The sequence below is a fragment of the Hyaena hyaena genome, unplaced genomic scaffold (assembly GCF_003009895.1).
Source record: "Hyaena hyaena isolate Hyena2069 unplaced genomic scaffold, ASM300989v1 scaffold_211, whole genome shotgun sequence".
NCBI lineage: Eukaryota > Metazoa > Chordata > Mammalia > Carnivora > Hyaenidae > Hyaena > Hyaena hyaena.
Window position 1 is genome coordinate 322,567 of NW_024080847.1, and position 549,369 is coordinate 871,935.

The 549,369-nt window shown below is 47.2% G+C and overlaps 8 protein-coding genes across 21 annotated transcripts in view; 5 read left to right on the top strand and 3 right to left on the bottom strand.

The window, feature by feature from the left end:
• The first annotated feature begins 104,542 nt into the window (after positions 1-104,542).
• On the top strand, positions 104,543-313,223 carry TRERF1 (transcriptional regulating factor 1). 3 transcript variants are annotated; one of them, XM_039242675.1, is made up of 18 exons: positions 104,543-104,597; positions 105,020-105,101; positions 189,097-189,179; positions 243,125-243,239; positions 273,428-275,116; positions 276,580-276,626; positions 277,503-277,653; positions 278,701-278,997; positions 282,362-282,746; positions 283,444-283,510; positions 285,121-285,260; positions 285,393-285,496; positions 287,008-287,083; positions 295,022-295,110; positions 296,978-297,088; positions 303,541-303,744; positions 306,436-306,647; positions 309,722-313,223. In XM_039242675.1, exons 5-18 carry the CDS (start codon positions 273,686-273,688, stop codon positions 310,044-310,046), a joined length of 3,639 nt encoding a protein of 1,212 aa, XP_039098606.1. In that variant the 5' UTR covers positions 104,543-104,597; positions 105,020-105,101; positions 189,097-189,179; positions 243,125-243,239; positions 273,428-273,685; the 3' UTR covers positions 310,047-313,223. The 3 variants fall into 3 exon arrangements, with proteins under 3 accessions (XP_039098606.1, XP_039098608.1, XP_039098607.1); XM_039242677.1 differs by having other exon boundaries at positions 278,701-278,937; XM_039242676.1 differs by lacking the exon at positions 104,543-104,597 and having other exon boundaries at positions 105,007-105,101.
• Positions 313,224-321,183: 7,960 nt separating this feature from the next.
• MRPS10 (mitochondrial ribosomal protein S10) lies at positions 321,184-340,561 on the top strand. 3 transcript variants are annotated; one of them, XM_039242662.1, is made up of 8 exons: positions 321,184-322,618; positions 323,307-323,639; positions 332,488-332,552; positions 332,644-332,713; positions 334,929-335,065; positions 337,173-337,281; positions 338,957-339,046; positions 339,528-340,561. In XM_039242662.1, exons 2-8 carry the CDS (start codon positions 323,379-323,381, stop codon positions 339,609-339,611), a joined length of 816 nt encoding a protein of 271 aa, XP_039098593.1. In that variant the 5' UTR covers positions 321,184-322,618; positions 323,307-323,378; the 3' UTR covers positions 339,612-340,561. The 3 variants fall into 3 exon arrangements, with proteins under 3 accessions (XP_039098593.1, XP_039098591.1, XP_039098592.1); XM_039242660.1 differs by having other exon boundaries at positions 322,100-322,618; positions 332,641-332,713; XM_039242661.1 differs by lacking the exon at positions 321,184-322,618 and adding an exon at positions 322,739-322,823 and having other exon boundaries at positions 332,641-332,713.
• Positions 340,562-350,607: 10,046 nt separating this feature from the next.
• Positions 350,608-361,711, top strand: GUCA1B (guanylate cyclase activator 1B). Its single transcript, XM_039242663.1, has 4 exons — positions 350,608-350,814; positions 358,959-359,108; positions 360,775-360,895; positions 361,584-361,711. Exons 1-4 carry the CDS (start codon positions 350,608-350,610, stop codon positions 361,709-361,711), a joined length of 606 nt encoding a protein of 201 aa, XP_039098594.1.
• A 2,760-nt stretch (positions 361,712-364,471) lies between these two features.
• Positions 364,472-371,237, bottom strand: LOC120238694 (guanylyl cyclase-activating protein 1). Its single transcript, XM_039242598.1, has 4 exons — positions 371,037-371,237; positions 365,381-365,530; positions 364,924-365,017; positions 364,472-364,647 (listed from the first exon to the last, which is right to left on the bottom strand). The coding sequence occupies exons 1-4, from the start codon at positions 371,235-371,237 to the stop codon at positions 364,472-364,474; spliced, it is 621 nt and encodes a 206-aa protein (XP_039098529.1).
• A 7,594-nt stretch (positions 371,238-378,831) lies between these two features.
• Positions 378,832-444,786, bottom strand: GUCA1ANB (GUCA1A neighbor). 4 transcript variants are annotated; one of them, XM_039242673.1, is made up of 3 exons: positions 444,674-444,786; positions 441,962-442,051; positions 378,832-379,340 (listed from the first exon to the last, which is right to left on the bottom strand). In XM_039242673.1, exons 2-3 carry the CDS (start codon positions 441,992-441,994, stop codon positions 379,011-379,013), a joined length of 363 nt encoding a protein of 120 aa, XP_039098604.1. In that variant the 5' UTR covers positions 441,995-442,051; positions 444,674-444,786; the 3' UTR covers positions 378,832-379,010. The 4 variants fall into 4 exon arrangements, with proteins under 4 accessions (XP_039098604.1, XP_039098602.1, XP_039098603.1 ...); XM_039242671.1 differs by having other exon boundaries at positions 441,962-442,090; positions 444,674-444,779; XM_039242672.1 differs by lacking the exon at positions 444,674-444,786 and adding an exon at positions 443,990-444,047 and having other exon boundaries at positions 441,962-442,090.
• CUNH6orf132 (chromosome unknown C6orf132 homolog) lies at positions 396,655-430,191 on the top strand. The gene is made up of 5 exons (XM_039242670.1): positions 396,655-396,985; positions 408,022-408,128; positions 422,384-422,459; positions 424,931-428,006; positions 428,631-430,191. Exons 1-5 carry the CDS (start codon positions 396,841-396,843, stop codon positions 428,746-428,748), a joined length of 3,522 nt encoding a protein of 1,173 aa, XP_039098601.1. The 5' UTR covers positions 396,655-396,840; the 3' UTR covers positions 428,749-430,191.
• Positions 444,787-450,687: 5,901 nt separating the features above from the next.
• Positions 450,688-471,906, bottom strand: TAF8 (TATA-box binding protein associated factor 8). Of its 6 annotated transcripts, XR_005530299.1 has the most exons (10): positions 471,857-471,906; positions 470,906-471,062; positions 466,218-466,316; positions 465,829-465,891; positions 464,657-464,781; positions 460,571-460,718; positions 459,034-459,176; positions 457,136-457,237; positions 454,100-454,207; positions 452,466-452,555 (listed from the first exon to the last, which is right to left on the bottom strand). XR_005530299.1 is itself a non-coding variant. In XM_039242664.1 (9 exons), the coding sequence occupies exons 1-9, from the start codon at positions 471,899-471,901 to the stop codon at positions 452,088-452,090; spliced, it is 933 nt and encodes a 310-aa protein (XP_039098595.1). In that variant the 5' UTR covers positions 471,902-471,906; the 3' UTR covers positions 450,688-452,087. The 6 variants fall into 6 exon arrangements, 4 of the variants coding, with proteins under 4 accessions (XP_039098595.1, XP_039098596.1, XP_039098598.1 ...); XM_039242664.1 differs by lacking the exons at positions 454,100-454,207; positions 457,136-457,237 and adding an exon at positions 450,688-452,100 and having other exon boundaries at positions 452,416-452,555; XR_005530300.1 differs by lacking the exon at positions 457,136-457,237.
• Positions 471,907-473,143: 1,237 nt separating this feature from the next.
• Positions 473,144-549,369, top strand: part of CCND3 (cyclin D3) — a 98,697-nt gene continuing 22,471 nt past the window's right edge. Inside the window, exon 1 of one of the 2 annotated variants that reach the window (XM_039242596.1) lies at positions 473,144-473,319. In XM_039242596.1, coding sequence (XP_039098527.1) covers positions 473,314-473,319 — 6 coding nt within the window. In that variant the 5' untranslated portion in view covers positions 473,144-473,313. The remainder of the gene's footprint in view (positions 473,320-549,369) is intronic. The other variant, XM_039242595.1, reaches the window with a different exon arrangement.

The window sequence follows — 549,369 nt, forward strand, 5'->3', positions numbered from 1 at the left end:
GCCCTTGTTTATAAATTTTCAAGGGAGAATAATACTTTTTTCTACTCACAGTCAAGATAAAAGTTTCCTTGTCATTTCCTCTCAGCAAGTCAGTGAGTGTTTTTCTAGTCTATCCTTTTAATCTATACTTTCCTTTGAAAGCCCTGGCTTTATGTGGGGATCACAGTTTCAATTCGTGTTTCTTGAATCCACAGTCTTGTCTTCATTCCCACATGGTCATTAAAATGTCCAGTTAGGGTCACCTGGGTGGCTCACTTGGTTAAGCATCTGACTTTTGATTTCCACTCAGGTCATGATTTCATGGTTCGTGAGTTCAAGCTCCACATCAGGCTCTGCACTGACAGTGTAGATCTTGCTTGGGATTCTCTCTCACATTCTCTCTCTGCCCCTCCCCTGCTCTCTTGCTCCCTCTCTCTCTCTCTCTAAAAAATAAGTAAATAAACTTAAAAAAAAAAAAGCTATCCAGTTAAACAGAGCATATTGAATACCTCATAACAGTGAAGGGTGGGGGAAGAAAAGACTAGGGTATGGCAACATCAAAATTTTGGAAGGGGAAAGCAAATAGATGCAAAATAATTGACTTAACAATCAGAAAATGCTAAAACCTAAGTCATCAGCAGAGAAGCCCAGAACCAAGTCAATTCATATGCAGAATTCTGAAAGACTTAGACTCTGAGGCACCATGTTACTCTGAGAGTGGGTGAATATGATGCTAAAAACAGGAATATTATTTGAAAGTCTGGACAGCAACAAGCTAGATCACCCCATCTTCCACCCTGGAAGAAGACCAGAGGCTTTCCCTCTTGAGAGGCTGCATGTGAGGTCTTTGTACTAAGCAACACCAGGCACAGCTAAGGCCAGATACATTGTGCTAAATACTAGGGCATTAATTCAAAGTCTATACACTGAACAGGCTCATTCCAGTGCATTCCCCACCCAGGTTCTGAGAACACCAGTGACTGGCTTATAACTCCCAGGCAGGAGTTTGAGGGCATCTTCCCCAGAGGGACTGACCAGCCCAAAAGAAAGAAAATCTATCAGAGGGATGGGACTCTATATTAGGTTGATTGAGTGGCTTAAATACCAGAAATTTATTTTCTTATTCTAGAGTCTGGAAGTCTAAGACAAAAGTGCAGCAGGGTTTGTTTCTGGTAAAACTTCTCCTCTTGGCTTCCAGATTGCTACCCTCTCACTATGGCTTTTCTTCTTTGTATGAGAGTCTCTTCCTCAGTACTATTGGATTATGGTCCCATTCTTATGACCTCATTTAACCTTAATTACCTCAAGAACCCTACCTCCCAATACAGTCACTTCAACTTGGGGGTTAGGGCTTCAACTTATGAATTTGGGGTGAGGGACCCAAGAGACCCCAACAAAATAGTGCACTTGGGTTACCTCACTCATGTATGAAAGGTTTCCAATCATCTTTTTGGTGAGCAGTTGTGAGCAAATTTGAGCAGACAAGCAATTGTGTACAGATATTTGAGCAAAATCTCTAAAAGAGAGACTAAAATATAAGAAAGATGAAACAAGTCAGAGAGTTGGAAAAAGCTTTTAAAAATGTTACTGGGATTCTTGGGAATAAGAGAAGATTTTACATTCATTAAAGAATAGGAGGCTGAGGTAGAGAAACATTCAAGAACAAAAAAGTGCTCTTAGATACTTAAAATGTAAAAAAGACCCTGAATAATAGGAGGTCTAGAAAGAACAGCAACAACAAAAATGGATGAGTATAAATTATCAAGGACAGTGTTCAAGAAAACTTGCAAGAATGGAAATATATGAGATTTTAGAATGAGGAAGCCCATCTGCGGAGCTGAAATCTGAACTCAGATTTCTCCAAGGCCGAGGGTCATATTCTTTCCATGCCATATGGCTTCCCTCATGGACCCGTGTATTAGTTTTTTTCAAAATTAAAATAACCGAACTCATGCATAGTGGGCCCAAACCCAGTCTCCCTTTTCCTTGACAGATCTTAAAGTAATTAATTGGCCCTTCTGAAAGTCCATGAGTAAAAGATTGAGAACTTTTGTTCTTGAATTACTTCAACACATTGAACCGAGATCTTCCTATCTTAACAGGGTCATACCCAGATGGGTCCATCTATGATTAAGACTGTGGATACATGCTCTGCTTTCCTTGGGGACAAGGTTATTCACCTCCCTCTTTCATATTGAGATAACTGACAGTGATGACAGCCAATTGCAACTTTCTTCCTTATTTGTGGTGCTGAGAGTGGGTTTCCTCTAGCCTCTAATAAAAGGATTATAAAGCAGCCAGCATGTAAAGAATCAGTAAAAGGCAGTAAAAAAAAAGTAAACACATGAAGTATATTATATAAATAAACAAATAAATCAAGATTTTGAAGAATATTTCATTTTTTCTGTATCTATTGTCATTCATGGAAATGATCTCTTGGGAATGGAACACTAGGCATTTTGTGGTTTTCTGCTCCCTAAAGTCAGCTTAGCAAGACCATCTTTTTTTTCCAGATGTGGGAAGGATGGTCACACGGCATACTGTGAGGCAGAATGGTCCAGCTAGCACATTCCATCTTTCCCAAATATTATTTCATTGGGTGTAGCAGGTGTGACAAAGATTCTGTCCTTGACCTACCTCCGGCCTCTCTGAGTCCTCTTTTTGACTAGCCCTTGGGATCTGTCCTTGGGCTGCTTATTCTAGTTTAGAAAGAATCCTGCTGAGTCCGTTTAGCGGAAATTTCCCACCTTTGGTCTGGTCACCTTGATGTTTGATCAAATTCCTCATCCTTCATCCTTGATATTTTATCACACTAGTCTGCCTTCAGGAAGAATCCGGTTGAGTTAATCTAGCAAGAATCTCCCTAGCTTTGATGTTTACTCTTAGTAGTTTTCCACCCCCTGACCCTATCCTGCTCCTTGGCTCTAAATCTCGATTTGTCCTTGTATTCTGAGGTGAGCCTGATCTTTCTTCTGGACTACAAAATCCCATTGTTACAGCACCTTTGAATAAAGTCTTCTTTACCATCTTTAAACAAGTATCATGAATATTTTTTTTATTGACAGGTGCAATACACTCTTTAAGGCATATTGTACTTGGTCATTATGTGAGGCAAAGTGAAAGGAAGGGTCTGGTATCTGCCTGGCTTTGCAAAGCCGTTAGAAAACTAAAGGATGAAGGTTTAAGGCTGCTAGGAAGGGTACTATTTTACTGGCCTCAGAAACCATCGTTCACAAGGTTTGCTATTGCAGCAAGTGCTGCAGATGGGCTTGCCCAGCCAATTTCATCTCCAGGTATGCTATCATGTGCTACAAAGTACGGTGAGCTAAAACTACATTCCCATCCTCCTTTGCAACTAGGGCTCTGAGACGAATCAGTTATAAGTGCTCTGGTGAGATTTAGCAGTTGGAAGTGAGTTGGAGGCTGTCTTTCTGCTCCCCTGGCTACTACGGGTATGAAGCATGATCATGGGGATGTTGAGTTATCTACAGCAGGATCCATCTATAGTTTCTAGAGGACTAAGAGGCATTTATCATGATAGTGGTAACAACTCCCAGATTCTTAGATTGCAGCTGTGTGGGTATGTTCTTTAATTTAGCAGTTCCAGGATCATTCTCCCAGATGCTTATCCTAAAATTGCCCCTCTACCCTTTCTGACAAACTTGTGAGCATCTACTTTCTTGTATCAAACACCTACTTGCTTAAAAAATCTGCATCGCAGTTTCTATTTTTCACAACTACATCTTAAAAATGGTTGCTGTGATGGTAGTTAATTTTATGTGTAAACTTCGTTGAGCTATAGTGCCAGTTGTTTGGTCAAACAAGTATAGATATTGCTGTGAAGATATATTGCAGATGTCATTAACATTTACAATCAGTTCATTGTAAGTCAAGAAGATTACCCTTGGTGTGCCTGGGTAGCTCAGTCAGTTGAGTGTCTGATTTGGGCTCGGGTCATGATGTCGCAGTTCAGCAGTCGTGAGTTCGGGCTCTGCATTGGACTCTGTGCTAACTGCTTAGAGCCTGGAGCCTGCTTCGGATTCTGTGTCTCCCTCTCTGTCTGACCTTCCCTTGCTCATACTCTGTCTCTCAGAAAAAAAAAAAAAACATTGAAAAGAAAGGAAAAGAAAAAAAGATTACCCTTGATAATGTGGGTGGGCTTCATTCAATGAGTTGAAGGCCTTCAAAAACTGAGGTTTCCTGGAGAAAAAGAAATTCTGTTTCAAAACTGTAACAAATTTTGTCTGAGTTTCCAGCTTCCTGGCCTGCCCCACATTTTTTAGACTTGCCAGCCCTCATTATTGTGAGAGTCAATTCCTTACAATAAATCTCTCTCTGTATGTATACATTGGTTCTGTCTCTAAAGAATCCTCACTAATACAATTATTAATTAGCAAATATATATTTATTTTCTTTTTGGTCTCCTTTAATTAGCTGAATGGGTTTTCCATTTTGTATTACAATTTTTTAATTAGAATTTTTTATTTTAGGGGTGCCTGGGTGGCTCAGTCAGTTGAGTGTTCAACTCTTGATTTCAGCTCAGGTCGTGATCCCAGAGTCCTGGGATTGAGCCCTGCTTGGCCTCTTCACTGGACCTGGAGCCTGCTTAAGATTCTCTCTCCCTCTGCTCCTCTCTCTGGCTCATGCTCTTTCTCTCTAAAATAGAAAAAGAAAAAAGAAAAAGAAAATCATGGGAGGTGATTTAACAATTTTTATTTTTAATAGATAATATTATCACATGGTCTGCAATTTTAAAAGTATGAAAGGATTGGGTACCTGGGTGTCTCAGTCAGATAAGCATCCGACTTTGGCTCTTGTCATGATGTTGCAGCTTGTGGGTTCAAGCCCTGCATCGGACTCTCCACTGTTAGCACAGAGCCTGCTTCAGACCCTATGTCTCCCTCTCATTCTGTGCCTCCCTCACATGCTCACGCTCTCTCTCTCTCTAGCATGCTCGCACACTTTCTCTCTTTCAAAAATAAGTAAACATTAAAAAATAATAAAAAATAAAAATATGAAATTGTTTAGGAATGAAAAGTAAGTCACTCTCCTGACCCTTCCATTAGCCACCAAGTTCCCGCTCCTGGAGACAATTACTGTTTCATTTTATTGTGTGTCCTTCTAAAGTTTCTGTACAGTATTTTTTTTGTTTCTATACCGACAGTAGGATACATGTACATTTTCTGTATTTTTCTTTTTCATTTAAGAGATTTCTCCACATATATATCAAGCTGTTTCATTTTTAAAAAAATTTTTTAATGTTTATTTAATTTTGAGAGAGAGAGAGAGAGACAGAATATGAGCAGGGGAAGAACAGAGAGAGAGGGAGACCCAGAATCCAAAGCAGACCCAGAATCCAAAGCAGGCTCCGGACTCTGAGCTGTCAGCACAGAGCCCAGGGCTCGAACTCACAAACTACAAGATCATGACCTGAACCTAAGTCGGATGCTTAGCCAATTAAGCTACCTAGGCATCCCAGGAGTTGCTTCATTTTATTTTTATTTTTTTAAAAAAATTTAAATGTTTTATTTTTGAGAGAGAGACAGAGACAGAGTATGAGCAGGGGAGGGGCAGAGAGAGAGGGAGACACAGAATCTGAAGCAGGCTTCAGGCTCTGAACTGTCAGCACAGAGCCTGACGTGGGGCTCCAGCTCATGAACTGAGAGATCATGACCTGAGCGTTAAATCATATGCTTAACCAACTGAGCCACTCAGGCGCCCCTGAGTTGCTTCATTTAAAAAAAAAAATTGGGTACCTAGTATTCCAGTGGCTGTATGTTTTATTTATTTAACAATCCCTTATTGATGATGTTTAATCATTTCTAATCTTTTGTACTTACAGACCATGCTGCAATAAATAACTTTGTAAAAATGTCCTTATGCACATGCATGAGAATATCTGTGGGATAGATAAATTCTCAGAGCTGGAATCCCGCCATCACAGGATAGGAGTTTTTTCATTTTTCATTTTTGCCAAAATTACTCATGTGCAAATTTCAGTTAGAGATTTATAGGGTTCTGCGAAGTTTGTTAAGAAAAAAAGAAACTGAGGGTTGATGAAGGGAGGGGGTGGGGGATGGGCTAAATGAGTAATGAGTATTAAAGAGGGCACTTGTGATGAGCACTGGGTGTCATAAGTAAGCGAGGAATCACTAAATTCTACCCTAGAAACCAATATTACACTATATGTTAACTAACTAGAATAAAAATTAGAAAATAAATAAATAGATATTAAAAACAAAGAAAGGAAGGAAGAAGAGAGAAACCAGAACAATCTCTATTCTCTTTCCTCCCATTTCTGTCTTCTCAGAGGCAATCACTTTGAATTATTTTAGCTGCTTCCATATCTCAAAATAGCTTCCCTGTACTGCTTCTTGATTTTTTTTTCCATTTTAGGTATCGTTTATGCACTTCCTGTAATGAAAGATGAGTATTTCACTCTCTTTCAGCCTCTACCCTCACTACATACACGCACCCTTGTTAATTCCTCTGTCCTCCTAATATATTTATATCGTAATATAGTTACGTGACAATGATTTTGCCATATTTTTCTCTAGGAAGAATAGGAAGATAATTCAACCTTTTCTCCAGCATGGTTCATCACAATTTGTTTTTATTATTGGTAGTGGAGATGTATAAAATAAGCAACTTTACATACACATAGTACAGCTTGGCTGCAGGTTTAAGCAGAATTCTGAAACTTTGTGTATGTGTTTCTCACCAAAAGGGAAAAACTGGACGGTATACCTATAATTCTATGTGTTGCATTATTCAGTATATTCCTGATAGGAGAAAGCTGAATTGCTGAGAACTAAATCCATCACTTCCAATTTCCTGTATGTGAAGAATGAAAGAAGGTTTCCGCAGACCAGCTCTGGCTCTTTACATTCAGACCTTGTTTCTCCGCCTCTGCTCACCTAATTCTGCTGCTAGGCACCATAGAACATCTTGTTATAACCTCTGGCCCTTCACCTTCATGTAATGGCCTCAGGTGAGTTAGTGCAGTAGGAGGTAGAAATATTCCTGAAAAATTCCTACTGGGATGGCTGACAATAAACTACTTTTATACAGATGTGACTGTAAACTACATAAATAAATCCAACTAAATCCAAACTGAGTGGATCTCCAACTTACTTTCTCTTGGTTCCCCAAACTGCAGCGTGTGGGAAAAAATATGACAGAGGGAAAGTTGGATAGGCAAGAGACAGTGAATTTAACTCATCACAGTTAAAATATCTTACTTTGCAAATTTTACAAAATTCTTGAGCCTGTGGAGGGCTCCTAAAGCTGAGTCTTCATTAAAGAAACACACTGCTGGCTCTAGGCTAACATGTCAATTAGTCCATTTTGGAGTCGATCAGAAAACTCCAGGAGGGATCTCTACAAAGTAAAATTTATAGACAACTAGGTGTGTTTCAGTATAATGAAAAGATTTAGCCAATTGGTGGAGACTTGGGAGTTGAATATTCTGATGTGTTCAGAGAAAACTGTGAAAACAAAAAGACAATTACTAACTCCATGGAAAACCAAAAGCTGGAAAGTCATCATAACTTACCACATGGCTCAGCTATAATTAATTTTTAGCAGCATAATAATGTAAACTCTGAGCAACAGATGGATGGACAGACTGGTGATTAAGTATAATAAAATGTTGGGGCGCCTGGGTGGCTTAGTCGGTTAAGCGTCCGACTTTCGCTTAGGTCGTGATCTCGCGGTTCGTGGGTTCGAGCCCCGCGTCGGGCTCTGTGCTGACTGCCAGCTCAGAGCCTGGAGCCTGTTTCAGTCTGGGACTCCCTCTCTCTCTGACCCTCCCCTGCTCACGCTGTCTGTCTCTCTCTCTCTCTCCCCCTCCTAGAAATAAAAATAAAACATTAAAAAAAAATTTTTTTTTAAAAAAAGTATAATAAAATGTTAACTGTAAGTTTTAGTGGTAGGTATCTATATAGTGTTTATCATGAAGTTCTTATAACTTTTCTATAGGTTTAAAATTTTTTAATGTTTTATTTCTTTTTGAGAAAGAGAGACAGAGTGTGAGTGGGGGAGAGGCAGAGAGGGAGGGAAATACAAAATCTAAAGGAGGCTCCAGACTCTGAGCTGTCAGCACAGTGCCGAATGAGGGTCTCAAACTCACCAACTGCAAGATCATGACCTGAGTCAAAGTCTGACGCTTAACCAACTGAGTCAACCAGGTTTAAAATCTTTCACAATAAATTGTTGGGAGGAAAATTATACAGCTGAAAATGTAGAGAAAAAAGGCCTTAAAGACACAGATCAAGCAGTTAACACAAAAATATTCTATTTTCCTGCATTTTGTGATGTTTGTGGCATTTGTCAGCTTTTAAAAATTTATAATGTAAGATTTCCTTTTTCATTCTACACAAATACTCATTTTCATGCTGAATTTTTGTAACTGTAATTTTGTATTTTATTTTCTTAAATAGGATCCCCCAAATTGTATAAACTTCAGGCCCCACAAAGCTTGGACCCACTCCTGCCCAGTACACAGGCATTCTGAAATCTCTTTCCACAATCTCTTCGGAATTTCCAATCTCCATTATGCTTAAGATTCCCTTCGTCCCTCCTGTGTTGAAGCTTCTGTTTACTGGATCCTATGTCTACCCATCTTCTTTGTTCTTGAATTCACTCTCATTTTGGTGGAGTTCGTATGGCAGTAAGCTTCCTGAGAAAGGTTGCATAAGAAACTCATTTCTGAACTCTGGCAATTACGGAATCATCTTTATTTTGCTCTTCCACTTGATTGATAGTTTGCCTGAGTATAGAATTCTAGGTTAGTACAGAAATAATTTTCCTCCAGAATTTTGAAGGCAGTTCCCAGTTGTCTTCTGTCTTTGTCTTCCAATATTTCTATGGAGAAACCTAAAGCCATTCTGATTTCTAATTACGTATGATATGTTTTTCTATCTCTGGAAACCTACGTGATCTTCTTCTTCTTCTTTTAAAAATTTTTTACAGGGGCGCCTGGGTGGCTTAGTCAGTTAAGCGTCCGACTTTCACTTAGGTCATGATCTCGCGGTTCGTGGGTTCGAGCCCCGCGTCGGGCTCTGTGCTGACTGCCAGCTCAGAGCCTGGAGCCTATTTCAGAGTCTGTATCTCCCTCTCTCTCTGACCCTCCCCTGCTCATGNTCAACTAATATTTGACAAAGGAACCAAGAATATTCAATGGGGAAAGGACAGTCTCTTCAATAATGGTGTTGAGAAAACTGGATATCCACAAGCAAAAGAAAAATTGGACCTCTATTTGGTACCACTCATAAAAATTAACTTAAAATGAATTAAAGAGGGGCGCCTGGGTGGCTTAGTCGGTTAAGCGTCCGACTTTCGCTTAGGTCATGATCTCGTGGTTCGTGGGTTTTAGCCCCGTGTCGAGCTCTGTGCTGACTGCCAGCTCAGAGCCTGGAGCCTATTTCAGAGTCTGTATCTCCCTCTCTCTCTGACCCTCCCCTGCTCATGCTGTCTGTCTGTCTCTCTCCTAGAAATAAATAAAAATATTTTAAAAAAACATTAAAATTTTTTTTTTACAATTTGTTTTGAGAGAGAGAGAGTGCTCAAGCAGGGGAGGGGCAGAGATAGAGGGAGACGGAGAATCCCAAGCTGACAACACAGAGCCTGACTTGGGATTCACTCTCACAAACAGTGAGATCATGAACTGAGCTGAAATCGAGAGATGGGCACTCAACCAACTGAGCCACCCAGGAGCCACATAAGTAAGTGATCTTCTTTTTATGCCTCGAGTTCTGAAATTTTGCAAAGCATGACTTGGCGTTGATCAGTTTCCATTCATTGGTGCTGAGTGCTGAGTGAATCCTTTCAATATGAAAACTCATGTCCTTAAGGTCTGAAAAATTTTAAAGAATTAGTTTTTTAAAAAATATTTTCTCTTATTTTTCTCTTTCTTCCTAGAACTCCTGGACTGGTCTTCTATTTCTCTTATTTTTTTTGTCCTATTTCCATCTCTGTTTGCTTTTTTCCTGGGAAATTTCCCAAACTTTATCTTGAAAATGTTTAATGAATTTGTCATTCCTTATTTCCATTTTTGATTTCCAGGAACTCAATATTACTCACTGACTATCTTCTTTGAAACAACATCTAGTTCTTATTTTACGGTTTCAGTAGCTTGTGTCTGAAGATATCAATGGTAGGTGTGGTGTGACATTTTATTGAAGTTTTCTTCCCTCCTGTATAGTTTGTTTTACTCAGGTTTTTTTTCTTCTGTTAGTTTTGGTCTCTATTTTTCATATTAGAGGCTGTAATCTGTGGATGTTGGCATATTTTTAAGAGTGAAAGACTAAAGGGGCACCTGAGTGGCTCAGTCAGTTGAATGTCTGATTCTTGATTTTGGTTCAGGTCATGATCTACCAGTTGTAGGATTGAGCACTACACTGGGTTCCACCTTGAGTGTGGAGTCTGCTTGAGATTTTTTTCCCTCTCCCTCTCTCTCTCTGACCCTCCCCCAGCTCACACGTGTCCTTACTTTCTCTCTCTCTTAAAATAAATAAACATTTTTTAAAAAGGGGTGAGAGGCTAAAAAACTGATGAGATACTCTGAAACCATAAATAGGGCGTATCAGTTGTGAAGTTTGCTGTTGGATGAGCTGCCTGGGAGGTTTCACTGGGAAACCTCTGATGTCAATATCTTTAGGTCTTTCCTCTTAGTCTAGTCAGATTTCTCATAGAAGATAATTATAGTCTTTTGCCTGGTAAAATAGTCCTATTTTTTCTCACTGTCAGTGGAGTAGTCCAATGTGGCACCCACTGTCAGAACCTGCAGGAACAGAATTCCCAGATTCCGAAGGTGAGTCAGTTAAACAAACTGATCGCAGATTGGAAGGGAGGGATGTGTTCATTTTTTATTGATAAAAAGTTACTAGTATACTTTTTTAAAGCTTATTTATTTTGAGAGAGAGAGACGCAGAGAGAGAGGGAGAGAGAGAGAGAGAGAATCCCAAGCAGGCCCTCACTGTCACTGTGAAGCCCCCTGTGGGGTTCCAACTCATGAACCATGAGATCATGACCTGTGCCGAAGTCCAACACTTAACCGACAGAGCCACCCAAGCATCCCTATGCTTTTTTTTTTTTTTAAATCATGCTCAATGATCTTGAATCTGTACATACCTATTACTATTGGCATTTATGTTGGTCCATTCCTTATTTTTGTCAATGGCTACAATAGTTGAATCTTTCCATAGTTGAACTTACACCCATACGGTCTTCTATCTGCAAATGCTCATGGAATGTTATTAATTAGGGTATGCAACTGTTGTCTGAATACATCCTGTCGTGGCTTGGGAGATTCGTATGTGTTCAGCCTGTCTACAACTGATGGATGAAGAGCCACCTCATGCTGGTGGCTGTGTTGCTTCCCGGTAGAAGGAATAATCCCGTATATATAGAGAGCTAGTCTTTGACCAACAGGAGCCATAATGAAAAGAAACAGGATCAGAGCAGCCATACTAGAAAAGGAAAATTCAATCAAAGAATTCTTCACGTGAATTTGTGTTTATTATCTAATTCAGTCTTTCCTGAGCCTCCCTCCTTCTCTCTTCATGGTTTGATTCCAAGATAGTAAGTTCATAATGTATCCACTGTTTGATTAAAAGGAGTTTTCATTTTTACTTCGATCTTTCTGGTGAATTATGAAATCATAAGTTCCTGTCCCACTTTACCCAGTCAACTATCATCAGAATGGTCACCCACATTGTGTAAAAGCCAAAAGATAGAGGGAAATTTCACTTGAGACTCATATGTTTGGTTGTTATTTTTCCCAATTCATAGTTCTTTTTCCAGTTTTTGCCCCAATCCTTCACTCGGGCTTTATCAAATCTAAGTTTAAAACTCCTTATTTGTATTTATCAGCTCCCTTCATAGGTGGCATCACCAGAAATATTTGGAGTTTTGGTCCATTTATTAGGAGGACTCTTACATATATCCCATTATTTTTACTCATTCCTTGGTGTTCTCAACATGGCAGAATGTGAGAGAGAAGAATTAGCATGAGAGTGACTCGCTTGTGAAAGAATTGTAGGCCTTCTCATGCATGTTCCTAGCCTAATGGACATCCTCAGCTACAAAATGAAGGATCAGTTCCTTCATCTTTCCTTACATGCTGCTTGGGAGAGATGGGTACTTTGGAAGGGTTGTTTTATATTTAGGTTGTAAACCCATTTTTGAATTACACCATTTGTGAAATTGTGTTTCCAAATCAGATGAAAGAAATCAAGACTGTTGTAATCAAGACTGTCATATTCCTCCACAACTTTCTTTTTTTTTTTTTTTTAATGTTTATTTATTTTTGAGGGAGAGAGAGAGACAGAGTGGGAGCGGGGGAGGGACAGAGATAGTGGGAGGCACAGAATCCCAAGCGGACTCCAGGCTCTGAGATGTCAGTACAGAGCCCGATCCACAAACCACGAGATCATGACTTGAGCCGAAGTTGGATGCTCAACTGACTGAGCTCCCTCCACAACTTTCTACATAAGCTCTTGAAGACTTAATTCCATAATGGCCGATTTCACTTAATCAATCAATCAATTAATTATTGCGATAACACACTTCTGGCCTTGATAGGCTAAGTAGCAGTGAAATATAATCTACCTTTCAGCAATGGGCAGGGTGTTACCTCCAGGCACAGCAGTAAGTAGGGGAAGGTCAACCTTACAGGGCTGTGTTAAATATGTTGCACCCTTGTCTTTGCCCAGGCCGTGTCCATTCCTCTGTGATCACTCTGTTCATGTGTCCACTTGCCTGCCTCCCTTATCTTGCCAGAACAAGGATTCCTCACCAGGATTTGGTGGCATCCACATGAAGAATCAGGAGCTTAATTTTGTCAGAAGTGCTAATCAATTGAAGCCAGCAGCAAAGTCAATGATCAACATTTATCAGAGCCCAGGGCTTTGAATGTATGACAGGATGTCCAATTTCTCTGCAAAGTCAAGGGTCATGCATGGATACCGCCTTTAATCTGCCCACTGTGATGAGACCCCTCATTCTCCTTTCAAAGACCCCCCCCCCCACGCGCCCAGCGAGGCTACACTTAAGATGACTGCCACCCAAGGCGGTTTTAGAAGCGACAGTGGAAAAACCATCCTCACACCTGGCCCGGGCTCTGAGTTAGACCGCCCTTCCTCGGCAATGATGCTGGATGCCTGCAGGGGGCGCTCTTGCCCAGGACTGACTGGCTCCTGCAGAGCAGGGAGGAGGGACGAACCTCGGTGGGGCTGGGCTTTCCTATCCCCGGGGTTCCTCTTCTTTAACAATGGAGCTTGCATTTGTTGGAACATGACCGATTCCCGTCGCTCAGCTTGGGACGCAGAAGTACTTGAAGTCCCTTTGTTGTTTTACATTCAATAAGCAGCTGGTAACTGACATTCTGACATTCAAAGGAGCGTGGTGTCCGGCATCCTCAGGACGGGAAGCTTGAGGCCAATTCCTTCCCCTCCCTCTGGAATCCCACAGACCATCTAGTCTCCTTCGGTGGGTCGAGGAGACACACCTCCTCTTCTGGTTTGCGATATGGACCTAGCGGAAGGGCGGAGTGTACAGCTGTCTGCAATGCTTCCGAAGCTGTGTGTGGCTTAGATCCTCTACAAATGGCGATACTGGACCCAGATGTGGAGTTGATCTCTCTAGAACCCAAAATTCCCACTAATACTTGTGTCTGTTTTTTTATTGGCAGGGTGCTTGAAGAACAGAAGCCTCTGCCTGGGTCCCTGTGAATTCCTCTAGGAGTTAGAGATAGAGCCAAACTGTGTCAGCCCTAGTTTTCCTGTAGTTACAGCTCATCCCTTTCCAGGCAAAAACAAAACAAAACAAAACAAAACAAAACAAAACACCAAAACAAACAAGGGAAGGTAGAGTTTCAGGCACAGTTGTTTCTAAATCATCCTAATTAATATGCTGTAGTTGAATTGAGTACCTTCAATATCTGCATCACGCCACCTGTTGAAATCCTATCTTACCAGATTATAGCATACTGTTGGAGAATTGGTATTTCACTGTGGCAGGAACAAGGGAATTTCTGAACTTGCCCAGTGGAGGCTCACTAGGAGTAGGTTATCAGACTTAGCAAATACAAACAAGGGACATCCACTGAAATTTGCATTCCAGAGAAACAGCAAATAATTTTTTGTGTATAGTATGTGTCAGATGTTGCACAGGACGTACTTATACTAAAAATCAATTTACTCTTTCTCTGTAATTAAAATATAAGTGGGTTTCCTGTATTTTATCAGGCAACCCTAACTATAAAAACAAAGTTCAGGGCTACCAGCATGGCTCAGTTAATTGAGGGCCTGACTACTGATTTTGGCTTAGGCCATGATCCTAGGATTGAGCCCTGCATTGCATCATGGAGCCTGCTTAAGATTCTCTCTCTCTCTCCCCCTCTGCCCCTCTCTCCTGCTTATGTGCTCTCTCTTAAAAAAAAAAAAAAAAAATATATATATATATATATATAAAATAAAAGTTCAAACAATCTAAAAGACCTTCGATTCTCAATCTCGTTGCATGGAGATAACCACTATGAAGGGTTTTGGTTGTGTCTTTCCATAAACTATTCATGAATAGACACAAATATTTATTTGTGTATCCAACTCCTGACTCCTCCAACTGTTACCTGGGTAGCTATAGAGGGTTACTTAATTTCTCTGGATCTTAGTTTCCTTATGTGTAAAATGAGGATAATAATAGTGTCTGCCTTGGGGTGCCTGAGTGGCTCAGTTGGTTAAGCAAGTGTCTGACTTTGGCTCAGGTCATGATCTCACAGTCCGTGAGTTTGAGCCCTGCATAGGGCTCTGTACTGACAGCTCAGAGCCGGGAGCCTGCTTTGGATTCTGTTCTCTCTCTCTCTGCTTCTCCCCTACTTGCACTCGTCTCCTTCTCTCTCAAAAATAAACATCAAAAAAAATTTTAAATAGGAGCGCCTGGGTGGCTCAGTCGGTTAAGCGTCTGACTTCAGCTCAGGTCATGATCTCACGGTTCGTCAGTTAGAGCTCCACTTTGGGCTCTGTGCTGACAGCTAGCTCAGAGCCTGGAGCCTATCTTTGGATTCTGTGTCTCCCTCTCTCACTGACCCTCCCCTGCTCATGCTGTCTCTCTCTCTCAAAAATAAATAAAACATTAAAAAAAATTAATTTAAATAATAGCGTCTGCCTCATAGAATGTTAATGGGGATTCAGTGAGTCTAGCACATATAAGGCACTGAATGATTATCTGTTATGAACGATGATAAGTATTACCACTAATATTACATATAATGTGTTACATATGCAAATGGAGACATACATAGTCCCCTTTTATCCATGGGGAATATGTTCCAAGACCCCTAGTGGATGCCTAAAACCATGGAGAGTACCAAACCCTGTAATATACTGTTTTTTCCTGTACATATATACCTATGATAAAGTTTAATTTATAAATTAGGCACCATAAGAGATTAACAACAGTAATGAAGTTGTACAATTATAACAATATACTATAATAAAACTTATTTGAATGTGGTCTCTCTCTCTCTCAAAATATCTTATTGTACTGTACTTACCTTTTTCTTCTTGTGATGCTGTGAGATGATGACATGCCCACATGATGAGATGAAGGGAGAGGAGTGACACAGGCAATGTGGTATAGCCAGTGTTGACTTTCTGACACTATGTCAGAAGGAAGATTATCTTCTTCCAGACCGTGGTTTACCTCGGGTAACTAAGACGGTGGGAAGCAAGACCTCAGATTAAGGGGGGACCACTGTTCTGTATGAATTGTTCTATACCTTGTTTTAATTCATCTTTTATATCTTGTTTATTTTTTTCACAGATGCATAGAATTCCTTTTAAAAAATTAATTAGTTTCCATTGATGGCCATTTAGGTTATTTTCAACCCTTCTCTTTATTTATTTTTGAGAGGGAGAGTGAGGACGGGGACAGAGAGATAGGGAGAGAGAGAATCCCAAGCAGGCTCTGCGCTGTCAGCATAGAGCCTGACCTGGGGCTCGAGTTCATGAGCCATGAGATTATGACCTGAGCTGAAATCAAGAGGCAGATGCTTAACCAACCGACTGAGTTACCTAGGCGCCCCTCAACCCTTTTCTATCTGATTACTGTTTCAGTGAACGTCTTTGCGGTGCAATGACTGTCCTTACCTGCTTCTTCTAGATAGTTCTGGCATGAGCAAGTCAGACCTCAGGGCCTCCCTCCACCCTACATCTCCCAGTGGTCAGTCTGAACTCTCCAGTAGAGCTGAGAGCTTCCTCATCCAAGCATGGGAGTGTTGGCGGGGGTGGGGGGGTTGCTGGCTTTCCCAGACAACACAGTCAACAATGGCAAAAGGGTTGAGACTCCAGCGCTTGGATGCAACATTTAAGAGGGCCCTCGAATCTCAGTAATCAAGAAAAGAATATTTGATGCACTACTTTAAAAAATCAGTGTTAATCCAAAAATCCGTGATGAACACTATAAATAAAAACAGAATCAGTAACAGTGCCATGCTGGTCATGACATTGATTTTTATTTTAAAATATTTCATTGAATTCTGTTATCTTGATTGTTGAGTTTTTGGTGGCTGCTTAAATTTTGCACCAGAGACAGGTGTCTCATTTGCCTCACCCTCTGTCTAGACTCTGGCTGGTACCATGTCTAGATGACATAATGTCCAACCTGTGCTTCCCTGATAGGGTGGTTCTCATGTTTGCCCTAAAAGAAGGGATTCTCTCAGGGAACTGGGGTCCCGCCCATGAAACACAAACCCACACTGCCTGGTCCTAGAACATTCCTCGAGAGATGAACAGGTTGGTGTTGTTGACCCTGACCTTTCTTTTGTTGACCCTGACCTTTCTTTTGTTGACCCTGATCTTTCCTCATTAAAGTCTACTCTTTAACCCACACTGTGCAATTTGTGGAATTTATCTTGAATCCTATTGACAACAGGAGTTGATCCTGAAGAGATCTAACGTGACAAATCTTGTATAGATGATTTTGTATATACATCTGAGAAGGTATGTTTAGTATAAGTTTCTAGAAGTAGAATTGATCATCGCAGTGGTATTTACACTACACGTTTTGATAAATACAGCCAATTTCCTCATTTCAGACAATGTATTAATTCATACTCCCACTGAAAGTATGTGAGAATAAATGTTTCCCCATACTCTTGTCAACATTGAGGATTATAGCATTTTTAAACTTTTGCCAATCTTACAGATGAAACAGCGTTTTATTTTTGCTTATATTTCTTAATTATGAGCAAAATTAACCACTTTGTATTATTTTATGTCTTTAAAAAGCACTAATATGTTCTCTATAAGTAAATTCTAGTCTCATTTTTCAAGTGGATTATTGGTTCCTTTTATTGATTTGTTAATACTCTTTATATGTCAAGGAAAATAACTGTCTGGCTGTTATATGTGTTGCAACTATTATCTCTGTTGTTTTTTTTTTTTTGTTAGTCTTTTGACTTTTTCATGATTTTCCCCCTGAAGGAATGATTTACATTTTTATGTAATCAAAGTTATTAATCTTTTCCTTTATGGTACTAGATTTAGTATTTTATTTAAAAGTTCTTTCTTACAATAAGTTTATATACTATTTACCTATGTTTTCTTCTTGTACTTTTTATAACTTTATTTTTTCTATTTAAATCCATCTAGGGGGCACCTCGGTGACACAGTTGGTTAAGTGTCCTACTACTGATTTCGGCTCAGGTCATGACCCCAGGGTCCTGGGATGAAGTCCCCTGTGGGCTTCTCACTGAGCATGGAGCCTGCTTAAATTCTCTCTCTCTCTCTCTCTCTCTCTCTCTCTGCCCCTCTCTCTGCTCATGCTCTCTCTCTCTCTAAAATAAAACTAAAAACCAAAACTCCATCTAAGATTTACTTGGGAATAGAGTAAGAAAGACAGACATCTACTTTTTTAAAATGGTTTTTTAATGTTTATTGATTTTTAAGAGAGAGAGTGCAAGCAGGAGACAGGCAGAGAGAGAGGGAGACACAGAATCTCAAGCAGGCTCCAGGCTCTGAGCTGTCAGACAAAACCCGATGCTGGGCTCTGTCTCACAGACCCAAAGATCATGACCTAGCTGAAGTCAGAGGCTTAACCGACTGAGCCACCCAGGTGCCCCACCCAAATTACACTTTATTTATTTATTTATTTTTTATAGTTTATTTATTTTTGAGACAGAGAGACAGAGCATGAGTGGGGGAGGGGCAGAGAGAGAGGGAGACACAGAATCTGAAACAGCCTCCAGGCTCTGAGCTGTCAGCACAGAGCCCGACGCGGGGATCGAACCCACGAACCGTGAGATCTGACCTGAGCTGAAGTCGGACGCTTAACCAACTGAGCCACCCAGGTGCCCCCCAAATTACACTTTAAATTCTCATTGGTTTATGGGACTTCTCCTGAACTCTTTAATCTATTATAATTTGTTGTCTATTCCTGAACCAGCACCAAATTGTTTCAAACAGGTAGATTTATAATGTGCTTTAGTATTCGGTATTCATTTTCCCTGGAGTTAATAATCATTTCTTTCCCCCATTTGCTTAGTTTTTTTTTTTTTAAGTTTATTGATTTCTTTTGAGAGAGAGAGAGAGAGAGAGTGCACAGGTGTGATACTGAACAGGGAAGGAATAGGGGGACAGAGAGAGAGAGAGAGAGAATCTCAAGCAGTGCTGACAGTGCAGAACCCAACGCGGGGCTCGAACTCACAAACCATGAGATCATGACCTGAGCTGAAATAGTCAGAGGCTTAATGGACTGAGCCACGCAGGCGCCCCACTTAGTTGCTTTTCTTAATGTTATGATTAATTCTGCTTCAAATTCTTTGCTAGCTTATACATCTCAAGATTTATTATTTTATCAATTTTATCTCCCTGAAGAACATCTGGACTTGTGCTCTATGCCTGGTGTATATTTGCCTCCCTTTGTCCACTGCACTGTCTCCTCAGCCAGCATCCTGGACAGACCTCCAGCTTTCGGACATTGGATCTCTCTTTATTTGGGTTTACGATCGTGTTTTGGTGAAGCATACCTTTCAACAGCTTCATAAGGAAGGGTGATTTGGAGGTACTTTTTTTTTTTTACATCTAAAAATGTCTCGGGGCTCCTGGGTGGCTCAGTTGGTTAAGTGTCCAACTTCGGCTCAGGTCATGGTCTCACAGTTCGTGGGTTTGAGCCTCGCATTGGGCTCTGTGCTGACAGCTAGCTCAGAGCCAGAAGCCTGTTTCGGATTCTGGGTCTCCCTCTCTCTCTGACCTTCCCCTGCTCACGCTGTCTGTCTCTCTCTCTCTCTCTCTCTTTCAGAAATAAATAAAACATTAAAAATAAAAGTTTAATTTATTTCCTTATTTTGAGAGAGAGAACGCCTATGAGGGGGCAGGGGAGAGAATCACCAGCAGGCTTCCTGCTGTCAGCTCAGAGCCCGACAACGTGGGGCTCCATCTCACAAACCGTGAGATCATGACCTGAGCTGAAATCAAGAGTTGGTTGTTTAGGGGCGCCTGGGTGACTCAGTCTGTTAAGCGTCCGACTTCGGCTCAGGTCATGATCTCATGGTTGGTGGGTTCAAGCCCCGCATCGGGTTCTGTGCTGACAGCTCAGAACCTGGAGTCTGTTTCAGATTCTGGGTCTCCCTCTGTCTCTGACCTTCCTCTGCTCATGCTCTCTCTCTCTCTCTCTCTCAGAAATAAATAAAAAACATTTTAAAAAAAGTCTCTATTCGACTCCCACACTTGACTAATGGTATTTTGACTCTGGAACTCTACGTTGAAAGCAGCTCCAGAATTGTGAAAACATTGTTCAATTGCTTCCTAGCTTCCTGTGGTAGGAGTCAGAAACCATCTTTATCCCTCATCTTTTATACGGGTCTTTTCTTGTCCTCACAAATTTGGAGGATTTTTTGTTTATTTGTCCTCACTGCTCCAAAATTTTACCTTGAGGTACGTGACTACCGGTCTTCTTTGATTCTTCGCATGCAACACTTTTAACTTGGAAACTTGTGCTCTCCAGGTCTGGGAAATGTTCTCGAATTATTTCTTTAATAATTCCCTCCTTTTATGTTTACTCTTTATGCTTTCTAGAACTCCTGTTGTTTGGATATTGGACCTCTGGGACCAGACTTCTAACTTTCTTCCATTTTGTCTTCTATTTTCCATCTCTTTTTGTCTTCGTGCTTTATACTCTGGGAGATTCTCTCCACATCATCTTCCAAATGTTCTGTAGATTAAAAAACAACTCTCTGATATGATGTCTTTAAGTGCCCAAAGCTCTCTTACTTTTTTCTCCAGTTTTTAAAAATAGCTTTTTATTCTTATTTTGTGGCTGCAATGTCACAATAGCTTCTTATTTTTCTAAGGAAATTAGCAATAGTTTTTAGTGTCTTTGTTTTCATTTTCCTCTCCTCGCATAATTGCATAATCCATTCCACCACCCCCCCTTCCTTTTTTCTGTTTGCACATTTGGTTTCTATGCCTCGTGTTAGAAGTTTTCCTCAGATGCCTGGTGGGCAATCTTTGGTCATTTGCTCCTAGTTAAGCTGACTGGAGGCTTTGCAGGCATAGGGAAGGATTCGTTGCATGTTCTGGCTGAATGGTTTCGCTGGGGGGACCCTTATCATAAATAGCTTTATGTCTTTCTCTGTGAGCTGGTTGGATTCTCCAGGTAAGTCTTTTCCAATCTCCTTCTGGAAGAGGGAAAGCCAGTCTGCTATCTTCTAGGAGCAGAGGTGGAAGAGGGCAGAAATTTCCACAACTGATACTTAAACCTGCTCTTGTTTTTCATCCGGTCCCCCTGACCTCAAGTGTGCCTAATGCTCTCCAAACAAGAGACCCCCGCCCCCCCCCCGGGTTTTCCATTCCAGAACACAAATCCCCATCTTCTGCTGTGGTGGGCCAGGGAGCTGGAAGGGCATTTAGGGCTCTAACCGGTTCTTAAACAGTATTTCAATCAGTTCTCTTTGCTCTAATCCTTCCTTCATTTCCAAAGGTAGTTGGTCCCGCCAATTCCTGAGCCTGTGGGGGATTCTGCGGGGCAAATTGGTTTGATTCTTATCTTTCCCCGCTGCCAATGTAGAATTCTATTTTCTCGAGTCTGAGTCATCTACTGATAGGAGAGCTGTCCTTTCTGGTATATTTATTTTGCAGTGAGATCCTGTAGTGCATTCTCTTGCCCTTAAGTTTTCAAAGTAAACAATCATAACATCTGCAAATAATGAAAAATTTCCTTCCCTGACTAATTTTTGTCCTTCCTATTTCTTTCCCTTCTATAATTGCATTGGCTTCTACCTTCACCACAGCATGAAATGGTAGTGGCAGTGAGGCCATCTTTGTCTTTTTCTTAGATTTCCGGGGTGCCCTTGTAGTATTTCACCACGAAGCACGATGCTGGTTTTGGCTTGACTGCATACATTTCTTATGTTAAGGAGATATCCCGCTTTTTTATTAAGATATTTTATCAGAAATTAATGTTGAATCTTTCAGACTTAAAAAAGATTTTTTTAATGTTTATTTATTTTTGAGAGAGAGAGGGAGCGACAGAGTGTGAGCAGGGGAGGGGCAGTGATAGGAGACACATAATCCAAAACAGGCTCCAGGCTCTGAGCTGTCAGCACAGAGCCTGACATGGGGCTCGAACCCACAAACCGTGAGATCATGACCTGAGCCGAAGTCGGAGGCTTGACTGACCGAGCCACCCGGGCGCCCCAAATCTTTCAGATTTTTAAAATCCAGATTCATGAATGAAATTTGTAGTTTTCTTTTGCGTGTTGTATTTCTCAGGTCTTGGCATCAAAACCTGGTTTTGTAAAAAAGAGCCTGAAAGCGTGCTTTCTCTTTTATGCTTTTGAATAGTTTAACAGCATTGGAACCATCTGGTGAGCAAATTTAAACAATAATAGTGTCCAGCCCTTGGCCAGACCGGCCCTTCGCCATCCTTCAGATCAAACCACAGTTGGTAGGCTTCGGCCTATCTCTAAGCGGACGCACGCTGTAAACTGTAGTCTCAGCAGGCTCAGAGGTAATATTGAATGAAAGATGTAAAATTTACTTTCTGGAAGCTTCAGGGAGCCGGAAAAGGAGGAGAAGGAAAAGGAAAAGGAGGAGGAGGAAGTTAATTGTATTGTTTGGATAAGAATTTAGTTCAACAGACCATGTTTCTCTTCGGCAGGCCTGATAAAATAGGACAAAGTAAAAGGAATTTCTACCGCTCGTTTCTCCACAGTCCTCAGACTTGGCCCCACAATTCTGTGGTCTCCCAGTGCCCTTTGTAGACACTTCCCCAGAGGAAATATGTGAGGCCCTCTCTGCATCACTGGAACAAGAGCTGGAGTTACCCCTTGCTGATAAACAGTAAAGCCCTCTGTTGGTTTAAGGACTGGCTGATCCCTTCCTCTGATGAAAGATGGTGTTTAGTTCACTGTACCAGCTTGATTTGGCTGTCTAATTCAAGATCTAGTGGCTTTTCAGGGTTTATCTACCACCAGGAGAAACGCTGAGGTAGAATGTTCTGGAACAAGTTCGATATGTTACAAATGAGAAACCTCTGGCTCTGTTTGCAGATAAAAGCTGCTGCCTCTAGAGGATTGACTTCACCATCAGTTGCCAAATGGGGCACTGGGTTTTCTCATAGTTTTCCAAGTCCACAACTCTATGAAATGGGGAGGTATTGAACATGTGTTCTTTTATTTTTCTTTAATTTGTTTTAATGTTTATTTATTTTTGAGAGACAGAGACAGAGTGTGAGCAGGAGGGGGCAGAGAGAGAGGAAGGCACAGAATCCAAAGCAGGCTCCAGGCTCCAGGCTCTGAGCTGTCTGCACAGAACCCGACGTGGGGCTTGAACTCACGAACTGCAAGATCATGACCTGAAGTTGGACGCTTAACCGACTGAGCCACCCAGGTGCCTCGAGCGTGTTTTCATATTTTAAACGGAACTGTGAATTTAGATCATCTTTATATTCCTTTTAATGTCATAATTGATTAGAGAGTCAGTATGGCTCAGGTGGCCAAGAGCACAGACTGGATTCAGACAGATATAGTGGGAATCCCATTTCTGCTCTAATCAGCTATATGACATTGGTCACATTAATAAGCCTCGCTGAGCATCAGCTTATCTGTAGAGTGGCGATAGTCTTAGTGCCTACTTCATAAGGCTGATGAAAAAATGAAATGAGATAACAGGCTTAAGGCTTCTGACATGGCATGTGGCCCAAATTGAGGATTTATCACGTATTTGCTATTGTTATTGCTGTTATTCTTATGTCACTAACGAGGAGCTTTGGGAGAGACACGTGTAAAGTCCAGGCTTATCTGGGAATTCAGTGGTAGCCGAAGACTTGTATCAACCAGTCAGCCCATTGCTCAAGGGAAGCTCCTGGCCCCTGACTCTCCAGATCTCGCTTGTGCATCTTTTCTCTTTTGGAAAATTCTGGGGACTTTTTGGATGCCTGAGTTCTGGTTTCTGAAAGTGCACTGGAATCTTTATTCTTGTTCCTGACGGAAGGACTGGACTCCAGGTGGGCAACTCTGGTGGCTACTTCTGATTGGTCGTCAATGGAGCAAAGGTCACGTCTGGGAAATCAGTCCCCTGCTCCCTGCACTGTCTGGACTGCTCTGGTCATCACACTGCCTCCTGAGCACTTTCTAGACAAACACTCTGCAGCTCAGTTTCCCTTCCCTCTAACTCCAGCCACTGGTTAGATCCTCTTTCTGACGGGTCAGTCAGACTTCCTTGGAATAGTCTATGCTGGCTTCTGAGGAAGAGGTCTGTCCCCATCATCCCCTCCTCGATGGGCTGTCTGCAGTGTCTTTCCTCTCTCTTGCTTCCCCAGTCTCCACCTCACGCAGTTACCCTGTGTTTTCGCTTTTCTTCCCCATAAAGTCAGATTTTAAAGCTTTTACTCACAGAATTTAAAAGATGAATAGAATTATGGGAAGTGTGTGTTGGACTCTTACTTGTCATGGAGTCTTTTTTGGTTTACCTTATTTTATTTATTTATTTATTTATTTTGAGAGAGAGACAGAGTGTGTGTGCATGTATGTGTACAAGTGGGGGAAGGGCAGAGAGAGAGGGAGAGAGAGTTCCAAGCAGGCTCCATGCTGTCAGTGCTGAGCCTGATTTGGGACTGAACTCATGAGCTGTGAGATTATGACCGGAGCCAAGATCAAGAGTCGAGTGCTCAACCAACTGAGTCACCCTGGTGCCCCTTTTCGGTTTACCTTGAATAATTCCCTTTCCCTAGTGGGCAAGGAGGGTACACAAGTATGGCGAAAAGCCCCTGTATGTGGGGGATTAGACTCCAAAAGCACTTAGAGGGTCTCCCCAGCTGGGCTTCATTGGAACACAGCTTGGCAGACCAGGAGGGGGGCCAGACCCAGAGCTCAAAGGACAGTGACTTGTTCCCACCTGGGCAGGAGATTGCCCACTTTCCAGCATGACACAGCCCGCTTCTGTTTCTGCTTCTTACACTTCTGTCGCCGTCAGCGCACCTCTCTTCTTTTCTCTGCCTCATGGCTTGTGCTTTCTCCAAGCATGCACTTTTGTTTTTTAATGTTTTATTTCTGAGAGAGACAGAGAGAGACAGAGACAGTGTGAGCAGGGGAAGGTCATAGAGAGAGGGAGACACAGAATCCGAAGCAGGCTCCAGACTCTGGGCTCAAACTCACAGTGAGATCCTGACCTGAGACAACTGAACCACTCGGGAGCCCTGAGCAGGGATTGTTCTAGCAGAGCTCATCATAGCAGCTGGCTTGGTCACTCCCTGGCTGACCTTGCATTAACTTTCTGCTGTTGGTCCTTTTGCCTGTGGCCACGGAAGACATGTGGCTTTATCTGGGGCCTTGTTCCTCAGTGCAGGGATGTGGCAGGGCTGGGGGGAGGGGCGCAGGGGAAATGCCCAGCGCTCTGAGCTTGGCTTTATCTAGGAAACGCTGTTGCCCTTCCCACAAGCACAAAAGGGTTAAATCAGAATTTTGATGATTCTCTTTTTTTTTTTTTTTTTATGTTTTATTTATTTCTAGGAGAGAGAGAGAGAGAGACAGCATGAGCAGGGGAGGGTCAGAGAGAGAGGGAGTCACAGACTGAAACAGGCTCCAGGCTCTGAGCTGGCAGTCAGCACAGAGCCCAACGCGGGGCTCGAACCCACGAACCGCGAGATCATGACCTAAGCGAAAGTCGGACGCTTAACCGACTAAGCCACCCAGGCGCCCCAGAATTTTGATGATTCTCAAACTGAGTGAATAGCAGAATCTCATGGGCAAATTTTTACACAGGAAAATGTTACTTATCTGTAAAACAGAGATTATAATAAAGCTTACTTCATGCGATTGTTGTGATCTTTTTTTTTTCAGAAAATTTTTTGCGACACTGGCCTGAAAAACAGTTGGAAGTTTAGTGCCCCTAAAATAGGGTTAAATGATGGTTTTTAAAGTCTGGCAAGAGGAGAGAGCAGCAGTATAGAAGAATTGTTTGTGAAGCCCTATCTCTGATCTACCTCATCAGAATAGAGTCAAGGGTTGAACTTTCCAGACTATATGATACACCAGCTGCAACTCTCTACTCCCAAAGCACTGCACTAAGTGACCTACAGTAGTGAAATGAAATTCCGTGTAGCCAATTAAAATGATCTTGCAGAAGTGTGTGTGTGTACATATTTTTTTTTAGAAAGAGAGAGAGCACATGAGCAGGGAAGAGGAAGAGAGAGAGAATCCCAAGCAGGCTCCATGCCCAGCACAGAGCCTGATGCAGGGCTTGATCCCATGACCCCGGGATCATGACCTGTGCTGAAATCAAGAGTCCAATGCTCAACTGACTGAGCCACAAGGGGCAGGCGCCCCTTGCCAAAGTGTACTATTGTAAAATGCAAAGGAGGACATGATGACTGCTGAATTTAAAAAGCAGGTTAAGAGACAGGATTATGGTAAGAATTTTTAGAAAACAGGAAAGGACCTATAGATACCTATGCATGGCTAAGAGTCTGGAATATTAAAAATATGGTTGATAGATCCGCTGCTACAGTATCATCCTTAATAAAAATCAGAACCCCGGGGCCCCACTCCAGACTTACTCAGTCAGAATCTGCATTTTGCCGAGATCACCACAATTGATGTGCATGTTAAAGTCTGAGACTCACTGCTCTAGAACACTGGTTCTTATCTTGGGTGCTCGTTAGAATTTGCCGGGGGAGCATTTATTTACTTATTTGTCTAGGACGTTATTTTTAAGTAATCGCTACATCTAACGTGGGACTCGAACCTCTAGCTCCGAGATCAAGAGTTGCATGTTTGCTGACTGAGCCAGCTGGGTGTCCCACGTGGGGAGCACTTAAAAAAAAATCCTGATGCCCACGTGGCATCCAGTCCAGTTAAATGACAGTTTCTGGGGGGTGGGACCAGACATCAGCTTGCTTAGGTGCCCGGGTGATCCTGATGAGCAGCCAGGGGTGGAAACCCCTGCTTTCAGGAACCACCCCAGGTGTTTCTGTGCTTATCCTGTGGACAGTGTGAATCTCATGGTTCCAGTTTTGTCCTTTCTCCTTTTCTGTGTTTTCTCATTTTTGTTTACGGAACATATTATTTTTGTAATGATAAAGAAGCTATTTTAAATCTAAAAACCTTACATGGGTGCAAGGCTGGTCTGAAGTTGAGACAGCAGCCTTGGAATGAGAAAGATGTTCTAGAGCAGGATTTACAGTTTGAAAGGGAGGGAGGGCACAGAGCTTCCAGGCTGGAGGAGGGCGAGTGACAAGAAAGCAACCTTTGCGCTATTTCTTTTCTTTTTAGTCACAAAATTGAACTTTTTAATGGTATTTTGAAATAAAAAATATTACAGAAGGAAACCATGAGCTTTTTATGGTTAGCAAAAAGGAACATGGATGGATGTGTGGGGGGGGGGATGGGCATGAAGGAGGGCACTTGTGGGGATGAGCACTGGGTGTTATATGGAAACCAACTTGACAATAAACTATTTGTAAAAAAAAAAAAAAGGAAAATAAAGACGCTTAATAAGAAAAGAAAAAAAAAAGGAACATGGGTTAAGCATATTGGGAAAAAAAAGTTTTATATAGATAAGAGGAAAGCCATTTGATCTACCACCTTACCCAGTTCATCTCTTCCCCTTAGCACAAGAGGAGCCAAACATTGCCGAGAGCTCACTAACCACACAGCGCGGTAAAAGGCATTTCACTGATCCTTGTAACAATGCCAAGGAGCAGCACTATCATATCCCTATTTGAAGGGAGGCTGAGACCCCACGAAGTTACTTCCTTTGCATTTAACCCCTAGCCCTGGACTGTCCAATATGGCAGCCATTAGTCACATAAGGCTCTTGAGCACTTCAAACGGCCGGTCTGAATCGATACATGCTTTGAGTGTAAAATATGCAGAGACTTGGTATGAAAAAAACCCTAATTTTATGAAAAAAGTATAAAAGAGCTCATTAAAAATGTTACATATTGAGGCCCCTGGGTGGCTCAGTCGGTTAAGCGTCCGACTTCAGCTCAGGTCATGATCTCATGGTTCATGGGTTCGAGCCCCCCATAGACTCTGTGCTGACAGCTAGCTCAGAGCTTGGAGCCTGCTTTGGACTCTGTGTCTTCCTCTCTCCCTGACCCTCCCCTGCTCATGTTGTGTCTCTCTCTCTCAGAAATAAATAATAACATTTAAAATTTTTTAAAAATGTTTTACATATTAATTACACATTGAAATGATATTGGTTTGGATATGTTTGGGTTAAATAAAACATATTATTAAAATTATTTCACCTGTTTCTTTTTCCTTTCTTAAATCTGGCTAACTAGAAAATTTTAAATTACTTACATGGCTCACATTTGTGGCTCACGCTTTATTTCTAGCCAGGTTGAGGCAACCGGAAGTTAGACCTAGGGGGATTATTGATGCTTGTTGTTTATTCTTTTTGGAGCCCTCCTAAAAGAAGAGAAATTGCTAAGAGAGGAAACAACTTCTCCATAGACTGTGTGGGTGAGGAATGGATGGGAAAGAGATTAAGATGGGGAACCTGGGTGGCTCAGTCGGTTGAGCATCCAACTCTTGATTTCAGTTCATGTTAGGATCTCACGGTTCATATTCTCACCGTTCATGAGATAGAGCCCCGTGTAGGGCTCTGTGCTGATAGCACATGGCCTGCTTGGGATTCTCTCTCTCCCTCTCTCCTATCCTGCTCTCACTCTCTCTCTCTCAAAATAAATAAATACACTTAAAAAAAAAAGAGGTTAAGATAAATTTGAGGGCATCTTTGCCAACTGTCTTTAGCCTCAGCTGAACATTAGAATTTCCTGGAGAGCCTTTTAAAATTCTGATACTCAGCCACATTACTGTCCAATTAAATCAGAATCTCTGGGGAATCTCTATTTTTCAGGATACTGAGGTTTAGCCAAGATTGAGAACCACTGCTTCAGCCAGACTTATTCTTCTTCACTGGGGACAAACCACAGCTATCTGGGAATGTAGGCCAGCAATGTTGAGAAAGAAGGCACCTCACATAATCTTAAGGGGTATTACTTGGGCCATTACAAATTTTCTATTTTTAAAAAATTGAGGTTGCTTTATTTCACTTTTGTGAATTAACCTTGAAAGGCCAGGGGTAACAATTCAGTCTCTTGGCCACTAGGGGGACTGGATTTAAACAGGGTAGGCTGATGTTCTGGGGGACATTGCTCAGTGTCATGGTGGTGGGCAAAAGACTAGCATGTATTGCTTCTTTTTAATGTGTATTGGAGTTAAATCCTCTCGGCTCCCTCAAAGGCCGTGACCTTTGTATCAGTGAAAATTGATAATGTATTTCTAGAGATCACTTTACCAAAGAACTATATGGATTATATTCAGTGCTCACTTTATGTCAGATACTGTACTAAGCACTTCATATACATCATCCCATTTAAATTCTTACAACAGCCTTGTGCAGTGGATACAATTACTATCTTTTTAAAAATGTCTATTTTTGAGTGAGAGAGCGAGAGAGAGAGACAGAAGAGACAGAGCATGAGCAGGGGAGGGGTAGAGAGAGAGAAGGAGACACAGAATCCAAAGCAGGCTCCAGGTTCTGAGCTGTCAGTACAGAGCCACACACGGGGCTTGGACCCATGAACCACGAGATCATGACCTGAGCCAAAGTCGGACCCTTAACTGACTGAGCCACCCAGGCACCTCGGTACAGTTATTATCTTAATTTCAGGTGAAAAACAAGATTAGAAGGATTAAAGAAGAGACTTATTGGCCACAGAGCTGGAAAATAGAGGATTTGAACCCACGCATCTGTCCCAAGGACTGACCTCTTAACCTGTAAATGATATTATATAAAATACACCTAGACTTTGCCCAGCGATTTTAGTTCTAGGACTTTATTCAAGGAAATGAACAAAACTAGCCCTAGAAAAATCTCAATGGCTCTATTGTTGCAGGAAACTAGTTAAAAAAATTAGTGTATCACCATGAAGTGAAATATGGGACAGCTAAGAGTGCTGATATAGAAGCAATTTATTGAAGTAGAAAAAACTTCGTGAAGTATTATTAAGTTAGAAAACATATTCAGTTCAATATCCAGAAAGAAAAAGGCGGTGGGGGCGTGAAGGAAGGAGAGGGAACACAAAAACACTAATGGTGGCTATATTTAGAGGAACTACTGGAAATTTTAACTTTCATCTTCATCTTTTTCTGTATATTCTAATTTTTCCATAATGTGTTTTTCAGGTAGTAATTTTTTATTTTTTATTAAAAAATTTTTTTACATTTATTTATTTTTGAGAGACAGTGATAGAGCACAAGTTGGGAGGGGGAGAGAGAAAGGGGGAGACACAGAAACAGAAGCAGGCTCCAGGCTCCAAGCTGTCAGCACAGAGCCTGATGCGAGGCTCGAACTCACAAACTGTGAGATCATGACCTGAGCCAAAGTCAGACACTTAACCGACTGAGCCACCCAGGCGTCCCGCAGGTAATGATTTTCTATAAGGAATCTCTACACCCAACGTGGGGCTTGAACCTGTCACCCCAAGATCAAGAGTCACATGCCCCACTGACTGAGCCAGCCAGCGCCCCTAAGGTAGTAATTTCTTTTTTTTTTAAAACAATGCAAACTATGATATTTCAGGATATGAAAGAACAATGCCTGATTAAAGGAAGTGGAGGGAGTAAATGGGAACTAGTTCTTGATGTTGTCCAGGGCACTAAATTTAACATTAAAATGCTGAGTACCAAAGGAAAAAGAGAAACACATTGGTTGTATAAATTTCATGCTGTTTCCTTTAGCATTTTACAAGAGAGCCTCCTAGCTGGTGTTCTGCATTTCCAGTTGTTCACTCTTGTGAGCTTTAGGGTGTGCAACCCTCAGCAGATGCTCCATGCATATCCCAGTTCTGTGTCACCAGGTCCCTCGAGCTCGGTTGAACTCATGTTCCCTGAGTACATCCCTTGCGTCAGGCTGGGCGCCAAGTTCTCAATGATCTCTTCCATGCAAAAGCACTCTGATTCTTGCATTCTGCTCACTCCCCAGCTGGAATCCCGTCTCACACAAATGTTCGGATTCTTAGGTCTAGTTCGAGCACCTCCAGCAGAGTCTCCAGTCCAAACCAGTCTTCCCCCTTTGAGAGCCCTATTGCATCACCTGCCCGCAGGGAACACCCTAGTATATGCACACATTCCCTCATCCTGTCATCCGCAAACGCTGCTGCGTTGCGTCTCCGCCGTTAGGCTGAAAACGCCCTGTGAACGTGGGCCTGTTCTGTCTCCAGAATTATAGCATTTTAGAGTTTGAAGGGGATGCCTGACAGCTGAGATGACCAGTGAGTGCATCCTGGTTTGCGGGGACTTTTCAGGTTTTAGCACAACAGGTAACATCCAGAAAAAAACCACTCCATTTTGGCAAAATGGTTGGACAGTCGGCTGGGTAATTATTTCTTGATTGGTTGGATTGTTTCATACGGTAAAATCCCTCCTGGGGACATTCCCATTGTTGGCTATATATTGACAAAATGATAACCCTTGTATTATTAGGCGTCTCTCTACTGCAGTGCTGGTATGATCCTCAGGTCAACTCTGAAAGTAGGAAAAGATAACGGTTATGACTTCAGTTGAGGAAACTGATGGCGAGGAAAGGTTTGTGAAAGTTTCCAAGTACTAAGTGAATAGCTAAAGCCTATCTTTTAGGTCTTTTTTTTCCCCTTAAGATTTTTTTATTTTTATTTATTTATTTATTTATTTATTTATTTATTTAGTAGGTTCCACACCCAATGTGGGACTTGAACTCACACCTCTGAAGTCAAGCGTTGCATGCTCTACTGACTGGGCCAGCCAGGTGCCCCAAGATTTTATTAAAGTATATACCCAATGTCTATATATATATAGACATATATAATGTCTATACCCAATGTAGGGTCCCGGCTTAAAACCCCCCAGATGAAGAATTGCATGCTCTACTGACTGAGCAAACATCTTTTAGGTCTTTTGATTCCTAATCATGGCTTCCTGGAATTTGAAAATATCCACCACGGAGCTTTGACTTCCCGTGTTTTCCAGCATTTAAAATAATTGAACGACAAGACTTTTGTGAAGAAAATACAAATTATACTTTCATCTCCAAAGGGCCTGCATGAGTAGAACATGGCATATCATCATTCTAAATGGAACAATACAGTATTATAAAGATAGGGTCTTCAAAATTATTTAATAAATTGAATGCAGTTTTAACTTAACATTTCCATAAGATTTTTTTGTTTTTAGGAGCAACAAGGCAATAGTGATTCTAAAGTTCATCTGCTAGAATATTCTTGGAATAAAAGTGTGAGGAATTTTTGAAAAAGAACAATTATGAATGAAGGGGAGGGGCTTATGCCACTAGCAACTAGGTATTAAAAGTTATTAAGCCTCGGTCCTTTAAGCAGTGAGATGTTGGCACAGAACTGATCAATCAATGGAACAAAAAAAAAAGTCCAGAAGGAGAATCTAAAATATACAAAAATTTGATAGATGATAAAGGTGGTCCAGGTCAATTGGGGAATAATGGTTTACTTAGAAAATGATGTTAGGAGAACAGGCTGGTCATTTGAACACAACTAAAACTAGGTCCCCATCTCTCCCAAAATAGCAAAATAAATTTCAGATGGCTCACAATATATAACATTTTTAAAAAGGCTGTAAACGAATTAGAAGAAGAACCAGTGATTATGTGATTTTTTGGGGGGGGTGAAGAAAACCTTTCTAAATATAACACAAAAGGCAGACACCATAAAAATAAAAACAGACTAAATTTGACTGTGTGAAAAATCCATTTTAAAAAAGTACAATAGAAATGGCAACACGGAAAAAACCTTTGTGGCATGTATAACAAGTTAAGAGAATTCTTACAAATTGTTAAGAAAAAAATAAACACGCTAACAGAAACATGGGGAAAGTCCACAATTTGCCACAGAAGTGCACATGACAACAAAATTAGGGAAAGTTCTATCTTTCCAGTTAGTGAATAAAAGTAAATAAAGACCAAAATGATCTCCTCTTTCTTTTTTTTTTTTTTTTACTTAATCATATTGGCAAAAAAATGTTAAACAGTAATATCCTTTGTTGGTGGGACACTAATTGGCAGCCTTTCTGTAGGGCCCGTTGTATTATAAATCAAAAGCCTTACCAACATGCATTCATTTGGATCCAGCAATTCCTTATCTAGAAATATATTTGAAAGAAATAATCAGAAGTGTGTGCAAATATCTCTTTATAACTGTGTCCATGGGAATTTTATTTATTGTGGTTAAAAAGAGGAAACAACTTAAAATGTTTACTTCTAGAGAAATAGTTGCACAAATGACAGTATATTTTTAGTAGAATGCGAGGCAGTTATAGAAAGATACTACACAGGGGTGCTTGGGTGGCTCAGGTGGTTGAGCGTCTGACTTCTGCTCAGATCATGATCTCATAGTCAGCGGGTTCGAGCCTTGCGTCAGGCTCTGAGCTTACAGAGCCTGGAACCTGCTTCGGATTCTGTGTCTTCCTCTCTCTCTGCCCTCCCCTGCTTGTGCTCTGTCACTGTCTCTCAAAAAAGAGTAAATGTTAAAAAAAAGTTAAAAAAAGAAAGGTACTACACAGCTGTTATTGTAGAAGAATATTCAATAACATGAGTAATATTCATGACAATGTATACCGCACAGTGAAAAATGCACGTGACTAGGTTGTATTTGCAATTTGGTCCCGTGTTTGTTTACACACACACACACACACACACACTCACACACGAAGCATGAATTGTGCATTACAAATGATTTTTTTTTCTTTTCTGTATTTTCACAGAATATATTTATTGGTTTTCCAATAAGAAAAATGAATAATTACTATGAATTGTTATTAATAGAATCTAACAAATCCTCGATCAATGGTTTTCTGAGGGTACGGAGATACAGGAGTGTTCACATCCTACAAGATACACTTCTGTAATGCTCGAATTTTCTGATTGAATCTGGTCACTTAAAAACAATTTTTTAATGTTTATTTTTGAGAGAGAGACAGTGTGAGCAGGAGAGAGTCAGAGAGGAAGGGAGACACAGAATCTGAAGCAGGCTCCAGGCTCTGAGCTGTCAACACAGAGGCCGACACAGGGCTTCAACCCACGAACTGTGAGATCATGACCTGAGCTGAAGTCAGACACTCAACCATCTGAGCCACCCGGGCACCCCGAATCTGGTCATTTTTATAGTCAAAAAGAAACAATTTTAAAAAACAACAAAGGGTTGGGGAACAGAGATGTTCATGTTCTTCGATAAAACAATTTCACTTTTAGAAATGCTCTTGACCCTGAAAATGAGCAAATATTTATGCAGAGACTGCTCATAACAGCAGTATTTATAACAGAAAAAGCCAAAAAAAAAAAAAAAACCCTAATAGCAAACATATAAACACCATCTAAATGTCTAACAATAGGGAGCTAGATAAATAAACTATGGCTGGCCCATTCAATGGACCTCTAGCTGCAGAGTGAGGTCAGCATGAATCCAGCCTGCCTGGATTCAAATCTCCGCGCTGTCACTTACTCGCTGCCTGACCATGTTCAAGGTGTGAGTTTCAGCATCGTCAGGAAGGTGGGAATAGCAATAGTTCCTACTTCATAGGACATTTATGTGGATGTTTATCAGCTAGACTCCACACAGGAAACAGATGACACCCTGAAACTGGGTAATTTGAGGAGAATTTAACAAAGGGACTTTTTACAGAGGCGGTGGCAACCTGTAGGGAAATCACCAAAGATAGTGCGGTGCCCTGGGCTAGTAAAGTCGGGAGACATTGATCAGTTATGGGAACTTGGAGAGAGAGGGGAAGATGGGGAGAGAGAAGGAGAAGGAAAAAAGAAATCAATTCTAGGAGGAGCAATGCCTTTTTAAAAACAATTTTTTTAATGTTTTTAAAAATTTTTTTTTATTTCTGAGACAGACAGAGAGAGAGAGACAGAGTGAGCAAGGGAGGGTCAGAGAGAGAGGGAGACACAGAATCCGAAACAGGCTCCAGGCTCCGAGCTAGCTGTCAGCACAGAGCCCAACACGGGGCTCAAATCCATGAACCACAAGATCATGACCTGAGTCGAAGTCAGACGCTCAACCGCCTGAGCCACCCACGTGCCCAGGAGCAGTGCCTTTCAACGAAAGCCCACTCAGCCTTGATAAATACCTTGACCTACTGTCCAGGGTCATTCTGAGACACCTGGGATTAGTCTGCCGTTGCTGCAATAGTGCTGCATACAAATAACTCGTCATCTCAGCAGCTACCAACTGTAAACATTTGTGTTTCTCACTCCCAGGTTGATCAGGTGGCTCTGCTTCAGGCTTTGGATTGGTTGGATTCTGGTCAGCTTTAAGGGCCTTTGATCCTGGGACCAGCAGTCAAGAGGCCAAACCAGACAGGCAAGTCCATTTCAGGCCTCTGTTCACCCCACGTCTATAACCATTCCATTGGCTAAAGCGTGTCACATGACTGAGCCTAAAATAAATGGAGTAGAAATATTTCTGTTCCATATACTCTACTAGAAGGCACACTCACATGGCAAATGCTAACAGAGGAAGAGAAGGAGAGAGAGAGGAGCTGGGAATGGCAATCCAATCTACCACAACACATCACTGGCCAAATCCAAGGGAAGTGAGAGGGTGCCGAACGAAGCTCATTGATGTAATCTATGCTGGTTGGCCTTTGGGGGCACAGAGCAGGTGGAAGAGGGTACAGAAGTCGGAGAGGTAAACAAAAATATCTGTGCAGGATTACATGAGTTAGTATTTTTAACGAGTTTAAGATGGTGCTGGCACGTAGAAAATACTACATGGTTGACTTCTTGAACCAGGTGTCTACTTGCATGCACATTTTTTGCTTTGATAAATGCAGTACTGTACTATAAATGTATTCTCTCTTCCATATGAGTTTTTTAAATAATATTTTCTTTTCTCTAGCTTACTTTATAGTTAGAATACAGTATACAGTATATATAACACACAAAATAAGTGTTGTGTATGTTGTTGGTGAGGATTCTTGTCAACAGTGGGCTATTAGTAGGTAAGCTTTTAGGGAGTCAAAAGTTGTATATGTATTTTCAACTGCACAGGGGAGTTGGTGCCCCTAACTACCACATAATTCAAGGGTCAAATGTGTAAGTTTTTGTTAAATGAAAGAATAAAATATGGTGCAAGAGAGAATGATGTTTTTAAGAATATTTAAATATTTAAAAGTTAACAATATTAAGTGAAGGAGGTTACAAAGCAGATGAACATTATAATATCATTTAAAAACACAATGTATTGGGGAGTCTGGGTGGCTCAGTCAGTTAAGCATCTGACTGCGGCTCAGGTCATGATCTCATGGTTTGTGAGTTCGAGCCCCGTATCAGGCTCCGTGCTGACACTTCAGAGCCTGGAGACTGATTTGGATTCTGTGTCTCCCCCTCTCTCTCTTTGCCCCACCTCTGCTTGCCTCTGTTTCAGTCTCTTAAAAATGAATAAAGGTTAAAAAAATGTAAAAAACACCCCCCCCCAGCCACAATGTATCTAAAAGAAAGACTGGAAGGAAACTTAGAAAAATATTAATATTGTTGCTGAAAGGTAGAATCACGGGGAAGTTTTTCACTTACTATGTGCTCAGAAATAGGTTGCCGTATACAGTCTCATAGGATGTACACTGCATGACTCAGGGTGTCCCATTTGTCCCTCTTCACGCCTCTAGCTTATACAACTTCCTTTGTTGCCTACAGCTTCTAAAATGTACATGTATTACTCGTGTGTACTCAAACAAGTGGGGTTTTAATAAATTGCAACTTTGCTTTTTCTCCCTAAAGCATTTGTTTTAAGTTTATTTATTTTGAGAGAGAGAGAGAGAAAGAGAGAGTAGGGGAGGGTAGAGAGAGAGGGAGAGAAAATCTCAAGCAGACTCGGTGATACCAGTCCGGAGTCCTGCACGGGGCTTGATCTCATAAACTGTGAGATCATGACCTGAGCTGACATTAAGAGTCAGACGCTTAACCAACTGAGCCATTCAGGCACATCCCTCCTAAAACATTTAGAAGGCAGCTGAAGTTGACCTAGTTTGGCATTTTTATTAGATTGGGAAAGAAATGATCCCAGTACTCCCAAATGATTGCTTAGAGGCCTACCCACCAGTGCTTGAGACCAGTGAGGTATTCAGTCACCACTGCAGAACTGAAAGTTTCTTCATGCATGTAGCATAAGTAAAAGATACATATCTGGCCTGAGTGTGTTATTAAAATAATAAAAAATCATGATAAATAAAATAATAACAACCCCCGCAATATTTTTTAGTCACTGGAGAAATCCAGAACTCCTGGATCATATATGATGAATATAAGAATGGAGACTTCGGGGTGCCTGGGTGGCTCAGTCGGTTAAGCATCCAACTTCAGCTCTGGTCATGATCTCACGGTTCATGAGATCGAGCCCCATATCGGGCTCTGGGCTGACAGCTCGGAGCCTGGAGCCTGCTTTGGATTCTGTGTCTCCCTCTTTCTTTACCCTCCCCTGCTCATGCTCTGTCTCTCTGTCTCTCAAAAATAAATAAATATTAAAAAAAAAAAAGAATGGAGGCTCCTATTAAATCCACAATGGAGAAGATTTAAAGTAAGCAAAGGTTTCTTTCCCCATAGCCAAGACGAAAGGAACTTGGTTCATAATGGCATCCAGATCTACCCTGCACTTTCTGGTCTCCATACTTCTTGCTATATGAGATGATAAACATCTTTACTTAAATAGTAAATACCACTGTCATTGGATATTGTACTCCTTGAAGCTAGAAAATATATATATTCTCTTTGAAGCCCTTCCTTCCCTATGTAGAGTTAAAGATCCTCTTCCCTACATGTCCACAACCCCTTGCATGTACCTCTATCCCAGTCATCAACCTGACTTGTTTGTGAGATCATCCAAAGAATTCATGGGCTTTCTTTTATTTTATAACCTCCATATCCCTCCTCGTATCTAACACAGAAACATTGGTTTAGTAGAGATCATGATTCTGTATATTCTCTGTTCTGGGAGGTGTGGAGGGCACTCTTTCCTGAGAGTGTGGAGAAGAGGCAGACCCAGTCCATGCACACACACTCATGAGTAATCTCATAGCCTGGGTGAGGCTGTCAGTAAAGGCTGAATCAGAAATACCCCTGTGCACTCCTGAAAACTAGATGGAAGCAAAAGTCACTCTAGATTCAGGGAGGTGATAGAAGAGTATGTCCCTTCTTCCCACTTGAATTCTTAGGATAGTTCTTAGATATTATTTAAATTTTATTTATTTATTTTTAATTTTTAAATGTTTATTTATTTTTGAGAGACAGAGTGTGAGCAGGGGAGGCACAGAGAGAGAGGGAATCACAAAATTTGAAGCAGGCTCCAGGCTCTGAGCTGTCAGCACAGAGCCCGATGCTGACACCCATCAGCATCCATTCAGGCACCCCTACATTTTATTTAAAAAATAATTCTTGGAGGGGCGTCTGGGTAGCTCAGTTGGTTAAACATCCAGCTTCAGCTAAGGTCATGATCTCACGGTTCATTGGTTTGAGCCCCGCATCATGCTCTGTGCTAACAGCCAGCTCAGAGCCTGGAGCCTGCTTCAGATTCTGTGTCTCCCTCTCTCTCTGACTCTCTCCTGCTCACACAGTCTCTCTCTCTCTCTCTCTCAGAAATAAATAAAAAACAACAAAAAAATCCTTGGAGATTAAAATGTTGGCTTCATTACAAAAGTTGATTGGAGAAGGTGGCCTAGTTGTGATGTCAGATGGGCTTGGTAATACTCTCTGATTTTGAACTTACCCTCCAAGATGCCATCCTTCACCCCCTGGGGACAGAAGTGGTCCTGTTTGGCTTATCATGTGGCTGGGGGAACAGACTAAAACACACACCTGCACTCCACAGAGCAGGTGGCCAACCATTGGCCCAGACAAAAGTGAATCCAGAAAGCCAGGCCTGCCTGGGAGGCATGAGCAGCAGCAGTTTCTCTTATCCACAGTTTTCATTTCCATGGTTTCTATCATCTGAGGTCAACCGCGGTCTGGAAACAGGTTACCCTCCTTCTCACTTATGGTAGTTTAAGGTGACATCACAATACCTATGTACCTATGTCACTCTCTTCATTTCTTTTTTTTTTAACTTTATTTATTTGACAAAGACAGAGACACCACACGTGAGTGAGGGGCAGAGAGAAGAGAGAGAGGGGGAGAGAGAGAAAATCCCAAGCAGGATCCACGATGCCAGCGCAGAGCCCAATGCGGGGCTCAAACTCACAAAATGACAAGATCAAAATCTGGGCTGAAACCAAGAGCCAGATGCTAACTGACTGAGCCACCCAGGCTTCATTTCATCTCATATGTAGGCACTTTATCATCCCAAGTGATTACAAGAAGGAGAAAGGTGGGTACAATACAATATTTTGAGGGAGAGAAAGAGTCCACAGTCACATAACTTTTATTACGGTACATTGATATAATTATTCTATTTTATTATTAGTGATTGTTGTTAACCACTTATTGTGCTTAATTTAGAAACTAAACTTTATCCTAGGTATGTATGTATAGAGAAGCCCTGTATACAGGGTTTGGAATGATCCACAGTTTCAGACTTCCATGGGGGCCTCGGAATGTATCCCCCGCAAGGAAGCGGGAGTGGGGGGACTGTTACACAAAGACATGAACTTGTTTACTGGTAAACTGCTAGTCTGCCTTCTTTGTAACCTCTCTCACTTTCCATTCCTGGTTTGGCTCATTGGGAGGTCACAGTACATAAACATTTTCCCTGAATCTTGGTCTGATTTTTGCCTTCTTGTGATGTGAAGAACACAGTCTCTGAACCCGCTGAGGGATGTGGGCTGCAAAATGTGGTCTATTTCGTGTTCAATGTCATCATAATTCCACACTTTCTACACAAAATCTCAGTGCGGTGGCTGAATTTATCATTGGCAAAAATACGCAGGATTCTGGATGTGAAAATTTGGGCTCCAGGCTGTAGTAAAAGTAACGAGCCCAGAGGGGTATTTTCAGAGTTCAAAGGTCCCAATGGGCAAATCTGATCCATGAATTTGAAAGGCATTAATGGCAGAGAATCGGATTGGTTGTTAGAACAGCCCAACCTCATTTGCCTTTTAGCGGCCAAATTCAATGCCTTACCTCAAAGGAGGTGTTCTATGGGAATGTTAAGTCATGGGACAGATCTCCCCAAGGATCGGGGGTTTCTCTGGCACCCTTAAATCTTGGCATATAGGAAGCTCCTACTTTATTCTTCCACATATGGGGCTGATGCTTGTACGAAGGTGGTGGAAAAGGAAACACTTTCCAGGTTTAACTCAGAAGGAGCAAAACACAGGTGGCCCAGAGCTGGGATCCTTCGAGCTCCACCACATCACGATACACTTCAGCAGTTTGAGCAGAAACAGGAAGTTGGTAAAGGCAACACGGAGGCCCGCCTATGTGACCAGGGCACCGTTGCTGGGTTCTGTAGAGTAAGTTGACCTTATCAGGTTCCATCCAACCAGGCTAGAACTCAGCCTCTTCTTCCAGCCTCCCCAGCCTAGTACTGCTCTGGGCCCCAGGGTCCATGGTCTACGGGCCCCTTGGCTCCACTCCACAGTCCCAGTCCCTGCATTGCTAATCCTGGCCAGTTGTCAAGAAAATAATCCTCTGGATCCTTAAGGGCCTGGGGGAGACTGTGGATGACTCAGAGTGGCCCATCCCCACTGTTCGAGAACAACTCAAAGCAAATTGTTTGTGGCAGTGAGTTAGAAATGTCAGCTTCATTAGAGGGTATTCTGTGGAAGGTGCGGCAGTGAATAGCAGTTGCAAACCTTTTAAGACTAATTTTTGTGCCATGAAGCAAAGGGGAAGTTGGAATAAATAGACCGAGACTCAGATGATTTATTTCGCAGTTTAGGCTTGTGTGTTTCATTCATTCCTGGGACATAAAGTCTCATCTATCTGCCTTTGGGGATCAGTATAGAAAGAGGAGTGAGTCATGACTTGACTATGTCTTTGCTGTCTTTAATCCCTTAATGTAAAGGAGAATTAGGCAAGAAGATTAAGCGAGGTTAAACAAGACTGATTAATGAATTTTTTAAAATTAAGCTCTAGCTAAAAACAACATAAGAATAGATGTGTACAACAATGTAAGGGATATGAAAACTCTTTATTCAAATACAAGAGATGTCATCCATTTACTTCCCGAGAAAAGTCAATCGTTAATAATAAGAATATACTCAGTAGATATCATGTTTCTTCATCCACGCAGGAATCCTATTGACCACCTCCTAGGAAAGTATAGCTTAGAAGAGTAGCTCTCTCTAGTCCTGAGATAGGTTATCTGATATTTCTCCTCATCTGCCATAGGACTGGGTCTTCTTATGCAGTTGACACTCAGAGTTTCCAACTGCTACACCATCCAACAAATGCTTACAGGTTGGAAAGCCTCTAGATAACACTCAGTTCAGGGCTTGAGTGAGTTGCCAACAATTTGCAAAGTTCCCTTCCTCCTTTTAAATGACGGACTTGGCCTTCAAGTTCAGCCTCTCCATCTATTCCTGCCTTCTAGCCTTTATGTGGAAGAACAGAGAGTGAAGATCTAGGGAAAATTCTGGAAAAAATAAAATTAGGGTTTTCTCAGAGCGCTTCTCAAAAAATCATGTAGATTGTAGAAAGACGAATACAATGTTGAAGGTAATATGGTCATGGGTTGCTTGTTAAATTTTATTTCTCCCAAGATATTTCTTACAACCACAAAAGAGAGGGGAATTTCTGTGGAGCCAGCTCCATCTCAGAAGATTACACTTGCAGACGTCAGAGATAGAGCGAGATTCTCAAAGGCACAGTGTATGTTTGCCTTCGGAATTGCTATGGTTTTCATGAGTAGGAGTCACTGCCTTTTCTTTGTGGGCTTCTTGCTGTTGGGTTTAGTCTAGAGCCAGCCTTGAAAAGTCTCTGGTAGAACCACAGATGAGCAACTGGGGGGTCTGTGAATCCTGTGAACTTACAGAAATATTTTTATTATATGAACACGGCTTGGGGAAATATGGAGAATCCAAAGGTCTCATTAGATTCTCAGAGGAGTCCGTGGCCTCGTCATTGAAGGCTCTGGTCCAAGCCTGGGGGCACCTGCATGCCTTCTGAATCAGCTGCAGAGCCCATTCCTTAAACATAGGTAATATTGTTATCCCCATTATACAGATGAGAAAACAGGCTGACAGTTTAAGTAACCCATCCAATGGTCCTACTGCTGGTACATGGTGAATCCAGGTTATAAACCCAGATCTGCCTGACCTCAGAAATGGAGCATTTCATTAGTGGACAATGCTTTGCCTACATTTAACAGGTTTAAAATAGTAAGACCCTGGAATTTGTTAGGGTTTTTCCAACTTTCTCAAATCTTTACAGTAGCATCCCTGATAGGTGACCCAGCTCTATATGAGCCCTTCAGGTGATAACCTCTTCCTACTTCTCTAGGAGTCAGCAGCCCTGTTGAACAGCACTCACTGTTGAATGAGTGCTTTTAAAATATTAAACCCCAACTTACCTTAGGATTGGATGCTGGCAAGGTACTTTCAAATGTAAAATGAAAAAGATCTTCAGGTATGTTGTCTAGGACTGGAGTCTGAAATCCTGCAGCATGGAGTCTCTACTTCTCTCTCTTCAAAGTGCGGCGCGTGGGAGGAAATGGACTGTGTTGGGAAGTACAAGCATGCACATCCAGAAACAATCTAACGTGGAACGGTGGATAGAATCCTTCTGTCTTTCAAAAGCATTAAAAGAAAGTGTGCTTTGAAAATGGGAATGACCCAACAATTTCCATATATAGCGAAATTTTTCTTAGCTGCCATGGGGGTCTTTTTCTCTTTAGTTTCTTCTGCTTATTTATTTTGAGAGACAGAAAGAGAGTGAGAGAGTGCATGCATATGGGGGAGGAGCAGAGAGAGGAGGGAGAGAGAGAATCCTAAGTAGACTCTGCACTGTCAGTGCAGAGTCCAAGTTTGGGCTCGATCTTGCAAACTGTGAGATCATGACCTGAGCCGAAATAAAGAGTCGGATGTGCAATGGACTGAGCCACCCAGGTGCCCCTAGCTTCTTTTGTAAGAATGATCCTCTTTAAAAAAAAAAAAAAAGGTTTATTAATTTATTTTTTTAAATGTTTTTTATTTATTTCTAGGAGAGAGAGAGAGAGACAGCATGAGCAGGGGAGGGTCAGAGAGAGAGGGAGTCACAGACTGAAACAGGCTCCAGGCTCTGAGCTGGCAGTCAGCACAGAGCCCGACGCGGGGCCTGAACCCACGAACCGCGAGATCATGACCTAAGCGAAAGTCGGACGCTTAACCGACTAAGCCACCCAGGCGCCCCTATTAATTTATTTTTGAGAGAAAGCGAGCTTGCCCACGTGTATGAGTGGGGAAGGAGAGAGAGAGAGAGAGAGAGAGAGAGAGAATCCCAAGCAGTTTCCCTGTTGTCAGCATGGAGCCAGACGTGGTGCTTGATCTCACAAAACGTGAGATCATGGACTGAGCTGAAATCAAGAGTCAGATGCTTAACTGACTGAGCCACCCAGGTGCCCCAAGAATGATCCTTTTTTGATCTTCTTTATAGTTGAAGAAACAAGAAATCTGGAGGGTGGAGGAGGGTGTTTTCTTAGAGTATTGATGGTTTCTTGTGAAACCAGATTCTTCCCTATTTTCCAAAAGGTTCTCAATGATAGATGCCTGCAATGCTTTAAAAATTGGAACCATTTAACGATAATGTTAGTAAATTAGAAAATTTGTTATTATTATTGCCTAAGTAAACCATTATTTTTGCAGTAAGTTAGACTCCAGAGATGGCCCTCAAAGGTCTTTCCACACAGGACCCAGAACTGGGAGTCTAATCTTGCCAGATTCCTTTCAATCAATACAGTATGGTGGAAGTGATGTTGTGCCAGTTCCAGAGTCCAAGCTTTAGAAAAGTCTCAAAATTTCCACTTTGGACATTTGGGAGCTCCATGCTAACATGTATGAAGTCCAACTACTCTGCTAGAAAAGGTAAGTGCAGAGTGAGAGGCCCTGAGACAATAATGTGGAGAAAGAATCCCAGTTGCCCAAGTATCCTGTCTGAGGCCATCCAACCCTCCAGCCATCTCTGAGAAGGTGCCAGCCATGTAGATGAGCGATCTTGGATGCTCCTGTGCATCAGAGCCCCCAGGTGAGTGTAGCACCGGCTGATGTCACAAAGAGCAGAAGAATCACCCAGCAGAGCCTAGTCAACTTACAGAATCATGAGAGATAATAAAATAATTGTTATTTATTTATTTTTTTTTGAGAGAGAGAGAGAAAGAGAGCACGAGCAGGGGAGAGGGGCAGAGAAAGAGAGAGAGAGAATCTCAAGCTGGCTCCACGCTCCGCACAGAGCCCAACGCAGGGCTTGATCCCATGACCCTGGGATCATGACCTGAGCCGAAATCAAGAGTTGGACTCTCCACCAACTGAGCCACCCACGTGCCCCAAAATGGTTGGTGTTTTAAGCCCCTAAGTTATGGGGTGGTTTATCACATAATAATGGATAACCAAACACTTTCCATTTTCATATATCAAACCTGTATATTTTTATGGATAAATAAAGGTTCATAACAATGCATATTATCGCAAAATAATAATATTCATTTATCTTGCAGAATACCCAATCAGAAATAAGCCTCAACCCACAGTGAGTTAGAGCTTTACACCCATTATGATGGGTACAATCACAAAGACAGATAATAGCAGGTGTTGACAGGCATGTGGAGAAATTGAAACCCTTCTGCGTTGCTGGTGGAATGCAAAACGGTGCAGTTGTTTTGGAACTCAGTCTGGCGGCCCCTCACCGAGTTAGCATATGATCCATGATCCAGCAATTCCATTACCATATACTCAAGAGCAGAGAAAACATACAGCTCCACAAAAACTTTTACAGGATTGTTCATAGCAACATTATTCATGATAGCTGAAAAGCAGAATCAACTCAACTGTCCATCAAGTGATGAATGGATAAATAACATGTGGTATCATCTGTGCAGTGGGGTGTTATTTGGATATAAAAAGGAATGAAGTGCTGATACATGCTACAATGTGAATGAACCTTGAAAATGTTATGGTAAGTGAAAGAAGGCAGTCACACAGACCACAAATTGTATGATTCTATCGACATGAAATGTCCAGAAGAGACGAATCTATAGAGGCAGAGAGTGGATTAGTGGTTGTCTAGGGCTGGAGAATAATGAAAAATGACTGCTAGTGGGTACAGAATTTGTTTTTGTGGTACTAAAAATATTCTAAAATTGATTGCTTCGATGATTTCAAACTGTGAATATACTAAAAACATTGAATTGTACACTTTAAATGGTTGAACTGTATGGTATGAATTATATCTCAATAAAGAGGGAGTTTTAAATTTTTATCTTTAAAGGTTTTATTTTTAAGTAATCTTTACACCCGATGTGGGGCTTGAACTCACAATGCTGAGATCAAGTCGCATACTCTACCAGCTGAGCCAGCCAGGCACCCCAAAGGTGCTTTTTTTTTTTAAAGACATTATTCTATAAGACTTATGTCTATTTTGTTTTGACCACTTTGGGCACCAGACTCCTGCCTATTTTAAGATAAGGCTAAATCAACCCAGATATCTAACAATAATGACACTTTAATGGACTTCTGGTTGAGGGAGCTTATAGGACCAACATATGAAATGAGAACTGAATGCCCGTTTATTATACAATTAATATAAAGTAAGATTACAGTTACTTATTTTTAAGATAGTTTTTTAAATTTTATTTTTTTACTTTAGAGAGAGCAAGTGGGGTAAAGAGGCTGAGGGAGAAAGAGGGAGAATCTTAAGCAGGCTCCACAGTCAGCACAGAGCCCAATGCAGGGCTTGATTCCAAGATATTGGGATCATGAACCTGAGCTGAGTTGAATCAGACATTCAACTGACTGAGCCACTCAGATGCCCCTAGAGTTAATATTCTAATATTCCTCTTACCAATAAGGTAAGGATCAGCATAGACACTTAATTTGAGTTCTTAGAATCTCTCATGAGGTTTAACCCACTTCTTAGGATCTGTTGTGTTTTGATTAAGAAGTGATAGTAGCTTGTCAGCATGAAGAAAGGGGAGAGGGAAATATTGCCCCCTCCTCAACTTCCTAGAAAACAAAACAATGTTCATAACTATATTTCCAAGACCCATCAAAAGTATCTGAATTCATTATTTACATGACAAGAAAACATTACAGTTAGACTCTCCTGCAATAGCATAACATATTTTTCAATGTGGAATGATTACTCTATGGTTGACTTTCACATAGTGAAATGCTTCACACAGTTTTGAAAAAAGTACTCATGTTCTATTTGCTGTTACCTACAGTTTTGTAGATACCCATTAATTCGAGCTAAATATTTTAGCTACTTTATTGATTCATTTATTTGTTAAGGTTTTATTTATTTACTTTGAGAGAGAGAGAGCATCAGCAGGAGAGGGGCAGAGAGAGGGAGAGAGAGAGAGAATCCCAAGTAGGCTCCACACTATCAGAATGGAGCCCAATGTGGGGCTCGAACTCACAAACCGTCAGATCATGGCCTGAGTCGAAACCAGGAATCAGAAGCTTAAATGACTGAGCCACCCAGGTGCCCCTTAGCTACTTAATTCAGAATTAAAATATAGAATAATAAATATTTATGTATTGATAAACTAAAATATATGAGGCCCCATCAGGCCCTGAGAAGTCAACCCTGAATCCTGCCCCTCAGGTAACTTATAGTGGATGACAGTTTCCCTAAATACATGAGGATATATGACCTACAATGCCAGTTTGTTTTTACTTTGAATTTCTATTTTTAATTTATATTTTGCTGTCATTTTAATTCAAAGCTTTGCCTTTCTATCAGGTTTTGATAAAGCAATGTTAAAATCTCTCACCATGGTCATCAAGTCATCAAATCCTCCTTTAAGATCTGTCAATTTTTGTTTACATGCTTCGAGTTTCCATTGTCAAGTGCATAGTTATTCAGGATTTTTATAATCTCCTAATGAATTCTCCTCTATCTCCTGCAGGGGCCAATCTGCGGTTCACACCATCCAGTGAAATTTATCCCAGATATTATAGCTTTCATCTCTAGAGGTTCAATTTGGGTCTTTTTAATATCTCCCATATCTCTACTTAGCACGCTCAATCTTTCCTCCACCTTCTTGAACTTACCGATAGTTACAGTAACTTAGTGTCCTTTATCTACTAATTCTGTCATCTGTGCTGTTTCTGGATGATGAGTTTCTATTCATTGACTTTTCTCCTCATTATGGATTGTTGTTTCCTGCTTTTTTGCATGTCAGGTAAGTTTTGATTAGTTTCCAGACATTTTGTGTATTTTAACTTGTTAGTTGCTGCATGTTTTGTGTTTCTGTAAATGTTCTTGAGCTCTGTTCTGGGACACAGTTAAGTTACTAGGAAACAGTTGATCCTTTTAAGGCTTTTTTTTTTTTTTTTAATTTTTAAGCCTTGTTTTGTGGGACTCCAGTAGTCTTTCGTCTAGGGCTGGTTTTTCTCCACGGAGAAAAGTGCAGTATCCTGATTACTCAATGTTCTGTGAATGACAAGGTTTTCCACTTTGTCTGATGGGAACCCAACTATTCTTAGCCCTGTGTCATCTCCCTGGATTGCTCTTTCTGCTCCTTTTGGGTCATTTCTTCCCTGGCTTAGGGTAGCTTCCCCACATTCATGTGCTGATGAGCAGTCAGCTGAAGATCTGAGAGGGATCCTGTGCAGATCTCTAGAACTGTCTTCTTCAGTGTGCAACTGTCTCCTGTCCAGTACCACACCTGCAGCCTGCAGCAGCCTTACCTCCTCCCTTCAGACTCCCAGATTTATCACTTCAACTCGGGGACACCACAGGTCTGCCTGGTTCCAACCTGCCTGTGCTATGTCCTGGGAGCTCCCCGGGCCCTCGATTGGGGCAACCATCCAGCTCACCAAATTTGTGTCCCCTATCTGTGCTGCTTGGTGTTCAAAAGGTGAAAACTCAATGTTTCAAGTAGTTTTTTAGTTCTTAGAGCTGAGAGGGTAAATCCGCGTCCTTTCACTCCATCTTTGCTGGAAGCTGAAGTCTAATTAATTTCTAGTAATGCTTTTTGCCTGCTGTTGGTATCACCACACCAGCCAACCTTCCTATAGTATTTGCCTGCCATGTATGTTGCCATCTATTTACTTTGAACATCTTATATCTTTATGTCTCAGATTTGTCTCTTTAAAAAGAACATAGGAGTTGGATTTTATCTCCTGGTCTGAGAATGTTTGTCTTTTAACAGCTGGGTTTGTCTAAATTTATTGGGACTAGTAAACTATTTGGATTTATGTCTCTGTCCTCTTTTTGTGTTTTTCCTCTTTCGAGCTTTTTCTTTTTCTAAATTGTTTTTATTGTATTAATAAAGTTTTTCTTATGGTCCCCCTTTTTATTTCTACGAGTTTGGAAATTATGTGTTCTCTTTTTTATCCTTTTAGGAGTTAGGCTTAGCATTTTAATATGCATTTTTGACATAATACATTACAAAATTAATTGGTATCACTATCTTCCAAAAAATGCAAGATCTTATAATGATTTAATTCCTTTCTCTCCTCCCCCAGATTCCACATTACTGTTGCCTAAAATGTATTTCCATCTTGGTTCTAAACCTCCCCACAGAAATTAGTAATTTTTTAAAAAGCTTATTTATTTATCTTGAGAGACAAAGGGAGGGAGGAGCAGAGAGACAGGGAAGAGAGAGAATCTCAGGCAGGCTCCACCTTGTCAGCATAAAGCTTGACATAGGACTTGGTCTCATCTACCACGAGATCACGGTTGAGCCAAAATCAAGAGGAGGATGCTTAACCGACCGAGCCACCCAGGCACTCCCCAAGTGAGTAATTTTTAATGGCCAATGTTCGTTAGGGTTTAGATTACCAGTCTACCTGTTTGTTCACACTGCTTCTTCTTTTTTTTTCTTTAAAGAAAATTATTTTAATGTCATGATGCCCTTTTTGCTTTGTTTGTTTTGTTTCAGGAGAGTTTAGTGATTCGTTATTTACATATAACACCCAATGCTCATCACAGGTGCCCTCTTTAATACCCATCACCCATTTAGTCCATCCCCACACATCTCCCTCCATCAATCCTCAGTTTGTTCTCTATAGTTAAGAATCTCTTATTCACCACTGCTTCTTGCATCCCATGCCTTCAACTACCATCTTCCTGGAGAACGTTCTTTGGGAGTTCTTTCACTGACGGTCTGTGAGAAGTGAACTCTCTCAAGTGAAGTCTTTGTACCTGTCTGAAAATGTCTTTATTTTATCTTGCACTCAGTCTAGAAACATAAGTTAGCTAAATATAGAGTTCCAGGTTGACAATTACTTTCCTTTTTTACACTGAAGATATTGTTTCATTTTCTTTTGGCGTTTGTCATTGTCTGCTCTCGGTAATTATTGTTCTTCTGTAGATAATCTGTCTTTCCTATTTGGCTGGATTTAACTCTTATTTGTCTATATTATTCTGCAGGTGTGATGATGTGTCTAGGTATGGATTTGTATTTATTTCTTCTGTTCAAGACTCAGTGTGCTACTTCAGTTAGAAAAGACTTGTTGCGTGTGACACTGTCCTGTATCACCTGGATCCCTCTTAGGACTGAAGGATGGAATCCTCCAGATCCTAGAAGCTGGAGTGCTTCTAACAGACAACACTCAATGTCAGCCCCTCTCCGGGAATTGCCCTCGGCTGAATAGTGTACCCCTTCCTGAGTACAGCCTGCATCCAATGATTGGGTGTTGCAGGGGTATAAAGAGCCAGCCCTCTTGTCTTAACATGGGACAATTGTAAAGGTCCATCTCAGCCTCCCAGTTCCCATGGTAGTATGATCAACTCATCCAGGTTTGCCAGGCACTCGTGTATCTTAAACCCCTCAAGGTTGCATCCTGGGAAATCCCTGGAACCTGGGCAAACCAGGACAGTTGGTCATCCTTCCCACATAGCTGAAATTAAGTCTCTGTTGAGACTGCATTGCCTTTTACCTTCTCTCTCTCTGCCTGGTTCTGCTAATCATCCCTTCCACTGGTATCGATCCCAAAAGTACTCCATCATAAGCCAACCTCTGTCTCAATCTTCCTCCCTGGAAACCCGATCTGCAACACTAATGTCTCTCTAAATTTAATTATAGAAAATTCTTAGATATTTTCTGTAAATATTGACGTTTTGTGGTCTCTATTCTTCCCTTCAGGTACATTCACTACATACATGTTGAATGTCTTCATTCTATCTTCCATTTCTCATAGTCACTCTTTTTAATTTTCCATCTTTCTCTCTCTCTGAATTTGTTACTTTCATATTCATGTGAATCTAAACTGCTGTTTAACCCATCCTTGGACTTTTTATACCTTAATAACTTCCTTCAGTTGGCTTTGAAGACACATGCTCATCCGGCTTTCTTCCTGTATTTAGGGTTGCTCTGTTTCAGTCTTGTTTGCTGGTTCCTCTTCATCGTCCCTACTTCTAAATGATGAAGTCCCTGGGGCTTGGTTCTTAAACCTCTTCTCTTTTTTTATAATCTAAACCACTTTCCAGATGAAGTCATCAGCCTTGTGACTTTAAATACCATAGATATGCTGATAGCTTCCAAATTTATATCTCCAGCTCAGATGTCTCCCCTAAACTCCTGACCCATATATCCAGCTGGCTATGAGACATGTCCACTTGCAAGTTTGGAATCAGAACGCTTGATTCTCATTCCCTAATCCTGCAGTTTCTCCTAGCTCAGTAATGGTAGCTGTAGGGCTAAACAATTTGGATCATCCTTACCTCCTCTCTTTGTCCCACACTTTTTTTTACTACAAATCTTTGGGATTTTATGTAAAAATAGATCCAGAATTTGATGACTTTTTACATTTCTACACTGTTGTTCCCACTGGTCCAAGTCCCCGTCATTTCTTGCCTGCATTATTATTATTTTTTAAATATTTTTATTTATTTCTAGGAGAGAGAGAGAGAGAGACGGCGTGAGCAGGGGAGGGTCAGAGAGAGAAGGAGACACAGACTCTGAAACAGGCTCCAGGCTCCGAGCTGGCAGTCAGCACAGAGCCTGACGCAGGGCTCGAACCCATGAACCGCGAGATCATGACCTAAGCGAAAGTCGGACGCTTAACCGACTGAGCCACCCAGGTGCCCCTTCTTGCCTGCATTATTGCAGTAGCCTCCCTTGACGGGTCTGCCTTCAGTCTCTTTTCAACATGACAGCCCGAGTGATCCTGCCAAAATGTTACCCAGGTCCTTACCTCCCTCTGCTGACAGCCCACCAACTGTCACTCAAAGTAAAACCAAAGTCCTTTCTGTGATCTGCAAATCCCTGCATGATCCAGCCTCCTGTTACTTCCTGGGCTTACCTCCCACTGCGTGCGCACATGCTCTCTCTCTCTCTCTTTCTCTACTCTCACCTACATTGAGCCCCTTGCTGTTACTTTAAAACACCAGGTTTATCCCCCCGCAGCAGCTCCCCCCACCCAGGCTTTTGCTTTGTCTGTTTCCTCGGTCCGGAAATTTCTTCCCTACATATCTATACAGTTTGCTCTCTCACTTCTTCAGGTCTTGATAAAACTCATTTGCTCAGTGAGCCTTTCCCAGATACTTTATCTAAAATTTCACCCATTCCCCTTTGTGTTTTATCCCCTTCATCCCTACTTTATTTTTTCTCCTTAGCACCTATTATCCCTACCTCATATGCTATATTTATTATCTATCTTCATAATTAAAATGTAAGCTCTGTTGGGTGCCTGGGTGGCTCAGTTGGTTAAGCGTCCAACTTTGGCTCAGGTCATGATCTCGCGATTCGTGGGTTCGAGCCCCACGTTGGGCTCTGTGCTGACAGCCAGCTCAGAGCCTGGAGCCTGCTTCAGATTCTGTGTGTGTGTGTGTGTGTGTGTGTGTGTGTGTGTGTGTGACCCTCCTCTGCTCACGCTGTCTCTCTCTCTCAGAAATAAATAAAAAAATAAATTCAAAAAATCTAAGCTCTGTGAGGACAAAGCTTTTTGTCTATTTTGTTCACTGCAGTGTTCCCAGAGCCCATGTCTGCCATGTAATATGAGCTCAATAAATATCCAGTAAATGAATGAATGAGTGACTCTATTTCTCATTTCTAGAAAGTTTATTTAGTTCTTTCTTCAAATCTGCCTGTTCTTTTTTAATTATTAAAATTTTAATGTTTATTTATTTTTGAGAGAGAGAGAGGGACCGAGTGCGAGTGGGGGAGAGGTAGAGAGAGAGAGAAGCATAGAATTGGAAGCAGTCTCCAGGCTCTGAGCTGTCAGCACAGAGCCCAACACGGGGCTTGAACCCACGAACGGGGAGATCATGACCTGAGCTGAAGTCGGACGCTTAACCCACTGAGCTCCCCAGGTGCCCCAAATCTGCCTGTTCACATTTAATAGTGTCCTGTTGCCTTCCATTTATAGTGACAAATAGCATGTGCTCTGGCACTAGACTGTGTGGGTTCAGATCCCAGCTCTGCTGCTCTAATAGCTGTGTGACCATTGGTAAATTCCCTAATGCCTTATCTGTAAAATAGAGAAAGTGATAGTATCTACTTCACAGGGATTTCGTGAAGATTGAATGAATTAACTTTCTGCAAATCCTCTAAACAGTGTTATGTAAGCATCAGCTATCTCTACTTTCATCTTCATCATTTAAAATCGATTTATGATTTATAGTACCTTTCAGATTTTCTATTATTTTGACTTTTGAGGAGGGGCCAATTTTTCTGTTTCTTGCATATGCAAACTCTTTGCTGATAAAGTCCAATCAGCTACAGACCACCAGGAGTAAGTCTGTAGTCTCACCGAATCAGTTATTGATTCAGTGCTGCAAGGAAGGGCACTCCATAAGAGGGAATGTCACTCCATAAGAGGGAGCGGGGAACATCTTTTGTAAGGTTCAGGATCCCACTGAAGGATCCTGAGGATGCTAAGGGAAGTGGGCATCAGTTCTGAATTGGTGGCTGTCACTGATGGGATATTAGAAGAAGTACAGATTAACTACGGATTGGGTGCTCTAATGGCTTAGCAATTGGGTGCCCCAGCAATAGAAGGGTACTGCACAGTGATCCAGGGGGTTGGTAGCAAAGCAGTAGTCACTCAAAGAGTCATTATGGTATTTTATAGAGGCTGCCTGACCTTGGGAGTAACAATGTTTCCTGTTAGTTGCATCTGGCTATATGAGTGCCTGTCTTCCTGCCCTCCCTTCCGAATTTGGCAGAGCGGCTGTTTTTTGTTTGGTTTTGTTCTTTGCCCAGTTCAAGCCAATTTGCACTCTTTAAATCCCAGACAAGATTTTACTCTTTCACCAAAATGGCAGGGTATTTGCAATTTCTTGTTGTGAGCTTATCTTCAGCAGGGGGTGTTTCTTCCTATAGGAATCCCTGAAGCTCTGGACAGTGCCTCATCTTCATGGAGCAGATTTAGATTTGTGTCTTCCGGAATGCGAATTGTCTCAATGGCCCTAAGCCAGTTTTTATGTCAAATTTTCATCTTGGAATTTGCACCACACAGGTAGCTTAATTTAGCCCTCCACTCCTGCACACAGTATAGGCCTATGGTTTAGACATTCTTGGTCCACATCTAAGAACTTTGACAAATGGTGAGCTTCTTGGCCAATTTCCAGGACCTGTGTGCAATTGTTCTATCTCTATTTTAGAGGGAAGAGTTCTTTAAAGCCCTTAGATTTTATGTAGAGAGGGTGATCATGGCTTGCCACCTTCTTCTTGCCCTTTATAGGCATTAACCCCTGCCTAACTCCAGATCCAAATGCTTGTGGGCAGGCTGCTGTGACATTAGTTGACCTAATGGCTGCTCAGATTTTGATGCCTTGCTTTATTCCTAGCTAACATTTGAGCATTTCCCTTTACTTTTCCAAGTTTATTTATTTATATATTTTGATTGTATTTTATTCAGCATCTTTTATATATTTGTGATACAACCGAGCCCACCTCCATATTAGCTCAGCTCACTGTAAGGATGCTAAGACGTCAGTGTTTGTCTGGAGTCACACCTGGCTTTAAATCCCAGAGTCTATGCTTATTTTTTGTATGACTGTGGTAAACTCTCTAAGCTTCTATCTTTTACATGTCAAGTGGGACTAATAATAAGACATGCCTATAAATGAGGCAATAGACACAAAATACATATATAAGAATTCAGTAGATAACACTCTTAATACTGTCAATATAGAAAATTTAAAAAATAAGCGCTCCTGGGTGGCTCAGTTGGTTAAGTATCCGACTCTTGATTCTGGCTCAGGTCATGATCTCATGGTGATGAGACTGAGCCCTGTGTCAGGCTCTGCACTGGGCATGGAGCCTTCTTAGGATTCTCTCCCTCTTCTTCTGCCTCTCTCCCCCTACTCATGCTCTCTCTCAAAGAAAAGAAAAGAAAAGAAAAGAAGAAAGAAAGAAAGAAAAAGAAAGAAAGAAAATTTTAAAAATGAAAGAGGACAAGAAAGAAAATGGTGTGTGCCTTTCAATGGCAAGATCTACTGTCAACCTATCAAATATATTTCAATAATAAAAAATTCTTTAAAAAGACCTACCTCCTAACACCAAAAAGTCTACCTCTGTCCATTTTTGACATATTTGTGTGTTTTGAACATAGAACACTTGCTTTTTTTTTCCAAAAAGCTTTTGAATTCCTTCAGGGTTCTGAAAAATGCCTTCCTATAGTTATTCTACCCAGGATATGGCTTACATCTTTGCTTGCTGCTGGTGGTAACAGATGTGCCTTTCAGTATGAGAGCTCTGACCAGCTACCTCTGCGTTTTGTGATTTATGACTTGTGCCCATGAGCTAGTGGTTTTCTGCTTCTTCACTGGAGGAAAAACTTTCTCTTTGGTGTCTTTAGAAGCAGAAACCTTCCCCTCACCGCCCACCACATAGGCAGACCCCAACCAGGCAGAAACACCAAGGTCAGAACACTTCTTTTGCAACATCATCAGCTTAAAGTGAGATTAACTTCAGGGGTCCAAGGTCGTGCGAGTTAGATGTGTGTTTAATTTCCTTACACATTTCTGATTTTGGAAATTTGACATTTCTGCTAAATACCTGGCTTTCAACTCTCATTTCTCTAGCAAAGATAAACAAGTTGTCTCTACATCTGCTCTATTTACCACCACCTTGCCTTCTCCAGGAAATTCAATAACTGTTTTATATATGTAATATATTCCGTACCTCAGGAATTCTGAGTTCGTGTGTTATATTATATGGAAAAGCATATGAAAGTGTTTTTTGGTACTTGGTAGGCTCACAACGAATACATGATGTGAACTGGACACATCTCCAGCCTCTATACCCTGATGTCATCTAAGGTAGACCTTTTAAAAAGCAAATTATAATTCCCTAATATATTTTTTCAGAGGCTGTCATACATATATATTAAAAAAGTTTTTATGTTTATTTATTTTGGAGAGAGTGAGAGAGAAAAAGAGAGACAGAGTGTGAGTGGGGGAAGGGCAGAGAGAGAGAGAGACACGGAATCCCACGCAGGCTCCAGGCTCTGAGCTGTCAGCACAGAGCCAGATGTGATGCTTAAACCCATGAACTATGAGATCATGACCTGAGCCGAAGCCGGATGGTTAACCAACTGAGCCACCCAGGCACCACTCCCGAGTCCTTAACAAGTGGAGTTCCAAGCCTATCAAGGAAACACACCTAGGGGTTTGAAAGTCAAGAAGAGATGGAGTCCAGGCGTCTGTGGGGTTTTTGGTCATTTCTACTGGTTTGCATTCAAGTAGAGATGAGTTGGGTTCTTCTGGGAAAGTGGCAGAAGTCCCGGTAGCTTTGTGGGTGCCCGTATAGGGTGGTGTTCATGACACTGACTTCATCTTTGGCCCTCCATCATTTTCATGCCCACACAACGACCTCCCTCAGAGCTCCGCCTCAAGGCCCCTTGGAGGTTAATGTGCGTCCTGGCCACAATGCGAGCAGACTTGCTCTGATCTTCCCTAACGTAACCCACAGAAGGCATCACTGTAGATGACTAGCAGGGATGACTGGTTTGCAGATGGCCCACCATAGACGACCAGTGGAGAGCTTCTGGCACACAGATGGCACCACATTAGATAACTACCTTTCACCTCACCGCAATGATCCCCTCGCCCTAAAAAACCTGTGGGTTAAGATCCAGATGGGGGTGGAGAATTGCTGCTGGGCACCTGGATCTTCCGTCAGCCCACCCCCTGCCCTGTTGCGGGTAAGTTACTCTGAATAGAACTCTGTAAATGGTGTGGAGGGCCTTGCTGCCTTGTTTTACCATCTCCAAGTGCCTTCTCTGACTGAGGGTACTTTACTGCCCTCCTCCACCTTCTTTTTATTTAGTTTTTTAATGTTTATTTATTTTGGAGAGAGACAAAGACAGAGAGTGAGCTGGGGGAGGGGCAGAGAGAGAGGGAGACACAGAATCCAAAGCAGGACCCAGGCTCTGAGCTAGCTGTCAGCACAGAGCCCGACGCAGACCTGGAACCCACGAACTGCAAAATCATGATGGAGCCAAAGGCGGTTGCTCAACCGACTGAGCCACCCAGGCGTCCCATCCCTCCTCCCCCTTCTAACACAGGAGCAATAGTGGTCCTAGAGCTTCTGAATTCCCTAACTTATTAGAATTGACAATTAACAACTCCCTTTGTGGGCCACTTCTACCATGGTGTTCTTGGGAATCATTCCTGGAAGCTCTTCCTGCACCCTGCAAACGATTTTGTAAGCAACCAACTCCCTTATTAAAGGGTTGTTTAAACTAGCCACAGTGGCTTCTGTTATTTGCAGGACCCTGACTGATAGACCCTATAAATGCCTCCTCCTCTCACACCCCACATTCCCTCTGCCAAGGCTGGTGGCTGTAATTCTTGCTAGAAAGTGTACTCCATTTGTTTGAGCCTTTGAATCCTATAAAAGCTTACCGAACCCGGGAATATACAACCCATCGTAGGATATTCTCCACCAAATATAGCTCAGAAGAAGATATGCAGACGGTTTCTCCTGGTAGAAGATTTTGAATGGAGAAAAAGGAAGAAAAAAAGGAAGGAGGGAAAGAAGGGAGGAAGAGAGAGAAAGAAAGAGGGGAGGGAGGGGAGGAAGAAGAGAGAGACAGAGAAAGAAAGGGAGGGAGAAAGAAAAGAAAAAAAGGAAGAAAGAAAGAAAAAGCATGCAAGCAAGCAACTGAGAAAAGGCTGGAGAAATCACCCATCCCCACGTCATCCTCCTCCTCATCCTCCTCCTCCTCGCCTGAGTCGGCATTCATGATGCAAATTTCCCCAAATGCTCTGTTTAGCAAATAAAGAATTAGTTTTGAGATCTAAAGAGAAATCCCTGACTTTATGTTTGTACCCATCCCAAGTACTCTTTCAGGAGAAGATTTTTTTTAAATTTAAAAGTGAAATGTAGTTATTTTTATTTAAGACAGTTCCCCATTTTGAACACATTTACATTTTTTTCTTCCCCCATTTACAGCCTATTTCCTGAAAAATGTTAAGCAGATTTAAGCATCTAATATCTTCCAAGGCCACCTCATAATTCATCCGTTTATTATTTGTTAAAATACCAGCCTCAAGAAACTGGTTTCAATGGGAATGGTCATCTGGATTTTCTCTTCTGATTTACTTCAAGGATGATACTAGGATGAATTAAAAGATTAAAGAGTCAACATTGTGCTGAATCCCTCGAATGACAAAGAAGGCCTGTGAGAACCACAAGACCACAGCTAGTGCCGCTTGTCTTATGAAATAGAGTCCCATATTCATAGAATTTGTAACCATAAGAACCTTAGATCTGTCACCTCATTTCACAGAGGAAGAAACTGGGCCTACAGAAGGGAAATGACTAACCCAGGATCACACCTTCAGCCAGCCTCAGAGCAAGGACTAGAATTCAGGTCTCCTGAGATTCACCCTCCGGTGCCCCTCCCCTTCCAGGCTGACTTTCAAGTGCATTCTTTTGATCTCTCTTCCCTTTCCTACTCCAGCTCTTTCTACCGTAGCAGGAGCCAGATACCTTTCTGAGTGTCCCTACTCATGTGAAATGAGAGATCATTTGAATAGCTGAGAATTTCCTCCTCACGTATAGCTCTGTAGAAGTTAGGACTCCCATCTTGCGCATGCAGTTGAGGAAGGTAAAGTTCAGACATGGGGTTTGACTTGTTGGATACCACACAGCTGAGCCTTGAACTCAGTCTTCCTGACACACATGCCAATGTCCTTCCCAGCACACTACAGTAGGTGGCCTGGTGGTGAATGCACAATGCTTTTGTTTTAAGAAGTATACAGAGAGCACAATTTGGTCTTATTAAAGGCCATCCAAGGGGGACTAATGAAGTACAAAAAGGGCCTCATCGAAAGGAGCTGTCCTCTAAAAGGTCTATGACAGTTACCTTTCCAAAGTGATCATTAGAAAGCAGTCCCTATATAATTTTCCAATCCTGTAACTTTAAGATTTGTACCAGTAGGGGCACCTGGGTGGCTCAGTTTGCTGAGCAGCTGAGTGGTTGAGTGTCTGACTTTGGCTCAGGTCATGGTCTCATGGTTCATGGGTTCGAGCCCCACTTCGGGCTCTGTGCCGACAACTCAGAGCCTTGAGCCTGCTTTGGATTCTGTGTGTCTCTCTGCCACTCCCCTGCTTGTACTCACTCTCTCTCTCTCTCAGAAACAAATGAATAAACTTAAAAGAATAAACTTAAAAAAAAATTATGTCTATGGAGTATGTGTGGATCTGCATGTCCTTTTATGATGACCTGAATCAAGGTTGACTTGAACGGAAAGTGGCTAAAGGTCCAAGATCATGAGCCAGTACTCTTCTTCTTGTGTAACTATTTAAATTATGAAAGTAATTTAAGCACATTATAGGTCTTTGAAAATTCTGGAAAGAAAAAATATAACTGCAATTCCACCGTCCATCACGTTATTATTATTATTTTGAATATTTCCCTTCTGTCTTTTTTATAGAAGTGTTTGTATACAGTTTTACACTTTTTCTTGTTTCTTGTTTCTGCTCCCCCCCCCCGCCGTGGCCTTATATCATAAATATTTTTCGTGTAACACATTCTCTTTGTGAGCACCACGTTCAACGGCTGTAAAACATTCCTCCTCATGAAGGTCCCCTAAAGTATCTGTGATCCACTGCAAGGTTTGCGAACATTATTCCAGGGAATCCCAGAGAATGTGGAACATTATTCCACTTTCAAAAACAGCAATGGCATTTGTTTGAATTCCAGAAGGTAGAAAGCAGCTCAAGCAGTTATGCAAAACATTTGCCTTTAACACTGTGAGAGGTGAGAGAATGTCTGGGGGTGTGGGGGGATAGTGTGCACAGAGTTAGGGGAGAAGTGGAGCAGTCCGTCCCCCCCGTCCTTATCCCAACGCATACAGCAGCATGGGCCCTGATACCTAAGAAACCTACGGGACAGGCAATTATAAATTATTTTTATTCCTATTGCATTATTCAACCTATACTCATAATGGATTCTAGGCTAACAACAGAAAGAATGAGGAATGCTGTTATTCCAGTACAATAGGTGAATTAAAAATATAATTCTATACTGGGGGCACCTGGGTGACTCAGTCGGTTAGGCATCCAACTTCAGCTCAGGCCATGATCTCACGGTCCGTGGGTTCGAGCCCCGCATCGGGCTCTGTGCTGACAGCTCAGAGCCTGGAGCCTGCTTCAGATTCTGTGTCTCCCTCTCTCTCTGCCTCTCCTCTGCTGTGCTCTGTCTCTCTTGCTCTCAAAAATAAATAAACATAAAATTTTTAAAAATTATATAATTCTATACTGACATATATGGGTGCACCTTGAAAACATACTAACTGAAAGAGGCCACGTGCAAAAGGCCCCACACTGTATGAGTCCATTTATATGAGATATTCAGAATAAGCAAATCAGATTAGTGGTTTCAGGGGCTGGGAGGGAGGAGATTGGGGGGTGACTGCTTGGGGTATGGAGTTTCCTTCTGGGGTGATGAAACTATTCTGAAATCAGATAGCGGTGGTTGTGGTGATGGTAACACAACATTGTGAATGTACTAAATGTCATTAATGATACATTTTACACTATGTGCGTTTTGCCGAAATAAAAAATTATAATTCTAAAATTTTTTCCATGAGCTAGCTCCTATCAGATATGCAAGTTGTATTTATTTCATAAGTCTAATAACATGAATTTAAACATCAAAACCTATCTGATACTTTAAAGTCTGTATCAAAAGTAGGAAGGGTGTCTGGCTGGCCCTTTTGGGGGACAGTGTGATTCTTGATCTCGGGGTTGTTGAGTTCGAGCTCCACATTGGGTGGAGAGATTACTTAAAAATAAAATCTCAAAGAAAATCAAAGTGAGGAGTAATTCATTTACTAGGAATAATGATTATCTGCACTCACCTTCCATTTCCAAATGTGTATGTAGAGAAATACTTGCAAATGAGAGTTTAAAGTCTCCCTTGCCTCTTCATTTGGAAACAAAATATGAAAATCATAAAAAGAAAAGAGCTTATATTTTAAGTAAAAATGCAAGCACTCTAAACATTAGCTGGTGAAAACAATTTTTACCCATTTCAATGCCATACCATGTAGATCCTTTCAAGCTATGTGAAATATAGATTTTGTCCATAAACACATTAAGCACTTCCATTTCAAAATCTATAACAAAAATTATGCTTTTAATAAAAAGCATACATGTAAGCATAACTTAAATGTAACTATGTAATGATTTTAATGGATGTGTCACACGTTACAAGAAGTAACATTTTGTCTTAACATGGATATTAATGACCCTTGTATTAAAACGATCTCTATCATCAATTTTAATATTATTTTGTTAAAAAGAAAATATGTTGCAAAGAGCTTTTAAAATATATCAATAAGCTAATATTTTAATGTAAAATTTTATTTATTTATTTTATAAGATTTTATTTTTAAGCCATCTCTACATCCAAAGTGAGGCTCAAATTCACGCCCCCAAGGTCAAGAGTTGCATGCTCCACTGACTGAGCAAGCTAGGCGCCCCTAAATGTAACATTTTTAAATTCTTTTGAAGTTCTTAGAACAACGCCTGGCCCATATTAAGCACTTGTGCACTTATTAAATAATAATACATCAATTATAAAATGATTTTTTAAATGCTATAAATTTTATGAGATTATTATACTAGTGGACAAAGGAGACTTACATAGTAAAATCTATAGAAATATATATTTTTTAAATCTAAATATATAAATTGATATAAATATATATTTTTAAAAAATTTTTAATGTTTATTTTTGAGAAAGAGAGAGAGAGATACTTACAGAGTGCGAGTAGGGGAGGGTTAGAGAGACAGAGGGAGACACAGAATCTGAAGCAGCTCCAGGCTCTGAGTCACCAGCACAAAGCCCGATACGGGGCTCAAACCCACAAACCATGAGATCATGACGTGAGCCGAAGTCAGGCAGTTAACTGACTGAGCCACCCAGGTGCCCTGAAATCGATATAAATATAGATGTATCTACAGGGAAAGGCGGATTTATGTAATTTCCTCATTGTTGGCTATTTGGATTCCTGCCGACGCCCTGCTTTAACAAAGATTACTATGATGAACATTTTTCAAGCATAACGTTCTATAAGTTTGTAATTTTCTTGAGGTACATTTACAGAATTAGGGTTATTAGTCCAAATGTTAGGATAACATGTATTACTTTTGATATATGTCACCATTTCTAATCTTTGTGTGGCATTTACCATCAGGAAAAATATAATGTCTGGACTCATTCAGCCCTTTGTACCAACCTTATCTTTTTTGATCCTCATACTAACTCTGTAGGATAGGAGGTATTACCATTCCTATCTTCTAGACAAGTAAACTGAGACTCGAAGAGTTAAATCATTATGACCTGTATCTGAGAGGGCGTACTGAGTTTCAACGGCAGGGTAAATTTCTTATCTTGTGTGGTAACTTTCTTTCTCTTGGCTGAAGAGGACAGGGAGGGGGTGGTGGTCAGCTTATTGTTGTCATCTACAAAGGAAATGGAAAGTGCTTCTATCATGGAACTGACCAGAAAAAACGGAAAATGGGTTGGAGAAGGGATCAAGGAAGACTGATAGGGTTACACAGTGTATTCATTTCCTAGTGCTGCTGGAGCAAATGACCATGACCTGGGTGGCTTAAAACGACAATTTTTTCTTGCAGAGTTTTGGAGGCACAAGTCTGAAATCAAGGTCATGCTTCCTCTGAAGGCTCTGGGGGAGGAATCTTTCCTTGCCTCTTTTAGTTTCTGGAAATTGTGGGCAATCTTGGCTATTCTTTGGCTTGTAGATACAACATCCGTCTAACCTTGGTGCCTGCCTTCCCATGGCCTTCTCTGTGTGCTTGTGTCTTTGCATCCAAAATTTCCTCTTCTTATAAGGATACCAGTCATATTGGATTTATTTACGCTAATCCAGTTGCCTCATTTTATCTTGACTATATCTGAATTTGGGCCCTATTTCCAAATAAGGTCATAGTCACAGGTTCGGGGTAAACATGGGTGGGGTGGGGGACACTATGCAATCCAGTACACTTAGGTAGGAAGAGACTGATAGTTCTTTCCCTCACTGCTTCCCACTTAGTGTCGTATAGCAGTTAGCAGACGGATCTGCCCCTGAATAGTGGGGAAGAGACCTTTGGGTATAAGAGGCAAGGTAGAATCTTGGGAGGCTGTAGATACACAGAAATAGAGCGAGCTCCACACGCAGAAGGCCAGACACAAGTGCATCCCCATTTTCCTCCCCAGTAGTTACTTGAAGTGGGTTTTAATAAACAGCTCCCACAGTCAGGATAACAGAGAATCACAAAAGAAAAGATGTGCACGAGGCACATATTACTAACACATCATCAGAGAGAAGCTCAAAATGCAACACATGACTAATACCTAGGAAACAGTTAATAGAGTCACAGAAGGTGATTTTAAGGGAAATATAATTAAAATCTTCACAGGGGTATGAGGTGTAATTGAATCCATGAGACAAAAAGGAAGTTATGAAAAAGGACCAAGTACCAAGGACCCGAGGACCAAGAATCAAGATCTTGGAAATGAAATGTACTCAGAAGAAAGGGAAATAGAATGAATACAGGGGCGCCTGGGTGGCTTAGTCGGTTAAGCGTCTGACTTTCGCTTAGGTCATGATCTCGCGGTTCATGGGTTCGAGCCCCGCGTCGGGCTCTGTGCTGACTGCCAGCTCAGAGCCTGGAGCCTGTTTCAGAGTCTGTGTCTCCCTCTCTCTCTGACCCTCCCCTGCTCATGCTGTCTCTATCTCTCTCTCTCTCTCCTAGAAATAAATAAAAAATATTAAAAAAAAAAAAAAGGAGAATGAATACAGAGAAGGAGCTGTTTAATGAACCAGAAACGATAACCAAGGGATTCTCCCAGAGTGCGATACAAAGGACGGAGAGTATAAAAATAATGTTTAGAAACATGGGGAATAGAGCCAGAGCTTCCCAAATCTGGTCATACATGTTCCAGAAGAAGAAAAAAAATCATAGAAGACAAAAAGGAAGAAAAATTTCCAGAGTGGAATAAAGATGCAAGTCTCTGGTTAGGAACTGAGTAGGATGAATAAGAAATGACTACACCATAAAAAGGAAGGAAGGTAGGAAAGGAGGGTGGGAGAGAGCGAGAGAGCGAGAGAGAGAGAGAGAGGGAGAGATGCAAGCAATGACTTCATCTAGATATGCAGAATGAAAATTTAGGCATCAAGAGAATCCCTAAAAGCATCCAAGGAGTCTTTATTTATTTATTTAAATTTTTTAAAAAATGTTGGGGCACCTATGTAGCTCAGTTGGTTAAATGTCTGACTCTTGATTTGGGCTCAGGTCATGATCTCACAGTTTGTGAGTTTGAGCCTTGCATCAGGGCCCAGAGCTGACATCACAGAGCCTGCTTGGGATTCTCTATTTCTTCTCTCTCTCTCGTCCCTTCCCCATTCATGCTTTCTCTAAATTAATAAGTATAAAAATGTTTTTTATGTTTATTTTTGAGAGAGAGCAAGAGAGTGCATGCACATGAGAATGAGCTCAAACCCATGAACTGTGAGATCATGATCTGGGCCAAAATCAAGAGATGGACACTCAAGTGACTGAGCCACTCAGGCACCCCCTCTTTCTTTATTATTTTAGAGAGAGAGAGCATGATCAAAGGAGAAAAGGAGAGGGAAAGAAAGAGAGAGAGAATCTTAAGCAAGCCCCACACTCAGTGTGGAGTCCAACTCAGGGCGTGATTTCAATGGCCCTGGGATCATGACCTGAGCCAAAATCAAGAGCCAGTGCTCAACTGACTGAGCCACCCAGGCATCCTGCAAAGATTCTTAAAAACATTTCTAAAAAGACTGACTTCAGAAATTTCAATGGAAACATGTTGAAAGCAAAAAGACAGTAAAAACATATCTTCAAAGTTTTCAGAGGAAAATGATTACAAATCTAGAATTCTATACTTAGCTATTATTCAGGTATATGAATGCAAAATAAATACATTTGTAGATATTCAAGGACTCAGAAAAATTACCACCCACAAGTAATTAATAGAGGATGTACCTACCTATCAAAAATTTTTAATTTAAATATAATTCCACAGAGACACTTATCATAAAGTCCATATAAATGAGTGCAACCACTGGAAGAAATAGCAGATACAAGTTACAAATTTTAAGGACAAAATAGGACAAAGAAAATTCAATAAATCTTACAAAAGACAAAAGGAAACAAGGAAATCCAAAATAAGTAGAAAAGGCAAAATGAGATGAGAGCTCGGAGGTGTCACTATCACATTCAATGTGATTGGGTGAAGTTCATGGGTGAAAAGAGAATCTTATACTGGATTTTTAAAAATCTAGCTATTACAAGACACACCTCTAAAATAAATACCTATGCACGTTGAAAAAAAAGTGATGGAAAAAAATACTCAAAGAAGAATTGAATGGAAAGAAGCTCTGTGTGAGTACGTTTAAAGCACCTAAAATAGAATTCATGAAAGGGCTAGAAAATGGATCCACCCAGGAGAAGTGAGCATCTCTAGTACCTCAATAGTGATCTCTAAACATAATTTTCCACTACAAGAAGTCAGGGATCACTTGAGAAAAGGCCGATTCCAGGTCAGGGGCAGGAAATGTACAAGATGATCCCCAAGTTGTCCGTTCAGAGGCAAGAAAGCTAAAGACTAAAGTGTTCAAAACCACTTAGGTTTTGACTTAAAGGGGCTCCTACTGGCAATTTCACATTAATAAAACAATATGTGCACTGGATTAAAACACTTCAAATATAAGTTTATGAGCATGTGATAATTAAAACAAATGAACAATTCTTACTGGGTGCTTTCTACAAGAAATAGGAGACAACGGAGAAATTAAACAACACCATAGGGATAAAATGACAAAATCCAAGCAGTAGGAACTTCTACAGATCCAATGACTCAGTTCTTTCAACAAATAAATTCTTAGGCACAAAGAAAGATGTAGGTGGGGTGGGGGCAGGGGTATCTATAAATGAAAAGTGACCTAACAGATCTCCCCACTGCATTTTTGGACTTAGTTGGATCTTAATACAAATAAATACACTTTGAAAATATTTATGAGACATGGAGGGAAATTTGAGCCTTGACTAGATGTTTAATGATATTATCATGGTAATGTTTTAAAAAGAGTTCTGAGGCACCTGGGGGACTCAGTCAGTTAAGTGTCCTACTCTTGATTTCGGCTCAGGTCGTGATATCTCAGTTGGTGGGATTGGGCCTCACATTGGGCTCTGCATTGACAGCGTGGAGCCTGCTTGGGATTCCCTTTCTTTGCCCTCTCTCCACTCATTCTTCTCTCTCTCTCAAAAGAAATAAACTTTGAAAAAGTAAATAGAAAGAAATCTTATATTTTTTATTTAAAAATTTTTAGTGTTTATTTTTGAGAGAGAAAGACAGAGCATGAGCGGAGGAAGGGCAGAGAGAGAGGGAGACACAAAATCCAAAGCAGGCTTCAGGCTCTGAGCTGTCAGCACAGAGTCCAACATGGGGCTCGAACCCATGAACTCTGAGATCATGACCTGAGCCAGAGTTGGATGCTTAACCGACTGAGTCACCCAGGCTCCCCAAGAATTCTTATATTTTAGAGACATATGCTGAAATATTTACAGATGGAATGTTATGTCAGGGATTTGCTTCAAAATGATCATTGCTATGAGTAAATCATTTTTGGCTATGCATTAGTAAATGGGGGGTTATATTATTTCTTGCATTTTCACAAAATTCTTTAAAGTTAAAAAAAAGACAATAAGCCTAAGTTTTATGGGTACTATAAAACTTTCCAACAATAAAGATAATTTCTATGTTATAGATTTTACTCGAGTGTTGGGAAGGTGTCCAACTCATTCTGTAAGACCAGCAAAGCATGGATGCCAGAACTGAAAAAAACCAAGATACTATAGATACTAAAAAAAAACCAAGACCATAGATACTAAAATCCTATTTCAATTTTAGCAAAGCCAATACAGTAGTGTATCAAGGGAATCTATCATGACAACAGGTTAATTACAGAAGTCCACAAATCTAATTTTAACTTAGAAAGCATATAGAATTCACTACACTTACAGATGAAAGCATCTGATTATATCAATAAATGCGAAATGATTGATAACATTTGACATCAATTAAGGGTTTAAAAAAACCCTCTAAGCAGCTAACTATAGGTGGGAAACTTCTTATCTTAATAAAAGGACCTACCCCAAACCTACAGCTATCATAATACTTAGGGGTGATTTTAGAGATAATCCTATTAAGTGAGGAATAAGTGAAAGCTGGCTTTCACGCTACCATATAACATTATACAGGGAGATCTAGTCAATGCAATAAAATAAGAAAAATGAGTAGGAAACTATAAATGAGGATGTTTTCATCTACGAATACTAACAGAAAACCCAATTTGAAATAGCTTATAAAATAAATTGTATTATTTCACATAATAAGAAATACTGAAGTAAGAAGTCTCCAGAGTTGACTCATTCAGTGGCATACTGACATCATGAAGGACCCAGGTTCTTTCTATTTTTAACTCTACCATATCCAACGGTTATATATGTAAACCTGCCCCTTCCAACGCAACAACATGGCTCCCATACTACCAATCATCCTATGTAGAAGTGATGTCTTCCTATTTGTTTCTTCTCCAGAGTAAGAAAATGTGTGCTACAAGTGCTCAAGGACGTTTTGCCGGATCTCATTGGTGAGAACGAGCTTGTCTACCCATCCCAGAACTGTGAAATAGAGCTCCCAGTCTGCCCATGATGGACATACAGTGGGAGAGAGAAAGAAAATCTTTGGGTGCCTGGGTGGCTCAGTTGATTGAGTTTCCGACTCTTGATTTCAGCTCAGGTCATCATCCTAGGGTTGTGGGATTGAGCCCCATGTTGGGCTGTGTGCTGCATGTGGAGCCTGCTTGGAATTCTCTCCAGTTCCTTCTGCTCTTCTCCCCAACTCACATGTGAGCTCCCTCTCTCTCTCTCTCTCTCAAAAAAAAAAAAAAAAAAAAAAAAGATGATCTGGGCAGTTAGACCACTGTGATTCTGGTGTATTTGTTACTGCAACATAACCAAACCCATCCTGACTTAACAAAATCCAATGTTAATCAGTATCCCTATCCTTCTCTTTAACAATAAATCCAGCCACTCCCTTCCGGACTGATATGCTGCCCTCCATGCCCTCCTTATCTCTGTAGCTCAGCACTTTTATTCATGTCTTTTCAATACTTCCAATATTCTTTGTGCAGATCCAAACAAATAAGAATGTATATATTTACCCTCTTTCTTGCAAACAAAGCAGAGAATTATAAATTACTTTTCGGTACCTTCCTTTTGTGACTTAAAGTAGATCTTAAAGATTTTTCCCATTTGTACATAAAAAACTTCCTATTTCTTTTATAGCTGTATTGTGTTCCCTTGTGTGAAGAGGACATAGTTTATTTAAGCTGTTCCTTATTGACGGGCACTTGTTTCCCGTCTTTTATCATTGCAGACCATCACGCAGTGATGAATTACCCTGTACATACATCATTTTGTCAGCAAGTAGGGGAACATATAAAATCTCTGGAAGTGAAAATGCCAGGTCAAAGAGTAAATGCATCGTAAATTTGGGGAATATTGCCAGTTGCCTTCTATTAGGGTTGTACAGTTTTTCACAACTTCTGCCCACATAGGTGATGACCTTGTTCCCCGCAGCCTTGCTAACAGAAACCGCAGTACAATTTTTGGGTTTTTCCTAATTTAATAATTACCTCGATTTAGTTTCAATTTGAATTTTTCTTATTATGAGCTAAGGAAAGCTTACTTTCTTTTTATATATGTAAGGGCCGTTTGTCTATCTTGCTCTGTGAACTTTTGGTTTCCTGTACTTTGCTTGTTTCTCTTTGAAAGTATCAATCTTTATTGGTCTTTTCTGTATTGATTTACTGTTAATCCCTTACATATTTGGATAATTTGCTCTTTGGCTATGATGTAAATTGCAAATATATTTTCTCAGTTTACCTGGGTCTTTCAACATTGCAAAGGGTATATTTTCCTATGCATTTAGGTAGTCAAAATAACCTTTCTGTGTGTGCTTTCGGTATTTTAAGTCATGTTAGCACTTGAAGAACTTCACTCATGTTTTCTTCTGATAGTTTTGTGGTTTCATTTTTTAATGTTAAGATTTTCTAAAGCTTATTATTTTTTTAGTAATCTGTACCCCAACCTGAGGTTTGAACTCCCGACCCCAGGATCAAGAGTTGCATGTTTTTCCAACTGAGCCAGCCAGACACCTCTTTTAGTATTAACATTTTAAAGATATTTGCCTTTTTCCTGGTAAGTGATGAGAGATCTTGATTCAACATTTTTCCCCCAGGTGGCTACCCACTTGTTTATTTAAAATTCTTTCTTGTCACTCTGATTTGAGTTGCCATTTTTTAAAAATGTATTTATTTTGAAAGAGCGAGAAAGTGAAAGTGAGGGAGGGGCAGAGAAAGAGGGAGAGAGAATTCCAAGCTAACAGCATGGAGCCTGACTCTTGGGCTCTAACTCAAGAAGCCATGAGATCCTGACCTGAGCCAAAACCAAGAGTCAGACACTTTAACTGACAGAGCCACCCATGGTCCCTGCCATCTTTTCATACACTAAGTTTTTGGATATACTCTATTTGGTTCTATTTTTGCACCTTATATTTTCCTCCTTTATCTATATCGCATCTAGTCATGGATCACTGTTTGGGCAACCTGTTGGGATATTTTAATACCTGTTTGGGGTAAATCTACCATATCTTCATTTCTAGAGTATTTCTCACAACTCTTTTTTTAATTAAGTTTTTAATTCCAGTGTAGTTGACATACTACTTTTTTAAATATTTGATTTAGGTAAGTAATCTCTACACCCAACAATGGGGCTCGAACTCATAACCCTGAGATCAAGGGTCACCCGCTCTTTGGACTGAGCTGGCTCAGATGCCCCTTGCTACCCTTGCTCATTTGTTTTTTGAATGAATTTAAAACTAACTTATCCATTTCCTGGAAAAATATCTGTTGGTAATTTTATTAAGGTTAAACTTATAAATTGACTCAGAATATACTTGAAAGTTTCTTCACAAAGGTGCATATCTCGTATTAAGTTTATTAATACGAGTTTATTATTTAGTTTATTTAAGTTTATTAAATAGTTGATCTATTTGTTGTTGTTTTTGCTACTGCAGATGTGGTCTTTTCCACTGTAATTTTTAACTGGTATTGTTTTATATTGCTTTATATTAATTTTCTATCGTGCAACCTACTGAATTCTTTTATTATTTGCAGTAATTGTTCAGTTGATTTTCTTAAATATAAAATCCACCTGGGTGGCTCAGTTGGTTAAGGGTCTGACTTTTGCTCAGGTCATGATCTCGTGGTTCATGTGTTCAAGTCCCACATTGGGTTTACTGCTGGTGAGCCCTCTTTGGATCCTCTGTCCACTTCTTTCTGCCTCTCCCATGCTTGCACTCTCTCTCTCTCAAAAAAGAATAAAAAAAAAATTTTTTTAATTGATGCAATCCAGGATCTCTAGCTCTGTTTCCCCACACTTCTCTGGGCTCTGAACTTATTTATCGGCTGTCTTCATCCTCTTGATATCAAAATGGCTGGTATTCCAGGTCTTTCCACATTTACAAGTCCTGGAAACACTGACCTCTGATCCCCAAAAGGAAAATAAAATTTCCCTTTCCCTCTCTCATTTTAGTTTTCTAACATTTTTTTTTTTGAGAGAGAGAGAGAGAGAGAGAGAAGGGTGAGAGAGATGGGCAGAGGGGGAGAGAGAGAATCTCAAACAGGCTCCATGCTTAGTGCAGAGCTCTAAGCCCATGACCCTGGGATCACGACCTGAGCCAAAATCAAGAGCTGGATGCTCAACTGACTGAGCCAAGTAGGCATCCCAAGAGTTTTCTAACATTTTTATATTCTAACTGAAAATGAACTTATTTATGAGAAAATCCATTCTTGATTGAAAGGAAAGACTTGAAGCACTTTTGTCATGGAGAGTGACCTGCTTGAAGTCAGGCCAGAAGAGTGGCCAGGGAGTCACTTTGGCTTAGAAAGTAATTAGGGGTGCCTGGGTGGCTCAGTTGGTTAAGCACCTGACTCTTGATCTCAGCTCAGCTCATGATCTCACAGTTCATAGGTTCAAACCCAGCATCAGGCTCTGTGCTGATGGCCAGAAGCCTGCTTGGGGTTCTCTCTCTCTGTCTACCTCACCCCCACTTGCACTCTCCCTCTCCAAAAATAAATAAGTAAATTTAAAATAGGGTGTGTGTGTGCATGGGTGGCTGAGTCAGTTAAGTGTCCGACTTCAGCTCAGGTCATGATCTCATGGTTTCTGAGTTCAAGCCCCTTGTTGAGTTCTGTGCTGACAGCTCGGAGCCTGGAGCTGCTTGAGATTCTCTGTCTTCCTCTCTCTCTGCCCCTCCCATGCTTGTGATCTGTCTTTCTCAAAAGTAAATAAACATTAGGGGCACCTGGGTGGCTCAGTTGGTTAAGCGTCCGACTTTGGCTCAGGTCATGATCTCATGGTTAGTGGGTTCGAGCCCCGCGTCGGGCTCTGTGCTGACAGCTAGCTCAGAGCCTGGAGCCTGCTTCACATTCTGTGTCTCCCTCTCTCTCTGACCCTTCCCTGCTCACACTGTCTCTCTCTCTCTCTCTCAGAAATAAATAAAAACATTAAAAAAATTTTTTTAAATAAACATTAAAAAAAAGAAAGTAGGTATAAGTTATTTTTGAATGGTATACCCTGCCTCTACTTTCAACCTCTCTTACTTACAACCTTCAGTAGGTGTTATTAATGTTGTATCTCAGTCTCAGTGCTGCTGGGGGAAATTAGGAAAAGGCTAGTAATCAGGCTTGGCACAAAGAATTAGAAGGAAAAGTGGAAGCCCTAGCTTCTGACAGAGATTGTTAGCAATATCAGTCAGCAAAAGAGAGCCGTGTCCAGGAAAATGGTGAGCCTCAAGGTGTGGACTGAGGAAGAGCTTCTCAAATACTTTGGGGGATGTGTGTGGTGGTATATAGCAAGTAGTCTGCTAAGAGCTTGCGTCATAATTATTGGGTATAAATTGGGTCTATTTGTTTGGGTATAAAGAGAATGAATGACCTAATTATATATATATGAGTTTCAAATAAATTGGATTTAACCTAATTTCTCATTAATCCTTTTCTCTTTGGGGGAATATTTTCTTAGGAAAAATGTTCCCTTATTTTACAGAAAAGTCACTCTCCTCTACAAATGAGTTTCCAGGACAGAATTCATGACCTGAGTAAGGGAGAGAAGGCCACTTATGTAAGACATGAATACTTCTTTGTCCACTGAGCTATTGATTTGATGTTTTTCTTGTAACTCAACTATTTGTGTGTCCTGTGTATAGATGTGCCCATTTATGTCCAATCAAAGATTATAGCAAGTCAGAGACTGAGCCCATGGAATTCTCCCTCCACAGTGCCTGTCGTTTCATTATGTGTAATAGGACTTGTAATAAAAGATTCCATGTATTGGTGACCTTCTGCTAGGAGAACTATTTTTCTAGGGCACTCGTGGGACTGGAGATGTAGCTATTCTTGTCAAATAGGAAAGAGAACTTTAAAATGCTGGACAAGACTCTGGCAAAACAAAGGATTTCCTGATTCCTAGGGACCTCTATGAATGGACCACACTGAAAGTTGTCCTTGATAATTTCACTGTTCATCTGTCTGAAGGAGGAATAACTATCAGATACTCTTTCAGAGTCTTTTCTTTTTAAAATATATTTATTTATTTTGAGAGAGAGAGAGAGAGAGAGAGAAAAAGAGACAGAGAGAGAGAGAGAGGGAGATCAAGTGGAGGAGAGGCAGAGAGAGGGGAGAAAGGAATCCCAAGCAGGTTCCATGTGGTTAATGCAGAGCCTGTCAAGGGGCTCCATCCCATGAACTGTGAGATCATGACCTGAGCCGAAATCAAGAGTCAGACACTTAACTGACCGAACCACCCCAGGCACCTCTTGAGGGTCTTTTTCTAGTTCTGCGTTTTTACATTTTAGAAATTTAAGAGCACAAAGTTTAAGCTTCCCATTTTGTTTTGCTCTCAAGGTACATAAATTTGATATTGACCATGGAAATGGCGAATGGAAAGAAAAAAGATAAACTTGAATTTAAACTTGTTTTTCCTTAAGATAACAAAGCTTATGATCTGCCACGTACGCTATACAGCTTTGGAACACAATTCTTCCTCCATTTATTCCTAAGAATTATTACATTCAGGGGAAAGACCTAGGGAAGAGTGTTTCTTTCTAAATAAGATTTTATTCAAGGTAGGCAGCCATCAATGTTCTAGGAAATGATAATAGGGCAATAATAATTTTTTCTGCCGGCAAAGTGCTTTTCCAAGGAAGGACCTTTAAGAGCATTTAGAAACGGTGACCTCATTAATCCTAACCACATTTGTGTGGGAGAACTGGTACACACGTATATGACAATGTTATCGACGGCCAGGGGCTGCAAAGGAAACCTAAATGATTTGTCAAAGGTCAACATATAGATCCCTAGGAATACTTTGACAGTCATTTTCATATATTTTATGGTTCAAAATCTTTGTGGTTCAAAATCTACAGTAGCACTTCTTATTGATCAGTGACTGGGATTCATATCACAGGTCACAGATATTGACTCAGGGAGGTCAGCATTAGAAGGTCAAGTTAATGAAAGAAGACTCGGCTACAAAGAATTATACAGGTACACAAATGTCTTGTTTCTGCTTTCTCTGAAATGGAGCAGATGAAATTAATCAGATGAAATTAACCCTTTCCCAGGATCCCTTTCATGTGGGCTCCTCTGGATCCTCATTCCACTTGTGACCTAATGATGGACTTCTTTTATTTTTCCTTTTTTTTTTTTTTTTGCAATCTCTTCTAGTTCTCAAATAAACAATGACTACATCTGTAAGGTTAAAAATTTTATTCAGTGGAAACAGTATCAACTTTTGAAATTGGAGCATAAGATCAATAGGCGTGATTTTAAAGAAAGCAATTCTATGATTAATGAAGATGAGAATTGTTACAGATCAAAAGGAAAATATTTTCCAGTTTCAACAAATAGCTGTTTAGAATTTATCAGGTATTGTGTTAGGCACTGCTCACAGTACGGTGATTAAAAAGTTGATCTGCCCTTAAGAAGTTGGACTAGAGAAGAAGTGGATTTGGCTGTAGGGGACATCAATGGCTTAAACATAAAAGGTTTCTTCTTTTCCAGAAAAGAAGTCTGGAGGAGATAAGCCAGGTCCACAAAATCATTGGACATTGTTTCTTTCTATTTTTTACTCCGTTATCCTGGGCCAAGGCATCCATCCTGAAGGTTCCCTCATGGTCCAAGGTGGCTTTCTTAGCTCTAGCCATCCCCCTCTTCATCTTAGGGAGTGAGAAGAGAGAAGGAGGAAAGGACAAAAGGTTCAGTCTTCCACCTGAATCTGTTCTCCTTTCGTGGTCTTTCTGTAAGTTCCAGAAAACATTCCTCCTTATATCCCATGGATCAGAATTGAGTCACCTGACCATGCTTGGCACGGTAGGCTAGAGAAGGTAGTTTCTACGTGGGTTTTTTGCCACCCTGAATAACTGGGCCTGTGTTACTAAAAAGTGAGGCAGAATGGATATTGGGTGGCAACTTACAATGTCTGTCTTAGGAAGTTCAAATCTACTTGGAGAAATAAGAACCTGTAGGCCTTAAAAGCCAATAGTGGTAGTCCAAGTAGGGCCAAGCAATGGGTTGCCAAAATTTGGAGGAGAAAGAGAAGATGTCAAGGTAGCCTGGGAAAGCTGCTTGGAAGAACAAGGATTGGGACTCCTCTTTGAGGACGGGAAGGGCTCAATAGACACAAAGGCCTGGGAAAGGCTTCCCAGCAGGAGGCACTGACCAGAGCAGAAGCCTAGAAGCTGGGCGGTGCAGCTCAGCCTTGGGGAAGAGGAGTGGCAACCACGTGTTACACTGCAATGTGATGGAGTCCTTGGCTTGAAGAGAAGGACTGACTGAGTTTTTAAAATTAGCCAAGGCAGGTGGCTCAGTCGGTTAAGTGTCCGACTCATGATCTCTCCGTTTGTGGATTCGAGCTCCGCCTCGGGCTCTGTGCTGACAGCTCAGAGCTTGGAGCCTGCATCGGATTCTGTGTCTCCCTCTTTCTCTGCCCCTCTCCCCCCAAATAAACATTAAAAAAAATAATAATAATAAAATAAAAATGACCCAAAGCAAAAGTTCCAAAACCACTTTGCCAGGATAAAATGTAAATGCTGAATTTGCTAGCCTGTTACTGGAATGGACAGGCGTATATTGTATATACAACTCACGCCAGCAGAAATCATGGTATTATTTACTCGAATGAATTCCCCTAATATTGGATTGTCCAAAATAGCACAAAGAGTGTAACCGCTGAATATGTGACAACAGTAATCAAAATAAATGGGCCGCCTAAGACCTCGGCTCGAGGCTATTATTCATTAAATGGGGAGAGGAAAAGGCCTACAAAAAGGGTTCTGGGCCCCTTTCCTAAATATTAATTGTTTATTTCATGATTCTGCTCCTCTCTAAACAGACCTTAAACTGTCCCTTCTCAATATGCTCCCGTAAAGGATTATAAACTAGAGAGGAGGTTGGTTTAAACAAAGTAATCAGAAAGTAAGCAATCTTTCTCTTTCTCTGCGGCTCAAAGCTTGTTTTGTCTGTTAGGGAACTTTTCCACGCACAGACCTCAAGGTCAAACAGAGGTCACTCTTCTGCTTTTTGAGGTATGGGTGCTTTCACGTTATTTGCTCATCTTTATTGCTGAGAATAACCATCCATTTGCCCCTATAACTGGGGCCTCTCCAACACAAAGACATGGGAGTGGGTGCTGGCAGGGGGGTTAAGCCCATTCAACACAAGGCAAACAAGTTCAAATCTCATTAAATGTTGGACTTTGCAGCAAGAATACAAGCGTTTCCAATTTAGAGAAGGAAGATGGAAATGTGACAGAGAAGTATTCTAATCATTTAGCAGAATACATTGTGCCAGCACGATACTAAAGCTGTCAACTGGGTGGAAAAAAAGGATAAACTCCATTAATAATACAACAGCAATGCTTACTTTTGCACATGAGGAAAATTCCATTACAACAAACAGCCCCGGGGCTTTCAAATTGCTTTTGTTCTAGATCAGCAGAATATCGTTATAAAGAATCTATTGCGAGCAATGATGGTTTGGATCTGAGGATGAAACCTAGCCCATGTTTTAAGACTGAACCAGCAAAGACCTCGGTGGCTGCACACGGGGCCGTGAGAGAATAACCCCGCTTTGCGCACATTTTGAAAGGTAGACCCTTCACATGGGCGTGCAGTTTGGTGACCAGAATGCAGGCTGGAATTCGACTCCCCTTTCCCCCTCGGCCAGGACACAACCTTCTGCAGAAGGCCTGGTTGCACAGGATTGTTCTTTTAAGGCCTATTTTTAAATGGCCTCTCTGAAATTTTCTTCTTTTTAAATTTATTTTTGAGAGAGAGAACGTGAGCAGGGGAGGGGCAGAGAGAGAGGGAGACACAGAATCCAAAGCAGGCTCCAGGCTCTGAGCTGTCAGCACAGGGCCAGATGCGGGGCTCCAACCCACAAACTGTGAGATCATGACCTGAGCTGAAGTCAGACACTTATTTAACCACCTGAGCCACCCAGGCGCCTCTCTGAAAATTTCTTCTTTAAGCCTATCCCCGGCCAGGCCCCATTACATGCCGCTGTTTTAGTTACAAGGTCTTCTGTGATAGAATTTCTCATCTAAGGATTTGAACGAATGCTTCCCCCCCGCCCCCCCCCCCCCAGGTTTTTGGAGCACTTTAGAATCATCACAAGGATCCCATGAACACCCTGTCCCCAACCTTGCTGTGCTCCTGGTGCATTTGGCAAGATATGTGCCAAAGTCTGCCAGAGGCCCTCCTTGTTTAAGCAACAATTCTCAGCAGACATGTGATCTCTAAGGGGACTGCCTTAGCTCGTGTTCCCCTAAAAGCAGACCTTAAGACAAGGATTTGGATGGAGTTTCTTTTGAAGCTGGTCCCAGGAAGCCCTCTGTGTGGCTGGGAAATTGAGACACATGGTAAGGAAAATATTAACAGAGGATGCATCGGTGAGCAGGCTATTGTTGTGGGCAGCTGGTGGGGGCGGGCGGGCATCCTGTCAGGGACACTCCGAAAGACTGTGTAAAACGCAGCTCAGAATTGTCTCACTGAGGTTGGGAAAGCCGAGTCACTCATCTGCTAACTCCCGTCCCCAGTGAGGGTTGTCCCTGGGGGTGTGAGCTGATGTGGTACTGAGGCCAGACAAAGCTCAGACGCAGAAAAGAAGCAAGAGTTCAGGGTATGAAGGCTTCTACCAAAGCCGGAAGTGGCCCCCTGGGTGGGCTCAGGGGTGACGGGGTATTGAGGAGCTTTGACAATATCTCCCTCGGAAGCTGTTACTCACCCATCAGATCCTGGTGGGATGTGGCCCCTGGCGGTTTGTGCCCTCTCTGTGTCCTCCGATGTGTTGCGGCAGAAAAAGCTTAAGAGCCACGTGTGTATTGAACGGCCCTTTCCACCTCACTTGTGCTCTTTTTTTTTTTTTTTAATTTTTTTTTGTTTTATTTATTTCTAGGAGAGAAAAACAGCGTGAGCAGGGGAGGGTCAGAGAGAGAGGGAGGCACAGAATCTGAAACAGGCTCCAGGCTCTGAGCTGGCAGTCAGCACAGAGCCCGACGCGGGGCTCGAACCCACGAACCGCGAGATCATGACCTAAGCGAAAGTCGGACGCTTAACCGACTAAGCCACCCAGGCGTCCCTAAAATTTTTTTTAATGTTTATTTATTTTTGAGAGAGAGTGAGCGCAAACAAAGGAAGGGTAGAGAGAGGGAGACACAGAATCCAAAACAGGATTGCTCCTGGATGGAGATGCCCAGGAATGGAGAAGTTCTAGCAGAGGGAGCTTCTATCCCAGACTCAGCCCGTCCCTGTGAGCCAGTGTTGTTGGGAATGTCTGGGCCTAGATCCTCCTGCTGACCGAGTCCTGCTGATACTTCATTATCCCAGCGGTTCTAACTTTTCTCTGGTCAAGAACTGCTCTGAGAATCAAGTGAGAACCATGAACTTGCTCACTAAAATATGTGCCAATACACACACAGAAATACATCATTTGGCAGGGGAGCCACAAAAGCCTCAAAGCCCATCCAGGGACATTCTATGGCTTCAGCCATGGTATTGCTTGTGTGTGTGCGTTTCCCTCCATTTCTACAGCCCAAAGGCCTCAGGCGGCTTTGCCCGGCTTCCTGACCCTGTTTTTGAAATGATGCAATGAAGTGAAGAGGAGCCAGAGAGCCAGGGATCATCTTAGCTGTGCTACATGTTAGCTGTGTCCCTTTGGGAAGATCTCTCAACCTCTCTGTGCATTGGTTTCCTCATGGGTACAGCAAAGAATCGTGCATACCTTAGAGGGTTATTGTGAGAGTCAGAGAGTAAGCAAATGTAAAACTCTTAGGAACCATGTCAGGCACATACCAAGGGCCGTGGAAGTATAAGCTATTTTGATTGTCGTTACTTGCATACAGGCCATGGCTTCGGAAGGTAGAGTGGTTTAATGGAAAGTCTAGATTTGATGTCAGTCAGCAATGGGAGTACAGCTGTCCTCTCTTAGTTACCCGCTGTGTCATCTTAAGCTAAGGGAAGGATTACGGGTTTCTTTCACTCTCTTAGCCTAAATTTCCTTATCAACAAGGCCATTAGTTCACTGGTTCTCAACAAACATTTTATAATGTCCTTTTTTTAAAAAAGGCATTTGGTACTTAAACATTTTTTAATGTTTATTTATTTTATTTTATTTTAATTTTTAATGTTTTATTTACTTCTGAGTGAGAGCGAGAGTCAGTGTGAGAAAGGGAGGGTCAGAGAGAGCAAGATACAGAATCCGAAACGGGCTCCAGGCTCTGAGCTGGCAGTCAGCACAGAGCACAATGCGGGGCTCGAACCCACGAACTGTGTGATCATGACCTGAGCCGAAGTCGGACACTTAACCGACTGAACCACCCAGGCGCCTCTATGTTTATTTATTTTAGAGAGAGACATAGAGACAGAGCACGAAAAGGGGAGGGTCAGAGAGAGAGGGAGACACAGAATCTGAAGCAGGCTCCAGGCTCCAAGCTGTCAGCACAGAGCCCGACATGGGGCTTGAACCCACAGACCGTGAGATCATGACCTGAGCCAAAGTCAGGTGCTTAACCTACTGAGCCACCCAGGCGCCCCTGTAATATCCTTTTTTAAAACCAAAGTGAAGTTCACAGGTAATATGATCATTCTACACACAAGACTTTAAAATAATTATAATGCCCAAGTATAAAGGAGAAATAGAAGAGCAGTTAATCATCAAACTACATAAAATGTGTGGGCCTAACTAAAGCATAATGAAACTGTCAGACATTTGCTTCTATATGTAGAATCACCATGAAGGGGATCACTTCAATCAGAGACCGATACCAGTGTGCATTGTCTTGGTGGCTTGAACACTATGATCAGTGCTGTCAGGTGACAGACTTTTTTGGGGACAATCTTGGTAAAGCTCTGAACAAACCAAAATTAGAATCTTCTCTCAGTTTAAATAGTGCTTTACATTCCCGGAACAATCAGTGTCAGCCCATGATAAAACACTTTGTGATTGCATGGAAAACAGAGTCAGGTGCTAGGTCTGACTATTCTGGACAGGTTTGTTATCCAGATAAATGTCCAGAAGGGCTTTTGAAAGTTGTGTGTGAGGGGTTATGGTAATTCTTTGTTAAATAGAATGGATCCTTACATGGAAGGCAGTATAGCACCCTCGTTTCGGTCTGCTAATGCCAATAATCCCGATCCCTTAATTATTGTGATAATCAAAAATCCCCCCAAATTTCCCAAACATACCCTAGCAGGGGATGTACATCTTCCATCGACAAACAGTTTATTAACTAGGCCTGAAGCAAAAAGGCTATAAAACTCAGGACCAGAAAAAGCCTTCCTCAGTGAAGATTTTACTATACCTTCCACTCTACCTCAGCCTCTCCCAGGCCTTAGGACTCTGCTCTGGGGGACTGAAACAGAACTGAAGTGACAATTGGCCAGGCTAGTGCTGGGAAAGACTTTGAAGAAGATGAATGGTACCTCCAGCCTCCCATCCCCTCATCTCCTCCTATCTCTACATGGCTTTTTCTACTTTCTCCTCCCTCTCAGGCTTTCTCCCTATCAAAACTTTCTTTCGGGAGTGGAGATGAAATTAAGGATTTATAATGGTGTGCATATGGGTTGGTTAATATTTCTCAAATCCAAATGGCCTATAAGCATATAAAAAGATGCTCAACTACAGTAGAATTTAAGGTAGTGAACGATTTACAACAGTGATGAGATGTTATTTCATACTCATCAAATTGGCAAAAGTCTAAAAGTCCATCAATACCAAACATTGGAAAAAAGGTGGGGAAGTCAGTGTAACCACTTTGGGGAGGATTGATTTTATCTATTAAGATTGGAAATGCTGTGGTGCCTAAGTGGCTCTGTCAGTTAAGCACCTGGACTCTTCATCTCGGCTCAGGTCGTGATTTCGAGCCCAGTGCCAGGCTCTACACTGACAGTGCGGAACCTGTTTGGGATTCTCTCTCTCTCTCTCTCTCTCTCTCTCTCTGACTCTCCCCTGCACAAGCTCTCTCTCTCAAAATGGATGAATAAACTTTTAAAAAAAAAAGATTAGAAATGCTCATCTTCCTGTATCTCCGGAAGTCTACTCTCTGGGCTACTCCTTAGAGAAACACTATTTGGTTATACTAGAAGTTGTGATGCTCATGGTGGCATTATTGCTACTCATGAGAAACTAAATCAACTGGAGACATTTAAATGTCATTGATAGAAGTTCAGATTCATATATCACACATGTTCATGCGAGGGAATATTATACAGCAATTGCAATGATGAATCACAGCTTTGTGTCTGCACCGCGATAAATCTTAAAAGCAATACAGAAAAGCTAATTGCAGGTTATGTAGAATGTGACACCATTCAAATAGTTTAAAACCTTGCAAAACAGTACCATGTATTGTTTATAGATACATGAATATGTAGTAAAAGCATAAAATATGTACAAGTATGATTAATGCTCACTTCATGATCTTGGTTATTTCCAAAGAAGGAGAAAGAAGAATGAGATTGGGAAAAGGATGCACAGAAAGCCCCCAGTGTTCTAGGAAAAATACCTGAAGGAAATGTGGCAAACTGTTAAGATTTAATTTGCTATAAAGAGCGCAGGATAGACTAGATATTCATTATAGCTTTTATGTATTTCTATGAGAAATGTATCGTAATAAAAATAATCTCTAAGAGTGTATTCTTTTTTAAAAAATATTTTTAAAAATATTTTTATTTACTTCTAGGAGAGAGAGAGAGAGAGAGAGACAGCGTGAACAGGGGAGGATCAGAGAGAGAGGGAGATACAGACTCTGAAATAGGCTCCAGGCTCTGAGCTGGCAGTCAGCACAGAGCCCGACGCGGGGCTCGAACCCACGAATCTCGAGATCATGACCTAAGCGAAAGTCGGACGCTTAACCGACTAAGCCACCCAGGCGCCCCACGAGTGTTTGTATTCTTGATTTAACAAATTATTTTCGACCTTCTAGGCACCAGGTGCTGAGACAGAGAACTCAGCAATGAATAAGATACAATCGTATTTTTCAGTTGGTGGTTCTTCAACCTTGTTGTTCATCTGAATCACCTGGAGGGCTTATTAAAACACACACTGTGGGGGTGCTTGTGCGGCTCAGTCAGTTAAGTGTCTAACTTCAGCTGAGGTCATGATCTCATGGTTCGTGGGTTCGAGCCCCACATCAGGCTCTCTGCTGACAGCTCAGAGCCTGGAGCCTGTCTTCGAATTCTGTGTGTGTCTCTCTCTCTCCGCCCCTCCCCCATTCACGCTCTGTCTCTCTCTCTCGAAAATAAATAAACAGTAAAAAACAAATAAAAATAAAAGCCCACTTATGATGCCCACCCTGGGCCACAAGGAACACATCTTCCTGGTCTCTGATAAAATAGAACTCCATCCGCTTATCCCTTCTGACTTGTGGATATTTCAATTCATTTCATTAAAATTTTAGCTCCCTTGGGACACATGGACAGGAGTTCAGTGCACACCCTATACAAAATGTTAACAGCACTTATTTGTGGATGGGAGAATTATAGGTAATTTAAAAATTTTTTTGCTTGTTTGCATTAGCTCACATTTCCATAATGAATGAATGAATGTTTCCAATAAGAACAATTGTTAATTCTATAACAAGGATATAATAGGGGCACTTGACTGGCTTATTCGGTAAAACGTGTGACTCTTGATCTCGAGGCTGTGAGTTCAAACCCCACCTTGGAGGTAGAGTTTACTTAAAAAGAAAGAGAGAAAGGATATAATAGTAAAATAAATATATATCAACTTGGGGCGCCTGGGTAGCTCAGTCAGGTAAGCAGCTGACTTCGGCTCAGGTCATGATCTTGCGGTTCGTGAGTTTGAGCCCCGCATCAGGGTCTGTGCTGACAGCTCAGAGCCTGAAGCCTGCTTCGGATTCTGTGTCTCCCTCTCTCTCTGCCTGTCCCTGCTCATGCTCTGTCTCTCAAAAATAAATAAATATAAAAAAATAAAAATAAATATATATCAACTTGTACTAGGCTCTGTGATGAGGACAGAGATACTAAGAAGTCGTATGAATATGTAATTGCCTTTAAGAGGTTTATGATCTCATTCATTCATAAGACAGAATGTACATTGGAAAAATATTTCATAATAAGACAAGATATTCAGGAAAGAGGGTTCATTAAGAACTAACTATAGTTGGCAAGTACTTTGGAAGGAAATAGTGACTGGGCTGGGTGGCCCTGGAAGGGGCATGTGGTCCAGCCTTGGATGACAAAGCAGTTTGGCACCTGCCAAAACCTCAGCAGAGGGTGAGGATGCAAGCCTCTCTGACACCCCCACAGTGACTCTGTTACAGAGCACAGTGAGCATTCAGTGAACACTGTTGATGAGGTGAAGAATTGAACAATTATTGAATTCATATAGAAACTTTGCTTGGGCGCAAGTACACACGCAGCATAAATAGAAACCAAAATCAATTTCATTGTGGCTTTATGCCAAGTCAAGTAGGGAAGAAAAGCCTGCCTTTCTTTTTTCACATGATTCTGTATAGATGGCCATGTCCCCAAAGTGCATCTGTGAGTTTGGACTCATGGACATATTTCTTAGGCATGTTCTCTACTTTTGTTCTTAAGATCAGAGATTTCTCTTGGATTATCTGTCTTTTAGATTCTCTGTTCAGGGGGTGCCTGGGTGGCTAAGCTGGTTAAACGTCTGACTTTGGCTCAGGTCATGATCTCGGGGTTCGTGAGTTCGAGCCCTGCGTTTGGATTCTGTGTCTCCCTCTCTTTCTGCCCTTCCCCCGCTTACACTCTGTCTCTCTTAAAAATAAATAAACATTAAAAAATTTGGATTCTCTGTTAAAACCATACTTACCCTAAAGGAACATCTCTTCACATCTTCATATTTGGATTAATATTTTTCATTGTGTTAAAAAAAAAAGCCTAGAGATATCTATTCTGAACAAGATAAAAAACAGGGACCAAATGTATCCTTCTGCCTTAAACAACTAAGAAAATAGATTAAAATATAGGAAAAAAATGAGGCAGAGGAGGGGCTGAGTGGTGGAATTTCAAAGGGGCATGAGGAAACTTTTGAAGGTAATGGATATATTCATTATCTTGATGCTTTCACAGGTATATGCGTATTTCAAAAGTTAGATTGTATGTTTCAGATATGAGCAGTTTATTGTGTGTCACCTAGGCGTCAGTAAAACTGTTTACAAAGTACGGGGAAGGGAGATGCCTGGGTGGCTCAGTCGGTTAAGCGTCGGACTCCGGCTCAGGTCATGATCTCATGGTTCATGGGTTCAAGCCCCGTGTCGGGCTCTGTGCTGACAGCTCAGAGCCTGGAGCCTGCTTCAGATTCTGTGTGTGTCTCTCTCTCTCTGACTCTCTCCTGCTCATGCTCTCTCTCTCTCTCTCTCTCTCTCCCAGAAATAAATAAAACATTTAAAAAAATTTAAAAAGTACGGGGAAGGAAAAACAACAACTTGGAAGCACAGGTATTATTTGAAAAAATAATCTATGAATTAATTGGCTGTTAATGGGGTAGTTTCTCTTTCTTTTAGCAGATTTTTAAAGTTTTAGAAAACATTTATTCATTTTTGAGAGACAGAGAGAAAGACAGAGCATGAGTGAGGAGGGGGGTGCAGAGAGAGTGGGAGACACAGAATTGGAAGCAGGCTCCAGGCTCCAAGCTGTCAGCACAGAGCCCAATGTGGGGCTCAAACTAATGAACTGTGAGATCATGACCTGAGCCAAAATCGAATGCTTTACTGACTGAGTCACCCAAGTGCCCCCTCTTTCAGCAGATTTTTAAAATTACTGTTAAGCAGAGGTGAATATACAGTGACATATACTTCTGTGTAATTTAGTTGAATAGTTTCTCCTCCTTTTATAAGATTTGTTACTACTGTTAAGCACAGGAATATATACAGTTGACCCTTAAACAACATGGGTTTGAATTGCGATAGTCCACGTAATATGTGCAAGTTTTCACAGGACAGTGCTGTAAGTGTATTTTCTCTTCCTTATGATTTTCTATAAATTTATTTCACTTATTAAAAAAATTTTTTTAATGTTTACTTATTTTTGAGAGAGACAGGGTATGAGTGGGGTAGGGACGGAGAGAGAGGGAGACACAGAATCCAAACAAGCTCCAGGCTCCAAGCTGACAGCACAAAGCCTGATGCCAGGCTCGAACTCACGAGCCTTGAGATCATGACCTGAGCCAAAGTCTGACGCTTAACGGACTTAGCCATTCGAGCACCCCTTTATGATTTTCCCAACACTTTATTTTCACTAGCCTACTTTACTGTAAGGTTACAGTACATAATACTTGTAACATACAAACTATGGGTTAATTGACAGTGTTGTCATCAATAAGGCCTCATGTCCAGAGTAGGCTATTAGTAGGTAAATTTGGGGGTAGTCAAAATTTACATGTGCATTTTCAGCCAACCCCTGCATTGTTCAAGGCCAACTGCACCGTGAGGCTGATGAAGTTAAAGCTTCTGGACCCTCACAGAGTTCTTTCCAAAGTCCTGCATCTAATTTTTATTTGCAATTGTGTATTTTTTTTAAAGAGGCCCCAAATTGCGGAAGAACAGGGCTCTACAAAATCTGTCTCCAACCCTCCTATTAAAAGAAGCTAAAAGGAGTGTTGTGTGAGCCAGTTGGCCATCACTACTGTGGACAGGTCACAGGCACCCAAAGAACCTTAGGACTGTGGTTTAGGTTGCATGTTTAGACTTAGGCCACCATTCTCTTCTTGGATAAGCCTTATAGACCTGGCAAAGCAGCTGAATAATATTTAAGACAGCCTCACCTTCTATTCACCAGCTACTCTATCTGGAGGGACCAGACTGTGAAGGTGAGACATGGCCCAATAGACACAAGTTGGTTTCAGTGGCTCGTGAATATTTGTTTTCTGCCTCCTTCGACAGTAATCCAGGATTGAGAAAACACCATAAGAGAGGAGAGTCTGGGGGCGCCTGGGTGGCTCAGTCGGTTAAGCGTCCGACTTCAGCTCAGGTCATGATCTTGCGGTTTGTGAGTTCGAGCCCCACGTCGGGCCCTGAGCTGACAGCTAGCTCAGAGCCTGGAGGCTCTTTCAGATTCTGTGTCTCCCTCTCTCTCTGACCCACCTCCACTCACGTTCTGTCATCTCTGTCTCAAAAATAAATAAACTATAAAAAAGAAAAAAAGAAAAAGAGAGGAGAGTCTGCCCAGGTGTCCTCTGTGACCAAACCCTGCAGACGTTCAGCTCTAGTGCCTCCAGAGAAGGCGGAGTCTTGAAATGCTGGCGGAAATGGGATATTTTACTACATTTGGGCCACGTTCCACACGTTGCTGAGTAAAAGAATGTTGCTGTTCTTCTCTGCCTACCAGATCTACCGGTCCCTCAGCACCCTGCTCAGTGCCTTCCCCCTGCGATTGCTTTCCCAGATGCACCCAGCCCAGAGTGAAATCTCTCTCCCTTGAACCAGGCACTTAAGACATTTCTCATTCTTGGGGGGCCTGGGTGGCTGTGTCAGGTAAGCATCTGATTTCAGCTCAGGTCACGATCTCACAGTTTGTGAGTTTGAGCCCCACGCAGGGCTCTCCCTTCTCAGAGCAGAGCCCTCTTGGGATCCTCTGTCCTCCTCTCTCTCTGCTCCTTTCCCCCTCCCCCCACCACATATGTGCTCTTTCTCAAAAATAAATAAACGTTAAAAGAAAAAAAAGACACTCATCGTTCTCAGAGCTGTGAGAGATTTAGACTCCAACTCCTAAAACCATGTGGTTTGGACACGTGATTCTCTTTCTGAGCCTAGAGTTCCCCAATAATAATTCATTTGCGACACTAATCATGTGTTAATCTCTTCATTAAGATGTTTTCTGATGGCCATAGTAATTCCTACTGATATCAGAATTAACATGAAGCTTAACTCAGACAATATATGTAAACATCTTTGGTAAACTTCGAAAATGCTGTACAAATATAAGGTACCAGCAGAAATGATATTCCAAATATTTAATGACCCATAGGCACTGCCCTTGACTAACCAGAACACTCTTCACCCACGGCCCTGAAACAGAGGTGGGTAGGTTAGGTAAAAGACAGGTTTGGGGTTTTCTGAAGGAGAAGCTGAGGTAATGTGGGCCTAGTAGAAAGAGGTTCAAAGGGCTAGCACTTCAGCTATCCAAAAAATATTTTAGGCGTACCTGAGTGGTTCGGTGGGTTAAGTGTGGGAATCTTGATTTCAGCTCAGGTCATGACGACATGGTCGTGAGATGGGGCCTTCTATGGGGCTCTGTGCTGACAGCATGGAGCCTGCTGGAGATTCTCTCTCTCCCTCTCTCTCTGCCCCTTCCCCATTCATTCTCTCTCTCAAAATAAATAAACATTAAAAAAAATTTTAATATTTTAGGGGGGCCTGGGTGGCTCAGTCAGTTAAGTGTCTGACTTCGGCTCAGGTCATGATCTCACGGTTCGTGGGTTCGAGCCCCACGTCAGGCTCTGTGCTGACAGCCAGCTCAGAGCCTGGAGCCTGTTTCAGTTTGTGTTTCTCCCTCTCTCTCTCACCCTTCCCTGCTCATGCTGCGTCTCACTCTCTGTCTCAGAAATAAATAAAACATTTAAAAAAAAGTTAAAAAAAACATTTTAATATTTTAACAAGTCGTTTGGCTTGCATATCAGTACAATAATTATTGCTTTAAAAAGAGTAGTACTCTGATTAATTTGCTAAAAAGCAAGAGTTCAGAATGAATCTTTGTGGACTTATGTAGTGTATGTGTGGTTTTTTTTTTTTAAAGTATGCCCAATCCTCTTTTATATTCTACTGGTTTATAATGATATTATGGAACTCAGGTAAGCCTGAAAGGCACACTAACAAATCCTATTTTTTTAAATGTTTTTTTAAATTTATTTCTGAGAGAGAGAGACAGAGCATAGCAGGGCAGGGTCAGAGAGAGAGGGAGACACAGAATCTGAAACAGCCTCCAGGCTCTGAGCTGGCAGTCAGCACAGAGCCCGACGCGGGGCTCGAACCCATGAACCGCGAGATCATGACCTGAGCCGAAGTCGGACGCTTAACCGGCTGAGCCGCCCAGGCGCCCCTAACAAATCCTAATTTTTGAGGCCTCCTGTTTTTAGTCTTAGAAATGTCCCGGATATAATCCAACATCAATTGGCATGTGAAGAACCAGGAAAATCTCAACTAATAAGGGAAAAAGCATTCAACAGACATCAACTCTAGGGAGACATAAATGTTATAATGATGAGACAAAGATTTTTTTTAAATGTTTGTTTATTTGTGAGAGAGAGAGCAGGAGAGGGGCAGAGAGAAAGGGAGACAGAGAATCTCAAGCAGGCTCTCCACTCTCAGCGCAAGAGTCTGATGTGGGACTCACACTCATGAAGCGTGAGACCATGATCTGAGCCAAGATAGAGAGGGGGGCACTTAATCAGGGGCGCCTGGTGGCTCAGTTGGTTAAGCATTCGACTTTGGCTCAGGTCATGATCTCATGGTTCATGGGTTCGAGCCCCGCATCGGGCTCTGTGCTGACAACTTAGAGCTTGGAGCCTGATTTGGATCCTCTGTCTTCCTGTCTCCCTGTCTCCCTGCCCCTCCCCTGCTCACGTTCTGTCTGTCTCTTCCTCAAAAATAAATAAGCATTAAAAAAAAAAGTCAGGCGCTTAAACTACTGAGCCACTCAGGCACTCCAAGACTTTTAAACAGTTATTATAACAGTACTCAAAGAAGCACAGATAAACATTCTTGAAACAAATGGTACAAAGAACATCTCAGCAAAGAAATAAAAGATATAAAAAAGAAATGAATGGAAACATTTTTAATGAAAAATATAATAACTAAAATAAAAAATTTACTAGATGACCTCAGCAGAAGAATAGAGATGACGGAGGAAAGAGTCTATGAACTTCAAAATAAATCAGTAAAAAATGATTCAATCTTAACAACAGAGAGAGCAAAAGAAGAAAAATGAACAGAACCTCAGAGATTCATGAAGGCATATTTGAAGTTCTAATATATATTTCATCAGATTATTCAGCTAATGAAAAAGAAATAAGGAAGGGGAAACAGAAGAACAAAAATCAGAAAATATACAGTAACCTGGTAAATACAAATCCAGATATATAAAAAATTAGAAAAAGTAGGCTTTAAAGCAAGAAAAATGAACAAGTATAAAAAGGGACAGTATGTAATAATAAATGGGTCAAATTGTCAAGAAGACATAACAATCCTAAGTGTATATGCACCAAACCACTGAGCTTCAAGACACATGAAGCAAAAATACAATCTACAATTGTAATTGGAGAGTTCACTACCTCTCTCATTGATAAATGATACAGCTGGACAGAAAATCAGCAAGGATATAGAGGAGCTGAATTACACTATCAAACAACTGGATCTAATAGACATTTGTAAAGTATTCCACCTAATAACAGCAGAATACACATTCTTTTAAATCCACATGGAAACTTCATCAAGACAGACCACATCCAGAGTCATAAAACAAAATTCAACAAATTTGAAAGAACTGAAATCATATAAAGTATGTTCTGTTTATAGAACCACAATAAAATTGAACTAGAAATCAACAACAGAAAGAGAACTGGTAAATCTCCACACTCTTGGAAATGAACACACACCTAAGTACACCTATGGATTGAAGAGAAAGTCCCAATAGATTTTTTCAAATATCTTTGACTGAACAAAAAGGAAAACACAATATGTAAAAATCTGTGGGATGAGGTTAAAGCAGTGCCTAAAGGGGAATTTATAATGTTTATAAATGCTTATAATGCTTATACATTTAAAAAGCCTATGTTAGAAAAGAAAGGTCTCGAATCAACAGAATGAACTTCAATCTTAAGAAACTAAGAAGAGAAAATTAACGACAATGTAAGCAGAAGGAAGGAAATCATAAAGATTTCCATGACAATGAAAACAGAAAACAACAGAAAAATCAATGAAATCAAAGGCTGAGTCTATGAAGAGATGAATTAAATTAATAAACTCTAGCCATACTGATAATAAAAAAAGATACAAGTTAATAATATCATAATGGAAGAGGAAATATTACTACAGACCCCACAGATAGTAAAAAGAAATACTATGAACAGCTCTACATACATAAATTTAGTAACTTAGATGAAGTGGACCATTTTCTTAAGAGCCACAAACTTCTGCGACACCTGGCTGGCTCAGTCAGTAGAGCATGTGACTCTTGATCTTGAGGTTGTAAGTTCAAGCTTCACATTGTTGTGTAGGGATTACTTAAAAATAAAATCTTTTTTGGGGTGCCTGAGTGGCTCAGTCGGTTGACTGACTGACTTGATTTCAGCTCGGATCAGGATCTTATGGTTCATGAGATAGAGTCCCACGTCAGGCTCTGTGCTCTCAGTGTGGAGCCTGCTTGGGACTCTCTCTCTCTCTCAAAATAAATAAATAAAACATTAAAAAAAAAAAAGTCTTCTTTAACTAAAAATTTTTTTAACATTAGGTTTTGATTATTTTTATTTTTGAGAGACAGAGAAAGTCAGAGACAGAGCATGAGCAAGTGAAGGGCAGAGAGAGAGGGAGACATAGGATCCAAAGCAGGCTCCAGGCTCTGATCCTGACGTGGGGCTCAAACTCAAAAACTGTGAGATCATGACAGAGATCACTGAGCTGAAGTAAGACGCTTAACAAACTGAGCCACCCAGGTGCCCCTAAAATCCTTTTTTTTTTTTTTAGAAGGTGTGGGTTAAAGCTCCACTTGGGGTGTAGAGATTACTTAAAAATAAAATATATTTTTTATAAAGCCACAAACTTCCAAAACTGACCCAATAAGAAATGTAACGTATACATTAAGGAAATTGAATCCATAAGTTAAAATCTTAGAACAAACAAATGGGGCACGTGGGTGGCTCAGTCAGTTAAGTGACCCACTCTTGATTTTGGCTCAGGTCATGATCTCAGGGTTCATGGGATCAAGCATGATCCTGGGCATCTCCATCCAGGAGCAACTCTCAATGTCTGTTCGCCCCAAAAACAACCCCTGAGAAAGTCGACACGCTGTACAGATAAGATCCTTTCTGTGTGTTTGGTTACATGCAAAAGATCAGAAGGCACTGATTTAGAGGAAACGGGGAGAAAGAACCATATTTTAAGAGCACAAGTGAGGGGCGCCTGGGTGGCTTCTCATGAACAATACACAAAAATCCTCATGAAGATAGCAGATAATCAAATCCAGTAATATATAAAAAAGAGTAATACTGCATGACTAGGTAGGGTTTATCCTGGGAAGGCAAGGCTGGTTCCAAATTTAAAAATCAATCAATGTAATTCACTATATTTAAAAACTCAAGAGGAAAAATGACAAAATCTTATCAAACAATGCAGAAAAAAGTATTTGAAAACCTCCAGATGATAAAAACTGTCAGCAATCTAGAAATAAAAGGAATTTTCTTAACTTGATAAAGGAAATCTACAAAATACCTACAGCTAACATCATGCCCAATGGTGAAAGACTAAATGCTTTCCCTTAAGATCGGGAACAAAGCAAAGATGTCCTCTGTCATTATTCCTATTTGATATAGTACTGAAAGTCTTAGTCAGTAAAATAAGGCAGAGAAAGAAAATAAAATGAATATTAACTAGAAAGAAAGAATATGTGCCTATATGCAGGTGACATGATGTTCTATAGAGAGTCCCTAGGAATCTACAAAAATATGTCCTGATAAACAAACTTAGCACAACCACAGGATATGAAATTAACTCACACATAAAAATGGATATTTCTAAGTACTACAATGAACAATCTGGAAACCAAAATTTGAAAAACATGTATCATTTAAAATTAAAAAAAATTTTTCAATGTGTGTGTGTGTGTGTGTGTGTGTGAGAGAGAGAGAGAGAGAGAGAGAGAGAGCGAGCGAGGTGGGGAGGGGCAGAAAGAGAGGGAGTCACAGAATCTGAAGCAGGCTCCAGGCTCTGAGCTGTCAGCACAGAGCCCGATGTGGGGCTTGAACTCACGAACTGCAAGATCATGACCTGAGCTGAAGGTGGATGCTTAACTGACAGAGCCACCTAGGAGCCCCTTGTTTAAAAGAGAAATACTTAGGTATAAATCTAACAAAACTTGTGCAGGTCTGTATGCTGACAACTATAAACACCGAGGAAAGAAATCAAAGGACATAAATAAATGGAGAGACATACTGTGTTCATGGGTTGGAATACTTGATTTAGTTAAACATCCATTTTCTCTAGGTAAACCTATAGATTTAATGCAATTCCAATTGTATTTCTGCAGATACAGACAAGCTGATTCTAAAATTTGTTTGGAAAGGCAAAGGAACTGGAAGAGCCAAAACAATTTTTTTTATTGAAGTATAACTGATGTATAATATCCTATTATTTTCAGGAGCACATCATGGCAATTTGATATTTTCATAATTATGAAATGATCCCCATGATAAGTCTAAGGACCAACTGTCAAAAAGTTATTACAATATTATCGACTATATTTCCTATGCTGTACATTAGCCAAAACAATTTTGAAAAAAAAATTATAAAGTGGGGAGAATCAGTCTACCTGATGTTAGGACTGACTGTAAAGCAACAGTAATTAAGACAGTGTGGTATCAGAGGGGGATGGGAGGTCTAGATCAATGGAGCAGAATAGGATATCCGGAAATTGACAAAATGTGAATTGTTGACAAAGGTACAGAAGCAATTCAATGGAAAAGGGATAGTCTTTTCAATATATGGTATTGGGACAACTGAATACCCATCTGTAAAAGTATCCCACAAAAAAGCCCTAAGAAATCTTGACCTTGGGAGCTTGCCTGGCTCAGTCGGTAGAACATACGACTCTTGATCTCAGGGTTGTGAATTTGAGCCCCCTGTTGAGTGTGGAGTCTACTTAAAATTAAAAAAAATCTTGACCTCAATCTCATACTTGATATAGAAATTAACTCAAAAAATGGATCATAGTTGTAAAAGTGAAAGGCAAAACTATAAAACTTTTAGAAGAAAGTATAGTGGAGGGGCGCCTGGGTGGCTCAGTCGATTAAGGGGCAGACTTCTGCTCAGGTTATGATCTCATGGTTTGTGGGTTCCATCCCTGTGTCCAGCTCTGTGCTGACAGCTCAGAGCCTGGAACCTGCTTCAGATTCTATGTCTCTCTGTCTCTCTGCCCCTCCCCCACTCACAGTCTCCCTCTGTCTCTCAAAACATGAACAAAAATATTTTAAAAAGAAAAAAAGAAGAGAAAAATAGAGGGTAAATGTTCTTGACTTGGAATTAGGGGGAGCGTTCTTAGATGTGACACCAAGAGCCATAAAAGAAAAAAGTGTTAAACTGGACTTTATTAAAATGAAAAGCTTTTGTTTTGCTAAAGACACTAGGGGAATGAAAAGGTAGAGACAGGGGGAATATATTTTCAAATCACATATCCAAAAAACCTCTCAAAACTCAATAGTAGGGCCTCCCGACCCCCACGCCAAAAAACCCCCCAAGAAAACCATCCTGTTAGAGTTGAGTTCTTATAATCCTTAAAGCAAGGTACCTACCGTGATAGGAAACAATGACCAATGCCTTTTGTTTGATTGCTTCCAGTGTCTATTTAAAATATGGTGCTTCCAGAGGTGCCTGGGAGGCTCAGTCAGTTAAGCATCTGACTTCTGTTCAGGTCATGATCTTGGGGTTCGTGGGTTCAAGCCCCGCATGGGGCTCTGTGCTGACAGGTCAGAGCCTGGAGCTTGTTTTAGATTCTGAGTCTCTCTTTGTCCCTTCTCCACTCACACTCTGTCTCTCTCTAAATAAATAAATAAATAAATAAATAAATAAATAAGATTAAAAAAAAAAAAAAACAGATTGGGAGTGCCGGGGTGGCTTAGTCAGTTAAGCATCCAACTTCTGCTCAGGTCATGATCTCATGGTTCATGGGTTCGAGCCCCCACAGTGGGCTCTGTGCTGACAGCTCAGAATCCTGCTTTGGATTCTGTGTCTCCCTCTCACTCTGCCCCTTCCCTGCTTGTGCTCTGTCTCAAAAATAAATAAACATTAAATTAAAAACAAAAAAAAGTGCTTCCAGGAGCCTCAGTGGCTCAGTCTGTTGAGCTTCCGCTCAAGTCCTGATCTCACAGTTCATGAGTTTGAGCCCCGCTGCTGTCAGCACAGGACCTGCTTCGGATCTTCCGTTCCCCTCTCTCTTTGCCCTTTCACAGCTTGTGCTGTCTCTCAAAAATAAATAAATCTTAAAAAGAAATAAGTTAAAGTATAGTGCTTCCTGGATAGTTTATATTAGTATAAGTGGGTGCAAAAACAATTTTACAATTAAAAAAATTTTTTAATGCTTTATTTATTTCTGAGAGAGAGAGAGAGAGAGAGAGAGAGACAGCATGAGCAGGGGAGGAACACACAGAATCTGAGGGAGGGTCACACAGAGAGAGGGAGACACAGAATTTGAAACAGCTCCAAGCTCTGAGCTGGCTGTCAGCACAGAGCCTGACGTGGGGCTCGAACCCACAAAGCATGAGATCATGACCTGAGCCAAAGTCAAGAGCTTAACCGACTGAGCCACCCAGGTGTCCCCAATTTTACAATTTAAGCCTGCTTAGTAGTATGGGTTAAGTATAAGCTAAGCGTTTTATTTGCTTAAGATTAATTCATGTGATCAGTTCTTCCAGAAAGCTTTCCTTGAGCCTTACATCTGATTTCGTTTTTCCTCCCCTGGCCTTTGGCAGGTTCCTGTGCATATATCTTTATCACAGCGACTTCTTTATCTTGCAGTATCAACCTGTCTCTTGATGGTAGCTTTCACTTTATTTCACTTTATTCCTAAATCCTAGCACAGTAACTGTCACAACATATAGTAGCTGCTTGGTGTGTTTGTTGAACAAGTCTTGCAAAGAATAAATAAAAATTACAAATAAAATTATTAAATGACAACAACAAAACTATAAATCTGATAATATGATTTTGGAATGCCACTTGACACATAGTAAACACTCAACAAGGGTTAGTTCATTCATTCAACAGATAATGGGGCGCCTGGGTGGCTTAGTCGGTTAAGCCTCCGACTTTCACTTAGGTCATGATCTCGCGGTTCGTGGGTTCGAGCCCCACGTCGGGCTCTGTGCTGACAGCCAGCTCAGAGCCTGGAGCCTGTTTCAGAGTCTGTGACTCCCTCTCTCTCTGGCCCTCCCCTGCTCATGCTGTCTCTCTCTCTCTCTCTCTCTAGAAATAAATAAAACATTAAAAAATTTTTTTTAAAAAAGATATTAATTAGATACTACATGTGAAGCATTGTTACAGGGGATAAGATATTGCAAGTTACAAGTATCTTAGGTTATAGCTGTTAGAGCGATAAACGGTACAGACAATTCCTGCTCTCATGGAACTTACATATTTTTAAGTTTATTTTGAGAGAGAGAGAGAAAGAGAGAGAGAGAGAATTTCAAGCAGGCACAGAGCCCAATGTGGGGTTTGAACTCAGGAACTGTGTGATCATGACCCGAGCAAAAAGCAACAGATGGATGCTTAACCCGCTGAGCCACCCAGGCACCCCGAAATTTGCATTGTAATGGAGGAGATAGACAACAAGTAAAACAAATAGATAAAATATGTAGTTTGTTAGATGGCTTAAAGAGAAAAAAGGCAACAGGCAAAAGCCTTAAACATCTAGACACTGTACCAAAGTGGATTTGTAGGAGGAAAATAAACACATAAAAACATGGTCAACATCATTAGCCATTAAGAAAAAGCTAATTAAAACCATGATGAGATATTATTAAATTTTTTTTATTTTAGAAAGAGAGAGCAAGTGCAAGTGGGGGAGGGGGACAAAGGGAGAGAGACAGAGAGACAGACAGACAGACAGAAGGAGAGAGGAAAGAGGGAAAGAATCTCAAGCAGGCTCCATGCTCAGTGTGAAGCCTCATGTGGGGCTCAATCCCACACCGCTGGGATCATGACCTGAGCCAAAATCAAGAGTCAGATGCTCACCCAACTGAGCCACCCAGGTGCCCCTAAAACCATGATGAGATACTATCATATTCTAGAACGGGAAAAAACAGTAACTACCACTGCAACTCTCATTCGTTGCCAGTAGGAATATATTTGGTACTCAGGAAAACATTTTACCTATTTCTTATAAAGTTAAACACATACTTACCATATGTCCCAGTGATCCCTCTCCTAAATAGTTACCTTAGACAAATGAATCTTATGTTTACCCAAAAACCTGTACAGGAATGTTCGTATCAGCTTTATTTGTAACCATTGCCAGACACAGGAAACAACCCAAAGGTCCTCCAATGGGTGTATAAACTGTGTACATTCAGACTGTTTAGCATTAAAATACTATTGAGTGATAGATACTTTTGCTAGTCTAATATGAATACTATTTAGCAATAAAAAGGAACTATTATATGCAGCATCATGAATGAGTCTCAAAGACATTATGTGGCGTGAAAGAAGTCAGTCTCAAAAGATTATGTACTGTGTGATTCCATTTATATGACATTTGGGGAAAAGGCAAAGTAAAGGAGTGATGGAGAACAGACAGGGAGGCGCGAGGGGTTAGGGATGGCGGGGGGAGAATGCGACTCTCAAGGGACAGCATGAGGGGTTTTGGGGTGGATAACAGAACTGTCTGTAGCCTGATCTCTCTCTCTCTCTCTCTCTCTCTCTCACACACACACACACACACACACACACACACACCCGTGAGTCAATTTTCCCATCTGTTAATTTAAAACAGAAAAGAAAGCCTACACCTAGTCAGGGGGCTCTTAGTGTTTTGTTTTGTTTTTTAATGTCTAATAAGCATGTATTACTTTTTTAAACTAATAACTTAAATAAATTATAAGAACTCGAGTCAATTTCTAACTACAGTATCTCCCAAATAGAGATTTTTTGGGGACTGTGTTTTATTTTGTAGATAAGAATGGGCTTCGCTGCTCTAAGTATGATTTCAAATGATCATAAATGAGTGTTTCTAAAGGGATTTCCAACAGTGAGTTCCCTTAAAAAGACTTTGTGTAAACAGTTTGGCAGTTCGTCAAGAAGTTAAATATAGAAGTACCATGTGACCCAGCGATCCCACTTCCACGTGTGCACCCTAAAGAACTGCAAACAGGTACCCAAAGAAGTACACGCACACTCATGTTCATAGCAGCACTTCACAGTTGCCAAAAAGTGGAAACAACCCAATGTCCACCAACTGATGCGTAGATAAGCAAAATGTTGTATATCCATGCAATGGATTTTTATCCAGCTATAAAAAGGAATGGAGGACTGGCACATGTTACCACACAGATGAGCCTCAAAAAACATTATGCTAAGTGAAAGAACCTGACAGATAAAGGTCATATAGTGTATGATTCCATTTACGTAAAAAGCGCACAATAGATAAATCTAGAGACAGGCGGATTAGTGGTTGCGGGGGAGGAGGGAAGGGAGACTAGGGGCTGACTACTTAATGGGTACTGGGTTTCCCCTTGGGGTGATAAAAATGTTTTGGAAGTAGACAGAGGTGATGGTTATCCAACACTGTGAATGCACTAAGTGGCACTGAACTGTACGCGTTAAGATGATTGATTTCATATTCTGTGACTTTTGCCTCAGTTTTGAAAAAAGATGAAGTCCCTGTAATCTTATTTGCATTTGCAGCAAAATCTTTGTTTTTTGTGGAAATTATAATAGAGGAATTAAGTTTAGTCCATTTCTGAATAGTTAGGAACTCCGAGGGGGATTCAAAATAATCAGTGAGATGTACTTCTTTGAAAGTGACCTGGATAGTCTAAAATGTTCGGAAGAGCTAAGTATTTGCAAGAGATACGAAAGCAACATAATGCACTCCCTTTGGACGAGCTTTTCAATGTTCCTTCTATGTAAAAGGTACTTACGAATATTTTATTATACCAAAATCCTTTTTTTGGAATATATTCTATTAAGCGACTATTACCCTAGGGGCCCTAGCAACTTGTGAGATGCCTGCCTGTTAAAGAACCTTTCTGTTGTGATGTTGGCCTAAGGGTGAAGGAAAAGAAAGAATAAAAGGGAGTGAGGTGTCAGCTGCAAAATTTGAATTTGGGGCCTCCAATGCATCTCAAAATTTTGAAATCTCAGGTGTGATGATGGTTAATGATGCTCCCTTTGACCACCCAAACCTCTTTTCTCGAAAATTCTTAAATCCTCTTGTTTTTCTTTTGAGAGCGTGTAAAAACCTGTGCATAGTGCATACCAAATGACGGTCTTTTAAAAATTTAAATTCCTTCACTGAAATTCATGGTTTGTGATATTTCCCTTTTGTTTACTCTTGACCTTGATCCTGCAGATTTTAGGTAAAAGGCCTGAGCTGGATATTCTCTGCCCGTTCCAGACTCACTCTTACTTTTTTTTTTTTTTTTTTTTTTTTTGGCAGTGTTCCCTGTGCCCTGGTGGACTAACATTTACTGATTTTGTCAATGGGCTCCCAGACCCTCTGGTTCCCCACAGGGTTCAACCATTGGTTCCTAACCAATGGGAGGGACATGCAAGAGACCGGAGGGGAGGAGCAAAGAGAAGTTGGGGTATCCATTCACCTGCCTCCCTCTCTACTGGTTTTGGGTTGCCTATGGCTTCTTCTACCAAAGGCCTTTGCTTCTATCGTGTGATCTTCTCCTATAGCCACAGCCACAGCCACAACTTCACCAATAGCTCTTTCTCCATGACAGATAGTTCTCTTGTTTGCCCTTTCGTCTTCAGGATGGTTACAGGCTCCACACGGTTTTAATCCTCTGGGGCTATACCTCTCTTGCCGGCTTCCCTTAACCCTGCACACAGGACTGGTTTAAAAATTACTAAGAATTTCAAGATGGTAAGCACAAGGCATTAAAGTAAGGGCAGGACTCTTCTAAGTGCAGGATCTTGCGTTATCACACAGGTCACGGATCCACGAAGCCCGCCCAGCCCGCACAGGATTACAGATACTACCTGCCTTAAATGCTCCTCGGTTACCTGTTTCTGCTGGGGCTCATGGGTTCTTCTCTCCCTCTCAAAATCGTGGTCCCATTAGGGGCTCTGGAAAAGTAGCCGTTATCTATCCTTACATTTAAATTGCACCGTGGTGCAATTTATAACCTTTTCATTGCTTTGCATCCTCACTAGGAAATTCAGTCCATCTCTCTCTCTCTTCCTCGCCCTCACAGCTAACAAAGCCACCCATTTGGGAAGCATTCTGGGGCCTCCACAGCCCTTGAGCACCACCCACATGCTAACACCAGAGCTGAAATGTGTGACCCCTTTGGCATGACTTCTGGGCAGGGACAGGGAGTTTTAGCAGTGATTTCCACCAGTTAGTCCCTTTTTGGTTTTTTGAAACAATTTTTAAAGTATTTTATTTATTTCTGAGAGAGAGAGAGACAGCGTGAGCAGGGGAGGGTCAGAGAGAGAGGGAGACACAGAACTGGAAACAGGCTCCAGGCTCTGAGCTGGCTGTCAGCACAGAGCCTGACATGGGGCTCGAACCCATGAACTGTGTGATCATGACCTGAGCTGAAGTTGGATGCTTAACCGACTGAGCCACCCAGGCGCCCCAGCTTTTTGTTTTTTGTATTGGATTCAGAATCTACTAAATATTCTAGCCTTCCTGACCCCCTTCTCTGGGAACTATGACTTAAACCGAGGGCCCTCTCATAGCCTGGAACCTATTTTCTCTCTCTGGCTAGAAAGTTGCCTGAGATAGCAATCTCTTAGCATTACTACACAAACACCAGTTAGGCCTCCTGTCTTGAGTAAGGTCTGCTCTGTCAACACCGTCCTTAACAGACTCTGAGATGGAGGTGACTTATGCTACCTTACTGGTTTTCAGATGGGAGCCCCATAAGCCCTCCCGTGCCATGATTTTGTTCCTTTCACTGCTTGGGTTGTTACAGATTTAAGGAGGATAAAGGAATGAGCTTGAGTAACAGCCTACAACTATATGGTTTCATTGCTTTAACTTGCCTTCACCCCTGAGCCTCCTTCGACAACTGCATTAGTGACAACCTTCCATCCTACACTCATTCTTAAAGTATACATGGTCTCTTGACTTGGTCACGTGGCCTCCCAGAAACTTCACCCTGCAGCCTTGGATAGAGCAGGAAGTATCGTGGTATACGCTTCTCCCCTATTTCTCCATACCTCCAGTTTTTCCAGCTTTTAAGAAGTTCTCCTCACCAGCTACCTTTAATATAAAGGAACGTATTATCCAGAAGTGTTCCCTTCTTTAAAGAGTTACCACATATATTGTCTCATCTTTCCTCTGAAATGTAAATATTCTCTCAAAGAAGACAAACTTATTTCAAAACAGGGGTCCCATGTAAACATAATTCCAGCTGTTTGAAATCCAGAGCGTGAAATCCAGACTTATACTTTAGGGGGAAATCTACCCCCAACTTAAATTTGCCTGTTCCTCTGTTACCCATTCCTCTGGCCATTTACCTTCCCATACATTGTCTTCTGTGTGGTTGAATGGGTCCTGAACAATTGCTTACCTTGCCCTCTGTGGTGTTCATTCCTTTCCCATCATCCTTCCCTGCCATCAGCTTACCTCCTAAAGGCATGTGAGATCTTTCCTGAATGTCTCATAGTAACAAAATTGCCATTTTTGCATGTACTATAAGCTAAGCTAATACAGGTATTTCCATAGTTTAGAAAATTGTATAATTATTAACAATCCTTAGTAATTGACTATGTCTGATCATTTAAAATTTTTAATGTTTTAGAATACAATGATTTCACTTTGAAATTTATTTCAGGTCGACTTGAAATATTTCAAGCATTCAACAGAAGTAGGGAAAATAGTATAATAAAGAGCTTCAACAATTATCCACATTTCACTAATTTTATTTTATTTATCTCCTCTTTTTGGGGACGGGGGGCTGGGCTGGAGCATTTGAAAATAAGTCCTTGACTTACTTTCACCCCAAATCCTTCATTATGCATCTCTAATAGATAAGAAGTAAAAGAAAAACAAAACCACATTGCCATGATCACATCTATAATATCTATATCACATATCTGTAATACCTATATATATTGTATCTATACCACATTAATAATCTCTTAACATTTATGTCAAGTCCATCAATTCCCAGTCTCAACAATGTCTTTTTAACATTTGGTTTATTCAGATCAGAGCTACACAAGATCTAAACACTGCATTTGGCTTACTAGGCATTTTAAAAGCCATTATTCACATGCATTTGATCTTCACATTAAACCGGTGAAACATGTATATTCCTGGTTCACAGGTGGGTGAACTGGGGCTCAGAGAGGTTAAGAAACCTCCTCAAGGTCTCACTGCTGATAGAGCCAGACCCAAAATTTGAATTAAGGTCTGACAAAGTCTAAAGAGTCCATTCAACTCCTTCCCTTTCAGGCTACCGGAATTTTTCCTGTGTTGCAGAAAGGCAAGAGGCCTAGTGGTTACGAGTGAGGGCTTGGGCTCGGTTAGCCCGGCTGCAAATTGGAACAGGTTATATAATCTGATCTTTCACTTCTGTCTGGATCTGTAAAGTAAGGATAAGGATGACTTGGGGCTTATTAAATAGGATTATGCACGTCTAGTACCTAGCACAGCACTTGGCACATAGAAAGCACTCAATAAACCTCGGTGATTATTATTAGCATAGAGGAGGAGAAAGAAGTACAGAGTGTTTGTTTTTGTTGGTAGCTCGGGAAACGTGGTTCATCACTATTAATATAAATTGTTTAGGACTGAGGCTGAAGTGGAGGGTTGGCGTAGGATGGGAGTGGGCTAGCCATTCTGCCTGAATTGGAGAAGGGAACCCTGGACACATAGACTTAAATAGGCATCCAAAGAGTTCTCTGAAGGCCTCGGCTGGAAGACAGTTAAACATGTCTTCTGAAGACCAACCCTGGTCGCCTCCACAGAGGGAAAAACAGTGGGTGTCAGACAGGATGGGAGGGAGACTTCTCAATGTTTATTTGAATTTGGAATTATGTGAGCATTGAAAAAAAATCTAGCATGGGGGTAAGCACTGAGAATGGGAAGGCTAGGATCTGATGATTATGATGATGATGACAATAATAATTCCCTCACATTTTTTTGCAGCCCTAAGGAGGGCTTAGGTCATACGAGGAGGGCTTTGCACCTGGATTAGGACTATTTCAGCCTGACTCTGATTTCAGAGATCCAAGGTGATATTTTAATTTTAGCTAGCCTCCCTCAGATACTCATCTGAAGAGTCCAGAACCACAGTTTACAGATTTGGGGTTATCTACCCCGCGGATTGCCTTCAAGCATAAGCATTGTTGTGGGTTGAATCTATTGGCTAAATAATAAATACGTAAATAACGTATGTATTATCTGTGCATATAGCAGTGTTTTCAAGTTCCTTGAGCCATAGATTATTTTCAACAGTTAAATCAGTGAAGACTCTGGGGACCTGATTTTCTAGACTCCTTGGGAAGGGAGGAGACACATAATCGCACTCATAAATAATCAAGAACTTGTCTAGCCATTGTTCTAAGGCCTTTATGTATATTAACTCACCTAAAATTCATAGCACTACACTGTAGACACCATTATCCCAATTTTACAGGTAAAGAAACGGAATCAAGTGAAGTTAAGTAGCTTGTTCAAGGTCAGAGCCTGCTGGACTAAGTGTGAGGCAATACAACCTCTCTGTTGGTCATGGCCACAGCACGCAGCGGCTCGTTGAAGATGACTCAAGCCTCAAGCATGGCTGGTTGTGTAGCAGCAATACCTAGGGTCCCAAATTCCAAACCCTTCCTTTTCAGCATCTTCTGGTTTAGAAGCAGAAAAGACCAGAGTGTGAATTTCTGCATTGACCCTGGGCAATCTACTTACCCTCTCTTAGCTTACGGTGCGAAGGGGGCGGGGGGTAGTTTTAGATAGAAAGACCTCTCCTTGCATTACACGTATGGCTGCGTGCTGGGGTTGGGATTACGGATGTGCGCTGATTTTTCCCGGTCTCTTGAGGTAATAGGGTGTTTGGCGGTTCTGTCCCAGCTAACTCTGTCCCAGGATGTCAGGCCCCCAGGCAGTGATGGCGCTCAAGCTTAGCTATTCTTCCTCCAGTAAGCAAAGGTCTGTCACTGGGGCCAGCTCCGGCTGCAGCTGGGCTGGAGGGAGAGGGAGGGGTGTCCTAGGGAGGATCTTTCTCCCCTGAGGGTGTTAGAGAGGGGATTGCTAGCTCAACAAGGCTTCTTGGAGGTAGTGACAGTGCAGTCCTAAAGGTCTAGCAGGAGTTAGTAATAAGAGGTGGAGGGGTAAGGGTGAGAAATCGCCCCCCCTCTCCCGCCCCAGGCAGAACAAAGAAGCACTACCCGGCTTACAGTACAGAGGAGGAGCTGGGAGAGTGGGGAAGTCCGTAGAGGCGAAGTCGCGCAGGGGCTTCAGAGCCTGCCTTTATTCTAAGAGCAACTGGGAGGGTTTTGAAGGAGTGTAGATAGGAGTTTTAGAGACTCCTCTGGCCGCTAGGGAAGAATGGGTGGGAGGGGAGCGGCAGGCTATCAGAGAAAGCAGTGGGTTGGAAGAGACCGAGGACCGAAGTAAGGGGGGGGGGCGGCCAACAAACATCTGAAGCCTTTCTCAGTCCCCGCGACACTGTGCGCTGTCCGTCAGCTTTCTTTGCTTCTATGGAAGGACCCCATAAAGGGCTGGGCACCGGCTCAAAGCTTATCGAGTCAAACAGCCCAGCGCCCCCTCTTCTTGTGGGGGTTCTCTGGTCCAGGAGCCTCTGAATTGGTAGAGTTAGGCGGGAGAGCTTACCACTGCGAAAGAACCGTTACCCCTGAAAATACACACGAACCTCGGCCGCTTTTGGCAGCAGCCTCCTCCGCCCATGACCTCATGCTTTAAGCTCCCATATAGCCTTCCTCCGCCCTGTCCCCACCCAGCGCCCGCGTGGGGGTGGGGTGGGGGACAGCGGTAAAGGTCTGGGTAGCGCGAGCACCTTACTTATGCTGCGCTAGATCTGGGGGAAGGGACGCAACAATTTCCCCACACTGAAAAAAAGCAGGGTTTAACTTTCCCTTGAGCAAAAACTACTCCCTTGTCTTGGAGGCCCTTCAAGAGATGCCTCGGACACGGCTCGAGGGGGGCTGTTTAAGCCGGTCACCTTTGGTTCACGATCCCTCGGACCGGGAGAGAAGCCTGGAAACGGTGGGGTCCCGCGCTGGACCAACGGGCTGCCGCGCCTTCTCGGGACCCGGGGGCTGTCCGGTTCTCGCCGTTCCCCCCACCCCCTCCCCTCGCCGGCGCCGCCGAGGTTTGAACCCTTGGCTCGCCTTTCAGCCCGCGCCCTGCCCCCTGCTCGCAGCTGCTCTCGGTTTGGGTGCAGCAGTTTCCCCCGCAGAGGAGGAGGAGGAGACAGCGCGAGGAGCGACTCCTGGCTCGGGTTTCCGCACCAATGCCGAGCAGCCCCGGGCGGCCCCCGGCGGCCGTCCCTCCTCCCCGGCACCACGTTCCACAGTCATGGCGCGCGAGGAGGGGCGAGCGCGCGCCGCCGCGGCACCCGCGCCCCCTCCCCTCCCCTCTCGGCCCCGGCTCCTCTCCTAGGCAACCTCCCTCCCCAGCCTGCAGCGCCGCGGAGATGGAGACCCCTCCCCAGAGAGCTGCGTTTCCAGCGCCGTCTGCAGCACCCCCTCCCCGCCCCCACCGGGGCGGAGGGATGGAGCCGCGCGCTTCGCGAACCTCCAGCCCCTTCCCGGGAGCCCCAGCCCCACCGAGCCTGGGTGTAGTGGGGGTCGGCACCGGCCCTCTCCCCGCACTCCACCTAGACCTTGGCATCTTTGCAACCCCTTACAAAAATAAACGAAACTCCCCAACTCCCGTCGTTAAATTGCAAAGCGCGTTACAATAACCGGGACGGCTACGCAGGAAGCAATCCTGCACGGGTCCGGGTCTAAGGCGGCAGCTTCCCGGCCACGCCGCCTTCTCCCGGGCCTCGATTTTCCGGTCACGCCGGAGAGTCCGCCACACCCCGGGGCTGACAGGTCCCGCGCGGGGCCGCAACTCGGTCCACGTCCCCTGCCCCATCCTCGTCCAGAGTCTCGCCAGCCTACAAAAGGTGCAACCTCACGCAAATGCAGAGCACACAAATAAGGTCGGCAGCGCATCGCCGGGGAGGTTGCGAACAATGCGCCAAGCTGCCCGCGCCCGCCCGAGCGCGGCGCCCGGGGGGACAGGGGGCGCGGGTGGGGGCCGCGGCGGAGGGCCAGCCGGCCGCAGCGCTGGACACCTTACTTCCTGCTTCCCCGCCCGCGGCCAGACCCAGCTCTGCGGAGGGATATCTCTCCCCTCCTCTGTCCCTCTCTCCCTTCCCCCGCCCTCCCCCTTTTTGCTTCTGCTCCCCCCCCACCCCGCCTTTCTCCTTTTGCAAGAAAATAATTTGACAGTCGATTTGCTGACAGGGGAGGAATTTGCATCCTGGATTAAAAAAAAAGGCCGAGAGGAGCTTGGGAACGGTTGCTAGGGGTGGGTAATGGGCGAAAAAAGGGGGGCGCCGGGGAGCGGATAAGGAGGGTTAAGGGAGGGGGCGAGGGTGGGGAGCAATGCAAAAGGTAAGGCCAGGTTACCGCGGCTCGGCCCCGAGTGGGCTGCGGCCGGGGGAGGGGCGAGAGATACATATGTATTTCTGTCTCCCTAGCACACCCCCTTCCCTCTAAGCGATGGCTGAGAGGCGGTGCATGCAGATGGGGAGTAAGTTTCCTGAAGGGGAGGGTGGATGCACGCGCGCGGCCCCGCGCTGCAAATTTCCACCGGGGAGGGCGAGTGGCTGGATGCGGAGAGTTTGGAGTTGCTTGCCGCGGAGGGCTGGAAGGGGAGCAGGGCCGGGAAAGGGGGCTGGCGGGCGCTATATCTGGGAGTAAGTTTCCAGGATCAGGAGAGCCTGCACGCTTGCACGCTAGTAAGTTTCTGGTTGGGGAGGGCGCGTGGGGAGGAGGAGAGGGAGGGGTGCATGTATATAGAAGGGGGGAGGGGGGAGCAGATTTCCTGCGGGGAGGCTGAATGCATATGGAGAGTAGATTTCCTGAAGGGAGGGTGGAGGCGTAGACGGACCGAGTAAGTTTCTTGCTGGGGTGGTGGCGGAGGTGGTGGGCTGGTGCTTTGGAAACCCGTAGCTTCCTCCCTGGGGTGAGGGAGCATGCTGTTGGGGGTGGGGTGGGGGCGGCGCGGGGCCCTGTTCCCTGCTGGGGAAGGGGCTTGCATCTGGGGAGTATGTTTCCTGGCGGAGCGATATTTGTTTACAGGCTGAGGGCAGTACTGTAAGTGAGTAGCGCTTCGAGAAGGCGGCTCTGACATAAATTAATATTGAAATTACTCCATCAGCTCTGCTCGCCCCCCATCTCACCCCCCAAGCGGAGTCTGGTCTTGTCGGATTGCCCATGCACTTGTTGCAGAAACAGCCAAGGTAGGCGCGAAGCTTATTAAGTTTCATTTAAAAAAATTAGTTGGGAGATGCTCCGTGAGAAGACGGGGGAGGGGAAGGGAAGAGTCTCCCCCCACTTCTTTACTTTCAGTATGTTAGCAGGGCCTTCTTTCTGCTTCCCTTCTTCGCTCTTCCCCTTGCGGGCTGTCCAGCATCCCAGCCAAGAGGGAGGGCCGAGGTGGGCGCTATAATTGGCAGCCCCGGCTTAAAGGGTGGCGGTGGTGGGGCTCGCAGTTGGAGGTTGTGATGTTATAAAGCCTTCATTCTTCCAGCCAAGAAACCTCAGGACCCTAGGGATGTGCCTTTCGGGGTTTTTGACATGATGCATGTATGTATGTATATGCGCCTATAGGCTCTTTGGGGGCTAGGTACTCCCCCAAGTTACAGTGGCCGCCCAGACGAGAGAACTGTGTAAAGGGGTAAACCTGCCCCGTCAGTCCCTAACTTCAGTGTGGGAGACTGGGAAGTTACTGCTGGTGGGCTGAAGAAATAGATATTTAAGAACAACACAGAATCACCCGTTCACTGGCAGAGGCCAAGAGCACCTGGCGGGCAGCCTCTGGCCAGCACTGGGCTGGAGCATGTGGGCCAGCCATCGTTAGGTTAAAGAAAATGACTTCTGGTTCCTCCGTGTGCCTTGGACTGGTCTGTTAGAGCCAGCTTGTGGAAACTCTTCCCCAGGCTAGACACGGCTTTGGCAAGTGAAGTGTCGAAGCGGGTTGCTAACGGCCTGGCCTGGGCAGTCTTGGGAAGTACATGGATGGAGGTGATGCTTGGGAATGATGGATCCCGGGATGGCTGAAGAGTTCTTTCAAAAATGCCTCCGAAAGCCGGCTGGGTTCCCCATTTTTTTTTTTTTTTCAGTAGGCCATGGAGGAGAGCTTTGAGAAAGGAGTTTTAAGTTGTCCCAGTCGGTACCAACCTGCATCATTTACCGGTTCCAGAAAGCAGTCTGGTGATGGAAAATGTGGTTTTTGGATGCCCACTGTAAGAATAACAGACAGTAGTCCGCGCTTAACCAGTTAGCCAGCAGTCTTGGCTTCTCCTCGCTTCTCTTTTCCTGATCTTCAGCCTTCTGGTTTCTGCAGAGGGGTTGTAGGCTTTGGCTGTCAGGTACTTTGATTATGCTGGGAATTTTAACTTGGCCAGGATAATTTTAGCAGCAGGGATTCAAACTGAGGCATGCTTAGCAGGATCAGGGAGTACACGCTAGGTGTGTGGTTGACTAAAGTTGGTTAATCTTTGTGCAGTTGTGTAGACAGGCTCAATTCAAGCAGGGGGAAAAGTGGGTTTAAAAACAAAAAAAAATCCCTCTCTATGTTACTGATGTCCTAGACAGTGCTTTTCTTCGTTCCTTCTCGTCCTCAGATTTCCAGATTGAGAATTTGATTTTGGGCAGCTTGAGAGTTGAGTTAGTTGGGGATTAATATTATTGCCACTTACCAAATATTTCTAACTGGGCATTAGTTAAACAAATTCGCTATTATTTTTCCCTGCTGAAAATCTCAGCCTGGATGGTGTATATGCTGGGAGGGTAAACAAAATCTTTTATGTGTGTTTATCCCAGGGTAGTAGAATTATTTACATGCCTACCCTCAAAGCCGAGAGCACTCAGTTTTCTTTTTTTTTTTTTTTTCCTTACGTTTATGAGATTTATTTCATTGTCCTGCTTTGGCCATTAATCAAGTCACAGTAGCTTTTTCCCTCCCCTCTTTTGCTGAGAATGTTCTCGTGGTAATAAAGGTTTGAAGGTCCATGAATCATAATTCATTTTTTAAAAAAAATATTGTGGTGATTGTCAGGATTTGATTTATAGGAATTGATACTGGGCGTGACACACCTCTTTGGGCCCCGCCTTTTAGGCATGTCCATTTTCGCCAAAGGATTGGTTAGAAGCCAGTTTGACATCTCAAAAAAAAAAAAAAAAAACCATTTCCTTTCTGCTTTATGGGCATTGAGAATATTAATTTTGCAGGTTTCATAGTGAACATGGGTCTTTTCACAGCTTGGTAAGCAGGCTTCCCCGTAGCAGGCATGTGTTAATATCACATAGCATTTATGTGAGCTTGCTGTGAAAACAGTTGTTCTATGAACTGTGTGGAAAGTACTCAGTTTTGCCTCCTTTAACTCGCTTGGGCCTGTGGTTTTTATTGAGGTAAGAGCTTTCATTGTAAAAGAGGGGGCTGCTGCTTATATAATAAAATGTGTGGTCACAGAAACAAAGCTTATTTAGAAGATTCTTTTCCTTCTCCTTTGATAGGCAGGTTGGGCATTAGAATAACCAAAAGCATTGATTTTTTGGGAAAGTGTGAGGGTTCTACTTCAAGTGGATTAATCAGAAAGTGTTAAAATTGCCTTGCATTTGGTAGTTGGCTCAGTTTACAGTATTTGTAAAGTGACGAAAGAACTTTTAAGGTGGGGGGGGAATGTCCCTATAAAGGAAAGTTGGGGGGGGGCATCTGGGTGGCTCAGTCAATTAAGCCTCCAACTTTAGCTCAGGGTGATTACCGTGATCTCACGCTTTGTGAGATCAAGCCCCGCATTGGGCTCTGTGCTGACAGCTCAGAGCCTGGAGCCTGCTTCGAGTTCTGTGTCTCCCTCTCTTTCTGCCCCTCTCTTGCCCACACTCTTATCTCCCTCTCTCTGTCTCAAAAATAAGTATTTTAAAAACAATAAAAAAAGGAAAGTGGGGAGGATACCAGTTTCTAGCCATTTCCAGGTTTTAGACTTTTTGTCTTAAAACTGCATATTCGGTCCATGAGTTTCTTCCACCTCTGAAATTTCTGTGACTTGGATCTTGTGGAGAGAGGTCTCAAGAGGTCTGGACAGGTTTTCCTGGGCCAGCGGCCAAATTGCTTCATGGACTAGGATGAGTTGGTTAACTTCTGTCTTTGTCTTTTCATGGAGAGAGTGGATTTGTACCTTGGCGTTCCAGAAAGGACTCTTGAGTAACCTGGTGATCTTGACCGTCAGACACAAGGAGATTCTTCACAAAAGTGTTCCACTGTCTTGGGGAAAAAAATGCACAGTTGTTTCCCAATTATATGTGCTAATAGAGCGTGGGGCACATAATCCCAGGCACCCAAAATAATTTCGGTTAATCTTGGAAGTTTCCCCTCCAGCCAGCTGGCTTACCTGTCTCATTATGCTTGGTCAAGTCTAAGGTTAATTGAATCGTTTTTCCCAGGCCGCAGGAGGAGGTGGGCTTGGGGAAGAGCGGGACACCGGAAAGCTGAGTGCGGCTTTACCCACTTTCTGTGGAGAATTCACATAGTTGGGATTTGGTCATACATTTGTGATAGAGTTCATGATGATGATATTGTAGTGCTGTCATTTCTAGGATATCCTGTATTTCACCATGGGCATTTTGGGGGCGGGGGGAAGCTCTTGATGTTTTTATTGACTTGGAACACTGACATGAAAAGTGAGGGTCCAGACACGCGGCGGCTCAGACCCCAGGCAGTACAAATGGATGCTGGTTGTTCTCTAGAAGCTGTTGAATCCAGCTCATTTTATTTATGACCTCTTAAAACTGTGTGATTTCGGGAGAAGGGAGGATTAGAATCAGCTGGGATCTTGTGGGTTAATAATATTTCTGAATTTGCGTGTTGGAGGGGGACCAAAGAAATAAAGGAGAAAGTAAAACATAGTTGATTTCTTTTGCGGGGAGAGGGAGACCAGGCTTCTAGTTATTGTCATATGCTTGTCAATGAGGATGCTGTGGCATTTTAGGGAATAGGACAGGCCTGGTAACAGAAGTTTGATCCCATGGCTCTCTTAATAAATCTTTTCTTCAGGGTTAAAGAAAATGCGTAACAAAGAGACCTTGTGATGTTATTTTAAAGAAATTTTAAGTGCTCACGGTATCTGCTTGTAAGGTCTTCTGTTTAATCTGGGTTTGCTGAGGAAAAGGAGGCTTTTTGTGTTTTCCTCCTCAAAGACAACAAGCTGGGGTGGGTGGCTATGCTGAGCTATTGGGCTCTTGGTGCAGCAACACTAAACATTTTTTTTTTTTTTTTGATGGAGAGGAAAGGGGAAAAAGAACCTGTGTACCTAAATGGCAGTGGTAACTCTGGGCTTCTAGAAGATAACAGTTACTTATTTTCATGCCGTAGCTGGATCTAGTTTAGTACATTCAGCAGCTACTTACTAAGCGCGTCCTATGTGCTAGGCACCGGCTTCAGGTTCTGGAAATAGGTTGATAACTAAAACAGACGTCATCGACTCCCTCTTCCCTTCCCCCACCCCCGCCCCTAGCTTACAGTCCAGAGGGAGTGGCAGACATGTACAGAAATATATATTGCAAAAGGTGATAAATGCTTTGATGAAAGCCCAGGGAACAGTGACCTGGACTTACTCAGCTCAAGTAGCCTAGAAAAGGCGCTCTTAGGTTTGGCAGAGAGCACCAGCCGGAGGGGAGCCTATGTGGAAGGATTTTGGCTTTGGAGGGGGGGTGGGGGACTAAAAAGTGGCAGAGGCAGACAGGGGGGATGGAGAGAAGGCAGCATGAGGTGAATGTGCAGGACTCAGGAGGCCTTGAAAAGGTTGAGTTTCATTTGAAGTGTAGTGGGAAACCACTGAAAGTTTCCAGTGGGAAGTGACACCCTCAGGTCTTGATAAAGGGGCTTGCGGTGGTGGAGGGGGCAGGTGTGGGGTTGGAGAGCTGTCCAGGTGAGGAGGTGAGGTGGTGACGGGGAGTGGAGGGAGTGGGTGGGTGGAGAGTGGGCTGGATTGCTGATGGGTTTGATGGTGGCCGGGGAAGAAGAATCCAAGGATGGCTCTGTGGGTTGTGGCTTGAGCAGTTGGGTAGATGGGTGGTGCTGGTTGGGGAAGATGGGGAGACAGAAGGGAACGGAATCGAGCTATTTCCGTTTGGGCGCTGCTGGGCTTGAAATGCCTATTCAACTCAAGGTGGAGATGACAGGCAGGTAGTCTGACGGTGGTGTACAGCACCAAAGAAGTGGCCAGGTGAGATATAAACATGTGGAAGCCATCAGCCTGGGCGTGGTATTTAAATCCAGGGGACTGAGTGAGATGCCCTAAGGAGCCTAGAGAAAGAGAGAAGGAAAGGCTGTCTGTATGCGTGTGTGTTGGTGGAGGGGAGGACGTGTGTTGTTGGGGAGGTGGCGTGTGTTGGTGGTGGTGGAATGTTTCATGGGGTTGATAAGGCCGGAAGAGTCACCCCTGGATTTGGCAAAACGGAAGCCACTGGGGACTTTTCAAAGAACAGCCGCAGTAGAACGTGGTGGATGTGGATGGGGCGGGAGCGAGAGTGGAGGGGGTTGGCTGGGCACGAAGAGGTGAGGAACTGGTCATAGCACGTGTAGCCAACTCTTTGGCAAAGTCTGATGGTGAAAGGGGGGCAGAGAAATGGAGTGGGGGCTAGAAGGGCGTGTGCATAGTGGGAAGGGGTTTTTTCGGGTGCCGGTGTTAGTTTGTGTGCTGATGGGAGAGATCGGAGAGGGAGTGATTGATGAGAGCCATGGGTGGGGTTAGGGCCGCTGACTAGAGCCCTTGAGAAGGTTTCAGGAAGATCTGGCCTTTCCCTGCCAGGAGGGGTGGGAGGGGGAGGTCCTTTCATCCTGACCAGAGGGGTGAGACAGGTGCAGGTGAACAGGAAGTGAGGGAGCCGTACTCCATCCTGGGGCGCTTCGGGTTGAGGCCCCACCCTCCTTGGGAAAGGGTCTGGGCTCAGGACTTGACATCAGCCAGGGGCCTTGAAGGGTTAAGACTGCATCAGAAAATTGTACTGCATATTTCTCAACATTTGACTGCATTACTGAGCAGTACAGAGGCAAGGGCGGATTCTTTCGCTTGGGGAAGAGTCTTCAGTGAAAAGTAATTTGGGCCTCGTGTAAGATTTATTTGAAAACTATCACGGGAAAAAGACATCTGTGATTTTTCAGCCCTGTTCAAAAGTTGGTGGGCCCTGTGTCATAGGTTTTGAGCAAGGAGCTCCAAGAAAGAAAGAAAGAAAAAGAGGCCTCTCCTTCAGGCTGCCTTTCACAAAAATATGTCACCAACTGCCAACCCCGGGTGGTCCCCAACCGTGGTGTCTGCGTGGGGGTGGGGTGGGTGAGGAGGTGAGTCAGAAGACCTGGGTTGGGGTCTTCTGGCCCAGCACCGTCCCGCATGGCCTCTCTGGCTGTCTCCGCCTCTGTACAAAGAGGGTGACACCATCTGCCTCCTCTCCTCTCAGGAGTTGTGAGGATGCAATCAGATAATGTACGGAAAGTGCTAAGTAAACTGTAAGAGGCCTCGGGTCCGCAGACAGCAGCTAGGTGAATTGATCTTCAGCCAGATCTCCTTTTCAGATAAAGAACCTGACGACCACTGAAACGCTGCCCTTAAGTTCCCAAAGCTTCCGATACGACCTCTGTTCACCTGGCCCTCTCCCGCTCTTCTTCCCGTCTGTTCTGAGTTTTCAGGTCCTTTATGATCCTTTTGGTGACGCTGTACCCACGGTCCAGAGGCTGGCATCAGAGCTGCTGGGTGTGGAATGCCAGTCAGTGTAGGCTCAGACTCTGAACCCCGTATTTTATTTTTATTTTTTAAAAGTTATTTATTTGTTTATTGTGTATGTGTGTGAGAGAGAGAGAGAGAGAGTGTGTGTGTGTGTGTGTGTGTGTGTGTGTGTGTGCCAGCAGGGGAGGGGCAGAGAGAGAAGGAGAGAGAAGATCCCAAGCAGGCTCCTCACTGACAGCAGAGAGCCCCACATGGGGCTCGAACTCACGGAACCGTGAGATCATGACCTGAGCCGAAACCAAGAGAGTTGGTCGCTTAACTGACGGAGCCGCCCAGGCACCCCAGTCATTTCCCGTTTTTTAAAAAAAGTTTTTAAATGTTTATTATTTTTGAGAGACAGAGAGAGAGAGACAGAGAGCAGGCAGGGGAGGGGCAGAGAAAGCGGGAGACACAGAACAGGAAGCAAGCTCTAGGCTCTGAGCTGTCAGCACAGAGCCTGATGTGGGGCTTGAACCCACGAACTATGAGATCATGACCTGAGCTGAAGTCGGCCACTTAACCCAGCGGAGCCACCTGGGCGCCTTTCCAGTTTTTTAAAAAATATCTCGTGCTTTTCACTAATCAGACCTCTGGCCTCTGAGCCCTAGAGGGTGAGGCTTTATTATTTATTTATTTTTGAATTAATTTGTATTATGGGAAAACTTGAAACAGAACCCAGGCAGACCAACTAGTGTAATGGAGCCGTTACCGAGGGTTTGGTTGTCGGTGGATAACAGGACCTCTTGTATTTGTATAACAAATATAACTTGTCAGTTTTGAGAGATCGGTTGAACTGATATCCATATGGTTTCATAGGGAGGGGAGAATAATCAACAAAAAATCAGAGAGCGAGGAAATGGATGCCATCGTTGAAATGACTAGTGTTTACCTAGCTTTTCATTGGTCCAAAGCCTCTTTGGCGTGTCTTCTTTTATCTGAGAACAGAAACTTCAGCCATCAGAGGTGGAAACTCTCATTTTACAGTTGAAGAAAGTGAGGCTCAAGAAGTAGGATTGAAAAAATATAAATAAGTGATTAACCCAGAGTCCCATGTCCAGCTAGCATCCAAAGCCCTGTTTTAATGCCGGAATTTGAATGGTCTCCAAATGCTGTGCACCCTCAAATAGATACTGTTGTACAGTATTAAACAAGAACATGATACAGAATATATGCAGAGGACCGTGGACAGCAAGAAGATCATCTGGGAATTTCGGGCTTATAAGTCCCAGTGACCTTAGTTGGAAATACTCAGATGATTTAAGCATGTTTTGCGCATTGCATTTTTTAGAACTTGAATCGTCTGGTTCATTTTGGAGCACATAGCTTTAAGGCTGCCTCGTAATTAAAGCCAAAACTTGACTTTAACAAATTGCATGGCTGTTCTCCATCAGCCTCCTACCCTTAGCCCTTTCCTTTCTGTGGGGGCCCCTCAGTGGAGGGATCTGGACAATCGGTGGTCGTTTCTAGATAGCCTGGCCTTCAGCTTCCAGGCTCCAGCTTTGGACACCCTGGGCTCTGAGCAGTTTGCTGTCTCAGATCGCTTCCCGAGGGCCCCTGGTCATCCCAGAGGCTGTGCTGGGGGCCTCTCCCCATCCCGGGAAACCAACTCCAATCTGTTTTAAAAAGGAAAAGAAAAAAAGTTGGGAGTTGGTGCCCAACGAGTTTTAACAGGGGCGTCCTTTCTGCTCCCTCCGATGTCCTCCCAGTGGGAGATATCAAACTCCCTTAAAATTCAACTCAAGGATACCGGTAATGAGGCTGATTATCTAGTACTGGGACTCTGCTCACTTTTCTTTTTTAATTGGGTGAGCACATGCGAGCCGAGGGGGTTTTCTGGGGAGTCACAGTAGGTAAGGACATTTAGAGGCCTCTCTTCTTCTGGTGTCTTAGCTTCTTTAGAAATCAGTATGGAATTCAAACAATTTCACTGCGCATACGCTCATTCCTGAACTCTTCCTTGAGGGCCCTGGGTGCCTGGTCTGTGGGCTGGGCTGGAGAGGGGACTCACTCGGGCTCTCTCAGCCCTTGCTATTGCCAGCCTTACCACCAGGTGTGTCTTTCACCCCTTCGACACTGCCTTGGTGCGAGAAGAACTGGGTCATCACTCATTTTTTTGTACCCCCAGCACCTGGTACAGAGGCTGGCACTAGTTAGTGCAGTATAACATGCTTATATATTTAAGAATCAACTAGGGGTTTTTTTGGGTTTTCTTTTGCCTCTGGTTCCCTCCCTCTCCCCATCCCCATTGGTTCTCATTGGAGGGAGAAATCCAGTCCTCTCTGCTTCGGGGTCAGCCCTTGCAGCCACTGAAGGAGACCAGGCTAGAGAATGTTTCCTTCCCCCCACCCCCCTTGCCTCTCGTGGCCTGGCAGCCTTTAGCTGGGGGTGGTTTAACTGAGCTCTCAAATTCAAGTGCAGCCCCATCCCCCATCCTTTTTAATAAGTGACATTTTGTTAAATCAGTTATTTGAGGCCTTATCTATATTTCTGTCTGTGCTGGCTTAGTCAAAATAGGAAAGAGAGTGAATATTAGATTTCTTTACCCGCCCCGCCCCCCCTTTGAGCAACTCTACGTAAGATTTCTGATGGGGCGGGGGTGATGTGTCCTTGAAGAAGTAAATGCTGCGTGCAGAAAAAAATGTGGAGGGCTTTGACTTGTAGCGAATGCTGTTTTTCAGCAGCTGTGATTTTTCCATTTTTCTTTTTCTTTCTGTTTTGATTAGCGGAACTCATTGTGCTCCAGGGTTGGGATTGCGTTGGGGGAGGGCGCGGAGGGAACAACATTTACTGGGCGAGCTGGAGTTGGGGAGGAGGAAGGAGAGAAGGGATTTATTGAAAATATATGTCTACTTCTGCTATGATAAAGCGGCAGGCATGTAAAAATGCAACGGGGAAATCATTATTGTGGTAATGTAGGCAGAGCTCCGCTTTCTCATTAACAGAGCTTAGCTCACGTGGAGGAGGGGGCGGCCAGGCTGCTTGGAGAGTTGGGGTATTCAATAATGGCAGGAACTCAGGGGATTGTCTCCACCCCCCCCACCCCCTTCGGCCGCCTTCTTTCTTTTTCCCATCAGTGTGTAACCTTTTTAAAGCTGCTTGTCGGATTTCATGGTCTCCATTGTCACCCCGCCACCCCAAAATGCTATAAGGACTGTTTAATTTTTAAAGTTGGAGGGAATGAAAATAAATTTTCTCTCGGGAACTGGAGCATTTTGGCAACATATTGTGAGTCAGAGATTGGATTATATCCCTTGCGTCCCGGAGAGCACAAGAAGAGCCTATTTAGGGGCTCAGGAATTTGCATATGCTGTGGGGTATCCAAATGAGGGCTTCAAACTGCTTTCGGAGTAGCTGCTGCTGTATATATAGAGAGCTTACTGTGTGCCTGGCCCTGTGCAGATGTGTTAGTCACAGCAGCCTTATAGCAGCTGTAAGAGGCAGATGTGGTGTCCACTTTACACTGGAGGAAACTGAGTCCTGGGGGCGGTGGGTTTCAGCACCTTGCTTAAGGACACGCAGGGCTGAGTTGCCAAGCTGGTCTGCAGACCCGGGACTAAGTCCAAAGACTGGCTAGTTACCTTCCCTATGTAGGGAAATCTGGATTCTAGGAACCTGGAGGGGCCCCTGGGTGGCTCAGTCAGTTAAGCATCTAACTCTCGATTTTGGCTCGGTCATGGTCCTGAGATCGTGGGATCAAGCCCCATGTTGGGCTCTGTGCCGAGCCAGAGTGTGGAACCTGCTTAAGAGTCTTTCTCTTCCTCTGCTCTTCTTCCCCCACCTTTACTCTGTCACTCTCTAAAAAACAAAACAAAACAAAACAAAAACTAATAAAATAGTTCTAGGAAACTGGACAAAATAGAGCTACCACAAGGCCTGCTGTTGACAGTTAAGGGGTAGAGTGCTCAGATGTTCATGAGAACCTTTCCTGAGCCCCCGGACAGAGCTGTCTTTCTGAGGAAAAGATCAAGGCCAGTGGCTCACACCTTTGATAGAAGAAGTGAGTGCCCTCTTCCCCATTCCTGCCAGACGACAGTGACTATGTCAGTGTTGACAACCCGTTCACCAAGCATTATTGAGTGCCTCCCATGTGCCGGTGGCTGGGAATATCAGGGCATGTAAGAGGAGTTCAGAGTCTGGTAGGGACAGTTAGGGGAACATATAAATCTGATACACAGTGATGCTTGCCTAGAAAAAGACCACGTTTCAGAAGTAGTAAGTGGGAAAGACTGGGTAAAGCAGCCAGGGAAGTCTTCAGAGAGAGGTGGTACATGGGTGGGATTGTGTGGGTTCAGTGGGGGATCCCTAGGTGGGCGGGGGCTCTAGCAGATAGCATGGTAAGTATAAGAAGCTACATATAATCTGGCCTTACTGAACATTAGTTCAGAGCTTACCCACCTAACCTTATTTTCCATTGCCTTCAGTTGAATGCTCTAGAACTATACTATCCAATATGGTAGCCATTAGCCATGCATGGCCATTTAAGGATAAGTTAATGAAAAATTAAATAAAATAAAAATTGAGTTCCCCCATTGCACTAGCCACATGTCAAGTGCTCAAGAGCCACACGTGGCTGGTGGCTGCCATGTTGGAGACTGTACACGTAGAACATTTCCATTAGTGCAGAAAGTTCTTTTGGGTAGTGCTGCTCATGAACTTTGCCCTGAGGCTGCTTCTTTGGGGAATGTTTCCTCCTTTGGCCCTTACCTGGCTCACTCCTACTTCCCCCAGAGGCCTTCCCTGAGCACCCCAGGCTGGATTGCCATCCCAATGTCTATCTGGATTGCAGGGATCCCTTTTTGTGTCTGTCTGCCTAAGGGGACTTTCAGCTTCTTAAGGGCACGAGCTAGGTCTTGTTCATCTTTGTGCCACGTCGTGTTTATCACTGTTGTCCCCAGCTCCCAGCCAGGGCCTGGCGCATAGGAAGTTGTCCGTGACCATTGCAGGTGGTGAGGCTGGAGAGGTGAGAAGGGATAGGGCTGAAATGGGACCTGATGCCATGATATGAAGCTTAACCTTGACCCTGTAGGCAGTAGGGGAGCCACAGAAGGGTTTGGAGTGAGGAGAGGCGGGTGGGGAGTAGGGACAAGTCAGATTTATGTATTAGGTCACTCTGAGAGGTATGGAGGACAGGCCGAGCCTGTAGGCTAAGAGATTAGTTAGGAAAGCATTGGAAGTACAGGAGCATGAAGGTAAGGTGTACCAGTGAGCTTCAAAGAGTCGCATTACCATCTTGCCAAGTCAGGGTTTCCTACCATTTCTGTTTCCATTTTGGATGCTCTCATCAGTTTCTAAGGGAAGCTGCAGAAAGTGTTCCCTTTCACTTGTCAGCAGGTCCCTCAGCCCCTTTCCACTTGGAGGCCCCCCGCCTTGTTCTCTCCGTTTGCAGATGGGTTGCCCCCCACCCTCCGCCCTGTCCTGTGCTCACCTGTTCATTTCTTTTCAGGGTACATTTTACTCTGTGGTCCCATGTCTGAATCCTTGTAGCACATCGGAAGCTCAGAGCACAGACGCTGGGGTTTCACCTTTCTGTCTTCTTTGGTCCATGACTGATTCTCCTCTGAGGACACTTTTGGGGGCTTACATTGAAGAAGCTTGTAGAGAGTTTTGCAAAGGAGTCTGGGAAGTAACTGGGATCAATGTAGGCTCTTTTGAGATTGGTTAAAAGGAACCAGAGTGGAAGAGTGAGAGAAGCCCAAGGGGATTATTTTCTCTAGGAAGGTGAGGCAGTGTGCTCTGGCCATGGAGACCTCACATGGTGCATGTTTGGGGATAGGATACATTTAAAAACACAATGGCTACCTACTAAGCGCAGACGTGTGCCATCATTTTACATCTGTTACCTCACAGCACCTCCATGAGGAAGGCATTATTATCCTCATTATACAGGTGAGGAAATGGGGGCACAAAGGCTGGAGCCAGCTTGTTCAAGGTCTCCTGGTTAGTACATTGCAGAGCAGGGATTCAAACCCAAGAACCCAGACTCTTATTCTCAGTACCTTTGCTTTACTGGTTGAAAAGGTTTATTTTAAGAATCAAAGGAGATAGGGGCGCCTGGGTGGCTCAGTTCATTGGGCATCTGACTGCAGCTCAGGTCACGATCTCACAGTCCGTGGGTTCGAGCCCCACATCGGGCTCTGTTCTGACAGCTCAGAGCCTGGAGCCTGCTTCGGATTCTGTGTCTCCCTCTCTCTCTGCCCCTTCCCCGCTCACTCTCTGTCTCTCTCAAAATAAAATAAAGACAAAAATAAATTTTAAAAAAAGAATCAAAGGAGATAAAGGATGCGAAAGTGCTTTGGCAGATAGAAAGCCACATACTTCACCTTTCTGCATAATTGTTTTCTGAAGGAGTGAAGGCACTGTGGTGGTTGGGGCCCAGTGCTTTTTCTGGGTTTTGGGCACCAAATGTGTGTGTATCCCGCAAATCTCCATTATTAACTTCCAGGCAATGCTCTCGATTGTTTGACATGCTTTGGGGGAATGGTTGGTGGCGGGACTCTTTGACCAGAGCTGGAGTGCTCTACATGACCTTGGGAAAGTCACTTCACTTCCTAAGCCTCCCTCTCCTGAGGTGGTCTACTACTACTTGGATGGGTCATTGGGAAGATTAATGGCAGAATGTGTGTATAAATCAGGGCCTTGTCAACCAGATGGTGACATGTAGTTGTGCAATGGCAATTTTGGACTCCATCGTTAGTCGAGTAGACTGTTGGCCCATCCCCTTTCACAGTGAGAAGGTCATGGCTCCCATTTATAGTGTTCTCCTGCTGTTAAGACCTGGAGAAAACACGATCCAGAACTCCTTTGGCACTGACACTTTTTCACTGAGATTGTGTAAATAAGTGAAAGTTCATAGAACTTTTTAGTTTGGACGGGGAGGCCACAAATAGTGTGTGGTGATTATAGAGAATCTGGAAAATATGAGCAGGTAAAGGAAGAAAATAACAATTGTCTTTAATTCCTTCCTGTTAACATTTTAATGATTTCCTTCCAGTATTTTTTTCTAGTCTAGTGATTCATAGTTCAAGTTCTGGAGTCAGACTACCTGGGTTTGGATCTAGGACCCTTGACTCCATGAAAGTAATGGGGCTGGGTGAGATGAAATGAGATGATACATGTAAAACATTTGGGGCCATGCCTACCAGTTAGGAAGTTCACAAAAGACTCAAGCTATACTTTAAAATAATACTGAGATTGGAAGCCTGGGAGGCCTCAGTTGGTTAAGTGACCGGCAAGAGCTCAGGTCATGATCTCATGATTGAGTTTGAGCCCTGTGTTGGGCTGTATGCTGACAGCTCAGAGCCTGGAGCCTGCTTTGGATTCTGTGTCTCCCTCTCACTCTGCTCCTCCCCTGCTAGTGTTCTTTTTCTGTCTCTCAGAAATAAATAAATGTTAAAAAATTTAAAAAAATAGTATTGAGCTAATTTTGAATGAGATTTCTTTTGACAGTTTATTTATTTTGAGAGAGACAGAGACAGCACGAGCAGAGGAGGGGCAGAGGAGGGGCAGGGTCTGCACCCCTTGATTGAGGTTTAATGTTAATATTTTGCTCATTAAATATTGTTTGGATTTTTTTCAGTTTTTTTTTAGTGTATTCTCATAATGATTCTATGTTAAACAAATATTTATGGAGTACCTATTGTGTACAGGCGCTGGGTCCCATAACTTATTTAACTCATTCCTGTCATTAGAAATTTAGCTTGAGGAGCCTGGGTGGCTCAGTTAAGTGTCTGACTCTTGGTTTCGGCTCAGGTCATGATCTCATAGTTCGTGAGTTCGAGACCCAGGTCTGGCTTCATGCTGACAGTGCAGAGCCTGTTTGGGATACTCTCTGTCTTGGTCTCTCTCAAAATAAATAAACAAACAAAAAAAGAAATTTAGATTGTTTATCATTTTGACTATTATAGATAATGCTTCAGTGAACATCCTTGTATATAAATCTTTGATCACATCTCAGATAATTTTCTTAGGATAAATTCCTGGAAAGAAGAATTATTATGTTAAAGATAGTGGGTGTTTTGAGGTTCTTAGTAATGTTTCCTAATTGTTCTTCAAAACATTTTTCATTTTTTTAAAAAGATTTTTTAAAGAAGATTTTAAAGATTTATTTTAGAGAGAGAGAGAGTGAGCAAGGGAGGGTCAGAGAGAAAGGGAGGGAGAGAATCCCAAGCAGGCTCTGTGCTCAGTGCAGAGTCCCACGAAGGGCTCGATCTCATCACCTTGATATCATGACCTGAGCTGAAATCAAGAGTCAGCAGCTCAACCACTGAGCCACCCAGGTGCCTTCAAGGTTTAATTTTTCATTAATCTCTACACCCAACATGGGACTCGAACTCACAATCTTGAGGGCAAGAGTCACATACTCTACCAACAGAGCCAGTGAGGTGATCCTGTTCAAAACATTTTTTTTAATTAAAAAAAATTTTTTTAAGTTTATTTATTTTGAGAGAGAGAGGGAGAGGGAGGGAGGGAGAGCAGCTCACCCACGTGCCAGAGTCAGGGAGGGGCAGAGAGAGAGGGAGAGAGAATCCCAAGCAGGCTCCATGCTGACACACGGAGTGTAGAGCCCACCTTGGGGCTCAAGCCCACAAACCTCGAGATGCGACCTGAACTGAGATCAAGAGTCGGGCACTTCACCGACCGAGCCACCCAGGGCCCCCTCTTCAAAACATTTTTAGAGGTTGATTTTCATTCATACTACTGGTGTGTGGGAGTACCTGGCCTCACTTCCTCAGCTCTAATATTATTGTTTTTCCAAAAAAGGGTAATTCTCGTGTAGCATGTATTACCCTTTAAACCATATACCACATGACTTCTCTGGGGCTCCATTGTTTTCTTGCTGCAAGGTAGAGTACAAATGTCTCTTGCATGATAACTACTATTTGTTAAGTTAGCAAAATCTTTGGATTTCTGTTGCGAAAAGACTGGGCAAATGACCTGAATTATTATCAAAAGTGCTTCTTTCAATCGAGTTAGAATTTCTTCATGCTTATCCAAAGACTTTAGGGGTGCTTTTGTTTCAGTACACACAGAGTGTGCGAACAGCCATTCCCTGCCCCGGGCATAGGATGTGTGTCTGGTTTGTATTGGCAGGTGAACAACGTTCTCCACTCATACGATTAATCGTTGCTAATAATTGACTGTGAAATTACGGGGTCTCTGTTCAGTGTGTTAGGAATTTGTTCTGTTTGAAACTTTGTAAGAAGAAGCTACTTTCACCTCCCACAAGTGTAAGAAAATAGTGTACTAGTTTTGTATGCAATCAAGTGTCGAGAAAAAAAGTTGTTCTCCTGAAAATGCTGAATGCATTAAAACGAGTCAGCATTCCATCATCTAGATTGAACTTCTGTTTTAAAAAATAATGTTTCTTTCTTCTTCCTAGTATTTTTTTTAACATATACATCTTTGCAGAGTTGGAGGCTTTCTCTCTCTGTGTGTGTGTGTGTGTGTGTGTGTGTGTGTGTGTTTAGAGCTGACCCTAAATTCATTCTTTAACCATTTCCTGGACAGTTTGGGTTCCTTACAACCCTTAGACTCCCTTTACTCCCTTTATGCCTTTTGAGGTCTTAACGATTTTATTTTATTACTTATCTATTTATTATTTAGATTCACGGTAGTTAACATGTAGTGTAGTGTTGGTTTCAGTAATAGAATTTAGTGATCATCATTAGGTATGACAAGTGCACATCCCAACAAGTGCCCTTGTTAATGCCTGTCCCCCCTTTAGCCCATCCCCTCCACCACCTCTCCTCCATCAACCCAGAGGTCTTGTGATTTTAATTCTCTCTGTATATTAAACTCTATAAGACATGGACTTCAAAAGTCAATAATAATTTAGATTAATCCACTTATTTACTCTTTTTTTGGTATTCTTCATTTCTTCCCATATGACCATGCTCATGCTCCCCTCTCAGATTAATTTCTTTCTTTCTGAAGAAACACCTCCCTTAGTTGTGTGTGTGTGTGTGTGTAGTGAAGGATGCCTGCTGGTGTCAAATTCTCTGAATTTTTGTCTCAATTTTGTCTGTGTGTGTGTGGTTTTTTGTTGCTGTTTGTTTTGTTTTGTTTTTGTTTTTTAGAGCTGACCCTAAATTAATCCTTAAACCATTTCCTGGACTGTTCAAGCTCTTTATAACCCTTAGACTCCTTTAACCTCCTTTATGCCTTTTGAGGCCTTGTGATTTTATTTTATACCTTTTTTTTGGTCTGAAAATGGCCTTTTTCACCTTTGTATTTGGAGGATATTTTCGCTGGGTATAGAATTCTAACTTGCCTTGTTTTCATGCTTTAAAGATAGGATTCCATTGTCTTCTGGCTTCCTTTATTTCTGTTACAAAGCTACCTGTCAGTTTTGTTGTGTTTCTTTTGAAAGTAATATTTTTTTCTCTTTAGCTTTTTTTTTTAAGATTTTTTTTTTAAAGTAATCTTCCACCGTGGGGCTTGAATTAACAACCTCGAAATCAAGAGTCACATTCGCCACCAACTGAACCAGCCAGGTGCCCTTTTAGCCTTTTTTTTAAAAAGCAATTTTATTATGATGTGCATCCGTGTGGTTCTTTTTGTATATATCCCCCATGGAGTTTGGAGAGCTTCTAGAATGCATGGCTTGATTTTTTTTTTTTTTTGTTGGTTTTAGAATATCTGGGCAGAGTTATCTCCAAATACTGCTTTTGCCACATTTTTTCTCTTCTTCTTAGCCTCTGAGTATGTTAGACTCTTTTGTGTTCTTCTACCTGTCCCTGAAGCTCGTTTTTGTATTTTCTGTGCTTCAACATGAGTATTTTTTCTACTGAGCCATCTTCCAGTTCACTAGTCATTTCTTTATTTGTCAAACCCATCCAGTCACTTCCTAATTTATTTGTTTTTAAAAATTGTTCATAAATCTCTTATAAAACAATCTTTTAAAATTATTTTTAACGATTCTATTTTTCTCTTGATTTGATGGTGTTTTCTGATGTTCTTGGTAATTTTTGTTCACATATGGGGCATTTATTTATTTATTTATTTATTTTTGTTTTTGTTTTTTTTACAAATAGTTCATTGTCAAGTTAGTTTCCATGTAACACCCAGTGCCCATCCCCACAAGTGCCCTCCTCCGTGCCCATCTTCCCCCTCCCCCCCCATCAGTCCTCAGTTTGTTCACAGCATTCGAGTCTCTCATGGTTTGCCTCTCTCCCCCTCCCCCACTATTTCCCCCCTTCTTCTCACCCACGGTCCTCCATTAAGTTCCCCCTAATCCTCCTATACGTGCAAACATACGGTAGCTGTCCTTCTCTGCCTGACTTATTTCACTCAGCATAACACCCTCAGGTTCCATCCATGTTGCTACAAATGGCCAGATGTCATTCTTTCTCATTGCCATGTAGTATTCTATGGTATAGATAAACCACATCTTCTTGATCCATTCGTCTGTTGATGGACACTTAGGCTCTTTCCATGTTTTAGCTATTGTGGAGAGTGCTGCTATGAACATTGGGGTACATGTGCTCCTATGCCTCAGCATTTCTGTATCCCTTGGGTAAATTCCTAGCAGTGCTATTGCTGGGTCATAGGGCACATACAGGGCATTTTAAATGGAAAACTGAGTGGACCAGGATGTTGTATCAGCTTAGTTCTGTCAAGGCTGGTGTATTTGCGATCTGCCCTTGCTTTTTAGAGCAGGTGTTTTTTTAAGGTCCCTCTTCCTTGATAAGCCCTGAAAGTCATGTTTTGTTTCTCTACCACTGTGAAACTAACAAAATCTCTGCTTGGCTTTTCCAGCCTTTTAACAGCTTTTTTTTTCCTGCCTGGATTTCCAGGGTGTAGCCCTGTATACACACTGCTTACATATCAACAAATGCTTTGAGGGGAAATTGCTGCAGAATATTGGACTCTTATGAGCGGGTCACTTTTCCCTGGGATCTTGGCTCTGAAAGCCTAGATGTCTGTCTAGCCCTGAACTCCAGCTTTTGTCTACTTGGTGCAGAGTGAAAGCTACCAAAAAGTTTAACTTGCTGCTTTTTACCTCATTGTTTGTTACAGCGGATCAGCAAATGTTCTGGGTGGAACATTTGCTGATAGACACCTCACTGAGCTTCCCTTTTTTCTAGGGGCAGGCCCTTATGTCCTAGCTGTCTTGCAGCCCCACAGCTTCAAACAGTTATTATTGTTACTATTCTTATTTTGTATTTTACCTTTTACAACTGTTGCTTCTATACAGGAGGGTGGATTTAATAGCAGTTATGTCATGATAATTGAAAGTGAAGTCTAGTTTTTTTAGTCCTTTATCATTTGATATTTTAAGTATTTTGTAAGTCTCTAAAAGTTCTTCATTAGGTGATTTTTAATATCTGCACATAACTGTTTCTTATGGCTGCTAGAATCTACTCAGCTATATTTCTGTTGTTGGATACATAGCTCATTTCCCATCATTTGCTTTTTAAAATAATGCTGCAATAGGGGTGCTTGGGGGGGCTCAGTCCGACTTCAGCTCAGGTCATGATCTCGGGGTCAGTGAGTTCGAGCCCCATGTTGGGCTCTGTGCTGACAGCTCAGAGCCTGGAACCTGCTTCAGATTCTGTGTCTCCCTCTCTCTCTGCCCCTCCCCACTCATGCTTTGTCTCTTTCAAAAATGAATAAATGTTAAAAAAAATTTTTAAATAATGCTGCAATGTCTTTGTGTCAAAGCATTTATCATATTTTATTTTTTGCTTATGTAAAACATTTTTTAAGAATGTTTAGTTTTGTGAGAGAGAGAGAGCAAGCACAAGCAGGGAAGCCACCCATGCACCCTAACATTTTGTATTTTAAAAGTATGGAATAGGAATTATCAAGAGTAGAAATTATTAATCAGTAGTGATTGTTTTCATGTATATGTCATGTACAAGAATAAAAATAGACCTGTTCTCCCTCAGATGTTCTTTTTTTTTTAAATTTTAGTTTATTTATTTGTTTCTGAGAGAGAGTGGGGGGGGGGGGCAGAGAGAGAGAGAGAATCCCAAGCACTGGCAGTGCAGAGCCAGACTTGGGACATCCAACTCATGACCTGAGCTGAAATCAAGAGTCGAATGCCTAATCAACTGAGCCACCCAGGTGCCCCTCTCTCAAATGGTTCTGAGAGAAGCTTTCTTTTATTAAAAGTGTTTTTATTTCTTTTTTTTTTTTAAATGTTCTATTTATTTCTAGGAGAGAGAGACAGCGTGAGCAGGGGAGGGTCAGAGAGAGAGGGAGTCACAGACTGAAACAGGCTCCAGGCTCTGAGCCGGCAGTCAGCACAGAGCCAGACGAGGGGCACGAACCCACGAACCGCGAGATCATGACCTAAGCGAAAGTCGGAAAGTCGGACGCTTAACCGACTAAGCCACCCAGGCGCCCCTAAAAGTGTTTTTATTTCTTTTTTTTTTATTAAAAAAATTTTTTGGTAATGTTTATTTTTGAGAAAGACAGAGCACAAGTGGGGGAAGGGCAGAGAGAGGAAGACACAGAACTTGAAGCAGTCTCCAGGCTCTGAGCTGTCAGTACGGAGCGCGACATAGGGCTTGAACTCACAAACCGTGAGATCATGACCTAAGCTAAAGTCAGACGCTTAACCAACTGAGCCACCCAGGTGCCCCAAAAGTATTAAAAGTATTCATATAGGAACATGGAGCTTGCCTGGGGTTCTCTCTCTCCCTGTCTCTCTGCTCCCCTGCCCCCCACATGCATGTTCTCTCTCAAAATAAATAAATAAACTTAAAAAAAATCTGTATCTGCCTTATTAGAAGACAAGTAAAAATGCAGTGCTTACCATGCATCAGGCATTTTTTAACATGCTTTATGATACTAATTTTAATTCTCCTAAGAGCCTTAGGACACAGGTACTAATAAAGATAGTGGTTTTAAAGATGAGGAATCTGAGGCATGAGAGGGTAGATAACTTGCCCAGGGTCACACAGATAACAGGTCCAAGGTCACACGGCCTGTCAGTGTCGGAGCTGAGCCCTGAGTTCCTTCTCTAGAGCGCATGCTTTTAGCTTCTGCCCTCTACCACCTGCAGCTAATTGTGCTACCCTAGTCTTTTCTTCCTACCCCTTTTAGCTTATTCCAGAGCTTCCCTCAGCCTTTTAATTGGCCGGGAGTTCCCCGCCACTGCAGTGTGGTTGCTGGGGGATGGGTGTGAACGCGGGGGCCACTGTGGGAACAGAGGTGTTGTGGGGACCAGGTCTGTGCCGTGGCAGCTCACGCTGTAGGTTGACCAGGTAGGATCGCCTGGTGGCTCATCGCCAGTGTGTCGGGGCGCCTGGTGTGGACGTGAGGGTGGGGAATCCTGCCTCCACTGCTTTCTGGTTTCCCTGGCTCCTGTTAGCTGGGCCACTGCTTTTGCAGTTTACAGGGGAAGAGCAAGGTTATCCTTTTGTTCTCTCCCTTCCTCCGGGTCCACTTAATGTTGGGGTAAGGAGTAGTTAAAGAGGCGCAGGGAGGGCTCCCTGCTGGTGGGAGCGTCTGGGCAGCCCCAGGGCCGCAGGGATTGGAAAGATTAAGCGCTGGTGCTTTGGGCCTTAGGAACCTGCGAGGTGTGGGTGAAAAGTGAGGAACCTGCTGATATCTGTCCTTCTGCCTCTCTTGTGCTTTCTCTCCCACAGCCATGTCCCCCCCAGCCATGTCTCCCCCCAGCCATGTCCCCCCCAGCCATGTCCCCCCCAGCCATGTCTCTCCCCCACTCATGTCTCCCCCCCAACCATGTCCCCCCCAGCCATGTCTCTCCCCCAGCCATGTCTCCCCGCAGCCATGTCTCCCCCCACTCATGTCTCCCCCCACTCGTGTCTCCCCCCCCATGTCTCCTTGCCCCTCTCTGCTTGTCATTGTGTTTTCCTGGCACCCATTCCCCTCGTTGGTCTTTCTACTCGTTATCTCCCCTTCCGGGTCTCCTATGGATTTGGGAGAAAGGTGGGAGTGGGGCTGAGCTGGTTTCCTTACAGTTGTTGGGTTTGTAACTTGCAGATGGTGGAGAAAGTTTTGCAGGAGAGGTGGCTTTGAGCATATTTATTACGTAGTATCAAAGGAGATCTCTAGGAAGAATGACCAGTGGTAGAGAATCGAAGGGGAACTTGTCCCTTCCCTGCTCACAACCACCTTTCAGTGGCCACGTGCTGTGTCAGGGAAAACCAATGTCCTTGCGGTGGTCTGGGACACTCTGCTCCCTCCCCCACCTTGCTTATGTGACACTATCTTCTGTTCTCTATTTTCTCTCACTGTGCTCCAGCCACTCCTGGGCTCTTAGCTGTTCCCTGGACATACCTGCCACGTTCTTGCCTCAGGGCCTTTGCAAAGGCTGTCCTCTATGCTTGGATTGCTCTTCCAGAACCTAGATACCCATCTGCATTGCGCACTGGCTTCCCCCTCAAGTCTTTCCTTGGATATGTCTCGTGGACGCTTTCCTCACCAGGAATTTCCCAGCCCCTTTAACACATTTTGCCTGAATCTCCATCCCTTTTTTCTGCTCTTTTTCTTAAAAAAAATTTTTTTTATTCATTTTTTTTAGAGACACAGAGAGAGAACATGAGCTGGGGAGGGGCAGAGAGAGAGGGAGACACAGAATCTGAAGCAGGCTCCAGGCTCTGGAGCTGCAGGCTCCAACTGTCTGCACAGAGCCTAATGTGGGGCTCGAACCCACAATCAGTGAGATCATGCCTGGAGCCGAAGTCGGACGCCCAACCAACTGAACCACCCAGGCAGAGGGAGAAGGAAAGAGCATCTCAAGTAGGCCCCACGCCCATCGTGGAGCCTGACACGGGGCTCAGTCCCACAACTGTGAGATCATGACCTGAGCCAAAATCAGGAGTCAGACACTTAACCCCCTGAGCCCCCCAGGCGCCCTGAGTTTACTTGTTCTTTATTTTTATTGTTGCCTCCCTCCTAGAACATGAGCCCCTAGAATGTGTGTGTGTGTGTTCACTGCAGCCCCGAAACACCCAGCCTGGCGCCAGGCACGTAGTAGGCACCCAGGCAATGTGTATTGAATGCTGGGTCCTTCCGGGCTCTGTAGGGCCCCCAGCTCAAGAGACTTTTTATCACATCTTAGGATCTGGAAAGTCTTTGCCTGTAGGAATTTTTTTAATTAAGATTTTTATCATTGTCATCCCCTTCCCCCTTCTAGTTCATTTAAGACTGTTATGAAACAGAACTCATTATGCTTCAAAATCTGACAGAGCGAAGGCCCCAGGGAAAGTGAGAGGAGGCGGCAGCAGCGGGCACTTCCTTCCATTCCCCCCTCCTTGGTTGTCTTGTGTGGTTGGTTCACTTAGGACAGCACGAAGCCCGCCCGGTCGAGGTGAGCAGGACTTCTCACACCTCCCAGGGTCCGACGGACAGACGGTGTCTTGTCAACCAGAGAACACGCCGCCTTCCTGCACCGAAGGGTTTCTCCGGTCTCTGGTACTCTGGATGGAAGGGGAAGAGGTGGCAGGCTGGAGAGGAGGAAGTATTGTATTGGAGGAATAATGTCCCACGGAGAAAGTGGGAGTGTGGTCCTCCGCGGGTGTGACTTTCAGCTTTCACTTAAAAAAATTTTTTTTAATGTTTAGTTATTGAGAAACAGACAGTATGAGCAGGGGAGGGGCAGAGAGAGAGGGAGACACAGAACCCAAAGCAGGCTCCAGGCTCCGAGCTGTCAGCACAGAACCCGAGGCGGGGCTCGAACTCACAGACCGTGAGATCATGAACGGAACAGAAGTCGGACGCTTAACCCACTGAGCCACTCAGGCGCCCCTGGTGTTCACTTAAAATAATGAGCAGATTTCGTTCATTTGTTCAGCAGTGGTTATGACAGGCTTTGCAGGGTCTGTGGGCCAGGGCTCTCTGTCACCCACTACTCCTTCCACCGCAGGAGGGACCCTACCTGGGGGCCTTGCGTGTAACCCTGTGGCTCGGAGGCAGCGTGTTAAACTTCTTCCGGATCTGTGGGCTCCTGGGAAGGGGGAAGACCTGCCGGGAATAATCGATGTGTGTGGTGGATGTGGAAGGGGCTTAGACTCCTACCAGCATTCTTTTTGAGACATTTCCCTAAATGAATCCACGCTCTAGCTCTTCATTCGGGGAGGCCGTGTCCTCTGGACTTGAGCAGGCCAAGTCCTGCCTCAACCCTGTCTTCAACCCTGAATCTCCTTTTGACTTTCGTTTTTCCCCTATGAACAAAGGAAGGGAGCTCAGAGAGTACAGTTAGTTGACCCTTGAGCAGTGGGGTGTGTGTGTGTGTGTTTAGGGGCAGTTGAAAATCTGTGTATAACTTTCGACTCCCCGAAAACTTAACTCTTATTATAGTCTACTGCTGACAGGAAGCCTTACCAATAACATAAACAGTTAACACATATTTGGAATGTTCTGTGTTGTATACTGTAGTCTTACACTAAAGTAAGCTAGAGAAAAGGTTGTGAAGAAAATCATAAAGAAGAGAGAACATGCATTTATAGGCCTGTACCGTATTTATCAGAAAAAAAAATCCCTGTATATGCAGACCTGCAAGGTTCAAACCTGTGTTGCTCAAGGGTCAACTCTAATATTCTTGGATCAGCATAGGGTTGGGCCAGTATAACACAATTATTAATAGGTTGTCAGCATGCAGTGATGTAGGTAAGATGCGAGATCTGAAAAGGAGGCCCCGGGAGAGCTTCGGCTCTGGAGACCTGGGGTTTCACCCTCGACTCCCCACTCCGCCCCAATCTTGGCATTTCATCTACTAATAAAGAAGCAACGCCCACTGATGTGAGTTTCACCTCCTTTCATTTCCTTTCTCCTGTCTTCTGTACTGGGGCCATAATGAGCTTCAAAAAGCCACCAGCCGAATGATCAGCCTCTGAATAATCAAGTCTGCAGAACTAAAAATACGCGGTTGCATTATAATGCAGATGTACTGATAAATTAAGGGGAAAATAATTGTGCCTACAGTTGCTTACCGATGCATTGTCCCGACCAGAAGTTACATAGGAAGTCAGTGAAATGATTTCACCCTCGTTGGTTCTGGGCCTGTAGCTTCGTTGTTTCGGATATAAGATTAAGGAGGCCAAAATCCTGCTTTGAGCCCTGCACGGGGATTATTACAGCATCTTGACTAGTTACCCAGACTTGACTCCTGCTTCTGGCCTCAGATGGCCTGCCAAGCCTGTACCAGCTGTCTCCCCGTGCTATGTATATGATTTGGTGTAATCCGTCTCCACTGTGGAAGAAACTGTTCAAGGCATATACCTCCTACTGAGGGTGTCTGCAGCCCTATTTTGGATTTAAGTAATAAAGAGTATATTTCTGGGTACCTGGGTGGCTCAGGTGGGCAAGTGTCCAACTTCGGCTCAGGGCATGATCTCACAGTTCGTGGGTTCAAACCCTGCATCCAACTCTGCTGACGGCTCAGAGCCTGGAACCTGCCTGGGATTGTGTCTCCCTCTCTCTCTCTGCCCCTCCCCCTGCTTATGCGCTCTCTCTCTCTCTCTCAAAAATAAACATTAAAAAAAAGTATATTTCCCACTTGTTAGGCATCTGATATTATGTGCCCTGGGTAAATAAGGTCTTTGTTCTCATCTATGAGCTTGATTTGGACTTACTTGAAATCATTAGCTCAACAAACACTGAATCTTCACTCTATGCAGACACCAGGCCAGGCATTAAATCAAGGATTGGCAAACTTTCTATAGAAGGTCAAGGGGTAAATATTTTCAGCTCTGTGGGCCCCATCTCTGTCCCCTGTACTAAGTACTTAGTCTTGCCGTTGTAGCATGAAAGCCACCATAGACCTCATGTAAATGGACGTGTGACTGTGTTCCAAGTAGACTTAATTTACCAAACCAGGTGGTGGGATTTAGCAGCAGGCCGTTTACTGACCCCTCATCTGACCCCTTCATGAAAGATGCGGCCATGAACAAAACAGATATGATCATGACCCTCAGGGAACTTTCATTTTTGCTGGGGATGGGTAATTCTTCTCTACTGTTAGCAGCTTGCTTTGAAACCACACCTGTTATAAAGAGTTGACAAGTAGCTTTTGAGGGGCAATGGAAACCTAAGTAACTTACTGAAAAACAGTGCTAGTGAACACTCAGTTCTATTTATATTACCCCCCTGTGTCTGAGGGTACTGTGTGTACTTAATTTGGCATATAGATACTATTTTTGAGTTGCCTTTTTCTTTTACTCCCCCCCCCCAACTTAACGTAATTTCACATGCATATTTCCATGGATGGGTCTGGATTGTATAAATGTAGTGGCTACATAGTATTTCTTGCTGAGTGAAGGCATGCCATGTGCCCAGGGATCGGTATCTGTGAGGGGTTTCCAGCTGCAGTCAAAACCCTTCTCAAGCTGAGAAGGAGCTGGTTTCTGCAGAGCCCGGGCTGGTGGGAAGTCACCTTGGGAGAACTCTGGGAGAGTCAGCTGTGGAAGATGTTTTCGTGCCAGCCTGCTGGGCGACACTAAGCATCTTGTAGCCAGGGACCTGCCAGGTAAGTGTGTCGTCAGGCTAGTGATAGAGCAGGGTGATCTTTCTCTCAAGCTCTGCTCTGCAGGGAAAGCATTTGTGTGCTGTGGAGCAGACCTTGCTATCGGTGTAGCTTTGTGGGGGCAGTTGGAGAAGGAGAGCAACCCGGTGCAGAGACAACCTGGTGCAGAGAAGAGAAAAAGCCCAGGGGGCAGGGTTGGAAACAGGTGTGCAGAGAGGGCACGGGGTCAGGGGGCCAGACTGCCCTTGATTTGCCTCTGACTCTGAATTTGCCCGTTTGCATCCTGTGGCTGGGCACTTCTTAGCCTCTCTGAGCCTCAGTTTTCCTTGGTAGAAAATGGGGCTGTCATACCCATTTCATAGAGATGTGAAGACTGGAGGAATACTCCAGCAAGCGTGGAACACGGTGCTTGGTGTATGAGCATGCTCTGTAAATGATGGCTCTTGTCTGGCGTGAAGCGAGTGGCTCATGTCAGACTTGCAATTCACAGCAGTAGTTGCAGTTTTGTTATCATTACCGAGAAAGTACTGTGAATTAGGCTGGACCGAGACTGAACTTCCCCTCCCTTCCCGACCACCTCATCACTTCTACTCCCCACCCCCTTGATAACTCAGCTGGGGACGTCAGACCCCCGACTCGTGAACCCAGGCTTTTAATAAAATCAGATTGGAGCCTGACGATTAACTGGATAGTCTCAGTTACTCAGCTCTTTGTGCATTCATTCATTCAGCCCATACACAGAGGCCCTACTTTGTTGTACCATGCGCAGTGGGTGAAGAAAGTGGGCATGGCGATGGGCTTGAATCAAATAATCCCAACAGTGTTTAATTATAGACTGCGATAAGAGCCATGAAAGAAAAGTACAGGGCTTTAGGTTGGGAGAGGATCTTTCTTTTCATGAGGCACTTAATTTCATTAGTAATCAGGGAATATAGCTCACAATGAGATTCCGTTTTATCGCCACTTGATGTGCAGACACTAAGGAGCTGTGCAGTAGTAGCAAGCACTGGAGAGAAGACAGAGCACTGGGGTGCACTCTCGTGCATTGCTGGCGGGAGCGGGAGCCGTCGCGGCCACTTTGGAAAATAGTTTGGGGTGGTCCTGTAAAGTTGTATGTGTGTGTTTCGTGTGAACTGGCGCATCTACTCTGGGTGTATGATAATCACGTGGGCACCAGGAGATGTGTACTAAGAATGCTCCTAGTAGTGCAGTTGATACCTGCGAAAAAAGACCCTGGAAACTCAAATACTCATCAGCTGGAAAATGAGCGTGTGGTCACATGATGGGCTGTTATGCAGCAGTGACATAAATGAACAGCATCTTCATGCAATGACACGAGTGAATCTTAGTCATCTGAAGTTGAAGTTTAAAAAAAAGACTCTAGGGATGCCTGGGTGGCTCAGTCGGTTAAGCCTCTGACTTTGGCTGAGGTCATGATCTCATGACTCATGGGTTTGAGCCCCGCGTCAGGTTCTGTCCTGACATCGCAGAGCCTGGAGTCTCGATCCAGAGTCTCCCTCTCTCTTTGTACCTCCTCCATTTGCACTCTGTCTTTCTCTCTCTCAAAAATAAATAAACATTAAAAAAAATTTTTTTAAAGACTTTAGGGGCACCTGAGTGGCTTTGTCGGTGAAGCGGCCAACCCTTGACTTCAGCTCAGGGCATGATCTCCCGGTTCGTGAGTTCGAGCTCCGTATTGGGCTCTGTGCTGACAGTGCGGAACCTGCGTGGAATTCTCTCTCTCCCCCTCTCTCTCTGCCCCTCTCCAGCTCATGTTCACCCTCTCTCTCAACATGAATAAATCAACTTAAAAAAAAAAAAAAAGAAAAGCCTCTGAAAAAAAAAGAAAAGCACGATACTTTTTGAATAAATTTTAAAGTCAACAAAAATTTTAAAATAGCATTGTTTCGGGATGGAGATATATCTAATGAAATAATAAATGTAGGGCGGTGGGTTCCTGAGGTTTCCTAGGGTGGGAAGACTCTCTTGAATGTGTTTGCTAGGAGATCTGTCTGAAGTGCATCGAGGAGAGGGGAGTGAGGGAGGGAGGTGAAGTGCAGCGAGGAGAAGGGGAGTGAGGGAGGGACAAGTGAGGGGAACACAAGCTTGTGTTTTGAAGGCTTAGTAGACTTAAAATTTGTTATTGTTCTGGAAACCATTTTTTAAGACCCAGATTGCAAAATGTTGCCCATAAGAGTAGTGACATTAGGTGCATGTGTGTGCATTTTATTTATTTTTTATTACCATGAGCGCCTTTTTTGATGACCACAAAGGCAGATAGGATATGGGAAACTGTGGCTGTATGTGCTATCTGCCGCTTCCTGCCCGTGCAAGCGGTGCTGGCGGATCTCAGCTCTGAAGGGGGCTGTGTTTGCAGCCAGCTGTGAGATTCCTTGTCACAGAGCCCCCTTCACCAGTAAGGGACAGATGCGGCTGGGTGATGAGGCCTCAGTTGGGTTCCGGGTCTAGCAGGCGGAGCTAGTTCAGAGATGAGTAAGAGGGGAGCTCTTTCTGGTTGTAGATTTCAGGCTCCAATATGCATATTGAAACTCTTCCTCGCTTTCGCTTTTCTCATTGATGGGCCCTGAGGCATCCTAATCTCATCTGTGGAAGGACAGAGGAGGAGGTAGAGGGGATACCTTTTCGTATGAAAGTACCCGAGAGGAGTTGGGGATGGGCTGGAAGAAGCCAAGATGTGTTCCTCTGGGGATGAATAGCTCACCTGGTGAGAAGGTTCGAAAAGATGCTCAGGTCAGGCTGCCTGACCCGAGGTGATATGGACACTGCCAGTGGCTTAGAGCACCTGCTAACCGAGCACGGCCATCCCGCCATCCCGGGCAACAGGGATGAAAGGGGAAAGCTTGTAGAGGGAAGGAGGAGTCCAGAGGAGGGGACGTGGATGAAGGGGGATAGAGAATCCAGACCGCATACAGCAACTGCTTGAGAGAACAGGGAGTGTCAGGTGCCTGAAAGGTTAACAGGTGGAGCAGAGTTGTTCTGTGTGCTTCTAGAAAGTAAAGCTAGAGGGAGAAGCTCCAGGTGGAGACATTTGGTCTTAGTAGAAGTCCGTGTTTTGCACACCGCGATGTGCAGGCCCTTAGTGGGTTGGGCACTCCAATAAGTGATTAGGACCAGCAATTTAAAAAGATGAAACAGCGGGCACCTGGGTGGCTCTGTTGGTTGCATGTCCCACTTCAGCTCATGTCATGATCTCACCATTCGTGAGTTCAAGACCCGCCTTGGCCTTGCTGCTGTCAGCGCGGAGCCTGCCTCATATCCTCTGCCCACTGCGCCCCACCCCGGCCCTCCCTTCTCTCTCTCTCTCTCAAAAATGAATAAACATTAAAAAATTTTTTAAAAATGTTTATTCATTTTTGAGAGAGAGACAGAGAGTGTGAGCGGGGGAGGGGCAGAGAGAGAGAGAGAGAGAGAGACACAGAATCTGAAGCATGCTGAGAGAGAGAGAGAGAGAGAGAGAGAGAGGGAGACACAGAATCTGAAGCATGCTCTAGGCTCTGAGCCGTCAGCACAGAGCCCGACGCAGGGCTTGAACTCACAGTGAGATCAGACCTGAGCCGAAGTCAGACACTTAACCGACTGAGCCACCCAGGTGCCCCAATAAACATTTTTTAAAAACTGTAATGTCTTCTTAGGGGTAAGGTGGAAAAGTTTGAAAGCCTTTGTTTCGAGCTACAATTTAATAATAGTCCTTACTATTTATTGAGCACCTACACTGTGCTAGGCATTTTGCTATGTGCTTTACATATGTTTTCTCAATTAAATCCCAGGACAACTTTTTCAAGCAGATATTATCATTCCCATCTTAGAGATGAGGCAGTCAAGTTCAGAGAAGTGAAGTGACTTTCCCAGGGTCATGGAGCATGTAAGAGGCTGAGTCTGGAATTGAACCCAGGTCCAGGTCTTTCTCTGTGAAAGAAAGACCGTCTACTGTAGGGAGAAGCATTGATGGAACTTCCCCAAAGCTTGGAAAAGGGCTGGAAAGTGGGAAGCATTCGAGCAGAGGCTGGGAGGCCACCTGTCAGGGACAGTGGAGATGGGGGAACTGGGGAACTGGATTGGATCATTGCTTTGTATCCCTGATTATTTCTCAGCCCCTTGCAATGCTACCTGTATCTATCTGAGACCAGTTCCAACTCTTGGGTTTCTTTGATTTTTTTTATTGGAATGTGATTTAATTAACATAGGTATAGACTTGTTTACAGGTGGGATTTTCTTTGAACAAGTTTTCTGATTTTTCTGTAATGAGTGTACATTTATTTTATGATTTTAAAAGCTATTAAAAACAAAATGTTTTCTGGTTTTCTGTAATAAGCACAAATCAGTTTTATAATTTAAAAAAAGTCATTAAAAAGAAAATAATACTGCAGTGCAACAAAAACTTTAATTAAGAATTCTTCCTGGCAGCTTTGTGAAGGTAGCTGGCAGCTGGCCATTCCTCCTCTAACATGGGCTGGAGAAACTGTGTGTGGACCATGGGAGGCGACTGGTGGACAGGTTCTTTGCAGACTATAGCTTATCAGCTGCCTGGACCGGCCCATGCTCTCTGCACAAAACAGAGTGACACAGGGACCATGGCTTGGGGGGAGCCCCTGTTTTCTTCTGACTGCACAGTGAAGCTTCCACTGATTTTATTTAAAGCTGGAAAGGATCTTAGAAGTCCTCTCCACCAACCTCCGCATTTTACAGAAGAGGAAACCCAAGTCCTAAGGAGGGGATGTGACTTTGCTTTGCCCTTGATCCATCTCATGGAGAGCAGAATGGGACCAGCTTGCAGATGGGTTAAATTATGTTGCTTCTGCGAGAGTCCTAAAGATTGGGTGAGGTTGGGGGGAGTAAAAAGCAAACAAGTGGCCAGCTTCAAACTCTGATTTCATAGAGAAGTTCCAGAGTAGAGATGAGAGGAGTGGGATTTAATTGAAAGAGCCTCGATCTGGGAATTTAGGGACCCGAGTTCTACTCCTAGCTTGAAAACTCTCAGTGTAATCTTGGGTGAGTCACTTGCCTGTGGCCTTTGGAGGACATGAATTCTTGTTCTCGTATTGCTTAGTCAACGCATGGGGGATGTACTACCCTCAGGCTTAGTTCCCTCCAGAGTCAATGACCGAGTCTTCATGGAGTTGTCATTAGCCATGGTCTACAGACTTTAAGCCATAAGTATAGGAAACTCTTCAGCTCGGTGGGTGGGTTCCAGCCACTGGGGAACTTCATTGCTGCAGGAGCATGGAGAACTCTGTCTCCTCTTTGAACAACTCAAGTTCAGGGATTCTTGTTTTCTGAATCCCCATTGTGCCGAGTAGGTTGCTGGGGTTCTGTATTCTTTCGACATCTGATGCACTGAACTGATGCGTGTGTGTTTTGTGGGTCATGTGGAGGAGGCGGCCAGGTCTCCCTTAAACAGTTTCTGCTATTGTTGCTCTGTTGATCGACCCCGTCCCCTCATCTCCAAGTGGCACAGGCATGCAGCTTGAAACACAGCCGTCTGTTGAAGAATTGATCTGTGGCGAGGAGCTCTGCGGTTGGTGATGGGGTTGATTTGAAGTGGGTCACTCTGTGCCTAAGGAGGCGACCCGAGGGCGGGGATGCCACCGCAGGGGTGGGGAGTAACAGAAGCTTCTTCCAGCCTTCCAGATTACCCCAAGGAGATGGGGACAGTAAAGAACTCGCTTGGATCGTGGTGGATTGTGATCACTTTCCAGAATCTTCTCAGAGGATCATAAAGGAGCTGATACATTTCTCTTACGTGGTCCATCCAGAATAGGAGAGTCTCACTGCTTTTTTTTCTTGACCTGGGATGTGATGCCGATGCAGTCAGGTAGCCGGACTGATGGCCCCAGCTGGGAGGAAAGGCAATTGTGGTGTTTGTTTTACCCTCTGTTATCAACGCTAATAATATGAGCTTTAGGGCTTTATGACTTGATTAGCGGCATCAGCACTTGAAAGAGCTGGCTTAGGGCTGCTGTGGAAGGTTACAGGGAGAGTAATTAGATGGTAGTTGTGAAATGCAGGGTGGTTTCCATTTACTAATGGCTTTGAGGGAGCCCTGCCTGGCACTGAACCCCCCTCCCCGTGCATTTTTTGAAGAGAAATTGAGTTGGTTAGTTTGGGTGCTGTGCTGTAGACCCCAGACCGCTCTCAGCTTTCTCTCTGCCTGTGGTTAATGCCCATAATCTGCGGCCTGGGAGCCCACCAGAGCCTCACTTTCATCTAGCCCTTTGCTACTCAAAGCACGGTCCCTGGATCCGCAGATCCCGCGTCACCAGGAGCTCCTTGGATGTACCTGCGGAGCCCACATCTGCAGAATGAGGATCTGCATTTTTAACAAGATTGATCGGGGTGCACTTTTAACATTTCGGAAGCGCTGGGCTAGCACTGATGCCCCCTGATGTTAGAGATCTGTGGCAGTGTGGTTTTTATTGTGTAGTGCAGTAAACTGTAAGTACTGGTGCCACAGCATGATTCCAGCCTGGTGTCTTTAATTAGAACCCGGACTCGGGTGTGTATGTGTGTGTGTGTGTGTGTGTCCCGGTCCGTGTGTGTCCATTGTTACTTGTGGCATCAGCATAGGGTTGTGGTTTACGCCTCCCCGTGCCCCCACCCCCCTCCGCTCACCAAGTTCTTGGCACAGCTAGTCATTTCTTTGAACGCAAGTCTGGCATCATAGAATGTGGGGGGGTGGGGATGACCCAAACACCACTTTCTTCCTGTTAGTCCCCTGCACAGGAGCCCGTGGTACCTCCTGTTACCTGCTGTGTCATAGCCAAACCTCTCTCTGGGGTTCCTGCACCCCGGGGCCCAGGTTTATCTGCCCCCCTCCCTGGCCAGGCAGCATCCCGCCCTGTACCATCAGCGCGCTGTGCTGATCCTCCTCGAGCCTGGCTTTGGGCCCCTTGTTTGAAGTCTTTTCCACTCTGTCCTCCTGGTGCCCCAGTGATTTCTCTCTTCTCTGCACTCTCGGTTTGCTCTGCGGCAGTTTTGTGCTTGGTTATTCTGGGCTGCTTATTCCGGCCTTGTTACTTGTGGGCTGGTCTTAACCCCGCGCTCAGAAAACACACTTTTAGGGTGCAGCATTCTTATATGCCAGGGGCCCAGGCATCCAGCAGGTGCCTGATGAATGAACGAATGCCTGTGGATTCCCTGATGTCCGTCAGGAGGCCGAGGATCTGGTGTGGGTGGGTGTAAGCTGGGTTGCTAGCTTCATAGACTGGGTAGGGATGGGTGTGGGCTCTGAAAAGAAGCCTAGAAGAGATTGGAAGGGACCCCACTGAGGGGAGGTGGGAATCGGACCCTTTGTCTACAGCCTTTCCCTCATGGTACTGGAGTTGAGCAATGAGTACCACCTGTCCATTCTCTTTGTACATGAATCTAGTGGTGAGGAAAGATGATGTGTTGGGGGGGGGTGAGGAAGACAGGTGCAGAAATTAGGAACCGGGCCACCTGGCCCTTGTTGTGCTAAGGTTTAGGGGGGAGGCTATATTTACTTCTTACAGTGATGCCGGTAAGATTTTTTTCTATGTTTAGAACCAGATGATGGAATATAAGGGTATGTATCCTTAAAAAAACGCACAGCAAACAGACACGAGGTAGAAGAAAATTTCAGCGGATCAATTACCATAGAAGAAATTGAGAAAGTGATCAAAGAGCTGTGCCTTAAAATAGTCCAAGGACCAGATGGGTTTCACAGGTGACGTTTTTCAAATAATTGAAGGTGCAGGTGATTCTAATGCTATTTAAATTGTTCTAGAGCAAAGAAATAAGGCTGAAATTCCTTTTGTGAACCTAGCGTAATAGAAGGTGGCGAAAGAACAGTATGTGCGCATACAACTACCAAGTGACTTCAGTTTTGAATATCGATGCAAAATTCTCATCTCAATTGGCCAGTAGAATCAATCTACCAGCTCACTGAAAGAACTCTGTAGACCTGTGGGTTTCAGAACAGGAATGCAAGGATAGGTTAATTTTAGGATTTCTGTTAATAAAATTCACCATACTCCAGGGTCCAAGATAACGGGAAGGTTTATGAAAAATTAAGCATCTATTTCTAATAAAACCTCGCAATGTAGCAGTAATTAGTACTATATCCATCTCCTCATTGTGAGAAAATGTATCTCTTTCAAACTGGTGGCCACAAATTGTTTAGCATTGAAATGGTGAATACTAGGTGCATAGCACCGTAATTGTATAACCTTGTTTTGGAAGGATAAGCTGGTAAAATTAGAGAAGAGAAAGAAATAAGAGGTATAAAAACAAGGAGGAGGAAGCAAGACTACAGACAATTGGAGAATTCATTAAGGTCATTGAGTGCATAATTAATGCACAAAAACCAGCAGGCCTACCTTACAAACAGTATCCTACTACAAAACATGATGGATGAAAATTTCCATTAATGTAAGCAACTGAAGAGATGAAATGTCTAGTTATAAGCTGAAACATTTTATTTCTGTGTAACTTCAATTATACAAAGGCACATAAAATGCTTAGAAAGTTAATATACTCTGGCTAGAAAGAGTCAGGGTTATAATAAAAATATCACTTCTCATATATATTTAAAATGTGATCGCAATTAGGGGCACCTGGTTGGCTCAGTCGGTAAAGCATCTGATTTCATCTCAGGTCATGATCTCGTGGTTTGTGAGTTTGAGCCCCACATCATGCTCTGTGCTGACAGCTCAGAGCATGGAGCCTGCTTCAGATTCTGTGTCTCCCTCTCTCTCTGCCTCCCCCCCCCATCTCTCTCTCTCTCTCTCTCTCTCTCACTCTCTCTCAAAAATAAATAAATGTTAGAAAAAATTTTTTAAATGTGATCACAATAAAAATTACCAATAGGATTATTTTGGTAGTAGAAAATCTCACAAGTTTGCATGGAAAAATTATGCATGAAAATATGACAATGAAAAAGACAAGGATCTAGCTGCAGTGGATATTAAATATTTTAAAAGCTGTAGTAATTAAGATAACCTGGCATTCAGTAGACTGAACAAGTGATGAGACAGAATAGAGAGCCCCCAAATAAATAGGGGTGTGTGTGTGTGTGTGTGTGTGTGTGTGTGTGTGTGTGAGTGAGAGATTTGTTATAAAGGCGGCATTTCAGGTTTATAGGTGGTGGGGGGAGGTGCAGGAAGTAGAATCCCTACTTTGTCCTTTAGATCAAAGTGAGTCAAAAAGAGGTCACAGATTTCAATATGGAAGTATAAAAGCTCTAGAAGAATCTTTCTATGGTCTTGGAGCAGAGACCTTCGCAAGTTTGACACAAATCCCAGACAACATAAAAGATTGATAAAGTCGACAACATAAAAATGAGAATTTTTGCATGAGGGAAACCTCATAAACAAAGTCAAAAGATAGCTGATATTCTGATGGAAAAAATGTTTGCAACATATATGATAACAGGAGCTAATTTTCTTCATATGTAAAGAGCTCTTAGAAATAAAGAAAAATCACTGACTTAGTTGAATGGGCAAGGGACAGGAGCAGAAACTCACAGGAAGAGAAGGGTAGGTGACTCTTTTTGAAAAAAAAATTATTTATTTTGAGAGAGCAGGGGAGGGGCAGAGAGAGAAGGAGAGAGAGAATCCCAAGCAGGCTTGTGTCAGTGCAGAGCCCAACTCGGGACTCACAAACCTTGGTCCGAAACTGAGTGGGACACTTAACTGACTAAGCCACCCAGGCTCCCCAAAGGGTAGATGACTCTTCAAATAGAAAAGATGCACAAACTCTTGTAATGAAACCTGCAAATCAGAACGATGGTAAAATCTATCAGATTGGAAAAGATGAAAGTGTTTGATAATATACTGAGTTGGTGAGGGTGTGGGCACAACTGCTTTGGAAGGCAGTTTGTGATGTTTATCTGAATTATCAGCGCCCATATCTCAGGGCCCAGCGGTTCCGCTCCTAGGTATCTGCTCTAGAGAAACATTCACATACACACACAGTGTTCATCGAACGTTATTGTCGTCACAGGAAAGTGGAGACAACAAGGTGAACATCCATCAGTAAGATGGATAAATAGGTATTTATTTATCTAGTGAGGGCTAAATAAAACTTGGGCCGTCCAGACCCTTAGGGGGCCAGTAAACCAACTTGGCGGTTGTGAGACAATACGAAGCAGTAGAAGATGATGAGAGCGCTGGACACAGTGTGGGCCCATATTTGGTGAGGCTTTTGTTTCAGTTTTGCCTGTTCACTAAGAGCGAACTGAGTCACAATATAATAACTTCATTATGTGGGACTCAGTCCAGAAAGTTGGAAAAATACTGCAGGAGTGGTTAAAATCCCTTGTGATAAGAATAGTCCTCGGAAATGTAATGTGGAGTAAAAAAGGCGAGTTGCAGGGTGATCTGTACAATGTGATGTCATTTTTGAAAAAGAGAACGGTGTCTTCTTTTCAACACTACCATGTTTTTGGTGGAATCACGTATGCATACAAAACAGGCCTGAAAGATATGCACTGGGCTCCTGTAAGAGCTACCCTGTGGAGACTGAAGTCAAATTTGAAAGGCCTCAGCTTTAAGTTGCATGCTTTAGTTTGTCCAGAGGAAAGTATGAATGCTTTAGCTGTTTACTTGAGTGATCAAAAATGTTTACACATTGCGGAAGGATTTTCCGACTAAGCCATAAAATGCACAGGCACTTTTTCCCTTGGTTGTTTCTGCCTTTTTGTGACCCATTTTCGGTTTCTGATCAGTTTACTTGTCTTTCCTTTTGCTTTAATTTGGTTAACATACACATTTGTCAGCATCATCGTAATCTTTTCAGTTATTAGCTTAAGCTAATGAGAAATCGCCTAAAATCTTAAGATTGCCTAAAATTCCTTAAAGAGTGTATCAGTGGTTCATGTATTGGGTTGAATTTCTTATCTGACCTTTCCAGTTTATTCTTTTTGAAATTAATTGTGCCCATGTTTTAGAACTTCCATTCTTTTTTTTTTTTTTTTTTTGGAAGATTTTATTTTTAAGTAATCTTTACACCCAACCTGGAACTTGAACTCACAACCTTGAGATCAAGATTCACCTGCTCTTCTGACTGAGCCACCCAGGCGCCTCACATTATTTTTTTCCTAAGAGCCAACTTTTTGCTTTAGTTCTCTTCCCAGACATTTGCTCATATTCTTATTTGTTAATTCTGTTTTCATTTTTGTTTTTTTATCCTTCGTTTTTTTTTTTCCCTCCCATGAATTTCTGTCAACACAAGCACAGCAGGTCCTCATAAGCTTTAAGGTGCACACGGATCACCCGGGGTCTGGAGCCGTTGTTAAATGCAGATTCTGACCCAGCGGGCCCAGCCCCAGGTTCTGCATTTCTAACCAGCTCCAGGTGGGGTAGACCAAGAAAGAAGAAATGGCATCTGCTTCTTCTCTGACCTTTGGGCACTAAATCTCCTGAGATGCCATATCCAGTGAAACTGTCAACTGTATACAGACGATACTTCTACTGGGGTAAAATTCATAGTGCTCTCCTTTAAAGTAGTGAAGGTGCCCAGGCCCCACCCCCACCCCCAGTCACTTTCCCTGGCTTCCTTAGTGACCACACATTTTCCAGATGGTCGGAGAGGGTAGAAGAGAACTTACATGGCTACAGGATTTCTTCAGCTCTTGGTTGGTGAGCTCATTGCCTCAGCTCAACACTACTGTTTAGCCTCTACTGACTTAGCTGACCTTTTAGGTACTTTTGGATCTGTTGTTCTGTACCTTTTTGGTCGTCTGTGGCCCCCTTTGGGAATATGTTGGAAGCTATAGACTGCTCCAGAAATACACCCACCGCTGCTCATGCACATCGAAACCCTCAATTCTTTTGCTTGTACGGGCTTCAAGCATCCTGAAGTCTGGGTATAGATCCCAAGACCCCTGATGTCCATGGCCCTGCTAAGGTGAAGAATCTCAAAATGAGGAACAGAACCCACGGTGCAGAAGGTATCTGGTCCAGCCCCGTTCACTTTACATATATTGAAACCAGAGGCCAAGATTTTTCAGGCGTTTATTCCGTCAGATTCTCTGTGTTCTGTGAGCTCCCACTGTAAACTGGTGGTGTTGCCCCTGCTGGCGGAGGGCCTTCTCGGCTGGACACTGGTTCGTACCCCTCGCTGTGCGTGGGGCTGAGAGGGGCATACCCACCCAGACCTGGGCTGCGTCATCATGGGACAGGGCAGCCCCACGGCGTGTTTCCCGCAGCTCAGCCCTACCCTCGGCTCTCAGAGTCACGACGTCTGGTCTGAGGAAGTGGAGCCTCAAATCCCTTCCGGTCGGGATCCTGGACTCAGACACTGTTCTGGCTCTGACATGGCGGGGCCTCCTGTCTTGTTCCTGTGTCCTGTTTCCTTCTCTGAGTCTCAGTTCTTCTAAGAGGCTTCTTGTGTGTCGCTTCCCGTTCTGCTAATTGTGCCCCATATGTGGGTCCTGTGCTGGGACCGAGTCCCTGGCCTGGCCCTTTGCTGGAGATAGACAGCAAGGTGTGGTGGGAATCCCAGTCTTGAATCGCAGTGCATCTGTTTACTGGCCTGGGACCCTGGGTGATCTACATAACCCGCCCGGCTTCGGTTTCTGAATGTGTGTGACGGGAACTACCAAGTCTGCCTCAGAGGGTGGTTGGAAAGAGAATTGTGTAAGATGTCTGGTGCAAGATAAGTGTTGATAACAATAACTAACATGACTAGTCCTACCCCCTGGGGGTTGGAATCTTGCCTCATGCAGCCAGCTGGGGCCTTGGTGACCTTTCCATAGATGTTCTGATACCTGTGTTGTGGAGGGCTCCCCCATCACAGGGCTTTGCCCCCCGCTTTTTAAATGTTTGTTTATTTTTGGAAAAGAGAGAGAACAAACAGGGGAGGGGTAAGGAGAGAGGGGCACAGAGGATCCAAAACGGGCTCTGCAGTGACAACAGTGAGACTGATGCGGGGCTCGAACTCACGAACCATGAGGTCATGACTTGAAGTGAGACGCTCAACCCACTGAGCCACCCAGTCGCCCTGGGCTTTGCCCTTTTGTAGAGACCGCTCATAACCTCATCTTAGGCCGTCCGCCATCCCTGAAGCCACTGTGAGCCCAGCGTCGTGTTGGAGATCCCCAGGGTCCCCTCGGACAAGAGGGCTGCCCAGTAGACCCCAGCTCCTCTGTGGAATTGGGCTGGCTCGTCCACGTCCTGCTGATCCCAAGAAGGAGTTTACACGTCAGTTTCACTTAAAAATACAGCTGCAAAAAATTATCAGGGAAATAAACAAATAGATGAATGACCTAACTACTCTGGGAAGTATTTACCCAGCAGCCCTCATCCATGCCAGTCACGGCACTTAACCACTGATATGCCCATGCTTCTGCCCTCAAGGCAATGATGGAGCCCTGAGGTGGGGGAAACACTGGACATCTGGTTGTATGACCGTCCCTGCAATAAATGTGGTCATGGAGGGAGGGCTGTAGTGCCTGGAGGAAGGAGCTGGGAACTTTACTCCAGAAAGGTGAGGGTTGGGAGGGCTCTTGGAATGGGCGACATTGGAACTGCTTCTTGGAGTTTGATCTCTCAACATTCTTGTCTCTTAATTTTTCCAGGTGAATTTCATAGCTGCTTAGGTTCTTGCAAAATTACCAAGTAGGGCTCGTCCCAGGAATATACGTGTGGTTTAATACAAAGGGAATACTTAATAGAAATAAGCCGTAAAAATCAGAACACCCAATATTTACCACAATGCCTGGAATATAATCAATGCTCAACAAATATTTAATGAATGAACGAATTAGCTCTCAGTAGATGCAGCAAAATACATAATTGTATATGCATTATAAAGCATCATAAACCTAAAAACAGGATTGTCGGGGGATTTACTCCTAACTATGATAAAGAGGCTGCTTGTATATAATCATGTACCAGGCCTTCCACGGGGACTGCAGATACCAAGTGGAGAAATACTAGAAGCGTGCCCTGAAAAACAGGAACTAAACCAGAATGTCCCTTATTGTTACTTTTATTTAACCTAGTTTAACAGATGCTTGTCATAACAATATAGGAACAAAAAGAAACTAGAGGGATTGGTATAGGGAAGGAAGAGATAAAAATATCGCTGTTTGCAAATGACATAATTTCTATTCAAAGAAAATCACAAAATCCTACATGGCTGTTTCTGATCAGAAGTTCAAAGTACTGAAAAGTCAGTATCCCAAGGTCTTTGCCTCGATTTCATGCCCTGGCAGTTAAAATCCCAGTAAAATACTTTCTAAAGCATGCAAAGTGATAATAATAGCAATAATCAGGAAAAATTGGTGGGTAAGCATACTGAAATATCTTTTGAAAATCTTTTAGCAGCAGGCTCCTCTTGGCGAACAGGGCAGGCAGGCAGTGGTTATTAAAACTGTATGGTATTGCAGAAAAATGGGAGATTGGCGCAAGAAAATAGAACTAAATAAATGGAAGACATTCATATGGCAAATTTGGAAAAGTGAACAGTAGCGAAGGAAATGATTTTAAAGTAAGTGGCTCTGGGGAACAACTACATAACAAAACGGAGAAAATGAACTCAGTGGTATGTCCCATCATAGGTTATAAAATCTTGATAAATTAAAAACGTAGTTTTGAAAACTCTCTAAAACTCAGAGGAAGCAGATGGAATATTTATCCTCGCTGTGGAGAGCAAATGTGTTTGTGGAAATTGCATGCAGATAATCATTGACGAAACGGGATGCGGTCAACTTGTTATAAAGGAATGAAATCTGAAATAAAATAGCCACGTACACCGTCATTTCACGGTGGACTCTGTGGCCTGGGGGAGTTGGGGTGGGGCTCTCACAGTGACATGTTTACGCTAGGTGTGACTCAGGAAAGTGTTTTTTTTTTTTTTTTTGGAAAAAAGATAAATTGTGCTAAGAGGGAAAGGGAATAAGGAAATAGACGCCATAACTGATGGGTAGGAACTTGTTGTCAAAGGTATACACAGAACTGGCAAAGATTTTTAAGGCAGCTATCTATTCAGACTGTTGGTGGTATAACCAGGTCATTTCGTAGTATACAAAGCCCAAATAATAAGCTGAGATGTGGAAGGTTTAGTTTCCTCAGCGCAAAAGATGAGTGAGTTGAACCAGCTCAGTTGGTCTGTAAAATCAGGAGCAAACAGACGAGCTTTATAAAACCTACTGGTGAGGCCCGTGGAAAAGAAAACGGCGTGCCACGGGTGTTACAGAGAGGTGGAGCTGTTTTTCCGGACATCACAATGCCTTTGGACCCGTATTGTTCATCAGTTCGAACCATCTGAAGAAGCACTGGTATGCGTCATTCCTTTGGACCAGTATTTTGCTTCTGGGAATAAGTCCCACAGAAATAGTCCCAAGGGGCCAAAAAACCAACTTGGCCACAGATGGGAAGAAACTGGCAAGAATCCAAATGTAGGTAATTAGGCAGTGGTTAAGTAAACCCTGTGACAGCAGTACAGTTGAATTACCCACGTGTAGATCCATGGCATGGTTACGTGGAACAAAGATAATGTGGGCCAGCTTACCCTGTGCTGGGAGCAAAGCCGGGAAAGATCCATGTACAGGTGCCGATAAGAATCCGGAAAAGGGCCGACCCTAGTTGATGTGCTTTCTGATCAGATCCCCCCACCCCCACCCCCCGTAGAAGTGTTGATATGTAATGCAGGTTTTTAAAAGAAGAAAGGAGGGGGGAAATTCTGGTAGTAAAAAGAGGAAACGTGGGCACGGTGTTGTGGATAGACAGCAGTGGGCAAAAGCGTCCGCATGGGCTGGGTTTGAGTCACTACGGTGCCGTGTGGTTTTGGGCAAGTCGCATGTCTTCTCCAGCCCCCTTGTCTCCACCCAGAAGGAGGCAACGGTGACGCCCACAAATGAGATCCCAAGAGCTCTTGGCTCCTGTGAGCGCTCTTTTCATTAACAGCTTTGCAGCGTGCTGGGAGCCCTTGCCTACTCGCCCTCGTTTTGTCCCCGTGTCTACAGAATGGCACTTCTAGCGTGGCAGCAGGGACGGGGAGGCAGACAAATACACCCCCAGACAAGGCAGCCACCAGCGCCATGGAAATAACTCCCGGGAAGGCACTGCTGTCCCAGGAAACATTACACAGAGACACGTGCCCCTTCCATTTTCCAATGGGAGATGCGGCCCGAGAGGAGAAGACAGGGACTTAACAGAGAACGTTCTGGTGAGCAGATTCAGATTTACCGTGCCGCTGAATCTTTTGAGGAGGCTGGCCTGTGGATGAGGCAGGACGGGAAGGAGGTCAGCCCCTTTTTCGGCCTGTCTGGGACACCTTGGGGCCTAACTAATACATTCTAGTGTCAGGCTCCCCTTCTTGGGAGCTGGATGACCTTGAATTTCTTAACCTGAGCTCCCAGTTTCCTTGTTGTGAAGTTAGGGGATCCTCTCCGTCTCCCCAAGCTGGTTGTGAGAGTGACTTAGGGTTTCTGTGTGTCTTTGGCTGCTGTTGGTCAAGGTTTTCCCTGAACGCATGCCCACAAAGGCACGATGCCACAGCCTGTAGGGACATGGGGCCGTCTGATTTATGGTCCCTGCCTTTGGGGCGCTTGTGTAGTCCAGAGGGGCTGATTACACACATTTCTACAAAGGGCTGAGTTCATGAAAAGGCAACAAGGTCAGGGATGGTGTTTTAGGATGAGGGAAACTGGGGCTATTCAGGACAAGGGACTAGTGACTAGGCAAGAGGCAGAGCGTGGGGATGCTCGAGAGAGGGGTGGGTGTTTTCTAGGGAAGGTTCTAGAAGGCCTGCAATGGATTTGTGCGGCCCTATAGGAGGGACTGAACACATCCATGTCTGTTACCTCACGGGAGCCTTAGTGCAACTTGTGAGGTGAGATAACTGAAGCTCCTTTATCCTCTCCACATGGCCTCCTAAGAAGATGAGGCATGGGTGCCGGCCGATGAGAGCTCAGCTTCTCCCTCTGGGTGAGGAGAGAAGTAGAGGATGAAGGGCATGGGATTTCTGAGGTAGAAAAGATGGAAGGTGAGGGGCATGAGGGGGACTGATTTTAGAGAGGCGGCGGTAAGGATATAGGGCCTGGACTCCATCACCTGGGGGTCAGCCCCAGCTTTACAACTGACACCCTGTGTGACTGTGACCAAGTTAATCTACTTCGCTGAGCCTCTGTGCCTCCCTCCTTCCTCTGTAAAGTGGGAAAACCAGCTTCCCTCCGAGGGGTGTGAGAGGGCAAATGCATTCTAGAGTTATCTGTGGAAAGTGTTTGCACAAAGTGCAAGTCTTCCATGCACGGGAGCTACCCATATTATTTTGTGATCACAAAGGATTGGAGCCTCCAGGAAACGATCATGTTTATGGTGTTTCTGGGTCATTGGCTTTGCTGCCTGGGGGTCAGTGACACGATGCGTCTCTCTTTCTGCCTGCCTCTCCTTCTCCCTCTTTTTTTTCTCTTTCTCTTTGATGTGAAGCAAAGTTTTTTTTTTTAATGTTTATTTATTTTTGAGAGACAGAGAGACAGAGCGTGAGTAGGGGAGGGGCCGAGAGAGAGGGAAAACAGAATCTGAAGCAGGCTCCAGGCTCTGAGCTGTCAGCATAGAGCCTGATGCGGGGCTCGATCTCATGAACCACAAGATCATGACCTGAGCCGAAGTCGGCCGCTCAGCCGACTGAGCCACCCAGGCACCCTTAAGCTTTTTTTTCCTCTAAATTTATTTATTTATTTTGAAAGAGATAATGAACTGGGGGATCGGGGGACAGAGAGAGGAAGAGAGAATCCCAAGCAGGCTGACAGCACCGAGCCCAGCTCGGGTCTCAATCCCACAGACTGTGAGATCATGACCTGAGCTGGAATCAAGAGTCTGATGTTTAACCGACTGAGCCACCCACGCGCCCTTAAAGCAGCTAAACCTTAATGAAGCACCTTTTATGTGTTAGGCATTTTGTCCTGTAATTTTACGTACATCACCTCATTTAAATACTCTAACTGTGGGAGGCGGGGTTAATCATTCTTGTTTTTCAGGTACGGAAGGGGGTGCTCGTGGAGTACCACACGCAAAGGAGGAGACCCAACCCGTGTCGGTCCCTGGGGACACGCAGTGGGCACTGTGTGCCAGACCCCTGCCTAGCCCATGTCCGGGATTGCTGCTTTTCCCTTCCTCACTGGAAGACTTAGAGTCCAGGTGCTTAACCCCCTCCATGCCTCACCCTGGTGTCTGTAAAGTGGCAGTGATAACCACAAAACTCGGCAGCGTTACTGTGAAGATTCAGTAAGTTAATACCCAAAGCTTCGGAGCACAGCTGTAAGTGGCGGTGGCTGTCACCCCGTCTGCAGCCTCAGGCACTGTCCAGCCCTGTGAGAAAGGGACCTATTTGCTGGCCTTAGCTGGGGAATGGGTCTGTGAGCCTTGACTGAACACTTGAGCCGCCCTCCAGCCCTTCCTGTTTGGGCCCTGGGGCAAGAGCGGTTCCCTGAGCTCCAAGGTGAACTTCGCTCTGGCTCAGGTGAATACAAAGAAAACTCAGTGTGAGAGTCTGGCCAGTCCCAAGGTATTGACTTGGGGGCTTTTGACTCTTCGGTTGCTTAGCTAGGACAGGAAGGAGGAATTAGCCGAAAGAACAGTTGGAGGGTAGGATCAGGAGGTGGGAAGAGCATATCTTGGCAGCTGGGAGGTCAGGGAAATGAGTTTGAGGGGGGCTCTTGCCCGAGTAAAGCCCCTTGAATCAGCCAGAGGCCTTCAGGCTGGCACAGTGGGGCCAGAGGTCGGGTGCTCGGAGTTAGCCTTGGCTATTGAGGACAGCTGGGTTGGGCTGGGGGCTGGTCAGGAAGGGCGGGGGAGGGGAGTCCTCCCAGAGGAATGAAAACCCAGGATGTGGCCACAGGGAAACCCAGGAGGCAGCAGTGAGCTGCCATCAAGAGGGGGGAAAACGTGGGAGTGGAGTGGACACTTGGTGACTCCCTGGGTGTGGAGGTGAGCAGGAAAGTCTAGGGTAAGCTACCAACAAAGGTGACAAAGAACCCAACGAAAACACGGTGGAGCCGACACCTTGAGTATGTTGAGTTGGAGAAACCTGTGAGGGCAGCAGGTGGAGGCATCTGGTCGGAAGAATGCCCTGGCGGAAGGCGGGTGCCATCTGCAAGCACGTCCTGGCATGTGAGGCCGTAGGTGTGGTGGAGACCAGCAAGCAGCACGTGGGCGGGAACAGCAGATGGCCGGTGGAATCCAGGAGGTCACCAGCAGGTACAGGACTGGAGTCTACAGCTTTGAAGAGCGTAAGCACTAGGCGGGTTAAACACACCCCCAAATGTACCCTAATTCCAGACTCCCTGTCCCAGTGTGTAAGGCCTTTCGAGGCCTTATGTTAGCCGGGTGACCTAAGACAACAGAAACGTGTTCTCTTCCAGTCCTGGAGGCTGGAGGTTGGAAATCAAGGTGTTGCAGGGTTAGTGCCCTCTAGAGGCTTGGAGGGAGAATTTGTTCCCTGCCTTTCTCTTGGCCAGCAGCGCTCCACGTTCCTTGGCTTGTGGACACATCCCTCCAGTGTCTGCCTTCGTTGTCATATGACCTTCTCCCCGTGTGTGTTTCTGTGTCGCTGTCTTCTCGCCTGCTGAGGGCATCAGGGGGATTAAGGTGTGTATGACCCCATTGCAACTGACTGCATCTGCAAAGACCTGTTTCCTAGGCAGGTTGTATTCCGAGGCTCCCAGTGGTCATCAGTGTAGGGGTGGGGGCGACATTATTCAATCCAGCACAGGCCTTGCCTCTCTTTGCTTTTTTCCTTAATTAATTTATTTAAATTCAAGTTAGTTAACACACGGCGTAGCCTTCGTTTCGGGAGTAGAACCCAGTGATTCATCACTTACATAAGACACCCGGTGCTCATTCCAACAAGCACCTTACTCCCCGTCACCCATTTAGCCCATCCCATCCCCCATCTCCTCTACTGACTTTTTTGGCCTTAGTCTCACCTCTCCCGACCATGGCTTCCTTTTGGGAAGAGGTCCAGAATCCACCCAGCTGAGGCTTACGGTCTCCATGTTGTGAGCTTCTCTCTCTCTGTGAGCACCCCAGCGCCCCGTTTATTGTGCGTGTCCTCCACCAGGCTTGAGCTCCTCAAGACAGGGACCAGACCTCACTCCTCTCTCCTCATCGCAGGGGAGCTTGGTGTTTGTGAGCCCAGCCCCAGGGTGCTGGGAATTTAATAAACTCAGGGTGAAAAAGTACGTGAAGAAACTAGTGCAGGACTCGGGATCTCCGTGAGGGCAGTTGCGATGTATTTTCATTTGCTCCCAGTGCTTGGCCCAGTGCCTGACATAGTAGATGCTCCACAAATACTTGTTGACTGCGTGGCTGCTTGAGGAGACCTGGTTTGATGAGAAGTGACACTTCTGTGTTTATGGACGTGACCCTTCTTTAGAAACCCCCTTCCTCCTGCCCTCGGTCCCCAAGAGCCGGGTAATGACAGTTTTGAGTTTCAGCTAAATGCTGACAAGTGGCGGTGAATAGGGGTCACAGATTGAGTCAGGCTCACAGCCCTGCACCCAGTGTTTCTCTTTCATGTGGATGGAACAAACTTTGGCTTATTACATTAGCAGTACCTATGGTGGCTGCGACAGATGAGTCACCATTTACTGTAAAGCTTTCAGATGCCCGGCAGGCACATGCCCAGTCGGGAGTGACAGGGCCTTGTGTGATCAGGCAACCCAGCCTGATCTAAAAAGAGAGAGACATCCAAAAAGAGAGAGACACACTTTTTGTGGTCCCAGGTAGAGGAGGAAGGTCTGGGACACTGGGTCCATAACCTTCTTGGCTTCCTCTTTCCCAAATCCACATTTCCTACTGGACTTTTATTTTGATCCATAAGACAGTGGTAGGCATATTTCGGAGTCAATTACATAAGTCTGCACATATTTGTGTTGGGCCGCTTCTAAACGAGAGGTTTCTGTCGTGTCTGGTTTTGGTTTCGTGTGGAATATTAAATTTTTTTTAAGGGATCCACTCTTGCTTCTTGATTACCGGCCACTGAGAGCAGTGGGTCAGAGCCCGAGACCTTTTCTCCCTGTAAGTAGAAATGTCTTTGGTTCCCCTCTGCCTGCAGGTGATGGGTTTCTTTTCCTTTCAAGAGGTGAACCTGTGATACTCCGTTTGGTCTCCAGTGGTAGACAGGGCTTGGGGCATTTTTCATCTTTGAGGATGAACTTGGGTGTGAAGAACTGAAGAGATTCACAGGGCAGCCTGTTCCCTCTTGCGGGAGGGAGGGAAGCTGGGTGGGGCGGGGCGTGGGGAGTCCTGAGAGGCTGGAGAGGTACCCACAGAGTGCCCTGTACGTGCCTGGCGCCATTCATTCTGGGAGCCAGGTTTCCTGCAGTTGGGCTCTATGGCAAGCCTGGGGCCTCTGATGGAGTTTGAAATCTGACTGAACAGATAAAATGTTTCTGTGTGCTTCTGTGTGCGTATCTGTGCCACGGAGCCTCGGGTAAGTTAGGTAACCTCTCAGCCATAGTTTGCTCATCTGTAAAATGGGAATACTGACCCTTTCCTCCGTTGGGTGGTTTCAAGGATGTGATGGGGTAATTGAGGCACTCACCACAGGCCTGGTACAGAAAAAGTGGTAGTTATAATGACCAGAAGTGCTGTGAATCTTCCATTTGGACAACATGGATGATGCAGGGAGCCTTGTGGTGAAAAGAGAGGGGGTAACATGGTCCTTCTAGGTAATTAGTGGTCAACTCCCTGGTATTTGACGGTAACTGAATCAGTGCCTAAAATTGACCTCTGTGTTCGCGTGACTAGTTTCTGCCTCTCCACCTTGGATTTGCTGTGGGCCTCTGTAGAGAACCCCCTTCCCTTCCTCCTGGGCCCACCCTCTTCTCCGGGGCTTCTCCTGGGATTGGCTGGACTGTGCTTTTCTGGTGTGATCAGAGGATGGCCGTGAGCCTCCGAGGTTTAATTCCCATCCTCCCTCCTTGCTGTGGGCCACTCAGGCTCCAGATGTCACAGGAATCTTTGTGTCTTCCCTGGGAACAGAAGGCGGTGAAGGATGTTTTTTTCGACCTCTCTGGGAGATAACCGAAGTTTATGGGGGGCAGTCGTGACCAACTGTCGGAATTCAGAACTTTGGGACGTTCAGGGTGACAGTTGCCCTGGCTAACCTTACCTGCAGTGGAGGGCCGTGGGAGAAAGGGGCCATCCTTGGCTTCCGCCCCCTCCTGCATTGGCATCGCTCTCTCCTGTCATCCTCAGCTTCCAGAGGTGGGGGTGGTTTTCCTAGAGCAGAGTGCCCTTCTTAAATTTGTCAGTCATACGGTGGTACCGCGTCTCTTCAATCCTCTGTCGGCTGCCCTCCAGAGGACATGGTCCTGGGATGGGGGGCGGGCCGGGGGGACTTTGTGTCTTACCCATGGCACGTACCCAGGACATGCCCTCAGTAAGCTGGCGTTCAGAGAGGGAGTGAATGAACAAAAGGCCAAATGAAAGCCCTTCACGATGAGGAAGAACCCAGACGGGGTGAAATCACTGCCCCCCAGGCCCATGGGAAGGACGTAATTACAATCTGTTACTCTTCCTTCCTTCTGTGTGTTCATGTGCTGGGTCGTACAGATGCCATTTGAGTTGTACCATGTGGAGCCACACATATACCTTTGCTTGGCTCTCCCTGGCGTGGCAGTGGTGCGGCACTTAGGCTGCAGCGGGCTGGGGTGGGCGTGCTGTCCATAGCTGGGACCGGGGGTATTTTTCTCTGCACAGCAGATGTGGGTCCTCTGGGTTCATGACAACCAGATCCAGTGGAGGAAGAAAACCTACGCACATCGAGTTGGGTGGGGAGGTCGAGACCTCCCTCCTATATGTAACAATCAGGAGACCCGCTTAGTTGACTCTAAAGGCAGTGTTCCTTCCGCAGTAGCACATTGACTCCTGGAATTCTAGAATGCTCTAATATTGGAGCCCAGTGCATCTGTTTCCCCCGGCTCCTGGGGGCCCTGCTTGGAGAACAGAAAAAGAGTGCGATCGGTGGCAGTCACCAAAAGTGGCCTTCTCTATTTCCTGCTGCACTATAGAGGGTCTGACATGAGGGATGGGAAATCAGAAATTAGGGCAGAGAAGCCGGCTTCTGTTCCCAGAGCCCTAAATTACCACCCAACACTCCCCCCCCCGCCCCGTGTCCTTTCTGTCCCTGTTGTCAGTCTCTGGTTCCTTCATAGCAACATCAGGCCTGGTGTTGGATACAGCAACGCACATTCCTTTCCTAAGCCTTCAGTTTGGAAGAACTCTCTCGTCCAGCACCCTCAGCACTGTAGACACTCAGAAGGGGTGGCTTCTTTTCTGGTTATGTGTTGGCATTTGGGTGTCCGCTTTCTGCCGAGCCAGTATCTCTTCCCTTCCTTCTCTGCAGGCAAGTGCCTAAGGAAAGCCAAGGTCCCCAGCTGATGATAGGGAAAAAAATAAGACCTTGCTGTCAGGGCAGCTCTGGGGGTGGCTCCTGGTTGCCGTGGGGCCTATACTTTCTCTGATCCCTTTAGGTTTTAATATGCTCTGATCTGTAATGGAAATCATAACACAAGCTGATTACTAAAATTTGACTGTTGGCTTAATGAGAAACCTGTGAGAGGGACCCACTTCCTCTTGATTTTTGTTTTATTTTTAAAAATTCTCTACATTCTGTTTCATTTCTCTTCCCCTGGACTTTTCTCGTAGAAAAGTCACAAACAGCATACCATAAAAACCCAAACCATTTAGAAAATAAAATCACACCCTGGGGAATACACAACACTTTCCCTCCCTGGTGGTGTCCTTCCCACCATCTGGTTGAGTCTGTCCATTTGTCTAACGGTAGAACAGTGGTAGTTGACATGGAGAAACTGAGGCCCCATAGAGGGGTCAACTGATGGTAATCAGTTGAAGTCAACCCTGGAGAAAGGCTAGGTTCAGGTCTATACTACTGAAGTTCCAGTGTTGGTGTTATTTGTGAAATGTTCTCCCTGTTGCTGTATGTCCTTAGCCCTTCGTCCTTATAGTTTATTGGCTTCTGTAATATGGGCTTGTCTCCTAAATGCATCATAATAATGCCTTAGTATGTGGTGTCAGGACTCTTGATGGATTCCTTCCCTATCCATCCAGCCATCTGAAATATTTTTTCTTTTTTTTAAATGTTTGTTTATTTTTGAGAGAGAGACAGAGTGCAAGCAGGAGAGGGGCAGAGAGAGGGAGACACACAATCTGAAGCAGCCTCCAGGCTCCGAACTGTCAGCACAGAGCCTGACACAGGGCTCGAACTCCCAAACCGCAACACCATGACCTGGGCTGAAGTGGGATGATTAACTGACTGAGCCACCCAGGCGCCCCAGTCTGAAATATTCCTTGACCTGCTCTGCACAAGGCAGTGTACCAGGCTCAGAAGGTTTGAGGGATGAGGGAATCAAAATCACATTTCTGAGTTTCTTTGGCGCTGGGGCACAGAGCCCTAACACAACTGTAATACCAAGCAGAACAATTAATGCTGTCAGAAACATATAAGCAAGATGGAGTCGTGGAAGGAAGAGGGGTTAATTTTTGTTGAGAGATGGCAAAGACGGCACTGGAGCGGAGTTTTGGAGGATGAATAGAATCTTGGTGCTGGGTGGACTGTGCAAAGGCACTTGCAGAAATGAGGACTAAGGGCATGCCATGGTCGTGATTCCTTAATACTGCACCTCACACACACCTGGGTGATCCTGTCCTGGTTAAGTTTAAGGGCACTTGCTCAGTAATGGTTTTGCAAAATGCTTGGAGCTGCTTCACTTTGGGGTTAGCGTTGGAGGTGGAAGGCTGGCATCAGGAGAAAGCTAGTGTTCACTGAGTATCTTACTTAGATTTATCCTGTCTGCGTACATCAGCGAATCAAGGGCACACGGCAAACTGTGGGGCTGGGGTTTGAACACGGAATTCTGTGACTCCTGGCCCCCTTATCTTCCCATTGTACTGTCATCTCACCTTCGGCTGCGAAGTTGCTGATGCCAAGCATTCATTCCCCAGCAGCAGGGGTTCAGGTTGCAAAGGAGAGTTGGCTTCCGACGGGTAGGAATGCTGTGAAAATATTATGGCATCTCAGCTCAGTGTCATTCGGACTTTGTGTGATTGGTGGAAGGACCAGTCGCATTTTGGCCCAGCTTTCTGGAAGCCCCTCCGTGGTGCTGTTTGGTTGCTTTCTTGGACCCTTGCTGTACATGTTATTTTCTGATGAGCAGGTATCTTCTGACCTGTGACCTGCCCAAACTGGCAAGTCCCATTCCATGCTTGAATGGTTGTTTCTGCATTTCCGACGGAGACAAGTTTTCGAGCTGGCAGAATTGGCCCGGCGATCTTTCTGTTTGCTGGGGCAAGGTTTTTTTTAATTGGACAAACGAATGCCATGTCATGAAATCTGAAAGGACTGCCGGCGAGAGTGAGTGGGGCGAGGAGCAGTGGCTGAGTGGGAGGTGGTACTTCCAGGGACAAAGGCTGGAGGTTGGCGCTGGGAATTCTGGACCCCTTTTGCCCAAGAGATACCTTGAGACATGAGAAGTGTCAGGAAGGCGAGTGTCAAACAGGGAGGTGGGTGGGTGTTTGAATCTTAATAGATGTTTGGCAATAATGAAACAATATTGTGAATCTAGAGCACAGCTCGGGGGTGCTTCAGTCTTGCCGTTTTGACCCTCTCAGAAGGAGTTTGTGGAGCAAATACTGGCTGAGCAAGGTGCCTGAGGCAGTCGGTTTTGTCAGGCAAATGGGTACAGTGTCCCCGAGGTCCCATCCTGTGACACAGCTGACACCTTCCTCTGATGACTTGCTCTCATCACTTTCCCCTCTTGGTTACAGTGCAATTTTAGTTTGCAGGATTCTTTCAGGGCTGCAGATCAGTTAATCTTAGAATCTGCTTCTCCAAGAGCATCTTGCCTTTTATCTCTTCTCTATATTAGGGTCTGGGATTCTGCTGCTAAAAAAAGTTTGAAAACCAGATGCCTAGAGCGTATCTGCAGTGCTTGTTGTCTGCAAGGGCGAGGGGGTTTGGGAGCAAGGGCCACACCTCCTGCCGCGCAGTGTGTACGTGGGGGGGGGGGGGCGGACAGGTGCCTGTCCTGCTTCTCTTACTCCGTTTCTTGATCTAGGTCCTTCTAGTTCTTGGGGGACTCACAATCTCCTCCTTTTGCTCCAGGCCGCTGAGGAGAACAACTTTTGAGTTTCACAGTGGAAACTAACGAATAAATCCCAAGTTATCTATATTCTCTGTACTATATACTGTCTCCAAGTTATATTTACTTTCTCCTCCATACATTCTCTCCAGGTTGTATATACTCTCATTTCATAGACAAGGAAGCTCAGAGAAGTCGAGTAACTTGCTTGAGGTCACACAGCTTTTAAATGAAAAGGCCTAGATTTGAATCCAGATCTGATTCTAGAGTTCATGGTTTTCACTACTGTATGCATCAGCCGTGCTTTTACTTGCAATCAAAAATATTTATTATTCTCTGTCATTTCCCCCTCTTGGGGATGTGGGCTGGGTAAATTTAGCACTGTGTAAAATAGCGTAATACGTATATTTCACTTTTACTCGCCTTGAAAATTCTGTCTTTGGAGGGTGGGGCATTGTGGGCTGTGAGGATGGCCGTGGGGGAATGTAGGGGGAGGGGGCTTAGGCTCAGGGTCCTTGGTTCGGTAGGTTCAGGGTGAGGGGAGAGGTCTGAGAGGCTTGCCTCCCAGATTCTTAAGCTGAATAGTTAAGTCATTTGTCTGAGAGCTTCAAAGCCTTGAGGCCGTTGGTGGCCGTCTGTGTCCTCTAAACCTCTCGTCTCTGACTCTTTCTGGTCACCTACTGGATTTCTGATGGAGTCTGTAGAGCATGACTCAGCAGGTGAGGAGTCAGTGACAACCTGCTTGGAGGAGTCCAGGTGTGAAGGGGGCAGGGCCTGAGGAGGGCTGGAATTGTGTGTGTGCGCGTGTGTGTGTGTGTGTGTGTGTGTGTGTGTGTGTGTGTATGAGAGAGACCATTGATCAGATTTGATTGCCCATCCATTGATCGCAGAGGTTGGAATCCTTGGTTGGCTAGACATGGGTTGCCATGGGGCTCAGTGAGCTCACAGTAGTTTAATGTTGTCTCCAATATGGAGCTGTGACTTATACTTTATGAAGACTGTGCTTCCCCTTGAGTTGGGAAGATTTTTATCCCCCTTTCCCATGTACCTCATTCCTCTGCTTGAGGGAGTGGGTATAGACCCACAGATAAGGGCTTAGACACACTCATGAATCACTAAGAGGAAACTTCAGAAAGATATTTATGGACTGCATTGCTAGAAGAAAACTCCAGCTAGCCTGTGGGCCCCCAGAGCCTCCCAGATTCATCCGGAAACCCAGAGAGAGTTGTTTATTTGCTAGTAATAGAAAGTCCCCTTTCTCTGGCCAGATTCCATTTAGAAAGTCAGGTGTGGGGAGAAGGATCAGGGACTCCGAGTTTGTTGAGTCCCAGTGGGCAAAATCCCTTCCAGTGTTGCCTGGACAAGACCAGAGGGCCCCAAAGAGCCTGCCTTGTCTAAGCCTTCCTGGTGATTTAGGCTTGTCTCTCCTCCCTGTTACCAAACATTTGGTGAGAAAATGAATACTCCAAAGACGGAGCTTAGGAACTATGGCAGCCCCAGGTCTGCCCAACTCATTTAGCCCCCATCACCCACATCTTGGGTTACTGTTCATTCATTCTATGTGTTGGGAGGTGGAGTGGGGCATCCAGTCCTTGCCCAGCAGGCTGCTCTCTGCACATCAGGGCCTAGGAACCCTAGAGCTGTACATCGAGGTGGGCCTTCAAGATCCCTTCAGACCCACCACCCGAGACTGTAGACGGGTGACAGACCCAGAGAGGGGAAGTCGGCTGCCACAAGGTCACACAGCACCATTCAGGCAGAGCCGGTCATAGAACTCACTCTTTGCGAAGGGTCAGCCAAGGCACAGCCCCAGCTGCTCCTTGGGACGCCGGCCCCGCGTGCCCTGGCCTGTTTTTCTTGGAACAAGTGCTGGTGTTCCAGATGAGGGCTTTATGACTTCATTTCAGATAATGCAGTTGGGTACAGTTTGCCTGGTGGTTGCCTAAATTTAAACGAAGTGGGCTGGGGTGGGTGGTAGTGAAGAAGATTGGCTTGGTGCTTTCATTAAAGCACAATGTGTTGGGGGAAGGTTCGATTTTTATTTTTACTTCACTGAATGAGGGATGAGCACAGAGCTGAGGGCTTTTTCCCCCCTCCTTTTTCTTCCTTTCTTTTTTAAATTATTAAATATCTCTATATGCTCAATTCAGGACTGGTGGTGCATTTCACTTCCAGCCTGGGTGTATGCCAAAGTAGGTTGAACCGGAGTATTGCTATGGGATTTCATGATGGTCAAGTACGGTTCTTGGGCGAGCCTCTTAAGCATCGATAGACCAGTTATGGTTAGATGTGGGTTTCGTTCCTAATTCCGGGCACTTGCTGGCTGCGTGACCCTGGGTAGAATTCCTGAACTTCCCTTTCCTTGTGTTAAAAGGTTGGCCTCAGTACCCACATTTTAGAATTGCCATACATCTGGGGCGCCTGGGTGGCTTAGTCGGTTAAGCGTCCGACTTTCGCTTAGGTCATGATCTCGCGGTTCGTGGGTTCGAGCCCCGCGTGGGTTGGAGCCTGTTTCAGTCTGTGACTCCCTCTCTCTCTGACCCTCCCCTGCTCACGATGTTTCTCTCTCTCTCTCTCTCTCTCTCTCCCCCCTAGAAATAAATTAAAAAAACATTTAAAAAAATTAAAAAAAAAAAAAGAATTGCCATACATCTGAGTTCACACGGGTGACTTCAGCAGCACGCGGGGAGTACTCATGAATGGTTAGTGGCCGTTTGTCCCCCTCTGTGCCTTCCAGGTTGGGAGTAGATCAGGGAATGAGATTGAACAGTCTCTTAAAGGAGGGGGAGAAGGGATGGTATGGAGGTGAGGCATGTGCTGGTGAGTGTGTGTGTGTGTAGGGGAGGGGAGTTGGAGCTGGGGGGGGGCGGGTGTTTTTCTCCTTGGGGGTTATGAGGACAGTATTAGAGGCCTGAACAGCTGGACCTTTGCTCCAGAGGAATGCCTTCCTAGCGTTTGTTTCACTGATTCTTGGCATTTCATTTTCTCAGCCATTTAAAATCCACGTTGAAATATATGGACCACTTAACTATGTTTCTGGGTATAAAAGCGACGTGTTATAGAAAAGTTGGAACACACAGAAAATCCCAGAGAAGAAAGTAGAAATCATCCATAATCTGCCCTTTGCTAGAAGAAACCAGGGTGGGGATTTGAAATCTGCATCTCCAGTCTTTTTTTTTCTCTGCGTCTATACATAGGGTGCGTTTGCCTGTTTGTTCATTTTTACAAAACTGGAATCACATCGCACATGTTGTTATGTAACATGCTCTTCGAACAATATTCTGTGAGCATTTCCTCGTTGCAGACTGTTCTTCTAAAGCATGACTTTGGGTGGTGGCATGGCATTCTGTGATGCGGATACTCCGTAACTTATTCAAGTAGCCCCCCCCCCCCCCCCGCATTGTTCAGCATGTAAATTGCGTTCTGTTTCCTTGTGTCCCTTCACCTTGGGCTGCAGTGAATTTGGGAATGCAGATTTTAATAACTGGATTACTCTTTTGGGAAAGCAATGCTCTGGTGAAGCATGCTGAACAAATGCATTAGTTTCAAGGTTTTTTTGTTTGTTTGTTTGTTTGTTTTTTAATACCGTGCATGCTCCCTAGACCTTGTGGGCTCCGCTGGGGAAGTCTCCATCTAGGTAAGTGCTGGCTCTCTCTCACATTTCTGTCCTGTTCTCCACATACTCCTCACCCTTCAGCTACTTCTCCTCCGGGAAGCCCTAATTATCAAGGCCAGTGGGTACCAGGAGAAGTCACAGCTACCCCAGAAGATCTTGGTTCAAGCCCTGACAGTGTCATTCACTGGCAGAATGACATTCTACCCTGGGTCATTCTGCCCCGGAACATTTTGGGTGCTTCCGACACTTTGTTTTCTTTTTTTTTTTTTTATGTTTTATTTATTTTTGAGAGAGAGAGAGCATGAGCAGGGGAGGGTCAGAGAGAGAGGGAGACACAGAATCTGAAACAGTCTCCAGGCTCTGAGCTAACTGTCAGCACAGAGCCCGACGCGGGGCTCGAATCCACAAACCGCGAGATCATGACCTGAGCCGAAGTCGGACACTTAACCGACTGAGCCACCCAGGCGCCCCTGACACTTTGTTTTCTTATCTGTAGAATCAGATAAGAAATGCACCCCTCTGACCAAATGGTGAGGGTGAGGTGCAGGCTGTGTCTGTACTTGATGTGTTTTTGTGACTTGAAGTACATAGAGATGTTAGTTGTTGGCATTGACCTTGGGGAATAATTCTAGGACCTAGTCCAGAGGTATCTTGCAGCTGGCTCACACCAGCTCTTGAGAGTCGATTGTAGACACCTCTTCCCAACTGCGTGTCCTCTGGGCCTCACTCTGGTAGCCTGAGGTTGGCCGTAGTGAGAATATTTACATCATGGAAGTAGACAAATGCTACAGTCAAGGCTTTCGTTTTCCTTTTTCCAGAGGCAATTATCAAACATTTCCCAGCACTTTACAGTCCTGCCGTCCAGGGCTCCCATTTGACCTTTGACATGCATTGTTTTGGTTTGAGTTTATAGTCTTTTCACATGTGAATGTCTCATTTTCGCCACCTGGACCATAAGCTCTTAAGAGCAGGCATTAGATACTTTAAGATTTTTAACAATAGGGTCCTAAGAGGCGGCATTTATACAAATGAGCTCATGATTTTAAACTGCATGAAAAAAATGTATGCTAAGACGTAGCTCTGAGGGGTTCCTCGTAGCTATGCAGGCCCGTGGCTTAGTCTTCTCTTAATGATCCTTTATGACGGGTCTTACATACACAGAATTTTCTTTATTTAGCCTTAAAACCACCCAGGGTATAATTAAGAGGCTTTATTTCGCTGTGTTTCCATCAGTGGCTGTAATAATAATGGCTAACAAGTAATAGCTCACATTTATTGATTGCCTGCCCTGTGCCAGGTACATCCTCAGTGCTTTTACAATCATTTCCTTGTTTAATCCTCACTCCAGTTACATAAAGTGTTCTTTACAAGGTATTATCCTTGTTTTAGAAGTGAGGAAAATGTGAAATTTAGAGATGTTCGCCACTGTGGTCATGACTGAAGAAGATCTCCGGGTCTGACTGCTCATTCATTCGCTCAGCGGACTCTGACCCCTGCCGTGTGGAGGGAGGCTCTGGCTGCCAGATGAACAAATCCAGTCTTGCCTTCATGGAACATTCCTTCTAGTGAAGCAGGACAGATCAAAAATAAACATGTAAACATATACGACAAAGTCAGGTGTTGCAGACAGCTACAAGATCATCAGGGAAGGGAGATAGAGGCTGATGGGGCAGGGCTGAGCTTTCGATCCCCATCTTGGATGTGTCTCACCTTCTTGAAGCACAGCCCACCCTGTAGGTGGCCAAGCACCTTGAGCACAGTAGCCCCTTGTCACAAATTTATTGGTCGGGTGATTGGAGCCGTACTGCATGGGGATGATACAGGAAGGCAGAGTGAGAGTTTATGGTAAGCTCAAATCAGGAGCAAATGTAAAGGGAACCCTCTGGTGTACTGATCTTTGTTCTGAGGGTTCCCAGGTGTTCGGGGCAGAGAGAAGGAGCAGGAAGGCTGAGCAGAGAAGGGAGGAGGGAGAGAATGGGCTCGGTGGTAGTCAGGGGCAGGGGAGAGGATATGCAGGGTGGGACCCACACGGCCAGCAGCTTTTTGGAGGTCAGTGTTCTCATGGTACACGGGGCTGGGGGGAGGGACACAGGTGTGGAGGACCGGATGACTCCCCCAAAGCCACCTAGTAAGACTGAGTTCACCAAAAGGTAGAGCCCAGTTTTCCATTCCCAGTCTTGTGCCTCATGCAACACCATCCTTCTCCCAGGTTTTATTTTATTTTTTAATTCCTGGCTGGGGAATAATGGCAGATGGATGCAGTAAGTGAGTTTAGGGACCCATTAAAGGACAACCCCTAACTCCAGGCATTTGGGAGTCAGAGAGGGTTATGAAGACCCCGCAAAACATACTTCTAGGAGATGGGACACTCTGGTGTGTAGCAAAGTGTTTCAATGTCACCCTCCCTGCCGCCCATGTGCTGTGGACCAGCCAGTGTCCACCGTGGCTGAGCCAACATAAATCGAGCATCTCTTCCATGTCCGGTTGATAAGGTATTGAAAAAATCCTGCCCCGGGAGAGACCAAGAACTGGGATCCAGTACCTGCTGTGCTATTAATAAATTAGCTGCGTGATACAGTCTCGTTGTTGGTTTCCTCCTCTGTACTGGGAGGGCCTGGTCGAATGGTCTTGACGTCTCTTTTTGCTCTGACCTTTAAGGCGGAGGTTGGCCAGGGTCCCACTCGCAAAGCATTTTGGTCTTTCCATTCCTTTCCCAAGTGCCGTGTGCTGTGCGCTGCCCGGAGTGCAGGCTTTGGGGAAGGATTCAAGGGCTGGAACGTGTCTCCTCCATGGGGTTTCTTGGTCTGTGGGTGCCAAGTATTTTCCGCCTCGGCTCCCAGTTCTAAGCCGCCTGGTACGCGCTGGTGGTTAGGCGGCCATTGCCTACACAGGACCTTCCCCCCAAGTCAAGCTCGCCCACAAGTGTTTTCCTAGCACGCCCACCGTTGACGGGAGGGGGGTGAGATTCGGGGTGTACTTTCCTAATGGTCAGGCGGTGGTGATTTCACGTCTCAGAACAGTACAGTCTTCGTCCTGGTGGCTCCGATGGCCTCCCACCGAAACCATGCAGTGACAACCAGAGCGAGCACACACGCTTCAGAACTCAAAAGTGATGAGGTGAGGAGGCAACAGGAAGTGGGGAAGTGAGCAGAACAAAGCCTGCCATGTGTACGCAGAACACTGTTGACCTTTTTTTTTCTCTCTCTCTCTTTCTCTCTCTTTAAAATCATACAATTCTGCTAGATGGTGGAGGTCGACGTTCTTGTTTGTTTTAAAAGGTTCAACCTGTGGTGGGTGTAAAACAAGTTTAGGGAAGAAGCAAAGCGCCCTCCTCCCTGGCTTGGCAAAAGTTATGCAAATTCATGTCAGTCGGTGTTGTGGAGGCTGTTTGATCCTCTCCCTCCACTGCTTTACTAAGGGCTGGGGAAAGTTATTTAAATTGCTCCTCTTTTAGACCTCCCTTTGGAGGACCAATTTAGCCCTTCTTGTATTTGCTTCAAGACGGCGGGGATAGTGGAATTCTGCCCCCACAGGGTTTCTTTCTCTGCTTCTACCTCAGTTTCTCATTTCCTACTCATGACTTAAAAAGGGAGAGAGTGCAAATTTAACCATTGGTTTCCGGTGAGGGCCCACGGGTGTTGACTCTAACAAGACCCCCTGGCAAAGCCTGTCGCTTCCTACAGGGCCCCCCCGCTGGGGAGGGCACACTTCACACCTACGGGGACAAATCACAGGCTGGCCAGATGGAGAGAGGGATTGTTAGTTTCGGCAAACAGCTTTTCATTTGAAGAGCAGATAATGGTCGGAGGAGTGAGGCTGATGATAGGTGTCCACTCGCCCAGGTTGGATTAGCTGCGTTGGGGCTTTGAGGTGGGGGGATTTGAACCAGCAATAGTGGTGTGAGTGATGAGAGTCGTGTGTGTGTGTGTGTGTGTGTGTGTGTGTGTGTGTGTGAGCACGCCCTTCCCCCAGGCTTATCAAGTTGGGAGGGAAGATCTAGGCGCTCAGTTGTTGGTGGCTGGATAATATTAATAACGTCATTAACGAGCACAGGAATGGTAAGCCAGTGCTTGCTGGGCCCATTCTTTGGGTCCAGAAGCCTGGTACCGGGTCATAGGTATCCTATTTGATGCTGAGGGATTCCATTGTATCCGTATGATCCATACAATGGGCCATTGGAAGTCTGGAGTGATAAACTCAGTGGCCTGACAGAATGGAGCAGGCGCCCTGTCCCTTAGTCCACTTGTATCCCAACTCATGCCTCCTATGCTGCCTTTCGTGTTTGTTGGCATCAGTTTCTGAGATCGCTGGGGTGGGGGTGGGGTCCGTGGCCTGGCAATAGAACGGGCACGTCCCAACCCTGACCCCATCAGCTTTGCTGGTGGATGGGCATCCTTCCCATTGGTATTCTGGTGGCATACTTCACCACCTGCCGCGGCCTTGCAGATTTATGTCAGCTGTATTCTCCTGGAAACACACCAGGGCACAGCCAATTCAAAGAAAAGTTAAGGTGTTCCTTTTCTTTTTCTTTTTCTTCTTCTTCTCCTTCTCCTTCTTCTTTTAAGCTACCTCTCTCCCCAGTTCTATTTTATGTCTGTGGCATTTTGGCTTTGCCAGAATCACAGTATATAGAAGGCTGGTTCTGAGGGTTTGAGTCCTAATGGAGAGGTTATACTCAGAGGCCCTTCCACCGGCGAGACTTGGATGTGTGACTTGGGCACCTTGCTACCTTCTGGTAGCTTCGTTTCTGTTTTGTTTGTTTTAAATCTTGTTGGAGCAGAGGTCTGGGGAACAGAAGCAGACTGGACGGTGCCCTAATTTAGCAAACCTGTAGTCAGCAGATGGAATGAAGAGGGCATGGGACGGAAACAGTTTTTAAAAACCCCGCACAGGTTCGCCTGCAGCCGGAATTTGGCATTCATGGGCGAATTTGGGGAGTCCTAAACAGGACTGGAGTCCCCACCTTCTGAAAAGCGCAAGCCTTAGGTGTCACTTACCCTGGTGACTCCACCAAGCTGTTTAGAGGCATGTTCAGGTTGACGTGATAACATTCAAGTGGATGAAACATGGAGAAGGAAGGTAGAGGCTTAAGGCACATTTCATGACAGTCTAGTTTTCAGCTGTTTGTGAATCAGACATGCAGAGAGGCTGGTTTGCATGCCTGGGAGCTGACCACTTGACAGTGGCCCCTGGCCATCGTGCAATCCTGGCAGTGAGGCTGCCCAGCCCGGAGCCCGAGGGCTCCGCTCACGTCTCACGTTTCTTCTGTCATTGGGGGTTGGGCACTCTCTAACTGCCAGATGGACAGGTGTAAATACATGAGAAGTCATTCAAAACCTCCTGTCCAGCTTCATTTAAAGTTTCCCATCCTGGGGCGCCCGGGTGGCTTAGTCGGTTAAGCATCCGGCTTTCGCTCAGGTCATGATCTCGCGGTTCGTGGGTTCGAGCCCCGCGTCGGGCTCTGTGCTGACTGCCAGCTCAGAGCCTGGAGCCTGTTTCAGTCTGTGACTCCCTCTTTCTCTGACCCTCCCCTGCTCACGCTGTCTCTGTCTCTCTCTCCTAGAAATAAATAAAAAACATTAAAAAACATTTTTTTAAAAAATAAAAAAAAAATCAAGTTTCCCATCCTGTTTCAGGACTACCTTAATAGTCAACTTTTTTTTTTTTTTAAACTCACAGTGAAATCAAAGCTGAATCTTTTAACATTTCTCTGAGTTCAGCCCGGGTTCTCTTGACTCCCAGTAGGGTTTTAATGCCTGAGAGCTAGACAGCTCCCTGGGTGGAATCTCGTAGGCTAAATGTAGTCTCCTGCTCTGTTGACTGTAAAACTCTTGCGGGAAATGTGGCCTGGAACATGAACATATATGAACTTGGCCCCGCCCCCTCCTTTTTTTAAATTAGAAAGTGGTTCTCTCTATCTTTGTTTGGTTATTTGTGTAAGTTCTGTTAGGAGTTCAGTGTTCAGCACTGGGAGACGGATTACCTCCCCAGTTTGCCCATGAACAGGGAGAGTAAGTTCGAACAGTTTAAAATTAATAGTGTTCGTGGCTTAGAAACCCACCTTGTCATTCACCACCAGTGAATGCCAACCTGAAACGTATGCTTGTGCCAGAGTAAACCGCAAGGTTGTGGAAAAATATAAAGGAAATGGGGGGGGAAGTTGGTAGTAAAGGTGAAGGCTGGTGGGTGGGGGATATGTGTGCATGTGTGGCGGGCTGTGTGGGGGGGGGTAGATTGTCATGGATGAAGAAGAAAGGAAAACACAGTCTGGCTAGGTACTCCAGGCCCTTCGCCAGGCTGAGACGTCCCTGGTGAGAGAAGGTGAGCAGCGTGCACACCCAGTAATGATGTTCTCATTTCTTTGCTTGTTTAGATTTGCACTTTGAAACTTCAGAGAAAAGGCAGCGTTAAGGGAAACATCACATTTATTGGAGTGGCGTGGATTTACCTCCATCAGCTCAGCTTGGTCAAGTTGGACTTAATTCATCTAAGATAGTTTGCTCGGATGGGACTGTCGACAGTGTCTGGGGACATTTTTGGTTGTCACACCTGTTGTGGGGGGCTGGGGAGTGGGGGTGGGGTGGGAGATCAAGAACCCTTGATCTCCAGGCTTGGTGGTTGTTGATTCTTCCGTAGACAGCAGTGTCTGGGCACTGGGCTGTGGGGAGTACGTATTCCTACTGAAGAGGAACCTCGAGGTCCAGAAAGCTCATTGTCACCCCCCACACCCGAAAGGGTCCCAGGAAATGGCACCCTGGCCCAGCCGTACTACCTTTGCAGCATAGCATCCTTTTTACACCCTTCTCACAGTTGCTCTGTGGCCCTGGCCCTCAACATTAATTCTCTAGTGCATTTTACCCCCACCCCTTACAAAATGCCATAATTTGAATTGTTTTGCTTTCCTGTCTATACCACCTGTCTTAAGGCTGTGTTTGGACAAGTCCTTTGATCCTCTGCTTTTCCCTAGCCCCAAATATGTTAATGAATCTTCAGATTGCTGTTTTGCATAGGATGTGTCCTGTGTCCATTCCTCCCCCCGCCCCGTATAGAGAATTAAAAATATGAACTATTTAATAAACTGTAGGCCTACCGTCAGTCAACTGTAAAGCACATGCCTCTTTCAGGCCACTTTTTGACAAGTTTCAGGTAAGAATGATAGCATATTAAATTATTAGGCAGTTTTATGGCTGTGCAGGGCAGAGTTATCCTTTGATGAATAAATATTGCTGTAGCCCAATTTAGAACTTGACAAATGCTGATTTACAGCTTAAAATATATATAAGGGTTTTTTTAATGATGAAGTGGCAGTGGGAGTGGGGAAGGTTTAAAAGTGACGGCTGTCTCACCTTTGAGTAATGTGCCATTAAGACAGTGCCGCAGGGAGAGCCGCAGGGAGGATTTGGGGTGGCTGTTGGGGGTTCCTGCCACTCCCAGTAGGTATTGGGTCCAGGTCTCTTTGTGATGCACAGTTCCAGCTGATCGTGCTTTGAGGCACTATTAGAAGTGTGGGTACCCTCAGGTCCCTCGCGATTGGTGATGCAATGCACCTTCTGAAGGATTCCACTTGCCTACACATGGAACTTGCAGAGTGGTGGCGGTCCTGGTGTTAAGGACTGTCCATTTTCAGATAGGAAAGGTAGGTTTAAAAAAAATTTTTTTTTAAGTTTTTCTTTATTTTTGAGAGAGAGCACGCACGCTAACAGAGGGGCAGAGAGAGAGAGAGAGAGAGAATCCCAAGCAGTTTCCACACTGTCAGCGCAGAGCCCGATGCAGGGCTTGAACCCACGAACCGTGAGATCATGACCTGAGCGGAAGTCAAGTTGGACACTAAACCGACTGAGCCACCCAGGTGCCCCCGGAAGGCAGTTTTGAGGAGGAATGCTTTCAAAACCTAATTGAGGGGGGAAGCCGGCGACTTTCTTGTGTGCTTTGGATGTGGTGATGATCATCCCACTTTTGGATCAAAGGCACCTGGGACATTTGAACTGACAAGTGTAGGTACGTTTGGGAGAAGAGCATTTATAATTGAAGCAGACCTTTTATATCTGCTACATGTGTACATGCACACTGACAGTCGAGTTAGATCAGTGACTGAAAGCCTTTTTCTGTTTGTTTATTTATTAAAACGTGCACATGGCATACAAGTTCAAAAATCCAAAGAGTCTAAGGTGGTGCATAGTAATTCTTCCTTCCCTTCTGCCTCTAGCCTCCCAGTTTCCTTCTCTAGATTACCTCCGTACTACTTTTCGGTTCTCTTTCTCAAAGCTTATCTTTTTCATAAGTGTGTATATGAACACATAGTATTTTTCATCAACTGCTAGCGTAGTATTCATGTTGTTCTGCGCCTTACCTAATGGCATACGTGGAAAATTATTCCATATCATGACGTAGAGAATGCCTTCATTTTTTTAATAACCACATAACATTCCATTTTATGAAATAATTTATTAAAATAATTCCCCAGAAGTAGATATCAAGGCTGTTTCTAGTCTGTCATTTCAAATCATACTTCTCTAGTATCCTTGTATACACACCATTTTGCACATGTAGGAGTATGTCTGCTGAATAAATTCTTAGAAGCAGAATTGCCTGTAAAAGCATGTATGGAGCACCTGGGTGGCTCAGTCAGTTAAGCGTCTGACTTTGGCTCAGGTCATGATCTCACGGTTCGTGGGTTTGAGTCCCACATTGGGTTCTGTGTTGACAGCTAGCTCGGAGCCTGGAGCTTGTTTCAGATACTGTGTCTCCCTCTCTCTTTGACCTTCCCCTGTTCATGCTGTCTCTCTCTCTCTGTCTATCAGAAATAAATAAAACATTAAAAAAAAGCATGTATGTATCTGTGATATTGGTAGACACTGCAAATATCCTTTCAAGGAGTTGGTAGCGATTTACACTAACACCCTCAATGAATGAGATGTCCTCGCCAACACAGTAAGTTATCAAAGTTTTTGATCTTTGCCAATCTGATAGATGAACGTTGGTATCTCAGTTAGTTTTAATTTGCATTTCTTTCATGAGTGCGGTTGAACATTTTTCACAAGTTTAAGATCCATTTGTATTTCCTTTTCTTTCAATTCATACGTGTTGCCCATTTTTCTGTCAGGTGGTTGATCTCTCTTAGTCTTTTTGATTCAGTATCTGTTTGACCCATTTCTGTACTTGATGGAGCTCACTTCAGGGTGTCAGGGTGGACGGTGGGTACATTCAAATGAGGCTTTGGGGAGTGGGATGGATCGACCATGCCAGTGGTGAAATTAAGTCCATTGTCTTGGGTGTGGCCATTGCCGCGTCCGAAGCTGCTGAGTCCCTGAGCCTAGTGGTTTCTGGTGTGGTCCCCGCAGTGCGCCTTCAGAGCTGGTAGCAGGTGTGACTCAGGCAGACAGCAGATGCCTCCTGCTTTGTTGAAAATGTGAGGAATGATTGGTTTTGGGGATGGACGTGAATGAGGCACGGGAAGCCAGGGTTGGAAGGAGGAGGAGCCAGGGACTGGGGAGGCGGAGTATTTGCATTTAGGGCAGATTCACAGGAAGGAAGCATGGAAGTGGCACCGTGTCTGAGAGGCCTGGAAAATAGGATGCGCTTAGTATTAAGTGGCATATCAGTTACATTCTCAGTACTGTGCTCTGAATGGTTTTAGTTTTCAACCTCCAGATGCCTTTTCAGTTTGGTTTGTCTGAACATGAAGCAGTGATTCTGACCCAAGAGCGATTTTTGCACCAACCTCCTTCCCCTGTCCCGGGGCTGTGTCTGGAGACATTTTTGGTTGTTGGCAGTTAGGGACAGGGGGAAAGGAGAATGCTACCGGCATCGAGTGTGTGGAGACTAAACTTCCTGCGGTGCACAGCACGGCCCCCACAGCGAAGAATCTTCAGTCCCAAATGCCAATGGTGTCTATACACCATTGTCAAGCAGTGGGGGCCAGTTGTAAATCTGAAAAATAAAAATACAGCCGATCCACTGTTTCCTCAAGTTTTTGGACATTTTGGCCATTCTGCAGTGTCACATTTAGATGAACTTCACCTGAAAAGATGTGGCGGTTGAAGAAAAACATGGAGAATCTTACCTGAAAATGTAACTAGCACGCTGTTTCAAAATAAGTCACTCCTGTGTTTCCTGCGTTTTTGGGCGCCACGTGGGATCCTAGCGGGGGCTGAGACCCGTCTCTGCCGTTGTCCCTTCTTAGCGCCGTCACTTTGCCCTCTACATACCTGCACACAGACGGGGTTGGGGGGATAGTTTTTAAACCCAAGACCCTTGAAAGGAGAGGGATTTTGATACCAGCATGATGGCATTTTCAGATACCCAGGCTTTCAGCACACTGGGAAGGGAAGGCGGCACCCGGACTGTGCTGGGCTCTGTCTGAACCCCCAGCACCCCAGTCTCCCCAACCCTCAGCACGCCTATTGCCGGGTGGCCCTCAACCCCAGAGGTTCAGAGGATCCAGAAGTACCCTAGGATTTTCCTCTTTGTTTTCAGAGAGGGAGGTAGCTAAAAGCGTATGCCAGGGAGGCCATCTGCCCAGCCGCAATCTTTATTCCTCACCCTTGCACCACTTGGGGCGGGCCTCAGTTGACTCTTCTGTAAAAAGGGAGCAGTATAGTGGATAATGGGAGAGGCCACGCCTGTGTGAGGGAGAGGGGAATATGGGAAATCTCTGTACCTTCCTGTCAATTTTGTTGTGAATCCAAAACTGTTCTAAAAAATAAAGTCTATGTATGTAAAAAAGAAAAAAAAAAAAAGGGGGAGCAGTATTAGCATTACTGTGACCAGAGTTAGTATATGGAAAGTACGCAGCACAGTTAGCAATGATTGTTATTACTGTTCTTGCTGTTGCTGGAATTGCCCTTGGACCTTCCAGCCCTCCTGCTCCTCCTCTGCGGGTCTGTGGGGACCCTTCCTTGCATGAGCCGGCATGCTTGATTCCAGGGGGAGCCTCCGGTGGCTTCCCTGAGTCCACAGGAACACGAGTGCCCTTCCCTGGGTCTGGGAGAGCTCTGCTCCTGCATGGGGCGCCAGGAGCCCTGTGCTCTGGGTCCGCATCGCTGCGTACCCACTGACCTCCTCCCTCGAGGGAGGCTCACTGCAGTTCCCATAGCCAGTCTCCTGGTTCCCGGCACAGCACCCGGTGCGACGGCCTTTGACAAGCCCAGGTTGGAAGCTGGGAGGGTGGTTGTGTGCGCACCATGGGCCTCCCGCCCACGAAGGTCTTGGCTTCTGTCAGGCTGGGCTCCTGAGTTCCTTGCTCTTGGTCCTCAAGGCGCATTGCAGCTTGGCCTTGGCCACCGTCCCCAGAGAGGGCTCTTTATAAAATGGGGATAGTCTTGGGCCAGAACCTATAACAGTCTCCCAAAACGTTGTTGGAGGAAGCCAAGTTCTTGTTTTGTTTTCTTTCCATTGGCTTTGAAGGTTCGTATTCAGATAGTTTTCATGGATCGTTTAACGGCCGGAGATCACAAGGGGTTGGTGCCTGGCTGGGTGGTTCCGTCTAAGTGCCTCAATCAGCACCTTCTTTTAAACGCACAAAACATACAGAGGACTTCCGGGATGCAGCGGGGTAATAGAGGTAAAGGGGCTCATAAACCCTGTCCCCAGGGGGCTTCCAGTCCAGCGGGGGTGGCTCAGCCCCTGACATCAGGTGCTCCCAATCTCTTGGGGGAAATACCGCGCCAACTCTCATGGAGTCCCCAGTCTAATGGAGGAGGCATAGGATGAATTTGCAGTCTGATAAGTGAAATAGTCCATATTCTTGGAGAGCTCCCAGTCTGATGGGGGGGGGGGGTGAGAGACAAACCCTGCTTATCCAGCCTGGTGCAGGAGACCCAAGTCTTGCTTTCTGACCCAGTTTGGTGATGCGTGACATAGACAGCGCTCAAAGGGATGGGAAGAAGGGAGCAGTTCTTAACCCCGTAGCCTTCTTTCTCGGTCCGTGATAGAAGTGGGGGGAGATAGGAGAGACTGCGGTAGCAGGGGCAGAGGCAGATTCAGCAGCACTCTTTGATTGGGCTGTAGCAGCCGCTTCTACCAGCCTCTGCCGGCCCAGCCCCACCCTGAAACATGTGGAGGCTGCGCTATCTTTAGTGGTCACCCTTTGTAATCTTTAGAGGCCGTTGCTGACGTGGCTGCTTCCTGGGCTGGACCTTTCTCCCTAGAGAGCTGTGCTTTTTGTGGAGTGAGACTTTGGCTCAGGGCAGGGGAGGCAGTGCAGAATGCCTGGGGGCTTCCAAATCTTGGCTGCAAGTCCCTAAGTCCCTAGCCCTCTCCTGATTCACAAGGTGAGACGATCAGAAAGATCCTACTTTTAAGATCAGAAAATAAGAAAATCGTAGAAAGGACATGAGACATCATCTAGTCTTATCTTCCCATTTCACAGAGGAGAGTGTGGAGGCCTAGAGAGGGGGAAGTGCTCTTCTCACTGTTGCTTAGAGTTTGTGCTGAGCTTCTAGCTCCAGAATCCGGTCCCTAGTGAAGAGGACTGGCACCAACAACAATCAGTGAGGTCCTGGTAAAGCCTCTGCCAGGTTAGTTACTCCTCCCGCTCAGAGCCTGCGCATTCCCATCGCACTTGGGGTAAAACCAAAGGTATTTCTGTGGCTTTGGGACTGGCCAGATCCAGCTCCCACCCTACCGCCCTCCCCCCCCCCCCCCCCCCCCCCCCCCCCCCCCCCCCCCCCCCGCCTCTCTGTCTGCCACTTTGCTTCCCATTCATGCCACACAGGACTTCTTGTTGTTCCTTGAACCTACCAGGACATTTCTACCTCAGGCCTTTGCACTTGCTGATTCTTTTGCTTGGACTATTTCCCCCAGATATCTGTACAGCTCACTCCTTCACTTCCTTCAGAGAGCCCTAAGCTGACCATCCTAGATAAATATGCCTTCCTTTCTTGCCATTCTTTCTCCCTCTTGTCCTGCTTTACTTTCCTCCAGAGCATTTGTCACCATCTTAAATGGTATATATTCATTTATTTCTTAAAAAAAAATTTTTTTTAAGCTTATTTATTTTGAGAGACAGAGAGAACAAGCAGGGGAGGGGCAGAGAGAAAAGGAGAGAGAGAATCCCAAGCAGTTTCCGCACTGTCAGCACAGTGCCCCATGTGGGGGTCAAACCCATGAACCGCGAGATCACGACCCGAGCAGAAACCAAGAGTTGGATGCTTGACTGACTGAGCCATCCAGGAGCCCCATATTCGTTTATTTCTCAACTCTTTTTGTTTCCTCCCTTTAGAACGTAAATACTGTGGGGCCCCTGCTGGCTCAGCCATAGAGCATGTGACTCCTGATATCAGGGTTGACTCTTGAGCTCAGGGTTGTGAGATGAGCCCTACATTAAGCATGGAGCCTACTTAAAAAAAAAAAAGTGTAAATAGTGAAACACAGTCTATTTTCTTCAGTGCTATATGCCCAGCAACCAGAACATGCGTGACACATAGTGCTTAGTATTTATTTGTTCAGAAAAGGAAAGGAGGGAAGGAGGGAGTATAGAACACAAATTGAACTCACTTGGTGTTAAGGATGGTTTGATTTGGTCAGACCAAAAAGAAAAGAAAAAAAAAAAAAGACCAAACTTGATGGATGGCAAAGATCCCATCACTTTCCGGTGGCCACCTGGACCTATGTCATGGGTGTGGTGGGCTGGCAGTATTTCCCTGTGTGCCTCCCTCATCCCATCCACCTTGCATTACTCTTGTACCTATTAACTAGAAAAAAACTAGGCTCAACTTCACCCTTCCTAGAAACAAATGGGTTTATAAGTGCCTTGGACGTGGGAAGACTGAACCCTACACTGGAGCTCTTCCCACTTTTTGCCAGATGATGGAACAGAGGTTGTATCGATGGAAGGAAGCCATCTTCTCCCTTGGGGTTTATAAGTGTTACACGTATCTGCATGGCCAGACTCCCTTACCCCGAAGGCAAAGACAAGTACCCAAAGATTTGTGTTGAGGACCCAAGGGCCGATTGGGGGCGGGGGGACATACACCCAATATATGTATTTTGGTTGAACTCATGAAGTTGGGAGGTTGGAAGGGGAAGCTGAAAGCTCCCGGGGTCTGGTCCTGCCTCTTTTTGTGGGTGGCCTTGGCCGGCTACTTCCCCTCACACAGCCTAGCTTCCTCATCTATAAAATAAAAGGGTTGGATTGAACTTGTGGGTCAGGGCTCCTGGGGATCCATGTGGATGGGGTGTTCCTAAAGCCCCCTCCATTCTGACATCAGCACCGTGCGGCTCTCTGGTCTGGCGCAACCCTGACTTCCTTGATAATGCTGGAAATAGAGGTGACAGTTAAAAAAAAAAAGGTAAATGTTTAAGAAGTTTTCTCAGTGCCAGTTACTTTAGTAAGTGTGGGTTTTTTTTTTTTTTCCTTTTTTCTTCTTGGTCTTAACCTGTAAGCGATTACAAGATCAAACAAGTTTCGGTTTGAGTCCCCCTGCTTTACAGTCTGAGTCTGTGCCGCGTCTACTTACCAAGTTTACTTTCAACTAGTCCAGTTGTTCCGGGGAGGCCTCATCAGCCAACTCTTCAGCCGTCAGGGTTGGAAGACTTGGTCTTGGGCAGTTTGGAGGCTGGGTTTTCAGCATCAGCCTAGAGCTGGCACCTGGGGTGGCTAGGCGCCCTTTCTCCCCACCCAACAGGGTGACCCCCATGTTTCTGCAGTCCCCTCCCCAGCCCCCCAGCCTGGCTCAGTGAGCTGTTGTCACACGGCAGGCTTTTTGCCAAGACTGCCAGGTTTCAACCTCTTCCCAAACTCCAGCCTCTTGCCCACGACCGGCTACAGAATTTGCTGGGCCCAGCCAATGAAAACGCGGGACCCCTTGTTTAAAAGTTGAGGCTTTCAAGATGGCGACAGGAGTGCATTAAACCATGTGCAGGCGCTGTAAACCTACACAATTGATAAAACACATTTGAAGAGTCATGACAGATTTTCTCAGAAGGAATTTGAGGTGTTTCTGCCATGGCCTGTGTGAGGCCTGTGGCTTCATGCATATGCAGGGGTAGGGTTTGGACCAGTGTCCTTGGGTGCCGGTGGGAGGCTCAGAGGAGGGTGGTTTTACAAATGGTTGTGTCATCATCCAAGCCAGCCCTGAGGACACTGACATCTCCTTCCTGCAAAAGCATCACTTGCTTTGTCTTTTACAAAACCTTTTGATGGGGTATCTGGGTGGCTCAGTTGGTTAAGTGCCTGACTCTTCGATTTTGGCTCAAGTCATGATCTCTCGGTTCGTGAGATTGAGCCCCGTATTGGGTTCTTCACTGACAGCACAGAGCCTGCTTGGGATTCTGTCTGCCCCTCCCCCGCTCATGCTGGCGTGTTCTCTCTCTCTCTCTCTCTCTCTCTCAAAATAAATGAAAAAGAGTTTAAAAAAACTTTAAAAAGCCTTTGGATGGACAAACAAAATGTGGTATGTCTCTACGTTGGAATATTATTTAGCTACAAACAGGAAAAAAGTGCTCTTGTGTGCTACAGCATGGATGCATCGTGAAAACATGATGTTAACGGAAAGAGGCTGGACACAAAAGGCCACATATTTTCTGGTTCCATTTATATGAAATGTCCAGTGTGGGCGAGTCCACAGTAACAGAAAGCGGTTGCCAGGGGAAGAGGGGATTCGGGAGTGACTGCTAGTGGGTATGGGGTTTTTTGGGAGGTGATGAAAATATCCTGAAGTTAGTGGCGATGGTTGTACAACCTTGTGACTCTGCTAAAAGGCCACTGAACTGTGCAGTTTAAAGGGTAAATTTTACGGTTCACAAATTATATCTCAGTTTAAAAAAAAAAAGGGTGAAAATAAAGGTCTTTGGAAGGCTTAGACTTCTCTACCCTCTGCCCTGGGTGGGTGATGTTCGTTCAGGGCAAGGTGGGCCTTCTCTCTCCATCCAGGAGCCCCTCCCCCTTCCTCTTGCGTCCCCGTCAGGCACAGATAATCCCTTGAGCATCCCTCATGCAAAAGCCTGTTTTCCAGGAAAGATCTTCTGGAAGCATTCATGCTAAGCGGCTATGTGGCTGCTAAGACTTCACCGCATCCAGGATATTTGCATATTCACTCATAAAGGGAGAAAGCTTTTAGGTGAGACGAATGAACGTGTAATTTTAGAATTCCAAGGAAGAGCCAGTGAGTGGGAAGGTTGTTAGTTTACATGGGCTCCAGGGGGTGGCTAGGCGCCCTTTCTGCCCGCCCAGCAGGGTGACCCCTAAGACAGGGTCAGGCTGGCAGTGGGTGTCCAGCTAAGAAGCATTGCTTCAGGACAAGCAGGCTCCACCAGCTTCCTTTATCCTTTTTCAGCCGGGGGTGGTGGGGGGGGGAGCAGTTTGACTGTGAAGTACCTCTGGGGCAGGGGGCATCTTTCCAGTCAGGTCCCATTTCTGCTCTATTAATGTGCTTGTTTCTTGATTCAGGTGGCCCCAATGTGAGTCAGCCCCCTAGCCTGCCCCTTCTGCTCCCGTCCCCGTCGATTCAGTCCTGTTCATCCTTGCTCAGGGCCGTAGCTTCTCCCATGTTCCTCTTGCATCCCCTGCTGCCTTCCCCTCTGTCCCCACTGTCACAGCCCGCTCCTTCAAGACCCAGTGTGACTCAAGCTCTAGCTCTTTAAGAGAATCCTCTTTAGTCAGCGTTAAGCGCTTTGTGGCTCTTGGATTCCAAGATCATTATTTTCATTGACTTTGGTTCTTCGATGCCTAACACAGTGCTTGTACGCAGTAAACACTTAAGAAATGCTCTGAGCATGACCGGAGCCAAAATCAAGAGTTGGATGCTCAACCGACTGAGCCACCCAGGCGCCCCATGCCCTGATCTAGATTCTGTCACTTTGCTGGAGCTCCACTGTGTGATGGATTTGGTGGGGCACGTCCAGGGAGCCTCTACAGTGTGATGGATCTGGAGGACCACAGGCCCTTTGAATATATCCTGACTGGCCTAGGAGAGTGGCTTTTCCCTGAGCCTCTTGGGTTTTACCTAGATTCCTAAGGATGTTAAATTCACATATGATTGCTCCCGGGTAGAAGGCACCTGCTTGCATCCTAAACACTGCCCTTACATTCTGCCTCTGTGGGGAGGAGGGGAGTGAGCATAAGACAGGGCTGTACTTTCAGCCCCATGCATCTGATGACGGACAGAGACCCTGGCTCTGTTGGTTAGGGACCCAGCATGAGATGGCTGGCGCATGCAAAGCATTTAGCTGGAGAGACTTTAATGAAGAGCACTTAGAGAAGTGTAGTCAGAGTTAAGGCAAGCCAGAGCATAAGAGGCCCCCAGGGCTGGCGAGAGCAGGAAGCCGTTACCTCCTTTAGGCTGGGAAGACGGAGCTCTAGAGTTGGGGAGAAGGGGCCCCCAACAACAGTTGTGATGCCCAAGGGACACAACTACTGCCACACTGTGGTGTGGTGAGAGGAAGAGGGAAATAAATGCGCTCCCTTTAGCCAAATCCATCTGAAAGCCTAGGGAGCCCAGTTGAGGCAGTCGGTGGTCCAGTAAGAGCAGTGAACCGGGTGTTTGTGCCAGGTTCAGAATACCTTCCCTTGACTGCTTGGGCATTCTAATATTCAGCTGGCTCTTGCATTTCTTAGGTTATTCAGCATGTGACCAGTCAGCCAGTGTGATCTGAAGGGATCTAGAATCACGGCTGTTCAAAAGAAGAAAGTCCCTGTCTACATCAGCAGGACGGGCATTGGGTAGTTTTGATTATAGCCAGAAAAACAGGTAATATTCATTTATGACAGGCCCTGAGCATCCGAAGCATTTAGGTGCATTCTCATTAAATCTTTACAATAACCCTAGCAGGCAGATACGATTATTATCCTCCTCCTTACCATTGTTACTGGTAAAGTCCTTAGGGCCGGGAGAGCCAGCAGGTTGCCCAGTCTCATAGCTAACGAGAGGCAGAATCGAGCTCTGAGCAGTTCTGACTCCCGAATGCATACCTGTGACCTCTCACTGCCTCATCTGTCTCATCCCTCTGCAGTGGGGCCCTACCCACCCTGTGGTCAGCGCCACATGTGTGCTGGCCTCACTGCCTGGGACCGTCTTCCTACTTCCTCTCCGCTTGACCCAATTGAACCCATCGTCAGGACCCACTTCAGATCTCACTTCCTCCATGCGACCTCCCCAACCAGTCCAGGCCCCCACCCCTCTCATTCAGCAGTCAGTGGCTGGTCGCTCTCCATCATACCTTCGGGGGCTTCTCGGCTGTTTTGAGTGTGTACCTCTCCTCAGTCTCTAAGAAGATTCCCGATTTTCATTGCTACAGATCTTAGGCCCTGAGTCTTTTTTTTGAACTTTCGGCTCACTTAAAAGGTTGAATTTATCTGTAGAGCTTCAGGGTTAAAAGAAACAACAGTGATGGTCTAGTGCCCATCGACTAATCGCAGGGGGATGGGGACATGGGGAAGAGGCAAGCCATGACCACGCCAGAGCCGGAAGGAATGTCTTCGGAGGGAACTGTCGTGGAGCCCAGTGATGGCTGTGGCCCTGGGAGAGGATCCATATGGGTTAGAACTGATGCATCTGAGGATTGCTCTTCTCCTTTGTTAGTAAAGGCCTGCTGAAAGCCTACAGGGAGGACCTTTGAAAAGGACAGAAAATAAGCCAGAGCGGAGTCCAGTAGGAGCTTACAGTCTAGTTGAGTGTTTGAGGGAGAGAAGATGGGCATATACCCCTACCTAAAACAGCACAGCACTTCTGCAGAGTGGCATTTCTCTCTGGTCAGATGAGCGTACCATTAGCCAAGACTCAAGCCCAGTGGAGGTGGACATTTGAGGAACCAAAATCGTGGAAGACTTCCTTCTTACAGAATGGGAGGTGGTGCCAGTCCAGTGGCCCCCACGAGTATTTCCCAGAAGGCCTCACATAGGCCATAGAGGCATCTGGGTGGAGCGTTGACCAGTCGCTGTTTGAGCAGTTTTGAAGTTTCAGAGTTGTCAATATGTGTCTCTGGAGGGTCCCAGAAGTTTGAATAATTAGCAAGCATCCTTCATCTTCAGAGCCTCAGGAGAGGCTTAAGCACCAACCCTGTCCCCCAAACCCCTCAAGAGTTGCCCAGAGCCACTCAGGAAAATATGCTGTCGCACTGGGAGGTCCTTGGCCTTCCTCCGTGTGGTGTTGCTTAATCTCATTTCTTTTTTCTCTATTCCTATTTTTTCCACCCACTCCTGTTGGCCCCAACCCAACTGGACACTGGAAGGGTAGAGTGAGTTGTGGGCACCTGGTCGGAAGGATGAAAACCCTTGCTTGGGCCTCTCTTTGCTAGCCCTTGTACATTTTGGAGTTAAGTTTCTCCAGATTTTTCTCTCTGCTGGGTCTTGGACATGCTAGGAGATGCCCCAGATATCCCAATGCCCCTTCCTTCTCTGAACACATCACACATCCTCTGACCTCCAGGTGTTTAAGCTCATGGTTCTTGCTGCCTGGAAGACTCTCTCACCCCCTTCATTGCCTTGTTAAATTGTTAGACAGTAGGGAGCAGTGGGGACTGTGGAGAACTCCATAGCTTGTTTATTTTTAATTTTTTATTTATTTTTGAGAGAGAGAGAGAGACAGCACGAGCAGGGGAAGGGCAGAGAGAAAGGGAGACACAGAATCCGAAGACAGGCTCCAGGCTCTGAGCTGTCAGCACAGAGCCCAATGCAGAGCTTGAACTCATGAACCTGAGCCGAAGTCAGAAGCTTAACCGACTGAGCCACCCAGGCACCCCGAGAATTCCATAGTTTTTACTCCATCTTAAGAGTTTCTGACTGGGGTGCCTGGGTGGCTCAGTCTGTTAAGTGTCCGACTTTGGCTCAGGTTATGATCTCACGGTTTGTGGGTTCGAGCCCCGCATCGGGCTCTGTGCTGACAGCCAGCTCAGAGCCTGGAGCCTGTTTCAGATTCTGTGTCTCCCTCTCTCTCTGACCCTTCTCTGCTCACACTGTCTTTCTCTCTCAGAAATAAATATAACATTAAAAAAAAAAAAAGAGTTTCTGGCCTCCCGATCTATAATTTGTGGGTTTGATTGTTCCTTGGAGCAGGCACGTTTGCTTGCCTTGCCAGAGACTCAGGAAGGAACCAAGTAGGGGTGGGTGGCACAGCCTAGACAGAAACGTAGAAGCAGGGACCAGAGGAGACCCTCAGGAGAGACCACTGGTCCACGTGGCTGAAACTCAGGGAGAAGGGCGGGATGAAGATGGGGCAGCCAGACGGGTCCCGGAAGGGGCTCGACAGCTATGGGCTAAGGCACCTCTTCTGCCACTATTCTTGGGGACCGGCAGGGCTTGGTCGTGGCTTGGGTCAGTTGCAGTAGTAGAGTTGGCCCTGGAGAGATCTCTTTCATTTTACAGAAGGGGGACTTCTCCATGCATACCAGCCTGTCTCTGCTCTGGCACGTTTGCTTCTCAATGCTAAGAGGTTTCAGAGATCAGATACTGCTTTAGGTCCAGGTTTTAAGCTTTCATTATCCCTTTATTATGTAAATAAAACCTAATAAAGATAAGCCAAGAAGAAAGGGAAGTGAAATTGATGTCATCCATAATCCTGCCACCTAGATATTATTTACATTTAGAACTTGGGTATGGAGGCTTCCCAGGTGATTTTCTGTATTTACAGAGTGGAAGCAGTGAGAGAGAGAGAGAGATTGGGAGGGAGGGAGAGATTTTTGTCCCATTAAAAAAAAAATGCTTGCCCCCAGTTAAAACTGAAGAGTATAAAGAGAACTTCCCTTGCCCTCCCCTCACTCCTAATCATATTCCTCAGAGGTAGTCCTGTGTGCAGGTTTCCAGTGTATCCTTGATTAGGGGGAAATTGTAGAAGGGATAATGTGCGTAGACTAACCACCTGGAAATACCAGTTGTTGCACCTTGTGCAAATATCACTTGGCATGTGTCTGTCTGGCAGAAGGTGAAGGGTGGTGAGGAGAGACTGGAAAGTAGTTTGTACTTAGTGAGGGGGCTTTCAGAAACAGATATTGTGGAGGGGCACCTGGGTGGCTGAGTCCATTAAGCATCTGACTCTTGATTTCGGCTCAGGTCATGATCTCACTTCGTGGGATCGAGCCCTGCCTCGGGCTCTGCACTGCACTGACAGCACGGAACCTGCTTGGGATTCTCTCTTTCCCTCTCACTCTCTTTCCCCTCCCCGCTTGCGCTCGTGCTCTCTCTTTCAAGATAAACTTAAAAAAAAAGAAAAAAAATAGATATTGTGGAGTTAGGGAAAGGAGGAGACGCGGAATTTTTGAGGCCTGGCTTTTGTTTGGGTTTGTCACATGGATGTGAGGTGCAGGGTAGGTGAGTAGAGGTGAGGGAGACTGTGGGCAGGGGCCCAATACTATTAAATCTTACCTCCGGGACAGGGATTGGGGTAGGGCAGGCAGTAGGTATGCAAATGAGCAAGAGACCCGTCTGGAAGCATTGACAGTAATTGGTAGATATTTATAAAAATACCCTTGCTTGACAAAACCAGAAGTTGGTAACTCTGTGTTAGTCTCTATAACTAAAAAAAGAGAGAGAGAGAGAGAGAGAAGTTTTAAACAAATCTCTGAATGCTAAGAATCTAAGTTGAGACTACAGAACTGGAGGGGAGGCATACATGTCAGATTTGGATTCTTCGACTGTGCCTTGATTTGCTGAGATCTCCACTTTCCTATGTACAATAGACCCATGGTTCTCAATCCTGGATGTGCATTAAAAACTCGGAAACTTAAAAAATACCCAATGCCAGATCCCACTCCAGCCCAAACATGTCCGGATCTCTGGGGATGGCCTGGGAATGTTTTTAACGCAGCCAACGTTCAGAACCCCTGGGCCACAGGATTCTCGTAATTGCTCATTTTAGCCCGAAAATGTTACAGCTCTGTGTGTTGTATCATATGACTGTATTCCTTGCAAATACTGTGCATAAATGTTATAAACTTGTTATTTACCAAGGAGTTTTGCTTTTGATGAAAAACTCCCTATGATTGTTGGTTGGCCAATGGCCTAAGGCTGACGTCCTTTGTCCAGTTAGTCGGAATCCTAAACAGAGTGGAACACCAGATAATTAAGTTTTGCCCTGGGAGTTGAGAGCACGGACTTTAAATGTCCCATTCTCTCATTTTGAAAGAGCTACTGACTTGAGGCTGGAGTCCACCTCCATGTAAAAGAAGACCCTGAAAAGATCAGAGAGGAGACGTTACTGGAAATGTCTTCTGCTAGAAGAATTGTATGTACAGTAAGTTCCGAAACAAGAGGTCCAGTCTGGGGAGTCTTTATCGAGTCTAAATTCTGCATGGAGTAGGGGTTGCTTAAAGAGATTGGGTGATGTTTTATCTTTACCTTAGAAGTTTTTGGTTTTGTCTCTTCCTAAATGAGTCATTTTTTTTTAAAGGAACCTAACTTGGGGAGGTGGGGAAAACACTGCTGGGGGTGCCAAGGAGGGGGTGTGCAGTGAGGCTGACAATCAGGGCTGAGCTTGCACTTGGGCCTTTCACCCGGGAGGGCTGGAGCCAGGGACCTGTCTGCTGAAGGTGTATCAGGACAAGAGGAACACCACCCAGTAGGGGACGAGGTAGTAGAAATCGTATTGACGTGGTTTATTAATTCCTCAAGTATTTTCTGGGGCACACTCAGCAGCCATATGGTGCAGTATCAAGGCTCAATCCGCAGGCACTGAGAGAGCATGCAGAGAGGGGAGGAGATCTCTGAGTGTTCCCACTGGGTGGGGAGATGGGACACATGATGGATGTTAGGTGTGTCACTGTTTGCCTGCACTTACGTGACCTGAAGTTACAGCGCCCATGCCAGTGTGAACAGTGCCATGAAAATGTTAGTGCCAGGCAGCATTTCAGAGAGGGAAAAATGGCAGCCTGGTGACCTGATCATTGAGTGCTGGGGGCCTGGTGAAACATGCACGGGCTGGGCACCTTCACGCATCACTTCCTCTTTCTGTGCTGAGTCCTCCCAGCTGAAACGTGATCACACACACCTAAGTCACCTGGGCCCCTGCTTGCCGTTGAGGGTGTTCACCGCTGTCCTTGATGCCTGAGGAGGTAGAGGAAGGACAGAGGGTGGGGAGGAGTTGACAGACCCTGGCTCTGGAAAGCCAGAGCAGCTCCATGTGATTCGGCCCATGTGCTTGGGGTGAGGAGAAGCACAAGGCAGGGTGCTCCCTGATGCCCAGAAGAGTTCTGTGCGTTGGGAACGTTGGGTAGGCACGCTCCTTTTAATCCATGCGGACCCCCGAGGGGTTCCGGTTTTCATCTCTTCTGAGTCGTATGCAACGTCCCGCAGTTGTGCCTGCGTGTTTTCTAAGTTTGTCACAAACTTCCTGTTTGCGTATGGCCCGAGGCCCGAAGCTTTGTTGTGTTTTGAAACCCGGGTGTTCACAGAGGTCCAGCGCCTTCTCTCTCAGGGGCCCTGGGGTGGCCCTTTTGTTCTCCTTCCTTTTGCTGACTTTGGCCATGTTTCTTTGCAGACCTTCTCTCTGGGAAGTGCCCTGTAGCTTCTGTACTTGTTCTCATTATACAGGCTTGAGAGCTGTGAGATTTGAAGGCTGGAAGCGGGGAGCAGGGCAACATTTATTGGGCTCCTTATATAAAGCTAGGCACTGTGATAGATGGTTTTATACATTTGTTTTATTTAGGCCTCGCAGGAGCTCCTGCAGAAACAGGCTCAGAGAGGTTGAGTGACGAGCCCAAATCGGACAGCCACTGGGTGACAAGGTCAGGACTGGAGGCCAGGCTGACTCCAGAGCTCTTTATTTCAACCGTGTCACGGGGACCACCCTGTGCCTTTGGTTCCGCTGGTTTGAGGAGACTTAGATTTCCTATCGGGCCTCTTCGCAGACGGCATCACCTTGACCCCTATAGTTTTCTCCCAGACCTTGTGATTCAGGTATGGGGTGTGATTTGATGGCCTTTACTGACTTTCATCTTCCCCACTCATCCTTCCGCTGTGGCCCCACATACCCCAGAATTATTGTGTGGTCCCTGACTAATGACTGAAGTGGGTTAGGGCCAACTCCCAGTTCCCCAGAAATGCAGTCTCCTTTTTCCTACTTCTGGGCACCCAGCCCTGACCATTCTGCTGGTTGCCACGAACCCTGTCGGGCTAGAATTCTCACATCTCAGGCTCTTCGCTTGAATAAGGAAGAAAACAGGATATCTGCCTATGTCTATGAAAGCATGTGAAGGGGCAGCTAAGGAAGGATGCCAAGACCTTGAATATGTCGGAACGGGAAGAGGACAGGGAGCTAAATCTATCTAGCACCCTCCTTCTCATTGGGATAGCTCTTCGAGGATGCCAGGCTCCAGATGCTTCTGCAGAGAAACCAGAAGTATGCTTCCAGAAACTTCAGGATGGTCCTGTGTCCTTTCCCTTATCCAGCCCAGCTCTCCTGTATTTTCTGAGAAACTTCTATAGTATATCATCTAGGCTTCATTAGAATTTTCTTTTTTTTTTTATTTCTTTCTAGGAGAGAGAGAGAGAGACAGCGTGAGCAGGGGAGGGTCAGAGAGAGAGGGAGTCACAGACTGAAACAGGCTCCAGGCTCTGAGCTGGCAGTCAGCACAGAGCCGACACGGGGCTCGAACCCACGAACCGTGAGATCATGACCTAAGCGAAAGTCGGACGCTCAACCGACTAAGCCACCCAGGCGCCCCTAGAATTTTCTGTAGATCAAGTCACGTCTGCCATTCGAGAGACCCTGTGTTGAGCAGTGGGTGATTCTAAGCATTTTCAACATGAATACTAATCACCCTCAAGGGGTTTGCAGTGTACATGGGAGGTAAATGCAGTGAGCTCAGAAGAGCTAGAGAGCTAAGAAGCCGGGGTGGTGTGGGTCAGTGAGCTGCAGAAGAGGGCCCAGAGCAGGGGGTCAGGGGGGAGGAGCTGCGGGGAGAGGAATGTGCAGAGCCCTGGGGCCTTAAGGGGCATGGTAAAGGGAGGGGCATACTGGACGGGTGGAGCAGACGGTGCATGTGGGAAACAAGATTGAAGAAGCTAATGTGGGGCGCCTGGGTAGCTCTGTCAGTTGGGCGTCTGACTCTTGATTTCAGCTCAGGTCTAGATCTCAAGGTTCGTGGATTTGAGCCCCCCATCAGGTTCTGCACTGACAGCGTGGAGCTTGCTTGGGATTCTTTCTCTCTGCCCCTCCCCTTCTCACACAGGTGCACGCAGTCTCCCCCCCTTGTCTCTCTCTCATATATATATACATATATATATATATAAAACGTTGTGCATCCTTCATGAAGGGTCCCAAGGAATGACTGTGAAGTTTAAAATACTCCTGTTATCAGGAGCTGCTAAAGCCAACTGAACTGGACGGGGTTAAAATAGTGCTGATTTTAGCTAAACGGCCATCTGCGTGCTCTGTAAATGGGGAATGCCAGGAGGTGAGTAAGAACGCACTGATCCTGTTGAATTTTAGGAGTGAAACTTTGAGGGCTTGGACGAGGGTGATGACATGAATACAGAAAGGAAGACAGAGAAATGGAAGATTTCAACCCCCAGCTCTGCCCGTTGCTGCCCATGTCACCTCCTTGAGCAGGTTACTTAATTACTCGAATCTCAGTCTCATCGACTACGTATGGAAGCTAAAACCACTTCACAGGACTGTCGTGTGAGGGGTTAGCTTGTGCTGCACCCAGCATGCAGTTGTGGGTGCCCAGCAGAGTGGGAGTCCTCTTGTGGTGTACGAGGTGCAGTTTGTGACCGAGGGGGAGGGACCGGAGTGCAGGGTGAGGGTCCCGACGGCTCTCCAGGGGCTGACTCTGGGAGCCTGGGACAGTTGTGCAGCATGGACAGAAGTAGAGCTGTTTGGGCCTCCGGATTCAGTTTGGGGAAGACCCCTAACCCAGGCTGCTGAGGGCCTGTCCAGAACCCCCTAGTCCCTGAAGATTGGGCATCTGAAACCATGGCTTCCAGTTTCAGCCCGGCCCTCCCTGGTGCTGGCCAGCGCTCAGCTCTCCCTCTGACCACTGTCGCCATGGGATGAGGCCGGTGAGGCACTGAGGGCACAACATTTAAGGAGGCTCTCAGGTTAGGGCCGCCCCGGCCCCTAAATGATTCCTCTTAGTGAGGTGTTCCACACCACATCCCCTAGCAAGCTCCTGTCTGCCCTTCTTCATTTAGGGGACAACCTGGCTTCATTTATTCACTGACAGGTTCAAGCAGCTCAGCTTTGAACCCTCAGGTTCCCGCCTCCGCTGCCTGTGGGTACTGACATTGGGGCTCATCCCATCCTAACTTCCTTCCACTCAGAGATGGATGCATCCCTCTTCCGGGCCAGAGAGAGCCTCCTTCCTGTACAAGAATCCCCCGCATCTCCTGTAGCTCCTCGGACCTCGCCCCTTCATGCACCTGGCTCAAGCCGAACCTCGACCCTTCACCCTCTCTAGTTCTCATTCCCTTTCCTCCTCCCCTCACAGACAGATTCTGGAAAGAATCTGCCCTCAAGTGTTGCTCCTTAGTTGACACAGCCCACTCGGGCCGGTTTCTGCCTGTGGGAGGTGGGCCTGGCCCCCAGGAGGGACCCGGCTGGATTTGCTGCACAGGGCTCCCACCTCCCACAGGACTTGCCCTCTGTCAGGTCACCTGTGGCCTCCGTATTCCCACACCGAATGGATACTCCACTCCTTATCTTTCTGGACTCTTCGCTACTGTTGACATTGGACAACTTCCTCTTTTTTGCACGTCTCCTTTCTCTTGGCTTTTTTCATTCCATATATAAATCTCTCAACAACTATTTCTTGACTACCTACTATGTGCCTGTCTCTGGGACATTCCGTAGTATCATGCCTCTGCTTTCAAGGAGTTTAGAGACCAGTGTGAGGGAAGAAGGTAAAAATATAAACAAATGTCAGGTGCTGATAAATGCTACAAAGAGAAATACAACCGGGGAGGGGCATGGGAGGGGTGCTGGAGTGATAGGGGAGAGTCTCACGTGGAAAGTGACACTGTCACAAGAACCTGAAGAAAGTAAAGGACACCTGGGAGAAGAGTGGTCCAGGCAGAGGGAAGAGCAAGTGCAAAGGCTTTGCGGGAGGAGCCTGCTTGGGGATGTTTGAGGACGTCATTCTGGCTGGAGGAGACTGAAGAAAGGCACAGTAGGAGAAGAAAACATCAAGGAAGAGGCCAGGCCGGGTCATGTAGACCTTAAAGGACATTTCAAGGACTTTGCCTTTTAGTTTGAAAGAGATGAAACACTGTAGGAGTGTTTTGAGGAGAAGAGTGATTTTTTTTTTAGTTTATTTATTTTGAGAAAGAGAGAACATGCACATGTGCATGGGGGAGGGCAGAGAGAGAGGGAGGGAGGAAAAGAATCCCAAGCAGGCTCCACACTGTCAGCACAAAACCCAGTGCAGAGGTCCATCACATGAACCGTGAGATCATAACCTGAGCTGAAATCAAGAGTCGGTGCTTCAGTTAAGTGCCAGGTGGCACCAGGCACCCCAAGAACAGTGATTTTTAGATGATCACCGAGAGAGCTGAGGAGAGCATGGTGTAGAAGAAGTTTGCTAGGGCTGCTGTAACAAAGCACCACAAACTGGGGGGCTAAAGTAACAGAAGTATATTTTCTTACAGTTCTGGAGGCCAAAAGTCCGAGATCAAGGTGTTAGCAGGGACTTGTTCCCTCTGAAGGTGCTATCGAAGGACGTGTTCCAGGCCCCCTCTCACCGTCTGGTAGTTTCTGGGCTGTGACAGCAGAACACCAACCCTCACCCACCGTCGTCCTCCGTGTGTCCTCATTTCCCCTTTTTATAAGGATACTAGTCATATGGATGAGAGACCTACCCTACTCCACGGTGACCTCATCCTCACAGCTCATTACATCTACAGTGATCCCGTTGCCAAAAAAGGTCCTCGTCGGAGGTACCAGGGTGAGGACTTCAACCTAGGAATTTGGAGGAGATGCAATCCAACCCATAACACAACTCAACCCACAGAATAGATGGAAAGGCAAGGGCGGAAGTAGGGAGACCAGTTAGGAAGTTATCACAATAACCCAACAAGAGAAGTTGCTTGCTTGGACCAACATGGCAGCGGCCGAGGTGATGAGAAGTGGCGAGTCTGGAGATCTTTTGAAGGATCAAGCTGACATCATTTGCTGGTGGATTGGATGTGGAATGTGAGGGAAAGGGAGGAGTCACAGTGGCTCCTGGGTTCCAGGCCTCAAGAACTAGAATGGAGTGGGGCGTCTTCGTTTCTTAAATTCTCCTCTCCCTGGGGGACCCTCTACAGCAGCTTTTGCAGGGCCTTCCTCCAGGGCAGACCCATCAGCTGTTGGACTCCTCAGGGCTCCATCCTTGACTGCCTCTCCAGTCTCTCCTGATCGATAGGATCTTTCCCATGTTGAAGGCAAATATCCTGAATGTGCTTTTTGGGTCACTCCCACAGGCCCCGACTCTGGAAGATGCTGAAGGAGGAAGACACGGAAACAGGACGACCCTGAAAGGTTAAGCCTCCTAATCCTGAAACAGGTATAGCTGCTCTGAAATGCGTTGTTACGAAGGCATCCTAGAAGTGTTTCTTTGACATCCGTGGCGTGGAAAATGCCTTGAGAAGGGGCGGAGGGCTGCTGTGGGCCTGGGCAACCCCAGAATTCTGGAAAAAGTCTCTCTGGGCAAGGTCAGTGGTTGTGGATTCACACGCTGGAATTCAGCTTCACTTGGAAGGGGGCTGAGGGCATTTTGCCTTGTCTCTCTTGACTTTGCGGTTGTTGTGAATAGTGGAAGAGCCAAAGGACATTCATGGAGGGTTGCTCTGGATGCGTTCAGTAGGGGTTAGACATCTCTGGAGAGCTGCAGTACAGAAGGGCTGCTCTGAGAACCCCTACGGGGCCTGTCAGAGGCAGATTTCTGGCCCTACAGTCTCTTCCAGGCTCAGTTTGCCCCTCTAGAAAGTGGGCGCATAGCTGTGATTCTTCTGCCACATCCCACACAGAAGTTTTCTGAAGGGCCAATCAATTTCTGTATAAACACATTTTTTTGTATGTTTAAAGAGATGGCTGTTTTCCACAAATTCTCAGTGACAGTGCGTAAGGAAGGTGGCAGGTGTCTAACCTGGTCCTCTTGGTATGTGCAGGTTGTCTTTCTTGGCAAGCGCCACACTTTTCATCTCTCTTACATGCGACTCAGAGTTGATCGCTTCTGTTTCTCTTTTGTCGTGCTTGACTTTGATTTCATTTTTAAGCCATTGTGTCTTGGGGTTCCAGTAAGAAACAGATGGCTCATTCACATGGAGTAATCTAAGAGCTTTTCTGAAGGGACTGTTTATAGTGGCATAGGCAGAGTTAAGAGAACCGAGCACGGGATGCGAAAGCATCCCAGGGCTAGCGACGTCAGGGAGCTGTTACCATGCCTAGTCCTGAAAGAAGGAGGGAAGGATTGGTTATTGGAACTGGAAAGAGATTCTACATGGAAAGGCTATCTCTGGTAGAAGGGTGCAGTCAACCTTCAACAACTCCACTGGGAAAGAGCCAGGAGAATAAATCTCCTCACTGAACTCACTTGTCAGTTCTCCTGTCCCCTGATGGTGCCTCCCATTAGGCATACTCAGCCAGAAGCTGGAAGGTGGGGAGCCATACTGATGCTGCCCATAGAGGTCAGATCCTCTGGGAGAGCAGTGGAGAAGGGTGGATGTAGACATGTGAAAGGGAAATACCTGACCAAACGAGATTGCTTGGATTGTATTGCAGAGGATGTCCCCATCCAAAGAGGGGTTTTGTTTGGTGGAGTGAGTGAAACTTTACATTATTAGGTCAACCACATAGATCTTTTGGGCTGTGAGGTCTGGAAGGAGCAACAGAAACCCTCTAATCAAACTTCCATCCTTTTTCCACTGAAAAAACCCAGGAAAGTCAAGTGACTTGTCCAAGGCCACTCATGAGTTCATGAAAGTGTTTCTGGAAAGCCTGTGACATTTTTAGGAGAAAACCAACAGGAGGTCACTTGAAACAGTTAAGAAACAGTGTAAAGCAAAATCCAGGCACTTGCAGGAGAAAGGTGTGGATTAGTTCTTATTTTCCCTCCTGTATCAGTTGGGATTTTTGGTGTTGTAACTATCATAAAACGCAACCCAAAAGTGCTCCTACAGCACAGGGAATTAATTAATCGGCTCGTGTACTTGCAGAGTTAGGGATGGGGTGTACTGTATTGTGGATGTGAGATAGCAGCTCAGCCTGATGTCAACCATCATTTCTTTCCATCTCTCTGTCACTCTTCCATGATGTCAGTTCATTCTCAGGCGGGCTTTTCTCAGGGAGGCAGAATGGCTGCAGGAGTTCCTGGGCTCATAGCTGCATCCCACTGGTCAGAAGGAAAAAAGCATCCCTTCTGGTAAAGAAAGTCCTTAAAAGACTGAGAAAGTATCTTTCCCGGAATCCCATCCCCAGCAAACCAACCCTGGCATTTCATTGGCCCAAATTGAGCCATGTGCTTATTCCTCAGCCAATCCCAGTGCCCTCTGTTGATTGGCAGGGGTGGGAGGTTTTTCTGATTGGTCTATCCCTCTACTGGAAGAGTGTGTCCGCTTTCCCTAAAGCACTGGGGCTAGCAGGGAGCGGAAGAGGAGGAGACAGATGCTGGGGGAGGGGATGGGATGGGTAGCAGGAGAGTGGCAGCTGACATATACTGTATCACCTATAGAAATTTCACTAATTTAGACTAATTGTTGGAAGTAACAGTGAGAGGAAACCTGTTTTTAACTAGTGAAAGTCTGCATTTTAAAGTATTTTACCATAGCATAGTTTCAGAAAGAATCTTCCCAGTTCCCAAACAGGCTTGCAGTTAGCATCTGCTTTTCAGTACATCTTAAAACATAGGACCTTCTAATAGATTAACCATGCCTTCTACTGTTCTGTTTCATTTTTCATATGCTTATTCAACCTTTTTATAGCCAGAGTAACACTGAACTCAAATTCTGGGTTAGTGGAGATTAAATTAAATTAATGAAGTGCCTTCATTTAAACCTTATCTATAAAATGGGAGTAAGAATAGCACCTACTTTATAGGTTTGTTGTAAGGATTAACTGAGGTAATCCAAGTAAAATGCCCAGTGTCCCAGTGGCTGACCCAATAAACGTTATCTTTATTTGCTTCATATATCTCAAGATAATGTCACATTTATGTGTTTATGTGTGCATTTAATCTAGGAAATTAACTCTCTTCACTACAAATATATTCTTTGTCACTGATTAGTTCAGTTAGAGATGAGGTAAATAAAGGTATTAAAAAATTTAGTGTTTATTGGTTTTTTCCACTGGAATGGCTTTTATTTTAGAATTAATTTTGGGGAAAATCTAAAAAAAGAAAACTTTCGGTAGCATACAATTAAATTAAACGTAGGTATAATCCCTGGAAATGAGGAGATTTTTATTTTACAGTAACTGACTAATATATTCTTAGTTGAAAAGTTTTATAAGTAGTTGAAGGCCTGGGGCACCTGGGTGGCTCAAGTCCTTGGGTGTCTGACTCGATTTTGGCTCAGGCCTTGATCTCATGGTTCATGAGATTGGGCCCCATATTGGGTTCTGTGCTGACAGTGTGGAACCTGCTTGGGATTCACTCTCTCCCTCTCTTTCTCTCTCTCTCCCCTGCTCTTTCACTCTTTTTGTCTCTCAAAATAAATAAATAAACATCTAAAAAAAAAAATAGTTGAAGGCCTGTCATGATCTCTCCCAGCTGACTTTCTTGCCTTTGTTCTCAGTTTGGGGGCTTTGGAAAGGGCAAATGACCCTCTTCAGCCTTGGCTTCCCAAACCAACCACACCATTTGGGGTTTTCCGAGTGGATGGATTTTAGGGTCACCTGAGTCAAGTGAGATGCTGCAGAAGCAAGAAACTAGTCTTGGGCACTTATTTCTGTTGAATTTTAGCTGACAGAATGCTGTAAATTGTTCTCTGAAGCTTTTAGTACCATAAAGCTGACCTCTCGGAATCTCAGCAGAGCCAGGTGTCTTGATTCAGGGGTTCCCAGATTAGTGGTGGGGATGTGCTCCCTCAGCTACCCTCAAGCTTCATCCCCTGTGTTTCAAAACCAGGAGGCAATAACCTAAAACTGCGGGGTGGATGGGGGACAGCGAGGGGCCTGGAGATAGAAGAAAAGTTTCCAGAACAACCAGGAACTTAGAGACCACACGTTTATAGACCTGAAAAAAATGCATACTCTCACCCCTGCATAATGACTAAAATCAGTCTTAAATTTTCTATAGGTTGTTTCCTGGCCCTGAGGCTGGTCACCATTGTGATACTTACATGGGAACTAGTAATAACTAGATGATTGGCCCTAAATTACATGGTCCAGACAAGTCGTTCTCATTGGTAGAGGACTTGGATGAAGAAACTATCCAAAGGAAAAAAAATTGGAAGGGATTGGCCTAGAGCTACCAGCGTCTTTCTTATCTTCCTTTGCCATCCTTAGTGGAGGGAATGTTTTAAAAACCTAATGTCTGTTAGCATAGAATTTCATAAAATAGTTTCATTTAAAAAAGGAGTATTTTTGCCTGACATCACCTGTAAAAACTACATCACGCAGTTGGATCGGTCGTTGCACTCTGTGAGTGGCAAGCATTGGGGAGATGGGGAGTTACTTACTTCATGTGCAAATGTAGGGGGACAAGTCCTACTTTTTAAAGATTCTTTTAGGGCTTAGGAATTCTCTTAAGCCATGTCTTTATTGACTTAAAGGAGCAGGAGAAACTCCCTTGAACACAAGTCTTGGTGAATCCAATTCATTTTCTGAAGAGGGAACTGTTTACTCTTCGTCGTTAACTTAGAATTGTTAGTTTAATTTTCTACCCATTGACAGAAAGCCTTGCGAGATCTACATAGTTCAGATTGAAAGATAAGTCAACAGTTTTTCTTTTTCCACAGTTGAACCCTAAAAATGATAAATCTGTTCAATTGGACTCAGCCTTCAGTTGTGTGGTGTATGTCTTCTCTGTGTGGGAAAGCACACATACACACACACACACACACACACACACACACAGATTAAGAGAGAGAACTTAATTTGGTCTGAAAGAGAGAGACACAGAGAGAGAGAGAGATTGAGAACTTAATTTGGTCTGACAAGCGCCAGAAAGGAAAGGGTGCTTGTGAGGAAATCAGTGTGTGCATCAGGCAGTCACTGGCGTTAGGACTTGTAGTAACAATTGCATCTTGAAGTTGCCAAAACTTCAAAGTTTTAAGATGCCTTTCGGAGTCCTTAAAAAAAAACAAACCCCAACATACACCCAGCCACTCCGGCATCCCAAACAGTCATATAACATTCCTCATTCTGCTTCACTTCACATGCCTGCTTGGCGTTGCCACAAACATGTTTTGCCTTCCAGCCAGGGATCAAGCTTCCGTGTGAGGCCATGACTGGTGTGAAAGCAAGTTCCCTGTCATTGTTGAGGGGGGAGAAAAAACCACTCGCACGCTTGTGTGAAATCCTGAATGGAATTAAGGAATCCTAGCACCGAAGAGGGTTTTGAGGCTGTGCCTTCCTGACGGGCTTTTCTAACATTCATCACCTGACAAAAGGTGACCTAATCCTAACACTTCATGGACCTCTAACACTCCATGGATCCTCTGTGAATGAGGACATGAACTGAGATGTGCCTTTCTTAAGAAAAAACAGACTGTTCAGCAACACACCACATAGGCGGTTACTGCCCTGTTCACAGCCTCGTTCTTGGGCACGGTGTCACTGTTTGAGTCCTGGTTGTAGTCTCACGTATGCTTCTGTGGTACAGTCCTCACGTGTTCTAGGAGACCCTGCATCTTCATTCAGACTCCTTACTTCTAGTTTCTCCTCAGGTGTATCTCTCTCCACAGTTGGCTATTCAGTGTGCCTAGTTATAGCTACGTGTTCTTTTGGACCGACATTACCACAGCCCTCTTGCTTTGGTCAGCTCGGGCTGCCATAGCAAAATACCACAGACTGGGTAGCTTAAAATAGAAATGTATTTCTCACAGTTCTGAAGGCGAGGAAGTCTAAAGATCAAGGTGTTGGCAAAGCAGGTTTCATTCTGAGACCTCTTAGGATGGCTGGTAGGCGGCTGCCATCTTGCTGTGTGCTCATTTGACATCTTTGTGTCTTTGCAAAAAGAGGAAGCTCTGGTGTCTCTTCTTCTTATAAGGACACTAATCCCATCATGGGGATCCAGCCTTGTGACTTTTCTTAACCTAGTGGATTCTCAAAGGTCCCATCTGCTAATACTATCAGATTGGGGGCTAAGGTTTCAACGTTATGAATTTGGGTTGGGGGAAGACACAAACTTTTAGTCGCTAACAATTCTGAGTATTTGTGGCTCCCATGAAGTGCTTGCAGGGTTGTTGGTCCAGGAGCCTGCAGTAAGTAGAGAAAGCCTTAGAATTACAAACTTCTGTTGCTCTGAAAGAGGTACGGTGTCCTACTGGTGGCTTGGTGGACATTGGAAGACCTTTACCACAGAATTCAAGGCGACCTGCGGTAGACTGATGATCTCCTTTCCTTTCATATCGTAGGTTTCCTAGGTCCAAATGCCAGTGGTAAAGTTGTGGATGCCAGACTTGCTCAGCCTCGATGAAATGTGGATGGTTCAGCATTCCCTGACCACCATCTATAGCCTCCCTTATGGGCCTCTGAAAAGGAGGCTCTTAGAACAAACACCTAAGAAAATGGTTTATTTCATAGCACTTTATCCTCTTGGGCATTTATTCCCTTTTCATGGGGGAAAGGAAGGCAGTAAATTATAATGAAACTGTTCCCTGTTCCATTAGAGATCACTATCTTACAGTGTCACTTTAAATGGATAAAAATATAAATGTGGTAATGTCCACGTGGGGACACACACACACACACACACACACACACCTGTGCCAGGTGGAAGATTTTTAAAATATAAAAAGGCCTTTGAAAATTCTTTTAAACTTTCAAGGAACAGATAATTTCTGTGTTACATAAACTGTTCCAGGATTTAGAAAAAAGATGGACTACTTCCAGATTCTCTTTTCTAGCAAACATGACCCTGATAACAAATCTGGCAAGCCCCCAAAGGGAGGCTCTCCACCAGTCTCTCTTAGGAATGTAAAAATTTTAGATGAAATTCTAGCGAGTAGATTTCGGCAATAGAGTATACGAATGTTCCACCATACCCAAGTAGGTTATGGAATGCAGGAGTGGCTTCATATATATTTTCTTTCATTTGCTTCACATAAATTATTTAAGTAAAAATATGCTGTGATCTCATTAATTCCAGAAGTACATTCGGTCAGTCCAACTTCTGATTTTTACAAACCACTTAGAGACAAGTATATAAAATGACCATTCCTTCATATGATAAAGAAGATTGAGTTCCTCCAGCCTACTGTCGTTACACTATATCGGGGGCCACAATAAAGGTATTATTGGATAGGGCTGAGATCAAAACAAAAAGCCAATGCAGAAAGTTCTGAAAGTGGTAACATTAACTTTAGAGAATAAATATTATAAAGAAAAGGATAAAATTATCATTACAGATTGCTTAGTTGTAGATCAAGGAGGCTTAAAGAGATTAAGTTAAGCCCCTACTTCTAGGTGGTGAGATTACAATTAAGGATTTGGATATTTCTGAAATTAGTTCATGAGTGCAATGTCATTCCTCTTAAAGTCCCATCAGGATTTTTTAAATTTCACAAGATGGTTATCAGTCTATATGGAAAAATACATAGATGAGAACCTCATGGGGAATTCTGGAAATGGCTCGAGAAGGGAGTTAGATCTATTGGATATTATAATATATAGCACTACTAGATATTAAAGTGTATTATGAATATTTGTAATTAAAACACCATGGTATTGGCATAAAAGGAGGAAGTAGGTAAGTGAACTTCGATAGTTCAAAAACAGACCCTCACACAAGTAATTCAATAAATCATAAAGAAGTCATCACAGATCAGGGGGGAAGGAAAAATTGTTCAATAAATAATTTTGATGCATAGTTAGCAGCTTGGAAAAAATCATTCTAACTTCACCAAAATGAATTACACATTGATTAAACAATTAAGTGCAAAATGTAGAGGCATAGGGAAATCTATAGAATTGGATATTGCTTCAAAACAAAAGAAAAACACTCAAAAAGGAAAAGAACAGTTCCATCAAACTACAAAAGAAAAAAAATCAAAGAATACTTCATGTAAAAAACCAATGGGGTAACAATAGATTAGGGAAAGATTTGCAGTAATATGACAGAATTTGTATCTTTATTTTGTGACAAGCTCAAACAAATTTAATATGAAAAAAACCCTAAAACCTTGGTGGGACACTTGAATAGATAACCACATACAACATCATACACATATATGGAAAATGTTCAATTTTATAATAAGAGATATGTAGATCAAAACAACAGCAAAATACTACTTTAACGTATTAGCTGAAGAATACATTAAAAAATTTTTTTTAATGTTTATTTATTTTGAGAGAAAAAGAGAGAGAGAGAGAGAGAGAGACAGCGTGAACAGGGGAGGGACAAAGAGAGAGAGGGAGACACAGAATCTGAAGCAGGCTCTAGGCTCTGAGCTGGCAGTCAGCACAGAGCCCGACACGGGGCTCGAACCCAAGAACTGTGAGATCATGACCTGAGCCAAAGTCAGACTCAGCCACCCAGGCACCCCTCCAAAGAATGTATGGTAATCCCCAGTTCTGGAGGCATTGCAATATTCAGTGTATTAAAGAGCCATATTATTCATTCATACATTTTGATCCACTTCTGTAAAGCGTCTTCCACAGTAATACCACTTCTGTGGACCATCTTCCCACAGTCCCTCCATGAAGGAAATAATACACAACATTTAATAACCTATTGAGACAAAGATGCTCCCTGAAGCATTCATTATTTACAAAGTAGCCACACAAATGCACATGCGCGTGTGCACAAAAACACACAATGAATATCCAACCGTTGAGTAACTATAAAATAAAATAGTTCTTCTATCAGCATAATACTCAACTATAATTAACAATTATTTTGGAGATACGTAGCAGTGTGACATGATATTTACAGTATAATTTTATGTATAGAAATTGCATTATAAATTGTGGCGTAGTTTGACGATGGAATACAGCTGTAGAGCTGTGCAATTAAATTGAATGAACCATAGCTGTGTGTGACAACAGGGAAGGCTCTCAGGAACACAGCTGTTAAGTAGAAAAGCAAGTTGCAGTGTGATCCCAGTTATGTAAAGTTCAGATACATACAAAATGAATGATATAGTGTTTAGACATCCACATATATGGGGCGCCTGGGTGGCTCATTCGGTGAAGCATCCAGCTTTGGCTCAGGTTATGATCTGGTGGTTCATGAATTGGAGCTCTGCGTCGGTCTCTGTGTGGACAGCTCAGAGCCTGGAGCCTGCTTTGGATTCTGTATCTCCCTCTCTCTCTCTTTGCCCTTTCCCAGCTTCTGCTCTCTCTCTCTCAGAAATAATAAATGAATAAACTTAAAAATAAAAAGTTTAGATGTCCACGTGCATGTGGCAAAGCCTATAAGAACAAACGAGCATAGACAAAAATTCAGGCTAGTGGTGGGAGAAGAGAATAAGGGAGGAGCTCTGGGGGACTATCTAGCGGATGGTAAAGTCTCTTTCTCAAGCCAAATATATATCTATATTTGCTCTTTATTTTTATACCTTAACATGAGCTACAAATATTTTTAACATATTTAGTGTTAATTTGACAAAGGAGTATCAAAACCCATATTCACTGATTACAATTATGTACAAAATACGTATCCCTAAAAAAAGATGGTAAGGAAGTATATAGGTAATAGCGACCATGTTAGAATAGTGACATTATGGGTGGCTTGTTCTTTCTTTTTCTCTCATTTCCAAATTTTCATTGACAGGCATGCCCTGTTTTATTGCACATTGCCAAGTTTCGTCACAACCCTGCCTTGAGCAAGTCTGTCAGTGTCATTTTTTCCAACAGCATTTGCTCCGTTTGTGTCTCTGTGTCACATTTTGGTAATTCTCACAAGAGTTCAAACTTTTTCATGGATGTTTGCTTATATTTGTGATGGTGATCTGTGATCGGTGATCTTTGATGTTACTGTTGGAGCTTGAAGATGGGACTGAATGACTACAATCCCGTGGTCAAACTTTATTAGATGAGGAGTTGCTTCCTGTTAATGAACAAAGAAAGTGGTTTCTTGAGATGGGATCTACACCTGGGGAAAATGCTGTAAAGATTGTTGAAATGACAGCAAAGGACTTAGAATATTATGTGAAGTTAGTTGATAAAACAGTGACAGGGTGTGAGGGGATTGACTCCAGTTTTGAAAGAAGTTCTGTTGTGGGTAAAATGCTATCACACAGTATTACATGCTGCAGAGAAATAATTTGTGAAGCGAAGGGTTAAATGATGCAGCAAACATCATTGTTGTCTTATTTTAAGAAACTACTGTAGCCCTCCCAACCCTCAGCACCACCACCCTGATCTGTCAGCAGCCATCAACATGGAGTCAGGACCCTCCACCAGCAGAAAGATTATGATTCACTGAAAGCTCAGATGACGGTTTGCATTTTTTAGCGATAAAATATTTCACATTAAGTTATGTACATTTTTTGACAGAATGCTATTGAACATTTAATGGGCTACAGTACAGTATAGACATAACTTTATATGTGCTAAGAAACCAAAAATTCACTTGAAGCACTTTATTGCTACGTCTTTATTACAGTGGTCTGGAAATGAACTCACGGTATCTCTGAGGTGTGCCTGTCTGTGCATTTGTTGCATTTTTCTGAATGGTTACTTATTTTGAGAGACAGAGAAAGATAGAGCATGAGTGGGGAGGGGCAGAGGAAGAGGGAGACACAGAATCTGAAGCAGGCTCCAGGCTTTGAGCTGTTAGCACAGAGCCCAATGTGGGGCTCAAACCCATGGACTGCAAGATCATGACCTGAGCCGAAGTCGGATGCTTAACCATCTGAGCCACCCAGGCACCCCTACATTTTTTTAAACAGAGGAAAACTGAAGACTACTTCTGCAATTAAAGGATGACTTAAGCTTCCAGTGAAGGGATTGCCATTGTCCAAACAGTGGTAGACCTCACCAATGAGGCAGAAAGGGAGGTGGATTTAAAATAGGAAAATGGAAAAATGGAAAAATAAATATGTCCACGAATAGTCACTGAGCATCTTTCTTGTGAGAAAGCCTTGACCTAGCCTGTGTTCTGAAAACATCTTGTGTATACTGAGTTTATTGATTTACTGAAATGGATTAATTAAAAAGGCCACCATTTCTTTGGGTTCCTTTAAAAAACATTTTTAGCTTATTATTTTGTCTGGTTATAAAAATAATACAATGATTTGAAATATTCTTACAAAAATGTAATAGAACCAGAAGCTGAGCAGACACTAGAACTGATCTGCAGTTGAAAGAAAATACAAGGGATAGAGGAACATGTTAGAAGACACCGTGAGGATGCATTCCAGAAGTTCTTAGAACATATGACCCATACATTGCTTATAAATAAAATGGCATGGAAAAGGAGGAGTAGCACCATGTAATAAATTTTAAAAGGCTCAAGGGACATATCAACCAAAGTCCAGTGTAAATCTTGTTTGGATCCTGATTTAAACAAACCAATTGTGAAAAGGTATTTATGAGACTCATTAGGAAAATTGGGACGCTGATTGGATATTTGATATCGAGAAATTATTGTTAATTTTTAGGTGTGATACTGTTGTTTATGGTTATATTTTAAAGATACATGCTATAGTGTTTGTGAACAATAAAGTATCAAATACTTACTTTAAAACAGTCCAGTGGAGAGTTTGAGTATATTAAACATAAATAAATAAATGGATCAATGGTATATCCAGAATTTATGTTAAAATAACCGAGGGACAGGGGCCTTAGTGGGGTATAGATGAAACAGGGTTAGCCGTGTATGATAATTGAACCCTGGCAGTGGGTACATATATTCTTGCTACATTTGTGTCTGTGCTTAGAATTTTTCATAATAAAACATAAATAAGGGTAATACAGACTCACAGCTGAAAATGTATAAAGTACAGAAAAATAATAAAGAAGAAAATGAAAATCACCCATAATCCCATCCCCTGGAGAGAAATACTAACAATATTTTATAAGAACCCTTCTATACTCTTCCCTTATGGATTTACAATATATATCCTTATACATACACACTTAAAAAAATTTTTTTTAGTGTTTATTTACTTTTGAAAGAGAGAGAGACAGGGTGTGAGCAGGCAAGGAGCAGAGAGAGAGGGAGACACAAAATCCAAAGCAGGCTCCAGGCTCTGAGCTGTCAGCACAGAGCCCAATGCAGGGCTCCAACCCACAAACTGTGACATGATAACCTGAGCCAAAGTCGGACCTAATTGACTGAGCCACCCAGGCGCCCCTGTATAAACAAACTTTTAAACAAGAAATTATACTATCAATATAGTTTTGTATCCTGCTTTTTTATACTGTGGGCACTATAATGCTTTAATATCTTTAGATCTTCGTCATGATTTAATATTATTATGGTTGTGTATTCTAATATGTGAAAACACATACAACATGCTGTAATTTATTGATCTAAGCAGTCCTTTGCAAACGGGTATCTAAATTGTTTTCATTTTTTCCCTCCTAATCAGTCAGTTTTTCTGTCAAGTATCTAGAAAGTTAAAGTGTTTTTAAGGCGTTTTTCTCTGTCATGGCAAACTGTTGTTGGAAGTGTGGTACTGTTTTGAACTCCCTCTTGTAACATATATGATTACCTATTTCATCATAATCTCAGCAACATTTGGTGCTATGGTGACAATATTTTAAATGTTCATCAGTCTGATAAAGGGATAAAGAATATCTTGTGTTTTTAAAATTACGAGTGAGTTGAAATCTTTTTGTCAGTTTATGTCTCTATTTCTTATTTTATCCCTGTGTGTTCCTATCTTTCCTTCCAATTATTGTATTTATTCCCCCCCCCCCATTTACTGATTCATAAAGGCTCTTTACATAGTAAAGGATACTAATGTTTCATGTATATGCTGCCATTTTTCTCCCCAGTTTGTTGTTTGTCATTTAACTTTAGATCTTTTTTTTTTAATGTTTTATTTATTTCTAGGAGAGAGAGAGAGACAGCGTGAGCAGGGGAGGGTCAGAGAGAGAGGGAGTCACAGACTCTGAAACAGGCTCCAGGCTCTGAGCTGGCAGTCAGCACAGAGCCTGACGCGGGGCTCAAACCCACGAACCGCGAGATCATGACCTAAGCGAAAGTCGGACGCTCAACCGACTAAGCCACCCAGGCGCCCCTAGATCATTTTTTTTTAAGTAGGCTCCATGCCCAACATGGGGCTTGAACTCATGACCCTGAGACGAAGAGTTGGGTGCTCTATCGACTGAGCCAGCCAGGCACCCCAGCTTTACATCATTTTTGAACAATCACTTGTCTGGAATTATTTTTGTAGATTTTTTAAAGTTGTAAGTCTATATACATTTTTTCTTTGAGCCTTTGCAATTTTCTACATATTTCTTTATGTAATCTTATTTAATATTTTATTGAGAGATTTCATTATGTAGCATTGTCCTTTAAGGTTTGCTTTTTTATTTTAATACCTTTATTGGTTATTAAATGAGATGTTTATGGTAGAAAGAATACATTTTTTAAAAATTTACCTGTAATTTGTCTGTCATACAATGCATCAGATAAAATTTGGTACTTTATCTTTCTATATGCATATATTAGTTAAAGTAACACTTGCTGATGAAACAGTTAAAACCCCAAATTATAATTTAACACAGTAGAGGTTTAGTTCTTAGTCCAACACAGGTGTTCTGATTGGTGGCCAGCCTCTCAGTGAGTAGATTCCATGGCCCAGGGTCCTTCCATCATATGCTTCTTCCATTCCCGAGGGCTTTGGGGTCCTCTGCATCTAGTTGGCAGTTGGGGAAAGAGAGCATGGAGAAGGCATGTCACTTACCCGCCACCTCAGCTTGAAAGTGCTTCATGTCACTTCTGCCTATATTCCATTGGTGGGAATAGGCACATGGATATACCTAGGTAGAAGGGATGCTGGGAAATGTAGTCCCTGGCTGGGTAATGGCTTTCCAGTGAAAACCGTCCACTCTGGAAAGAGCATTGAATGTTTGTTGGACATTTAGCTGAACCTGCCACCATTTGTTATATTTATAATGTATATGATAGGGGCACCTGGTGGCTTAGTCAGTTGAGCCTCCAACTTCAGCTCAGGTTATGATCTCACGGTTCGTGAGTTTGAACCCTGTATGGGGCTCTGTGCTGACAGCTCAGAGCCTGGAGCCTGCTTCAGATTCTGTGTCTCCCTCTCTCTCTGCCCCTTCCTCACTCACACTGTCTCTCTCTCTCTTAAAAATAAATAAACATTAAAAAAATTATAATATATGTAATCTATATTTTCTTTACAAAATGGAATCATCCTTTTAAGAGTTTTTCATTTTAGCACCATTTTGTGCGCATTTGTGTCTTTAAATCTCTCTCAAAAATAAGAGTTTTAATGTCAACATATTATTCCCTGTTTTGATATATCATAATTGATTTAGCACTTTTCTATTATGGTATAGTTAGGCTTTCCTAGATTTTTATTATTCTGAATAGTGCTGCTATTATACATGTCTTTGTGCATAAATCTTTTTTGAGTATTCCTCTGATTATGTCCTCAGGGAAAATTCTTGGGAGTGAACTTGCTCAGTGTTAAGGCTGGTGGTACATATTACCAGATGGCCCTTCAGAAATGTGGACTTATTTATACTCTTATCAGTAGCATCTGAGGATTCTTATTTCACGGCACTCTTGACTATCATGGGCATTATAGTGGTTTCAGTTTTTGCCAATTCGATTGTTGAAAAGAGTACTGCACTGTTTTAATTTGCAAGCTTTCCGTACAGTGGGTTTGAACATTTTTTTCATGAAGCCATCAGTAATCTGTGTGAGCGTATGTATATGTGTGTGTGTGTGTGTGTGTGTGAATTGCCTCTTTGAATCCTTTTTCATTTTTATTTTGAAGTGTTCCATCTTCTTTTCAATCATTTATAAGAGATTTTTATGCAGTATGTATTAACTTGTCATGTTATAAATATTTTTATCTAGCTTCTCCTTTCCTTGATTTTTCTTTGTGACCTAATTTTTTGAGATTAAACTCTACAGTTGGAACCCTGATGTGTAATATCGTATGCACTGAATCTGCCTGGTTAGCAGCACTTCTGAGATTAATAACATTTTGAAAAAGCAAAGCAGAGTCTTTTTTTTTTTTACCCATCATATGGTTTGAATGTTCTCAATGTGAAATTTTAGTTATCTTGAAGTGAGGGGGTTTAAAGTAGTCATCAAAAAAAAATGGACTGAAGAATTTGGGGCACTGGTTTCTTGCCCATGTAGATAGTGAGATGGCCTTTTTTATCTTCCCAGGATAGTTAGGAGCACTGGGGAAACAGGATGATAGATAGTATCTGAGGACTCCATGGTTTTAGCTAAGCGAGTAGCAGTGAGGTCTCAGAAGCCCTCTGTCCATTTTTCACATTAGATCTTATTTAAAACACACGTGGTATGGGGCACCTGGGTGGCTTAGTCGGTTGAGCGTCCGACTTTCGCTTAGGTCACGATCTCGCGGTTCGTGGGTTCAAGCCCCGCGTCGGGCTCTGTGCTGACTGCCAGCTCAGAGCCTGGAGCCAATTTCAGAGTCTGTGTCTCCTTCTTTCTCTGACCCTCCCCTGCTCACGCTGTCTCTCTCTCTCTCTCTCCTAGAAATAAATAAAAAATATTAAAAAAAAAAACCAAAAAAAACACGTGGTAGAGTGGCAGGGAGCCAAACTAGGGGTCAGGGAGCTGAGTTGTCGTCTCGGCTCTACCATTGACTGTGACCCTGAGCAAGTCACTTGTCCACTTGAGCCCTCAGTTTACCCATCAGCAGAACTTGAGGGGTTGTTGTAGGCGATGTTTCTGATATGTGAACCCCTGGACTGTGCCGTGGAGTTCCCTCCAATGCCTCCTTTACATTCACTCCCTTTTCTGACCTGTGTCAGGTGGGTAAGTGGGGAGTGGGAAGAAGGTGAGTCCCTCTGGTCTCCTGAGTGATTTATGAAAGAAATCAATCCACTCTATATCTGTTCCAGATATAATGTGATCTAAATGTGATATTCACCTAACAAGATTAGATGAATCTAATATGGCTTTCCTCTAAAACACAAATACTGCACCACTTTTAATTGTAGTAGCCAAATGAAATTACTCATCCCAAATTAGATTTCCAGCAAACTTAATTTGAACATGAGCTCAGTACTGCAGGCCCTGAGTAATTTTTTGAGATATAAAATAAATCAGTAGGATACTGGTATTGTTCCTCCGGGCTCCTCAGTGCATAACATAAAAGAGAATAGGTAAACATCTGGAGGAAGCTTGCAGAAATAGAGCTGAGCCAGAAGCTCCCAGCTTATCATTGAGAGATTTGCCCCTTCCACCACTTCTGCCCTCACTGGTCTTGGAAGACAGGAAGCAAATAAAGGCAGGTCTGGTAGTCACTTGTATCTTACTGCTTATGATTGCCTTTCTTCTTTTCATTCCTTGAGTGAGCCCTTTAATGTCTTCCCTGCTCAGGAGGACACTTGGTAGAGCATGGCTTCCTGGGTAGTTTCTGGAGCCACAGGGATTTCATGAGGGTCTAGAGATGTTTCTTACATCGCATTAGCCATATTTTCTCTCATTTTGTTAGGTGGCAGATTAACTGAAAGTCAACCCAGACTGTTTTCAGTCTAGGAGTAGATGCTGGTGTTAGGTGAGGCTTTATCCAGGGCTCAAATGAAGTGCCCAAGACCCAGGGTTTCTCCTTCAGTGTTGATTCCTTTCCCAGGCATGATCTCCCTGTCTAGCCCCAGAGTGGCAGCCCACAGCTCCTGGGTCAGCCTGTTACCTTGTTCTCAAGTGGGAGGGAAAACCCTTAGTGGATCAACCAAAGGCGTGGAATTGAGTCTGGTTGCCCTTGGTTGGCTTAATTTGGATCTTGTGCTCCCCTAAATCAGTGCCGTGTGGAGGGGATGGGATAGATTGCCTGCCTGGGAGATTCAAGGGGTAGTGAAGTAGGGAAAGTACATCCAAACCTCCATGATGCATTAATATAGATGCTTCTTCTTTTCCAAGCACTGTAGGCTTCCATTCTCTCCTTTGAACTGTGGCCTACATTCTCTCCTTTGAAGTGTAAATGACCCAGAGAGGTAGATGGGATATGTTCATGGATAAAGGGCTGAAGTTCACCATGGGATCAGCTTACCCAAGGCCTTGTCAATAATACAGCAAGGACCCGACTCAGTGTCTAATGAGTCTTCCATTTTTTTCCACTGTATCATGCCTTCTTTCTGTAGATCCCTCTTACCAGCCCCTCCTCCTCACTCTCCCCACACCAGCACAGGGTTCTTCATTAAATAGACAGTCAGTCAATAGTTGTTAACTTGTTATTGACTGACTGGTATACCGTCAGACCAAATGTGACCTTTCTGCTCATACTTTGTGAATATCATTATAGCAAAAACCAACATGGTCGATTCTCAGTCATTAATTTGTAGATTGTCCCTGGTAATTCACTTTTCTTTCCCTGAATTATGGGGTTCTTCTAACAGAAGGACGGAGATTGGATGACTTGAGGACAGAAGTACAGAAAGGAGCCAAGGGTAGTGTGTGTGTGTGTGTGTGTGTGTGTGTGTGTGTGGCATGCGTGTACATGCATGTGCGCACAGCTGTGCACAAGGAACTGCAATTACAAAATTAAGTATGTTTCAGTTCAGCTGAAATTAGATTTGGTAACTATCTTCATTTAAATGTAACTTACATTTGTGAAGGTTACCATTGGCAAGGTCCTCATTTGCTCAAACCAAAGACCTGTGAATAGGTGTGTCCTTCAGAAACATTTTTAGTAGGAACCATACATTTGCTTTTCACTTTTGAGAAAAAAATTACAGGTACCTATTGGCTTCTCCCTGCTGGAAAAATCCTCCCTCATCAATATTTGGTCTCCGGTTTTACTACTACTTCCTCTGGGCACCTTAATGGACTTTCTCCAGCTGTTTCTTTGTGCTGAAGTTCTGCATTCAACAGTTAACACCTCACCCTGTGTCCTGTGATACACTAATTGTTTCATACCTATGGGTTTTATCTCCTTGATCATTTGGTTAACAGTGAAATCAGTGCTTGGTCGTACTACTTTTTTTGTGTTTTTTGTTTTGTTTTGTTTTGTTTTTTTAATCCTCCATAATACTCACCTCCATGCTGAAGTCAAATGGGGGATCATTTGGTATTTAGTTCAGTGACTGAGATGGGTGCCTCTTTTGAGCATTCCCATATCACCCTCACTGTACTTACAGTGGTTTTGCAGTTGTCTGATTATTATCTCTCTTCCTCCAGCACAGCTCTTGGCACATATTAATGGCAAAGTAAATAGGTGTTCATTAATTAAATGGTTCTCACCTTCTCTATACTACCCCCACATTCCCACCCCACTCCCCAACCTCCCCCAACCGAACCATAAGTTCTCAGAAGATAAAGACTACACCTTCTTGTTCTTTGTGCTCTTTATGGTCCCTAAGGGTGTCTGTCTATAGTAAATGCTCAATCAATTCTTGCTGAGTGAGCGGATTTCCTGGGTGGGCAGAAGGCGGGGATTGGTAGGTACTCCCTTGGGATCTGCCTGAGGGAGAAACCAGAGCTGAGAGGGAAGGGGGTGATGGAGGCTGGATGGGGATGGTTTCAAGAGCTGGGTGTGTCAACTCCTCCTTCTTCTGATTTCCAAGTACAGATAAGGCACTTCCCTAACAGCAGAATACTGTGTCCCCTCCTCCTGGGTGCCCGTAAGCCCACTGCCTGAGAAGCAGTCAAGCAAAGGATGGTGGCTGTAGTTCTAGCTTTAATTTCAACAAGAAAGAATTTTCTCTTCTACCTGTGCCTGAGCCCCTTCAGAAATCTTCATGGTTGTGGGGCGCCTGGGTGGCTTAGTTGGTTAAGCGTCCGACTTTCGCTTAGGTCATGATCTCGCGGTTCGTGGGTTCGGGCCCCGCGTCGGGCTCTGTGCTGACTGCCAGCTCAGAGCCTGGAGGCTGTTTCAGTCTGTGACTACCTCTCTCTCTGACCCTCCCCTGCTCATGCTGTCTCTCTCTCTCTCCTAGAAATAAATAAAACATTAAAAAAAAAATAAAAAAAAAAAAGAAATCTTCATGGTTGAGATGGGAGGACATAGTCACCTCCCTGTGTTGACATTGTCATCCTTCCCATTGCCCTGGCACGTGCTAATGAGCAATGACAGAGCCACAAAGCGGGGGGGGTGGGGGGGGGCAAGCACCAACGGGTGATTACCCCCTCAGCATCCCTGAGTGGTATTGGTAGCGCTGGTTGGACCAGCTTACCCTGGTTTTAGTACTGGAAGTCCTGAGTCCCCAGACACCCCTCGGTCCCTGGCAAACCAGGACATTTGGTGGCTTTAGATGCTACTCGCTCCCTTCCCTGCCCTGGCCAGCTCTTTCCCTATTCCTTTTCCCTTTGCAAGGTCCTTAATTTGGCCCATTTCTTCTTCTTTCTGCCTTATCCACTACTTCTTCCCTAGCTCTTTCCAGCTAAGCCCTGAGCCCTGCTCACATTTCTGCTGTCCGAGGCCCTTCCAGACCAGCGTTCTGAATTGCCGTGGGTTGACCAGAGTTCTGGGAGCTAGATATCCTCACAGGGGCTGCCTTCTCGTCCTCTCTGGCCCCGCTTGGCTCCCAAAATCAACCAAGATTTGAAAGCTTCTGTCGCACAGAGTTGAAGCTCCTCTGCGTTCAGGAAGAGTCCGCCCTCTCTAGGGGAGGCTCTCTGCATACGTGTGGCACCACGCTATGCCTGGAAGGTAGGGCAGGGGAGGTGGCAGTGCTGGAGGAGCTGTACCCACAGTAGCGTGTCGTTCACATCGAGGCCCGCCTCCCTCGGCCCAGCCCCAGCCCTCAGCCCCTGTCTTCTGGGCACACTGTGACGCACGGCTCTCAGCAAGGCTGACTGTCGTCTGCTGTCGTGTCTGAAGCTTCCTTCCTCACATTAACCTCTTTGTTCTCAGAATTCTTATTACACATATAGTAGGTGCTACTCCATCAAGTGAGCCTAATTGTTTTCTTCCGCGTTGCTCGCGTGTTAGTTCTTCCTTGAAGGCAGCCTTCTTATCTTGCTTCCTTCCACCTCATGGCACCTGGCCTTGTGCTGGGCCCACAGCTGGCCTGCACTAGGTACGTGGCACGTTGACGGGACCTCGGTGATTTGTGGGTGACAGAGGGACGTGTCAGTCAGGTTGGTTGTTCTCTGCGAGCGCCTGTATGCAGAGTTTGTCGGCCTCGTGGAGCAGGAGGGCGGGAATTCAGACCCTTCTGAGCCAGGCCCTGGGTCTTGGGTGGAATTCGGTTATCCCGACTTCCTCTTTAACACTGCCACAGGAGAGCGAGGCTTCTTTAATGTGGAGTGAATTTTTAGTCGCAAAACACTTCACATTATGTATTGGGTTTTGCCTCACATTTTCTGGAACATTCGACTGTAATTTAAAAATAATCACAGAGGATTAAACAATTCCGAGACTGCTTTACAGAGGCAGTCAAGTGGGTTTTGATTTTTATAGAGTTTTCCTTTTTTGAGTCATTCGCTTTTCGGAGGAGATCAGAAGGAGCTGCTGTGCTGTTCCAGGCCCTGTAGACCTGCTTCTGTTATTTCTCTCAGCATTTCTGGTCCATGAGTGAAAACGCGGCTCTGGCCCCCCAGCAGGAGGGTGGGTCTGTGTTCTTCTGCGGTGTGTATATGTGTGTATATGGTGTATTTGTCTTCAGATCCACATAGCTTTAACATTTTATGGGGATGACATGTAGTCTTAGGAAAACATTTAGTAGGAAGTTAAAGCTATCTTTACTTCTCTTTTTAAAAATTTTTTTTAAAGTTTATTTATTTATTTAGAGAGAGTGCACACAAGCAGGGAAGGGGCAGAGAGAAGGAGAGACAGAATCCCAGGCAGGTGGCACAGAGCCCGATGCAGGGCTTGAACCCATGAACTGTGAGATCACGACCTGAGCTGAACACTTGGGGCAACTAGGTGGCTCGGTCGGTTAAGCTACTGATTTTGGCTCAGGTCATGATCTTGCTGTTTGTAGATTGGGCTCTATGCTGACAGCGCAGAGCCTGGAGCCTGCTTCAGCTTCTGTGTCTCCCTCTTTCTGCCCCTCCCCTACTTGAGCTCTGTCTCTGTCTGTCTGTCTCTCTCAAAAATAAATAAACATCAAAAAGAAAAAAGAAGAGTTGGACACTTAACCAACTGCCACCCAGGCACCCCTTTACTTCTTCTTCTTTTTAATGTTTATTTATTTTGAGGGACAGAGAGAGAGCACACCCATATGTGCAAGCAGGGAAGAACAGAGAGACAGGGAGAGAAAGAATCACAAGCTGCCAGCACAGAGCCTGATGCAGGGATCAATCCCACAAACTATGAGCTCATGACCTGAACCAAAATCAAGAGTCAGTTGCTTAACTGACTGAGCCACCCCGGTGCCCCACGCTGTCCTTACTCCTTAGAAATAACCACAGTGAACATGTTCCTGTGTATCTTTCCAGATTGTTTTTTGTGCACTCACACATGTGTTCAGACACACACATACACACGGTGTATGGGATCATTTTATGTAAATGGATACACAGATGGGATCATTTTATGTAAAATTGAAGGGCCTGTTTTCTTTTGCTTAACAGTTTCCTAAAGACATTTTGTCCATGTCTGTGATTAAGTTATCACCCATTCAGCAAACACTTAACACCCGCCATGTGTCCAGCATTGTGTAGCGTATTGGGGGTCTAATACTGAACAGAAGGGATAAAACTCCCTGCCCTCGGGGAACCCACAATCTCGTTGGGTGACTGGCAGTAACAAAGTAATACAATATGTGGTAGGTTAGAGGGTGATAAATGCTATGGGGAAAAATGAGATAAGGAAGCTGAATGGGAGTGAGGGGGGTGAAGTGCATTTTGCAGTATTAAACAGGGTGGCAGAGTGATGAGGAGGCCTTAGACCAAGCCCTGGGGCTACAGAGCACACAGTGAGCTCTACCCAGATGACTACTGGGTTAGGTCTTCGCTTGTGGCTGGAGGGGCCACGCTGTCAGAGCCTTAAGAGTCCCGGGCAGGGGTCACTGCGATCTCCTGCAGAAGGAAGTACAGACTTGAGTACCCGTGCCCTGTCCTGTGTTGCTCATTATCGACAACAGTGACAACCATCCATCATAACACATTCTTGTTCCCAAAGTAGCTTTTTGTCTATTCTCCTGGCCCTGTTGCTTACGCAGCTACACAATTTGGGGCAAATAACCCATCCTTTCTGGGCCTCGTTAATGAAGCATGAGGATTGTTGTACAGTGTAAGTGAGTTAAGCCCAGTGCCTAGAACAGTGCTGGAAAGAGCTCCTACGAGAAGTTCCGCTGTTGTTATTACTGCCTTTCATTTATTACTTGGGACAGCCCCGTGAGGAGGATGTTAAGCTCAGTTTAGAGATGAGGAAGCTGGGGCCCGGGGAGGTTGGAGGCACTGGTGAACACGTTCAGGGTGCTAGAGGGTGGTGGGGTGACATCTCAAATCCCTGGCCTCAGACTCTTGGCCCAACTCCGTCCGTGCCGACACCTGCCTTCGTCCGGGTGGGCACAGCTACTCCTGCCTTAGGCGGGCACACGGGACCCATGGACGCAGAGTCCATTCACTGCCTTCCTGATGGCTCCCGTACCCTCCTAGAAAGAGAAGCAGCCTGGGTCCAGGAGGTGGGGCTGGGGTAGGGGTGGTAGAAGAGGGAAGAAGGAAGGATGTGGAGCTTCCGTGGGGAAGAGCCGAGCCTTGACATCCTCGCTATAGTCAGTTTGGTGTCAACACCTCTTCCCCGCGTTCTCCATCCCCCCGCCCCCCGGTCAGCACACACACCAGCTTGGAAAGATCCCTCTTAAAGACTGGGGAACGTGACAACTCATGACTTTTCTAGGTTTAATTTTCTGGCTTTGAGAAACACCCCTATCCTGTGTCTGAGGTAGTTTGTTGAAAAAGAGCACCACCACCGACACAACCCAGCTCCATCACTGTTATCTCCTGGGGGCAGCCTCATACCTCATCTGGCCCTAACAGGCCCTCAGGTTGCCCTTAGGACAGCGCCACTTGGAAGGACCTGTGAGTTAACAGAGTGGACTAGCGTCTAGAGTCATTTCTTCTCCGAGGTCAACACCCCCACCCCACCTCCTGCCCCCCGCCTAGACAACCCAGAGTAACGTAGCACTGGGTGGACCTCCTGTCTAGTTCTCTGAAATGGAATGCAGAGCTTGCATTACCATGGAAACCATAATATAAATGGTGGCGACGTGTAGGCAAACTCGCAGTTTTATGCAGCAGGGACCTTGTGAGTTCAGAAGGCTTTTGTGGGCCGGCCTGAGAGTCCCTCCATCATTTTCAATATGGTTTCGGTGGCGACATGCTGTCCGGATTCTTAAGAAATCACTTTTGAAGCAGACCTTCAGAGCAAGTTGTTTCTCACAGGGAAATTGGCAGTTGGTCATTTATCGGATATTTTCTTACCGTCTGGTGGGGTTTCTCAGATCCCAGGACTCCAGATGGAGTGTAAGCTCCCAGGAAGTCCTGTGGCAGATGGGATGGAATTGTGGCTCAACAGTAGCACATTCAGAAGCGGCGTCAGGGAGCTGGTAGGAGGCAGCGCATGTTGGCGCTGCCAGATGTTGTAACAGAGTGGCGGATCCGCCATGGGCGTGGTGACGGGCATGGCAGGTGTACCTGGGCATCGTACCACAGGAGTTCAGCGGGGCGTTAGAGCATTGGGACACCACTCCCAACGCTAAACCAAGTCATGTGAGTAACAGATGGAGAAACTAGGCCTAGAAAAGAGAAGACTAGAAAGGAATTTATAGCCGTGTTTTATTAGAGTACCATGAAGTGGTCACCCCCCCCGCCCCCACCAAAAGAGACTGATAAGAGAAGCATTTCAGTAATTAAAGGAAGGAGTTTAACAGCCAAAGCTTTGGAAGATAGGAAGGGTTACTTTAAAGGATAGTGAGTTTCCCGTCGTTAGAGGTATGTAAGGAGAGGCTGGCTGGCTACTAGTGGAGGATACTGTAGTGGGGATTTAAGCTCCGGATGAGTGATAAGACTAGACTTTGAAGGCCTTTGCTAGCCTAGAGTTTCTATGATTCTAGGGATTACATGGTAAAGAAATGTGATTTTCGGGGCTTCTTATTTAGGACTGTTAATAGTGGTTCCTGGGGACTCCTGGGTGGCTCAGTCAGTTGAGTGTCTGACTTCGGCTCAGGTCATGATCTCGCGGTCCGTGAGCTCAAGCTCCACGTCGGGCTCTGTGCTGACAACTTGGAGCCTGGAGCCTGCTTCTGATTCTGTGTCTCCCCCTCTCTCTGCCCCTCCCCCTGCTTGCACTCTCTGTCTCTCTCTCTCTCTCAAAAATAAACAAACATTTAAAAAAAAATAGTGGCCAAGGATTTGGGGCTGGCTGAGCCTGGGCTCCTTGATGGATCAGCAGGGTCCCCCATGACAGGAGGTCAGCTTGCAGGGGTGGCCAGTATTAGCCATCTCCTTTTCAGTGGAGATTAGCTAGTGGTGAACTTTGAGCCAGGTCAGAACCATCCCGAGTTGCTTTGGCTTGGGGGTAGGGGGATTCTCGGGACCTTGACTTTGAGCTTTCAAACCAAGATGAACTGTCACCTGAAGCAGAAGGGATAGTCTTCAGCAACCGTGTAATTGGGCTTCCGTTTCAACTCCTGCGGCATCTTTATCTCCTCCGAGCACGAGTGTGGGACTCTGCCCTCAGTAGGAGCCCAGTAGATACATGCAGAATACATGAGTTGGATGCAGTTCCTAGGAAGTGGTTGCAGTATCCTTGCTATTAATTAATTTGTTTAATTAATTAAAATGACTGCACTAATTATATGTGCAGGAGATTGCACATTTCATTAGGCTGAGCAGATGGCTTCACTAATAATTACCAAAGCCTGGGGTTGCAGGAAGGAGGAGTGTCAGCATATGAATTGATATTGAACATTTTAAATGCTGTCCTTCCCACAAATAAAGTTGAAACTCCTATCCCCATTGCATCCAAGATGGACTGAAGGACAGATTTTTGGTTTTCTCCTGGTGGTGCCAATGTGTGTTGGTAGGTCACTGTTTGGGACTGGTGATCATTTTCCAGATGAAGCAGCTGACCTTGGAAGGGGCGTGGGCTACGTGGTTCTGGAAGAGGGAGCCATGTCAGGGTTAGACCTGAGGCTTTGGCGTTGCTCAGTTTAGCTAACCCACTGAATTTTGATACAAAGCCAGATCTCCCACAATAATAGCAGGTGCCTCATCTCCAAAGGGAATGTGCCTTCCTCTGTATATTGTCTAAACCTTGCCCTGCCCTCACCCCTGCCCATTCCCGGGCCTGAGACTCTAAGGCAGACCCACGGACACAGGACGGAATGAAGACCCTGAGTGGTTGCACGCACAGACCAGGCAGTGCCTATGAGTGAGGTATCCCATAAACTGCGTGAGTGTATTTTTGGAGTGTTCTCACTATGGTGGTGATGGTTATCGGTAATTGACCAGACTGAGCACCCCTATAGGCCGGAAACTTCCTACACTATCTGTAATCCTTGAAACAATCCTACAGGGCAGGCGTTAATTTACAGTTGAGAAAACAGAGGCTTGCAGATGTGAAGTGGTATGCCTGGGATCACACCAAGCTAGGTTCAGCGTCAGAGCTTTCCGTCTATAAAGCCCCTTGTTCTTTCCAGCGCCTGCTCTGCTGGTAAATGATTTGGGGTCATGAAAGTCCCACACCCAAATCTGGAAGGATGTGAGGGGGAGCCACCAGGCTGAGCTTACCACTGCACTTAGGGGACTGCTTGGAAGCCAGTCACCAACGATGGGCTCTCAGCATCTTAGGCAGGGCCTTGGAGGAACGGATTCTGAACAGTTTCCCAGCATCCATGGTCAAGTGCTTAGTACGTAAAGATTAGCTCTAAAAGACCAGGCAGCTGGGCATGTTATGGAGGAGTGAGGTGCTGGTTAGAGAAAGTTCCAGAAAGAAATCGATCATTTCAGGAGAATTTTCAGAATGTTAATTTGATGTGATCTGATAAGAGCATTTTCTTTTTTGCTCATATACATGGTGGGGGAAAGGTGACCCTCCTGAAGCTTCACGTGTGGTGTATGAAGAAGAAACAAAGCCAAGAAAGGGGGCGAAATGCCACTTGTAAAAGAACAGATAGATCAGTCTGTGTGCTGATGAATAGATGTTGAGCATAAGAGCGGTGTTCCTGTTTGGGGAAATTGAGCACCGCAGTTAGAGTGCTTGATCTTCTCTGACGGTCCTGGTGAGCTACCGTCCCTTCCACGGTCTGCCTCTCTGCCGCCCAGGGTGATCTTGGGGTAATTATCCATCCCCTGATGCTTTCACTCCACACTTCTTATGAGCTAGAGCAGGAATGGGGTGGTGTGTCTGACTCACAAAAAATTGTGAATCATTCTTGAAATGAGAGAGCCCTGAAAACGTGACTAATTTCTGTATCATGTACAGGTAAGAAATGGCTGTTTGGTTGTGACTGGCAACTGCCATGTTATTTCTGATTTTGACTTGGCTACTGTTGTTTTGGGGATGGGATCAGACTTGGCTGTGGGGTGGGTGCAGTGTGGAAGGACGAAGTGCCATTTGGACACCATTCCTGCCTGTGAGCATTTCGCAACCTGAAGGAGGCCAAGGCATGTCAATAGTTGCAGAAAACATGTCCGTTGAACATATATATTTAGTAGTCAACTGAAAGAAAGAAATCTTAAACTTAATCAAGATTAGAGTATGTTTTGCCTGATCATATATCCAGTTGAGTGCTGAAGGGACACTCAGGGCTGGATTACATCAGGCTAGTTTGGGAAGAGCACTGGGCTAGCTCATAAATTGTGTTTCTGTTTATACGTCTGTTCTTAGGAGTAGTTACTTATTCAGGGCCTTCTGTCTTTGTTGATCATGTCAGCCTGGATGAGTTAGCTGAGCCTTGTTACCTGCTATGAAATTCAAGATTTGTTAAAATATAAATACACCTGAGAAATAATCCTTATGCCTTTATTGGCTCATAACGATAACCCAAAGATGTAAAGAATCATCATAATGGAATTTACTCATTGTTCTTACAGCTTTGGGTGAAAATGTCTACCTCTGCTGAAGTTTCCAGACATAAGAAGAGACTACTGGGTGGGAATCAGGGATTGGGCATTCAAGCTTGGTGTCTCAAAAGCTGGCTTGTGCATTTAACCCTGCTGTGTTCTATAACGAGTTGGGGAGGAGGTTGTGACTCGGAAAATAATAAAGAAAATGGAGCAGTCTGGAGTCTGGAGTGGTGCAAAAACTAGACGCAAATAGTAGAAAGACAGGGAGGTGAAGCTGATGGAGAGAGAGGAGCTGAGGATAGGAAAGACCAGCGCATGCTTTTGGCCATAAACAGCGGTAATGCATTTTCTCATAAAACAAGAAGTGAGGATGGAAGCAGTGGTTATCTGTGGTGGGTCTGGCTGTCCGTGGTGACCTCAAGTATAGGAGATCTTTCAGTCTTTCTCCTTTGCCCTCCTTGGTGTCTTGGCTCTCTGTCCCTATGCTTGTCTTGTTCTCTAAGTATGGTATGGTCACTCCTAGCTGCAAGGGAAGCTGGTGAAGAATTATTGAGTTTTCCCAGCCTTAGTAGTGGATGGAGGTGGGCAAGAGGGGTTATCGGGAAGCTGGTGAAGGATTATTGAGTTTTCCCAGCCTTAGTAGTGGATGGAGGTGAGCAAGAGGGGTTATCCAGCCAACTGTTGGGCATAGACCAGCTGTGAAAAATAAGTAAAAGCAGATGTGTGTTGAATCATCACCACAAAACAACAAAACCACAATAACAGTTGGCTTGGTGTGGCTGTGAATGGTATGGAGGGGCCTCTTTGAGGTCCCATTCCAGCAATGTGGCTGATCACTTCCAAAGTCTGTGCGTGACATCGAGACGAGATTCTGGGAAAGTTATCTGAAATCCTGCTGGGTGGGAAGGGGGCATAGGAAGGGAGGCGTCAAAGGGGCACGCCATTTTCTAGCCCTTAACACTCAGAAGCAAGATTGCTGCTTTTCAGAAATTAGTTAATTTCTTTTGGAAATTCCATTTAATGAGTGATGCATTTAATTTAGGCTTCTGGTAGCAGCTCAAAGTCTGATAACATCTTTAGCATCATTTTGAATTTCATGCCTCCATGTGTGCATATGTATGCATACATACATGCACACGTGCACTCTGAATTCACATTCCATGGCCCAGATCACTTATTCTTAGTGCCTCACAGAATCCTGGTCTTGTCAAAAGCCAGGTTCCCCTGCCCCCCAACTTCTTAGTTCCCTCTTTCTTGTATCTGTGCCATATGGTAACCCTCCCTTTCCGCACAGTGCTCGGCGGAGGGCAGCTCTCTGATACGTGGCTCTTGCTGCTTTGGGTCATTTGGGTATCATTTTGGGTACAGCCACTTCCCCATAGCAGTGAGCCAGATGCCTTTGAACAAAAAGATATAAGCCTGCTGATTTCAGTGCAACCCCTCACCCTTCCTCTAGTACTCTAGAGCAGGTCTTCTCAGAGTTTGATGTGCACACAGATCACCCAGGGATCTTGTGGCAATGTAGATTCTGACTCAGGAGGTCTGGGGGTGGGGGGGCCCTGAGATTCTGTATTTCTGGTTGTTGTTTTTTTTTCAAGTAGGCTCCATGCCCAGCATGGAGCCCAATATGGGGCTTGAACTCGCAACAGTGAGCTTAATACCTGATCCGGGATCAAGTCTGATGCTCAACCGACTGAGCCACCCGGCTGCCCCGAGACTCTGTATTTCTAATAAGCTCCTAAGTGATGGTGGTGCAGCCAGTCCAGGTAGCAGGGATGTCAGCTATCAACCCTGGGGAGTTCTTCATAAATACCAGTGCTGAGACCCCACCCCAGATAAGTTATATGAGTATCTCTGGGTGGCGGGGTTTGGACATCAGTCCTTTTTAAAAGCTCCATGAGTGACTTTAATATGCAGCCAAGTTGAGAACCAGTGATCTGGTACTTGCCCATTTCCATCCTTTTCCTTATGCTGTCCTTCCTGCTGACACCTTTCCCTCTTTACACCTGTGAGAGTTGTATACATCCTTCAAGACTCAGCTCAGAGGTGTGTCTCCTCAAAGCCATTCTTGGTCCCCACCAGGACACCCGTCTACCTTTCCTTTGAACTCTCTATCACATATGCCTCACAGTATAGAGTCTGGCCTCTCCCAATAGACTAGGCTGGCTTTGAGGATGGGGACCACACCCATCGATCGACCAGTGGGGACTCCATAAGCAGGAGTGGATTGTTCCTGGGCCTAGAGACCAACTCCAGGGGCTTCCAGCTAGATACAGTGAGTTTCTCCTACATCTCTATGAGGAGCAGTAGAATTAGAGCTTGAACCCAGCTTTTCTAAGAGAAGTCTGCATGGAAGAGGTGCTTTGAATGTTGGAGAAAGTAACAGACATTACAGTTCTTGCTCCACTGCCCTCAGGACTCTCAATTATCTGCCCGCTGCCCTTCTGTGACCGGCTTCCTCTCTGTTGGGCCTTGGGCAGCACCTCCACAGAAAGTGGGGAGAGCAGAGCCCGTTCAAGACTCTTTGGTGCTCACCATCCCACTGTGCAGCTCAGGATGCCTGAAGGATGCATCAGTAGAGTTTCTCTGGCAGCCTCTTACCTCCCTTACCTCTCCCCACTTTCCAGCTACACACTCCAGTGCCCCCCAAAACCCCAGTGCCCCCAGCCGACCTCCTTAAAGAAAGCAAACCATCATGTATTTTTCTTTTCTTGGCATTTGCTAGGGCCTCCACTTCACTGAGCAGGAACCACGACCACCTCCATACACACAGTCTACATGCAGAAAGGGCTTAATAAATACAACCTCCGTGGACGTGGAGCACCATCTGCTGAGATAGGCAGTGTGGCTTCACCAAGCTGCGTGACACTTCTGGTCTGGGGTGCTGTGAATTTGCCCTAAGCCACACAAGCCATTGTTTCCTTAAGTCACGCATCTCAGGCAGGTGTTGGGGTTGAGGGCCTGATGGGAATCATTTGCCCCACTCAGTTCTGTGCAGGTGTGACATGAACGTTGAAAGGCACAGGAGACACAGAACTCAGATGGGGAAGGAGTGATGATTCCTCCTTTGGAATCAGCTTTCTTGCAGATGATGGCTTGTTGATCCCAAATAGGTGCATCCCCAGTAGGTAGAATAAGGCAGCTTGCGGAAGACGTACTTCCTGGCAAGGGTGGGGAGGGATAGAAACGGGCATTATGGCTCCAGATTCTCCTGGACCTCAGAGCCTGTGGAAGGTGAGCAGGGCCCTGAAGATCCTCTCAGAGAGACCCGGGGATAGGGTGTGATGGTCAGGTTGGCAGGACAGCACAGAGACAATGGGAGGCAAGAACGTGGTGCCCCCTTGGATTCTGCTTCTTCCTTCCTCTTCAGCTTCCCTCTCCTGTGTTTCTGCATTCATTCATTAGTTCATTCCTCATTCATTCATATAAACGTTACTGTTGCCTGACTCTGGGGATATTGCAATGCAAAAATAGGCCCTCGTGGGGATTAGGCCTGCACTGTTGAATATAACAGCCACTGGTAACATGTGGATATTTAGACTTAAATGAATTAAAAGTAAATGAAGTCTTCAATGCAGCCCCCCAGTCACATTAGCCAGATTTTAAGAGCTCAGTAGCCACATGTGGCTCTGGCTACCAATTTGGACAGCACACATATAGAATATTTCCGCTGTTGCACAAAGCCTTGTGGGATGGTGCTGGCTCAGAATCTAGCCAGGGAGAAAAGCATTTATGAAGGTAACAGACAAGCGAATAATGGGGAGCCGTGGAAAGTGATACGAAGACCAGGTAGTGGGAGCCATGTCAGCTCTCCCTAGTTGGGGGGCCAGATCCCCCTGAGGAAGTGATTCTGAATTGCAGTTGCATTGGAGTTGGAGCAGGGGGGTGACCAGGTTAGCAGGGAAGTTGGGGAGGGGAGCAGAAGAGAGAGGATCCCCACATTAATGCACGGGAAAGTGCCTCGATGTAGCACCTCACTGACACTCAATAAATGACATGTCCTGTGCTCACTCACGCTGACTCTTTCATCCAGAATCGGGGGGAAGCCCAGGCCCTCGCATTTCCTGCTGAGCACAGATGCAGGCTCTGGGTCCGCATTGCCTGGGTTCAGATCTGCTTACGTGGACTCTTTAGTGCCTTAGTTTCCCCATATGTAACATGGACAAAACAGTATATATGTGACAGAGTCATTGTGGATATTAAATGGGTTAACACATGTGAAGCACCTGTAAGCGCCATTGAGTGTTGTTGTGGTTTCCGGGACCCCTGACTTGTCAGCAGAGGGATGCCCTACCTCCAGCTGCTTATGGAATCAAGGAGTACCTGGTGCTGGCCCCCAGTACCAGGGAGCAGGGCTCCTGGGCTCCTGGTTCTCATTGCCAGTTGAACCAAGAGTTCAGGCCCCTGGTGTCTACTCCCTGCCCTGCCCTGTTCTGGCCTCTCTGATGCTGTTGTTGTTGTTTTTAATAATGTTTTTTGTTTATTTCTGATTGAGAGAGAGAGACAGCGTGAGCAGGGGAGGGTCAGAGAGAGAGGGAGACACAGAATCCGAAGCTAGCTGTCAGCACAGAGCCTGACGCGGGGCTCAAACCTATGAACTGTGAGATCATGACCTGAGCCGAAGTCGGACGCTCAACCGACTGAGCCACCCAGGCGCCCCCCAGCCTCTCTGATGTTAATCCTCCCCACCCCACGCCCAGCTGACCCCATACGGGCTTGGTTTGGCTCTGCAGAAGTCTCGGGAGTTGTACTCGTTTTTGTGGCCCGTGTGCCACGGAGCCTAATAAACAGTCCAGCAAGGTCAGTCCTGACATGAGTGTGTCACCTCCACCTCATTATGAATGTTAGGACTCTAGAGAAGTCCATGGGCATCTAGCTCATGATGAAGCTGAGTGAGCCAGCGCCTTCTATCAGACCAGAGCCCTGGTGCCCATTCCTGTCCCCGAGCATGTGTGGCTCAGGTGCACATGGGGCTGCTCCCACGACCCGATCGATTACTCACAGCTTTGAAGTCTCAGAGGAGTATCTGCACCCCACCCCACCTTGCCACCGTTTCACCTCTTTGGTTGCAGTGCCACCAGGCCTGTGGTATGTGGTGGCCCTTACCTGAGTGGCATCTCAGCCTTCAGGAGGTGAGACCCTAAGCAGAGCCGTGGTGGTCCCCACCCGTCCCCTCTCTCCGGTCTGTGCTGCGGTCAGCTCAGAACTTGCTGTCGCAGCACAGAGAGTGACCACTCTACGTGGTCGGGCCCAGACAGAGGATTTGCTGTACAGGATTAACCCCCAGAGAGACTCTTTTCTAACCAAATCAAAGCAGCACCGTGACTCGGCCCATCCCAGCAATTCTTTCTTGTAATGAGATTTGTCACGTGAGATCAGCCTGCCTGATACCGTTAGGTAATAGAATTGGTGAGAACGTTAGAGCCGGGGCTCGACTTGCTTTACCATCTGAAAGAGGGTCGCGATGGTGGGATTCGCCAGGGAGGCCTCGCTGCCAGCTACCCTGGAAGACAGTGAGCGTGTCAGCGGCTGCTGCGGGCAGATCTCCTGGGCTTCCTGTCGTTAGCCTGCTGTAACCCCCACGGCTCAACTGCCTTCAAATCACTGGGCTCCGCTTGCCTTTCCCGAAGCGTTCTTTGTTATATTTTTAGATTTCCACATTTATCCCTACAGGACTTCTTGGCTTGGGACCCTTTCCAGTGTACACACACGCACAAACACACACACACACACACGCGTGCACATGTACACACACACACGCACATACACCTTTGAGCTGTGTGAGTCTGTATAGTTGTTTTGTTTATTTGTTTACTGGGCCCAGCTGAAAACCCACCTAGGATTGCCAGCCTGAAAGAAGAACCTATCTTTGCTGTATCCTTGGAATTTTCCATTTCGATATGGCTGAGACGTGGTTGGATGTGGCCGTTGGGATTCGTCACTGCCCTGGGCCTCAGCACCTCTGCATCCGTTGGTGGGTGTCTGGGGCAATTTCCTCTTCACATTAAGTAAGCGCTAGAGGGGCCCATGTGGCCCTTGGAGGCTCCTATACTTTCCTCACATGGAGGACGAAGCCAGTAACCAGGGCCCCCTTGGGACCTTGTGGTTATTCTCCACCCCTCATGCCAGTTGGAATTGGGGGGTAGGTCCCTTAATGGTGGCGAGAGCTCCACATCCTCGCTCAGGGGCCCAGGTTGGTTCATCTCGGGCAAGAAGAAACCTTTTCCCAGCTGCACCAGGATGAAGGGAAGCTGCTAGCTTTGCTGTGGCTGCCGACGTGTCGGCCAGTGAGCACCTTTAGGGAAGGAGCTTAAGTGACCAGGGAGTCAGGTGCCTGATGCCACCATAGGACCTTCAGAAACCATCCCCTTGGATGCCTGTTCTGCTGCTCACGAGGAGGATGGTAACTTCCTCATGCAAGCAGGGCCTTAAGCATTGACTACAGTTATGAGCTCCCCAAAATGTGGCCTGAACCTAGCTCCCCAGTTTATTTCCAGTCCAAGAAAGATAAAAGCAGGCGGTGAAATAAACTTCATCAGAGAGTTAACACCAGCCAGCACACGACTGGCCGTTATTAAGGAGCAAGCTAGTAACTGAATGAGTGTGTGGGCTATGGGAAGTCGATTCATTCTGCTGGCCAGACTTTTGTATTAACTACAACCTCATCACTTACTAGGATCTCCTTGGGAGCAAGGATTTTTTTCTTTTTCTTTTCTTTTTCTTTTTTTTTTTTTTCCTGTCCAAAAGAACATTAGGGGTGTGCTCTCCCTATATATCTATATATTTGTTGAAGTCATGATGGAAGGCCAGATCCATAAAAGCAAGCCAGTTTCCTGCCCTTGGCTGCCAGCTTAGCAGAAAGGCTTGGCATTACTGAACCAAATGCCTCATAGAGAAGACCATCATCTTACCCAACTAGAGCCTATTTCCTTCTCGACCTTGGTCTTAATGACCAGAACGCAGACTTCTGGAATTCTTGGAGAGTAAACACTCAGACAGGAAGGTAAATACTGTCTTAAAGAAGCCAGGGAAGAAGCCTTCTTCAGATCCTAAATAATTGTGAGAGCCCCTGGGCACATTCCCAGAGGTCAGGTTCATGGTGGAGGGAAGGAGGCCTAGAAATGGAACAAGAGTTGTCTCCTTGAATTTAGATGGGACTGTCCCACCCATGGGGGAGTTGAGACTATTACCTGCTTAAAAGACTGGGAGAGAGGCTTCTGCCCCCAACCCCCATCCGTGTGAGCTCTTCCCTTTCAGTATCACCTACAGCCCAAGGAGGTATGGATGGTAGCTTTGCTGTGAGCTTTACCTCTGTGAGATCCTGGACCATCCGAGGGAATCCTGTAATGAACACTCTGTTTTCCAAGCCATTGTTCTCTTTCTCTAGAGATCTGAGGAAAAGTCAGGCTGGACCCAGCATCCTTGGGCTCAGCCCCACACACTACACCTCACCCAGTCCCCCTTCTGGGCTTCTTCACAAGGGTGTCACACCTGGTTTAGAACGTTTCCTGACTTTTCAGGAAAAAGAATAGCCAGTGACACATATTTTTCAGGATTTCCTGGAAACAGATTCTCTATTCCCAACTCTTTGGCAGAGTTCAAGGGAAGAGGGGAGGTTGGGGGCAGAAGGGGCCGTCCGCGTGGCCTGTCTGGGCTGGGGTGCACATGCCTCTGGCAGCATTACTAGTGTGGCCATACCCGGGCTCGGAGTGGCCCCGAATGTCAGGGCTGGGAGGAATAGGGGCAGCCAGCACCCAGCCCAGTGCCCCCTGAGGAGGTCCGACCCTTCTCTGGGTTCTGAGGCCCTTGCTTCCTCTTGCTCGGAGATCTACAGCCCTCAGTGGTCCTTCATTCCCCTGTGCCTTTGCCCTCTCTGACTTAGTGATTCGTAGCTTGGGGGAGCTTTTTGGGGTGACCCGCGTGGGACCTGACCACTAGTTGGGAAGACCTGCTTCAGTTAATCTGGGGGAGGAACCTCCAGGCTCCTACCTGCAAGGTAGGCAGGAGGGAGCGATGAGAGTTTGCGGATGAGTCCATCTTCTGTTCTCTGGTTTGCCCTTAGTCCCCGTTTCCTGCCTCATCTCTCCCTACGCTTCCCCGTTTCTGGCGTCAGTGCTTCCCTGACTCTCTGGAATCTACAGAGCAGACACACCCTTCTGGTCCACATCCTTCCCTGGGAGCTTTCTGCCCGGTTTTTCCTGTTTTTAAAATTTTTAATGTTTATTTATTTTTGAGACAAAGAGAGTGAGTGGGGGAGGGGCAGAGAGAGAGAAAGGGGAAGACAGAATCCGAAGCAGGCTCCAGGCTCCAAGCTGTCAGCACACAGCCCGACGTGGGACTCAAACCCACAAACCGTGGCATCATGACCTGAGCCACTTAACCCACGTCAGACGCTTAACCCACTGAGCCACCCAGACGTCCCGGTCCTGCTTTTTCAGTACTGCCTCCTGTCCATTTGCTGTCTTCCTATAATTTGTTGCTAACTGCTCCTTTTCCTGTTCTTTTCCATGTTGTTAAGTTTATACAATTAAAAGAGTTCCTTTACTGTCATTTTAATGAACCCCTAGAAGGAGTAAGGGATAAACACGTTTGTTTTCAGTCTTCCATTTTTATTTTATTTTTAAAAACTTTTTAATGTGTATTTATTTATTTATATATTTTTGAGAGAGAGAGAGAGAGAGCAGGAAAGAGGCAGGGAGCAAGGGGGACAGAGGATCCTAAGCAGGCTCTGCACTGAGAGCAGAGAGTCCCATGTGGGGCTCACACCGACCAACCATGAGATCATGACCGGAGCCAAAGTCAGATGCTTAAGTGAGCCACCCAGGCACCCCAGTCTTTTATTTTTAAACCAGAAGGCCTGTGGCATAATATAACGGCTTCATAGTATTCCATTCTCTGGCTGTACCTTCTGCTTACCTGGTCTTGGTCTTTGCCCATGTATGTTTTGAGCCCCCATTAAAAACAGCACATGAGCATCCTTGTACTAAATATTTAGGGATATTCACGATGATTTCCTAAGGGTGAGTTTCTACAAGTAGAAGTTTTGGGCCAAAGGCTATGTAAAACTTTAAGATGTTTCTGGCACCGGTTTTTTTATGTCTTTTCATAAATAGGATAGTGATTTTCATTCCCACCGGCAGTAATGAGTGGGCCCACTTCTCCCCATTCTTGTCAATACTGGAGATCACATAATATATATCTCTGTGTATGTGTAATGTGAACATTCTACAGGATAGATCCCTGGGTCAGACCACATGCACATTAAAGCTTTGATGGACATTGGTCAATTCACCATCACGTGTGAGCATGCTTCTTTCCACCACATTCTTGTCAACACTGCACCAGGATATAAAAATACTCCCCAGTTTGATAGGTTCTTTAAATCTGCATTTTCTTGATTTCTCCTGAGGTTTACAAGTCTTCATGTGTTTGTGCTGTTTGTATTTCTATCCCGGATGCCCTCAAACCCATTTTTTTCTTTGTGTGGTTTATCATTTTCTTACTGATTTTTATGCTCTCCTGCTACGTAAGGATATGCATTTACGTATGGAAAATTATTTGTTTATTTTGTTGATATTTCATTTTGTTTACCCTTTTTTGTTTACTTACACATACAGCTGATGAGTTTGGAACAGTAAAAGGAATCAGTCTGTTGGCTTTTGGGTGTACTTCCTGGATTACCTGAAATTTGAGCTTCCCTGGGTTCCCTCTACTCCGATTGCTGGGACCTGAGCAGCGGGCTGGCTGCAGATGTCATTGTGACTGAGGTCCAGGTGTGGTCCTCAGTTCCTTCAGAGGGAGGGCAAGGTCACCACTGACAGCTCTCCTGGGACTTCACCACACATAGGGGTTGGGAGGTTGGTCCTGGGGAAGAGGCAGGCCCCTGCCCGGGACTCAGCATTTTTGCCCTGGGGAGTCGCTGGCTGGAATGTTCCAGAACACACCTCACATTGGGGAGATCCAAAGGCAGAGGGCGAATGTCATGAAGGGTATGGACATGATTCAGACTAGCACAGCCCCAGATCTCTCCTGCCAACAGTTGGCCTTAGGGGGCAGCGTTGCTCACCAGGGCTGGTCGTTAGGAGGAGGGGCTGTTCCTGCCCCAATCTGCTCTGACTAAACCTAAAATGAAGTCAGGGTAAGACCAGTGGGACTATGTCTTTAAAGGGCTCGCAGGAGTTGGTTCAACTCGGGCTTCCTGTGATAACAGCGTAGGATAGCGTCAAATGATACGGGACAACGCTGTTTCAGTACGCAGCGGCTTTGCCTTGCAATTTGTGTTTCTCCTCCGTGTTTACCGTATTGACTCGCCTCCTTCCTCCACATTTACCAGATTTGCTCCTGGTAAGACAGGCTTGGGGAGGAGGCCGACGGGGGTGGGTGCTGGCAAACTGCTCTCAGCAGCTGTTGCCGAGCAGAAGCTGGGGACTTCCAGGGTCAAGGTAGCTTGGAGCCTCGGCTTCCCCAGCCAGTGGTTCATGCGCTAGAATTAAGATCTGTTTTAGAAATGTGTGAACAGTGCTGAAGGGATTTTTTTTAAAGACACTTTCAGTAAAGTGGGACCTTCAGACCTACTCAAGATATCTTGACCAGACCTTCAGAGTGGCCTCTATGACTTCGCCTGCAGTGGGGTGGCTATTCAGATGGGTAATTCCACATTTCCTCCTAAAAATTAGGGATAGGAATTGAGATGTATTACAAACTGGCACTTCCTTCTGCCCCTCAGACACACCGGGCTCACTCCCATCTCCGGGCCTTTGCCCCACTATACCCCCTGCCTCCTGGCCCTTCCCCAGATCTTCCCAGCCGCCCTTCCTCCTCCCCCTCCCCAACCCCTTCAGCAGGGCTGACTCCTTTCCATCACTTAAGTCTTGCTCTAGTATCACATCCTAGAGGAGGTCCTTCCCCACAACCCTAGCTGAGGTACCCCCCCCCCCCCGCCTTATGTCATTCTCGCTCATGTTACCTTACTCTTCTTTTCTTCATGGAGTTGCACCATCAACAATAATAGTAGCAGCTACTATTAAGGAGTACCAACCGCGTGCCAGGCCGTGTTGTAAAAGCTGTGTATGTATGAATGTTTCCTATCCTCACATTAACCCTATGAGAAGAACATTGCAATTCCCATTTTACAGACAAAGAGATCAAGTCCTGAGAGAGGTGAATGTAGTAGTTTGGCACCAGGAGTCATCTGTTCAGTAAATGAGTCCTCATTACGGACTGGGGCCAGCCCTGTGCTAGGATTTGGAGATAAAAGAATCAGGTCCTTACAGTGAAGTCATCAGGAGACCAGTGTTCCAGATCAGGCTGGGTCCGTGACTCCTCTCTCAGACCCTGGGGCAAGTTGTTCACATAGATTCATATGCTTTTATTTTCCCCTCTGTAAAATGTGAATAAAGGAACCTGCCCCAGCTACTGCTCTGGGTTCTTAATTTGTTGAACTTATTTGGGGACACACATAGGGCAGGAGGGATGCAGGACATCATTGGGCATCCTTACTTTGATACCTGAAAATAGGAAAGGTAGAGAATTAGCCACCACTCAACTCTGTCCTGGCGGTTCCTGGGCAGCAGTCCCACCTGATTGAAACTCTTGATCATTGTCCAGGGGCTCAAAAGGCCCTTGCCTAGTGATGGCACTTTCTGAAGGAAGTTGTTCTTACTCATCGTTGGGCTACCAGTCTGGCTGTTTAATTTCAACAGCTGGTGTTGTTCTGGAACCTACTGTAAGGGCACGGTTTTGCTTTCTACGGTTTTTGCCAAGACCATTAGTTAAAAACAAGACTATGGTGGTAATAGAAGAGACGTTGGTGTGTAGAAGAGAAACAGTTCTCTGGAAATTGCCTTTTTGCTCCTTCTCATCCTCTTGACATGAACTGTAAAAAATGAAACAACCAAAACTTCAAAGTAAAGTGAGCCAACGTGTCTGACCTCATCCTCCGAAATGGTATGTAAGAGAGCATTTTGGTCTCTGGTTCTTGCCCTGGGCCCCACCCACCTTTCTGTCATTTGTGGTTTGTTTCCTGTGTCCAATTTTTGCACAATCTGTTAATAATCAAACATGTCCTCACAAGCTGGTGAATATTTGCAGAATCATAAAGCAATTAAGTTATAATCTCCCACTTTCCAGAAGAGACAGGCATCAGGCCTGCTTACTCTGGGAAGATCCACATGCTGTTGATTCTCCTGTTTCATTTATTTGCATTGTTACTGTCCTGATGCAAGCTTGTCAACCCAGCCAGCCAGCCAGCCACCGTCTATCCATCCATCCATCAACCATCCATCCATCAACCATCCATCCATCAACCATCCATCCATCAACCATCCATCCATCCACCAAGCATCCATCCTCCATCCACCATTCATCCATCCATTTATCAACCATCCAGCCATCCATCCACCATCCAGCCGGCCAGCCACCATTCATCCACCCATCCATCTTGGGGGCACTCATTTTTGAGCACTTGTTATGGCTGGGCCCTGAGCTAATATCTGGGGACATAAAGGTGAATAGTCACCATTCTTGCCTTCAAGAGATTTCATACAATAATAGCAGGAAATATGAGTTCAGAGAAGCATTCCAAGCTCAGATAGTTGGGGCTTAATAGTCCCACTACTGAGAAAAGGCAAGGTTTGGTCACCAAAAAATTAATAGAGGATATGACCTTATAGTTGAGTCTTAAATGACAAGCTAAGTGCTTACTTACATGCATCCTCTCTTCCTTCATAGCTCCTGGCTTCTCATCTTTCCACAAATATTAAACATCTACTAGGAGCAGGTCCTTCATGTCCCCACCTTCTCTGTCTTTGACATTGGCTCACGTTCTACCCATGTGATTTCTCTACATCTTCAGGCCTGTCATTTGATCTGAAAACTTTGGCACTGTCATGTCCCAAATGTAGAGTTTTAGCTCCTGAGCCTGATATTTGGGTCCTCTTATTTTGTCCCATTCTGATGACCAGCTTCTTTCTCATTCCTCCTGTGACCAAGCAGGCCTACTCACTCCCCCCAAACATGTCCCAAATGCTGCCTTCTCCTATTTGCCTAATTTCACTTACCCTTCAAAGGCCGATCAAGCCTCTCCTGTTTAGAAAGACCTGGGGAGGTTTGAGGGTTGGGGAAGTATGGTTGCACATTTCACTGGACGTTCATCAGATCACATTATATCATTACTTTTCTATGTTGGTCTCGCTTCTTTTTTCACATTGATGGGATTCTTATCTTGGTTCTCCTCTTTGACTAAATGCAAGGCCTACATATGGAAGTCATCCATCTGTATTTACTAATGAAAACTGGGGGAGGGGGGCGGGAATTATACATCCCTTATCACCTCTTCCTGGCAGACCCTTCGTTCTGCTACTGAACTAGAGAATGTCAGAGTTACCACTCTGGGTATCTAATCTGTTCTTTTACTCTCAGGTAATAATGGAGAATGCGAGAATATGTGTGGTTGTTCTCTCTTTGCCCACCACCTTCCAGATCCATTCTCTGCCCTGCTGTGTCTGGGGTGGCTGGCCTCTGTGGATTGCATCCACTGGGCTCCTCTACTTTACCTTCTGGGTTTAATCGGGTTTAACTAACAGGAGAAGCCAGCAGGAGATTCAAGAACAGGAGGAAAGAAAGATTGGAGTATTAATCCTCAAGCTCCCTCTCTGCTTTATCTGATTTCTGGCAATGGATGTTTTTTATAGCCTCAGCCCCTCTCCCAGAACTCTAGCCTCATTGGGCTCCGGGAACACCATTCCCTCCCCTTGCCCTTCAAACTTAGGGTTGGTAAGAGCTTCTTGCTGGTGTTAGTCTCTGAGCACTGCATCCTATAACTCTGTAACTTGCCCATTCATTAAATTATTTACATTAAAACCTTTTGAGTGCTATCTACACTATGTTACTCAGAGTATACTTGCAGGCTTACGTATCTATCTCAGTAGCCAACCCCATGAATTGATCTGTTTCATTTTCTTTCAAAAACTTTTTTTTTCCTGGGGTTGGGAGGGGGTTCACATTCAGAAAAATTCATAATAATAGTCTCCTGTCCCCTTCTCTCTCTAACCCAGTCCCACTTCCTTGGAGTGATCACTTTTAACTCTTTCAATTACTTCTTTCTGGCACTTACCTCCATATTTGAAAATGAGGTGCTATTTTAGAAATTATCAGCTTACTTCCTGTTGTGATAGGTGATGATTTAGCTCACTCATACCGCCCTTCTACCTCCCTCCCCACATCCTCACAACATAGTTGTATTGTTATTTATAGTTCCTCTATTTGGTTAGCTTTATAAGTGAGATTCTTGCTATCATATTTCTCGTTCATTAACAACAGTGTTTCTTTATTCTGTGCCCAGTGAGATGAAGATGTTCGTGTTCCTACCCCAGCTACCTTCCATTTTTCACTTTCTGTCACCCTTATTTTTACCTTTACATTAAAGTTGATAACATTTACATTTTTTATTTTGTAATTGCCATTAAGTCTTCTATGCTTTATCTGTAAGCTGAGCCTAAATACTGAATAATCAGTAGGTAGGATGTGTTTTACTATAACTATTTAAATGATAAATTGTGAATTGATAGTCCACCCTTGGACATACTTGTTTGATTTGCCTAGTGATTTTTTTTAATTTAAGCCAATATTTTAAAATAGAGTTTTCATAAAAGTGTTCGAGTTTGGGGTATTGTTTTAAAAGTTGGAAGCTCTGGCACACTTAGTCTGACTTCCCAAATGGAAACCCTGCTTGAGGATATCCTCTTTAGAATGGGCATGCCTACTGTTGCTGCAGTTCCCAACACTCATTCAGTGTATACATGTGCCCAAATACTCAACCTGCTCTGATCATTAACTTATTTGCCTCACCATGAAGGCATTTAAGTGTGTGATCCTGATGCCTGATCTATTATCTTTTTTGGAGCCAAGTAATAATATATTAAGAGTCTTTTTTTTTTTTTTAACAGCTTTTTATTTTTCCAAGAGTGTCTTATTGCCTTCCTTTTTTAAACAATTTTTTGTTATCATATTGCCATTTATTTTATTCCTCCCAAACTCTCTAGTTGGGTATTTTATATATCTTCCCTTCCTCCCAGAGCTTCTGTTCTCCTGAAGTCTGACCTGGTTGCCCTCTAGGCCTGCTACACAACTGTCATCTGAGATTTTCCTATACTGGTTTACTAGGTTTAGTTCTACTGCTTTCTAGATCTCATATCTTTTCTTTGGGTCCATTCAGTGTCTTCAAAGAAGAAAATGCTGTTTTGTGCTTGGGAGAATAGATACATGGCTGCCCCATGAGCCATCCATGGAGGATTCAACTCCTCTGACTTCAGATTTTGTGTAATCCCCCCAGTTCAGCCTTACATCTTGGTTCCTGCCCTCCATTGCCCTGAGTCATCAGCTCTTGGTCATTCTGCCAGGATGGTAGATTCCCATAACATTCACACCCACTCCAGGCTCAGGCTTCCTGTGCCTGCATCATCGGTTTCTCATCTTCCATAGTCTGTTTATTTTCCATAGAGTTGTTATAGTCTCTTTCCCAGTAACCCTTATCTGTTCCCTTCATTATTTGAAACGATGTCTTCTTAAAAACTTTTTCTTCACTCTCATCTTCACAATATCCAGATGGAAAGGATGTAAGTGAATAAAGTTAACATGTGGTCCCCATTCCACCTGATGAAGATGGAATCTAAACCCTTCTTGAATCTGTTTAAAATTTTTGCTTATATCACTTCAAGAGCTAACAGGCTAACTTCTCCCCCATCTAAGTATGGGGCTTTAAAAAAAAAATGTTTATTTGAGACAGAGACAGAGCACTAGTGGGGGACGGACAGAGAGAGAAGGAGATACAGAATCCAAATCAGGCTCCAGGCTCTGAGCTGTCAGCACAGAGCCCGATGTGGGGCTCAAACCCTTGAACCACAAGATCATAACCTGAGCCAAAGTCAGATGCCCAACCGACTCAGCCACCCAGGCACTCCTAAGTAGGGGCTTTTAATCCTAAATTTACTTCATTGGGATTTAGGAGAGGTTCCCTGTTTATAATATCACATAGCTATCCAATCCATCCCTTTTTAAAAAATGATCACAAAAGATCTTGTACTGACATTGCTAAGGCTATGTTAGCTGCCATAATCATCTTCCAGTTTTCGGGAGTTTAACATGGTTAGTTATTTATTTCTTGCCCTTATAACAGTCAAATGCAAGTGTTCTGGTGTCCCTGGCATTCCTCCACAAGGTTATTCAGGTACCCAGTTATCTCTGTCTTATGATTCTGTTATAGTTTATAGGATACATTCTCAGGGAGGGCAATATCACACTCAAAAATTAGTTCCCAGCACAAAACTTATATTCCCATGCACAGCTATCACAGATACACATACGTGGTACCTAAACAGATATATGGTGTGTCTTCATGGAGGAAGGCCCTTAGGGGAAAAAGTGTCCAAAAAGGCTCTTTTCTGGGGAATAATAATGAAGAAAGGAGGGAAACCTACCGCAGGCCCAGGAGGCCCCTGGATTCAGGTGGAAGGGAGAAAAGCAGGTGGTCGAAGCTCACCTCATAACCAGCATGACCCCAAGATGACATATGTCTCTTGGCCCACGCTCTGTTGATGAGCAGTAGTCACAGGATCCCACCTTGCTGTAGGAGGAGCTTGGCAGATGGTGTTCCTGGCTGGACAGCTGCTTCTGAGCGATGACTCTCAGCTAAGTAACGGGAGCATGGGTTTTGGAGGATGTTTGGCCTCTAAACGCAGAGGTCAGCAAGCTTGGTCTTAAAGAGCCAAGTCGTGAATATTTTAGGCTTGGGGACCATATGGTCTCTGACACAGCTACTCTGCTTACTGTGGCTGACGGCAGCCATAGACAAAATGTAAATGATGAGCATGGCTGTGTTCCACTAAAGCTATTTTATAAATAGGTGGCTGGCCGGCCTGCAGGCTGTGGCTGGCCGACTCTGATGCCTGATGACCAGTTGTCCCAATTTCCTCTGCTTCTCAGACCTGGAGCGTCCCCTCCACTGAATGAGGGTGAGGCCCTGGTTTTCCTGGGAGAAGAATGGAATGGGATGTGGCCCTCAACCGAGTGGGGTGTGGAAGTTCTGAGCGTGGAGAAAGGGAATCAGTCTTGCAGGTGACAGTAGGATATTAGGCTGTCTCCACACCTCACCTTCGCAGCCACCTGATGTGGCAGGAGGCAGAGTCCCTGGCACAGAGTAGTAGGTGCTCAGAGATTGGTGACTCTTGCTGGATTCTATGCTCGGGGGTCACTGAAAAGTACCTGCTTTAGGTGAAATAAGTCTGTGGAGGATATGGGCTCCTGCTTCTCATAACATCAGGGAATGCGCCATAATGTTCAATGAATTACTATCCAATAGCTAAAGCTAATATTTACAAAGAGCTTTTAATAACATGACCAAAGGCTGATGTTAGAAACAGGATGCAAAATTATATATACAACATGATCTCAACCATAGTTTCTTAAAAGTTTAGCAAAAAAAAAAAAAAAAAGTCTCACAAAGTGAAGAGATTATGAGGAGTTTTCCTTTTTATTTTGTACTTGTTTGCTAAAATATTTACAGTCACGGTGCCAGATAGCCCACCCCTGGCACTTGGGAGAGGCTTTGGGCTTCGGGGGAACCCCTGTGTCAGAGTTGATAACCAGGAGAAGGCAGATTTGGGGGTAACAGTTGAAGCGGGATGGGTGGGAGAGTCAAAAGTTGCAAGGAGCCCCTCTCTCAGCTTATGTAATCGCTCTAAGGAGACAGGAGGGGAGAGAGAGAGGGAGAGAGGGAGGGTTGGGGCTCAGCAAGTGAGCTCCTGGCTGCTTGTCATGTGAAGAAAACTGATGTGAGCGACACTTTCCTCCTCTGCTTCCTGCCCTGCTTTTTTGTTCTTTGTTTCGTGAATAATGTGAATACAGGTTCCTCATACTTGGAGTTATTTTTACAAGGTCTCCTCTCTGCTTCAGATGACTCAGAGCTGGGGCCTTCTCTCGAAGGTGTTCCTTAGGAAGTGCTCCAGGAGACACTGAGCCCTGGGCCATCTGGGGGTCAGGAGTGGCCCACACCTGTCCTGGTCTTTTTTTTTTTTTCTCTTTTGTCTTGGAGCCATGTCCACCAGAAGGAGGAAGTAGAGGCTGGAGGGAAAGACTTTGCTGAAGTCTACCCTGTCTACCCAGCCAGCTCTCCTTTTTCTCGCTACCCTTTTCCACTCCAGGAGAAACGAGCAGGCCCCTGCTTGCTGGTCTGGAGGGGAGCACATGGCACTGTCCCCCCAGGAGGCCGGTGGCTCTGGTCTAAAGGCGTGAAAGCTCTCTGAGCAGTGGTCACCACGCACCAAGGGAAAAGGAGGCTTAGAAGAAGCTGTTTTCATGTCTCCTGCTGCCCTTGCTTGTCCTTTGTTCCTAGATATAGAGGCTGCGTCTCACTCTCTGCTTCTGCCAGATAACACGGCCACCACTATGACCTAGTGAATGGGTGTTGATAGATAAATTAATGCAGGAGAAGCCCCGTTCCATGGGTAAAGCTGACTTACCTGGACATACCCGTGGACGATGGTGGCTTCTGCATCTGCTCCAGAAGACACCCGTGCCCAGGCTCGGGCACGAGGCCTGGAAATTGTTACTCACAGAACTGGCAGCATCTGACCTGACCCCTCGGAACCACTCTGAGAGGCAGGGTCTTGTTTCCATTTTTCCAGGGGTTCGGGGAGCTTGGGTGGCACGCCCAGTGTTGTGCAGTCACTAAGAGGCACAGCTGGATTCTTCTGCCCCAAATCTGCTAACTCCATGGCTGCTTCCATGACCCTGTGCTGCCCTGTAACCCCAGAAGTAGAAGCTTTCCTGCTTTTGGAAGAGACTCTGTGCCTTCCTTCGTTCACACCTATGGTGCCATCCTTCCGAGAGAACCAGCCTCTTCCCTCCTGCCCTCCCTGTAGATGGAGAGTGGGTCTCAGCCCCTCACTGCCCCACAAACCATGGAAGAATTATGGTGGGAAGGTCCCTCTCAGACTCGTCTTCTCTGATGGCTTTGGAGAAGGGGGGGAGGTGATTGGGGAATACTCCCTTTTTCTTCCTGCAAATCTTCCCAGCCCCCAGCAACCTTGCCTGTTGTCTTTTCTTAGATCACACGGTCCCCATCTTAAAACCCAAGTTGACCATTTGGAACTCAGAATGCATTTTCCCATAGAGGTAGCTTGGACATGACACTTGGTCTGCCTATGATGTATCTGAGATAGAATATTAATAGCATTGGCCAAGTAGAGAGCTACTATTAGTATTAATGATTTTGTTGATTGATTAATCAATAATGTCATTGTCATCTCTTGCTTGGAAGACTGTAGCAGCCTCATAACTGGTCTGTCCTTTTCCAATCTTGTTCAATAATTCGTTCTCTGTGTGAAATGTTAACCAAGCCCCGTCACTCCTCTGCTCAGAGTCATCCAGTGGCTTCCTGTCCCTGCCACCTGGCCCCTCCCTGCCTGCCTCGCTGACCTCTCTACCAATCCCCCCTCCCCCAAGGTTGTACCACCAAAGGACCCAGCACTAATTCTTCCCCCTGCCTGGAACTTTCTTGCCTCCTCAGATGTCTTGTTCAGTCTCAGTTCATTCAGGTCTCTGCCCAGATGTCACTTCTTTGGGTGACTTTCCCTGTTCACTCTTCAGAGAGGTGACCTCAGGCTCCATTCCCCTCACTTCCCCAAGCCCCTGGCTTCTTTTGCTTCCTGGCATTATCATTCCCACCCTTCCATTGCTAGTGTATTTGTTTCCTGGTGTCCCCTTGGCCTTCTCTAGTAGAAAGTCAGCTCCACATGGGCAGGGACCTGGTTTCTTGTATTTATTCCTCTGTTTCCAACACTAGAAGAGTACCTGACACATAGTAGTTGCTCAATAAACACTTCTTAATAAATAGATGCACAAATGAATGAATGCATATCTACACCTGACTAACAGGCAGACTGGTTTCCTATGGAACGTATCACACATTCCAAACAACAATGCCAGAAATGAATATCTGCCTCTCCCAGTCCTTAGGATTCCAAGTGCAGGACTTCATTTTAAAAATGGGTTCATAGAGGGGCACCTGGGTGACTCAGTCAGTTAACCATCCGACTCTTGATTTCAGCTCAAGTCATGATCCCAGGCTCGTGGGATAGAGCCCCTCACTCAGCATGGAGCCTGCTTGGGATTCTCTCTCTCCCTCCCTCTCTCTCTGCTCCTCCACCCGCCACCTCTCTTTCTAAAATAAAAATGAGTTAATAGATTATTCTGGAAACCAGGACTACTTCTTCTGCATTCTTGACAAATATAGACACCTGTTTGCTAAGATGGTTGTTCTCACGGTTCTGAATTTGACAAAGGACAAGGTTAGGGGCTCTTTGATCTTGTGAATCTCTACCACCACCGCTTTTACTGAGAATGGCTGTGTTTTCTTGAGTACTCTAGAGCAGAGTTCTTTACCTTGGCACGTGTTCATTCTTGTTGTGGGGACTGCCTTGTGCATAGGATGTTTAGCAGCGCCCCGGCCTCTGCCCATTAGATGCTAGTAGAACCCACCCCTCCCCCCAAGCTCTGACAACCAGAAGCCATCTCTGGATACGGTCAGGTGTTCCTTGAAGGGCAGAATCACCTGAGGCTGAGAACCACTGCTCTACCATATGCCGGAAGCCTCCCCCTCCCCCACAACAAAGAATTATCCCACCCCAAATGTCACTAGTGCCAGGGTAGGGATACTGTGCTCGAGAAGAACTCTGTCACAGAAAACTCTCAGCAGTGATGGAAACGCTATGTTCTGTGCCATCCAGTATAGTAGCCGCGAGCCCCACGAGCCTACCGAGTACTTAAAATGTGGCTAATGTGGCTAATGAGACTGAAGGACTGGGTTTTAAAGTTCATTTCATTTTAATTAATATACATGGAGATGGTCACTCGTGGCCAGCGGCTCCCGTGCTGGACGGCACAGCTGGAGAGATCGGGGTGCTTTAGTGTGCACACAGATCACCTGGGGGCAGCGAGCCTGATTCCGCGAGCCTGTCCTACTTCAAAGTGACTTTGAACTCTCCTGTTTTCATATAATTTCATGTGAAACTTTGCCTCCTTTTGCACTGTAGGGCTAGGGGATTTCATTCCCACTATTTAAGCGTATTTCAGGAACGCATCAGGTTAATCCTGTGGCTCTGAGGATAAAGGTGAGAAAGCAGGGCGAGAGAGGACAGAGGTGTGTCGGGGAGGGGCCAACATAGAGAACTTCGTGAAAGGAATATTCCTCTCTAACAGTGAGGACTTTGTTTCCCTCTTTTGGAGTTTCCTCAAATTTAATCTCTGGAGCGGCAAACAACATTTAAATGCTACATTGTATACACAAGCAAAGGGAGCAGGGTCCTGCTGTAACTCTCTGGGCCACTGCAAGACTGCTCTGGGACGTGAGCCCAGCACCCATGACCTCCTTAAGTAGCGGTTCTCAGCCTTGGCCACATATTACAACCACTTGGCAAGCTTTAAACACTATTGTTCAATAGGTTTGTGGTAGAACCCAGGCATCCGTGGTTTCTAAAGCTCCCCAGATGATTTTGATGTGCGATGAGGATTGAGAACTGCTGTGCACCAGCCCATGGGACACTGTGGTGAAAAACCCCAAGACCTTGCCCATGCCGTAGAAGGGCTTACAGTGTGACTGGGGAAACCCAACTTGGGAATCACATAATTAACTGATTGCAACTGTGAGGAGTGTGGCTACATGCCTTATATTTCAAGAGGGTCAAAGAAGTCTCACCGAAGCTATAACCTGAAAGCTTGACTAGAGGTTAATGAATGGGGAGCTGGGGAAAGAGCATCTTAGTCAGAGGGATCGGTGTGTGCAAAGGCCCTGGGGTAGAAAAGAGCTTGGGGTGTGTGAACCCCTATAGACAAGCTGGCTGGAGCTGTGAGCAAGGAGGTTGGAAAGTGGATACTGGTCTGCTTTTCACTGTCAGTCTACAGTAAGCCCATCTGATACATTCTCAGTGTTTGATGTATCCCGATATTGATGTGAGTGGCCCGGCTTCTGTGTTCTGAAATAACCAGGTGCATGAAGGCTGGATTACACAGGCCACCCCTGTCTCACAATGGTCTGGGCAGGACCCTCTCCTGCCAGACAGCCCTTCTCTTCTCAGCTTCATTGGGGGTGGGAGTGGGGCACCAAAAGAAGAGATGTTTGGAAGGAGAATGAGAATTTCCCCCACAGCTTCTGGGCCTTCCCTGACTATTGGGGGATATGTCCTGTTTGAAAATTAGATCTTCCATGCCACCACTGTCCCTGCATAGCATTCATTTGACAGAATGGTGGGGTCTGAGATTTCTCATTGCATCGATTACTCTCCGTACCGTTTCTTAGCTGCTCTTAAATTAAAGCCACAGAGTGAATCCTCCTCCTCCCCCTCCTCCTTTTCCTTCTTTTTAAAATTGGTGCCAATTTCTAATTTGTTGTGGGTGGCATAGAGGGAATTCTTCACACTTCATTTCATCCTGCTTCCCATTTCAGAAGCTCCCTCTTGTATATCCTGCTTCCCCAGCGAAACCTTCCCGTACCAGGTCCGGGTGGGATGTGAGCTTTTCTTTTCATTTTGACGGCTTTGTGGCTGCGGAGAACCCCTCCTCTTTGGTGTGAGACTCTCAGTACCCGTTTAAAGTGTTTCTGTCTGTTAATTTTTTCCCTTCCCCCCAGATCTTTAAGTCTGTATCCCCCCGCTTAACTCTAAAAACAGTGTGTTAGGGGGCATTTATCGCCATGAGTGTGCAGAAGGGAAACTGAGGCCCAGACAGCAGTGTGGGGCAGGGTAAGATTCTGGCCTTGCCTGGTGGCTTGCTGGCTGCAGATCCTTGGAAAGGCATGTAGCCTTCCAGGGCTGTGTCCTCCTTGGTCATATAGGAAAGAAATGGTAAGAGTCCTGTCCCCATAAGCTGGTGTGGTAATGGAGTAAAGAGGAAGGGCTTTCAGGCGTCATGTTCTGGCTCCACCACTCAAGTTCTGTGGTCTTAGGCAAACCGGCAGGCCTCAGTTTCCTACTTGTTAGATGGTGATACCCACAGGGACTCTGCAGGATGCTTATAAATAGCAGGGGTGATCGCTGGGAAGTCCCAGCACCTCGCCTAATCCTGGTAGGTCTTCAGGATGTGGTCAGGTCCCATCCCCTCAGCCATCAGGGACTCAGATGTTTGTCTCAAGGAACTCTAGCTGTTCGTGGTGGGAGCCCAGAGCTCTTGGCTGGAGCCACCCATAAGCCCCTGAAAGGGCGACTGGATTCATCCGGTGCAGTTGAGCCTGGGGCAGATGAGGTATGACTCAGTGATGGTTAGCCCTGGTGTGGAGTTAGGGACTCACAGCGAGGTGGCTGGGGACCATTGAGGGCACACACTAAGAAACAGTGAGTCGTTGGGCCGTTGGCCACTGATGGGTGGCCCCTGCGCCCTCGCAGAGCTGCCCTATGGCCCCAGTAGTGGCTGGGAGACCGTATCGTGGACTCCTGTTGATTGTCCCATTGAGGGAGGGGCATGGCGGTCCCTGCTTCCCGCTCACGGGTGTGGAGTGATAGTAATACTGCCCCTTATGCAGGGCCTGTTGGAAGCCAGGCAGTGCGCTGGCTATAATTGCTGACGTCCTTGAGACCTCTGCAAGGAGGCTCTTCTAGAAGAATAAGGCCAGGGGCACCTGGGTGGCTCAGTCAGTTAGGTGTCCGACCTCGGCTCAGGTCATGATCTCACAGTTTCTGGGTTCGAGCCCTGCATCGGACTCTGTGCTGGCAGCTTAGAGCCTGCAGCCTGCTTCCGGTTCTGTGTCTCCCTCTCTCTTTGACCCTCCCTCACACACACACACACACACACACACACACACACACATATACTCTCTCTCTCTCTCTCTCTCTCTCTCTCCAAAATAAATAAATATTTAAAAAATATTTTTTAAAATAGAAGAATAAGGCCAAATGGCCAGTAAGGGAACAGAGTCAGATTTCAACCCAGGTCTGCTTGGCCCCAAAGCTCCTGTTCCATGCATGAAATTGTATAAATTTCCTTAAAGTACCACCCCCATCCCCCCCCAGGATACTTCTCTAGCAATAATGGGTTTTTAAAAAAAATTTTAATGTTTTATTTCTGAGAGAAAGAGAGAGAGGAAGCATGAGCAGAGGAGGGGGCAGAGAGAGAGGGAGACACAGAATCTGAAGCAGGCTCCAAGCTCTGAGCTGTCAGCACAGAGCCTGACGTGGGGCTCGAACCCTCAAACTGTGAGATCATGACCTGAGCTGAGGTTGGATATTTAACGCACTGAGCCACCCAGGTACCCTAACAATAATCTTAATAATGGAATGCTTGTCCACCTCCCTAGGCCACACACCATCTGTCTTATCAGCGCTGACCAACTGATTTTTACTACTGGCCAAGTCCCCCAATGCTGAAAAGAAAATAGGTAATAATGCCAACAACTTGGTCAAAAATTGGAGGGAGAGCAAGGTGGCCCCTATTTTGGATGCCTCATGCCAGCTTAGGATGAGAGAGTTGCACTGTATGTATAGCTTTGTTCACCTTATTATACGCCTGGCTTGCTGTAGGTAACTTTTTTGGCACTTTTTTAAAAATGTTTTTTTATTTCTGAGAGAGAGTGAACTCAGCAAGCAGAGGAGGGGCAGAGAGAGAGAGAGAGAGAGAGGGAGAGAGAGGATCCCAAGCAGGCTCCACGCTGTCAGCACAGAGCCCGATCTGAGGCTTGAACTCATGATCCGTGAGATCATGACCTGAGCCGAAATCAGGAGCCAGACGCTTAACCAACTGAGCTACCCAGGCGCTCCTTCTTGGGCACTTTTGAAAAACCTGCACATCTTGAATGCTTGCCTTGACTACCACAGTGATTGAAGCGTGGTGTGAGACCAAGAGCCGATGTGATCCTTATGACAAGCCTCCTTTCATAGCTACAGCACGCCATATGCTCCTTCCGACCACAGGACCTTTACCCAGGGTGTTCATTGTGCCGGCCACACCTTTTCTCTCTCTCTTTTCCCTCCTGCCCTCCCTGTTTGGCTTCACTTACATATTCTTAGGCCTCAAATTAAAGACTGATATCAGTGACCCTTTTCCATGCTAGGTCTATCCCCTGTCATGTGTTCTTATAGCAGAGGCCATACTTCTTTAGAGCATAGTGATTCCAGTTATTTCTAATTTGCTAATGTTTGTTTCTCCCACTGGACTATCAGCTCCACAAAGGCAGGGACCACTTTGGTCTCAACTGTTCTCTGCCTAGTGCCTTGCACTTGCCTGGGACATCCTGGTTACTCAGTCAGCGTTGGATGGATGAATGAATGGTGGGAGAGATGGGGTGAACCAGTTAACTGAGGAACTCACTTCCTCTCCCTTAGCTCCTACCAATATGCTCTTTTTAACAGGGTAGGGATGTCATAATTACCTGCTTACATGTCTGTCTTGGGCCTCAAGAACACATCTTGAGAGGTGGGAGGCTTGCCCAGCCCCTGACATTAATAATAGATGACCAGTAACATTGGACTCTGGTTGTCTAAGCCTAGCACTTACCCGTGAGACAGCCAGCCCCAGGGACTCAGGCCGCATGAGGGAAGTTAGTCATGGAAACTGAGCAAAGCCCATCCCTGCTCCCCACCCCATGCCACGGGCTTGCTTCTGGCTAATGTCTGCCTCTCTGGTTGCCAGTTACCATACTGACTTATTTGTACATAAACAGTTATTCCCACAACCTTCCGTTCACCAACACACAGAGATAATGATACACAATCTTTGTAACATCACAGACTTCGCTTCAAAAGCATTCTGTTGCTATAGGACTATTTATGATGTGCTTATCGCTAGAATTTCATGAGCGACAGACTCCCAAATTGCAGATGATTTAGCATGTGAAGCTGGGAGTGAGGCTCTATGAATGTTTGCATTAAAAAAGAAAAAAGACTTTGAGAAGTTTTTCTTCTGTTAGACTTATCTTCTAAAGTTTAAAATAAGAACTACTTAAAAGCTGAGAGTTTAGAGGAGTGAACATTTTCTCTTAAACATTCAAATGGGTGAAAATGACTTGTAATCTCTCCCTCAAGTATTAAGGCAATAGGCATTTAAAGGTTTTTTTGGGAACTGGCTGTCACAGACAAAGGATTTCTCAATTTTTAAAAAAAAATCATTTTTATGGCATTAAATAGTAGGAGTGAACACCAGCAGCCCCCCTTGACATTTCAGAACTGGTTTATTGTCTGAAAGGTCCCAGTCCATTGTAATCGATACCACTTTGTCCTTCCCATTCAAGGCTGTAGCTTCAGCTGGGGTGGCCATAGGTACGGTTGGGAAGTTGAGGCTCGGCACCCTTGCAGGGCACACAGCTTTTGCCCGGGTTCCATGAGCCTGGTGCTCTGTGACCAGAGCCCAGCAAGTTCCACTGCCTCTGTCCCCGACGCTTTTCCCGAAGTCCCTGCTGTGGCCCTCTGGCCCGGAGAGAGACTCTCTGATCTGATGAATGTGATACCAGCCCTACAGCGAGCCACTCTGCCTGAACCCGGAGATCAGCCAGACATCTTGGGCAAGCCCGACTCTGTGTCACAAACTTGTACTGTGGCTAGTGTTGCTGTTCAGCTGCGGTCTCTGGAGCGATGCTAGCAGCAAATCGCTTCCCCGGCCGCAAGACAAGTACAGAAACGGCCAGCACTTAGAAACTTCTGTAGCGATCGGACGGGGCTCTCAGCCAAGTCGAATAATTTGAGGGATGGTGCTTTGGATGAGCATTTTTTCACTTCATTTTTCTACCAGTTCGTTTTCATTACCTTTTATAAAAGTGTTTTCCTTGGCAGTGGGTTGGAAATTAAAACAAAAACAAAGACAGCTCATCCTTCCTGACAAGCACTTGGGGAGTCTTGTGCGTAGCACATGCGGGCTGCCTCTGCTCCCCTGTGGGACAGGAAGGCTGTTGAATGAATTTGGGGAAATCATAGCACTTACCAAATTATATTGTAATGAAATGTGCATGTCTCTCTCTCTCTCTGTGTCTCTCTTGCTAGCCTGTTTTTTGAGAACAGTGAGTGCCTCTAATTCATCTTTGTAGCCTTGTTCCTCAAACCCCTGCCTGGCACATTATAGGGCATGGGAAATATTTGTGTCATCCATGCCTGCCCGCTCCCCGATGACATGAGAGTCAGTGAGGCCAGCTTCGGGAAGTCCCTGGGCTTTTGGACAGTACCCCCTGCAGGCCGGTGATGGAGAGCTAGGAGCAAACAATGGAGTGATCTTTCCTGCTCTTTTCCCCACAGAACCAGGCCTCCTCTTCCCACCTGCCCAGCAGCATGAGAGCAGCATGACTGACCGGCCACAGGAGAAGCCCCCAGAGCCAAGCCCCCAACTCAGCCATCTGCTGCGGAGGTCAAGGTGAGCTTGCTTCCCTTCTCAGGGAAGGGTCAGGCATTGTCATTCTAAAGAAGTCTCTGTGCTCTTGTGATCTCACGCCTTGTGCTGAGAAAGGAGAATGGGGTTTATTGGCATAGGGGTGGGCTTAGAAAGTGCCTGTCAGCCTAACAGGGCAAAGCATGCTCACTACAGTTCGTGGAGAGGCCATTGGTGGAGGAGAAAGGACACTGAATTAAGGTTTGGGGGCCTAAAGCTCTCATTATTCCTCCACTGCCTCCTGAATCTGGGAACTTTGGCAGGTCTTTTAGGGATTATATATGCAGGAAAATTTGGATGAAGAAATCTCTGGGGAGAAAGGCATTAGAAGGACAGTTAGTCTGTGGGCTGGAACGTCCCAAAACATCCCAGACAGACTCCTGCCCCACCTAGGGTCGTAAGGGGTCTTAAAAGATCAGCCAGTAAAAAGAACAAATCAGGAGACTCTAGATGCTGGCGAGGATGTGGAGAAACGGGCACCCTCCTGCACTGTTGGTGGGAATGTAAACTGGAGCAGCCGCTCTGGAAAACAGTGTGGAGGTTCCTCAAAAAATTAACACTAGAACTCCCCTATGACCCAGCAGTAGCACTGCTAGGAATTTACCCAAGGGATACAGGGGTGCTGATGCATAGGGGCACATGGACCCCAGTGTTCATCGCAGTACTCTCAACAATAGCCAAATCATGGAAAGAGCCTAAGTGTCCATCAATGGACGAATGGATCAAGATGTGGTTTATCTATACAATGGAATACTACATGGCAATGAGAAAGAATGAAATCTGGCCATCTGTAGCAACATGGATGGAACTTGAGGGTGTTATGCTGAGCGAAATAAGTCAGGCAGAGTAGGACAGATACCATATGTTTTCACTCATTTATGGAACAGGAGAAACTTAACAGAGGACCATGGGGAGGGGAAGGGGAAAAAAAATAGTGAAGGAGAGGGAGGGAGGCAAACTATAAAAGACTCTTAAATACTGAGAACAAACTGAGAGTTGATGGGTTGGGGGAGGTGAAGGGGGGTGATGGGCATGGAGGAGGGCACTTGTGGGGATGTGCACTGGGTGTTGTATGGAAACCAACATCTGACAATAAACTATATTTAAAAAAAAAAAAAAGATCAGCCAGGCCAATTCCTAACCAGTGTTGAGCAGTGAATTATTAGAAAATCCTTCCTAGTTGGGGACAGATTCTTCTCTGTAATTGCTGTCTGCCCTCCTCTGCTCTGCCGTTTGGAACCACAAAGTTTGGACTTTCAAAAACTCTGCCACGTGACTGTCTCTTCACATTTGAAGATGGCTGTCATGACTTTGCTTTCCCGGTTTGTACCTGTCATTCTCCCTAGAGACTGGCACCACTCACCTTGTCCTCTCGTCCCTCCCCACGTTGGAAAGGGCTCCCGGGTGGGCCTTGCCAGTTGGCCAACCTGTGCTTTCCTCAACAGAGAACCTTCGTTCACCATTCTTTCTTCACTCCATTTAAAGAGCCTCCTCTGGGGGAAGGGAAGCGAAAATATAAAAAACAAGGAAGGAGACAAAACATAAGAGACTCTTTTTCTTTTTTTTTAATGTTTTATTTATTTCTGAGAGAGAGAGAGACAGCATGAGCAGGGGAGGGTCAGAGAGAGAGGGAGACACAGAATCTGAAACAGGCTCCAGGCTCTGAGCTGTCAGCACAGAGCCCGACACAGGGCTTGAACCCACGAACTGTGAGATCATGACCTGAGCTGAAGTCGGACGCTTAACCGACTGAGCCACCCAGGTGCCCCCATGAGAGACTCTTAAATACAGAGAACAAACTGAGCTGCTGGAGGGGTGGGGGAGATGGGCTAAATGGGCAAAGGGCATTAAGGAGGACACTTGTTAGGATGAGCACTGGGTGATCTATATAGGGGATGAATCACTGGAATCTGCTTCTGGAATCGTTATAGCACTGTATGCTAACTAACCCATATATAAATTGAAAAATAATAATAAATTAAAAAAATGAAAATAAAGAGCCTCCTTTGGGACAGTGTGCTAGGCTTGAGACACATCAAGACAAAATAGGGTTTGGATTCTGGGAGAGAGTTTGAAATAAGCATTGAACCCCTTCTATGTTGCTCCTTTTTTATATTTTATCTCTTTTCAACTTTTTCATCAAATGTTCCATGAGTGCTTGAAAAAAAATGTGTATTCTCTAATTAGTGGGTATAGTTTTCTGTATAGGATCATCAAAATAAATTAGTCCGTTATATTGTTCAAGTCATCTATAATATGTCCTTTTTTACTTTTGTCCAGTTAATCTATCGATCATCAAGAGAAATGTCTTAAAAATCTCCCACTGGATTTGTCGATTTCTCCTTGTAGTGCTGAAATTTTTGTTTTACAGGTTTGAAGGCAGTGTTGTTTAGAATCAGTGTATATTGTTGGTTAATTGAGATACATTCGTACAGCCTTTATGTACTTGCAAACTTTTCTGCTCTTTCTTCTAGATTGAGGTGTCTTTCTCCCTCATTCCATTTCCCATCTTCTTCTTTGGAACTTATACACTCTATTTATTCTTTGAATAGTTACTGCAGCTATTATAACTGGCATACTTACCAAAGGCTAAAATTAATCAGGGTCTTTACCTTCCTCCCAACAATGCAAGAACCAACGACTAGTTCAATTCTAGTTCAAAGCCTCTCCCAATTTGTATACAATTATTTTCTTAAATTTCTCATGGTTATTTATTTTGGGGAGAGAGAGACAGAGTGTGGGCCATGGAAGGGCAGAGAGAGACACACACACAGAACCTGAAGCTGGCTCCAGACTCTGAGCTGTCAGTGTAGAGCCCGACGCAGGGCTCAAACCCATGAACTGCGACATCATGACTTGAGCCGAAGTTGGGTGCTCAACCGACTGAGCCACCCAGGCGCCCCTGTACAGTTATTATGCTGTGTTTTCATTCTATCCTGGTTTTTCCCCCTGCCAGTCAGACATCATTGTTTTATATAGTAAGTGTTTATACAGATGGACCTATACTTATCATTATCTCTTCTTACCCTTATTTCATGAATCTGAGATCATTTGCCTTCTGCCTGAAATAAATCCTTTAGCATCAGCCTTTAATAAGAGCCTGTGGGTTGTTCAGTTCTCAAAGTTTTTTTCCGGTTTGGTTTGGATTTTGGCTTTTTTTGGCTTGAAAATATCTTTATTTTGCTCTCTGTTTTGAGAAGTAGCTGAATATATTCTCTTAGGTCATTGAGGCCATTATTTCACTGCTTCTGACTTTGAGATTGCTATTGAGAATGTTGGCCTTCAGTGTAATTGCTGTTCCTTTACAAGTGACCTGGCATTTCTCTCTGGCTGTGTTAAAAGCATTGTTTTATTTGTTTGTGTTTTGGTTTTTATGTTTTTGTGTTTTTGTTTACTTGTTTGTTTTTTTGGTTTTGGTTTTGGTTTTTTTGAGGGTTTTTTGTTTTTTGTGTTTTTTTGGTGTTCTGCAGCTTCCATTACCATGTAACTAAGTGTAAGCCTTTCTGTCTTTATTCTGCTTGGGTTCTGTTGGGATTCCTAGAGCTAAAGACGTGTGTCTTTCAGCAGTCCTGCAAATTTCTCAACCTTCATTTATTTGAATATTGCCTCTTTTCCATTCTCTCTAATATCTTCTTCTGAACTCCTATTAGACTTATGTTAGACCTTCTCACTCTGCTCTCTGTTATCTTTTTAAAAAAATTTTTTTAACTTTTATTTTTGAGAGAGAGACAGACAGAGTGTGATTCATGGAGGGGCAGAGAGAGGGGAGACACAGAATCTGAAGCAGGCTTCAGGCTCTGAGCTGTCAGCACAGAGCCTGACGTCAGTCTCATTAACCACGAGATCATGACCTGAGCCAAAGTCAGACGCTCAACCATCTTGAGCCACCCAGGCACCCCTGCTCTCTGTATCTCTTAACCTCTCTTTTTCTCTGAGCTGAACTCTGAATAATTTCTTCAAATATGCCTTCCATTCAACTCCTGTATTCTGTGATTCAAAGGCTGTTTAATCCACCCACTGATTCTGTCCACTTTCTTTTTGATTCTTTTACTTATTGTTTCTAGAAGTTTGGGCTCATTATTTTCCAAATCTGCTTGGTGATCGTTTTTTCTAGTCTCTTATTTCCTGCTCATATTTGCAGACTTCTTTTTTTATGTCTTTAATATATCCAAGTAGCTGTTTGGAAGTGGTAACATTTTGTGCCTGGTAATTCCAGACTCTGAAATCCTTGCGGGTCTAGTTCTGCCCTCTGTTGTGTCTGCTGGTAGTACTCATGGTGCCTTGTTTCTTGTGCGCTGCTCATTTTCCTTGCAACTTGAAGAATTATTTGAGGCATTTGTTGACATTGACTTTTCTAGAGAGAATTTGTATTAATTTCTGCTAATTGCTTGCGGGACACTAACATCCAAAAATCACTTTTAATTAGTTTTCTGCAGAAGACGTCTCTAGCTATGTAAGAAACATGAATTCAGAGTCCAAACCTATATGAAGTCCAGCTTATGGTTATAGATTTCCAGGAGGGATCTGTCTCCCATTCTACCAGCCCAAGGTCAGGTTTCTTTACAGTCCCCTTCTGTGTTGTGCCTTTATTTCTTATTCACTGAGGGTGGGGCCTTCCGGGGTCCCAACTTTATGGAGGAACTAGTTTTTTTTTTTTTTTTCTGGCTCCTGAGCCTTGTGCAGTTCCCCTGGCAAACACAGAATCTCTGGGGTTCGACAGGAACCCTCGGGGCAAGAGTCAGCCTTGCTGGAGCCCCACTTCCAAGGTTGCTGCTCTGGGTTTGTTTTTGGTCTTTGAAGAATCCTTCCATTAGCATGAGCTCAGTGATGCGTATTCAATTCTTAGATTTTACATTTTATCCAGCATGTTCGTTGTTTTGACGGGGAAGGTCAAGAAGGGCATCTGGTCTGCCTTATTGCCAGAAAGAATATCTTCTTTCTTCTCCACCATAGCTCTGAGGGGCAGCAGCTACTAGCCCTTGTTCACAGAAGAGTGAACCAAGGCTCAGAGAGGGCACGTAACTGGCTGCAGTCACGGGGCCAGCAGGTGATGCATTGTGAAGTATGTCCTCTCCTGTCCCCTTTTCCCACCTTCCCTCTCCCCAGGGTAACGACCATTTTTGGTGGATGAACTTTATGCTCACAAGGGATATGGAGTCCCTACCAGAATGCTTTAAATAGCTGGACAGCTTTGTAAAATTTGTTTATGAATCTATTGTTTATCTTCCTTGAGAGAGGAAATGGCTTCTGCATATTTTGTGGCCTGTTTCTCCAGCGGTCACCAGCAACTTTCCTGCTTCACTCCCGCTCCTCAAAGGCCTCCCGGCCCCAGTGCCAGACCCCGTGTGCATCTCCTCCAAATCCCAGCTTCCTCTCCTCCGCATGCCACTTTCTCCTCCCTTCTCTTCCCCCGCCCCCACCCTTTCTGCTGTTGGGTTTTCAGTCTCTTGGTGTGTGCTGTTCTTTGGAGGAGAGGCCACAGAGCCCAGTGGTTAGGCTTTTTGAGCTTTGGGGGCAGGGAGAAAGAGCTGAGTTTGAACCTCACTCTGCCACTTACTAGCTCCGTGTCTCTGAGCTTCAGTTTCTTCATCTGTAACATGGGGACAATAGACCGAGCTATTTAAGGACTAAATAAGACGGTACACGTAGAGCTCATGACAGCTTGGAGACAGCTGGGAGCATCTCAGCACTCGGTCTGTGATAGTCTCTCTTATTATGACGGAGACAGACCCCTTCAAGGCCCGAGCTTTCGTTCAGGGATGCTTTTAAGTTGACAAAAGCTGGTTTATGAACCATGATGAAAATGGAGGCAGAAATCCAGGGGCCATGTGGAAGTCCCTGCTTCCCCATTATGTTCTTCAAACTGGGGTATTTTTTTAAAGGCAGTTTGAGGGAAAAGAGAACATACACCGGTCTGGCCAGTGTTTGCAGAGGATATAAACCAAGGGTTCCGGAAATGAGATACTTGAGAATCTCGGTCCCCCCTCCAAACCGTGCCCTCTGTCATGGAACTATGAGGGGACTGGAGCCTCATGGCATCCCTCACTGGGGACTTTTCCCTTGTGGACCCCCTAGGTCAAGGGATGACACAACCAATCTACTGGACACAGGCCTGGTGGTGGTGAGAGAGAGGTGTTCCTCCCTGTCCATTTTACTTTCATTCTTATTGCTGGCACGGCACTTTATTCAACATACTCCCTTTTCTTAAGTGGCTTTATATCACTCAGATTTATATCGCTTCCTGATTTGATATCTCAGACAACAACTTTTCTCAGCGCCTGCTATTCCTAGTGACTGTAGGCTTTAAACAGTAGGCAAGTGGCATAAAAAAAGTGCATAGAGTTGGTGGGACCCTGACACTGCTCTAAAAAATAAAGTCTATTAATTTCAAAAGACTTTATGACCAAAAACAGACATAAAGGATAAACCATCTTCATGAGATTAAGCGTTGGGTTTACAGAATGGGTTGTCATGGGGGACAGCACTGCACCCTGCTGAATGGCCAAGGAAGGCTGGAGCTGGCCCAGTGGGGCAGGTAGAGTGAGGCAGCTGGGTGTGGAAATGGTGTGAACTGACGTTTAGAGATGGCTGTTCTCATGAGCCACTGAGACTCCCATGTAGTGCTTCTGGCTGGCTCCTCAGATATCCACTAGCATAGCAAACGCCCTGAGAAGTCCTGCGGTCAATGGCTGACTGTGTTTCACCAGGTTTCCCAAGTATGTTGGACCCTCATGGCCAGTGAACTTGGTGGTCTTGAGTGGATTAGCATTTGGCATCTGTCTCACTAACAAATGCGTCCCTTCAGCTGACTCCAGGCCATCAGCTCACTGTTCTAAAACAGTGGGTGGTGACTTTCTTTAAAAATGTGGTCTCTAAGTATCACAGATTTACTTGGAGTCGACCACTTGTCTTCCTTTTCCCAGCGTTGCTCACATATCTAGAAGGACGCGGGTTCTGGGAGCCTGGGCGTCGATGCTGCCATGGCTAGAGAGGGGCTCCTTTGTTCTCCACAGCTCCCAACATGATGTCCTGCGCGTTCTCCACCCAGCTGAGGGGCCAGGCCCAGCCCCACCCCTGCCTGCAAACCTCAAAGTCTATTAACAGCTCTCTCCCCATGATGACTCATGTTTCCTGTCCCTCCTCCGTTCGAGTTACTCAGAGCCGTGAGCCAAGATTGATTACTTATACCATCCAACCGTCTTTGCCCAGGGAGAGCTCAACTGGTAGATGAAATAGTCTCCATGGGGTGACAACCCAGCACAAGTTCTCTTTGTCAGCCCTACACAGGGAAACACGGGGGTTAGTCTAGGTGCAGGCGTGGAGGCCGTTTTCCAGAGCCAGGAAGTTCAACACATTATGTCTGGGGCTGTCTAGGGGTTTGGGGAGGCAGGATTATTATGGATACAGAGGACTCCTATGCTGGCAAGGGCACTAAAGGCCAATGGATAGATTTTGTTTGTTTGTTTATGTCTGTGCGCAAGAGCGCGTGCACACACAGGAGGGGCAGAGAGAGGGAGACACAGAATCGGAAGCAGGCTCCGGGCTCCAGGCTCCAGGCTCCAGGCTCCGAGCTATCAGCACAGAGCCCAACGTGGGGTTGGAACTCAACAGACCTCAAGATCGTGACCTGAGCCGAAGTTGGCCACTTAACCACTGAACCACCCAGGTGCCCCCAATGGATAGATGTTTTAGACTGAGCCTATAAGTGCTGCTCTGGAGATTGACATTAGTTCCTTCTCACTGTTGGGCGGATTCCCCTCTAAAAATATTTTTTAAATCTTTATTATACTAGTCAAATACATTCTGGGTTGGGGGGGGTTGTTTTGTTTTTTTTAACTAAAACCCAGTAACTGGAGCTTCTGTCTGCTCAGGTACCCACTCACTCTCTTCCCTGTTCCTAAAGATGGCAGAACTGAGCCCGAATTCAGGCATTCCATCGCACTTTCCCCACTGTAGACTAGGATGCTTAGGGGCCAGGTGTGAGTGGTAGAAAACCCCGCTGCCTCAGTATCCCAACTCAGGATGGTTGGGTGTTCCTAGGACCAGGCAGGCACTAGTGAGGCTCAACCAGCTGAGCCTTTGCAATTCAGAGCCAGAGGGACCTCCCTGCAGCCCATCAGCCCGACCTCCTTGTTCTGCGGAAGCGGAGTCTGAGAAGCCGGCAGGGGAAGTTATTTGCCCAACAAGGTCACAGGGCTAGTCTCCTTTTCTGTTTGGTCCGGGTTATCTTTATATTGGGTTTGCATTTCCTGAATACGCAGCAACCGAGTGGGGGGTGGGGGCGGAGGGCAGGGGAAGTGGGCTTAAAAGAACCCTGTCTGAGAATGTTTAAATTTCCTGTGAGTGTCCCATGAAGAAGGAGATAATCTATGTGCACATAATCAAACGGAGAGGGGCGACTTGGGTCAGGTCCAAAAGACCAAGAGTGGAGGCAGGGGAAAGAAGGCAGACAACATGGGAGCTATTGAGAGAAGGCTGGGACCCTTTTATCGGTGGAATAGAAATAAATAGGAATTTGGGATTTTTTTTTTTTTTTTTTGCACTTTCATGATGCCTTCTTGTTAGTGCTTTTGGAGAACATTCGAGTCACGTAGACGCCCTAGTCTCATTTTAGTGTCAGTGGTTTTGTGGCCTCTCTTGGGGGCCCTTTGGCTCCGGGTTCTCTCATACTGGCATGGGGGATCCTTTGGAAGTCTCTTCCTACACAGCTTAGCTCAGAATGGGAATGCGGCCTCCTGCCAGGCCTGCCTCACAGAAAAATAATGGATGTGAGAATGCCCTCAACACACTGACGCTTAGGCTGGCCTCATTTTTCCTTCGCTCACACCTGCCTTGGCATGAGCTCTGAGAGAGTTAGGTGCTTCCGCAGGGGAAGCTGATCAGGTGGCTGATCAGCTGATCAGGTGGCTGATGTGGGCCACCAGAGCCACCCCAGACCTGCTTCTCTGGGACAGCCCCGCCACACCGTGTGTCCCAGCTTCCTTAAAGGGACTGTTGTTGAGGCTGGCCCGGGAGCTAGGGCTAAAAGTAAGGGAACTATAGCTAGGGACAGAGTTACTGCCAATTTCCGGGAATCTGAGAGCTGGGGGCCTTCTTGAAACAGGAAAGGAAGTAGACTATCTCCTTATCTGGTATCGCGGAGCGAATGAAATGACTCTTCGTGGGTCACTGGGGTGCACCCTTTCTTCCTTAATGACACCCACAGATACTGTTACGCTTTAGACGGCCACTAATTACTTCTCTTTTCCTCTCCTGGGGCCTTGAACTGCTTGAGGGAGGGCTAGACCCCAGAGAGCAGGGCACCTCCTTCATTACCAGCTGCCCTCAACAATGAGCAAGTCACGTGAGCAATGAGCAATTACATTCTTCGGTTTATTCCTCTGCCTTGTGCGTAATGTGCTAAATGCAAGGTGAGGCTTTCCGTGGTGTCTCCTGATCTGCATCGGGGGCAAAGGTGAACGTACCCTGATGCGGTGGGCAGCAGGGTAAGTGCGGTTATTTAGTCCCTGCACCAGAGGGCCCCAGACTGCTGAGGTTTTTACAGCGGACGGCTTTTACAGTGTTTCTCTCTTCCTTACCGCGTCCACTTCTGGCAGCTTCTGCCCCTGAGCACCGATCTGCTAACTGAAACAAAGGGAGGGCTCAAGGTTACCCAGGAAACGAATAACCAAACCAATTCAATCATGACTGAGTCATTGGGCCCCGATCTCAGCCTTACCCAAGTCAAAACAAAACAACAGGAACCCCACCCGAGGTGGTGAGGCTCCGTGAATCCTCACCCGGGTGCCACGCGTGTCCCGTACATTCTCTTGGTTTAATCTTCACAGAAAAACTGGAACAGTAGGTATTGTTATTCCTCTGTTACAGATGTCAAAACTGAGCCCCCTTCCCTCCCCCCAAAAATAAAAATAATTTTAAACAGACAAGATCAGCCTGCCAGGTCTGGGTTCTTACTTTGCTGGTGGGAGGTCAGGATTTGAACTCTGGTCTTCTAACTCCCAAACAGTGGTCTTGGTATTTCTGGGAGGAAACGGTCTGCCATTTTGTGTCTTTCCAGGGAGTAGTTCCTGATGAGTAAAAAAAAAAAAATTCCAAATAGCTGGGGCTTAGCCCTTTCAGACTTGAAATAGGAAGTTCTTGTGGTATAAAGTGCATCAGCTTCTTTTCCAGCACTTCCAAGTTCACGGCCATGTGCTAGAGAGTTGAAGGTTGCTAAGTGCCAATGGACAGATTCCCAGGGCATGTCAGTACCGTGGTAAAACTGGCTTTCCTCAACCCTCACAGGGTCAACGAGAAAGCTGGAGGGCTCCAGCTAGGGAGGTAGCTTCATGCTCATCAGATCGGCGATGGGGAGCCAGGGACGCTGCAGAATATCACAGGAAGCCTCATCCTTGGGCAGCAGAGGGTTGGAGGCCCAAACCCTTGTCACTGATTGAGTGACCTTGGGCAGATTATCCCCTCCCTATTAATTCCCTCATCTTTTAATCAGGGAAGACACTTCTAACCTCACAGGTTTGTTGTGGGGATAAAAGAAAAGAGTATATGTCTGTGCTTTGCACGCTGCTTTCCAAAATACACACCCTCCTGTGAACTCCTTGGTGTCCCTGTCTGAGACTCCACATTGGTGCCCAGATGATCTGTGGCTGTGAGACGGGGGACCCGTCCGCTCTGAGCTCTACAGATGTCCACAAATGCACCCCATGGTCAACAGGCCAGGTCACTCTGTATCTCAGCATTGACCTCATCCCAGGGCCGTCAAAGAAATGGATCCATGAGCTTCTTATTCTTTTATTTGGTGGGCGGGGGGGGGGGGGGGCGGGGAGGACAAAACAAGGAAAAGAGAAAAATTGATTTTCTTGAACCTGTAGCTTTTTTTCCTTTCTACCCTCCTTGCTGTGAATGGAATTGCCACTCTGTTGTTTTTTTAATTTTAAAAAATGATGTTCAGGGTGATAGAACATAATATTTGGACATGTTGAACTGACAGCTGATGGGCGTGTTATTAATACACTATCACCACAAAGCATGTTGCAGGGGTTGGTGGGGAGGAGATTTGTGTGTAAATGTGTGTCCGCGCTCACACGCTTGGATGATTTCACATGACTGGGGAGGGTCCTGTGACCCTTATCAAAAGCAGCTCTTGGGGATATTAGCCATGGGGCATGGTCTGCTCTTCAGAGAAGGATTCCTTTCTGAATTGAGGGGGGGTCTTCTCCATGTTATCCTGTAGAAACAGAAGTTCTCCCCTTCCCCCCGCCATCTTCCTCTCTCACGTCCTTAGCACCCAGTGGAGTACCACATAGTATGCTGCCCCTGAAGGCGGGATTGATGAGGCTCTCCTTAGGGACACCTGGGTGACTCAGTTGGTTAAGCGTCCAACTTCCACTCAGGCGTTTGTGAGTTCAAGCCTCGCTCTGCGCTGGTAGTTAGGAGCCTGCTTGGGATTTTCTCTGTTCCTCCCTTACTCGCTCTCTGTCTCTCAAAATAAATAAATAAATAAATAATCTTTAAAAAAAAAAAAAAAAAAGGTCATAGTCTGATGGCGGAGGCAATAACCCAGTTGGCAACAGTGTGCCGAGTGGTGTAATGACTCGCAGAGTCCTGGGCCTGTCCCTGCTCGCTCTCCAGGCATTTGTCCCCATGCCCCTGACTTCACCGATGACCTATTGTCAAGGAACTCACAGACCTCTCAGCCTGGGGGCCCTCGGTCCAGCTGCCTCAGCGGCAACTCCTGTTGAAGGTCTCAAAACAAAACTGGACTGTCACAGGACTCCCCATCTTCGTAGGTGCGAACCTGACATCTGGGCGTCATCCTGACCCCTCCCCCTCCCACACCCCTATACCCATCCCATCACTGAGTTCTGTCAGGTTCACCCCAAAATACCCCTCCATCACTACTGACATCCGAGCTGCCTGGCCTGGCCCGCCATAAAGCTAAGTCTCCCTGTATCCCCACTTGGTCCATGGGCCAAATCCACTGCTGCCTGATTTCGTGTGGCCCATGAGTTCAGAATGGTTTGTACATATGAATACTTGATGATATGGGAACACTGGCTTTGAACCCTACTTAAGCAAAATGTTATCCCTCCAAACCATATTTCCACAGTCCCCATTAGCAGATCTATGTTACCAAAAAAAAGGACTCAATTGTTATTATATTTTGAGCTTCCTTGAAAAACTTGTAGAAATGTACGTTTCCCTATTACATAGGTGTCTACGTCACAGCCTTGGTTTTGCCATCTGGCTACACCACCAAGAATATCTTCTATCTGGCCCTTTACTTTGAAAAACTCTGTTGACTTCTGGTCTACACTGTGGCCTTTTCAAGATGGAAATCTGGTCAGTCACACAGGCTTGGAAGACACACACACAGATGCCCACTGCTCAAAATAACTTTAATGGTTCCCCATAATTTTTAGGATAAAGATAAAACTCCTGACCCTCAAGAACCTTGGATGGTCTGGCCCTTTCCTGCTTCCAGTTTTATCATTATGCTCCCTGCTCCTGCATTTCAGCCACTCTGACCCTTTCATTGTTCCTTCTGTTTACCATGTTCCCATCTGCCACAGGACCTTTGCCCATACTGCTCTTGACTGTATGGAACGTGGCATTTCACATCATTTCCACACCCTTCTCATCCTTCAGATTGCAGCCTCACCATGACTTCCTCAGAGGATCCTTCCCAGACCTTTCTGCTGAGGTCACGGCCCGTTATTATGGCCATCCATCACAGCCACAGAATTGCATTTGTCTGTGGCTGATGCTGCCACGAGAGCTGACACCAAGTTGTCTTAGCCACCCCCCTTACCTATAGTACCGAGTGGGCACTCCGTGAATATGTTGTTATAGTGCACGGCTGAGAGGCAGGGAAGGTTTCCTAAAAGGTGTTAAGTCTGAGCAGGAACTCATAGTCCGAGAAGATGGAGGGCCCCGTGTGCCAGGCTGAGCTGTTGGGACCCTTCTTCTGTTGACAAGGGGAGCACTGGAGGTTTCGGGCAGAGGGGTGGCATGGACAGGGCTCGTTGGGGGGAAGGCGGGCTGGAGGGAGCAAGGCCAGCCCTGAAGAGATGGTGTCATAGACTCGGCAGGGGAATGACAGGAGAAGATGGTCAGGCCAGGCCATGGAAGAGAGGTCAACAGGAATGGATGACCTATTGGAAGTAAGGGGATATTGGGCCCTTGCGGGTCCCAGGATTCTGGCCCCTCCGGAACTTGAGATGAGTGAAAAGAGTTGGGGCAGGGGTAGAGGGGTGAAAGTTCATTTGGGGCCCAAGAAGCAGAAGGAGTAAATGCCTACAACCTCCCATTTTCTCCCGGTCGTCTGCTGAGACAAAGGCCATTTGGGTTCAGGTCACAGACTTTGGCCCTTTCCCCCTGTTGCCAGTGGAGGGTGCCACTTCTCCACCGTAAGGGGATTCTCCTCAGCCGGGAGCAGTGGGGGTGCTCAGACTCAGGATTTATATCCCAAATAGCTTCCCTGGGGGGTTCGTAGCAGACTTCGGGGCATTTTACAGACCTGCCTTTCCTCTACCTTAAAATGTGATGGCTACGTGTCCTCTCTTGTCAGAAATCCTACCTTAAAGGCCTTTCTGGCTTCAGAAAATATTCCCTGGGGGCCTTCCTCTGAGCCTCTGAGCACCACGGGGACCAGCCCTCCGCCCCCAGAGGGCCTGTCTGACCCGAGAACACAACTGACATGTAAAATGCACGAAGAATAATGTGCAAAGGTGTGGTTCCACATCTTGCATTTTTGTGGTTCACAAGGCACAGTCACACACAGATGATGCACCTTCCAACAACCTTCACCTGATGCTGGGTGCCTGCCCTTCTCCCCTCCCCACCCAGACCACCCACGCGGCCCCCTCCCTCACAGGTGTGGTTGGTGCTACACGGGCACCTGCTTCCGACAGTTGTCCCCAGCCCCGTCCCCACGTAAATGAAACCTGACGTGAGCTGATGACCTCTGGAGGCCAAAAAGAAACAGAAATGCAGTTTCTGTGCAAAGGCAAGTGAACGCTTTAGGAAGAATTTCTAAAAAAAGCGAGCCACCCAGAGAAAACCCCTGCCCAGGTGTGTGCGTGACAAGTGCTGAAGCCCCGCACTGGGTGGGGAGAGAATACACGTCTGTTAGAGGAGTCTGCACCGTGGCCCCTTGACTGGCGTCCTCGCTTTTCGGCTCCTTTTTACAGACGCCCAACTAGAAAATGGACAGGTTATGCATGCATCCCAGGGGTGATGTATGCAGAAAAGACAAATGCAGGGCTCTCATCCACAGATCCGTGGGCAGAGGCCTGGAGCCCACCGCAAAAGATTAGTAAGATACTTGCGTTTGAAGTTCACATGAAACGTTAAGGCATGAGTGTAGCGCTTTTAAGTGTACGTGCAGGTTTTTCAATGTTTTATTACGTCTATTTATTTTTAAAGAGGTAATAGCTTCCCGTGGTTCCATAATTGAGAGAAGTATAAAAAGTTATAAAACGAAGCCTCCTTCCCGCTCTCTTCGCATTCAGGCCAGAGACAGCCCCTCCCTTCCACTCCCCTCCCCAAAGACACCTCTTACTGGTTTCTTGGATCCTTCCAGATTTTCTTGATGCACAACAACGAACCGTCAATATAAGTAGGTCCTCGTTATTCATGGATTCCTTATTTGCAAAGTCTCCTACTCTCTCAAATTTATTTGCAACCCCCAAATCTGTAATCGCAGCACTCTCGAAGCCACTGGCAGACATGCACCGAGCAGTGGAACATTTGCTTTGCCCGACACGCATTCGCGGCTGAGGTTGACCCGCGTGGGGCCCTGCCTCCCTGTTACGGCTCGTGTGCTGTAAGCAGGTGTCCTTTGCCCAGTCTGTGTAGTGCCACATTTTTCACCTTTTTGTGCTTCCTGTTGATTTCGCCATTTAAAATGGCCCCCAGGTGTGGTGCTGGTGTCCTGTCCAGTGCTCCGAAGTGCAAGGAGGTTGCTTGTGGCCGATGGGGAAATCTAAACTTGTTAGATAAGCTTTCTTTAAATGAGAATGAAAGTGCTGCTGGCTGTGAGTTTGTTGTTTATGAACCGGTAATATATATATTAAATAAGGTGCCTTTGAACAGAAACACACATACAACGAGGTTGTGATCAGAGGCTCACGGAAACCTGGAAGCAGTGGTCCACTCTTTACTTGTTAGGTGTTCGTGGTGACTTCACAGAACATATTATTACTTATAATGAGGATCAGCTGTTTACATATATATGTACATTCTTTTTTTAAAAGCTTTTTAATGTTTACTTATTTTTGGGAGAGAGACAGTGCAAGCGGGAAAGGAACGAGAGAGAGAGAGGGAAACACAGAATCTGAAGCCAGCTCTAGGCTCTGAGAACCCAATGCAGGGCTTGCACTCAAGAACCAGGAGATCATGACCTGAGCTGAAGTCAGACACTTAACCACCTGAGCCACCCAGGCGTCCCTCTATGTATGTTATATTTTAATTTGGGGGGAGCTTTTCGTATCAGTTGACAGAGAGTTTCCTTGTTCTCTTTTAACAGCTACATAGCATTCCGTCATATGGTTAGTCCTTAATTCTCTTTAATCAGTCCCTTAGTGACTGGCATTTGGGCTGTTTTCAACCTTTGGCTATTCAATACAATGCCACAGTGTGTAGGTTTGTGTCTAGATCATTCGGATGTGTCATTAGTTGTCTGTAACCAGCTTACTAGAAGGAGAATTCTGAACTCCTGGGCGTATATACTAAGGAGAGTCTCGGAGAGATTCATAAGGGGGCCTGTCTGAGAATGCCATCACAGGGTGTCAGTGGGAGATGGGTAAGGTAGTGAAGCGTGATGGGGGGTTGTGTGCGGGGCATGTAAAGGACTTGGCACTGTGCCTGGCCCGAGGTCGGCATCACATGCGTGCTAGCCACCATATCTTTCTTTATCATTCTTCTTTATCGTTCTTCCTTCCCATCTGCTCGGTGGCGTTAGTCCAGCTCATCAGCAAGACGCTGGGCGTCTGTCCTGCTTCCCTACCAAAAGCTCCTCCCCGAAGTCCTTCTCCACACAGGCTAGAGAACACCTGGGCACTGTTGGGGACAATCTTACGCTGGCATCCTAGGCTTAGCCCTGGGCCTCATCAGCTTCCTGGGAAGAGGATTGTCTCCTTCACCTCCTCATCCTTAGCCAGACACACAGCGCTCATGTTTGACAAACTTGTTTGCCACGTTCCATAAACACTGAGTGGATCCGCTTTGGGCCCAAGGCTGGTCATGGCACAGTTGTCGAGGGAGGGAGAGACATCAAAGAGAGGTATTAAGACACAATCCCGCGCCTTTAGAGCTTAAATTCTAGCATTGGTTGGAAAATAAGACTATCTCAGTGACTCCCTGACGGAGTAGTGTTTTCAAGAAGCAGAAGAATGCCTGTCGGGGCCTGCAAATCCTCCCTCTATGGTTTGGTTCTCACTGTGCCCGAGGCCCCCAGGCGCTAGGGGCTCTGTTTCCGCCCTCTGATTTCAGCCTCAGGGGCCCCTGGTGGACGCATCAGTGCAGCTGCCTGGTCTTAGAGCAGCAAAGGAAAGTTGCTGGGGCAAGAATTTGAGACAGCGAGATAATGGGGGCCAATGACCAACTGGATATCGGACTTGGGCAAGTCCAGACAGGTTTTGGGGCTTCCAAGGGATGTAAAGGATTACCAGAGAAGGGGGCAAATCTAGAAAAGGGAAGATACCCTCTTGATTCCCTGAAGCCTCTCAGTAGTCATTTGGGTCGATGGAAACCAACCTTTCTGGCTTTCCCACCATCTGCATATGAAACTCAACAGTGGGACTCTCGGGGAGGGGGGGGGGGTTGCTGGGAATGTTCACTTCCAGCTTTATAATATTTGAATTCTTAGAAGCCTCTAGAAACTAAAGCATAGAGTTTTTCCTTTATTTTTTTTTTAATTTTGTTTTGTGTATTTGTTTTGAGAGAGAACGAGACAGTGTACATGGGGGAGGGGCAGAGAGAGAATCCCAAGCAGGCTCTGATCAACCGGGACAGACAAGGCGCACCCACGTATACGCGCGCACGTACACACGTACGCACGTACACACACGCACACATACACACGTACGCATGCAGGCTCCTTGCTGCCAGTGCAGAGCCAGACCGGGCCCGAACTGACAAACGGTGAGATCATGATCTGAGCCGAAACCGAGAGTTGGGTGCCTTGCCAACTGAGCCACCCAGGCGCCCCTGAATCCTACAGTTTTTCTTCACAGTGGCATGCTATGATTTGGAATGAAGGCCCTCCTGACAAAACTGGTCTCCTCAGCTCCATCGGCTTGTCTCTTACAGGATGTTCACCCCCACGTCTGTTCACTGTTTGCTTCCCTGCACTCAGCAGCTTCCCGAGGGCCCTGGGACAAGGAGCCCCTCTCAGCTGATTGTGAAGGTCGGCCTCCGTCAGCCCAACAAAGAACAGAGGAGACATCTTGGGGCAACAAAGCCACTGAGTCAAACCTTGGTCAGGGGCCTACAGGGTGACAGGATGTTTGAGGTGGGCTTCTGAGGCCCTCTGTCTGGCCTCACTGAGCAAACACCTACAGGGTGCCATGCGTGAGGCACAGGCTGGGTCCTGGAGCTGAGCAAGATGGGACTCCAGATGCCCTCAGAGCTGGAAAGGTAGGGGCGAGCGCCATGATGGCGGGCCCAAATCCAACCCCCGGTGGCCTGGAGGAGGGAGCCACTCAGGAAATGCCTCTAGGAAGGCCTCCAGCCCGACACAGAGGTCCCCCTGGCTTGTTTCTTGAGTCCCAGAATTCTCCCCAAAGTCTTAGAACTCTGAGCCAGAGAGGGCCATGGGGATGCTTGACTTAGCCCCTTTGTCTTCCCAGTGAAGAGCCTAGGGGCCATGGCATTGTCCCAGGGCGGGGCTGTGTTGCTGCTACTGTTGACAGAATGCCCAAACGTGGCACTGACGTCATAACCCAATGTCCCTCCTGTCTGCAATGCAGGCAGGAAAACCAAGAGAGACCAACAGACACCCCAAGCATAAAGAACACTGAGGCACCATTATTTTACATACAAGGGAGCATCGCTTACTTGGTTTCCCAGTGAGCTGTAAGCTGTTTTCCACGAAGAAGTGGTGTGTTTTCCCCAGGACACCGACCCCATCTTTAAGACCTTGGGTCGTTTGGTTTTTATATTCTGATGACTTTGAAGACCGTAGACCAAAGCCAAGCCAGCTGCTCCATTTGGGAACTGAACCCCTGACCAGGCAGCCTCCTGAGAGTCCTAAGGCAGGAAGTCTGCGGGCTGCTGCTGTCCCAGGCGCCAGCTCCCGTCCTTATCATCCCCGCAGAGGAAGCCAGTCAGTGCCACTGACCTGCTTGAGGCCCTCTTGGCTGCCCAGCCCAGGATGCTGGGTGTGGGGCTTGAGTGGTAGGAATGGAAGCCTCGGGTCCTTGACTCGTGGTTTCTTAGATTTATAAGTCACCTGAGGGGGCAGTACCTGGGTGGTGCAATTGGTTAAGCGTCCAACTTTGACTCAGGTCATGATCTCACAGTTCGTGGGTTCGAGCCCTTCATGGGGCTCTTTGCTGACAGTGCGGAGCCTGCTTGGGGTTTCCTCTGTCTCCGCCACTCCCCCACTCTCACTTTCTCTCTTTCTCAAAATAAATAAATAAACGTTAAAAAAATATGGAGTGCCTGGGTGGATCAATCAGTTAAGCGTCGGACTTCGGCTCAGGTCACCATCTCACGGTTCGTGGGATCAAGCCCCGCATGGAGCTCTGTGCTGACTGCTCGGAGCCTGGAGCCTGCTTCTGATTCTGTGTCTCCCTCTCTCTCTGCCCCTCCCCCGCTCCCGCCTCTCCCTGTCTCTAAAATAAATAAACATCAAAATAAATAAATAAAAAAAATAATAATTCACTCTGAGCTGGAGGCAAGGTAAAGGAGTCAGATCTACCCACCAGATCTATCTACCTCCCGGTCTGTCTTCATCCCCTACACTCCCTAGGGCTTTGTCAGAGCAGCTGGAGGGGAATCTTCCATCCTCCCAGCCCTGCTCTGCCCTGCCCTGCCTTACCCTGCCCTGCCCCAGACAGCTTCAGGGATGAGGATTTGGCTGCAGTTCCCAGTATTGATTCACAAAACCCAGTATCCTAGGTCCTCGGAGGCAGGAGTGGTGGATCTTCCCTGTGGCCCCAGGCCCAGTCCCCTCTAGTCAGCCACCCTAACAGAGATTTCCCCCCATCACCAACACGAGGGGTCTGCCCCCTGTGCCTCATGGGCCCTGGCGGGAATGACCTAGCCCCCTGTCCCCTTTGAGGTCCTCCTTTGCCTCCTCCTTGTGAAATTCCTTGGAGTCTTGAGGAAGCCCCGCCCCTGCCCCATTCCCCCAGACTGTGAGCTTAAAGGTGCACGTTTTCAGGGCTTTATCTCCCCTTAGCAGAGTCCTGGCACAGGAGGTCCTTATTGTGAGGTCGTGTGAAAGAATATAAAAGGCGGTCAGTGGCCATGAAGCCCCCAGTCCACTCAGCTGTAGGCCTCTTGAGGCCAACGGCAATGACCTGGTCAAGTCATCTGGCACAGGTAAGTCTTACTTCAGTGTGGTTTCTGGTTGATTTTGAAATTCTCACAACTCCTTAGGAGAAACTGGTAATTATGGAGTAGCCGGTGCTTGGGTCACTCAGCCACTCAGGGGTGCATTGCTGAAGTGATTCTCCTGCCCCGCCTTCTCTCTATACTGTCAACCCCCCTATCACCAGGAGGGGCCAGCTGTAGTTGGGAGGAGCCTTCCTGGAGGATCAGACAACCTGTGTGGACCTCGTCCCTGGCATAATCCACCCAGGGCCTGTTGTATCTCTCCTTTAAGACCCAAGGTGCCCAAGGCCACCTGGGTGGCTCAGTCGGTTGAGCATCTGACTTCAGCTCAGGTCATGATCTCACAGTTCATGAGTTCGAGCCCCACGTTGGGCTCTGTGCTGACAGCTCAGAGCCTGGAGTCTGCTTCCAATTCTGTGTCTCCCTCTTTCTCTGCCCCTCCCCAGCTCAAACTCGCGTGTGCGCCCTCTCTCTGTCAAAAATAAATAAAAACTTAAAAGAAATTATCTTTAATTTAAAAAAAAACCTAAGGTGCCCTGAGTTTGGGGTCATAAGTTTCCTACGCTGCCTCCCTATGTCCTTCTCCCTGGGATGTAACTGACTTTATCGGTACTGATGTGAGGAACCTGGATCTCACTGGGTGCGTATGAGCAAGCCTCACTCTGCTCTCCCAGAAGCAGTTACGTCCAGTGACGCCGGGAGTCAGGAAAGGCTGGGCCATGTCAGTTCACATCACCTGCCTCCTCCTCCCTCACTTCCCTGTCCCAGAGGAGATAGACACCATGCAGTGGTATCCAAGCTGTGTGCATTTGCCCCTGAACCTTTGTCCACTCCACCCCTTGAACACTAACAATTAGATGCTGAACAGTTAACTTCAGCCTCTGCAAGTTGGTAAAAGGTGAAGCACGATTTTATGCATCTTGTTTAGGCTCCCTCCAGAAAAACTTGGCTTAGTTGTAGTTCTGGACGTATAAAAACACGGCCACAGTCCAGAAAGGGCAAATGACTTGCCCACTTTCACACTGAGGGTCAATGGAGCCAAAACCCAGGTCTCCTGTTAGCTCCTCCTCTGCCCCTCTATCTTACTACACCAGTACCATGTGAGACTCCTGGCTGGCTCAGGCGGTAAAGCACGCGACTCTTAATCTCGGGGTTGTGAGTTCAAGCCCCACACTGGCAGTAGAGATTACTGTAAGAAATAAAAGTAAAAATAAAATCCTTAACTATACCATATCATAGAGTCAATGCCCATATTCCTAATATCCCTGTCCAGGCCTACCTATTTGTGGAGGAGGGTGGTATGAAAAACTGTATATAGGAATATATCCACAAGGCATGTTCCGACCCTCGCTGCCTCCTCCAGAAGCCATCCAGGATTCCTGTGGTCCCTTACCTCCCCACATCCTCAGCATCCACGCCCTCCATGCCAGCTGGGGATGGAGAGGAGGGGCCTGTGGCAGTCACCACCAAGGGAATACAGTGTTAATTCCCTGGTCGAGGACTGCTAGCCCAAAGGAGAGAGCGGTGACCGTGAGGACCAGGAACCTGCACACCAGAAAGTGAAAGATCTCCAGTCACCATTCCTGATGGAGAGCTGTCCACAGGAAGCGAAATCCAAACTCCATTTTGCAGGTTCCCCGGGTGTGAATCCAGTTTCTTCCTGGTTCCTGGGCTTAGAGTGACAGTTGATGCCAGAGGGTCTTTCAGGGGGAGGAAATAAGTGTCCCTTGGGGCCCGGAGGAAGTCTTGGAAGTCCTCCCACAGCGGAGAAACCGCAGAGACCCAGGGCAAGGAGCAGTGGGCCACCAAGAAACAAGAGCAGGCCAGCCACTCTGAGGGGGGGGGATGTTTCGGCACTAATTGCTGTCGCTGGCAGAACTCATCCGTGGTAATTGGGTTACAGGATTATAAAATACCCACCAGCTTTATTTAGAAGCCTAATCAGAAAGTATTCAGAACAACAACATTGCCATAACAGAGACTGTGAACCACGGGCCCACGACTTGGGAGAACTGCCCTTGGCCTCTGCCTCCTTGGGGAGCTGGGGAGAGAGCTGGATAGAGAATCCAAGTGAAGCTCCTTTGACAGACGTGAGGAGAGGGAAAGGCTGGCCTAAAACCCAAGCCAAGTCATTTGGAGGATTGTGCATACAGCCTCTGAATGATGACCCAGTGTCGGGAGAAGGAAGATCTTGGTTTTTCTTCCTCCAGCGAGCAGTGGTGGTCTGGCGGGAGTAGGGTGTTACCCTGCTGAATTATAAGCAAACAAGTCCCGCCGCGTCCTTGGCCAAAGTCAACTTCCTCCCTCTCTCTCTTTCTGGTTCAAAGGGTAGTCCTTTTGGACGCATACCCTCCTTACAGATTGGGCTCTGTCTCCTGGTCCCCTGGGGATGCAGAGGGAGTTGGGGGCGGTGGGAGACTTCGATGCACTAGAATAGAGGTCAGCAGACTTTGGCTGGGGCCAAAACCAGCCCACACCTAGCCTTGTGCCACCTGTGAGCTAAGGGGCTTTCCATTTTTTACATGGTTGAAGAAAAATCAGAAGAAAAACAGTAATATTTCCTGATACGTGAAAATTCTGTCAGATGCCAACCCGCGTCCATCAATAAAGTTGTATTAGAACACAGCCATGCCCGTTCATGTATATATGGTTTTGTGGCTGTTTTCACACTGCAGCTGCAAAATTGTGATGTGTCGTATGGCCCACAGACCTGAACATATTTACTAGGTGGGCCGGAGCAGAAAAACTCCTGTGCCGAAAAGTCTGCGGAGACCCTTATTATCTACAGTATTCCACGAACCTGGTGCTTTCCAAGAGCACCCGGCCTGAAACAGAAAGTAATAGGTTCTGTCCCTGGGTCCATGTCAGGGGTGAATTACTCTACGTCTCGTGTGCTTGACTCAGTGTTTCAGTTCATGGAGCATTGATTGAGCACCCGCTGTGTCCCAGTCACTCAGACACAAGATGAGTAGGATGCTGTCCCTGCCTTGGAAATGACTGGACAGCCAGTGGGCAGATGGGTGTGGACTCGGGTCGTGTGGCTGTAATGCCTCTGGGGAAACGGAGGGGGAAGAACAGAACTTTACTCAGGCTCTGAGTAAGCATTTATTTGTTGATTCCACTCTGGAATCCCAGAGCCTGGCTCTGAGGAAGGAATTGATCAAAGAAATGTGAAAGTAGCAGTTGTGTTTAATTGGTTCGCAAATGAAAAAGCTCCCGGTGCCCGTTATCCAATAGGAAGTGTTTTACATCACGAGCAAAGCAGTTACATTATTAGAAAAATAATTAAGACTTGAATCCTGAGTTGGTATTATGACAATTCTAGGAGATTGACTAATCCACCAAGAAGAACAGTTTCTAGGTTGTAAATGGTATGTTTAAAATACCTTTTGACAAGATGCTGAACTGTGGCATGCTGCCATCTTTGCAGAAGGCATGGAGTGGAGGCGGGAGTGTGTACAAGCATTCTTGTGTGAGCATAAAATGTTTCTAGAATGCGCAGGAATCTGGGTGATTGTCCCAAGAGGACTGGGGTTCTGGGTATCTGGGGACAGGGATAGGACGAGGACTTTCCATGGATACCCTTTTTAAAAATTTTGCTCTAACTTTTCACTTTAGATTCAAGCATTTATTTATTTGGGTAGTAGTTTAGTACTAGTAGTAATAGTAATAGTTTTCACTCTTTTGGATACTGTTACACCTTTTGAATTTTGAACCCCTTAAATATAGTTCCTATTTAAAATATATATATATATATAAATCTGGAGCACCTGGGTGGCTCAGTCGGTTAAGCGTCTGACTTCGGCTCAGGCCATGATCTCATGGTTCACGAGTTCAGGCCCCACCTCTGCTGACAGCAGAGAGCCCACTTCAGATCCTCTGTCCCTCTCTCTCTCTGCCCCTCCCCTGCTCGTGTTCTTTTTCTCTCTCTCTCAAAAATAAACATTTAAAAAATACATAAATTTAAGGTAAAATAAATAGCACATAGTTTTGCTATCAGCTCCTTATGTTTTCTTAGGGAAGTTATTTTCTTCTCTCTACCGTTCCATGTATGGTCCTTAAATGCCTGCCACTGTGAGCCAGACACTATTCTGGGCCCGGTAGTAGTTACTCTGTGGGCCTCAACTTCTTCATCTGTAATGTGGGGAGACTAGATGACCTTCACAGTGGTCTTCAACTTGAGAGGGCATCAGACTCAACAGGAGGGCCCATGAAAACACAGACTGCTGTCCACTGACCAAGTTTCTGATTCAGTGGTCTGGATCGGGGCCAAGAATGAGCATTTATAACAGATTCCCATGTGACGCTTATGCTGCTGACCCAGGAACCCACCTCTAACTTTGTAGGGTTCTATACTTGTAAATAAACTACATTTCCAGCTCTAAAAAGCACAAGGGAATTAAGGAATAGAATCCTGTAGCTCAGAACACAAAGCAGACACATCAACAGAAGTAAAATTATCTGGCTTCCACCCCCAGGGGCACGGTGGAGGGACACGAAATCAGGTCATGGTCAGAATCTGGTGAGTTTCGATAAGTAATTCTTCCTGTGGGAGGTAACGTGGTGCAAAGAAAGCCTTTTGAGGAAGGTTTAGCGGTGAGGTTTAAGCCAAGCAGGGCATTCTGTTATCACCAGGCCTGATGCCCACAGGATGACACTGCTAAAGGTCATTTTAGAGCCCCCACAGTTTATCCCTAGCTTACAAATTCAGTCTGATCATCGGTGAGTTTGTGACACCGGCACCTGCCCCTGACTTCATCCTTTTGTGCACCATTCCCTCAGCCAGAGTACCTTCCTGGTCCTCTCGTCTCTGCATAAACCTTATTTGTCCATCAAGACCCGGTGAATCATACTGTCCTCCGTAAGAACTTAACACTCAGCTAGCCTACACTGAGTGTCTTTTTCTGCCAGCACCAATTCAGTGGGATACTTGATCATTGTTGTCTTATTTTTTTTATTCTGCATTCATTCATTTGACAAATATTATCTCTCCTTCAACAAATCCTTATTGGAGAGCCTACAATATGCTGGCCATTATGGTAGGTTTGGGGATTTAGATTCACCAGCCAAAATAGACATGGTTCCTCCTCTAATAAACACAGATCCATTAATCAAATAATGGCGCTGGTGGAAGTATAGTTACCGGCTGAGAAGAGTGGTTTGAAAGAAAGGAATGTGGTTTTATGAAAATGTGTAAGAAATGACCCTGGTATTGACTTGTGGTTGGGGTCAGGGTAGACTTGCTTAGGAAATACAGTCTGGGCTGCAATCTACAGGATGCTCAGGACGTGACTAGATGAAGAGTATCGGGGAAAGAGCAGCTCTTCAGATTGGGGGTTAGGGGAACACCAGCATATGCAAAGACCCTGTGGTGGGAAGCAGCATGGCAGCTTCAAGAAACTGAGAGAAGACCAGAATGGCTTGGAGTGGTGGGATGGGAAGGGGGTAAAAAACAAAGAAGAGAGATGCACCACCAGACTGGGACAAACTGCAAAGCTTGATTGCGTTGTTCATGATTCTGATTTTTAACCTAAGAGCACTAGGATACCATCAAAGGATTCTGAACAGTGAGTGATGGGATCAGAGTTATGAAAAGTTCATTCTGCTGTTGCTGTCTGGAGCACAGGCAAGACTGAAAGCAGAGAGACCGGTAGGAAGGCCGTTGGGATAGTCTGGAAGACAGATGAGGTGTCTTGGATTAAGATGATGGTAGTGGAACCAAAGAAAAATGGATACAGTTAAGAGAATTACCTAGGGCCGCCTGGGTGGCTTAGTCGGTTAAGCGTCCGACTTTCGCTTAGGTCATGATCTCGCGGTTCGTGGCTTCGAGCCCCGCGTCGGGCTCTGTGCTGACTGCCAGCTCAGAGCCTGGAGCCTATATCAGAGTCTGTGTCTCCCTCTCTCTCTGACCCTCCCCTGCTCACGCTGTCTCTCTCTCTCTCTCTCCTAGAAATAAATAAAAATTAAAAAATTAAAAAATTAAAAAATTTTAAAAAAGAGAATTACCTGATAGGTCATGGTGGTGATTAGTTAAGGAAGAGGGAGGCGTGAAGGTCCAGAGTTTGGAGGAGCATCCATTTTGGGGAACATGATGTTGACTTGGCATTTGAACGTGGAAGTAGAATTTGGGGTAGGCAGTGGGGCTGGGGGTAGCGATTGGGAGTCAGCAAGGTATAGTGGTGAGTGAAGATGTCAAGGGAGAGAGCTTGTTTGAGAAAAGGAGGGGTGTCTCCTCAGACTGGGTTCAAAGCCCCTAAAGGAGAGTCACTTCCTGTTGGCAGCACAGGGGACGTTTCTCTCATGTCTCCCTCTGTTCTGCTCACCATCTTAATTACATCTCACCCGGATGCCGGTGCCACGAGAGCCTGCTAATCCATGACTTCTCAAAAATTAAGGTGCACACGAATCACTCGAGGGTCTTGATAAAACGCAGATCCTGATTCAGTAGATGTGGGCTGAAGCCTGAGATTCTGAATTTCTCACAAGCTTCCAGGTGATAACGGACCACATTTTGAATGAAGGGGAGCTGGTCTCCCTGCTTCAGAAGACGCTCAACACCGTCAGGCCCAGCAGCCTTGTGCCTCTCCTTGGAGGCCTTCGGCGGCCATTCCCGGCCACCTTCAGGATCTACTGCAGCCGCCTTTGGCCAGCCACGGTTTCCTCCCACTGCCTGCCTTCATCCACCCTTCATTCTACCACACCAGCCCACATCCCTCACTCTGAATTTATCCATCTCTCATCATTCAGAAAGGGACAGAGACCAACTCAGTCTAGCTCCCGGTTGGAGAGGGAAACTGACATGGCCTTCAAACTTTTCTGCTTAAAATCCCTCATAAAAGGATGTGGTAGCCATTTGCAACTGTGTGGGTAGAACTGGGTATCATGCTAAGAGCATTATGCTAAGCAGAATTAGCCAGTCAGAGAAAGACAAAGATCATATGACTTCCCTCATGTGAGGAATTTAAGATAATTTAATACAAAGCAAATGAACATAAGGGAAGGGAAGCAAAAATAATATAAAAACAGGGAGGGGAACAAAACATAAAAGACTCTTAAATACAGAGAACAAACAGAAGGGTGCTGGAGGGGTTGTGGGTGGGGGGATGGGCTAAATGGATGAGGAGGATTAAGAAGGACACTTGCTGGGATGAGCACTGGGTGTTTTACATAGGGGATGAATCACCAGACTCTACTCCTGAAATCGTTACTGCACTATATGCTAACTAACTTGGGTGTAAATTTAAAAATAAATAAGTAAATTTTTTTTAAACGTCTGTGGTAAATATAAAGAACCCCCTCACACATTTCAAGTTGACATCTACATTTTTTCATCATACATTTGCAGAGGATGCGATTTCCAATATATTGTGAACATTGATCTTTTTAAGTAAAACTGTTCCGTCACTGTTTTAAATGTATCCAGTGGAATCTAAACACCATAGGAATTTGCTACCCACCATCATGCAGTTTAAAAATGCATGAACGTGTTCTTCACTAATAGTCAGCGTTCCTTCTTGAAGGAAAATTTCTTCTTGAAATTTTATTTGTTTTACTTCCCCCATGGCACGTTATCCTAATGGAATATATTTAATATATTTTTATGCTTAAAACTCTTTCATTTGTTTCCCTATCATATTTCTTCATAACAATTTTATATGAAATTAAAACTTTTTTTAATTTCCTGAAATCATCAAGTGCTGCCTATTAAAATGTTCTCCTGGTTTGAGTTATCGCTAACAATTACCAATAGGACACAAATGATCAAAACAACATAAATGTATTGCTAACTCAAATAAATAATTAATCAACATAACTAAAATGATACTGCAAATGGTGATGCTAGATGACTTTTTAAAATAATTTTTTTAGGGGCGCCTGGGTGGCTTAGTCGGTTAAGCGTCCGACTTTCGCTTAGGTCATGATCTCGCAGTTCGTGGGTTCGAGCCCCGCGTCGGGCTCTGTGCTGACTGCCAGCTCAGAGCCTGTAGCCTGTTTCAGAGTCTGTGACTCCCTCTCTCTCTGACCCTCCCCTGCTCACGCTGTCTCTCTCTCTCTGCTAGAAATAAATAAAGCATTAAAAAAAATTTTTAAAAAAAATAAATAAAATAAAATAAAATAATTTTTTTATTGACTTAAAACAAACACATGTGCGTGTGAGCAGGTCGGAGCGTACAGCTTGTGTTGTCAAGAGTGAGCACACTCATACAGCTGTCACTTGGTCCAGAAATGAAATATGGCTGGCACTGGGTTATTTCTCCAGTTTCGTTTTTATATCCCTGGAAGAATATTATATATTGTATGAGATAGGAGACAGGGGCCAGCTTGACTACATTTCCATTTTTCATCCATGTAGATGTAAGCACTGAAAACCTTCATTCACATGAACTAACAGAAATGGAAGTTTTGTTCTAAAACAGGATTCCTCAGTTCCTGATCTGCTTCTGAGTTACATGCTGGAAATCACCTAGTGATCTATCGAGAACAATTAGATTTTAATTACTCCTATTAGGCCTTCCTGACAACATCAAAAAAAGAATTGGAAACCATCCAGCTTGCAATGAATGAATGATTCAGTAATCTTTAGAGCTGTTGGGGTTTTTTTTTCCCTTAGCTTTCTGGGTGTCTTTTTTTTTTTTTTTCCTAATGTTTTATTTATTTCTAGGAGAGAGAGAGACAGCGTGAGCAGGGGAGGGTCAGAGAGAGAGGGAGTCACAGACTGAAACAGGCTCCAAGCTCTGAGCTGGCAGTCAGCACAGAGCCCGACGCGGGGCTCGAAGCCACGAACCGCGAGATCATGACCTAAGCGAAAGCCGGACGCTCAACCGACTAAGCCACCCAGGCGCTCCTCCTTAGCTTTCTGGGTGTCTTTTTGTGTGGTGGCTCAGGGATGTTTACTGGGGTGATGATAAACCCAGTTAAGATTTGGGATGGGGTAAGAAGTTTGTCTTTCTTTTGTAAAGGAGGAGGAGGGCTGTTGTGAGAGTGTAGGGATAAAGGTCACCTCGTACCTTCGCCACTAATCAGTTCTAGAAGACAACTTATGTGGAAGTTTGAGGATCCGGGAATTGACCCTCTTAAGAGTTTCTCTTAAAACTTTGAGGGGTGCCTGGTTGGCTCAGCTCATTCAGCGTCTTACTCTTGATTTTTGCTTAAGTCATGATCCCAGGGTTGTGGGATCGAGCCCTACGTCATGGAGCCTGCATAAGATTCTCTTCCCTACCCCCCACTTGTGCACTCCTCCCTCTCTCTCTCAAATAAAAATTTTTAAAAAACAAACAAACTTTGATCGCATGGGTAGTACTTGAAAAGTCTGTGTATTCCCAGGGGGTTACATATTCCAGTTAGAAGTCCCCTAACTTTTTTTAAAAAAAATGGAGGGCACCTGGGCGGTTCAGTTGATTAAGGATCCTATTTCAGCTCAGGTCATGACCTCACAGTTCATGAGTTCGAGCCCCACGCTGGGCTCTGTGCTGTCAGCCTCAGCATAGAGCCCATTTCAGATCCTCTGTCCCCCTCTTTCTGCCCCTCTCCTCCTACACTCTCTCAAAAATAAATAAATGTTTTTAAAAAAAAAGAAAAAGAGAAGTCCCTATAGAACCTATGAGACTCAAACCAGACTAGACCGGTGTCTCTAAATTTCCTAGTTCATGTTCCTGAGACTTGTCCCGCTGTGGTTTTTTGTGCCAGCTCCACACTGTGTATAGATGTTCCCTGAGCAGGGACCTCAGAAAGCGGGTAACTGTTGAGTTAACAGGCAGACTAACATGTAATACTCCTCCTTGGAACTTTATCCAGTTCTGTTCTTGCAGCATAAACTTTCTATTCTATGAGTTCCCATATCTGGGTTTTTGAAAAAAAAATTTTTAAATGTTTATTTTTGAGAGAGAGAGAGAGAACGGGGGGGGGGAGGGACAAAGATAGAGGGGGACACAGCATCCGAAGCAGGCTCCAGGCTCTGAGCTGTCGGCACAGAGCCCGACGCGGGGCTCTAACTCATGAACTGTGAGATCATGACCTGAGCTGAAGGTGTACACTTAACCAACTGAGCCACCCATGTGCCCCCCCTCCCATATCTGTTAGTTTTACCTTTTTATTACATGCATCTCTTTCCTCGTTGTATCGTAGTTATTCATGTGATCTGTCGTCACCTTTTCTAACCATAAGCACCTCAAGACTCGCCCCTGTCCTAATCATTTCCTGGCACTGTGCCTTACACTTAGTAGGTGTCCAATAAGTGTTTGTTGAGCAGAGAAGTTGATCAATGAAATATCTTAAGCGTCTTCATATCCCCTGCAGGTCTCAGGATAGCGCAGGGCTTTCAATAGCCGAGTCCCAGAAGAATGGATGAATTAATCAGTGAACAAAACAATGAATCAACAGATCAATAAACTTATGAGCCATTGAGCAATGGCTTGCAAGGAAGAGAGTGCACATCTCATGTGAGGGTCCAGATCTGCAGCACCAGTGTAAAGGGTGTGCAGTGTATGAACCAGGCTACTTCTAATCGAGTCTTCTGTTTTGTATTTAATTCTCTACCCGGCCGTGGTAGAACTAATTGCTCGCGCAGAACCTCCAAGTAAGTCCTGTCCTGTGCTTCGCGTTTTGTCTTGCAGGTGTGAGCGTCATCTCTTCGCCACGGTGGTGTTTGGTCCGTACCTCAGCCCGGGGGAGGATGTAAAAGCCCCCGCTCTGCCCATGAGTGGTACCGGCCAACAGGAACGTCTGGCTGCAGCCACGTTCACAGACATGTCAGCCGTGGAATAGTGTGGACGCCTTCTCTCAGCTTCTCAGGGTCTCAGTCGTTTTGGGTTTGTGTCATTGACCTTTTTTTATGGTTTTGTGGCTGGACGTTCACGACCAAGGCAGGCGCCATGGGGGATCAGCAACTATACAAGACCAACCACGTGGCCCACGGTGGTGAGAACCTTTTCTACCAACAGCCACCACTTGGCATCCACGGCGGGCTGAACCACAACTATGGGAATACAGTCACAGGGGCTGGAATGGATGCCGCTCAGGCGTCGCCCATCTCCCCCCACTTCCCTCAAGATACTCGGGATGGTCTAGGCTTGCCTGTTGGTTCCAAAAACCTTGGCCAAGGAGATGCCTCGAGGCAAGGAGGGTGGGGAAGTCACACAGGACCTGGGAACCATGTCCAGCTCCGTGGCGGCCTGACCAACTCAAACATGATGTGGGGGACCCCGGCCCAGGCCGAGCCCACCGATGGCTATCAATATACCTACTCCCAGGCCAGCGAGATCCGGACCCAGAAACTCACCAGCGGTGTCCTGCACAAGCTAGACTCCTTCACCCAGGTGTTTGCCAACCAGAACCTGCGAATTCAGGTCAACAATATGGCCCAGGTGCTGCACACCCAGTCGGCAGTGATGGACGGAGCCCCCGACAGTGCCCTCCGCCAGCTGCTGTCCCAGAAACCCGTGGAGCCCCCGGCGCCGGCTATTCCTTCTCGCTACCAGCAGGTGCCGCAGCAGGCTCACCCCGGTTTCGCTGGCGGGCTGTCCAAGCCAGCGCTCCAGGTAGGGCCGCACCCTAGCCAAGGGCATCTGTATTATGACTACCAGCAGCCACTGGCGCAGATGCCAGTGCAAGGAGGACAGTCGCTGCAAGCCCCACAGATGCTGTCCCAGCACATGCCGCAGATGCCACAGCACCAGTATTACCCGCAGCAGCAGCAGCAGCAAGCTGGGCAGCAGCAGCTGCCCATGCAAGAGATGCAGCAGCAGCAGCAGCAGATTCGCCCACCACAGCCTCAGCAGCAGCAGCAACAGCAGCTGCAGCTCCAGCAGCGCCAGGGTTCAATGCAGATACCTCAGTATTACCAGTCCCAGCCCGTGATGCAGCACTTGCAAGAGCAGGCACCGCCGCAGCAGCAGATGCACCTGCAGCCCCCGTCTTACCACAGGGACCCCCACCAGTACACCCCGGAGCAGGCACACGCCGTCCAGCTGATTCAGCTGGGCTCCATGCCCCAGTACTACTACCAGGAGCCCCAGCAGCCCTACAGCCACCCCCTCTGCCCGCAGAGCCACCTGCCCCAGCACCAGCAGCGCGAGGACAGTCAGCCCAAGGCTTACGCAGGCGACAGGCAGGCCCAGGCGCTGCTGAGCTCCCACGGCGACCTGGGGCCTCCCGAGGCAGGAATGGGAGACCCCGCAAGCTCGGACCTGAACCGGCTGGGCAGTGCCCTCCCCCATCGGCCGCTCCTGTCCCCCAGCGGGGTCCACCTCAACAACCTAGGGCCTCAGCACCAGCAGCTGTCTCCCAGTGCCATGTGGCCCCAGGTATTCTCGTGGTGGGAGGTGGTCTGGGTATCTCGGGGCGCTCCGGGGCCAGCCAGATCTGACTCTGTGCACAGAGCCCAGTCCTCTCTCCGGCCCCTCCAGTACTTTTTGTTCTTTATTTATTCCATGAACGCTGACCCACGCTGACCCACGTGCGCTGACCCACTCTGTGCCAGGCGAGTGGAATACAAAATCAGTTTCAACTCCGTCCTGGGGACAGAGGTGGCCAAAATACCACCTGGTATTTTGAGGTCCTGGATGATGTATGTAGCGGTCAAGGCCTGAGTCAAGGGCCCAGGGACCATCCTGTGGGGATGTCTGGCCCCCTTAGATTTGAATCCTCCCAGAATTCCGTGAAATTGTTTCCCCTTTGGGAAGGAGACCACATTATGATAGCACTGGGCAAAGTATATTGCTCAGAAGAGAACTACCATAGAGTGTTTAATAGATACGGCTGGGAGGGATGGGTTCTCCAGATGAATAAATGGGGGGGGGGGTTCCTAAAGTGAGTGAGGTTGCAATGCTGAGGGGCTTCTCAGAGCCTTTAATAGGCCAGTGTGCACTATGGCTTTCCCGGAGGGGATACCTCCTGAAGCTTCAGAGATGAAAGTCTCAGCTGCCCTCGGGATCCAGGCGGGTAAAGGGAGTAGGCAAAATGGCTTGTTAGGAGACCATCAGGAATGGCGCCAGCTGTGGTGGCCTGGAGGGCAAATGCCCCCATCTCTTGGCATTCTTAGTCAGGGCTTTTCAAAACGGTCTAGCCAAACCAAAGCTATCTGGAGGCCTGTGGACCACTGTTGCTAACTCTTGATGGTTTCCCAGATGGATTTGCCACACAACGGCCCCCTGTGTGCTGGGCACTATTCATGCCTTGGAGTGTTCCAGGTGCTATGCCAATGTGACGAGGTTCACAGGAGAAGGGAGCCTTGAATGGGACCAGGATAAGTGGAGAGAGGGCTCTGATGGAGGTCGGACGCTGGAGATGACCTCCCCTTGACCCTGTCTTTTTTGGGACTCAGGCCCGGTGGGAACTCAGAGCCTTTAGGAACATAAGAATAAGGTGACGTGGCCAGAGCTGACCTGACCAGCAGGCGGCCTCCGGGCGTGCTGCTGTGTCATCCAGCTCTGTTCCATGTCTCTCTTGGGAACGGAGCCTGTCTGTGCACAGAGTGGTGGACGGGGAGAACAGGAAGGAACAAGGTGAGGGACTGAGTCCTGGTGGGCTGGTGGCAGCTCCCGGAATGGGCGCGGTCCTGAGTTGAGGCCTGGGGGAAGCAAGGGAATGAAGGGAAAGAAGTGGCAGGTGCACCCGGCGTCTGGACATGAACTGCCGGCCCCTGTGTGCTCCGGAAGTACCATAAAAGGGGCAGGCCCTGAGGGTCCCTCAGCTCAAAGACTCCTTCCATCAGAAACACACTTTTTTCTCTTTCTTTCTTCCGGTGTCCTGCGTGGCTCAAAATTAGATGCATCTACCTGATGGCAGAGCCCAGCCAGGGTCCCCCGAGTCAAGGTAGGATGGATGCAAGGAGGCATGCTGGCATTTGGGGAGACTGGGAGGTTTTCCTAGGTTGTCTCTCGAGTCATTTTCAAATTCAAAGTCAATTACTCCAAGAAGTTTATAGGAGTAAGAATAACAGCAATTGTGTTTGAGCACTGACTGTGTGTCAGGCACTCTGTATTTTGCGTGATAAAGCAACTCAGTGAGGGTGGCTAGGATTACCGTGTGCCTAGCACATAGTTGGCACTCAACCATTGTTAGCTTTGTTATTGTGATTTTACAGATGAGAAAATAGGCTCAGAGAGCTTAGAATTGTACAGCAAGTAAGTGGCAATGCTGGGATGGACTCCAAGGGCCATATTCTGTCTACTATTCATTCAGTCAGTATTTATTGCGTACCTGCCATGTGCCAGGCATAGAGCTAAGCTTTGAGAATGTAGCAGTGAATAATAGTGTAGACTTGCTCCCCTCATCATGGGCATGGTAAATGCTTTGCCAGAACCTCACAAACTGCTACGAGAAACTGCTAAGTCTAGAACCTGAACCAGAGGACTTAGACACGTATCTCTAAAGGAAGCTTCTAGAAGAGGCAGCCCAAGTTGACCTTAGAAAGGTAATAGGTCAGAGGGGGAAAAAACCCAGCGCTCGACGGCCTAGAACGAAGGACATTTTGTTCAACTCTTGCCTGGTTTTGAGCAAGCCCTCTCCCCCTCTTGAGCCTCAGTTTTCCATCTGTAAATTTGGCATCGTTTGGGATAGTACAAGTGGGGCCCTGGGAGCATGAGATAAATGAAATGGGTTCATTGTGGGGTGTGAGGTCTTGTGATAAGTCGCTCTTCCTCTCTCTCGACGTGTGTGTCCTCTCCATTTGGCCCTACCCTTGAGCAGTGGCCAACCAAAAGGAGCGTTCGGGGAGCAGTTTGACGCCAAGAACAAATTGACGTGCTCCATCTGCCTGAAGGAATTCAAGAGCCTGCCTGCCCTGAATGGCCACATGCGCTCCCATGGGGGGATGAGAGCCTCTCCCAGCCTCAAACAGGTTAGCAGGAGCCAGCCCTCCGGCCCTTCCCAGCCCATGTGTTGCTTGCTTTGCTTTGCTGCTGTCAGACAGAGAGTGATGTGAGCCCCAGGTGGGCGCCTGGGGAGGCACAGTCCTTCCCTGACGGGAGTGCTTGGGCTTTGACATCAGGAGCCAGCCAGGTCACACAGACCCCGCTTTCACGGGTCCCAGGAACAAGGGTTGAAAACAGAGGGGCCAGGAATCTGTTCAGGGGATCCCAGTCTCCCCACCTCCGAGAAAAGACAGCAAAGAAAACATTTAGATTTTTTACTTCTGCTGCCTAAAGCACCCAAGACCAGCGCTCCCTCGGGCCTTCCAAATTAGTAGCCAGTGGCCCGGGAAAGCGAACGTGACCTTCAGGCTCTCAGCCAGCAGTTTCTATCCACCAGTGCACGCTAGGGTTCGGCTGTAGCAATGGAAGGTCTTTAAATACCCTCAGGAGTATCCAGGGAGGTTATCCCTGTGGTGAACTATCCCTGTGGTTTTAGAGTTAGATTAAAATTCAAAGAATTTCTTAAAATCTTTGGGTATTGTTGATGTAAATTCAAGTCTGTGGGATTAACTCTCTGTTCGCCAAAGTTCTGGATAACCCAGGTCACTCCCATTGCCTGACCATCCCAGATAAAAGAGCTTTGTCTTCCATTTGCCAGACGAATAAACTGAGGCCCACAGAATTAAAAGGTCTGGCACAAGAGTTTATGTGTTTTGTTTTGTGCCTGATTACCAGTCCATATCCTTTTCTTTAAAAGCAGTGACGGCACATGTTTAATATCTGTTTTAATTCTGCGAGTGACAACAGTCAAGAATTTTTAAGTGTGGGAAAACAGAATTGCATGGCCCAGCCCACTGCCATCTAGCATCCCTTGAGCCAAGGGGCTCAGGGCTGTAGGAAGGAAACCACGCTGCAGTGGTCCTCTGTCACCCACGCATGATGTCCTGAAACGTTTCGGGAAGGGCAAAGTGCATCCCCCCCTCGGGAAGGCTGCTGCTCTCAGCCCAGGATCAAAGCCTTTATTGTCTGTGTAGGAGGAAGGAGAGAAGGCCCTGCCGCCTCAGCCCCAGCCGCCACTGCCGCCTCTGCCGCCACCGCAGCTCCCTCCCGAGGCAGAAAGCCTCACGCCTATGGTCATGCCCGTGTCTGTCCCTGTCAAGCTTCTCCCGCCCAAGCCAGGCTCTCAGGGCTTCGCCAACAGCATCGCTGCCGCCCCCTCCACCAGAGACAAGCCAGCCAGCTCGATGTCGGACGACGAGATGCCCGTGCTCGTGAGGATGACCCTTTCTCCCCCACACTCACCCCAAGGGGCTGCCCCCCACCCGCCTGCTGTGAGTTGCTGCTCTGCCCCGCCCCCCCGCCTGGGGTGGGAACATCCCTTTGCTTTCTTGGAGATGGGGCATCCCTTCCAGGGCCACTGGCCTGTGCTCAAATGTGGCTTGGCCTCAGGGTGAGCCCTCCCCTGCCATGGCCACCTTGGGAATCCCACCCTTGTCCACACTGCCTGCTACCCAGTAAACACCTGTTACTCTACCAGGCGAATGGTCTGGGTTAGATTCTGAGCAACCCAAAGGGGCTCCAGGATTAAAACAAAGACGATACCTCAGCTGGTAATCACAGCTATTAAAATACGGAAATACTGTCCCCAGCCATAAAAAGCTGTTGCCCAGGGTCCCGGCTCCTCCTTCAGGATCCCAAACCTCCTCACATCCAGCAGAGATGTGATGCCTGGCACAGGCTCCACACAGTAGCCCGGGCATCCATTCTGATGGTCAGCCTCACCAGATGCTTGATATTTTCAGTATCACACCAAAATTTACTGAGGTTCCCAAAATAATGCCACCGAGAGACACCCACCCCCAATCCCAGGAAAGCAAAGAGATCTGTGTGTCTCGCTCACTGTTAAATTCTCCTTTTCTTTCTCAAATTCCAGTTGCTTCACCCAAGCAGCTTAGCGTGGCTCTGAGGCAGAGATCTCTCTGTCTCTCTCTCCTTCTCTCTCTCCCCGCCCTTCCTTCCCTCCCACCTTCCTTCTTTTCCTCTGCCTCTCTTCCTTCCTTCTTCCCTTTTTCATTCCCCTGGGGAATCTGTGACCCACGGGGTTGACTACCTCAGACTTGTTCCCTCCCCGCAAAGTATATGCTGGGTCACATTTGTCCTCAAAATAGGTGGCTGCTGGGATTCCAGGTGGCATGAGGGTAGAGGTTGGGCTGTCATAGGGGTAGGGAGAATAATGACGAGAACTGGAAAAGGCCTGAAAGAATATTCTTTGTTCCTTATGTAATATCAAAGCCTCAGAAGAGGAGAGGCTGATGGGGAGCATCAGGGGGTGAGGGGTCTCATAAGCCAGAAGGACTTGGGGGCCAGCAACAGGCAGAGAGATGAAATGACAGACAGAGCTGGACTCCCTCTTTGCCCAGAGGAGTTCCTGATTTGGTAAGAGAAACACTGATGCTTACCCTAGAGAACTCTGAGCCTGAAGCTGGAGACTGTAAGGTACCTAGTCACATGGGGGTCAGAGCCCCATGCAGCACCCCCTGCCCCAGTTGAGACGGTGAGAGAAAAACCAGGGCAGAGGAGAAACGGCGATCCCCTGCGTGTGGCTGGAGGGGAGTGGCCCTGGGCAGCTAAAGTAACTAGGGGCTGGGGAGGTGCAAGGGAGTTTGGTACAAGTTTGCTCAGAAGACCACCATGAGGACCGTTCTGAACAGAGATTTAAAGGCACTGATGCAGCTGGCTTTGTGGAAACGGGTGAGAGAGACCTCATAAGGAAGGAGACCAGCCAAAGCAGAAGCACGTAGCTGAGCGAACACGAGCAAGGTCTTAACACTTACTTAAAGAAATGAAAATGTCCGGGGAGGGTCCCCGAGTTCTAATCCCCGCTCTGCTGCTAGCCAGCCGGGGGTGCAGGCAAATGAGACCCTCCCCCTTGCAGACCCTGGGGTTCTCCCCTGAGCTCGGGGTTGGACTCATCATCTCCCCACTCAGGGGAGCTTTTCAAACCTCAGTGGGTGCTCCCGCCTCCAGAGTCTGAATAGCTCGGTAGAGGTGGAACCCTGCAAATGCTTCCTCTCAGGTGACACTCACGGCTGACATTCTGGGCGGCTCCCCTCGCCCAGGGTTGAGAGTTGGAGTGACAGGACTAGGGGCTCAAGCAGAGGAAGTCCCAAGGGGACCTCTCTGACCCTGTGATCAGAGGTCTGGATTCCAGCACAGGGTTGAAGTCATGCGAGGTCTGCTGGTGCTCAGATGGCCTCATCAGTGACCCAGGAACGGGGTATATAAAGCCTCAGGATTGCTCCCCAGCTTGAGGGGCACAGACGTCCTCTTCCCAGTCTCCTCAGACCCCTCTCCCCGCCTCAGCTTCCGGTGGCGAGGAGCCCTCTGGTGGGGAGAGCAGACAGGGTGTGGCACTCTGGCCTAAAGAGAGCCCCCTGGGGGTGAGCTGGGAGCCTGGAGGAGCCCTCTGCTCCTTCTTTCCCCACCTCTCAGTTCCCCTGGACTCCCTTCCTCGGGCCGGGATTGCACCCCAGGAGACAGTGAAACTGAGGGAGAAACATCAGGGGCCGCAGTTGGGAGCCCAGAGGGAGAGGAGCCCAGAGCTGAGGGGTGACTGGAGCATGTCACATGGCCTGGAGGCAGCGGGTCACATGACCATGGCCAGCCCTTCCCATCACCCCTTGCTGCCTCCCACTGGATGCTACCCTGTGCACAGGAATTGCCAGGAACCACAGCTGTGACGGGCGCTGGCCTGCAGGGCCTGGGAGGGTGCCACAGACTGCCCAGAACTTTCCTGCAGGTACCCCGGCTGCCTCCCCCAACCCCACACTGTGGCCTCCCTGGCCACACCCTGCTCTGGGTTCTTCTTCAGGGCTGCTGCTGGCACACAAGCCAAGTCTGTTTCTGTCTGGCTTTGGCATGCCCTGCTTATCTATTTGTGTGCATATGTTTACTTATTAGTATATATGTATCCATGTGGCAGAGCCTCCTTCCAGACTAGGCTTGGTTCCGCTGCCATAAGATAAACCAACACTGCTGACAGGAAGCAACGCAGGAGGAAGGCTGGCTGCAAATGAGCTACCAGTCCTGGGGGCGTAGTGAGGGCTGCTGAAGGGGGAGCTCGATCAAATCCAGTTTTAGGAGAGCAGGAGGCCTTATAGACTATAGATGGCTCTCCCTCAGCCCGGGTTACCTCGAAGGTGAGCCCCGTGTAGGGGGCAGCCGGGCCTGGGAGCCTTGGCTAGGCCCGTCCCCCTCGCCACGGCCTCTGCCCAGCTTCCCTCTATAGAGTATCCTGTCCCCTTCTCAGAACACGTGTTATCTGTCCCTGACGTCTGTCCCCTGGGAGCGGTGGGGGATTAAAGGGCCCACTCGCGGGATTGGGCTCACCAGATGGGAATGCGGTGATAAGCAATAAAGAATGTGAATTTATTCTTTCTTGCCCACCCACCGTTCCTACCGCCCCCATCCCTCTCCAGACGGTAGGGATTTCCTCCCAACCCAGTTTTCTCCCCGAGGGAACTCGCCCTGTGGGAAATAGATGGGGCTGCTTTTCAAGGCAGGGGATGGGGGGAGGGGGTGCGGACAAGTGGACGGGGGTCCCCGTTAGCGCGGACGCTCCCCTTCCCTCAACCTGTGGAAACGGCCCGCCGGGAAGGCCCGAGTGTGCCAAGGGGACCATTCTTTCCGTTCCAGGAAATTCCCAAGAAGCAGCAGCCGGGCGCGGCCAAAGCCGAGGAACCCGTCCGGACGTTGCCAGAGAAGAAGAAGTTCCGGCACCGGCCAGAGCCGCTCTTCATCCCGCCACCGCCCTCCTACCCCGCCAACCCCGCCGCCTCCTACTCGGGCGCCACCCTCTACCAGAGCCAGCTGCGCTCCCCGCGCGTCCTGGGGGAGCACCTGCTCCTGGACCCCGCCCACGAGCTGCCCCCCTATACGCCCCCGCCCATGCTGAGCCCCGTGCGCCAGGGCTCGGGGCTCTTCAGCAACGTGCTCATCTCGGGCCACGGCCCCGGCGCCCACCCGCAGCTGCCGCTCACGCCCCTGACGCCCACGCCGCGGGTGCTGCTGTGCCGCTCCAGTGAGTCCCCGCTGCCCCTCGGGGCCTGGCCCTGCCGGGTCCCCGCGCTGCAGGAGGGGCTCCCTTCCTACTGTGGAGCGCCTTTACCCTACCAGCTTCTGCTGTAGCCGCCGCTCTGCGCAGCACGCCCTGGTGCTGGGTGCCAGAGACAGAATAAGCGTGCGGCGCTTACTCCCAAGGCGATCCCAGTCCGGCTGGGGAGACCCCAAAGCCGTCATCACGGCCCCTTGGGCCTAAGCAGACAGTTGAAGCGCGCCCACGCTGCTTGAGCATGTGCCGTGGGTAATCGTCAGAGCCCCTCCCCCCATAAGTGTAGTAAGTAAATCTACAAATGGGGTTAGGTATTATTTGCAAGGCCAGGCTTCCACATGTCATGCACGTGTTGCCTAACGATGGAGCACGGAGAGCCCAGGTAGTCGGTATCTCTTTCTAGAGTGAGAATGGCTGCATAGAAACATTGAGCTTTACAGAGCAGAGTGGGGCTGCTGACTTCTTACCCTGTGTGAGACATGAGTAACCCTAGGCCATTTAGCATCACACGCCACCCAGATCCTTGGAGGCTGCAGGGAGTAACTCTGGCATGGGTTGGATGGGAGAGGGGTCCTCATATGACTGTTGAGGTAGGTCACTGCCCATTTGCTTTAGTCTCTTCAGTATCGTTTCCTATTGACCACTGACCTCTGGTTTTGTGCTTCAGACAGCATCGATGGCAGCAACGTGACAGTCACCCCAGGGCCTGGAGAGCAGACCATTGATGTTGAACCGTAAGAAAAAGCCAATTTTTTTTAATGTTTATTTTTGAGAGGAAGAGACAGAGTGTGCACAGGGGAGGGGCAGAGAGAGAGGGAGACACAGAATCTGAAGTAGGCTCCAGGCTCTGAGCTGTAAGCACAAAACCTGATGCGGGGCTGCAACCCGTGAACCATGAGATTATGACCTGAGCCAAAGTTGGACACTTAACGGGGTGAGCCACCCAGGCATCTCCAAATTCTTTTATTTTAGAGAGAAAGCATGCACAAGTAGGGGAGAGGAGCAGAGAGAGAGAACCTTAAGTGGGCTCCATGATCAGCGAGAAGCCAGACACGGAGCTTGATCCTATGACCCTGGGATCATGATCTGAGCTGAAATCAGGAATCAGATGCTCAACTGTCTGAGCTGTGCAGGCCCCCCCACCAATTTTTGTTTTTTGGTTTTTTTAGAACAAGCCTCAGCTGAGGATGAGGAACTTTTTTTTTTTAAGTTTACTCATTTTGAGAGAGAGAGAGAGAGAGAGAGGCAGAGAGAGTCCCAGGCATGCTTTGTCAGCACAGAGCCTGACGCAGGGCTCGGATCCACAAACCATGAGATCATGACCTGAGCTGAAGTTGGATGTTTAACCAACTGGGCCACCCAGACACCCCAAGGATAAAGAACTTTGAGAAGTACGACTGAATGAGAAGTTGTAGAAATGACAGGATCCGGATATTTCTCAAGTACTGGGGTTTCAAGGCTTTTGCCAAAGACCACATGCATAGCAAAAGCATGAAGCCCTGTATTCAGAGAACCTAGTGTCTCCATATCCAGCTGCATGAGCCAGTTTGGTTGTGGTCACATGCTTGCACATCCCCAGTGACACTGAGGCAGCCCTCTCAGGGTCCCCAGCTCTCTACAAGGCTCCATCCAGATGCCCTTGCTTTCCCATCCCCTCTCTAGGATTCTTGGCTGGGCCTCCAGACAGGCTTGTTGAGCGCTCAAGTTGGGGGGTGGAGGGTGGCGGGTATAATGGGAGAGAAAGGTGCTGTTTTCATAAATGAGCACCAAAAATACCAGGCGGTACTGTGGCAAATACATGGAGTCAGAAATCAGAAGCCCTGAGTTCCAGCACCCTTTTGTTATTTGACCTTGATCACGTTAACCTTCCTAGGCTCTAGTTAACTCACCTGTTGGGTGGGACTCATTGTCACTGCCTTGCTCACCTCACAGGTGTTTGTGCAATTCAGAGGGGATAATTAAGGTGAAAGCGGTGTGGAAGGGATAACAAATACAGTCAGCCATTGTATTTGTTCCATTTTGCTTGGGTAAATGGTGCCCTCGGCCATACTCTGGGCGGCTGTTGCAGTTCGTGCCTCCCCGTCTCTCTCCAGTCTCCGTTAGAGCAGCTGGGGCGCTCCGGGCAGACTTCTCCCCTGCTCCCACCACCATCTCTCCCTGATCCGAAAGCTGTTCCTTATCCTAGTGAAAAGGCCATGCCTGGAATCTTAGGATCACACTGGGAGGAAATGCCCTTGCATTCTTCCCGCTGAAGGAACTGGTTTCCTTCTTTTTCAAGTTCCTGACAGTTGCTCTTGACCTCATATCGAAGACCACACTGTTGTTTTCTTTCTTGTCATTAAAGACGCATCAACATTGGCTTGAGGTTCCAAGCAGAGATCCCAGAACTTCAGGATGTCTCCGCCTTGGCCCAGGACACACACAAGGCCACCCTGGTATGGAAGCCCTGGCCAGAGCTGGAAAACCATGACCTCCAGCAAAGAGGTATTGGCCCGTGGGAAGAACTGGGTGGAAAAGGCTTGATCCTCTCACAGGGGTCTCAGACTCCACGATCGGTGTGTTTGTCCAGGAGACTGAGCTCTCTCTGATGTCGTGGCCTCTCATTGTTCCCAACAGTGGAGAATCTCCTGGATTTATGCTGTTCAAGCGCGTTGCCCGGTGGAGGGACCAATTCTGAATTTGCTTTGCACTCTCTCTTCGAGGCCAAAGGTGATGTGATGGTAAGAAACCGTGAAAAGAGGCCTCCCGGTTCATATTCTTCACGTCAGAGTTCTGTAAAGTATTTCCCTGAGTTTGCGTTGTCCCACGTACCACAGAGCCAGTTGTTGAGATCATGACCAGTCAACATGCCACCGTGTTCCTTAGCTCGTTGAGTGGATGAGGATTTAAAGCCTTTCGGGGGGACCTGCAGTTGGACTGCTGTTTAGACATCTGTTCCTCAGTAATAATTATGATCACATCTGTCTAGGGAAATTAGAACGTCGTTGTAGCTGTCTCGTAATTCACATCCGAAAACCAACCTCCGGTGATAGGAGATAGAAGTCTTGACTGAAACAAGACTTGGGCTCTCTGTCTTGCGATTCTTCTTCCCTCCTATGGAAGTCAGTTTGGTGTTTGTAGGTTTTCTCCCCTAACCAAAATGAGGTGTTGCCTGTGCACCAACATTCTTCCACCTTTGACCCAGGTCTTTGGTGTCCCCAAACCAGACCTTCAGTGCCATTTTCCTGGGATCCGGAGCTGACCATTTGCCTGGTCCACCTGGATTCCTGGCAAGAGCATGCCGTCACTAACCTCAGTTTCCCCTTCAGTAAACACAGGGTTTTTGTACCAGATCTAGCCTCCTGCTTCTTGATTTTATGAAAGTGTCGAAGTAAACAACTGTCCCAGGACTCCCTGTTCATGAGATTGTTGGTAGTCTTCAAGGATTTTCTAGAATGTTAGCGAACTCTGCTTAATCCTTTAAGCTAAGTGTGGCAGGAAGGCACTTCTTGAACTTTTCATGGGCACACAAATGACTTGGGTCATCTTGTTAAAATGCAGACTCTGTTTTAGCAATTCTGGAAGCAGGGCCCAAGGGTCTGCACTTATGACCAGCTCCAAGGGGATGCCCATGCTGCCGATCCACGGACCACACTTAGAGAAGCAAGGTTCTAGACCTTGGCTCTGCCCCAACCCATCTACTGTCCAACTCCACATGTGCCATTTTTTTAAAAACGTCAACAGGGCTGAAGGAGGGCATATTTGAAAGGGTTAATTAGCTAGGCTTTTCTGGAAAGTACCGCATACTATAGTACAGTTATTGCTAATACAATTGTTTATGTTAAATTGTAATGAAACGTGATTTTTCTGCAAAAACAGTCCCAAACCACCCACTCATTTCTGTGGTGCCTTTCCCCAGAGACTCCGTCTCCATTCAGAGGAGACCCTACCACCTCTCAGAGGCTGGGGCCTCCACTAAGGAAGGAGTGGGGTTTCAACTGCCACCTGTATTTTTCTCTGACATGACCCCCTGGCCACAGGCACGGGCTGGGGGAGATGTTTGAGCAGTGAGCCCCGTTGGGCGCCGGCCAGAAAGGGAGCCTCACTTAGGGGAGTCTCCCTCTGCTTTCCCTCTGGTACCCCCAACTCTTGCCTCTGCAGTGCTGACTCCTTTTCCCCGTTAGGTGATGGTCTTTCCAGGACACACGGACGCATTACTGACTCTTGCCTTTTCTCTCCCTCGGGTCTGCAGGCTGCTCTGGAAATGCTGCTGCTGCGGAAGCCAGTCAGGTTAAAATGTCACCCTTTAGCAAATTACCACTATGCCGGTAGGTCTCCAGGGGCCTTGTGCCCCATTGCATCTTGAGAGTGGGCTCTTTGCATGTTTGGTGCTGTTGCTTTTTAATAATAAGACAGACCAGTCCTGTCCTAACTGCTGCTTGTGACTTTGAGGCCCCCCGGGGCATCACTGGCAGGACAGTTGTGTCTGTTGGCTGGGTACTTTGGCTCTTTGTGCGGGCTCAGCCCCGTGTGGCTGTGCCAAGAGCTGGGTGACAGTGGTCGGTGCCTGCATGTGTGGCGGTGAGACTGGTGCACGCACTGGGGGAGGAACCACAGAGGGGACAGCATGGAGATGACAACTCAGCAGCAACTCAGCTTTAGAATCTGTAGACATGGGATCAAATCTTGCCTGCATCCCTTGGCCTTCTGGAACCTTGGTTTCCTGGTGCATGAAATGGGGCTCCTACTCCATCCCTTGGAGCATTTTTTGTGACAATTAAAGATAGTCTGTGTAGCGCAATGCATGGCATATTCTAGTAGCTATTATTCATTTATTGAATAATCATTTACTGAGCATTTGTTGTCCTGAGTACAAGAAACTGTGCTAAGTAGTAAGATAAAACAGTGACTATGACAGACATAGATAGAGCCCTTCCTCATGCAGCTTGGAGTCTGAGGAGGAAGCAGTCATTCCATAATAGATCACACTCACGGCAGGAGAAAGATACTATAAACATGCATATACTGTACATATATATGGGCATGTATATGCAACCATATACATGTATGTATGCACGTACACATAATATACGCATACAGGCATATATACCCATATATACAGTGTGTCCTTTATGGGTGTGGGTTAATGATGGCATCACCAAAATGGGGGGAAGGAGAAAACATGTTTGAGAGTTGAGTGTAGTAAAAATCATTGAGAAGAGAAGGCAACAGATGGTCGGGGAGGTGGGGGGGGGAGGCCTGAAGTGACAAAATGAAGTTGAAATCCACATCTTAGTTTCCAGTAACTGGTAGACCCATCCGTTCTGAGGCGCTCCACGAGCCTGCCTGGGTTGTCTATTTCAGAGCAATCTTCAGGGGCTGAATCCTCCAAAACTCCCTTGATAATCATTTGAAGTTTCCTTTAGTGCCTTGGCCACACCCTGCAGAGTTAGGTGTGAAATCCTTAAGTGGGCTTGGGGACTTAGTCATCCCTTTTCTAGTCCTTGGTCCCAATAGCCAGATGTGGCCTCAGGTGAGGGCTGCTCTACAGATGGGCCTGCCCCTGCCCCCCTGTGCCCACCATCTTTTGCCTCACTTAACGTGCTTCTCCCAAGAGCCAGTCTTCCTGCCTGTCATCACAGTGGGAATGGCCTCAGAAGCCACCCACCTGAGCACAGACAGCCCTGGATGTCCGCCTCTGGATCACTGTCCCCAAACAGGCCGCTACTGGAACTAGACAAGCACAAAACAGACCCGCGGATAAGAAATCCATCATTTAACGAGGGCCTAAGGGAGCCAGTTTCTTAATCTTGTCTCCATCATTTCCTGCGTGGTGTCTGCCCCAAGTGTGGGTAGGAAGATGTGGGAGTTCTCTCTAATCTGCCATGGAAACAATTCAATCCTCTTAATTCCCAGCGTCATCTGCTGCCCATTAAACTCTGACAGACTGTCCAGCCTCCTGGAGCCTGTCTCAAGCTTCTTTATATAGTGGGTGAGATGGCTGCTGACAAGGAACTTCCCAACCATCTGCTGCAACTGCCCTCGGCCCTCGGCGTGACCGGGATGGCCGGCGCCTCTGGGCTAGGGCAGCTCCGGCTGTGAGCAACCTCATCTGAGACCCAAATTCCCTCCAGTTCTTCCCGGCATACTTAGCAAGCATTGCATGGTTTTGTGTGTGACGTGACATCATAAAATTTGGAAAGCTACGGACTAGAGGCCAGCCCCTACCCCCAAACAAAACAAAACAAAAACACTAAAATAATAGTAAGAATTTTGTAACTGAAAGCCCCTAAACTCTGCTAAGATTTTTTGGGTTCCCTAGCTATAGTGTTCCCCACCCTCGGCCTCCTCCCCCCAAGGGCAGACCAGGAAGCACTCTGTTGCCTCCTGGAATCTTTCGACCCTTAGAGGCAAGAGAGGTGGAGCTGAGGTGTGAAGGGTTGGTATTCCACTGGCTGTGTGTCCCCAGGGAAAAGGGACTTGCCTATACCTGCCAGACATCTGCCTTCTCCAGGAGGTGATCACAGACTGGGCCCCAGAGATCTTGTAGAACTATGAGCCAGAAGGTCGGAGGTCACCGGTCTCTGAAGTCTGGGCTGACTCCATCCCTTACTAGTTCCCTTCCAGGCTCCAGAGGAGGCCCCCCGAGTATCCCCCCCATCACATGCCCTAGTTACCACCACTATCTCTTTCCTTCGATTTGCTTCCAGGGTATGAACGGATCCCATCCCCATGGCCCTGTCCTGCCTTGGCCTTTGTACCAAGCCCTGTTGGGTTGCTCTATAATAGGACTCTGTCGGGGTCAAGTCAGCATCACCGGGATACTGTCTTCTGGATCGCCTTTCACTTTGGCTCCATGGCTATGGCCAGTGTGGAGTCACCCCAGCTCCCTGCCCAGGAGGCAAGGCAGAACGAGAGAGGCTACAAGTTTGGGGGAGACCAGAGACCCAGGCCAGGGAAAATCACTTCCCTGACTTTACTCCTGACTTTTCTCATCCCATCTCAAGCCATACAGTAAGAAAAGGAAAAAGTGACCAGTGCTGGGGCCCAGGAGAGACACCAGAGTGCGTGGGCAGATCTGGAGGCCTCTTGGAGGAGCCCAGCACAAGATCCCTGGAGGAAGGTGCTGTCGCAGAGGCTCCCGGCAGGCTAATCTACGCCCAGGCACTGGGCCCGCCCTCTCTCCGCACCCTCCACCCATGTGTGGGTAGCAGTTTGCAGAGGCTCTCCCTTTTAGCAGTTGGATCAGGCAGGGACGGCCTGAGCCCGGGGGAGGCAGGGTGAGAAGGACGCCTGCTTGGGATTAAGGGACTCGCTGCATCCTTGGTTTTTCCATTGAACTGCTCAGATGGGTGCGGACGCTGGCCTTACTTAGGCTTCCTGGTAAGGGCGCGAGAGAGGCCACTGTCTCGCTCCCACACAGCCCAGGTGCTCCCCGGGCCCCAAACGCTCCAAATCCTGACTCCAGACTTGCAGGATGCCTGGAGGAAGCACCCGTTCGGTTGGGGAAGGTCTGTTTTCAGTCTTGGAAGCTGCCCAGTTTGACGAGAAGACAGAACTACGCACTCGAGAGAATGCTTTGCAAGAAACACTGCTGTGATGTCATTTTCCAGGCATTCTTAGCTCATGTCTCTGGCTGGAGAGTGGCCACCTAAGGGCAGGACCTGATAATACTTACATGCTGGCTTTGCCCAATACAGGTCTCATCAAGAAAGGGGCAGCGGGCAAGCTGGATTCAGCTGGAGGCCTCCCTCCCTTCTACCTCCAGGGGGTTCTCTGGCATCAGCCAACTTCACTCTCCACCCCTACGAAAATCATTCATCCTTTGACCCACCGTGGAAAACCTTTCACAGAAATGAAGATCTGATTTAATTTAATTTAATTTAAAAACTTTTTTAAGTTTATTTTGAGGTGAGGGACAGAGAATCCCAAGCAGACCCCACGCTCTCAGCACAGAGCTGGAGTGGGGCTCGATCCCGGGAACTGTGAGATCATGACCTGAGCTGCAACCGAGAGTTGATGCTCAACCCACCGAGCCACCCAGGCGCCCCGAAGATCTGATTTAAAAACAGTCCACCCTTTTCCTACCACGAACATATCTTCCTTGTGCCTGTGCAGTAAGGGCACCATCACAAAAGTTTTTTTAAGTCTCGGAAGGATGACAGGAGGGCCCCCTTTAGAAGATTCCGTGCCCAATTCTCTCACCCCTCCAGGTCTCTTTTTAATTGCCTGGGTTCGCTATAGATCACTCCAGATTTAGCCACAGTCCAGAGCCTGTTTCCCAGCAACTGGAGTTCAGAACATTTTTCCTCTGGATACTGTTCCAGCACCAGTTTCCTCAGTTAATTAGACCCCTTGTAATTAGCCTTAATCGGCTTGTTAGGGGCCCCTGCTGATAACAGCCCAATAGCCAGGAGTCCCCAGGTAGTACAAATGAGCGCCAGGGGAACGTCAGCCCACTAACCCTGTGTGCATGCTGTGTGGACGGCAGGGATCCTGAAGAGGAAGAAAGGGCAGAGCAAGGGGAGGCTTAGCGGCAGCCCCCCGCCTCGCTTTTGCATTTTATCCTGGGCTTTGTCCAAGACACAGTATCCAGCAAGGGCTGGCTTAGAACCTTGTCTAAAAATAAGAAAAGCACTCCCGTCAGAGTCTCCAGGAATGAGATGCCTGAGCCTTTCCTTGAGAGGATTACAGAAGGAATTCAGGGGCAGGGAACTCCCAGCAGCCCAGAGCAAGGCTGTGGGATCATACACACGCAGAACAAAGAATATCAGCAAGGACTCGCGGCCTTCACCGGTGCCACTAATTCACATCAGCAGGGGACAGTGTGTGTCCCATAGCCCTACGCTGACTCGGAATCTCTTCTCCAAGTGGCCAGTGGCATTCATTATGTATCTACTTAGGACCAACCGCTGCCGTCAGTCACCAAAAAGGAAACGGAGACCCAGAGAAGTTGAGCACATTTGCCCGAAGCCACAGGAGTAGTGAGTGGCAGAACCAGATTTGCAGCCTGTGGTCTCCTGACTAAAGCCACCCCTTTTTATCACAACATAGTGACCTTATCTGAGAAGAGCATATTCAGGTGTTCCCAGGCCAAAGCCAATGCAGGAGCCCAAGCAAGGGCGGGTTCCCAGCCCCGTGGGCAATCTCGTGATCAGGACGGAGCCCTGCTCTCGTGTGAGTGTGAGAATGGACTTGCTTGTCTGGCCCTGCCTCTGCCTCTCACTTCACAGACAAGCTTGTTGGACAGACACACGTACACAGTGCTGTCTTGCACACTAAAGCACAGCCCAGAGGACTACGTACAGGAGCCATCTCTCACTCTGCACACAAGCTCCCTGGCCCTCCCCTGCTCTCTCTCTCTTTCCCTCTCTCTCTCTTTCTCTCTCTCTCTCTCTCAAAAATGAATAGAACATGAAAAGTAGACCTGGTCATGTAACACTGCTGCTTAGGCGGTAATCACATGACGATTCCACTCCTGGCGTGGTGTGGGAGGGAGTGTGTCCACCATAGAGGCTGGGCGCTGGCCTTAGAAGCCTGCATGGCCCTGTTAGTGTCCCACCAGGTCTTAGAGCCACACTCTAACTTTAGGAAATATATAGTCTGGCTGAGAGCAGAAAGGATTCTTCTTGATTCAGTTGCATGATTCCCCATCTGAGCTGTAGCCCAGAGCTGCATGGGCTCTGGACTTGCAGTGGGGTAGCTTGTCCAGGGACAGCTGCTGTGACATGTCCCCATTGTGATCCCTTCCACCATTATATATTTTTTTAAGTTTATTTATTGATTTTGAGAGAGAGAGAAAACCAGTGGGGGGGGGGGGGGGGCGGAAAGAGAGGGGGACAGAGGATCCTAAGTGGGCTCCGCACTGACAGTAGAGAGCCCGATGTAGGGCTCAGATTCACAAACTGTGAGATCATGACCTGAGCTGAAGTCGGCCACTTTAACCAACCAAGCCACTCAGGCACCCCCTCCATCATTGTGTTTCTGATTCCTGTTACCTTTTTGTTATTTTGATGGATATCTAAAAAGAACCTTGACTGCCCTTTGGTCATTTAGCTAAACTGTCTCTTTCTACCTTTGCTCCTGAGCAAGGGGTGCATATGGGAGCTGGGACCCCATGGCCTTGAATATTAGACAGAATTTGAGGAACACTTATGGGACCATTCCAGAACCCCAACCCTCTGTTCACGTCCAACCCAGCACAGCTTCTCCAACACTCAGACTCTCTTCTCCTTCCTGTCGCGATGGGTGCACAACCAAAAATGTCCCAGCCTCCAGAACCTCTGGAAGATGCTTCTTTCTGTTGGGGATTAATCACAAAGCTGCTTTCCTTCTGGAAGTAAAGAGATAAACTTGCAAACCAAAGAAATCAGGCAATGGTGGCCCCATGCTTTAGACCTCTGCACCAGCCCAACCCTGCAGAGCATGTTTTGAGTTGGAGCCAGAGGCACTTGGCTTGAGGACCTGTCACCAAGTCACACAGAGAAGGTGTTTATTTCAGCAATCTGAGTTTCTGTCACTGACTCACACATTCTGTCAAGGAGCCTGATTCACTAATTTTGGCTGAACCTTCCAAGGGAAGAAACAATTCAGATTTCCTGCAATTTCAACTTCAGCAGTCAACCATAGCGCAATGGAAATCCTGGGCTTATCCTGGTTAGGAGGGAAAGTACTATGGTTTGGGGGATTACAGCTCTGACAAGTGGAGGAATGTCAAAGTCAAAGGCCCAGCCGTGCACCATCCGAAGAATTAGAGATGTGGCAAATACAAACAAAACAAAACAAAACCAGAAAAATGAAGCAGTTTTCTGCAAAGAGCCTTCCCTGGAGCTCCCAGAAATAGGACTTCTCTTAGGAATAACCCTCATTTCTTGTGCAAAACAGGCCAGGACCACTCTGTGTGATCATCTGCATATCCTGCTTTCTCCTTTATGGAAGGGGAAAAATGTGAAAATCAAGTCCAGCCACCAACGCAGATGCACCAACCCAGCACTGCGGGGGCCCTCTTCCTCATTGGTCTGCAGCTCTGTCAGGGGCTGGTCCTGCTCACCTCTCCAGCCCCATCTGTTTTCTCTTTGCCAGAAGCCTGTAGGTGAACCCTACTGGATTACTGCTCATTCTCTGAACATCCCCATTTCCTCATCTGTAAAATGGGTAACAGTTATCTTGCAGGGTTATTGACGGAGCCAAATAACTAATGTCTGTGAAGTACTTAGAACCTGGCACGTAGTAAGTGCTTAGAGATGCTAGGGTTTTGTATTCTTTTTTCCTAGCGTGGTATCTTGCATATAGTAGACACCTAAAAAATACCTGTTTAATGAATAAATGGATCCATCATCTTACTCTTGTCTCAGCCCCTTTTCCTCCCCAGAATTCCCTTCCATCTCCTCCTTGCCTGAATTGCTTCTGTGTGTCCTTTCAAACTCAGCCCAGGGGCGCCCAGGTGGCTCAGTCGGTTGAGCATCCGACTTCGGCTCAGGTCATGATCTCACGGTTCGTAGGTTCGAGCCCCGCGTCAGGCTCTGTGCTGAACTATAGCTCAGAACCTGGAGCCTGCTTCAGATTCTGTGTCTCTTTCTCTCTCTCTGCCCATCCCCTGTTCACACTCTGTCTCTCAAAAATAAATAAATGTGAAAAAAATGAAATAAAAGCCCAGGTGTTTTCTCTGCCTAAAAGCCTGGCCCTCACCTCAGTGTGATGTTGCTTCTTTGTGCCCCACTGGCACATGACCTCTATCTCAGCATCACAGCCATCACTTTGAACACTGTGGCCTCCTGGTTTGTCTCCCCACTAGGTGGTGAGCATCTTGAGGGTGGAGACAGCCGAAACCGCCAAATCTCGAGAAGCAATGCCACATGAATGCTTACACCCGTGAACATCATAATTACACAGAAAGTGTAACTACAATGTGTTGAGCACTCACTGTTTTCCAGTTACTAAGCTAAGCACTTTTGGTGCATTATCTTCTTTAACCTTCCCAAACACCGCAAAACCTGAGGACGATTAGAATGATTCCCAGTGGTAGGTAACAAAAGTGAGCCTTAGGTTCAGTAACTTGCCAAGGTCAAGGCCCTAGCTGGGATTTGAACCCAGGTGTTAGAGTTGCTAACCATTACACTACGTTGGTTTTTTTTGGCTCAAACAGGAGTTGGGAGTTGCATATGTATTAATACCACTTGCTAACCAGTTGTGTTTTGTGACTTAACTAGGCCAGCACCAAAAAGTAAGGAGAACTGTGCTGTGTTCTTACATTTGTTTTATTGTAGGTTCGGACAAGTGGACCTCCCTAGAAAGAAAACTGTTTAACAAAGCACTAGCCACTTACAGCAAAGACTTTATTTTTGTACAGAAGATGGTAAGCATGCTTTTTCCCTTCGCTCACTTGAAATTGAATTGGGGAAGTTATATACCTAAAGACACACAGAAATATTTGGTTACTGGTTTAACACGCTCATGAAAAGGATGCCTCCTACCTGTCTGGTGAAAGATGGTATTTGTTACAGGGGTGGCATTGCCTGGTGCCAGGGCTGTGGGGGAGAAGGAGGACCTCAATTATTTGGACATGGTGGGGAGTTATTTTTATCTTTATAAAAATGTGGAATTTATGTAACCTATCAGAATAAATAGAACGGAGGCTGTTGGTTTACAATGTACATGATTTATTTTGTGTATATTTGACAGATTTATCATGTTCTTGACAAATTACTTTTCTGAGATATTAGAGAAGGGAAGATATGCACCTTCCCCCTAGCCAGTAGCAGAGTTTCTGGAGTTGGGCCCCTAATCATAATGCCAGTCATAATAAAAATAATAATACTTTGTACATACAGCATCTCACAGCAAAATAGAACTCTGTACACAGATGAAATAGCACTTTTGCAGCAGATAATGAACTTAACAGGCCTTAATTGGCTGAGAGGTGGTTTAGGCTAAAAGTTAAAATGACTCAGTGTTTCAGAAAATCAATGAACAATGGAGCCATATTGTGTTATTAAGCTCATTAAGATGTTCAGGTCCATGGAGAACAGAGTCACAGGCAACAGCTCTCACTGGCTGGGCCGACGCCACCCACCAGGTACATGTCTCCTGTCCTTAATCTAGGACTTTCCTTGGTGGATGAGAATCAGAACAGGTAGACTTTCCTCTGCTTGCCCCCCTCTCCACATCTATATTCACCCCTGCCTTTCCCTACCTTGGAGGCCACCATGCTCTTTGCTGCCCTGTAAGCTCAGTAGCCTCCATGCTCTCCTCTTTCTTGAGGAGAAAGCCCCCCTCCCCCAGGACTGACCTGTCCTAGGCCTCACCCCTCACAGGCCCGCACCTTGTTGCCTGGTGACGGACTCCTGTGTCGTGCTTGTCAGGCAACACGGCCTTTCCAGCAAGTGCTCTCTGAGACAGTGTCCTCACTCCCTGAGCGACTCTGGTGTAGAATCTCAAGATACCAATTGGTGTGAAGGGGGCAGTTTCAGAAGGAGACGACTTCTGGGGGGGACCTCCTTCATCTCGCAGTTTGGGTGGCTGGCTTCCCACTTCCCGCAAGCATTGCCAGCCTTTGATCTGCCTCCAGAAAGCCCACGTTCTTGAACTTGGAGATCTGTGAACTACACAAAGGCATTTTTTTTCCTCTTTAAAATACATGTACCTTTGCCCCCCTGGGGGAAGACAGGGCAGGGCCTGTTTCCTGCAGAAACTAAGCTCTTGCCGTCGTCGCTTTTGCCTTACATTCCTGTTCGATTACTAAGGAGCATTTTTCATAAATAGATTTTGAAGGTCAACCAGTCGGAGAGCCAGATACGCTCAAGCACATGAAATGAAAAAGCGTGCTGCTTTATGGGTTAAAAAAAGGAATGAGCTCTCTATGGGCCGACATGAAAAAAATCTCCAGGCTATATTGTGGGGGGGGGGAAATCAAGTTGCAAACCAGCATATACAGTGTGTTGCCTTTTGTGAGAAGTATAGTCTCGTGTTCTTTGGTATATACGTAAAGAGATTCTGGAATGATACCCGAGACATTAAGAAGAGGGGTTAGCTGTGCAACAGGGGTGGGGCGGGTGAGACCTGGATGGAGGGAGCACAGCATGAGAAGGAGGTTGTTCACTGTACACGTTTTTTTGTTGAATTGCATACACCTATTACCCGTTACATAATTAAATGTCCACAAAAGCTCGCGGCTTGGCACCCTGCCCACTGTCGAGCTGATCTGGGGCTGGCTTTCCTGGCAGGTGAAGTCTAAGACGGTGGCTCAGTGTGTGGAGTACTATTACACGTGGAAAAAGATAATGCGCTTGGGGCGGAAACACCGGACACGCCTGGCAGAAATCGATGATTCTGTGGTGAGTGAACCTGCTTGCGTGGGCCCCACCCCCAACCTTCACCCAGGTCAGTCAGTGGCTGGTGTTTGGCTCGGCTTTGCCGCCAAGGTGACCACGGTGAGCGGGTGACGGGCCCGTCCCCTTGCAGGGTTCAGGCCTCAACCTCCTGGCATAAAAATGCAGAAGGAAGGTGGCTCCAAGTTTGCCCCGTAGCTCAGCACTCAGTTCAAGAGGCAAGGGCTAGCCTGCGCTGCAAGGCAGGAAGGCCCCGGGGAGTGAGGCCAGAGTGGTCCCAGCCTTGACTTGATGGCTTATAAGTGGGTGCCCTTGACCCTGTAAGATATCCTTTCTGCTCCGTCCATGTCATAGCTGCTACTGGCCAGAGGACCAGAGCCCTCAGGTGTTACCACAGCTTCCATTAAGCATGACTGAGGAGGAGTCTTGGCCTCTAGACTATTCTAGGAACTCTCAATTATCGAGGAATAGTTAACATCATGTGTATTATTCTAATCCTTAATCAACATTTATCCCCGAGCCTGATTTCCTTCATTGGCAGCAGTCTGAAGTTGTCTGCAAGTCAAGTACACACCAAAGACATAGCACACTCAAGGCTAAAGACATTGAAATCTTCTCTGAGGCCCTAATGTGTGGCTTCAGTAATTACTATCACTTTTGTCCTTGTGACTCACTCTTTTAGTTTCCTGTGTCCATAGCCAGGGAAAGTCTCCTCTCCACACGTCGTGCACCTGCCGTGCATGTGTGTGTAAACGTGGCGTGTCTTATAACAGATTAGTAAACTCCACGCTGTCTCCACTGGGGAAAGTGTTTTGGATTCATTAATGTTGTGAATGTCTGTAATATACTTTCATTCCCACTTGTGCCCCGGTTGTGTTAGCCCCTGTCGGTGATTTTCTTTAACTGACACTTACATAGCATTTTCTGTGTGCCGGGCATCAGGCTGGGCCCTTTACCAATACTGACTCATTTAATCCTCCAAGCCAGTCTGTGAGGCAGGGAACTGAGGGACAGAACCTAAGTAGCTTAGCCACGGTCAAATGGCTGGTGAGTGTGTTGTCTGAGCCTGATTCCCTGTCTAATATTTAAGAGCAATCCGATGCAAATTCTCTTAGAGAAGTATAAAAACACTGGGACTCATTAATGCTTCAAGGCCCAAGTTCCTACCTGGCCTTGGAGACCTAAGAATGAACCTAGCTATGAAATAAACGCACATATTTGAATTTACATTTAGACCCATGGATCAGGAAAAAATCGACATCTATATCCGAGATGATGGTATTCTCTGTTCGGGGTCTCCTGCTTTCAGGCCTTTTGTGTGAGTCGTTTAAGTAGTGCTGTCTTGGATCCGAATAGCGTTGTTCTCACTCATGGCCTGATGTTTAAAAAAAGCAACGTGGCCTCTCCTGGTTCAGTCAGCTAAAAGCAGTCAAGTTCCCATGATGTAAATAGCAATAGGTGTGTAGTGCTGTGGGTGATCAGGGATGTTTACTGGCCTCTGTTTCCCCCCTTGCCCCGGAGCATATACTAAAGCTGGGACAATGTGGCACCCATAAGTGGATGCTTTAGTGTGAACCCCAAGAGTGTTTACAAGCAGCATAAGACAAGAGGGCCTTAAGGCCTCTCTCTCATCCAGCTCTATCATTTCACAGGCAGGAGGTTGAGGCCCAGAGAGGGGAATGGCTTCCCAAGGTCGCAGAGAACATTGCTTTCCAGATGAGCCGATAGACAATGAACAAGGAAGCATGAAGAATCCTGGCCTTGGGGACCTAGGACCCGGCTCCTAAAGCTTACTGACCTATAAAACGGAGCAGGTGGTTTAGGTGATTTGGAAAATCCTTTCCAGTTCTGGAATGTTCTGGGCTCTGTCAGAGTCACATTTTGGAAGCGGGCAAAATCCGAGGAGATGGCTTCCTAAGGCAAACTGATGCCTTTCCAGCTGGTGCTGATACCAGGTGCCTAGGACAGTGCTTGGCATAATAGAGACGCTCTAAATATTTGTTGAATGAATCAAGTGAACATCATTCCCAGATAGGAGTCACTGTGGGTCATGGCAACAATCCCTCTATGAACTCACTGCAGGGAGAGGAGGTGAACAGGGGAATCCAGGACAGGGACTGCGGCTAAGGAAGATGTTACCACGCAAGGAAGAGGTGCCATCTTGGGCCAGCAGGGCTTTGGAGATGCATGGAAAGCCCTAGGTGTGGGGTGCCTGGCTGGCTCAGTCTGTGGAGTGTGCGACTCTTGGTCTCAGGGTTGTGAGTTCGAGCCCCACATTGGGTGTAGAGATTACTTAAAAATAAAATAAAATAATAAATTAAATAAATTAAAAAATAGAAAGAAAGGCCCAGACACGCACGTAGCCTCAGAGTAAGGAGGAGGGGTTAAGACGATGCCCAAGGGACCACACCTTCTTGGGTTTATTCACCAGGAGCCAGTATTAAGCTGGGTCAAGAGCATCCCCACCCTTATTACCTTGAGGAGAACCAAAAGCAATGTGCAGAGATGACTCAGGCCCACAAAGAAGAAAAAAAATTCTTGATTTAAGGCCAGCATGGTAGCTCAGCAGCTCCCTTTCAGGCTCTGTGAAGGCACAGTCAGCCTCCTGAGGGAAGTTTCCAGAGCAGGGATGAAAAATCGAGACCGTGCAAGGAATGGGGAGGGTGTAGAAGGCACAGCCCTGGGACAGGAGTCCTGCCCTTTGTCCTCAGGGCCAGCCTGGACACTTGGGATAGCTCTCCCGGTCGTAGGTCCTCAGTGTCCATCCCAAACGGAACATGATGGAACACGCTCAAGTCGTTCAGGGACTTTTGTGGGGAGACAGGAAGAAGAGGGTTGGTGAAGAATGGCTGCTTCATAGGTAACCACGAGGCCAGCCTCCTCCGCTTCGGAGACTTCTAGCCTGAGGTCATCATAGGTCCTTTTACCTTAGAGGCAAAAGAAGGGGACCAAGGTGCCCTCTACTCAGGTTATGGGAGGAAAGTGTGCTGATCACATCCTCCTGTCCCTGCCCATGCGCACACTCCCACTCGGGGCAGGTCTGTGGATCGGGTTGTGCGCACAATTCAGCACAACTCAAGAAACCAAGTGACAGAAGTTACTGACGTTGGAAGACGGTGGTCAGGACTCCGAGGGCAAAGCTCACCCACAGTCTAAGCACCTGAGTTACCACGACACGGTCCACCAATGGGGGGCTGGGAGATCGCCTGCTGCCCTCTAACATGGACAGGCAGCTGTTTCTATCGGTTGTGAGAAGTTTAGGGTCTCTGTCTTTGGGCTGAAAATCCAAACTATGTACAGACTGAGGACATCTGCTGCAGGGCCAATAAATAGATAAAGAAGGCCGAGGTGTTGAAATCAGATGGTTTAGGTTTCAAATCTCAATTCAGCTTCTTTACCAGCTATGTGACCTTGGGGAAAGTAGCTCTCTGGCCAGTTTCCTTATTTGTTTGAAAAAGAAAATGTTGTACAGGGCTGTCGTGAGCACTGGCAATTATGTGGGGGAGGGGGGGAAGGTACCTGATTCATAGCAGGCATTCAACATGTTTTCATCCCCATCATCATCATCATCAGTGCTGGCGACACTCAATTTTGTGTCTCTGAGTAAATTTGGGCCGTTGAGCTATTTGTATTTTAACTTAACAAATGTCTCATAATGCGACTTCCATTTGCATCCCTGAAAAATAAGAATATCATCCTCCTCAAGAAACCCTTATTGCAGACACATAAGGCTTTAAGCACCATGTTAAATATGTAACCAGCTCCCCATCCTGTATTTGCCCACCTTCTACCAATTTTGGACTATTACTCAATGTTTCATTTCACAATACATCGTGAAATGGCCAACTTGTTGATACAAAGTTGTGCATCTTAGGATTTTTGTCCTCCTGTCTTTCTTTGTATCTCTTAGTCACTTTGGTAAGCCATATGGCTTGACGACAAATCATTTTGTGAACATGTATAGATTGCCAGTTGAAATAAAACCTGTCTACATTCCGGAGACACATGTAATCACAGGACAGTATAATTTAGTCTATAATTTTGTGGCTCCATGGAATGTCTCTTTGAGGAGTTTTTCAGCCCCCAAAAATGGTGTTGTAAGAACATCGTAATTATAGCAAGTACTGTAAAACAAATGTCATTGTCATTAAAGTTACTGTATATAATCTATTTTAAGTGCCAAGCTATAGGCCATGGCCTGCTTGCTAAACTGATTCCTGAGTCCACAAATTTCCATTTCTATAAAGGAATGGAGGGAACCATTAGAGTTCTACATAATGTGGTTTTACCTGAAACTCCTTGAGGTTGAAAGATGATGGGGCGCCTAGGTGGTTCAGTCGGTTAGGCATCCAACTTCGGCTCAGGTCATGATCTCAGGGCTCATGAGTTCGAGCCCCACGTCGGGCTCTGTGCTGACAGCGTGGAGCCTGGAGCCTGCTTCAGATTCTGTGTCTCCCTTCCTCTCTGCCCCTCCCCCGCTTGCGCTCTGTCTTTCTCTGTCTCTCAAAAATAAATAAACGTTAAAAAAATTTTTTTAAATAAAGATGATGGATTCATATGGGAAGAAGACCATTTAAGGAAAATCAGCCTGTGTGTTCTATAAGAATAAGTGACCTACAGCTTATATGTGCTGAATCACTCTGTAAAATAAAGTGGGCCTACGTCTGTACTCACTGAAGTATTTGAGCAGATGTAATCATTACTACTTAATCGTAATTAACCCACTGGAAACTGAAGCCATGTCTTAAGTACACTCTGTCACTACATCATTTCAAACGTGCATGTGTATGATATCAAATGCAGACAACAATGAGACCATGACAGAGTGTTAAATGCCCCCTGTTTACTGGCATTGACTTTCTCCCCTGCCTCGAATCCAAACTGGAAAGAGTGCTTATTGTCTCTGGATCCCAGGGTCCTACTATACTCTTAGAAATCTTCATCCTTGAGGTGCCTGGGTGGCTCAGTCGGTTAAGTGTCCAACTTCGGTTCAGGTCACGATCTCACAGTTTAGGAGTTCGTGCCCTGCATCGGACTGTGTTCCAACAGCTCAGAGCCTGGATCCTGCTTTGAATTCTGTGTCTCCTCTTGTCTCTGCCCCTCGCCCACTCATACTCTGTCTCTCTGTCTCTCTCTTAAAAATAAACACTAAAAAAAAAGAAAAACAGAAATCTTCATCCTTTTCGGAAATTCTCATTTCTGGGTTCCGAGAATCATCGTCTGACCCAGAGTTACATCACTGTCTGGGATCGACCAAACCAGAGCCCACATCGTGCTTTAAACAGAGCTTGGCAGACACAAATGACCTGTCAGGGTCAGGGGCAAGCAGGACCTGCCGTTTGTTTCCTTGTCTGTAAATGAGGATGCTCCCACCTCGTTCAGTGATCCAGCAAATGCAAAAATGCCTTGTACACCGTGAAGGGCGGTGAAATAGAAGCTGAAATGAGGTGGATGGAACTTGGAACTCTCTCTCCCTGGTCCCCGGTCCTCTGTCAGCCTAGAGAGCCAGCATCTTTCCGTGAGGACAGAGAAAGCAGGGTAGGTAGTTAAGCAGGAAGTAGAATGAGGGCCTCCTACGTCCCTGCCCTCCATCCCAATCTACCCACAGTACAACACTAGGCTGTTCCTGTGACTTCCTGTCTTGTTAACCCCGGGGAAGGTGAGACCTTCTTTGTCCTCCACCTACTGCTATTCTGAAGGAGGAGTAAGGGACACAGTAGCCATAAGGATGTTCAGTCACAGAAAATATTTTTCATGGTCTTTTTCACAGAATGCCTCTAGAGGCATTTCTCCAAGCCCATGATGAGAGATCCATCAATCAGTCAATCAATAAAATAAGGGAGGGATCCAGGGGGATACCCCTTTCCCTTTTCTCTCCTCAAAGTCATTGCACTTCACTCTTCCATTCTGTTTTCTGCCAAGAGCAACCAGGGGCGCATCGGAGCACCCTGTGCCACATGCTTGCCACAGGCCACAGGTCAAAGCAGACATCTGGGCCATCACTCGTGGAAGTATGTCATAACGCCCGTAGACAGATCATGATGTAGGGCTTTAGTTTCTCTCCAAGAGGGGTTTCCCTAAGACCATTACTGCTTGAAAACCCCCCTCCCTGCTCTGGGGAGACAGAGCGGCTCCCAAGCGAGTTTTAATCCGTTTCAAGGTCTGCTGGTCTTGAACAAGGAGAAACTCTATACACAGACATCTCTCCTCCCTGCCTTAGCATGTTTTTATAGAAGCAGCGAAGGGACCCAAAGTGAGGCAGGGGGACTCTCGACCTCAGAGCCCCAAGCATCCAATGACTGACCTGATGGAGACCACCGGAGCCCCCTCCCAGGGCAGAACCCCCACCCCCTCCCCACGTCCAGCGCCTTTCTCCTCTGCTAGCTGGTGGCTCTGTTCATCACTAAAAATGCTATTTGGGGCTGTCCCCCCTTTTGCTTTTATTGCCTTAACACTAGACGAGTGAAGAAGAAGAGGAATTAGAGGAAGATGAGGAGGACCCGGAAGAAGACCGGAAGTCCATGAGAGAAGAGGAGAGCGAAGTGCCCAAGTCTCCCGAGCCACCGCCAGGCCCCTTGCTGGCTCCCGCGGAGGGGCCACCCCTGCAGGCCCTCGGCCAGCCCTCCGGCTCCTTCATCTGTGAGATGCCCAACTGCGGGGCAGTAAGTGTCCCTGTGTCCTCTGTCCTCCCCGGGGACCCGTGACTGAGAGGGCAGTGGGCTGTGCCTGGCTTTAAGGACCACACATTTTAGGAAGGGTGCACTTTCAACAATGAAAGTTTGACAGAAGAGGTGTCCTGTCACCGGGATTTTCTTCCTTTGTTTTCATTTACTTATTCAGCAGGCACATATGGCTATGCTCTGTGCTCAGGGGACATGGAGGAGGTCCCCACGCTCAGAAAGCATGTGATCCAGAGCTCTTAAATGGCACCTGGCTCTACAGTGAGCCTTGGCCTCCAGAACTTAACGCCCCCTGTTTCTTGGTGCCTCTGCACCCCTCTGGGCCCTGTAAGCATGCATTTTAAATGCCCTGAGTGGGGAGCCCACCGAGAAGGCTTGTCCTTTCCTAACACCTTGCCTCCATTTCTTGCCATCTCACCTGTCTGGAAGGCTTTGCATTTCCTATGGCATAAAGTGATACTCATTCAAATGGCATTAATTTGAAATTTGAGAGAAGCGTTACAAAGATTTGGCTAAATTTTTACCTTGGTACTCTTTGGGGAGAACAAAAAAATTTTTACTAAACAAATTAATCATGTAAACCGGCATGATTACACAGGGAGCCTGTGTAATTATTTAACCTAGTGCTTTTCAAGTACACGGGAACTATCATTTAGCTGAAATAAAACAAATTCACCGTTGTATCATTCTTCACACTATGGAAGGCCTTAGAGCATCCATGCCTGTCTGGTCTAAGGCTCCCAGTATATTTTCAAGGATATATATATATATATATATATATATATATATATATATATATATTTTTTTTTAAGTTGTTACTTTTAGACTTTCAGCCCCTCATGGATCCCCCACGAGCCTGAATCGTTGAACTTTTCCCGAATCGGATTTCTTAAAGCTGGGCACACCTGTACAGGCAGGTTCTAGAGGTGTTAAAAAAGATGAGAATGTTGCTTCTTTACAAGAAGCTCTGTTTTTCCCAAGTTGCTTGTGTTTTTCTTTGCTTATACATTATATAGGACAATGGTGTTTTCCATAGTGTATTGAATGCTGCTTAATGAGTCTGTCACATAGGCGGAGAAAGCAAGAGTCTTTAAAATATTTAGATACTAAAGCAGAAATTCATTTGATTTACATTTGATTAAAAAAAAAGAAAAAGTAAGAAAAAAGGAATCTACATTTTGCATTAGCTTTGAAGAAAACACGAGAAATTGCTAGCTTGTTTCTGTCTTTGATGTTTAATGACCTGGAAGAATCACTCCATTATTTCCATTTCGTATAGAGCGCTTCCGTTCGGGGATGATTAAGACGTGACTTTAAATGACAGTATTTCTGGGTGTAGTTGTTTAGAAATTGACTGTTGCCTCAATTCGTAGTTATGTGTACAGTAAATTCTTTCCTGAGTGGGAAGTCATCTTTCACTTCTCCCGATCAGAAATGCTCAGCGGGCTGGATGTATTTTAATGATTTTTAAAACTCACAGGGAAAAAGCATATTGGTTTTATTCCTTGCCTAACCCTGAAGGTTTTGGTTTGCCAAATCAGCCATAGATTTTTTTTTCCCCCTGTAAGACCATAAACAGAGCTCATGCACTTCACACAAAGCAAACCACCCACAGAGCAGTGGGTACTGATGTGCTTAAAAAGCTGAAGTCGGGGCTCTTAGAATTTAGCGAAGTGGACTGCATCCCTTGACAGCGGTGGTGCTCAGCTGGGAATCATTTTTGCTCCTCAAGACCATGTGGTAATGTCTGGGGACACTTAGGTCATATCTAGAGAGGTGCCGTTGGCTTCTCCTGGGTAGAGGCCAGGGATGCTGCTAAACGTCCTACGCCACAAAGTCCCCCTCCAACAGAAAGAATCCAGTCCCAAGTGTTAGTAGAGCTGGGGTGGGGAGAGCCTGCTTTATGGCAAGCCTCAAAACACTGCCCCGGTCCTTCCTCTTCATCACCCTGCTGTAAAATTCAGGAGTCTTAAACATTGCATCAACAATTGGCTACTGATGGAGGCTTGAACGTAATATACACAATTTATCAGAGCAACTGATCTGTGTCTTTCCAGCTGTGTTTCTTGTGTGGGCTCCAGGGCTTCCTGGGCGGAGAGATCGAGCTGAGCAAATGGACTCAGCTTCTAGGGTGCTGTGTCTATTTCAGCCAGAGCACCTCTGGTTTTAACTTAGAGCTGTTGAGCAAGACCTGATTTGTCTTTTTTGTTTGGTTGTTTGTTTTTAAATAAAAGTAAAGAAAAGAAAAGGGGGAGGGTAACTTCCGATTTAAAAAATCATTTGGAAGCCGGTCAACTCCCTCATCTTACAGATGGGAAAAAAGTACGGTGTACAGAAGGGAAATGGCCCAGTGGCCCTCCCTCTTAGAGGTGCTGGGTCTAGTCCCCCAGTCCCCTGCCTTCTGGACAGTATGTTTTTCCTTCACACTGTGCATCTCGCCTTCTGGTTGTAACAGTGATGTGGTGTGTTGGTTTTTTTAATGGGCTCAGTGTTTGTGGTTGTAGTATTTGACCTTGGCCTTTAGGGCATACACCCAAAGTTCGCTTACATAAAACCCCTATGCACTGTCCTTAGACACTGTTTCAAATATCATGTGTTTTACCATTGAGTAACTAATAACCCTAATTTCCTTTTCAGGACTGTAGATGTCATGTCACTCCCTTTCTTCCCCAGGTGTTCAGCTCCCGACAGGCACTGAACGGCCACGCCCGTATCCACGGTGGCACCAACCAGGTGACCAAAACCCGGGGCGCCGTCCCCTCTGGAAAGCAGAAACCTGGCAGCACTCAGAGCGGATACTGCTCAGTGAAGAGCTCACCGTCTCACAGCACCACCAGCGGCGAGACGGACCCCACGACTATCTTCCCCTGCAAGGAATGTGGCAAGTAGGTGACAGTGGGCCAGGGACTGAATCTAAGTCCAGGATGAGTAGTGGCTCCGCGGAGGCCAGGCCAAGATGGTCTGTGCTTTCTTCAGCCAGTAAAAGAACCCGGTGTTGCCAAAAACCTCCCCCATCATCCTTGGGGTCTGTGTGGTGCCTCAGGGTGGGTGGACCTCTTCTCTGACTCGGAATATGCTCATCCTGACATCTGAAAGCCCTCATTAGGACAGACATCTTCATAGCAAACCTCTAGTGACAAAAATTGACCCTTTTTCAGAAATGGTGGGTGGGGCTCTGACTCCCACTTCGGCCCTTCACGCCCAAATCATGTCCCCTCGTGTTGAATCTTTGCATTCCTGCTGAGTGACTTGAGAATGGCTCTGAAACACCTACCAGGAACTCTCCTACCACTACTGGCTCACTCCTGTGTCGGGACAGACATCACTAATCAATTGCTACACTCTTCACTATCATTAAAGCCTTTCCATGGGAATGCTTCAGGCACCATCAGTTGATCGGGATGACCCACGAGATAAAGCCTAAGTGTCATCCCTGCCCCTTTTAGTATAAATTAAAATAAGAGAAAAAAACTGACAGTAGGTAGTAATAATAGCCAACATTTACCGAGCATGGAAACTCCACATGATGCCGATACTGCTTTTGTCCTTGAGATAGAAATAAAGATTGAATGTTAAGTAAAGGCACCTGCCCCAGGTCACACACCCCCAATAAGAACAGAGTTGAGATTTGAACCCCTCTCAGCTCCCGACCACTGCTCCGTTCCTCTTGGATTGTTTATTTTAGGTTGAAAATCTCATTGGTGGTAAGATGCACAGGGTTCCCTCCACCAGCATCCGGCGTAGAATTTCACTCTGCTTCTCAGTGAGTCTGCCTGACCTGGGAGGGTTGTCACGAGTGACTTTAGCATCCCTCATTGTGCAAATGATGCCAACTGGGACCTCTGCTTATAATACGCACCCTCATTAGGATATTTGAGGCAACTTACTAGTGCCTGCCATTTACCAGGGCCAACTTGCCTGGCACTGTTTTAAAGGATGTTTACGCGTATTGATAGTCTTTAGCAAAATAAGGCAGGCACTTTTAGTAGCTGCTTTTTTCCATGCAGAGAAAATGAGGCACAGAAAGGGTAAAGTCTCGGTCACCGTGCCCATCTGGGTTTGGATTCGAGCCAGACAGGCTGACCCGGGGCTGGCACTCTCAGCCTCTGAGTGACCCTAACTGCGGCGCACACCCCAGGGGGTTGGAAACTTAACCACCCATCTTCCTTCTACGAAGCGGATCTTCCCTCTACGAAGCACAGAGATCAGGGAGACGGCTTTTTGGGTGTAGCTTCCCTGTGTGTTCAGAGTCAGGACAAGATAGCCCTTTCGTCTTACCACGGAGAAGTGAGTCCCCAGATTGACCGTGAGGCTTATTGACTTGAAGTAATGAGCCGTCTGCAGGCCGACTCCCTTCATCTCCCACCTGTCCCTAGAGAGGAGCCGCCACCTCCACGCCCTGGGCTGTAGACGGGCCGCGACTCCTTACGCCACCAGGTGGAGACAGAGAACATTTTAACCAGCAGAAAATTGCATCTCAAGCTCTCTGGCTGTCTTTCAGTGACATCCATTAAATGTTTTTCTTGTCTTGTTTTTTCTGTTGCTTGGGACCTTTTAATACCATAACTCCAGTTAAGATTTTGTGGAAAATAGAGAGATTTTCTGTGGTTTTCCCAGAGTAGGAATACTAGGCAAATGTTTGCAGAATGCCTGGTTTAGCGGCTGAAAGCATGGTCATTAAACAGTTTCAATGTGTGCAGTTGTGATTCATCAAGCCTGCTGGTCTTAGGAATCAGAGTTGTTGGGGTTTTTTTTATTTCACTTTATGGGCTCAGGAACGAACGCTGGGTGTTTGTGCCACCCTCTCTCCAGAAAGAGGCAGTCTCACATCTGGGCAAACTTTCGGAAGAAGGTTCAGATAGAAATATTTTCGGCTTTGCAGGCCATACTGTTTGTGTCTCAGCTACTCAGCTCTGCCCTTGAAGCCGTAGACGGTACATAAACAAATAGATGTGGCTATATTCCAGGAAGACTTTATTTACAAAAATTCAGTGGGCTGGATTTTGTCCACTGGCCACAGTTTGCCGGCCCCTGATCCCAGAGTTTCTCAACTTCAGCAGTTACATTTGGGTCTGATAAGGCCTTGTTTGGGGAAGAAGGGCTGCCTCCACATTATAGGATATGTAGCCACATCCCTGGGCTCTTCCCACTAGCTTGGAAAAATACCAATCTCCCCTCAAGTTGTGACAGTCAAAAATGACTCCAGACATCGCCCATTGTCTCTGGGGATGCAAAGTCACCTGCAGCTGGAACCATTCTTTCATTCTAAACCTAAAAGTAGGAAATTATGGCCATATGATCGCCAATAAGAAGGGGTCTTAGCCCATAAGAAGTGGTGGGTGACGCTCAGAAGTCAAGTATAGTAAAGATGGAATGGGGCAGGTGGAGTTGGATTTGGCCACACATGATTACCGGTGACCTTGAAAAGAGGGTTTGGGCTGCGGTGGAGGGGACAGGAGTCCGGGCGGAGAGGGTGGAGAAGAGAGGAAATTACCAGGTGTGAGGGATCAGGCAGAGCCTTCAAGAATTTTGACCGTGGAAGACAGAAGCCACAGGCAGGTGATGGGTTTTATTACGGGAACTATCCGAGCTCGGCAGCAGGACTGGGGGATTCTTGGCTTGTGCTGAGAGAGAGCGATGAGCTAAAGGACGAGAAAGGGCCTGGGCTGCAGACCACAGAGGGACAGGAAGGCCTCTGAGAATTCATCCTCCAGTGTCACAGGGAGGAAGCTGACACACACGTACGTGTGTTCCTGTCCCCATCCCCTTTCCCTTGTGATGCTTGGAGTGGAGAGGTGACAGGTCAGAGGGGCAGGAGGTCCTAGGTGACTGGGGACTCTGTCACAGCCACCCGAACCAGACGTTAGACCACACAGCCCCTGTTCCCTGTAGGACACCCAGATTTCCAAGCCCTCTGACCTCCTGAATTTCACAATGCGGCTTTTTCCTTCCTTCTCAGAGTCTTCTTCAAGATCAAAAGCCGAAATGCGCACATGAAAACGCACAGGCAGCAGGAAGAACAGCAAAGGCAGAAGGCTCAGAAGGCAGCTTTTGCGGCTGAAATGGCCGCCACGATCGAGAGGACTACGGGGCCCGCAGGGGCGCCAGGGCTGCTGCCCCTGGACCAGCTGGGCCTGATCAAACCCATCAAGGACGTGGACATCCTCGATGGTGACGTCGTCCAGCAGTTGGGAGGCGTCATGGAAGAGGCCGAGGTCGTGGACACAGATCTCCTTTTGGACGACCAAGATTCGGTTTTGCTCCAGGGTGACGCAGAACTGTAGAGCCCCGCTGGTCACATGGAGATGGGGAGGACCCACGGCCTCCGTCGCCGTTAATCAGGAAACCTGGACTCCCTGCTCGTCTTGTAACCAATTTAAACTACCTGTTAAAAAAAAAAAAAAAAGTGGTCGTTTCATTCAGGTTTAGAAAAAAGAATATTTCTTTTTCAGTTTCTTTTCCTTTTATTTAAAAAAAAAATGTTTTTGTGGGAGGTTGGAGGGAATAAATCATTGGCACAACTCTACTTAAGAGATGTTTCTCATCCGGGCTACGTTCCCATGAACTCAATCCTGGCAGGGAATAAACCTGACCTTCGTGTTCTTTGGCTTTCAGATGTCAGCCATCCTTGTTGCCTTTTATCCCAAAGCTTGCCGTGAGCGTGTGTACGTGTACGTGTGGGTGAAGCAGGCTACCCTCCTCGAGTTGGGGCCTCGGGCCATCCTTTCCCCCAAGAGTTATTTCTGTTGTGTCCTGACCTCATTCTGTAGTTTGCCGTGGACTCGGAGCCTTTGCCAGAAGATTCTGTGCTAAGGGGTAACTTTTCCAGGGAGCGAACCAAGCCCTCGTGTTAACACGGCTTTCCTCTAGCACACGCGCCGTTGGCAGAGTTGACCAAATGTGAAAATGAGTTTCCTCCCTGCCTCGCCCGTCACCGTTAGCCTGTTTCCGGAAGTACTGTATAATTTCAGGCTTTCACTCCCCGCCAGTGCTTTACTGAGGACCCGGTTCATAGAGAAAGCGCACCCTCTTCCGTGTTCCCCGGGGGACAAGGTGGCTCCGACGCGTGGATTGGCAGGGTCGTGTCTCCCCATGAGCCGGCTGGAGGTAAATAACCCCAGCTCTTAGGTTGCCAGGGCTGGTTAGAGAGGGTGGTTGAGGGCCACACGTTCTGGAAGGCCCAGAAGTGTTCTTCGGCCCCAAAACTAGACTGGAGGAGCCCTGTTCTTTTTCGCAACTCTCTTAATGGTTGGTGGAGTTCTGAAATTACTTTGTGCCACTTGGAAGTACCGTGAAACCTCATTCGCTGGGAATTTGCTGTTAATTCACCTCCGCCAGACGGTTTCCCAACACATCTGATAGCAAATACAAGTGCAGTAGCATTAAAGGCCAATAAAAATGGTTTCTGATACCCCTTTAGCTCCAGTGTTTGCATTCAAACAATGAATGTATTCATTTAAGTCATTTACCAAAGCACTTCTAGAATTCTCCAAGCTACATAACTCTGCTCCGCTTCCTCCTGTCCGGGTATCAAGGTTGCTGTTGGTACTTGAAGGGAATAAGCCTGTAATCCTTCAAAAATGGCATTTAGCTAGGCTTTTGAACTGAGTCAGACTGCCCCGTCCCCCTGTCGGGGCAAAGGAGCACATCTTCAAAGTAGGATGCAGCCGGGGCAGAGAGGGCGGCCCCTGGCGGCTCCCCCTGGAACGTTAATGCTGCCCGACTTCGGAAGCAAGGGCTTTGAGGCCCCGCCCCACCCCCGGGAGGCTGGCTCCCCAGCCTGTGTAGGTGTGGCCCACCTTCCGTCCCCCAGGCAACTTGGCTGGCCCATTAAGTAATAGCTTGACATTAAAGAGACTGTCAGCAGAAACATGAGGACCGGACCCGAGCGTCTTTTAAGTCTGACTCTGGCAGAAGCCATTTAGTACCCACTCATGGCCCACAGCGGCCCCACCTATAGGCAGTGTTCTCTGAATCTCAGGAAAGCCATGGACAGAAGAGAAATACAAAGGTTTCTTTCCATTTCCATCATTATGTTTTCAGACAAAGGGGTCTTAGAGGTTTCATTTCATCTTTTCTGTAGGCAAAAAAGAAAGGTTTTATTTGCTGCCGTTTTAGGTTATTCTCGTAGGTTTTGAGCTAGAACTGCCTAGGCGGTGTGCATCAACTTTGTGGCAGGACTGTTCCAGAACCATTCCAACGGTCACATCAGCCGACTGCGTCTGTCCCGGTGACTGCTTCCCTCTGCCTGCTGGTGTCTCAGAGATTCTGGAATGGTTCTGCTCTCGGGTCTCTGAAGGCTTATCTATCCAAGGAGCAAACACCCAGAACCATGCTTATAAAGCAAACGTACTTGCTGTGTTTGGAGATTTGCCCAGCCGTTGCAGTTTTAAACATTAAAAATAAACTGAGTTGCCAAGGCAAAAATGTAATGCACAACTTAACTTTGATTTTTCCTGCAGTATAATGTAAGCGTTTTTGACTTGAAATAACCAAAGAACTCCTCCTTCCCAAAACAGTTCAAATTCCTGAAGTAGTAGTTCCTGACAATATCACCTTAAAAGAATTGACTTCATGGTAAAATATTGCACTTACTTGTTTCTGAAATGATTCTGCCTGCATGTATGTGCTGTGTTTTTGCCTCCCTCCCCCACCCCCCAAAGAACTTTTCTTCCTTAAGATTAACGTCTTCACCGTTACCGTTTACTATCAGATGGTTTTTTCATTAGTGAATTTAGACCTCTTTGAGAAAGCTTGTATATAAAAAGTTAACAGATATATTTTATGGAAAAACCCATCTTATTTTCAAATATATTTAACTGCTGTTCTATTTTATTAGAGGAAGGTTGTACATATTTTCTAGGAGTTCTATTGTAAAGAAAAGTATTTTTGAAAAAAAATTAATGTAATAAAAACGAAAACATTTTTAAATAGTGATTGCTTCCTGTTCTGGCTTCGTTATGTTCTATTCTCAGCAAATGATTTGCATGCCTTCCCATTTCAGGATGTAATTTATTCAGGTTTGCACTATTATAAGTTGACATCATAATATTTAGCGTACTTAACTGTATTTTCCCCGGAATGCAGGTCCCTTGGTCCATATCAGAAGCACTATGTATAGCATCTTCATAATTGTTCTTTTGTAACGTGTGTATTTTTAATAAGGATTTTATGTAACATTTTGGCCAAAAGAGGACAGTATTTTCTAGTGAATTTTATAATACATTTTGCTAAAAATGTTTCTTCCTAGGTCAGTTTTTGTTAAGGTGAACCAAAAGTCTTATTTTATCAGGGGTTTAAAAAAAAAAGTTTGAAGCTTGAAAGCAAAGTTATATTTAAACATCATATGTAACAAATAAATAAAGATGTTTTATAGACTTGTCCTAAAAAGGTGCATTCCTTCAAAACAAACCTGAGGCATTCTAGGTTGGTTTTCCCCCTGAATGAAAAGCTTTTTTTTTTAAAAAAAAAAAAAAGTTCTCATGATACTTTTTTTCCGAAAGAGCCGTAAGAATTTTCCTTAAAAGGTTCCAGTCATTGGCCTTCTCAGAAGTTTATTACAGATCCTATAGATAGGCATTCATCAACTAGAGATGTAACCAAACAGACACTGTCCTATTTATTTGTGAAAATCTGATTCGATATTGCATCAGCTGCTCTGAAAATAAAATGTTACTTTTTGAGTTTCATTTGGCTTAAACATTCCTTCTTTCTAGCCACTGAAGTGACCTCTCAATGCTGGATAAATGCTAATTTACCTGTTAGTCGGTTTGCGAAGAGTGGTTTAAATGTCTGCTGATGAGATTTAGTGCTCAGAGTGTCCCACACACACACATCCTGGAGGCCAGGACATAACAGTTACGCCATGAAGAGCGGACAAGCCCCTTGGGTTGGTGGTCTCTATACCATATGCAAAGGCCACAGCTTAGGGGGGTTCAGCATCACCCATCGGGCAGCAGCTCACGGTGCACGTGCCACAAAGGCGTATATGCACCGTTCATCTGGATTTCCAAGTTCTAGACTGTTTACTTTCTGATGATTAAAAACAAACTTTAGGAGAAATCTGAAATTCTGGGTTTCCTACAGAATTTGCTCTACGTGGGAGCATGCCTGTGCAAGACCTTGATCTCGGTTCTCTTGGGGGGTTTTACTCTAATGTTTAACCACCAGTGTTAGACAGTTGTGTATATAAAAAACCGCTATTCCTCTAGAAGCAGTGCATTACGCTGGTGGTGTACATTTAAATTCTGTGTCCAGCGGTTCACGCGTGCAATCTGGAAACTTTTTCCTATGTTTATGTGTACTCTCAGTACTCGTGAGCCCCACGTGTAAGACAGTATTCCACACTGTATTCTACAGGGGCAAGGAGAGTATATAAAGATGACTAAATCATTCCTTCCTGTCAAGGAATTTAATACTTAGAACATACGGGGGCCACTGGGACTTGATCTAATTTCACTGTTGGGAAGAGCAAAGGTCATGTTTTATTAATACTCTGAACCCCCTCACCACCACTGCCTCTTCAGGCAGAGTATATCCGGTACTTAGCAACTACATATTAAAGTGATTACTACTAATAAATAAATAAATAAATAGGTTAATTTCTTCTAGTCTTCCAGGTATGCTTATCCATGTGGGTGGGTGGGTGTGAATAAAGCCTCTTGAGTTTACCTAAAGTCAACTCTGAATTTCACAGATTCCCAGTCTACCTCCCTCAGCCATAGCCAGCGAGTTGAGGTGTGTTCTAGGATTAAGGATGAGTTTTAACGTTGCCACAAGCAAAACACAATTAGGAAGACAGGTTAAAAAAATGCCATAATGTATTTCTAGGTGAATTGTAGATGATCTTTGGCTTTTTTGTTTGTTTTTTGTTTTTTAAATGTTTTTATTTATTTCCGAGAGAGAGAGAGAGAGAGAGAGAGAGCATGAGCAGGGGAGGGTCAGAGAGAGAGAGAGACACAGAATTCGAAGCAGGCTCCAGGCTCTGAGCTTGCTGTCAGCACAGAGCCCGACGCAGGGCTCGAACCCACGAACCAGAGATCATGACCTGAGCCGAAGTCTGACGCTCAACCAACTGAGCCACCCAGGCGCCCCATCTTTGGCTTTGTTTTTAATACAGCTTATTTACTTTGAGAGAGCGCACGCACATGTGCAGGGGAGGGGCAGAGAGAGAGGGAGTGAATCCCAAGCAGGCTCCGCGCTGACAACACAGGGAGCTCAAACTCACGAACTGTGAGATCATGACCTGAGCCAAAATCAAGAGTTGGACACTTAACAGTCTGAGCCACCCTCATGGATGAGCTTTGGATCACAGACATCCCGTATAAAAGAGCCAAAGGGCGGATTATTTCCTTTATATAAGAAAGATGATCTTTTGAAAAGGGCTGCCCTCCTTGCCCCGAGGGAAGTGTTTAATGTTTCTGTTGAAGTTATAAAGGCCAGAGCAAACATACATGCTTATTTTGCATTCCAGCACACATTTCCCTACACGCCACACCAATGCTTACTTGGGGCTGTTTTAAAAGGTCATTACTTCCTCTTCTTGCGTGACTTTATTTTTGACAGTTATTGGCATTTTTAAAAACCACTTCATTGAAATATTGATTGGCATACAAAAAGCTATACATATTTAACACCTACAACTTGATGGGTTGTATCTTTGGCGATATGTGTATACCTGTGAAACCATCACAATCCAGGGGAAAGGGCTGTCTTTTTTTAAAACCAAACAGCTGGTATAATCAAAATGTGGTAAAAGTTAGAAATATATAGGGGCGCCTGGGTGGCTCAGTCAGGTAAGCGTCTAACTTCAGCTCAGGTCATGATCTCACAGTCGGTGGGTTGGAGCCCCGCATCGGGCTCTCTGCTGACAGCCCGGAGCCTGCAGCCTACTTTGGATTCTGTGTCTCCCTCTCTTTCTGCCCCTCCCCAGCTTGCTCTGTGTCTCTGTCTCTCAAAATAAAATAAAGACATTAAAAAAATGCTTTATAGAAATATACAGCTCACAGGCTTTTATTTTTCCTGGCCATAAAGCAAAGCGTGCTTGCGTCAACTCTCTAGAATCATTTGGCCTCCTACTCATCTGTAGTAAGTCAGATGTGTGAAAGTTTAGGTAAGAGAAAAGGGACCCATAATGGATAGGTCAAACTTCAGAACACTGTCCTCGCCTACACGCCATGACAAAGAACGCTGTCTACGACTCCACTGCAGGCAAGATGTGGTTTTGCCCCTCGTAATGACCCTCCCCGTCGCCCCCAGTTAACAGGACCTGGGTTGGCACCTGACTCCATGCTGTTAGGCCCATAGACTGTTTGGTGACACACAATACCCACATTTGAGAGTATGAATGGAGACAGGGAGCCAAAGGCAGTGAGCAATGGCCACGTGCAAAGCAGAGTTCTGGGGGAGCAGCAACTATGTGTAAGCAGGAAAAGCCCACCAATAGGGAGACTGTGTTTGGCTTCAAAAATGGAGGGGGTATCCAGACCCTAAGTTTGCTTTCAACCCACTTCTCCAGTTCCAGGGAACATGTCTTTAAAAATAAAAATAAGCCTTTGGGGCGCCTGGGTGGCTCAGCTGATTAGGCACCCAACTCTTGGTTTTGGGCTCAGGTCATGATATCACAGTTTCGTGAGTTCAAGCCTTGTGTCAGGCTCTGTGCTGGCAGCGCGAAGCCTGCTTGGGATTCTGTTTCTGCCCCTCCCCCACTTGCGTGGGCTCCCTCTCAAAATAAATAAGCTTAAAAAACAATAAGCCCTTGTCTCTTGTTGAGAGGTGGGGGAAGTGAGGTTCTCTATTCCTCAAGTCCACAGAGACTTTGATAGAACTGGACCTCAGAGTAAGAGTCAGCAATGATCGACTGCAGTGGTAGAAAGGGTACTGAGCTGGGATTTTGAAAACTATTGGGGTTATTGGTTCAGCTATAACTATCTCATATGACTTTGAGTGGGTCTTTGCATCTCTGAGCCTCAGTTTCCTCACCTATAAAATTGGGATAAAACACGTGTCCTCCTGCAAGGATCAAATTAGGGAACACAGGTGAAAGTCATTGCCTAGCTGTAATGTCGCCATCATTGTGGCTGCAGACCCCTCGCCCGTGGGACTACTCAAAGGGGGCAGGAGGCTGGCTGAAAATCTGTCACATAAGAGCCATAAGAGAGACTGATGCAGGGGCGCCTGGGTGGCTCAGTCAGTTGAGTGTCCAACTTCAGCTCAGGTCATGATCTGATGGTTCATGAGTTCAAGTCCTGCATCAGGCTCTCTGCTGTCAGCACAGAGCCTGCTTCAGATCCTCTGTACACAACCCCCCCCCCCCCTGCCGCCTCTTCCCTGCTCACACCCTCTCTCTAAAAACTGAATAAACATTTATTTAAAGGGAAAGAGAGAGAAGAGACTGATGCAAACTTCAGAAGCAACAACAGAGTTGGAGAGCTATTGGAGAACCCCTTTGGCTGAGACAGACCAGACAACTTCGAATGTCATGATTCAGAAAAAGCTCTGTAAAGGACACTGGGCAGCCTGCCAAGGTGGGGGCACAGCTGAGGACAGTAGAGATGCACACAGGTGAAGCGTAGTGTTTACAGTCTGGTGTAAAGACACACCTCTACACAGACAAAGTTCTAGTGAAAAAAAACCAGTCTGAGGGGCCATAAAACTAGTTTCTGTCCCTTTCTATCTTCATCAATGTGTGTGATGTTGGGAAAGTCATTCTATCTCTTTCCTGGTTCTCTTGCCTGCAAAGTAGAGTAAGTAATACCTGGGCGGGGCGGGAGGGGTATATTGCACAGTACTTTAACTAGATGGTACAAAATGTTCTCATAAACTTGATCTTTTTATTTTTAATCTGCAGGTGAGGCAGAAGCAACTTTATGGTACAAATAGCGGATGACATTCATCTTGCATCATTATGTGTTGGGCATTATACCAAATATCACACATCACGATCTCACTTAATCTGCATAGCAACTCTTTGAAGTGGGAACTATCGTTATCATCTCTAGTTGATATATGAGAAAATTGAGGCTCAGAGTGGGCAAGTAAGTTGCCCACAGTCACTCAGTTAAGTGGTAAACGTGGGTTTAGAACCAAGATCTCCCAATTAGAAGTCTAGAGTTTTCCATTATGCTGAATTGCGTATCTGAAAGCACCTGGGGAAAATAAAGCTTAGAGGACTGCACAAATGAGATAAGTTTTTTTTTTTAAATGTTTTATTTATTTCTGGGGCGCCTGGGTGGCTTAGTCGGTTAAGCGTCCGACTTTCGCTTAGGTCATGATCTCACGTTCGTGGGTTCGAGCCCCGCGTCGGGCTCTGTGCTGACTGCCAGCTCAGAGCCTGGAGCCTGTTTCAGTCTGTGACTCCCTCTCTCTCTGACCCTCCCCTGCCCACGCTGTCCCTCTCTCTCCTAGAAATAATAAATAAAAAAAAAAATTTTTTTTTAATGTTTTATTTATTTCTGAGAGAGAGAGAGAGAGGCAGCATGAGCAGGGGAGGGTAGAGAGAGAGGGAGACACAGAATCAGAAGCAGGCTCCAGGCTCTGAGCTAGTTGTCAACACAGAGCCTGATGCAGGGCTCGAACCCACGAACCGTGTGATCATGACCTGAGCCGAAGTCGGATGCTTAGCCGACTGAGCCACCCAGGTGCCCCGATAAGTTTTTATTATAGCAAACCCAGGTTATCAGCCTTTTTAATTGCAGCTAAATTAGGGTGGATATTAATAACCAGAAATTTTTTGGTTATAATACTTTTTGGTTTTTGGTACTGGATAATGGCAGGAATTGTAAATTCTGAAATATTAGAGTAACATAAGAGAATGAAGACAGGACGGCTGGGGCAAAAAATGTCATTTGTTGTGGAGAAGGAATGTGGGCTTAAGGAACACGGCAAGGCTATTGTAAGCAGGTAAAGGCATGGGACCTAGACTCATTAGAATGGTGCTTTTCCTTTTTTCTTTTTTTTAAGAGTTTATTTTTAAGTAATCTCTACACCAGAGATGGGTCTCAAATTCATAACCCCAAGATCAAGAGTCACATGCTCCACTGAGCCAGCCAGGCACCCCGGTACGTTTCCTTTTAATGAAATACAAATTGTAAGGGTTTTTAGGTGAGTAAAAAAGACTCCAAGGCAAAATGTTCCGCAGGAGGAGTTTTATTGTATGCACCCTCGGGCGAAGTTCTGCGACTCCAGAGAGGGGAGTCGGGGAAGTCAAGCCACGGTTGGGTGGTGAGGGGTTTTTTTATTGCCTGTTAGTGGGGGTGGGGGAAGTCCAAATAGGGGCGGTCTCTTGGCTGGAAAGTCCAGGGCGGAAGGTTTCTTGCCTAAGTTTGTTTCCCGCTTACGTCTTAAAGGTATTGGCGGGAAAGTCAGCCATCTCAAGATGGCCGCCAATCTGTGGTGTCTTTGCCCTACCTCTCAGCCGGCCCAACATTCCAACCTTTTGTTTTATATATAGGTGGAAGGGGCGTCGATTCGGTTCCAGCTACTTCCTGCTGACGGGTGGGCGTCGTCATAGGGGTAGCCGAGGTAGGCAGGCGAGAGTAGGGGACATTTCTTGGAGACACTCCCGTAGATATCTGATGAGACAGGGGGCAACAGAGATTAGTAGTAGGATTAGGCGTAGGGGTCCCGCCAGGGGGAGGAGCCAGGTTACCCACGCACGGGGGTCTAGACCCCAGAGGTGGGAGTCCTAGCACCTCGCCTGGATCTGCTCCCTGAGTTCACAAATTTTGGATGTGACTATGCCTGATTGGTTAACGTAGTAGCAGCACTCTTCTTTCAGAGGCAGGTTCCCCCTTTCTCAGCCATCAGGAGGTCTAAAGCCCGTCTGTTTTGTAGGGCTACGGCTGCAAGACTAGTAATCTGGGTCTGTAGAGCAGTGAAGGAATCGGCGATTCGTTCCATGTCTTCATTGAGGGCCTGGAAGAGTTTGTAATAAAAATGTATAGAAGTTCCGAGGCCTGCCCCGATGAGTATGTAGGTTTTGGATTATTTGTTTGGTCTGATTGTGTTTAGCCTGGTCTTGGACACCTCCCCCGTCAGAGAGTCCTATTTGGGCGAGGTAAGTCCAGCAGACGGTTCCTGTCTTAGGGTATTGGGTGCACGGGGATTTTGTTGTCCTCTGGGCATTAAGTTCAGAGGCCCAAAAGATTTTTCCTGGGGCATGACGGGAGGTACAAATGATTGGGGTTTTTCCTTCGTAGCATGTTTTGGGCATATAGGTATAGGATTGGAAATACCTTTTTTGTCCGCTGCCACGCATACACTGGTTACATTCAGTTGCCCAGACCAGGGGGTGTAGAAGAATCAGGATTAGGAGTACGTACCAGCCGAAGTTGGGTTGGGCCCACCATCTGGGAGGTCCAGTCATCTGATTTTGGCGCCCGCTTAAGGTTATTGATGTGTACCCAGGGCTCATGCCCCAGCAATTTTGCTGCGGTCGGGGTGGTGAGGATGATGGTGTGGGGTCCTGACCACCGTGGCTGGAGGGAACCCGGTTGTAAGTCCCTAAGGAGGACCTGGTCTCCAGGGAGTAAGGTTTGGGTGGGGACCTCCTTTTCGCCATGGGTGTCTGGGGCTGGTATGACCGCGTCAGCATGGGCTCGAAAGAGGGCCCGGAGGAGGGTCAGGTAGGGCAGGTATGAAGGGAGGGGTGGAGGGGTGGCCGGGAGGTTGGGAGTTAGGAGGAATGGCCGCCCATAAAGAAGTTCGAAAGGACTTAACCCGGAGGGCCCGCGGGGAGTTGCCCTGAGTCGAGTGAGGGCGAGGGGCAGTAAAGTGAGCCAAGAGAGGCAAGTTTCTAAAGCAAGTTTAGTGAGTTGGGCCTTCAGCAGCCCGTTTGCCTTTTCTACCTTACCCGATGCCTGGGGATGGTAAGGGATGTGGAGTTTCCAGGTGATGTTAAGGGTTTCTGCCACCTGGTGAGTGACGCTGGAAATGAAGGCAGGTCCCAGGTCCGTTGTCCGACTGCAGAGTTCGGGGCAGTGCAAATCGTGGAATGATGTGTTCGATGAGGATGGTGGCCACTACATCCTCTGCCTCCCGGGCAGTGGGAAATGCTTCAATCCAGCCTGTAAATGTGTCTACCATAGTTAGTAAGTACCGAAAGGATTTGTGGCGGGGCATGTGGGTGAAGTCTAGCTGCCAATCCTCCCTGGGTTGGTGTCCACGGAGTTGGTGGCTGGGTCCTGGCCTACGGATCCCACCCTGTGTGTTGACGGTTGCACAGGTTTTGCAGGATCTGTGTACTATCTCCATAACTTTAGAGAGAGAGGGGTGATTGAAGAGGGGTTGAAGGAACTGAAAGAGAGAGCCTTTGGGCCAATGTGGAGGGACTGGTGAATTTCAGCTATTAGCATGTGGGCCAGATTGTCCGGAAGGGCGATTTTGTCTTGAATATAGATCTATCCTTTGTCTTCTGTTTTTCCTCCCAAATTTTGGAGGGTTTGTATTTCTTCTTTAGAGTAATAAGTCGCAGGTCCTGGACTAATAGGTAGGCCCCTGAGGGTTTGCGGACAGGCAAGATGGGCGTGTTGCAGGGGGAGTTGATGGGGATGAGGAGTCCCTGCTGTTTTAGGCGGGTCTATGATAGGCTTAAGGCCCCTCCAATAAGGGAACTACGCCCCGGAGGGAAACTGTGATCTGTCCCTTAACTGTATTATTACAGGAGGATGGTGAGTCCCGATGACCGGTTTAGAGGTGTCCCGTACTCTTGGATCTACTGAGGGGAGGCATTTTGGGGACGCGAGGGATGGAGTGGAGAGTAGAGGTAGGAGACATTCAGAGGTTGAAGGGGAGGGCGAAAGCCGGGTGGTAGGCTGTGATTTGTGGAGGATGTCTCTTCCCAGTAGGGGGGAGAGTGGTGGTCTGGACGACGTGTGTGTAGGTCGTGCCAGGTTAGGTCATAGGCCTGGGCCAGGTATTGAAATTCTTTGATAAAGTTATCTGGGTTGGCAGAAAAGGAACCTAGGCGCTTTTCTATTTGGGAAAGGTGTTGGAGGGAGAAGGGCGCGTGGACCCGAACAACCCCCTCGGCCCCCGCGACCTCTTACACGGGCAGACCCGGTCTGGAGAGGGGTAATGGGACCGCTGTGCGCAGAGATAGGAGGGGATGAGAGGGGGCCCCCCCTGGGGGGCAGGTTCCACCGCGATCTCCGGCTGAGGAGCTTCAGGAGCGGTGGGGGTAAGTAGGGCCGAGGTTGGAGTCGGATCGGAGGGTTGACGAGCGAGAGGTACGGGAGGCTGGGGGATGGGAGCGCGGTATAGGGGAGGCGGTAGCAAAAGAGGGGCCCTCACAGGAGGGCCAGACAAGTTTTCGGGAGGTTCGGAAAGGGGGGAGAGGACAGAGGGTTCTGGATCCTTGGGGGGTGCAGGTGGGAGAGTCGGAGAGGGGGTGCGGGCAAGAACCTGAGACATAGTGCAGCGGGAGCAAAGTGAAGGACGAGAGCGCAGGGTCCAGAAGGCTTGGACGTAGGGAACCTCAGACCATTTGCCTTGGCGTCCACAGAGGTTATCAAGGTCCATGAGAATCTGGTAGTCAAACGTGCCTTCAGGAGGCCATTGTGACTGACTGACTGTCTAATCCATACTGAGGCCAGGCAACAGTACAGTAATGTCTCAGGCGCTGCCTGCGCAGGACCTGGTCGCACTCCAAGGTTTGGAGGTTGGCCAGAAGGCAACCTAAAGGCGTTTTTGGATCAGTTTTGGACTGGGAAGTTCCCATAGCCGCCTCGCCCACCAGTTCAGATCACGGAGGAAAGCGTCCCCTCGTCCGTGTGCTGGACTGCAGATCGAGGAAGAGAGGGTAGCTGTCGCCGAATGGGGACGTCTCCGGATTCTTTGGAGCTCTGGAGGCTACCTGGTAGGCGGAGGGGGGTCGCCCAGACGCGGCCGCGGTTAGGACAGGGCACCCCGGAGAGCGCTGGGGGCTAGGGACACTCACCGCAGTCGAGAACGGCGCTCGGAGAGGCAGTCCCCGGTCCGGATAAGGAGAGGAGAGAGCTTCCTCACCGAAGTGGGAGCTCAATCTCCTCCCGGGTTTGGGCACCAAACGTAAGGCTTTTTAGGTGAGTAAAAAAGACTCCAAGGCAAAATGTTCCGCAGAAGGAGTTTTATTGTATGCATCCTCGGGCGACGTTCCGCGACTCCAGAGGGGGGTCGGGAACTCGCGCAGCGGTTGGGTGGTGAGGGTTTTTGTATAGCCTGTTAGTGGGCGTGGAGGAAGTCCAGATAAATAGGGGTGGTCTCTTGGGGTGGTCTCTTGGCTAGAAAGTACTAGGCGGAAGGTTTCGCTTTCTTTCCTAAGTTTGTTTCCCGCTGATGTCATAACAGTATTGGCGGGAAAGTCAGCCATCTTAAGAAGTCCGCCAATCTGTGGCGTCTTGGCCCTGCCTCTCAGCCGGCCCAACACAAATTTTGTTAAAATGTTGAAACATAGAGAAATAGGAAAATAAGTCAACCATGAATCCACTACCCAGAAATAACTGTTGCCAATATATTAACTATATACATTTTTCAAAGCATGTGTTATGCTGCCTCCAACCAAACAGGAACTACATAAGACAAACACGATTTGAAGAGGAAACTCTGAAGGATCTTGATAACTATCTACACCGGGGCTGATGCAATGTTATCAAGACTGGGCGTCAGCCAGGCAAAGGACCCTCGAGAAGCCAGCTGGACTCTCAGTCCCACCCTCAAAAAAGCGCGAAATAACGCCTCTATGGTTGTTCCTGTGCCGGAGCTCAAGGCTACGCTCTCTCCTTTTGCGAAACTCTATGGTCGGAGGACGCCGTTGTGCCCCGGAAGTAGTCCTAGGGGGCCGGGACGGCAAGATGGCGGCGCGAGCAGCGCTTGGTTCCATGTGCCGGCGTCTCTGGCAGGTACCTGGCGGGCGGTGGGTACTAAGCTGGCTGACAAGACAGTAGCCGTAAAGTCTTGTTGTCACCTGTCGTTTTGGCCACCTAGAATTTCCCCTGGTATTTATTCTGCACTTTGGCGCGTTGTTTGACGGAAGGTGGTGAGAAAGGGGAATTAGAAAGTCAGAGCAGGAAAGAATGTTGAACGGCATTATGTTCCGCACCTCTCTTTGCAGGTTTGCAAAATACACTGAGTCGCAGAGAAGGCTTGCTTTGGTAAAATTAGGGGCTGAATTGGAACCAGATCTTAGACCCCTCCCATGGAACCAAATTGGGATACCTTTGATTCTGAGATTAGATGAGAGTCGCGGAAGTGGTAGGAAGGGGCTAAATATTCTCTGCGCCTTTCTTTGGAGAAAAAGCAAAAATACCTTGGCAGTGAGTCTCAAGTTAGTTGGTCTCAGTATCCCTTTAACAGCCTAAAACTGGTTGAGGACGCGAGAGAGCTATTGCTTTTGGGGTTTTTAGCTCTGCATATTAAGCTTTTTAGAAATAAAACTGGGAATCTTAAAAATGCTTAATTATTTAAAAATAAGACTAAGGAGGGGCGCCTGGGTGGCTCAGACCCTTAAGCTCCTGACTCTTGATTTCAGCTCCAGCCATCGTCATCTCAAGAGTTTCTGAGTTCGTGGGGGCTCTGCACTGTGGAGCTTGCTTGGTGTTATCTCTCTCCCTCTCTCTCTCTGCCCCTTCCCTGCTCGTGCGCACATTCTCTCTTTCCCAAAAATAAATAAATAAACTTTAAAAAAATAAAGAAAACTAATGCATTACATATTTTATGGGGAAAAAATGAAATTTTTCCAGAGTTAGTGAGAAGAATAGTAGTGTTTTATATTTTTGTAAGTCTCTTGTTAACCACAAAAATAAACATTAATTTACCAGCAAAAATGAGTTTATTTGGGAATAACAAAATTGCAATTCGGGACTCGAAAGCTGTGGCAAAACCATGGCAAAACAATAGGTAAGTTCCCAAATAAAGGAAAGGATTATTTTAGAAAGGAGGAGGGAGTTAGGAGGGGCTGTTTTGAATGGAAGTGCTTAGGAGAAAAGCAAGAGTTCAGGGTGATGATGGTTTCTCATTGGCAGAGTTGCAGTGTAGTCAGTTTCTTGTAGAAGATTCACTGTGCATCTTTTCCTTTGGGGCCTGTAATTGATCATAATTTCCTGTTTCTGATTCTTCTATTAAGGTCTGTAATTGACAACTCTTCCTGTAATTGATGTTGAGTGATGTGGGTCACCCTTTTAGCCTCTGGACTGTACTGAGGTTTCCTTTAATTTTTACATTTCCTTCTTTTGATCAAAGTCTTTCTCCAGAAGCGTTGCTGATTAGGAGTCAGGTTTCCATATTTAGTGATTTTGTTCCTTCATTCCAGGAAGGACTTTTTCTGGTTGTCACGTCTTATGTCAGAGAGAAAATACAGGTTGGAAACATACTGAGGTTGGAGTGCCTGGGTCGCTCAGTTGGTTGAGCATCCAGCTTCGGCTCAGGTCATAATCTCATGGATTGTGAGTTTGAGCCCTGCATCAGGCTCTGTGCTGACAGCTCAGAGCCTGGAGCCTGCTTCTGATTCTGGATCTCCCTTTCTCTCTGACCCTCCCCTGCTCGCTCTGCCCCTCTGTCTCTCTCTCTCTCTCTCAGAAATAAATAAAACATTTTTAAAATTAATAAAAAAAAAAAAAAGAGAGATTGCTCCACCAAACATGGCTGTTTCTTATGGAAGTAATTAGGCCTTGGGGCCCCTGGGTGGCTCAGTCAGTAAAGTGTCCCTCTGTTGATTTCGACTCAGGTCATAATCTCCTGGTTCTGAGTTTGGGCCTCACATCAGGCTCTGCACTGACAGTGTAGAGCCTGTTTGCAATTCTCTCTTCTCCCTCTCTCTCTTCTCTGCCCCTCCCACCCCCAAAATAAATAAACTTTTAAAAAATATTTTTAAAAAAGAAGTAATTGGGCCTTTACAGTATGAAATAGATCTCCTTTTATCAGTTGTGGGTCAAGGAGGCAGGGGCCAGGTGCATTGTGTGTCCTGTGACTAGTTCAAAGGGCGAGAGTCTGAGTACCAAAGTGGGTGGATCCGAGATTCAGAAGGACCGAGAGCAGTGCTTTCAGCCAAGGTATTTGGAGGGTGTCTACAAAATTTTTGTCAAAACACCTGACTGGTAACATGGGCTCCCCAGTCACTATGAAGTGTAAGAGGGCTTCCCCAGGTAGGAGTAATCTTTTCTAACAGTTTAGCCACAGAAGAAACAGTGGCCTGTCCATAAGGGAAAGCTTTAGTTCAGTGAGAAACAGACAGACCATGGCTAAAATGTATTTATATCCACGAGATGAGGGAGCTGTATGAAATTTGTGCAAACGAGTGTCTTTGCATTATACTTTGGACAGGTGGGATGAGCGAGGTAGACACTGTTTACGGCCTTAGTAATATTTCCCCACGAATACGGGTTCATGACACTGTCATTTTGTCAGTAGACCAATGGTTTAATACATGTATAGTGGTAAGTCATAGGAATGTTAGAATTTCTGGTAAGACCATTATTAATTTGGTCCAAACCACAGTACTCTTTATTGAGCCAACAATTACTCGATTTCCCATATTGTTTTTCCCTCTCTGGGGCCAATTGTTGGGTATCTCTGGTTAATTTTTCCAAATTATAGTTTGGAGAAACATCCCTTTGGACCATGACAGAGGTTTGGCTGTTGATTTCCTTGAAAGTAGTGTTTTTGGTGGAAATAGTAGCAAGGTGGTTTCCTTTTGGTGCCCAGGGAGTTGAGTCTGGAATACTTGGGAACCTTAATAACAGCCAGAGCAGTCAGCCAAAGCATGGTATTGAATAAATTTTGGATATAGATGTTTTTAATTGTATCCCCGTTGGAAACTTCTGGACTGTTTCCTAACATTCCAAAATCATGGGCTACCCCAAAGGCATATTGACTGTTGTATAAATGTTTGCAGCATTACCCTTAGCTAGAATTGAAGGATAGTTAAAGGGGATCCCATGGTTATTTCTTCAGTGGGGTTACCTGAGTACAGTGGCAGGAATGGTTAGGAATGCAGAGGCTAGGGTAATATCCCCATGCCACAGGGTCTGCTTGTTGGCTATGATGCCCCATGGGTCCATGATGGTCCCCATGTTTTGGGCTGAGTATGCCAATGGTGTTTCCTTCCCCTTCACATGCAAAGAATGTAAATGGAAGTTGGTAATTAGGATGTCTGGGCCATAGACTTTATTAGGCTTTTCTTTGAAGTCCCAAAAGCTATGTCTTCTCAATTTTTCCAAATAATAGAATTAGGTTTGCCATTTCTTTTGATTTTTTTTTTTAGTAAATCATATAGAGATTGAGCCATAAAAGGAGTTTCACATCCAGATTCAACAGTAGCCATCCAGTCCGAGAAAAACTCGTAATTGGCACTTCATTTTAGGTTTGAGGAAGTTTAGGATGGCATGAAGCCTACCTGCGTCCAAATTTGGTCCTTGTTCTAAGGTCAGGTGCTCTAAGTACTGAACCAAAGTTTGAGCAACCTGCAGTTTTTCTTCAGAGACTTGATGTCCTTTTAAGGCCAAAAGCTTTAACGGGTAGGTGCTGTCTTACTGAGAGTAGATTTGAGAAGGGCAGCAGAAAAGCAAACTATCTACAGATTTAAAAAAGTAGAGCCTGCGGAAAGTTTTTGATCATCCAAATCTGTCTTTAAGGTTTGTAAAAAGTAAGGACTCTGCTGCCCTGGGGCATTATTGTGCACGGGTCTTTCCATCCTTCCCAAGTGAAAGCAGAAAAATACTGGCTAATTTTACCAACTGGAATGCTAAAAAATACACTACGTAGATCAATTACGGTGACAAATTTGCTTTCAGTGGGAATGGATGTCAGTAACCCTATGGGGGTTAGGGGCAGCAGGATGCCAAGGTATAAGAGTGTATTGCTCAGGGGTCCGGGATAAACCTCCATCCTTGGCCATTGAGTTTTCTCACGGGTAAAATAGGCGTGTTATTAGGACTAGTGCAGGGGGTAATGAGGCCCTGAGCTTTGTAATCTTCTGTTAACCAGCTTGATGCCTTGCGGGGCTTCTTTATAAAGTATTCATTAATTCTGGGGAGAAGTTTTGAAGGATCTGTTTGAATCTAGATGGAAAGTGTTCCTGTGGATTCTGCCAGTCACTTGAAGATTTTGCCCAGAAAGAGGATTTGACCCAGTAGGGACAGCATCCCCGATGCGGCTGTGGTGCTGTCGGACATGGAGCAAATAAAAGATGTCAAAAGGTCATTTAATCTCCCTGGTTGACTATTTGGAGCCCTACTGTCACCTTCTAGAATTATTTCCCTCTTTGGGGGAGAAAGAAATTCGAGCATGATGTGTTTCTAAAAAATGTCGGCAATCTGTAAATGAACAGGAACGGAGGAACCAAGGAGAGGGGTGTGTGTCCCCCAGAGGGCCTAGACTAAAGGGGACAGGTTCAGAGGCCGGAAACGGGAGAAGTGTATTAGACGCCCCACTGTTGGAACTGTTTTAGTGCTTCCAGCAGGGGCTAGCACTGGGGTCAGGCACTAAGCGTGTGGTTCTGGTGTCCGTAAGGAAAGAGAAAGATTCATTCCGGATCTGAACAGTAGTTTCTCTGAGCCAAGTAAGATGGAGGTTTGCGAAGAGCTGTGGTTCCTTGGAGCTCTGTTTTGGGAACGAGGAGGACATTGGAAAGGCTCGCGATAGAGGGCGGAAGGCAAGACAGTGACCATCTTTTTTCCAGTGTTCTGGCTCTTTGCAATAATAGCAGAAACTAGGAGGGTTTGGGTGTTGTTTAAAGGGCCTTCATTTGTTACAGTGAAAAATTAAGCATTTTAGGGGCGCATGGGTGGCTTAGTCGGTTAAGCGTCCGACTTTCGCTTAGGTCATGATCTCGCGGTTCGTGGGTTAGAGCCCCGCGTCGGGCTCTGTGCTGACTGCCAGCTCAGAGCCTGGAGCCTATTTCAGAGTCTGTGTCTCCCTCTCTCTCTGACCCTCCCCTGCTCACGCTGTCTGTCTCTCTCTCTCTCCTAGAAATAAATAAAAATATTAAAAAAAAAAAATTAAGCATTTTAGTGGTCTTTCTTTTACGTGATTCCCCTAAGGTACTAGCAAGCTGGTTTGCCAAGTTAACTAAGCAGGAGCAGACAGAGTTTGCCATTCCATCGTGGTCCTTTTAATTAAAAGAGTTAGCCCAGTTCAGCCCATTAAGAAACATAGTTAAATGCTACCCCCAATGGATTCAACATCAAACAAACAATCTGAATTTTCTTTGAAAACAATCTGAAATCAATTTTAATAGTCATGAATATGTTCGTCAGGCTTTTGTGTGCAAGCCTGAATTTTGTTCCAGTCAGCAGGCTTAGGAAAAGCTACTGTAATTGTAATTGCTCGGTGGAGATTTCCAGTGAATGTTCTAGCATCTTGCCAAAAGTTAGGGGTCTGTTTTGGGCTACTTATGGGAAACTCTTTTTAACTATGGCTCTCAATTCAGCATTACTCCAGGGAACATAAGAAGTTTGAGGGTTATTTGGATCCTCAGAAGATTTAACTTTAAAGGAGTAGATTTTAATAGGTTCAGGAGAGGAGGGAGCAGGGAGAGGCTTGGATGAAAAAGGAAGTTTGGTGAGAGAAATGGGGGAACTGAGGGTGTAGAGGGGATGGAAGCCAGCAGGACGGAAGGAGGAGGAGGTCACCACAGGTGGGGCTTGAGCATAGGTGGCTGCTACAGTCCTGGGGGCCTCAGAAGCCTTTTGGTCTTTGTCTGAGTCTAGAAATTGTATTTAGCAGAGAGCCAGTTTTAGATTTCTCGGTAATGTTTGGAAACTTTAAGATACAGGCGTCCCATTCAAGTTTGCCAAGTTTAGAGACATGGCTGTCTGGTTTAGTTTGGAGAAAAGTACGTTTGGAGAGATCAAAACTTCCCCATAATGGCCATTCAGGTTCTAAATTACTTTTAATTAAGTCAGTCAATTTAGTTAGAAATGGGCATGAAGAGAAACCACAGTTTTTAAACATAAAACCATCAAGGTCCCAGAAGGGATGCTGCCCCTTTTGATGACTGGGATCCCGTTTCTTAGAGGTTTCTCTAGACATAAAAAAGAAAAATTCCTAAACAGCACAGTTTCAACAGGGACATCCTGCTTCCAAAGGAATCAGACCAGAGGTCAGCACAGAACCAGTGGGAACAGCCCAGTTCTGGAAAGGAGGGGGACCAAACTAACACAGTTCCAAACCAGGCACAGTTCCAGCAGGAACCTTCCGGCTCCAAAAAGGAGTCAGACCAAAGGTCAGGCAAGCACTCTGAAAGGACAAAGCCTTAAATCAGAGCCCAAATAAAGCCTGGAGAGCTCAAAGCACAAAGACAGTAGAGCTCGAAGTCCAGGAGAGACTTAGCCTCCAACTCCAGGAATGGCCGGAAAGCAGTGAGCTTATCTGGCTCTGTGGGCCCTGGCCCCTGTTTGGTCACAGGCCTCAAAGTTGTTGGGGTTCATGGGGCACCTGGGTGGCTCATTTGGTTAAGCGTACGACTTCAGTTCTGGTCATGATCTCACGGTTTGTGGGTTCAAGCCCCGCATCGGACTCTGTGCTGACAGCTAGCTCAGAGCCTAGAGCCTGTTTCAAATTCTGTATTTCCCTCTCTCTCTGACCCTCCCCTGTTCGCGCTGTCTCTCTCTCTCTCTCTCTCTCAGAAATAAATAAAACATTAAAAAAAAATTTTTTAACAAGTTGTTGGGGTTCATTTCTGGATCCCACTTCTGATCACCAAGTAATGTTAGCCTTCAAAATGAAAGTTATTTTACCAGTAGAAATTGGTTTGTTTGGAAATGACAGAGAATTGCAATTTGGGACATGCAAGCTATGCCAAACCTTAGGCAAATCCCATAAACAAAGGAGAGAAGCATTTTATGGAGGAAAAGGAAGATGTTGGGAGGTGTTTTGAATGAAGGTCCAGTGTAGATAAGCAAGAGTTCAGAGAAATGGTTTTTCACTGGCTGAGTCGCAGAGGTAGTCAAGCTCTTGTAGAAGATTCAGTGCACATCTTTTCATGTTGGGGCCTATAATTGACCATTCTTTCTATAGTTGACATTGAGTGGTATGGCTCCCCCTTGTAACCTCCCTACTTTAATGAGGTTTCCCTGTATTCATTTTCACACTCTTTAACATCTGGCTTAATGGAGGGCAGCTGGATTCTCATACCTGTTTTGCAGTCTTGCTGTATCACTCAGCATGCAGCTTCTAGAAAACCTCACTGTACACGGCTCAGAATGAGAGTGGAAAAGTTGCAAATAATGGCTATTATTAGGAAAATAGGTTTAATCTCCTGGACGCCTCAAGTCCTCGGACCACACTTGAAGAACCATTGATCTTAAGTCAGATGGTGGGGGTGCCTGGGTGGCTCAGTAGGTTAAGCAGCCGACTCTTGGTTTCAGCTCAGGTCATGGTCTCCCTGTTTTGTCAGTTTGAGCTGGTCCTGTGCTGACCGTGCAGAGCCTCCCTCAGATTTTCTCTTCCACTCTCTCTCAGTTGTTTTAAGTTTTATTTGTACTAAAGTGTTATTTTCATCTTCTGAGTATTTGGGGGGATCTTAACTGTACTTCTCCTATCTCTGGTTACATTTTTAATGTCTCAAACGCTTAAGGGAAAAACAGAAATCAAATTACATTATTACATTGTAGTACCGTAGGTATCCTACAATTAGAAGTTTTGTCCACTGGGGGGAGCTAACAGTAAAGGATTTGGAAATGCTGGATTGGTGGGAGTATGAAGTACCTCGGTGGTAGAAGATAGGTATCAGTTTCACTGTGTATTTCAATGTATTTATAAACTAAGCTATCCCAGCCAAGCCAAGATGTACATATGCTAGACCAGATGTATGAAAGCTTCAAAAGAAGGGTACTTTAGAATTATTATCCGACTCTTAATTATAAAGAGACTTTTGCTCAGAAATGTTCAGGCAAAATATTATATTGAAGTACATTTAATCTATACAAACTAATGGAAGAATGAAGTCACGTATTTTTTTTCCTTGATGCCTACATGTTTATTTTTTATTTATTTATTTTAAAAATTTTAATTTTTGTTTATTTTTGAGAGAGACAGAACATGAGCAGGAAAGAGGCAAGAGAGAGAGGGAGACACAGAAGCAGGCTCCAGGCTCTGAGCTGGCAGCACAGAGCCAGACGTGGGGTTCAGACCCACGAACTATGGGATCATGACCTGAACCAAAGTCAGACACTCAACCAGCTGAGCCATCCAAGGCACCCTCTTTTTTTCCCCCACATATTTATATCATAGGTGTTCTTTTAATGTGAGAATTGCACATGTGTGTATGAGAGAGAGAGTTGGTTTTTGGTTTTTTTGAGTTATTTATTTTGAGAGAGAGCACATGCAGGGAGGAGCAGAGAGAGAATCCTAAGCAGGCTCTGGACTGTCAGTATAGAGCCTGACACAGGGCTCAAACCCTCAAACCATGAGATCATCCAACACCTGAGCTGAAATCAAGAGTCAGGCACTTAACCAACTGAGCCACCCAGGTGCCCCGAGAATTGCTTTTTTAAAAAAAGTTCTTAATTCCTGAGCTTTAAAAGATAGAGATTCTCTAGTATTTTGAGAGTCTCTTTTGATTATGAACTCTATTATTTTCCTCTTGTTTTTAAATGAAATATAATCTGGCATTTTAGTTACCCAGTGTCTTCATTTGAAATGAGATAACCCTTTATTTGAAGCATTGTACATCTTTTGATATTTTTAGTGGAAACTGTGGATGATTTAAGGACTGACTTTAATTTCTAACACGTACTCCCCTTTTTTTAGGGTTCAAGGAGTTTTTCTATAAGCAGTTCTAAGAGCAGTACAGCCAGAAATGGTGGCTTTCTCCTGTGAGTATATAATTGGATGTGCTAAACCAAATAAGGAAATGGGCTTTTGTGCTGCTTTACTTAGGTTTCTCTTTGTTTCCCCACATAGCAGTACCAGTATGAAGTGGGTGCAGTTTTCAAACCTACACGTTGATATTCCCAAGGATTTGACCAAGCCTACGGTATGTACTCTCTACTTCTTGGTAAGGAGCTATATTAGCAATACGTTTTCCTCATTACTTCATTTTGGGCTGTTTCCCAAACACTTTAGAGTAAAAATATTTTGTTTCCGAATACTGGCAGGTGCACAGTGTGCCTGAGTAAAGTACTCTCTTTACTGGGTGCTCATCTTTCAGAGAATCAGGGAATCAATTATTTACCCCAAATACCTATGGGAATAAGCAGCCTTTTGCTTTAGCTCAGCATAATGTGAAGAGTTGTCATAATTAATGATGCAGAATACTTGATATTGCATTAAGGAGATATTTTTTCTTTTAGGCATTCAGGTCTTTGTTTTCATGTTAAGACATTGAGCCTGGGCCTGGACAATCCTTTATTGTCCACAGTGAGAGAGAGCATTACCACAAGTAAAGAAAATCTAGCAGTAGCTGTGTAACCTTGTTTCCTTTAAATAAAAGTCAGGATTCTGTCAACCCAGTTCTTGTGTAAATGTGTGGTTTAAAAAATCCTTACAGGGGCGCCTGGGTGGCTCATTTGGTTAAGTGTCCAGCTTTGGCCCAGGTCATGATCTCACAGTTCGTGGGTTTGAGCCCCGCATCAAGCTCTGTGCTGACAGCTAGCTCAGAGCCTGGAGACTGTTTCGGATTCTGTGTCTCCCTCTCTCTCTGACCCTCCCCTGTTCATGCTGTCTCTCTCTCTCAAAAATAAATAAAAAACATTAAAAAAAAAAATTTTTTTTTAATCCTTACAAATCTGAAACCTTTCATTTCCACCCCTCAAAAGTAATCCCCTATAACAGTTTGTCACGAATCCTTCTAGACATTTGTCTGTATGTACTCATCTTGTCTGTGCACATGCACACCAAAGTGAAATGTCTTCTACATAACGTACTGCCCTTTTGATTTTTTTTTTTTCACTGAATAGATACTGGATATATTTCCATGGCAGCGCCTATAAACTCTGGGTCTCCAGGGCAGATGTTTGCGTGGGCCAGGCCTGTAAGGAAAGGTGGCAGCATGGGCACAGTGGCAGGCTGTGCCCTTTATAAGCAAGACAGCTGCTGCTTACTCCGGCCACTTGTTGCCATGTGGGAAATCAGACCTAGTGATGTCACATGGTCTCAGATTTTCCAAGCTAAACTGAAATCCAAATTTTTATTCAAACTCCATTGATTTTTTATATCACAGCAGATTTCAGACTCTCTTTAAAACCCTATAAGGACCAACCAAAAACACCTCTTAGAGCTGTTTTTCCTCTCCCTTGTCCCCTAGGTTATGGTATAGAATATTCGTGTACTCTGTTCTTCCCAGCAACCCTGACCTTGGAGATAATTGAGAGTAAATGTCTAGCTAGCCTCCTGGTTAGTGAGTAGATTTCCTTTGAGGAGTGAAGTAATTTAACCCTGAATCATTGGATTAGTAAGATAAATTACCGGTCTAATGGATGGATGAAGGTGAAGGGTAATTCACCCCTTGGAGGAAAGTCAGAAATGTCAAACCCATTATTCCTAAAATCTCTAAGCATTAGAATGGAAGAGGTACAAGTTAAATGCACAGTGCCTTAACATTTTAATGAGAAATGAGTAAAATTTTATTAGGATAGGCCAAACATACATGAATAAAACTAATAAAAAATATAAATAGTAATAGCTTGCCTCTGTAAAACGACGTTTTATAGCTTAGAAGCACTTTAATCTGTGTTTACATGTTAGCCCCCTCCAGAAATGCCATGCGTGGCGCTGTGAGGAGCCTGGGTACTATCCTGTTTTAGGCACGAGGAAACCGAAGTGCGGTGAGATAGTATGGCTTGCCCGTTGTCATTCAGCTCCAAGTGGCAGAGTTTAATTCTCAATTCAAGTCTTCTGACCTTCTGACCAGGCTGCTTGGTTAATAGACCCGATAATCCTTTCCCATGGTGTCTTTGGGGCTCAATATCTATTAAGTTAGCAGGTCTCATTAGTGATGGTGTTGGTTGCTTGGAAGTTCTTTTGATTTAAAGTATATTTTAGCAGATTGTAAGTGTCATTGTGGGGATCTGAATGTGTTAGTATCTAGATACTTTTAAGCTAACAGTATTAAGGTGTTACTCAGCATTTTTCTCCCCATTTATTAGTAAACTCTGAAAGTGTTCAATTGAGGATAATATATTAAATTTTCCCATTACAAATATTGGAGGAACTACAACTGAAACTTTTCTTTTTGATTTAAAAATTTTTAGATAACCATTTCTGATGAACCAGATACATTATATAAGCGCCTCTCAGTTTTAGTAAAAGGCCACGATAAGGCTGTATTGGACAGTTACGAATATTTTGCCGTACTTGCTGCTAAAGAACTTGGTATCTCTATTAAAGTGTAAGTATGCTCTTTCCTAATCTGACCTTTTAACTGGTCAACCAGGAAAATGGTTGCTCATCCCAACTAGGTGTAGCTTTTTTTTTTTTTTTGAGAGAGAGAGAGTGAGAGAGAACGTGTGGGGGGAAGGGGCAGAGAAAGATGGGAACAGAAGATCTGAAGTGGGCTTCATGCTGACAGCAGTGAGCCCAATGTGGAACTCAAACTCACAAACCTTGAGATCATGACCTGAGCTGAAGTTGGATGCTCAAGCCACCCAGGTGCCCCAGGTTTGAGCTCTTAAAATAGCATAGAACCTCATGATAGGTAGAGCGTAAGTTTGTTATATTATCCTAATCAGAATTCCTGTCTACTAGAATTTTTAAATATTAGGATGAGCAAACAAGAAAAATAGAGGAAATCCTTTCTTAGCAATTGCATAGACATAAGGAGAAGCCCTCATGTGTGGACTCTCCATGGGGCAGGGAGGTGTTTGGTGAACAAGCAGTCCTTTTATTTATTTATTTACTTATTTATTTAAATGTTTTATTTATTTCTGAGAGAGAGAGAGAGAGATAGCATGAGCAGGGAAAAGTCAGAGAGAGAGAGACACACACAGAATCCAAAACAGGCTCCAGGCTCTGAGCTAGCTGTCAGCACAGCGCCCAGTGTGGGGCTCGAACCCATGAACAGTGAGATCATGACCTGAGCCAAAGTCAGACGCTTAACTGACTGAGCCACCCAGGCGCCCCACAAGGAATCCTTTTAGACTCCTTGGATTTGCTGCTCTTTGTCTAATATAGCCATTATTTTAAAACTGCCTTCACAAACACTAGTCACCCAGTAATTTCATGCAGGAGTAAGAGAGCTTCATATAGCCTTGAAATCACTGCTAGATCAAGTAGAACTATAGTTGTCTCCCCCTTCCAAGACCCCCAGTGGATGCCTGAAACCACAGATAGCACTGAACCCTATATGTAGTGTTTTCTCCTACACGTATATACCTGTGAGGTTATTTATAAATTAGACACGTAAGGAATTAATAACTAGTAATGAAATAGAACAGTTGAGTAACAATATGCAGTAATAAAAGTTATGTGAACCTGCTGTCTCTCTCCCTCTCCGAATCTCTTATTGTATCGTACTCACCCTTGTGAGGAGATGAGACCATAAAATACCCACGTGATAAGAGGCACCTGGGAGGCTCAGTTGGCTAAACGTTCACCTCTTTATATCAACTCGGGTCATGATCTCATGGCCCATGAGACTGCGCCCGATGTCTGGCGCTGTGCTGATGGTGCGTGGAGCCTGCTTGGGATTTTCTCTCTCCCTCTCTCTCTGACCCTCCCCCACTTGTGTGCATGCGTGTTCTCTCTCTCTCTCTCTCTTCTCTCCCTCAAAATAAATAAATAAAACATTTTTAAAAATTGCCCACAGGATGAGAGGAAGTGAGGGGAATGATGTAGGCACTGTGATGTATGATGTAACATTAGGCTGCTGTTGACTTTCTGACTCCCCCTGAAGGAGTTCTCATCTGCTTCTGGACCACGACTGACCATGGGCAACTGAAACTGCTGAGAGCAAAACTGCGGATAAGGAAGGGGTGATTCCCGCAACCCTCTTCTCTCATCACCTGCTCCTGATGCTAAACAAGGCCCGTTTGCGGCTTTGCTGGTCTTGCCTTATAACAAAACAGAAGGAACCCACACGTTTCCATAACAGACTTTAGTTTTGTGATTATCAGTATCTCTGCAGATTTTTCTAAAACAATACACATACGGCAGCACACGGCTGCTACTCCTCACAGTTCGTGTGTTTGGTCAGAAAGGGAGTTCGGGGCTGGAAAAGCCGCAGGTGCACTTGTGTGCCCTTGCATGCCAAGGCTCAGTTTTGGGTCTGTGGAATAATCTTCCCATCGCTGCCTGCAGTGTTTGTTTTGGCCTGAGCTCTATGACAGCGGTTGTTACACAGAACATTTTTGACAAATGGAAGTCTGTAAGTGGTAACTAACACCTGTAATCGAGTATGAGCCTGACCTACAGAATTGTGCAACCCTGCTTTGATATCAGTGACTCAGGTTTTAACATCACTTAGCTTAAGCATGTTGTTTCGCCCATTAATTTTTCAGACATGAGCCTCCAAGAAAAATAGAACGATTTACTCTTCTCAAATCTGTGCATATTTTCAAGAAGCACAGAGTTCAGTATGAAATGAGAACACTTTACAGATGTTTAGAGGTGAGTTTATTTCAGACATTCAAGCATTTCTGAAATGTCTGGAATTTCACACTAGCACAGTGTTAACTTTCCTTTGATGTTGACCTTTCAGTCAGCCCATGACTGATAGGAGAGAAGGTAAATGATAGGAAATCAGACTCCAATAAACCATCCTGAAGAGCAGTTCATACTTTAAGTAGTGCAGATTATGCTAATTTTCAGACAATAATATGGCCTTGGAATAATTTTGTTTATATTTCAAAACTTCTAGTTACGTTTTTATATACTTCCAGTGATCCTTTGTACACGCTGACTGGGTTTTCCATGTCCGTGATAGGCAACATTAAGGTTTTTCATTCATCTGTTACTCATTTGTGCATCCACTAGGGTCAGCATAGTCTTGTGGTTAAGGAGAGTGAGCGTTCTGGAATCAGATCCAAGTACTGGCACATACCAGTTGTGTGCTCTGTACCTTAGTTCTTTCATCTGTAGAATGAGAGTAACGTACTCATCTTATAAAGTTAGTGAGAGGATAAAATGAGATGTTTATCTAAAGCACTTAGAATACCCCCTTCAATTAGTAAGTGATTAATACAGTAAAACCTTGGATTGCGAGTAACTTGTTCTGCAAGACGAGCAAACATTTCTCATAAATTTTAACTTGATAAATGAGCGGTGTCTTGCACCACAAGTCATACATGATGCTGAACATCACATAATCACAACTGAGCCAATAGCTTTTCTCTCTCTCTCTTTGTCTCTCACTGCGGGATGGTGGGTGATCATCTCCCATGTTCGGATGCTAGGTTTCAGGCTGCGGTGTTGGGCAGAAATCAGTGATTTATCAGAACGTTGGAAGGTGCTCACAACTGGCACTAGTGTATGTTTTGTCACCTCAGAGCACCTATGGACAGTCCTTTGCTCTTCCACACAAGAGGAAGCTTAGGAATGCTTTGCTTTATTCTAGGGTAGGCTGCTGCAGATACGGACCCTTTCCTCTGCTGCCTTATTGCCAGTTCCATTAAATACAGTAGATGACAAGAGTTTATTAATACTGTGATGTAGTCAACATCCGCACGAGTGTATACAATGGCCCCCATGCAGAAAAAGATTCCACTGAGCCAATAGATAGCAGTGATTCTGTTAGTGATAGTGACAGTCATCCTGCACCCTCCTCTCTCTCGTCTCCCTCAAAGGTGTTCAAAGGTAAGTGCAGGTTAATTTGTTTATTTTTCATTATATTTTGTATTTCCTTTATCATGTTGTATTATATTACAGTATTGTAATTATTTTTATATGAATATTTTGAGGCAAAACAAATCGTGTGAGCTTCCATTATTTCTTATGGGGAAAATTCACTTTGATATTCAAGTGCTTTGGATTACAAGTATGTTTCCAGAACAAATTCTGCTCGAAAACCGAGGTTTTACTATAACTTACTGAAACAAATACAGGTATACTGTTTTAATACCATGCTTGTCAGCTGGGCTCCCTAGAGCCCTGGTTTTAAGGTGGTCTGTGTATACTCCCCTCTTCGAGTCAACTAGGGGATCCACACTCTTTTCCTTTTAAATTGGAATTCTGGGTAAGATTTCACAGAGAAAGAAAAGGCTGTTCTGCTTTTACTTAAAAACAGAAACTTAACATTTCTGCTTTAGCGGCATATCGTGAACCAATTTCATGTTTGAATTTTTAGTTAGAACATCTAACTGGAAGTACAGCGGATGTCTACCTGGAATATATTCAGCGAAACTTACCCGAAGGAATTGCCATGGAGGTTATAAAGGTATGACTTGAATTTCTGCCTCTGCTGGAGAGGGGCCCGGCTTGTTTTGCTACATCGCAGGCCTGTCTTGGCGCACCGAATGGAGGGGAAGGCCCGTCGTGGGCCTGGAGTCAGAGCTGCCGCGGTGGCTGGGGTCTCTGCCTCCCCATTGCAGCGGTGACAGCTCAGCAGATCCCGCCACCACATCCACCTCCTCCCGGACCACCTCTGGAGTCCTCTGCCCCCTTAGCGGTTGTTTAGGCCTGGGGTCCGTGTTGATTGGCAGTGTCCCTGGAGATCACCCGGGATCAAATCGACCGTTTGAGAGACTGGTTTATATCCATCCAGTCTCCTTCTGTCTGTTTCAGAACCCTACAAAGGATGAGGGGGGTAAAAGGAAAAAAGAAGGCAACAGGACTTGAGGGAACAAAATGTATCCATTTGTGACTAAAGAATTGGGTTAAGTCTGCATTGTGTTATAGTTTTGTTTTTCTCTTTTTAGACAAAATTGGAACGGTTACCAGAGCACATCAAGGAGCCAATCTGGGAAACGGTACCAGAGGAAAAAGTAGAGAGCAAGTCCTAAAGTTTCAGCCAGTCCACTTGTGCCGGCCTGTGACCCACGGGGGGGGGGGGTCAGACATGTACGTTGAAATAGAGGCTTCCAGTGGGAGTGACCATGAGTCCACCTGACCGCTCTGTTGAGCCCCCGTGCACTGATCAGCTCAAAGCAGGGCTGAAACTTTAATGACAGACACACTGGACCATAGTGAAAACCACTTCACCTACTCTTCTGTACACATTGTTTCAGATCCGATTTCAACAAATGTGAGCAAGCCCCTTTGACTACTGTGCACCAAAAGAATCAGGTTTCTATTTTGTCATTCTGTTCTAGTTCAGTTTTTAGTTTGCACTGATACCATTTCATTTGTCTGAATGTTTGAAATACTCCTTACGCACATTTTTTTCTTTTCAGCTTCTTAGAAGGAACCTTCAGTTAATTAGGTTAGTGTAACAGTGAACTGCCGAACAGTTAAAGTTTTTGATACTTACCTATTGGAAGCTGGCAGTTCCTAGTGTGGAGGTGGTGATCTCCGAATTTTACCTCATTTCAGCGGGACATTCTTGAAAATGAACGTACTGTGCAGCAGACCACGCACATTCGTGGCACACAGTAAGCTTCTTGTCGCCCAAACCTTTGCCAGGCTGCCAGGAAGGAGCACTGTCATGGGATTTGAGCTCTCAAGAAATGACTGTCTGCCTCACTTTTTTCCTCCTGTGATTTGTCCATTCGACAGGCTTATATTTTGTTAGCTCTGTAACCAGCGCTGTAGTCAGTACCAAACATTGAGTGGAAATAATGGCTTGTGAAAGCTGTGCAGGTCACGGATAAATATTTTTCCTTATTAGGTCCCACACTGATAAGTCCTCCTTCTTTTAATAAGTGGCATTCCTTTTGTTTGGAGATGTCTACTTTTCCATGAAATTAAACTGTAGTGAAAGCCCTGAAAGAGGCAGGACTACAATGCGCTAAAAGTGCTGGCGTGTCACCCCCAGGGAGTGATTCGTTTCCTTTCTGCAGCAGAATCAGGTCCGTGTGTTTTGCGGTTTCCTTCACATCTGTGGGGGTAGTTATGAATTCTCAGTTTTTTCCCCCCCTTAAACTTAAACTGGAGTCCCTGTTCTCTTTTCCCTGACTTGCTATCGGGTGTCGGTGTTTTGAATGCATACTGCTTATGTATCAGACTTCCATTACTATCATTAACATGAAGAGAATTACAGCCATGTGCCCTGTGGCCTCACTCAGCTCACTCCGTTGTTGCCCATGTCATTCACAAATGCCTAAAACATGCTTATCCTGGCTATAAGCCTCGGGATTAAGGACTAGTCGATAAAACAAGAGCGATTCAATGGAAGTATATCTTCAAAGCAGCAATCTGTGACCCATTTTTACTGTAAAAGAAAAAACTCCTTAAAAATAAATACATATCCACATCTAAGCTTTTTCACAAACAGTATTAATCACTGTATCACAAGATGATTTATGCAGACTTGCTTCCAGGGACTCTACATGTGAGTTCCTTTAAACACGCGCAACTGTTTTCAGACTGAATCATAAACCAGATTACTTGGCACTTCAAATTATACATTAAAATCTTGTTTTAAGGTGAATATACAAATAAACTACACACACAGCAAAAACTGGTGATATTTCTTTGACAAAAGCGGTTGACGTATTTGAAGCCGATTTCCTGATAGAAACGAGGATTTCTTCATCCTCATAGACTGAGAAATTCTTTTTTTTTTTTTAGTTGGGTCTCCTGAGCAAAATGCGTGTTCTGAAAATTAGTATTAATGCCCCCCAAATACCACTGTTTTGTCCATGTCGGGAAGGAAGGTAATGAGAAAAATGGATCTGATGTAATGAACCGGAAGGCACGCAGGAAGTGAGGTTATTTTTTTTTTTACTGAGGTATGACCCTTGAGTTCATTGTTGGTATCTCTGATCTGAAATGTATTTTCTTTTCATATTAAAGAAAATAATGTTATGGTCTGTTTAAAATTACTGGTAGACCTCCACAGATGAAACCCATTCAGGGCTTAGTCCTGATGCTTTCAAAGTAAATCACGTCTGTGTTCCTTTGGCCACTTAGACATGCCACAGTAAGTACAGACAGCAAATTGGGGCGCCCGGGTGGCGGTCGGCTAGGAGTCCGACTTCAGCTCAAGTCATGATCTCACAGTTCTTGAGTTCCAGCCCTGCGTTGGGCTCTGTACTGACAGCTCAGAGCCTGGAGCCTGTTTCGGATCGGATTCTCTGTGTGTGTGTCTCTCTCTGCCGCCCCCACCCCCCACCCCCGCTCATGCTGTCTCTCCATCTCTCAAAAATGAATAAATACTAAAAAAATATATATATATATTTTTTAAGTACAGACAGCAATTCTCTTAAGTCAGTAGTCTAACTTATTAACACTTCTATTTGTTAAAGCTACCCTTCTTCTTTCCTGCATTATATTATTTAGTTTTACCGCAACATTAAAGAGTAGCAGAGTAGAGAAAACACAGACTTTGAAGTCAGGCCTGAGTCAGATAAGAGTTCAAAGCTAACTGATGTAAACTTGGGTGGGATACTTCACCCTGTCAGAGCCTCTGTTTACACATTAGTAAAATGTAGGAAACCTCCTACTCACTGAGGTTGGAGTATTAAATTAGATAGCTTATAAAGCACCTCACACCGACGTGGGCAGATAATAGACTGACTAAATAATAGCCAGTAGTGGAGGCAGTACAAATTTGGTGCTACTCCAGACGCTTATGTGCTGGATGCACTGTTCAAACACCAGCCAGAAAAGACCTCGGGATATCTCTCGGGTGTGGACAACACTTAGATCAGCTGCGACCTTTTATTTACTTATTTACTTACTGAAGTTGATGCGAAGTTTAATGGAGATGAGAAAACACATAACATGCTTATTATAATCACCATCACACTTATGCCAAGCGTTTTACATAGTCATTTACAGATGCTCTCTTAATTCATCTTTGTAACAACCCAATAAAGTAGTTATGATGATTATCTCCATTTTACAGGGCAGAAAACCAAGTTATGACTAGCCCATTCAGTCACCCTCCGGTTTACAGGTAAAGCAGAGACAAAAAAGGTGGAACTGCTTTGTGTGCCAGTTGGAGGCAGGGACAGCCCAGAGCTTCATTTCCAGAGGCTAAGGGGTACTCAGAAGTCCACGGATTTTTTTCTTTTCAATGTTTATTCACTTATTTTTGAGAGAGAGAAGGAGAATGAGTATGAATGAGGGAGGGAGAGAGGGAAACACAGAATCCAAAGCAGGCTCCAGGCTCCGAGCTGTTAGCACAGAGCCCGACGCGGGGCTTGAACCTANACTGAATCATAAACCAGATTACTTGGCACTTCAAATTATACATTAAAATCTTGTTTTAAGGTGAATATACAAATAAACTACACACACAGCAAAAACTGGTGATATTTCTTTGACAAAAGCGGTTGACGTATTTGAAGCCGATTTCCTGATAGAAACGAGGATTTCTTCATCCTCATAGACTGAGAAATTCTTTTTTTTTTTTTAGTTGGGTCTCCTGAGCAAAATGCGTGTTCTGAAAATTAGTATTAATGCCCCCCAAATACCACTGTTTTGTCCATGTCGGGAAGGAAGGTAATGAGAAAAATGGATCTGATGTAATGAACCGGAAGGCACGCAGGAAGTGAGGTTATTTTTTTTTTTACTGAGGTATGACCCTTGAGTTCATTGTTGGTATCTCTGATCTGAAATGTATTTTCTTTTCATATTAAAGAAAATAATGTTATGGTCTGTTTAAAATTACTGGTAGACCTCCACAGATGAAACCCATTCAGGGCTTAGTCCTGATGCTTTCAAAGTAAATCACGTCTGTGTTCCTTTGGCCACTTAGACATGCCACAGTAAGTACAGACAGCAAATTGGGGCGCCCGGGTGGCGGTCGGCTAGGAGTCCGACTTCAGCTCAAGTCATGATCTCACAGTTCTTGAGTTCCAGCCCTGCGTTGGGCTCTGTACTGACAGCTCAGAGCCTGGAGCCTGTTTCGGATCGGATTCTCTGTGTGTGTGTCTCTCTCTGCCGCCCCCACCCCCCACCCCCGCTCATGCTGTCTCTCCATCTCTCAAAAATGAATAAATACTAAAAAAATATATATATATATTTTTTAAGTACAGACAGCAATTCTCTTAAGTCAGTAGTCTAACTTATTAACACTTCTATTTGTTAAAGCTACCCTTCTTCTTTCCTGCATTATATTATTTAGTTTTACCGCAACATTAAAGAGTAGCAGAGTAGAGAAAACACAGACTTTGAAGTCAGGCCTGAGTCAGATAAGAGTTCAAAGCTAACTGATGTAAACTTGGGTGGGATACTTCACCCTGTCAGAGCCTCTGTTTACACATTAGTAAAATGTAGGAAACCTCCTACTCACTGAGGTTGGAGTATTAAATTAGATAGCTTATAAAGCACCTCACACCGACGTGGGCAGATAATAGACTGACTAAATAATAGCCAGTAGTGGAGGCAGTACAAATTTGGTGCTACTCCAGACGCTTATGTGCTGGATGCACTGTTCAAACACCAGCCAGAAAAGACCTCGGGATATCTCTCGGGTGTGGACAACACTTAGATCAGCTGCGACCTTTTATTTACTTATTTACTTACTGAAGTTGATGCGAAGTTTAATGGAGATGAGAAAACACATAACATGCTTATTATAATCACCATCACACTTATGCCAAGCGTTTTACATAGTCATTTACAGATGCTCTCTTAATTCATCTTTGTAACAACCCAATAAAGTAGTTATGATGATTATCTCCATTTTACAGGGCAGAAAACCAAGTTATGACTAGCCCATTCAGTCACCCTCCGGTTTACAGGTAAAGCAGAGACAAAAAAGGTGGAACTGCTTTGTGTGCCAGTTGGAGGCAGGGACAGCCCAGAGCTTCATTTCCAGAGGCTAAGGGGTACTCAGAAGTCCACGGATTTTTTTCTTTTCAATGTTTATTCACTTATTTTTGAGAGAGAGAAGGAGAATGAGTATGAATGAGGGAGGGAGAGAGGGAAACACAGAATCCAAAGCAGGCTCCAGGCTCCGAGCTGTTAGCACAGAGCCCGACGCGGGGCTTGAACCTACAATCTGTGAGATCATGACCTGAGCCAAAGTTGGATGCTTAACCGACTGAGCCAGCCAGGCGCCCCTAAGCTTATTTATTGATCCTGAGAGAGAGGGAGAGAGAAAGAATCCCAAGCAGGCTCCACAGTCAGCGCAGAGCCCATTGCAGGACTTGAACTCGTGAACTGTGAGATCATCACCTGAGCCGAAATCAAGGGTTAGCCACTTAACCACCTGAGCCACCTAGGTGCCCCTCAGATGTCCACATATTAAGTGCAGAATATTCAGACCTAAAATCCAGATTTACCTCTTCTTGCACATTAGCAGAATATACTCATTTCCCCTACAGCTTAGAAGTACAAAGAGATTGACTAGGGGGGAAAACGTCTAAGGAATAAAAGACATAAATGTGTATGAATAAAGGCAAGGAGCATAATACACATTGCAGTCCTTATGGCCTCGGGGCTGACGCTAGACCTAAGTGTCCAAGGGGGAACAGGAGAGTTGAGGTTTCAGAACCTGGCGTGGAGACGATTTACATTTGGCTTTGGGCCAGGGCTCAGCAGACTGGTTTGTTGCTCTCAAACATTTCCCTCCTCCAGGAGCCAGGCTTATAGCTGACCACCCGTGATCCCCAGGGTTCTCTGTGCAAATTCCTGCTCAGTTCCTAACCCTGCCCTCCTTAAAGCCTTGCTATTATTACTCACTTCCGGCTATCATTTCTCCATATGGCTCCTAATCCTCTTTAAAATGATATATTTATATCTCAATAGCTCAGCAGTAAGGGCAGGTCATGGGCAACTGACCCACATGAAAAGCCAATTGGATTTTAGATTCCTTGGCCAGAGGCTAAATCAAGTTCTCTTTCATTCATACAGTTTCTTAACTTGAGCCCGGGTGCCGTGCTTTAGTCCATCCTCAGTGCTGCTTCTATATCGGTAAATGTGAAGAGAGGGATGATACCACCTTCACACCCAGCAGCTAAGGTGCTGATTGCACAGAGCACAGCAACTGCTGGGTGCATGTTGTCTTCGGGTGTGATGAGATGGGGAAAAGGCTGGAAATCCCTGGGCTAGATCTTCAAGGCCTCTTCCGTTGCCATTTCACACCAACAGATATCTGCTAGGCCAGGCACTCAAAGGAATCGAAGGATTGTCCTGTAAAATTAAGGTGTGATAGCTCACATTCATTTGGCATTGACTGTGTGCTGAGCACTTTGCTCAGTTACTCAGTAAGTATTTGAGTTCCTTGTGTGTGGACACCAGGAATTCATTATATATGGTGAAGTCCTCTTCTCAAGGACCTTGGACTCTGGTGAAGATATAATAAAGCGGGGGGGGGGGGGGCAAGGAAGAATAAGATTTAGTTAAGCTCTATGAATAAAATAAGATAGTGTCAGAATTACTTGAGTGGCTACTTGAGGCGGGGCTATTTCTAAGGAGAGGAGAGTGGTAAAGAAGATAGCTATGTACAGCCGTGGGGGAAGAGCAGCAGGAACAATCAATGCCAAGGCCCCGTGTGTGTGTCTTGGGACAATTGCAGAGGAACATGAAGCCCGTTAGGCGAGGACTAGATCACGTACTGCATCGTGGCTGTGGGAAGGAGTACAGAATGGATTCTGAGTGTGAGTGGGAAGCCAGAGGAAGATTTGGAGCAGGAGAGTCACGGATCTGGTTTATGCTTTAGAACACTACTGTGGCTACTGGGTGTGGACTGTAAAGGGGGCAGAAGCACCAGGTAGGAACTGCTGCCGGGGACCAGGTGTGAGGACATGGCCTGGAAGAGAGATGCAGTAATGGAGATGATGTGAAGTGGCTGGATTCAGAATATGGTTTGGAGATGGAACTGACAGAATGGCCTACTAGGAGATTGAAATGATATCTCAGAGAAAGAGAAGATTGAAGAACAGGTCTTAGTCTGGGGGCTAAGCAACTGGGTAACTGGTACTGCTATTACTGAGGTTTTGGAAACAGGTTGAGGTGGAATCCAGGGAGGAAATCAGGAGTTTGGCTTCAGTGTCGCCATGTTTGCAATCTGAGTATAGATGTCTCCTCAGCAGCTAGGTTCATAAATGGGAGTTCTGGGGTGAGGTCCAAGCTGCCGGTACAAGTTTGGAAGCTACCAGCCTACAAATGGTATGTAATGTCAGAACGAGCGAGCTCCCCTGGGGAGGGGAGTGGTGGGGAGGTGAGAAGAGCCAATTCCAGGACAAGCCTGGGAGCCCCAAGCATGAAGAGCTCAGTTCAACAGGAGGAGGTGCTAGCAAAGGAGATGAGTAGCCAGTGAGGCCGAAGTGAACTCAGAGGAGTGTGATTGAGTAAGAAAAGTAGGTCTTTGGTGACCACTTCTCCGTGGAATGACAAGGACGAGCATCCCACTGGAGTAAGTTGAAGAGAGAATAAGAAAGAAGATGACATGGGGCGCCTGGGTGGCTCAGTTTGTTGAGCGTCCGACTTTGGCTCGGGTTATGATCTCATGGTTCGTGAGTTCGAGCCGGCTCCAGGCTCTCAGCGCAAAGCCCGCTTCAGATCCTCTGTCTCCCTCTCTCTCTGCCCCTCCCCTGCTTGCACTCGCTCAAAAATAAAACATAAAACATTTTTTTGTTAAAAAACATACACTAAACAGGTTTGAGAATGTCCGGTTATTGCTGCCTTAAAAACATCCAACACTTAGTGGCTTCAGTGACATTTACTTTGCACACAAATCTGAGGCTGGTCAGTGCTCTGTTAGGACAATGATCCATTTGGTATCAGCTGGAGTGGCTGGAAGACGGACTGAGGTCTGCAAAGTCACCCACCCAGCACACCTAGTGGCTAAGGCTGGCCGTCAGCTGAACCCCTACATGTGCTTCGGGCGTCCCACAAAATAGTGGCGAGTTCCTAGGGCGAGTCCTGAGAGAGCCAGCCAGAAGGCCCATCACCTTTGATAGCCTAGCCGTGGAAGTCACATGGTGTCACTGCTGCCTATTCTCTTCACTGAGTAGCCACAAAGTCCCATCCAGGTTGAAGAGAAGGAGAAATAGACTCTTTCCCTTGATGGGAGGAATATATGAGACCAGATCTATTGTTGTGCCCTTTTTGGAAAATAACATCTTCCACTGTGGGGGGGAAGGGGGCGGGGTGTTATAAGGGGAGCCAAAACTAAGACAGTGGCTGGAGGGCCAGTGGGATCTAGTAGGCACGATGCCTAGGGCCCACAATACTTTTAATTTCTTTTAAATGTTTAATTTCTTTTAAAATAAGGAAAGGAGGGAGGAGGGGAGGAAGGAAGGGAGGGAAAGAAAAAAGGAAGGGAAGAAAAAAGAAAAGAAAGGAGGAGACAGGAAGAAGGAAGGGAGTACAGTCCAGACTGGATTATATTCATCTTTATACCAATGAGTGACAAAATATTTTTAATTATTTACTTAATACTTATTTTATGACTCATGAAGGCAAAAGCATATGGGCCCACGAAAGTCCCATAATGGGACCCTGAATGTGGGGTCAAGGAAGGAGTTTTGTTTTACTGAAGGTGATGTTAAGGCCGTTCGCAGACAGGAATGAGCCACTACAGAAGGATGAACTGAGGATGCAGAAGAGAAGGGAATAACTGTGTGAAGTGCTTGGATAGGCAGAGAGAGAGAAGACCTCGCCGAGCAGCTGACAGGTGAAGGATAGGGCCGCTGCCTCCATTGACCCAGGAAGAAGGCCAAGTGCGTGGGCACAGGTGGGGAGAAGTCTCATGGGAAGAGGAAGTGCATCTATTTCTCTGTGAAGCAAAGCTTGTAACAAGGTCATCAGCTGAACGCGAGAGTGAGTGAGGTCTGAGGGCAGGGAGCTTGTGGGAAAGTCATCTCAGGACGGGGAGAGGGACATCAGTAGGGACAAGCAAGTGCTACCATCGCCTCCCGGGTGCAGGTAAGCTGTTGGCGACTGGTTAGCGGCTTTAGCCGAGGTCAGGTTTTGCCAACCAAGTACTTAGGGGGAGAGAGGGCCACAAAGGCAAGGTCATGGCAAGAGTGCTGGGCCGTGGATAAGGTTGAGGAGGAAAGCGAGGGTGTGAACGGGGTGACAAGTTAAAAAACGAGATCAGCAGGTTGCAAGTCTCAAGCTGGTGCGTTGTTGGGTGAAGGTGCGAGAGAGAGAGAGCTGGCGGGAGAGGCAACGGTGATGTCTGAACGTTTCAGATGCGGCTCAGAAATGCGGGACTGCAGGGCCTACGGGAGTGGTGCCCAAACTTCAGCGTGCTTTGGACGCCTGTGGAGGGCTCGTCCAAACAGATTGCCAGGCCCGTCCCCGCGGCTCTTGGTTCAGTGGGGGAGGTGGGGCCTGAGAATTGGCATTTCTAACAAGCTCCCAGATGCTGCAGCTGCTGCTGGCCCTAGGGTCACAGTGAATGGGAGGCCAAGGTGGGGCGGAAGAAAAGCTCAGGGACCTTTGAGGCTGGAGCATGGGATGGACCCACTGTCCGCCTGGATGTGGACGTCACCAAGCTGGTGCTCTGAGACAGAGTAGTGAAGTCACCAGTGAGGGCACGTGGGTGGAGTCACACATGGCTTCACAGAGACTGGCATTTCTGAGGGAGAAAAGGGAAGTGGAGGCAACATTTAGGAGCAGGGAGGCAACTAGCCCTACTCCGCTGACCCCAAAGGATGTGGGAGAAAAATCCACGAGTGCTTGGAAGGATGACAGGAAGTGGGGCGCCTGGGTGGCTCAGTCGGTTAAGCGTCCAACTTCCTCTTAGGTCCAGATCTCACGGTCTGTGGGTTCAAGCCCCACGTCGCGCTCTGCTGTCCGCTCGGGGCCTGGAGCCTGCTTCAGATTCTGTGTCTCCCCCTCTCTCTGCCCCTTCCTTGCTTGTGCTCTGTCTCTGTCTCAAAAACATTTAAAAAAAAAATGTGTTTTAAAGGAATGGCAAGAACTTAAAAGAACTACAAGAGATTAGGGGTGAGTGGAGGTGGGGGCAGAGGGGTATGTGAGAGGAGGACAGGCCAGGAGGCATACCGGACAATTCAGGAGTGACCGGCCAACGGGAGACGGACAGGGAGTGTCACCCTGGGATTACAAGACTCACCAGAAAAACTCCTAAAATCTAGAAATGTGCATTTGATTTTCTGGTTTCTGGAAGGTATCATTTTAACACTACATTAAAATAAGCACAAATACACAATTCAAAAACAAATTTGCAAATACAAAAGTAAGAGCCTCCAGAGATCTTTTAAGTCGTGGCCCCAGATCCTTCTCACATATACACACTTAGGAGAAAAAGTAGGAAACGCCTTGTTTCTAGGTCTTGGGCGAAGGGTGTCGGAAGGAAGCATTTGTACTTCAAATTGGAAAATGGAAAACTTGGAAGACTCAAGGCTGTGACTTGCTGGCACTGAGCATGGGGACAGAGCTGCCCACCTGGAGGCCTTCACATCACAGTACGTGCTGCTTCTCCCTGGCCTGTGCAAGTGAGCCCCAGATAGCCAGCGGGTGCTATCATATGGGCTAGGCTTTGGCCTCGCTCCCTCTCTGGACTTGAGAGTCTCCCGTGTCCAAGACGGGCTTCTCTGGAACAGAGCGGTGCCCAAGGAAAGGAACCAGGAGCATGTGTGAGATGGTAGGGTGTCAGTTCCCTGCCCTTCTCCCCCGCCTCTGCCAGGGTGGCTTAGTTGCGGGGTTGCCAAGAGTGAAGGGAGGGGTGAGGCTGGGGGAGCTTAGCTGACTGGGGGTCAGACCTTCCAGGGGAATCTTCTAATGATCTTAGGGCGCTTAGCTGGCCCGACCCCGCCCCCTTTCGCCTGCCCCTGCACTGCCCACCGCGTTCCGTTGCCAGGAGATGAGGAGGCTGGCTAAGCAGAGGAAAGGGGGGAAGAGGGCCCTGGCCTGAAGCATCAATCGGTAGAAGCTCAGGAGGAGGCACGGACCCCGACACCCCTGCAGGCCGGAATGGGGCAGCAGTTCAGCTGGGAGGAGGCGGAGGCGGCCGGCGAGATGGACGTGGCCGAGCTCCAGGAGTGGTACAAGAAGTTCGTGGTGGAGTGCCCCAGCGGCTCTCTCTTCATGCACGAGTTTAAGCGCTTCTTCAAGGTCACAGGCAATGAGGAGGCCACCCAGTACGTCGAGGGCATGTTCCGAGCCTTCGACAAGAACGGGGTAAGGCACTGAAGGGGGTGCGGGGGCCAGTGCGCCCTCCTTGTTTCCCGCTGGGCCGAAGGAGCGTCACCGGTGGGAGGGAGCGGCCGGTCCCCAGTCCCGCTCGGTGCTCTCCGTTCCCTGCTCGCCTTTCCTCTCTCTTTCCCTAAACTCTTCTCTCTTCCCATCATTTGGTCCCTTCCCATCTTTCCTTCCCTCCTCTCCGTCTCATCTTCTCCCCCCCTGTCCCTCTGCTCTTCCTGACTCCCTCTGTCCTGCTGAGGGGAGGTGGGCTGGGCAGAAAGGCTCACAGCCCAGTCCTCAACTGGTGTGTTTTTGGCCAAGGCTCTACAGCCCAAGGAGTCTGGTCTCCCACAGCCACCAGAGCCCTTGTCACTCTAAAGGAGCTAAAGAGCCGTCCCAAAAGGATGAGCTATCTTGGTATAGACCGCGAGCTCCCCTTTGTCGGGGTCCTTGGAATTGAGACTGGTCAGGTCTTCCCGCCTGGCGTGCTGGCGGCGCCTGGCCCTCACAACTCTCCAAGTCGTGGAAGATTCCACGAGATCATTCCACCACAGGCATTCTCAAGCCTTCCAACGGCAGCAGCAGCTGAGACGATACTGCGTGTTGTAAATCCACCCCTGGAAAGAGAATTTAGAAATGGAAACCCCTTCATTATTTAAGGCTGTCAGCCCAGGGCCTCCATGATTCTTTGAATCATTAGATTTGCCTCAAGTACCTATTTTAGCTGCCCCCCGCGCCCAGATTTGGGGGGGGGGGTATTGGACCTAGATAATTAATCTAGAGAAAGCCTCTGCACTTTTCGTATGTGGAGAGCTTCCCTTTCTAGACCGAATCGCTAGGAATGCCTGTTTGGGTCTGACTTTGTCCCGGGTACCATCAGCGTGCATCTCTGACACCTGTCTGGGGACTGGAGGGTGGGGCAGCGTCATCAGGGCATCAGAAACCTCCTTAGAGATGAAACCTGTGAATCCCCTCGTGGGACACAGAGTATGTTCAGACTTCTCCAAGCTTCTCCTCTGCCCCCTGTCCTCCGAGCCCGCTGCGGTCCATTTAATGACCCAACTGAAATGAAGAGAAAACCTGGACAAAAGGATTTGCCCAAGATCACATACTCAGGGGTCCTGACTCCTAGTCAAGTGTGCCTGCTTAGAAGGCAGTTTGTTTTGGGGTTTTTTTATTTTTTTTTTTTAAGAGAGAAAATAGCTTTAAAACAAACGAGATTGGGGCGCCTAGTGGCTCAGTTGGCTAAGCAGCCAACTTCAGCTCAGGTCATGATCTCCTGGTTCGTGGGTTTGAGCCCCGTGTCGGGCTCTGTGCTGACAGCTCAGAGCCTGGAGCCTGCTTCCGATTCTGTGTCTCCCTCTCTCTCTGACCCTCCTCTGCTCATACCCTGTGTGTGTGTGTCTCTCAAAAATAAAAACACATTTAAAAATTTTTTTAATAAAATAAGCCAGATCACACATGACAAGATTTACTATCATAAATATATCAATCTTCCCCATATTCATCTAAAAATTCAGTAGGATAACAACTCAAAATCCAAAAGGGACTATCAAGGGGCACCTGGGTGGCTCAGTCGGTTAAGCGTCTGACTTCTACTCAGGTCATGATCTCATGGTTCATGGGTTCGGGCCCCGTGTCGAGCTCTGTGCTGACAGCTAGCTCAGAACCTGGAGCCTGCTTCCGATTCTGTGTCTCCCTCTCTCTCTGATCCTCCCCCTGCTCACCCTGTCTTTCTCTCTCTCTCTCAGAAATAAATAAAACATTTAAAAAATTTAAAAAAATTAGCACATGATATTCATTGTTTTCCTTTCTTTATAACTTTTATTTTTTTAATATTTATTTTTGAGAGAAACAGGGACAGAGACAGAGTGTGAGTGGGGAGGGGTCAGAGAGAGAGGGAGACACAGAATCCGAAGCAGGCTCCAGGCTCCGAGCTTCAGCACAGAGCCAGACACAGGGCTCAAACTCACAGACCACAAGATAATGACCTGAGCCGAAGTCGGATGCTTCACCCACTGAGCCCAGATGCCCCTATAGCTTTTATTTTTGACAATATTTCAAATTTATACCAAGTTGAAAGAATAGTATAAGTAACTCCCATGTACAGTTTATCCAGCTGTACATTTTGCCTCAGTTGCTTTATCATTCTGTGCACGTGTGTGTCTGTTTCTTTTAGAGAACGTCGGACACATCACGTCCTCTTAGTCCGAAGCATTTCAGGGTGTTTTTCCCCAAGAACAAGACGAGCTCTTCAATAACCTAATACAGAGATCAAAATCAGGAAACTCAGTATTGACCCAATTCTGTTATCTAATCCATATTCAAGTTTTGTCCATTTGACATGTAATGTGCGCTTTATATTGCTTGCTTGCTTTTCTTTCCTTCTGCTTTCTTTGGTCTGATCACACATTTACTTGTCCTGTCTTTACTCTTTAACTCAGAACCTTCGATCTTAGCTTTCATTTGTCTTATTTGACGCTGACAGTTTTGAAGATTGCAGGCCACAATTTGGGTTTGTTCAGTGTCGCTTTGTGATTAGATTCAGGTTTTCCGTTTCTGTCAGAAATGCCCCAGAAGTGACGTCATGTCCTCAGAGCCTCCTGTGGGGGCACACGATGTTGGTTTGTCCCATTATAGGGGCGGTTAACTGCCATCCTCTGGTTACATGGTGTCTGCCGAGTTTCTCCGCTGGAAAGTTGCCATTTTTCCTTTGTAATTCACAAGCATCTTCTAGGGAGATACTTTGAGACGAAGTAAATATCCTGTGGCTCCTCAAATTTTCACCTGCTAGATGTGGCATCCATTGATAATTTTTGAATTCTGCCAGCCCATCTCCATTTATTAATTGGAATTCTTCTATTAAGGAAGAGCTTTCCTAGAGGTGTGTTAAGTTCCTCTGTCCGGGACTGAGCCTTCTTTTCTTTTTCCGCTTAGATTCTGTCTCCAAACCCACACCCATCTCCACTCCCCACATTGGCACAATCTTTACGTTAGTGAGTCCGATTTCTGGGCAACTGGTCTGAGCTTTCTGAGACAAATAAAATCAAGAGTTCATAGATCTAGCTCACATGTCAAAATCTGAGGGGTAAGTGTGGTGCCTGGGTGGTTCCGTGGGTGAAGCGTCCGACTTTGGCTCAGGACATGATCTCACGGTTCGTGGGTTCGAGTCCCGCGTTCACCGTTGTGCTGACAGCCCAGATCCTGCTTCAGATTCTGTGTCTCCCTATCTCTCTGTCCCTCCCACACTCACACTCCGTCTCTCTCTCTCTCTCTCTCTCTCAAAAATTAAAAAACGTTTTTAATCTGGGGTGATAGAAACGGGGGTTTGGTGGAGGCAAGGAGGGCAGAGCGCCCCGTCCCCGCTACTACTCTGCCTCGCAACACTCTTCCCTCCGGTGGCTGCCCTGTGGACGCACTGGCATGGAAGAAAAGGGAAGGTGAAATCAAATGTCATTGGATATCCTTATGTAACCTGCGCTAAGGCCGGGCCGGTGCACAAATGCAGCCAACTGAGGGAGAAATGGGGCAGGAAATCCCACAGAGCAGATCACACGCCTGTCACTTCTGCTCTGACTCTTGAGTCGACAGAGGCATTTCCATCAGCTTCCCATTGCTCATCGAAGCTGACGAGGGCCCGGCACAGAGGGTGAGATTAGCCCCAGGTAGGAGCTTCCCAGGACTTGTCCTGCCGGGGGTGGGGGTGGGGCTGGGGGTGCTGAGAGCGGTGCTGGGTGACTTCACAGGTGAGGTCACTCCTCAGGAAGGGCTGACTCTACAATGTGCCTCATGGGAGGCAAGGGCTCATTGTGATAACCGTGTCATGTTGAGGGAGGATGCTGTCAGAACAGAATGTTCTAGACAACGAATGTGGGAGCATCTATAGAGCTGGAGAGGAAAGATTTATCAGTAGTTTTGGGTTTTGGGGTTTTCTCTCTGTGGGGCTAGATACGAGGCTCATTTTTCTAGACAGTAATATACCTTGAGATAAGTAAGAAAGTGCTGTAACTTGAACTAGAGAAGACACGTAGCTTGAAAGGCTCTGCCACTTCCTGCATGAGTGTCCCTTGGGCAACTTATTTCACCCTCTGAGTCTCAGGTTCCTCATCCATAAAGTGGGTATAACAAACCTGAGAGAAATGGCATATGTGAAATAGACAGTTTCTACCAGGCATTTTGCTTTCTTTCTTATTTATAACCTTTTTTTTTTAAGTTTATTTATTTATTTTGAGAGAGAGAGAGAGAACAATTTGGGAAGGGGCAGAGACAGAGGGAGAGAGAGAGTCCCAATCAGGCTTCTCACTGCCAGCGCAGAGCCCAATGTGGAACTCGAGCTCACAAACCTTGAGATCATGACCGGAACCAAAGCCGGACACTTAACTGACGGAGCCACCCAGGCGCCCCTACCGGCCTACTTTGTATACATTCTCCTGCTCTTATTTTTAAAAAATAAGGTTAATTTTTTTTTAAATGTTTATTTATTTCTAGGAGACAGAGAGAGAGAGAGCGTGAGCAGGGGAGGGTCAGAGAAAGAGGGAGTCACAGACTGAAACAGGCTCCAGGCTCCGAGCCGGCAGTCAGCACAGAGCCCGACGCGGGGCTGGAACCCACGAACCGCGAGATCATGACCTAAGCGAAAGTCGGACGCTTAACCGACTAAGCCACCCAGGCGCCCCAAAAATAAGGTTAATTTTTAGCAAACTTAATGAATAACAATTACTAGTGAAAACAATTTTTTAAAGAACAACCAATCATCACAGTGTATATCTTAAACTTACACGATGTGCTTTAAAAGGCTATTCTGCAATTATAGCTCAGTAAAGCTTGCGGGGGAGGGCGTTGTTGGAAGCAAGCCGGATAAGCTTCAGTGAGTGAGTAGAACAAACGAGGGGCCATTTGTGCCATGGAGGACCACTCTGCAATAGCAGGGAAGGAGTGCTGATACCCTCAATAGCTTGGATGACTCCAGGGCTCTGCGCTGAGCGCAGCAAGCCCATCTGAAAGGGCTGCATACTGTGTGATTCCATTTGTATACCATTCTCCAAGTGGACACACTATAGCGATGGAGATCAGGTCCATGGCTGCCAAGAGTTACCGTCAGAAGGAGGATGTGACTATTAAGTGGTCACGTAACAAAGAAAGTTCTCCTATTGATATTACTCATAGCTCCATGTGTGACAGAATCTCATACAACGATAGCCTTACACAAACAGAGGATTAAACACTTGTGAAAAAAGAGAAAAGAACAGCCGTTGCTAAGAACCTACCCTAAAGAAATTACCAGAGACATAAGAGAGATATATGTACACAAAGATGCTCATTGTGTAATGTAAAATATTAAAACCAGGTTCAGCACAAGGGACTGTGGAGTACCCCTCAAAAAAAAGTAAAAGGTGATTTCAATTAATGATCTCAATTAATAAAATGATTTCAATCAATTAATTTTAAAGACATGGGACATTTTAAGATAAAAATGCAGGAAAGAAAACTGTAACTACAGTTTGACATCAGTTAGGTAAATAAACAGTGGGGGGTGTGGAGGAGCAGAAGTAATCACATAAAAGATGTTGAAATAGACACTTTAGGGGGCACCTGGGAGGCTCAGTTGGTTGAGCGTCTGACTTCAGCTGAGGTCATTCTCACGGTTTATGGGTTCGAGCCCTGTATCAGGCTCTGCTGAACTCTGTGCTGATAGCTTGGAGCCTGGAACCTGCTTGGGATTCAGTGTCTCCCCCTCTCACTGACCCCCTCAAAATAAATAAACATTAAAGAAATAACTTACGGGGCCCCTGGGTGGCTCAGTTGGTTAAGTATCTGACTTTGGTTCAGGTCATGGTCTTGCAGTTTGTGGGTTTGAGCCCGCATTGGGTTCTATGCTGACAGCTCTGAGCCTGGAGCCTGCTTTGGATTCTGTGCCTCCCTCTCTCTCTGCCCCTTCCTTGCTCATGCTCTGTCTCTGTCTCTCAAAAAATGAATAAACGTTAAAAACAATTTTTCTAATAAAAAACTAACTTAAATATGGTACACCTTGGTGGCTCAGTCAGTTGAGCGTCCATCTTCAGCTCAGGTCATGATCTCACGGTTCGTGGGTTCGAGCCCTGCGTCGGGCTCGGTGCTGACAGCTCAGAGCCTGGAGTCTGCTTCAGATTCCGTGTCTCCCTCTCTCTCCATCCCTCCCCAACTCGTGCACCATCTCACTCTGTCTCTCAAAAATAAATAAATGTAAAAAAAAAGTTTTTAAAATAATAATGGCCAACATTTACATATATTATATATTTATTTATATATTATTTATAATATATATTATAGATTTATTTATATATAATATATAAGTTTTATGTTATTTATATATTATATATATTAATATATTATATATTATATATTATATATTAATATATTATATATTATATATTATATATTATATATTATATATTAATATATTATGTATTATATATTATATATTATATATATTAATATATTATAGATTTTATATATTAATATATTATATATATATTAATATATTATACATATTAATATATTATAGATTTAAATTATATATATAGATTTAAAATATATATATAATATATTATAGATTTAAAATAAGAGACTTTGGGTGTTGAGGTGGCCTCGTTTTGTGGTCTTCTTGTTTTTTCCTTAGGCTGTCTGCTGTTTGCCTCATGTTCTGTCCTGTCCTATTGCTCACACGTTGCTCACCCAAGCGCTCCTTGATCTGAGGGTGGGGCCCGCCGAGCGGCGTGACCCAGCAGGACAGAGGTGCTCTGGGCCAGCGATGTCATTTCTGATGACAAACTCCTGTGAGTGACAGCCACTCCTGGGAGAGTGACGACTCAGCTCCTGGCTTTGGAGAGCCGAGGTCCCCCCCGCCACCCCCCCCCCAGAAGATGGGAGCGCCTGTAAGCGGGAACAGCCTTGTGAAGGTCACCCTGAGCAGCCCACTGCGGACCCCGTCACGGCCAGGCTCTCCCCCTTACACCCCCTTGGTGTAGCAGAGCAAGAAGCAGATGTGCCCCCCCCACCCCCCAACCCCACCCCCGTTGACAGCTTTTGGAGTAACTGTTGCCACATTGGGTTAGAAGCAGTTTCAGTGACCTGGTCAGAGTCATCACAGAAGTGGACTGTGCCCCCCTCCTCCCTCTGGGGGGTTAGCACCTGAGCTCCATCTCCTCCCCTCCTCCTTCCTGGATGGGGACAGGGGAGGCCTGTCCTTAGAGAGGGTAATGTCCACTGAGGCAGGAGGTGAGTGGGGCTGGAGCCATTGCGTATCTGCCTCCTCTCGGGCTCGGAGGGAGTAAGAGGATAAAGGGCGTTTTCACCATGAGCGCTGCTTTCTAATCTTCCAGAGCTGTCTTAGTCCCAGGTTGAAATTGAGTCAATCAGGTGTTCATCGATTCATAAATGCTTTGGAGACCCCAACTCCGCACATTAAGTGGCGCTGGGCTTAAGCCCAAAGGGGAGACAAAGGCAACATAAACCCCTCTTTTCTCCAGGAGGGTATGTACAATACAGCTCAAGAATGAGACACACTTGGGGCGTCTGGGTGGCTCAGTCGGTTAAGCGTCCAACTTCAGTTCAGGGCATGATCTCACAGTTGGTGGGTTCGAGCCCCGTGTCGGGCTCTGTGCTGACAGCCAGCTCAGAGCCTGGAGCCTGTTTCAGATTCTGTGTCTCCCTCTCTCTCTGACCCTCCCCTGCTCACGCTGTCTCTCTCTCTCTCTCTCAGAAATAAATAAAACATTTAAAAAAAATTTTTTTAAGAAAAAACAATGAGACACACTTACAAAAGAGCTAAGTGGCAATGCCAGAATAAGGCCCAAACTGTGTGGAATAAAGTGTAAGTGCTGTGAATGTTAGAAGAGGGAGCGAGAGAGGCAGAGCACTGTAGCTGAGGTGGTTGGAGAAGGAGGGCTTCCTGGAGGAGGGGGGACCGTTGAGCTGGCTAGCTCAAGTGCCCGACCCTTGAAGGACTGGTTCAGGATTGGATGATCACAGCCTGGGAAAGGATGCAGCGCTGGAGAGCGAGGTCACAGGGATGGCCAGAGGCAAAGCCTTGAGTCTGTCGGCCCAGCATGGGGCCCCACGCCTGCACTCCGCTCCCCTCACAGCTCCCACGCCCCTTGCAGGACAACACCATTGACTTCCTGGAGTATGTGGCCGCCCTGAACCTCGTGCTGAGGGGCACCCTGGAGCACAAGCTGAAGTGGACCTTCAAGATCTACGACAAGGACCACAACGGCTGCATCGACCGCCTGGAGCTGCTCGACATCGTGGAGGTCAGCGTCTGCCCTGGGCCTGTGAGCACGGCCAGGCTCTGAGGCCTGGCCCCTCGGGTGGGGGCCGCCGCGGCTGGGGTGGGGGGAGAGGCACTGGAATCATCCAGAGGGAGCTTTCTGACTAAGGACAGAATTACACTAGAAATCCATTACAGTTTAAAACCCCATCTGTTTGGAAACAAGGCAGTACACTCCTAACTACTCCATAAACGAGGGACGCTCTGTCACGTACACATACACACCAAGTGCCTGGAGCCGGACTATCATGCGCACGTAACATGATCCGCTGTGCAATGCAGAGCGTTTTATCGCCTTAAAAGATAGATGTTAGAAAATAAGAGGCTGGAAATCAGTGATCTGAGAAGTCATCTCAAGAAATTAGAAAAAAAGAAGAGAAAATTAAACCCAATGAGGGGCACCTGGGTGGCTCAGTTCATTAAGCATCTGACTTCAGCTCAGGTCATGGACTCACGGTTTGTGAGTTCAAGCCCCGCTTCGGGCTCTGTGAGTAAGTGTCTCCCTCTCTTTGCCCCTCCCTGCTCACACTCTGTCTCTCTCTCATCTCTCTTTCTCTCTCTCTCTCTCTCTCTCAAAGTAAATAAACATTACAAAAAATTAAAACAACAACAACTAGGGCCGCCTGGGTGGCTCAGTCGGTTGGGCGTCCGACTTCGGCTCAGGTCGTGATCTCATGGTCCGTGGGTTCAAGCCCTGCGTCGGGCTCTGTGCTGACTGCCAGCTCAGAGCCTAGAGCCTGTTTCAGATTCTGTATCTCCCTTTCTTTCTGACCCTCCCCTGCCCATGCTGTCTCTCTCTCTCTCTCTCTCTCTCTCTCTCTCAGAAAAAAAAATTAACAACAATGAGAGTAGAAGAAAGAGCCTACTATAGCACAGGCTGACCCCTGACCCCGTCACCCTGTTACTGCCCCAGAACTGCACTCCCAGGTGGCAGGTGTCCGCCCACTTCACAGATAAAGAAGTCGCCTCAGGCCAGTTCTGTGGTTTGCCCAAGTTCATCTGTTCCTTCCCAGGAGGCACTGGGGCTGGCCTTAGCCCCCCGGCTCCCAGACCCGGGTCAGTGGGGGTCCCCCATTGTGCCCAGCACTGCCCTGGGCAGTGAGGGCCTGGGGATGGACAAGAAAGGCCTCTGTCCACTGAGCGCTCAGTCCAGGAACTAAGGAAAACCTTCACACGTGTCTGTCTCTTCCCCACTTCATTGGCCACCGCTGCCTCACCAGGAGAGGGAACGGCAAGGGAGAAACCCGTCCTTTCCCGCCAGGCCGGACGCCGCTGTGTCCCCTCCTCCTGTTATACACACACGTCCACAAGTACCCTCCCTCCTCTCTCCCTCCCCGGGTCTCCAACTCTTCCTGTGCAGAATGGACTTGAGACCATCACAGTGCTGGCTCTGTCCCTCACTGAAGGTTTTGGGCTTCACTCTGAGGGTCACAGGGCATCAGGGTGGGGTGGCCTATGAGACCAGACACTCCTCTGCTGGAACTAGGCCGTGGGACCCTGAGAAAGCAGCCCAGCAGCCCAAGGACAGGTGGACTATTATTTGACTGGAGCCCCGGTTGGGGGAAGGGGGAGGCAGCGATGGGGACGCAGGGCTGAGGGCCTGGGGCCCTGGCAGAGGGAGGGAGGGAGCTTGCGGTTTTCTCCCGCAGGCGATCTACAGGCTGAAGAAGGCCTGCAGGGTGGAGATGGAGGCCGAGCAGCACGGACAGCTGCTCACACCCGAGGAGGTGGTGGACAGGATCTTCCTTCTGGTGGATGAGAATGGAGATGGTAAGGGGGGTGGGGGGCTGCCCACTCCACACCACCCCCCCTTTCTGGCTGTGCGACCTTGGACAAGGCCCTCCACCTCCCCGCAGCTGGGGAGCTGGGTGCAGAGAGGAGGAAGTAGAATATCACGTGATGTGATTTTGGGGGCAGGGGGGTGATTTAAGCTCTCGCCAGGCAAGTGCAGCCAGAGAATAGGAGCTTTGGACTCAGGCAGACCATTTAAACAGCCTGGCCTCAGTTTTCTCATCTGGAAAATAGGGATAATGACGCTCCAGAGGAATAAATAGGGTAAATGTAATTGAGAGACGGGCATAGAATAGGCCTCACATAGAATAGGCCTCCGGATGAAGGCTATTTGGACCCTCTCAGTGTACCAGCCCCAAGGCCAGGAGGGAGGGAGCTGGCTGGGAACACACCCAGAAGAGCCCTCAGGGACATTTCGAAGGCACAGTGAGCCAAAGGAAAACTTAAGTTCCTTTGCAAAGCAAACCCCTGAAAGAAAGCCCCTTGAAGCCTCCTGGAGAATTGGAGAGTTAACAAGCCTCGAGCTTAGGCCCGGAGACTGCAGGCTCATTGTGTACGAGGTGTTTGTGTAAGCAGGTGCACCCTGGGAGAGAAGGCTTCTCCTCTCACGCCCCCAACCCATTTCTTCCACTCTCCCCCATGACCATCTCTTCCACCCCTTGCTCAGGCCAGTTGTCTCTGAACGAGTTCATCGAAGGTGCCCGTCGTGACAAGTGGGTGATGAAGATGCTGCAGATGGATATGAGCCCCGGGGGCTGGATCTCTCAGCAGAGGCGGAAAAGCGCCATGTTCTGAGGGGTCTGGGGCCCTGGGCGCCCCGTGCGAGTCCACAGGCCCCCGAGTCCACAGGCCCCTCCAAGAACTCCATGTTCACCAGGTTTCCAGAATAGTGGGAGGGTCCCTGGCTCAGCCTGCGTCTGCTCACTCTTATCTGCCCCCCTTCCCCATGAAGGGGGTTGGGGCTGAGCAGGGGGTAGGGAGTGGTCTGAAATGGCCAATCCAACAGTCTTTGGGAGGATGTACTGGGGTGGTGAGGGGAACTGGCTTCTTCTCCCTCTCTCCCTTCAGCTGCTTCTGGGGAAAGTATGCTTTAGCTGGGGGGTGGTGCGGTTTCCACAGTTTCCTACATGGTTCTCAGCTGGAAGCAGGGGAATACTGGGGGGAGGGTCCCCATAGACCATATTAGCAACGAGAATGCCCACACAGCATGAAGCAGAAGTAGGAGTTGTGGGGTGAGTGGGATAATAATTACATCCCCCCAGAATCCTGAGGAGTTCATGGGGAGGGCTCTTGCCTCCCCCTCCCCAACCTGTCCTCACCAGGGGTGTCAACAAGGGAAAAGGGCAGTCTTCTGGCCCTTGGAGGGGTCGGCTGTGCTTAAAGGAGCCATTTCAGGGGCACCTGGGTGGCTCAGTCGGTTAAGTGTCCGACTTCGGCTCAGGTCATGATCTCACGGTTCGTGGGTTCGAGCCCCACGTCAGGCTCTGTGCTGACAGTTAGCTCAGCGCCTGGAGCCTGTTTCGGATTCTGTATCTCCCTCTCTCTCTGACCCTCCCCTGTTCACACTGTCTCTATTTCTCTCTCAAAAATAAATTAAAAACATTTTAAAAATTTTTAAAGGAGCCATTTCAGCTCCGCCCTGGTGCTGTTCCTCCAGTCCTTGCTACCAACCCACACCCCCACACAATCCTCCTGTCCCTGTCCCTACCCCTCATCCACACTCCGCACCCCCCTCCAACCACGCCCAGCCCCCACCTCCCCCCCCGCCACATGCGCATGCGCAAAGACCCACCAGGATTCCCACAAGCCAGATGGGATGTGTCTCCCTGAAGGATGGGGAAACCTCTCTCTGCCTCTGGGGAGAAGTGGTCGGAGGCCCCACTTTGCCACCAGCTGCTATGTGACCCGAGACGGCCATTTCTCGCTCCCTAACCTCAGTTATCTCATCAGTGAGCAGGTTGGACTCAACAGGCAGTGTTCAGATAATTACTTTTTATAGATGTGGAGTTATTTTTGTTGTACAAGCTCTACGTGCAAGCCCAGTGTACAAACTAGATGTAAAGAGGGGTGCTGAGGAACTCCGTACAGGAACTTGTTCCAATAGATCTGTTTTTGTGTTGATGGATGAAAAATAAAACTCACCTACTCAACTGCAATTTCATAGGTATGCTATTCATATAAAGTTTCCTTTAGAAATAAATTTTAGGTAAAAAAAAAAAAAGGGGGGGTTGTTTAAAAAATAGTAGTAATCCAGGGGGCACACAGATAAGTCCCCAAGTCATGAAGGTGGTATGTGACTGACATTGGGGAAATGTCCCAATTCTGTTCAAATACCATCCCCCCTCCCACCTTCAGGATGTCCCAAGAGGCAGCCACCAAGAGAAGCAGAAATGTCAACTCCCTTTTTTCCCCAGCTGCCCATGACATTGATCTCCATCTTCCCTCCACCCACATCCATGCTCAGGCCCCGGCCGACTTCCCATCCCCGGGTGGCCCCACTGATGGGTGGGACCCTCCGTTCCCCTCATGGGGCTCTGCACTCTGGAACCTCATTCCTCTTGCCCCTTGTGTTCTCTCTCCTGCCCTTGGATTTGTATTCACGCCTTGCACTTCCCCCACACCCAGCACTGAAATGAAGACGCAAAGCCCAGAAGAAAGAGCATCTTAGAAAAAATGACCACAACTCCTCCAGCCTGTCTCTCTCCCCAAGCTCTTGGACAGGTATTCCTAAAGTTGGCGTGTGCAAAGAATGGGAATGGGGCCCACCTGTCACAGACTGCCCCACTTCCCAACTGGTGTCACAGCATCAAGAGGGAAGTTAGGTTAGCGGAGGGACGGTCAGGACACTCGCCCCAGGCAATGAGTCCCAGAGCTGTGGGAAACCACGGGGCACCAAGCGCCACTACAGGGCCGCAGTGGAAGTAAGGGTGTTTACTGGGCAGTCACTTCTGAATAGTTACAGATTTCCTCCGGGGTAAATGAGGACTGTCTATAGTGCCATACCTTCTCTTAGCGTATTTTATTATAATGATGCCCTTAGCCTGTTAGTTCCTTAGGGGGAAGAACTACCCTCTTGGCATGTCTAGTATCTAGCATTCACGCAAAGAAGGTGCTCAGTAAATGCTTGGAGAAGGGAGGAACACATCAGCGCACCACACAAGTAGGCTCCAGGGTTCCGGGGTGCGGGTTCGGTGTGTGATCGCAGCACCCACGTGGAGGCTGCGGCCACCGGGTCTGTAAGAGTCCATGAGAGTCCGTGAAAACCCGCTCTGCGTCAGAGCTCCCTGGTCTAGACAAGAGTGGGACTCCAGAAAGAAACTCGGTGGGAAGAGCTGGGGCTAGGGACGGGCCCGCGGGCCGCCCAGCAGGGGGCAGTCACCACCCGCTGAGTCCTGCTCAGGGGTTCGGGAACCATCCTTCCGGACTTCCACCCCGGCCCCTCTGCCTCCGCCGTGCACCCCAGAGGGGCGAGTCTGCATCTAGTATGACAACAGTGATGACCCCAGGCACCGACACGCATCCCCTCCCCGGTACGGAAGCAGCGGGGCGGTGGGCTCAGCCGGCCGCCTCAGTCTCCCCGCCGCCCGCCCCGGCCCCTTCTCCCGCCTCCTCGTGCTCGCCGTTCTGGAGCCTGCGCACGATGCGGGTGAGGTCCAGGCTCCGTGTCAGCGTGTCCAGGAGCATCTGGTCCTTCTGGACGCCCTCGATGAACTCCTCCAGGGAGAGCTCCCCTGGGGCAGAGAGACAGGGAGTCACGGGGAAGGAGGTGCTCACGTCTCCCTGGCGCCATTGTGCGGGGGGCCCAGAGCCGGAGTCTTGCAAGGGGGACCGAGCCAAATGCTAGGGGAAGTGGTGTGAGGGGGGCAGGCAGAGGAGCCAGAGACCACAATCCGGTCCAGGGGGCCCTAAGATCCAAGACTCGGGGCTGGGGCGGGGGCAGCTGGGGGGTGTGGCCTCCCTCTGCCCTCCCGCCCCCTGCCCTGGCGGCCCCGCCCCGGTCTCCTCACCATCCCCATTGACATCAATCTTGGAGAACACCGTATTGGTGAACTCTTCCGCACTCATGGTCGTGTCGCTGCAGGGGTTGATGGCTCGGATGGCCTGCGGAGAAAAAGAAGTGAGGGGGTCCGTCCTAGTTCCGTCTAGGCGGTGCCCGAGCAACAGAGTGCGCGCTAGAGGCAGCGCTGGGATTTAGGAGCTCGTCTCTCGGTACAGATGGAAAAAACAGAGGTTCAGAGAGTGGATGGCACGTGGCCCGGGTCACGCAGCCGGTGAGGGCCTCGGCTGCCCACCCCACCCCCACCCCCAGACCCTCAGTCCCAACCCTGTCCCTTTCTGAGATTGCAGTTCTGTCTGCTGAAGACCCAACTCGCCCACCCTCGGGCTGTCAGCTCGGAGTCCCGGCCTCCCGGGGCCACCGGCCCCGCCCCCGCCCCGGGCCTGGCCCTCTGCACCTGGAGTTACCCGGATGATGGTGAGCAGCTCGTCCCTGTCGATGCATCCGTTGCCATCGACGTCGTAGAGCTTGAAGTACCAGCGCAGCTTCTGTTCCACCTTCCCCTTGAGGACCAGGCTGAGCGCCGCCACGTACTCCATGAAGTCGATGTAGCCGTCCTGGGGGAGAGGGGCGGCCGCCTTGAGCCCGCTCCGCGGAGGCCCCAGGAGAGGCTGAGCCGCCCGCGCCCCGCGCCCTTCCTGCCGGGCGCCCGCAGATCTGTCCCCGACCCCCGCGCAGCCCACCCCGCCTGCCCCAGAGGCTGCCCAGCAGCTCCCGTAAACCGGACCCCAGGGGGTGTCCACGGTCGTGCGACCTCTTCACTGGCATTTCGGCGCTGGCCGTTACTGGCTGCCCCCATGTGACTCTCAAACCTGAGCCCTTCCGGTTGCAAGAAGGTTTGTGTAGGCGGGAGAAGAGAAACTGAACCCCCAGGAAAAGGGGGCGTGGTTTGGGAAGACGGCAGGAGGTAAATGCGGAGGCAAGGAACACTCACTCTTCTCGGTCTTACCTTTATTCTTTGAACTTTACTGAGCACCTACTACATGCTGTGATAGAGGCTTCAGAACTCAGTAAGACATGAACCCGGTCCTGATGGGAGTGCAGTGTTGGGGGCGCAGGTTTGAATCGTGGTTTCTTTCACCCTCTCAAAGCTGTGGAATCTGGGACAAAAGACTCAATGGTCCTTGATTTTCTCATCTATGATAGTTACAATAGTACCTACCTCTGTGGGACTGTGGAGGGATTAATGAGTTTATGTATCTAAAGCACGCAACACTGCCTAGCATACAGTAAGCACTCAGTAAATGTTCGCTATTACTGTCACTACCCTTCCCATGATTATTTTTATAAGGATGTCACGATGCCATCGCGATGTAACAGCACCGCATCTGGACAGGACATTACGGAATCACAGAACAAAAGAACACGACTGTGCTTGGGCAACCGCCAGAGGAGAGGCCAGAGGAGAAGCCCCGGTGGCTTCCCCGGGAAAGGTGATGTCCTCTTGAGTTGGGTTGACCATGGGACAGGGTGGCATAAGATATGCCTGCAGGAAATTTGTCCATGGTCCCCCCAGACTTCACAGGCTGTTCCAGTGCAGTCAGGGAAGCAGGGAACATAAGCCTGCCTCTGGCCATCTCACCCGCAAGCCCAGTGACGCTGGGAAAGGGAAGCCTGTGTTTTGCAGAAAGGCTGAGCACTAGGACTCGAGCCTATGAACTTGGAGTCCAGCCTCTGTTCCTGCACTTACTCACAACCCTGGCTCTGGGCCCAGGAAGTTGCCCAGAGGCATGTTTGGGGTCAGTGGGAAGAACTCTAACAGGCAGATTTGCCCACAGCAGACACCAGCTTTGTGCAATAATGAGCTCCCCATCACTGAAAGCGAGCAGCAGAGGCTGGACAGGATGGCCTCTGAGATCTCCTGGCTCTGTGCCAGCGCTGGGCCTCAGGTGTGACCTTGATGAGCCAGAGCCCCACAGTGGGTGTCAGGATCACGGCGAACATTTGCTCGGTGCTTCCCTGAGTTACTAAGGTTTTCACATACACCTTAGCTCATCCCATTTCTGCACACACACACCCCACCCGGGTTGTCCTCAAAACAGAGCAAACAAACTCCTCCCCCCCCCCCCCCCCCCCCCCCCCCCCCCCCCCCCCCCCCCCCCCCATGCCGCAGTGCTCAGAGAAACAAGCAAACAGCCGGGGAGATTTCCCCTGGGCAAGAGCACACGGGGCGAAGATACTTCCACTTTTCACTTTTTATCTCTCCAGATTGTGGGAAACGTTTACAGTGAGCTGTACAAAATTACTTCCATATTTTGTTTAAATGGCTAAAAAGAAGCAATGGAAAAGTATGGGCTCTCACTCTTAAAAACAGTATGGAGGTTCCTCAGAAAGTTAAGAGTAGAACTACCCTATGACCCAGCAATTGCACTACTAGGTATTTATCCAAAGGATACAAGAGTGCTGTTTCAAAGGGACACATGCACCCCAATAGCCAAAGTATGGAAAGAGCCCAAATATTCATCGAAAGATGAATGAATAAAGAGGATGTGGTATATAGATACAATGGAGTATTACTCAGCGATCAGTAAGCATGAAATCTCGCCTTCTGCAACAACGTGGATAGAGTTAGAGGGTATTATGCTAAGTGAAATTAGAGAAAGAGAAATATCATATGCCTTCACTCATGTGAAATGTAAGAAACAAAACAGATGAACATAAGGGAAGGGAATCAAAAATAATATAAAAACGTAGAGGGGGACCAAACATAAGAGACTCTTAAATACAGAGGACAAAGTGAAGGGTGCTGGAGGGCTTGTGGGAGGGCGGATGGGCTAAATCGGTAGGGGCATTAAAGAACCCACTTGTTGGGTGTTATACGTAGGGGATGAATCACTGGAATCTACTCCTGAAATCATTATTGCACTAGATGCTAACTAACTTGGATGTAAATTTTAAAAAATTAATCAATTAATTGATTAATTAAATTAAAAAAATAAATAAACATTGGTAAAAAAAAAAATAAGTATGGGCTCTTGTGCCTGAAAGACCTAATTGACATCTTAGGAGAGGTGTGGCCTGGAACAAGCACAGGGTGTCTCTGAGTCACCGTTTCTCTACCTGAAGCTGGGACTGGCTGCACATGTTCAAGACTGTGGTCTGGGTTAGACTCAGTAATGCTACTACAGTCATACTAACTTCTTTCTGGTGCCTCTCATGCTGAGTGTTTTCATTAGCTTTACTCACTGAATCTTACCACCACCCCGGGAGCTGGGATTTTTGTCTCCATTTCCCGATGAAAGCTAAAGTTGAGAGGAGGGGCTAGACCAACTATCAACGAATGGGCACACTTTGCCTAGAAACTGGGCCTCCTAAATCCTGCCCGGCGCTCAGACGCCAGAGTGAAGATTTACATCGATATGTGTGCACCTGCTTGAGTGCCAGGCGCGGCCAAGCCCAGGCAAAACTTTGAAGTAAGCAGAGTACCTGTTTATCCCCAAGATCACACTCCCCACTCACACTGCTGCACCCCCTGGTCCTGCCCACCCAGCACAGAATGGTGGGATATAACTGCCTTCTACCCAGGGGCTGGCAAACTTTTTCTATAGAGGACCAGATAGCAAATCCTTCAGTCTGGGCAATAGGTAAACAAGTGGGTGTGGTGTGTTCTAATAACCTCACTTATAAAAATAGGTCCATGGGGGGGCGCCTGGGTGGCTTAGTCGGTTAAGCATCCGACTTTCGCTTAGGTCATGATCTCACGGTTCATGGGTTCGAGCCCCGTGTCGGGCTCTGTGCTGACTGCCAGCTCAGAGCCTGGAGCCTGTTTCAGTCTGTGACTCTCTCTCTCCCTGACCCTCCCCTGCTCACGCTGTCTCTCTCTCTCCTAGAAATAAATAAAAAACATTTAAAAAAAATAGGTCCATGGGCCATTGTTTGCACACCATGTTTAATTTAGCGCACACTTAGATTGGCTGGCCCGTCTCTAAGCCAATCTGCTACACTGCTCTGTGCTCGTGACAACGGGTAGAAGGCAATATTGTCCCAAGTGTGATGTACACCGTTGGTGTATGCAAACCCCTTTAGGTGTTACAAAGATGCTCTTCATTTTAATAATTATGTATTTAAATTAATGTGCACTGTAAGATACACAATTAGCCCGTAGAACTCATGATTGCTCATCGACTCATTCACTCATATAACAAATATTTGTTAAGCGCCTACCATGGTCCAGGCACTGTTTAGGTGCTGGAGATGCAGCAATGAGTCAGCCAGACACAAATCCTTGCCCTCATGAAGCTCACATTCCAGCAGAGGACACACAACAAACATGGTGGTGGCTGCGTGTTATTCAATATCAGTGTTAGAAGATGATGTGTGCTCTGGGGGGCAGGGGAGGGGAGGTGGGACAGGAAATGCAGGGGTAGGGGCTAATCCTGGTTAAATAGGGTTTCAATCAGGAACTCAGGGCAAGTATCAGTGGGAAGGAGACATTTGAGTAGAGACAGATGTGAGCTAAGCAGAATTCTAAAAGATGAGGGTCCCAGGCATCACAAATGCCCAAAGGTGAAGGTGTGCAGGACATAATCAGGGAAGCCAGGTTTGGGACAGTGGCGGTGGGGCTTGCAAAATACAGGGTTGATGGGTCGTCCCTCCCTGGTGTCATAGATGTGATTTCAGGGCATCCTTTTGGTGATGTATCTTGACCCAAAGGGTTTCCTTACAGGTGAGAAGCCGAGATATTTTAGTGTGTTTAGGTGTAAGGTGTTGAGGTTCAACCACTGACTCTTCTCCCTCCTGTTCAAGATTATACCTTCTCCTGGAGCATCTGTGGGGGGGGGGGGAGGTGAGTAGGGGAGGGTCCCGCATGCCGATGCCCTCCCTTCTGGTCTCCACGCCCATAAGCCCCAGCGCTCTGCTCCCCCCCACACCCCCTACAGGAAAGCCAGTGGGCACCAGGATGCTGCCCTTGAGGTTGGGACTCAAAGCCCATAATCTGCTTTCGCCCCTTAGCCCTAAACATTAGTGAGTTTTAAATAGCCTCTGAGCCCCAGCTGTCCTTAGAAGCCCTGTCCACCATGGTGTTTGGACCCTCCAGGCAGTGAGGGGGGCTGAGAAAGTTCTGAGCAGCCTCTCCCGGCTCGCAGTGGATGCACGGCAGGGGAATATCACATCCTCATGCTTCCCGTGAGCGCAGGGGCGGGGGGCAGAGGGGACCAGCCAGGGTGAGGAGGCAGGTTTGTAGACCTGGGCCTCCTCCCACTGCATCTTAACTGAATTGCTCCAAATAAATGGAAGATTTGCTCTCCATGTCAACAAATATCTTAACTCATGCTCTCAACCTCCATGGCAAAGGCAGGTCAATGAGCAGAGCATGGGGGGTAGTTCTTGGGCGCGAGACCACCCAGCTGATGGAAGCTAAGGGTCCTACCTCGCTGTACCCAGTCCCCCCCAAAGCTGATCGGGAGTCCTGGTGATTACTCGGGGAGATTACAGTTCGACCACCGTGCAGACCTTCAGGCCCACTTGAGAGAAGGTGAGCTGAGGTCACTGGGCAGTTTGGAGTTGGGAGTAGCCTGGATGTCCCAGCGACCAGGCAAGCCTTGCCTGTCCCCAGAGCATCAAGGGTGACCCAGGTAACGCAGGTCCCTTGTGCCAGGCCAGCCAGGGCTGTAGACTTCTCACCCTACTCTCTCCTCTCCATTCCTCCTCTTCCTGCGCCCTGTGAGCATCTAAGGGCCCCAGGCAAAAGCACCAGGTATGGGCACCCAGCACTCAGCAGGTGCGCGACGACTGCCTTGTAGGTGTTCACACTTGTTTTGGAGTAAACCAAGGGGAAGCCATTAGATTGGGCCTCTGGGTACACTAACCCGTGCACCCCTCTGTCTTCCCCCAGGAAAGTGAGGGCCCAGGCGGTCTCTGGTTTGTTTCTGAACCCCCAATGCCTGACTCATAGTAGGTGCTCAATGACCATTAGATCAACGGACTCCCTAACATATGAAGCGTGCCCCCTCCTCCAGCAGATACCACGTTCGGCCACCTGTTCCTCCCAGCCCCGCACTGGCCGGGCCTCCCGGGGCGACCATCCAGCGCCCCCCACACCCCCCAGGCCTCTCTGCTCACTTTGTTGAAGTCAAAGGTCTCAAACATCTGCTCCACATACTGGCTGGTGGACGGGCTCAGGTTCTTGAGGCCGAAGAACTGGCGGAACTCATAGAGGGTGAGCTGGCCGGAGGGGCACTCGGTCATGAACTTCTTGTACCACTGATGGCACTCGGTGCTGCTCAGCTCCTCCACCGACTTGCCATCCATCACGTTGCCCATCTCTCAGGCCCTGCCTGTGGCCGGCACCCAAGCTAGACGGAATCCACAAGGGTGGCTCGGCTCTCTAACAGTGGGCCCTCCTTGCTCACAGGCCGGAGTCCTCCAGAGGGGAGCAAAGAAGGCCTGATGAATCAGACAGCACAGGAGAATGTCAGGAGGAGGTGAGCCGAGGGACAAAGGTAACGGGGGGCTGTGCAGCCCCACGGCTGAGTGCAGGAGATGTCAGAGAAGTGGTGTTAAGTCCCCACTAAGCCCTTGCAGCCAATTGGGGACTGCTCCTAGGAAAGAAGAGTGAAAATAGAACAAAGCTTAGGGAAGCAGAGGCCCGGGATTACAGCCGTGAGCTGATAGGTGAGAGGATTTTCTTACCCATTTTGTAATCTCGTGACCCCTTCTTACCAGGACAGAGTAGGTGGCTAGCCAGAGGCTGTTCTGATCCTGTGACCTCCATTCCCTTCTCCTGTTTTCAATGGATTCTCAATATTTTTGGTTCCTGCTCTCAGACATGGAATTGAGGTACATATGGGATAGAGCTGGTTCCTCTTCCAGAGCTGGACCGACTGTGGGCTTTTGACAGGACTGCTGTGTACAGTTATCCATGCTGTGCACTGCACTTGACCATCACAACTGAGGGGCTCCAATCACACCATGGACAGCTAGTGTATAAGAACACCTGAGTCATGCAGAGTTTGTGGGCTTCCAAGATGAGTCCTGAGCAACTAGTGGGAACCCTCTCCTGCATTAAACTGTACAAGTACATATATCCATGTATACACGCACACTCACTGGCCCTTTTCTGACCACAGTCTTATATTCCCAGAGACCGTGTCTTGGGGTGCCTGGGTGTCTTAGTCGGTTAAGCGTCCGACTTTCGCTTAGGTCATGATCTCGCGGTTCGTGGGTTCGAGCCCCGCGTCGGGCTCTGTGCTGACTGCCAGCTCAGAGCCTGGAGCCTGTTTCAGTCTGTGACTCCCTCTCTCTCTGACCCTCCCCTGCTCACGCTGTCTCTCTCTCTCTCTCTCTCCTAGAAATAAAACATTAAAAAAATTACTTTAAAAAAAAAAACAAAAAAAAAACAACCCAGAGACCGTGTCTTTCTCACCCTAGGAGGCCTGAATTCCACCGTCCATCTGACTCCACACCTGACACCCAGGGGCATGGGGATGGGGGACATTGAGTGTGTGCCTAGTGGCCTGGGGTGTGTGTGTGAGGGAGGGTGCCACCACCCAGGTGCATGATGAGCTGCTTCTGCTGGTCCTGGAGAGTTCCTAGACCAAGCCTAGGGGTCTGTCTATGACAAGGGTTGTCCCTGTCACACAACACTGTTGTGTACATGATACCTATAACTGAAAGGAAACAACCAAAATGTTAACAGGGCTCATTCTGGGTCATGACATCGCCAGTGATATTTTAATCTTTGCTTTTTTTTTAAGGCATTTTTTAAATGTTTATTTATTTTTGAGAGAGAGAGAGAGAGAGAAAGACAGAGTGCAAGTGGGGGAGGGGCAGAGAGAGAGGGAGACATAGAACCCAAAGCGGCTCCAGGCTCCAGCCTCTGAGCTGTCAGCACAGTCTGATATGGAGCTTGAATTCATGAACCATGAACCATTCATGAACCATGAGTTCATGACCTGAGCCAAAGTCAGCTGCCCCTCCCCCACTCACCCTCTGCCTCTGTCTGTATGTCAAAAATTAAAAGTTTTAAAAATTGAAAAGAAAAAACTCTACCTGTTTATTATCACACAGTTTCTGTGGGCCAGGAGTCTGGGCACGGCTTTCATTGGGTCCTCTGCCCCAGGTCCCAAAGGGCTGTGATCCTGGTGTCATCTGGGGTGTGTTCACATCTGGAGGCTTGACTGGGGAAGTCACATGCTTCTAATTCATTCAGGGTGTTGGTGGAATTCATTTCCTGGGTATAGGACTGGGGGCCCTGGCTTCTTACTAGACATTCTCTAGAGGCTGCTCTCACTTACTAGAGGCTGCCTGCAGTTTCTAGAACTTTCCAAAGCTCCTTGTTACACGGGCTCCTCAGTGTGGCTGCTTATTTCGTCAAGCCAGCAAGGAGAATCTCTCTCCAATCTGCTAAAATGGAAGCTTATATAGTGTAACTAACCAAGAAAATGCCATCCTTGCCACATTCTGTGGGTTAGCGGCGAGTCACAGATCTCAGAGGAGAGGATTGTGCCAAGGAGGATTGTGCCAAGGAGGACTGTGCCAAGGCAGGAACGGCAGGAGGTGGAAGTCACGGGGGTCACCACATCTATGTTCACACTTCATTTTTTTTAATTAAAAATTTTTAACATTTATTTATTTTTGAGAGACAGAGACACAGCATAAGCGGGGGAGGAGCAGAGAGAGGGAAACACAGCATCCAAAGCAGGCTCCAGGCTCTGAGTTGTCAGTGCAGAGCCTGATGCGGGGCTCGAACTCCCGGAGCTTAAACTCACGGACCAGGAGATCATGACCCGAGCTGAAGTCGGATGCTTAACCGACGGAGCCACCCAGGCGCCCCAGCAATGTTCACACTTCTATAATAACATACATAAGATTCATTTATTTCTCAAATCATATGCAGCTGTTTACTGTCAGCCTGTCATCAGGAACTCGGGGTGGAGACCTCTGTGTTATTCATCTCGTGCACCCTCCCAGCACCTAGTGCCACAGATTCCACATGGGCATGTGCTGATTACCCCTCCCCCCCCCCCCACCATTCTCCACCTTCCTCTGTGCGCTCTGAGCCCTGGGAGGCTGACCCCTGTGGACTGGATCGCTCGGGGGGGGGGGGGCCCGCCTTTTGGCTTCTGGCGGTTCATCCACTGGGCAGCGGTGGAAGGAGACTGGCTGGCACGAAGAGAGAAGAGTCTAGGTGTTTGTTCCCCACCCTCCCTGCTGGGTCACAGTCTGGGCCCCAGTTGTCTTCTTCCACCCTCAGCCACAGCTCCCACGAACGCCCTCTCCCGGCTGCTGTGACAAAGCCACCTCCCTTTACCCCTCACGCTTAGAAGTGGGAAGGACTTCCCTCCGTGGCCACTCTCGGGCCACATCACCAGCCCTCAACTGTGCCCACCTCTCTGTAAACACTTCCCTCGTTAAACCCTCCTCAGTACCTTTTTGGCGGTAACACTTGACTGACAGGGGCTTGAGCGCAATAAAACACTGAGTGAGTGAATGCGTGTAAGCGACATCAAAGGAAGAATTCAATAAGGCTAAAGTAGGAAAGAACTGTCATCCAACATTTACTGTGTTCAAAGCAGCACGCTAGGCCTGAGGACCAGGCTTACCACAGCCCTGTGGGGCAGTATCATTTCCACGTGACACGGGAGGAAGTGGGGACAGAAAAATCTTCCTGAGGTTCACAGAAACTCAAAGTGGTGGTCCCGATGTTTGCTACCTCCTCACCATGATTTAGCCTAAGCCTTTAAATCTCTGAGGAAGGCCTGGGTGGAGCAGGAGGGTCCCTAGAGTCTCTACTCCAGCATCTTCCCTGTGGCCCTTCGGCCTGGAAAATTCCAGGGACAGGGAGATCAATACCTTTGGATGTGGCCCAGACCCAGGACGGGAATGGAATCCCCCAGCCTCCGGATCCCAGGGCCCAGCTTCTCCCTCTTCCGTGGCCTGTCTCCGTCCTGCTCTCCGTTCTTCTCCCAGACGCGAGGCCCCAGTCAGAGAGGGTTGGGATCCACACCAAGGCCTTCAAGAAGAGGTGACTGTACATGAAACGATGCTCAGCATCCCTCCTCATCAGGGAAATACAAATCAAAACCACACTGAGATACCACCTCACGCCAGTCAGAGTGGCTAAAATGAGCAAATCAGAGAACTCTAGATGCTGGCGAGGATGTGGAGAAACGGGCACCCTCCTGCACTGTTGGTGGGAATGTAAACTGGTGCAGCCCCTCTGGAAAACAGTGTGGAGGTTCCTCAGGAAACTAACAATAGAACTCCCTTATGACCCAGCAATAGCACTGCTAGGAATTTACCCAAGGGATACAGAAATGCTGATGCATAGGAGCACATGTATCCCAATGTTCATAGCAGCACTCTCCACAATAGCTAAAACATGGAAAGAGCCTAAGTGTCCATCAACAGATGAATGGATCAAGAAGACGTGGTTTATCTATACCATGGAATACTACATGGCAATGAGAAAGAATGAAATCTGGCCATGTGTAGCAACATGGATGGACCTTGAGGGTGTTATGCTGAGCGAAATAAGTCAGGCAGAGAAGGACAAATATCCTATGTTTGCACGTATAGGAGGATTAGGAGGAACTTGACGGAGGAACAAGGGGGAGAAGAAGGGCGGAAATGGTGGGGGAAAGGGAGAGAGGCAAACCATGAGAGACTCTTGAATGCTGACAAAAACTGAGGACTGATGGATGTGGGGGGGAGGGGGGGATGGGCATGGAGGAGGGCACTTTGGGGATGAGCACTGAGTGTTATGTAGAAACTAATTTGACAATAAACTATTTGTAAAAAAAAAAAAAAAAAGAAGAGGTGACTGTACAAGAAAGGTATGGAGGAAGCGGGTGGACAGCTCATGTGGTGGACACGTCAGAGAGAAGCCTTGCGGCTTCCGCAGGCTGCTCTGTCTGTAGGAATCCATCCTGGGATAGATGCCATTCCAGCGAGAGAGGATCCACCTGACGGAACGATGCCGAGGAGAGGGAGTGTGGGGGGCAGGTGTGCAGAGGTGGAAGCCAGGCTGGAAAGAGATGCGAGGGGCAGCAGTCCCAGGCCCGACTGCTCCCCCTCCGAGGCTGCCTGACCCCCACTCTCCACCCCCACAGAAACAGAAGAGAGCTCTGAGCACCAGGTCTTTCCCTCCTGGGACTATCGCGCCCACACCAATGTGGGACTTGGGCCAGCTTCTTTAAAGGTTTCTGGAAGCTTCCATCAAGGCTGCTCTACCAAGGTGAACCTCAAGGGGGAGACCATTCTCCAGTTAAGAGGAGAAGGCGTCAGCTGGGGGAGTGAAAATGCTGGGCCCCCACACCTACACCCATCGCACCCCACAAGGTTCTCAGGTCTAGGAGAGCAGAGATGGGTCTAGTTCATTTCTGCAGCTTAAGGACCCCAGCCGTTGGGTGTTTAGCAAGGGTTTGTTGGATGATTGACTGGACCTGTAACTTTTTGTTACACATAGGCTGAAAACTTGAATTTATCTCCGTTTTTCAAAATCCAGCTAAAATGGCAATAACATCTCTTTTTTTTTTAAATTTTGTTAATGTTTATATATTTTTGAGAGAGAGAGAGAGACAGAGTGCAAGCGGGGGAGGGGCAGAGAGAGAGGGAGACACAGAATCCGAAGCAGGCTCCAGGCTCTGAGCCGTCAGCACAGAGCCCCACACAGGGCTCGAACTCACAAACCACGAAGTCATGACCTAAGTCGAAGTTGGATGCTCAACCGACTGAGACACCCAGGCGCCCCACAATAACATTTTTTAAACCCACCAATCCACAGAGACAAAGAGAAAGAAGAAAACAGGTGAGAGGGTCTAAGAAAATTTGGGCAGACGGATGAGTGGTACCTCTCTCAGAGCGCAGGAAGTGGAAACCCCAACACTCTGAAAGAGGAGGGCGTAGAGGATGGCACAGACATGATGCCTACGCCTGACACAGAGACGCGGAGGCTCAGACATGGGGCAGAAGGTGCCCTACAAGCTAGGGTGCAGGACGGGAGGGAGCAGAGCTATGAGGACTGGTGGAAAGCCTGTGTAAGGAGCCCCCAGATGCCCTCCACACGTATCCCCTGCCCCTGGCTGGAGGTTACTCTGGAGATTTGGACCCGAGAGCCTCGAGAAGAGAGAAGGGTCGCTCTAGATCTGAGAGTGAAGGGAAAGTCTGAATAGGAGGAGACCCCAGCTCCTTCCCATGCCGGCTCCTCAAACACTGACAATCAGGCAGGAGAGGCCTGGTCTAGATGCCAAATGGGCAGCCTCCAGCCCAGGATCACCAGGCAATTGAGATAAACTTCTGACTTCATTTTATTTTATTTTTTAAAGTTTATTTAGGCGTGCCTGGGTAGCTCAGTCGGTTAAGCATCTGACTCTCGATTTCAGCGCAGGTCATGATCTCACGTGTTCATGAGTTTGAGCCCTGCATGGGGCTGTGCGCTGACAGCATGGACCCTGCTTGGAATTTTTTTTTCTCTCTGTCTCTCTCTCTGCCACTCCACTATGGACTCTGCTTGGAATTCTCTCTCTCTTTCTCTCTCTGCCTCTCCTCTGCTCTCTTGCTCTCAAAATAAATAAATAAATAAATTTTATTAATAAAAACTTAATTTTTTAAATAAAATAAATAATATCTTTTGAGAGAGAGAGAGAGCAGGGGAGGGGCAGAGAGAGTAAGAGAGAGAGAATTCCAGGCACGGTCCCTAGGGGAGGGGCACAGAGAGAGAGAGAGAGAGAGAGAGAGAGAGAGAGAAAATTCCAAGCAGGGTCCATGCTATCAGCGCAAAGCCCCACCGGGGGCTTGAACTCACAAACATGTGAGATCATGACCTGAGTCGAAATCAAGAATCAGATGCTCAACCGACTGAGCTGCCCAGGTGTCCCTAAACCCTCTGACTTTTGAAAGAGAGCCTCCAACAGCAACAAACAAAAGAACAAGCAAACAACAGGAACCTAGACTCTATCCTGTGAGGTTACCTTTAGGAGAGCTCGTGTCCTTTCTCCCTACTCACTATCTTCTTTGCAGAGAAATGTGCCTGAGGAAGTCTGGCCAGTGCACTGGCTGCTTGCCTGGGTCTTCAGGCATCCCATCCCTCCATCCCACACCACCCTCAGACTCTTAGGCTCCAAAAGTATGCTCCACTGTATCCCCCACCCCAGCTAGAATGAGCTGTGACTCCTAGAAACAGAACCAGCCAGATTCACCTAGTGGTGTGCTGGCAAATAGTTAACAATGAGCTCTCTGGAAAGAAAAAAACCCAGTTTATGGGCGTTTGCTGGTTTCAGTGGTTACCAACATGAGGTCACTGGCTGTGGCCTTGGGAGGAGATGCCCACAGTCGTGGTCCCTCAGGACTGTCTGAACTGGTCCCAGAATAGCGCCGGATCTGCCTCTAGGTGACAGTGGCTAGGGACCCACTCAGGCCACCACTTTGGGTGAAATGCCCCCTGCCTTCATCACCCATCTCCATGAAACATGGCCCATGAGTCTGACTAACCTCAGAGTCAGCTCTTCCAGACCAGAGGAGAGACGAGAAGGGAAACCTGTCCCGCCACCAACAAGCTACAAGTCAGATGAGGCAGGTTGATGTAAAACGAGGGCTGGAGAGGAGGCCCTCCCGAGACTGTTTCCCCCCGCGTTACTTCCCTTTTTCGGGGGGCTGCTCCAACCCAGGCCACCTCCAGCTGACTTCTCTCTTTCTTGACTTTGGCAGGTTGCCAAGCTTGGACTATGGGGAGGGTGTGACCAGCACGGACTTTGCGTGGGGCTGAGGCTCTGGAGGGGTGTCATGGTCACTCCTGGAGAGGAGGGGACTGAGAATCAAGTCCTTCTAAGTCTTCAGGCATCTCTGGACATAGCCTGCTGTACAACATTCCTATGGCCTCAGTTTATCCACCCACAGTCACCCATTTAGATGCCAAGGAAAGGAAGGACAGACTTTAATTCCTGCTGAGAACAGAGACCTCCCTTTGCCACTGGGCACGGCACAGCTGTCTCAGCCCAGGCATGGTCCGCTCCTCCTGGAACAAGCAGCCCCTCCCCTCAGGGACCCAGGATTGTAGGGGGAGGGCGCAGGTGGGGTCTTCCGACGGGGAGGGGCCTAGGAGTGCCACAAGACCAGGTTGGCAGGAGGCACGTCAAAGCGCTTGCGGGTGTGGTCGGTGTCCCTCTTGTACAGGTAGCCACAGGTAGGCTTCTGCAGGGTGTAGAAGGGGTTCAGGGAGTTGGAGTACTGGGAGGTGTAGAACTTGAACCTGAGCTTGTCCAGGCTCTGCCCCTTCGGGTCTACCACCACTGGTATGTAGGCTGCCTCCAGGCTCTGCTGGTGATCGTGCTTCCACGACTGGGACAGGGGAGGGTGTGGACACTTCTGCTTTTTGCCTGATGGTGTCTTCGGCTCCTGGCTGGGTGCTGAGGCTTTCTTTGAGTCCTGTGGGGGTGGAAAGAAAGGCAGCACTGAGGCATCCGACACTGGGGCTTCCACTGCTAAGCCCACGGGTGGGAGTGGGGAAGGGGCTGTCAGAAGCTTCCAGAACCACCCCCGAGACAGTTCTGCTGGTCATGGAGCCAGACACCTCCAGGCAGGGGGCAGCCTTCAGGGCCCCCTCGCCTGACCTGTGATGGTGCAGACCTCAGCCTGCTTCTCAGAGGCCTCTGCCAGCTCAGAGGCTAAGAGCCGGGCTCAACTTCAACCCCCTGCACACCTCCCCAGTGTCCAGCTGACTGTCCGTGTCCTGTCACTCCCATCTGGCCCTCCTCTGCCACTGTCCCACCAAGCCTCCTTCCTCTCTCCTGCAGGGTTATTCAGCTTTCCACCAAGCTCTCCTATGCTCCTCCTGCCTCCCAGCCTGTGCTTCACATTCCCACTGAATGAACCTGAACTTGAACCTAAACCTGGCCATATCAGTGGTCAGATCAGATAGTAGTTCTCAAAGCATCTGTTGCTCTCTACTGACTTTCAAGGCCTCTAGCCTGGAAAGCAAGAACTTTCAGGACGGGGCTCCGCTCCCCTTATGCTCTAGTCGGACCTTCCGCCCATCGCCTCTGCTGGCACCTTAACCTTCCGGACCTCCATGCCTTTGCTCAGGGGCAGACCCCTCCCACCCATCAGGGAGATTCTTCTTCCCTTTTGGCCCTTGAGGGCTGTACTCTGTCAACCTTACCCTTGACATAATGGCCCCCAAAATCCTATTCCTTGTTTTCCTCCAGAGGAAAGCATTTAGTGAGTGCTCAATAAAGGCTGCTTCAGTTGAACTAGATTCTATTGACAAATGCCTAAGGACATTTGTTTACTCTCCTGTTGCCACTCTCGACTGCCCCGTGACCGACCGCTTTGACCTCGACACCATCTCCCAGGTACTGGATGCCCATTTTACTAGGGACCTTCACAGTCACAACAGCACAGCGCAAAGGACTGGATGCCTGTGTGTCAGCCTGGCTCTGTCCTACTCCTCCAGGCTACAGCTGAGAGGGGAACCCACTTCCGCTCTGCCCAGCCTCGCAGCCCTCCAGCCCACAGGGAGCCTGAACTGGCAGGGAGCCCTCGCTACAGAGTTCCTGGAAGTCCCTGGTACCCAAGAGACAATGTACGTCCTACTGCATGTAATTTACAAACGGCTTGCCCAACTCAAACCTGCCCAGGCTCTCTTTCCGAGCTGGCTTTGCTGCTATAGATTCCAACCCAGGAATGTGTGTGCCCTCAGCTTTGCATTTCAAAATTCTTCCTATCGTCCAAGCCACCAGTTCTCTTGACACCTCCTCCAGGAAGCCTCTGGTGCTGCAGTCCCCACCCCTGTGCCTTCAGGCATTCCTTTTGGGGTGTGGTCCTTTGCTAGGCTGGGACTAGGGGGAGGCAAGTATCCATTTTAAAGAGGTGCACTGAATGCCCCTTTATACATCCCTGTCGCCCTTGGGTGCTGTGCTTGCCTCATGCCAGTCCTGTATCCTGATCCTTCCGGGCTCCTGCTAATGTTCCAACAGCCTGTAAAACACTCCCAGTGTTCAGGACCACATCCTATTCACCTTTGTGCCCCTGGGGCTTCACCCAGTGCTGGCACACAGCCAAGCTGGAGAAAAGGGCAAACAAGTGTAGAACAGCTTTCCCAGAGCCTTTGAGTCCCGGCCATGGGGTTAGGGGCCCGGGAGGGGGGGGGTGGACAGCACAGGAAATGAGCTAGGATGGCGGTAAAAACAACCGTTCTTCACCAGGGCTCCAAGAACAGCACCAAACTCTTTACATGGATTCTGTCTTTTAATCCTCACGTTACCCTTCTGTAGTTGAGAAAAATGCAGTAAGGGTGTCCGTCACAAGTTTAGAGGGTCAGGCAGCTGGTAAAGAACCAGGCTGGGACTGAACTCAGGCCCGGCTGACCCCAAGGTCCACACCCTATCCTCCAGGATGGATCCCCTGTCAATGAGCTGAGCTTCTGATGGGAAGTTCTGGGCGGCAGGGGAGCAGCTGAAGAAAGGAGCAGCCGGATCTCCTGGTTTGGCAGGAACACAGTGGGGCTGTGAATGCTGGAATTAGAAGTTGCCATCTCTTAGCCCAGCTGAGAACAGGGCATTATTTGCTTCACTGGTTCGCTCATTCATTCGAAATGATCCCTCTGAGACGGCAGGCTCTGAGTGTGCAAGTAAAAGACTCCAAAACGTAGACTTGTACAAATATGAGCTCCCTGCCCTCTGCGCCACTGACATTGTGCGCCGCTGATAATTCTTTTTTTATTAAAAAATTTTTAATGTCTATCTATTTTTGAGAGAGAGACAGAGCATGAGCAGGGGAGGGGCAGAGAGAGAAGGAGACATAGAATCTGAAGCAGGCTCCAGGCTCCGAGCTGTCAGCACAGAGCTTGACGTGGGGCTTGAACTCATGAACAACCTGAGCGGAAGTCAGATGCTTAACTGACTGAGCCATCCCGGCGCCCCTGACAATTCTTTGTCGTGGGGCAGTCCTGGACATTGCAGGATGTTTAGCATACTAAGCATGATTCTGAGGATGTGGGGTTCTGGTCCTCCTGACACTGCAGAAGGGCTCAGCCCGTGGCCCCGGAGCTGGAGATGAGGGAACCGCAGAGCACACCCCACACACGCACCCCGCCTCCGTCTCAGCCACTTGGACCCCACGCCTCAGGCTTGGGAGGCTGGTGTCAGGAGTGACGGACGCACATGCTTTCAGAATGGCTGGGGCTCTGACCCAGGACCCACAGAGGGAAGGGCGATACTGTTGCTAATGGGACTGAGTATCTCCTGAGCTCCAGGCGCCAGCCGTTGAGCTCTGCGAAAGCTTGTAAGAGCCATTTAAGATGTCACTCCCATGTCTCAAATGTAGAAAATGAGGCTCGGAGGCAGCGGTGCATGTTTAAGTTCACATAGATGGCGGGGTGGCACAGAAGACCCCCGCAGAATGCCCGCAGCTCCAGACTAGTTGGGGGGGGGGGGCGACCAGGATGCAAACGCGCCCCTCTCTCTCTGCCCCAGCCCATCCTGGGTCTACCTGTCAGCTAGCCCTCCCCCCCCACCCTCCCGGGACTGCTAAGGCAACATGTGGGCCCTTGGGGTGGGGTTTACCCAGGGCCTTGAGCGCATCCAGGGATGAGGCCCTCACAGAAACTAGGGCAGAGGGACTGTCCCTGGGAGGAGGAAGAGGAGGAAAGGGAGGAGGAAGAGAAGACTCAGGGCAAGGGGGAGGAGGAGGAAGAGGAGGAGGAGGAGGCCCAGGCAGCACAGCTTTGCCCTGCCCCTTCCAAGGGCCCGGCTGGGCTCCAGGTGACTAACTTCAGAGGGCTGAGAACACCCCATTGCCGGCCCAGGGCCCAGCACAGCCAGCTCTGGGGAGGAGGGTGGGGCCTGAATGCATACTTTCCAGGTTAACATCTGGTTTCATTTAACCATCTCCTCCTCCGGCTCCTCCCATCAAGTGCAGGGGGTTGGGGGGACGCTATGTGTGTGACTTCAGAGAAACGGTTCACAACGGTGGTGTTTTTCTCCCCAGGGAACATCTGGTGATGCCTGGAGACATTTTTGGGTGTCACAGTGGGGGTGCTACTGGCACCCAGCGGGTGGAGGCCAGAGATGTTGCAGACCATCCTACAGGGCCAGGACAGCCCCCCAGTAAAGAATTACCAGCACACAATGTCATCAGTGCCAAGGCCGAGCAGCCTGCTCTAGAACTTCAGGGAAGACCCCTAACTCCTTTCCTGCCTCCTGCAGCCTTCACTTAAGCCTCCCGGTCTATGGAGTGAGGAAATCTAAAGGGCAAGTTCTCACCAGCCCCTTCCCTCCCTTCCAAATCCTGCTACCCTATTTTTACTTGGGTTTCCAGCTGGAGACAAAAGAAGGATCCTGAATAGACCTTTCCCTCTATGACCCGCCCCCCCATCCCCACAGGCATAGTGACTGTCTCTTCTTTTTTTTTTAATGTTTTTATTTATTTCTGAGAGAGAGACAACATGAGCAGGGGAGGGTTGGAGAGAGAGGGAGACACAGAATCTGAAACAGGCTCCAGGCTCTGAGCTAGCTGTCAGCACAGAGCCCGATGCGGGGATCGAACCCACGAACCGTCAGATCATGACCTAAGCCAAAGTTGGATGCTTAACCAACTGAGCCACCCAGGCACCCCTTCTGCCAGGACTTAGAAAAGGGGATAAGGGTGACTCAAGAGTAGGGCTTTCTGAGGAGGGCAAGAAGATCTCACATGTGGTATTTCAGGGGTCTGGGAAGTCACTGCCCTGTCAAATGCTCCAGGCCCACCGGCTAGCCTAGCCCAAGCCTGACATCCCCCACCCACACCTCACTCTCTTCGAGGAAGGCCTTGTGCCCTGTTGAAATGCAAACAGCGCTGGGCGAGGCCTCAGGTTAAGCCTCCCAGGGCACCGGTATGGGTACCACGGAATGTGCCTGGGCTTTGGAGTGTGAAGGTCTGAGCTCAGGGCCTCCCTCTGCCCTACAGGTCAGGCAACGTGGGGCAAGTCTCGGAACCTCTTTGCCTAGTTGCCCCGCCTGCAAAATGAGGATAATAAGGCTATCTGCCTCACCAGCGGGTCGTGGGGGTGCGATGAGTGTGGGAACTTTGAGGGCACAATGCAAATAGTAATTATTATCAGTCTCATCCAGCAGTTACCTGTAGATTTCGAACGCGCTCATCTGAACCTTTATGAGAGCAGGTCGGTGTGCGGTGGGGCAGAGGGGCTGGGAAGGGAGCAGATGAGGCAGCCAGGCGTGGGCCTTAGCTTCCTTGTGAGGCTGTGTAACGTGGGGGCTTGGAGTTCAAATCCCAGCTCCACCATTCACACCAACTGCCTGATCTTTCAGTAATTCATAATACCCTGTACCTCAGTTTTCCCACCTGTGAAGTGGGAACGCCCAAAGAACCTATCTCATGGAGACAGGGGTGCCTGGGTGGCTCAGTGGCTGAAGCGTCTGACTCTCGGTTTAGGGCCCAGGTCACAGACCTCATGGTTTGTGAGTTCAAGACCTGCATCAGGCTCTCTGCTGCACACAGCCTGTTTGGGATTCTGTCCCCCTCTCTCTCTGCCCCTCTCCTGCTCTCTCTTTCTCTCTCTCTCAAATAAATAAACATGAATAAACAAAAAGCTTTCCACCGTGTGAAACCCTATACTAAATTCTTTAAAAAAAAAAAAAAAAGAATCTATCTCGTAGGGTTACCATGAGGATTTAATGAGACATTCTACGTAAACTGCCCACACCCCCTGAGTTCTCAGGAAACTTTAGCTGTCACTGTTACTTGTCACAAGTTGGCCTAGGAGACGGGGAAGTGCACACGAGCAGTCCAGGAAATGTCTCCCAGAAGCAGGAGGCGAAGTGGCAGAGGAAAGGGAGGAGGGGAATGGTGGCCTGCTTCCTGCCCCCTCCCCCGGGGTACAACAGGGCATTGGCACCTCCCAGCCACATGTGTGGGCCAGGCTAGGGCCTTCATATTCTTTCCTGTCAATCAGACTTCTTGTGACCTTGGGCACCTTGATGCAGCCCTGTGAGGTCATCCCACCTGGGACATCCTTGACCAGGGTCCTTCTTGGCAGTAAGATGGAACTTCTCGTGGTCAGGGGCTCCGGGGGCTCCCAGGGACGTACTGGGAGTGCCCAGGTGGGGAGCATTTGGGTGGGCATTGTGACGCCCCTTTGAGAGCATAATTCCCTCTGTCTTCCTAAGGAAACACTAGGGCAGGGCTGGGGGCTGAAGTCTCAAGGCGCGGAAGGGTCTCTTAACCTCGGCACTGACCCGCTCTGCAATCCCCTCTTTCCGCAACCTCGCAGGGCCTGTGAACCGTGGGTAATGCGGCGAGTTGAGGGAGGGGGAAATTATCCCTGTTACTCAGGTATCTCCAGAAGTCCTAATGTTCCCCCCAGGCGCTCCACGTGTCATAAGAAATTACTGGCAGGGAGAAAACATACCCAGCCAGCTCTCTGTTCTCTTTCTCCATGCCCTCCAAATTACAGAGATGAGGGAGGGAGGGAGGGATGGATGCATGCACACATGGACAGAGGAATGGGAGAGCGGGTGGGCAGGAGGATGAGTATTGGTAGGTAGTTAGACAACGGATGGGCAGGTGGATGGGCAGACCACCCCCCCCATGGGAGCCCCGCTCACCTTTCTTGACTCATCGCTTGCTATCTTTTCCCTCACTCTACGCAGTAGCTAATTTCTTAAACATGCCATGCGCTTTTCTCTCTGAGCCTTTGCATATGCTGTTCCATAGACAGGTGGCTGTGGGTGAATGGATAGATAGGTGCTTAGTAAATGGTTAGATTGGGGCGCCTGGGTGGCTCAGTGGTTAGGCATCTGACTTCAGCTCAGGTCACGATCTCGCAGTTTGTGAGTTGGAGTCCCACGTGGGGTGTGCTTGAGCCCCATTTTGGCTGAGTTCAAGCTCCGCTTCAGGTGAACACAAGCCCTGCTTCAGGTGAGCTTCACTTCTCTCTCTCTCCCTCTGCCCCTCTCTCACTTGTGCCCTCTCTCTCTCAAAAAGGCTAGATTGGGGATGGTTGTGCTATAGAGGATGGGATAGCGAGCCCAAGTGTCAGACTCCTCATATCTATCTATCTATCTATCTATCTATCTATCTATCTAATTTTTTTAATGTTTACTCATCCGAGAGAGAGAGAGAGAGAGAGAGAGAGAGAGAGAACGTGTGTGTATGTATGTGTGTGTGCACGCACGTGTGCAGGTGAGGTGTGCAAGCTGTTAGCACAGAGCCAGATGCAGGGCTCAAACTCACAAAACGTGAGATCATGACCTGAGCTGAAGTCAGACGTTTAACTGGCTCACCACCCAGGCGCCCCAAGAGTCAGACTCCTTGAGCTTGAATCTGGCTCTACCGTTTTAGTTGTATGATCTTGGGCAAGTAATTGACTTCTCTGCAGTTCCATTTGTCCATCTGTAAAATGGGTAGACTACAGGTCTCTATCTAATAGGGATGAGCAAAGCAGTCAGGCCAGTGCCTGGCAAAGAGTGAGCACTCAATAAATGTGTGGGCAGGTAACTGGATTAATGAGTAGGTGGCCGAGGGGCACCTGGGTGGCTTAGTAGGTTAAGCGTCCGACTTTCACTTAGGTCATGATCTCGCGGTTCGTGGGTTCGAGCCCCGCATCGGGCTCTGTGCTGACTGACAGCTCAGAGCCTGGAGCCTATTTCAGAGTCTGTATCTCCCTCTCTCTCTGACTCTCCCCTGCTCACACTGTCTCTCTCTCTCTCCTAGAAATAAATAAAAATATTAAAAAAAAAAATGAGTAGGTGGCCGAATGGGCCATCCTGTCCCCATCTTCAAACACCAGATCCTCCCTCCCCAGCCCCCACAACACCAGAGTTAGTAGCACCTTCCAGTAATGTCTCTGAAATCCCACATGTGGGAGGGACCTGAGCTTCTCTCTGGGGTCAGAGGAGGACCAGCAGGAGGGAAATAGGACAAGCCTGTGACTTCCTGTCCTCTGTCACATTGGCTTGGGCCGGGCCCAGAACCTTGTTTCCTTCCTGGTACTGTGTCAGCCCTGACTGTCGGTTACGGGGTGGACTTTGGGGCCCTATGGCAGAACGAGAGTTTGGGGCGTTGATGACTTAGCACTGTGCTCAGATCTCACACCCTGATGGTAATGACCCCTAATTTCTGAGCCGGTGGGAGGACCCAGGAGAGGAGGCTGGCAGAGAAGAGGGAGAAGGAGCAGTGGCAACCAGGGCTGGCCGTCTCCGGGGCTCTGCTCAGGGACTGCCAAGGCTCTGGGGTGATGATATCTTGCCTAAGAGAGGGAGAGAAGGTGGGAACGCAGCATTCTGGATGGTGTGGCCAGCTTTGCTGGCTCTGGGGAAAGTGGCTTGGCTCCCAGCCCAGGGGCTGTCAGGAAGGAGCCTGGTAGGCGGGCAGGGACTTGGGGGAGCGGGATCCCACAACTCAGCACACACTACACCTTGTCTCAGCCAGGGGGACAGTGCTGGACTGGCTGCCCTGTGACTGAAACAAGTCCCCTGGCCTCTCTGGGCCTAAGTTTCCATACGTGCACCGTGAGGATGTTGGGTCTCTCCATCTTGGATATTTGAAGGAAGGGGAGTTGAATCTCATCCGGAGAACTTCAGATAGGGCTCCCTCCCCTGTGACTGACCATAGGACTGGGTCCTGCCTGGAGTGTCCCTGGCCCAGACTGGGCCACCCTCGCCACGGGAACCTCAAGAGGGGGCATGACTAGGGAGACCACCTTGAGGAAGGCCTGGCCAGTCAAACCATGGCTGTCATATTTCTTTTGCAAATCACGGAATGGTTAAGATCATGGCCTCTGGACCCACTCTGCCTGGGTTCAAATCCCACCACTGCCTCTTCTTGCCTGAATCACTTAACCTGGGGGTATCTCACTTCCTAATCTGCAAAGTGGGGATGGGAATGGAATTCCCCTAGAAGGCTTGTGTGCACCGCGTGAGCTCTGAGCAGTGCCTGCTGGGAGGCAGGTTATAGGAGTTACCTTGTTAGTCTTGTTTCTAAACTCCAGACCACACCGATCTGGCCTTGCCTCCCGGAGGCCCCCCTTTCTCTGACTTCTCTGCCACACTCCAAGCACCATCTCATTTTGTACATCATCAAAGTTCCCGGAGGGTAAGGACTGACTTGTACTCCTCAGTGAGCAGTTGGGAAGGACAGGGACTGCTGGTGAGGTTCAGGGCTGACCTGGAGCATAGGAAACTCACCAAGCACACACCTTGCCACACACACAGCCTCCCCTCCTGTGCCCCTGCTGCTGAAGTGTCCGGCTACCATCTTGCTCTAAGGAGACCTTGGTTATTTGGATGTTCTTTCCACCCCTCTTTACCTACTGTGTGATTTGGACAAATTACTTAACCTCTCTGATCCTTACTTGTTTTTCATTACTTGTTGGACTGAAAGTACAGACAACTGAGTTATTCATACACCTTGTTCATGGTGCGTTGTCCTTATTGGTCTATGAAGGCCTCCTCTCTCGCATTAATTTTCCTTCCTTTATCTCCAGCCTCCAACCACATTCCCCACCCATCCCAGCCAGACGCAACCGTTCTAACGTACTTAATGAACATCTTCTGGTTCATATGTTCTTGCAAAATATGTATACATTGTTGTTTGCACGCAGGTAGTTTTCATTTACATAGTAAGTAGCATTGTGTGTTTTAGATGTCATTCTGTTTACTTGGATGGCTCCCTACTGATGTTAAGATCCATCCGTGTTGCTGTACCTGCATCTGGCTCCTTGCTCCCCATCACTATGTCCATGGAGTGTATCCCCCACATTTTATATCTCTGCTCCCCCCCAGGACCCCTCCAGGGGCCTCCAACCCCCTATCCCCACAAACAAAACTGCAATGATATCATACCCATGACCCTCTATGGATCTAGGTGGTTTCTTTGGGCCATATTCCCCAGAGCGGAATGGGATAGCCATAGACCATGAGTAAACATCCCTTAAAGTCTTCCCCATCCCTAAAGTGAGGGTACTGCCCCATCCCTTGTGGGGCTGATGATGGTAGTGGGTTAATGCATGCAATCCACTCATCCCTGTGCCTGACATAGAAGAGATGTTTAGTGGATGGTAGACATGGCTGCCGTTCCTTCCAGAACCTCAGGGAGAGCCAGACCCAGGAGGGCTCCCAGAGAAATGCACCCAGGGTTCAAAGTCCCAGCTCAAGGGTTGGTCTCCAGAGCCCATGAGAAGTGTGTATGGGGGGTAATGCTGATTCCCTTGGGTCCGGACTGGTGCAGGGGAGATGGTTGTACCCAGGAAGTGCTTACTGCATCCCACTTCTCACCCTTTCCTCAGAGCCAGAGTAACCTCCTCACACAGGAAGTCCCCCACCGCTTTATTTGGCGTTCTGCCTCCACTCTGCCAGCCATCGGGCATGTTAACCAGATGCGAAACCACACCTAAGCCCTGGATTTCACCCTCCCATTTTACAGATGGAGAGACTGAAGCTCAGGAGAACTCCCTGGCCTCCCAGGAGGTTAGTGGTGGAAGTGGCTCTAGAATCCTACCTCCAGGTTCTCCCGCCTTGTACTCCTTAAAAGAAAATGCCTTCCACGTTAAATGAGGTTCTTATCTATGGAGTTTTCAGGTAAAAAATGACCTACCAGCAGACCACATTACTAGAAAGTCAAAAACCTCACATGCAGTCCTGGCATTCCAACCGAATCCTCTCCGTGGTTCTGTTCCCTTCCAATCCTTGGCCATTGACAAATACACATTATATATCTATAGTCACAATCTACATGGAATTTTGTGTTTTGCTTTTTGCACTTAGCAACCTTTTTTATACACACACACTCTTTCGATGGGCTGGTTTTTGCCTGGTCTTCAAGGTGACCTTGCGGACACCTGCCCCACCCTGCCTCCTGGGCCTCGGTGGAATTTTCCTTCTTGAGCTTCTTTTGTTGAATTGTCATGGCCCTCTCCCAGCCTGTCAGGGCCTCTGTTCTGTCTTTGCTGTTCTCTGTTTAGACTCACTATGCCCAAAGTCAGGGTAGGGAACAGGGGGAGGAGCATGTAGGTGCTAAGTACCTACCATGAGTCAGACTCTCAGATGCCTTAATGCGCTATCTTGTTGAATCTCATAATAACCTTACATTAATAACCCCTGTTTTAAAGATGAACAAACCGAGACTCAGAAAGATGGTAGCTCGGCCACCGTCACACCCTTGCTAAACAGCCGAGTCAGGATTCAAACCTATTCCCCATCAAGGACCCTTCCCGGTAGGTCATGGTCCTAGCAGTGGAGCCCATGGTTACCAAGGGAGATGAGTCTCTCCCCAGCACCCTGACACACGCCACTCCCTACCCAGGGCTGGACTGGGAACTCCACACTCTCGGGCACCAGCTAATGACTTTCTCTGAGCGCCTTCTCAGGGTGTGGGAGTCCACACCAGCGGGACCTCATCTTAGCCTGACCTCATCTCCTGGTACCCTCCTAGCCCAGAGGAATGCCAAGGTGGGGGGGGAGGGGGGAATTAGAGCCCACCCTCCCCCGCAGGTCTAAGGAAACCTTTTCAGGAGCTGGCGTGGCATAAGGTGACTCCAGCCAGGAACCAGTGTCTGGACAAGATGATCTGTAGCTCAGTAGCATGTGGGAGTTGGGAGCACTGACCTTTGCCCCCGGAGAGCCAGCTGCAGAGACCTGGGTGGGGGTGCAGGGGACCTCAGGACCTCTCAGCCTGCCCTTCCCCCACTCAGAGTGCATTCTCCCAGCCGGGAGTGCTTGGCTTTGTTGGATGTAGGAAAAAGCCACAAACTAGCCACAAACTAGTCCTAGCTGGGTCTCTGGGGAGACCACAACATCGGGGGCCCAATCTCACCCCACGGTCCAGAAGAGGCCAGTAAAGTCGGCTCTTGGAAGTTACTAAGTAATTGCTGAGCCAAGATTTAATTACAGGATTGGGCTTTGACTGTTCCGAGGGGAGCCTGTTATCTGGCTGTTTCTTTTACTGGGGGTGCAGGTGGAGGTGTTGTTATGAGTGGAGTGGGGGCCCCGCAGCAGCAGCATGGGGCGCCCAGCCCAGCTGGACCCTGCTCAGGGAACTCGGCCTCCGAAACTGCTGGGCGGACAGGGCGGAACGGGGGGAGATGCCCTCCCCACCAGCCCCCGCCATCATGGGACTGAAATCGGGGTGAAATGGGTGGAGGAAAGGCGGAGACAGCCCTGACATCCAGACTCTACAGCCTGACACGCTTCTTGTGCTCATGATCACACAGATTCCCGCTCTTCCTCTCTTCCTCTCTTCCCAGCCCAAACTACCCCAAACAACAAGGGGACCAGATGGGGGAAGAAATGAACAGACACTTCTGGAGCGCCCCCTTTGTGCCAGGCCCTTTGCTGGCACTTCACCTCCATTTTCTTACTGAATCTTCCTGTCAACCCCATGAAGGGCACTATTCTTCCCAAGCTTCAGGTGAGGAAAATGGCTCCGAGCATTTTTTACTTCCCCTCTACGCAAAAGGTCCATCAAGACCTTCCTCTTTTCCTAAGAAATGCCCCACAGACATTTTTCTACCTGGTCTACCACCAGCACACAAGTCCTGCCCCCCTCCTCTCCTGCTTCGATTCGTTAATTAACCAATGAACTGATCAGATGAGCAGCAACTCTTAGCCCTTTAGCCTATGCATTCTTCTTCCCATCATCCTTCATCCAGCTGCTAGATGAATCCTTAAAACATAGCAGTTGAGGCACACCTGCCTGGCTCTCTGAGTAGGGCATGTGATTCTTGATTTCAGGGTGGTGAGTTCGAGCCCCATGTTGGGTGTAGAGATTACTTTATTAAAAAAAAAAAAAAACCCACAAAAACACAAAAACACCCACCACTGTTACCAGTCACCAGTGCCTGCTCCTGATAACCTCTGATTCTAGGCCCAAGCTCCTTAAACCTTAACATGATCCTGAGTCACCTGGGGACCTTGTTAAAACATAGATCCTCTGCTGGGTACCTTAATCCATCAGTTCACTGAATCTCATAACAACCTGAAATTAATAGCCTGTTTTACAGACAAACAAACCAAGGCCCAGAGAGGTTGCCCAATGCCTAGGATGGGGTTTCTACAGTTCTAGTAGATTCTACAGTTCTAGTAAGATCCCAGGTGATGCAGTTGCTGCTGTTCATGGACCATACTTCTAGACTCTCATGCCTACTTATTTTTCTTTAAATTTTTATAATTTATTTTATTTTATTGTCTTATTTTTTATTCTTTTTAAAAATTTGTTAATGTTTATTTATTTTTGAGAGAGACAGAGTGCAAGCAGGGGAGGGGGGCAGAGAGAGAAGGAGACACAGAATCCGAAGCAGGCTCCAGGTCTGAGCTGTCAGCACAGAGCCCCACACAGGGGTCAGACTCATGAACTTCGAGATCATGACCTGAGCCAAAGTCGGACGCTTAACCGACTGAGCCACCCAGGCGCCCCTATTATCTTATTTTTAGAGACAGGGAGAGAGAGAATCTTAAGTAGGCTCCATGCTCAGTGCAGAGCCCCACACAGGGATCAATCCCACAACCCTGGGATCATGACCTGAGCTGAAATCAAGAGTCAGACAATCAACCGAGCAACACAGGCACCCCTCTTTATTGTTAACTGAAGTGTAGTTGACACACTTTTTTCTTTAATTTTTAAACAGCAAATATATGGGGCGCCTGGGTGGCTTAGTCGGTTAAGCGTCCGACTTTCGCTTAGGTCATGATCTTGCGGTTCGTGGGTTCGAGCCCCGCGTCGGGCTCTGTGCTGACTGCCAGCTCAGAGCCTGGAGGCTATTTCAGAGTCTGTGTCTCCCTCTCTCTCTGACCCTCCCCTGCTAACGCTGTCTCTCTCTCTCCTAGAAATAAATAAAAATATATTAAAAAAACAGCAAATATATTTACATGGTTGGAAAATAAAAAAGTATAAAAAGGCACTCAGTCAAAATTCTCCCTCCCATTCTGTCCCCCCCACCACGATTTGTGCAGTTACTCCCACCGCCACCACTTTTGTTAGTTTCTTACATATCTCTCCAAAGTTCCTCTGTGACAATACAAACAAATAAGATTATACTTATCTTGCCCCAAATAGTAGCAAACTACACACACCATTTTGTCAACACTTTATCAGTTTATCTTGAAGATAACTGGACCCAGTCAGCTGACTCATTCTTCTTTAGAGTTGCATTATTATTCCATTGTGTGGACGTGTCATAATTTATTTGACCAGTCATCTTCAGATGGACAACTTAGGTTGTTTCCGATTTTATCAACTGGTCTTTTTTTTTTTTAATTGTTTATTTATTTTTTGAGAGAGAGTGCATTCAGTGGGAGGGCAGAGAGAGGGAGACAGAGGATCAGAGTCAACTCCAGGCTCTGAGCTGTCAGCACAGAGCCCCATATGGAGCTTGAACTCATGAAGCACAAGATCATGACACAAGCCAAAGTTGAAGGCCTAATCGACTGAGCCACCCAGGCGCCCCGCAACTGGTCTTTTTAAGCACATTACACCCTGGCCCACTTTGCTGTGACCTTCTTCCCACCCCCCAGGTCCCAGCTGCGCCCTCCTAAGTCCCGGCAGAGTCCTTCAGGAATCCTGAGCGTGCTCCCCCCATGCTCAAGCCCATCCTGACTGCTGCTCCTCTGAACCTTGTTCCCTTAATCTCCTCTTCATTTACTTCCCCTTTTCCTCTCTCCACGTGTGTCTCTCTCCATTTCCACAAAGACTAAAGCAACTTGAACTCTGATGCCATATCTTTGATTTCTCTGGGTCCCTCACAGCCCACAGGGGGCACACAGCTGTTCTCAGAATACTAGTTACAGAAGTGGAAGTTGCACATGAATGGAGCCACTCCCCGGTGCTCCGCTGGGGCTGGTTCTGGGTAGTAGAGCCCAGAGCTGCCCAAGATGGCAGAGCTTCATGGCTCCAAGATCTCCAAGAAAGAAGCCTCTAAGAAAGTGTGTGTGTCTGGAGCACTTGGGCAGGTTATGATGATGTCCAGGGCATGATGGGGCGTCTGGGGTTCCCTTGTGCCCTCCCTGTGTAGGCAGTGGGAGAAGCCACGATGCGGAGATAGGAGGGTGGAGGGATGGATGGTATGGGTATGTGACCATACCCTACAATGGCTCTTTCCCTTCTCTATTGACATTCTCGCCATGTTCCACAGACCAGCTCAAGTCTCAATTCTTCCAGGAAGCCTTCTTGGACTTCTCCAGCCCAGGCTGACTTCCTCACCTCTGAATTTCTGCTATGTGTATGAATGACACCAGTCACAGTTTGGCACTTAGTCATCGTGGCCTGCCACCTTGAATCACATAACCCTTCCCTTATCTCCCTCAAGGGAGATCTCAAGATCCTTCAAGGTAGAAAGAGGACTTCTGTAATTCTCTTATTTTCCCTTGGACCAGCAAGCCCTCAACCCACACCCAGGCAATTGGGAGAGCCTCCACAACTACCCCTTGAATGAATAGCAGTAGGTTCCATGAGTGCCACGGTGGTGGTGGATGGGGTGGGACAGGGTTGACCACAGGCAAGTCTCCAACCAAAAACCTTTTGGAAACACAAGGTGTTTGGGAACACAGCTTTCTAAAGATGCTCCTGCCCCTCCACCCCCCAACAGTTCATAGTCCCTTCCCTCCTGCTGGGAAATCAATGACCTCATATCCACAAGCCGTGACAGCCCAACTCATCCTGTCCCTTAACCTGGAGCAAGTAAAAAGGACTTTTAAAAAAATGTCACTGTCCTGAAAAACAAAAGCAGGGGGTGGTACTAAATCAGAGACTAAAGGCGCCTGACAAGCAAAGGCAATGTGTGAATCTTGACTGGACTGTGGATTGGAAAAAAAAGAAAGAAATAAAAATGACATTTGGGGGATAACTGGGAATTTTTAATACTTGAGTGTGATAACTGTATCGTGGTCATTTAGGAGAAGGTCCTGATTCTTTGGCAATGGATATTGAAGTATCGGTGTGCGTGGGGAGATGGGCCGCGATATCTAGAAGTTTTCACCTTCAGCAAAGTGAAAAAAAAAAAAGTGTGTGTGGTGTGTGGAGAGAAAGCGCAGAGCGCATGCGCACAAGTGTGACAACCTGGTCACAGTGGGCGAGTCCAGGAGAAACGCGTACAGGTGGTCATTTTACTAGTCTTCCAAATTTTTCAGAATGAAAAGTTGAGAAGGATCACCTCTGGTACTAAGAGCCATGCCATTCCAACTTCTGGGGGACCTCAGGGAAAACATGCCGAATGTCTGTGATTGCTTCACCCCCCCCCCTCTTCCCCAACCCCCTCCTGCTGCCAGGAAGCCTGGAAATCGAACCCCTTGGCCTGGCTCTCCCCTCCTCTCAGCATCTCCCAAGATCCCCCCTGGGGCAGTTAACCCCCCCTCCCCATTTGTCCTCTTAGCACCTTAAAGGGCCACAGCCCTCTCTCCCTGGAGAGTAAACTGAACCCTAAGCGGGCTCAACCCACCCTGAGTTTTATTTTAATTTTTTTTTTTTTTTTAGTATTTTATTTATTTTTGAGAGAGAGAGAGAGAGACAGCATGAGCGGGGGAGGGTCAGAGAGAGACACACACAGAATCTGAAGCAGACTCCAGGCTGAGCTAGCTGTCAGCGCAGAGCCCGACGCGGGGCTCGAACCCACGAACCGCGAGATCATGACCCGAGCTGAAGTCGGACGTCTAACCAACTGAGCCACCCAGGCGCCCCCCACCCTGAGTTTTAAAAACCTCTGTTGACTTAACTCACCTTGAGTTTTTAAAAATTATATTCACCGGGGCGCCTGGGTGGCTCAGTCGGTTAAGCCTCTGACTTTGGCTCAGGTCATGATCTCACAGTTCATGGGTTCGAGGCCCGCGTCGGGCTCTGTGCTGACAGCTCAGAGCCTGGAGCCTGCTTCAGATTCTGTGTCTCCCTCTCTCTCTGACCCTCCCCTGCTCACGCTGTCTCTCTCTCAGAAATCAATTTAAAAAACATTTAAAAAATTATATTCATTTAACTTCATAGAAAAGAAAAAAATAATTTTGAAACGTATTTATTTTGAGAGAGAGAGAGTGCGCCTCCTCAAGTGAGCATTCGCAAGTTGGGGAGGGGCTGAGAGAGAAGGAAAGAGAGCATCTGAGCTATCAGCGCAGAGTCCCTAGGGAAGATTCGAACTCAAGACCCTAGAATCACGCCCTGAGCAGAGATCAAGACAGACACTCAACCGACTGAACTACCCCGGCGCCACCCAAAAAGGCGCATACAAAAAGTACCAAGATTTAGTCGTCTTCCAATTCTCTTTGGAGCTGGGTCACTGTGGATATTTTTTTCACCTTTGTCATCAGATACGGATACTTGTCCATTGCTTCCCCTCCCCCCTTTATCTTTTTTCTGATGGGCGCTTCCTTACATCCGTCGAAGGCTCAGGGCCCACATTCTGGAGGAGCCTGAGAGACCTTCCAACCTGTTGGCTTTGGCCAGCCATTTCCCCAGCGTTGGGCACCCACATTGACCGTGGTCACGAATCTCTTTAGCAGCTGGAAACCTGCCCGCCTCCTCCCTTCCCCGGGAAGAAAAGGGGTGGAGGAGGAGGGCCAGGAGGGGACATGGGGGAGGCCGGCGGCTCGTCTTCCAGGCTGGGCGTGGGCTGGGCGAGGTCCCCAGCCCACCGGGCCGTGCCAACAATGGCCTGTTGTAGAAGAAGGCGGGCAGGAATGCGGCCGGGGGAGTTGGGCGGCGGGGCGGCCGCTGCAGCGGCGGCGGCGGGGCGGGGCCGGGTCTCAGCCGCAGCCTCTTACCTGTCCAGGTAGCTCGCATTTCCAGGCGAGCGGCGGCGCCCGCAGCACCTGTCGCGGGTGCGCGGGGCCGGGAACCCGGCGGCGGACATGGCCTGGTAGAGGCCCCTGGGGGGGACGGTGCGGAGTTCGATCCGGGACGGGGCAGGCCGAGGGGGAGGGAAGGTCCTTCCCGGCGCCGCCGGACCCGAGGCAGCATGAAAAAGAACCAGACGGTGCAGGGCACCTTCAGCAAACTCTTCGGCAAGAAGCACGCCAACCCCCCCAGCACCTCCCTCTACGCCACCAACCCCCCCTGGATTTTCACCCAGGAGGCCCCGGAGGAGGGGATCCGGGACTTCGGTAAGCGCGCCCCGGGTGGTGGCCCGCGGGCCGGGAGGCGGCCCGCGCGGCGGGAAGGGCGGGAGACGCGGCTCCGCGCCGAGGGGAGGAACACGTTGCAACCTGCGGCCGGGCCGATAGGTGCTGCCGGGAAGGGGAGGCGGCGGGGCCTGGCTGTCCTGGGAAAGGGCCCGCGGGGCAGAGGTGCGGAGAAGGAGCGAGGAGCTTGCCTGTCGCAGCAGACACTAGCCCCTGTTCCGAGGTGATCTTTCCGCCACCTCGGTGGAAGTTAGGTCCGTGTTGTTGCCGTCAGAAAGGCTTCCTGGGGTTTGCAGCGCCTACCCAAGCCCTGGCAGCGCTGTTGAGTCAGAAGTGTCCCCTACAGCTGTCCCTTTAGCCCTCACCGTTTCTGCTTCCTCTCTTCCTCTCCCGGCCCAGGTCATAGGCAAAGAGAGGGGGCTGCTCTCTGGGCGCTGAAATTCTGGACTTTGCACAGGGGAGGCGCAGGAAAAATCAACAGAAGCCACGGCTCGCCAGACACCAGTCTGTGCAAGACACCAGAGGCGCTTTCTGGGGTCACAGGCTCTTACCAGGTCGGCCCGGAGCCTGGGGTTGTCTATGGGCTCAGACCCAGGAGCCCAAAATGGGACAGTGGAGGCCAAGAAGTCCCTCCTGATTGCTAGCCCCCCTGAACCCTTGAGTTGGGGTGCTATACCTCTGCAGACACCGGAAAACACTATGCCAGCCCAGCCCAGGGGCTCTGGCTGTGGGTCACCTTATCTTTGCATCTTTTTGCGATTTGCATCCCCTATAACTGAGGGGAAACCAGTGTTTTGGGGACAGGAACTCACTTCTTGTGTATGAGCTGAGCCTCTGGGTCCAAAGACCACCACCGATGACCACTGTAGCTCACCTGCCTTCATTGTTACCCCCGTTACCTTCGCTGACCTTTATGGTTACTGTACCACAACCCACAGAGGGCGTGATAGCCTGGGCCCCCGCTGTTGGATTCGGTTCAGCACCCAGGTTGTCATAGCTGAGACGCAAGACACCTGGACAGGAACGGGACAAACAAGATATCACCTCTTTCTGGCCCAAGGATCTCACACCAGGGAGTAAACAGAGCTAACCATATGCCGTTTAGCCCTGAGTCTTTGCTATAAAAACAGTTATTAGGTACCTAGGAACAGGGAAGAGAGATGACCTCTGATTGGAACTAGCATTTGAGCTCAGAGGTTGTGGGAAGGGCACCCAGCATTTTGCGGCACAAGCAGCAGGAGCGGAGGCTAGAAGGGGCCAAGCGGTTTGGAGCCACAGCTCAGGAACTTACTACCACCTCTCCAAGCCTGTGTCGCAAACACTGACCCCTTGTTAGGCGCAAGGTACCATTCTAAAGTCCTTACGCTGTTGACTTGTCAGACCCTCATCTAGGACTCCCCATCTCGTCGATGACGCAGGTACTATAATTCCTGTTTGTCAGATGGGGAGACGAAGGCACAGCAGGGTTAAGTAACATGCCCAAGATCACACAGCTGTACATGGCTGAGCCAGGATTTTCTTAAGTGTACAAGTCAGTGATTATCAGAAGATTTTCTGAGTTGTGCAACCATCACCACAACTGGGTTTGAGAACACTTCGATTACCCCAAAACTTCCCTCACGAGGCAGAGCCAACATTTGAACCCCGCTGTTGAGGTTGGGCCCCAGAGACCACACTCTTAGTCAGCTTGCTGAATTTACTTAATGGGAGGTGATTCAAGGGTGAATTTGACTTGAGGGGCACCTGCCGGGAACCAGGGACCATGTTTCACGCCACCCCTCGCCCACTCCACTCCTCTCCTAAGGGGAGACCTCAGAAATGCCTCAGACACTTCCCTCTGTTTTTGCCTGCACGGCTCAGGCTGCTGGTGGGGATGGGTCGCGCTGGTGAGAGAAGGGGGGGGGCATTGTGCCCGGCCTTCACCAGCCTAGGCAGGGCTGGAGTGCAGGGGGGCAGCTCCTCCCATCCCCAGGGTGGAGCAGGGCCTCCAGCTGACTCAGCCTGGTTGCACCCTGCATGCAGAAGGGGTGGAAAGCAACGTGCACCCAGCAGGATGGCTCCCCAGTGTTTCCGGGGGTGTTCCCCAGGGTGTGGCCAAGGTCCTCTTCCCTGCTGAACAGGACATGTATTTAGAGTGGGGACAAGCAGGGGCCAGTGTCAAGGATTCCTTGATAGGATGGAGATACGTGACCTGCCCTAGAGTCCTGCTTCTGTCTCTACAGTGAGGGCTAACCACTCCCTGGGCCTCGGTTTTTTCTTCTGTGAAATGGGGATGATGTCCAGACTGTCTACAGAATGGCTGCTTGAGGTTTGTACACGGCAGTGCTTGGAAGACCTTAAAAAGAAAAGCCCTAAAGCAAAGACTGGCAAATTATAGCCCTGGCTCAAATCTGGTCCATGGCCTGTTTTTTTTTTCATAAATAAAGTTTTATTAAAACAGCCGGTCACGCCCATCATTTACATATTGTCTGTCTGCTTTCATGCTACAATAGTATTGTTGAGTAGCCGCAGCAGACACGGGATGGGTCACAAAGCCAAAAATATATTTACTAGCTGGGTCTTTACAGAAAAAAAAAAGATGACTACTGCATGATTTATTATTATCAGGTCATTCCGACCCTGAGTATTTCCTGCCGGTGCCTGCTTCAGCACCTCTTCCGAATACTGCTGTAGACCAGAGGAAACTGAAGCATGAAGCAAGTGGCCATCTCAGGGTCTCAAAGGGCGTGGGATTAGTCTTCTATAGTGTCCCTGAGTCTGTAACATTCTCTGAAGTGCTCACAGCATTCGGCCTTAAAGAGCCGGTGGAATGGAGACCCAGTGTGGAGGTATGCGAGAGGATTAAGGAGTAAGTAGTTGCTCTGTGACTACAGCCATGTGAAAACCTGTTTGCAGAAGGGTAGGCTGGGTTCAGGGGGTAAAATGCAAACAGTCACGTGAAGGTGGTGACCGGTATGTTTTTCTTTAAACAGTTTCCTTAACATATATTCTAATAACTACCAAAAGAGAGTTTCACTTAATGCAAATGCAGTGCTAATTAAGCCTCCAGCCTCCCCTCCAGCCCAACGGGGACCTTTAAAGGCCACACAATTTTGTTTTAAGTGCAGGAGATAGCGAGACAGCAGAGATGTGGATCTTTGCAAATCCCTTGATTAGGGTCCAGCCAGAAAGAAGGCTATCTGACCTCCCTTACCTCTTGGATTAATTAGCCAAGCTTCTTTATTCCCCACCCCACCCCACCCCACGCCAGCAATGGGTCATCCTGTTTGCTGGAGGACTCTATTTCTTGCTTTGTTCCTTTGAATGTAAATTGCTTTTGTCACAACCACATAGGACACTTGTTTAAAACGCAGGTTCCTGGGGTCCTACTCAGGCACACGGAGTCAGAACTGCTGGGCCAAGGGGCCCAGGGTCTGGATTTTTCACCAGCTCTCGGGTCGTTCATTTTGTACAGGGAGACATGAGATTTGTGGGGTTTCCTTCCGTAGGTGGGGCGCGGCTCCTCTCTTTCCCCTTAGGACTTTCTGCAGGTCTAAATAAATGTGGAGGGACAGCAGCCAGCTCCTTGTCCAGAGAACCCTAATGCTCCCTCCCGTGGCTGCGGATTCCAACATCCCTCTGGGGCCCCCTGACCTTGTGTCTCAGGCCAGACTAAAAGGTAGGAAGCCATGAACCCCAGGAGCTGAGTACATATTTCCTGCCTGGGTCAGGCTGGCACCAGGCACCCGAGAGCTGACTTGAGAGCTGACCTGCGCCTTGCAGGGGTGTGAAGGAGACTGTTGTTTACTCCCGTCCCCTGGAGGCTTGCTGTAGTTTGCTGGCAGGTCAGGGCGCACGTGTGCGCGCGCACGCACACACACACACACACACACACACACACACACGCCCATTATATAAGCTCCTCTTGTCCCTGTGGTTCAACTCCAGAAAGCCCGGCCCTCCCTTGACCACGGCAGACCAGCCACAGGGGCCCCTTCTCTCCCAGCCAGTGAATTAGTAACAATAACAATAATGTCATCGTTATTATTATCATCAGTTATTTACTGAAGCAGGCGCTATGCGAAACACTACCTCTGTTTTCTCAGTTGAGGAAAAACAGAAAGCTCAGATAGGTTAAATGACACAAAGTCATTTCAGCTCAGGGCAGCTCAAATAGGAAAGCGCATCCAGTCGTCTGGGACCTTGTTAAGATCGGATTCTGACGCGATAGGTTCAGGATGAGGGGACTGCATTTCCAGTAAGTCCCCAGGCCGCCGAGGTGCCGCCCTCTCCAGGCCCCCATCCCCAAGGCCCCTCCCTCTCTGACCCCCCTCCTCTGCCTGTGGCTTCCTGCTCCAGCCCAGCCCAACCTTCTGCGTCCCCACTGCCCTTGGACATAGGCCTCTCTCTGGTGCCTGGGTCAGGCCTGCTGGGACTTGCTGGGACAGACTGGCCTTTTCAGGCTCCTGTCACGTGGACCTGTTAATTAGCAAGGAAGGGCCTCATTAACGTCATTTGTGGGTTACATTTGTGGGGCCCACCTGTTGCTTCCCTGAAAGGCTGGAGGTCCTTCGTGGCCAAGGATCAGATACCTCACTTCAGTGGGGTGGAGGGGGGTCTGTTTTGGAGTTCTGGATTATTCTGTGGCAAAGCAACAAACGCCCTCAGCCACAGCCCGCACCCTTCATAAATCTCTGGGATTAGACCCGTGGCCAGTATTCTCGGGGCCATCTGGGGGCTCCTGGCAATTTGGAGCCACACACCATCACCCCAGCCTTCCTCTTCTGCAGCTCCTTTCCCTCCTCTGATTTGGGAGGCTTCCTGCAACATAGGAGTAATGATCCCCATTTGACAGTTGGGTAAACAGGCTGAGAAAGTGCTCAGAAGTCCTCTGGTAATACATGGGGGAGCTGTGATGTGACCCCAGATCTGGTACCTAGGTCCCTTTATTTCCTCTAGGGGCACTGCATTTTGAACCTCTGGGAAACAGGAGACAGAGGCAAAAGATTGCTGGATCCCTGCATTATTTTCCTGCTGTACTGGCTGTGTCCAGAGGGATTCTAGAGTCAGGCTGCCTGTGCTTGAATCCTCGCACCTTTTGCTCACCAGCTGTGGGACTTCAGGCAGGGACTGAACCTCTCTGAACCTCAGTTTTCTCATCCACAAAATGGGAATCATAAGAGCGCCTCCCCCAAGGCTTTTGAATGGGAATGTAGAATCATGCCTAGCTTGTAAGACATACTTAATAGATGTTAGACACTTGCAGTTTTATTAATTTTCTCTGTAGTTTGGACTTATCTGGGATTTGGGGAAAGAGCGGAATGGTGGTCCCAAACCTTACCTCCATCGAGATCTCTGGGCAGCTTTGGGGCCAGGGAAGGAAGGCCATTTTACCTGGCTCTCAACCCTGAGCTCTGTGAGCAAAAACATGCCAAAGAGCCAGTGAGAGTCTGCTCCTTTGGGCAAGAAGGGAAGAAAAGGAGGGATGGGAGGGAGGCAGCAGCTGTGCTCAGCCCACAGCTTCCCCAAAGCTGGCCACCCCACCTCTATCCCGCTGAGTGTGTGTGCACACACGCGTGCACACGCACACGCGCGCGCGCGCACACACACACGATGAGAACCAGTTTGAGGAGAGGCAGAAAGCCATGTGCATATGTAAAGCGCTGCATCATTTGGGCCCGGAGCCTAGTGCTACAAGTCAGGCACCTTGCTTGGGTCCTGGCACCACTATGCTCTATGACCTTGAGCCAGCCCCACCCACTCTGGGTCTTCCATATGCAAAGAGCAACCCCAAATGTCTGGACTCAGAGTTCTCAACGAGAGAGCGAAGGGCCACCCTCTCCGTGGCTGTCACCCATGGATACAGGTATTTACCCTTAATTTGCCAGAGATACAACCTGATTCAAGCTCAGAGCCAATGCCTTGGTAGAGGCAGCTAAGGTCGGGCAGAGGGAGTGCAATGATCATAGCGATGGTGATGATGATAGCAATGGTGACGACGATGATGATGGTGACAGGCGGCTCTCAGTTACTGAGCAGAAATGATCTGCTAGGCGCTGTGCCAGCCTGTTACACCGCTCATCTGTCATTCAGCCTCACCGCAGCCCAGCCGGGGGGAACCATTACTCACATTTGCAGAGATGAGGAAGCTACCTCAGAGAGCCTGAGTAGCATGACCAGGACCCCACAGTTAATAAGTGATGGAGCAGGGGCCGGACTCCTGTTCAGCTGGGCACTAACCCCGCAGCCTGGACCCCACACCACCCTGCCTTCCCTCCCAGCTGAGGAGCTGTGGCCTGAGTGTCTCCTTGCCTTGCCTTGGCCTCCTCGGAGCCCAGGCAGCCTCAGCCACAATGTAAATTTCCTTCGACCCAACAACAGGGTGGGAGTCTCCTGGGGGGGGCTATGGAGAGGGGAGCTGCCGTCCCCAGGCTGATGTCTGAGGGGAACTCTTCCTGCTGAAACAGGTGTGGCCACCAAGAGTTATTTTTGAACCAGGTTTTTGGATATTGGGCGGTTTTTATGTGAACTCAAATCCTTGAGGAAGTGTAGATGAAAAGCTGCCTTTGTTTCCCGTCAATCTGTGAGAGAGAAATGTAACCAAATGCAAAGGGATCCTGTGTACAATCCTGTTAGAGAGAGGCTTTCATTTGGTGGGAAGCTGGGACTGTTTTAATGATGGAGTTCGGGCCCTGGAGGCAGAGGGGAATTTCCTCCTTTATCACTCCAGTCTCTTCAGAGGAGTTTGCCAGACGCAGAGGCGTGTTTGTATCTGGACAGGGCTGTGGTCCACCTGGGCCTCAGGCTCTGCTCAGAACCCTGCTCCCAGGGTCCCGCAAGGCTTCCTGGCTACTGGAATTGCTCCCGGGGTTTCCCAAAGGTGCCCCCTTTCTCTGGAAGCTTCCATAATGGCTCTCTCCACTTCCCTGGCTTCTGAGTCCCGCTGGGATGTTCCTCAGGTGTGTCTCCGGGCTGTGACCTCCGCGGTCCCCAAGGGGAATCGAGTAAAAAGACAGACAGAGGGAGCTTCCAGGTTTCAGTGTGGACAAGACACTAGGATGGCATCTTTTCTTATTGAGCACGTTCATCGTGTCCTCAGAGGACAAGTCGTCCAGCCTCCTCTTTCAGACTCCCTTCACCTCGTCGCTTTCCCTTCCTTCTTGAAGAGGTGGCCTGGCCCTCTATCTGGTCAATGGAGGAAGGGGCTGCTTCTCAGGAAAGCCCACTCGAGCATCCCCGATGCTGTGGTTAGAGCCGAGTTCCTTTACTTCCATAGGAAAATCCCCCAAGCTGGACTCTATTGTCCTTCTTTTTAGTTTGGACCTTGATCTTGAGGCTTGGAAAGTCCTAGCCCTGACCTTGAACTCGTGGAGGACCTAGCTCATGGTGGTGGCCACTCTGGCTTCACCTGCTGGCGTGCCTTTACCAGGCAGGAACTGAGCCCAGGTATGAAGGGCCAGGGAAAGTCTGTCCGATTCTAGCCACAAACCCCCCCTTTTTTTTTTCTTAAAACAACATACATTGATTATCTTAAGTTCTGTAAGTCAGAAGTCTGACAGTGGTCTCCCTGCTAACATTCTTTTTTTTTTTTTTTAATGTTCATTATTTTTGAGAGAGATAATGACAGAGTGCAAGCAGGGGAGGGGCAGAGAGAGAGGGAGACATAGAATCCGAAGCAGGCTCCAGGCTCTGAGCTGTCAGCACAGAGCCCGACACGGGGCTCGAACCCACAAACCGCGAGATCATGCGTGGAGCTGATGTCAGACGCCTAACTGGCTGAGCCCCCCAGGCGCCCCTCCCTGGGCTAACATTAAAGTGTCTGCAAGGCTCTGTTCCTTCCTGGAGGTTGTGGAGGGGAGCCTGTCTTCTCAGTCTTTCCAGCTTCGAGAGGCCGCCTGCATTCCTTGGCTTGCGGCCCCTTCCATCTTCAAAGCTGGCAGTGGCCGGTGGAGTCTTTGCCACATCACACCACGCACTCTGCTTCTGTCACCACACGTCCCACCCTGAACCCCAGGCACACTTCTGAGAACTGGGGAAGCCACGTGGATTTCCAAGAAGCGCCCCAGTCCAGCACTTGCCTCTGATCCGTTTTCCAGAAAATAACTGTATTTTTAGAAAGGGATCCCCCTGCTGAAAACAACCCCAGACAGAGCCAACAGTGCCTCCCGGTCAGGGCTGAGTCATGGGATCTGTGAGGTGGCGTTAGAGCCATGGAATCTATGAGCTGGTTTGAGCGTCTGTGCCAGAGCCCGCGTGGGGGTCGGATTGGGCTCTGCCCTGGGCTGGGCATGGCGGGGGGCAGACTGCTTCAGCTCCTGCCCCACCCCCGAGCTGCTCCCTGGTAACAGCCAAGCCCCCCTTACCGTCACATAGCCCCCTGCCCCTTACAGTCCATCCTCCCATCCACACCCAGTACCTGCAGGATTAGGATTCCCCACTCTGGAAGCGGTGCATGGAACTGTTCAGAGATCAGCCCTGGAACCGAAACCCCCGCTTCACCACTTACTGTGAGGCTTTGGGCAAGTTATTAGACCTCTCTATGGCCCAGTTTCCTCACCTGTTAAATGGGGGTGAGGATTGTACCAATTGCATGGAACTGTTTTTAAAATTGAATGAATGAGGGGCGCCTGGGTGGCTTAGTCAGTTGAGCGTCCGGCTTTTGCTTACGTCATGATCTCACGGTTCGTGGGTTCGAGCCCCGCGTCAGGCTCTGTGCTGACTGCCAGCTCAGAGCCTGGAGCCTCTTTCGGAGTCTATGTCTCCCTCTCTCTCTGACCCTCCCCTGCTCACGCTGTCTTTCTCTCTCCTAGAAATAAATAAAAAAAATTAAAAAAAAAAATTGAATGAATTAATAATGTGCAATACACTTAGAACAGTGCCAGGCCCATTAAGATTGTTCAGTAAGGGGCGCCTGGGAGGCTCTGTTGGTTAAGCATCTGACTCTTGGTTTTAGCTCAGGTCATGATCTCACGGTTTGTGGGTTCAGGCCCCGCATCGGGCTGGGTGCAGAGCCTGCTTGGGATTTCCCTGTCACCCTCTCTCTACCCCTCCCCTGCTCATTCTCTCTCTCTCTCCGTCTCTCTCTCTCTCTCTCAAAAATAAAAACATTTAAAAAAATAAATAAAATTGCTTAATAAGTTTTACCTAGTATTATGTTTTTATTTAAAAAATTTTTTTACATTTATTTTTGAGAGACAGAGAGAAACAGAACATAAGTGCAGAGAGAGGATGAGACACAGAATCGCCAGCAGCACAGAGCTTGACACGGGGCTAGACAGTCAGCCTGGCAGCCATGTCACACACGTGGAATTTAGGATTTTGGTGTCCACACAGAGCTATCTAGGGAATGTCCCAGGAGATCCTAGTGGCAACACCCATATTCTCGGAAGCCAGAGAGAATCAGGCGGGCTTTAGTGGTGGCTGTTGAGTTTTCCCATTATCTCTACTTCTGCGGTTTCTGATTGGGCCACATCTGCACACTTATCTCTCCTCTTCTTCCCCCACCTGCTCCCTGGTGTCTTGATCTCGGGTCTCAGGTGGGGAGCCTGGTCGGGAATAGACAGCTATGTCTGCCTGGAGGGCTCGGGGCAGGGCATTTCTGGGAACCGGTGTTTCTGTGACGTGCATGCGGAGCGCACAGAGAACTCACCATTTTGGCCCCTGTTAGGACGTGGAGAACCTTGAGTGTACCAGCCGCTCTCTGCTGGATAGGATGGCATCCAGAGGGCTCTGCATCCAGTCCCAGTTCTCAAGAGGCTTTATGTCACATTCAAAACCCAGATCCTCACATAGAGACAAGGCTATGGCTCTAGGTGTTGGAATCTGGGGTGAATGTAGGCTGATCTCGGGACCCCCTCCTGAGAAGCCCAGTCTTTCTTGAATAAATCTTTTGGCTTTCTTGCAATTTGTTCCTAAAGTCACATGCAAAGGGAAAAGTAATCACGATTTGTTCAATGTTCCAGTTACAGGATTCTGGTTGCTCAGGATTTTGACCTTTCTTCTCTGTTCCCTTTGGCTATGAAAGGAACAGAAATGGTGCCCCGTTAAATGGGTGACAGCATTCCTTGCCCATGACCAACAGAGTAGGGGGTCCACAGGGACCCCTGCTTCTAGGAGGTGACAGTGTGAACCTGGGACAGGATGTGAAATCCTTGTTGATGAGCATGAAGGGTCATGAGGAAGATTGGTTGAGAAAGTATGAAGGGCCTCTCACACCCTCCCCACTACTGTAGAAACAGCCCAGAACACAGACCCGGAAACTAGAGGAAGAGAAAGTTCTTTACGTTGTCTTTCTACAGGGGAAGGCACCGTGTTTGTTGAACACTTACTATCTATTGTCCACAATAACTCCTCATAACAGTCCTGTAAGATTGGCACTAACATCACTCCCATTGTACAGATAGGAAAACTGAGGCCCAGAGAGCTTAAACACCACTGCCAGAGAGTGGCCGAGCTGGGATTTGTACTAGGTCACATGCGCCCTACTGTCCCCCTCTTTCTGCCCTGCCCTCGGTGGTTTGGGGGCTTAAGGAAATCTTGTGTGAGAAGAGTCCAGAAGGTGGGTTGCTGGGGCCTCTGGGGACAGCAGGTGACCTTACCTGCTCTGCTTGTTCCAGATTAGAAGTTCAAACACTTGAGAGAAAAGCCACCTTGTGTTCCTCTCTCGCTCAGTGATAAGCTTTGGCTGGGGCATTGGCCATGTTCTTGGGGCCCCTAAAATGGGGACAGCTTGTGGAGGTGTAGATTCAGGAGCTGCAGAGGGGGGTCAGCAGGGACGTGCTGCTGGGGACTGAAAGCTGGGAATGCTCGCTGCAGGACACCCCAAGAAAAGGCTCCCCGGAGTCCATCCCAACCTGCCTTCCTGTGGCCCCATTAGCACCCACCCCACCGGCAGGATCTTGTTACGTAAGAGGCGCCGGGCTGAGTCAGATGGGCCAAGCGCAGGCCCTGGCTCTCAGCCCTCGGAACTGCGGGGCAGGCTGACTCAGTTGTCCCACATGCCTTTGATCTCCAGCTCACGCTGCACTTGTCTCCTCCAGGTGGGATCTATTATGGAGACAATCGGTTTGACTCTGTGAGTGAGTCGGGGACAGCCACACTGAAAGCTCGGCCCAGAGTTCGGCCCCTGCTGACCTTCCTCCCACTGGTGAGTAGGGTTCTGCGCTGGGCTGTGGGGGTGTGGGGGTGTGGGGGTCTGCTCTGGACGGGCCGTCTCGGCTGCCACAGGCGAGGCAGCCCCACCTGCCCTGATCCAAGTGGACATCAGCTTCGTGCTCTGTCCATTCTCTTCCTTCCTGCTGCCAACCCAGGGTGGCTCCTGGGAGGAGGCGTGGCTGAGATTCATGACAGGAAGGCTGAGATTGGGGCGGGTGGGTCTGCTCACCCCCTGTTGAAACCCAAGGAGAGGTTATGGGGAACTTGTGTGCAGCAGCAACTCAGCAACGGGTACCTCTAGCTAAGCAGGATTCGTATTCATGTTCTGCAAGCATCGACCACTGCCTGCTGCGTGGGAGCCAGTGCGTTGGATGGAGGCATGCAGAGATGACCGAGCCGGCCCTAACAGCTCTCAGGGAAGGACACGAATGAGTAAACAGACTGTTGGAACATAGGTCAGAGAACAGGCAGCCAATCCAGCCAAAGGGGTGGTCAGGAGGACTTCCTGGAAGAGGGAACACCTGAGCTGTCTTAAAGGACAAATAGCAGTGACCCTTGGGAGAAGGGCATTTGGGAGAGAATTGTTTGTGGGTCTGAAATCGCAGGAAACTAAAAAATCCCTTCTGGAGCCGTGATTGGGCTCTTTTTCTTTTTCTTCTTCTTCTTCTTCTTTTTTTTTTTTTTTGTTAAGGGAGATAGATTCCAAATAACTGCTGCCTGTTTTTATTTGCTGTGATACACATTCCTGGGTTTTCTGGGACAGTGGAGAGCAGCACTGTCCAATAGAAATAAAACGCGAGCCCCATAGGTCATTTTAAATTTTCTAGCAGCTGCACTGAAAGTAAAAGGAAATAAGCAAGATTCATTTTAATAATATATTTTACTTAATCCAATATATTCAAAAGATCATCATGTCAACATTTAATTGGTGTTAACAAATACTACTGAGATGTTTTACGTTCATTTTTTTTGCACTAAGTCTTTGTCCTGATGTACTGCACTTAGAACATGGGGAACCTGGGTGGGTGGCTCAGTTAAGCCACCACTCTTGGTTTCCCCTCAGGGCATGATCTCACGGTTTGTGAGTTCGAGGTCTACGTCAGGCTCTTTGCTCTCAGCGTGGAACCTGCTTGGGATTCTCTCTCTCTGCCCCTCCCTGGCTCATGCACACTCTCTCTTTCAAAATAAATAAATAGGGGCGCCTGGGTGGCTTAGTCGGTTAAGCGTCAGACTTTCACTTGGGTCATGATCTCGCGGTTCGTGGGTTCGAGCCCCGCGTCGGGCTCTGTGCTGACTGCCGGCTCAGAGCCTGGAGCCTGTTTCAGTCTGTGACTCCCTCTCTCTCTGACCCTCCCTTGCTCACGGTGTCTCTCTCTCTCTCCTAGAAATAAATAAAAAATATTAAAAAAAAAATTAAAAAAAAACAAAAACAAAATAAATAAACCTAAAAAAAAAAAGAATATGTGCATCCCAGTTCTGACTAGTGACATTTCTCTGTGGCCAGAGGCAGCCCAGGTCTAGAGTCTAAACAGTCAGCCCCCCATGTATTCGAGGTTCACTCCTGTCTGTCAGGCCTGGCTCCTGGTTAGGATATTACCACCGGGGACCATGAGGATTCCTGCCACGGAGACTAATAAGGCATCTGATCGCTAACATTTCCTGGCCAGCTACCTCTCTCTCCATCACCTGATTTTTTTGGTTTTGTGCAACCTCACCAACCCGACCCTGAGACTCTCAATGGGAGAGACCGCATCTTATATCCTCCTTGCTGCATCCCCAACGCCTGTATGTGGAGGGCTGAGCACACAGACCTCTGGGAATACAACTTTAGGTAATTTATTTTCTGCAACGTGTGGACGTTACAGACAAATATAGCAAGTGCAACACCACCAACAAAAAGGTATAAAGCAAATGAGTCAGCCTCTATGTTTCCAGAGATGCATAAAACTGTTTACAGAGGTCATTGCCTCCATAAATGCAGATGAAATAATTTTGGGATTTTCCGTTGCTGACGGTGAATTAGATCCTCTCCCCTCACCTAGCCGCAAGACACATACTCAGAATTACGGTGGTGTGGGCCCAGGGCTGATTGTTAAAATACTGAAATTAACGGCTGTTGCCCTTGAGTGGCTCCAGCCATTAAGGGGTTAGTACATGCTGAGCACTCAGTTTGTTCTGATTGGCTGAAATCCTCTACCCGGCCCACCCACTTCCAGCCCCTTCACTAATAAGGGTGTGTCCCAGCCTTTCTGCCCGCCTCTCTTCTCGTTTGGGCCCTGGCGGGAGGGAGGGAACTACCCCAGCTGAGCGGAAGGCTGGTGGGGGGTGGGGTGGGGGAGTTGATGGAGGGCAGGAGGAGGGGGAGACCCTGGAGTGGGCTTGGCTGGCTGGTCAGGCCCGGAGATCCAAGACTGCGTTCTAGGGGCCAGTCCTCCAGGCAAGCCTAAGTCAATCAGGAGATGGGCGGGGGGCGGGGTGGGGGGGTCTCCCCAGCAAATCCACACCCCCTTGCTGGTGAGGACAAGAGAATGAAAGGCATGAATTGACGACAGAAAAGGTCTCATCGGGCCCACACCAGCCTCGTTTCACAGAGGCAAGAATTCAACCCCAAAAGTGGAAGTTCATTCCTCCCCTTGAGTCCCAGCTGAAGGTCCCATGGCCACGTAATCGTGGCCAACCCGCACGGAGCACTTAGTGTGTGCCAGGCATCGTTCCAAGTGCCTCAGGTGTGTTAACGGAGTCAACAGAGCCAACCTAACAGGAAGGCGCTGTTATTAATTCCCATTTTACAGATGGAGAATTGGAGAGCAGAATGGGCAAGTAACTTGCTTAGGGTCACACAGCTCATGAGTGGCCAAGCTGAGATATGGAGCCCCACAGCGGGGCTCCAGGATTCAAGTTCTATTCAGGGCATCCTATTCTCCCCTCCACTCACAATCTAGAAGTTTTTTTCTCCTCTCCCAACACCAGTCTGCAGATGCACCTACATCCCTCCCCTGCCTGCCTCTCTGGGGCCTGCTGGACACCATGGGCTCTTGCCTCTTTGGGGTCACCGACTCCCTGGAGGCCTCGGGTGGGCTGGAGACCAGGCTATGGGCCACATATCTGCAATTCTGCTTACAATTTCAGAAGAGGCCCCTGTCGGGCCCCAGGAAGCCCACATATGATGAACCTTTAGATTGGGACCTCTTGACCTGAGGGCTTGTAACCTGGGGACATCCCGGTGCTCCTGATTCAGGTCACAAGATAACAGAACAGCCTCAACATCTTTCATCATCTGCTCCTGGATTGAGGGGCACCCAACTTCCCTCCCTTAGGCTCTGAGCCAGTCCTCTGCTTTCCTCCAGCTGGGACAGGAGGCTTCGAGAATGAGAAACAGGAGGACAGAGGTCCCTGGGGGTGTGGGGTTCACACACAGATGCACACGCATGCACAGCCTGCCCCCACAGCCCCGCCAGGCAGAGGTGGGTGGGGAGCTCGGCCTGACACTGGCCTGGCCAGGCGGGCCTCACCCCTCCCTAGCCTCCCTTCCCATACTCAGGGAGCACCTCCCAGGCCGGGCTACCCCTGGGCAGGGGAGGCGCGAGGCAGAGAAACCAGGTGACAGGCCAAGCAAGGCCCAAGCTCTTCCTGGAGCTCCCTCACTCTACTTGAGGTGGAAGGGCCGAGAACGAAGGAATACTTTCTCAGGCAGCTGGCAGCCAAAGGCCAGCTATGAAAAGCACCTCCGGATCCCTGGGTGACTGGGATGGGACCCAAGTGATCCTCGAGTAGCTGGCAACACTGGTCTGGGCTCCGCCACCGGGCTGCAGGGTGGCTGAGGGCCAAGCCCTGCCTCTCCCTGGGCCTCTGGCTCCTCACCCGTTAATAGGGGTTATACATACACATGGTCCTTCGGGGGCTCCCCCACCATGACTTGCTGTGTTAAAGTAACTCCTAATGGAGATGCAAGAGGCCCCCCACAAGAAGCCAGGCCCCTCACAACACGTGGACCACTGGTTGAGCTCCGCTTCTACTGTTCAAAAGGGGTGGGTCTTCCAGCCACCACGCTTCTGGCTCTGATTGCCCTGAGCTAGCTGGGTCAGAATCACCAAACTTCAGGGGCACCTGGGGGGCTCAGTCCATTAAGTGTCCGACCTCGGCTCAGGTCATGATCTCATAGTTCGTTTGTTCTGGCTCCACACTGGGCTCTGTGCTAACAGTGTGGAGCCTGCCTGGGATTCTCTCTCTCTCTCGGTCTCTGTATTCCCCTCCTGCATTTGCGCTCACTCTCTGTGTCTCAAAAAAAAAAAAAAAAAAAATCACCAAACCCCAGAACTGGGGAGGACCTTGGCACTCATCAGAATGAGAAAACCTAGGTCACCTGGGTGGCTCAGTCAGTTGAGCATCCGACTTTAGCTCAGGTCGTGATCTCTTGTTCATGGGTTCAAGCCCCGCATCAGGGTCTGTGCTGACAGCTCAGAGCCTGGAGCCTGTTTTGGATTCTGTCTCCCTCTCTCTCTCTGCCCCTCCTCTGCTCGCTCTCCATCTCTAAAAAATAAGTTAATTAATTAAATGTTTTTTTAAAAAAGAGAAAACTGAGGCCTGGGGAGGGGAGGGCCCTGCGTAGGTTACACAGCTCAGTAGAGGCAGAAATGGGACCTGAGCCAATCCAGTCCAGGACTGGACCCCCCCAATCCAGTCCTGTCCACACCCCCACGGGCCTGGGCTGAGTGGAGGAAGGATCCTTTGTGTCCCCTGACTGCTACCCCTGAGGGGAGGCCAGACCCAGGGCTCGAACCAGAACGGTGCCCAAGCTTTCCAGAGCTGAGCTGATCAGACAGCCAGTAGCGGGAAGCATGTCCTTCTCTCTGGGGCTCCCTCTTGCCCTCCCCTCGTCTGAATCAAACCACCCCAGGGTGACGCATACAAGGAATTAAAAATTAAATGTCAGTGTGGCAAATAGAGGGAAACTGGCTGGGCAGGTCCCCAGGGGTGCCCCGGGCGGTGAGAGCTCCCTGGGTCACCCCACCCTGTGAGTCAGGCAGGCCTGGCTATGCCCTGGGAGCTGTCAGGCTGGGCTGGGGGGCGGGGGGGGGGGGGAGGAAGGAAGCTCCGGCTCTTCTGGATCCCTCTCCCCTCTTCCCCTGCACCTGGAAGTCAGCTGGATTTCTGCTTTCCACTCCACCCTCTTTCAGCTCATCTCTGAACTCAAGGCCCAGGTTCCTTTTGGGGTTGGGGCTTGAGCTCTTCGGGGCGAGCCCAGCAGGGCGGTCATTATTGGTTTTTGACTGATTCATGCGTCTGATGTTAGCTGGGACAGTTTCAAGGTGAGGGAGTGCTATTTGTGTGTGGGGGGGCTACGGGAGGGAGTACACATGGAGTCTCCCGTGCCCATGGGAGCCTACCGCCTCCTCTCCCCACCTGGCTCCTTCCCTCAGGGACTCACCCTGAACCTTTCCATCTCCGTCCTCCCCACAGACAGCACCCCCTCAGCCACTTTATGGGCTCAGGAATAGGTGTGGCCCCTGCCTGGGCAGCACTCAGGAGCACTAACTGGGGTAGAAGCTCTAGAAGTGGACTCAAGAAGGGCCATTTAAGCGGGGCGGGGTGGGGGGGCCTTTGTGACTGGAGCAAATTCAAGATGGGGGTGGTATGGACCCCAAGGGCCTGTCTGCTTGATCCCATGGACGTGTCTTCCTGAAGAGAACCAAAGCAGGGCCCCCATAGCACAGAGTCTAGGGCAGGGCCCTGCATCGAAGAGCAGTCTGGGATAGCAGGTAGGTTCAGAGGAAAGATGGCCTCATTAGTAGAGATTCTTCTCTGACACCCCCCGCACCCACGGAGGGAGTTTGAGCTGCGGCCGAGGGTAGAGGCCAGGGTGGAGGAGGAAATCATGCTCTTTTATAAAATGCTCACTGGCTCCCCACTTGAGAGAAGCGTCTCTGTGGAGAACACACAGTTGCCCTTCTAGATCCTCTCCCTCCTGCCCCTGACCAGCGCCCCCTACCCTCACACTGCTCTTCGAAGCCAAGCAGCAACTAGCTGGGATTCACCAGCGGGGGGCCCTGGGTACCTGGAGCGGGTTTCCCTGTGGCTTTCACTCTGGGGGTCCATCCCCCTGCTCCCCCAGTCAACAGTGGTTCTCTCAGTCATGGCCGACTCTAAACCTGACTCGGGGGTCAGGTCATTTCCCTTACCCTCTGCAGCTCCACGCCCCATCTGGAGGCGCCCCAACTGAGCTCCAGGGGCACTCTGGTGATGAGGCTTGCATTCCGCAACTGTGAGGCTAAGACTCAGAGCTGGCCCACACCCAAGGTCAACCATGTGGTGCCCATCGGCCGAGGCCTTGGTGACCCACCCTTGGGGTTTGGCTGGATTTTGAGGAATCCCAGGCATGAGGATGTGTGTGTCCCAGGCATGAGGAGGCCGAGAGGGTAGGGCTTGCACCCATCAGTGGAGCAAGCCCTGTCCCCCCCAAGCCCTCAGTGGGGCTCTGACTCCCTAAAGCTTTAAGGGGAAGATAACCTACCCTCAAATAGTGACTGTTTTCCACCCTTCCTCCTGCTCAACTCTGAAATGTTTGTAGTCAAGAGTAGTAGGGGATTTTTGGTGACCTGACTCAGGAGACACCCTGGCAGCTGTATCTGGAGCAGAGTCTCCAAGTTCTTGGGCCACTGTGAACCCCTGAGCTGTGTTAGGACCTGACGAGGGCCCAGGGGAAATCACCTTTCTGGAGTGCTACCTCTGCAGGATCTCTTAGGTATGTGGTGGCCTCTGGTGTCCTAACAAACCCAAGGGAATTGGGAAATCTCCACTTTACAAATAAGAAAACCATCCCTCAGAAGGGAAATGAGGGGCACACTTACTGAGCACTGACCGCGTGTCAGATACCGTCTTTGATTCTTTTGAGATCATGGGGTTAAATTAAAATTGTCAGTCTAGGGGCACCTGGGTGGCTCAGTTGGTTAAGGGTCAGACTTCAGCTCAGGTCATGATCTCATGGTTCATGAGTTCTAGCCCAAGCTGGGTCTGTGCTGACAGCTCAGAGCCTGGAGTCCGCTTCGGATTCTGTGTCTCCCCTCTCTCTGCACCTCCTCTGCCCATGCTCTGTCTCTCTCTCTCAAAAATAAATAATCATTAAAAAAATTTTTTTTAAAAGTTGCATGCTCTACCCACTGAGCCAGTCAGGCATCCCAAGTTCATATTTTTTTAAAAAATAACTATTGTATTGGATTTTTTTTTAAGTACGAAGGAAACAGAAGTTCATTGTTAAGAACTGAGAAATAGAGACACGTATAAGGAAGAAAATAAATATAAATATTCTTGGAATGGTGTCCCCGCCCCCAGCCTCCCCAGCAACTAATTATTGCTGGATAACTTTCCAATATACTAGGCTGTGATGGTTTGTAAAGAGCGGTTTGACTGAGCCACGGGGCTGACGTGCACCCTGTGTGAACAGGGTAAGTGAGATGATCAATGATCTTAGCTGCTAGGCGTTGCCCTGGTGTTGAGACAGGGAGGGGCTGAGGCCCAGTTTCAGGGGGAGTGCCCCACCCGTTAGAGCCAGGGCCGGACTCTGCCCCAGGCATTAAAGCGGGGACTCCTCCAGGATGCTGAGCCGGGAGGGGCGTGGCCAAAGCCAGGGGCGTAGTCACGCCGGGAGGGGCGTGGCCATGGCCGACTGCCCGGGGCAGAGGCAGTGCCCAGAGGCTCGTTTGGTTTCTCTGTCCACGGGTCCGTGTGGCCCTCTTGACATGGGCTGCCATCTTCCAAAGGCCACACAGCCCTCTCCTCTGAGTATGTTTGAGACGCGTGCCAGCCCCCGACGTCGGCAGCACCCTGGGGCATGGGTCTGTCTTTTTCTCAGGACCAGATGGCCGAGTGGTGCACAGCCAGCTCCTCAACTGAGTCCCTTGTCTGGGGTCAGCAGTGACCTCAAGCCCAGCCCTGCCCGCTTGGCCTCATCCTGTGGCTCAGGAACTCCTCCTTTACTTCACCTGCCTCTTTCCCTCCCGGGAGACAGAGAACCTTCTGGAGACAATGAGGCCCCCCCGTCATGGAGATGTGGCCCCAAGTGCCTAGGCCACTGTCCACCAGGTGGAGGGGGAGCCGAGTCACAGGCAGGATACCTTATGGATCTGGACTCAGAGCACCGTGGTTGAAGCGGCCCTTACCAAGCGGTTACAGGGAGGCCCAGGGAGAAGTGACTTTGCTCGGAGTTAATCGGTGGTAGGGACAGCTCCAGAACAGAAGCTTTCCCCCTCTCCTGTATTCTTTCTACCTCTCACTCACTCAGCCAGGAGTTCATTCACTCAACAAACTAGTTGCTTTGTCCATTCTGTGCTAAGCAGGAGCAAAGAATTAGGTGTTATTGGACCCATGAGGAGATGGGGCTTGGACCGCGGAGCCTACCCTCACCTATGACAGGTTCTGTCTGTGCTGGAGAGATGTGAGGGCAATACCATGGTGGCAAAGAGCGCTGGCCCTGAAGTTCCAATGTTGGCCCTGCAACTGACTGGCTGTGTGACCTTAGGCAATGTTCTTAGCCTCTCTGTGCCTCAGATGCCTCTTCCATAAGAAGAGGAATTAGCTGACCTAATAAGTGTCAGCTGTGATAATAACACACACAGGAAGACACGAAGCAGAGAAATTAACTCTGGCTGGAGTTACCAAGGAAGGCTTCAGGGACAAGGGGCATTTAATCTGGGGTTTAAAGGATAACTAGGAGTTTTCCAGGCAAAGAAGAGCATCCTAGGCAGTCAGGGCAAGAGCAAGGCTCTTGCTCTCAGGAGACCCAAGCAGCTGCAGTGGTTCTCAACAGGTGGGTGACGGAGGTGTGGCCGAATCATCTAGGGGCTTTTCCCAGCTATTCCCTGTCCCCCAGAACCTCCAAAGAGTCCCTCCAAAGGGTGGTGTCTCTGGCTTACTGAGGATCCCTGCTCCCAGGAGCCTACCTGCTCATGAGTGAGTCGGGTCCCCACGTACACTGGAATGGGAGAAGGATGAGAACCGCTAGTTGGAGCCCAGAGACTGTAGGGTGGGCGGGGAGAAGATGGCAGGAGGTGCAAAGGGGACAGCTTATGAAAGGTCTCAAATGCCATGCGAAAGTGCTTAAATTTCATCCTCTGGCCCAATGGAAGGCTTCTGAGCAGGGAAGCGACTTGCTTTGAGATCCATTTGAGAAAGAACATCCTTGGCATCGGGTTTGAAGAATGGAGTGAGGCAGAGGCCAGGGAAGTATCTGGAGACAATGACGGCAGTCTGTCTATCTGTCTGGGTGAGAGACAAGACAGTGTGGACTGAAGAAGGGATGAGCTTGAGGGGTGGCAAGAAGGGAGGCCCCAGGATGCGTGGCAGCGTTGGGTGACAAGCTGGGTGTGTGGGTGATGACTGGGTGCCTGGAAAGACAGTGATATGTAACTGGCTGTGTGTCCTTGGGGAAGTCACTTAACCTCTGTGCCTCCATTTGCTTTTCTATAAAACGGAGGAGATAACAGCACTTATCTCATCGTGTTGTTATGGAAAGTAAATGGGTTAAGAGATAGAAAACACAGAAAGGTGGGCACCTGGGTGGCTCAGTTCATTGAGCATCCAACTTCAGCTCAGGTCATGATCTCACAGTTCCTGAGTTCGAGCCCCACATCAGGCTCACTGCTGTCAGTGCAGAGGTCGCTTCCGATCCTCTGTCCACCTCTCTCTCTCTGCATCTCCCCCAATCATAAATCAACTTCTCTCTTTCCAAAATAAATAAACTAAAAAAGAAAACACAGAAAGAACACATGGTATGGAATAGGTGCTAGGAAGCCAGCAGCTGCTGTTATTATTGCTGAGACTGGAAGGATTGGGGATGTGAGAGAAAGGTGGTGTGAGGTGCTGATATCCGGCGGATACAGAAGCTCTGAGGCCTTCTCAGCACCTTCTCGTTTGATGGTCTTATCTTTGGTTTTACCTTTTTAAATTGTAAGAAACATATAATGTTTTATTTTACTTATTTATTTATTTTGAGAGAGAGAGAGAGACAGCGTGAGCAGGGGAGGGGCAGAGAGAGAGGAAGACACAGAACAGAAGCAGGCTCCAGGCTCTGAGCTGTCAGCATAGAGCCCAACGCGGGGCTGGAACTCGCAAACCGTGAGATCATGGCCTGAGCCGAAGTTGGACGCTTAACCACAGAGCCACCCAGGTGCCCATGTAAGATACATATAGCATAAAAGTTAACCATGGCATTGGTGATTGGTTACCATCACATCACTGGCATTAAGTAACTTTGTCTTTCAACCAATACTAATGTGCAAAAATGTTGCAGGAATAGTAAGAAGAACTCTCTAGAGCCTTCGCCCAGATTCACAGCGCTTGGCCTTTTGCGACATTCGCTTTATTTGCTCCCTCCGTCCCTGATGTAGACACATTGTTTCTTCTCGACCATTGAAGAGTGAGCTGGGACAGTGCGTCCCTCTGCCCCTAAACACTTCAGGGCCTGTACCCTTAGAGCAGAGACATTTCCTGCACAACTACTGAATTCAGGAATTTATTATTGATATGATATTATCTAATGCATGTTTATATCGTTATTGCCAATTACCCCCATTACCGTTCTTCATGGCACACACTCCCCACCCCCATCCCAGGATCCAGTTCAGGATCACACATTGCACGACTGCACATGGGTGTCACCTGCAAGCCCTCTTCTCAAGGAGGCATCTCCTCAGTTCTCAGGCCCGGGAATTCAACGCCCATGGAGGTGCATGCTGTCTACACCTGTGCATGTGCACACTGAAACATGGCACCGTCCAAGCCGGTGCACTCAATGCCAGCTGCCTGGGTCTCCCTGATGAGAAAAGGGAGCTCACCCCCTGGGTCTGTTTGTCTAGGATTAAGGTTAAAATGAGTTTTGCGTTGCCTGGACACACACCCCTGGAAGGGACAGCGGAGTGAGCCTTTGGGGCTGTGTGGGCATGAGTGGGAAGGGGCAGGGCCAGCTGGCGCTTGGAGATGCTGGACAGAGAGGAGGCTGGACTCTGGCGCGTGCCCCAAGGGTGGGGAACAGGGGCGGCCATGGTGCCTCGAGCAATGTAGTGAGGCGGTGGGCGTGTCCTGGGACCCCCATGTCTGTGGCGGCGGGCGGGGGGGGGGGGACCTGAAAAGCCTGACCTCCGCCTACACTGCTGTTCCAAGGCCGCTCATGAAATAGGCTTCCATCCTCTGGTCTTGGGAGTCTAATGCATTTCCAGAGTTCTTGAAGATCGAAGGGGAGTGTGGGCAGTAGTACCTCCAGCCCATAAAATCCGCCCATCTCCCTCTTCTATGCATAATCATACTTAAGCACCCAGGGTGACCTAGCAGGTGTTTCTAGGATTCCAGAAATATTTGATTGTTCACAATTTTTTCACCTTTGTGGGAGAGAGGACTGGAAGACCTAACCCTTCAACGAACACTGGCTTCCCAGGTTAGGAATATTATCTCATCTGATCCTCTGAATGCCCTGCAAAGGAGGAAATATTATCTCCACTTTATAAGCAAAGAACATGGGTGATGTGTAGGAAAGGTAGTCAGGAGGCTGAGGTTTGCACCCTGGGTCTGTTGAGGGATTTGAGATAACATAGCTACAGCTCTTAGTGCCGGCACACAGTAGGCGCATAAATGATGGTTTGATATTGCTGCCACCGCCGCTCGGCCAAGGTCACACCCTTCTCAAAATTCAGAGCACATATGGAATCTAAGGCCCTTCTATGCCGAGTCGCCATGTCTTTTTTATTTTTCAATTATATTCAAAAGAGTAAACAGAAGCCTCAACCATGGCTTTTGAAGGTCTGGTTTACACCTCATCAAAATCAGAGGGTACATACTTGGTGAAGGTTATTAGACAGTCAGTGGGGTGTGTGTGTGTGTGTGTGTGTGTGTGTGTGCGCGCGCTGCATCTCAGGTCTGGGGAGACATTCCTCAGATGGGCTGGCCCCCGTCCCAGCAACTGGGTCGGATCACTGGGTTTGAGAGATGTGAAGAACAGGTGTGTGTTGGCCATGTAAATCAAGTAGAGGCAGAAAAAAATTACCAAGAGGCAGACAAAAGATGACGGCTCGAGGTTATTCCCACTTCAGATTTCTCTGAGAATGAGAAGATGAGTTGTTCGTGGCCCCCAAATGGCCAAAGGGTAGAGATTGCTCGTCGTAACCCAGGTTCTCGTGGATATTTTCAAAACATCTGTCTTGAATCTCCTGTCTTAGACATGAAGCTATTAGGTTATTAAGCTGGGAGCGTTAGCACCACCAGCCCATCAGTAACAATTTGACTTACTATGTGTCCAGCTTTGGGGGGGGCGGTTCCCATAGGTCATATCCCTGGGCTCCAAGGTCAACCTCATCTCACTGGAGGAACAAGGGGAATATCGAGAGAGCAAACAAAAATCTCCCTTTGAGGGGCTTGGCTGTAGGTTCCTCCGAACAGCATCAAGTCAGTGAGGGCTCCTGGTGACCTTTGTTGGGCTCACATTTAATGGGCTTTCTCTACACGCCGGGAGCCAAGTGCTTCCGGTGTACTGTGTCATGTACCCTCCCACCTGCCCTAGAATAGGTAACTTCTATTTTTATCCCTACCCCATAGGCAGGGAAACTGAGTCACAGCGAGCTCAGCAGCTGGCCCAGTCATACAGCTAGTCGGTGGCAGATCTGGAATTCAAATCCAGACAGTCTGGCCCCAAAGCCAGTGCCCTTCTTAGTCCCATCACCTCTGCCGTCCGCCCCGAGATGCTCGGCTAATCCTTGACGAATGAGAGAGTTTAGAGAAACAAAACACCGAGGGATGGGAGCACCACAGACCTGGGGTTGGTAGTACCGGTGTGTGACTATAGGCAACTTAAGAAATATTTCCGAGCCTCAGTGTCCTCATCTGATAAATGGGGATAGCATCTTCTTCATAGAGTGGTGTGACGGAGAGAATGTGTTCAGAGCATAGAGCGAGGAGTATTATTGTTAGCAATGGAGGGTGGCAGTGCAGCCTGACCAAGCATCTGGGATGAACATGAACTCCGTGTGTGGCTCGGAAGGATGGTGGGGAGGGAAGTGTCGGAGCGAGAATGTGAGATGGGTATAACAGGCGAGTAAAAATAAAATAAAAGCTGGCTGGGAAGTATGAGGCCAGGGCATTGAGGGCCTAGGAAGCTACCAATAAAATGCGTCACAGCGCTTCAAAGCACAGGTGTGTGGACTTTGTTGATGTATGGAAATGTGTGTTTGGGGAAAAAAAATAGAATGCAAAACAGTATGTACAAACTGACAGCTGTGTACACATATCATGGTCTGTCAACCTCACAGTCAGAAGGGCATCTGCGGTGCTATAAATATTCCAGTTCACCACTTTTAATTAATTTATTTTCCTGTAAATACCTCATGAAAACCAAGAGTGAATAGGAGACCGGGCTGAGGCATTTGGCTTTTAACTTGTGGACACACATGGGGGCGCAAGGCAGATTCATTTGGTTTGGTTTGTTTTAATTGAGATCGAATTCACGGACAGTCGATTCTCATTATTTACAGATTCTGTATTTGCTAATTCGCCCACTTGCTAAAATGTACTTGGAATGCCCAAAGCAGTACTCAACACGCTTGGGACATGTGCACAACTGTGAAAATTTGGAGTTACCTGATGCACACGGTCCCAGCTGAGATTAGACAGGATACTCTGCCTTCCAGCTTCAGCTCTCATACTGTAAATAAGTATCCTTTGATCTGTAGTGCCGTATTTTTCACATTTCTTTGCTTTTTGTTGATTTCACTATTTATTATTTTTCAAATTTTCTTTTAACATTTATTTATTTTTGAGAGACAGAGAGAGACAGATCATGAACAGAGGAGGGCCAGAGAGAGAGGGACACACAGAATCAGAACCAGGCCCCGGGCCCTGAGCTGTCAGCACAGAGCCCCACGCGGGGCTCGAGCTCATGGAGTGCAACATCATGATCTGAGTTGAAGTCTGACACTTAACCGACAGAGCCACCCTGGTGCCCCAGATTTGGCATTTTCCAATTCAGTGTTTGAAGCAACTTTACGGACCATAATTCGTGCAAATCACAAGACTCACCTGTACATAGGATTCACCCTTTTAAATTAGCCCTTTTATATATTATATATTATATTAGTATATTCACAAGGCTATGCAACATCACCATCACTGCTGATTTTCCAGCAGTAAAATGACATCTGAGAGCAGCAAGTTAAGAATTATTTATTTGTCTGTCTTTTCCGGTTCCCTGATCTCTCTGTCCTCTTTCAGAATGCCCAGGAGAACCATGGACTGGCTGTGCCCACTCCCTCTGTCCCAGGAGGCTTCACAGATAAAGAAGTGACAGGTAAGAGGACCCTGGGCTTGGGGCCTGTCCATCTTCCTTTCCTCCTTCCATCTGGCCCACCCCCGCTGGTGATAAAGCTGGAGCCTCCAGGCCTCTTGGCCGCTGGCTGCTGCGAGTGGGGGTTGAGGAGAGCCAAGGTTGGCTACGGCCAATTCCAGTGGGGGAGGATGGTGAGGGCCAATGCCAGAGCAGGGTCAAGGGCAGCAGGAAGCGTGGAAAGAAGCCCAGAGTCAGAAGACAGGGCTTTCAATCCCAGCACCCCCTACAGATGAGCTTTGCTCCCTCTGGGCAAATCACTTAACCCCTCGCTGTCTGTGTCTGCAAGTGAGCCATGGCAAACCTAATTCCAGTTCTGGAGGAAGCGGCAAAGTACTGGATGGTTGGTCACTTCTTGTCCCTCTGAGGTTCAAAACCCACCAATGACTTCCCATGATGCTCAAAGCAAAGGTTTTTGCCAGGACTTTCCGAACTTGGCCTCATCTGGCCTCCTGGCCTGCTTTCCCTCCCCGTCTCACAATGCTCCGGCCCACCTGCTATCTGGCTGCCCTTCAACACCCACACATTTGCACCCCAGGCTCTCTGCACTGCGGTTCCCTCCACGTCCGCTGCTCTTCCCCCGTACAAGTGTTCAGCCCCCACCTGCCCGCACTCCCTCTGGGCTCAGATGCCAGCTTCTCAGTGAGGCCTCCTCTGGCCACCCTATTCCAAGTGTCCCCCCAGCACCACTGGGCTGTCCCCACACATCACTCATCATCTGACGTGGCAATAGTTCACAGATATATTGTTCATCCATTGTCTCCTTGTCCCATTAAAATGTAAGCTTCAGGGGCACCTGGGGGGCTCAGCCAATTGAGTGTTGAACTTCAGCTCAGGTCATAATCTCACGGATCGTGAGTTCGAGCCCCCACCAGGCTCTGTGCTGACAGCGCGGGAGCCTGCTTGGGATTCTCTCTCCCTCTCTCTCTGTCCCTACCCTGTTTGCAAGCTCTCTCTCAAAATAAACTTTATATTAAAAAAAAAAAAAGAGTAAGCTCCAGGAGGGCCAGTACTTTGACTATCTTTGTTTTGTTTGCACTGCTGTCTCTCAGCTCCTCCCGCTTGGGTGCTTATTGGAGTTAATTGTCCCTCCTCCCCACACCCCTAACCCCACCCCACCCCATCCCTCAGAGCTGCACATTCCGCGGGTTTGTGCTACAAAGTGAGAGGAGGGAGGCAAAGGAGAGAGAAATAAGCAGGCCTGTTGGCCGCCTGCAGCTTGGGGGGGGTGGGCAGGGGGTAACGGGCTGGGGACCGGGTCCAAGAAGGGAGGGGTGTGGGCCGCCGGGGCCAGAGGTTCTCAGCATCCGTCTAGCACCCAGGGTTGTCCGTCCAGATCACCTTCTTGCCACACACCTCCATTCCGTCCCGCAGGCCAGAATCTGCTCTGGGAGCTCTCTGTGAGGCGGAATGCTGGGTTCTAGACTCGGGATCTCTGGAAAGCGGGAGTTGCTTGCACACAACGTTCCCTCCTACAAGTCTTTCACCCAAAACTTTCTACTGAGAAGGTCTCCAGGCCCCTGACCCACGACTTGCCGCTTTCCTCCCACTTTTCCTGTCTTATAACCTAAAAAGTTAAGTGCAGGTGGTAGTAATCAGAGCGGCCACCATTCATGAAGTGCCTACTGTGGGCCTAGCCCCATGGTAAGCTCCTCACATGTTCTTACATGCATCCTCTCGTGAATCCTCCCAACAGCTTCATGTGGTAAGCATGGACATCGTGCCCATTTTATAGATGATGAGCTTGAGGCTCAGCAAGACTAGCTAGTGTATCCAAGGTCACACATCTGGTTAAACTGGTAGGGCTGGGATTTGAACCCTGGCCTTTCTGGCTTTGTATCAGCCAAGGCCCCCATGAGAAACAGACGGCACACTCGAAGAGTTTAAGGGAGGGGTGATATGCAGTGGGGTGGGCAAGGTTTGGGGACTGGAGTGGATGCTGACACCCACCCTGGAGGCCGAGGGAGTGGAGGGGGCTCCTAGATCTCTGAGCTGTGGGATCGGGCTAACCTGACAGGAAAGCAGCCTTTGGCGACTGTGACCCATCAAGAAGGGAGCTGGGGACCAATGCCCTGGCCTCTCTGCGCCCACCCTCTGATCTGCCAGCAGCTCCCATCGGCTGAACCCACTTGGAGCCGGAGGATAAGGCAGCCCCCGGCCCAGGGAAGGGGGGAGTGAAACAGATGCAGAATATTCAGTACAGGCTCCAGAGGCCGTGCCCAGGAGAGGCAGGGCCCCCTCCCTGGAAAGGAGGGGCTCACTCCCAGGCCAGCTCAGGAGACCAGAGACATCGCTGCTCCCTCGCTTGGGGTTCGGGAGGAAAGGCATGAAACCGGCCAGTTACTGTCTCGGGTGCCGCCCCACCCTGGCCACACAGACATGGGCAAGGCTGCCTGGCCTCATGGCCCCCCCTTCTTTCATCTCCCTTCTTTCAGGTACCAGCTCACTCGTCAACGGCAACCTCCGACTGTACAGCTCTGTAGGTGACCTAAGGCCCGGGCACTATGGGCAGGACCCGCTCATCCCCCCGCCTCCCCCGGGCCCGGCCCCAGGGCCACCCCCAGGCATTTTGCAACCTCGAGAGGAGTCCCCCCCACCTCCGCCTTCCATGGCTCCCCCCCCACCTCCCCTGCTGCTGGAACCCCCACCCCCACCCAGCACGGCCCCACCTCCGCCCCCAGTACTGGGGGCCCAGGCCCCCCTCTCCACCCTGCCCTCCCCATCCACACCCACCCCTCCTGACTTCATTCCTCCCGCCCCGCCCTTGACCTCTCTAGTCCCACCTCCACCTCCTTTGCCGGCCCCAGCACCCCCGGCATCTCCACATACAACGGGGACTCGCTTCTTTCCCCCTGGGGGTGTCACCAAGTGGAAATCAGAGGTAGCACTGAATGGCAGGCAGCCGGACACCCCCAGAACCAGCCCCCCCCAGAGCCCAGCTGAGCCAAAGGGGAGCCTCCTGAGGCCTAAGCCAGAGCCCCACCTCACTTTCCCCCGCTCATTCAAGGTGCCTCCCCCAACCCCAGTCAGGACTTCGTCCATCCCAGCTCAGGAAGCACAGGGGACTCCTCCAGAGGAGGAAGGGGCCACCAAGAAAGCCCCCAATCGACTCCCACTGCCTCCCAGCTTCCACATCCGCCCCGCATCCCAGGTCTACCCCGACAGGGCGCCTGAGCCAGACCGCCCAGAGGGGCTCAGGGCTGCAGCCCCGGCCAGCCCCAGGCTGGGCCAGTCCCAGTCCCCGACTGAGGAACCCATGGAGACTCCCCCGCCAGCCCCTCCCCTGCCCCCTCCCGCCCCCCCACTGCCTCCCCCAGCACCGCCACTTCCCCCAGCCGCCCCTCCCTTGCCCCCTGCTGAGAAGGCAGCCCCTCCACCTTCTAGGTCAACAAAAAGCCCCAAATCCAGCCCTCTGGCCCCCAAACCCAAACCTAACCCCCCCAGCCCAGAGGACACGGAGGCTTCAGCGCCCGTGGACTGGCGGGATCCCAGCCAGATGGAAAAGCTGCGGAGTGAGCTGGCAGCCTACCTCTGTGGCTCCAGGAGGGAGGACCGATTTGTTGGTCACCGGGCAGGCCCGACAGCGGCTTCTCAGGAAAAGGAGGGCAAGAAGGGCCCCAGCGTGCCGGAGAAAGAGGCTCCCCCCAGCCTGCCGGAGAAGGAGACCCTTCCCAGTGTTCCCGAGAAGGGTCCCTCCAGCCTGCCGGATAAGCCAGCTGCCACCGGCCTGACCCTCCCCCCCGTGGACTATGTCCCCCAAGACGCCCCAGCTCCCAGTGTCCGGCAGATCCGGAGTGAGCTGGAGGCCCGCATCTCCTCATCAGCAGAGAAGGACACCAAGCCCAGTGTAGGGTCTCTGCCGCCCAAACCTCGGCTAGAAGCGGGAAGACCCTTTGAACACAGGGCTGATAATGGTAAATTCGCTAAGCCTGTGGCCAAGAATCTGCTGCCTCCATCCGCCACCCCTCTGCCAACCACACCGCTTCAGTTCAAGGCCACGCCCGTGCCGGCCACACCACCTAAGCCCACACCTGGACCGGGCACACTACCTAAGCCCACCCCTGAACTGGCCACACCACCCAAGGTCACGGCGGGGCCAGCGATGCCATCCAAGGTCATGCCTGCACCAGCCACGCCACCCAAGGTCACGCCAGGTCCAGCCACACTATCTGCAGCCACAACTGTACCCACCACGTCATCCGAGCTTACAGAGAAAAACCTGGTCCCTGCTGGGCAGTGGGAGAAGCCAAAACCCCAAGAACTTATGGTGCCCCCCCAGACAGAGGCAGAAAGGTACCCCTCAGAGGCCAGCAAGCCTGCTACACTGGGAGCCCTCTCATCTCCAGCCCTCCCACCAAAGAGATCCCCTGGCGGTGAAGAGGCGGCATTTCCCTACAAGCCCCATCGCAGCCAGAAAAGCCCCAGCCACGAGGCTGCTGTGGCAATGGCCCCGCTGACCACGGGTTCGGCCGGAGGGCCAGGGGAACCCGTGGAGGTGAAGGAGCCCCAGGGGCTGCCAGCCAAACCCCCAGCCTCAGCCCCGCCTGCTGATGAACTGCTCAGGCACCCGGTGACCGGGGAGGTGGTGCAGCCAGGCTCCCCGATGGCTCTGCTCCTTGCGGCCAGGCAGAGAGCACAGAAGGGAAGGCCAGGAGGGGCCGCCCTGGGCCGGTCCTCCCTGCCAGGGAGTCTCCGTGGTGGCCAAGGCGGCCAGCCCCAAGCAGGCTCTGACAGCATCTTCCACAAGGAGGGCCGGCCCAACTCCTTCACTGTGGTCCCCAAGTCACCCAAGGAGGCTGAGAAGGACCCCCAGCTGGCCTCCTCAGCACAGCCTACGGTACCCAGTCAGTGGAAGCCCCAGCTCCCCGAGGACCCAGAGGGCGCTGAGCCAAACCACAGACACAACGGGACAAAGGCTGGGGGAAAGCCGGCATGCTCCATCCTCCCCCAGGGCCGCCTGCTGCCCAAATCCTTCTCTTCCCCTCCTTCTCCTTCCTGCAAGAGGGAGGACGACGATGACGAGGGGGAGTTCCACTTTGAGGTCATCCCGCCGCCGCCAGAGTTCAGCAACGACCCACAGCCCCCCGCCCCGGCCATCCAGTATCCGGGGCGCCGGGGATCTCCTCCCCGGAACAACTTCTCAGACTTGGGGCAGGCCTTGGCGCCTCGGGGCTTCTCGCGCTTTCCAGCCGCGGCGCGCGCGGGGGCCGGGGGCCTGGACCGCTTCTCCGGCGGGGGCGGGGGCCGGTCGCTCATCAAGAAGCGCCTGTACGTCGGGGAGCACCAGCGCAACCCCGGGCAGCCCCGCCCGGGCACCGGCCGCAGCCTGAGCTCCCCCAACTGCTTCGGGCCGCCGCCTGGGGGCCCGGAAATGCGGCGCGTCAATTCGGCGGGCCGCGCGCCCCCGGGCGGCCTGCACGCGCGGAGGCTGTCCAAGGAGGGCGCAGCCCGCGGGGAGGCCAAATTCAAGGCGCCCGGTGGAGACTACAGCTTCTCCCCTGCGGCCTGCAGGTGAGTTGGGAGTGGGGCGAAGAACGGACCTGGGGTGGGACGCCAGGAAGGGTCCGCCCTGGGGCCACAGAGAAGCCCACCCGGCCATGGCCACCATGGTGGGGGGCGGGGGAAGGGGGGCATTGGGTTGTCTCCTTTCTGGCTCTCGGACAGAGAAAGGAACAGGAGGAGCACTTTACCGTCTTCTCTCTTGCTATCCCCACCAGCTAGCTCCCCCCTCTTCTGCCTCCTCTCTCCCACCCCCCAGAGGCTCAGGGCTTCAAGCGATGAGCGATGAGCGGTGTGGGTGGAGACCTGAGTGGTCCTTGGGTGTGGGGTTTCCCAACAACACAGAGAAGGATCCAGACCCAGGCTAGGAGTGAAGAGTCCTGCATAGAAAGGTATTAGGCAAGTACTCTGTGGCCCAGCCAAGCCTAGACGGGAGGAGCCCTGTGTCTGTCGAACCAATGCTGTTGGAAGAGGGTCCCACCCTGTCCCCCGGCGCTCATGTGGGCAGACACCATAGCACTGAGACCCGTCTTTCCCTCTTGTGTCTTTCCCTCTTGTGCCCGGAAGGGGATGGGAGGGCTGTTGGTTAACCAGCTGCAGCTATTAACCTCACCTCTGTCTGCTCCCCTACCCCAGGTCTCCCCACAACACCCCCCACTATGGAAGCCCCATCAATACGTTCACCGTGAGGCCCGGGACCCGCCATCCTATCTCCTATGCCTACACAGGGAACCACCGGAAAGCCCCATCCTGAACCCAGGGTGTTCTCAGCTCTATTCCATGGGGTCAGATCTGGGCACTTGTTTTTGCGGGGGTGGGAGGGACGCAGCAGGTGTCAGGCAGCCTGACTTAGACATGCCGGACACAGACGGACGACGAGTGGGAAGCCGTGGGAAGATCAAGAGTGGGCTTCTGTTTCCCAAAGCGCTGGTGTGGCTGCGGACTGCCTGCACGCGGGGATGGGAGGGGGAAGGAGGGAGGAGAGGAGGAACCTTTAAGCGCCTGGAGCCCGAGTTTCCGCTATCTGGTACTGTTTGCTTTAGCAAGACTTAACTTCAAGCAGTTTTACAAGCGTGGCCTCCAGAGCGGGTCCTAAAAGCAAGGGGTGGGGCACTAACTCTGAATAGGAATCCATCCCAATGGCTGTGATTGTCTGTCCGGTGCTTCCAGAGGGCTGGGGCCCGGCCCTGTCGGGTTAAGGGTGCGGGGCACTACACGCTGAGCTCTTTAACCTCCACCAGTCCACTGTTTGCCACCCCAAGAGGTGATCCCTAGGGTTCCTAGCATAGAACCCACATTGCGGTGGGCCCAGGAATGTGCACATATAACCTGTGGAGCAAGTACTGGAACAGTTCTTCGCATTGGCCAAGGGTGGGGCAGCGGGCTTGGTGGCTCCTTCTCCCTGGCCCGGGCCCTTCGCTACAGGCAAGCCTAGGGAGAGACGACTTGGCAAGTACGGGATGGGAGACAGAGGATTAAGTCTTGCTTTCCTACTCAGACCCAGGCAGCCATGATTTGGGTGGGGGACTGGGCCCAAGGAGCCAGAAGGCCTGGGAAGCTGGACCCCAAGGCCTCACATGGCCAGAACCCATCTGGGGATTGGGAGGGGCCATCCTACCCAACCACCCCTCCCAATCCCGATGCTACAGATCCCCAATATTATTGAGGCTTCAAAATGAGTAGTGAAGATGCCGGAAGACGGGGAGTGGGAGGCGGCAGAGCTAGGTAGTCCCAGACCCAAGTTCTTGGGACCAGCCAAGGCGGGCTGGCTCCGTAAGGAGGATGGGCAGTGAGTGGCCAACCTCAGAGGAGCAGCGAGACAGCCAGGAAGCAGCACCCTGTGGGTGCACGACATTGGACACTTTAGGACTTGAGGTCACCAGCCAAGATACAGGTTGTAGGGACAGCAGGGAAGAGACACTTCAGAGAAGGAGAGCATAGGCCCCCTGATGGTGCAGGATCTGGTCACCTGTGTTCAAGAAGCGAACCCCACCACAGACCAGCACTGGCCCCATATGTATGTATGTATTGTCCCTGTACAATGTTTTATAAAAGAGTTCACTAACTTATCTGCTGTGTAAGGTTTGAGGGGTGAGGCATGGGCTCCCAGCTGCAGTAGGAGGGGAAGGGCTGGCTGTCACTTGGTTTGGGAAATAAACAGGCCAGTGGGTACTGGCCTCAGCTCTGTGGCTATGGATTGATGACTCAGAGCTACCTGGGTGTGAAGAGAGGCTGGGAGGGCTCCGCTGGGGAGGCCTGAGCACCAGGTAGCCTGGCCTGGTGAGCCACTTTGCGACACCCACACTTTCTCTTCTGACCCTTAAGTTCTCATGTTCTCAAAGTCCTTCAAGGGGAAGAAGCAGAGCTAAAGTCTGGTGATAACAAATTGTGGCCTTAAGCACATCTCTTTGACTCTCTGAACCTCAGTTTCTTCTTCTGTATAATGGGCATAATGATAGTGCGTTCCTATTAAGGCTGCTGTGGAGATGGGAGACAGTCATGCATTCATTAACAAGTATTTGAGGGACTCCTGGTGGAAAGCTTAGCGTGGATATGCATGACTCCTGCTCATGGCAAGTCTGGTGGAGGAGAGAGGGGACAAAAAGAACACTTAGGAACATTATACATTATAAGCGGCGGGAGGGAAAGGAACAGGGCATGCGAGAATAACCAAAGGGTGGGGAGACCAGAGTGCATTTACTTTAACCCGGTGGTCAGGGAAGGCCTCTCCGCAGCTTGTGTTCCCAGGAGGGGTCTCCCAGGGCTCCCCTACCCTGGGGCTTCCTCCTTCCGCCCTGAGGCCCTCATCCTGGTGATATAGAGGACAGGGGCCCCTGCTCCCAGTAGGACTTGGGGCTCTGCCTCTGGCTGCTCACCCCTCCCTGATCTTCCTAACTTTTCTCTCCCCTCGCCTGACATGGGAGGGGCAGAGGGAAGTGGTGGAGGGTGGGGGCCAGGGCCCCACCTATGGCACTCCCTCTGACAAGCCGTGTGACCATGGGTCTTAGCTAACTCATGTGAAAAGTGACAGGGACAGACTTGAGCTATATGTGGGTCTTAGATTTTGTAGGGACCCAGACTTCTTTAATCTTTTTTTTTTTTTTTTTTTTTTTAAGAGAGAGAGCGTGAGCAGGGGAAGGGCAGAGGAAAGGGAGAGGGAATCTGGAAGCTCCGTGCTGAGTGCACAGCCCATCACAGGGCTCAATCCCACAGCTGCAAGATCACAACCCGAGCCCACCCATATCTAGTCGGACACTCAATGCACCGAGCCACCCAGGTGCCCCAGGACCCAGACCTCTTCAAAAAGCTGCTGATGCAGAAGGGAAGACAATAGAAATAAAATAAAAGCTGCTCAGAGCTCTGGATCCTCACCCCAGAGAGATGCTCCCTACATGCATTTTACACATGATTTAAAGCAAGCCATAGACGCCCTCCAAATAAGGCTCCATGAATTTCACCCCTGAAAACCCCTGATGTAGCGGCAGTCATGGAAACCAGCAATACTTGACCTTGACCGTTTGAAAAGTTCTTTCGTCCTCTGTGTATCCACAATCTTCTAAATACGTGTTGGGTTTGTCGGGCTCCTAATTCCACTGTGTCAGTGAGAAAATTAAGGATCCAAGAAGAAAAGGGAGTGGCTCAGAATAGCCCACCTGACTCCAAACTGTGAACTTCATTACAGCCGCCTCCCTTCCGGCGGCATCCGCTCACCACTCATTCTCCCATCAGGCCACCCTGCAAACCTTATGTCTTTCTAGCAGAGCAGAGGGTGGGAGGGCCTGAGGAGGGTACAGTTAACTCTGGTGCCGGAAAAAGTTCACTGGCATGGGTGGCACAGGTGTTCCTGGATCAGGTTGGCCACACCTTGGTTTCTGGAACCTGCCAGCTGCTACCTGGGTGTGGCCAGAACCCCACCTCTCCTGTGAGGCCTGGAGCAGCAGCAAGACGAGTCCCAGGGCAGGCTGTGCTGGGAGCCCAGGGCCTGTGGTCAGCAATGCATGAAAGCCGGCTCTCCCCAGGGCCCCACTTCCTTACAGGGAGAGGCTTCGCTCACTCCCGGCGGAAGCTGTAGGATAGAGGTGACTTGGGACCGGCGGGTGCGAGAGAGAGGCCACCTCCATGCCGGGTGGTCGGGCAGCCCTGCCCGCTCACCCCACCTGCCTACGCGCCAGCAGCCCATGGCCGCTCTTGTCTCCACAGCTCAGAGACAATGCCGGCGTGCCATCATCAGGTGTCCAGGCTGGGTGGCCGCTGACACCAGGCAGAGAACCTGGGCCTCCTCCTTCTAAAGCCCCAGGAATGGCTGCCTAGCTGCTGCAGATCCGGTGCGGGGCCTCTGGGTATATTTTTAGCCAGGAAGGTGAGAGATGGCGCACTTCTGGGAGAGGGGTAGAGACCAAGTTGGTGCTTGCAACTGTTCGCTCATTTACGTGAGGAATCCCATGGTCCCCTGCCAATTCTCAGAAGCCCTAGAAGCTTCCTTCACATTTGGCACAGAGGAGCCATGCCCCACTTCCCTCCTGGAGAACCATTCTCTGACCTTCTACAGAATGTGCTCTTATGGGTTTCTCTGTCTTCAGGCTGGCTCCCTTCCTCCACCCATGTATCTCAGCACCCTGACCTTGACCTCCAGTTGGCCTTTGCTATAGTTTCTTCTTCAGAAGACTGAGCGCCTCTGCAGCAGAGGTCCCCGTTTCCAACATCAAATTGCCCCCCGGGCATTTCTATGTGGATGCCTGGCCTGCCATTCAAATTCCGCCTTTTCAAAGGGATTATTTTCCCCTCCCTTCCAACCGGGAGACCAGAGCAGCCAGGCCTATGGCCCCGCTATCCCTAAATACAGATTCCAGCCTTGCTGCTTCTGCCCTCGGCTTCCTCAGGCTGACTCCAGATTCAATCAGAGCTCCCGCAGAAAGCCCTTCCCAGCCCTGCCCTGCTCAGAGCTGCTTCCCTCCACAGTTCTGCACCCACTTCCCTCGGCTGGCTCTGGCTCGTTCTCATCCTCCAGGCTCAACTCAGACGTCCCTCACCCCCTAGGCCACATCAGCTCCTCCTAAAGGCTTCCAGGGCCCCATAGTCCCTTCACATTGGCATGACCTGCCCCACATCTCCCTCCCCCTGCAGCTGGTAAGCTTCAAAATGTGAGGACTGCTTGCCTTTTTCATCACGGTATCCCTGGCATCTGGTACTGTTTCTAGCACTAGCAGATACAAATTGTATGTTTGTTGAATACGTGTGAGTATTTAATCAAATACTGTCAAGCACTCTTTAAGTTCCTTGAGGGCAAAGGCCAGATCTCCCATGGACTAGTGACCGCATAACTGTCTGGTTCCTACATGTGAGTAACCTGGCCTAATGCTGAGGTTCTCGGGGTGGCACAAAGTTATGGTTTTAGAGATGGGTGTCTTGGGTTTCAAAGGTATCCAGATGCCTTGGGGCGGCTTCTGCCTGATAGACTGAGGCACTCTACCCGCTACCTGGAGACAGGAAGAGGGGCGCCTGGGTGGCTCAGTCAGTTGTATCTGCTTTCGGCTCAGGTCATGATCTCGTGGTTTGTGAGTTCGAGCCCCACATTGGGCTCACTGCTGTCAGTGCAGAGCCAGCTTTGGATCCTCTGTCTCCCTCTCTCTCTCAAAAATAAATAAACCTGGGGCACCTGGGTGGCTCAGTCGGTTAAGCGTCTGAGCTCGGCTCAGGTCATGATCTCCCATGTCATGAGTTCAAGCCCCACACTGGGCTCTGTGCTGACAGCTCAGAGCCTGGAGTCTGCTTCGGATTCTGTGTCTCATTCTCTCCCCACACACACACACCTGAAAGCCCTCTCTCAAGAGGAAAGCCTTACAGTCTCAGGTCTTGTCTTCCTTCGACAGCCAGCTGCCGGCACAGGGTACTCAAGGTCTAGGAGGGATCCAAGATCAGAGTGGGGACCCAGCAGCCTCGCTGTTTTCAGTTTCTTCCACTTCTGTGTTACTAACATCCTTAACCCCAGTGCTACTCTGATAGGTGAGGCCGGCCAGCCCTCTCTGCGGGACGCTCCCTACTCATTCTCCAGAACTAGATTCACTGAGGTGCATCTACCACACGCTGGGCCTCCCCATTCCTTTCTCCTTTCCTCATGGCCAAGGTGTATCTCCTGCCACTCCCTGTCATCGTTACCTATTTTCTGAGCTACTCAAAGAGGATTTGGTAGGCTTCTGTGCTCGTTCTCTCTCTGTCTCTCTTTCTGTCTCTCCCCTACTTAATCTGTTTAGGCTCAAAACTTTCCAGCATTTGTTCCAAATACTGAAGGCTAACACAGAAGTCAATCAATTGCATTCAACATTGCTGGGGGGGGGGGGGGAGAGCGCTCCTCAGTACAAGCCGGAGAGCCAAGCAAAAGGCTCACAGTGGAGTTCAGGACACACACACACACACACACACACACACACCACACACACACACCAGGAATATAAAGCAGGAGAAGACAAAGTCCTTGCACCCAGAGAGCTGGGTGACCAAACAGAGCAGGTGACCCCATGGCCTAACATTGTGGGTGGCCCCTCTTACTGGCCTGAGACCAGGTCATCAAGGCTGCCCTCAGCTCTGTGACCCCAGCGGGAGCACATGGATAAGCTGCCAGAGGAAGGAGGCCCCCATTTGTTTATTTTTTCCTACAGAGTGTCCTACACTCAAAGCCCTGGTAAGGAGTACCTGTTATCACTGACTCAAACACACACGCTGCAGTTGTCTTTTGGTGACCTCCCTTGGCCATTGAAAGCTGCCCTAGACATTCACTTTAACCTGGTTTCTCCAGGGAGAGTGGAGGGGAGTGAGAAGAGGACATCTGTGGAACTGGCCTTGGTGTCCAGCACCGCCTTCCTTGTTCATGCGAGTAGCCCTGAAGCCCTGTGTGGATCTTTACGCGTTCACACTGCTGGCTGTAACCAGCAGGTGGCGCTGTGCTCACAGGCGCCTGACCTCCAGCCTGGCAGGTGGTCGGAGCTCAGATCCAGACTGAGCTGAGGTGGATCTGGCTCCTAGGATCCAGGCTCAGAGCTAGGTGCTAGTGGTACCCCAGTAATTCTCAAACCCGAGCGTGCATCAGCAGGCCTGGAGGACTTGTCAAAACACAGATTCCTAGAACTTGTTCCCAGAGCTCTCGATTCAATGTGTTTGGGATGGGGCCCGAGAATTCACATTTCAAACAAGTTCCCCGGGTGGGGCTGCCAGTCCCCACGGCCCCGGGGACCACACTTCGGGACCTGTTGCTGTATAATATCCCATTTAATCCTCTCTCCCCACTCTGGGTTGACAGTACCACTCCCAACATACCAAGGAAGAATCTAAAGTCCCGACAGGCCAAGTGACCTAGCCTTGATCTCACGGCTGGGGCATCATGGCCAGGGTGGGCGTAACCATGACTCTCTGGATTCTGCCTGCCCACCCTTGTCCCAGGAGGGCAGTGAAAGAGAGCAGGCTTGGGATAAGCAGGGTACCGGGGGCGGGCATGGGGCGTTATTACACTGGGACTAATTCCTCAGGTGTCCACAGTGATTTAAAAGCAAGTTAGGGGCACCTGGGTGGCTCAGTTGGTTATGCCTCTGACTTCGGCTCTGGTCATGACCTCTCTGTTTGTGAGTTCCGGCTCCAAGTCAGGCTCTGTGCTGACAGCTCTGAGCCTGGAGTCTGCTTCCGATTCTGTGTCTCCCTCTCTCTCCTCCTCTGCTCACACACTCTCTCTCTCAAAAATAAATAAACATTAACAGTGTAAAAACACTTTAGCTTTGGAGCACCTGGGTGGCTCAGTTGGTTGAGCCTCCAACTTTGGTCCAGGTCATGATCTCCCGGTTGGTGAGTTCGAGCTCTGCTGCTCTCAGCACAGAGCCCACTTTGGATCCTCTATCCCTCTCTCTCTGCCCCTCCCCTGCTTGTGCTCTCTCTCTCTCTCTCTCTCCCTCCCAAAAATAAATAAACATTTTTTAAAAAAAGCACTTTTGCTTCTATTTAAATCTAGTCTCACAATATTGGCCAATAAGCACTCTCCCCCATGGAGGCTGTGTGTCCCCACCCCACCCCACCCGCTTCCGTTTTCAGGACTGAAGTTCGTTCAGATGAGTCCCTCCCTGGGAACAGTCCTTTCCACCAGAGAACTATCACATCTGCTCTGTGGGGGCAGCCCATATTCCCTGTTGGAGGCGTCCCACTCCCCAACTCAGGACAACTCTGAAGGGTCACCCTACCTCCAGGACTTCTGATGGCCTCTGTCTCCAGCAAGCTCAGACAGCCCCGCTTCTCCCCTGCTTTCCCCCACTGGTGTGCATCCTGAAGGCACGCTCCAATAAACTGCACACAAAATCTCCATCTCCCAGGGAACCTGTCCTACAACGACTCATCGTGTACTGTTCCAAGCATTTACATGTGTGATTTCATGTGAATTTCCCAACAGCCCCAGGAGGCAGGTATTTTTGTTATCCTCAGTTTGCGGATGAGAAGCAGAGGAACAGAAAGGTTAAGTAGCTTGCCCAAGGTCACAGAGCTAGCAAGCAGGCAGGGCCAGGATCCCTGTGCAGGTGGTCAGACTCCAGAGCTCCGAAGTATTACACAACACTGTCTTCCAGAACATTCCTGTGGTCTAGCTTCAGGGAAGTTAAACACAAGGGACAGCTGAAGATACACTCTGATTTGAGAGGAGGAAGATCTCTGGTGTCCCCAGTTCTTTTCCACCAGCCTCTCGCCGGTGCCTGGACACGCACTGCCTTGGTGCATGAATCTTAGCTCAGGCGTTTTCATCTAGGGCACTTTTGCTCCCCAGAGGGCACTTGGCAATGGCTGGACACTTTTGGGTGTCAGACCTGGGGGAACTGTAAGGGCATTTAGTAGATGGAAGTCAGGGATGCTAATACACAGGGCAGCCTGCTCCCCCCCACCCCCGATCGAGCTCCAAGTGTCGGGTTGAGAAACCCTGAAATCTGCATTAAAGCCTGGTCTCCCAGAAGTCCCAATGAGAGTAGGCTTTGGTCAAGGTGACCGGAGCTACTTCAGCCTGAGGGTAGACGGAGGGTTTGGAGGGCAAACCTCCTAGCCTGCAATCCTTGAAGAACACGTATTATCCCTAGTTGACAGGTGAGGAAAATGGAGCATCAGGAGGGCACAGGAGTAGTGAGAAGAGAGGAATCTGAGGGCCCTGAAGACTTGCCCTTTCCCTCCTTCATAAGTTAGCAATGGGCCAGCTCAGCAGGCCCAGGTTGGTTCAAGGAAAGATCACAAGGCTACAGGATGCCACCTGGTCCACTCATTCTTCACCTTTGACCTTCCTCCTGCCACTCTGTCCCTTACCTATCCCTGCTGGCCCACACTGTATGCCTTAACATGCCAATGCCACTCCTGCCTCAGGGCCTTTGCACTTGCTATTCCTTCATCACTGAACAGTTTCTTCCAGCTATCTGGTCTCAACCCAAATGTTACCCTCTTGGAGAGGTCAGGCCTCCCCTCACTGCTGCATCATAGGGCAATACCCTACCCTCTCCGTATTCTCATTACCTTGCTTTATTTTTTCCTCAGTACTTATCACCATCTACTATATAATACATTTATTTGTTTGTCCTCTTCTCCCTTATCTCTACACTGATTTGCTTAATGCCCTTCCTGCTGGTCCTGTTTTTTAAATTAAAATTTTTTTTATCGTTTATTGTGTCTGATATCAACTGTCTCCAACCCAGTGTGGAATAAAAAGCAGTACATAAAGGAACTAGCTCATGATCACGTGAACCATTCATTAGACTAATCCTGCTAATATTTTTCTACCAAGATTTCCAAACAGCAAAGTGGAACAAACAGGCATGCCATCCCACCTCCTCGAGCTTTAGGGCAGGAGCCTGAAGCTGCCACTAAATTTCTTGGGGCGCCTGGGTGACTCAGTTGGTTAAGCGTCCAACTTCGGCTTGGATCATAATCTTGCAGCTTGTGAGTTTGAGCCCCGCGTTGGGCTCTGTGCTGACAGCTCAGAGCCTGGAGCCTGTTTTGGATTCTGTGTCTCCCTCTCTCTCTAACTCTCCTCATGCTCGGTCTCTCTCTCTCAAAAATAAATAAGCCTTAAAAACAAAAACAAAACCAAGAAAAAGAAGGAAGGTTTAGCTTATACTGGATATCTTCTTCTACCTTTTGAGTTTTGTACTGTGTCCACTTATCATTTTTTTTTCAAAGCCACTTTTTAAAAAAATTTTATTTAAGGAGAGCAAGCATGAGTGGTGGAGAGGGGCAGAGGGAGAGAGAAGAGAATTCCAAGCAGGCTCCATGCTCAGCGCAGATCCTGACGCAGGGCTCCATCCAACAACCTGAGCCAAAATCAAGAGTTAGACGCTCAACTTCCTGAGCCACCCAGGTGCTCCATAAATATTTAAATAGTAGCCGGCACATAGTAAGCACTATAGAAGTACAAGTTATTGCCACTAGTATTTGAAAATCATGTAAAATTATTTCGAGGGCAGGGAAGTTGGGAGGGAAGAGAGAGCAGAGCTCGGGCTGCGGGGGCGGGGTGGGGAGGCCCGGTCAGGGTGGAGGGGTTGGAGACGAGGCTGCAAGGAGAGCTACAGGGTGCTCCTGAGAGCTCAGGAGGGATGCAGGCCTCTCTCGTACAAGCTGGGGACGCACTCCCTGGCAAGATCCCAGGGCTTCCAGAATATTCCATGGAGCCAGAGGAACACTGCAGGGGAGACCACGAGACCTCATACATTCGGGCCTCTGAGAGAAGAAACTGAGTCCTTCAGAGGACACGACAGGATTAGCCTTGGGCTCCTCGAGGACGAGGTCCACATCCTCTGGGCTGGCTCAACGACTTCCCAGAGGGCTGCTGCTGGCCTTGTCATCTGGGCGATCAAGAGAGGGCCCAGGCCCAGGAGGCACTGTCTCTGACAAGCTTGCGGGGACAGCGTCCTGCACCAGCAAGGGTTCAAAGGAGTAGAAAACTAGGGCTTACTTACATGTATGTCTTTTCTGACCTTTTTTGTTCTCCCGGAGACTGGCCAATTTTGGAGCACTGGCCAACTTTAGCTTAGGTCAATGTCTAATCATTCTCGAGAAGGTACCCGGCCCCAGAAACCTGGGGAAGGGGGAAGAGACACTGCTTTGGTAATCCTATTTGCATTTGTAGGGGAGGACAGTCAAGGAAGGGGGCAGCTTCTGGCCTTGGGGAGGGATGGGACATGCAGCTGAGGCAGCAGCTAGGATGGTTTACGTGGAGCACCCCTGCCTCGGAGGATGCAGAATTTCAGCGAGAATTCTCACTTCACCCCTGTGCACGCACACCAGGACAGTTCGTAAATTGCAAGGACCCGCAGGTGTCAGGGGCGGTGGAGAAAGCTGGGCTCCAGAGAACATCTTGGGTCCCCCCTCAGCAAGGATGTCGTGCTGGGAACACTATTCAAAATCCTCCATGGAGGGGCGCCTGGGTGGCTCGGTTGGTTGAGTGTCCTACTTCCGGCTCAGGTCATGATCTCTCGGTCTGTGAGTTGGAGCCCCACATCGAGCTCGCTGCTGTCAGCGTAGAGCCCGCTTCGGATCCAATGTCCCCCCCCTCTCTCTGTCCCTCCCCTGTTCACACACACTCTCTTTCTCAAAAATAAATAAAACATTTAAAAAAAAAAAACAACCACCAAAATCCACCATGGAAGAGTTTACCTCCGCCATAATAGAAATGGAAACGAAAGCTATTCTAAAATACCATTTTTCACATAGGTTGGCAAAAGATCAGAAGTTTGATCACACACATTGTGTTGATCAGGGTGTAAGGAAGTGGGCTCTTTTTCCCTGGAGGGAGGGTAAAATGGCACAATGCCTGTGGGAGGGCATTTGGCAAATAGCTACCAACATGTCAGATGTATACTGTGGGCTAAGAACACCACCTCTAGGAAGTTCAATGACAGCAATCCCGGCAAAATGATATCATGCCATCGCAGCACTGGTTGTTGGAGATACTCTCAATTTCCCTAAATAAATGGTAATAAATTAGAAGGAGACACATAGTGGGACACTCTGCAGCCATAGAAACAAATAAGGAAGCTCTCTATGAACCAATATGGAATGAATTCCAAGAGATACTAAGTGTGTGTGTGGGGGGGACAAATGCAGAAAAGTGGACAGCGTGTGCAAGCATCTGTGTAAAGAAGGGAAAGACGCGTGTCTGGATTTGGTTGATGTGCATGGAGATTGCTGGAAGACACCTCAGATGCTGGAATTACAGGCTGCTGGTTGGGAGGGGGCCTGGTGTCCTGGAAGGCTCTCGTCCCCTTCAGGCCCCACCCAACCTGCGGCTCGTGGAGGCAGGCAGTGGTCAGGAGGGAGCAGGGCTTGAAGCCCATTTAGCCATTCCGGAGTTTGGGGGCCTTACCCTAGTTCTTTAACCTCTAAGCCTCTGTTTCCTCTTCTGGTAAGCAGCAAGAACGATGGTGCTATTAATAAATGATGTGAGGGGCGCCTGGGTGGCTTAGTGGGTTGAGCGTCCGACTTTCGCTTAGGTCATGATCTCGCGGTTCGTGGGTTCGAGCCCCGCGTCGGGCTCTGTGCTGACTGCCAGCTCAGAGCCTGGAGCCTGTTTCAGTCTGTGACTCCCTGTCTCTCTGACCCTCCCCTGCTCATGCTGTCTCTCTCTCTCTCCTAGAAATAAATAAAACATTGAAAAATTAAAAAAATTAAAAAAAAATAAATGAGGTGAGACTCGTGTAAGCAGGGAGAATAATTGTACCACCTCATCAGGCCAGTGGGAGGGTGCACAGACTAATCTAGGGGAAGAGCCTAGCATGGTGCCCGGCATGTAGCAGGTGCTCTGTTGATGGATTTGTCCCCCCAATACATCTTGGCTTCTCATTGGCACACTGACCATTACTCTTGTAAAACAGCAATGTACAGGACCCGTACAGGATCAAAATATCGAGACCAAGGAGGCCCTTAGGGTCCATCTTCAACCTTTGTTTCTACACTCAGTCTCATGACTCCCTCCTATGTAGTGATCTCTGTTCTCTCTGCCTGGAATGTCCTTCCTTCCTTTGCTTGGCTTGGCCAACTTTAAGGGTCAGCTCCCATGTCACCCTCTCCGGAAAGTCTCAGCCAGGAAGGCGTTTGTGATGCCAGAGCGCCTGCGGTGCCCCTCTGTGGGGTACCCTCACAGTATATAGTGATGCAATTCCTGATTCTGGCTGCTACCCACACACTTCCTCGCTTTAATAAAACGAACAGGAAAAGATACTCAAGTCCAGGCAAATAAAACGACAGCAAGACACAATCTCCCACCTCTTGGACTGGTGAACTAAACCCAACTGGTTTTGATACACAGGAAGTGGAATTGTAAGAGGTAGGCATGGAGGCGAGCGCGTAAATGGCCAGGACGCACGAGGCAACCGAGGACCCCTGTCCACATTTAGCAGGTGCGCTCGGCGAAAGGACATTCGCGCCAACCTGCTCCCTGCATCGGAGTGCAATAGTAGAAGGCTGGAGACTCCCTACGGGTCCATCCCCTGGGAGCTGGTTGAATAAGCTACCATAGAGCCTCACTATGAAACACCAGGCAAGCAAAAAAGAAGCAGAACAAAGAAACTTTTTATTACTGATATGGAACCATTGCCAAATGATACACTGAGAAGTGCCGGAGAAAGCATGGATAGTTTATATAGTATCCACCACAGGGTAAAAAGAGGAGAGAGCATATACAAGCAGTTGCCTTTGAAACACAGACTATTTCTGGAAGAATACGTAAGATAATATGGATACTAATATACTGGTAGCCTCCAGGGAAGAGAACTGGGAGTCTGGGAAACAGGGAAAGAAGGAGATGCTTAGTCGTGACTTAGATCTGTTTTCTGTCTTGTGAATTTTATCCTGTGTACATCTATTATCTATTCAAAAGTAAAGAAAATGACTTTTTTAGGAAAGAAGGAACAGCTAGCAATAAAATGGAGATGAGGCTAAGCCACTCATAACGGGAGGAGGTAAAATACCTTGAACGTGTCTTCAGAAGTGAGAATATCCATGGGAAATCTTTCCCCTCGGGCCGGCTGCCCCCTCAACTCGCACCTGGATGCTGGGAGCTGACGTTCAGAGAATTAAAAACTAGTTTCAGTATGAGCCTGAGTAAAACAGAAGAATGATAAACCCACAATCAGTGGTCGAAGAAAATTCATAAATGAATGCATAATGAAGTCCTAAGGGAATTGAATTAGAATTTGGGGCCCCAGGGCTCTTCCATGATGGCAAATAACGACTCAGCTCATGCCTCTGATACCCAGGGCACAATCAGTCCTAAGAGCCTCTGAGCCTCCTGACCCTCCTATTTCAAAGCCTCGCCGATCATCAGGACTCACTGGGTAAATGTGCTGGAGAAGGGCCCCTTCCACCCCCAGACCCCACCAGTTCAAATGACCCCTTTCCTGGGGCAGTAGTGGTATAGAGCAAACAGACACATTCCCAAACCCAACCCGGCAAGCTGGGGCACCAATGCCACTGAATAGACCTCTGCCAGATTTACAAAGGAGAAGACTGGTGACAGCTGACACCAAACCATCCTCAAAAGACATTAAGGGAGGGACATAAAAGCCTCGGGGGCTGTGCAGGGGCTGGCTGGCGGGGCTTTGGGGATCGCGGGTACTTGAGCCCCTAAGTGCTCTCAGGCAGGGTCACCTGCCCTCCCACCCTCCCTCAGGCCACCTGGGCTCTCCCCTGTCCCTTACTCACCTCTTCCAGAAGCTTCCCTTGCCAACCCCACCCCATCCGGGCGGTCATCAGCCCTCAAGTCTGACCCTCTCCTGACGTTCCTCCATCTTGAGAAGTGATGTTCAACAGGTTCTCGTGTTTCTTTGTCTCCCTGACTACAGTGTGAGCGCCCTGGGGGAAGGGAGTTCCTGGGTGTTTGTCTCCTACCTCCCTGGGTACAGGATTCCGACCGCAGGGAGAGATCATGCTCAGCCTTGTTGGCTCTCCTGGGGCCAGAACTAACATTCCCTCCAGTTTGGGGGGCGCTGCTATCCCTGCGGGTGAATCATGTTTGTTCAATGCCAAACTTTGCAACACTAATGGAAGACAAGGAGCCTCACGCCCCTCCAGTGCCCAGAGTGATCCTGACACTCGCTCTCTACCCATCTCTGAATAATACCCAAAGCCTTTACTCCGGCCCAGGAGGCCCATACACCTCCCCAGCCCCTCTCCCTTCTGCAGCACACACCCCTCACTGCCCTGGGGCACGCACACTCCTGCCTCAGAGCCTGTGTGTTGGCCTTTCCCTCTCCCTGGAATGCTTTTCCACTCGGCCTGGCCTCATGGAAGCATTCAGGGCCCTGCTCAGACAGCTTTCCTTCCCCCACTCTTTCTAAAACAACCATCCCTGAGGCGCCTGGGTGGCTCAGTCTGTTGAGTGTTGGGTTCAGGCTCAGGTCAGGATCTCGCAGTCTGGTGCGTGGGTTCGAGCCCCGCAGTGGGCTCACTGCTGTCAGCCCAGAGCCCGCTTCAGATCCCCACCTCTCTGTCCCTCCCCTGCTCACATGCGCGCTCTCTCTCAAAAATAAATAAAACGTGGAAAAAAAAACCCCCAAAACCCCAGCTACCTCTTCAGCACCTAGCTCTTCTCATCTGCTCCACCAGATCCACTCACCCTGCGCTGTGTGCCCTGGGAGGCTGGCCCTCTGGCTTCCACCTTCCATTGGGCAGCCTGCAAGTTTGGAGGGAGGGGCCTGGGGTCAGGCTATTAATTCCCCAGCGGGCGCCTTCCCCTGCAGGGCCGCTCTGTGTGTGATCTGGAACCCCAATGACCTAAGGCCTCAGCTCTTGGCAGAAGGAGCCACACAGGCCTCTCTCCGGGTTCTGGTAACTGCTCTCCCCCGCCCCTCCCCCATTCCGTGTTACCCAGGTTAGTGTTTCCCTGTCCTTCGCCCACAGTGTTGGAGGTAATCCCTCTGTGAAATCTTCCTGAAACCACCCACAGCACACTATCACTTCCCTTCCAGGCCCCCACGTCCCCCGCCCCCCCACCTTACCTGCCTCTTGTTTGTGAGCCGTCTGTCCCACAACTAGACCGTAATGTCAGAGGAGGTAGTGACTTTGCCAACTCTGTGCTGTGCCCCCATGTCTGTCTCCGCCCCCTGCACACAGTAGGTAGCTCAGTTAATGTTTGTTGAACAACTGCACAAGGAAAGGGAGGATCAATATAATCTGGAGGCAGGATGCGGAGGCTGGAAGGACAGGCAAGATTTTAGGAGGTGGTGGGCAGGAAAAGAGCACAAATGAAGACCCAGCGCACAGCAGGGGTGAGACCGGCCGCCTTTCTGCACAATCTCTAACGCTTTCAGGTTTGTTTCCTTCCCGCTGGAATGGATTCCGGGGGGGCAGGGGCCACGTCTCTCTTGTTCACTGTGGTATCTTTAGAGCCTGGCACAGTGCCTGGCATACACGCAAGGCCCTGGGTCCGCATTTGTTGAACGAACGAAAGAGGTACGAGTTATCCAAAAGACGCGATGAACTGGCATAGGACCTGGGAGGCCGGATGGGGCAGGCTGGACTTGGGGTGAGGGGCGGGGTAGGGAAGAGCTGCGAGTTGTCCCGCAGGGAGGGAGAGGGCTTGTAGGAAGGCCCGCAGGGGACGGCGGAGGCTGGGGGAGGGCAGGGAGGGACAGCATCAGACTGGCAAGGCGGGGAAGGGGTGGCAGAATTCTGTGACCGACCGGCTGCAGAGGGAAGAGCGAAGACTCCGGAGTGTTTAGCCACGCGATGGGCAGGATGACCGGATGCCGGGAAGGCCTGCGGCCTCGGCCCAAGGCAAGCCCATCTCCTTGTGAAAGCGGAGGAGTGTTGGGGGCCACCCACAGCTGGGTGGGTCAGGAGGAAGGGCCGGCAAAGGAAAGGGAAACCGAGAGGTAGAATAACAAGGAAAGGGCACTGATGTCACGGAAGCCAAGGGAACTCCTCTGAAGGAGGGGCCAGCCAACAAGGTCACACGTCAAGGTCAACGCTGGGCTGGACTTCACTGCGGGCCCCATCCTAGGGATGGCCCAGCAAGCAGTGAAAGGGGCAGTGAAAGGGGCCACAGGCGCTTCCCCCTAAGATCTCTCTCCTCATACCAGGAAATCCGTAGTCTCCTTAATAATCTGTTACAGATCCGTTTATTCATCAACTGATCAAAATCCTTCGTAAATATTGTTGTCCCTCTGTCTATTCATCAAGGAATGGACGAGAGCAGTGATTAGCAGGCTTAGCCTGCCTCACCGGCACCCTCTGTGCCACTGGTTGTTTCTAGCTCCCTCCTTCTCCCACCCGTGGGGATCCCTTCGCACAAAGTAGCGCTCAAGGCATTTGAGAAACAGAAGCGTGTATGGTCATGAAGGAAGAGCGAAAGGTAAAAAGCATCAGCCCGGGTGAGGGGAGAATGCTGGGCACAGACTTCAGCTCTGTGACTCAGCAGCCATGTGGACTGCATTGCCACTGACCTCCCTGGGCCTCCATGTCCTCACCTGAAAATGCAGACAGTAAGAAAATCTGTTATTGAAGTAACTGTGAGGAGTAAATGAGTAAATACATGTAAAACAGTGATCAGCAAGAGTTAAGTTCTCAGATAGTAGGGGTTTTTATTTTATTTTTTTTAATATGTATTTATTTTTTGAGAGAGAGAGAAAGAGAGAGCAAGAGCATGAGCAGGGGAGAGGCAGAGAGAAGGGGACACACAGAATCTGAAGCAGGCTTCAGGCTCGGAGCTGTCAGCACAGGGCCTGGCATGGGACTCGAACTCACGAACTGCGAGATCATGACCTGAGCCAAAGTCGGATGCTTAACCAACTGAGCCACTCAGGTTCCCCAGTATTAGTTTTTAAGCATAATTTTTAAAGCAACAGAAAAAAGAAAAATCTGGCAATGGTATAATATCATCATTTATAAGCCATAGTTACAGACATTCTCATCAGATCTTCCTGACAAGGTATCATAATTATCCCATTTTATAGAAACTGGTTTGGTAGTTTAGTGATTTGCCCCAGATTTCACAGCTGGTAAGTTGTGGGGCCATAAATACAAACGTCAGCAAGTTTTGTTTTACTGACTCACATGGCCGGCCTCTCAGAGCAGCTCTAGGATTCTAGAAAAACGAAGTTCAAGTCTGTCAGTTCCTTTTACGCTTGTTTCCCCGAGAAGGCCAGGCCAGTTTTGTTACTGGTTTCTGTTTTCACTGGTTACTGTTTAACGACCCCTTGGTCAGAAACAAAGGCAAGGGGCTTGCTGAGTATCCCTGCCCCCACCCAGACTGGGGCTGCCCACCCAGGAGGAAGGGGCATATTTCTCAGTGACCAGCAGACGGACTGGTGTACACTTATGAGACACTTAATTTTGATCTTGATTCAAGCACAATAACTATTAAAAACAAACAGAAGCATTTTTGAGACAACTGGAAAAATTTGAATATAAATTCAAATGAAATAACAAACTCACCATTCATTTGTTAAGAATGATATTGACATGGTGATTATTAAAAAAAAGTCTATGGGGCACCGAGCCTGGGTGGCTGAGTCAGTTAAGTGTCCAACTTTGATTCAGGTCATGATCTCACAGTTCTTGGGTTTGAGCCCAGCGTCGGGCTCTGTGCTGACAGCTCAGAGCCTGGAGCCTGCTTCAGATTCTGTGTCTCCCTCTCTCTCTGCCCCTCCCTTGCTCATGCTCTTTTTCTCAAAAATAAATAAACATTAAAAAAATTTAAAAAGTCTGTCAACCCACACAAATCTGCCCCAACACAAAAAACTAATTTTTGACTTATTTGTAAATGTAATTCAATGAAGGAAGGTAGCTTTTCAACAAAAGGTGCTGGATCAACTGGACATTTGATTTTTTTTAAATATTTTAAAAAAGTCTTTAAAAAATAAGATATGAGGTTTGAGTTCATTATTTAAAGACATAAAAATATTATTTTTCTTATTTAATATTTAAATACTATTTAAATAGAGATTTATAAATATAAAAATATATATTTATATACATATATTTTGTAGAAATAGCAGTGTTTTAATTAATTAAAAACATGTTTTTAAATGTTTATTTTGGAGCGAGACAGAGCATGAGTAGGGGAGGGCCAGAGAGAGAGGGAGACACAGAATCTGAAGCAGGCTCCAGGCTCTGAGCTGTCAGCACAGAGCCCAGTGCAGGGCTCGAACTCACAAACTGTGAGATCATGACCTGAGCCTAAGTCAGATGCTTAACGGACTGAGCCACCCGGGTGCCCCTAGAAATATCAGTATTTTATTTTGATATAAATAAAAATAAGTATATAAATATAATATATAAATATAAGTAAATGTAAATTTATAAAAATATATTTAATAGTATTTTATGTTATTTAAAGATTTAAAAAAATTAAGTTTTAAAAAAAATTTTTTTTTAATTTTTTTTATTTATTTCTAGGAGAGAGAGAGAGAGACAGAGTGAGCAGGGGAGGGTCAGAGAGAGAGAGAGTCACAGACTGAAACAGGCTCCAGGCTCTGAGCTGGCAGTCAGCACAGAGCCTGACGTAGCGCTCGAACCCACGAACCGCGAGATCATGACCTAAGTGAAAGTCGGACGCTTAACCGACTAAGCCACCCAGGCGCCCCAAATTAAGTTTTTTTAGAAGGCCTATCTCTTGTTTTATTTATTTATTCATTCATTCATTTATTCTCTTTTTTTAAACGTAATCTCTACACCCAACGTGGGGCTCAAACCCACAACCCTGAGATTGAGAGGTGTGTGTTCCCCCGACTGAACCAGTCAGGTGCCCCTAAACCTCACATCTTAGATAAAAATGTACTCAAAACAGATCAAGGACTAAAATGTAAAACATAAATCTATAAACATGTTACCAAAAAATAGAAGATTTTTGGGAACTAGGGCTTGGTGAGTAGTCTTTAGACCTGAAAAACTCAATATACCTAAAACCTAAAACCTTTTTATGCAAAAACCTAAAAATACCCATAAAGGAAAACACTGACAAATTGGTCTTCAGAATAAAAAACTCTGCTTTGCCGAAGAGCCTGTGGAGAGGACACAAAGGCAAAGCTATGACGTGGGAAAGTGCTTGCAAACCACACACCTGACAAAGTTCTCGTATCTAGAATCAGGCAATCTCAAAACGAAAGAGACAGTCCAACGAGATTGTTCAAATTCAATAGGCAAAAGACTCAAATGGATTCCACCAGGTAGTAAATAAGCACATCTAGCCGTTAGAAAAATACAATTTAAGGTCACAATGAGATATTATTATACACCCATCAGAATGGCTAAAGTTAACAAAAAAGAGTAACAGCAAATACTGGTGACGATGTGGAGAAACTGCATCACCCACACACTGCTAGGAGGACCGCAGGATGGCACAGCTACTCTGGGAAAGTTTCAGTTCTTCTTACCATTAAATGTGCCGTTACCACGGGACCCAGCGATTGCATTCTTGGATGTTTATTGCAGAGAAATGAAACTTATGTTTACCTAAAACCCTATACACAAATGTGCATAGCTGCTTTATTCACAATAGGCCCAAACTGGACACAAGTCTCAATGTTCCTCAAAGTGTGAATGGTTAAACAGACTGTGGTATATCCATATCAGGAAGTAGGACTCGGCAATAAAACCAAAGGAACTACCGATAACACACAACCTTGGATGGCTACGTTACATGCTGAGTGAAATTGAAAGGTTATAACTTTATGGGGCGCCTGGGTGGCTCAGTCGGTTGAGCGTCTGACTTCAGCTCAGGTCGTGATCTCATGGTTTGTGGGTTTGAGCCCTGTGTCAGGCTCTGTGCTGACAGCTAGCTTGGAGCCTGGAGGCTGCTTTGGATTCTGTGTCTCCCTGTCTCTCTGCCCCTCCTCTGCTCACGCTCTTTCTCTCTTGAAAAATAAACAAAAAAAGGCTATAACTTTATGATTCTATTTATATTAACAATCTTTTTTCCCCCCAGTAAACTCTATGCCGAATGTGGGGCTTGAACTCAGATAAAGAATTGCATGCTCTGACTGAGCCAGCCAGGTGCCCGCATTTATATATTAATAGTCTTTATATAAAATTATAAAGATGGAGACCAGAAGAGTGGCTGCCAGGGGTTAGGGATGGGGGAGAGGTGGGTGTGCTTATGGAGAAGCAGCATAATGCAAGTAGTGGTGTTGATGGAAATGTTCTATATCTTGACTGTGGTCATTGTTTTATGAACGTGCACATAACCAAGCCGCACAGAACTGCGCACACACACGACAAGGTAAAATCCGAATAAACTCTGTGGGTTGTTATACAAGATGCTACCGCTGGGTGGAACTGGACAAAGGGTACATGGGGCCTCCCTGAACACTTGTTTTATTTTTGAGATGGGGGGCAGGGGCAGAGAAAGAGGGAGACAGAGGATCTGAAACAGGCTCTGCGGTGACGACAGAGAACCTGATGTGGGGCTTGAACTCATGAACTGTGACATCTTGACCTGAGCCCAAGTCAGATGCTTAACCCACTGAGCCACCCAGGCACCCCTGAACGATTTTGTTCTTGCAACACCCTGCAGATCTCTAATTTTAAAAGTAGAAAGAAAAAAAAGGTCCTTCAGAGTGAGACGCATGATGACCTAGATGACACAGGTCTTGGGTTCGCTTTAAAAAAAAAACTCCAGGAAGCAAAAATAAAGGAAAAACAAGTGGGAGAAATCAATGAAACAGAATTGAAAAGACGTCGGTAGGGGCGCCTGGGTGGCTCAGTCAGTTAAGCATCCGACTTCGGCTCAGGTCATGATCTCACAGTTTGTGAGTTCGAGCCCCGCATCGGGCTCTGTGCTGACAGCTAGCTCAGAGCCTGAAGCCTGTTTCAGATTCTGTGTCTCCCTCTCTCTGACCCTCCCCTGCTCATGCTGTCTCTCTCTCTCTGTCTCAAAAATAAATAAAACAAACAAAACAAACAAACAAAAAAAGACGTCGGTAAGTGTTGATGCTGGGTGAAGGATATTCAGGGAAAGCATGTATACTTTCCTCATTCTGTGTTTGAGAATTTCCCAAATAGAAAGTTTTATATGGTTCCCAGGGGTACTTGGTTCAACAGAAGGACTAAACCTTATCTGTCTACACAGTCTTACTCATGGCTAGAGCTTCTGAATACAAATTAAGTTCAAAGTATATCATTCTGTTTCATTTGCAAAGTTTTTATTAGGACCTTTTATGAAGAGCTCATAAATCATATTCTTCATCTGGCTCTGCTTACTGCTTTTTCCCTCTAACGAGTCTCCCAAAGTTATAAAAAATAGAAATTTATAAATACACATGGAGAGTTATGCACAGTTTGTACATGACAATGGTAGGGTCAATGTTTCCAGCTGTCTAATCATTCCCCAGGGCCTCTCATCCAGAACGGAACAGCGGACTCTGAAATCTTGACAGCGGAAATGGCAACTCTGGCCCAAAGCCACCGCCCCCCTCAGCATGATGGCACTGGGCAGGTGTTGGTTTTGGACAGCACTGGTGAAAGAGGAACTGCAGAAACGCCAACAGGGATGGCTGCTCTGTGAGTGGGGGACAGCAAGCCGGGAAGGTTTCGGCCCTGCATCTGCCATGGCTCCAACCTGGGTCTGTACTTAAGCTCCACGGGCCAAGAATCGCCAAGGGCCGAATCAGAGACTCGGCCCAGGCCCAACCTGCCTGCGGCCAACTGGAAGAGTTCCAGGCTGCTAGGGGCCTGAAAGACGCTTCCTCTGTCCCTAGTCTGCTGTCCTCAGTGACTCCCCAGCAGCTCTTTCCTTCCAGGCGATGGGATAGAACGCCTGGGGCAACAGTGAGGCCAGAGGCACATGGCTGCGGCCGCCACATTTTTTTGTTTTCAAATCCACCAAGAGCATGATGGAGAGAGGACTCTGGAAGCGGAGCACAAGGAACGTTCAATACGGACCTTAGGCCACGAACTCAGAGGACTCCTTGTCTATCCTGTGTTAACTTGCAGGTGTCCCTGGCACTGTTCTTCTTTGGACTTGGGTTTTTAAATCTCTTCCTTTGGAGACCAGCCAAAGGGTATCAGCTTACCTAGCGTCTTCCTTACCTTTGTGTGTTTTTGGTTTGGAGGGTACATCAAAGATGAAGCTTCGCTCCCCAGGAGGAAAAGAGGTTGGACAGATTCAGACCTGCTTCTGGAAGAACACCCTGGCCTGGCCTGCAGGCTCCTGCAGGCTCCTCTCAGCCCACTCAGAAGGTGGGGCCCCGGCCTTCTGTCCAAACCAGCCCTCCAGCAGACGGCGGCCCATCCTTCAAACTCTCACCCTGCCCCCACCCCCGCCATCAAATCCCTTTCCTATTGTTTATGATCAGTCATTCTTCTACAAGTCACGGTTTAATCTATCCACTGATTTAGGCTCTTGTCAGAGAAAACTTCTTTTCCTGGGATGGGGCAGGACTTGGAAGTTCCCATGCACACATCCCTCAGGGGAACGGTAAGTGACAAATCTCTCAGGGGAGAGTGCAGCCCGGCTTTATGGGTGCGTGAGAGAGTCAGGGCCGCCCTGCTCCGCCTCTGCACGTACCACGCCTGCGCACTCTGCCTGACGCTGCCAGCCCCAGGTCGACGCCGTGATGGGTGGGCCGCCTGTTTCCAAAAGGCTGAGGGAGGGCAAAGTCACCTTCCATCAGCTCGCAGGGCACGTGGAGCCCAGCTGAAGAGAGAAATGAGATTGAGGTTCTGGGGCAATAAATTGGCGCCACATGCTGTCAGTGAGTCAGTAAGAGGAGCCCAGGTAGCCTGAACTACAGACGAGTCAGGCAGTCTTTCCAGCAGGAGGCACGGCAGACAAAGAATCTTTTCTTTCCTGCCACCTTTCCTGGCCTTCCAGGTTTCAAAGGAGTCAAGTCCTATGATAATAACGGAAGTTACTGGCTGCTCCTGCCCCCTCCATGGGACGGCCAGCTTGTTTAAGAAAAGCTGATTGTCACTGTCGCGTCCGGCTCCACCCAAATATCCAGTGAAAATAGGTCATCTTAATATGGAGTTTGCTATGAAAATCATGCCCAGTCACATCCGGCTGCCTGGGCTTGACCTTGAGGAGGGCACAGTGGCTTTAACAGCCCCAAGAGAGTGGTATCCGCGTCTCTGTTTAAGGCAGGCTTCCTTCTCGGCTCACGAGAGGGACCTAGAAAGAAGAAGAATTCATGGAGCCTGCCCAGTGGGGGCCCCACCTGCTGTGCTTCTATGGGGACAGCGCCAGGGCTTGAGGGCTGGTCCCCGGGCTGCAGGACACTCAGCCTCTTTGCAAGAAGAGGTACGTACTGGGGAGTGGGGGGAGGGCAGATGAGTGAGGCAAGGAAAAAGGAAAAGCTTTCTTCTCACCGGAGGAGCTTTCCCCAGGTTTCAGACCCACTGGGGAGCCTCTCTTTCCTGCCAAGGAGCAGAGAGGGCCACCTTGGTTGGCCGGAGAAGCCTCTCTGCACCCCCGCCTCCAACTCACTTCTTCCTGCGAATCTTGGGTTTCTTCACGGGTCGCAGGTAGGGGTTATCGATGATGTTCTCCTCGCCATTCCGGCTTCCCGACAAGGAGGGGTTGTGCTGCAGGACAGAGGTGTTCTCCTTCTCGGCTCCAGAATCCTCCTTTGAGCAAAAGCCAAAACAAAGCAAAATACCAATGGCGTAAGGAAAGAGATCATTCATGCCCATCGTAAGCGTCGCTTGCGTCAAGAAATTAGAAGCCCCGGGAACACTTTCTGATATACCTATCTCTGCCCCAGATGAGATGAGGCCCAGGCAGGGGCTGGCTATCAGAGGAAGACGAGACCAATGGCCTAGGCACAGGGGGCCACCGAACACAAAACTTTGAGCCTCTTGAGAAGGCAGGGGCATGAGTTAGAAGACAGTCCTGGCAGGGAGTCAGGGGCTAACAGTTACATGTTCAAGGAGGAAACCTAGTCTGTGGGGAGATAAGGACAAAGAGAAGTGACCTTGATGCTTCGCAGGACACAGGGCCAGAACAAATCGTGTGCATAGGGAATCTCCCAGACCAAACGGAACGAAAACTGTAATCGGTTTCCTCCGAATATCTGGTACCTGCAACAGGTACCAACGATCACACTGCAGCAGAGGTCAGAAGCTTCTGAGCCCTGAGGGTTCCTGCCAAGGCCAAGCAGGGTATATGCAGGAACCGACGACACAGCAATGACAATCCCCATCGGTGACCTGGGGGTCAGGACTTTCGCTCTTTGCTTTTTGAGGAAAGCCATCTGGGAGAAAAGTTTATAGGTTTACACGTATCCAACATGATCCCAATTAAAACTTTTTATTTGTAATTCGTAACTGGTTCTAGGAATATGGATGATTGACTCTCCTTTTCCGCATTTATACTCTCTTCTATTTCCCACGTTTTTTAAAAAATGAGCACAAGCTGCAGGGGAAAGGGGAGAAAAAAGAAAATCACACAATCATACCAAGGACTTGACCTAGAAGGCAGGCCTGAGAGACTGTAAGTGACCAGAAGCTGGTGGGGCTGCGCCCCCTGGTGACAGACCAAGGGTTCTGCCACTGAGGTTCCCGTTAGGTAACTGTGGCAAAAGGGCCTGACCTCAACCAGGAAATTCTGTGGTCAAGACAGCAGTGTGGAGAACAGCAGGCTCTCCCACAAGGGGCAGCAGGCCTAGGCCAGGGACCTCTGTCAAGGCCAAGTGCGCCTGCAGAAACTGTCTCACTTCTAGGTTCGGCCGCTCGCCCCTCCCTGTCCCACCAATTCTGTTCTCCCCAAAGACCCAGTTCCCCCAGGGTCCCTGGGCTTGTCCTCTCCAACACCTGGTCCGGCAGGGACCACACAGCGACCTAGAGCTGTCGTGGACCTTCCGGAGGCTCTGATGAAAGCGGGTGCTCCACGGTCAACCTAGCTCATGGCGGACACGAGGTCTGACCGTGACCAGACCTGCCTGGGATGTTTGGCTCCCAATCTTTCTGAGGTTCTGAACGGCTTGATTTCCTTCCCTGCCGTCCTCTCTTTACTGCAACCACCCCCATCCTCAAAGTTGCTGACAGTTCACCTTAACCCTGCCTCGAGTGTTTCCTGAGATGGTAAGGATGGAAGGGGAGAGTCGGGGGTGGGGAGAAGCCAGCCCTGGGACCTCTGCCGGAGGCTCCGAGGCCCCCTCTGCTAGGCTCACATGTCTCACAGGGCCAGGATGGGGGTCCCGAGTCGTGGGGCAACAGCTGCTCTTCTCCCAAGCAGAGCTGCAAATGCCACTTTCTTGCCTCCTTCAGGGACAGGCAGCCTTGAGATAGGGAGGGACAGGAGTAGATAAAAGTCAAGTACCAAACTCACGGGGATTTGTTTAAAAACGGTAGGCGCGGAAGAGTCCTTTGGAGCCCGCGGAGGCCAGAGCGTGTGAGCCCCGGCGAGCCCCACATGCCCTGGGGGTGACCGAGGCCCCTCACAGCTTCCAACATGGTGTCCACGCCAGCGACTGCCATGTGGGCCTCGCTGCCCCGACTGCTCTCCTGACCCCCAGGCTCGCGTAGCCACCTGCGCCCTTGACATCTCCTGGTGTCAAGGACGCACCTCGAACTTCTGTGCCAGAACCTGAACTCCGGCCCTTCCCCTGTGCCCGGTCTTCCCACAGTCCTCCCGCGGCCACCCCATCCTTCTAGCTGTTCAAGCCCAAACTCCGCAGTCATCCTCGCTTTTCTCAGACCCCCCACGTCCAATGTGTTAGGGTAGCTTGTTGGCCTTAACCTTCTAAGTATGGGTGGAGGCTGAGGACTGCCACCCTCCTGACTGCAGTCGCCCTCTTGGACCCACACTGTCTCTCCCTCAGACTGCGGTGGCAGCGTCCTAACTGACATCCCCATAGTCAGTCCTCCCTGAGGAAGTTCCGACATGTCCCTCCTCTGTTCCACAACCCCCCCCAACACGCCCGTCTCACCCGATTAAAAGTCAGCTCTTAAAGCTGCCTGTGGGGTCCTACCCGATCTGACCTCTGCCTCTCTCCCCCTGCCTCCCTCAGCCACAGCCACACTCACCTCTGTGTTGTTCCTCAGGGCCTTTGCACTGGCTGCTCCCTTCCCAGAACACTCTTCCCCAGATAGCCACGTGGCTCACTTGCTTACTTCCTTCAAGTCTCCTGTCAGATGTCTCCTTCTCAGTGATGTCTACCTCGATCACCCGATGTAAAACTGAACCCCCCTCCTTTCACCCTGGGTCTTACCCTACTTGGTCCCCTTGCGCCGACAACAGCATCTTCACCTTTAATACACAGTAAGTCATTTATTTATATGTTAACATTTATTGTTGTTGTCCCAGTGCCGACACACGGGCTCCCAAAAGGCACGTGTTCTGTTTGCTCTATTTGCACCCACAACAGTATCTGACACACACCGCACCAAATAAATACTTGTTGAGTAAACGAGTGGCATGTTGTTCGTTAAGAGCACAAGTTTAGACCCCGGTATTGTTTGCGGAAGGCCGCTGGTTCAGACATACAGGAAGAGAAAAGTCTCTTACACACTAATGTCAAATGCACAGCCCCTTTAGGAAAAACCAGAACCAGGTGACGGGAAGTAACTCCTGGGCAATGGTCTTTGAAGGAGGTGCTGCCATGGACACACAAAAGAGTAAGTTAAAATACTAGTTATTTAATTCACCATAATGACATCCGTAAACGCTATGGATAGAAAACACAGACATCTACGGGGAGCTGGTTAAATTTGATGGTTACATCCAGACAATGGGCTACGTGAAGCCCGAAAGAGGGCGGAAGAGGCCGCGGTACGCATATGGGACGGCCACATCGATAAAGGGACACAGGAAGGGAGACCCGTTAGTGATCTGCTATTTGTGGGCATGACGACAAGGAGGCCATGTCTCCAGAGGGACACACGAGAGACCGGTGGCACCGGCTGCTTCCCAGGAGACAGCGTGGATGGACAGCAAACATGGGCAGCATAAGCACTTCTTTCCCAAACATTTTTTCTACGTTGTGGCTTTTCAAACGCAGGCTTATGTTCGCCAGTTCGACAAAATGCCATTAACAAGTCCATCTGACTGTATATAAATTGTTGCTAGAATCCTTTCCTTGGGGTCTTTTTATTTATGTACTTTTAATAGAAGAGCAAGTGGTCGTACAGCCCGAGACAGTGGGGGTGGGGGCGGGAGGGGGTGAGGGAAGCAACGGGTGCCGTGAGCTGAGCTGCTGGGCACCTGCAGTTCGCTGCTGAGTTAGCTGCTCCTCCTACTGCGTGTGCTTGGGAAGAACCGGACTCATAAGTTAGGTACGGCAACCAAATCACAGTCTCTGGAGGGCAGCGCAGTCTGGATCTGAAGCCGGCCCATCTGACTCTGAGGGTCACGGCTTCCTAGTCCTTGCTGTCTGACTTGGGCTCCAAGCAGCTGCCAGCCTTCAATTCAGCCCCGGCCTGCTCACTGCCATGACCTCACCTATGTCATTACCTGGGGCGTTGGAGGACACATCCGCGGGCCCTTTAACTACTTTGTACTTACAAAGGGAAGGTGATGTCTGCTTAGAAGATTCCTTCTCCTCCTAGGGTGGACCTCACTTTAGTCCACGACCCAATCACCATAGTCCACGACCCAAGACCAAATTAACTGAGTCCGAAACAGAAGCGCAGAATACCAAGTTCCTCTGCTTTATGTGAAGCCAAGGGCTTCCAGCCCTAATTCTGAAAGGAATAATCCAACATTAAAGCAACGTGTATTCAAGTAAGGAGGCCCTTCGGCACGTACCAGAGAGCAGGCACCCCGCCCCTGCACCTTGGGGCTGTCGGCGACCGCAGGCCTCACAGAACCTTAGAGAACACGGGAACTGCCTGGTCCAACGACAGCCACCAAGGCCTCCTGTGCTTTGAAACCAGGGCCAGGGCCAGTCTTAAAGGATGGATGACTATGGTCACCTGACCATAGGGTCCTGCAGGCCTTAGAGGCATTTGAGCTTTAGCCATTCTTTGGCTCTACTTGGCACTTTCTCGCAAAGACGCAGGAACAAGAGTGGGGTCTCGTCCTCTTACGTGCGGAGCACAGCACGCTGCTCACGGGACGAGAACCCCCACAAGTCCGAGGAGCGCATCTATCCCGCCTCAGTCTCTGCCCACGCACTCTTACCTCCTCCCCTGGGAATGGAATGCCCATGACCAGGCCAACCCCTCCACCTCGCTTCGTCCCCTAGATCCCTTACCCTCTCACCTACCAAAGGACATCATTCCAAAATGTTTCTTTCTCTCCTGCATCCACTTTTCCTCTCTATCAGATCATTCCCATCAGCATACTGACATCCTGTTATTTCTTTAATCTTAAAGAAACAAACAAAAGTAAATATACCTCTCTTAACTCCTTCACATTTCCCCTTTGGCCACCACCCCATCCTTTCCCTTCCCTTTACAACAAAATTCCTTGAAACGATTGTCTATATAAGCGCTGTCCAATGGAACTTGCTGCAATGACATAAACGTTCACATCTGCACTGTCCTGTGTGGTAGCCGTTAGCCATAGGTGGCTATTCGAAAAGTGGCCAACGTGACTAAAATTCAGAATTTTTAGTTGTATGTCATGTACATCGTTTATTTATTTATGAAGATATTATTTTTAAGTAATCTCTATACCCAACGTGGGGCTTGAACTCACAATGCTGAGATCAAGAGTCACACACTGCACAGAATGAGCGAGGTGGGAGCTCTGAATTTCAGTATAAATAGACACGTGGCTACCGTAATGGACCGCATAGCCTATACTTACGGAGTCCAATTTCTCTTGTCCTTTTTCACCTCACCCACGGCCAAGGTATGCTCATGGTTTTAAACACGATCTAGGCGCGCCTGGGTGGCTCAGTCGGTTAAGCGTCCGACTTCGGCTCAGGTCATGATCTCACGGTTTGTGGGTTTGAGCCCCGCGTCGGGCTCTGTGCTGACAACTAGCTCAGAGCCTGGAGCCTGTTTCAGATTCTGTATCTCCCTCTCTCTCTGACCCTCCCCTGCTCATGGTGCCTCTCTCTTTCTCCAGAAATAAATAAGACCTTAAAGAAAAAAATTAAACACGATCTACATGCTGATGAGCCCCAAGTTCCCATCTCTGGCCCTAACAGCTCCCCACACCGCAACCCGACATCCATCTTGCCACCCAACGTCACCACCTGGCTAACAAGCATCTCAAAGCCACCCTGCTTAACCAGAACCCGTGCCTTTCCACCATCTCCTGGACCTCCCTCCCCCCCAGGTCTTCCCTATCTTGGCTGAAGGCAACTCCATATTTCCCATTGTTCAAGCAAAACACCTTGCATTTCTCTTTGGCTAGCTTCCCCGCACATCTCACACCCATGCTGTCGCTTGGCTCTGCCCTGAACACAGTCTAGAATCTGACCAAATGGTCTATCTGACCATGTCTCATTATCTTCACTTGTACTGCCACCTGTCAGTTTACTGCGGAGACTCCTTACTGGAGTCTGAGAAGCAGAGAGCTGCTTCTGCCCTTACCTTCCACTGCCCACTCTCAGCATAGCAACCCGACTGACCCCGTTAGCAAACCTACATCAGACCCCGACTCTCCTCCGCTCAGCATTCCCGATGGCTCCCACCTTACTGAGCAAAAGCCCAGTGTTTAATACAGCCTTTAAGGCGTGACTCCCCAGGAACCCTGCCTTGTTCATGCCATCTTGATGGCACCGCTGTCCTTCAGCACAATGCCTCCCACCTCAGGGCCTTAGCATCTCCTGTGCCTTCTGCGAGGAGGACTCCATTCCCCAATATGTACAAGCCTTGTTCCCCTAAGGTCTTCACTCTGATGTCACCCTCCCAGGCACCCTATCCGGAACTACATTCCCTCATACCTTTCTACTTCCTGTCTCCTAATTTATAATTTTTTCTTAGCTACATGAGGGCAGGAAATGCTGTCGATTTTGTCTCCTGCTAATTCCCCAGCACCCGGAACCGTGCCTGGCTGGCAGACACTTGTTCAGTGTTTGGCGAATGAATAAATCCCCAGGACAGGGACTTGGGGACAGGGACATCTCTCAAGAGATGATCACGAGCCTGGTCTCAGGCTTCCGGAGCGACCAGGCTGAGGACCGTGCAGTAGGTAGAAGGCAGGACCCACCGTGCTGATATGAAGAGGGAGGTTCTCGGTGTCTGTCTGTTCATCTTGCTCCGAGGAATCTGTCTCTTCCATCTGTTGCATCTCCAGCTCCGATGGAAGGAGGGCCGTCAGGTAGGGGATGGTGAAGGGCCTGGCAGCGATCACTGGGAAATCGGAAGAGGGGAACAATTCCAGTCACGAGGCCCTTACAGTGGGCCGAGAGCCCCACAATTCCGCGAACCACAACAAGTAACAACAGTATGGCTAACCCACTCCAAACACTCACCCTGCGCCATGCCATGTCCTACATGGTATCTTTAATCCTCACCTCCACCCTGTTGCATACAATTGCCAGCTCCATTTCACAGGTGAGGAATGTGGGGCATGGAAAAGCGAGGTGACCCCCTCAAGCACATAGAAAGTGGCAGAGTGGAATCTCAACTTGGGCAATATGACCTTGGGGCCCACTTTTACCAAGTATAACCCAACTTGGACAGAGCTGGGGCTGCTTCCTAGCAAAGCATCAGCTTAGTGGCCTTATGCCCAAGCTCAGTTAACTCCTTAAGCTTCATATCTGAGCAAGGAGATTGATCTCTTCAGCCTAAGGGACTCAAGTCCAAATACTGGACTTGTCACCTCTCTGCATGTAAGTGTGTCCGCTGAGCTAAAGGGTACTTCAGGTAAGCAAGCATTCCAATTCTTCCAAAAAGCACTGATGAAAAGAAGAAATTATTAATTAAAAAAAAATTAAAAGAAATCATCTATGTGTATTTCTGCGGCAGAATGTGATTAGCAGGAGACATGCTAAGATTACCTTTGTTATGGCTCAGCCATGAGGTCCTGTGGTCAGAAAGAGCCGGGTTGAATTCTAACTACCAGCTGTGTGACTTGGGGCAAATGACCTCATTTCTTTTCTCTATAGGCCTTGGCTTCCTACAGTGGTGGGGATAACAGTTCCTAACTCATAAGCTGGTTTACGAGAGGATTTAATGAGATAATACAAGGGAGATGATGGGCGCAGCACCCGGCACTTATGAACTGTTAGCGGCTAGTATTTGAGGGCCAGGCAGGCAGCAAGCATTCGATGGGGCCCTGCTGACTGAATTGATCGCCCAAACCAACCTGTCTGTTCACCTCTGAGAAGACCGAAATCTGTGGAGGTGAAGGAACGTAGGTGCACGGTGACGTGACTGTGCAGAGATGGGAACTTCAGGGACGGGAAGGGCAAAGACTGGGGGATGTTCTGTAAGTGCCCTGCCCTCGATGACAATGTCACTTCCACTGTATGAGTCTGTCTGATGCCGAGGCCTCAGTCACCCTCGAGGCAGCTTAAACCCAACCTCAAGCAGCTGCTGCCAACTAAGGCCGTAACGTTTTGCACTTATCAGCTGGGGAAAGGCGCCGAAGATCTGGGAGGAGGACCCAGAAGTGCAAAGAACAAGGTGCCCCCAAGACCAAGACAGAGCCCTCATTTCTTCCTACCATGCCAAGAGAAAGGGAAGATGGCGGGATTATTTCAAGCGCCAAGACAGGGTCCACAGAGGGGAGAGACTCTCACATGGAAATGTGCTGACGTCGTCTTTGAAGAGACTCTGGGTCTCGCCCGTCTTTGCCATGAAGCGGGTGAGTGCTCGCTCCACGTCTCGTCTCTGGGACGCAGCCTTCTCCCGCAGGACCTGGTAGTCCGACACGGGCTCGCGGTACGTCTGCAAGGACAACAGCCAAGACGCTACAGTCGTGTCGATGGATCATCCTCGCTGTGGCCCCATCCTTCCGCCCTTTCAACGACCCAGTGACGTCAGGGAGAGCCAAGACCCCCAAGGGCATGGATGGGCAGAACGAAAATGATGAAACTATTGCTAATATTTGTTTTTAAGCTTAAAGATTAAGAAACACACATTTACGATACCAAGTGCCCCTGGGCCTCCATTTAGGGGCTGTCACGTAAGGCAGAGGAGATGCAATCCTGAAGGGAGAGGGGGAGTCATCCCCCCAGGGAAGCCCCGACAGGGCAACCCAGCCCCAGCGGGGGAGTGTGACATCCTGCAGCACGCGAGTGGCTGCCTCGGTGTCCCCTTGTTTTCCTACAGCAACCTTTACATAGTGGAGATGTTGTCCCGAGAGGGCCCCTCCAAGACCCACAGACTGAGGATATTAACACGTAAGTGTAAATGAACAAGAAAATGGTGCACTGACACTCCCCCGGCTCCTAATGATGAGCTTTTTGGCAATCACGTTACACAGTGAAAAATGACCGAGATCTCAGCAGAATGAGAAGTTAGCCAAAACATTTTAAATTGTAACGGTAAAGCTGACATTTTAATAATGACCAAAAAAGCAACTGCTCTTCATGCCATGGAGATGGGCTTTTTAAAAGAGGTGTCAGAACCATCCGGCAGTGTCGTCTAAAGCTGAACACGTGCGTCCCCAGTGACCCAGCCCTGAGACCCCTGGGTACATGTTCAGTTGAATGCAAATATATGTGCCCTAAAAGACATGCAACAGGTTGAACCTTATGTATAAAATTGCAAATATCTAACTGATTTACAAAAACTGCAGTTTCCCATGGTTTAACCGAATGCTAGAATGTTCACAGCAGCGCCATTTGTATAAGCTACGACCTGGATTACCTCAAGTACCAAAAGATTATGTGTACGTTGAATAAATTTAAGCTATACTCAGCAACGTGGAGGAGAATCTCACAAACATAATGTTGAGTGAAAGCAGCCACATAATTAATATAAAGCACAAACATAGACAAAAGAACTTACGGTGATAAAAATCAGATTACCTTTGAGGGCTGATCACTGAAGGGGAATGGGAGCCTTTTGGAATGCTGATTTATGGGTTTTTTTGTTTGTTTTGCTTTTAAGATTTTACTTTTAAGCAATCTCTGCACCTAATGTGGGGCTTAAATTTATAGTCCTAAGATCAAAAGTCACCCGCTCCAGGGGCGCCTGGGTGGTTCAGTTGGTTATGTGTCCAACTTCAGCTCAGGTCATGATCTCACAGTCTGTGGGTTCGAGCCCCGCGTCGGGCTCTGTGCTGACAGCTCAGAGCCTGGAATCTGCTTTGGATTCTGTGTCTCCTTCTTTCTCCTCCTCCCCGGTCATGCTCTGCCTGTCTCTCAGAAATGAATAAACATTAAAAAACAAACAAAAAAAAGTCACTCACTCCACCTACTAAGCCAGTGAGGTGGCCCCTATGGTGTTTTGGGGTTGTTTTTTTTTTTTTTTTTTTTTTTTGAGCTCTGGGTACAACTTCAACATGTACATGCACTTTGTAAAACTTCACCAAATTGTACATTTATCATTTGTACTTTTCTGTATGTTTGTGATACTTCAGTAAAAGTTTACTTAAAAAGAAGTATTGGAATCATTCCCACTGTTGTCAATGTTAACTCAAGTGTGTCACCTATACAAGCAGTTCCTCTGTCTATACTTAAACACAGAAACAAGTACAATTTGAGTGGACTGTGAACACACTTGTTATATACTTTAAAGTGCACAATCTGACAATTATCTTTTTAAATGTTATTTTGAGAGAGAGCGAGAATGAGCATGAGAGGGACAGAGAGAGAGAAAAAGAGAGAGAGAATTCCAAACAGACTCCATGCTGTCAGCATGGAGCTCAATGTGGGGCTCAAGCCCATAAGCTGTGAGATCATGACGTGAGCCCAAATCAAGAAGGCGACGCTTAACTGACTGAGCCCCCCAGGAGCCTCAAGATCTTACAATTATTTTTAAGATGACTGACATTCAAGAAGGTGGACATTTAACAGAAAATTTTAAAAAAGATTCTTTAAAAAAAATTTTTTTTTAACATTTATTCATTTCTGAGAGACAGGGCATGAATGGAGGCGGGGCAGAGAGAGAGGGAGACACAGAAGCCAAAGTAGGCTCCAGGCTCCGAGCTGTCAGTACAGAGTGCAACATGGGGCTCAAACTCACAAACCATGAGATCATGACTTGAGCCGAAGTCGGACGCTTAACCGACTGAGCCACCCAGGCGCCCCTAAAAAAGATTCTTGAAATAATTTGTACATGAGAATGAAAAAAATGAGTTTCATGATTTTTTTTTCCAAATGACTTAGATTTAATCATTGGAAGCAAACTAAGTGGAAAGCTTACAACAGAGAAGAATTTTGCAAATTGAGCTGGGTCAGAAAGGGGCTGGGCCGCCCCTCAACTTGATCCCTTCCAAACCAAGACATCTACAGTGTCCCTGGCGGTCTGGCTCAGGGAAGAAGGAGACTCTGCTGGCTCTGTGCCTTGAGGAGTGTTAAGGGCAATCGACAATGCTACCTATCATTGTAATGTACCCTTTTCAATTATGAGAGCTGTAAAAGTTCCAGAACAAACTAATTTTAGAATCAGACCTCCAAGGGCGCCTGGGTGGCTCAGTTGGTTGAGTGTCCGACTTCAGGTCAGGTCGTGATTTCATGGTTCATGAGTTCGAGCCCTGCATCAGGCTCGCTGCTGTCAGCGTAGAGCCTGCTTAAGATCCTCAGTCATCACCCTGCAACCCCTCTCAAAAATAAATAAACATTAAAAAAAGAAAAAGAATCAGACCTCCAACTTACTAGTCCACCAAGTATTAAACAAAGATTTCAAAAAAATAAGAAGCAGAGGCAATCGCACAGTTGTCATTATAAAGGAGGGGACAAGTTTCCTGAACCTTTCATACGGGTGAGATGATCTTTAAATGCATATTATTTTGGTATAGTGTTACACTATAATATTAGTGTAGTAAGTGAATACTGGAATGTGTACTTAATATTTTTACTGAGAGAGATACACTATAAAAGACTGGGGGACTGTGGTAGGTTGAACTGTGTTCTTCCCTAAAAAGAGATTTGTTGAAGTTCTAATCCCAGTACCTCAGAATATGACCTTATTTGGAAGTCGGGTCATCGTGAGATGTGATCAGTGAAGGTGAGGTCACACCGGAGTACGGCGGTACTGATCCAAGGTGACTGGTGCCCTTACAGGAGGATGGCCACGTGAGGAGTGATCCGGAGGGACTGCCACGTGAAGGCAGCTGGGATGCTGCATCTACAAGCCGAGGAACGCCAAAGACTGCCCGCAAACCACCCAAAGGTAGGCAGAGGCAAGGAAGGATCCTCCTACAAGGTGAGCCTGCCGACACCTTGATTTTGAACTCTTAGCCTCTTGAACCGCGTGTCAGACAATGTAGTTCTGTTGTCGGGGGCCACCCAGCTTGTGGTACATCGTTGCCACAGGCAGCCCTGGGACACTAATACAGGGACGACTGGTCAAGGGCAATGGCTGTGTTGTGATGGGGGCTGCCCGGCTCTTCCTGAGGTGTGGAGAAGCGTCCTGAGGACCTGCCCTGACAGCCTGCATGGTGCCACATTTGCACCAGCACAAGGTAGTGTGTGGAAGACCCCTGGGCACAGCGCACCTTCCCAAGGCAACATGAAACTGCCCGCTTGGCAAATGAAAACACATTCGAACCATGCAGATCATCATTCTCCTTTGCCAACTGGTCTGTCAACGAGGAAAGACATTGTGAGTTCTGAACTACCCTTCTGCCGGTAAACCTTTGGACTCCAGTCTGATAGTCAGCAAGAACCGACTACTTCTGTATGTGCCATAGCTCCCCTTGTGGCCAAATCACTCACCGGAGTTTTGATGTAGGTGTGGGGGTCCGGGAACTCGGGAAAATGGCTGGGGATGTGCGGTGGGTGGGGTCGGTTCTGCCCTGCGGTGAGGGCCTTGGGGGTCACTGGTTGATTGGTCACTGGAGCTGTAACAGAGAGTCACAAGCGGTTACTCCTGCGCCCAAGGACCTGGGTCTCTACCCCATCCCTCCTTTGCTCAAAGTAAATGCTGGACCTCAACGTTCTCATTGCAGAGCAGACACCTTGTATTTCTATCAATCAAAGGTCTCTAATGACTTGAAGACCCGAGAAGGTCCCCCCAACAATGCGCGGCCCTGCTGGATGACCTGGATGGGGGCGGCCCCACACACAGCAATCTGCCGGCGTGCCTCACAGGTACGTGGGTGGGCAGCTGTGACAAGGACTATATAAGGGAGCATGCTGAGGAACTAAGGAAGTTGGGTGGGCTAAGGAATGGTCTTTTCACAGAACCCAGATAACAAGGACAGACACAGAGCCAGGGTGTTGTCAGTGTGGGCTAATGAAAGCAAGAGGGGACTGAAAACAGCCCTTTCTGCTGTGACTCTGAGTGAATTTCTGAAAAGGGTGCCAGCATGAACAGAATGCTGACAAAAAAATCCAGTATATTCTCCCTAATGTCCTACAAGCCCAAACTAGTTACTCCCAAGCCCGTTTAGCGAAGACAGAGGTCATCAAACTTTTTGCATAAGGAACAGAGTAAATATTTTAGGTTTTGCAAGCCATCTAGTCTGTGACAACTACTTAACACTGCTGTTACAGCATGAAAGCCATCACGGGTAATAAGTAAACACGGCTGTGTTCCAATAAAACTTTATTTACATAAACAGGTCGTAGGCCACATTAGCCTGTAGGCCATTGTTCACATGATTTAGGGGAAGAATGAGAATTTTCGCATTTTTCAAAGAGCCTTTTCTGGAGCTGAAGCACAAGAGCCACAGCAACGCCTCTGAGATGGTGTGCCTTTCTGGTGACTAAATTTGTACTCCAATCCTGTTCATCTCAATAGAGATCATATTACATGTAGCCCCAGACAATGGAAGGGAGCCTGTAGCAAGCAAGTAGCTACAAACCGATCCCCACCGTGTTCAATGAATTCATCCCACAGCTATTTATTGAGCACTCGCTGAGTACCTCAGTTTGAAGTCACTTACGGGCAGTGATGACCATCCTCTGAGACCGTTTTGCATAAGCAGGGAGAGTGTCCACATTGAAACCTAAGAGACAGGAAAGCTGAAATCACTGTCCAGGCCCCTGGCTAATGACCATGGAAGGGAAGTCATGCTGTGGTGGGAAAGTTTCAACTCGCAGCTCGAGGGCTCTGCTGCCACTGGGAAGCAGCTCTAGCACAAGCCCCCAACAGGAAAGGAGGGGGTCAGTGACGGGGTTCAGAGGAACCCTCTCTCAAGCTAAGAGCAAACCAGGAGACACACGAGGGAACTCAAGAACACTCGGCAGATGTGGCTCATGCCTGGTGACCCTTCTTTCTCTCCTGACTCCAACTCGGTTGCACAGAAGAAGGGGAAAGTGGAGATGTACTCACCCATCTCGACCAGCGTGACCACGATATCTGACAGCGTGGGCTGGGTCCTGGCTGTGTGCTCACAGTAGGACTTGGCACTTCTCCCGATTTCTGAAATGTCTAGGAAAGGACCAAAGACATAAGGTCTTACTCTCGGTTCCTGAGAAGTACAGTACAGAATTATCCTAAGGGGCCAGCAAGTCCACTCCTGGGCATACACCCAAGCAAAGAGAAAGCAGATACTTGTGCACCAGTGTTCGCTGCAGTATTTGCAATAGCCTGAAGGTGGAAACAGCTCAGTGCTCATCAGCAGATGAACGGATAAGCAAAATGTGACCCACGCATACAACGGAATTATTATTCAGCCTTCAAAAGGAGTGTAATTCTGATATGTGCTACATGGCCAAACCTTGAAAATCTTATGCAAAGTGAAGTAAGTCAGACACAGGAAGCCAAATATTTAAAGACTCCAGTCATATGAGGTACCTGGAAAAAAGAAAATCCACAGAGACGAAAAGTGGATTCAAGGTTACCAGGAGCTTGAGGAAGGGAGGAATGGGGAGTTAAAGCTATGGATACAGTGTTTCTGTGTAGATGACGAAAAAGTTCTGGAAATGGATAGTGTTGACAGCTGTATATATATTTACAGTTGTGAATGTATTTAACACTACTGAACTGTTCATTTAAAAATGGTTATGGGGGCACCTGGGTGGCTCAGTCGGCTAAGCGTTTGACTTCGGCTCAGCTCATGATCTCGCAGTTTGTGAGCTCAAGCCTCATGTCCGTGTGCTGACAGCTTGGAGTCTTGAGCCAGTTTCAGATTCTGTGTCTCCCTCTCTCTCTGTCCCTCCTCCATTCATGCTCTGTCTCTCTCTCTCAGTCTCTCTCTCTCTCAAATATAAACTTAAAAAAAAAGTTATTGGGGCATTTGGCTGGCTCAGTTGGTAGACAATGCGTCTCTTGATCTCAGCCTCACGTTGGGATTAGAGATTACTTAAGATATAAAATCTTAATGGGTGCCTAGGTCCTAGGTGGCTCAGTCTGCTAAGTGTCTGACTTCAGCTCAGGTCACGATCTCGCAGTTCGAGCCCCATGTCGGGCTCTTTGCTGACAGCTCAGAGTCTGGAGCCTGCTTCAGATTCTGTGTCTTCCTCTCTGCCCCTGCCCTGCTTGCGCTGTCTCCCTCCCTCTCTCTCTCTTAAAAATAAATATTTAAAAAAAAAAAATTAAAAAATAAATAAAATAAAATCTTAAAAAAAAAAAGAGTTATACCAAAGTCCTTCAGGGAAAAGAGGAGGTATGAAGCTGGGCTCCATAAATGGGCTTCAGAGGTAGATGGGTAAAACACTGAAAACTCTTGAAACTGTGCTGAATTTTACCTACAGAAAAGCTTTTTTCCAGGGATGGGTCCACAGATCTCATCAGAGGCAAAAGGAGCCCCTAAAGGTAAGGAGCCCCTGCTCCTTTTAGAGGCCCTAATGGTTCAGGATATAAAAGCAAGTGGTGCTTGAGAGGGATGGGTGTCAAAATGAAGACTCACCACCCAACTTGCCATGTTATCCTGGACAAGTCACTATTACTAGCTTCCATACGTGAAAACAGTGGGTAGCATCTGTTTACTATGGGGGAAAATCTAATTAGAATCCCGGTGGAACATCTTAGAAGGAAGCCAGGTGACAGTTAAAATATCTTAACCCATTTGGCTATTCTTCTTACATGCCAGCAGCTCTTAGGATCTCAAAGGTATGTACGAGAAATGTCGAAAAAATATTCAGAGACTTTGTTCTGAACCCAGACTAACTGGGTTTCAGTTAGAAACTGACCAACTATAGGCAACAAACACAGAAACTCTGCCTGATGCTTATAACTAACACAGATCCTAAAACTTTGTATCCAGAGCTCTTTTATTTATTTATTTTTAAATTTAAACTCAAGTTAGTTAACTTACTGTTAGTTAACTACAGTGTAGTCTTGGCTTCAGGACTAGAACCCAGTGATTCATCTCTTACATCTGCCACCCAGTGCTCATCCTGAGTGTCCTCCTTATTGCCCATCCCCCATTTGTTTTTTATTTATTTATTTATTTTTACCAGTTTTTATTTTTGAGAGACAGAGCATGAATGGGGGAGGGGCGGAGAGAGATGGAGATCTCTCCAGGCTGTCTTTGTGGAGCCTGATGCGGGGCTCAAACTCATGAACCGTGACATGACCTGAGCTGACGTCAGATTAACTGACTGAGCCACTCAGGCGCTCCCGCCCATCCCCCATTTAGCCCATACCCCCCTTAACTCCCCTCCGGCAACCCTCATTTGCTCTCTGTATTTAGGAGTCTCTTATGGTTTCCCTCCCTGTTTTTATCTTATTTTTCCTTCCCTTCCCCTATCTTCATTTGTTTTGTTTCTTAAATTCCACATATAAGTGAAATCATAGGATATTTGTCCTTCTGTGACTGACTTACTTCACTTAGCATTACACACTCTAGTTTCATCCATCTCCAGAGCTCTTGACCACATGGAAGTGCCCAAGTCTTAGCAAGACCCCGGTTTAAGCCATCCTTGGTATTCCAAGCTATCCTTGGTATTCCTTGGAATGAAGTGGCAGACTTTTATGCTATTTTCAAACCTTATAGTTTCAATATTCACAGCTTTCCAACACAACTACTTCAGCGCCATCCCTCTCAGTGGCAACCATTTCTTCTGAGAGGAAAAAGGGCTCCTGCCCAGTGGTATCAGAAAGAACTGCCTCAATCACGAGGACCGTTAAACTCTGAATTCCAAGAGCTTTTCAAGAACTGAATTGTCAGGGCACTTGGGTGGCTCAGTCCGTTAAGCACCCAAATTTGGCTCAGGTCAAGATCTCACGGTTCATGAGCTCGAGCCCCTTGTCAGGCTCTGTGCTGATGGCTCGGAGCCTGGAGCCTGCTTTGGATTCTGTGCCTCCCTCTCTCTTTTTGCCCCTCCCCTGCTCGCACTGTCTCTCTCGCTCTCAAAATTAAATACATGTTAAAAAAAAATAATAAAAAGAAGAATTGAATTCTTCTCTGTTGGGAACTATTAGTCCATTCCTTTAGGACAAAAGTTCTCAAAGTGTGGTCTGGGAATCCCCAGGCAGCCCTGAAATCCTTTCCAGAGTCCACTGGCCAAAGCTATGTTTATAATAAAGTGAAGACATTCTTTGACTTTTGTTCTCTCCTTTCTCATGTAGTTTTCCAGAGGCTATATGCCCTATGATGATATCATGGGTCTGAGGGCTAACGGAATGTGGGCTTGCATATGTATACGTCTGAGATTTTCTCAAATTTATTTTCTAATGTGGCAAAAATCTCTCGCTATAAAGCCCCTGTAGACAAAACTCCTGAGGTCCTCAATATTTAAGAGTCTAATGAGCTTCTAAGACCATAACATGTGGTATTTGAAAGTTCCAAACATCAGCTGCAGAGAGCCACCTCACCTCAGACCACGTCCTTCCTGGGGCAGCCCACACGGAGTGCCTGATCAAGACCTAAGTACACAGCAGCGCCTTTTCAACCTGATGTGGTGTCTTCTGATAGCGAACAATTGCTCCAGAGCTCCCCCAGTTGGCCAATCCTTTACTTGGCCTGCATCGCAGTTAACTTCTCCCCCTGCCTAAATTTCTTTTTCACATTCATAAGTGTTGATCTCTCAAAAGAGACCTTAAATAATCTCATCTCTCATTCCATCCTACTTCACCTCTCCACCCCAACTAAGACCCAAGCAGGGTAATACATTGCAGAAGCAGAAAAGGCTATATGAGACCATTCCACGCTCCTAAACCTCAGTGTGTTTCCTTTATTTATTTATTTTCATGTTTTTATTTATTTTTGAGAGAGAAAGAGAGACAGAGTGTGAGCAGGGGAGGGGCAGAGAGAGGGAGACACAGAATCTGAAGCAGGCTCCAGGCTCTGAGCTGTCAGCAGAGCCCAACTTTGGGCTCAAACCCACAAACTGTGAGATCGTGACCTGAACTGAAGTCGGACACTTAACTGACTGAGCCAACCAGGCACCCCAACATGTTTCCTTTTAAAAACGTTTTTACCCAATGATGCCTGGGTGGCTCAGCTGGCTAATCACCTGGCTCTTGATGTCACCTTATGTCATCATCCCACGTGTGTGGGATTGAGCCCTGGATGTGGCTCTGCACTGAAAACATGAAGCTGGCTTGGGAGTCTCTTTCTCTCTCCCCTTTCCCACCTCAAAAATAAATAAAAAAGTGTTTTCCCATTCTATAAAACTTCTTTACCCTCCCTCTTTGAATCACATACTATAGCATTTGATTATGCAATGTGTAGCATCTACTTCATGGAAATTAATCATAACTCTGCAACAAAACTATGACGTTTTTGAGCACAGACAAGAGACAGCAATAACAGCACCTACAAGTCACCAAGAGCTTACAATGTCCCAAACATCATATGTTTTACATCTGCAGCTCACTTATACTCACAACTCCATGAGATACAAATTATTATCCTATTTCACAAATAAGGAAATTTAAGTTCAGGTTTAGTGATTTGCTCAGCCTATGAAGGGGCAGAGCAATGACTTACACCCATGTCCATCTGATTCTAAAGCCTGTAAGTCACTTTACTATGTTCTTTTTGCTAAACCTTCTCTTACACGATCACACTGCAGGACACAGAACAGACATCTGGTTGACTGGACGATGGCCTATCGTTTCTTGGTACTTACAGCTCTGCAGCATCTCTGTCAATGTTTCCACAGACGCTTTCTCGGCACTCTCAAACCCTGCCTCTGTCAACAAGGAGCTCACAACCACTTGAAGGGTTCGCCTCCGGGCCAGATGGTAGTTATCAGCAGGATTAGTGGACTGTTTACTTCCTGATCTCTGCAAATCAGTAACCCATTAAAAAAAAAAAAAAAAAAAAAAAGATTTTCACCTACACAGCAAGGATGCAATGAAATAGTTCACATATCATCAATGCCAAGCAAAAGTTCTTTTGCTAAATATTTATCAGTGCTTAATAAAAGGTGGTAACCCCTGGTGCTTAGACTTGTAAATCTTGGCTAGCTGAATAATAAGTACCAAGGGGCTCTAAATACCAAAAGGCTACCTAAAACTGAAAATTCCAATATCACAAAATACCCATTTTTTTACTTTCTATTTTAGCAGATTATCAGAATATGTAGCTGAAAAAACATGCATGATGGGATTGAATTCAAGCCTATCTTTTAAGAAAAAAATGATTACTCTCTTGTTCCTCCCATCACCACACCATTTCATTAACAAGAAAAATTAAAACAGCACCAGAGGACGCTGAGGAGTGTTAGGAAAACGACAACAGCACAGAAAAGTAGAAAAGCTAAATATTTTGAAACGGGAATCCCTCCCAACTTTGGCTGGCCAATAAAGAAGCGAAACTGGCGTCTTCGAACCAATCAGGAGGTGTTCCGGGTTCCCAACCCCCAACAGGAAAGGAGCCAATCAGTACACGGGTCCACCAACTCAGGAGGCCGCCGCCAAGTCCCAAGGAGGGGAGCATGTACGGCCTGATAGACCCTCCTCCACTCGGAGCTCATAGTGGGGCTGGATTTCTGGCTATGAGATTGTTGCCCACACTAGCGGGAAATTACAGAATGCCCAGACTCTCTCGGCCTCGGCCCCACGCCTCCCGCCCTTACCGTTCCGGAGCCACCGGCCCCGGCAGTGGCCGCGGTGTCGGCCATCTTGCTCTGGCGTAATGTGCGCGAGCGCAGGGCAGGATGGGACTTGTAGTCGCCGAGCGGGGTGGGCGGGGAGAGCGGGGTGGGCGGGGAGAGCGGGGTGGGCGGGGAGAGCGAGGAGGGGGCGGGGCGGCGTGCACCACTCTGGGCTTTCCTAAGTCTGGGCGGATGGGGTGTTTGTGTCTGTCGCCCCCAGCTCACGTAGCCTTCTGTGAGTGGCGGGTTCTTGCGGCCCCAGTGAGCCTCGGATTTGGGCAGGAAGATGCGTCCTCGGTCTCATACCTGTTGCTAGGTGAAATCATTTTTCATAAAGAGCACATCCCTGGAATGCTCCAAACTTGACTGATTGTTAGCAACACCTGGCTGGGTGCCGCTCGGTCCCACTGACTCAGTCCTTGGGGAAGGGGCCTAGAACTCTGTATTGTGAAGCTCTCCAGGTGATTCTCCTGAGGGGGGAATTTGGGGCCCTTAGGCCCAACAACGGCTCACTTGGAACTAGAGCCTTCAGACCAGATAGCCCAGATCTTCCGCTGCGTCCGCTGTCTTCTCGCCTTCAATCCGCAGGTATTTGCGGGGCAAGCCGGGAAGCGCAGGCGGCGGGAGGCTGTCCGGTGCCTGCCTCCTTCCCAGAGCGGTACGTCCACGCGGTGCTTGTGATTTTCTGTGTCTGTACTCCCTCATCAGCCGTTCTGGGTGGGGGCTCTCCGGGCGGGGACCAGGGACCGCACCGCGCCTCTTTCTGCTCCGTTTGCGAGTGCCTGGGAGGGCGCGGACGCTGGGTTTGAATCCTAACACTCGCCAGGTGTGGGACTTCGGGCACCTTACCTAACCTTACTGTGTCTCAGTTTCCTCTTTTGTGAAACCGGGGTGGGATTATTAGCAGAAAAGAAAATGAACTCATACAAAGGGTCTGGCACGGTGCCAGACATATAGTACGTCAAGAAACAGCACATAGGGTTGTTTATTTCCTGCGCAAGGCGTGAAGGAAAGGCGCACGCCTGGAAGGCAGGGATCTGGGAACCTGGCCACACCCACCCGACCTGCTCACCTGAGCCTGGGGGCGTTCCCCGCCCCCTCACCTAGGGCACGTGGGTCGGGGTCTGCGGGGCGGGCTGCGCGCCGCACTGGGAGGAGTTGGGGCCCAAACTTTAGCAGAACCCAGCACCCAGCTCCTTTGTCTCCCCCGCCCCCTCTTCCCCACTTCCTGCCCAGCTTTAAACTCGGGATCCGCGGCGCGGACTTTGTAAACACGCGGCGCCCGCGGGGGTGGAGACTGGTTCTGTTGAGGCGCCTGGTGGAGGGGTGCACGCCCCTCTGCACAGCTGGAGGGGGCCACCCGCCACCTCCCCAAAGTCGGAAGCCAGAGGCGGCAGTACAGTGAGGCCACAATCCGTGCTCCGCGGGGCTCACCTGCTATGGAGGTAGGCTTGGAGGCTGGAAAAGCCTAGATTGATGGGGTGTCAGCATCTCCACCCTTCTCTGGGGCCGCCAAACTCAGGTTGGACGCCTGGGGTAGGGGTCTGAGATGGGTGGGTTAAGGAGGTCACCGGTCCCTCCTCACCTCCCCGTTGTCCCCCAAAGCTAGGCTCCCTTTCTCTTCTGCACCTATTGGAAGGGCAGAGAAGTCCCCGAAAGCCCTGAGCTCTGTCGGTACTGTCCCTCTCCAAGCTGACCTAGATGCCCAGTGGTCTTCACTGAGTTGTCGTTCTTCGTACTTCAGACATAGGAGTGGGAGGCGAGTAGGAAGGCAGAACCCATGTGGGCAAGGAGCCTTCGAGTCCTCCTGCCAGTCAGAACGGAGGGAGGAGGTCAGAGGACAGGTCTGGAAGGAGGGACCCCTCTGGTGTCTGATGGGTACAGAAACCTCTTCTGTGTTTTTTTAACGTATTGCCAAGACTGGAAGAAATTGGTTACTGTTACTAAGGAAGCATAATGGTTTCATTTGCGAACACTGAGCGCCTACTATGTGTCTAGGGTTTATGGGATGCTGAGGGGCGCCATGATGTTACTCTTCTGTAATTAGTGTGGAGAGACAAAGCACCAAGCTGTGCTGGCTAGTGAGGCTTCAGAGAGAAGACGACGCGGAGTTAGATTCTGAGTGATGGATAGCCACCAGGCAGAGAAGTGGTAGGAAGCCTTTGGGGAGAGTGACCCTGACTGTGGTGTTGGGCATTGGGATGCAGTGAGGACCCAGAAGGCGTTCCTACTCTTCTTAACCCACTGTCCAGGCATGAAGAAGAGGTGGGAATGAACAGGATGAATTAAGGGAAAGGCAGGTGTCTGGACTGGTCCCTAAGAATCCAGAAATTTCCAGCTGGGTGCTGCCTGGAGTCCACCTGAGGGTTGTGTGAGCATCCACACATTGTTGGGGTACCCACTTCCCATCTTTGGACTGTAGGGCTGTCCACTGTTTCCACTGTTTCCTCTATGTGCCCCACCTCAGTTCCCATGGGGACCAGACATGGGTGAAGAGAACTGGATCGTCCAATGCATTCCTGCAGATTCTAATGTTCTTTCGATTCATGGGCTCCTTGGAGGGATGACTGATACAACATCTGATGAATTCATTCACCACCTGTTTGCTATGGTCATACATGCACATATGGTCTCTCTGCACAGGGGAGATGTTGGGGTTATAATGGTAAACAAGCCAGAGCTACTTTGCCTAGAATTTGGAATCAAAAGCGTGTCTGAGAATTCCAGTAGGATCCTAGTCCTTGAAGCCATGATCTCCGTGGTCCTAAATGCCTCCTCTTTTCTGTTTCCTTCCCTGAAGGGTTCAGAATACTAGCTGACACTTATATAGTACTGTCATAGTATGGTACTTAATGTTTGGGGTGTAATGTCTTATTTAATCTTAAGTTCTGTGAGGTAAGCAGTAGGCTTATCTCCATTGTATAGATGAGAAAACCTAGGCACAGAGGAGATAAGTCAGTTTTCTTTCTTTTATTTAAGTTTATTTATTTTGAGAGAGAGAGACAGTGTGAGTGGGGAGGAGCAGAGAGAGAGAGAGGGAGAGAATCCCAAACAGGCTCCAGACTGTTAGCACAGAGCCGGATGTGAGGCTCGAACTCACGAACCATGAGATCATGACCTGTGCTGAAACCAAGAGTTGGACGCTTAATGAACTGAACCATCCAGGCGCCCCTGTAAATCATTTTTCTATTTTTTTAAAAACATTGTTTTTTATTGTTCAGAGACAGAGAGAGACAGAGCACAAGTGGGTAAGGGGCAGAGAGCGAAAGGGAGACACTGAATCACAGAATCAGAAGCAGGCTCCAGGCTCTGAGCTGTCAGCACAGAGCCTGACGTAGGGCTGGAACCCACGAACTGTGAGATCATGACCTGAGCCGAAGTCGGACATTTAACCAACTGAACCACCCAGGAGCTCCTAAATAATTTTTCTAAAGAGTACACCAGAGGGGCACCTGGGTGGCTCAGTCAGTTGAGTGTCCAACTTTGGCTCAGGTCATGGTCTCACGGTTCGTGGGTTCAAGCCCCACGGTGGGCTCTTCGCTGTCAGTGCAGAGCCCGCTTCTAATCATCTATCTCCCCTGTCACTGCACCTCCCCTGCTTGCTCTCTCTCTCCCTCAAATAAATAAGCATTAAAAAAAAAGAGAGAGAGAGTACACCAGAAATAAATGGCAATAAATGGCAGCGCTGAGATTGAAATCCAGGTCACTTGACCTGAGTGGCCCTATACTAACCACTAGACTAACCTGCCTCCTTGACTGACCACATAGAATGTTCACTTGAGCCAGGGACTTGGGAGTTTCCAGAAGGTCCTGTGTCTTGGGTGGTATGGAGGAGAGAAACCTTTTAGCTGAGCATTGGGGCTGGTAACGGTTTCCATGGAGCTCCTGCAGGTCTGGAGTAGGCTTGTAAGGACTACACAGGGGCTGGTATGCTTTCTTTATGGCTATGTGTGTGTGTGTGTATGTGTGTGTGTGTGTGTGTGTGTGTGTGTTGAATAAGCCTCACTCATCAAGAGAACAAACAGGTTTGATGCCAGGAAGAAAGCAACATGGATGTGATGTGCCAGAATCTGTGTCAGAGACACCTCTTTTGCTGGGAATCTTTGAGAATAGCGGAGGCCTTTATATTTTAGATCCCAAGAGGAACTGTCCAACTTGGTAGGTAGCTGGGTAAGGAGGAAGGTCAGGTAGTGGCAGCAGTCTTAAGATGTTCCCCTCTCTTCCCCAACTGAGGCTGCATCCCAAAGCCAATCTGTGTATCTGACCCCGTCCCTCCAAGCAGGCTAGGACCTTGCCCATGATGGGAGCCAGGCCACAGGGCAGAGGTTCTTGGGATTCCGCCCACTTTTCCATTGCCTTCCATTGAAACTCTAGGTTTTTCACCAGAGCCCTCTCTGCACAGATCTGGCGAGGCCTGAAGCGGTCCCCCTCTGCCTGCAGTCAAACCACATTGTGCATCTGTCTTTGGGGGGGAGGGGGAAGGGGAGGGGTGTCGCTGCTGGCAGTTAAGGGTAGGGGGGGAGGCCACAGGGGCCACATCAAGATAACAGGTAAGCAGGTTGTGAAATTCAGAACTGGATAGACCTCCAGGCAGCTTTTCTGCCTCACATACTTTTCTCCCTTGTCACAGGGTGGGGTGCGGTGGAGGCCCCGGCCCCCTGCCCCCGGGCACTTTCTTGGGTAAGGAGAACAGGTTGTGCTCTTGAGAAACCACAAGAGGAAGTTTAGGGAGGGCTGGGGGTGGGGAAAGTTCTGGGGCGCCTGCCAAGTTTCCCTTTCTCTGTTCAGAAGTAGGTATGTTTATTTTGGTGTGTTTCTCTTGACCTCAAAGACATTTAAATTTTAAACCCTCGGAGTTTCAAAGAGTTGTCAGGACCTGCCCTTGTTACAGTGGCGGTGGCGGTGGGGGGTGAAGGAGGTTGGCCAGAAACATCTCCGGAAATGGGACCAGAGCAAGGTCCCCTTTGGTTGAATTTCACCTGGGATTTGCATGGGTTGGTAAAGGCCGAGTAACTCCAGAAGGTCTTCTTTTCTCTGTTTCTCTGCCCTTTCACCGCTCTCTTGCCCAAAGCACTCCCTCCAGCCCTAAACTCAGAGAAATGTGCTTATCATGGCCACTTAGGGGCTGAAAGGTGCTGCCAGGAGCTTTCCCAAGTGTTTTACTTGCCTTATTTCATTTGATATTCAGGACAACACCAGACAGTAAATACCTCTATCCCCAATTTACAGACGAGGAGAAGGAAACCCAGAGAGGCCAAGAAACTTCCCCTACGTCACATAGCTAGTAAGTGGCAGATCCCAGGTTTGAACGCCGGTGTATTTGATTGCAGAGCCTGTGCTCTCGACATTTAAATTAAGCCCCAAATCAGAACATCAATGTATATCGGACCGTGAAGAGTAGGAGGTAGAGCTCCAAAGAGGTTTTTAAAAGAATGTTTTTGGGGGAGGGGTGCCTTAGGTATAGGATTGGCAGCAATTCCTTGGAAATTAATATATTAAAAAAGGATCACCACGTGAAGGAAAGATGCAGTGGGTGAAGGGTTGAGGTCAAACTCTGGACCATTGTAGCAAATAAGATTTAGGAGGGATATTATAGCTGTGTTCAGGTATTTGACAGGTTGCCTTTGGAAACCCCCTGGTAGGGGGTGGGGGCACTGGTGGAGGCAGATTTCCAAAAAGCATAAGAACTTTCTAGCAAATAATTGCCTAATCATCATCTGAAGAAGTGAGCTCCTCGTCTGAGGGAGTCTAGAGCACACGCGTAGGAGGGGCTTCTGCTAAGCGAGGAGAAGACCTCAAAGCTGCTCCCACCTCCAGACCTCCCATGTGATGACTCACCTGCTTCCCCCTTCCGGGTCGGCCCTTGGCTCTCCCCTGTTCTTTGGCCGATGATGGTCCCTGTGTGTCCACCAGGTGGGGCTGTTGCCCAGAGTGTTGTCCACTGGCTGCTAAAATTGGGTAAAGAGCGCCATCTGGTCCTTCAGCCGCTGGCTGGTTTCATGGGCCCCTCCCTCACCCCTGCCCCAGCTACCTACACACCAGGAGGGCCCAGCGCGCCACTTTTGACCCAGTGCAACCCCCATAAAATGCACTCTTAGTCTCCCACCACGGAACCCACGGGCATGGCCTTTCGTACCTTGCAAAGGTGTGCCATGTCATATCCTTGAAGAAGCCTCAAAAGCTGCGGCTCTGAAACCATTCGCCCTCAGTGGCTGCTTCTCCCACCCTGAGAGAGACAGCCATCTTAGATGAGAGAGCAGGGGCCCAAGCTTTGTCTAGAAATGGGAGGTAGCAGAGGGGTTGCCTGGTGTCCGCTTAGCCCCTTAGAAAGTTAACAGAGCCACTGGCCCAGCCACCAGCAGGCAGAGCCCAGTCTGGGCAGGGACAGAATGCAGTTACAAGCCCTGTGGCCAGAGGGCACCATAGAGGGGAGGCCCAGAGAAAGAGGCCATAACAAGTAGTGTTCCAGATACTTCATAACTCCTGTACCCCCTTCCCCCAACAAGCGTATGAGGCAGGGTGTCCATTTTATAGATGAACAAAGCAAGGCACAAGGGTTAAACAGCTGGCTTCTATTCATACAGCTGATCAGGGGCTGAGCTGAAAGTCTGACTTGGCCCTTTGGCTGTAAAGTTTGTGCACAGCACCACCCCTCCGTGCTTTCTCTTATGGAATGGTCCAGAGAACCAGCGCCCAGTAGAGAAACCACCCCGGTTTGTGTCTTAGCTTGGTTCCTTCCTGCTCATGTGAAACTGAATTTCATCATCTGCCAATTGAGTGTTAACTATAGTCCCTACCTCATTGGGTCATTGTGGGGATTAATAATGGCTGATATTGGGGCTCCTGGGTGGCTCATGAGAGTCTGACTCTTGATTTCAGCTCAGGTCACGATCCCAGGGTTGTGGAATCGAGCCCTCCGTCGGGTTCTGCACTGAGCGTGGAGCCTCCTTAAGATTCTCTCTCTCTGCCTTTCTCCCCAACTTATGCACTCTCTCTCTCCCCAAAAAACAATAAATTAAAAAAAGAATGGGGCACCTGGGTGGCTTAGTCGGTTAAGCGTCCGACTTTCGCTTAGGTCATGATCTCACAGTTTGTGGGTTCGAGCCCCACGTCGGGCTCTGTGCTGACTGCCAGCTCAGAGCCTGGAGCCTGTTTCAGTCTGTGACTCCCTCTCTCTCTGACCCTCCCCTGCTCACGCTGTCTCTCTCTCTCCTAGAAATAAAAAAAAAAAAACAAACCTATTAAAAAAATAAAAAAAGAATAATGGCTGATATTCCTTGAATGCATACTATATGACAAATACTATCTTTTTTGTCCTCGCGGCATTTCTGCGAGGGAGGCACTGTCATGTCATTACAGACAGGGAAACTGAGGCACAGAGTAGGAACACAGAGTAAGGAGCTGAGGCTTCAGAGCCCACCCTCTGCACTAGGGTGCGGACCACATGTATACATCATACATACAAAGCCCTGCGAGTGCCAAAAAGGTCATAAGTCCCCATGAGTGATATCTCCGTGGTCATGTCATCATCCTAATTGTCTTCCAGCCTGAGCCGCTGGGGGCCGGCATGGGGGCTATCCCCAAACAAAGAGGCAGCCCTGCTTCCTCTCCTCACTGTCCTACCTTAGGACTCCATTTCATCCTTTTTTCTAAAATAAATACCAGCCCACAAGTTCTGGCCTGTGGTCAGACAGTTGGACAGAATACTTGAAATTGGGACTGTCCCAGAAACTCCCAGTTCTGGCCCCAGCTTTGTCTGCTCCAACTCGCCCTCCCTCCGTGTCCTCTGTTCTCTTCCCTCCAGGCGGCTCCTCCTGCCCCTCCCCTGGGGGCCCTGAGTTCTGGGAAAGGAAGCGGAGCAGGGCCTCAGATGCAGACCTCAGGCTCCAACTTAGGCTCCAGCTGGAAATGTTGGAGGCTATGGGAAGAGGGGCCTGCGAGGGGGAGAGAGGATGGGGCGCAGAGGGCCCCCAGGCTGCCTGTCCCCAGGAAGGCGTCTGTCTATCCTTCACAGACTCTTTCCTGAGCTCACTGCGGGGGGCTGAGGAATCTGCTCTGGATAAGACCCAGGGGGGGGATTATACCTCCCTGGCAAGTGGCTATCGCAAGCTGTCTTTGGGTTATGGGGGGGGGGGCTTGCTTCCTCCCAACGCTAGGCCCCCAAGAGTCAAGGCTGCGTTTCCCCTTCCTTCCAGCTCCATCCCCTTTTCTTTAAACAGTATCTATTGCAGAACCACAAACTTGGAGGCTGTTCTCATGTGCAATCTATTTTCATCACAGTGAGAGAGGATCTTGGGGTTACAGGCTCTCAGATGTACCGGGTAGCTGAGCATAGGCCAGAGTGTGGAACATTCTAGTTTTTACCCAGGTCCTCTCCCGTTTCCCTCTAGTCAGCTGGTACCTGTTGGTCCCAGAGGCAACCTCTATTTTTTCCTGGAATTGACTTGATTCCACCTCTAGGACCAGGCTGAGTTTTTCTCTTGGATCTCTCTGTCTCCAAGAAGACCGTCTTTTTCCTGCTCGGGCCCAGCCTCTTGAGTTCTAACTCAAAAAAATTCTCTTTACAACCACTGGACATAAGCTTCGTGCCTCCTGGGCCATCCTCAGAAAGTCCTGCTTCTTCCCTGCCTTTCCTCTGACACAGTTTCTGGGAGTCATTTTTGGCATTCCTTGCAGGAATCTGTTGTGTGGATTTTCTCCGAACCCTCATTTCTTCCCAGGCGCACGGCAAGCAAACACATTGCAGATAATGATGTCTTTTGCACAATACTCCCATATGCCAGGGACTGTTGTGAATGCCTCTGGAGAGAATGTACCATTAGTAGGTCAGGACGTTTATAATAAACACGCACGGTCATTAACTCGTTTCTCACTCCTCCCAAGAATCCCATGAGCTTCCCTTTATTTTACAGATGAAGAAACTGAGGCACAGAGGTTACGTAACTTGCCCAAGGTCATGCAGCGAGTCTGTCCTGAGTGCCGGGTAGCTGAAAGAACTCTAACCGGAGTTGGACTTTTCCTGCCCTTTGTGTGTGCTTGTGTGTGTGCTCGCGCAAGTGCATGCCCCCCCCACCAGGGGGAGTGTGAGAAGACCCTGGGGTTCTGTTGAGACGCTGGCTTGGACACAGCCTCAGGACACACTGAGCAGGCGCCTGGGCCATCTCCTTGTGTGACGTATATTTGTGTGTAGCATGTCTGTGCGGAGCTGTGCTGGTGTGGGGACGCGTACCCTAGGCGAGCCCAGAGCCTCCTCCATCCCTCAGTGCTCTTGACCTGAACTTCAGGGTATCCATAGCCAAGCAAAAAGGAAAGGAAGGAGCAAGGATGGCCCAGCCCTGCCCCAGCAGGCAGGTCAGGTGTCACACAGATCCAGGAAGCAGGAGTGGGTGGTGGTGATATGAGCTTTGCTAGGTGGGGTGGGGCCCTGACCTATCTGGGGAGCCCTGGATGAATCAGCCCGACCACAGCCGCCCATCTGCGGTGATGGTGCACACCAGTTTTTCCTCCAGCTCCCCCTCCAACGCTCCTTTTCCTTTGCTTTCTGTCCTCCAGACTCAGGCTTTGATCAGGGTGTGGCCCCGGGGCAGTGGCTGAGGGCACGGCTCTGGAGTCGGTGGTTAAGCTGCGTCCTAGTGCTGGGCCTGCAAACTTCACTTTCAAGGCACCCCACCCAGAGATGGGCAGCCACCCTGGCCCAGGAAGGATGCCACATGCCCCGTGCAGAGGACAGGCCCGCACAGGCCTGGGATCCTGGGCTCGGCCCCCTGGTATGTCCCTCCAGCATCACCTGTAAGGCTCAGAGGTCTTGTCCATTCCTCGTTTGTAGCGGAGCCACATTTTTATGCAGTGCTGGGTTCAAGGTCAGTGTAAAAACAAATCCACCTCAAAATTATTATTAAAGTCTCCTTAAAGTGCTCATAAAACGCAGGATACATAGTTTAGGCGTTCTCCCCCATCTCTGAGAATGTCCAGCCTGGACAGTTGTCATTGGAACAGATGGCCAGGTCCTTGGTTGAACGTGATGTTGAGCCTAGCTAGGTAAAGGATCACATTGTATAAATAATAGCTAAGTTTCTGTGGTTGATGAGTAGCCCCGCCAGTGGATATAAATGAGTCTGTGATAGTTAAATTGGCACAGTTAGGAATTCAGTATGTGTTTGCTCCTGGGTTCTTAGGGGCCTCCCTGGGCCACAGGAAAGGTTTGAGTGGCAGCACTGGCCGGATCTGGAGGAAGGAGCAGTTGCTTTGGGGTGGATTAACCAGAAATTTCTTCTCAGAGACACCATTTGAGAAAATAGGAGTGGACTTCAGGAGCTATTTTATTTTAAAGTTTGTCTGTTTGTTTTTAGTAATTTCTACATCTAACTTGGGACCCCCAGCTCACAACCCCAAGTTTAAGAGTCGCTCACACTTCTGACTGAGCCATCCAGGCATCCCTGGAGCAATTTTAAATGGCGGAGGCCCTTGTAATTTTTTACTTCCCTGAATATTGAGTTGTTGTTTTTTTTTAACTGAGAGCCACACGGTAGAAATCATCATTTTTCAATTCCTATTTCTATGGCAGTCATTAGGCTCACTTAGTCTTTGTATTGTTGTTCCTTCATTCTAAAAGAATTAGTGGCTATTTCTAGCATCACTATGATTTTTACGACAAAAATTATTTTTACTGTGTCACTTCTTGGTTTTTTCTTTTTTTGATGGTTTAAAAATTCCAGCAAGACACTGGGGCAGAGAGGTTGAAACATGAATGACCATAAAGAACGGAGAGGCCTGGGGCATTACACCCTTACAAATTACTGAGAATCCCGATGAGCTATTGTTTTTGAAGGTTGTGACTATTGACATTTAATTTCTGATTTTAAATGAGAAATGAAAAGAGTATGAATTCCTTTAAACAGAAAAAACCTCATTGCATGTGAATATATCCTATTCTTTTTATAAAATAATGATATTATTAAATTATTAAAAATTAGTGAGCTGGGGGCACCTGGCCGGCTGAGTCGGTAGAGCATGCAACGCTTGGTCTCAGGGTCGTCAGGGTTCGTGAGTTCAATCCCCACGTTAGGCATGGAGCCTACTTCAAAAAATAAAATAAAAATTAGTGAGAAGTGTGGCTTTGTTTTACATTTTTGCAAATCTCTTTAATGCCTGACTTAATAGAAGGCAGCTGGATTATCATGTCTGCTTCTGCTTTAATCTGTTGCAGTGTGTTATTTTGGTTGATGTATATGAAGAAAACCTGGCCTCACATACGTGGTTGGACAGGGAGCATTTGTGAACTGGCTTAGGACCTGTGGCCCTAGTGGGACATAGAACGATGGTGACGGAAGCCAAATCAACAGCGTTGGGTTGGGGAGTTCGGACTTTATTTAGTAGGTAATGGGGAGCCACTGAAGGCTTTCAAGCAAGGAAGTGACATGATCAGACTATTTTTTTCTTAATGTTTATTTATTTTTTAGAGACAGAGAGATCACACAAGCAGGGCAGGGGCAGAGATAGAGGGAGACACAGAATCTGAAGCAGGCTCCAAGTTCCAAGCTATCAGAGCCCAATGTGGGGCTCGAATCCACAAACCGTGAGATCATGACTTGAGCTAAAGTCAGACGCTCAACCGACTGAGCCACCCAGGTGCCCCTGAACTACTTATTTTTTATTTTTTTTAAAGTTTATTTATTTATTTTGAGAAAGAGAGACACACTGAGTGGGGGAGGCACAGAGAGAGAGGGAGAGAATCCCAAGCAGGCTCCACCCTATCAGCTCACAGAGCCCGACCCAGGACTCGGACTCATGAACTGTGAGATCATGACCTGAGCCAAAATCAACAGTCGGACGCTTAACCGACTGAACCACCCAGGCACCCCGGTCAGACTGTTTCAAGAAGATTTCTAGGATGGTAATAGAATAGAGTTGGCAAGAGAGAGTGTCTACGTGAAATGTAACAAGGATTGAAACCAGGGTGAGGCCAATAGAAATGGAAACAAGGGGGTGATTTGGCAAAATATTTTGAAGGTAAAAGCAACAGAACTTAGTAATTTTTTTGGTAGGAAGGTATGAATAATCATCTGCCCTGCGAAATAGCTCTGCCGTTCCCCGGTTGGGCACCATGCATACTTCTAAGATGAAGTATGTCATACTTTGCTGCCTGCATGCAGTCTTTCCTACTAGGCTACCATGGATGCCTACAATAAATGAGAGTAGTCAGGACCACCCCAGAATGTTTCAGCCCATGTGGCTGGCAGGATGTCGGTGCCATTAATAGAAACGTAAAGATCAGGAGGAAAAGATGTCCATTATCATTAAGTATTACTAAGTAAAGAAGTAAAGGGTAAGAGGAGATGTCAAGCTATGAATAAAGAGAAAGTAGTGGGTGGACCTCGAGATATATCATTCTCTTGGCAAGGAAATACATTTCCCTGGGTACTAAAGAGGTGGGGAGAAATATAAAAACATCTAGGAGAGATTGCTCCATTCTTTGTTCTCAAGTAACTCAAGTTCAGTTGGGGCAATGTTTCTCAAAACTAGAAATGTTTTCATTTTAACCCATTTTATATACACACATACATGTATATGTATATGAAACAAACAAGTTCCACTAAGCAATACTTACTTTTACTCCAGATAATGTCTCCCTGATATTTTTTATTTTGTCGTTTCATTTAAAAAAAAAAAAAAATGCTGGTCATGATTAGCTTCATGACTTCATGACCTGGTTAAGTGTTCTGACTTGCAATTGGAAAAACACTAAGTGGGCGAGGTTTCACTCAGTATTTTCAATGTTCTATTAGCAACAGAAATAGATCGTCCAATATGAGGCAAAAGGAATTTATTGGGAGAAGGTTGGGAACTCAGACACGCCAAAAAGGCTGGAAAAGCAGGTTTGGAAATGGACAGAAACTGATTCAGTGCCTGAGGGCCGGGCAGAGGGTCCCGCGGAAAGATGCCAGCGGCTGAGTGGTTCCCTCTGCCTGCCAAGAGTGGTGGGAATGGATGAGCCGGCCCCTCCCGTGTCTGTGGTGCAGGTAGGCAGGCTGGCTCCTAGATTTGCATTAGGGAAGAGGAGATTCCCCCAAAAGGAAGTGGCAGTGCTGTAGGAGAAAAAGGCTGGATGCTTGATAGCCCAGAAAGAAGGGTCTAGAAAAGGTATAATGGCTTATGCCCATAATAAGATGTCCATCAGTGAGTGAGTGAGTGGGGTCCTTGCACAATAGTGGACCTACATGGGTGGGCATGTTCTTGCCCTGCTGGTGGCCTTGGCACGTGGTAAGCTTTCTCTTCAGAAAGCAGTTTGGCTATAGGTATCGAAATCGCATGCTCCTTGCAGGGAGAGGGCCCAGGAGGAAAATAAAATCACATGCCTCCGCGATATTCTGACCTTCTGCCTTGGTGATTCTGCCTTCCAGGCTCTGTCCTAATTTTAAATAATTCCAACTGTGGGGAAGAAAAACTTTGTGATGATTTTCATCAAAGTGTTATGGATGGTAACAGTTTTGTTATATACAGAGATTTGAAGCAACCAATGTGCCTCATGATAGAACATGATTAAGCAACGTATGGTATATCTGGTAAAGAGAATATTAGGTAGCCTGTAAAATGTCAGCTGCAAAAGTATGTGATACCACAAAAATTACTTTTGTAGTAGCGTTAAGGAAAAAAATCAGGATGCAAAACTGTACATACAATATAGTACAACTATATATTTTACACACATGTATACACATGCATGCACACACACACACACACACACACAAGAAAAGACTGGAAGAAAATAGAGTGTAATGTTAGCAGTGGTTGTTTATTTTTTAAATTAATTAATTAATTTCAAGAGAGAGAGAACGAGCAGGGGAAGGGCAGAGAGAAGGAGAAAGAGAATCCCAAGCAGGCTCCCCACTGCCAGAGCGGAGCCCTCCATGGGGCCGGAACTCTCGAACCTTGAGATCGCAACCTGAGCCGAAACCAAGAGTCAGAGGCTTAACCGACTGAAGCACCGAGGCACCCCAGCAGTCATTTTTTGAGGCAGGAGAACTATGCATGATTTGTTTCCTACTTTTTTCCCTTTTCCTAAATTTTATGATTCTTTTTTCTTAAATTTTTTTTTTTTTTTTTGGTGAGAGAGAGAGACAGCGTGAGCAGGGGAGGGTCAGAATGAGAGGGAAACACAGACTCCGAAGCAGGCTCTAGGCTCCGAGCTGGCTGTCAACACAGAGCCTGACGCGGGACTCAAACCCATGAATGGTGAGATCATGACCTGAGCTGAAGTCGGCGCTTAACCAACTGAGCCGCCCAGGCACCCCTAAATTTTCTGATTCTGTAATAACGTGATAAATGTGATGGTCATGAGTCATGTTCGCCTAATTAAACAGAAACTCAGTCTTATTTTTCTTTTTTTAAAAATTTTTAAAAATGTTTCTTTTTGGGAGAAAGACAGAGTTTGAGCTGGGGAGGGGCAGAGAGAGAGAGGGAGACACAGAATCCAAAGCAGGTTCCAGGCTCTGAGCTGTCAGCACAGAGCCCGACTTGGGGCTCAAACCCATGAACCGTGGGATCATGACCTGAGCCGAAGTCAGATGCTTAACCGACTGAGCCACCCAGGTGCTCCCAAGTCTTATTTTCATACTGTCTTCTCAGAGACAGTAGATGCCAAGTAAAAAGTTGCCATGAGGTACATGGTGTGACAGCCCAGGGGAGGTCCTGGTGTGGCCTGGGGAGCGACCACGGCCTCTGCCTCATGTCCCCAACTAAGCCAGCATTGTCTGCTGACCCTTCAAGTCCCGTGGCACCAATAAAACTGAAATATCCAGGCAACTCTGGGGTGGCCGACTCAGGTTGTCATGGTAATCGTGTGTATGGGGTGGGTCTTGATGTCAGATGACTCACTTTCAAGCCCCTGTTACCCCTGGATGGGCACAGAGTGGCTCTGAAGTGTGGGGCAGGCATTTCTGTGAGCGACCTGGTTTCTCCTTGTCTCTCTGGGCAGCTTGGAGCAGAAGGCAGTGAGGGCAGGGAGCAGGGCTGTATCCCACAATATCTGCCTTCTCCAGCTCAGCAACAGCGAAGGAGGTGGAGTCTGGATTGAGCCCCAAGATAAGGAACAGGCAACAGCTGACTGGGAAGATCAAAATAAGCAGCTGTGCCCCCAAGAGAATGAAGTCCACATTCCATTCTCAGATCCCACCCCCAATTCCCACTTCCCCCAGCCACCCCCATGCGTGCACACTCAGCATCCCCATCGGCTAGAAGGGCCTCCCCTCAGCCTTGGCTTAGCTCCCTTAGAACCTTCCCACACCCCCCTCCCCTCCTTAACCAGAGACTCCGGGGCGCTCTCCAGCTGTCTGGAAGGGAGTGAGTATTCAGGACAGGTGGCCGGAGGCGGATGCAGAGGGGCCTCATCCAGGGCCCAGCCCCACCTGCCAGCCTCGGCCACCCTCAGGCTCACACGTGGGCCCGGGAACAGAAGAGGGCTGGGCCGTGGTGGCGAGTCTGGGGGAGCTGAGGCAGCATCAGGGGTGGTGCGGGATGGATGGGGAGCAGGGTGCGCGTTGGTCCTGACGGCCAGGTCGGCAGACATCCGCTCAGCCCTCCCAATGGGTGGGCCCTGCCCTCTGGGATCTCACAGAGCAGCAGGGGACACAGACAGCAGGTCCCAGATGTGCCTCCTGAGGTGGTTTTCCGCGGCTCTGGGGGATGAGTCCTCCTCATGCTCAGGGGTACCTCCAGCTCGAAGGAGCGCCTCCTGCAAGGCCCCTGCCTCTTGAGAGTTCAAGTCGCTGCCTCAGACCCCCCAGACTGCTCTCCAAGCGTGCTGACCTGGGGGTTTAAATCAAGGCAATAGAAGGAGCAGATATTGCCTATCTCTTGGGGCTCATCCAACCCCCTTGGGCCACCCAGAGTAGTGATTAACACCTTCCTCTCTCACTCCCATGCTAGTCCCAGTCTGAACAGCAGGACTCAGCTGGACCCAGGCACCGCAGGGCTTCGGGGCAGCTCGCGTTCCCACCGCGTTGTACTTGAACAGCCCAAAGATGTAGAGGTTCAGGTTGAGGACAGAACTCCCATTCTCCTGAGCTCGTACATGGCCCCTGACTGGGCGTATGGAGTATCAAATCCGGGGCATGGGTGTGCGTGCCCCGAGGTAAGCCTTCGCCCTCGGTCAGGGGATGGTTGGAAGAGGGGGGCAATGGTGGGCTCCGGAGGCTGCCCCGTTGGCCTGGCTGTCTGGGGAGAGGGCACTCCTGCTCCAGTGCCCAGGGAGGGTATGTGGGAGGGGGTGTGTGTCTCCGTCTAAGGGCTGGCAACCTGGCAGGGACTTAAACATCTCCCCTGAGTTCCCAGGGCCCTCCAGTGCCCCACATCTCTAGCAGACTCCTGGGTCTCTCCTCCCTTCTGCACCCACCACCTTGCCAGCAGACTCAGTAAATAGATGCTGTAATAGCCAACTACGTAGCTAGCAGAGCCCCTTGTTACAAAATTCTGAAGACTTTTGGGGTGCCTGATTGGCTCAGTAGGCGGAGCATGCGACTCAACCTCGGTTTGTGAGTTTGAGCCCCATGTTGGGCGTAGAACTTAAAGTATGAAGACGTTCAAGATGGTGACGGTAGAGCATTAAACCAAGTGGGAGGGCCCTTCTGAGCATGGACTCTGTGTGACCGCCTAGGCCACATGCGCACGAAGACAGGCCCAAGGATTGCTAACATATATCGGCCACCTGCCGCCTGAGGGGCACCTGGCCAGGCACTCCCATGCGTGGTCTCATGCCTTCCTCTCAGCAGCCCGATTATCCCTATTGCGCCGACAAGGAAATTGAGGGATTAGACAAGCCACATAACTTGCTGAGGTCACCAGCTCTTAAGGACCAGAGCTGGGGACAGAACCCTGGCCTGTCTGGCAACAGCACCCGGGCTCTCTGCCACCACCCTGGCCGCCCTAGCCTATAGGGTAAGGAGGTTGCTGGGCAAAACAGCTGCTTCCCGTCCCCCTTTCTGCCCTATCAGGGGCAGGAAGGAAGATGAGGCAAGAAACAGCAGCTGACGGTGTGGTGACAATGGTAGCGGTGGTGAGGGTGGCCCGCCCAGGCAGAGGCGCTGGGGTGGGGCCGGGTGAGATGGGGCGCAGGGACGCTGTGAGCTGGAGACAGCTGATAGACAGCACAGCTGTGCCCTCTGTCCTCTCCCTGCTCTGCCCTGCTCTCACCTTCCATGCTGCCCATTCCTTTCCCGGCACGCCCTGCACCGGGGAGGTGGGTCAGGCCTCTGCTCCACCTGTGCCCTCGGTATTCCAACGCTTACCTCCATAACAACAGCCACAGCTCAGAGAGCACCTACTATGTGCCAGGCGTGCCGCCAGGGACTGTACACGTGTATGACCTTGGATTCCCTCCACAAGCCCGTAAACAATGTGTGTTATCCCACTGAGGCCCAGAGAGGCTAAGAGATTGTGCAAAGCTACACAGCTGAGAAGCAGGAAGGAGGAGTCTTGGGCCCAGATCTGAAGCCCAGGCGTTTCCAGCTACTCCTCGCCGTCTTCCTCGCAGGACAGGGTTGGCCTGACAAGGTGCCGTGGTTCTTGGAGCATGGAAGAGTCTTTTCTCACAAAGGCAATGAATAGCTTGAGGAATGGTCAGTTTGGGGGAAGAAAACATTGTGTATTCTGAGGGAAGGAGATGTTCGCCTAGTGTTTCCATGTGGCATTAATTGGGTGGGGGTCTGGGGTGCCTTATCTACCTGGAAGGCTCCCTTTGGCACTTGGGAAAGCAGCCCTCGTGGAGTTAGGTGATTGGAGCTGAGGGGCTGAGGACGTGCATGAGTAAGAAGGCCCCTCATACATCTTGTCCCCATCGGCATCCTGGCACCAGAGAATGGACTTGGATAGGCATGGGGGGGGTGGCGGTTAGACTGCTGTAACAGAGACCCCCCTCCAAATCAGGGGTTCAGACAAAATGGAAATTTCTTTTTTTTTTAAACATTCTTTTTTTTTTTTTTTTAGTGTTTTATTTATTTCTAGGAGAGAGAGAGAGAGAGAGAGGGAGACAGCATGAGCAGGGGAGGGTCAGAGAGAGAGGGAGTGACAGACTCTGAAATAGGCTCCAGGCTCTGAGCTGGCAGTCAGCACAGAGCCCGATGCGGGGTTTGAACCCACGAACCGCGAGATCATGACCTAAGCGAAGTTGGACGCTTAACTGACTAAGCCACCCAGACGCCCCCAAAATGGAAATTTCTCACATACAAGTCTGGGTGGGTGATCTGACTCCTCGACAGTGCTGAAGACCCAAGTTCCTCCCACGATGTTGCTTTTCCACGCTCTGGGATGTTGAAGGCAGAGCACCACCTCATCTCCTGGGTCCAGGGCCCAAGACCTTGGCAGTGGGGAGAAAAGGGAAAGAGGGAACACTGCCCTTCCTTTTCAGGAAACGACCGAAAAATGGACACATCACCCACCTATCCCTGTGGCCAGAAGTTGGTCACCTGCCGCGCTGAGCTGCAAGAGAGTTTGGGAAACCTATGTACTAGGGCTTCTGGTACAGAAGGTACAGGGATTGGATGTGGGGCGCTGGGCAGTGAACAGCCTTTGTCAGTGGATGGAGAAGGGCTGGCCCGAGAAGGCTGATGTCACATGATGGGGATGGCTTTCTATGGGGAAGCTCTAAGAGAAGTGTTTTCAGATGGACTTCTCTCTGGGTGAGGCGTAAGGCAGAGAGGCTAGCACCCCCTTGGCTCATGTGCTGTCCCCCGGACTGCCTCATCTCTGGTCAAAGGTAGAGGGTTCGATTCTCCATCGCCCTCCCCAGTAGCCCCTAGGAGGTCCTTATGGGGTCCTTGTCCATTAGCGCTGTAAGAAGAGGGTGAGGCTCATCAGAGAGCACCATATTCACCCCTGCGGGGGGCCCTTCTGTTCCAGGAAGGGGTAGAGAAGGGCCCTATCCTCACACTTCAGTGAGGGAATCATTATCTGGAGCATCAGGAAATGGAGACGTCAAGAGAGTGCGAGAGAGAGTTCCAGAGCTCTCAAGGCCAGCCTCCGGCTCAGAGACGGACAGAAAGTGAGCAGAGTTCTAGCAGGAGGTCAAGCTTTGTGAAAAATCATGTGACTCTCCCCGCCCCTGATGCCAGGAGGCAGCCTTCTGGATCCGGTACTCCCTCATGCACCCACCCACCCGCCCGGGTCTGTTTATTGAGTGCCTGCCATGGATGCGCCCGGCGTCATGCTCCGTGTGGGCAAAGGAGAGCAGAACAAGGCAGACACAGTTCCTTACCTCATAGAGCGTAAAAGCCCTCAGTTTCCCCTGCTCCCCACTAGGACAGATGAGGTGCTCCTAGCTCTAGGAGAGCCAGCTTTGTGGCTCCGAGCTGAAAAGGCCCGACGGGAGCCCCTGGAGGCATGTGGCTGGCCCTCATCTTGGAGCCGGACGCCTGCCATGTTAGGGGCAGCAGGGCGCGCCGCAGGCTGGGGCGGAGGGCGGGGGTGCCGGTGGGCAGGGGGCGAGCAGCATTGGAGCTGGGGTTTCACTTCTCTCTCTCATACCAGTGTGGAATCTGCGTTTTCTCAGTTGGTGACATGTGTGACCCCTCATCTGAGCTGAGGGGAGGTGTCTTCTCTCACCCCCTCCTCCAACCCTGGCCGTCCCTCCAGTTTGGGTGGGACTCCTCCCAGCTGGGGACCTGGGACCCCAGCTCACCAAAGGCATCTCTTTGCTCCCGGAAAGGGGGTAGTATGAGAAGTGGAGATCTCTGTGGGGACACTTCCTCTGTGGGGCCTGTGCTCTCTCAGGTCCTTCTCTGGGCCTCGATTGGCCTTGCTGTTCCCCCAACTAGTCCGGGAAGAGAGGCGCCATGCCCCTGCCTCCTCTCGGTGCTGCCCTGGCTCCCTGTTTCCTCTCAGGGCCTATCCCAGACCCTCTGCCTGCCTTCGTGGGTTGGCCTCTCTCACTTTCTTCCCCGAGGCCTGGCCTCAGGTGTTACTTTTTGCTGTCTTGCTGTTGGACAGTGCCAGTGGCATAGCGGGGTAGAGGGACCCCTTTTCATCAGAGGGTGGGCTGTGGTCCTCACAAGAGGCAGCCTATCTTCTTCTTTTTCTTTTTTAATGCTCATTTGTTTTAGAGAGAGAGGGAAAGAGAATGCAAGCAGGGCAGGAGCAGAGAGAGAGAGAGAGAGAGAGAGAGACAGAGGATCCAAAGTGGGCTCTGCTCTGACAGCGGAGAGTCTAATGCGGGGCTCAAACCCACGAACCCGTGAGATCACTCACTCACTCACTACCTGAGCTGAAGTCAGATGCTTAACCAGCTAAGCCACCGGGGCGCCGTCCCCCTTAAAGTTTATTTATTTATTTTGAGAGAAAGAAAAGGGAGAAGGGGACAGAGAGGGAGAGAGAATTCCAAGCAGACTCCATGCTGTCAGTGTGGAGCCCAATGTGAGGCTCAAACTCATGAGCCGCAAGGTCATGACCTGAGCCGAAATCAAGAGTTAGATGCTTAACTGACTCAGCCCCCCAGGTGTCCCTGCAGTCTGTCTTCTTAGCTTTCTTGTCACTGGCAGTGGCATAAACCTCCTAGGGGCTGTGTGGTCTGGGTGAGTTTTCTACTCTCTCCCCCCACCCCCCATGCCTCAGTGTCCCTATCTGTGAGATGAGGATGACACTAGTACCTTGCACGGTCCTTAGGGGGCTTGGTGTACAGATAGTGCTCAGACAGCCGCTGACACATAGCAAGTGTTCAGCTCTAATTACGATGCAGGTGTTTGCCACTATGAGGAAAACATTGACAGAAGTTGGTTGTTGTTTTTTTTATATTTATTTTAAGTAGGCTCCATGCCCAATGTGGGGCTTGAACTCACAGCCCTGAGATCAAGAGTCACATGCTCCACTGACTGAGGCAGCCAGGCGCCCCACCACAGACAGAAGTTTTAGGCCCCAACACTAAACCCAGGGTCTGAGCCAATTAAATAAGTAAAACCTGGGGCGCCTGGGTAGCTCAGTTGATTAAGCGTCCAGCTTCGGCTCAGGTCATGATCTCACAGTTTGTGGGTTCGAGCCCCGTGTCAGGCACTGTGCTGACAGCTCGGAGCCTGGAGCCTGCTTCAGATTCTGTGGCTCCCTCTCTCTCTGACCCTCCCATGCTCACGCTGTCTCTCTCTCTCTCTCAAAATAAATAAAACATTAAAAAAAATAAGTAAAACCTTTTGAGCCACGTGCCCCTACCTCTGTGGTCAGTGAGGGGCCAGGGGTCCTGTCCGCATTCTGTATTTTTGGCTTTAGTGTAGGGTTTTGTACTTAGCAGGTGGTGGATGGAGAAGATGTCAGCGGGCATTGATGGGCATCCAAAGATATGGCTTCCCAATTATAATCCTGAAGTACGATCGATTCTCATCATTCATGGTAGTTCTTCAAAGTTGCTGCAAACACTGATGCAGTGAATGTGAGCCATTGCTCCTAGGGGAATACAGCCGTGGGTGCCTTTGAGCCTCTGGTCACAATGTTTTCATCAACCAACTGATATAATACTGTGTGTGTGTGTGTGTGTGTGTGTGTGTGTTAGAGAGAGAGAGCATGAGCAGGGGAGAGGGGCAGAGGGGGAGAATTTTAAGCAGGCTCTATGCTCCATGCAGAGCCCAATGTGGGGCTCGATCCCACAATGCTGGGATCATGACCTGAACCAAAATTGAGAGTTGGATGCTCAAATGACTGAGCCACCCAGGCACCCCTGATCGAATACCTTGTTTTATGTGTGTTTCTATTTAAAGACATTTTACTTAAAATATATTGTTGATGCATCAACATTAACTCATGGCCGATGGCACTATCGGTCATGCTTGAACAAAGTTTATCCAACACACGAGTTTTCTCTGTAAGACGTATCACGGCCTTCTTGTGCTAAGGATTTCTAGACGGGACATCGACCCTACACTTGGGAGGCATTTTAAACAGCAAAACCAACAAAAAGACAAAAAATGCCAGAAAGGTGGCTCTAAATAGACGGAAAAGGATACATGTTTAAGCCTGGGAGCTGAAACAAGAAGGCAGAGCATGCCCTCTGTGACCTCAACTAAGAACCTGGGCGTCGGGTGACTCGAATTTTTCATGGCTCTGTGCATGTCCACAAAAGACTTGTGAGGAGAGCATGAGTGTTGATTTGGGAGTGCCAAATAAGTTGTAGCGAGCAGGCAAATCTGCAAAGACAAATCCACGGATAAGGAAGACTGGCTATACCTCTGCATGGATTGGTATATACCCGCTGCCCAGCAACTCCCTGCAGCACCCACTTAAGGGTGGCTTGCCTGGCCCAGCAGGGGCCTCCAGCACCCCGTGCTGGGTCTTAGGCCAGCGTCATTGCCGGTGACTCGTTAGGATGGGTGGGTGCCTTTTGCTGCCCAGGCCTGTATGGGAGGAGGAGAGAGGAAGCCTTGCCCTGCCCTGCGCTCCCCCCTCCCCACTTCCCCACTGCACGTGAGGCCTCCCTGGTGAACGAGACCCACACATGCAGAAAGGGAGGTGGGGTGACACGAGCAGGCAGCCACCTGTGACTTTTCTCAACCAAGTGCTGCATCCACACCTGGGGAAGACCCCCTGGCAGTTTGGGGGGGGGGGAGCCTGTTTTGACCTAATCTTTATTTACCCCTCACAGAGGAAGTAAATAAATAGCTCGTTATGTGTCTGTGTGTGCGCGCGTGTGCCAGACTGTATGTGCCTTGCTGCATGCTGTGAAAACCCGAGACCCGGCCCCAGAGGAAGTGGTAACAAAACGATTGTTTGTTTTATTTTCCATTTACCCTGAGATCTCTTCCCCACCTCCACCCTTTGTATATGTACCAAAAGGCCCTCTTTACTGCCCTGGGATCCGATCATTTGTTCATTCGTTGCTTTGTTCCCTTGTTCTAGCGTGTACTAGGCCAACACAGGGCTAGATGCTGGTGAATGTAACAGATTCCTTTAAGAGGAAGTGAGGTGGAGAACGGGTGCTTCGGCCTGTGCATTCGAATCGCTTGGACTGCCTATTAGCAAGGTGACCACGGACAGGTTGACTTGTGGGATCACGTGAGCTCAGCTCCCAGGGCTGTTTCAAGGATGGAAGTCAGTAGGGTAATGATGTGCTCATGGTCAGCACTCCATGCCAGTGAGTTTCTTCCTTCGAGGATGCACCGTGCACACAGGAGCAAGGTTTGCGATGTCCCCTCTACGTACGTCTCTTCGCTACCCCTGTGGCTGCCTGCCCACCCCACACCTTCCTGAGCATGCGCCTGGATCACTGTGCATTTCCACAGCACCGCTGCTCAAAGACCAGCAGGGGCTTCCCAGGGCCCGTGAAATCAGATCCAACTTAGCATGATGCTCTGGTTCTCCCAGCATCTGGGCACAACCCACCTCTCTTGTTCCTTGACCCACCATCAGCCTTTACAACCCAGTTCCTGCCAGTAAGCACGCCTGACCCATCTTAGAGTCTCTCTTCCTCCCTTCCTGGAATACCCCGTGTTTTCCTCCTGTCCGCCCTGCCCGTGCAGACGTGGCCATTCTTCAAGGCTCACTTTCTTTCTTTTTTAAAGTTTATTTTGAGAGAGAATTTCAAGCAGGCTCCACGTTGATGGTGCAACATGGGGCTCAAGCTCATGAACCGTGAGTTCATGACTTGAGCCAAAATCAAGAGTCAGACACATCGTAACCTACTGAGCTACCCAGGTACCCCAAGGCTCACTTTATTTTTTATTTGTTTATTTATATTTTTTTACAAATAGTTTATTGTCACGTTGGTTTCCATATAACACCCAGTGCTCATCCCCACAAGTGCCCAAGGCTCACTTTAAATCCACTTGGCTGCTCCCGCCACCTAGCCTGCCCCCTGGGTGGCTTGTCCTAGTTGATGTCAAGTGTGGGCACAGCTTCTTGTCCTTTCTAGACTGTGAGGCGCTTGAGGACAGGCTCTGTTTCTTTGTCGCCTTCCACTCTTCTTTAACTCAGCCCATATGAAGGATGACCATTTTGTGCCTAATGCCATTGGGCCCCAGTTCTTGTGTCCCAGCAGTGCCCATCATGGCATATGGTACTCTCTCAATGAAGGTGGGTCCAACAAACGAGTGAGGGGAAACAGAACAGAACTCTGCAAGTATACAGTCTTGGAGTCCAGACTCTCTATGCTGTGGGTGTTCCAAGGCAAGGGAGAGTCACGAAAGCTGGGGGTGAGGGGAAGATTCTGGGAGAGCTGAGCGGCCTTTGGAGGCGAATTGGTGGAGTTGCGGGCATTGGGAGGCACAGGCCAGGGTGTGGCAGGAGCCATGTCTGTCTTGACCAGAGCTGGCGATTCTTGCTCCGGTCCCCCACTGCCACACAGGCGTCCAGATCTGGGGAGGGCACTGTGGGTGGAGCATTGAACCATGGACATCCTGTGGACGGGGTCCTACCTAGGACCTGATCCGCATGGCGAAGCAAGGGAGGTCAGTGAGATGGCCAAGAATGTCCTGAGCGTGGGATCAAATGTGGGCTCAGAGCAGGACTTGGGAAAGTCATGCACTGACTCATATATTTATCTGTTCATTCAGCCTTCATTTTTAAGGTTTCAAAAGAATGATAAAATGAATACTTGCTCAGTATAGGAAAGTTGGACAATGGGGCACCTGGGTGGCTCAGTCGGTTAAGCATCCAACTTCAGCTTAGGTCATGATCTCACAGTTCCTGGATTTGAGCCCCACGTCAGGCTCTGTGCTGACAGCTCAGAGCCTGGAGCCTGCTTCGGATACTGTGTCTCCCTCTCTCTCTGCCCCTCCCCTACTCATGCTCTGTCTCTCAAAAAAAAAAAAAAAAGTTGGACAATATAGAAGACTGGAAAAGTTAGAAAAATCATTCATAGTTCTTACCACCCAAAGACAGCCTGGTTTACATTCTGTGTGTTTCCTTCTGGTCTTATATCTTTATTATTTAAATAGTTGTCATGCAATTATGTAAACAGCTCTTTAAACAGTGAAGTTTTATATTTAATTCTTAAACCCATTAAATAGTGAAACATTAAAAAAAGTAAAACAAGCTTTATCATTTTACAAATACGTTGCAGGAGTGCCTGGGTGGCTCCGTCAGGGGGGCGCCCGACTCTTGATTTTGGCTCCGGTGGTGATCTCAGTTTCTGAGTTCGAGCCCCGCATTGGGCTCTGCACTGCCAGCCCAGAGCCTGGTTGGTATTCTGTCTCCCTCTCTCTCAGCCCTTCCCCTGCTTGCTCTCTATATCTCTCCCAAAATAAAAATAAAAACTTTTAAAAAATACAACAAGAAGAAGAAGAGGTAAAGAAGGTAAAGGTGCAAATTCTACCCCACCCTCCAAGTCCCATCCCCTGAGGAAAACCCAGTGTTAGGAGTTGGTATGTGTCCTGCTGAACCATTGTTTCCTGTGCATGTACACTCTTTCGAAATCAGACCATAGACTATTGTTTATGTGTAACCATTTTTATTTTTACAAAGTTAGTGTCATTTTGCATGCCCAGTGTTGCATTTCCCTTTTTTTATACAACATTTGTTATACTATGTAAGTTTATGTAAATATCTGACATTATATAAAACAAATCCATGCCAATAACACACGGACCAGTTATATAGGCTGCAATTTACAATAACTGCTTGGAAATCTGGAGTAGTTTGCCTGACAATCTAATCTGTACATTTTGCAACATGACTGAACTATCTCCTTGGTTGATCAAAATGATTTTAAAGCCTGAACATTTAATATCTAGTTAAAGTATTTTTTAAAACGTTATTAATGTTTTATTTTATATTTGAGAGAGAGAGAAAGATAGAAAGTGAGCAGGGGAGGGACAGAGACAGAATCTGAAGCAGGCTCTAGGCTCCGAGCTGTCAGCACAGAGCCCGATGCGGGGCTTGAACTCATACACAGTGAGATCATGACCTGAGATGAAGTCGGATGCCCAGCCGAGCCATCCAGGCACCACTAGTTGAAGTATTTTTTAAAGTAATCTCTACACTCAGTGTGGGGCTTGAGCTCATGACCCCAAGATTAAGACTTGCATGCTCGACCGACTGAGCCAGCCAGGCACCCTTCTAGTTAAAATATTTTTTAAAGTAGTGGGAGAAACCTCTTTTCTTTTGTTTTGCATATATAAAAAGATAACTAAAGGAAAAATGCATTATTCTTAGATTTCTCAAGTCAAATGAAACTTCCCTCTCAAGTGAACATCTTATGGCTAAAATACAAGATGGTAGTTATTATTCTGGAAAAATTAAAAATTCCCAGGCTTTGACTTCTTACCTACGTAATATTTTTTTTTCTTTTGTCTTTTTTAAAGAGAGAGAGAGAAAGGACAGAGTACAAGTGGGGGAGGGGCAGAGAGAGAGGGAGACACAGAATCTGAAGCAGGCTCCAGGTTCTGAGCTGTCAGCACAGAGCACAATGTGGGGCTCGAACTCACGAACTGTGATATCATGACTTGAGCTGAAATCGGACGCTCAACCGACTGAGCCACCCAGGCGCCCCCATAATATTTTAAAAGGCTTCCCTGAATATATATATTTTTTCCAATGCCTGTGTAATAGTCCACCCATCTTTGACTTAATTGTTGCGGGATTTGCACAGCGTTTCCTAAGCTTTGTGCTAGGCACGTGAGACAAAATTCCTGACTTCTGGGGACCCCCAGGCTGGTGAGACCCTAAAGCCTGAGCAGTTTCCCCTTAATGTAATAAATGGCAGGGATGGATTCTAGGCTCTGTGCAGTGGAAGCCTGCAGGCGGTAGGGAGTGAGGGCTCAGTCAAGGACGGCTCTGTGGAGGGAAGGCACTTTTGCTCTGGGTCTTGAGGAATGAGCGAGAGGCCCCAGATGCAGACAGAATGGAGGGGCCCCCGGTTGCAATGTGACTTATTATCAACCATCACCCCGGCTCTGGTGGTTTGTTTCTGCTTTTCCTTTGCAGATGACAGATTCTGCGACCAAGGGCTCCAGCTGTTTATCAGGGGCCATCCCAGGGGCAGGGGCTCCCACTCCCTGCTGCAGAGGCTGTGGGGCCCTGATTAAGGAAGCAGCTAAAGCAAGGGAGCCAGGGCAGAGGGGGGCAGGGGAAGCGGAAGACCACGGTGAGGAATAGAGGCAGAGGGCTGCTGGAGAGAGCCAGGGCAAGGGACGGGAATGAGCCTGGCCTCTGTTGTGTGCTTCGGGGTATGACTCTGCCCTCCTCTACCTCGGGAAATGCTGCTCGGTCAAAGCCCCTTCGGATGGCACCTCCGCGGTGACTGCATTCATTCAGCAAGCGCATCCTGATGGCATCCCTTAGAGTTAATTCCTTTCCACTGCTCACGTCGCAGACCAACCTATTGCAGTTGAAAGAGTGCGAACTTTGGAATCAAGAATCATGCTGGCAGTAGGGACGCCTGGGTGGCTCGTCGCTCAGTTGGTCAAGCATTCGATTCTTGATTTTAGGCTCAGGTCATGAGCTCATGGTTCGTAGGTTCGAGCTCCACATCAGGCTCTGTGCTGACAGTGTGGGATTCTCTCTCCCCCCACCCTCTCTACTCCTTCCCTGCTCACTCTCTAACCAAACAAACTTAAAAAAAAGCATCATACTAGCAGTAACTAACATTTATGAAGTATTTAACATGCTAGCCACCCGAAGATTGTTTTGAATCCGTTGTTCTATTTGAATCTGTTGTTTCCCACTTTGCACTCCCCAGTGGTCAGTGAGGTAACAACTGTCATTATCCCCATGTTGTAGCAGAAGGAACTGGAGAGCAAAGGGTTTAGTAAGCTTGAGGTCCCCATAATAGCAGAGGTCCAGACCCCTGTCTGAGTCTCTGTTTCCTCATTTACAGCAGGGAGATGGAAACAGTATCTTTTTCCCAGGGTAGTTTCAAGAACTACATGAAGTCATGTGTCTCTAGCACCATTAGCAGTATAGCCGTGACCCCTACTCATTCGGCGGCATCATTCCTTGGGCGCTGCTTGTTTGAGTTTGTAGAGCACGGTAGGGTGGTTAGGAGCTTCCATTCTGGAGCAAGATCGCCTGTGTTCGAAATCCAGGCTCAGATCCATGACCAGGCTCAGATAGGTAACGTGGAGCAAGTTAGTTTTACCTCTTGGAACCTCAGTTTCTTGATCTATACCGTGAAGGTGATTGTGGTACCTTCCTCATAGAGTTGTTTCAGCATTGAAGTGAATGGATGCAGGGGCGCCTGGGTGGCTCAGTCGGTTAAGCGTCTGACTTCAGTTCTGGTCATCATCTAGCGGTTCGTGAGTTCAAACCCCGGCTCAGGCTCTCTGCTGTCAGCACAGAGCCCACTTCAGATCCTCTGTTCCTCCCCCCACCCTGCATGCACACTCTCTCATTTCACTCTTTCTCTCAAAAATAAACATTAAAAAAAAATAAAGTGAATGTGTGTATGTATTTGTTGCTGATATTAAAGAATAGAGGGGTGCCTTGGTGGCTCAGTCGGTTAAGCGTCCGACTTTGGCTCAGGTCATGATCTCACAGTTCGTGGGTTCGAGCCCCGTGTTGGGCTCTGTGCTGACTGCCCTGTCTTCGGATTCTGTGTCTCCTTCTCTCTCTGACCCACCCCTGCTCATGCTCTCTCTCTCCCTCTCTCTCTCTCTCTCTCTCAGAAATAAATAAATAAATAAAAAACATTTAAAGAAAAAAAAAAAGAATGGAAACTTGCTGAGGGCGAGGTCGATTTCAGGAAGGCGTCCCCTGGGTTCTCACTGCCTTAGTGAGGACGTATGTGGCTGAGTAGTCTAGATAGTGGTATGACAGCAAGGACAACAGATATCCATACATTGGAATTCTTCCTGTACGAGAAATACTTGCTTATTGTAGAAATTCTGGAAAATATAAAGAGGAAGATGAAACATAGTCCTACTATTTAGGAACGATCACTGTTAACAGTTTGGAATATTTCTTCCCAGTCTTGTTTCAATGTAGACAGTTCCTTTCCTATAATCAAGATCATGTGCCATCTTACACTTTTGTTCCTTCGCTGACCTGGTTGTATGTAAGATGAGCATTTTCCAATGCCATTAAAATATTTTTTGAAATATTTTTGAAATATTGGTGTTTTGTTTTATTTTGTTTTACTGATTGAAAAACTGCACACAGAGGGAGTTAATAGATGGGTGCCCTTCTGGAGGAAGGGAGGTCTGTCCCATCTTGGTGTTATATAAATTCCTAGGGCCAGAGCAGTGGTGCATTCATTCATTCAGTAAATATTTATTGAGTATCTCTTATGTGCTGTGTACTTGGGATACACCAGTGAACAAAATGGGCAAAAATTCTTTCCCTTGTATAGCAAGGAGTAGTCGTGGTAGGACAGACAGCAAGCAGTATGCAGTAAGCAAAGTCAGAAATTCATTAAAAGGTAATTAGGAGATGAGTGCCGCGATGGCTCAATTGGTTAAGCCTCCAACTCTTGATTTCAGCTCAGGTCAGGATCTCACGGTTTGGGAGATCGAGCCCTGTGTCAGGCTCCGTGCAAATGGCGGGATTCTCTCTCTGCCCCTCCCCTGCTCCCTCTCTTTCTCTCTCAGAATAAATAAACTTTTAAAAAATTTTATTAAAAAATTTTTTTAGTGTTTATTTTTGAAAGAGAGAAAGAGACAGAACGTGAGCAGGGGAGGGGCAGAGAGAGGGAGACACAGGATCCGAAGCAGGCTCCAGGCTCTGAGCTGTCGGCACAGAGCCCGATGTGGGGCTCGAACCCACAAGCCACAGGATCATGACCTGAGCCGAAGTTGGATGTGTAGCCGACTGAGCCACCCAGGCGCATCCAAAATTAAAAAAAAAAAAGTAATAAGAACTATTGACAGGACAAAAATATAGAGCTGGGCAAGTGTGATAGTGCTGGAGATGGTGACATTTTACTGTTTAAATAGGGTGACCCATGTGAGGTTTCCTGAGAAGACTGCATCCGAACAGTGATTTGAAGGGACAGAACTGGTGATGTAGCTGGGGGGCAGGCGTGCAGCCGAGGGAAGAGCCAAAACAAAGGTCCTGGGACTCGAACCTTCCTGGAGTGTTTGGGGAATAGCAAAGAGAGCAATGTGGCTGTAGTGGAGGGTCATTCTTGAGTGAATGGCTTGACTTTTGGAGGGATAGCTGATACTCTGGTTGAGAGAGCCAGGGATCTCAAACGGCTGTAACTAAGGACGTAAATTAAACAACATATACATTCCAACAAGAACAAAGTTTACTCTGGGGCACCTGGGTGGCTCAGTCGGTTAAGCATCGGACTTCAGCTCAGGTCATGATCTCACGGTTTGTGAGTTCAAGCCCCGCATCGGGCTCTGCTCTGACAGCTCAGAGTCTGGAACCTGCTTTGGAGCCTGTGTCGCTCTCTCTCTTTGCCCCTCCACTGTTCACACTCTGTCTCCCTCTCTTTCTCTCTCAAAAATAAATAAACATTAAAAAAAAGTTTACTCTAAAGTTGAAAGTCTTCTGCAAAGCAGATATCCTCAAAGGCCTCTTGTTAGTGGACCTTGTGTGAATTATAAAATATGCAAGTACACAATGAATGTTATATGGTTTATATATTGTAGATATGCTAAACTCGTGTATTCAGCGTATATTTATTGAATGTCTGCTGTGGGTCTGGACTCATTCTAGGCGCCAGGGAGTCAGAACAAGACTGAGCCCCTTCCTTCATGAAATTTACATTCTCATGGTAGAGACTCAGATATATAATGTGATATTGGATGGTGATAACCAATGGCTGTTAACCATGATATGCAAGAGAAAACTGTGGTTTAAGTTGAGTCAAAGTTAATTGAGTCAGCTGTGTAATTCGGTTTTGAAAAAGCCGGATTCCATCTGAGGCTGTGTGAACAGAATGCCCAGCAAGCACCCTCTGCCTTCTGGTTGTCAAGCTGGACCTGGAGTATTGAATTTCTCTTCTAGAAGGGCTGTGACACACCAGAGCTCGTAGGTCAGGAAGGCGGGTTCCAGCTCAGTAGGCTGAGGGATTTCCTAATGGTCAGAACTGACCAGTAATGGAATGGGCTGTGAGAGAGGGTGAGATTCCCATTTCTAAAAGAGTTTGAAAAGAGAATGAGGGGTGCCTGGGTGGCTCAGTCGGTTAAGCGTCTGGCTTTGGCTCAGGTCGTGATCTCGTGGTTTGTGAGTTTGTGCCCCACGTTGGGTTCTGTGCTGACAGTTCAGAGCGTGGAGCCTCCTTCGGATTCTGTGTCTCTCTCTCAGCCTCTCTCCTGCTCTGTCTCTCTCTTTCTCAAAAATAAACAACACTAAAAAATTAAAAAAAGAAAAAGAGCCTGGATTTACCTGTCTCAGGATGTTAATGAGGATATAATCAATCTAGTAGAGGCTTGGATTATAAATGTCTGGCTCCTCCTGGTCCCAGGCAAAACTGAATGAGGAGGGAAAAAAATTGCAAATAACTTGTAACATAGGGAATTCCATATTAATGAACCATGTTTTCTTTTTAAATTTTTTTTACTGTTTATTTCTGTGAGAGAGACACACAGTGAGAGTGGGGGAGGGGCAGAGAGAGGGAGACACAATCCGAAGCAGGTTCCAGGCTCTGAGCTGTCAGCACAAAGCCTGATGCGGGGCTCAAACCCACGAACTGTGAGATCGTGACCTGAGCTGAAGTTGGACACTTAACCCACTGAGCCACCCAGTGCCCCTATTAACCATGTTTTAATAGCCAGTAACCACCAAAGGCATAAGTAGAATCCCAACACCGAGAAATCAGGTTCTCAGAATCCTTTCTCTCATTACATTAGTTCAGTGCCTGGGCTCTAGAAACTTCAGAGGGTTAGAGAAAGCTCAACAGGAGAGTCACAGGATCAGTCAACGGATTGTTTTCCCCTCACCTTTTTATTTTGACAGTTCCAGATAGAGAAAAGCTGCAAGAATTGTGCAAAAAATCCTCATATAGACTTCCCCCAGATTTCCCAAATGTTAGCATTCTATCACATCTGCTTCATCATTCTATCATGTATATATGATAGTTATATAAACTATCCCAACGTAGGGCTCAAACTCATGAACCATGAGATCATGCCCTGAGCCGAAACCAAGAGTCAGATGTAAACTATTTATATATATAAACATATATATATACAGACACACACATTATTTGAATGTAAGTTGCAGACGTAATGTTCATTTACTCCTACATAGTTTAGTATGCATTTGAAAAAAAATTTTTTTAATGTTTTATTTATTTCTGAGAGAGAGACAGTGTGAGAAGGGAGGGTCAGAGAAAGAGGGAGACACAGAATCTGAAGACAGGCTCCAGGCTCTGAGCTAGCTGTCAGCACAGAGCCTGTTGCGGGGCTTGAACCCACGAACCGTGAGATCATGACCTGAGCCGAAGTCAGACGCTTAACCAACTGAGCCACCCAGGCGGCCCTAGTATGCATTCTTAAAATAATGTATTCTCTTACATAACTCCAAAAGAATGATAAAACCCAGGAAATTAACACTGAGACAATGCTAGTATCTACAGATCTCCTTTCAATATATCATAGTCATCCCAATGGTATGCTTTTTAGCCAAAACAAGATAACAAAAAACAAAGGCCCAGGTCATGGGTTATATTCAGTTATCATGTCTCTGTAGGTTTGCTTTTACCTGAAATGGTTCCTTAATTCTTCTTTGTCTTTCGTGACGGCCAACATTTTTGACGGTTGGACAAAGGACTTTGAAGCAAAGGCTTATTTAGAAATGAGCTAAGGGCACCTGGGTGGCTCAGTCCGTTAAGCATCTGACTCTTGGTTTCGGCTCAGGGCATGATCTCATGGTTCATGAGTTTGAGCCCCACATTGGGCTCTGCGCTGACAGCATGGAGTCAGCTTGGAATTCTCTCTCTCCCTCTCTCTGTGCCCCTACCTCGCTCAGGCTTGCTCTCTCCCACTCTCTCTCTCCCTCTCTTTCTCTCAATATAAATAAACTTAAAAAATGTGAGCTAAGGCTGGGAGCAGATTTTGATATGAATCCTCATGTATCTTTGGTTTATTCATTAAGAATGATTTTCCTGTGGAAGATGCCAGAATGGCTCCATGTTGCTCATCACGTAGAATACAAAGGCCCCCCATATTCATTTCCTAGGGTAGCCGTACAAAGGACCACAAGCTGAGTGACTTAAGACAACAGAAAGGTACTCTGTCACAGTTCTGGAGGCCAGAAATCCAAAATGAAGGTATTAGTAGACCATGTCCCTCCAAAGCCTGGGGAGGGTGGGGGAAGGGGGAGGATTCTATTTCTTCCATTCAAGGTGTTCCTTGGCTTATAGCTGGGTCACTCCGATTTGCCTCTGTCTTCACGTGGCCATCTTTCCTCTGTGTCTCTTCTTTGTAGAAGGACACCAGTCATACTGGATTAAGCCCACCCTACTCCAGTATGACTTCATCCTGATTACGCGTGCAACAACCCAATTTCCATAAGGTCACATTCTGAAGTATTGGGGGTTAGACTTCATCATTTTGGCGGGACATAATTCAACCCATAACACTCCCACCTCATCTTTCCAACCTAATCCTGCGTTGCCTTGTATGTGGCGCCCTGGTCAATTGCACTAGTCATCCTAAAGAGGACACTTGCTTTCTCCCAGACTCGGGGCTTTCTTCTGGCCCTTTCCATTCCTCTCTGCCAACCCAGACTCCTCTTTATCCTAACAGTGACAACTTTCATTTACTTAGTGCTTATTATGTGCCAGGCACTACTCTAAACTCTTTACACATAGTGTTCTTTTAACCTTACCCTGTAGGGACCATTATGAGCCCCATTTTGCATATGATGAAATGGAGGCACAGAAAGTATCCTGCTCAAGGCCTCACAATAAGATGATTGTCAGACATTTTCTTGGCTTATTTTCTCCTCGCTTTGAGTCTTTGCTGATCTAGAAGGAGTCTTGATGGCATGATGATTTTAGTCTGTGATTTTCAGGGCCTGTGAGCACCCATCTTTCCCCACTGCCTCAGTGTAGATTAATATACTGTGTCCTCAGTTATTGGGCTGGGGGGGGTGGGATTTGGACTTTGGGTTGTTTTTTGGGGGGGTGGATTTGGGTTTTTATGCTCACTGCTTCCTTCCTTCCTATCAGGGCCTCTGTCCCCGTACCTGCACCAATTCTGGGTTTCTCAGAATGGGGGCCAGTGTGTCAAATATATCAACATCTCTGTGGAGTGTGTCAAAAATACCAAAAATGCACAGCCCAAGGTCTCCCTCCAGACCTCCTCCAGCAGAATCTCTGGGTGGAAGATCAAGAGCCTGCCTGGTTAATAAACCTCCTAGTGATTCTCAATAAGTTTGAGAAAGGCCTCATTGGATGTGTATAAAATGATTGATTAACTCCTTCGATGAACGGATACTGTAGGTTTCTTTTATTTTTTATTTTTTTTAATGTCTATTTATTTTTGAGAGGCAGAGAGAGACAGAGCACAGCAGGGGAGGGGCAGAGAGAGAGACACACACAGAATCAGAAGCAGGCTCCAGGCTCTGAGCTGTCAGCACAGAGCCTGACGTGGGGCTCCAACCCATGGATGGCGAGATCATGACCTGAGCTGAAGTTGGATGCCCAACCAACTGAGCCAACCAGGCGCCCCAGATGCTGTATGTTTCTTGGGGGTACAGACCAAGAGGAGACTTTTAAAAATTTGTTGTCAATTTTCACAGGTCAATTTTTCTGTGAACCTAAAACCGATCTATAAATAAGGCCATTTCTTAATTTTTTTGTTTGTTTATTACAGAGAGAGAGAGTCAGGGAGAGGGGAAGAGGGAGAAAGAAAATCTCAAGCAGGCTCCATGCTCAGTCCAGTGCCCGACTTAGGGCTCAATGTCATGACCCTGAGATCATGACTTGAGCAGAAATCAAGAGTCGGACACTTAACCAACTGAGCCACCCAGGCGCCCTGTCAATTCTGTTTTTTAATGACGGGCATTGCCCACAAAGTACTAAAGAATGTCGTGGAATGTTGTAGGGCTTAACAACAGGAAACCTACGCTATTTGGGCATGGACTGTTTCTCTTGAGGCTTACCTCTCTGCAGTGATGTCCTATTCAGTGTCGGAGGGAAATCTGGTCTCAGACCTGGTCCCCACCTGCCCAGCCCCCATCTAAAACTCTGTCCTTGTCCAAAACTCTGAGAGCCTGGGGATGACAGTAGACAGTTGCTCTACCCCCTAGAGGAGCCCAGCTGTTTCCCCTAGCCCCTCATTTCAGCCACCTGAACCCATTCACAGTTTTCCTGTCAGTTAACCCGGGCCCCACGACTGTGTGGGAAGGGGCCCCTCTAGACTGGGTGGGGCTGCGTTTCATTTACTGGTGCCTTTCCTCAGGCCTCAGCTGAACAGGTGCAGGCAGAAGCAGCTGGGTGAAATGAGGACATTCTTCCTCTCCCTTCCTTTCTCTTCTCCCTCCAACTCCCTCCCCCAACCCAGCCGCACTGAAGCCACATCCCATTTCCTCCCCAACTTTCAAAGCTGCTCTCCCCTCTGCCTCCTCCCCCCTTCCATCCCTCGAAGGGCAGTGCCCAGGGGAGGGGTTACTTAAACTGGGAGGCGACACAATTAAGGGAAAGTGGAAAGCCTTGGGTTTATGCTGCCACACTCCCTTTCTGTCGAGGTGTTTTTTTTTAATGGGGGGGAGGTGGTGAGATGGAGGTGTGTCACAGGGAGGGGAGGACAGTTCCAGCGACTACCTAGGTCCCTCGCTGACTTCGTCTACAGACTCTAAACTCACGGAAAACCTGTGAAGAAGAAAGTGGCCTCTTCAGGGCTGACTTTTCTCTGCCTCTCCTAGGAGAATGGGGTGAGATGGGTCAAACTCAAAGCCACATTCTAGAACGGGGATTCGGAGCTGCCTTCCTTACATCTGCATCCCCTGGAGGCCTCCATAAACTGGGATTGCTGAGACCCAGTCCCAGAGATTCAGATTTGGATTCTGAGGGCCAGAGAATTTGCATTTCTAGTCTGTTCCTCAGTTGATGCTGCTTCTGCTGGCCCTGGGACCACACTTAGAGAAATGCTGTTCCAGGGCTCCCCTTAAGATTTCTGATAAGTAGGCTCAGGCTAGCCGCCACTGGGGGAAGTACAGATCACTCAAGGAAGTTGGGTCCCCAGCCATGGCCTTATCACTTGGGCTCAAATCACAACCCTCCCCCCTGCAGTTCTGTGCGGTTTAGCTAGATTCGAATGGGACTCTGGCTTAAGAGACCAGGGCAGAAAGAAGACCCTCTCTGTCTGCTTGCTTCCCGCTCCCAGAGCTCGTCTCCCTCCAAGCAGTGCCTCCTGCCATCTTGAATCTTTTGTGTCTGTATCTCCTTCCCAGCCAGTTGTAGGGAAAACGATGCCTTGGTGTTCTCCGCAGCTTACCTTTCAGCTGAACACTGTGGGATATTAGGCAGCTACTCAAGCATGAGGTTAATCTGTGTGGTGACTTGGGAGTGATCCATCATGACATATTGTGGAGTGAAACCTCTCAACGTTGGGTGGAAAATGTTCCTGCTTTTGTACAACCAGTCATAAAGCTATACATGAATATATACATAAGCATCTACATGCACACAGACCAAAAAAAAAAAAAAAAAAAAGTCTGAAGGACACTTCCCAACAGAAGTTAGCTATGGAGGATGGGAGATTTCTCTTTACTCCCTCTAATGCTTTACTTTAGAAAGCCTATCTCACTCTGTAATTAAAAACCAGTGAGCTGCATATAATAGAAAATGGTACAGCTCTGGAAAGCTACACTCAACTATTAGCAGTGGGGAGCAGGGATGGGGCTGAGGGTTCCATCACTACACACACACACACACACACACACACACACACACACTTCTAGACTGAATTTGTAAAAAGGAGGATTATTAATTTTTTAATTAAAAAAAGAAAGCAATAAAGGAAACAGACAGCATCTCCCTCTCCTCCCCATCACCAGCTGCTCTGCTTTCTCCTTCCTTCCCATCACCATCAGATTTCTCCACAGAATGGTCTCCCTTACTGCCTCCATTTCTTCATCAGCCATTCTTTTGATTTAAAAAAATTTTTTTAAACATTTATTTATTTTTGAGAGACAGATCATGAGTGGGAAAGGGGCAGAGAGAGAGGGAGACACAGAATCTGAAGCAGGCTCCAGGCTCCGAGCTGTCAGCACAGAGCCCGGCGTGGGGCTCAAACCCATGAGTCATGAGATCATGACCTGAGCAGAAGGCTGAGCTTAACCGCTTAACCCGACTGAGCCACCCAGTTGGGCCCCATCCTTCTTTTGATTTTAAAGAAACATTACATGTTTTTGTTTGTTGATTGCCAGCATTCCAGAAAAGAAAAAAAAATCCCCTAACCTTCAAACAGCATCCACAAACATGGCTTGATCTTGTCCAATTCTGTCAGCTCCTCACAGGACACACGTGTCCTTCATGATTATAATCTGCACAAATGCTATCTTGTGCCCTGAAATTTTTTACGTCACCGAATTTTGTAAGCCCGTCTGTGTGTGGACACAGCATCATTTCTTCTATGAATGGTGCTATGGTTGTTTTCACCAGGCCCTGATTGTTAGGCCTTTGGGTGGTTTCCAGTTTTTTGCTATTTATTCATTCATGATTTAACCCTCTGCTTTTGGGCTCCGCCTCCTGCCAGGCTATAAAAACTGCCCTCTTAAAGGTCACCGCTATCGGTCTTCCCTGCCCCCCTCCCCAGATCTTCCAGCCTCTTCTCAGTTCTTGAACTAAGCCCTTGTCCTGACATTAATGGGACTTGGTCTTATTAACCACCCTCACTGCCACCCACCAGCCCATCCATCAAATCACCCGGCTTCTGTAAATTGGCTTTTGTTTCTTTCTTTAATCATTTTTTTTCTTCCCAATACAGAATTTCCACATTTGCATGGGAAAAGAATAGAACAATTAGTCAACGTGTAATATAGAAAGTAAAAAGACATTTTATTTAAACTTTTAAACTGAATTATGAATTATATGATACAAAAGAGTGTAAGTGCATATGTGTGAATACATGTGTGCGGATATGTAGAGTATCATGTTGCCTGCGAAAAGTGAAAGTTTGACTTCTTCTTTGCCAATTCTGATGCCTTTTATTTCATTTTGTGGTCTGATGGCTGATGCTAGGACTTCCAGCACTATGTAAAACAGCAGTGGTGAGAGTGGACATCCCTGTCGTGTTCCTGATCTCAGGGGGAAAGCTCTCAGTTTTTCCCCGTTGAGGATGATGTTAGCTGAGGGCTTCTCATAGATGGCTTTTATGATGTTTAAGTAATTTCCTTCTATCCCGACTTTCTTGAGGGTCTTTATTAAGAAGGGAGCTGTATTTTGTCAAATGCTTTTTCTGCATCTATCGACAGGATCATATGTTTTTTATCTTTTCTTTTGTTGATGTGATGTATCACATTGATTGATTTGCGAATATTGAACCAGCCCTGTAACCCAGAAATGATTCCCACTTGATCATGGTGGATAATTCTTTTTATGACATGTGTGCAGATATATAAAGATTATGAAGCAGTATGATAAAACTAAACCTGTAACATACCCACCCCGCAACTTTAATACAACATCAGCAATTCCATGGACACTTCTTGTATCTCCCTTTTTGTGTCATGCCTCCGATAAACACGACAGACATACTCTGAGTTTTGTTTATCACTCTCCTAATTGATTTTAGCCATTTGTGGATTTGAAGAGGTTCTATCCAAACAATCACATCATCTCTTAATAATGACATTGTTGTTTCCTTCTCACTCTACTTTTATTTGCCTTTGCTTTCTGCTTTTGGTAGGACCTTCGATGTAATGTCAACCTAGAAGCAGGAACAGCTGGCCTCCTTAGATTTGTTCCTGAATTTGAAGGAAATGCTGTTTCTTTTCTTTTCCCTCTCTTTTTCTTTTAGATTCTTGATGTATTTATTTTAGTAATCTCTAAGCCTATGTGGGCCTTGAACTCAGGACGCCAGGATCAAGAGTCACATGCTTTTCTGACTGAGCAAGCCAGTCACCCCCTATTTTTTTTAGAATTGAAGTATACTTGACACAGAATGTCACAATAATTTTAGGTGTATGACACAGTGATTTAATAGGTTTATAGGTTATGTTATGCTTGAGACAGGTGTGGCTAGCATCTGATGCCACCCATCGCTATTACAATATCACTGACTATATTCCCTAAGCTGTAACTTTTATTCCCGTGGCTTGTTCATTCCATAACTGGAAGCCTGTATCTCCCACACCATTTCACCCATTTTGCTCATCCATCTACCTGCCCCCCCCCACCCCCAGAAGGAAGTGCTTCTCAGGGTTTACTCCTACTAATAGTGATTGCTACAGGTTTTTGGTAAATACTTTTTAAAAGATGTTGAATTTTATCAACTGCTTTTTCTACATCTATTAAGATGATACATGGGTTTTCTTTTTTCATTGTAAATGCTATAAATTATAGTTACTTTTTTCATTTTTATTATAAAAATATTTTTTTTTCATTTTATTTATTTTAGAAAAAGGGAGAGAGCCAGCGCATGAACAGGGGAGGGGGAGGGAGAATCCCAAGCAGGCTCCACACTCAGCGCTGTGTCCTACCTGGGGTTGGAGCCCATGACCCTAAGATCGTGACCTGAGCTGAAATCAAGATTGGATGCTCAACCAACTGAGCCACCCAGGCGCCCCCCTTCATGAACATTTTTATGTTAAACTTTCTTTGTCTTTCTGAGACAAATTGAATTGGAACATGATATATTATCTTTTTAATATACTGTTGGATTTGACTTGGTTTCGTTATTTTTTGAACCGGCTTGATCAGCATCTGTGCTCCTAAGTGATATTAACCTGTAAATTTTCTTTCTCATACTCTATTTGTCCATTTTAGAATTAAGATTTTATTAACTTCATTGAGAATGTTTCTCTTTTTTAATCCCTAAGAAAAAATGGCAGAAAATTAGAATTGATACTTTTGTGAATGTTTAGTTGAGCATTCCTAGGAAACCTTTTAAACCTGGTATCGTCTTTGTTAAGAAGATTTTAAATTTTGTTTATGGCTATAAGTAAAGTGGCCATACATCCCGGTTTGCCTGGGTGGATGCCAGGTTTTGCCTATTCCCTGGCATGTCTATTAATAATAAGCACTTTTAGGGGTGCCTGGGTGGCTCAGTTGGCTAAGTGTCTGACCAGCTCAGGTCAGGATCTCACGGTTTGTGGGTTCAAGCCCTGCATCGGGCTCTGTGCTGACAGCCAGCTCAGAGCCTGAAGCCTGTTTCAGATTCTGTGTCTCCCTCTCTCTCTGACCCTCCCCTGCTCCCTCTGCCTCTCTCTCTCTCTCTCAGAAATAAATAAAACATTAAAAATAATAATAAACACTTTTAACAATGTCCTGTTTCATTGGGGCACCTGAGTGGCTCAGTAGGTTAAGGGTCCAACTTGATTTAGACTCAGGTCATGATCTCAGAGTTGGGAGATTGAGCCCTGTAACCAGGTCCATGGTAGGTGTGGAGCTTGTTTGAAATTCTCTCTCCTTCTGCCCCTTCCCCACTTGCATGTGCACTCTCTCTCATGAGTGAATGAATGAATGAATAAAGATGTCCTGGTTTGGATAATAAAATATGTGGTTATTCTGCATTCCAAACTATGTATAGGTTTTTTTCTCTTATTGAGTTAGTTCTGATAAGTTATATATTTTTTGTAATATCGTCCAGGTTGCTTCAGATTTATTGGCATAAAGTTCATATTTTTCTCCTTTTTTATTTAATTTTTTTAATGTTTTATTTATTTCTGAGAGAGAGAGAGAGACAGCATGAGCAGGGGAGGGTCAGAGAGAGAGAGACACACACAGAATCTGAAGCAGGCTCCAGGCTCTGAGCTAGCTGTCAGCACAGAGCCCGACGCGGGGCTCGAACCCACGAACTGTGAGATCATGACCTCAGCTGAAGTCGGACGCTCAACCGACTAAGCCCCCCAGGCGCCCCCATATTTTTCTCATTTTTAAAAATCAGCTGTAGCCTTAAACATATCACTTTTTAAATCTCTAACATTGTTTATTTGTATCTTTTTTCTTTTTCTTTTAAAAATTTGGGGCGCCACACACAGCACAGAGCCAGATGTGGGGCTTAATCCCACGACTCCGGGATCATGATCTGAGCCAAAATGAAGAGTTACTCAACCAGCTGAGCCACCCAGACACCCCTGTATCTCTTTTCTTGATCAATATTACCTAAGCTTTGTCTGTTTTATTAGTCCTTTGAACATACAGCTTTTTTCACTGCTATTTATTTTCCATTTCATTAATATTTGCTCTTATTTTATTGCTTTCTCCTTTCTTAGAATTTATTCTGCTGCTCTTTTTTTAACTTCCTAACTTCTGAGCTTGGTTGATCAATTTGGAATCTTTTTCTTTTCTAATATGTATGCTTAAGGCTATGTATTTCCTTGTGTTTATGTTGCATCCTATATGTTTTTTTCCTTACTGACTATATATCTCAGAACATGCACAGATCTTAACATCTTCAATTTTTTGAGTTTTTGCAAATGTAAGTACCCATGTTACCGTCATCCAAAGTGAGATACAGGACATTTCCATCATCCTAAAAAGTTCCATGGGGCTCATTATGGACTGGTCTGCCCTTCACCACCAGAGTTAATCAGTTTAGAACTATACTTAGCTAGAAGTTAATCCAAATGGAATCAGACAGTATATTCTCTTTTGTGTCCAGCTTTTGCTACATAGCACGTGTTGCATGTATTAGTTAATTTGTTTCTTTTTATTACCGGGTTTATTCCAATATATGGATGGATATCTACTATTTATTCTCTTTTGAGGCACGTTTGGGTTATTTCCAGTTTTTGGGCTGTTATGAATCTAGCAACTGTGCATATCCTCGTGCAAATCTTTCATGGATGTGAACTTTCATTTCTGTTAAGTGGGTAGGTACCTGGAAGTGGAAGTCCTGAGTCTGAGTGTAAGCATCCCATAGTTTCACAATATAGTATTTTCATTTATTTCTAGTTGTTAAAAATTTTCCATTAAAGGGTGCCTGGGTGGCTCAGTCAGTAAGCGTCCGACTTTGGCTCAGGTCACCATCTCGCGGTTCACGAGCTCGAGCCCTCCGTCGGGCTCTGTGCTGACAGCTTAGAGCCTGAAGCCTGCTTCGGATTCTGTGTCTCCCTCTCTCTCTCTGCCGCTCCCCTGCTCTCTCTCTCTCTCTCTCTCTCTTTCTCTGAAAAATAAGTAAAACATTTTAAAAAATTAAAAATGTTTTTCATTAAGATTTTTTTCTTGAAAAATTTTTTAAAAAGGATTTTTACCTTTGTTCTTTATGTGGAAGTGTGTGTTAAAATTTCCAGATGGGTTGGACTTTTTATTGTTGATGATCATTTCTAAGTTAATTACACTCAGGTCAGTTTATACAGTCTTTGTAACACACATTTTTTGAAATGATTTGAGACTTGCTTTATGACCTAATGTGTAGTTAATTTGTATGCTTGAAATGAATGTGTGTTCTTCAACACAGACACACACGCACACATGCGCGCACACACACACATTTATTTAATAAGCTTGATATCTATATATACATACATGCACATATACTATGTTTTGTCTGCCTGATCCATCTTGTTTAAAAAGATGTATTAGGGGTGCCTGGGTGGCTCAGTCAGTTAAGCATCTGACTTCGGCTCAGGTCATGATTGCGCGGTTCATGAATTCAAATCCCCACGTCAGGCTCTGTGCTGACAGCTAGCTCAGAGCCTGGAGGCTGCTTCGGATTCTGTGTCTCCTCCACACTCTCTGCCTCTCCACTGCTTGTGCTCTGTGTCTTAAACACAAATAAATGTACTTTTAAAGGATGTAGTAAAACTCTCTTGCCCTGAAGTGGATTTATCAGTTTCTCCTTAGAGTTTTGTCAAATTTAGCTTTATATATTTTAAAGCTTTTTTATGTGGGATATATAGATTTAGAATATTGTATTCTAGGAAACAAATTATTACAGCACATTTTCTTTTTTTAGTGTTTCTTCATGTTTATTCGTTTTGAGAGAGAGAACGAGGGAGCATGAGTGGGGAAGGGGCAGAGAGAGAGAGGGAGACACAGAATCTGAAGCAGGCTCCAGGCTCTGAGCTGTCAGCACAGAACCCTACATGGGGCTTGAATTCACGAATCTTGAGATCATGATCTGAGCCGAAGCCGGACACTTAATGGGCTGAGCCACTCAGGTGCCCCTATGGCATGTTTCAAATTATCATATGGTGACTGTCTTTTATAATGCTTTTTGCCTTAGCGTCTATTTTATCCCATGTTTTTGTTGTTTGCTTTTTTAAGTAGGCCCCACGCCCAATGTGGGGCTTGAACTCATGACCCTGAGATCAAGAGTCAGACGCTCTACCAACCGAACCAGCCAGGTGCCCCTCTTTTATCCCATGTTAATATTTGGTATTAACTTCTTTTTAGTGTTTATTTAGCATATTATTTCCACCATTTAACTTTCAGCCTTTCTACATATTATTTCTTTTCTACTTATGTTTTTAAAAACTTTTTTTAATGTTTATTTTTGAGAGAGAGAGAGAGAGCGCGCGTGCGTGCGCGAGCCCCAGTGGGGGAGGGGCAGAGAGAAGGAGACACAGAATCTGAAGCAGGCTCCAGGGTCTGAGCTGTCAGCACAGAGCTGGATATGAGGCTCAAACCCACGAACCTTGAGATCATGACCTGAGCTAAAGTTGGACGCTCAACGGACTGAGCCACCCAGGTGGCCTTCTACTTATGCTTTTAATGAGGCCTGGAGTAGAAGTCATAAGGCCTCTGTTCTAATGTTGATCGTATCCTGGAATATCAGGTTCCTCATCTTTCAATTGGGTATCAAAACACTTACCTTCTCCCCCTCCCTTCAACATGTTGTGAGACTCAAAGGACATAAGGTTTGTGAAATCAGTTTGCAAACTGTGAAGTGCTTTGCAAATTATTATCTTTCTAGCCCTTATAAGGGGGCTTATAAGTGAGTGTCCCCAAATGCTTGCTTAAAGCCGTAGTGGTTAAGAGCTTAGTTGGTTAATAGAGTTATACTTTAGCATTTGTAGATACTATTTCTTAGGATGGCTCCAAGTTGTAAATGTATTAAAAGTACTAAATTAGGGGCACCTGTCTGGCTCCGTCGGTAGAGCATGTCATGCTTGATCTTGGAGTTAGGAGTTCAAGCCCTACACTGGGCATAGAGTTTACGTTAAAAAAAAAAAAAGTATGAAATTATCTGAGGCATCCTAAGTATTCACAAATACTAACCCAAGGGGCATCTAAGGTGGCTCAGTCAGTTAAGGGTCTCAGTCAGTTAAGGGTCTGACTCTTAATCTCAGCTCAGATTTGATCTCATGGCAATGATTCAAGCCCCACATGGGGCTCACGCTGGGCATGAAGCCTACTAAAAACAACAACAACATTTTTTTTTAATTTAAAAAATTTTTTTAAAATGTAACTCAATGTCTTTATGATTATGACTATGCTTATTGTTTTGCTCGTGCTTGTATCTGAATTCTAGCTTTCAACTTACCAGTATGTGACCATTATAACCTAAGTCTCCGCTTCCTCATCTTTGAAGTTGCAATAATAGTAACTACTTCCTGGGGTTGCTCTGAGAATGGAGTAAAATAATGATGAAAAGAACTCGGTGCAGTGCTTGGCTACCATGATCTTGACCTCCAGGATCGCTTCTGCTATTAGAGTTCTCAATGTTGATACTTTTCTGACATTCCAAAGTACCTGTAACCTCTTACTGAGCCTGAAGCCCTTATTTAAAATGCTAGCGGAGGGGTGCTTGGGTGGCTCAGTTGGTTACGTGTCCAACTCTTTTTTTTTTTTTTTAATTTTTTAAATGTTTTTATTTATTTTTGAGAGAGAGATAGAGACAGCATGTGCAGGGGAGGGTCAGAGAGAGAGGGAGACACAGAATCCGAAGACAAGCTCCAGGCTCTGAGCTAGCTGTCAGCGCAGAGCCCGATGTGGGGCTCGAACCCACGAACTGTGAGATCATGACCTGAGCCGAAGCCGGACGCTTAACCGGCTGAGCCACCCAGGCGCCCCATGTGTCCAGCTCTTGAATTTGGCTCAGGTCATGATCTCAATGGTTTGTGAGATCAAGCCCCGTGTTGGGCTCTGTGCTGACAGCATAGGGCCTGCTTGTGATTCTCTCTCCTCTCCCCAACTCGCACGCGTGTGCACACACGAGTAGGACCACTTGGGTATCTAATCATCAGTTTAGACTTCTGTCCAAAGCTACATCGTTCTTCCTTTCTTCCCAATGAATCATCTGTTTCTTGAGCACCTGAGTGATGGGTTTAATTTAAGCCCTACCCTTCAGGACCTCACCACCCAATAGGAGACTGACCCTAAAACATCCGCTAGAGGGGCCATTGTAGAAATTCAAACAAGGTGCTTCAGGAGACTGCGCAGAAGAGATGAGCCCTGTGTGGAAGAGGGTGGCCAAGTTTCCCGGACTAGGGGAAGCCCATTTCCACAGCTCCATCACACACACCAGGGCTGTTGTCTGTCATTCTCCCAACACAATAGACTTTACTGTAACAGGGTTACATACAGGTAGACAGCTTTTCTCACCTCATCACCTCCAAGCAGGGACTCAGGGACCCAGATCCCGTACATCTTGTGGTGTCAGTGTGTCTATTAAGCATCCTCCGTCTCAGAGGCATCCCTGACATTGGCCACTCCTCACCTGTTCCTGTGGCTGCTCTTCTTGGAAAGACCTGGGCCACGGAGCAAAAGGGAATTGCCTCAGTCACCCCATGCATTCCATCCCCGCTTGAGGAGACCCTCAGAGTTTTCTGCTATCTTGTTTATTGTAATAAGCCGTTCAGCCCCCAAATTATTTTGGCACCTAGCCCAGTGCTTGGCACATAGTAGGTACACAACAAGTATTTTTTATATTAATTAGGCTCCACACCGGACGTGGGGCTCGAACTCCTGACCCTGAGAGTCTCGTGCCCTACTGATCGAGCCAACCAGGCGCCCCTACAATAAGTATTTTTTATTTTTTTAATGTTTATTTATTTTTGAGAGACAGCAAGAGACAGAGTGTGAGCGGGGGAGGGGCAGAGAGAGAGGGAGACACAGAATCTGAAGCAGGCTCCAGGCTCTGAGCTGGCTGTCGGCACAGAGTCCGACGTGAGGCTCAAACTCACAAACTGTGAGATCATGACCTGCGCCGAAGTCGAACGCTTAACCGACTGAGCCACCCAGGCGCCCCAGTAAGCATTTTTAAATGCCTGAACTTCTCTGGGCTCCCGGAGTTGCTTAGGGGTTATTTGCAAGGCTAAACTAAACGCAGCAGCTGTGTAGGCTGATAGATGGGGGTGGGGGGGAGCTTATGAATATGACCCAATTAGGGGTGGTGGGAGGATCTCCTTTTCTCTCTCTCTCTCTTTTTTTGAAGAGTTTGTTTACGGGTCAGCCTCTAACCGGTCCTGAAGGCAAGTGAAAATCACCTCAGTGCTCCAGGCTTTCCAGCCCTTTTGCCTCCTCTTGGAGAACCAGAAAGGAAAAGGAAAAGGGCTGAGCAGAGGCCCCAGGGGCCTCATCCTGGAAGGGAGGATCTCATTATGCCCTCTTCACACTTGGGGAGCACTCAGCACGGCCGAGCACGGTTCTGATGGGCTCACACTCTAGATTGTCCACGTCTGGGTGCGGAACTTGGACACGTTCCTTAATCTTTTTGTGCCAATTTCCTCGTCTGTAACATAAAGATAATTACAGCAATCTCCCCTGGTTTTTTAGATTAATCGGGTGAATACAACAAAAAGCATAGACCGGTGGCACTATATAGTTGTGGAGGTCGTCATCATTAGGGACAGAAAAGAAACGATCACCTGAAACGCTAAAATGACAGGCTGAGGCTGCTGGTGGTGGCCCCCTGGGTTCTCCTGCTGCCCCTGGGTTTCAGCTCACACTGGGGCTCTAAGCTCTTTGGTAAAGTAGGTGAAATTTATTTTATCCGTCTCCTTAGTTTGGGCTGCCCCAACCCCAATCCCTACCTCCTTGCCTGTCTCGCCCCCAGTCGGCCTCATCTACCCCAGAACACTCACACCGTTTGTTCCCCACCAGCCAGATCTTTGCTCTACCCCCACCCCCTGCTCGCCACCCCACCTTAGTGCTCCTATATCTCTGTCCCAGGGTCAGATTCTGCATGTCGGTGCCAACTAGTTAATCTGATAAACGGATTTATCTGAAAATACCAATTGGAGCCAGTGCAAAGGTTGCTTCTTCATACAAAGGTGCATTATGACTGGGGCCCCTCTGGAAAAAATGCCCTGCCCTTTGTGTCCTGGTCTGTGGGAGGGAGAGATGAACAACGTTCAAGCTAGGGAGTTCGGAGAGATTTAGGCCATTGAACTCCCCTGAAAGATCCTCTTTGAGCATCCACTGTGTTGGCTGGGCACACGAAGATACCGGCCAGGGACATTTAATAAGTAAATTTCTTCCTTTCCTTTTTTTTTTTTTTTTAAGTTTATTCACTTATTTTGAGAGAGAGAGCATGTGAGCAGAGGAAGGGCAGAGAGAGAGGGAAGATCCCAAGCCGGCTCTGCACTGTCAGCACAGAGCTGATGGGGGCTCAAGCTCGCGAGCCTCCAGATCATGACCTGAGCCAAAGCCACGAGTCAGGTGCTTAACCGACTGAGCCACCCAGGTGCCCCAGTAAATTTCTTGATACAGAGCCAGGATATAAAAAGGGGTAAGACTTACCTCTGCTTGCAGTGAGTGAGGAAATGCAAGTACACAATTAATAAGCATAAACTATGTCCCATGCTAAAACAGACACAGAGTATAGACAGACGAGAGATCCACTGAAACAGGAAGATTTGGAAGATTCTGCAGAGAAGCTGTTGGTGGCCTTAGAACTGATGTCTGAAAAGGATGATTTTATTTTATTATTATTTTTAAATTTTTTGAATTTTTGAGTAAATTCCATGCCGCACATGGGGCTCGAACTCATGACCCCAAGACCAAGAGTCACATGCTCTACTGAATGGGCCAGCCAAGCTCCCCTAAGAGGATTATTTTAAAGGACATCAAATTTTCTCACAGTAGAAAATCTGCAAATAGTAGGACAGAAAGAAAAGAAAATCACCCGCTGAAGGTGGTCTTTCTTATTTCCAGATAATGGGTTTAGGGGTGATTTCTGTTTGCTCTCGATTTCTGTAATTTTAAGTTTTCTATCATGAGTTTTACAATAAAGGAGTACACATTTATAAAAACAGAATTTGAAACTCAAAACACAGCTAGCTCACTGCTAACGTTTCAGCAGGTTACTTCCTATTTTGTTTTGCAGTCCACGATTTTATCATTCCATTCGTACAGTTATATATACCTGCCCCCCCCCTTTTTTTTTTCCAATTTCTCAGCATTTGCCCTGCTCATTATAAATGCTTCACAGCTAGAACTGAGTGGCTGTGGGATGTCATTCCTATAACTGTTTCCCTGCCTTCAGACTGCAAGATGGTTACACCTGTTTGCTATCACAAATAACCAAAGGGTTATATTCCTATGCCTAAGTAATTTTTTAAATTAATAAACTTCTTTTTCAGGTTCGCAGAAAAACCAAGTGAAAAGTACAGAGCCTTCCTATTTATTCCCTGTCCCCGCACACATACAACCTGTCCCACTGCTGACATCCTGCACCAAAGGGGCACATCTGTTCCAGTCACTGTCCCATATCAGTATCATCCAAAGTCCACGGTTTACGTGAGGAGTCACCCTTGGTGTTATACATTCTCTGGGTCTTGACAAATGTAGAATGACATGTATCCACCACTGTGGTATCACACCGAGTAGTTTCACTGCCCTAAAAATCCTCTGTGCTCCGTCTATTCATCTGTCCTTCCCCACTAGCTCCTGGCAACCACTGATCTTTATACTTTCTTCATTCATAGTTCTGCATTTTCCAGAATGGCATGTAGTTCAAATCATACAATATGTAGTCTTTTCAGATTGGCTTCTTTCACATGGGACTATGTATTTAAGCTTCCTCGATGTCTTTTCATGGCGTGGAGGCTCTTTTTCTCCCCCTTAAAAAAAATCTTTTAATGTTTATTTATTCTTGAGAGAGAGCACACGCACGTGCACATGAACGAGGGAGGAGCAGAGAGAGAGGGAGACACAGAATCCGAAGCAGTTTCCAGGCTCTGAGCTGTCAGCCAGAGCCCGATGTAGAACTTGAACTCACGAGCTGAGATCATGACCTGAGCTGAAGTCAGATGCTTAACCAACTGAGCCACCCAGCTGCCCATCCCCCCCGCCTTTGTTTTTAAAGCACTAGATGATATTCCATTGTCTGGATGAACCATAGTGTGTTTATCCATTCACTAACTGAAGGACATCTTAATTTCTACCAGGTTTTTTTTGGAATCATGAATAAAGCTGCTGTAAACACCAACATGAAGGCTTTTGTGTGGACGTGTTTTTGGTTCATGGGTAAATGCCAGGGAGCACGATTGCTGGAATTATGGTAAGAATGTATCTTGTTTTGTAAAAGACTGCCAAACTGTCTTCAAAGCGTCTCTACCATTTTGCATTCCCACCAGCAACAAATGAGAGTTCCTGTTGCTTCACCCCATAATCAACATTTGGCGTTGTCAGTGTCCTGGCTGTTGGCAATTCTAAAAGGCGTGTGGTGGGGCGCCTGGGTGGCTTAGTCGGTTAAGCGTCCGACTTTCGCTTAGGTCATGATCTCGCGGTTCGTGGGTTCGAGCCCCGCGTCGGGCTCTGTGCTGACTGCCAGCTCAGAGCCTAGAGCCTGTTTCAGTCTGTGACTCCCTCTCTCTCTGACCCTCCCCTGCTCACACTGTCTCTCTCTCTCTCTCCTAGAAATAAATAAAAATATAAAAAAAATAAATAAAAGGCATGTGGTGGTGTGAAATAACAGAAAAAAATACATGTTGGTCTCTGTCCATGGTTCCTGGCACAGAGCTCCTGACCCCCTGGTAATTTCCCGAGATTAGCGAGCTAGGAGCATCTTTTCTTCTGATATTTGATTTTTGAGCCAGGTTCCTGACATAGGGATCTTATATTCCTTAGAATTTCCTGAGTGTCTTTTGCTCTAATGAGGTGACTCTGGGTGGGCTGATGGATGGCTTCTGGGTGGGAACTGGTCACTAAAGACCATGGTTAAAAGCTTAGAATTTTTACCCCATCCCCCCCCATTCTATAGAGAGGGGGGAGGGGATGGAAATGGACTAAATAATTAATGCCTCCATGAGGAAGCCGCCACAAAAATCCCAATACTGTGAGGTTTGGGAAGCTTCCAGGTGGGTAAATACATCCACGTGCCAGGAGGGTGATGCACCCCAACTCCACAGGGACAGAAGCTTGGGACCCTCCCAGGCCTCACCTTATGTATCTCTTCATCTGGCTAATCATCTGTCTCCTTTATCACATCCTTTCATCAACTGTAAATGTTGGTAAATATATTCCTGAATTCCATGAACTGTTCTAGCAAATTAATCAAATCCAGGGAGGAGGAGGTATGGGAACTTCGATCTGTAGACAATCGGATAACGTTGTGGGTAACCTGGGTACCTAAGACTTGTCCTTGGCATCTGAGGTGGAGGGAAGTCTTGTGGGAGTGAGCCTTTAACCTGTGGGATCTGACGCTGTCTCCAAGTAGATAGTGTCAGAATTGAGGTAAATTACAGGACACCCAGTTGGTGTTGTAGAATTGCTTGTTATAGGGAAAAAACCCCATGCACCTGGTGTCAGAAGCATTGTGAGTGGGGTAGTCATGTGAGAGTAAAGGATATGTATATAGGAGGACTGTGAGGGTTTTCCTATACAGGTGGTATCTCATCTTTGTTTTAATTTTAATTTCCCCGCTAACATATGATGGTGAGCATCTTTTCATATACTTCTGTGCACTCTGGATATCTTCTTTGGTGATGTATCTGTTCAGGACTTTTGCCCATTTTTCAATCAGATTATTAACTTTCATATTGTTGAGCTTTAAGAGTTTATATATGTTGTTTGTTTTTTAATAGTTTATTGTCAAGTTGATTTCCATATAACACCCAGTGCTCATCCCAACAAGTGCCCTCCTCCATGCCCATCACCCCTTTAAGAGTTTGTATATTTTGGACGACAGTCCTTTATCAGATGTATCTTTTGCAAGTATTTTATCCTACTCTGTAGCCCATCTCCTCATTTTCTTGACATTGTCATTTGCAGAGCAGAGGTTTTTAAATTCTTTTAAAGTTTATTTGTTTATTTTGAGAGGGAGTGCACGCACACGTGTGTGTGTGTGTGTGTGTGTGTGTGTGAGAGAGAGAGAGAGAGAGAGAGAGAGAGAAAGAGAGAGAAAGAGTAGGGGAGGGGTAGAGAGAGGAGACAGAATCCCAAGCAGGCTCCAAGCCCTCAGCACAGACCCCGAGGTAGGGCTCAAACTCATGAACCGTGAGATCATGACCTAAGCTGAAACCAAGAGTCAGATGCTCAACTGACTGAGTCACCCAGGTGCCCCCAGTTCTTAATTTTAATGAAGCCCAGCTTAGTAATTATTTCTTTCACGGATCATCCCTTTGGTGTTCAATCTACAAAATCATGACTTTACTGAAGGTCATTTAGGGTTTCTCATATGTTATCTCCCAGGAGTTCTATGGTTTTGAATTTTACGTTTAGGTCTATGATCTATTTTGAATTAGTTTCTGTGAAGAATGTAGGTCTATATCTAAATGCATTTTTTGGTACATAGATGTTCAATTGTTCCAGCACCATTTATTGAAAAGAATATCTTTGTTCATTGTATTACCTATATATATATATACACACACACACATATATTTTTTAAAGTTTATTTTTGAGAGAGAGTGCAAGCAGGGGAGGGGCAGAGAGAGATGGAGACAGAGAATCCCAAGCAGGCTCTGCACTATCAGTGGGGAGTGCAACATGGGGCTCAAACTCATGAACCTGAGCCAAAATCAAGAGTTGGATACTTAACTGGCTGGATACTTAACCACCTAGGCACCCCCAACATCAGTTGGTTATATTTACGTGGGTCTATTTCTGAGTTTTCTATTCTGTTTCATTGACCTTTTTGTCAGTTTTTTCACCAATACTATGCTGTCTTAAAGTTGGGTATCATCAGTCTTCTGACTTTGTTCTTCTCCTTCAATATTGAGGTGAGTATTCTGGGTCTTTTGCCTCTTCCTATAAACTTGAGAATCAGCTTATTGATATCCACAAAATAAATTGCTGGAATTTTTACTGGGACTGTATTGAATCTCCAGATCAAGCTGGGAAGAACTGGCATCTTGACAATATTGAGTCTTCCTATCCATGAACATGGAATCAATAGCTCTCTGTTTATTTAGTTCTTCTCTGATATCTTCCGTCAGAGTTTTCTAGTTTTTTTCTCATGTAGGCCTGTTCATATGATACTCCATATCAAAAATAAATGAATATTTTGGAGGGGGTTGCTAATGTAAATGGTAATTTCAAATTCCGCTTGTTCCATTTGCTAGTATATAGGAAGGTGACTTGCTTTGGAATATTAACCTTGTATCCTGTAACTTTGCTACAATTGCTTATTAATTCCAGGATTTTAGTTGCTGTTGATTCTTTTAGACTTTTCATACAGGCAGTCATGTCATTTGTGAAACAGATACAGTTTAGTTTCTTCCTTCTTAATCTGTATCTCTTTTATTTCCTTCTCTGGTCTTATTGGATTAGCTAGGACTTCCAGTACAATGTTGAAAACAGTGGTGAGAAGGAGCTTGTTTACCTTGTTCCCGATCTTAGTGGGAAAACTGGGTTTCACATCACTGAGTATGATATTGGCTATAGGTTTTGGGTAGACGTTCTTTATCAAGTTGAAGAAGTACCCCTCTATTTCTAGATACTGTGAGTTTTTATAATGAATGGGTGTTGGATTTTGGCAAATGCTTTTTCTGTATCTGTTCCTATTATCATGTGATTTTTCTTTTTTAGCCTATTGATATGATGTTTTATATTAGTTGAGTTTTGAATGTTAAACCAGCCTTGCATACCTGGGATAAATCTCACCTAGTCATGGTGTATAATTTTTATACATTGTTGGATTCAAACTGTTAATATTTTGTGGAGGAATTTTGCATCTATATTCATGAGAGATTTGGTTTGTAGTTTTCTTGTAATGTTTTTGTCTGGTTTTGGTATGAGGATAATGCTGGCCTCATAGCATAAGTTGGGAGGTATTCCTTCTACTTCTGTCTTCTGAAAGAGATTGTAGAGAATTGGTTTAATTTCTTCCTTAAATGTTTGGTAGAATTTGCTAGTGAACTCTTCTGGGCCTGGTGCTTTCTGTTTTGGAAATATCTTAATTAGTGAGTCACTTCTTTTTTTTTTTTTAAGTTTATTTATTTCTTTTGAGAGAGAGAGCACATGAACAGGGGAGAAAGGGAGAGAAAGAGAAAGAGAATCCCAAGCAGGCTCAGCACTGTCAATGCAGAGCCAGATGCAGGGCTCAAACCCATGAACCTTGAGATCATAACCTGAGTTGAAATCAAGAGTCAGACTCTCAGCTGACCGAACCACCCAAGCGCCCCTGATTCAATTTCTTTAATAGATACAGGCCTGTTCAGATTATCAATTAGCAATATTTTAAAAAATTGTTAAAAAATGTTTTAAAGTATTTATTTTTGAGAGACAAAGAGACAGAGTGTGAGCAGGGGAGGGCAGAGAGAGAGGGAGACACAGAATCTGAAGCAGGCTCCAGGCTCTGAGCTGTCAACCCAGAGCCTGATGCAGGGCTTGAACTCCAGAACCACAAGATCATGATCTGAGCCAAAGTCGGCCACTTAACCGACTGAGCCACCCAGGCACCCCAAGCAATATTTTTTTAAGGATAGGTTCCTTTTTTTTTTTTTTTTTTAATGGAAGGGAGATTTACACTTTATTTTCTTTTGTTTTACATTTATTTATTTTTGTGAGACAGAGTGTGAGCAGGGTAGGGGCAGAGAGAGGAGACACAGAATCCAAAGCAGGCTCCAGGCTCTGAGCAAGCATTCAGCACAGAGCCCGACATGGGGCTCAAACCCATGAACCATGAAATCATGACCTGAGCTGAAGTCAGACACTCAATCAACTGAGCCACCCAGACACCCCAAGGATAGATTTCTAGAGATAGGATTCCTGTTCTAGGAATCCTGGTCTCGTGTGTTTGTGTGTGTGTGTGTGTGATTCTGAAAGTAGCACATGCTCATTGTTAAATAAACAAACTCTGAAGAAATATACCAACTAAAAAAGTAAAAGTTCCCTAACACCTCTTTCCCCAGACAGACTCCATAAAAGTGATCACCGTTAATGAGTTGCTGTAGATTTTGTCCAAACGTTTTGTTTGAAATTTCTGTTTGAAATATTCCTGGTTTGAATATTTTTAAAGATCTCAATACCTATTAATAAATTGCTTTTGCAAAAAACCTGTAATTAGGCATGCTCATTTCTATTAGTGAGGTTTACAATTTTTTCACTTTTTTCTAAATATAGAAATATAGCATATTATTTTAGAAAATATAGAATGTTTTTAGGAGAACAATTTTTTCTCTTTTATAGTTTATTGTCAAGTTGGTTTCCATATAACACCCAGTGCTCATCCCAACAAGTGCCCCCCTCCATGCCCATCACCCCTTTTCTCCTCTCCCTGAACCCCTGTCAACCCTCAGTTTGTTCTCAAGTATTTAAGAATCTCTCATGGTTTGCCTCCCTCCCTCTCCCCAACTATTTTTCCCCTTCTCCTCCCCCATGGTCCTCCGTTAAGTTTCTCCTATTCCACATAGGAGTGCAAACATATGGTATCTTTCCTTCTCTGCCTGACTTATTTCGCTTACCCATAGCACCCACGTTCCATCCATGTTGCTACACATGGCCAGATTTCCTTCTTTCTCATTGCCATGTAGTACTCCATTGTGTAGATAAACCATATCTTCTTGATCCATTCGTCAGTGGATGGACATTTAGGCTCTTTCCATGATTTGGCTACTGTTGAGAGTGCTGCTATGAACATTGGGGTACATGTGCCCCTATGCACCAGCACCCCTGTATCCCTTAGGCACATGTTTAGGAGAACAATTTCAATCACCCATAATTCCACTATGTAGAGGTGACCAATAGTAATGTTTTAGAAAATTTCTCTCTGGGCATAAAACAGGAGCATGCATGACAGGTGTCATGTGACATGCCCAAAATACCAGATCAAGAGACAGAAGATGCCTCCATTTCCCCACTGCCCCGCCCCAAGCCTGCATTGATACTTTAATGTAGAGGAATAATTTTCTCTAGCCCAGCTGGTTGCTTGGTTCGTTTTTGTTCTTAACCACCTTAACCCTTTTTTCCTACTCAAATTTGTCTTCTTTTTTTCTCTCTTCTGACTTAATCTAGTGAGCATTTTTCCATATCTTTAAAAGTTATGTATAATTTTGAGATGATTATCCAAGTATATGTAATTATTCTTATCCTCTGGCTTCCTACTAGATTCCTAGAAGAATATGAGGGTTTTATTTTTTTTAAGTTTATTTATTTATTTTGAGAGAGGGAGAGAGACAGAGCAAGTGTGCATGAGCAGGGGAGGGGTAGAGAGAGAAGGAAAGTGAGAATCCCAAGCAGGCTCCATGCTATTAGCACAGAGCCCCAATGTGAGACTCAATCTCCCAAACCTTGGGATCATGACCTGAACCGAAATCAAGAGTTAGTTGCTTAATTGACTGAGCCACCCAGGTACCCCCAAAATGAGTATTTTTAAAAACATTTTTAAATGTTTATTTATTTTTGAGAGAGCGTGTGCAAGTAGGGGAGGGGCAGAGAGAGAGAGAGAGAGAATCCCAAGTAGGCTCTGCACTGTCAGTGACAGTGACACTGTCAGTGCAGAGCCCTGTGTGGTGCTCCATCCCAGGAACCGTGAGATCATGACCTGAGTTGAAGTTGGACGCTCAACCAACTGAGCCACCCAGCCGCCCCTAAATATTGGATACTTATAGTCCACCTGTCTTCTAGAAACATATCAAATTTACAGAGGGAGGGAGTTGGGAGGGCAGGAGAGAGGAATAAAGCCAGGTGATGGCCAGCAAATCACATGGCCATTGTTTATGATGAGTTGCTGAGACGAGGCCAGCGTGATGGCTGGTGACTACTACCAACAGTTGGGGCCCCTCAGCTTCGTGAGTCCATGGCCTGAACATTCATTTAACAAATTCATTTCAACAAATATTTTCAAGCTTCTGCTCGCTCTGCATTGTTCTAGATACTGAAAACAGTTCACAGGTGAGGCACACTTTCTGCCCTTGGAGACCTTACATTCTGATAGGGGGTCAGGCCATAAGCATATGAACAAATGAGCATGTAACGTCTGAGAGAGGGAAAGTTATGAAGAAAGATAAAGCAGGATCTGGGCATAGAACGTAAACACCTCGGCATGATGGTGTCATTTTAATGGGGCTGGTCAGGGAAGGCCTTTCTGAGGCGGTAACATTCGAGCTGAGACCTGAGTGTGGAGCCGTAAGAAAATCGAGAGCTGTGGTGGTGCTCAGTCCTGGCTGGACCTTAGAGTCACCTGAGGGAAGTTTTTCAAAGTCTCAGTGCTCAGGCGACACCGCACACCATTCAAATCAGAATCTCTGGTGGTGGAGCCCAGGCACCGGTATTTAAAAAAAATATTTTTTTAATGTTTATTTTTGAGAGAAAAAGAGTGCAAGTGGGGGAGGGAGAAGGAGAGAGGGAGACACAGAATCAGAAGTAGCCTCCAGGCCCTGAGCTGTCAGCACAGAGCCCGGCACGGGGCTTGAACCCACGAACCGTGAGATCATGACATGAGCTGAAGTCTGACACTTAACGGACTGAGCCACCCAGGCGCCCCTAAGTTCTGTAGGTGATTCCAATGTGCAGCCAGGGTGGAGAACCAATGTCCTAAGGCAGCGTCATCAAATGGAAATGCAATACAAGCCACATGTATGATTTTAAATATTCTTGTAGCCATGTTTTAAAGAGTAGAAAGAATGGGGCGCCTGGGTAGCTCAGTTGGTTAAGTGTCCCACTTTGGCTCAGGGCATCATCTCAAGGTTCATGAATTCGAACCCCATGTCGGATTCCCTGCTATCAGCACATGAACCTGCTTCAGATTCTCTGTCTCCCTCTCTCTCTACCCTTCCTCTGCTTGCATTCTCTCCCTCTCTAGCTCAAAAATAAATAAACCTAAAAAGAAAAAGTAGAAACAAGTGGCATTAATTTTATTATTTTATTTTACCTAATACACCTAAAATATTATTTTATCACGTAACCAATGGATAAATTATTAATGTGATATCTTGTATTGTTTTTACTATGCCTTTGAGATCCGGTGTGTATTTTACACTCAGAGACACATCTCAGTTCAGAGCAACCACGTTTCAGGTGTTCAGTGGATCATGTGGCCACCCTTTTGGACAGCACAGTTCTAGAGGAAGAGCCTTCCAAGGAAGGGAAATAGTAGATACAAAGCAGTTAAGACCTGAATGGATTATTGAGTTTCTGGTACCCCTAGGAGGCAAATGTGGCTGGAGGGTAGTGAAGGAAAGTAGGAGTGCTAATAAATGAGGTCAAAGAGACAGGGTTCAGCATTTCAGATTTTATTTTACATATGATCGGAAGCCATTGGACACTTTTTTTGGGGGGGGGCAGAAAGAGAGAGAATACGATTGAGTGGGGAGGGGCAGGGAGAGGGAGAGAGGGATCCCAATCAGGCTTAGTGCTGCCAGTGCAGAGCCTGAGGCAGGGCTCCTCCAAGGGGTTAGAACTCACGAACCTGTGAGATTATGACCTAAGCTGAGATCAAGAGCTGTCCATTTAACTGACTGAGCTATCAGGCACCCCCAATTTACTTTTCTAAAGAACCCTTTCTTTAGGATTCTTTTCTAGAAAAGTCTTTTCTAAAGACTTCTGTATTGGAAGCAGTGTGCATGGAGGCCAGAGTCAAAGGCAGGGAGGTCTAGATATAGGCTATTACATTCACATGGGTGAGAAATACAGGTGGTTTGAATTTAGCAGGTCAGAGGGCAGATGCAGAAAAAGGTTCATGATTGATATTCCAAGGCAAAGCCTATTGAAGTTGCTGATGGATTGGAATTGGGACCCTTGAGAAAAAAAAAGGTATTTGTCCTAAGGTAACTCCAAGGTATTTGCCCTGAGCCAGTGTTGGTGGAGGTTGGGGTAAGCGAAGGGTGAAATAAGAGTTCATTTTCAACATAGAACAATCAAAGTTGACGTGTCTTTTAAAATCTGGAACTTGTAGGGGCGCCTGGGTGGCTTAGTCGGTTAAGCGTCCGACTTTCGCTTAGGTTATGATCTCTCGTTTCGTGGGTTCGAGCCCCGCGTTGGGCTCTGTGCTGACTGCCAGCTCAGAGCCTGGAGCCTGTTTCAGTCTGTGACTCCCTCTCTCTCTGACCCTTCCCTGCTCACGCTGTCTCTCTCTCTCTCTCTCCTAGAAATAAATAAAAATATTAAAAAAATAAATAAATAAAATAAAATAAAATCTGGAACTTGTATTAGCAAAGGCCCAGGGGGTGTGTATAGGAAGAGTTCAAGCAATGAGGATCCTGTGTCCCAAGAATGTGTGTTTAGGTGGGGGCCAAGGTATGGGAAAATGGGAGTAAAACACACTGCAATAGGGGCACCTGGTTTGCTCAGTCGGTGGAGCGTGCAACTCTTGATCTCAAGGTTGTGAGTTCAGGTCCTACGGTGGGTGTTGAGGTTACTTTAAAATCTTGAAAAACAACCACCACACTGCGATAGATTATAGAGGGCCTTGAATGCCAAACTAAGGAATCTGAAATTTATTTGATAGGAATGGGAGGAGCTTTGGGGATTTTTGAGCAACAGTTAAAATGATCAGAGCTTAACCTTATGTTAACAGTTTTCTGTTTAATAATGTGAAAAATGCCCACAAGTTTCACCAAAATTGTAGATTTAATATGATGATAGCCAAGGTTTTGAAAAAAATCTCACATATGGATAAAAAGGCTTCATGTATTAAAAAAGAGAGACTGGAAGGAATATTATCAGAATGTTCGCAGAGGGGTTTTGGTGGTTGGTAAGGCTATGAATAAGATTGGATTCTTTCTGCTTCTCTTTCTGCTTGTCTGGATTTCCCAACTTTTCTTTAATTGAGCATAACTACCTTTATGTGGAGAATAAGTTTAAGCCAGCGACTTAAATGTGTGCAAGATTGGAGGGAGTACATTCGGTGCAGAGAGTGGAGGCTGGGGTAGGGGTTGGGTTTTCTGTAATAGAGGGGAAACAGAAGGAGAAGTTGAACTGGGGCAGGGGCCATGAGAGGAGGAGGGAAGCGGAGGACGTATTTCTTCGAATTGGATTTGTCAGGAAGCCTTCCTACAAGTGCCATAGTTAAGAAGGATGGGCTCTGGGGGCGCCTGGGTGGGCATCCGACTTCGGCTCAGGTCATGATCTCATGGTTCGTGAGTTCAAGCCCCACGTCGGGCTCTGCGATGACAGCTCAGAGCCTGGAGCCTGCTTCCGATTCTGTGACTCCCTCTCTCTCAGCCCCTCCCCTGCTCGCACTCTGGCGCTTTCTCTCTCTCTCTTAAAAATAAACATTTAAAAAAAGAAAAAATAAGAAAAGAAGGATGGGCTCTGGAGCCAGGCTGCTGGAGTTGCAATGTGAACTTGGCCATTACTTGGGCAATTATTCTTTGTGCTTCCTAAAAATCTGTAAAGAGGAATAATCATTATACCTACCCCATGAGGTTTTTCCAGGAAGTCATTGAATGAATACACATTAACCCCATAGCAGTGTTTGGCTCATCGTGGGCACTCAGAGTTTTCGCTATTATTCTTACTACTTAACTGGCCTCAGTGGACTTGGTGCAATAGGTGGTTGCAGAGTATGGGGTAGAGCAAAGGGACGAAAGTTCTGGAAACATTATCCCTAACAGATTAATTTTTTGTAACAGTATATCCTGGGGCACCTGGCTGGCTCAGACGGTTAAGCGTCTGATTCTTGATTACCGCTCAGGTCCTGATCTCATGGTTGGTGAGTTCAAGCCCCAAATCAGGCTCTGTGCTAACAGCATGGAGCCTGCTTGGGATTCTCCCTCTCTCTCTGTCCCTCCCTGGCTCGTGTGTGCTCTCTAAGTCTCTCTCTCTCAAAATAAATAAACATTTTTTAAAAAAGAATTTATCTCTATATATGTATATATTCTTAATGTTTATTTTTGAGAGAGAGACAGAGTGTGAGTGGGGGAGGAGCAGAGAGGGAGGGAGACACAAAATCCGAAGCAGGCTCCAGGCTCCAAGCTGTCAGCACAGAGCCCAACACAGGGCGTGAACTCACGAACTGAGAGCTCATGACCTGAGCCAGAGTCGGATGCTTAACTGACTGAGCCACCCAGGTACCCCTAACTATATTTTTATTTTATTTATTTTACTTATTTATTTTTCCCTGTCTGTATATTTTCAAAAATCTTAGTAGTTAGAGTTTTTGTTTTTTTGTTTTTTTTTTTTAAATATTTTTATTTATTTCTAGGAGAGAGAGAGAGAGAGACAGCATGAGCAGGGGAGGGTCAGAGAGAGAGGGAGATACAGACTCTGAAATAGGCTCCAGGCTCTGAGCTGTCAGCACAGAGCCTGATGCGGGGCTCGAACCCACCAACCGCGAGATCATGACCTGAGCGAAAGTCGGACGCTTAACCGACTAAGCCACCCAGGCGCCCCATTAGTAGTTAGAGTTTTTGGAAAATAAGTTGGGTTTTCTCAGAAATAGTGAGTTCCCACCCCTAAAGAAGTTTTCACAAGTGCTGCACGGATCATTGAGGGGCTGGTACAAGGCTGATTCCAAACTAGTTTTCATCATAAGATGTACTGGGTTTTTTGTGTAATTAACTTCATTCCATTGAAGGTACTATCCTTTAAGGGCACCTGGCTGGCTCATTTGAAAGAGCATGAGACCCTTGATCTCAGAGTTCAAGCCCCACGTTGGGTGTAGAGTTTATTATTATTATTATTAAAGATTAGATTAACAAGAAAGTACTATCCTTTAATTTGAGCCCTCTCAAAGGGTTTGGTATTCAGGTATTCTTTGTTTTATGAAATACGGTATATATAGACTATAGGTTTTTTCCCTAATAACCTTACTTGGCAATAGTCTTACTTTTTGGTCTCCAAAATTTTGGGGGAAATTCTATTGGTCTTTGAAATGTAAATTTCTGGGAACTAGGGTTGTGGGGAAAATGAATAATTTGGGTAGGCTGAAGGAAGTGCCGTCGAATCCCCCTCTGACCCTGAGATTCTGTTACCTCAGGGCCACAGTTTGGACCCCCTCATCCCAGTGAGTCATTCTGCAAATGTGAGCTCTTAGGTGGGGGGCTGGGTAAAGACGTGAGCGGTTCTGTTCAGCCCTGCGACCTACAACTATGGTTCAGGTCTTCCAACACCTCCTCTTGGTGGGCAGACTGTGCGAGGCACTGCTGCCCCGTGGCCCCAAGCAAGCAGGGGCTTTACCCATCCTTGTATCACAAGGTGCAAGCATGTGTAGAAGGCTCCTGGCGGGGAGGCCCTGTGCTCCGTGCCATGGGGCTGGGAGGTGTTATTGAGGTCAGTGCCCCCGGGTGTCTACCCCAAGGAGCTTACGGTGTGACATCCTTATACAAAGCACAGTTTTGTTATCACGCCTTCCTCCTACATAAAGTGAGGATGATAGTTCCATCCAACGGCCACGAAGATGCGTCTCTCTCTGCTTCCCTCACCTCCACCCAGGGCTGAAAAGAAAAATCGAGGCTCGGAGAGATCAGAACAGGATGGATGCGGCAGGGGTGTGCATGGTTTTCTTAAAGGGGATGACTTCCGAACCATGGGACCTGATCATCACTGGACCAGACAGTACCACATCTACAAAGAAAGGCCCATGAGCTGTGGGTACTTAAGCTGGGTAGAGAGGCGGCCCCACCTGGCCTAGTGATTTTCCCTTTGGTGGAAAAAGTCACCTCTCCCAGCCCATGCCCCCAGCACAGGAACCATGTCGGCTGCCCCCCTTAGTTTTGCTCCCCTTTCCCCCCAAACCACCTCTGCTTTGCACCTGGCCACCCTTGGGGAAGGGCCTGCAAGGAGAGAGTGTCCCCACCAGCCACCCCAGGTGCCTCTGTCCTGGCCGCTGTGTCCGCTGTGTCTCCCACGTGGGCTTAGACTTGGCTGTGTGGGGTGCGTCTGAGTCGGGGCGCTGGCTACCTTGAGTTTCCCCCTGCACACGTGCCGGCAGGTCCTGTTTTGGAGCCTCAGAAGCTGAGGGGGTCGGCCCAGTTCTCCCGGAGGTCAGGCCCCGCTTGTTGCCAGGCAACATCCCGTACCTCCGCTGGCCCTACTTTCCCCTTCCTGGAGCTCCTCCCAAGTTCAGCTGCCAGTGTTCTGGTGAGGAGGTAGTCAGTTAGTGGAGGGGAAAGCGCATTCTAACCTGTTCGGGCATCGTACACATCAAATGATGACCACCATCGTCTAATGGGATCGTGGGTACATAAACGCATTGAAAAGTGGAACGTGCCGTGTGAATTGCCCTAGTTCTGTAGGGAGTCAAGAACCGTGGGAAATTGACAGTTAGGATCCAGAGAAATGGCAGATTGGTTGCCCCCCACCCCCCACCCCCTTTTTGAGGGTTAAATTGATAATTGTGCCAGGGTTTGCCCAGAGGAAGAACCAAGATAGGAAGTGAACTGTGCTGTGGTTCAACAGGTGGCTGCCTCTCTGTGACCCCCGGCTAAGTCGGGCTGTTGCGGAGCGGTAAGCGGGGCACTTGGGACCCTCCATCAGAAGCCCTCTGCACACAGCCGGTGAGTTTCCAGTAAAGCTCAAGGGCAGTGCGCACCATCACGTGGCTCACCATACCCTGAGCTCAGGCTGTTGTTTTTCCACCGGACTGAAGTGAGCCCCCAGCATCCTTCAGCTGCCCCTGTTGAAGGGCAGAGGGCTGGTGCCTCCTAAAGCTGCTCTTACCGATGACAGACACCCTTGCCAAGGGGCCCACTTGGCTGGATACAGGTTGATATGGCACATCTGGAGTTCAGGGGTGCTTTTTCAGGGTGGTGTGTTCTAGGCAACTTGGATGTGCGTTTATGTTGAGGAATCACTTGTGGGAGAGAGGTGGCGGGGGAGCCGGGGGGATGATAACATCATATTAGCCGTGCTGAGGACCCTTCGAAGGATTTAACATGCTATCTCATTTCATCCTCACTCCCAAAACCCCTGGGTGGTAGGCCCTATTTCCAGATGAAGAAACTGAGGAAGAGAAGGCTTCCTTAACCTGTCCAAGACTGCACAGCGATTAGGAAGCGACAGAGCCAGGATTTAAGCCAGGCAGGAAGTCTGACGGTGGATCAGAGCTCTTTTTATTATTCTTGTCATTTTTCCATTGCACACCGAAGGCAGAAAAAGACTTGTCAAGGCCACACAGCTGGTATGTGGCGGGCCTGATAGACCCAGGTCGGTCCACGTCCGGGGCTCACACCGGTAACCACCACACCATTCCACATCCGTGGTCGCTCTTAGTATTCAGTGGTAATGTGTAATATAGTATTATATATAGTGTAGTACAGTATCCTATCATAGTACATTCACGTATTATAGTATAATCTATTACAAGGCTACAGTTTATTTGATGAATTCTCTCTTGTTGGACATTTAGGTTGTTTCCATTTTTTCACTATTATAAATAAATGCCAAGTTGTTTTTTTTTTAAGAGAGAAATGGTAGGAATGTTGTTTGGTTTATCAGTTTATTTGTTTCTTTTCAAGGATTTAGAGCAGATGGGCCGAGCTCTCAGATGCTGGAAGAATTGGAGGCTTTGAGTTGACTGCTTGAATGGAGAATGAAATTCTGATTAGGAACGGTGCCAGGTGGAGAAAAGGAAAGAACAGACTCTATGCTTTAGCCCAGGGATTTGGCATTGCCCGCGGAGATAGAAAATTGGGGATGCATTGCAGAAATATCTGTAATTCCCACTTTGGATATTTTCACGTTCTCTCGCATTTTCCAGCCCAATGTCTCATTGACATTGCCCAGATACATGCGGGTGGGGCTGGGCAGAGGGTGAGCCATTTTCTTCCCCAGATCAGCCATGTGCAGCCATCTGGAGTCACACCATCTGTCCAGCCCATGTCCCTTGCTCCTTTGGCCCTTGCAACTCAGTGTCTCTTTGAAGTTCCCCCTTCGGTTCCTGTGTCCCAGGTCGAAAGCAGGCGAGGAGGTCTGAGCACATCATATACAACGATGACCATAATGGCCTCCGTGTGCTGAGCCCACACCAAGGTAGTGAGCCCTTCCCAGGCCTCATCTCTTGTATCTACACAGTTTTTTTGGGATGGGACTGTTATGAAACTACCATCTTATGGAGGAGGAAAGGGAAACTTCAAGAAGGTAAGGGCTTGCCCAAGGCCATGTAACCAGGGACAGGTGGAGCCGGGAGTCAGAGCTAGGGCTATCTAAACTCTGTGGCACATCTTCTCTGCGGCCTTCATGGTGCACTATGAAAAGAAGACCCTCTAGTTCTTGGTGGGAAATCTTCAGAAACTCAGCAGGAACGTGTTCAATTACCTGCATATGTGTTTACCGGATGAGCTCATTTAGAGGATGTTGGGATTGTGAAGGGTCCTGGAAGTATCTCTTTCCTACCATATATTTTTTTTAATATTATTATTTATTTCTAGGAGAGAGAGAGAGAGAGAGAGACAGCGTGAGCAGGGGAGGGTCAGAGAGAGAGGGAGACACAGACTCTAAAATAGGCTCCAGGCTCTGAGCTGGCAGTCAGCACAGAGCCCGACGCGGGGCTCGAACCCACGAACCGCGAGATAATGACCTGAGTGAAAGTCGGACGCTTAACCGATTAAGCCACCCAGGCGCCCCTTTCCTACCATATTTTTGAAGCATATCAGATGAGGTCCAGAGAGATCAGCAGACCTGCCAAAGGGCAAGATGGTGGACCAAGCAGATTGAGAGCAAGGTCTTCTGACACCCGGCCTGTGGTTCCTTTAGAAGCAAACAACTCTGTTCTCCTCTGCTGGAAGCCTTGGGATCAAAAGCATGTGCCAGTAGGGCAGGTATAGAGAAATAGGAGTGGTTTGGTAGGGCTGGGCAATGCTCAGGTTCATGGAGATTGGAAACCACAAGAATCCTGCTTTGCCATGCCATTCCAGAACACACCTAAATCCTCATCCCACTGTACAGAAAAATACAAGTGGGGGCAAGTGGCAGGAAGGCAGCGTGGCCTAAAGATCAAAAGTCTGGGCTCTGACGTTAGACAGACCAGGATTCACCTCCGGGCAACGTGCTGTATCTCCCTGAGCCTCAGTTTCTTCATCCACAAAATGGGAGTTAGAGCTGCTTGTCACCTGGGGCCACCGTAAGAATGAAAGGAGACCATGCTTGCAAAGAAACTGGCGTTAGTTTGCGGAAAAAACGAGAAGAATCTTGGGGTTGTTTGGGTTGGTAGAAAAAGAAGAACACAAGACTGGTAACCAAATATGTGATTTCAACAAAAGGCCAAGTATTTCTTAATTTCATCTGATTCACTGTTTCCCACAGGCATTGGTGCCCAAAGGCTCTGTGACTTCTCTTGGGTGAAGAGTGGGGGGAGCTCAGCAATAATACAGGATGCTTTTTCCTTCCTGTCTCGAAAGGGGTGGGAGATAAGAGAAAGGAAGATTGTTAATGTAAACTTGAAATCCAGATTCTTTCTAAAGTACGTCTCCTCAGCTGTGTGACCTCAAATGAACCTCCCATTGTCTCTATTGCCTCTGTATCACAAGGTCATTGTGATGGCCACATAATGGCCACTTTACAGGCGAGTATCTTATATGATCGTCAAAGAAGCCTTACAGGATAGATATTACCATTCCATTTTAGATAAAGGAGAAGACTACAGTTCTAGGAAGTTAAGTAACTTGTCAAAGGCCATACAGCCCACAGCCAGCAAGTAGCAGATCTATGATTTTTTTTTTTTTAAGGTTTATTTATATTTGTTTGGGGGGTGGGAGAGGAAGAGAGTCAGAGAGAGAGAGAATCCCAAGCAGGTGCTGCACTGTCAGCACAGAGCCTGACACGGGCTTGATCCCATGAACTGTGAGATCATGACCTGAGCTGAAATCGAGAGTCTGACACTTAACCGACTGAGCCACCCCAGTGTCCCAAGAAATGTGATTTAAGACCAGGTCTGACCCACATGCTTCCCAGTATACCCATGGTAGATTCAGATTTTGTTGGGTCTAAAGCTTATGCAATTTTAGAGGCCCTCTTTAAGAAGAACAATATAGGGGCACGTGGGTGGCTCAGTCAGTTAAGCATCTGACTTCAGCTCAGGTCATAATCTCACGGCTCATGGGTTTGAGCCCACGTTGGGCTCTGTGCTGACAGCTCAGAGCCTGGAGCCTGCTTCAGATTGTGTCTCCCTCTGTCTGCTCCTCCCCACTGCTCACGCTCTGTCTCTCTCTCAAAAATGAATAAACATGAGAAAATTTTTTTAAAAAAGGAACAATACAAAATCACAGTACTAAAGATATGAAAGTGCAGATATAGATTTTATGATGAAATCACAGCATACCAGTAAACAATGGTAAAGCCCAAACATCACAAAATCCAGAAGAATAACATAATATTTGTGTGAACTGCTTGATGCTCCTCTATAATACATTTAACTTATGTCTTTTGCTGTATCCTCTTTGGTTGCATTCCCCTGTGACAATGATTTTGTAAGCTTTCCCATGGAGAAAATAAAAAAGAGAACCCATTGTTTCTCTAGTGTGGTTGATTGGAAGTTTTTTAAAAAAAAATAATGAATAGTCTGGAAAAGTTTAATTCAGCTTTACAAATCATTATTGGGAATGTCCTATAAGCATTAGGATAATTGGGGCACCTGGGTGGCTCAGTCGATTAAGCATCTGACTTTGGCTCAGGTCATGATCTTGCAGTTTGTGAGTTCGAGCCTCGCGTCAGGCTCTGTGCTGACAGTTCAGAGCCTGGAGCCTGCTTTCCGATTCCGTGATTCTGTGTCTCCCTGTCTGCCCCTCCCCTGCTCTCTCTCAGAAATAAATAAATTTAAAAAAATAAATATTAGGATAATTGTCAATTTTAGAAAAACCTCCATCAAACTTTCTTCCATATATGAGCCATAAGATTTGAGGGCATTTCATGTTTTCTGGTACAGCGGTTCATCTAAAATAATCTTTCAAGGTCGTCTGGGTGATTCCGTTGGCTGAGTGTCCGACTCTTGATTTCATCTCTCAGGTCATGATCCCAGGGTCATGGGATTGAGCCCCGCTTAAGGCTCCAGCTCTGTGCTGAGCATGGAGCCTGCTTGGGAGTTTCTTTCTCTTTCTCTCCCTCTCTCTCCCCCTCTCCCTCTGCCCTCCCTGGCCCCCCTCTCCTGCTCACTTGCAGTCTCTCTCTTTAAAATAAATAAAATTTAGGGCCCCTGGGTGGCTCTGTTGGTTAAGTGTCAGACTCTTGATTTTGGTTTAGATAGTGATCTCAGAGTTCGTGAGTTCTAGCCCTGCACGGACAGTGCGGAGCTTTCTTGGGATTGTCCCCCACCCCCTTCCCTGTTCACTTGTGCACACACTGTCGCTCTCTCTTTCTCAAAATAAACTTAAAAAATAAAAATAAATAATTTTTTTTTAATTAAGAAAAAAAATCTTTGAATTGGTGACACTTCTTAACCTATTTTCTGTCAGCTAAATGTTATCTTTGTTATCAGGATCTAGGGTTAAACTGGCAAAAAAAAAAAAAGCTCATCTTTTCTAGCACAGCCTCCTCCTTCCACCCCCTGAGATGGAATGAGGATGGTTATGTTCCTGAAAGACTCATAATTAAAGTTCTTTCTCACAAGCCTGTGACCTTTTCAAGGGAATTCATTACAAAATACCGGATGTGAAAACATTGGAAGCATTTGGATGATTTGGCCTGGAAAGGGGAAGGCTCGAGGCAGCAAATATATAACCACCATCAAGGATATGAACCTAAGTGGTCATTAGAGTCAGCAGGCTGTATCTGAGCCCGATTCAGAGATGGAGGGGGAGGGCCTCCCATAGCTGCCTAGTTAACAGGTTCTGCAAGTCACTCTGAGCAGGTAGCCCTAAAATGGATACAAAGAATAATAGAAGTATCTGAGCGTGCACAGTTAAAACCACCTCGCTATGGACTTAAAGTGGGACCCGTGGTCTGGCAACTGCTGTGGGAGCTGGTTCGAAGGGCATAACGGGGTGGTGAGGGCCGGGGGACTGGCTGGCTCAGTAGAGCGGTAGAGCATGCAGTTCTTGATCTCAGGATCAGAAGTTCAAGCCCCAATTTGGGCCTGGTGATTACCTAAAGAAAAGAGAGAGAGAGAGAGAGAGAGACATGCATAATCTTGGGCCCCCGCCTGTAACTGCTGACTGGGAATCTGCATTTTCCCCCAAGCTGCAGGTGATTATCTGAGAAGCCCTGGACCAGAGACTTGAGCTGGAACTTCCCAACGTGCCTGCCCAGGCTTGACGGATGTCATTTGCCTCTCTGTGTCCTTAGCCTTAGGAACGGGCCTCTCTTCTAGCCGCTGGCAGTGACCCACTGTGTGGATTCATTACATCTCTGTTCCTCTCCCACCAGACTGCAGACTCCTACAGGGTTGAGTTGTATTCCTCTTTTTTTTCTGGCTCTTCCCAGTGCCTGGCACCCGAGAGGCATCACTTGCCAACTGTCTACCACAGGCCGAGAGCCTTGCCTTTCTCAGCTCAAGCTTGTAGGCTGAAACAAATATCCCCATTTTATGTATGTGTGTATGTGTGTATGTATGTATGTATTGCCTGTGCCCAAAGTGGGGCTCGAACCCACTCCCCTGTGATCAAGAGTCTCATGCTCTAATGACTGAGCCAGCCAGGTGCTCCAGAAACCCCCATTGTATAGCTGAAGAACTGAGACTTGTCACTTGTTTAGGGTCGTAGGCAGCAAAAGCCAGGAACCAAACTCGGGGGTGTCTGATTCCAAAGCTTCCTTAAGGGGATCGGTAAATGCTTGTTGAATCACTTACTTCATTATGATTCAAGCATTGGTTATTTTCTTATTTACTCATTGAGGAGACTCACGGGAAGTTGAGGGTGGCAAGAAGTAAGAACTGCTTCTTCTTGGTGAACTTTTTCTAGAATGGGAGCTGTGTGGCATCAACCTTTCAGAGGCAGGCAGGGAGCTGGGCTGCAAAGGCCCCCAGCCTGTCCCTGGGAATGGGGAGGTGACAGTCCTGTGCCGCCCCACCCCTTTTTACAATGCCCTCCGTGACTCAGCAAAGTAGCCTTGGGTCTGAAATCAGAGATGAGGCAAAAAACCAAAACCAAAAACAAAAACAAAACCTAAAAAAACCAAAACCAAAAACAACAACAAAAACCAACTACTCTCAAAAATGTTTTCTTTTTCTGGAGGAATTTCCCTTTCATGTTGCTCATTCCTTTGCCAGGGAATTCAGGAAGCCTTCAGCCTGGGGTCAGCTGTGACCCCCAGTCTAGTTTCTCTGGGACTTGCCTCTCCTCCTTCTGACTCCTCCCTAGGCCCTGGGACAGCATCAGGAGTCTCCTTCTACAGTGGTCTCTGGTTCTGGCCCACTCAGCCCAAGACCTCTTACCTTATGTTAAATTATTAATCCTGATCCCGGACCCAGATTGTTGGAATTCAAATTCTGCCTGTACCTTTTATACTGTGTGACTTTGGGTGAGTCACTTCACTTTCCTCTTCTGTGAATTGGGGGTAACAGTATGTTTGAGGATTAAAATAATTAATCTATGTAAAGCACTTGGAACAATGCCTAACACAGCGATTACTATATAACTGTCCTTATTGTTACTGTTTATTATGGATCTGTTATTAATACCCAGAGGATACCTGAGTGAGCTTGTGTTGAACTTCCTTTTCTTTCTTTTTCTTTCTTTCCTTTCTTTCTTTCTTATTTTTTTAAATGTTTTTATTTATTTCTCAGAGAGAGAGGGACAGCGTGAGCAGGGAAAGGTCAGAGAGAGAGGGAGACAGAATCTGAAGCAGGCTCCAGGCTCTGAGCTAGCTGTCAGCACAGAGCCCAACACGGGGCTCGAACCCACAAACCATGAGATCATGGCCTGAGCTGAAGTCGGACGCTCAACCGACTGAGCCACCCAGGCGCCTTGCTTGCTTGATCGCTTGCTCTCTCTCTCTCTCCTTCTTTCTTTCCTTTCTTTCTTGAGACAGAGTGGGGGAGGGATAGAATGCAAGGGAGAATCTTAAACAGGCTCTCAGGATAGAGCCTGATGTGGGGCTTGATCTCACAACTGAACATGAGATCATGACCTGAGCCAAAATCATGAGTTGGACCTCAACCCACTGAGCCACTCGGGTGCCTCTGAACTTTTCTTTCCATTTCTTCTAGCCCCACCCCAGATTTTGCCTGAATTGTCACTTATTTATTCATGCTGTAGAGAGTTTAAGGGGGCAACTGCAAATGAGTGAATAAATTAACAAATTAGAAAGCTCTGGGTTGCCCTCTGAAAATGAGATTATTTTAATGGATGAAGGGGCCTGAGTCAATAGAGTTGAGTTGGGAAGAAACCACATTCCGTCCAGGAGGAGAGTGGCCCTCTGAGGATTTCTGCTCACGGATGGACAGACCTGCCTACTAAGAGGCGGTTGACCGATAGCCTGATAAATTCAGTATGAAGATCTCTAGACAACAGGGGAAGGAGAGAGTAATTCCTGGCTAGAGGCCAGCTTGGAGTTCTCAGCCCTGGACGCGTTTCAGAATCACCTGGGGACACATGTACAGAACCTGGGCCCCACACCTAGAGGTGCTGAGATCCAGGCCTGGGAGTAGAAACAGGGGCATCAGAACCCTCAAAAAGCTTCCCACGAAATGAGGAATGAAGTCCAGCAGTAAACAGAAGAATCAACTGAATAATAAAACAGCACATTACTATAAATGAGTAGATACATTTCTCACCCCTTTGGAACCATCCCTCCAAGGTAGCTTATATTCTCCCCATTTTATAGGTAAGAACACTGAGGTTTGAGTACTTTAGCAGAGCCATTGTTTAATCTAGGATTGATGTATAGTGCTACATTCCACACTGCGGGAGGTCAGCCTGGGAGAAACTTCCCAGAAATTGAAATTAAGATTGTTCCCTATGATGTCAAGTATAAAATCGATACGTAATGGGTCAGAGCAAAGATATGCAAGCTGATTGAAACAGACACAAAGGCTCCCAGAGCCGGGAAGGCTCAACCTTCACCTGCGGCCTCTATTAACATATCTAAAGAAGGAATGTGCCAGGAGGGTGGGAGGGTGTTTGGGCCCCGTTGGTCTGACACTCCGTGCGCTTGAGGGAGGGGCCCCGGCCCAGCCAACCTCTGCCGGCATCTTGATTGGGCTTCATTCATTTTTCCCTTAGGCTTCCTTTCATTCTCTCCTGCCCTCTCGGACGGTTGTTTCCTTCCGAGGCCCCTCTTTCTCCACCTTCCCCTTAAATGAGGGTGTTTTCTGCATTCCACTACCCTCACATTCCCCAGGTGGCAGCATCCAGTCCAGGACGGGGCTGCTTGTGCTGCGGAAGTCAGAAGGTCATACTCCAGATGTCCAGACTCTAGGCACCAAGGTGAAGGTGGGGGGAGAGGGGAAGTTTCGTCAGACACGATGGGGAGTTCACATCCCAGCTGGGCTGCTTGCTGGCTGTGGGTCTTAGACATTTCTTTACATTGTTTTCAGCCTCAGTTTCTTTATCTGTGAGATGGGATGTTAATGCCCACTGTGAATGTTTGTTGTGAGGATGAAAATAGACACTCGGCATTCCAAGCACTCGTTAAGAATTCTATAAGTGGTACCTACTGGGGCGCCTGGGTGGCTCAGTCGGTTAAGCCTCCGACTTCAGCTCAGGTCATGTTCTCACGGTTCGTGGGTTCGAGCCCCTGCTTCGGATTCTGTGTCTCCCTGTCTCTCCGCCCCTCCCCCTCTCATGCTCTGTCTCTGTCTCAAAAATAAATAAAACATTAAAAAAATAAATAAATGGTACCTACTTATTATGTCTGGCTGGTAGGGGACTTCTCTGGGGGCACTTCAAAAGCAACGTATGAAACAGAGAAATTTTCCCCTAAATCTGTTCTTTCATTTGGATTCCTAATCAGATTCCATCCAATTCTGGCCAAAGCCAGAATCCCCAGAATCCTCCTTGGACTGTCCGTCTACTGTCTTCCCCTCGGCCACTGAGCTCCAGTGAATTTGTTTCCCGCATTTCTTCTATTTTCATAAAAAGCCACCCTTGGAACTTCTCGGCAGGTTATTGCAAGAAGCTCTGTTTTTGTTTTGTTTTGTTTTTTAGTTTTATTTATTTTTATGTGATCTCTACACCCAACATGGGGCTCGAACTCACCACCCCGAAATCAAGAGTCGTATGTTCTCCCAGCTGAGCCAGCTGGACCCCCCCAAGGTTGTTGCAAGAACCTCGTCACTACTTTCTCTACTTCCTCTTCCCCCAGCTCCAGTTGCTTACGTACTTAGGTTCTGATCCAGATTAAAACCCTTTAATAGCTGTCCAGTGCCTTTGGGGCACAACTCAAATTCTGCTGCGGCCACAGGCTCTTCTTGATCTGCCCTGCCTTCCTGTCCAGCCACCGTTCTGTCTTGCACCTCCCTGTTGGCAGTGCTGAACCACACCCCAAATATGCCAGGCTCTCATGCCTTGCTGTAGCGTCACTGAGTTCCTGAGGCTTTCATCTATCTTTCCCTTGACCTCAACTCCTATGGGGCATCTCTGGGTGCTTGGTATGTGGCTGTCTCAGTAGAAGGTTCTCCTAATAAGGTTTAACATTTATGGAGCTTTGATGATGGCCATGCCCAGTTCTAAACACTTGATGTTCTCACAACTCTATGGGGGCAGGCATGCTTCATTCATCCTTTCTGCTGTACCTTCTGGAATGTTCTACGGAACATTCCATCTTCCTAAGTCTTGGTCCAGGCACTGGGGGTATGGCAGGGCATGCCGGATGGGGGGTGCTTAGAGATGAGGGGACGGGTTTCTATTTGATTTAAGAAGGTCAAGAAAAGCCTCCCTGAAAAGGTGAGAATTGAGCAGAGGCATGAGGCAAAAGGAGAGGGGGCTGTGCGAGTATCCAGGGCAGGAGTGGTCTAGGCAGAGGGAATCATGCCAGGACAAAGGGGATCATGAACCCCATTTGACAGATGAGGAATCAAGAGTCTAGGTAGGTTCATCAAAGTCACAGAATAAGTGGTTTCAAACCCAGGTTCTGTAACTACTAACTCAACCATTATACTGTCTTTTGTGGGACCCAGTGGGTGCCTAGGCTTTTGCGGGACCTGGTGGGCAGGCTGGCTCTCTGTGCTCACCATGCAGCCCTCTAGCTGGAGCTTGCTTCCTGTGTCAAGGAGAGCATGGGCCAGCTGATCAGCTGGCTCCATATTCAGGTTCATCTGGTGGCTCTGGTTTCTGTAGTGTATGTCTGTTTCTGTGGCTTTTATTAGAACCAATTAGACTCCTTGAACTCTTCAGGAGGCCTTGGAAAGCAAACTTCTGAAATGCTGAGGATCCGACCCTGAAATATGACGACTTGGCCAAGCACACTCCCCCTCCCCCTCCCCGGTCAGTAGTCAGAGTGGCCTCTGTGGGCAGCTGCTGTACCTCACCCCCTTCCTTCCTTCAGACTTCAACAGGAGGATCTGAGGCAAGTGTCTGCGGAGGTGGTGTTTGAGCTGGCCTTGAAGGGCTTGGAGCATAGCAAGAGAGGCAAGGATGGGGGAATTTAGGCAGAAAGGAGTGTGTGAACTGTGCCAAAGTATTGGTGCTGGACCGTCTAGTGTATCTGGAATATAGGTACGTGGGGGGTATGTTTATTGGGAGAGAGGACATAAAGCTGGAGGGAGAATTTAGGGTGGATCATGCCAGGCTTTTTTTTTTTTTTTTTAGGTTTATTTATTTATTGAGAGAGAGAGAACACATGGAGAAGGGGCAGAGAGAGAGGGAGAGAGACCGAATCCTAAGCAGGCTCCCCGTCAGTAGAGAGCCCAATGCAGGGCCCAAACTCATGAACCCTGAGATCATAACCTGAGCCGACGTTGGATGCTTAACTGGCTGAGCCACCCAGGCATCCCTAGCTTTTTTTTTTTTTTTTTTAATGGCAGACTTTGCATGTCCATTTCAGATAGGTCTGGATTTTATCTGGGTAGTCAGAGGGATTTTTAAGGTTTTAAAAGCAAAGGAAGCATGTGTGCATTCCTGATGTTTTTGAAAGAATGCTTGGGCTGTAGTGGGGATCAGGGGTTGGAGGGGGTGTGTGGAGGGAGAGAGGCCAGTGAGAAGAGAGAGCATTGCACCAGTCCAAATGGTAAGTGGGAGTGCCTGACCGTTGAGTGGGGGGGGGGGGGGGCAGGTTCCAGAGACATCATTCTGATGACAGAGTCTGCTTATAGGTTAACATAGAAACTTGGAGCAAGAGGCACTGAGAAAGACTAGTGTCAGCATTTTTAGCTTGGGTGACTCAGTAGGTCGAGGTTAACTGACACATAATACAAAGGAGGAGGGACAAAACAAACAAAGAAGGAGGGACACGCTTTGAGCACCTTGGGTTTGAGGAGGCATCTCTGTGCCATCTAGGTGGGGGTGTAGGCTGGGAGTTTGGGATGGAGGTTAGGACTGGAGAAGCATGAAGAACTGAGGCTGAAGGAATAGAGTGGGGTCTCTGAAGTGTGCATGAGAAGAGAAAACAAGGGCCCTGGCTCATGCCCTGGAGGCTGATGGAGGAAGAGGAGCTGGGGAAGGAGCAGTGCAGGAGTGTTTTGGTTAAGGCATCCCTGGAACCATTTGACATATCACATCAGAAGCTGGTTGAAGGTGATGGAGGCCACATCCCAGGGAGAACACACAGTTAACCTAGTCTGGGTTGTGTGTTCAGAGCCACCCAGAGACCAGGAGTGCTTCTGGTCAGCCAGAGTCTGTTTCCATGGCCTCGTGTGTGCTGTCTTTTCTTTCCACACATGTCCAGCCTCCCAATGTTGAGGGGACTCTCTTGAAAGTGGAGATCCTGACTTCTCCCCCATTATTCTCCAGGAAGTTCAGCCTAGGGTTTTTTACACTGTGGGGCTCAGAACACTGAGGGGGCTGAATGGCTAAGCAGAATGGGTGGCTGCGGTGAACTTGGTCCATTGCTTCTCTGAGTTCCTTTTTAAGAAAACGGCTTGTTTTATGGCCTGAGTATAATGGCCTTGCTAAATCTTGAGTTGCTTCAGGCTTGCTCTAGCCTTTGGTCCATTCATCTGCCCGCCCATCCATCCACCCATCCACCCATCCACCCATCCATCCATCCATCCACCTACCCACCCATCCACCCATCCATCCATCCACCCATCCATCCATCCATCCACCTACCCACCCATCCACCCATCCATCCATCCATCCATCCATCCATCCATCCATCCATCTATACACCCATCTACCCATCCATCATTCCATCCATCCATCTATACACCCATCCACCCATCTATCCATCCATCCATCCATCCATCCATCCATCCATCCATCCATCTATACACCCATCTACCCATCCATCATTCCATCCATCCATCTATACACCCATCCACCCATCTATCCATCCACCCACCCATCCATCCAGTGTTAGACTTTTGCAAGTGTAAATATCTACTAAAAGCTGAGCAACTTGCATGTGGAGTTGGGGTGGGGGTGAGAGTCCCCAGCACTTCTCATGCGTTACCTTATATCACAACAAGCCATTTAGGTAGGCGTGACTACCCTGTTTTGCAGATGAAAAATCAGATAATTTCCCCCAGGTCACAACAAGTGAGTGATAGATTCAGGCCTAGGTCTGTCTAACTCAAAAATTCCTAGGCTCTCAATCACTGATGGTAAGGCCTCCCTAGGTAGGAGGTGACCATAATTTATTATCCAAACTGGAATGCTTTTAAAAAAGTTTTAGATATCATTTTCAGACCATAGAATTCACCTGTGTAAAGTGCACAATTCTATGGTTTTTTAGTATATTTACAGAGTTGTGCAGTCATCACCATAATCTAATTTTAGGACATTTTCATCACCCCCAAAAGAAACTCAGTACCCATTAGCAGTCACTTCCCATTACTATCACCACCCCAGGCCTAGGCGACCACTAATCTATTTTCTGTCTCTATTGATTTGCCTATTCTGAACAATTCATATAAATGGAATCATATGAACTGTGCTCTTTTGTGGTTGGCTTCTTTCACTTACCATAATGCTTCAGGGTTCATTCAGGCTGCAGCATGCATCGGCACCTCATTTCTTTTATGAATGGCTGAGTGATAGTCCATTGTATGGACATACCTCAGCATCTTCATTAAAATTGTTCTTGTGATGACACACATTTGGACTGCTTTCATTTTTTGGCTATTATGAATCATAATCACGCTCTGAAATTTGTATACAAGTTTTTGGGTGGTGGTATGTTTTATTTTTCATGCCCATGTACTTAGGAATTGAATTTCTAAGTTATATGGTAACTCTTTTTTTGCAATATTTATTTTTTGGGGAGAGTACAAGCGGGGGAGGGGCAGAGAGCAGGGGACAGAAGATCTGAAGCCGGCTCTGAGCCGATAGGCTGTCAGCACAGAGCCTGATGTGGAGCTCGAACCCACAGACCGTAAGATCATGACCTGAGCCGAAGTCAGCTGCTCAACCAACTGAGCCGCCCAGGCACCCCCACACATAAAACTCTGTGTTTGACATTTTGAGGAACTCCCAAGCCATTTTCCAAAGTGGCTGCATCCTTTTACATTCCCATCAGCAGTTATAAGGGCTCCGGTTTTTCCACAGCCTCACCAACACATGTTATTCTAAACTGGGACACTTTTGATAGTGAAAGAGTACACCATTAATAATTACACCAGGACAATCAGTGGTAATTGAAACACATTTTAAGTCTACCTACATACCAAAAAAAGTGAGAAGATTCAATTCCTGATTTCAGGGAACTTTCTGGCCACATGATGAGTCAAAGCCCAAAAACCCCCATACTTGAGTCAATTAAAGAATCAAGTAAAGGTAATTATTAAGAAGGAAAGCAAAGCACATTTTATTTCCCCCCAGGAGATTGTGTTCTCTTTAAGAGAAAAGAACTCTCTTATTTGTGTATTGTTTATGGCTCCAGGAGTATCGTGGCATTTCACAGGGTCTCGGTAAGGATCTGTGGACTAAATGAATGCATGAGAATGAATGATACACAGTCTCCTGGAGGGAATGTAAAAACAGAAAAATAGAATGAGTCACCTGGCCCAGATTTGTGAGTTTGGAGGAAATGTAGATCTTTTCTAAATATGTATTTTTTTCTCAGTGTGGTAACAACACTAATGACAATTTTATTTATTTATAATTTAAAAAATTTTTTTAATGTTGTATTTATTTCTGAGAGAGAGAGAGAGAGAGAGAGAGAGAGAGAGAGACAGCGTGAGCAGGGGAGGGTCAGAGAGCGAGAGGGAGATACAGAATCTGAAAACAGGCTCCAGGCTCTGAACTAGCTGTCAGCACAGAGCCTGACGTGGGGCTCGAACCCATGAACCATGATA

Bases quoted from the DNA above. Each gene is read 5' to 3' on its own strand.
- TRERF1 (XM_039242675.1), top strand. From the start codon at position 273,686: ATGGGGGATCAGCAACTATACAAGACCAACCACGTGGCCCACGGTGGT. The intron at 282,747-283,443 runs GTGAGTCCCCGC...TTTGTGCTTCAG, and splicing joins GGTGCTGCTGTGCCGCTCCA to ACAGCATCGATGGCAGCAAC. The intron at 285,497-287,007 runs GTAAGAAACCGT...TCGGGTCTGCAG, and splicing joins AGGCCAAAGGTGATGTGATG to GCTGCTCTGGAAATGCTGCT.
- MRPS10 (XM_039242660.1), top strand. From the start codon at position 323,379: ATGCAATGTTATCAAGACTGGGCGTCAGCCAGGCAAAGGACCCTCGAG. The intron at 332,714-334,928 runs GTATGTACTCTC...AAAAATTTTTAG, and splicing joins AGGATTTGACCAAGCCTACG to ATAACCATTTCTGATGAACC. The intron at 335,066-337,172 runs GTAAGTATGCTC...TTAATTTTTCAG, and splicing joins CTTGGTATCTCTATTAAAGT to ACATGAGCCTCCAAGAAAAA.
- GUCA1B (XM_039242663.1), top strand. From the start codon at position 350,608: ATGGGGCAGCAGTTCAGCTGGGAGGAGGCGGAGGCGGCCGGCGAGATG. The intron at 350,815-358,958 runs GTAAGGCACTGA...CGCCCCTTGCAG, and splicing joins GAGCCTTCGACAAGAACGGG to GACAACACCATTGACTTCCT. The intron at 359,109-360,774 runs GTCAGCGTCTGC...TTTCTCCCGCAG, and splicing joins AGCTGCTCGACATCGTGGAG to GCGATCTACAGGCTGAAGAA.
- LOC120238694 (XM_039242598.1), bottom strand. From the start codon at position 371,237: ATGGGCAACGTGATGGATGGCAAGTCGGTGGAGGAGCTGAGCAGCACC. The intron at 365,018-365,380 runs GTAACTCCAGGT...TTTTCTCCGCAG, and splicing joins AGCTGCTCACCATCATCCGG to GCCATCCGAGCCATCAACCC. The intron at 364,648-364,923 runs GTGAGGAGACCG...TCTCTGCCCCAG, and splicing joins GATTGATGTCAATGGGGATG to GGGAGCTCTCCCTGGAGGAG.
- CUNH6orf132 (XM_039242670.1), top strand. From the start codon at position 396,841: ATGAAAAAGAACCAGACGGTGCAGGGCACCTTCAGCAAACTCTTCGGC. The intron at 396,986-408,021 runs GTAAGCGCGCCC...TGTCTCCTCCAG, and splicing joins GGAGGGGATCCGGGACTTCG to GTGGGATCTATTATGGAGAC. The intron at 422,460-424,930 runs GTAAGAGGACCC...CCCTTCTTTCAG, and splicing joins CACAGATAAAGAAGTGACAG to GTACCAGCTCACTCGTCAAC.
- GUCA1ANB (XM_039242673.1), bottom strand. From the start codon at position 441,994: ATGGATATTCTCACTTCTGAAGACACGTTCAAG. The intron at 379,341-441,961 runs GTATTTTACCTC...CCACCCCCACAG, and splicing joins CTTCTGAAGACACGTTCAAG to GACTCAAAGAAAGCCTCAGC.
- TAF8 (XM_039242664.1), bottom strand. From the start codon at position 471,901: ATGGCCGACACCGCGGCCACTGCCGGGGCCGGTGGCTCCGGAACG. The intron at 464,782-465,828 runs GTAAGTGACTTC...TCTCTGTTACAG, and splicing joins GAGGATGGTCATCACTGCCC to CTCCAGTGACCAATCAACCA. The intron at 452,556-459,033 runs GTGGGTCCTGCC...TTTTGCTCAAAG, and splicing joins TCCCTCTTCATATCAGCACG to GAGGATTCTGGAGCCGAGAA.